At 45.1% G+C, this 576,716-nt stretch overlaps 2 protein-coding genes across 4 annotated transcripts; both read right to left on the bottom strand.

The window, feature by feature from the left end:
• Nucleotides 1-104,006: 104,006 nt before the first annotated feature.
• MTMR11 (myotubularin related protein 11) lies at nt 104,007-366,560 on the bottom strand. Of its 2 annotated transcripts, none has more exons than XM_086945378.1 (17): nt 366,008-366,160; nt 320,388-320,460; nt 212,024-212,160; nt 209,915-209,987; nt 200,351-200,493; nt 197,501-197,579; nt 190,077-190,227; nt 188,424-188,511; nt 187,815-187,903; nt 166,219-166,343; nt 164,713-164,785; nt 136,264-136,334; nt 133,076-133,248; nt 118,917-119,087; nt 116,622-116,864; nt 107,039-107,323; nt 104,007-106,399 (listed from the first exon to the last, which is right to left on the bottom strand). In XM_086945378.1, exons 1-17 carry the CDS (start codon nt 366,020-366,022, stop codon nt 106,274-106,276), a joined length of 2,115 nt encoding a protein of 704 aa, XP_086801504.1. In that variant the 5' UTR covers nt 366,023-366,160; the 3' UTR covers nt 104,007-106,273. The 2 variants fall into 2 exon arrangements, with proteins under 2 accessions (XP_086801504.1, XP_086801503.1); XM_086945377.1 differs by having other exon boundaries at nt 105,226-106,399; nt 366,138-366,560.
• On the bottom strand, nt 178,315-282,628 carry LOC147677744 (uncharacterized). 2 transcript variants are annotated; one of them, XM_086945379.1, is made up of 3 exons: nt 281,780-282,628; nt 278,424-279,295; nt 178,315-178,365 (listed from the first exon to the last, which is right to left on the bottom strand). In XM_086945379.1, the coding sequence occupies exon 2, from the start codon at nt 279,175-279,177 to the stop codon at nt 278,458-278,460; it is 720 nt and encodes a 239-aa protein (XP_086801505.1). In that variant the 5' UTR covers nt 279,178-279,295; nt 281,780-282,628; the 3' UTR covers nt 178,315-178,365; nt 278,424-278,457. The 2 variants fall into 2 exon arrangements, with proteins under 2 accessions (XP_086801505.1, XP_086801506.1); XM_086945380.1 differs by lacking the exon at nt 281,780-282,628 and having other exon boundaries at nt 278,424-280,383.
• Nucleotides 366,561-576,716: the final 210,156 nt, after the last annotated feature.

Here is a 576,716-nt window from a genome sequence, read left to right as displayed (position 1 = left end):
GCCAGTGTCAGCTATCAGAAGAGACTCCACCTCCACCGACTGAGGTACAGCGGCCATGACCCCCGCGCACCCGTCCCTTACTCCCCGCAGAGCGCTGTAAAGCCGTTTTGGTGTAGGCGCTACACAAAAAGTAAATCGTATTGTTATGCATATTTGCACAAATGGTGGACGCATTTGTGCTCCATTCCGTTTTGGTAAAAAATGTGACAGGGATTATCCAGGACGGCATAGCTGATTCTTTCTCGAGGCCACACCACAGACCCCCGTGGACAGGTGTTCCTCGTCGTTAAGAACATTCCTCACGACAGGAGCTCTCTGACCGGAACAGATCAATCCACACTCAGCCTGCTCTGGTAGAAGACAGGTATGCGCTTCCAAGTGTCCCCTGCTCCTCTTGGCACGGGCCCTTGTACCACACACCAGTGGAAGCAGTGTCGCCATGGCAACGCCGATTTCCCGCCATGATACCCGGCTGTCGCTTTAGGGGCGGATGACGGGCAGTTGTAGGGGACCTAAGACCCGGGGAGTTCACAGCCCCCCTCTCTTCGGTTAATTGGATTCGGCTCAAGGTCAGCAAACACCAGCTCAGCGGCCGAAGCCCGGCTCCAGCCGCTACCCAGCAGTCTGCTCAGAGGTCGGCGTGGCCATTTGCGTCGCCAGTCAGTGACATGTATCATGTAATTAGGGCACACTCTGCAATCTTGTAATGAAAAGCTAATAAACAGGCTTGCGCAGAGCGACTTCATTAGTCGGGGAAAGCAACGCGATATGGCGGGGTGATGGCCTGGAAGTGACAACTGTTTCGGCACACAGGAGAGCGTGGCTGAAGGGAGAGGTGGGCGAGGCAACAAGTAACATGGAGAGTCGAGCCAGACTCGAGATAAGAGTCCGGCTGGGCTCTGAGAGCACGATTCGAGTCAGGATCACACAGTTTGGTCACATGTGGAGCCAGGATTTTTAGTTTATCGTTATGCAATTCACCTATTAGTTGGCTACCCCCGTCTCTCGTTTTTAACATCAAATGTTTATGCTTTGTTTTTAATTCTATGTGCGTGACGGTAGTGCGTGGATGGCAGGCAGAATCCACTTCAAAGCTGGGCTCGTTTTGGGCTTGAGCATCTGAGAGCACATCGAGCTGAGACAGAGCCAGGTCTATGGCTTGAGCCTGGCTCGAGCCTTAAGTGTCTCGCTCACCTCCAACTGGAGCTTCACTCCGGCATGTAAACCAGTGACTGTTCCTGCCCCAGCACCTCACCTGCCCTTTAAATCACCGGAAATGAATTACATTTGTTGATGAAACACGCGAAGCTCCAACGTATTCTTCGGGTCTCCATCGACCTGCGGACTAGCCCTCATCCTGGAGTATTATGGGGTGGTGCATCTTTTGGTTTTAAAGAAACAAAACCCACGGAGTAAGGTTTGATATTGTAAAAGAAACAAGCATTGGCAAAACCAAGTAGGCCATGCTATGAAAGAGCGAGCGCCGAGCTATTGTCTGTGCAGGGCAGGCAGTGGGGGGGGGGAAGTAGGGAAACTATGGGCGGAGAATCAGAGGTTGAGAATAACCTGAGGACTGGCTCAATGGGTGGAGTCAGAGGTGTGGCCAGAAAGAACAAAACATCCCAATTTTTTGTATTTATTTGGCGCTTTCACGCAAAATAATTTGAAATACTCGACAACTGGAATTATGCAGCAATTGAGGATCAAATTATTCGGCAGTGTAGACTAAATTATTTGGCCAGAAAAAGCAAAGTTTGCAACGTGATGATGCGGCACATTTTGTGGTAATAATACTTCATTATTAGGTCGATTCTCCGCTTCTTCTCACACCCAGAGCAGCTCCCTCTCTGCGCAGATCACACCTCCTGTAAAATCTCACGCTTTGTCCCTTCTTGATGACTACATCTGAGCGCCACATCGCCTCTCCCTCCCAAGACTCTCCAATACCTTCACCTCTGCGTCCCCCCCCAGTCTCCAGCACAATGAGTACACCCTCCAAATCTACTCCAAAAAATATTTCTGGTCTCTTCGTTCGACTTCTTTTATCCACCGCTGCATATCCCCCTCTTCCGCCTCACCACAAACCCCTGCACGGACTCACAGTCCACCCTCACAGCCTCTGTCCCTGCAGCACATCTCGCCTCAGCCTACCCTGGGCCTCGCAGTGTGGGCTCCCCCTCTCTCACCTCACCCGCACAGTCCCTCCCCTCTGTCATCTTGCACCCTCATCCCTCCACCACTTCCACCCCTCTGTCTCTGCGCACCCTCTCAGTTCCTCCCCTCCGTCGCCGCCCACCCTCACAGTCCTACTCCTCTGTCACCTCTCACCCTCACCGTCCCACCCCTCGCACCCTCACTGTCCCACCCCTCGCACCCTCACTGTCCCAACCCCTCGCACCCTCACTGTCCCACCCCTCTGTCACCTCTCACAGTCCCACACCTCTCACCCTCAGTCCCACCCCTCTGTCACCTCTCACCCTCACCCCTCTATCACTTCCACCCCTCTGTCACCTATCACCCTCAGTCACAGTCCCACACCTCGCACCCTCACAGTCCCACCCCTCTCTCACCTCTCACCCTCACAGTCCCACCCCTCTCTCACCTCTCACCCTCACAACCCCACCCCCTGCATTAAAATACTGCTTTCACTCTCTGCGGTGTCTCTTCCCATCCTCCTCACGCCCTCTTCCTCTCAGCCCCCATCCCCCCACAGTGTTCACCCTGCATCACCACGAACCGTCTGCCCACCGACACTCCTTCCCTGCATTTCTCCACCCTTACATCCTCACCGTGTGCAGCCCCCCACCTCACATCTCCCACTCCTCCGTCACCCATCCTGTCACACCTCCCAGCCTCACGACGCCCCCTCCCTCGCTTCACCCTCACAGTCGTATCCCTCACCTGTCACGCGGCTGCACGCTCTCACCATCCACTCGCTTCCTTCCCATCGTACCTCTCACCCCTCTATCACCTTGCCCATACCTCCTACCCCCGCAGACTCCCAGCGCCTGACCCTATTCATGCTGAAAGCTGGCAGTGTTTGCTGCATCTCGTGATTAACCCCTACGTGTCCTCGCCCTGCCTGTCGGTGCTGCTGGGAGCTATGCCTGCCCTCCTCCGGAGCAGACTCCGCACTCTGCCTTAAACATCTGCCCTTTGGGACTGCCCTTGAACTCGGCACCACTGCCCTGCCCCTACCTACGGTGGGCAGGAGCCCCCAATACCAGAGGAGCCCGCTGGGGGGCACTGAGCAGAGAGGAACTTTTCATTTGTGGAGTAAGGGGAGTTTCAAGGGCTGAGGATGACGTCACACGGGAAGCTGCGGAAGGAGCGAGGGGTGCTGGCGGAGTACGAGAGCCAAGTCAAAGGTAAGTGCCCCTCCCCGCCCCCCCGTAGGTGTGTGTCTGAGGCCTGCTGGAAGGGTGGGAGCTTTGGTGTCCGTGAGCGGGAAGTGGTATAAACATCATCATTCTGTGGGGTCTACACTCCTCTCAGTGCATCTCATCTCCCCCCATAGAGCATTGATGTCTACACCACTCTCAGTGCATCTCATCTCCCCCCGCTACAGCACTGAGGCCTTATCATCTGTCAGTGTATCTCAAGCATCCGACTGTCAGAAACTGAGGCTGACACACCTCTCTCAGTGCATCTCACCCTCTGCTGCCAGAGATTGCGGCCTCATCATGTCAGTGTATCTCACCCCCTGCTGCCACAGAACTAAGACTGAGGCCTGCACACCCCTCAGTGCATGTCAACTTTCCTTCTGCCAGAGAAATGACACATACATAGCTCTATCAGTGCATCTCACCCCCCCCCCCTGCTGCCAGAGAACTGAGGCCTGCACAGCTATTGCCATTGTAAATGACAATACCATTTATTTATGTTTAAAAAAAAATGTCATAGGCAATGCCAATAGCTCTACTTTTAATAATGCTGAGACCATTGCATTGTAAATGCTTGTTAATCATGGTATCATTAGAAACTTCTTAGATAATAGAAATGAATAACTGTCATGTATGTGTCACTGTACAAAAATAGGCATCTAAAATACTGTTTTTAACTTTTAGACTCAAAGTCAATATTGCCAAACGTCCTGATGAAGGTGCAACCATTATAAAGTCACCGAAACCCCGCGTCGACTCTTGCTTTTTGACTGTTTTTATGTTTATCCTAGTTGGTTTTTAACATCAAATCACATTTTTTTATACAAATGTTTTTAATTTAGAGTGTAACCCTAAAGGGAGGTACCATAATAAATTGTGAAATTTTCTCTATTGTTTTAGTTTCAATTGTTTTTTGACTATAAGTGTGACACACAATGGGATTAATGTTTAATGTTTAATGGACTCTAGTCAGCACTCCCCCTAATAGTCCCCCACACAGTTTTCAGTAATAGTCAATGTTTTGACTTCTATGAACATACAAATCACAGGGCTTTACTTTCAACTGCATCTGCTCCCCTCCCTGTGTATATAACCAGGGGAACCTTCCAAATATATATTTTTTGGTGTCAAATGTACAGCTTGTTAGCGGGGAAGGAAACATAGTATCCTACTATTTTATTACTTGATTAATGATCAGTAACGGTAGTGTTCCTAATTGAGAATGGACACTTTTAAAACTAAAGGGTTCTCCGAGGAGGATTTCAATAAAATTATAAATGGAACCTCCAAAAATTTCACATCTGTATCAACTGTGAATTGCGATGAAGAGAAATGGCGAGAACTCTGGAATAATAAGAAAAAATCTATTAGAACAGAACTACACGCAGAGTTCCTAATTGAATATTGCAAAAAAGGCTTAATCCCTAGAGGATTACAAGTAAAAAATGAACCGGGCATATTTATACGCCACGCCAAATTTATTGAAAACTGGACACTCATCACAAATCGCTGTAGTAGGGATTGGATGTTGTTGATTATCGAAACAGCCAGTGAAATCCTGATCATAGAAAGAAGGGAGATTGAGGAATTAGAAACCAAATTATTAGACACTACTGCTTTAGAAGACGCAAAGAAAAAATTGGAAGACATTCAAAAAGATGTCTCCAGTTATAGAGATTATCTTCTAAATAAAAAATCTAATAAATATAGAAAAGACGTCGCTAATTACAACTTAGAAGCAGTATATCCATATATTCAAAAAGACTTCTTTGATAGACCTAGAGAGGACCATTATAACCGTAACCAGTGGCAACAACCTAGAAGAAATTACCCAAAAAAGAGAGTCACTTTTCTGGACTCATCTTACACGAGTACAGAATCTGAAAATGAAAGTAACCCAGAAAATAAGAATGGAGGTGAAACCTCCTCAAACCCAAACTCTTTGCCTTTTTTAGACCATCGCCCACAAAGAGGCATCCAAAACCGCGGGAGAGGGAGGGGGAGAGGGAATTTTTACCCTCAACCTCCACAACAAAAGAGACCCTACATGAGAACACGGAGTCAGTCCAAATGGGATTAAGTAATAAAGCAGCAATCATCAATTTATCAGACATAACCCTTACTAAAGACGAAACATCACTATTAGAAAAGGGTCTAGGATTTGCCATCACTACAAAAATAGGTAAGTTCAACCTCGAGAGAGACCTCCAAAGTTTTTTCAGAAAAATCAGATTAAATGATTTTTTTAAAGATAAGAACCCTAAGGACCGTCCGGTCAATAAATCAGGCCTGAAACCGAAATCAGATTGGACACCTACAATAGGGATGGTTCATAAAAAAGTAGATTTGTTCGAACAAGTTGTGGAAAGCAATACAGCAGACATGTTGACACATCCATTGAGAGGGAGCAATAATTTGAATAAAGCAGAGAGTACAGCCCTAAAAAACTTAGAGAAAAAGAATGAACTCACGGTGAAACCGGGAGATAAGGGGGGCAGCATAGTCCTCATGAATACAGAGGACTATAATAGGAGAATGATGCTGCTTTTAAACAATACAGAACATTATTGTAAATCTACTAGAGAAGAAAGGAATTCATTAATTCTAAAAGTTGGTACACTATTAGATCATGCTAAAGAGGATGAAATCATTTGTAATGATGAGTATAGATTTCTCAAAAATGAAACCCCCATTATACCAGCACTATATGGACTTCCCAAAGTCCATAAAAACCTGGAAGATCCACCCATGCGGCCTATTGTGTCTAGTATAAATTCAGTGACAGAACCACTCAGTAAATATGTGGATAAGTTTTTACAACCACTAGTCACGACACAAATGGCTTACATCAAAGACACAACCAGCATGATAGAGAAAGTGGAAGGCCATCCTTACAATTCCCAAAATCAATGGCTGGTGACATTAGATATAGAGGCCCTCTACACCAACATCCCCCAAGATGATACCATCGTGATGTTAGAGGGCCTCCTCAATACCGGAGAGGGCGATCTGGATAATCACGGAGTCTTCATTATAGAATGTGTCAACATCATCCTAAAAAATAATATTTTCTTGTTTAAAAATGACTTCTACAAACAAATTTAGGGGACCAGCATGGGAGCCACCTGTGCTCCCAGCCTAGCATGTTTGTACGTGGCTGCTTTCGAAAATATAACTTGTTGGTCAAGGTTCATAGATGATATTTTTTTTATCTGGACCGGAACCATAGAGGATTTGTCTGACTTCATTATTTGGTTAAATTTAGGAGATGTAAACATACGATTCAGCTCTAAGTACAACAAAGTAACAATTGAATTTTTAGATATCAGTATTAAAAATAAAAACGGGAAATCAGCAGTAGAACTTTACACTAAGCCAACAGACCGCAATACATTATTGCATTATAAAAGTAACCATCCAAAAAGCCAAAAAGACAACATCCCCTTTGGCCAATACTTAAGAATTAGACGCAATTGTACTGACATTAGGGACTTCAACATGTATGCAGATGAACTATCTAGGAAACTCAAAGCAAGAGGATACCCAAATAATTTGATTAGAAAGGCCTATAAACGCGCAAAATACTATAACAGAGACTCTTTATTCTCAAAAGACACTGAAAGAGGAGAAAGTCCAAATGACAGATTAATATTTGTCACAAATTTTAGCGCAGCCAGTAATAAAGTAAAAAATATAATTAATAGAAATTGGTCACTGCTAAATGGAAGAGATGGCATAAAAATTCCAAAACCTATGTTTAGCTTCAGGAGAAACAAAACAGTAAGAAACCGTCTAGTTCATACATTTAAAGATGAGAGAAAAGAAAACCAAAAAACAATTGATAAAAAACCTCTACCAACTGGTAATTGTTGCTGTAACATGTGCACTAACTGCGATAATCAGATGAAAATAGACAGAGTAACTCATAATGGTGTGACACACACAATAAACAGCTTTATCAACTGTAGAACAAAGAACTTAATTTACCTCATTCTCTGTCCGTGCAATAAAGCTTATATAGGTGAAACATCCAGAGAAATAAAAACTCGTACCACAGAGCATAAGTCAGCAATTAGGACAAAGAAAAAAACTGCACCACTAGTAGATCATTGGTTGACTCACAACCACAAAATAGAAGATTTAAAATGGTGCGGAATAGAAGTTATCCAGCAAAGTGTAAGAGGAGGTAACATCCAGACCAAGAGAAAAAAGAGAGAACCATTTTTTATGTCCCTCTTCAACACTTTCAGTATTGGACTAAACAATAGAGAGGATTGGGAAAGATTACTTTAGTAAAAGATTGCTTCACCAAAATATAACTCAAGCAGTGCAATTTTGAAGTAGAGCTTTGAATTTTGTCATGTAGTACTATGTAATTAATCACTATATTGAGCATTAATATTGTTGTCTACTTTACAAGAAAGCTGAAGGAATAATGTTTATATAAAACGCTGTTTTATTTGGAAAGATGTTGTCCATTTTCCGTATTCTAGAGACAAACATATGCTGAAACTCAGAATTGAAATAATATTATATGTGACTGTGACATGTAGTGATTACATGATAATATGCTAGTAACACTGTAGTACATTTATGCTTCATTGGAAGAAATCTAGAAATTTTGGTGACATCCAGCAATCTTTACTTATCAAAAATCTAGCTACAAGTTCAAGAATAATCGAAATTTCAGTTGAATCTCTGTCCTTTTCAAATGTTGTCTAATTATAATGTAATCCATTTAGTAAAAGTATAGCAATGTAAAAAATTGTAAAAAATTGATTCGTACTAAATGACCACCTTTATCGAACACCCTCTGTGTGAGACTGAGATACCTAAACCCAATCCAAAATGGCGACTGAAACCGAGTATGATCTGTAAATATTCACAGGAGAATATTAAGACCTTATTGTATATTCGGGAATATCTGCAGGGTGGTTACCCTATGAATATACAAATATATAAAGTATCTGTGTAAAGAAACGAGAGAAGAGAATTACGAGCGGATCATCGCTATGACTTCCGGGTCATTTAAGAGACACATTCGCGCACGGTAAATAAATCCCGGCACCTAAGTTATATTTTCTTTTAAAAACCTTTCCCTTTAACTTAATAAATGCAGGGCAGTCACTCAATAAAACAGGGGCAAACAAAATAGGCTTATTATTATAAGAACGCACAATCACTTCCGGGTCGGCAGTGATAGAGTCAGCATAAAAACCAAGCACAACCGTGTGCCGTTATTACCCAACGAAGACACGGACGCTGAGGAGCAGGGAGGCCAAACTATTTTTACCAGGTATGCGACTGATGAGAGAATTTAACCTCTCCTGAGCCCTTGTTAAGTGTAAGCGTAAGCCTTGCTAACTGGATAATAGCCGCCAGTAAGGAACCCCCGCATTAGCCCTTTAAGCGAAATGGCTGCATAAGAACCCCTGGTAATAGATCCGCCCCGTAGCCCCTACCAACGCGATCATTTCTCATTGCGTAAATGCCACGAGTAGGTAGCACAAATTCGAGCGCAATTAACCTAACGCGCAGCTGCCTGTACTCATATATCTGCAAAATGTATAATTTGCATTATAGTGCCGGAATAGGATACAATGTGTATCGAGGCTCACAACAACGTGCCCCAACCATAGGATACAAACAGACAACATCGAGCAAGGATTACGAAAAGACACTTAAGGGTTACCTTAGCAACAGGACCCTATGTCTAAATAGCCTAAATAATCCTTGCTACTTGCACTAAGAAAGTTAAAAACTTTTCTCTTTGAAATTATATGTGCAGAATAAAGTGATTACAAAAAATATATATATTATATTGACAGGCTAAAAACAAAGAGGCATTGAATGAAACCCTCTTATACCGGATTATCAAATATCCACCCTCACTGCCAGATCAATAACAAAGACCTTTTCTGGTGAGTAGATATGCAAGGCCAGGAACTAAAGATGCTAATGCGAGTGTATATATACCTTAAACGTAAACTACATCGCTCTTATTTTTTACTATCAGAGATTCCAATGTGAAGAAGGGACCTGAAAGGTTAATTGACTAAAGACCGCAAAGTTAACTACGGTGGCTCCTCCGTGCCAATATATGAGCCGAATAATATCTGAAAAGGTAACAGATATATAAAAAGAGAATGTATTAAAAAATCTTTATAGTAAAAGAATAGGTGTTATCTAAATACAGCTTTGGTGTTCTTCTATTCTCACAAAGGCTCATTATCGCCAGAAGAAATACAATAGAACAAGATCTCAATTGATGTAGGAGTCTCTTCCATGAAAGTCTTCAATTGTGAGGTACTAGTTGAACAATTATAAAAACTTTAACTAGAGAAGAGAACATCAGTACACTGAGAGATGTGCTTTACAGCACAAACGTGTGGTGGGTGGGATAACATGATTTTCTCCTTTTTAATCATGGTATCATTAGAAACTTCTTAGATAATAGAAATGAATAACTGTCATGTATGTGTCACTGTACAAAAATAGGCATCTAAAATACTGTTTTTAACTTTTAGACTCATAGTCAATATTGCCAAACGTCCTGATGAAGGTGCAACCATTATAAAGTCACCGAAACCCCGCGTCGACTCTTGCTTTTTGACTGTTTTTATGTTTATCCTTGTTGGTTTTTAACATCAAATCACATTTTTTTATACAAATGTTTTTAATTTAGAGTGTATCCCTAAAGGGAGGTACCATAATAAATTGTGAAATTTTCTCTATTGTTTTAGTTTCAATTGTTTTTTGACTATAAGTGTGACACACAATGGGATTAATGTTTAATGTTTAATGGACTCTAGTCAGCACTCCCCCTAATAGTCCCCCACACAGTTTTCAGTAATAGTCAATGTTTTGACTTCTATGAACATACAAATCACAGGGCTTTACTTTCTACTGCATCTGCTCCCCTCCCTGTGTATATAACCAGGGGAACCTTCCAAATATATATTTTTTGGTGTCAAATGTACAGCTTGTTAGCGGGGAAGGAAACATAGTATCCTACTATTTTATTACTTGATTAATGATCAGTAACGGTAGTGTTCCAAATTGAGAATGGACACTTTTAAAACTAAAGGGTTCTCCGAGGAGGATTTCAATAAAATTATAAATGGAACCTCCAAAAATTTCACATCTGTATCAACTGTGAATTGCGATGAAGAGAAATGGCGAGAACTCTGGAATAATAAGAAAAAAATCTATTAGAACAGAACTACACGCAGAGTTCCTAATTGAATATTGCAAAAAAGGCTTAATCCCTAGAGGATTACAAGTAAAAAATGAACCGGGCATATTTATACGCCACGCCAAATTTATTGAAAACTGGACACTCATCGCAAATCGCTGTAGTAGGGATTGGATGTTGTTGATTATCGAAACAGCCAGTGAAATCCTGATCATAGAAAGAAGGGAGATTGAGGAATTAGAAACCAAATTATTAGACACTACTGCTTTAGAAGACGCAAAGAACAAATTGGAAGACATTCAAAGAGATGTCTCCAGTTATAGAGATTATCTTCTAAATAAAAAGTCTAATAAATTTAGAAAAGACGTCGCTAATTACAACTTAGAAGTGGTATATCCATATATTCAAAAAGACTTCTTTGATAGACCTAGAGAGGACCATTATAACCGTAACCAGTGGCAACACCCTAGAAGAAATTACCCAAAAAAGAGAGTCACTTTTCTGGACTCATCTTACACGAGTACAGAATCTGAAAATGAAAGTAACCCAGAAAATAAGAACGGAGGTGAAACCTCCTCAAACCCAAACTCTTTGCCTTTTTTAGACCATCGCCCACAAAGAGGCATCCAAAACCGCGGGAGAGGGAGAGGGAGAGGGAATTTTTACCCTCAACCTCCACAACAAAAGAGACCCTATATGAGAACACGGAGTCAGTCCAAATGGGATTAAGTAATAAAGCAGCAATCATCAATTTATCAGACATAACCCTTACTAAAGACGAAACATCACTATTAGAAAAGGGTCTAGGATTTGCCATCACTACAAAAATAGATAAGTTCAACCTTGAGAGAGACCTCCAAAGTTTTTTCAGAAAAATCAGATTAAATGATTTTTTTAAAGATAAGAACCCTAAGGAGCGTCTGGTCAATAAATCAGGCCTGAAACCGAAATCAGATTGGACATCTACAATAGGGATGGTTCATAAAAAAGTAGATTTGTTCGAACAAGTTGTGGAAAGCAATATAGCAGACATGTTGACACATCCATTGAGAGGGAGCAATAATTTGAATAAAGCAGAGAGTACAGCCCTAAAAAACTTAGAGAAAAATAATTAACTCACGGTGAAACCGGGAGATAAGGGGGGGCAGCATAGTCCTCATGAATACAGAGGACTATAATAGGAGAATGATGCTGCTTTTAAACAATACAGAACATTATTGTAAATCTACTAGAGAAGAATGGAATTCATTATTCTAAAAGTTGGTACACTATTAGATCATGCTAAAGAGGATGACATCATTTGTAATGATGAGTATAGATTTCTCAAAAATGAAACCCCCATTATCCTAGCACTATATGGACTTCCCAAGGTCCATAAAAACCTGGAAGATCCACCCATGCGGCCTATTGTGTCTAGTATAAATTCAGTGACAGAACCACTCAGTAAACATGTGGATACGTTTTTACAACCACTATTCACGACACAAATGGCTTACATCAAAGACACAACCAGCATGATAGAGAAAGTGGAAGGCCATCCTTACAATTCCCAAAATCAATGGCTGGTGACATTAGATATAGAGGCCCTTTACACCAACATCCCCCAAGATGATACCATCGTGATGTTAGAGGGCCTCCTCAATACCGGAGAGGGCGATCTGGATAATCACGGAGTCTTCATTATAGAATGTGTCAACATCATCCTAAAAAATGATATTTTCTTGTTTAAAAATGACTTCTACAAACAAATTAAGGGGACCAGCATGGGAGCCACCTGTGCTCCCAGCCTATCATGTTTGTACGTGGCTGCTTTCGAAAATAAACATATCTTTAACAACGCAGCCCCTTTCTTTGAAAATATAACTTTTTGGTCAAGGTTCATAGATGATATTTTTTTTATCTGGACCGGAACCATAGAGGATTTGTCTGACTTCATTATTTGGTTAAATTTAGGAGATGTAAACATACGATTCAGCTCTAAGTACAACAAAGAAACAATTGAATTTTTAGATATCAGTATTAAAAATAAAAACGGGAAATCAGCAGTAGAACTTTACACTAAGCCAACAGACCGCAATACATTATTGCATTATAAAAGTAACCATCCAAAAAGCCAAAAAGACAACATCCCCTTTGGCCAATACTTAAGAATTAGACGCAATTGTACTGACATTAGGGACTTCAACATGTATGCAGATGAACTATCTAGGAAACTCAAAGCAAGAGGATACCCAAATATTTTGATTAGAAAGGCCTATAAACGTGCAAAATACTATAACAGAGACTCTTTATTCTCAAAAGACACTGAAAGAGGAGAAAGTCCAAATGACAGATTAATATTTGTCACAAATTTTAGCGCAGCCAGTAATAAAGTAAAAAATATAATTAATAGAAATTGGTCACTGCTAAATGGAAGAGATGGCATAAAAATTCCAAAACCTATGTTTAGCTTTAGGAGAAACAAAACAGTAAGAAACCGTCTAGTTCATACATTTAAAGATGAGAGAAAAGAAAACCAAAAAACAATTGATAAAAAACCTCTACCAACTGGTAATTGTTGCTGTAACATGTGCACTAACTGCGATAATCAGATGAAAATAGACAGAGTAACTCATAATGGTGTGACACACACAATAAAAAGCTTTATCAACTGTAGAACAAAGAACTTAATTTACCTCATTCTCTGTCCGTGCAATAAAGCTTATATAGGTGAAACATCCAGAGAAATAAAAACTCGTACCACAGAGCATAAGTCAGCAATTAGGACAAAGAAAAAAACTGCACCGCTAGTAGATCATTGGTTGACTCACAACCACAAAATAGAAGATTTAAAATGGTGCGGAATAGAAGTTATCCAGCAAAGTGTAAGAGGAGGTAACATCCAGACCAAGAGAAAAAAGAGAGAACAATTTTTTATGTCCCTCTTCAACACTTTCAGGATTGGACTAAACAATAGAGAGGATTGGGAAAGATTACTTTAGTAAAAGATTGCTTCACCAAAATATAACTCAAGCAGTGCAATTTTGAAGTAGAGCTTTGAATTTTGTCGTGTAGTACTATGTAATTAATCACTATATTGAGCATTATTATTGTTGTCTACTTTACAAGAAAGCTGAAGGAATAATGTTTATATAAAACGCTGTTTTATTTGGAAAGATGTTGTCCATTTTCCGTATTCTAGAGACAAACATATGCTGAAACTCAGAATTGAAATAATATTATATGTGACTGTGACATGTAGTGATTATATGATAATATGCTAGTAACACTGTAGTACATTTATGCTTCATTGGAAGAAATCTAGAAATTTTCGGTGACATCCAGCAATCTTTACGTTTCAAAAATCTAGCTACACGTTCAAGAATAATCGAAATTTCAGTTGAATCTCTGTCCTTTTCAAATGTTGTCTAATTATAATGTAATCCATTTAGTAAAATTATAGCAATGTAAAAAAAGGTAAAAAATTGATTCGTACTAAATGACCACCTTTATCGAACACCCTCTGTGTGAGACTGAGATACCTAAACCCAATCCAAAATGGCGACCGAAACCGAGTATGATCTGTAAATATTCACAGGAGAATATTAAGACCTTATTGTATATTCGGGAATATCTGCAGGGTGGTTACCCTATGAATATACAAATATATAAAGTATCTGTGTAAAGAAACGAGACAAGAGAATTACGAGCGGATCATCGCTATGACTTCCGGGTCATTTAAGAGACACATTCGCGCACGGTAAATAAATCCCGGCACCTAAGTTATATTTTCCTTTAAAAACCTTTCCCTTTAACTTAATAAATGCAGGGCAGTCACTCAATAAAACGGGGGCAAACAAAATAGGCTTATTATTATAAGAACGCACAATCACTTCCGGGTCGGCAGTGATAGAGTCAGCATAAAAACCAAGCACAACCGTGTGCCGTTATTACCCAACGAAGACACGGACGCTGAGGAGCAGGGAGGCCGAACTATTTTTACCAGGTATGCGACTGATGAGAGAATTTAACCTCTCCTGAGCCCTTGTTAAGCGTAAGCGTAAGCCTTGCTAACTGGATAATAGCCGCCAGTAAGGAACCCCCGCATTAGCCCTTTAAGCGAAATGGCTGCATAAGAACCACTAAGCCGGTATACCCCTGGTAATAGATCCGCCCCATAGCCCCTACCAACCCGATCATTTCTCATTGCGTAAATGCCACGAGTAGGTAGCACAAATTTGAGCGCAATTAACCTAACGCGCAGCTGCCTGTACTCATATATCTGCAAAATGTATAATTTGCATTATAGTGCCGGAATAGGATACAATGTGTATCGAGGCTCACAACAACGTGCCCCAACCATAGGATACAAACAGACAACATCGACCAAGGATTACGAAAAGACACTTAAGGGTTACCTTAGCAACAGGACCCTATGTCTAAATAGCCTAAATAATCCTTGCTACTTGCACTAAGAAAGTTAAAAACTTTTCTCTTTGAAATTATATGTGCAGAATAAAGTGATTACAAAAAATATATATATTATATTGACAGGCTGAAAACAAAGAGGCATTGAATGAAACCCTCTTATACCGGATTATCAAATATCCACCCTCACTGCCAGATCAATAACAAAGACCTTTTCTGGTGACTAGATATGCAAGGCCAGGAACTAAAGATGCTAATGCGAGTGTATATATATCTTAAACGTAAACTACATCGCTCTTATTTTTTACTATCAGAGATTCCAATGTGAAGAAGGGACCTGAAAGGTTAATTGACTAAAGACCGCAAAGTTAACTACGGTGGCTCCTCCGTGCCAATATATGAGCCGAATAATATCTGAAAAGGTAACAGATATATAAAAAGAGAATGTATTAAAAAATCTTTATAGTAAAAGAATAGGTGTTATCTAAATACAGCTTTGGTGTTCTTCTATTCTCACAAAGGCTCATTATCGCCAGAAGAAATACAATAGAACAAGATCTCAATTGATGTAGGAGTCAAAGTCAATTTTGCCAAACGTCCTGATGAAGGTGCAACCATTATAAAGTCACCGAAACGCCCCGTCGACTCTTGCTTTTTGACTGTTTTTATGTTTATCCTTGTTGGTTTTTAACATCAAATCAAATTTTTTTATACAAATTTTTTTAATTTAGAGTGTAACCCTAAAGGGAGGTACCATAATAAATAGCGAAATTTTCTCTATTGTTTTAGTTTCAATTTTTTTTTACTATAAGTGTGACACACAATGGGATTAATGTTTAATGGACTCTAGTCAGCACTCCCCCTAATAGTCCCCCACACAGTTTTCAGTAATAGTCAATGTTTTGACTTCTATGAACGTACAAATCACAGGGCTTTACTTTCTACTATATTGGAACTAAGTAACATATTGTATGACGAATATAAAATATACGTCAAACATGCGTGTAAGTCTCTTACCTCGGTGTCCGTGCTCGAAATCTAGGTTGAGTTTGCCCGCGCGTGTGTCTGTTGCTTCCGTGTTGGTTGAAAGTAATCCCAGCATGCCCTGATATTTAAAGGCATAGCGTTCTATATACTGTTTGTTGCCGTAGTTAGTATCAAACGGAAGCCGAAAAATGAAAATAAAAGAAAATAAAAGAATGTAAAAATGAAATCGGTAATCGTGAAATGTGAAAAATAAAATAAATAAAGTGTGCAACAAAACGAACCTGAACGGTGTAGATGCCTTGTTTTTTTAATATAACTTTATTGTGCAAGTATCAACACAGTTGAATGGGGACGAATGTTGCATATGAAAGTGTCCGCCAATATCTATAAGATATGTGCCAATGTGTGGAAAGGCAATGGTTGTTCCATGTGCTTCATATGACAGTAATCACATGAATATGTTTGAGGATATATTTGGGGACGATGTGTGATGTCGAGCTGCATTATTACCAGAAACCCTTGAAGTATCTGAATGCTCACCCAAAAAATATAAAAATTTAATACTGGGTCTCCTGCCGTGTAAGAATTTATAAACAAAACAATATCGAGACCAGAGTGCAAATTCTTTACATTATGGTTGCGATGTGACAATGTGAGTGTTACAATGATTCTTTATCATAAAAAACAAATCATTTCATAACGATCATTGAGTCCTAACGGTGTCACTGTCCCTAGAGTTTTTATCCAAAATGTTTCTCTGCGGGCTAACGTGGTATTGATGTCAGTGCCTGCCTTTGGTTGGATGTGCTCAAGTATGGTGAAGCGCAATTGTGGTATGGTATGCGATGCTTGTACCCAATGCGCAGCTAATGGTGAGGTCGTGTTGTGATTGCGAATTCTACTCTTATGCTCCACTATTCTGGTTTTAATTTTGCGACTTGTTCTTCCAATGTATACTAAGCCGCATGGGCATTTAATGGCGTAAATCACTTGTTCAGTGTTGCAATCCGATGTGTGTTGTAATTTGAATTGTTTGCCTGTGTGTGGGTGTGCAAACACATTGCCCAAGATGACATTGCTGCATTGTCCACAATTGTAGCATTTCCGCATTCCTTTATGCATCTCTGAGATTCTTTGTTTGGGTTTGAGGAATTCTCGTAAATTCCTGTATCTGGTATGGGCAAATAGAGGTGGACCATTGAATATGGTTGTGAAATCTTTTTCTTGATCAATGATGTCCCACCTATTTCTGATGATCCTTTTAATTTGCGAGGCTTGACTGGAGTGTTTTAAGACAAACACTTCACGTTTTTGTACTGACTGAACACGTGGTTTCAGTAGTTGTTCTCTTGGTTTCGTGTCAATGCGTGCAAGAGCTGTCTCCACTATCTCCGAAGGATAACCCCTGGCTTTGAAACTCTTGGACTGATCTTGAATCAGATTGTCACTTTCTTGAGGATCCGAGGTAATTCTTTTAATCCTCATAAATTGTGAAAAGGGTAGATGTTGTTTTAATGTCATAGGGTGCGCGCTGTGGAAATGTAGAGCGTTGTTCACATCTGTGGGCTTTCTGTAGACTGATGTTTTTATGCCATTGGATGTTTTATGGATCTCTATATCCAGAAAATGGATGGTTTCTCTTTGTATGTCATACGTGAATTGTATCCTGGGATTTTGAAGATTAAGGTTCGCAATGCATTCCTCCAGTTCCAATCGTGACCCTCTCCAGATTAATAGAATGTCATCAATGTACCGCAGAAAGATAGCTGTTTTTGTCTGCCAGCGTGGGTTATTGAGAATGTGTGTGTGTTCAAAAAAAGCCATGAATATATTTGCGTAGGACGGGGCCCCTGGAAAGCCCATAGAAGTTCCTGTGCGCTGTAAATAAAAATGATCCTTCCAACTGAAATAACTGTGATATAAAGAAAAATGTAACAATTCAAGTAGAAAAGTAGATTGGTCTGTGCTCAAGGTTGAATTGAGAAGTCTCCATTCGACAGCCTCTATGCCCTCATTGTGGGCTATTGATGTATAAAGAGCCGTTACATCAATTGTACACAATAGGATATCTTCTAGAAATACTGCTTTGATCTTTTCCAATTTTAATAAGCAGTCCGTGGTGTCTTTGACATAGGTTGTCCAAGATTGGACCAACGGTTGTAGAAAATGGTCTAAATAGTGTCCCACTGCCTGATGAATCGAATCACAACCGGCCACAATGGGCCTTAAAGGTGGTAGTGTTTTGTGTTTATGCATTTTAGGGATCATGTAGATCTTGGGAATCTTAGGTGTTTGATTAATGAGAAATTTTGCAGTTTTGTCGTCTATGATGCCTGCTTCAACAGCCTTCGAGACTATATTAGTTAAAGCGACAATCAGCTCATTTGTGGGGTCCTGTTCTAGAAGGATATAAGTATTTGGATTAGATACATGTGCATCCACATTTTGTTCATAAAAGTCTTTATCAAGGACTACCAGAGCCCCACCTTTGTCTGCCGGTTGGAAAATAATGGAATCATCCTGTTGCAATGAGTTTAAGATCTGTATTTCCTTTCGTGTCATGTTGGAATGAGATGTCTTGCTGTAAGTTATATTCTCAAGGTCTTTTTTGACAAGGTGTTCAAAAATATCCAGTGTTTTATGGGATATGTTTTGGCTTCCTCACTGCTGTCTTCGTTAGTTGGTAAAGTGAAAAAAAAAACATTTTAAGCGTAACTTACGCATAAATTTGAATAAACAAATTTCAGTCTCCAAGGCATTGGAAGTGTACGTGGGTACGAATGAGGTGCCTTTGTTCAACACTTTTAATTCAAGTACAGTTAGCTGTCTCTTTGAGATGTTCATGACTAGCGAATCTACTTCTTCGTGCCCCTGGTTGGTCTGCCTTCCGGTTTTTTTTGCTGTTGTTTTTCCCCTTCTGGTGTGCCTTCTGGAACGTTCGGGATCTTGTCTGGTGGGCCCTTTGATGGTGGGCCTTCCCCTAAAAAAGGCTGCAATAGAGATGTTGAAGGAATACTGTCAGATGATGCACTTGTTTGTGTTTGGGGTGCAGAAGGTTTGGGACGTTGTAATGTTAAATCTTGATCCGTCACAAGGCTCTCCTCTGACGAGCTGGGGTTAGTGTTAGGTTTAAAAAAAAAACGTTTTTGGGCATAATTCTCTGCCAATGAGTACACTTCATCTAACTTATAGTCGATGGTGTCCCGGCGAAATTTCCGAATCTTTCTCTCGTGTACGGCAACAAACAGTATATAGAACGCTATGTCTTTAAATATCAGGGTATGCTGGGATTACTTTCAACCAACACGGAAGCAACAGACACACGCGCGGGCAAACTCAACCTAGATTTCGAGCACGGACACCGAGGTAAGAGACTTACACGCATGTTTGACGTATATTTTATATTCGTCATACAATACGTTACTTAGTTCCAATATATCCACTCTTTGCAGATGGGTTTGGCAGTTTCTTTCTAACATCGAGGGTCCCTTATCCTACAAAGCGGCATCTGGCATAGACACTGGTAAGTGCTTTTAGGCACTTGGTGCATAATGGTTACAGTTCGTAAAATCCTGATTAGCTCACTTATCCACGTTCCCGTTTGGCATTCCATTTCAGCAATTTCACTGAATGAGTTTTCATTCACGAACGGATCCAAAGTGATTGTTTTCACTCATCTTTACTCCAAGTGGGCGGTAAGCATTACCTCCACCAAGCACCTTGGTACATTATTTATTGTACACCTTCGGATAGGCACTTTTAACAGGGATACCCTGCACATTTGGTTTGTCATATTCTTGCACAGATCGTATCACTTTTACTGATCTTTCAATCCCTTTGCACAGTTTGGATGCACCCCATACTTGCTTATTATTTCCCATTATTAATCTTTCATCTCAGAGTGCAAATTCTATTCGCTTTGATTGTAAGAAATGTACATATTGGCTCTGTATATATTTGCTACATTTTGAGACTTTGGTACTTATTGCATTTGTAGGTTCCTGTGGAAAGAACACTTGAACATTATCTGGAACTTAGAATCATATTCATATATATATATATCCCCTGAAGAAGGGTTCGTGCTTCATAGAACCCGAAATGCATTGGGATTTGCTTCTTTAATTGCTCATCTGACTTTTTCATGATCGAAGTGTATATTTTGATTCATTTTAGCCCAGTATGAATTGTTTAATAGCTTACACATTTATGTTGCTTCAGAAATGAAATGTTAACTCAGTTGCAGATGAAATAATTCATGTGGAATAATGAAAATGCACTAAATGTTTAATTAAACTCAGCACCTTTGAGTGTACTAACTTAAAGTTTACTAATTTTGTTTCAAATACCAGGATGCTGTGCTCCGCTCAACAGGTTGTGGAGATTCCACAGACCTTTCACAATTGATTCATGATTCAGAGAGAGTCAGGGGTCTGATCTTTCTCAAAGGCGGTAGCACGCACACATTTACAAGTTCAGAATAACATATTAACCAGAGATTACCTTGATATACATAGGTGTGCAAACACAACACAACCTAGTCGTATAAAGAAATCTGACTAATGCCACCACCTGAGCCTGGAAGTGTTGGCAGCCGTCGTAGAACTCGAAACTCAGTCCCTAGTCCTATAAAATGTTAAAAAAAGACATAAGGGGCAGGGTACAGATATCTTGACCCCCTAGGCCAAGTGGTGGGGCCTCTCTGGGACCCCACCTGGGGCCAACAAGTTTTTAAAAAATGTTGCTGCAAATATGCCATGCTCTGCTATTTACCTCACATATTACATCGCTCATGACATCTCTGACATCATTGATAATATCACTGCAACATTTGGAATGAAATTATTGCTGAGATAACTGTGCATGGCAGGGGCACAAGTTATAGTTACCTTAAGATAGGAGTTATAGTTACTTGAGATAACTGTAACTATAATGGGTGAATTTCTGTGTTTTCCAGAGTCTAAACGTTTCCTTGTTACTGAACAATTCACCTCACTATTACGTTACTTTAACCTTTGTTTTTTTCAGTGAATATATATTAATATGTGTGTGTGTTTGTGTGTATGTTAATATGTAATTTGTGTCATAGCTGACAAGTTTTCAGTTTGCTTATGTGTGACAACCATGTTCGTAGTGTCCTTGGGTGTGACTAATGAATGCTTATATGTGACACGCTAAGTGATAACAGCACAAGGAGAACAAAGCTGTTCTATCCATGGAATGCAAACAATTAAAAAAAACCTTTATATAATGTAAGTCTTAAACCAGGATTGATACATCTTTACTGCTCCTCAAGTATGTGTGCAGTTGAAGTCAAGTGTCACCTAGCAGTCTACTCTATTCTCTGGAGAATGGAATCAGTTCCAAGTTATTCTCTAGCAACTTAACCTCCAAATCACAGACATTACTGGCATTTCACTTTACTTCACAACTGTTCCAAAAGGCCTCACTCAAATCAAACAGTCTGCCAAAGCATAGCTGTCAACTCACCTACATTTGGCGGTATTACCCACATTTTACTTCTATTTAACAGGCCGACATACAAAAATAGCCTGTATTGACTTAAATGGAGTCATCTGCTTTTCAAACCTACGTCACTCGCCCTCTTACATGACTGACCGCACCCGCATTTTTTAAGCAAGAGGTTGACTGGTTTTCACAGATGACACAGTGCCTGAATTGAATGGGCTGGGATTGGACCTCCACTTTTAGTTTGAAATGGCCTTTTGATTAGGTTTTGAGTTGGGATCATCAGGCTTCAGTAAAGCAGTAACCAGATCACCCTACTTCCCCTCACATTGTCCCCCACATACAGGGCAGGCCAAATTAACCATCCCTTAAACCCAAACAAAAAAGGCAATTTAATTTTGACTTGTCATCCATGAGAAAAAGGTACATCCACTCCATCAGTTTGCTTTACCGTAAATTTAAAGTTCTTGCTAAAGTCCTCTGAGGCCAGCATCAAGAGAAGCAGACAGAATGATTGTAGGAAGCTGGTTCTGTGTATAATATACAAAAACTATAAAGGAGTAATTCCAAAGCAATAACCTCAGCCAGACAAATACATAGTAGGTGAAGTACTGACTCTTCTCCTTGGCCACACAGGCGGCAATCCATTGTGGGCCAAGCCCGTTTCCATTTTGGAGTGAGATCTTTTGATGAATACACACCCAGTCTCAATAAAATCACAGATCGATCCCACCCCCGGTAGGATCCATGGGGTGATCATTTTTTCCATTACATGTAAGCCACAGTCCTTGCCCGACTTCTCCACCAAGTATGAACGTATGGGATCCTCACGTTTCACGTGAAGCTCACACATTTTGGTCATTGATTAGCTCTCTCTCTACACAGATTCATGTTCTTACAATATGTCAGTCACTGCTACTTTGACCTAAAACATTTCGCTATCAGCACTAATTTGCCGGTTGGGGCACAATTCCCCCCTCACGATACTGCTATGATAGCAATAGTGCTAATTGATTGCACTTCACTTTTAGGCACCATAGGTATGTGAGCCTAATTAAATACTCCATACACCATGTTTGGCATCACAAGGTTTGAAGCACTTCAAAAGTAAGCAGAAGCATTGTGGTACCTATATACTTAACCTGGATATGTTTTCAATCTGCTTTCTTTCTCAGATCTTTCTTTCAGACAACGCTGATACTTAGAACCTTAAGTTTTGCGGTATTCACTGCCACAGGATAGGGTGCACCTTAGCTCATGCATACCACCGTGGCAGCTCGGTCCTGATGAAATGCACGCAATTTGGCAAATTGAGGCTGAAACATGTAGACTGGCCACCCATTCACCTGTTTTTACCTTGAATGTCACTGGTCTCTCAATACCAGCAGGGCATACTTCCGTACAGTTTTAATATTACCTTACTTCACCATTATTAAAATTTTCAGAGGTTAAAAAAAGGTATTTTTATCTTGCAATAATCACTTTGCACTGTACAACACCAATTCCAGCTCCGCTGTAAACAGGCTTTGCAGCACACCCGAGTGGCATTCGGCCGCTCGGGTGGGAATCCCATGATGAAGCATGTCACCAACTAGGTCGGTGAGTGAGGGTTCTTTTTAAAAGCAATTGCTACTCCTTCCACTTTGTGCTGAGTTTATTGCTTTGGAATTACACCTTTCTTGTTTTTATATATTTAGGGCAAGTGGACCAGGAGTGGTTCCGTTCCAAAGTCCTTTCTCTCCCAGTGTTTATATGTATCTGTATAGGCTATACCAAAGTACGGTATAGTGTGCACAAAGTCCAGGGGATCCCCAGAGATAAGGTGGAGGCTAAATTAGAGAATCACTAACAGCTCTATTTGTGGTAGTGTGGTCGAGCAGTTAGGCTTATCAGATGGTGTGTTTTGCATTTATTGTATTCAGTGAAGTAAGAAATGATGGCACACACTCAGAGACAGAATCCAGACCAATTAGGTAAGTATAAAAAAGGGTATACCTATGCTTTATTTCTAGAACCACGCAGAACTTGGCACAAGTAGGTAAAATATACTTTTAAATGCAAGGCTGTACACGAAAATGCAATTGTAGATGAAATTGGTATGGTTGCAGGTTTGTATTTGCTTTTAAAACAGTTCAGAATACTTAAAAGATACTTTGTATTACTTTTGCGTTACTTTTTAGTTACATCAACTACTTGGGGTGATATACCAGGATTTCACACCGTGGATCCTACAATACAGAGGTAAGTGAGAGAGTTTATGTTTCAAAATATAGTTACTTTTGTTCCATACAGAAAGCAGTTTGACACAGAATATTTCAGAGGAAAAAACACAACATGGGTTTAATGGAGAAAAAGAATGTTATTGGTTTGCAGGTAATTAAACGACTTAGAAGGCTAAGGGTCTGGGGTAAGATCCAAGGTTCGAGGAGGCACTCCAGTTGCACCACCAGCAGTACTAGGGTGGCCGGGTGCAGAGTGCAGAGACCCAGTGCCAGCCAATGGGCCTAGGGGGCTGTTGGTAAGGGGCTCCTCACGAGAAGGACACTTGGTTGTGGGGGCAAAGCTCCTTGAGTTAAGATTAGCACTGCAGGAGCACCACCAGCGGCATGGGGGAGAGTGGATGCAGGGTGCCAAGGAGATGTCGGGAGCCCTGTTGATTCCAATGGATTTCTCCAGTTCTAAAGAAAGGATGCAGGCTCAGACAAGGAGGTGTGCTGTGGGCGACCACTGACAAGAGAGGTAAGTTGTATTGTTGAGGGATGCCTGGACTCCATCGGTTGGCTCACCCAAATCCATGGGGCATTGGTTGCAGGGGTATCTTTAGGAGTCAGGTTTTCTTACCTGCTCCGGTCACGGTCGGGGGGACCCCATAGGTTGAGGTTGCAGGCGTCCGGTAGAAGTTTGAGGCAGGTCGGGGAGAACCAGATCCCAAGTCAGGATCACTGGGGAGACCTCCTCATGGTGTTGGGCCACTCAGACTCGGGCCATGGGCGTCGGGTGCACAGTGTGCAGAACTGCAGATCCGGTTGGGTCCGGGGTCTGTGATGGAGTCTTTAGTTGAGCAAATCCGCTGCTCACTGGAGAGAGAGTGTATTTGGTGAAGATAGGGCAGGTCCTCTGGGTTCTGGATTGCTGCTGGCTGCTCGACACGCCAGGGTTTTGATCGTTGCAGGTCGAAGTCAGGACAGGCCGGTAGGGCTGGGGCCTAAGCAGTTGTTGTGCTCTTCCTCCTTGTTTAGCACAGCTCTTCGGTCCTTCTTCTTTCTTCTTCACAAGACTGAGGAGGCATGATTCAAGTTCACCACTAAATACTAAAATTAGGGATATTACAGGGGTGTGTATTTGGGACCAATAGGTCCCTTCCTTGAGGTGATAACACCCCCTATTATACCACCCTTCGGTGGGAGGGGGCATGAGCTATCTCTCTCTGATTGGCAAGGTCCCCTCATCTTCAAGATGGAGGGGACTGAGATGCGTGAGTCTCCTCGCCCTTCCCACCTGAGGGGTGGGGTTGGCAAAGATGGGCGCACCTCTCTTCCTAACTTGGATTTACCACCTATTCTGCCTCCCAAAGTGGGGGTCAGAACCAGTGGGAGCCAGTTGCTGGGGGCAGCAAAAGGCAGGGTCAGCTAACAAAGGCGGCAAGCCTTTGAAGCTTCCCCCTCCTGGATCCAGCCTATCCCGGGGGAGGAGGCACAGCAGCTCTGCCCAGGATGGGCTTTGTTTCTGGACCCAGAGAGCAGAGGCCCTCTACCCAGGGGCCCAGAAACCCGTCTGGTGACGGCAGCTAGCCATTCAGATACCACAACAGGTCTTCTAGTTTTTCAGGGGTCATCTCTAAGATGCCCTCTGAGTTCATTTTACATTAATCCCACAGTGGCATCAGTATGGGTTTAATGTGCTGAGAATTTTGCTACAAAACTTTCCAGGTTTCAGTAAAGCCATTATGGAGCTGTGGAGTTTGTAATGACCAACTCCCATACCATATACTCTTTATGACTTTACTGCACTTACAATGTCTAATAATGGACTTAGAAACTGTAGCAGTAGTACAGTGCTCCTGCAACTGTACCCTCACCTGTAGTCTAGTGCACCTTGCTAGAGGGATGACTTACCTAGGCCTCAGGCAGTGGGTTGCAGACATGGCACACAGGGATGTGTGCCATGTTGACTCTTCCCTTTTCTCTGCACCACAACACACAGCCTGCAATGACAGTGTGTGGGTGTTAAGGTGCAGGGTCGCTAAGGTTGGCACAATAGGTGCTGTAGCCCTTAAAAGCCTTCCGTCGTCACAGTGCCCTTGGTACCTTTTACAAGGGGCTTACCTGTGACCAGAGATGTGCCAGTTATGGAAAGGTACCGTTTTCGGAAAGAAGACAGGCCCTGGGAACCTGTTTGGCGGTGACCCAGGGCACAACAAGTCAAAGTATATCAAGTGTCAGGCAAAAAGCGGGGGGTAATCTTGCAAAAAGGGGCACTTTCCTACAATGTTGCCCTGAAAAAACCTGGTAGATGGAACAGAAACATTTATAGGAGATGGACATGGCAGTGCTGCTGAAGCATCAGGAAGGAGGACTATGTCCAGAAGTCAAACCATTTTGAAAGAGCAGGGACCATCGCATGTCAAGCAGAGGTGCTTGTGTTGCCTCGGAAAGGCAAGTGAGCAGAGTCCTTCACAAGTCTGTCTCTGGTATCAAGGTCTTATGTCGAAGGGAAAGTGACATGGAGCACCAAACATGAGATCTTGAAAGTGGCGGTAGGCCAGCTGAGTCAGTGGAGTACTGTGCCTAGAGGGAAGACTCCAGTAGAAACAGGGTTGAGACAAAACAAATGTCCGAGTGGGGGCAGTCATGGTGTTAGAGAAGAGAGAATACAGGCGATCAGAGCATTTAAGTTGAGAGTGCGTAGGGAATAATGCAGAGACTTGAATGGGCCAAGACAGCCAAAGGAGAGCATTTGCGCTTAGTGGACAAAAATGGTGCCTACTCTGGGAGAAACAAGCTTCTAGCAGCTCTCTGTTCTGTTTATTGATGTTGCATAGTGCCTTAAATTCAGTAATGCCCGCTGTTTTAAAATTCAATGGGCCAGTTTTTTTTCTGTATGCTGCTTGGCTGGTTTTTATTGAATGCTTGCCTGGGTTGGAGCAGGTGGTTTAGAAATGATATCCAGAACCAGGTAAACTACATGTGGGAAGGCTTGTTGAGTGAAGCATTCAAAACAGATCTGGAGAAAGCTGACAGACTGGCGAGGAGAGTGAATGAGATGGGTCAATAGCTAAAAAGGAGATGTGTAGGAACCTGACTCGTTATGTAATATGTTAAAAAATCTGACATACTGTGTAAAGAGTACAGGGGTTCCCTTACTAGTGGATAAGGCGTGCCATGCACTTTCAAAGTGGAGTGTGGTTGTGAAGCCTTAGGCTTAACACAGAGGAGTTCAAGATATTTTCAAATACACACAATGATTAGTAAAGGACAACACAACTCAAGACGGAGATCCACACAAATTTATAAAAATAGCAAGGTTCTTTTCATATGTTTAGGCATCAGAGAAAAATTGTTCAGGGATGTATGTTTTTAAATATAAATTCTTTTCACTTTAAAAAGTGAACATAGTGCAATTTCTAAGTTCTGGAATGTTATCCTACGGAAGGAAGAACAAGTTCTGCAAACAGGTTACAGTACATTGACTTACAGGAACAATCTCCAGGACTTAAGGTGAGTGGTGGGCAAGGTCCAAGGCAGCACCAGCAGTACACCACCAGTGGCACAAGGGCGCCCTGGTGCAGGGTGCAAATCAGCTTTGGGAGCCCAATGCATTTCAATGGGGATTGGTCACTGTCAAAAGAGGCTGTAGGCTCTGGCTAGCAAGCTAGTCGGGCTGAACCAGCAAGTGGGTTCAGGCCTGCGATGCTCGGGGATGGGGGTACACCTTTGGTCCTCTTCTCCAAGGCACAGGGGTGACGGGTGCGTGGGTGTCCTTAGGTGTCGGGTTTTGCCTTACCGGAGCAGTCACGGTTGAGGAGGCATGCATGCAGAGGCTGCAGGCAATATCGGGGAGTCCAGGAAAATGAAACCACAATAGACTTTAGCTCTGAAGGGCTGGCGAACCTAGTTGGCACTGGTGGCTCACCTTAACTCGGGCCAGAGGCGACGGGTGCGGTGGTGGCTTCGGGTGTCTGGTTTTGGCGGTTCCGGAGGCCTCAGAGTCTTTCCTTTTGGAGTTTCTGTAGGATGCAGGGAACAGTTCTTTGGGATGTCTTGGTCTTTATTGAAGACAGGCAGTCTTCCTGGGATTTGAGAGGCACACAGCTGCAGGACACGTCATCTTTAGCACAGGTTCGACAGAGAACGGCACACAGGACTGCACGACTGGAGCTAAGTCAGGTGCGCTCTTCAGTCTTCTGCTTTTGCGGCTCTTCGTGTCCTTCATCTGTAGATCACCAGGATCTGCTTCTCTGGTGCCAGGGACTCCCCTAAATACTGAAGTTAGGGGTGTTAGTTGAGTGCAGGGTAGCAGCCAATGCCCTACTCTACACTATACTACCTATATGACCACTTCCTATGGGAAGTGGGCATAACCATATCCCAGAATTCCTAAATATTTCATCACAAAGCTACTTCTGAAAAATTGTGTCCAGCTCACACACAGTAGCCCACCTTAGGGATGGTACTAGCACCTGACTAGCTAATTTTGCCACCTGTCCAGGTGCCAAGCGGCTCTGGACCAGGGAGGTGGCTTCCTCTCTTTTGAGAAGAGCCAGTTTCACATTCCAAAGATGGCAGCTTCTTTGAAGCTCACCAGCCCAAGAAGGCTAATCAGCTTGGTATCCTGTGTGTGTGTGTGTGTGGGGGGGGGGGGGGATGTTACACAATCTTCCCGGACAGGTTTTTTTTTCTAGATCTCCTGAGAGCAAAGGCTCTCACCCTAGCAGGTCAGAGCCAGAGGCATCGGGTATCAGAGCGATTTAATGAGCAACAGTTGCCTTACACAAGGACACATTCATTTTTGTTAGGCAAGGGGAGGTTAAGTGATTTGCCCAGAATCACAGGATGTGGAGCGTCATTGCCGAGACCCAAACCCGGTTCCCCCAATTTGAGATTGACCGTCCTAGCCATCAGGCTACATCGACTCCCCTAAACATCTATGTTTTAAATTAAACCATCATGTAGCTGGGGAACTAATTTTCACCAGTATCCAGTACATGTTTTAAATGGCTTCCCTCTCCACTTGTACTGGCACTAATAGGACTGTCAGCATTCCTGCAACAGCTAACCTCTTGTGACTATCACAATATACTGACATGACTCATATCATTCAGAACACTTATGAATGAACAAATGTATTGTACCCTGACTTTTGACTATATTACATGCTGTTGGTAATAGCTGCAGCTGGTGTTCCCTGGTTTATTTGAAAAGGCTGAATAGCTTTTACAAATGTTTTACCATGCGGATGCAAGGTCAGGTTTCAGGTGCCAGGGAAACATCCGGAAAATCCACCAGAATAAGCATATAGCAACCGGCATAGATGACCTCAACGTGAACCTTTTGGAAAGACAGCCCTCATCAAATGAATCCCCTGCACCTGTTCCTGCAATAAGCAATTAGAATGCAGCCTTTGTGAACATTCTAAAACCCCTTCTAGAAGACAGCCTCATCAAATTAATCACCTGCACTTGTTCATTGTTATAAGCAATTACAATGCGACCTTTGAGAACATCCTAAAACACGTTCTAGAAGAGTGCTTCATAAAATTAATCATCTGCAGCTGTTCCCTGCTATAAGCTATTAGAACGCAACCATTGTGAACATTCTAAAGCACCTTCTAGAAGACAGCCTCATCAAGTTAATTATCTGTACATGTCCTTAGTTACAAACAATTGGAATGTGACCTTTATGAACGTTCTAAAGCAGTCTGATTTAAAGACCGTCCACACTCCTCACCTTCGCTTATCCTCTTTGCCTGTTACTTACCTGTTTCCCTGCTTCCAGGACTCTGTCTTGCCAGCTCCCTTTGATCCTCCTGCTTCGACCTCACCGCAAAGAGCGCCCTGCATTAGTCTCACATCTGGATGGAAAAAAGAAAAAAAAAGAAGAGATGCATTAACAGACTTGATTTTACTACGCGCTGGGCTCAGTCACAATATTGTGCTGAAAACAAAGGTAACCAGTGTTTTCGTTCAACTTGTACATACTGTTGGCAGGGCTCTGCCAGAGACGACTTGAGTGAAGCTACCCTGTCCAAATTTGCTTGTGAGTTTGATGCTAATATCATAGGGCCCGGTTCACAGAACTAACTTAAGACAAAATTCTAAACTTACTACCATTTTGGTATTCACAGAAGGCACTTACTCATTTCGGTATTCACAGAAGTTAGTAGTCCTAACTTTAGGACTCCTAAATGCCTTCTGTGAATACCGAAAGTCTTAAAATTAGGATTTTTCTCAGTTTAGTAGTAGTAAAGGTAGGACTCCTAACTTTAGGACTCCTAAATGCCTTCTGTGAATACCGAAAGTCTTAAAATTAGGATTTTTCTCAATTTAGTAGTAATAAAGTTAAGACTCCTAACTTTAGGACTCCTAAATGCCTTCTGTGAATACCGAAAGTCTTAAAATCAGGATTTTTCTCAATTTAGTGGTAGTAAAGTTAGGACTCCTAACTTTAAGACTCCTAAACTGAGAAAAATCCTAATTTTAAGACTTTAGGTATTCACATTAGACATTTAGGAGTCCTAAAGTTAGGAGTCCTAACTTGTCTACTCCTAAACTGAGAAAAATCCTAACTTTAAGAATTTCGGTATTCACAGAAGGCATTTAGGAGTCCTAAAGTTAGGACTCCTAACTTCTGTGAATACCAAAATGAGTAAGTGTCTTCTGTGAATACCAAAATGAGTAAGTGCCTTCTGTGAATGGGAAAAATGGTAGTAAGTTTAGGATTTTGTCTTAAGTTAGTTCTGTGAATTGGGCCCATACTCACTACAGATTTTGAAAATTTTGCTAATGAGCCTCTACAAACAATCTGAAGGAAAACAAGACAAACAATATTAAAGGTTGGTTGAGATTGGAAGAGCATTCGCGAGGAAATACCTTAAGATACAGAGTTAATACTAGACTAAAGCCTTATTATTTGTTTGTTTATACGTACCATATATACTGGCACCATTCATCAGACTATTGTAAATGCCTGCTGCAGTGTGGCTGTTGAGTAGAAGAGCCACAGCATCTTTGACTCTACACGCTCTGTCCATCCCAACCCCATTCCCCCTGGGATTTGCCACTGGAGCAGTGTCTCCTCCTGTAAACCGAGAGCAAGTCTCTGGAAGTTTCGGGAACTAGCATCACTTCCCCATTGTAAACATCTGGGATTCAGGTAGGTGGCTTAAGACAAGGACTGGCTAGCACAGGGGCACATCTGGTCATGCAGGTTTGCCCTCACATGTAATGTTCAGCACCCTGCCTTAGGGCTGTTAGGCCTGCTGTAGGGGTGACTTACAAATATGACATGCAGTGGTAGGGGACATGGCACATCGGTATGTGCGATTTGTTGTGTTTTCACTTTTGTCTGCACCAAGACACATAACCTGCAATGGCAGTCTTGCATGTGCTTGGTAAGGGGTCTCTGAGGGTGGCACAATTCGTGCTGCAGCCCTTAGGGGCCCACTTTTAGTACCTCAGGACATAGTCACCAGGGTATCATTTACTAGGGACATACAGAGGTTTGCTAATCGGGGAAAAATTGTACAGTTTTGGGAAAGAGCTTGGGCACTGGGGACCTGTTTAGCAGGAACCCAGTGCACTTTCAGTTGAAATCACATCATTTACCAGGCAAAAAGTGGAGGTGACAATGTTAAACAAGCATTTACAATGCAATAGGTCTCGCAGCATTTAAGTTAGAGCTTTTGACATTTTTTTTGGACAAACTTTTGTTGCAATTAAAAGCTAATTTTCTAATAAGTATCTTTAGTTGTCTGTTAGTTAATCTTCTCGTAAGTATCTGTTCGATATTATTAAGTAGTAAGGCTTATATGGTTAGATATTGTTTAAATATATGAGCATTCACAAGTAAGATGATTGTTTCAGGAAGTAAAGTTGTAACCATTGTTTTGCAAAATATTTGTGTTTATTGTCAAAGTTTGTGATATAAATGCAATGAAAACATACAATTTTGTAAATGCCATGACAATGTGTTAAGTACCATTTCTTCAGTATAAAAGTATTAATAAAAACATTTTCAGAAAAGTGTATAGTGCGTCTAAATTTTAGGGTAAAAGGTAACATGTAAATTTCACACAGTTCACACAGGTATTTAACTAAAAGTAATACAAAGTCAAATCAGGCTTTCAAATTATTCTGCTGTTGTTTTTTTGAAAAATAAACAAACAATTATAAACATAGTAGAAATTGGCAAAGTATAGTATTGAAAATGCAACAGTAGATACATTAGTTTATTGGATTGGTCATTTTTTAAGAAAACATTTGAATTACTGCAAGCATATTATAGCTTTCAATGATACTGGTTATGCATCCATTACAAAATGTTATAGTTACAGTAATTGGTAGATGCTCCATTAATGCTTCAGCAAAGTCCTCAATATCGTCTTCTATATTCAAAAATTCCATCAATGTAATGTTATTAATTTGCATACATTGGTAATGGTCAGTGTCGGTAACTTGCACTGTTACTATACTTATTTCCGGATGCGTTTTTTCGAATCCATGAATTGTTATAGTAAAATTTTCTTCTGGTGGTTGTACTACCTGCAAAGATATTGGTTTACTGTTTTATCAATTTTCTTTTTTTAGCTTTTTAAATTATTAATAAAAAAGGAGTATTACTTACTTGTATCTTTGTATGTCGAGTTGTATTCAAAAAAATTTCTTTATTGAATTCATGGACTGTTAGGTGCGTTAAATGTAAGTATTGCCCAAGTTTTATTGGGAAGGCTGCTGCTTCTCGCCATAAGGTAATTTTTAAGGAATCACTTGTATCTTTAAGTGTAATACTTTTTAATGTTGTTTCTTGTCCTCCAACGTAAATATTTTTACTTTGTTCTTCCTGTAAATTAAAGAGTATTTTGTTACTGTTTCATGTATATAAAGTGTGATATTAGTTCATATGTGTTCTTTGAGCATGCATTTTTTAAAGTATACATGTCATTGTGCAAGAAAAATATTTCTAAAATTAGACAACATTTTTAAATGTAAATATCTTGTTGTTGTGCCTATCAAAAGTAGCAGTCACAATAGTAAAGTAAAACATTAAGGCAGTTTAAGGCCAAAGAGAAATGTGGTTAGATGAAAATGTTGCTATACAAAAGTATGTCAACTTTAGTGTGGAGTTGTTTGTGGGCTCTTAGATTGCAAATTTCCTTTACTGTAATAAAGAATTAGTTACTTACCTTCTATTAATTAGTAAAGGCATGTGACAATAGGTGAGTGGGAGGGGCTGGGGAAAAACAGAGACAATGGTCGATAGATAGAAAAAGCTAAGGAAGGAGGCTTGCAACATATCCTGAGGGAACATGCTGACAAAGTAGAGTGGTTGGGCAGGGTTATGGAAGCAAACTGACAGTGGAGGGCAGATGGTAATTGTTAATTAAAAAAGTTTTTGGAGGGTGAGTGCAGTGGGTGGAAAAGCAAATAGACAATGATGGGTGGATGTTAAGCGTGAGTGCTTTAGGGTAGTGTAGGTAGAAGAAAAAATAGTTCTAAACTATTGTTAATGTGTTTGAAGTTACTTACATGAATACATTGATGTTTGTTTTGTGGCATGTGTAGACATGATGTAAATACATTTTTTACATTGTTATGTTTTGGTATGTACTTTGTATATGTGTTTGTGTACTAAGGTAACTTAATGCAAGTAGTGAAGAAATAAAAATGTTTTTTTAGAGTCCCCTCGCTTACTGGGGTTGCCCCCAGTGACATGCTTCATCGTTGGGGCCATCCCAGTTGAGTATGAACTGGCGTGTGCTACAACTTGTGCAATATGTAGGAGCATTTTTTATGGAAAACTATGTGTGGCGGAAAGTGTAGTAATATAAGTAGTGTTGATTGTAATTATGTGTTGATATGAATATAAGAGTAGTGCATTGTGTTGTACAGTGTCATGATTATTAATGGTGTTGGTGTTGTTTTATGTTTTCTTTGTATCAAGTTTGCTTTAGTATAATAAAGATTTTTGTTACTTACCTTCTAGTAATTAGTATAGGCATGTGGGAATAGGTGAGTGGGATGAGCTGGGGAAAAAGGTGCCAGTGGAGGATGGATAGGAAAATATATTTAAGCTGGCTTGCAACATATCCTGAGGAAAGATGCTGAGAAAGGAGGGTGGTTGGGCAGGGCTAGGGAAGCAAACTTACAGTGGAGGGCAGATGGGTGGGAATGTTAACTTAAAAAGATCTTGGAAGGTGAGTGGCAGGGGGTGGAAAAGGAAACAGACAATGGTGGGCAAATGTTTGGTGTGACAGCTTCAGGGTGGTGTAGTTAGAAGAAAAAATAGTTTCATCTATGTAATTTGTTGGAAGTTACTTACATTAATACATTGATGTTTCTTTTGTGGCATGTGTAAACATAACATTAATAAAGTCTTTTATAAAAAAATTTGGTTACTTACCTCTAGTAATTAGTATAGCCATGTGGCAATAAGTGCGTGGGAGGGGCTGGAAAGAACTTAAACAATGGAGGATAGATGTGAAAAGTTAAGGAAGCCAGGTTCTAACATATCCTTAGGAAACATGCTGACAAAGGAGGGTGGAGAGGCAGGGATAGGGGAGCATTATGACAGTTGAAACATGTGCATTTAATTTAATATGTTTTGATTAAAAGTTATAGCTTACTTACTTTGTATTCATTTTCTTACACATATCTATAGTGCAATACATTTCCTGTTAATTTATGAAAAATGTATAGCATTTTTTTGTAGCTTGTAAGTAAGTATGTATGTTTACTTACCGGTTACATTTTGTATGCACTTTTTAATAAAAACACTTTAGGTGAAATGACTCTGTATATTTTATGATAGTTTATAAATGTTAATATGATATATTGCAATATTGCATTAATAAACATGTTTGAAATGTGATCACTTTATTACAAACTTTTTAGAAGTACATTTAAAAACATATATAATCACATATGTCTTTAAAACATTAAAACTTTTAAATGGAGCTTAGTTATTCATGTGTTTGAAGTTACTTACATGAATACATTGATGTTTGTTTTGTGGCATCTGTAAACATAATGTAAATATATATTTTATCTTGTTATGTTTTGGTATGTACTTTGTATATGTGTTTGTGTACTAAGGTAACTTAATGTAAGTAGTGAAGAAATAAAAATGTTTTTAGAATCCCCTCACTCACTGGGGTTGCCCCACAGTAACATGCTTCATCATTGGGTCCATCCCAGTTTTGTATGAACTGGGGCGTGCTACAACTTGCGCAATACGTAGGAGCACTTTTTTATGGAAGACTATGTGTGGTGCAAAGTGTAGTAATATAATTAGTGTTGATTGTAATTATGTGTTGTTATGTATATAAGAGCAGTGCTTTGTGTTGTGTAGTGTAATGATTATGAATGGTGTTGGTGTTGTTTTATGTTTTCCTTGTAGCAAGTTTGCTTTAGTATAATAAAGATTTTTGTTACTTACCTTCTAGTAATTAGTATAGGCATGTAAGAATAGGTGGGTGGGAGGGGCTGGGGAAAAAAGGAGCCGATGGAGGATGGATAGGAAAAGATATTGAAGCAGCCTTGCAACATATCCTGAGGAAACATGCTGGCAAAGGAGGGTGGTTGGGCAGGGCTAGGGAAGCAAACCGACAGTGGATGGTATAGGCAGGGCTTTAAGTGGGGGGAAAAAACTGGGGGTGCTCTAAAAGGGGCGGGGCAAACCTATTAAGGGGGTGTGGCCTATCCCTGCAGGGGCGTGGTCTAAATCAAGTTAACTAGCATGTGTGCCTATGAAAACCCCTCCAATTAGCCTACCTTTGGAAAACTTTTTCTTCAAAGGATTTCACTTCCTCCTACAAGGCAGCTCACCTAGCATGACGTCTACACTCTGACCCATGATTTCGCTGCCCTCCATCTGGAGCACAGTGTAGGGCACTCTTTCCAGCAAGGCAGAAGGACACAGTAGGGAAACTGAGCCCACAAACCCTGTGTGAGACACTTAAGGGGATAGAAGCCTGGAAGGAAATTAAAGGCTGTGAATCTCCTTTTTTGTAGCACTAACGATTCCTGCATGGAGGTCGCGCACAAGCATTTTCATGTACATTAATGAATATTTACACAAATTCTATTTGAGCATAAAAGGTCCCGGAGCCGCACTCTGCGGGCAGCGTGCGTGCGGCGGTGCTTGTGTCATTAACAGGGATAAAAGCCCCGTTGTTGAGGTGTGGCACAGCCGTGATTGATTGTATTGGGGGGTGGGTGGCACTGCTAAATGATGTGTGAAATACCGGGCCTTTGTAGAGCCAGAGCGTGAAGGAGGGGACAGGGTTTGCTGTGCTGTTGGAGTCGGAGACACTGTGCATAGCAGACACATTCTTCTGATTGCCCCTCGAGAGCACTGACTGCTGCACTAACATTCCCTGCACGTTTCTAGGCGCTATTCGATTTTCAGTAGTATAAAATTGATTTATCATTAAACATGCCATAACTATTCTATTTGCAGTCCTAAAATATATTTTTAAAAACGTATTCTGGCCCGAAAATAGAGCCCGATAGAGACCCGTTTCAAGGCTCTCTAAAAATAACTGCCGGTGCTCAGACCCGGACAGACCCGGCCCACTTAAAGCCCTGGGTATATGGGTGGGAATGTTAACTTATAAAGATCTTGGAAGGTGAGTGTCAGGGGGTGGAAAAGGAAACAGACAATAATGGGTGGATGTTAAGCGTTACAGCTTCAGGGTGGTGTAGTTAGAAGAAAAAATAGTTTCAAACTATTGTTAATTTCTTTGAAGTTACTTACATTAATACATTGATGTTTTTTTTCTGGCGTGTGTAAACATAACGTTAATAAAGTATTTTATAAAAATTTCTGCTTACTTACCTCTAGTAATTAGTATAGGCATGTGGCAATAAGTACTTGGGAGGGGCTGGAAAGAACATAAACAATGGAGGTTAGATGTTAAAAGTTAACAAAGCTAAGTTCTAACATATCCTTAGGAAACATGCTGACAAAGGAGGATGGATGGGTAGGGATAGGCAAGCAAAATGACAGTGGAAAAATATGCACTTAATTTAACATGTTTTTGATTAAAAGTTGTAGCTTACTTACCTTTTATACATTTTCTTACAGTTTTTTATAGTGCAATACATTTTCTGTTACTTTATGACACATTTATAGCACATATTTTGTTTTTTGTAGCTTGTAAGTAAGTATGTATGTTTACTTACCTGTTACATTTTGTATGCACTTTTTTATAAAAACACTTTAGGCAAAATGATTCTGTATATTTTATGACAGTTCATAAATGGTAATAAGATATATTGTAATATTGCATTAATAAACATGTTTGAAATGCGATCGCCTTTACAAACTTTTTACAAGTACATTTAAAAACATATATAATCACAAATGTCTCTAAAATATTAAATTTTTTAAATGGCGCTTACCTCAGTTACTGTTCCAGAGACACTTAATAGTGTCTTTAGATTCACTTCTCGAACTGTCTTAATGGGAGATACTGGTGGTGGTGGTGGCTGCAAAAGATTTATTGCTTCTTGAATTATATTCGCAGTTATTTCAAGTGGTGGTATTCTTGATATTTTACTTTGTTTTGTCAAGATCAAAGTTTCATTCTTGATAAGGTAATTTCGTATCATCATTCCATGTCCTTCCTTAGTTTGATCATAATATTCCTCAGTATAGCAAGTTGCTTTTATAGACGTAGTTTGATCTGCTAAGGCCATGTGGTACATTACTTTATTTTCTTGCTTTGCGATAGTAGGTTTTTCCTGTGCAATGAATAATGTTAACACGAACAGCCTTTTGGTATGGCCTTGTTTCATCATGCTTGTTGTCTTTTAGTTCTTGCAGAGAAATCATCTGTAAAATACAATACAGTAATTATTATATTGATAAAACATTTTTGAGACTGATGTCAATGATATTTGTACATTATAATGCATTTAACTCAAATAGCTGCCCATATTGGCTTGTGATCACTGTAATATGACTCTAATGTTCCATAGTGTTCTATATTTGCATTTGTGAATATATGATCTAATAGAGAATTGTAGTCTGTTGTAAGTGTGTCTATTTTTTGTGTGCAGTTAAAGTTAGTTAGCATATAATTTAATAATACTTTTTGAGTGTGTGTTGTTGTTTGTAAATCAACATTGAAATCACCCATTATTACATATTTATGATTTGGCCAAGCAATTAATATGGTGGTTAATATTTGCAGTAGTATTTGAATGTGGACTTTTGGTGGCTTGTATATAATCACAAATAGGTAATCAACGTTTTTATTTCTTTAGTAAATTGCAAGATGTCAATTTGCTGGTGCGAGGTAAATATTGGTTGTAATATGTTGCTTGTTTTGTAATATATTATTATACCATGGTTTGTTTGGTGGTTATGGTATTTGTCAAATATTAGCATATTGTAATTGGGAATAGAAAATGCATCAGTATGTGATTCATGTGTAGTATTTATTTCTGTAAAGCATAGCATATCAGCATTTAATATATTCTTGTCAGCTAATATTAATTTGTGATTTTTTTGGAATGAGCGTATGTTGTGTACAATAATAGTAAAGTGATTTGTAAATTGTGCGATTTGATGTATAGATATTTGTAGTGGAGCGTAACATTTCATCATGTACTTTTGGGTGTATTAATATTTTTGTTTCATCAAAGTTTTTTATGTATACATTTTTCAATTATTTGGCTCTACTAATAGCTACATAATGTAAGTGATGTATTTTGCTGTTATTAAAGTGTATAAAAAGTGGTTCAATTGTTTCGCCTTGTCTCCTATGTATAGTACGTGCTGATGATTGTCGTAATGGGAATTGTTTCCGTATTATTGTTATGCATTTTTTAGTATATTGAAAGTTTCTTGATACAGGGAATATTGGTGTCCATTCATGTGAAATATTAGCATGATATAGATGTTTGTTTTGTTGTCTTGTAGTTTTTCCAACATTGCAATTATCAAAGTTCATTCATATTACAATTGGTGTGTCATTTGCACAATCAACATATTCAACTATTCCTTTCCTGTGGCTCCATTAGTTAATCCATCATTAACATTGAGATCAGCAGTTAAGTCATAGCGCAGTTTTATTGCAATATGCAGTGTGTGTGTTAACTCCATTGTTTTTGTAGAGTCTGCTGGCAATTGTTGTAATATTTTTTCTTTAACTTCTTGACTTAAGTCTGAGGCTACTGTGTCTATTGATAACATGGTATAAACGGCATGTTGTTGTATATGTTGCATTAACACTTTATTATTTATTTCATCTACTTCTTTGTTAGTTGTCATTATATATGGTATAGTCTGTATAATACTTTGTGGAGGGTCTATTTGTTGTGATTTTATGTTTGTTATGTCTGTTGTTGTGTGTTCTCCTATTCTTAAGCGATTGAGCATTTGTGCAAATGGCAGGTCATTTAGTTGTCTCGTTATTTTTGTTAGCTCATATAATTTAAAATGTGTTTGCCATAAGTTAGTGCTTATTGGTCCATACAACTCGTTTGGATTGTCAAATATGTATGTGTCAAAAATTTGGTTTAATTGATAAAAATCTCCAATTGCTAATATGGATATACCTCCAAAAGGCTGGTTAGAAGCTTTTATTTCTTGTAATCTATTGTGAATGAAATTACACATTGTTGCTCCTACCATAGAAATTTCATCTATTATTAATACTTTTAAATGCATTAGTTTATTTTGAAGTATGCTTCTGTTTTCATGAGTTAGTTGTTTATATGTTAAAGTTTGTGATACTGGAATTTTAAAAGTACTGTGTAGTGTTTGTCCATTTATGTTATGTGCTGCTTTACCAGTTGGTGCTTTAAGTAATATATGCATATTTTCTGGATTTTCTCCTGCTTTAGTATTGTAGTAGCGTAATAAAGTTTGAGTGCTGTTATAAGGAAGCTTTTTCCTACACCTGCTCCTCCAGTACAAAAGTATAGAAAGGTATGTTTTGTGTTTTGATAGCATTTAAGTGATGATATATAAAGTTCAGTTGTTCTAATGTTAAATTTTGCATGATATTATGATATGTTTCTTCTGGTAGCATAATATTTATTAATGCTTCTTCTTCAGTAGTACTTCTAATTCCTAAATCTAATGAAATGTCATATTGGTATTCTTGCTGATATAGTTGTGATTCATTATCTAAATCATCTGGTATTATAGTTGTAGGTGATAATGGAGGTGTAAGCATTGTATCATTGTCTGTTGATATGGAGTAGTTTCTGTCCTGTAACTCCAGTTCTGTAGTAGGGGTATCTTTGTTATAGTCATAATCTAGTGAATAGTCCCGCCCATGTGCGTGGACCCCGGCAATCAAAAATAATCTCTTAAATTGTCAAAATCATGCAGAAACCGCAAAGACACTTAAGAGAGAATTTAAAGACAAATAATGCAGCCTGTATCCACAGGCTACACTGTCCAGTACTTCAACTAGAAATTCCACCAAACATCACCACACACAACACAGCCTGCCCAGTTTCTACCATAGAGAAACTTGCCTCCACCAGTAAAAGACTCTGGAATGATAGAGAGGAAGGCATGGACAGACAAGCCCCATAGGCTGCCATTATGTGGCTTAAATAGGATACCGTGCCTTTAAGAGAACTTTCCAGAACTTTCTCCCAGTATCCCAGAATGCATAGCAGGTCCCTCTTACTTTCAGTTCTTTTTGAAGGCGAAGCACGCCAGACCTGTAGCATTCCTTACATGAAATATCTCCACCGGGGAGGAGGGCGGGCGCTTATTACTATAACAGAGATACCCCTACTACAGAACTGGAGTTACAGGACAGAAACTACTCCTTCTGTAGTAGGGGATCTCTGTGTATAGTCATAATCTAGTGAATAGAATGGCAAGCCCATCCCCACACCAAAGCGGCGGTGGAGAACGAAATGAACACCACTATTGCGGAAACAAATTCCGCAGCGAAGCCTGTCCCACCTGAGCATCTGCCCTGGCATCAGTGTCCAGACAGTAATGCTTAGCAAAGGTATGAACGGACTTCCAAGTGGCTGCTTTTCAGATTTCAGCAATCGGCACGTTACGGAGCAAGGCTGTCGTGGTAGCTTTGCCCCTGGTGGAATGAGCCTTAGGCTTACCTCCTAAGGTCTTATTAGCTTTTTGGTAACACATTGTATGCAGGACACAATCCACCTAGAAATGGACTGCTTAGAGGTAGCAATACCCGTCCTGACTGGTCCATAATTGATAAACAACTGGTCAGACCTACGAATATCTTTGGGTTTATCCAGATAAAATTTCAACACCCTCCTAACATCCAGGGAATGGAGAGACCTTTCCGCTGGAGACGAAGGATTCTGAAAAAACGTAGGCAAAGTTATGGTCTGGTTGACATGAAAATCAGAAATAACCTTGGGAAGAAATTTAGGGTGAGTACGCATAACAACCTTAGTAGAATGAAATACAGTATAAGGTGCTTGGCAACACAAAGCCTGAATTTCACTCACCCTGCGGGCCGATGTAATGGCCACGAGGAACGCCGCCTTCCAGGACAGGTGCTGCAACAAAGCCTTATGAATAGGTTCAAAAGGCTTGTTCATCAACCTGGACAGCACCACATTCAGTTCCCATGAAGGTGAAGGAAGCCTGACAGGAGGAAATACTTTCTTCAAGCCTTCCAAAAAATCTTTGATCACAGGGATCTGGAAGAAGGAAGTCTGTGAAGGGCATTTCCTGTAGGCAGTCAATGCAACAAGATGAACCTTAATGGAATGAACATCAAGTCCAGACTGCGCCAAATGTAGAAGGTAAGGCAGGATGACATCTTCCTTGCACGTCGTAGGGTCATAGTTCTTAGACTGGCACCAGATACAGAACCTCTTCCACTTGTAAGCATAGGAAGTCCGAGTGGAAGGTCTCTTAGACTCCTTCAGTATGTCCATGCAATCATCGGGCAGATTCAGATGGCCATATTGCACTATCTCAGGAGCCATGCCGCCAAACTCAAAGACGAGAGGTTGGGGTGTAACATCCGTCCCCCGAACTTCGTGAGAAGGTCCGGCCTGCATGGCAGCCGAATGTGAGGAAGGAGAGACCGGTGAAGCAGGTCCGTGAACTACCACTGTCTGGGCCATTCCGGGGCAATGAGTATCATCCGAGCCCTGGACCGGGCCAGCTTGATGAGCACCGCCAGAATCAGGGGAATGGGCGGAAAAGCGTACAGAAAGCTGTTCAACCAGTTAATCCATAACGCATTCCCCAGCGTCCCCTGCTGGTAGTACCTGGAGGCGAAGTCTCGGCATTTGCTGTTTTCGGCGGTGGCAAACAGATCTACGTCTGGAGTTCCCCACCTTGCGAAGACTTCTCCTAGTACTTCGGCGTTTATGACCCATTCGTGGTTTTCCTGAACCAGCCTGCTCAGTGCATCTGCCTGAACATTCTGCACACCTGGCAGATGGGTAGCCGTTATCGTCAGTCCTCTGGCTAGAAGCCAGTGCCAGATCGTCTGCGCCTCCTGCGACAGAGTGCGTGATCTCGAGCCCCTCTGCTTGTTGAGGTAATACATTGTGGTGGTATTGTCCGTCTGTACAAGCAGAGAGTTGGTCTGAAAGGACGGAAGAAAGGCTTTCAGTGCCAAGTGAACAGCTCTGAGTTCCAGGAAATTGTTGTGATACGTGGCCTCCATCGGGGACCACGTTCCCTGAATCTGTAGGTTTCCGGAGTGCGCTCCCCACCCCAGGAGAGAAGCATCCGTCACGACAGTCTGCGTGGGAATGTCCTTGTGGAAGGGAACCCCTCTGAGGAGATTCTCCGCTGAACACCACCACTTCAGAGACTGCAGAGCATGCAGAGACAGTCGTATCTTGTCGTCCCAAGATCCTTTCCTCTGATCCCACTGGTCTTCCAAGCACTCCTGCAGCGGTCTCATGTGCAGTCGTGCGTGTGGCGTCAGGAAGATACAAGAGGCATTGATCGATCCCAGTAGAGAAGACACCGTCCTCACTGTTGTAGATGGAGTTGTCATAAGAGCCTGAGCCTTCCGAAGGAGTGATAATCGTCGCTCTTCCGAAGGAGACACGCTTGCTGACAGCGTATTGATGGAGGCTCCCAAGTACTGTATGCATTGGACCGGAGTCGGTACAGACTTGGACATGTTTATGTGCAACCCCAGCTTGTTCAATAGAATGCACGTCTTCTGGAAGTGTGCTCGCGCTTCCAAGAAGGAGGATGCCTTGATCAACCAATCGTCCAGGTACGGGTAGACAAACACCTTGCTCTTCCATAGGTGTGCTGCTACCACCGCCATGCACTTCAAGAATGTTCTCGGCGCAGACTTTAGTCCGAATGGGAGTACTGTGTATTGATAATGATTGGCGCCGACTTGGAACCGCAGGAACTTCCTGTGTTTGTGTGCAATGGGCACATGGAAGTACGCATCCTGTAGGTCTATAGCACATAGCCAGTCTCCCTGTTGCAACTGAGGATAGATCTGATGCAACAACAGCATGCGAAACTTTTCCCTGCGAATCCATCTGTTTGCCTGTCGCAAGTCCAGAATGGGCCTGAACTCGTTCTTGTCCTTCTTGCGAACCAGGAAGAACCGGGAGTACAGACCTCTTCCTCTCTGAGACAGAGGTACGTCTTCTATCGCCCTTTTCCTTAACAGGATATCTGCCTCCGCCTGGAGCTCGAAACTGCGAGCTGACCGGTGAAATTGCTGGAGGCGGGCTGGTGAACCGAAGACTGTATCCATTGCAAACAATATTTAGCACCCACTTGTCCGGAGTAATTTTTCTCCACTCTGCCAGAAAAAATTTAAAAATTGAATGCTTCCCCCTACCGGAGTCGGTAATAGATCCGGGGGAAGTAAGTGCTCAGGGCCTAGACCCGGCCGGGCCTTTGGTCGCTGGAGCCGACTGTTGGCCTCCTCTGCCCTTCTGGCGTTTCTGGAACGGCTTACGGAACTGTTGATGTTGCTGTGACTGTCCCGAAGGTTGGCCATGTCCTCTGCCCTGCCCTCCGAACCGCCGTTGGAATGGGCGGTACGATTTCTTCGCTTCTTTGGGCTTCTCCAGGCCCACAGCCGTTAGCGTTTCGGCCTCCGCCTTCATGCGGGCCATTCTTCATCCGCATGCTTCCCAAAAAGGTTCTTGCCAGTAAAAGGAAGTTTGGCTACCCTTTGCTGTGCGTCCGGTTTTAGTGACGTAAGGCGGAGCCAGGCCTGACGTCGCTGGTTAACCCCATGGCAAAAACCATGTGCCGCTAATAGGGATGGGTCTGCTGCAGCGCTGATAATCTGATTTGCTACCAGCATCCCTTCATTCAGCACTTCCTGAAAGTCTTCCCGCTTCTCGCGGGGCAAAAGTTCCGCAAACTGCTGGAGGGAGCCTTCATAGAGGTCGCCGATGTTCCACATACTTTCCGACCAGCTGAATCCATCCATCTAGACTCTTTATCCGGGGGAACCGTGGATGACGGGGTGGTGGCATGTTGTTTGCGGGCCGCCGTCACAATGACATAATCCGGAGGAGGTTCCACCCTTAGAAAGGCCGGGTCCGAATCGGGAGCCCGGTATTTGTTCAGCAATCTCGATGGGGCCGCCTTTGTCACCGCAGGGGTGAGGAAAAGATCCATGGCGGTTCTTCCAGGCCCAGCACCAGAGGCAGCAGTGGACGAGACAGGTATTTCTGGTGCAGTGTCTCGAAATTGACTGATGTCTTCGGCGTGGGCACCATCAAAGATATGCCCAATTTTGCAGCGCCTCTCAAAAGAACATCATGGAACGCTACCAGGTCATCAATCGGAGACACCCTCGTGTCTGGTGATCCCGACAAGGTCGGAGAGTAGCCCCTGGTCCCTGAGGACCTCGTGCGAGAGCGAGATCCGTGCCTCCTACGGCGGTGTCTCGACCGCGTGGATGATCTGTGGCGCGATCGCTCCTTCCTCCTAGAGCGAGAGCATGATCTCCCTGCCCGTGGACGCTCCACAGGTTTCCGTGGGGGCGTCTTCCTCGGTTCCTCCTGGGGTCTAGGTTTTGGGGTCCCCTTAGGAGGTGTCGGCTGAGGGGGTAATGACGTCGACCTCGGCGGAGGGACCGGAGGTATCACCGACCCAGGAGCAGGCCCATGCGGTGGAAGTGGTGGCAGTGGTCGGCCTGGCGGAAGTGGAGGGTTGGTGGGAGGGTCCTCCTTAGGTACAGGAGGAGGGGGCGACCTAGGCCGAGTAGGTGTGTGCACCACCGAGTACACCGAGCCCGGTGACTCCTTCGGCGAAGGGGACTGTGACCCAGCCCCTTCAGCAGGCGATCTCTTCCTCTTGCGTCCTCCACTAGATCCAGCCTGACTTCTGGCACCAGAACTCCTCTTGCGCCGCTTAGGAGAGGTGGAGCGACTCCTAGACGCCGATCTCTTCCTTCTCGATGCAGAGCGTCGCTTTTCCGGCGTTGAATGTCGCCTCGTGACTCCGGCGTTGAACGCCGCCTCCGCGACGTCCATCTCTTCCTCCATGATGTCGACCGCCGCCTCCGCGACGTCGACCTCTTCCTTCTTGACGCCGAACGCCGCCCCCGCGACGTCGACCGTTCCACCCTCGACGACGAGCGTTGATGCCTCCTTCTCGAGGTCCTCGACGCCGACCGTTGTCTCGACGACGATCGGCGGTGTCGCCTCGACGGCGAGCGCCGATGCTTGTCGCTCCGTCTGCGACATCGATAGGTCGACTCCGACGTCGACGATGACGATGAAGATGCCGTCGACAGTGGTTTCGACGGCGGCCTATCCAGGCCCTTCGACGTCGAATCTTCACGCCGTCTCGACCCGGAGCCCCGGGGAGATGGGGAACACACCGTCGTCATCCCTCTCGACGTCGTCGTCGATGCAATCGATGCAATCGATGCCGACGGAGACCGGGACCGTTTGCTGGTCTTCCTGCCTCTGGGGAGCCCCCCCAGAGGCCTCAGAGGGAACCTTCCCAGCCTGCCCAGACCCACCTGCAGCCTGCAGTCGTCTTTCTTCAAGGCCTTGAAGCCTAATCTTCAGCCTGTCCCTCAGGGTCCTTGCTGAAAATAGCTGGCAGATGTCACAGTCTTCAGGGACATGTGTGTCAGGGAGACAGACGATGCAGACGTTGTGTGGATCACTCTTGGCCTTCTTCCTTCCACATGCTGGGCATTTGTTGAAAAGACCAGGCATTTTAGAGCCCTAAAAAGCCTGAACCAACACACAGGAGAGAAGAGAAGCACCAAGAAAAAATACTCAAACACTTTTATCCAAAAAAGTGACAAAAATCCAATAAACCCTTGAAACAAGGGAGAGCTCAATGCCAGGGTCCTGTTAGCAGGAGCTGGAAAAAAGAACTGAAAGTAAGAGGGACCTGCTATGCATTCTGGGATACTGGGAGAAAGTTCTGGAAAGTTCTCTTAAAGGCACAGTATCCTATTTAAGCCACATAATGGCAGCCTATGGGGCTTGTCTGTCCATGCCTTCCTCTCTATCATTCCAGAGTCTTTTACTGGTGGAGGCAAGGTTCTCTATGGTAGAAACTGGGCAGGCTGTGTTGCGTGTGGTGATGTTTGGTGGAATTTCTAGTTGAAGTACTGGACAGTGTAGGCTGTGGATATAGGCTGCATTATTTGTCTTTAAATTCTCTCTTAAGTGTCTTTGCAGTTTCTGCATGATTTTGACAATTTAAGAGATTATTTTTGATTGCCGGGGTCCACGCACATGGGCAGGACTGTTCACTAGATTATGACTATACACAGAGATCCCCTACTACAGAAATTACTTTTTTTAGTTATTTCATGTTGCTTATTATACATATTATAATTTGTATCAATATCTGTTTGTATTTCTAAATATCTTTCATAGTATGTCTCTTTTGTACCAATTATATTGTTTTCTATTCTCCATGGATAATATAGTAATAGCAATTCTCTGTAATAATTTTCAGAGTCATTAAGTTTGCTAAATCTGCAGTATCGAATAATTTTTTGTTGTGTGCGTTCAGTAAGCATTATGTCATTTTCTTCATTTGATAATGTATTGATTTCTATTTCTTCTTCATCTGAGCTATAAAAGTTAGTTTCTAAAAGTAAATCATCATACTTATTAGAATTCTTTTTTTATGTTTTCTTTTTTGTATTGTATTTAGATGCATAGTCAACTAGTTTGCTTTTTTCTAATGTTATAGGCCGTTTGCTGTATTTTGCAATTATATTGTCAAACTGTATATTAATTGATGTGTCAGGTAATGTGTTAATTGTATTCATGTCTTTCATCAAATATGTTCGTTTATCTGGTCTATATGTATTTATAAATACAAATGAACGTGAACATTTTCGTAATGGTATTTGCAATATGAAATAAGCTGCTTCCTGTGCACTAATTTCTGTACAGTTTAAGAATTTATTGCCTATGTGTTTTAATTGCTCTTTAATATTTGGGTTGTGGTTTACTTCTTTTGTAGCTTGTGCAATTATTTTACTTAAACCTCTTTGTGATTTACTAATATATGAAACAATATATACAGCACAAGCATATGCATCTAAAACATATTGTAAATCTATGTTAGCTTGCCATGCTTGTAATATAATATTGTTATAGTTATTTATAAAACATTCAGCTGGTGTTCTTTTTAAAGCTATAGTTGTTTTTTGTATAACATGTAGTATGCATCTTATATATTCTTCTTCTGTTAATTGCATTTGTTCTAAAAAATTGTCAAAAGTATAAGTAGTAAACTCTTGTGTATGCATTGTTGTATGAATTAAGTCAATGTGCTGTTTTATAACTTTATCGTTTGTTTCTGGTTGCAATGGTTCTAATATAACAGTGTTTCGCATAGGATATCTAGGATACTGGTATTTACATTTTTTTATGTGACAATTTTTAGTATGACCATGTCTTTGCAAGGGTATTAATGTTGAATTTCGGGGTCTTCACTTTTATTACATGTTAAGTGTTTGTCAATAAATTGTATTACTTCTTCATTTTCAGATTCATTGTATTTTGGGGCATTATGAATCCAAAGTAATGCATGTATATGTGGTGATCCACGTTGTTGAAATTCTACTCTGTAAAAGTAATCAACAACTTTTCCTATAGGATTACTTTTGTGTAATAATATACAATTAACACCTTGGCTGCTAGGTGTTTTCCCCTCCTGTGCTGGAAATTGCCATTTTGCTGGTGTCATGACGAGCTCAGCTCGTCATCAGCACAGCTCAACTGTGCATCATGACGAGCTGAGCTCGTAATGAGCATTGAAAGGGTTAAAGAATTTTCTTACTTGGTAGTCAAAATGACGTGCACATATAATTGGATTTTGTTGTATTAGTGTGCATTTACTTTCCCATGACATATTTGCAAATTCTTCATTAGTGCATTCTTTGTTATTGTTAATGTGTAATAATATGTTAATTAAATGATGCCATTTTGTTTCTGCTGCTGAGAGTGTTAAGAAAAATGTTGGTTTTCCTAATTGCCTCAGCATTGCAAATATTTCTTTTTTACAGTTTTCCCAGTATGGAGGAGAGCTACGTATTGTTTTGAGGATTTTGTAACCTGCATTGTACTGTAATATGCCTTCTAAATTGTCTTTGATGTCTTTTACTGTTGTAACTTGTCTATTGTTAAAATGTTTTTTAAGAGAAATAAATATTTTGTCTTGTATTTGTTTAACTTGTAATTTTTTTAGTTTGAAAAACATATTTGTTATTGACTGAGCTACTCTTTTGTCGTAGCTTCTTAGTTCCCATTGACAAATTGTACTGTAATGTACTGGAACATGTCTATTTTCATTTGATGGTCTACATTGTCCAGCAAATATTGTTGGGAATGCTAAATATTCAGAGTCTTTAACTTCATATAATCCACGTGGTATGTTATGTTCTCCAGGAGCTAAACTAATATATTAATGCTATCTATTGTAATTGTTTCATTAGTTAACATTGTATCTAAGTTACCTGCTGGTATGTTATCGGTACTGCTTGATGTACTACTTGCTTCTGAAGTTGTTATGTTGCTGTGCATTTTTTCTGGTATGTATTCCCAATCCTTGTTTACTGTAATTCCATGTTCTCTAAATAATGTACTATTGTTGGCTAACCATAAGGCTGCTTTCTTAACGATGTTTGGTCTTGCATTTTCTAAATGTGTATATGATTTATAACTTAATTTGCGTTTTAATTTAATTGGTATTGTCATGTTATCATTTGTTTGTCTTGGTAATATTGTAACAGTAGTCATAACATCAGCTGGTACATTAACAATACCACCAGATAAAGATTTTTGAAAACCACGAGGTAATGTTTTTATTTGTAAAAAAGGTATTCTTGGTGAAACTAATCTTTCTTCTAAGTTATGTAAGTACAGTTCAGATGGTATATTTGGAAATTTCATTCCATTAAATACAGAACTTGGGGGTATTTTTTTTTACTAATGTAATTGTGGCATGTGCTGCATATATAGTCTGATTTTTGTGTAATTACATCACATATGATGAATGTTTCTTTTTGTTTAATGCTATGTGTTTTTTTTTACTGTTTGTTCATGCCACATTTGATTACATATTGTACACATGTATTCTGGTCCATACTGTATTTCTTTATGAAAATTTACAATTATATTTGTTTGAAATGTGCTTCTTTTTATGACATTATTTTGCAGATAAATATTACTTGTTTGTGGTTGTATTTCTGTAGTTGGATCTTGTTCTAGTAAAGATGCTGTAGATAAGTTGATATTTGTTATATTTGACGTTGGTGAAGACATTGGTGTTTGCTGATTCACAGTGCTATTCTTCTGTTTGTTGACAGCATTAATCTCTGTGTTTGTAAGTGAAAATGTAATACTTTGAGATATTGTCTCAGATACTGTTGCAGTGTGTACAGACATATGTTGTTTTGCATTTTTTGTAACTTTTATTTCTTTGTATTGTTTTTCAAATGAATTTCTTTGAATTGTATTTAGTTTTATTGGCATTAATTGTACTGCAATGTAGCTATTATCAGAAGGTAGCTCATTAAAGATAACATTTATTATATAGCTTATTACCTTATTTAATGTCATGAGTTTTATAGCTGTACTACTTAAATTTATATATATGTTGTCTACTATAGGTGTTTTATGGCAATAATATATAATAAATGATTTGCTTGTTTTACCTATTGTAAATATTTTGTTATGCAAACATAATATTATATCAGTATATGTTGTCAACATATCATTTAATACTTGTTTAATGACTTTTTCAAAAGTATTTTCTTTTGATATATTGTATTTGCATTGTTTGTGAAATTTGATTGAGAATATCGTATTATTGTAGTCTATATAATTAGGTATGTCTTCTATTTCTAGTTTTTTTTTGCGGTAAAAAGATTGCATTTCTATATATAAGTTATTACTTAACTCCATTATATTATTCATATCTTGGTCAAGCCATTTAGATGCATTTTGAATTTAGTTATATATAATTGCAAATATACTATTGGTAATTGACATGTGTTCTGTATAGAGTTTGTCATGTTTATATTTCATATTATCACCTGCTTGTGGTAAGATTTTAAAATTACATTCAATTAAGTTGCAAGTTTGATTTGTTATTGTCTTTAAATCCTGTAATTGGTGTTTATTATAAATTGCTGGTATTTCTTGTTGCATTACTGAAGTTTGTAATGTAGTACTATTTTTTGTGTTTGATGGTTGTGTTTCTTTAGTGTCTATGTACACCTTATCATTTGTATGTGGGTTTGTTTTTTTTAGTTCTATATTACTCGCTGTTGTATGTAAATGGTTGTTTTTACTTTTAAGAGTGTCCACTATATGTAATTCTGTATTTAATTGTGTTGGTAAAGGTGTTTGTTTTTTAACTATTTTGCTTTGTATCGTGTTATTATTAGAGTCACTTTTTGTTTTATTATGTATTGCCTCATTTTTTTTTTATTGTTTTATGGGAAACAGAGTTTGTGGTTTTTCTTTTTTTTTGTAATTGTGATTGGGTGTCAGAAAAATGTTTAATGTTTATATTTGTAGTTAGTAATCCTTCTTTTGTTACTGTTGGTTTTGTTGTTGAAGTAAATTGTGGTAATATTGTTTCTTTATGAGGTGTATTTGGAGTAGGTTTAAATTGTGTAGAAATGTTTGTATCATGCATAAAGTATTTTGGTGCTGTAGATGCATATTTTTTCTTCTCGTTTTGTTGTGCTTTTTGGAATGATTTCTTCTGTATTTTTTTTAGATTAATTCCTGTTAATTCGTATTGGACATGATCTTCATCATGTTTCTTTATTTGGTGAGCTAAATTGTAAATATAGTTAAGTACGTCAGGCAATGAATTTTTTTGTAAAAGTATGCATGTTTCATTTGGATGTGGCATTCCATTGCTGTCTCTACTATGTGAATCAAAAATAAAATAATGATCTCCATTTTTAATAATAGATATAACATAAATATCCATACAAAGCAAAACTCCAGATTTGTTTAAAGATATTGCCAATGCACCGTGTATTTCAGGGTATAATGCATCAAAATGTTTTAATATGTTTCCATAATATGCTTGACATGTTGTGATAGAATATATATTGTCTATATGTGTAATATATTTAGGCAAATCATCAGGGTGCATTAGATCTAGTCTATTGAAAAAGTGCATATCTGTATATAACTTATCTCCAAGATCCATTATGTAATGTAAATCTTCTTTGTTCCACATATGTGCCGGTTTTTCATAGTTATGAATTATAGCAAAGGTACTATTTGGCAAACATTGTTTGCCTTTTGATGTGTCTGAACATTTATCATGTCCTTGATGGTAATTAGCTTGTAGAATTTTATGCATTTTTTGGACGCTTTGTGAAAGATTTGGTTAGATTGTAATTTGTGTATGTATTGTTGTAAATAGTAAATACTTTGTAGTTTTTATGTTATATACTTGTATGTGTATTATAATTAACTGCTGTAGTAAGCGTTATATTTAACAATGGTAATTACAAATATTCTAAACTATTGTTAGCCAACATACATCTATAAATTGTAATAATAAATGTCTTACTTTTGTTGATTTGTCTTTTGTTGCAAATATGTGTAAAAGAAAACAAAATATTAATATTACAGTAGTAATATGTTACACAGATATGCAAAATGTTTTTTTTGCAGATAAAAAGTGTTATAGCATAACATTGGCTATAGTTGTGTAAATGTAACACATCACACTTGCTTTTGTCACATACAGCTACATTACATTAAAAATACTTTACTTACCTAATAAAAGCTGTTTATAATGGAGGTAAATTTGATAATTTACAGCACATGTATATCACAGTAGTGTTTAATAATATGCATCTATGTAGCGCTGCATTAGTATAAAGATGTACGTGATAGAGTGCAAGATTATTTATATACATTATAGGCTTAGGGGAGGGTGGGGTTGTTTTTTAGGATGGAGGCAGGGACGTTTTTAGGACTCAGAGGGGGGGTTCGTTTTCAGGTTGGAGGGGGTAGTTTTGGGACCCTGGGCAGGGGACAGAGGAGAGAGGGTGAAAGATTTGCTTGTCAAGCATTAACCAGGGATATGTCTTTGCCATACATGCCTTACAATGCATATTTTGTTGTAAAGGCATGTGCGTTAAAGACATATGCGTGGTTGAGACCGCGTGGAACCGGCATGCATGGTTTCATCACAGAACCAGAGGTAATTGGTGCATTAGTGTATAGTCACTGTACAGTTTATTTTTTTTGTTTTAATAATAAATCTACAAGAATGTAGTTTGATTAAAAGAACAGGCTGCATGTTATCTGCACGACATTAATGTTTTCTGTGAAACTACCACAGTATGAAATGTGTTCTATATCATTACATCTTTGCTGTAGGCACCCATTCTGCCTGGATTGGTAGCAGTTTCGAAATATCACACCTTGAATGACTGAAGAAGGCCCCTTCCTACTGGGTTATTTTAGGTGCAATTCAGTTAAGCTTAGGAGCACAGTCAAAAAACGTTTATCTTCTATTGTAGAATGGCTGTTACTAAATAGTCTTTCCTCTCTTTCCACTTGTGGGACTTTGACTACCATGGTAAATATGAACATGCATTTCTGTATTAAGTTGTCTCTCATTGCTAGTTGCTCTCTGGTGGTTTGTTTGCATTTTAATGTGAGGCAGCAGCCTGTTAGGTGTAATACAGCCTTGTTTGAGACACTAAACAAAACTCAACTTAAGTTTTAAGAATACATGATTTGGTAATTGAGAAAGGGCTTAGTAAACACTGGTTTAACTGTAGTCTCGTAGTCAAGAATGAGATGCTGCCATTTTAGAGGAGAGAGGGCAATTGACCTGCAAGACTGCTTAGTCAACTTTTATGTATTGTAATTTGCCCCGTCTGGAGACACCTGCTCTACAGCTGAAGACACTATTCTGTCGTATGCAGCATACTAAGTGCATCTCTGCAAGAAGTCTTTGGACATGCTATGTCCTTAATTGCTGCTGCGTGCGGGCTGACCCCGTAGGCATTACTTGTTGTCCCTGTGCTTTGTAGTATTCTGTATTCAAGGATTTCTTATAGTCGACAGACTGTCGTAAAAATTAGTTCATGCTATCCTTAATCTCGCACAGGGACATTTTTATGACTGCTTTGCCATCACGGCAAGCTGAAGTTGTTCCGGATGAACCACCATGTTGCTAGTTAAGAAATTGGCCTTGTTAGTAAAGACCTCAATTTAAAGTTGCAAGGCATTGGTTTATGGGCAGGGCACAAGTCGTGGGCATACGCAGTTAAACGCGTCTACTTACAATTTTCACAAGGTAGACAATGTCCACCCTGACAAGAAGCTAGGCCTACAGAAATACTCTGAACCTTTACCGGTGTCATTTTCAGACTTTGGGGCACGTTAAATAGTGCCTGCAGGTTGTTTGCTTTTCATTCCAAGCAGCAACATGCAGGTGGTGTGGTGAGTCTTTAATTTACACCTTCAACTTGGCCAAAGATAAGGCTGAATTTAAGGGGCCATCAGTCCTTCATTTCAACAAGTATCCTTGGTGGATGCGGTCTGGACGCTCACACCTAGATGTAAATGCAACACAGGGAGAAGTTAAAGGGATCTTTGGGGGAGGGCAAGTGTTCTGTATGGAGGAGGGAAGAGGGGGGGGTTAATGACAATAGTACACTGCTTCTTATCAGTTCATAGGCACTTAAGAGAGGCAGCTTTTGCCTCTGCTCAGTTTCTGTATAGAAATGCATGCACTGTAAGAATGTCAGTTGTGTTGGTCTGTCCCATTATTTAAACATAAAACTATTTTAATGACACTAATGTATTCCTTTTATAGTGCTATTTATTGAAAATGCAGGGCATCTGAGCACTTAACACATTATACATTGACAATTAATAATTAACTGTGGAAATCAATGTACAAGATGTGGTATATAAGACAGTGATGATTAATGGTGTAGCAGTCACATATCCTTCATGGTTCATTGTGATGTATTATAAAGGGTTACAATATATGAACTGCAAGTAACCAGGGGATCTGTTACAAGGAGTAACACTTAACTGAGTACATACAATAAAAAACTGTTATCTGCATGTCTTAGTGACTTCACAGTGGGTGCAGCATTAGTGTAAAGCGATAGTATTTGCAGAGTGAGTGCAAAGTGTTGACTGTACACTGATTAGAAGTGCATTGAGTGTAGTTTAAGAGTGAATGAAGTATTAGTGCAAGTTTAATGTGAATGAGAGGAAATGCAAAGAGCGAGTTAAGAATAAGTGAATGTCAAGTTAGTGCATAATATCTGCAAAAGAAGAGTGAGTAAAGAGTAGAAAAGAGTGCAAATAGAGTGAAGAGTGTATAGTATGTGTAGAAGAATTTTTAAGTTAGTATAAATGAGTACAGAGTGTCAGTGCGTGCAGACTGAATGCAAAATAAATGCAAATTAATAGTGAGTGTAGTGTAAGTGTAGAATATTGAGTATTAGAATGAGTGCAAAATAAAGTCTAAAATCAGAATAAGTGGGGCATAATAGTAAGTTGCCTTCGGAGTGAAAATAAGTAAGTGCATAGTATGAGTGAATACAGAGTGTGTGGAATTGAGTGTATGGTGACAATAAGTATAGATAAGTATAGATTGAATATAGAGTGCTGAGTGCAAAGTGAATGCAAAAGCAAAGTTAGTGTATTTTTTAAGTGAGTGCAGGTCAAATATAGATTTTGTGTACACTGAAAGTAAATGCAGTTTGAGAGTGAGTACATAGTGAGTAAGTAAACAGTTACTGCATAGTTAGTGCAGGGTGAAAGCTAATACAGAATAGTAGTAAGCATACAAGGGGTTTAGAGTGTAGAGAGAGTACATATTAAGTGCAAAGTTAGAGTCAGTGATTTCAAAGGGGTCTTGAATGTAGAATGGACATAAAATTAGTGTAGAGTAATAGTGATTGCAGTTTAAGTGCAAAGTGTTGAGTGCAGAGTTATTGCAAGTGCAGTGAGTGCAGTTTGCAAGTGAATGCACTTTAAGTGTAGATTTTGTGCAAAATGTAGCAAAATGAGCTCATGCTAATAGTATGCTTTTGTCACTGCTTTCTACTTCGGCTGCTATTTAATGCATGATTTGTGATGTTATTCAATGCATGTCTGTATGTTCTTTGCTTATGCATTTTATTAAACAACGTGTCATCTTAAAGCATATCTGTCTTCCTGTCTCCACACACATTAAAGCATTTCTTTTTTAAAGCAAACATGCAGCATTTTTTCAAATAACGTGACACTATATAAGTATGTCTTTATAAACGACGTCACTATTTATCTGCTTTCACAACACCTTACCATATAGAGCATTTTCGATAATGCTATAAAACATGCTGCTTTTTGTTAAAGAACACACAATTTAGGCAAACAGGCAGCATTTCCTTAAATAACGTTCTAGTCTTTAACCACGCCTTCAAAGTCAGGCAAACACGCAGCATTTCTTTAAACAACTTGCCACTTTTTAACCATGTTTTGAAAGAACGTCACCAAAGCATTTTCGATCATGCTTTCAAACACGCAGCATTTTATTAAAGAACAGAAAATTATTTAGCCATGTGTTTAAAGACCGTGACATGTACCATTTTCGTGAGAACAATCACCGAAACTTTCACTGTTTGCAACACGCTGTATTTTATTAAATAAACAAAATGGTGCATAGTATGCTCTGTGACAAGTAACAAGTATTTTAAAAGTTTGCTCGAGATTTTTGTGTGCTACACATGTAATTTTCAATAGACGTTTCCAATAGCCAATGGAATTGCAACGTCTTGCGAAGTCGCGTACCAATGAGCGTGCAGCAAATATTTGCATTGGTTACTGCGCAGTTTGAAAATTACGCATCGATGTTGTTGCGTCTCTGTTGAGTACGTTTGTTTTAAATATTCATGTTATTTTAGACGTCACTATTTAGCTGCTTTCAGAACACCTTACCATATAGAGCATTTCGATAATGCTATAAAACATGCTGCTTTTTGTTAAAGAACACACAATTTAGGCAAACAGGCAGCATTTCCTTAAATAACGTTCCAGTCTTTAACTACGCCATCAAAGTCAGGCAAACACGCAGCATTTCTTTAAACAACTTGCCACTTTTTAACCATGTTTTGAAAGAACGTTACCAAAGCATTTTCGATCATGCTTTCAAACACGCAGCATTTTATTAAAGAACAGAAAATAATTTAGCCACGTGTTTAAAGACCTTGACATGTACCATTTTCGTGAGAACAATCACCAAAACTTTCACTGTTTGCAACACGCTGTATTTTATTAAATAAACAAAATGGTGCCTAGTATGCTCTGTGACAAGTAACAAGTATTTTAAAAGTTTGCTCGAGATTTTTGTGTGCTACACATGTAATTTTCAATAGACGTTTCCAATAGCCAATGGAATTGCAACGTCTTGCGAAGTCGCGTACCAATGAGCGTGCAGCAAATATTTGCATTGGTTACTGCGCAGTTTGAAAATTAAGCGTCGATGTTGTTGCGTCTCTGTTGAGTACGTTTGTTTTAAATATTCATGTTATTTTATTGGTATGCATGTGTTTATTTTATTGGTATGCATGTGTTTATTATGTATGGTGTCTAGTTATATGTAAAAATTATTATGTCAAGGTGTATTTTTGGTGTTTTGGAGTTACAATTTCGTATATTTTGTTTAAGCCTTAGTTCCTTTACGTGTCTTTGTTCCGTGTGTGTTGTGTTTCTGTGTTTGCAAACGCTTGTTTCAGTAGCCAAATCAATCTTTGTCATTTCTTGTTTTATGTATCGCTAGACACGGAAACTTAAAAAAGTAAACTTTAAATAAAAAGAGTGATGTAAATTTAAAAGAACTGCAAAAGTAGCATTTTACTGCAAACAATTGCTTGAGAAGTTTTCCTTGAAAAGTAATTTACGCTGTAAATTATGAAGTGTGTTAATGAAGAACGTAAATGTGGTTAGCATGTTTGCCACGCAGTAAAAAAATGCAATAATAGGTAAACATGTTAAGAAAGGAGAAAAAAACGTAGTATTCTTAAGCAACGCATTAAAGCATTTTTTAAATTCTGTATACATTAAACTACGTCTATATGGAACATTTGTAGCATAATGGGCGCCATTTTGTACTAAAAAAGACGCTACGTTGCGAATACTAAAGCACGTTAATACTATTTACAAGAATAATGCCCTTGCTCTTTAGTTTTCATTCAATATAATTATGGAAACGGTTCTGATTTTAAATATATGCAGCTTTTTCTGTACACATGAAAGTACATTTTTGTAGAATATGCTTGTAACTTTCGCTGGACAACGTGCACGTAAAAAGTAGGCTAAAGTTAACATAATGAAGCTCCTTAACAAAGAACAGAACGTAACTTGCTCGCTCAGCATGCAGTAAGCAATACAATAATCTGTAGAGATCTTGAGAATGACAATAAATTGAGCATTCTTTGAGTAATGCATTGAATTATTCTTAAAAAATGCAGACTTTAAAGTACGTGTATGTAAACTATTTCTGCTAACATAATGGGGTAGCATATGATGTAAAAAGAATGCCACATTGTAAATATAAAAGTATGTAAATGCCATGCGTATAGATCATTTTGGCCATCTTTATACGCTGTCATGTTAATAAAAAAAACGCTTTGTTGCTAGTACGAAAGCAAGTAAATGCCATTTTAAACAATGATACCCTTGTTTATTTGTTTACATTTAATATAACTAGCAAAACGCTTCTGGATTTTAAATGCGCGCTGTAAATTACGCTGGACACGCTGCTTAAGTAGGCTACGTTCTAAATATTAAAGCCCATAAATAAAAGATATAAATGTGATTTATTTGCATTAGTTACTGCACAGTTTGAGAAGGAAGCGGCGATGTAGGTGCGTTTCGGTCGAGTAAGTTTTTTTAAAAAATATTAGTGCTAATTTCTTGGTATGTATGTTCTTATTACGTATGCTGTGTACTTGTAAGTAAACAGCGTAATATCGAAGTGTATTTCTAAATTTTCAGAGCTACGTTTAACATTTTTTTTTACATGTCTGTTGTGTGTGAGTGTTTTCCTGTATTAGCAATCGCTTGTTATGCTATCCAAATTAGTGCCTGTTCCTTCTTTTTTTGGATATTGCTACATATGCCGGTTCGAAAACGTAAACTTAAAAAGCTAAGGGGCAATTGAGAATTACGCAAAGTGTAGCATTCTACTGCAAAATTTTGCTTGCAAATTAGTGCCTGTTCCTTCTTTTTTTGGATATTGCTACATATGCCGGCTCGAAAACGTAAACTTAAAAAGCTAGGCCACAAATTGAGAATTACGCAAAGTGTAGCATTCTACTGCAAAATTTCGCTTGCTAAGCTGTACTTGAATAGTAAGTTACGTCGTAAATAATGGAGTGCGATAAGGAAGAACGTAATTTCGAATTGCCCGCTTGCCATGCAGTAAAAAAGGCAATAACAGCTAAAGACGTCAAGTAACAAAATAATAGCTAAACACTCTAAGTAAGAAAACAACGTATTAAAGCATTCTAAAAATTCTGTACATACTAAAGCATGTCTATGTGCAGCATTTCTAATATAATGGGCTACTTTGTAAACTAAAAAATAATATGTTGTAAATACGAAAGCAGTAAAAATCTGCACATATGAAAGCAAGTCTATATGGAGCATTTTTGTAACTTTCGATTGATACTGTGCACCTGAAAAGTAGGCTAAAGTGTACATAGTAAAGCTCCTTAACAAACGATTGAACGTAACTTGCCAGCTTGGCATGCAATAAATAATACAATATTCGCTAAATATGTTCACTACGAAAAATAATGTGACATTCCTTAAGTACGCATTGAATCCTTGTTAAAAAAATGAATTTTTTAAAGTACGTGCGTATAAACTATGTTAGCAAACATAATGAGCTAGTATTATAATCTAAAAGAACGCTATGTTGTAAATACGAAAGTATGTAAATGCCATGTCATCTAACAGAAAACGCTACGTTGTAAATACGAAAGTACGTAAATGCAATGCATAACAATAATGCCCTTGTTTATTAGTTCACAATAAATACAGACAGCAGAACGCCTCTCGATTTTAAATACACGCTCCTTTTACAACATAGTTAAAAGTAGTGTTAAAATCTGCACACATAAAAGCCTGTGTATATGGAGCATGCATGTGTGTTTTGCTCACGCTCGATTTGTATAAAGCACCTTTCTGTATAAAATTAATTTATTTGGCATGTACTAGATGAATTAGTCAATTTGATTTACTTTGCGTGCATTCTTATGTAGTATTTCCTTTTGTTGCATGTATGACACACATTAATTAATGCCTATGGTTGTGAGCGCAATCTATTGATTAAAGCCCTAAATTCAAATGATGTATAGCATCAAGATACCTAACCTACATAGAATGTATGAAATAATACTCCAGGTTTTGCGCGCCATATCATGTAGCAGTACATAAAAATGCCTGACTCGTGTAAAGTGTGTCAATCAATATTTGCAGCCTTTGCAATTTTTTATCTACTATGGTATAAAGGTGTGTAGCTTATACAATATGAGCTCAATCATATTTCTAGTTTTGTGTGCATTGTTATGCGACATATATGTGACATATACTTATGGATGCGCGTGATTGTAGGTATGCTTTTTTGGGGTAAAACACTTTTTAGATTGTTTTGCACATTCTATAATGTATGAGCAACACATATTAATTAATACTTGCAAGTGTGCAAGTGCCTGCTTGCCTCAAAGCACTCTATAAAAGAGTTTTTGCAGTAAACGATGTATTAATCAATATTTGCAGCTTTTTGCAACTTTTAATCTAGTATCGCATGAAGGTGTGTGGCTTGTACAATATGGTCTCATTGATTTTGTAGCTTTGTGCGCATTTTTATGTGCTATGCATGTAACCTATACTTATTGGTGCGTGTGACAGTAGATATGGTTCTTTACTATAAAATACTTAGCATATTGTCTTACAAATTCTGTAACGTGTGAGCAACACGTATTAATTAATACTTGCAACTATGCAAGCTCATGCTTGTCTCAAAGCATCTGTACCATATAAGCAACACGTATAAATAGATACTTACAACTGTGCAAACGCCTGCTTGTATGAAAGCAGTTTACAAAACAGTTTTGCATAATGAACAATATACTCATTTTAAATACATGCTTCTGTTACATTTAAACACTTTGTGCCTTATTACACCTACACAATATGTTTTGTAATCAAAAGTTTGCATGCACGCATAATAGCCAAAACATTTAGTCATTATTTGAAGAGATGCGTAATTAAAATATCAAAATAGACTTACGTTTTCTTGACGAAGGAATCGTGTAGTGCACAGCAGTACGGCAATACACAAAAGTATAAAATCCTAAAAGAAAATAAACATAATTAATGAGATGCTTTAATATGTAATAAGTAATTATAAATGAAATTACGAGTTATATTTTTTATTGTCTAACACTAATGTAATTATTTTATAAGCAAAGATAAGAAAAAAGGTGTACGTGCATTGAAAGACAGCATTACAAAGCAGCGTAGAGAAAGCTAAATTAATTACATTAAAAGGAACGTGCTTTTTTATACATAATTCAAATAACGTGCAGTTAAGACATTAAAAAAGATAGCATTACGAAGCAGCGTAGGGAAAGCAAAACAAACGTATGTACTTAAAGCAACTTATTTCATTTAATACATATTTTAAATAACACGCAGCTGAGAGCTTATCCCGTGTAACAATTATTATAACATTTTAAACAAAACAAATTCCGTTTCGAAAACTTACCAAATGCAAGCGACAGTAGAAACGCAAATTGAAGCTTGTGCGACGTGTAGCTCAGCTGCAATGTTTTTACTACTGGGTAAAGCATTCAACTTAAGTAGAAGGGTAGAACCAGATAACTATCTCCAAAAGCAATAAAATTCAATAGACAGATGGTAAAGAAAATGCATGGGCACCATGCGAAAATCTTTAAGTGTTATTAACGGGTGTGTGTTACTTCTCAATGCCAATGAAGGGGGCAAAGGTGAGCCTTGGCCAGAGAACAGTTTCGTTTCCCAAAAGCAGTGTGTGGGTTTTTAGTATAGAAAACGAAACTTTACTTATACATAAGAAAGAATCTACATTTAAATAATTCTTAGCAGCATAAGCCAAATTGTGTGTTTAATGAACTGGCTTTATAGCATGTATACAAAGCAGTGTGTGGGTTTTTAGTATAGAAAACGAAACTTTACTTATACATAAGATAGAATCTACATTTAAATATTTCTTAGCAGCATAAGCAAAATTGTACGTTTAATGAACTGGCTTTATAGCATGTATACATGCAAAAAGATGTGTACGATAATATTAACACTTGTTGATTAACTACACTATATGTCGTTATTTTGGTTCTATTGTATCCTTGTGTGTTTGTTTTCTACCTGTGCCGCTATTTAATGCATGTATGTATGTTCTCTACTTGTGCCTATCTTTACTGCTTGTATCTCTGATATTTTGAGCTTAGCCCTGTCTTCACTGCTTGTATCTGTCTTCCTTAATCTAATTTTTTCCCCTTGCTTTCACTATGCTGCTATTTAATGCATGTATGTATGTTTTCTACTTGTGCCTATCTTCACTGCTTGTCCTGCTCATGCTTCTATTCTATGCTTGTATTTCTATTTTTTACTTGTGCTGCTATTTGATGCATGTGTCTATATTCTCTACTTGGGCCTGTCTTCACTGCTTATATGTCTGATATTCTGACCTTGGCCCTGTCTTCACTTCTTGTATCTTTCATATTCTGAGTTTAGCCTTGTCTTCACTGCTTGTATCTCTCTTCCTTAATCTAATTATTTCCCCTTGCTTTTACTATGCTGCTATTTAATGCATGTATGTATGTTTAATTCTATTTGTGCCTGTCTTCACTGCTTGTACATGTGTTATGTGCTTCAACAGATGATCCCTATATCTCTGTTTCTTGCTGCTTGTACCTCAGCTGTGTAGTACTCTTTGCTTACTCTTTGCTCCTTGGATGTACCTTGGTCACCTGCTCATGCTTCTATTCTATGCTTGTATTTCTGGTTTTTACTTGTGCTGCTATTTAATGCATGTGTCTATATTCTCTGCTTGTGCCTGTCCTCGCTGCTTGTATGTCTGATATTCTGACCTTGGCCCTGTCTTCACTTCTTGTATCTTTAATACCTCAGCTGTGTAGTACTCCTTGCTTACTCTCTATTCCTTGGATGTACCTTGGTCACCTGCTCATGCATCTATTCTATGCTTGTATTTCTGGTTTTTACTTGTGCTGCTATTTAATGCATGTGTCTACATTCTCTGCTAGGGCCTGTCTTCGCTGCTTGTATGTCTGATATTCTGACCTTGGCCCTGTCTTCACTTCTTGTATCTTTAATATTCTGAGTTTAGCCTTGTCTTCACTGCTTGTATCTCTCTTCCTTAATCTAATTTTTTCCCCTTTCTTTCACTGTGCTGCTATTTAATGCATGTATGTATGTTCTCTACTTGTGCCTGTCTTCACTGCTTGTACATGTGTTATGTGCTTCAACAGGTGATCCCTATATCTCTCTTTCTTGCTGCTTCTACCTCAGCTGTGTAGTACTTCTTGCTTACTCTCTGTTCCTTGGATGTACCTTGGTTACTTGCTTATGCTTGTATTCTATGTTTTTATTTTTTACTTGTGCTGCTACTTAATGCATGTGTTTATATTCCTTGCTTGGGCCTGTCCTTGCTGCTTGTATCTCTGATATTCTGAGCTTAGCCCTGTCTTCACTGCTTGTATCTCTGATATTCTGCCTATATCTCTCTTTCTTGCTGCTTCTACCTCAGCTGTGTAGTACTTCTTGCTTACTCTCTGTTCCTCTGATGTACCTTGGCTACTTGCTTATGCTTTTATTCTATGCTTGTATTTTTTACTTGTGCTGCTACTTAATGAATGTGTCTATATTATCTGCTTGGGCCTGCCTTTGCTGCTTGTATCTTTGATATTCTGAGCTTAGCCCTGTCTTCACTGCTTGTATCTTTGATATTCTGAGCTTAGCCCTGTCTTCACTACTTGTATCCTTCTTCCTTAATCTAATTTTTTCTTCTTGCTTTCACATTTGTGTTTGTACTTGTACTTCTAGATGCTGCATTTAAGAAAGAACGTAACACTTTAAAGCCCATCTGTATTCTCTGTTGCTTCAATTTGCAGTGCTTCACACGCTAGCCCAAACACGTGTATATGCCCTTTGTTTGTGTTTCTGACTGTGCTCCCTAAATTTGCGTATGTACTTTGCTTTTGTAAATGTGTAGTATTTTACTGCAATCAGTAGAATAATCTAGTTAACATAATGAACTAACATGCTAAATCAAAAAAACATTACGTTGTAAATATGGAACAATGTAAATGACATTCACAACCATCATACTCTTGCCTACTCTGTGACATATAATACCACCAGCAAGACGTCTCTTGAATTAAACACACGCTGCTTTTACAACACTTGGCTAAAAGTAAGCAAAGCCTAATTGCAGCTTGCTAAATGAAAGCGTGTCTATCTGCATGTAGGCGAGAGAGTCACAATGCCACAGTAAAAACGAAACTAAAAGCGACAGGGAGATGCTACTTGCTTTGATATGCTTATGAGGAAAGCAAAGGTAAACTTTGGCCTGAAGAAAGTTTCGTTTCTTAAAGCCAATGTATGTGTTTTTATTTTATTATAAGAAAACGAAACTCTACCTCTAAATGAGAAAGAAATTAAATTAAATTGTTCTTTGGCGTATGAAACAAAAATTGTGCTTCTAATGAGGTAATCGTAATGCACGTACATTCATAGGCAAGGGTTGTGTATCGATCCTTGGCATATAAGACTTAGTCCGTGTAATGGGCATTCAGTTGTTGGCCATAGGCAAGAGTTGTATGCTGGGCCATGTTTTGTTGAAATTGGTAGCCCTGGGCAACGGTTGTATGCCAGCCCTCTTATAATGGACTTGGTCTTTGGGCTGGAAGATCAGTACACGGCCCTGTGCCATTTCTGTGTCAGCCCATGCCATGTTGGACTGTCAAGCAGCCGCTCCAAGTAAGTAGGATAGTTTTTGTGCTATCTGTGTCTCTGCAGCAGGTGCCTAAACCCACCATGTGCTTGGAGGCTGGTTGCTTATAGAACGAGAAGCAGGAAAGAGGCTACCTGCTTCCGGCTGGTGCAGTATTTACATTTCCTAGAGACGCATTCAGTTGTTGGCTATAGGTAAGGGTTGTATGCAGGCCCATGTTTTGTTGAAATTGGTAGCCCTGGGCAACAGTTGTATGCCAGCCCTCTTATAATGGACTTGGTCTTTGGGCTGGAAGATCAGTACACGGCCATGTGCCATTTCTGTGCCAGCCCATGCCATGTTGGACTGTCAAGCAGCCGCTCCAAGTAAGTAGGATAGTTTTTGTGCTATCTGTGTCTCTGCAGCAGGTGCCCAAACCCACCATGTGCTTGGAGGCTGGTCGCTTATAGAACGAGAAGCAGGAAAGAGGCTACCTGCTTCCGGCTGGTGCAGTATTTACATTTCCTAGAGACGCATTCAGTTGTTGGCTATAGGTAAGGGTTGTATGCAGGCCCATGTTTTGTTGAAATTGGTAGCCCTGGGCAACAGTTGTATGCCAGCCCTCTTATAATGGACTTGGTCTTTGGACTGGAAGTTCAGTACACGGCCCTGTGCCATTTCTGTGCCAGCCCATGCCATGTTGGACTGTCAAGCAGCCGCTCCAAGTAAGTAGGATAGTTTTTGTGCTGTCTGTGTCTCAGCAGCAGGTACCCAAACGCACCATGTGCTTGGAGGCTGGTCGCTTATAGAACGAGAAGCAAGTAAGAAGCCAGCTTCCGGCTGGTGCAGTATTTACATTCCCTAGAAACAGTCAAATATTCTGAGGCAACACGCCCGAGTTCTGCAGAGTAGAGACTTGTGCTCTTAACCCTTCATTTGCGGAGCTCCGGCAACAAGCAAATGAGGCTGGAGCTACCAGTTGGCTGACGATGTATGTAAAAAGTAGAGATTTTTTTTTTGTTTTCTACACATTGTGAACACACTTTCACTCTTGCACACATGCCCTCCATAAAATATATGTATAAGTCGTCAAACGGGGCCAGAATTATTAGTGATCCAAAAATTACATTATCATATATATGATATATATATATATGTATATATATATATATATATATATATATATATATATATTCTCGCTCCAAGGTTGTCCACCATTGAGTAGCACGCGAGCAGCAGCTTTATTTATGTGTAGGTGAGGACGGGGATCCGCTTGTAGATGCCGCTCCGTAATGGATCTGCCCGACGCGTTTCGAAGCTCCATCTGCTTCTCTTCAGGGGCTTTAACGGAAGCGGTGTGCGCACCCGCTACACTTCTCCAAATACATATAACTCACCCGCCGTTGGGAGGCTCCAATGAGACTTCTGGGAAGTGTAGTGCGGAAAGCACACAATCAAGTCCTGGATGGACTCCACAAGTGGGCCCGTCCTCGATCCCATGTACGGCTGCTACTTCACTGCCGTGACCCCCACGTTAACGGGGTGGTGCATACTCTGCGGCTGGACTGCCGCATATAAATTCTCGCTCCAAGGTTGTCCACCATTGAGTAGCACGCGAGCAGCAGCTTTATTTATGTGTAGGTGAGGACGGGGATCCGCTTGTAGATGCCGCTCCGTAATGGATCTGCCCGACGCGTTTCGAAGCTCCATCTGCTTCTCTTCAGGGGCTTTAACGGAAGCGGTGTGCGCACCCGCTACACTTCTCCAAATACATATAACTCACCCGCCATTGGGAGGCTCCAATGAGACTTCTGGGAAGTGTAGTGCGGAAAGCACACAATCAAGTCCTGGATGGACTCCACAAGTGGGCCCGTCCTCGATCCCATGTACGGCTGCTACTTCACTGCCGTGACCCCCACGTTAACGGGGTGGTGCATACTCTGCGGCTGGACTGCCGCATATAAATTCTCGCTCCAAGGTTGTCCACCATTGAGTAGCACGCGAGCAGCAGCTTTATTTATGTGTAGGTGAGGACGGGGATCCGCTTGTAGATGCCGCTCCGTGATGGATCTGCCCGACGCGTTTCGAAGCTCCATCTGCTTCTCTTCAGGGGCTTTAACGGAAGCGGTGTGCGCACCCGCTACACTTCTCCAAATACATATAACTCACCCGCCGTTGGGAGGCTCCAATGAGACTTCTGGGAAGTGTAGTGCGGAAAGCACACAATCAAGTCCTGGATGGACTCCACAAGTGGGCCCGTCCTCGATCCCATGTACGGCTGCTACTTCATTGCCGTGACCCCCACGTTAACGGGGTGGTGCATACTCTGCGGCTGGATTGCCGCATATAAATTCTCGCTCCAAGGTTGTCCACCATTGAGTAGCACGCGAGCAGCAGCTTTATTTATGTGTAGGTGAGGACGGGGATCCGCTTGTAGATGCCGCTCCGTAATGGATCTGCCCGACGCGTTTCGAAGCTCCATCTGCTTCTCTTCAGGGGCTTTAACGTAAGCATGAGCGAATTTTGCGGATCTCGCATTCGCGAATTTTGCGGATTTGCGGATTCGCAATCCGCAAAATCCGCGAATTCCCGCGAATTTGCGGATTTTTTTTTTTTTGTGTTCGCCCGTGTTTCTGCCAGTTCGCGAGGGTTTTTACAATTTCGCAATTTGCGAACTTACCTGTCGGGTCGCAAGTTTTGCGAACTTGTTGTTTCTACGTGTCCAGCCTGTTTGGGACACTCTTCTTCATCACTGCCACTCTCTGTCACCACTGCCACTCTCTGACTACTCATGCCACCCTCTGGCCCACCCATGCCACCCTCTGTTTCATCACCACACCCTCTGGTTGTCCAGTGTACATTATTTTCGGCAAAGCAAAGCACACCTTCCCTGCCTCAAGTGACCTGAATTAATTTGGGGCTGATTAATGTGTCACAGAATATTTTTTTAGCTGGCACCTGCTTCCTTAGTGCGCCCTGATTAGTGATCTTTTGCACTTGCTAAGTGCTTTCATTGTTGCAAAATTAGTTACAACACCTGCCCTGCCCCAACTGACAATAATGAATTAGGGGCTGATTAATGGATTTTAACTTCCAGCCTGGCTCCTGCTTGTCTCCCTTAGCTGTAATTCAGGACCTTTGTGGCATATGTGTAACTATTCTGAGGTTCAGAGCAGGGTCACATAATAGTTTCAACTGGCAACTGAACTCTGGAGGGGCCCCTCAGGAAGCACTACAGGAAATGGCTACTAATGATGAGCCTGAACTTTTGAACCTGGTAAGTAGTTACTTTCAGTTTTGCTAAGATCGTATTTCTGCAATTTTGCACTTATTCGCGGGGCGCGAACTCACGCGAACAGTGCGAGCAGTGCGAGCAAAATCCGCTGCTCGCGGATTTGCGGATTTTGCGGGAGATTCGCGAATCTCGCGGATTGCGGATTTCCCGAAAATCCGCAAAATCCGCGAGCGGAACGGATTTTCCGCCCATGCCTACTTTAACGGAAGCGGTGTGCGCACCCGCTACACTTCTCCAAATACATATAACTCACCCGCCGTTGGGAGGCTCCAATGAGACTTCTGGGAAGTGTAGTGCGGAAAGCACACAATCAAGTCCTGGATGGACTCCACAAGTGGGCCCGTCCTCGATCCCATGTACGGCTGCTACTTCACTGCCGTGACCCCCACGTTAACGGGGTGGTGCATACTCTGCGGCTGGACTGCCGCATATAAATTCTCGCTCCAAGGTTGTCCACCATTGAGTAGCACGCGAGCAGCAGCTTTATTTATGTGTAGGTGAGGACGGGGATCCGCTTGTAGATGCCGCTCCGTAATGGATCTGCCCGACGCGTTTCGAAGCTCCATCTGCTTCTCTTCAGGGGCTTTAACGGAAGCGGTGTGCGCACCCGCTACACTTCTCCAAATACATATAACTCACCCGCCGTTGGGAGGCTCCAATGAGACTTCTGGGAAGTGTAGTGCGGAAAGCACACAATCAAGTCCTGGATGGACTCCACAAGTGGGCCCGTCCTCGATCCCATGTACGGCTGCTACTTCACTGCCGTGACCCCCACGTTAACGGGGTGGTGCATACTCTGCGGCTGGACTGCCGCATATAAATTCTCGCTCCAAGGTTGTCCACCATTGAGTAGCACGCGAGCAGCAGCTTTATTTATGTGTAGGTGAGGACGGGGATCCGCTTGTAGATGCCGCTCCGTAATGGATCTGCCCGACGCGTTTCGAAGCTCCATCTGCTTCTCTTCAGGGGCTTTAACGGAAGCGGTGTGCGCACCCGCTACACTTCTCCAAATACATATAACTCACCCGCCGTTGGGAGGCTCCAATGAGACTTCTGGGAAGTGTAGTGCGGAAAGCACACAATCAAGTCCTGGATGGACTCCACAAGTGGGCCCGTCCTCGATCCCATGTACGGCTGCTACTTCACTGCCGTGACCCCCACGTTAACGGGGTGGTGCATACTCTGCGGCTGGACTGCCGCATATAAATTCTCGCTCCAAGGTTGTCCACCATTGAGTAGCACGCGAGCAGCAGCTTTATTTATGTGTAGGTGAGGACGGGGATCCGCTTGTAGATGCCGCTCCGTAATGGATCTGCCCGACGCGTTTCGAAGCTCCATCTGCTTCTCTTCAGGGGCTTTAACGGAAGCGGTGTGCGCACCCGCTACACTTCTCCAAATACATATAACTCACCCGCCGTTGGGAGGCTCCAATGAGACTTCTGGGAAGTGTAGTGCGGAAAGCACACAATCAAGTCCTGGATGGACTCCACAAGTGGGCCCGTCCTCGATCCCATGTACGGCTGCTACTTCACTGCCGTGACCCCCACGTTAACGGGGTGGTGCATACTCTGCGGCTGGACTGCCGCATATAAATTCTCGCTCCAAGGTTGTCCACCATTGAGTAGCACGCGAGCAGCAGCTTTATTTATGTGTAGGTGAGGACGGGGATCCGCTTGTAGATGCCGCTCCGTAATGGATCTGTCCGACGCGTTTCGAAGCTCCATCTGCTTCTCTTCAGGGGCTTTAACGGAAGCGGTGTGCGCACCCGCTACACTTCTCCAAATACATATAACTCACCCGCCGTTGGGAGGCTCCAATGAGACTTCTGGGAAGTGTAGTGCGGAAAGCACACAATCAAGTCCTGGATGGACTCCACAAGTGGGCCCGTCCTCGATCCCATGTACGGCTGCTACTTCACTGCCGTGACCCCCACGTTAACGGGGTGGTGCATACTCTGCGGCTGGACTGCCGCATATAAATTCTCGCTCCAAGGTTGTCCACCATTGAGTAGCACGCGAGCAGCAGCTTTATTTATGTGTAGGTGAGGACGGGGATCCGCTTGTAGATGCCGCTACGTAATGGATCTGCCCGACGCGTTTCGAAGCTCCATCTGATTCTCTTCTGGGGCTTTAACGGAAGCGGTGTGCGTACCCGCTACACTTCTCCAAATACATATAACTCACCCGCCGTTGGGAGGCTCCAATGAGACTTCTGGGAAGTGTAGTGCGGAAAGCACACAATCAAGTCCTGGATGGACTCCACAAGTGGGCCCGTCCTCGATCCCATGTACGGCTGCTACTTCACTGCCGTGACCCCCACGTTAACGGGGTGGTGCATACTCTGCGGCTGGACTGCCGCATATAAATTCATGCTCCAAGGTTGTCCACCATTGAGTAGCACGCAAGCAGCAGCTTTATTTATGTGTAGGTGAGGACGGGGATCCGCTTGTAGATGCCACTCCGTAATGGATCTGCCCGACGCGTTTCGAAGCTCCATCTGCTTCTCTTCAGGGGCTTTAACGGAAGCGGTGTGCGCACCCGCTACACTTCTCCAAATACATATAACTCACCCGCCGTTGGGAGGCTCCAATGAGACTTCTGGGAAGTGTAGTGCGGAAAGCACACAATCAAGTCCTGGATGGACTCCACAAGTGGGCCCGTCCTCGATCCCATGTACGGCTGCTACTTCACTGCCGTGACCCCCACGTTAACGGGGTGGTGCATACTCTGCGGCTGGACTGCCGCATATAAATTCTCGCTCCAAGGTTGTCCACCATTGAGTAGCACGCGAGCAGCAGCTTTATTTATGTGTAGGTGAGGACGGGGATCCGCTTGTAGATGCCGCTCCGTAATGGATCTGCCCGACGCGTTTCGAAGCTCCATCTGCTTCTCTTCAGGGGCTTTAACGGAAGCGGTGTGCGCACCCGCTACACTTCTCCAAATACATATAACTCACCCGCCGTTGGGAGGCTCCAATGAGACATCTGGGAAGTGTAGTGCGGAAAGCACACAATCAAGTCCTGGATGGACTCCACAAGTGGGCCCGTCCTCGATCCCATGTACGGCTGCTACTTTACTGCCGTGACCCCCACGTTAACGGGGTGGTGCATACTCTGCGGCTGGACTGCCGCATATAAATTCTCGCTCCAAGGTTGTCCACCATTGAGTAGCACGCGAGCAGCAGCTTTATTTATGTGTAGGTGAGGACGGGGATCCGCTTGTAGATGCCGCTCCGTAATGGATCTGCCCGACGCGTTTCGAAGCTCCATCTGCTTCTCTTCAGGGGCTTTAACGGAAGCGGTGTGCGCACCCGCTACACTTCTCCAAATACATATAACTCACCCGCCGTTGGGAGGCTCCAATGAGACTTCTGGGAAGTGTAGTGCGGAAAGCACACAATCAAGTCCTGGATGGACTCCACAAGTGGGCCCGTCCTCGATCCCATGTACGGCTGCTACTTCACTGCCGTGACCCCCACGTTAACGGGGTGGTGCATACTCTGCGGCTGGACTGCCGCATATAAATTCTCGCTCCAAGGTTGTCCACCATTGAGTAGCACGCGAGCAGCAGCTTTATTTATGTGTAGGTGAGGACGGGGATCCGCTTGTAGATGCCGCTCCGTAATGGATCTGCCCGACGCGTTTCGAAGCTCCATCTGCTTCTCTTCAGGGGCTTTAACGGAAGCGGTGTGCGCACCCGCTACACTTCTCCAAATACATATAACTCACCCGCCGTTGGGAGGCTCCAATGAGACTTCTGGGAAGTGTAGTGCGGAAAGCACACAATCAAGTCCTGGATGGACTCCACAAGTGGGCCCGTCCTCGATCCCATGTACGGCTGCTACTTCACTGCCGTGACCCCCACGTTAACGGGGTGGTGCATACTCTGCGGCTGGACTGCCGCATACAAATTCATGCTCCAAGGTTGTCCACCATTGAGTAGCACGCGAGCAGCAGCTTTATTTATGTGTAGGTGAGGACGGGGATCCGCTTGTAGATGCCGCTCCGTAATGGATCTGCCCGACGCGTTTCGAAGCTCCATCTGCTTCTCTTCAGGGGCTTTAACGGAAGCGGTGTGCGCACCCGCTACACTTCTCCAAATACATATAACTCACCCGCCGTTGGGAGGCTCCAATGAGACTTCTGGGAAGTGTAGTGCGGAAAGCACACAATCAAGTCCTGGATGGACTCCACAAGTGGGCCCGTCCTCGATCCCATGTACGGCTGCTACTTCACTGCCGTGACCCCCACGTTAACGGGGTGGTGCATACTCTGCGGCTGGACTGCCGCATATAAATTCTCGCTCCAAGGTTGTCCACCATTGAGTAGCACGCGAGCAGCAGCTTTATTTATGTGTAGGTGAGGACGGGGATCCGCTTGTAGATGCCGCTCCGTAATGGATCTGCCCGATGCGTTCCGAAGCTCCATCTGCTTCTCTTCAGGGGCTTTAAGGAAGCGGTGTGCGCACCTGCTACACTTCTCCAAATACATATAACTCACCCGCCGTTGGGAGGCTCCAATGAGACTTCTGGGAAGTGTAGTGCGGAAAGCACACAATCAAGTCCTGGATGGACTCCACAAGTGGGCCCGTCCTCGATCCCATGTACGGCTGCTACTTCACTGCCGTGACCCCCACGGAGCGGCGTCTACAAGCGGATCCCCGTCCTCACCTACACATAAATAAAGCTGCTGCTCGCGTGCTACTCAATGGTGGACAACCTTGGAGCGAGAATCTATATGCGGCAGTCCAGCCGCAGAGTATGCACCACCCCGTTAACGTGGGGGTCACGGCAGTGAAGTAGCAGCCGTACATGGGATCGAGGACGGGCCCACTTGTGGAGTCCATCCAGGACTTGATTGTGTGCTTTCCGCACTACACTTTCCAGAAGTCTCATTGGAGCCTCCCATCGGCAGGTGAGTTATACGTATTTGGAGAAGTGTAGCGGGTGCGCACACCGCTTCCGTTAAAGCCCCTGAAGAGAAGCAGATGGAGCTTCGAAACGCGTCGGGCAGATCCATTACGGAGCGGCGTCTACAAGCGGATCCCCGTCCTCACCTACACATAAATAAAGCTGCTGCTCGCGTGCTACTCAATGGTGGACAACCTTGGAGCGAGAATATATGAATATATATATATATATATATATATATATTACCTACTGGCGGTCGCCAGTAGGTAGTTATAGTTAGGATAATTTTCAATGTTAAATCTCAACATTCTATTTTGAATAACTTTGGCGCCGGTTGACGAATCTGCCTGAAATTTTCAGGAAAATGGTCTCATGGCGGTCCGGTCCTTCCCTGAAAGTTTGGGGGGGATTCGTCAAGCGGGGGCCGAGATAAAAGGGGGGTCCCAAAACGCGTTTTCCCCATGTTAATTTCCATAGGGCGGTCGATTTCACTTTTAGCCCGAACGGCTGAATGGATTTCCACCAAACTTGGCAAAATTGTAGGGACTGGTAGCCCGATGTGCCTTTGCTATGTCTCAAGATATGTGCTCCAGTGGATTTTGAGTAATTTAGGTTCAAAAAAATATATATATCTATAGGCGCTCTCCCGTGCGCGCACCGGAGTGCGCTCCAGGCGCGACACGCGACTTGCGCGCAGGAAGCTGATTGGATCTCAGTTGTCTGTAAACATTCTAAACAGTGCGGAGCGGCCGCCATCTTGTGTCTCGGTAAAATCGAGACACAAGGGGTTTGAAAAAAAAAGGGGCAAATGACCATAAGGGGGAAGAGTAGACCCCCTCTGACCCCCTAGGTTTGATGTAGGGACTAAAATAGGGTCCTGCAGGGCATTAAAAAAATTTTTTCGTTTTGCGCGGGGGAAGCGCATGGTACGCGCACCGGCGAAGCACGGGGAAAATCCAGGACCATATTTATGAAGGCCTTGCGCTGTTAGTTTTGCGCTTCCTGTGCGTCAATTTTTGTGACGCACCAGCGGTGTAAAAAAATGCGCATTGTTATGCAATATTTAAAAAGTGACGCATCTATCTAGATGCGTCACTTTTTAAATATAGTGCAACGAGGTACATTTTATTACACTGCTGGTGTTATGCGTCACTTTTCTGTGCGCACTCCTTATGACATTCCAGATGTGTCATATTTAATGTATGACGAATCATGTTGCAGATACAATATGGCGCAGAGTTTTAAAAAGTGACCCATGTACCTAGATGCGTCACTTTTTAAAAATAGCGTCAGGTATAATGCATGCAGAGGGGGTGTTCTCCCGCAAAAAGCTTTGTAATAGCGACGTAGTGAAATCTTTGAGATTTCACTGCGTCAGTTTTAGGATGCTGTTGCGTCAAAATCTTGTGCCTGCTTTACAGCAGGTGTTAGACTGAGGCAAGACCTTTCATATGCTGCTTTCCCCATTTGAAAGGACACATTACTGGAGTTGCGTCACTTTTGTGACGCACTCCAGCAATGCGTTACTTGGAATGTCATAAGGAGTGCGCACAGAAAAGTGACGCATTGCACCAGTAGTGTAAAAAAATGTGTTGCGTTGCGTTATATTTAAAAAGTGAGGTATCTAGGTAGATGGGTCACTTTTTAAAATCAAGCGCCACATTATATCTGCGTGAGGTATAATGCATGCAGAGGGGGTGTTCTCCCACTAAAAGCTTTGTAATAGCGACGCAGTGAAATGTTTGAGATTTCACTGCGTCACTTTTAGGATGCTGTTGCATCCTTTAAATATAGTGCAACGAGGCACATTTTATTACACTGCTGGTGTGATGCGTCACTTTTCTGTCCACAGTCCTTATGACATTCCAGATGTGTCATATTTAATGTATGACGAATCATGTTGCAAGGAGTTACAGATACGTCAGTATTTCTGACATATGTGTAAACATAAAAGTGATGCGAGGCCGGCGCAAAATTTTGACGCAATAGCATCCTAAAAGTGACGCAGGGAAATCTCATAGATTTCAGTACGTTGTTATTACCAAGCTTTTTGCGAGGGATTGCCCCCTCTGCATACATTATACCTGATGCAGATACAATATGGCGCAGAGTTTTAAAAAGTGACCCATGTACCTAGATGCGTCACTTTTTAAAAAATAGTGTCAGGTATAATGCATGCAGAGGGGGTGTTCCTTGCAAAAAGCTTGGTAATAATGACGCAGTGCGTCACTTTTAGGATGCAGTTGCGCCAAAATCTTGCGCCTGCTTCACAGCAAACCTTTCACATGGTGCTTTTTCCATGTGAAAGGACACATTATTGGAGTTGCGTCACTTTTGTGACGCACTCCTGCAATGCGTTACTTTTGTGTTTACAGATATGTCAGAAATACTGACATATCTGTAACTCCTTGCGAATTGATTAGTCATATATTAAATATGACATATCTGGAATGTCATAAGGAGTGCGTCCAGAAAAGTGACGCATCGCTATTTTCACGTAGCGATGCGTCACTTTTCAGAAATGAGGCCTCCAGTTTATTCACTGTGTCATAACTTTCTTTTCTAACACTCACCTTCTTTCAGTCCTCCTACTTCACTTCCTTTCACCTCTCATACCTTTCTGTTCTTTCTTACTCATTCTCCTTTCAATTATCAATGCACTATATTTCACTTACTCTTCATTTTTTAAGATTATAGCTCTTTGATGAGAATTGGAGGTAGTTCTGAAAAGAACTTTTGGTTTTCTTCTTTTAACTGAAGAGGAACAAAAACAGGGAATAGAAACTGCTCAACAGGAGCAAAAAGAAAAGAAAAAAATTAGGGGTGGGAAGGGCAGTGATGGTTCTCCAATGCCCGAACCATGAGCAGGACACTTTGCTCCCCATAGGTGAGGAGTTGATTGCAGTATCTGCATCTGACGACCCCATGGTTGAATGCAGGTTGAATGTTTGCTACCTGCCCCTGAGATTGTTCTCTTCCAGAAGAAGTTGCTCCTCCTGTTGATGTAGAGGCCCCATCTCTGGGAACCTCCTGTGCCAGAGCCCTGACACTTTCCCGGGCAAAATTCTGGGGGTGCCTCCTCTCCACATGGCGAATCATGGTGAAGTTGCCAAAAGAGTATTTTTTTTGGGGGTTACCCCGTGACAGGACCTGTTTGCAGATCCTGCACTCTACTTTTGGTGCATTCACCTTCTTCTGGCCTTCTGGAAACTTAAAAAATTTCCAGATGAAATGTTCCTTCACCTTTGGGGTAGGAGGCTCTTCATCAATGAAATCATCTTCACTGCTGGATGGTCTGGCAGCCATGATGAATCCAGGAATATGGAGCAGCAAAAAAGGCAGGTCTTTCAGTCACAAAAGTGAAAGAAGAAGTGAAGGAAATGGGTGGGGATTTCATTCATTGTAAAAAAAAACTGTTAGCAACCAATGAAAAGTGTTATTTTAGGGTCACATGACCCGACGCGTTTACGCTGCGCGCTCCGGAGCACTTCCGGGTGCGTTTACGCAGCGCGATCGTAGGCGCTTCCGGGTCGCAAACGTGGCGCGATCGTAGGCGCTTTTCCGTGCGTTTATGCGCCGCGCACGTATGCGCTTCCGAGGGCACTTACGTTGCGCGCCGAAGTGACGTCATCAATCTTTTATAGAAATGCATAATCATTTTCCATATTAAAAAAAACAAATTTTATTTGTATGGTACGAAATGTTTTGCATTATTATTAACTTTTCATTCATATTTTTTTTTCACAAACGACAGTTGCGCTCTGGGTGCGCTTTCAGATGAGCTCTCGGAGAAGCTTACAGGAGAGCTTAGCTGAAAGCTTCCCGGAGCGCGCACCCAGAGCGCAAAAGAAAAAAAATATAAAAAAAAATGAATACTTAAAAAAAAACAGCAAATTGTAAAAAAAAAAAAGGTTAGAAACTCGATATACAAAGGAATTAGCATTTAAAAAACTATGAAATTCACTGAAAAAACCATAGGTTTCACACCAGTTATAGTTAGGAATTAGCATTTAAAAAACCTATGAAATTCACTGAAAAAACCATAGGTTTCACACCAGTTATAGTTAGGAATTAGCATTTAAAAAACCTATTAAATTCACTGAAAAAACCATAGGTTTCACACCAGTTATAGTTAGCTGGAAATTTTACTGATATAAAACCATTGAAATTCCCACGTTATAGTTAGTTGGACTCACTATAACTTGCGCGCCTGCAATGCACTGCTGATGACGTCACATATTACATCACTCATGACATGGTCAGTGACATCACTCATGACATCACTGATGACACCATCCAGTGAATGTGTGTCTTTCTGAAAAAATAAATATGTTTTATATATGAGTGTGTATACATATGTTTTATTCTAGTATATGGAGTATTGATTTATATAAGTGAGTAAATGTGAGAGTGAGAGATTGTAAGAGTTCCTGTTTAAATAAGTATGTGATTCTATAAGTGATTGTTTAAGAGAGTAAGTATGTGTAAGTTTCCTTAGGAATAAGGTGGTAGTGTGTGTATAGCTGTATATGCAAATAAATGGATGTTCAATAGTTTTTTTGCATGTGTGAGTATATGTGTGAGTAACTTTTGGAAGACTGTCGGTGTGTTAACGGATGTAAAGGTGTTTCACTACATATGATAAGTGAGTATATGTATGAATGACTATATAGAACTGTTGGTGAATGAGTAAATGTGTATATAAATGGTTGAATTACTGAATTGGTTGTTGTAACTGGTATAGGTATCGCCACTTTTTTGTAAATGTTAGTTTCTATTTTTGAATATGTGTTTCAGGGGTTACATTACACTGAAAGGAGGTCAGTCACTCTGTCACAGGGATGGTGTCATCAGTGATGTCATGAGTGATGTCACTGACCATGTCATGAGTGATGTAATATGTGACGTCATCAGCAGTGCATTGCAGGCGCGCAAGTTATAGTGAGTCCAACTAACTATAACGTGGGAATTTCAATGGTTTTATATCAGTAAAATTTCCAGCTAACTATAACTGGTGTGAAACCTATGGTTTTTTCAGTGAATTTAATAGGTTTTTTAAATGCTAATTCCTAACTATAACTGGTGTGAAACCTATGGTTTTTTCAGTGAATATATATATATATATATATATATATATATTCTTTTCAAACAAGTATGCCGTGTACTCACGGGGTGGTTGTAGTCTTGTTTATTTAGTGAGTGGACTAGAATATGTAGCCTCCGACACATCTCTTGGAATGACCCTCCGACATCAAGAGCTATTTCATTGCGAACAGACCCCTTGGCCTGCAGGTTACACAGATAGGTGTGAGGCAGATACGCAAACCCAATTAGCTATCTTAACTAAGATTGACGTATATGGCTACAGTGTACACATATGTCTTTGCAGCAGACAGAAACTCCCCGGATTGTTTTACTGGGGGTGGAATCTTCGGCTAGTGAGTACCCACAGGTCTCTTAGCAGACATTGACACCCCCTGGGCTGCTTTCTTTCTTACCGGGTTAGAGATGGTGCTGCATGCAACGTGGCTGAACAGCTAGTGTGGCCGACTTTGAAGCTGGGGAAACACCAGGTTCTAGTCTGGCGCGAAACTCAAGCATCCGGCGATTCTGGGCAAATCACAATCTCCCCGTGCCGAAAAACATTAAGGTGTCCCTTTGTAATGCAACTGGTGCTCACCTTAAAAAGGCTTTAGGGGGCTAAAGCGCTCTAATGCTGCAGTTCGAGTTTGCGCTATATAAAACTGCAACAACAAAAAATTATAATAATAAATAGGTGCTTGACTGATTGACACACCGCTCAATAATATTTGGGGGCAGGTAATTGCAGTACTCCAAAAATTAGCACTGTTTGTGTTTGGAAGTCAGTAAGTCTATAACTCCTCTTGATTTATGTACATGAAAAGACCAGACCAGACAAAGAGATGCGGTGGCCTTGTGCCTTCATTTCTATTGAGAAAGTTTAGGGCCTCTTCGCCCCTCTGACGTCACGCTATGTCTGACAGTGGCTGTTGTTGGTGCGTTCACTCTGGCACGGCCTGGTCCTTTCTTAGGGCGTATGATAAGCCTACGCCCACCCCCCGCCTGCCCCAGCGACTTGCGGATTACCAGAGCTATAGACCAGAGCTATAGAAACTGCGTAAAAATATCCTGATGAAATGTAACATTGGCGACTCACAGGCCGCCGCACCCTCAGTGAGAACAGGCTGGGACCAGGCGTCAATGTGGCGCCAACGAAACGTACATTTATTTTGTCTCAGTGCAAGTCTTTTGCAGCAGGACACATATTTGTCCTGTCGTTGAGATGCATTCAATAAAAAAAGACAGCCTTGGTAAAATGTTTTTAGGTCATTACGTTGTAAATATAGAACCACATAATAACTATCAACCATCATACTCTTGCCCGCTCATCATCTTGCCTGCTCTGTGACATTTAATATCGGCAACACACGTCTCTTGATCTTAAAGACACGCTGCTTTTACAACACTTCGCCAAAAGTAAGCAAAGCCTAATAGCAGCCTGCTAAATGAGCGTGTGTCCATCTGCATGTAGACGACCGAGTCACAATGCCACACTAAGAACGACACTGAAAGCGCCAGGGAGATGCTACTTTCTTTGAAATGCCGATGAAGAAGGCAAAGGTGAACATTGCCCGAAAAAGAGTTTTTAAAACAGTGTGTGAATTTAGGAAAAAAAACAAATGTTTAATGAGCTACCCTTAATGCATGTGTGTACGCCCAACAATGTCTACAATAATATTTTACCCATACTGTCTGTGCTTCTATTCTCTGTTTATACATCATTTTCCATCATGCCATGAGACACGCTGCAACACAGAAACTGAAAGTTACACGTTTACTCTAAACGCGCATTGGAAGAAACTTGCAACTTGTGCGTGTGACAGTTTCAAATCGCCTCCAAGGCGATGCGCGCAGCCAGGATTGTCTCCTGGAAAGCAGACACGGCAACAATAGGTTCTCGGCAAGAACGCGCTTCCGCGCGCTTAGCCGAGACCTAAAAAGGGGCAGTTTCCTACAGGAAGAAAAATGAGATAAAAGAAAAAAGGTAAAAAAGTGGGGAAGGGATAGAGGGTGAGAAGTGAGGGAGAGACTAGTGCGAATGCTTGTGTGCAAGTGAAACAGAGAGAGATAGAATGTGGAGCAGCAGCGACAGAGTGAACAGAATGATGCAGTAGTGACTGACTTAGAACCATTTAGATAACTTACTTGAGAACTTGTGCTAGAGTGTCAGCATGACTCGCTTGTGATGTCTTCTTTTATTCTCTGAAAGCTCCCTGGACTCAGATTGCAGTACCTTGTAAATGGTCAGTGACACATCTAACAGTGATGGAATAAATGCAGACCTCTTTGTCTACCTGGAAAAGTGGGGTCTCTGCAATGTGGGCCCTTGCTCCGCGCATAAAAAAATGCACAAGGCCAGTTACAAGGGCACATTGTGATACGCATGTGTGGACCTGATGTGCATGAGACCCACCAATCACAGTCGATGCTGGTGGGGGAGACATGGCCAATCCCAATCTAAGGCCCCTGAAGGCCTGGAGGAGTTGCATTTACAACAGCCCCATTAGCACCACTGATTGGTTCTGGAAGCCAGCAGAGGTAGGAAATAAGCCAAAGGCACAGAATTTTTTTTGTAAAAAACACAGTTGCCTGACTTTGATAGGCTGATTTGCGTGGGTATTTTGAGATCTCACTGTAATACTCAAAAGTCTCTGAATGTATTAGTACATGGAACATTTTCCGAGGGCCGACAAGTTTGGTCTGTGATGGGACAAGGGTCGCATTGAGTCCAGCAGGATGGCCTGGAGGGGTTGGGTTTGTGTGTCAGTGGTAACTTGGGTGTATGAGAAGCAAACCATGTACATCTAGTATTTGAATTGCACAATGTGAAACCAAAACCTTGGGATTATTCCTGGCTTCTCCACTTAACCAAACTGCGTAATCCTAGGCAATTATTTTATTTTACTTTCCTTCCTGTTTCTTCCTATGAGGACCTTGACATACATGACTTCGGGTTGTGTGTTGCACAAAAATGTCTCCTGTGTTTGAGTTAATAAACTATAAATTTCATGTATAATAGGAACCTCAGCCACCTAAAGAGTGCACATAACAACTTACCTGCCTCTTAGTTCACTATTGGCATTGTTGTGAGGGTAGAGTTTAGAAGGAATGTTTCTGAATTTATGTTTGAAAACTATCACTATTGAAAACATAGTTCTGAATGCACTGAAATAATATAATCTGATGTACTAAGGTAAATCAGTTCTACATGTTAATAATTTATACTTTTTGTTCAGACGTTAAACTTTTGCACTTTTGCAGCACAATATCTTTAAAACTGAAGGTGTTTCTAAAGCTGCTGTGCAGGGCTCCCAAGTTATTTTTTTTAACTTCAATTAACCTTTAAATACATGCTTACCTATTTATTTAACATCTTTTTAATCTTAGTGCTGAGTCGAGTTGACCAGGGGGCAGCATGTAAAGGTCAGGAGGGCAGCATGTAAAGGTCAGGAGGGCCGCATGTGGCCCCCGGGTCATACTTTGAGTATCACTGCGTTAGTATCAATCGCCATTAGAGGTGCTTCGCAGAACTGATGTGTGTGTAACTCACCCACAAATCCCCACTACAATATTTTTTTTATCCTACTGTAGTGAAGAAGCAAAACAGAAAAGAGTCCTTTGTGTATACAATATATGCATTCAACAGATTATTTGTGTGATGATTCAGTGTACATGTGAAATGTAAAATAATTTCTCCTGCACTCTGTACTTAACTTGAGGAAGTGTATGCAGATTGCACCCCCCCAGCACTTATTTTTGGGGACCGGCACTTATTTTTCCGCATTAGACTTTCACCCAGAGTAAGAGAGAGAATCAGACTGTTGTGATGTTACTTACTGCTATTGCTATCTCACTACAGTTCTTACCTTGTTGGAGATTTGATGTTCCCTGTGTTCTTCTTATGGTGCTCGTTCTCCTTAGAATTTGAAGCTGACAGCACTCCATGACTGACCGTTGCAGCTGAGTCGTGGAGGTGATCGGATGCCAGGTTGTGCTCCAAGTAAAGGACTTACCTACATCCTGTGTCTCCTGGTCGTTACTTTGTGGAAAGCATCATAACAATTTTGGCGACGATCCTGGACGTCTGTGAGCACAATCTGGTACATTTTCGCTAAGATTTCTCCTTTTTTCTTAGTGTGGCTTGCCCTGGTTCTTACAAGGATTCTGATGATTTGTGCAGCGTGCAGCAGTTTCAAGATTCCATCTGCACTTCCTCTTCGTGTTTGCCGCATTTTGGAGTATTTTTGCTGATTTTTGGCAATTTGGATCAGCGTGACCGTTGCTGGAGCGCGCTGTCCTCTCGCTGCCTTTGACATCACCCCAGCGTCATTGCAACGCATGGCACGCTCAGTCAGCACTGCGTGTTGTCCGTAACGCACGTAACTCAGCGTAACGTGCCGCCATCTTGTCTTCATCTCGTCAGTCCTACACGATTTTGGTTCCTGTTTGTACTTCATCATACTCTTCACAGAATTGCTTCAAAAACCGTAATCTCTCCAAACAATTGTTGTTGGTGTCTTCTTCTATAGTACAGTACTGTTTTTGGGTATTACCGTTTCATTTCAACTGCACTTCAATTTTGTTTATGTTTTTTTCTTCTTCTTTTAGATGGTACTTGAGTGACATCTACTGGCCTTTCTTGGTACTTTTCCTAATGCTGTTAGTCTACGGTGATCTGCACACCTTGTGGACTCTTCATTAGGTCGAGCCTGTCAATGCGCTTGCGCATTGAGCTTGCGAGAGATATTGGGGCTTAACCAGAGCTTAACCATCGGCGGCGATTTGATGCTGTGCCCGTGAAAAAAAAGCACGTGCACAATGCACATCAAAGCCACCAGCCTCCCTCCCACAAGCTTCCCCCAGCGTGCGCTCTGCCTCAGGCATTTCTCCTCCCCTAATTTATTCACAGCCCACGGCCGGGCGGCCGTACTTTCACTTTCACAGCCTGGCAGCCGTGTCTCGCGTTTCCACTTCAATTTCTTACGCGCGCTGGCATTTGTCTATCTTACAGACATCAAAGGTTGCTGCTCCCCGTCCGCCCCCCCCCCCTCAGCAATGCCGAGAGCTTGTTGTTTTGTATTCTCTTTAACTGACTCATGTTTCTGTCACGGTAAATGGAAAATATCTGGCCAGTAACCTTTTCAGTTTAGATTTTGTCTTGTGGGCATCTTGAAATGTACGTGGACATTTTCCTTATGTCCAATTCCAAATTTGCCCGCACTCCAGAAATTCGATTTATCTTTGGTAAACACAGCGGAGAGCAGGGTTCTGCTCAGCCCTACTATGGGACGGGAAGGGTTCGAAGCTGCAGCAGGACTGTGTCAGAAGTAAACTGTATGTGAATTCACCTCACAGAATGAAACTTTCAGTTACGTTAATGTCCATTGTGTTTTTACCCTCAAATGTACATACGGAATACTGACACGTTAAGTAACCATGCCATCCTAGCGCCAGGCTACTTTCCAAGTGTGTCATTCCCTGCTCTGCTCTTGCTACCAAGTATTTCTAATTTAACATTAAAATAAATATTTAGGGGGTTCGCTTTTAATTCACCTTCCTGATAATTCAACACAACCATCATATTTTCCAATGCCCCATGCTTTTAACAAATATTACCTTACAATTCCTTATCCTGTATTAGGTTACTATGATCTTAACGCGCCGCTGTGCTTTTGTTTGAAATGCTTGTTTATTTTGCTGCAAAAAGCTTTAATTTTTGTCAACATTTTTACTACAAATTGCGTTGCGTTTGGCGAGTATTCCAATATTTATGATTTTGTAAATATTATAGCTTCAGTGAGTTAATTTTAGGAACTTTATTTTATGCAGTAGACTTGTGCAAGCAAATAAATTTTTCCCTAAGCGTCGGAGATGGGGAAACACGTGTGTATTTTTTGTCTGCGCAGAATGTTTAGTAAGGCCGAGGAAAGCTGACAGGTTTGAAAATCGTGATTCGCACGCTCTTGGTGCCGGTCTGGCGTCCGTTGCTTTGAATAAATGATTTACTGGCAGCTTTCCCGCTCCTAGTGCAGCAGGGATCTGTTGTGAGCAGTTTATTGATTTGTTTCCGGTGACAGCTTCAAATCATCGCTGCTTGTCTTCCTGATAACTGGAAATGAGTGGTAATGATGAACCATGTAGTGTCGGTATAGCACTAGCCTGCTGTAGGCGCTAGGTTTCTTAGCCTAATGTATCCCAAGTGTTTTTATTAGTACAAAGCTGGCAGCACTCAATTTACCCATTTCAGAAAAATGAAAGGCAGCGTCGGCCCTACATTGTGAGTTAATTTTAGTAACTTTATTTTATGCAGTGGACTTGTGCAAGCAGATTCTTTTTTCCCCCTAAGCGTCTGAGATGCGGAAACAGGTTTGAAAGTAGTTATAGGCACGCTCATGGTGCCTATCTGGCGTTCGTTGCTTCGAATAAATGATTTCCTGGCAGCTTTCCCGCTCCTCGTGCAGCAGGGATTTGTTGTAAGCAGTTAATTGATTTGTTCCCGGTGACAGCTTCAAATCATCGCTCCTTCTCTTCCTGATAACTGGAAATCAGTGGTAATGATGAACCATGTAGTTAGTGCCGGTATAGCGCTAGCCTGCTGTAGGCGCTAGGTTTCTTAGCCTAATCAATCAAAAGTGTTTTTATTAGTACGAAGCTGGCGGCACTCATTTTACCCATCTCAGAAGAATGAAAGGCAGCGTCGGCCCTGCAAGTATATTCATCCTGAGACCTGCAGGATGCACACTTCTCTGCATCATATGCTGATTCCAGCGAGCTATCCTGGGGAAATAAACCACGCCTACAGTTGGCAAACTGCAACTATATGGAACCCCCCACGCCTCGCACCAGACTTCATTGGAATGCGCTCCGTGCATTCTCCCCTCCCTTTCAGCCCTTTTAGCCTCTGTCCCAGCTCCCAGCCGGACCCTCCTTTCTCAACTCCTCTATCCGTCTTCATCAGCAGAAAAGTCCCAGCAATGGCTCAGTTTTTCACCGTACTCGCTCCACTGCCTAATACGCCATGACTTGACAGACTTGCAAGCAGAAGACAGCATTTTTTTTTTATAGTTACGAGCAGAAAAGTCCCAGCAATGGCTCCGTTTTTCACCGTATTCGCACCACTGCCGAATACGGCATGACTTGACAGACTTGCAAGCAGAAGACAGCATTCTTTTTTTTTTATAGTTCCGAGCAGAAAAGTCCCAGCAATGGCTCCGTTTTTCACCGTACTCGCAGCACTGCCGGATAGCTCGCTGGAATCAGCATATGATGCAGAGAAGTGTGCATCCTGCAGGTCTCAGGTTGAAGATACTTGCAGGGCCGACGCTGCCTTTCATTCTTCTGAGATGGGTAAAATGAGTGCCGCCAGCTTCGTACTAATAAAAACACTTTGGATTGATTAGGCTAAGAAACCTAGCGCCTACAGCAGGCTAGCGCTATACCGGCACTAACTACATGGTTCATCATTACCACTGATTTCCAGTTATCAGGAAGAGAAGGAGCGATGATTTGAAGCTGTCACCGGGAACAAATCAATTAACTGCTTACAACAAATCCCTGCTAGACGAGGAGCGGGAAAGCTGTCAGGAAATCATTTATTCGAAGCAACGAACGCCAGACAGGCACCAATGAAGCTCGAAGGCCGGTCTAGGGAATGCGGATTAAGACCGGAGAAGGAAAACATGTTCCACCGCAATGGGGGTCTGTTACGTCCGACGTAACAGACCCCCATTGCGGTGGAACCTGTTTTCCTTCTCCGGTCTTAATCCGCATTCCCTAGACCAGCCTTCGAGCTTCATTCTGGACCCGGTTACCATTCACTTCATTTTATAACGGTCCCCATTTGCCTCAACCACCTTAATTTGGCCGGCAGGACCTGTTTCCCTTTTGAAAAATTAATCGGTCCATGTAAAGTTGTTTTTAATAAATTGACGACTTTGTCAATTTTCTTGACACTAAGGCATATAATTACAAGTCCTGATGATGATCCCATACTAACAGGGATCGAAACGTCGTCGACATTTTACACTTAATGATTTCTTACACTTTATTGAAAAGATCACGCAAAGTGTACTTTTACCATCGTCTGTCAAAATGTAAGCATTTACAGACTGCCCTGTTCTCCTTTTTTTGTTTGCCTTATATGTATGTCAAATGTGATAGTAGGACACAGGCTGTGTCCCGCTTGGCAATTGTCTTTCATCTCCTTTGTCACATATATATAAATATTTATACTATTAAATCCTGTCCGGCTGGACAGTAAAAATACAGATTTCAATTTTGGTCTATATTCATTTCGACTGTTATATTTTTTGTTAATGTTTGGGACCACTGTCTTTTGAAACATTACACTCCCAAAGGTCCCAGACCTATTGCTATTTTTGGGTTCCCTTGTTTTCTGTAACAGTATAATTATATTGTGGCCTTGGATGGTAATAATTTTGCTCCTGATAGGAAAAAAGCATTATTATTGAGTGCTTTAGGTACTGAAGGCCAACGCGTGTTTAAATATTTACCTGTGGCCATGGGACCTAATGGTCAACCCATGGATGATGTATTTAAGGAATCAATTAAAAGACTTGAAATTAGATTTTCTAAAGAAGTCAATCTGGTCCTGGTCAGATACAAGTTTTATACGCAACTACAATTGGAAGGAGAAAGTATTGATGATTTTGTTTCCAGGTTACGTGAACTCTCAATCAAGTGTCGATTTGGCGTAGTGACTGAAGAACTGATCCGTGATCAGTTGATCGTTCAATGTTGTGATCGAAAGATACAAGAGAGGCTGTGGGCTGCCAAAAACACTTCCTTGAAGGATGCCATTGATATGGCTGAAGTCATTGAAGAATCTCACAAATGTATTAAAGAGCTGAGCAAAAGGAACATATTGTCACATGAAATAGGTGATGTTGAAATCAAAGATGACTGTGTTGAGGTCAGTGATGCTGAAATCAAAGATGACTGTGTTGAGGTGAATGCTGTTTCTAAAAACTATGTTAGAACTCCTAGCACTGGATCCATACCTAAGGTTAAGTCTAGAGAGTGTTGGCGTTGTGGTAGTCAATATCATGTAGCTGACTTTAAAAAATATTTTGCTTTAGAGCAAACTTGCCGATGTTGTTGATGCAGAGGCCACAATGCTAGAATATGTAAGCAATCTGGTCTTTCTGATCAATCTAGGTCTATAGTAAATGTGGTACAACTGGGAGATGATCACAAAACTGTTGTAAACAAGGTTTTAGTTGTGGGTAAAATGTGTGATCAAACTACTGAAGGAGTCACTCAAGATTATCCTAGATTAAATAGGCCTATTGCTGTATTTCGAGTGTGTGGGAAGGATGTCACTTTGATGGTGGACTCGGGTTCCATGTACACCATCATTCCTGAATCTTTGTTTCGAGCTACCTGGGAAGGTGTATCTTTATTGGATAAGGATATCAATCCAGTAGGATATCAAGGTTAATCCATAGAGGTTTTGGGGTACATATCTGGTCAGATCACGTTTAAATCACGTAATACTCATGGAAAAGCTTACGTTGCTAAAGAGGGTGCCCCAATCCTCGGTTGGATGCACCAATATGACCTACATATTGTCATCAATCCGAGAGCTAGTAACCAAATTATGGTGGTAGAAGATGACATACAGGTCGATGATATCCTTCAAGATGTTCACAGAGTATTTGAGGATAGACTTGGTTGTGTCAAATGGTACCAGCATGAGATCATTCTCAAGCCCAAGGCATGCCCAGTACAACACAAGCTCAGGAAGGTTCCTCTCTCTGTCAGACAAAGTCTTAAAGATTTGTTGGATGATTTATTGAAATCTGGAGTTATTGAACCAGTGGAGGCATCTGCTTGGATTTCTCCAGTAGTTCTCACGCTTAAGTCAGATGGCCATCTCCGCTTTTGCATTGATCTCAGATCCTTAATAGAGATATTATTACTGATACGTTTCCACTTAACATCAATGAGCTTTTACAGTCTGTTGATGGTGGTAAGTACTTCTCCAAAATTGATTTGAGAAGTGCTTACCACCAGATTAGATTTCATCCCAATTCCAAGGCTCTCACAGCATTTATCACAACGGAAGGTATTTTTCAGTTTACGCGCATGCCTTTTGGGCTAGCTTCCACTGCGAGCGTTTTTCAAAGAATGATGTCTAATCTGCTGAAAGGTCTGTTTGGAGTAGTTTATATTCAAGACAACATATTGGTCTCTGGAAAGACAATCCAGGAACATAATGTTGCAAGTTCTGTGGAGACTTGAACAACAGGGTCTCACAGTTAACAAAGATAAGTGTCAATTTCTCACTAGTCAAGTAAACTACTTGGGGTATTCAATCTCTAGTGGTGGTTTTGCTCCTAAAAGAAATCTTTTGGAAGCTATAAAAAATGCCCTCCCTCAAAAGGACAAGGACCAGCTCAGGTCTTTTCTGGGCCTTGTTGACTACAATTCCAAATTTGTGAGGGGGTTAGCTGACATTTCTGAACCTTTGAGGAGACTGCTTCATAAGGGATGCAAATTTGATTGGGCTAGTGATCAGTCTAATGCTTTCTCTAAAATTAAGGTACAGATTTGCAATGCAGGTATTCGTGCACCTTTTAATGCTTCTTGTAAATCTTTTCTCACTGTTGACGCTAGTCTTACTAGCATTGGTGTGGTGCTTTCTCAACTTCAGAGAGGCACTGAGAGAACAATTGCATTTGAGTCCAGAACACACACACAAGTTGAAAGAAATTATTTGGCGATAGAGCGGGAAGCCCTCGACGCAGCTTGGGGAGTGGAATACTTTAGAGTATACTTGTGGGGGTCTAGATTTGTGTTAAAAACTGATCATAAACCCTTAATGAAAATTTTGTCTGCAGGAGGTGCTGGAAAAGGCTCAGCACGTCTGGCTAGGTTTGCAGAAAGATTGCAAGAGTATCTTTATGATGTTGAGTTCATTCATGGTTGGAGGAACTCACAAGCTGATTGTTTGTCGCGTATGTCATTGGATTGGGAAACTGTTGACAAGGAATTGGTCAACAAATTGGAAAACGAAGAGGCTGTTGCTTTTGTTTTTGATGTTTGTGAATGTCGTTTTTTTTCTCTAAAATACAGTGGTCTGAAGCCATGGTTGCTGATGTAGTGTTGAAAGAGGTTATAGCTCTTATTAAGAAAGGTTCACCTTGTGAAAGTTTGGTGTCAGCACCAGTTAGGCCCTATTGGAAGCTGTTAGATGAACTGTCTCTGAGTGGTAAGGATGTAATTATGAGAGGTGAGGGATGTGTGCCCCCGGCTGCCCTTAGATCACATATCTTTAAACTTGCACATCAGGGTCATTTGGGCCAGGGTATGACTATCAGGCGCATTAAAGAAGAGTTTTGGTGGCCTGCCATGGATGATCAAATCAGAGAATGGGTGGTCAGTTGAGCTCTCTGTAAAGAGAGTGAGAAAAGAAAAAGTTGCTCCTCAGAGTCTGATGGGTCACATTGAGGATCCTGGTGAGCCGTGGCACACTATTTGTCTTGATTTTATTTGTCCTCTTTATGAACTTCCTTCAGATTTGCGTTTTGCTGCTGTGGTTGTGGATGTACATTCCAGGGTGGTTGCATCTAGAGTTTTTGAAGGATATCACAGCAAGTTCCAAGATTTGTGTGTTGGAGACTTTGTTTTTGTGTGAAGGTATTCCTCAAGTGATACTTACAGCTAATGGAACTCAGCTTACCTCAGGTGAGATGAGTTGTTTCTTGGAAAAATGTGGTGTGAAACATTTGTGTACCTCTCTTTACAATCCTATTGGAAATGGAATTGTGGAAAGGGCAAATCGACTCATCAAAGGTACTTTGCAACTTGCTTTAGCCAATGGATTGTCTCCCAGGCGCCACGTCCAAGACATGTTGTGGGCTTACTGCATGATACCCCACAGTGTTACTCTCAAGTCTCCATTTTTAGTTATGAGAGGGCGCTTACTTGGTTCACGTCTTGTTCCATCTTGGCTAAGGAATTGGGTGTCTTCTGGAGGTAACTGAACATTTGAGATCTCTTCTTCTAAGATATCGGTTGGTGACTGGGTCAAACTGAAATCTGGCAGGATTAGAGGTGGTCTTACTAAGTTCAAAGGACCTTGTTGTGTTGTCAGTGTTGGAAGGCATTTTGTTGTTATTGAAGGAGGAGAACGTTGGAATTTACGTAGAGTGGCTTTATACCAGAACGGTGGTTATGTTGGCAAGGGTCTCTCTGATGAAGAAGGTTGTTCAGGAGTCATGTTCATGCCTGACAAGGTTGTCATGAATGAGTCTCGTTCTAGAGTTGTTGAGAATGTTTTGCATTCTAATGAATTGTCTTCTCCTCCTCAAAGAATTAGGGGAGAGGACCATGGTCGTCTATCTAACTCTCCTACTGTTGAATTATCTGTTAGAAATCGCACACCACCAATGTATCTGCAGGATTACGTTAGATCGTAATTTTTCATTGAGTTATCTTTCTTGTTTCATCTTTGCTTGGTTTTCTTTCTCTATCGTTTTCTTTCTTTTCTGTTCTTGTTTTCTTTTATTATTAAAAGGAGAGGATGTGTTGTGATGTTACTTAATGCTATTGCTATCTCACTACAGTTCTTACCTTGTTGGAGCTTTGATGTTCCCTGTGTTCTTCTTATGGTGCTCGTTCTCCTTAGAATGTGAAGCTGACGGCACTCTATGACTGACAGTTGCAGCTGGGTCATGGAGGTTGTCGGAAGCCAGGTTGTGCTCCAAGTAAAGGACTTACCTACATCCTGTGTCTCCTGGTCGTTACTTTGTGGAAAGCATCACACACCCAATGGGGAAAGGAGGATGAAGAGAAATCAGTGATAAAGGGTGAAAGCTGGTTTGAAAAGGAACCAGGAAAAGCGAGATAAACTGGCATTAAGACCTTTATGATGGACTAAAGAAGCATGAACTGGAATTAGGTCTATGCAGCCTTGGTGTTTCTCACACCTGATATTCGTAGTGCCGGCAGGGGGCTTCTGGGCAAAACTTAAGGCTCCGGCATTTCATTTTACTATTCCTCGTTTTCAGTTATATTAGTCCAATTGGCTCAGCTAAAATTAACACGACTACAGTGATGAAGGAAGGAGATGCCAAAGATGAGGAGCACTCAGATTACATTAGCTAGCTGTCAAAGCTTACGTTGCAGGTCCAATGTTGAGTGATAACTGAACATTTTCAATCCACCTCCTGTTCCGTGTTCAGCATCAATGCCACCCACACTATAAATCTAGTGGATATAAAGGGAGCTAGGCCAGAGAGTAGACAGGGATCCACATGGCAGTCTGCATACAGTCGTCAGTAAATGAGTGTTTTGTTTTCTAGAGCCCTGACTAGTGATTCATATTATGGGTGCATTAGTGCACAATGCTCGAATGTGAGGAAAGGTTATTTTTGCAGGTTCACCCACACGTTTTGCTAGATGTTATTGCTGGTGTATGGACTCTGAATGCTGGGGCGCTGCCGTCCAGCACCCAGTGCATGTGCTCTGATTCCCAAAATTATGTAGAAGTGGCTAATTCCTTACTGACATATTTAATTTACCTGTACGTTCCTAGTATATGGTACTCTGTGTACAGAGGGCCTGTAAAGTATATGCCGCCAGTGGACTTCAGCTCTTATTGTGCCACCACTAAAGTGAGAAGTAAAAAAAAACTCTAGACGTGCCACTGCAGCCTAGCTGTGAAATCTTTAAACTGCAAATTCAACCTGTCAAAATAAACTTTTTGCCATGATTATACCTTCCTTTTTTAATAATGCTAATTCACCCCCAGTGTGGTTCCTATGTGCCAATAGGGCAGGGTATATGATATTTAAAAAGTTGCACATGTGTTATTAAGTCTTACATGCTCTAGCAGTGAAAAATCTCCAAAGTAGTTTTTATGAAGGCAGGGCTGGTTTCCCACAGAAAAGCAATGGGTTACAGTATAACACCTTATAATGTATAACTTCACTTTGAGAACTGATAGACCCGTGATTCAAGGGCTCAATATGAATTTTAAATCCAATATGATGGTAAAGTCAGATTTTAAATTACTATTTTGAAAATGACACCTGGAAAGTTGGCATTTTCCTGCCTAAAGCCTCGAGTAGCCGTTTCTGAGTTAAACCCAAACTGTCGCCCGGCAGCTTGTTGAGAGGTGTGGATTGCTCCCAGGAAAGGGAACAAAAGGGCCTTGGCTGGGAGGAGGTGTGACTTCCTCCTGAAAGGATGGCCTGGGGATGTGGCCACCAAATGAACCAGCTTCAAAGGCGCAGTCATTGACACACACAGATGTAACAGACCTAGGCAAGCCCCAGCTATTGTCTAAGTAGCCAGATTATCACCAATCCAAGTGGGAGGAAAACCTGTCTGAGAACGGGGTTTGAAAGAGGAGTTTGCCATTTCCTAGATACACCTCGGGTGTGTCCATTACTCTGACCCAGAGAAGAAAGGTTCTGACATCTTGGGTTTAGGCACAAAGATGCACGGTGGGAGTGTTTAGTGCCCATTACCCAGGAAGTAATGCAAAAGTAGGTAGGATTGCACCCATAACTTTCCCTTATTGGTTAGGGAGTCACTCAACCCACAAGCTAGTGGCAGGCATAAATGTAGCACCCCTGGCTACCTTCCACATAAAACTGCTGGACCTGTGGAAAACAGAAAGACTGCACCTGCTGAACCAAAGGACTGAAACTCAGATGAAGAACGGACCCTGTGGTCTTACCTGTGGAGAAAAACTCCAAAGGCTGGACCTGCTCCCACTTGAACCTAGGGCATAAGAATGGACTCCAAGAGCTGGTTGGCTAGCCTCCTGTTAAGATCCAGGAACATAAAACCTGCATGAAGCCTGCAACAAAGAAGAGCCCAGCTGACTAGTTCCAGCTGGATTTGCCCTAGACCAGGCTGGTGGCTTCTGGAAGAGAAGTGTGGCTCAGGGGTTAGAGGCGGCAGACCTGGAGCTTGAGTTCGGCCCTGGACCAGGGTTCAATTCCCCGCCTCGGCGGGTCTTGGGCTCAAAGATTCCACGGACTCGTTAATTCTCACTCCGGTGCCTTCTCGACTCACGGGTTCACACTCTGCGACTCTGGGCAATAGCTTGCTTAATCTCCACAACGGCCCCTCGCGGTGGGATGCCTGGCTTTCACCTTGTGGATACCCTGCCAGGGTTATCTCACAGGGGAATACCAGGACGGGTTCCCTAAGCAAGCGCGGAGATGCCCCAGGGTAAGTCATGCGCTATATAAGCTTCATTAATTTCATTTCATTTACAAACATTTAATGCAACTAAGCACAGCACCCAAAGTTGCTCGCCATTGCTGCATCACAGGGAGAGTGCAGAACAACCCCATATGTACCAAGATATGGTGCAGTTTTTAGGTCGAGCATTCGAGACCTCTTGTATACTTTAGTATACCTATTTGCTTACTTGAATATGTGAGCACGAGTCGGACGCGCGCTTTTTCAGTGTCAGATTTCTCCTTGTGAGCGCGCTTTTGCTTCTGGCTGTTTGCTGTGAATGTCGGATTCTGATGCGCGCCTTGGATTTGGGTCGCGTGCGTCAGAATCCGACTCCATGCTCCGTAGGTTTCAGTTTCGTTTTGACCATCTGCACAACGCGACGCGACCGGGCACATAGTTAGTACCCAGCACTTTCCTTTACTTGCTGGCGAGGATGCAGTGTCGTGAGACCACCGCTAGGGCGCTGCCGATACTCTCTGAGAATATCATGATTCTCTCCGCCGAAAACAGCAGGCCACGCTCTGTTCCTGGAAGTTTATTTGGGAAAACGGAAGTGCGCAGTGCCAGGAGGCTCCCTTCTAGACCTCATTCGGGACAATGCACTCCGGTAAGCGTTCCATGAGCACACACAGGCCACAGCCGCTTTTCAGTACGGCGGGCTGTGCCTAATAATGCTGGCGGTGCAAACAGGTGGTCGGGGCATGGCCTTTGTCCTGGGGGCTGCTCCAGGAGGCGTCGGGCTCGCTTTTCCCCGCTGAAGCGAGAGAGGGGCACGCAGTGTCTTATTTAGCTCCTTCAGGACACTGCTGGCAGGACGCTCCTCGCAGGGCACCGGGAGAAGGTGCACAAGTGGCGGGGTTTGCAGTTAGCAATTTTTCTGCAGTGCTTGGGGTGTCACGGGTGGGTTGCTGCGGGGGCATGTGCAGAGGGGCAGCCGCAGGGCCTTACCGCTGGACGTTAAAATCTTGGTCCGGTTGTCTTCCGCCCGACTCCCCCTAATCGTGCTGGCAGCAGGTGTGATACAGGGTGACTCTGGCTCGCAGATAGCAGCAGGGCGGCTTGTCGACCACGGTAATATCCACTGGACTCCAGCTCCATGAAACCATTTGGTGTACATGCGCTTTAAAAGTTCATTTAACATAACATAACATTACATAACATAACATAACAGGGTCAAGATTGATTTCCATATAGCTGGGTCCAAACTGATGTGGCATGTGGTGTAAAATAACGATGGATTGGGATGTGGCCTGGGTTGGCAAAAATAGTGCAACGTGCTACTTTTCATTACTTTGGGGATACTTTCCAGCACAAAACAACGTTTAGCTTTAGAAAATGAATCCCAAAATCAATGCTTTCACAAAACTGATGCAAACCTGGTGCAAACTGACAATAAATATGGCCCCATATATCAGATTAAGTGCACACATCTCTTCCACTGCATCTCTGCCACTCACGATTATTAGAAACTGCTGATGTTGGTGAACAAACTATGGGCCTAATTTATTGTGGGTTGCCCCAACTTTCACCAGGAAGTTGGAGTAAAATACTCAGTCGCCATGACAGAGGTGGCGGACATGTTATGTTAGCTCCATTTTTAAGCGCACAGCTGCCCCAGCTAAGAGGCGTCCCGGGGCTGCGCCTGGAAAGAAACACAACACAAACCAAGCGAAAGGAAGAATCCAGAATGAAAGGATTAACAACTATTTGGAAAGATATGAGTTTTTACGGCTTTCCTGAATCTCAAAAGGTCATCGAGAGCACGCAAATGGGCAGGGAGAGAGTTCCAGAGTTTAGGGGCAAGCACTCTAAAAGAGCGACCGCCGGACCTACTCCTTAAAAAACGAGGGACTACAGCTAAGTTTTGACCACAGGATCTCAGCAGGCGGGGAGGGGTATAAGGAAGAATGAGATGTTCCAGTATCTGGGGAGAGGCAAGTTTTAATATCTTAAAAGCAAGACATAAAGTCTTGAATTCTATCCTCTGAGGTACAGGCAGCCAATGAAGCTTGGTAATAGTGCTTCTAGCAGAGCAAAATCTAGGGAGACCGACTAAAGCCCTAGCTGCAGCGTTCTGAACGCGCTGCAGTCTCATAATTTCAGCCTGATTGGCCCCGAGCAGCAGCGAGCTCGTGTAGTCAAGCCTAGACAATATGACTGCCTGAATAATCAATTGGCGAGTCGGGCGTCAAAGAATTTCAACACCGGTCTAAGCCCCCGTAGATAGCCAAAACAGGTCGCAGCAGCTATTTTCTTAGTATGACAAGAAAAACTGAGCGTAGAATCTAGCCAAACGCCTAGATTTTTCACCTCATCAACAGGAATCGGAGTGAGGCCAAGGTCAGCTGGCCACCATTTATCACCCCAGAGGCTGCTCTGTTTGCCCACAATCAATACTTCGGTCTTTTTGGCATTGAATTGCAGGCAATTGGCCGTCATCCATCCAGCCACCGCACTGAGACCCTCACAAAACCTCGTCGCCGCAGTGTCAGAGTCCCCACTAAGTGCAACCGCAAGCTGTGTGTCGTCAGCGTAAGACACCATTGTAAGGTCCCAACGCTTGGCGACAGCAGCCAGCGGCTGCACGTAAAGATTGAAAAGCGTGGGGCTCAGTGCTGACCCCTGCGGAACTCCCTGTTCGATACTATGGGGTTTAGACTCAAAGGGAGGCGTGGAGACCCGGTAGGTACGATCAGAGAGAAACGATCGAAACCATTTCAACGCCGTGCCCTTGACGCCCGCCTCTCCCAGCCGCTGCAAAAGAATTGTATGGGAGTCAGTGTCAAAGGCGGCACTGAGATCTAGTAATACCAGAGCCGCCGTTTGACCCGCATCCAACACAGCGCGTAGATGTTCAACCATGGAGAGGAGGGCTGTTTCAGTGCTGTGTCCAACACAAAAGCCATTCTGCGAAGGGTCTAGAATGTTGGCAGATTGAAGATGATTGGACAGAATGCCGTTTACATGGGCTTCTGTCACCTTAGCAGCCCATGGCAGGAGGGAGATAGGCCGGTAGTTCTCGAGTTTTAGAGGGTCCAGTGAGGGTTTTTTCAGGATGGGGGTGACATACGCTTCCTTCCATCTCGAAGGGACTATACCCGAAGAGAGGGATAGATTGATAAGGTGACGAATAGGTGGCAAGCAAAAAGCCGCTGAGTCTTTAAATTGAGCTGGCCTAAGTGGGTCCACAGGGGATCCAGATTTCACTTTAGCTGCCAATTTCTCCAACTCCTCCTCCGAAAGAGCTGGGAGTGTCGAAAGAGTCAAGTTGTTACAAGGAGTGGACCCCAGCTCCATACTTGTCAGCATGGTATTAGGGAAGGAGCGGTAGATCTTAGTCACTTTATCAACAAAAAAAGCTGCAAGAGCCTCGCAATGAGATGGTGAACAGACCTCAGGCACCGCAGATCTATTAGCAGTGAGATCTTTTAAGACTTTAAAAATCAATTTGGTAGCCAAACCTCCGAAGGCCCTTACTACATTGCAAAGGTTTGACCACAGCAGAGACAGAGTAGTCTCTGTATTTTTTTAAAGTATCTCTCAGTAGTGCTGCATTGTCAAATTATGGTCCACCCACATTCAAACCGGGCACGCGGATCATAGTCTTGGTGCGAAGGGAACTCTGTTGCTGTTGCAAAGGAGTTCCCTCTCCCCCAAGATATAAATTGGGCACCACATCTACTTGAGACTCTGTTATTAGCATATGGTGGAATCCTGAGAAATGTAAACCCTGGCCTGAGACTTTCAGCACAGCTAGCTCTATCGCTGAGCTAACAAGTATTCAATGTTTTGAGTAAAGCACATCACCTTCTCTGGATAACAGAATGTGCAAACTATTAATCTCAATGGGCTACTCAGTAGGTAGCCGTGCTCAATAGGAGGACTCTAGGTCCCTGAACTTTGCAACTCTGCTTCTTTAATTGCACAACCATCTATCGAAGAAAATTCATTGAATATTTCACAGTTGATACAACTTATTTAGGAGAAAGAGCTATGGTGTTTCTGCAAATTTCTTGTTAGTCATTTTTGGATCTCGCCTATCAGATCCTGTGACATGCGGAGTCAAGATTTGTTTTTTATCAAGGGATGTGCCTCAAGACGGATATGCACCTGGAAGGCCATTCACGCATACTGTAGCTTACAACGTAACTCCACAAGACTGTGACTAAGATCAGGTGCAGAGACAACTGTAGCAGTGCTTCATTTGTGCCAGTGTTTGCAGGTGCTCAGCATCTGCACCTTTTTCTAAACACCGGCACATATTTATCCACTTCATGGTGGCACTGTGCCCATTTAATTTTTTTCGCAGAATTCCTCAATGGTGATATAATATACTTAAAAGAACTAACAAGTGAGTATGGCTGTGACTAGCATTTGGCAGCAGTGGTTGGAGCTGAGATGGTTCCAGGTGTCTTAAACTCACGAAAGAATACTTTGGGCCCTTGACCTTCATTTTTTACAAATACAGCAGTGAACTGGAGTGGAAAAAAACGAGTTCTGCATGCTTCATTTCTTCTGTGTTACAACAACTGCATGTGTTTAGTATGGTCCAAGCAATGATGACTTACTGGTGGGCCCCACTGGCAAGCTAGAGTCAGGGCTAAAGAACTGGCAGCCTATGTTCTGGAAGTGGTGTTCTGTTCTGTGCCTGCAGTTTTTCTAGGCCGAGTTATTCGAACACACCAACACAGGAGCAGGGAATAGACAGTCGCCTGTCTTAAGATAGGGGCAATAGGACACGTGTTCATTGGCCACTGACAGCAGAGATTTCCCTTGCATAGCTGGCTTATTTTTGTCTTATCAAAGACAGCAGAAGTATCTCTCAAAAAGTCACTGACAGCCACCATGGATCCTCATCTCTTGTCACAGACAGCAGAGTTACCCTTTTACTTTGAGTAGACCAATCCCTTGCTCATTTGAGAGCTATCTCCCTCAGTGCATGCAACTGACATACCTCTCACCTATTACAGGCACCAGGAGTATTCCTTACTTATTGTTACCACCACTATTTCCCCCAGTGCTTAATTTCTTAAAAACCAAGTGCCAGGGCCCTCGCCAGGAGACCAAAGCAGCTTGCATTGCCCTTTGCCCCTGCCAGCGCTGCTAATGACTGTCCCAGCACAACAACTAACCATCTCACTCCTAAAAGTGTGATAGTACAGACTATTCCAGCCTCTAAAAGCTTTAGGAATGACTCAGGCTGCAGGTATTAGTCATTTTAAATTCATATTAAATAACTGTGCTCATTTCAAAAGCAGCAAACAGCGCCCCAAGTGGCCGACTGTCATAAGTGCCGATGCTCGGCACCGAAAACCACCAGCGCAAATTAAACACTGACCTCCCCTTATGTGCCACAAAACCCAGTGCTGTCCTCACATATGGCAGATCAGTCCCCTATGCAACCGGAAGGTATCTCACTAAGTGCAGACAGAAAAGCTTTCCTTTTGACAGCTCAATTTCCAGTTCATCTGACTGACATCTAAATCGGTCCAGACAGTAAAGGTATCAATTGTCTGACATTGCGCCTGTCACAGACAGCATGCTGTCCCGCAATGGTTAAAAACTGCCAGGCTTTGCCTTCCTCAGCTCCAGTGCTTAATTTGTAAAAACAAAATAAGTGCTGGGTCTCAGGTCAGGAGGCCACTGCAGCTTGCACCACCCATTGCCCTGGTCAGCACTGCCAATGATAGTACCAATACAACTACTAACTATTACACTCAGTCAAGTGTGGCGATTCATACTATTCAAGGCCCCACCGTTATAAGAATGGCTTGGGGCAGGTATTAGTCATGTTTAAGGTATATTGAATTGACAAACAACTGTTATTATGCTAGTCTCTAAATTAAATAAACAGTGCCACCATGTGGCAGGCCATCATAGGCGCAGGGGGTTGACAAATAAGTGCCGGTGCCAAGCACCGGAAACAACCAGATGAAATTAAGCACTGCTCAACTCACATATTTCTTGCTCTGTTCAAAAAATGGAGGTGCCTCTCACTTGTTACAGACAACAGAACCTCGCATCACATGCCGCCGCCGCCAGTGAAGTTATCTGTGAATAAGAGGGCACCTGGCTGACTGGTAATCTATCAATCTGTCTATCTGTTGTGTCTGGGTGCCCATTGGTTCGTTTGTTTACATTAGTCCATCTGAGCCCTGAGTCTAGGACAAAGAGCATCAAGGACAAGGTGTCATGGATAGCTATGGAGATGGAATCTCCAAAACAACTGTTAGGACGGGGATAAAAGCTAACTCCAAATCATGGCACTTAGCAACACTGGTGAGGACTGGGAAATGTCAATCACAGAAAAAACTGGTGTGTTGCCTCAAAGAAGACAATCAAATAAAAATCAGGATTACACATTTCCATTACTACCTAGACGAAAAAAACACAATAAAGCCAACATCAGAGACAGATTAAACGCAGACACTGTACTAAAAAGACTGTCACAAATAGTCACGTAGGCCATTTGGAAGGACACATGAGCTATTGCCCTTACTCAATAACAATGGTACTGAGAACAAAGCTTAGGCAGATAGCCTCAACAACAGACTCCACACTCAACACCACCATGCAGACACAACCCACAGCACATTGAACCATTCAGAAGAGCTAGCTATGAATGGCTCAAGACCCACCCACTATATATCAGATCTCTTTGAGAATAACCAGCACGTTTTAAACTAACCATCAACAAACTGTGGTTCCAGAATGAAATCACAATGTTGCACCCTATTGCCCTATTGGATAACAATTTGTGGCAGTCATGTTCAACAATAATCCAATCATCTGGTTTTAGCCTACTTTGGATTTTTGTGTAGTACCTAAACCACTTTGTTTTGATTGCCATAGTTGCGTTCCATCCAATCTGCAGTCATAGATTCATTAGCAGGGGCTGTATTACACAAAGTTCCCCTGGGACGCAACAGACGTGTGCGCCCGCTTTGTGTGCCCTTAGGACACTTTGGTATTGCAGAAGGGGCCGCAGATGCTTTTGCTGCTCCTTCTATAACACTGATAGTGCTGGCGCACATGTGCCTGAATGCCATTGTGAGAGAGTGTGTCCTCATTGCATCGGGCCACGTGCTCTTTACATCTGCGCCAACGCCGTATTATGGACACGGGTGCAAAGTAGTCATCAGGAGGTGCACTGTCAGTATGCCCCCCGAAGGCAGCCCTCAGGAGGGGAAAAAGGGCGTCCCATGGACCCTAAGAAATTCCACTGCAGGAGGGTGCAGTCATTTTTTGCACCCGCCTGCATGGGGAACGCTCACCCCTCTTGAAAGTGCAGTGGGTGGCCCCGACACAATGAAACAAGGAGAGGCTTGTTAACAGAGCTCTGTATTTCACTTGAATGTCCTGCCGACAGAGCAGCTCAAGTTTGTGGCTGCCATGAGGACAGTGCATTCACCATTACAGGGCACATTTTCCCTGTTTGTGGTGTGCTGACAAGGGAAACAGGGAAAATGTGCCTTGTAACAAATCAGCTTCCAGCTATTTTTTTTTAAACTTAACATATTTGCCTTTATTTTTGTAAGCGATTTATACACTTCTAACACTGTTTCTGCAATTACAGTTTTGTTAAAAATTGTCCGATAGCGGCTTTGCCCGCTTTACTTTTGTCAACAAACACGCATAGTCTCTTCATTATAAAATAATTGTTCCTGAATACAAAGAGGCAAAGTACCAATGGCAAAAATTAAACACATGATTTAAAAATAGCTTTAATGTTCTTTCTTTAAATAGAAACATGACAGAAATATACACATCAGAAGAAGAAATACTTCATATTCCAAAATATGCATCATATTACATGAAGGTAATCAGCATAACATTCATCCATCACAGAACTTTCAAAAACATTCTCAGTATGTCTAAATTTGCTTGAGCTTTGGAGTAGAATTAAGTAACGGCGTTGCATAGTCTTGTGGGGCTACCATTATTAGACATGTACCTGCCTAGGACATTTTATAGAGGAGAGAGCAATAGGCAAATTGGATTTCAGAATCAATATTACCAGTAATGATCAAATCCGTCTACTAAAGCAAATTTAATATATCATCCTAACAAAGGGAAAGCTTTAGTTCTCTCATGTATTCAATAGGGCCTTACGCCTGGAAATTATAACTCCTGGTGCCCAGGGACGCCATGTTTTAAGTTCTCTGTATTTCTTTGTAGGCTTCATGAGACTTGCCATCAAGTTCACTTTCAGTTTCATATATTGGACAAAGTGGAAGACCGCAATCACTTGAAAAGGAAAGTCAAGGAATAAAAGCATGGAGGGCCTAAAGAATACGGCTATGTCAGATCAATTCTGAGGCATATTTCGAAGCTTTCTGTGGGATATAGGTGACATTTTAATTCCTGGTTTACAAATTAAAATATCTTTTGGATCCATCCTGCTATCTAAAGGGGTCACAGGGCAGAGAATTTTGCAAATATGTCTAGGCACCCGCATAAACATATACACAATTTTTGGCCATATTTAATCCTAGTGCCAATTTGGCCTTGTGCTTCTCATCAATAACATGAAGCTGTCCCTAAAAGTATCCTTCAAGGGTGACATCACCCTAAACAAATGGCTCCCAAAAAGAGATCACAGGGTAAATGAAAAGAAGACCTGGATGATTAAAAAGTACCTGGTTGGTCCATATAAATAGATATTAAGGCCAGTATCTTTGACACTGATTTGAAGACCAAATACAGCAATTATGGCAGAGCAATGGATATTTTAAGATAACTATGAAGTGGGTCCTTTACAAGCTGTTCACCTTTTAATCTCAAAAAGGTCTCGGTGCAACAATTGGAATGTGTTCAAATAAAAGTTTGAAACCAGAAGACAACAATAAATAATTTTGCGAAGATATTATGTTGTATTGCTGCTGATTTGGAGTTTTGCCCGTACCACCAGCAAGCCCTGTTAATTTAGTTTACACTAGACTATATAACCACAATATAAATTTTTTCCATGTTTTCGAAGTTAGCAAAATTGTGTTTTTTGTATCTCCTAGGTGCCTATAAAGTATTAAAAGAAATATATAATATCTGCAATAGATCTACGACTTCCCAGGTTTGGAAATTTGATCTAACAGAGAAATGAAGGGTTGAAGCCCACTGAAATGTATGTATTTATAATGCACTTCTTTAGGGTTCGCATTTCTGATTTCCATGCCATGTTTTGAAATATTTTGGATGGAGTAGAAGAAAGGTGATGGGAGCTGGGGGGCACAACTGGGAATAAACGACAAAAAAGGACTGTAGACACTCGGCCTGATATATACACGGGCAGTCGTCTGCAGTCATTTATAGCAGCAGAGGTGATCCCCTTGCTGACATCCACCAAATTAGAAGATCCCCCCTGATCCTGCTGTGATCTCTGTGCTTTCAATCAATCAGAACATTTGTAGAGCGTGCTACTCACCCGTGAGGGTCTCAAGGCGCTGTCGTCACAGCAGCTCCTGTGAAGGGACAAACAGTTTGGTGTATGGCTGCTGGTTTTTATGCTTTTGCCTTGAGCAGATGTTGGAGGTTCTAGACACATAAGATGCAGCCGATGACAAATATGACGAAAGAACCCCTGAAGGTGGTATTCAATATATTGATCTGTGATGGGATTACAGAAAGCACAGAATTGTCTGTGATGGTTGCTTTCGTTTTTTTTTTTTAAAGTAACCAACCATGGGGAGATTCTCGCAGGTGTGGCCAGATAATCAGGCCAGATAGACCAGTCTATAAGGTGTTTTTCAATGGCATATCATCAAGTTGATCTCATCCAAAAGAGAGACGTTTAACATCTTTGTGGCATTCTACAGATCTTTAAAAATACCAAAGGGTGTCCTTTCAGTTGGTTACTGCAGATACTGCAGATACTGTCTTTCAGTGGATATTGCAACAGGTCACTGAAATGTTTTAAATCTTACTTTTGCCCTGACACTTTTGCATTGTCAAAGTGCCTTAAGAGTACACAGATGCCAGTGTAATATGCCGTTTTAGAACTATGTAAAGTACCTAATCACACAAACGAGTTATATGAATGACAATTACCAGCGCTGGACGCACATTATGAAAAAAAACCACATACTCTCATGGTGAAAATTCAAAATAAACATGTTTGGCTACTAATGTTACACCAAAATTAGCTGTTCGCTCACAAAGGAACATGACAAAAACACTGTTGGCATTCAAGTGAGAGAGGTTCCTGCATCGGGTATTAGAAAACATTTGGCCCCAATCTGAATGCAAAAAAAGGAAATGGTATTACCAAATCAAAGAGCTACTATTTCCACAGTTGAGAGGGGAAGAAAACATTTACCTGTTCTAGACTGAGCTGTGTTTATAAGACAGTAGTGTCGCCAAGTGTATTGATTTCTGGCCAAACTGGCTCAATCTGCCACCCTTCTAAGATCAATGCAATGGACTTACAGTGCTTTTTGTAACAGTAAAACTTATTATATAGGTAAGAGCCTTAAAATGCTTGTGTGTGTTATTCAAGTATTCAATATTTATGGGGAGTAGGGGGGCTTTGGGGCACCAGCATAATGCTTTTACCCATCCACGAGTCTCAAATGGTCCAGTGTCACCATACACAGGGTAGACAATCTGAATTCAAAGGCAAAGCAATATTATCTCCAATGGAAAATTCATGTTTTTTTTCTCCAAAGGAAATCGAGTAAATGGAAACCATGTTTTAACGGTCAACAGGGATGAAGTGTCCTCCTCGGAGGATGCAGTGTTTGCAAATTGGGTTGCTTCAACACATAAATGCAGCCACAGGGGCGGCTCGTCCACAATGGCAGAAGAGCATCACCCTACTCATCAGAGTCAGTCACAGCAAAAATAAAATGATAATGAAACAATATAATTTTATTTTTCTGTGACTGGGCCTGACATGCGTGCAGGGCGGGGCAGGGCCAGGCGATGACAGGTAGGCGGTGGGCACTTAGAAGTGCACATGTGTTTGGCCAATCGTGTTAGTCAGGCCAAACATACATGTGCACTTCTATTTCTCCAACCCGGCTGTGTTCACAGCCGGGTTAGAAAGCCGCAGGCTACACAACAGTGTTTGAGCGGCAGAGCAGGCTGCTCAGACCAATCCTGGCACTGCTCTCTCAGCAGGAGAGCAGCACCAGGATTGGCTGGGCAGCCTCTGCATTCCCAGAGACTGCTGGGAGAGCTCCGAGGCATCTGTCGGCGTCAGAGGCTGCGGTGAAAGGTACGTTTGAAGAAAAAAAAGATTCTCTTCCCCGTGCCCCCCAATTGTTTGTCCGCCCATACCCGGCCTCCCCACCTTCGTGTTGTGGCAGCCACCTCAATAATTGTTCTATAAACCTATAACCTAATTCCCCTGAAACTTTAGTAAGATGGGTGCAGATATCAGATAGGCTACTGGCATATCATGTGAATGTGTAGAATTACTCACTTCCAAAGACGCAATTAGTGCCAAAAATGGAAAATATTTCCTTACAATTGTTTTAAGAGCCTCATGCACCTCATAAAGGGTGCCAAACAAAAATGATGAATTGTGCCTGATGAAAGAAAGCACAAATATGTGGCCAGTCAGCAAGCAGTGAGATGATTTAGTTGGTCAAAGAACCATCTCATCTATAACACCATGGATTGCGGGTTCTGGTATCTGCTTTTTTGTATATCCTTCAAATGCAAACAGAAGGAGTAAAAGAGGGATTGGATTTTTTCTTGGTGCTTAAATAATAAGTGGCATTATTGTTTATTGCTTAATTACCAAAATCTTGTTGCAGAACTGAAATGGAGAGGGTAGAAGCTATGGGCGTCTGCAGGAAGGTGCAGGGGGGGGGGGCTTGCCTCCCCCTGCATTTTTCAATTCCACTTTAAAAACATGTGAAGCTTGCGCTGCCGGTACAATACCGGCAGCGCAAGCTTTAAATCTTTTTAATTATGCCCCCCTGAAAAACTTTCAGCTGATGCCCATGGTAGAAGCCTATAGTGGGAGCTGAGCCTTCACACTGTGGGCTGGTTGTATAATATTTTCACCAAATTCAATTAAATTAATAGACTAGGTCACCAGAAACATCATAACATGGAAATCACTGTAAGTTGGATTGGTATGAGGTGGTTGAAGGCTTAGTTATTTTTAAAGCCCAGTGGTGGTCCCACAACAACCACCAAAGGAAATAAAACTTCAAAAACAATAATCCCGAAACAGTAAACTGCACTGAGTGTGGGAAGGCTGAAATAAAAGTACTTTCCTGCCATTTGTAGTTCAAGGCCATGTCTACCAACTTAACGAACAATCTTACTGTGTGACGAGGGGGTGGGGCCTTGAAGGGTGTGTGGCCTTGTGCCAAGAAGTACCTAGGAGGCCCTTTTGAACTCCACCCCACCCACAAGCACACTCCTCCCAAAAATAAAAATAAAAAGCTTGCTGAGGTACTGCGGTGTTTTCACGCCCCTTAATGGATGGTGGCAGATCAAAGTCTCAGAAAACAAGCTGGAAAACCACTATTTACAGTGGTTGTCAACTCGTTTTCCCTGCCACTGTGTGATATCGGCTCCTCACTGGGAGGCCGTCGGATGGGATCCGATATCGTGTGTCATGCGGTGGCACCGTGTGAGTTGGCAGGTACAGAAGACATTACTCGAGAATGCCCTGAATCAAGAATTTAGCTTGCTTGTATGCAAAAATTTGCAAATATAACACTGGAATGAAGTGCAAACTCCATAAGAATCAAAATGGGTAAAAAATGTCCCTGTTGGTAAAAACTTCACCAAAAAAATGTTTAAATCGATGGTTGGATGTGGAACATGAGACATGTAGACAGCGTGATAGAACACATATGACGTCACTCCTCCATCATCTGAGAAATGCTACATTTAGTAAAGTTTCTTCAATTCGGAAACAGGTGGCGTGCTATTATTCTTCATCACAGCCCCCTCTGTTATTTTTCTGCTGTCTCTAGCTACACCGTCCAAGAGATGGCTCTGCTCTGTAAAGATAAAAGAAGAAGCATAGGTACCATTTATGCAAAGCCAGCAGCTGCCTTTAGGAGGTAGTACTAATCCCCACGCAGAAGCGATGCTTCTCTATGGTTTCCAGCCAAATGGCAGGCACTTGAGAGAAAATATTCTGGTCCAGCAAAGGAGTGAGAGAACATTCTGTAGGGAAAGCTGTAAAACGCCCATCTGGTGAAGGTGACATGTGGGCCCTCAGGAGGTTTAGTCCCGTACCATGATGAACCATCAAAACAGGCACCGATTACCTACAATTTCAAAGTTCAACACAACAGAAATGAAACAAAGCACCAACAGCAACTGGTCCTTAGGAATCTTTGGAGTAATACTTCCGGGTCAGTGCAGGCAAGGTGTTCGACTTTACCAACAGAAGTCGAGGCCGGCAGCCAAGAACACTTGATAAGACTGAGCTCCCGGAGGAAGCCCTGTGATTATATGAAAAATCTGCAGAATCCTTTTCTTCATTCCTTCTGCGCTTCACATCCATGACGACAAATTCTACTTAGTTTGGAGATCCCGACTGACACTCCAGTGTTCCGTGAGTCTAGGCCATTGACGAAGGCAGAACCTTTGACACGTTCAGAATCAGTCTTTCATATCTCCTAATGTCAGTTGTGCCGTAGTCATCAAGAATAGGAGTCCAAGCTTCAGTAAACTGCTATTGCTACGTCCTGCCTGCTTGGTGATCTGTGCCATTGGTGGTTTTGCTGCTGAGATGGTGAAAGAGTTTCTCCTGGAGCAGCTGCAGTTCCTTCGCAAGGTTGGCGCTCGTAATCGTAGAAGGACCCATCTGGCAAGGGGAAATAAGAGAAAATTATTCGAAAAGCAAAGGTAACTATATGGTGGTGGAGACAAAGTTCACACATTTAAATCTCCAGCGTTACTCAAGGTCTGCACCCAAAAAATTAAAAAGGACTCTCTATTAATAATATATATCTAGAGGAACAATCATTTTCGTTTTATGGTAAAAAGTGTTTTCATGGAAAAGAAAATGAAAGGAGTTCAAAAACAATCAAAAATGGGGATTCAAAAGTTACTCAGAGTATCAGCATTGGGATTTGAATTAAACACTACACAAATATTTTGTGGAGTAAAATATACTGCAGTTGGGAATAACAATAATTTAGGGAGAAAACTGGATTTCAATTTAAAATAGGGATAAAAAGAGGACAATATGACTGGACACTAAACAAATAATTTTAGGGTACAAAAAATTGGAAAGTCTGCACTACAATGAAAAATGGCTACCACTGTGGGATGTTTCGGGTCAGAGATAGGGGCTTTGAGACCCCTCTGACATTACATTTATATCCGTGAGCTGACTGATCTAAGTAATCTCTCTTTATCATACGTTTTTATAAATACTTGAATAGCCTTTTGACATTTAATTTACTATTAAATATATGTATGTTATGTAATCAATAATCACCTGAACTTCAGAATTGCCTCGAAAGTAGCATCTCTTCCAGAGATGGATCCTCACGCTTGTGAGAAGTGGAAGCAGCATCTCTCCAGAGTGGGGGAGGGTGAAGGTTGGTTTGATGATCCGCAAGGACCTCTCGGGTTCCACCAGCAGACTCTCGGAAGACTGGGCTCGGCGGGAGCCGCGCCTTTGGTTTGAGGCATTCTTCCATGGAAGAAACTGAGTTTGCAATGTGAGGGATCCTTTCTGCAGTAGGTACACAACACAGGTTCCAGAGGAGAGTGGATCCACCTTGAAAAACAGATGAATGTCTTACTAATCAGTGACAACATGAAGGAATTGTTAGCATGCAGGAGTAAAGTGCTGGGGCAGTTCATCCATATGGTCAGATTGAGGCGCGGGGTTGCAGGGACCCAACATTTAAGAGTGGCACTACATCTGATGAAAAAATTTAATTAAAAAAAATAAAATTACAAAAATGATTTTGCTGTAGATAGCTTGGTTTGCCAGCATGCCACTTGCAGCCAGCGATTTCAATACACACTCTGCCCAAGGGGGTGCATTATAAAGTTTTTAGGAGGTCTTACTTTTCGGCAGGCAGAGGCAACTAGTGATAAAATAAATATTTCAAAGTTTATATACAGTGATATATACAAAAATAATATTTTGTCAGTTTAATGAAATCACCACAAGACAGGATGAGCTTGTAATATTAAGATGTCACCACATTGTATTTATGGTTTCATAAACGTTGTAGGTGAATTCATAAGAAAGGGCTGCTGTTCCTCAAATTTTATATACTATGGGAGAAAGCAAAACTCGCAAACATCATGAAATCACGGAAAAGTTGAAATGGGCTCTCAAATAAATCAATTGGGCCTGATTGGCAAAGTGTTTTTTTCAGATGTATTCCCAAATTAAGTCTGGAAAAAGAAGTACTTTATAGGGCGTATAACTTAGACATAGTTTGCAAATCCGGAACAATCCTATATACCTTTAAGTAACTGTTTCATCATTTGTGCAAGTGTTGCATAGTTTACATATGAATGGGTTATGAATAACTGTCAGTGGGTCAAAGTTTAAAGGGGTGTTACTGGAAATAGGTCCAGTCATACACAGTCAGTGGCCACAAACTAGGCAATTAATGAAATCAGCATTTTAGGTAGAATTTTATTGATTTTGAAAACATCTAACACACAAAACAGAGCTGATGTAAATTGGATATGAACTGAAATCACAAATGCCAAACAATCCAGAATAATAAATCATATTTACTCACATTTAGGTGTGAACATAAATCCTTAATGTTTGACTTTTTCCCATGAACCTTTTAGAGCTGGCCAAATGCCTTTAAGACACAGCTCAAAACCAAGAGCACCACTCAAAAACCTTTACGTTTTCTTATAATTTTAGATGATTACACATCATCTCCATTGCATCCCAGTCTTCTCCACACGATACACAATACCTATTAGACATGGCTCACGCGCATACATTTCTAGCTAGCCTCACCCAGTGAGACTATGCTTGTTGTTATTAGGTTCAAATCACCCAAGGCCATCATCTGTGGTAACACAGTCTGATGTTGCTTAATTTCTGCAGTTGCTTGCAAATGGTGAGCAGTGGAATTAATTTTTAGGGGACAGGCTTATTTTTCTATTACATTCATTTGACCGAAAACAAGAAAGAAGGCGGCAAAAAAGGGAGAAACAAGGTGGAAGAATAATCTAAGAAAAACAGTGACAACGGTAGAAAGAATGGATGAAAAGGAACCTGCAAAAGATTAAAAGAGGAAAAGTGTGCGATGGTGGAAGAAAGAGGTATGAGTTGGGTTCAAGGCAGTCTGGGTAGTTGGTAACCCCCAGCATTAGAGAGTGATGGAGGTAGGCTCCCAGGAACGACTTTGGGCTCCTCAATTTCATTATTTGTTTTTATGAATGAGTCACTGCTGATTGCAAGAAATTATCTTTCAACAGAGTTGATGCTATGCACTAGTCAGACATGGTTTCAAAGTGACCTATCAACTAAGCTACCAGAATGTGCCCCTTTGGTCATCTGGTGACCATCACATGCAGTTTAGAAAGACCCCGAGCTTCTAAAGCCAACATGCATCGAGTTGCCTGTTTGAATCTGCATCTTTTGGTATAATACAATCAAGTCAAGGCACATGGCCAAGTCAAGTAGTCAAGTTTCCCTTAACTAAAAAAGTTCTCAAGAAGGCAGTCCAGCTCGCCATCAGTTGCTGGTAAGTGTCTCAAAACTATATAGAACTATTTTCATAAATAGTTCAGTGTTTGTGTAAATTCAGTATGAATACTCCCAATGAGATGGAACTTGAAACCTTCAGCTGGAACAGCCCAGTCCTTGTCTTTGATTGGCTCTTGGAGCAGATTTGTAGCTAAGTGCAGGCCTTGGCTGTCTGCTATTTTTGTTCTTGTATTTTCTGATTGCTGAATACTTTTACCAACTACTTTGTTGTTTCGCCTTGGGATTTTCTGAGTCATCTGACTTGTTGTGGCGACAAAGGATTCCAAGGTCTTTTGGCTGATTTCATTAACTTTGTTTCATCCTAGCAGGGTTTTGAAATGTTAGTTTTGTTTCACAATGCGTGCCTTTTTTGTCATTTTTCTGAGAGCTGCTTCTTCCCCGCTTTTGGAAACATTTCTAGGTTATATTGATTGCAAGCTCTCATGGTCATTTGGTTTCCTGTTGTGCCTTTAGAGGGGCCCAGGGCTGCATTTTTGAATTTTCTTTTTCATGGCACTGTCATTGTTTGCCCCATGACCTCTTCCCATTCTGTATGCCGTGCCTTTGTATATGTGTGGAAGCTGCTTTCCTGTAATATTAATGGCGCTTTGTAATCAAGCTGGAGCAAGGATAAGTGATGTGAAAATTCAGTTTAAAATACCAGGTCTCTGAGAAATCACAAGTATTTACTGAATTAACATTTTATTTGGCAAATTATTAAATTGCGGTGCTTTTCTTCCTTTGCACCTTTTGTTGAATATGAGTGTGGCCATATTAATGTCCATTGTATTTTATATTATTTTTGCACCCTTGCATGTAGTGAAAAATACAGCAACACCATTGCTGTAAGTCTCAACGGACACAGTTCAAAAAAAGCTTTTAATCACATAAAAATAAATAGTGCAAATCATAGCATGAAAATGACCTGTTACAGATAAAACCAGTAATGCTGTCTCACTGGCCGACTCAATGTGACCTCAGTTGTTTCTCTACCTCCAGCTTCCCTCATAGCCTTTGGGCGTCACCGAGCCCTTGTCTTGTGCAATCGGCATCTTAAAGTAGAAGAAAGCAAGCATTTCTTGTACCTAAACTATGCTGGAGGGAGGATACCTGTCACTCAATCGTCCAACAATTATTAAACACGCAACCGCCATACCCAAATATATAAACTTCTCTTTAATTTCAAGTTTACTCCTATAGCTAATTAGGCATGAGTCAAAGTGAATTGTGTCTCCTGATCCTTCTGGAAGTTTGTCAAATATGTTGTTCCAATACAAGCTCAACTCTGAAAGAGAGTACTAGAAGATGTTCTTGCTATCCACTTAGTATTTTTCTGTTGGAATATAGAAATCAAATATTAATTGGTACTGCAGCAGTGTATACCTGGTGCACTATGTGACAGGGTGTAGAATAATAAGTGACTAGCAAAATTCTTGTGTCTGACTAAGGACCTGCAGCCATCTCTCCCATCTTGCTGCCCATTCTACTAACCCATCCTTAAACCCAATCCCAAATCACCTGGCCAATCTGGTCAACAGTGATTCGACCACAGCGAGTTTACCCCACCCAGTATGATCTCATGACGCTGATGACAGTGCACTTAAACAACCTTTTCTAACATTTATTGTCATAAAGAACAAACTCTTTTCTATTTTTCCTGGAACCGGAATCGTTGAGATCAATGAATGTTGCTGGGACCGTTACAAGGTCTTGCCTCGCCTTGTAACAATACATACATACATAGATAAATGCAAATTCTGCTATCTTCTATAACCAAAGCATTAACAAAGACTGACATAGGCCTGTCAATGCTCTGTCCATGAAGGCTGGTGAAACTCAGCAAAGAAGTCCCTTAACTGCAGGAAAGAAAGCAGTCTTTTTGGGGCATATGAAGCTCCTCCTGCAATTGTATGAAAGATTTCAAAGTACTTTCTTGATAGAGCTGATCCGGACCTAAGCCATATTTGTCTACGATACTGAATAATTGAGAGGGAAATATGGAATTATTTAATCGTGGAAGTTTGAGAGAACAATGGTGCCCATGAAACATGCTTTACCTGGAACAATCTAACCAGACCTGCAAGAACTGTCCTGAAACTTAGTTTCCCTCATTCGTCCGGCAGTGGAGCAGGATAGCACATCTTAGTAAATAAAGCTGGCGGTTAGGGGGTACATCTAATCTGCAAATGAAATGGGTGCATTGTAGTGATTTAGGGCCAGATGTACAACCCTAAATTGCGGTTGCAAAAAGACAATCGGCCCGTTTGCGACCTCAATTTAGGGCATGGCCATGTACAAACCTCATTTTGCGAATCAGTACATTTTACCGATTCGCAAAATGAGGTGGGATACTCGCTATTAGGACGAGGCGGGCCAAGGGCAGCCTTTCCTAAAAGTGGCTCGCATTTGCATGTATGAATGTTTTGCGACCGCAATTGGGGTTGCAAAACACTAGCAATTTACCACCTACTTCAAGTAGGTGGTAAACCATTCGCAAACGAGAAGGGGTCCCCAGATGACCCCTTTCCCTTTGGGAATGGGTCAAAAAATATGTTTCAAGGGCAGGCAGTGGTCCCAGGGACCACTGCCTGCCCTTAAAAAATGAACCTGAAAAGTTTCCTTTTTCTTTCTTGTAAATACATCAAAAATACATCCCGTTTTTTTCTTTAAGGAAAACGGGCTGCATTTTTTAAAAAATTGCTTTATTTAAAAGCAGTAAAAGACATGGTGGTCTGCTGACCCCAGCAGGCCACCATCCCTGTGAGTGCTAGCCATTCCTAATTGGGTCGCAAATTGCGCCTGCCTCATTAATATTAATTAGGCATTCAATTTGCGACCCCATTAGGAATCACAAACAGTGTCTGAGACACTGTTGAACATCCCGATTAGTGACTCACAAATGCGACACAATTTGCGAGTCGCAAATTGGTTGGTCATTCATCTGGCCCTTAGAAATCAAGATTTTTTGGCCCTTTGCAGCTCAGTAATAAAAAAGATGCAGGTATTGAAGGGCACATGTGGGGTTTCTGTGGATCCATATAAAATAGGATAAAACTTATTTAAACTTTGTACAAAAACGAAAGTGTGTCATACATTGCTCAAAGTACTTGAAGCAATACACTTATTTTTCACAAATTGATTAGGGCCAGAAACAATAGAGGAAGGAGCCCCATTCTTTACAATGCAGACACATCCCTTCAGTCTCCTTCCTATGAGGGCATATTGTTTTGCCCAAGTTACTACCAGCTAACGAATCAGTGTAATGGCACTGGAATCATGGAATTCTGAATCTGCCATATCTAGAATCTGTTCTTCTTGTTCACATTCAAAATGCAGCCGGAGTATTGACTATAATATGGTCACAAATACCTCATTCTGAGGAAGGGTCTTGAAGGGACGCTTAAGTATATATTAGAAGATCATCAGCAAACGTTGAGCCCTTCAGAAAAACATCCACACAAATTAGGCTTGGGATCTGAGGGGACCGATCTAGTAATTTAATAAATGTCTAACTATAAAGCATATACAGTAATTTTGCAACACCAACAACAGACTATTTTAAAAGGTGGGGAAATTTGAGTACTGCCAATTTCCAGAAGTACTCCCATGATTCTGTGTGAATTACATAATAGATGGAAATGTACACCAAACATAGGTGGATAGCCCAGTGGAGTAAGGTTCGGACTATTCTAACTTTGCCATTGTGAAATTGGTCCTTTTTCGCTATTTCCAAGAAGTTTGTTTACCTTTCTAGCTTAACAAGTATCAAATGGCCTCTTGCCTTAGATCAAATGTATTTTGACTCATTCTATCTTAGGCCAATATTTCATTTTAGTTGCATTTGGCTTCCTTACTCATTCTCATTGTGTTGGTTCATCTCAAGTGTGTGAGCCTTACCAATGTTTCCTACTCTTACGTTGCTTGCTAGACATCTTTTGCTTAGTATTTTCTTTTCGACTGACTAGATCATTAACCATCAAGAATGGTTTAATTATGTCTCATACTCCTCTTTATCAGGAAGGGCAAGATATATCCTGGATAAGGCATCTAATATGCTGATGATTCAAGTTCAAGTTCACAGGCACCACCCAGACACCTCCATGAAAATGACTTAAGGCATTGACTACCCCAAGATAGAATGAAAAAAATGTGGGGCATTCTGACAGCGACCCCCCCCCCCCCTCACGTTGCTCACCTATATATTTATTTCCTGAATCTCCCTTTTAAGATTTTTTTGACACACAGTTTGGTCCACCCACTCTGGATTCACTCTTCCCAATTAATGTTCAGACTTGGACATAATCATCATTTAATGGTTGCAAACACTTCTTCTCAAAGGAGATTATCCCACAGATGCCAATGTTTGCCCAAAGCAGGCTTCAAATCGACAACATTAACGCTAGCTTGAACTTGGACTTCAGGAAAGAGGGAATAACTATATAAGTCTACATTATTTCATATAAGTTTGAGTGTTTCTTTGATTCAAAACTTTACAGAATACAATGTCAATACTTTTAACAGGAAACTCTCAGGAGGCTGATAGCAGCCCGCATACTTTCACACCCACCTCAAAAGATGTGCTCAGTGCAGTAGAAACAAGGATAAGGCAAAGGAGCCCATACAAAGGTTGTGCTCTCATCCTTCAGCCCAGAAATCTACACCTCTTATCATGTGACACGCCATGGGTCAATGTAGGCCATTCCTGTGACTAAAGGCACTTCTTAGCAAACCAGAAACTTTGAATTTGGCACGCAGAATGTTAAAGACCTAGAAATATGTATTTTTCAGGAGCGTGTCAACTTAAAGAACAAAGATGGCTCTGCCAAATACAAATGCACATCTAATGATAAAGTTTCTGGAAATATTTATAAGAAGCAGATAATAGTTGCGGTATCTATCACGGTATCAAACCCCTCAACCACTTGGAGGGTATAGTTCCTACAGAAAACTCTAGGGATAAACCATTTAACACAAAGGAGTACCTACCAAAGCACACGTCAGTAGTTCAGTAGTCCATAGAATAATACTGACTCATAGCAGAAAATATATAAACATATGCTGTCCGGAATGTATTTTCTTCTCTAAAACTTGGTGTTTATTATCCAGTCTTGTAACACCAATCAAGCATAGAGGCAGCCGACACATGTTTCGTCCTAAGGACGTTTTCAAGGCAAGCAGCAACCGCAAGATGGTGCTGAGCGTTTACACCATAGTAGGTCAGAGAAACTGTGACCAGCAAGGTCTGACCTAACGAAAATGTACTTGCACATGAAAAAAGAGGAGTACCGCAGGTCAGCTGAAATTATATGGCAACTTTAAGAATCCACTCCGAAGTAAGAAATAAAAAAAAGGACAAATGGGTGGGCGGTTAGTTGCCAACAAATAGCAGAGGTCGGTCCGGGTTGTGAGATATTGATACCCCTGCATTGCACGATCCACGTCCGAACTGATGTAAGGCTTATCAAGTTTCAGAGGTCCACCACTAATCTCGTGGTCCGGACCGACCTCTGCTATTTGTTAGCAACTCTCAATCCGCCCATTTGTGCTTTTCCATTTCTTACTTCGGAGTGGATTCTAACAGTTTCCATATGTATTCAGCTGACGAGGGAGCCGACTATGAAGGTGAAAAGATTAACTCCTGTCTATTGAAGGTGTTCTCATGATTGATGAAGAACCAGTTAAAATGTAATCCTGAGAATTCTGAAGTCATCTTCTTTGGCTCCCCACCCGTGGCTGAGTGGAGACTCTGGTGGCCATCGGATATGTCACCTCCTCCCTCTGCTCTAATCACTGTCAAAAATCTGTGCATTGTGATGGACAGCATGTATGTGCACAATCCTCGTGATGGACAGCACCCTTTCAATGAGATCTCAGGTCTAGTCTGTCGCAGGCTCCTGTTTTGGGATTTTATGAATGCTTACAAAATTTCTCCCCCTCTTGCTCTTGAACATAGGACGACCGTAGTCCAGGCATTAATTATTTCCAGACTGGACTACGTCAACGTCCTGTACCTAGGCCTCTGTGAATATTTGCTTAACCGTTTACAGGTGGTCCAGAATGCAGCCGCAAGAGCGGTCCTTTTGCTCAAGCCCGGGACTCATATCTCTCCTCACCTCAAGGCCTTACATTGGCTTCCTGTAAAAAAAGGATCAGTTTTAAGACTTTGGTCCTCTTTCTGCAGGGAAACGGGGCGGAGTATCTCAGAAGGAGAGTCACGCACTATGTCCCCCAAGAACCCTGAGGTCCCCCACCCTGAACCTGGCATCCGTTCCTAGGATACCCCGCGCCTGCTCCAGAGGCTGTTCCTTTCGGTTACATGAAGCCCATGGCTGGAACCACCTACCTTTGACTCTCAGGAAGGTGTCTGACGTACAGGGCACGAGTCCTAAAAAGATAAGTGGGGGGACGCTGTCACCGGAAGTGACGTCACGACAGGAAGTGACGTCACGAAAGGTGCGCTCCGATCTCGTCCCAGTGGCCTTAGAGTGAAGTCGGAGTGAAGTCCAGCTGTTTGGCAGGGGGGACGGCGTCCCCCTGGTAAAATAAGTGGGGGGACGCCGTCCACACGCGTGGTACCTCGACTCGAGCCCTGCTGACGTAACTGTTTTCAGAAAAATGCTTCAAACCAGGCTTTTTCGTAACTAACTCCCGGTCTCCATCCCCGGGGGGCAGCAGTGGATCTGATGGAGACTTTTCAGGGCCAGCACACTCTTTCTGAGTAGCTGTGCCCCCTATAAACGCTCTTTCATTCATTCATTCATTAAACATAGTTAAAAACATAATCTATAAATTAATAGAGGGCTCAATAATAGATTATCTCAAAAGTAACAAAGCTAAAAATAGACAGACCTATAGCAAGTACAGGCAATGAAAGGGAGAGGAAAGGTGATGTGTTGATAAAATGTCACCTCAGGGTTCACCACTTTGAGCGTAGGGTTGTCTCAGAAAAGTGAACAGATATTTTAAGTGGACATCTGAACTGTCTATCCATGGGCTTGGGGGTGCTACCTTTAGCAGAAGGGAGTGAATCAATCATTCCAAGAACATTGAGCATCATGGGAGAGAACAGGCTTATGCAGGGTACTCTTGCCAAGCCAATTTCACAGTAGCAGATCGTTTTCAATATAATTGATTTGAAGGCACAGAGTTAATATGGCCCTTGACAGCCCGGGGGGGTCAATTCTCTACTAGAAATCATAGTAAGAAGGAGAAGAGGTATAATATATTATCAACCCGTGATTTTACACTCACAGGGACATCGAAAAAGGACTCTAAGCACACAAGCACAAACTAGAAGTGCCCCTTTAAATCAACAATCCGTCTGATAAGGCTGCACACATACCTTGTCTGTGTTCGAAGGGACACAGTTGCCGTTTGCCAGTTCTGGCTGTTGAATCCGCTTGTACACTGGGTTCCTGAACTGCGCCCGTTGCTGGTGACTGCAACTCAGAGACCACTCCCATACTCTGGGGCAGTGGGAGGTGGCCCCATCACTCGAGAGGTCCCCACTTTTCATGTGCCGTCCATGGGTGGTGATGTCCCGCCATCCGTTGATGGGTGTGTACATTTGGCCACAGTTTTGTCGCTACAGATTCAGATATGCACACATATCAAGTTTACTTTAGTTTTTATACGTTTTAAAATTTAAAAATGGTTTTATTACTTATAACAAATACGGTCAAAAAGGAAATGTGTTATTGTAGTAATGCATCTCTGCTTAGACAAAATGTAATTCCATATTCTTTAATAGTAGATCTAAATAGGTCAAACCACATTTAGCTATGAGAATACTTAGCCCCGAAAAGAACATCCTTAAGAGATGAGAAAGCCCTTGAGAAGTTGTGTGGAGCTGGTTGAATTAGAATTGTTCTGTTTTTGTTATGTATTTGTTTTCTCAAAAGCTTATTCTTGTGACTTTATTTCTCAGAAAAATATAAGATTTCAGGGAATGATTTGTACTATCTCAGTCGATAAATGTGTGTCTTCTAAGACCAAATTAGGTTTGTAAATGCAGCAGAGAAAGAAAGGACTAAGGTCATTCATCAGGCAGACAATCTAAAATAAAAAATAGATGGAAAGGAATAACAGAGACAAGAGGTAGACAAAACAAAATATAACTTTTGTAACTTTCTTTGATGGATATGTCACCAACCCCAATGAACAAAATAAATATCAATTTATTTACTATGGACAAACTTAAAACAATTGTTATCATTATTCAATTTCAGAAATGTGGCTATTGACAGAATGCCCTGCTCCTGGCTATTCACTCTCCTTAGTGCTACAATACCTTCATGGGTAATTGCGTTTTCTACAAAAACTACAAAGAACAAACAAGGCAAAGCCAGCAGCCACATAAAACATTTAAAAAGGCTAAAGGGGTAATTAAATGCTTACGTGTCATCACATGTATCATGATGCAATGATAGACTCAGTGCCATGAGATGCAGATGCTCATGTGTCTCCATGCATGCATACATCATGACAGACTTTTTTTCTGATTTATCGTTCCAAGATGGTGGATGCCAATCTTGGCATGTTAAATTAAAGAAAATAACTGAAAGGTGTGCGAACAAGTGAAAACAAAAAGGAGTGGCCTTGTGGCAATTTGCAATAGCCAGGCCCTCCTAAAACATCAAAATAAAACATAAAATAAAAAGGCAGGACAGCAGCGCAGTAGGTAGGGGGTAGGGAAACAAATAAACACCGCTAAATAGTGGCTGTTGTTAGAAGGGAGTTGTAGAGGGGCAACAGAGGGAATGAAGAGTTATATTAAAGCCATGTGGGATTCAGGCATGGTGTGGGAAGCTATGGGAATTCTAGGGGTGGAAGAGTACCATGGAGAACATGTGGGAGTGGGGGGTATAATGGAGGAAGCAGCACACAGAAGAGGCAGCAAACACTTACAAACCCATGGAGTGGTAAAAGAAAAAGTAAAAAATCGTTCCCTAGGAGAGAGGAGTGGAAGGATACAAGACTTCCACTTAAAAGGATGGTAAAGGAGTTATGTTCCCAGGGAAAGCCAAACACAGAAAAGAAAGGAAAGCCGTCAAATACGAAACAAGCAAATGAAATTGACAAGACAGAAAACCAATGATAAGCAGCGCTGACCCAAAGCTGTTAAGAATTGGTAATACCCAAAATAGGTCTTTCAGCAACAGATGGCTACAGCTCTCTGTTGACAAGCCCAGAAATACAGTAGTAATAAAATCCTTTGGGATCATCATCCACTTCCACCCAGGATCTGACTGAGATGCCTTGAGCGTCCCTAGCTGCCTGGATGAGAAATTCCTCATGCATTCCTGCAAACTGCGACACCAGTTGGCTGCGTCTAAGTAGAACATTGATGGGGACACACTGCTGCAGAGAAGGTGCCCTGACTAGCACAAGCCAAGAAACAGGTTTACTTATAAGGACGTTATTACGGAAGGATGTGGCCCTAAGCCAACATGCCACTGGCCACTAACATTTTAATGAAGCTGACACACTGGACCTTTTCCTTGCCTGACCAATCTGCCCTGGATGCATCTCTTTTTGAAGCACTAAACTCAAAAATGGAATCACAAGCACTATGTTTTCAAAGTAAATGCCCCACACATCTAGAGCCTTGGTATAGCCCATATCCCCCCTAGCTCACCTGATTCCCACGACCTCGCTCCCATTGGCAGTTATAGATGAAGGTACTAAAGAACGGCTGGTAGGTGATATCATGCATGGCGGTCAGGTACATCTCGGTGAATTCGAAGGAGCCGGGAAATTGCTGCAGCAGCTGCCAAACACAATCCAGGAATAGTAGGAACACTGGCGACTGCAGGGAAAGAAATATAGGTAAGAATGTAAGAAATGAGAAGTGCTCCAAAGTCATCAGCAAGTATTTTTTGGGCTTTGCAGAGGGTGGGCCAATGGGCAAAATATTCTTGGAGGGAAATACTCATGTGAACTGGTGAGTAATTCCTTTCAATAAGAAAGCCTTTACATAGAGCATGCAAAACAAAACAACAAGGGCTCCTTACCTCAGGCCTCAAACGACCAACACATTACCAAAGTAAGTTCACATATTCCACAGATGATCAAATCATAGACCCTTCTTATTATTGCAATATCTATACTGGGACACTTCCATAAACTGCCCACACACATGCCCTAATTTACAACCTGCAAGAGCGTACTGCAATTTCCCGCTCAGATTTGACCCTGGAGTACCAAAATAAATTTTGTTTCAGACGTTAAACTATGGACTTGATTTAGATGGCAGTCTGCTCACCTGAGTTCCATCTAGATGTTTACATGGCATGGTTTATGAGAGCATATTCACTTTTGGCATCAACACATCATAACTTGTATATTTATTGACTCACCTGTAATATCACACCAGCCGGCGTGACATTACCTCAATGTAAATCTGTTCCCTGTGGTAAAGAGTGGGCACTCTGGTGCACAAAAGCCACGAACATTTGGCGAACACCCACAAACCTGTGACAATATGGGCCCACAAACTTTTATAAGGCACATATTTACATTGGGTATGGTCTAAGATCTATTCCTGTTAATTACAGGACTAAATTCCTATTGTGTGTTGGAAAGGCAAGTGCCCCCCCCCCCAAAAAAAAATATTGGTGGAGATGTTATGGATGGGGTGTATCCATGGGCAACAAAAAAATCCAACACAAATCCACATTTCCTGAGAATACACGTAAATAGTCTTTTTAATATACGACTGCTGATTCTCCATAAGATTACTGAAATTCTTTGAGAATTGGAATTAAAAATTGAGTCAAAAGATAGGCATAAGAATCTTATGGTCTAATGTGCCAAGGTATTTATCTTTGTGTTTGTACTTACAGACATTTAGTACATAGAGGTTTACTCCTAGGCCTAACTCTGCCTCAGTGCAATTGGGCAATTCAGGGCCGAGATTTATACCTTGTGGAAGGTTAACGCCTCCACCTCCTTAAATGATGGGGCAGGGGAATATACAGCTTAAAATATAAGTGTAAAGCTACTATTAGTAAATTTGCAGGCTTCTTTTAATTAACACAGAGCTGACAAACAATTACACTTGGAAAACATAAATATGCCCAACACCCAGTACTCCGTTCTCTTCTCCATGTACGCAAGAGGTTGAGGACACTAGACATCAGTTACGGTACTACTGCACATCACCCTGTATGTGAATTTGTGTGTTTGGGGAATGCAAAGTGTTCTGATGTGTCTTAGTATGAGGAGAGTGGTGTTAGATGTGGGATTAGGCATACGTGTTTTATAATTCATTAAAAATTCATTAAAAATGTGTGTATTTTTCTACGTACTTTCATCTGGTATATTTATATTTTTATAATATAATTTGTACAGGTGCGGACCTCAATGTAGAATACCATTTTTTTAATATGTTATAACATTTGTACAATGTGATGTAGATGGGTTTATGCAACTTCAAAAGTCTTATGAATGACTTATTGCTTGATTGCCTGAATGATTGACGCTATTTATAAAGCACAAACAGCTACTTAAGAAAGGGGTGTCACGGCTCGCGAGAAGAAAAAAATAGAAACAGTCCATTCACATAGAAGAAAGGGAAAGAAGAGAGAGCAAAAGAGGGAAGCAAAAATAAAAAACACAAAACTGCAAAGACGACCCTCTATCCAATTCTAGACATTGTGTGTGAACAGATATATAAATAGAGACTTGGTTGAGAGCGGAGCGACATTAGCAGAGAATTCCAAGCCTTAGATGTCTCAACCACTAAGGGGTATCCTCCTAGTCTAGATCTTTTGAATCTTGGCGGTTTTACAAGAAATATATACTTGGATCTTAAATTCCATGAAGGTTTGTGCAGGAAAAAAAGAAATACGATGTAGGTTTCCTATACGGTGTTACTGATGGTCTTATGGCAAATAAACATGGCCTTAAAATAGCATCTCTTGTTTACCAGCAGCCTGTAAAGCTTTCGCAGATGCTGAGAGATGGAAGCCCTTCTTTTTAGTTTAGTTCCAAAGTCAACCCAGCAGCATTGATTGGAAGCAGCTACAGTCAATCCAGAGATATTACAATAGTCCATTCTGGACAGAGTTAGTGCTTGCACCAAGTCCTTTCAGGAGGCGGAGGAATGTAAGGAAGAATCTTCCTGATTATAAATAAGAGGCAGAAACCAGTAGTACACATAGTTTTGACATGTTCTGTAACAGTCGGGTTATTGTCTATAATTACTCCCAGATTGCATGCATGGTGGAGGGAGAAGGCAGAGTTTCTAAGGTTTATGGCCACCTGTCTAGGTTTCTGGCCAGCAGTGGGTTCTGGCCACCAGTCTACATGGTACAAATACTAGGATTCCTGTCTTGTGATTGTTTAGGAATAAAGAGTTTAAGTACATTCATACAGCAACTTCCTGGAGGCAATTTTCTAAGATTACAAACAGCCTCCGTCCTTTCACCATCAAGCCTAATAACCATCTTGGTGGCATCACCATAAGTACGAAAAGAGATGCCAAATGATTCAATAAGTGACACAAGAGGAGACATGAACAGATTGAATATGGTGAGACTCAAAACAGAGCCCTGCGGAACACCGGTGGTAATCAGCTTAGTGGAGGATCTATAATTTTCCAGGACCTCCGTTTGAGTCTAGTCCTGCATCAAAGAAGTAAATTAGTCATGGACTTTGCCTGAGATCCGAGCCTCAGGTAACCGTTTAAAGAGGGTTCGGTAGGAGATAGTATCAAAGGCTTCTGATAAGTCTAATAAAATCAGGGGCACCCCTCCACCCTCATCCCTAATATGTCTTATATCAACAGTTACTTGGGCCAGGAGAGTTTCTCTGCAGAAACCTTCACTAAAACCTGATTGTGGCCCCTGTAAAAGTTGGCAATGTTCTACAAATCCAGTTAACAGCTAATTAACTAAAGCGTCAGTCTGAAGTGGTGAAAAGAGGAAGGAGAGAAATAGGGCAGTAACTAGAAACTGCATTTGTGTCACATAGGAGAAACAAAAAACAATTTCAAATTTTTATGTATCATTTCAAATCTCAGAAAAGAATTACAAAGAATTGTCAGGGATGCAATGATGATCTCAAAGATCTTCAATTTTAGGACTGAACAAACCTACAAAGCGGAGAAACAGGTCATAGAGGTTGTAGTATTGAAGGTCTCTTCTATAATAGCAGGGTAAAAGAAATACCAGGCTTCCTTATAAGTTGGCTCAGGTACAAAAGATAGGCAGTTAGAATTTTTGGGGGCATTTTTCACTAGATTTATATTTTTTATGGAAAAAAGTCCGATATGCTGGTGCACAACTCTTGTGAAGGGCTAAACAGGTATCCCTCTGCCACAGGACACGCCATGCTTTTATAAAGCTTAAACACCTTCCTTTTGCATTTTTGGACCCAAGGATCCTTTTCTAGGCAAACTCTGCTTTTTGTAACTTTGATTAATCAGTAATATGCTTGGGGGTTGGCTTTATAAAAGGATTTATCTATTTCCAAATAGTTTTTCCTCCATTTTCTTTCAAGCTCTTTGCAATCATGCTTCATAGATTTTAACTCTGTATTACATTATGGAGCAGAAACATTCTATTTTTTAATTATCTTTCCTAGGAGAGGAGTGATGGTACTGAGGGAAGTGGAAATGCACAAATCTACTAACTTTAACTTTAGATATTCAGTCAAGAGGTCTTTATTCGATTTACATCATAAAAGACAAAATACATAAAAAACAGTTCGTGCAATTTTACATATAAGATAATAAATACATTACATTTTAAAACCATGTTAAAAAAAGTATTACATTTAGACAATGATGTACAAAGGACCCCAGACTACATAAGAGCAATACTAAGTTGCAACTAAAAACTCATAAAAACAATTACAATGGGAACTTCATTTACCAAGGTTGCGAATGCGGAGTGACCAAGCCCAACTCACAAATTTTGCTACACCAATGGCGATAGGGGCTGAAGTATCAGTTTTTAGAATCCTAGTCGCTGCAACAGCAGATCTAGTACCTAATAAGCGGCAAACTGGTAAAAGCCAAACTTTTCTGGGTAACGAGTACATAGGGCAGCAGAAGAAAAAGTGTTCAATATTCTCTACTGCTGTTACACAGAAAGGACACTTATCGCTGCCACCAGTCGACCAGGAGTGCGGGTAACGAGCCTACTCGTAATTGAGGATACAATTTACGATCATTTGGCTTGGTTATTAAGTCCCAGTAAGCTTCGTATTTAGGAACATCCTTAACAACCAAAAATTCCAGTGACATGGTTGGACCAACAACCATGGTTGATCTCCTCTCAGCGATCCAGTGCCAATAAATATCTTTAAGTGCCTTTTTTGATGGAAAGGTAGCACGTGCTGGGTCAATCCATAGTGCCTCCAGGCTCTGATTTTTCAGAAGCATCCTGAGATGAGAGAACCAGGGTACCCTGTGGGCCCCTTCGAGCCCCCTCACCTCAATGATGGCCTCAGCAAAGAGGGATAATTCGGGTGTAGTCCACAGACAACGCCAGAACGCCAGTGGTCCATACCGTACCATGTCCTCGATAGATTTAACACCTAAGTCAAGCTGCAGGGGTAAGCAAGGTGTTGATTGTGGGAGACCTGTTGCCATTCTGAGGAACCTATTTTGAGCCACCCTCAGAGTGGATAAATCACTATACCCCCACAGTTCTACACCGTAGATAATTGCAGGAATTATCTTGGAGCCATAGATTTTGACCAACGGTGCCAGAGGTTTAGTGAGGGATTTTGCGTGCTCCTTCAATAAGGCTCCCCCAAGTTGAGCATGTTTCAGGGTCATAAGATCCAATTGGGGTTTCCAGCTCAAGTTCTCACTTAATGTGACACCCAAATATGTAAAGACCTCCGTTTGATCCAAAATGGCTCCGCTCGTCGACACCTTGGCCTTCACAGCCTTGGGGCCTCGTAGAACCATAAATTTGGTCTTGCAAACATTCACCTCTAACTCATGCTCGCTACAGAAACACTCAAAATGGGCCAGCGCGGACTGAAGGCCCTGCCTCGTTTTAGAAATAATAAGAGTGTCGTCCGCGAACATGAGGAGGGGAATTTTCCTTCCAGCAAGGGAGGGGGCGTCCGTTGGAAAGTTAGAAAAATGCTTAGTCACCCCATTAATAAACAAAGAAAAAAGGGTGGGGGCCAACACACACCCTTGTCTAACCCCCTTGGCGACTTTGAAACTGTCGGTGACCTCCCCTGGACCACCCCATCTTACTTTGGCATAGGTGTTTGAATGCAGATTGATAAGCAGCGCCACCTGCTCTTTGGGCATGCCCAGATCCAACAAGACTTCCCAGAGCTTAATCCTAGGCACTAGGTCGAAGGCTGACCTAAGGTCCACAAATGCCGCAAACAGCAGACCTCCCCCTAGGTAGACCACCTTCCAATATAATAGCATAAATCTAAAAACTTGCTCTAAGGTCCCCATATGTTGCCGAAATCCCGCCTGGAGAGGACTTAAGACATCATAATCAGAGATCCAACTCTGGATCCTTCCCAAGAGTAGGCGAGCCACAATCTTTTGTACAGCATCAATAAGGCTAATAGGTCGGTAATTAGCCGTTACTGAGCGGTCACCCTTCTTATGAATTGGGAGGATCTCCGCCCCAGCCAAGAGTCAGGGACTTTCGCACCCCTTGCCAGAGCATTGGCCAAAAGAACAATGTATGGGACCCAAAGGTCCTGTTCCTGCTTAAACAAATCAGCTGGTATGCAGTCAGGCCCTGGTGCTTTGCCCCCGGGATAACCCTTAACACTGCCCTCACTTCAGTAGAAGTAAAAACCAGGGCTTCATCAGTAGTGATGGGCAGCAGAGTGGCAGAACTAGTGACATTCGCTTTGAATTGGGTCCCATAGTATTCGACCCAGTCCCTTGGCTCAACACAATTTGAGGGGGATGTATCCTGTGGGCGATTGCCCCATTTAGGCTGCCGCCAGAATTTAATCATATTATTACTCTGGCAAGCCTCCAACAGTTCCTTCCATCGGGTCTCGTCCCAGTTCTTCTTGGCAGTGGCCTGCACAGCTTTGTAGGTAGCCCTGCAGCTGCGGATTAAGCTCTGATCTCTTGACTTTAGAACCGCATGCAGCGCCTTTTGCGACTCCCTGCATGCACTGTCAAACCAGGTTAGGGGCTTCAACTTATTTCTTCTTGGGCCAGTGCACTTAACAAAAAGAGTTTTAAGATTTAGAAAGAGATCCCTATGTAATGTGGTGATATTGTCCAGAAGGGCCGACTCTTGGCAGATCCCACTGATTTGAAGCATTGTGTCCCCAAGCATGGTTCTAATCCTTGACAGAACCTCCTCATCAAGGGCTAGTTTAGGCCAACTAACCCTTCTTTCGTTATTAGATAGTGAGACCTGTGGCTGGGACGCCTTTGCCACATAGAGCTCTGCAGAGGTACCTTCTTTGATCGATAGAACCAAGGGATTGTGATCACTCTCTGCTTTACTTACTACCACCATATCCAGTAGACTGGGCCACATTTCCACATTCACCAGGATATAGTCAATGCGGGAGCCAGATCTGCCATTATCGTAGGTCACTGCCCCCATCCTATCGGACTTCAATCGCCCATTAACTGCACGCATTCCCTGATTCAAGCATAGACCCTTCAAAAATATAGCTGATTGGGACCATTTCTTAATAGGTTGTTATTCCAAACCCGGGATGCCCCATAAAGAATCCTCATCTTCGGTGAGCATACCATCATCCAACCCCAGAGGTTCAAAACAGGTATTGAAGTCCCCCAATACCACCCTATTTGTATTCACCGGCAATGAGCTTAAGAGACCCTCCAACACAAGTGCAATAGGTGAGCATTTTCCCCCTTGGATGCCCCGCATATAGATATTTACAATCACCATATTCAGACCCGAAGACGAGTTTACCCGTATGGCCAACATATCGGGGTTGTACAACGGGAGCTCCTCCACTGTTACTCCCACATGTTGGCGTACCCAAATAGCTAGACCACCCACTGGTCTGCCCCTTGCACCTTTCACAGCTGGTCTAGAATAGTTCAAAAAGCCAGCGCGAAATATAGGCCGAGTGGCCCAGGTTTCCTGGAAGGACCAAATATCAGAATGGTCTATGAAGGTCCCCCAGTCAGGCAGGTCAAGCTTTGATTCAAGGCCAGCAATATTCCAGGAGCACATCCGTAGCAACGGTAAACACTGGTCAATTGCCCCTTTCCCACCTCCCGCCGAGCTAGATATGGCTGGGCGGGATGAACATAGAGTTGGGCTGACACCAGTGCAAGAAGGTAGGGAACTTGCAGGTCTGCCACAGGACACGCCATGCTTTTATAAAGCTTCAACACCTTCCTTTTGCATTTTTGGACCCAAGGATCCTTTTCTAGGCAAACTCTGCTTTTTGTAACTTTGATTAATCCGTAATATGCTTGGGGGTTGGCTTTATAAAAGGATTTATCTATTTCCAAATAGTTTTTCCTCCATTTTCTTTCAAGCTCTTTGCAATCATGCTTCATAGATTTTAACTCTGTATTACATTATGGAGCAGAAAAATTCTATTTTTTAATTATCTTTCCTAGGAGAGGAGTGATGGTACTGAGGGAAGTGGAAATGCACAAATCTACTAACTTTAACTTTAGATATTTAAACGTAGGGCAGAAGCCATCTAATATGACAACACATTATCTTGAGTTAAGCGTACTCCAAGGTCTGACCATCAGTACTTATTTTGGGTGCCAATTGCAGCTGGAACATTAAAAAATCGAAGTAGGTGGTCCTTCCCAGTTAATTTACTAGTCCTATTGGAAATAGCTAATAGGCAGAGCTTAAAATTAAGTTAAGAGTGTGATCGAACTGATGAATAGTACATGGCCCCACTAAAACACTGCAAATTGTGGGCTTTAAATGAATTATCAACCATGTACATATATCAAAAACTCCTAGCAAAATAAATGTTAAAAATGTTATTTTATATACTTTACATTTGTACTATAATGTACATGGGGTTGCAATGTCTAAAGTTATATTAAAACATGGTCTGTGGCGCCTAGGATAAGCGCCAACTCTCTGAGCACAACCTTAGTGAAACGAAATCCGTTTCTATGTTCAATGCGTAGAATGCCAAAATGAAGTTTAAACCAAAATTGTATCAAACTTCTTCATGTTTTATTCACATGGGTTTCTCATTTACGAAGTTTCATTTCCATAACTCATATCTGAAATCCACCTTTGTATATGCATTATAACATCATTTCCCAATGCATTTCGGACAACAGTCCTTCATAAGGGGAATCTGTCCGTCGGTGTCTCCGCACTCTCGTCTGTGCTGACGTTATATTAACACATTTTACATTTTGTTTTCCGTTTTGGGCTTTGTACATTGTACTAGTAGTGTTGCTTACCACCTCCATAGATTTCTATGTGATTTCTTTAAAGTACCTGTGAGCAGCCATGTGTGACTTACTCAAAGTCTTGGGTGTAGGCAATTTGAATGTATTTGGGTTATCACACCACTGGAGTAGATGTGGGTTTAACTTTAATGAATTTAATGTGACTTGTTCTTTTGTAGGCTTTTTATATTTGCATGTCCATCCATATTGCCCCTCCTCTACTTGCCGTTCCTCTTTACACTTTGTAGTAGATATTCCCCATTATCCAGCCACTGACCCTACCATTTCCCCATGCACACCTAACCACATGTACTGAGGTTTATGCACCCAGGGTGGAGAAACCTGCACAAAAGATATAAGACAGGCATAGACGGATAACTATTGAATTGCATTTAAGATTACGTGACGTAGCTCCACAGGTAAACTACTTCATTTACTCAAAAATGCCTTTTGTGATTTGGGACCTGAGTGTAGATTTATTTTTCTACTGAATCAGGCCCTATGACGGGAAGGTCAAAGTTAGCCAACTCAGTGGTACCAATTTTATCAACCTCAAAAAGATTACACTCAGCCTTGTTTTAGAGTTTGGTAGTAATTGAAGTGGTAATCATTTTCAATGAGAATTTGCAGGCTGAATTTCCTCAAACATAAGACAGCACACAGAAGGATCATCTGATGGAGAATCAGCATCCAGATTTGACTTTTCTCTACATAGCCTGGGGTTTTCTCTATCACCCAATTCAACCTCTCCAATCCTAGGACCCCCACTCATATCACCTCCAATTCTATCACCCCTGACTTCACAACCCCCACCCACAACCCCTCTAACCTAGTTCAGCCCCAGAACGACACGCACCTCACCTCTACTCCCAGCACCTTAGTCAATCACCCACCTGCTGTAGCTACCCCACACTCCTCAATCACAGACACAGATCTCTCCCCCACATGCACCAGCCGCACCCCCACCCCACCCACCAACATTCGGACCTCCACTCATACCACTCCCATTCCTCTCACCCCTGACTCCACTGCTCTCACCCACAACCCCACCCCCACCCCTCTACCAACCCTCGGACCTCCACGCATACCATTAACACACCTCTCACCCCTGACATCACAGCTCCCACCCACAACACATCTAACCTAGTTCAGCACCAGAACGACACGCACAACGACAAATCCCACCCTTTATCCCCCCCCCCATTCTCAGTCCCCACTACCCTCTAACTAACTACGCAGAACACACCTCCTCTCTTAATTTAACTCCCCCTCCTCACAACAGGACCATCTCCAATCCCATTTCCCCCCCCATTCTCAGCCCCATTACCCTTCCTGCACCCCCACCACCACTAACATACACCCATCCTCCACCCTGCTCTCTCCGCCTACCACCAATGCCCTCACTCATACCACCAACCTCCTCCCTACCTCATCCACACCCCTCCTGCCCAAACCCTCTCTCCTCCCTAACACCATCCCGTACACTGACACAACGGAGCCCTGCACGAACACCAGCCCACTCCCCCACCTGCACGCTAATTCCCTGGTCAGTCATTCACCTCTGATTTCCACTCCCACCTCCAACACCTACCCCACGTTGGACAAGATTATGGCCACCCTCATCCAGGTCAAAGAAGACATGCACATCATCAAAGAACTACTCTCCACACACCCCATACACCCCTCACCCACCTCCACCTCCCCTCCCAATATGTCCCCCACCCTTCCGGTTGACTCTCTCACTCAACACTCCCCACACTGGACTTCAATCCCTGTTCGCAATCGCAACAACCGCCCTCGTCGCCCCTGCAACCCCTCACCCACCTCCACCTTCCCTCCCAACAGGTCCCCCACCATTCCGGTTGACTCTCTCACTCAACACTCCCCATACTGGACTTCAATCCCTGTTCGCAATCGCAACAACCGCCCTCATCGGCCCTGCAACCCTCTTTCGGACCCCGACACACTCACCCTCCTCCGCGACTATGACCCAGCCCCCCACACATCCACCACACACCTCACCATTCCCACGATACACTCAAATCCCCTTGGGCCCCCACTCTAAACAGCAGAATCTCCATCCCTAATAACCTTAGAAAAGTCCCTCACTCTCTAGAACCCTCTACCACCCTCAACACACCCCGTCTCAAATGCACTCTCCTCAACTGCAGATCGGCCTCGAAACATTCCGCCGCCATCGCTGATCTCATCTTAGCACTGGACCTTGACCTAATCATTTTGACTGAAACATGGCTAACTGAATCCTCGTTACCTATAATGGATATTCTGGTTCCTCCCAACTACCACATCATTAGACTTGACAGGTCCGGCAAAATAGGTGGTGGAATCGCATGCATCTACAGGAACAACCTCTCTGTTCTGAAAGTCAACTCCACCTCCCTACCATCCCCTACATCCTGTGAATACATCTGCCCCGACATTATCAGTGAGGGCAAACCGATATGCTCTATTCACAGCATTTACCACCCACCCAGGGACAACCTCATCTTTTCCCAACAAATCATGGATATGATCTCAACCAATTCCGGACGGCAGCTCACCCAAATATACCTTGGCGACTTCAACCTCCACTGGAACGATCGCAATGATGCGGTGGTAAATAGCCTTAAAAATTTCCTCAATGCCCTTGACCTCACCCAAATATGCAACAGCCCGACCCACGAGAAAGGTTCTATCCTCGACCTTATCATCTCCAAAAAGGACTATATCCAACTCGAGTCCATCCAACCCTGTGACTGGTCAGATCATCATATTGTCACATTCTTCATCAATGAAAAAGTTAAATTTAACCCGGTTCAATCCTCCAAGCCCAAAATCTGGAAAAGAGACCTGAAGAAACTCAACCCAAGCTCTCTGCCTCCTAACAGCTGCAATCTACTACTTCCACCTACCAGCGCTACGGACGTTCAATCCTTAACTGACCACTATCTCAACGCTATGACCTCAATAATTAATGAGGCTGCACCTATGCAGCTAAAAAGAGTCTCCACTAAAATCTCCAATCCATGGTACGACGGGAGTCTCAATGAGGATAGACGAGACATGCGAATGGCAGAGCGCACCTGGAGATCAGCTCCCACTGCACTGCACCTAAAAACTCTGAAGAAAAAGAGAAACGCCTATTTCAGGAAAATAAAACGCTCAAAATCAGACTTCTTCAGCCTCCAGCTCGACCAAGCAAAAAACCGTCCGAGAAAACTGTTTGAGCTAATCAGAACACAATCCAAGGAACAACCCCAACCACTCAGCACAGTGCGCGAAGCACCCTCCTGTGAAGACTTCTCCGCTTTCTTTATCCAAAAAACTGATAACATAAAGAGCGATCTCCTCATTGACGCAAGCCTCTACTCCAAACTCCACTGCATAGCACCCACTGAACCAAACAACAATGCTACATGGTCATCCTTTGACACCTACTCTGAAGAAGAAATTGGCAAACTGCTCAGCACCCTGAAACCATCCGATCACCTCACGGACCCCCTTCCTGCTAACGCTGTAAAAGACTTTACCCCTTTGCTTCTCCCACTCTGGACTAAAATTATCAACAGTTCACTTCAACAAGGAACCATACCTGACTCCCTCAAAGTTGGACAAGTCACACCCATACTAAAGAAACCTACAGCCGATCTGAACAACTACCGTCCCATTACCAATATTCCCACTCTCGCCAAACTGCTGGAAAAATGCGCACAACTACAATTGACTAAACACATTGATCAGTTTGAACTCCTCAACCCTCATCAATCAGGCTTCCGAGCAGGGCACAGTACAGAAACTGCTATGACTCACATAATTGACGACGCACTTCAAATCCTTGACCAAAACAACACCTGCCTCCTCATCCTTCTTGATCTCTCTTCAGCATTCAACACCATTAAACATGAGAAGTTACTCGAACTACTAAACACAAGAATGGGTATATCTGGATCTGTTCTCAAGTGGTTCACTTCCTTTCTACACAACAGGTCGCAGAAATTCAAGAGCAACAACATGATGTCCTCGCCAATACCTGTATCGCTAGCGTCCCCCAAGGATCCTCCCTATCCCCGACTCTGTTCAACCTAGTTATGGAACCTCTCACCACCTTGCTACAAGCAACCAATGTCCACTTTCACATGTACGCCGATGACACCCAACTTTATCTCAAATTACAATCCCCCAAAGACATTTTGCTCCTGAACTCAACGATCTGAAGCACCCAATTCTGGCTTGCCGATAATCATCTCAAACTCAATGCTCTGAAAACAGAGTTCCTTCTGATCTCACCTCGAGCTAAGATCTCCACCACTCAAATTTGGCTTGAACACCTAACCGCACTCAATGTCCAACCCACCATCGTGGACTCAGCAAAATCTTTAGGCATAACACTTGACACCAATCTCAATATGCAGCAACATATCAGCAAGGCAACTAAGGGAGCGAACTTCCAAATCAATACCCTGAGGAAACTTAAACCCTTCCTCCCAGCCAAAGACTTCCAAATTGCAGTACAAGCACTAGTCATCCCTCGAATAGAATATGGCAGTATCGCCCTCTGCGGTCTCCCCCTAACTACTACCGCACCCCTAAGAGCTTCTCTAAACGCTGCAGCGAGACTCATCACTCGGTCAAAAAAGCACTCTCATATTTCCCCTGACTTGAAATCCCTGAACTGGCTGCCTTTTGAAGCCAGAATACATCTGAAAATCGCCTGCTTGACACACAAGGCGGTACACCTGAACTCACCCGGCTACCTCACTCAGAAGCTGACAATCTCTGGCGGCTCTAGAAACACTAGAGGCACAAACAATCTTCTGCTGAAGCCTCGAAGATTCCGGAAGGAAAAAACTTATAAACGCTCCTTCTCAGGAATGGCACCCAGGATCTGGAACTCACTACCTCCTGAAACCAGGCTCATCTCCTCCACTACACTTTTTAAGAAAGAAGTAAAAGTTATCCTCATGGCTAAATACACCTGAGCTATTATTTCGGACTCTTAAAGACTCTGCGCCGATCTGTACTACTTGTTCGACCCCTTTGCTTAATTGTATCACTTGTATTATTGACTTACTTGATTGGCTTTGCCCCCACCTATTTGTACTGTTAGCTTTATTGACTTACCTGGTTGACTATGCTCCCTCATGTACCCCCTCTTTGTAAAGCGCTCTGATATCTGCAAAGATCTTGTTCGCGCTATATAAAACTTTCCAAATAAAATAAATAAATAAACATCAGACCCCTAGCTATCCCTGTGGTTATTCTGCTTACACAGCTTTCTTCACAACCCATTGCTCTGTCCTACTGGTTATGTGACCTCATATACAGCGCCCAAAAATGTGCTCAATGGTGGGTCTCTCACCACTGGCACTACTTTCTCATGCACAAAAGAAAGAGACAGTGTTCAGAATTCTATCAATAAGCACCTGGTCTTTATCCATCTCTTTGAGGATGCCGAAGCGCTGACGGAAAGGATGCCCGGCTGCTACCCACTCCTTCTGAACCAGGCTCTGAAATCCTGAGAATGTCCGTGCATGGGGGTCCGAGATCACCTGGATCAGGGCTGCCAGTAGACAGTTCAAATCCCTATCATCAGACTCTAAAACAGAACAAGAAACAGACACATATTCAGAGCGGAAGGTAGAACTGGACAGTCAGACACAAACAGAAACTAACATAATGTTTTATGTGCACTAATCAAAGGGAACTTCTCTAGTGTGCAAACAACTATTCAATTTATTGACCTTTTTAAAGATGAAGGCACAGTGTGCCCCACCAGTATCCAAGTCTATGAACAGTTACTCCTCCACAATGTATTCTTCATTGATAACACTGTAAAGAACAGAAGGTCCTCCATCACATAAAGTAAGAGGGATAAAAGCGAAGTCTCTCTGATAAAACTGAGCCTCTCTCCATTCTTAATTTTTTTTACGATAATGTTGGCTGAAAGTGTAGCACAAGAACCAGGTTGCAGTTCTGCATATCTCCACAATAGGCCCATCCTAGTCGCTGGCTAAAACTCTACGGATTTTGAATTGGCTTAAGGCTCTGGAATAAGGAGCCATAATCTCTGTTTACAATATCTGCCTACGACAACTGTTCTGACCTCAGCACTGATCCAATTGGAGCCCTTGGGGACCTTTTTACATTCTCTTCCTGTAAATAACTTTAAGTTAACTGAGTCCAGGAGTAGCTATGGCCAGGCAAGGAGTACAAAAGAGCAAGCTACAGGTAGTAGTTCCTACCCCTGGCTAGCCCTAATTGGCATCCATGAATCAAACAGTAGCTGTCTTTCAGATACTGACATTACATTGCTAGAAAGCATCACAACGGGATGTTTGTCCTCCAAGAAAATCGACGAATGTTCCAGACAACAATCACTGCTGTAGTCCACTCCACACTAACCAGCATCTACCACTGCACAAATGAGGTACCAAGGAACTTAAGGCAGCAATGATCTAGCTTTAGCTCAAGAAGCCGTCCCTCAATATTGTTGACTTACCCGACAGTTGATCAATTTCTAACTTGCCTTAATGTGAAAATGTATTGGGAATAAGTGGAACTGCTCAGTTTCAATCTTTCACACAGGAACTTCAGCTTCTTTATACTTTTGAAGCAAGGGTTGACATTGGTAGGGTACAGAGACCAGATTAGAATTCTAAGTAAGATTTTTGCCTAGCAGCGTACATAGGTAGTGTCATTGCATTCATAACTTAGAACTTTCTGATGCATTTGACAACATTGACCTCTGAGACCGGTTACCCATTATGCATTTCTGCACTGCCAGATGGGTGCTATGAATAATTTGAGAAAACGCAATTCAAAAGGCTCGTCCCTTATTCCATCTTACCTGATTACTCCTTTCATTTCACCTGTAAGGACTTTGAAGCTACACTAAACCAAGGTAATCTTACCCAAACACAGGTTACTACTGGTAGAAGGCTCTGGCCTGTTTTTTTCAGGGCTATATTAGCACCTTAACACACTAATACAAAATATTTCACTTTGTCAATTGCTGGCTGATGTGAATGGAAAGCAAACAAAGGATCAATGACAGTGAAGTCACATTGGGCGACTTCATTCAACAATTGGTCAATGTCACCAGTGGGTTCCTGAGAACTTACTTCTATCTCCAAAACTATTCACTGTGTTTGTTATACCCTTGAGAACCATGCTAAGACAGAAGGTGACCACAACATTCTATCTTCTCCACCCATTTGATAAAACAAGCCTTATTAATAGACTTATAAGACACAGACAGAGTTTTCATGATAGTTTCATTTTTTTATTAAGGAAACAGAGACAGTTAGATCAAATAACTTGCCAAAAATCACGCTATTTGGTCGACTGTAGAAACTGGGATTAGACCGAAGATAAGCTGGTCCCGCAACTAATAATGTCACCACTATACACATATTCTATATAGAAAACTATTTAATGCAAAGTGCAGAGATCAGGGTTGTCATTCTTAATGATGGCATGCTTCATGACAAACCTGGAATTTTGTGCTGTGGCATTTTCATTCCCGTAACTTTTTAAGTCAAACAAATTACCTAAGATATTCAGTGTAATGAAGTCTTTGATCTGCAACAATGATTTACCATAGATTCAAACATTTGGTGAAACCTGAGAATCTACTGGAGATCCAATGTTGGAGAATGGAGTCTGGAGCCAAGTTTATTTCAGTGCTGGCTCCCTCCGAGATCCACTGCCTCAACCTCTCTCATATAGTTGCTGATAGCGAGTTTGGACATATCTGCCATTAACCGATGAGCTGGTGCTCACAAAATGAGCCTCTCTCTATAAGCCCTGCCTGTCACCTCATTTGAATGAATGAATCCTTTCATTGATCCATGCAGTGGCTGGCTGAAATCATACAACTGACCGTCTTTGACAGACTACTTTTCAGAACAAACCATTTCCCTCAAAAGACTCCACACAACAAACAGCTCATCCTTGTTAAGACTAACGATCCAGTAAAATCAAAAAAGAAATATCTCAAAATGATCCTTCTATGTCTTCATTTCAAGACTCCTGGATCAGCTAGCTATATAGCTAGGAAAATACGCGTTCCTGCAATTCTTCAAATATGAACTAAAATCTCTCCTCTTTGCAAAATTCCTACTGTCTATCACCTAACTGCTTTTGCCTCCAACCATCCAAGGCATAATGTAGTTATAAGTAAAGACCCTCCCATGTACTGCATAACTACATAATCTTGGTAGATATTAAGGCTATTATGTGAAATGCTACGCAGTCCTCTTCCTCTCTCATAGACCTAGGTCTGAGTTACATCAATACCCCAAATAAAATAAAAAATATAAAAATTGTGTATTCCAGCACATTAGTAATTGAATTACAGTTTTCAAAATGGAGGCTAGGGTTCATTTCTATAAACCAGTGGACCACGTTCTGCTTTTTCTTGATGGCTTTCTTTTTCAAGGAAAATATAGCCGGCTATTCTATGCCTTAACTGGACGCCACCTTTACAAGGGTTTAGGCAGTATCTTAGCTATTGGCGGGGAGTGTCAGCCTATGGTTGAGGTACAAAGCAACAGCTTCTCATGTCTCTGGAACTGCCTATACACAAAGAGGTAGCGGCTCAGTACTGTACCTTGAAGGACCACAGATCTGCACCGCTCTGCGATCAGAGACGAGATGTCGCTGGCTTTCTTTAGGCAAGACCTGCAAAAGCAGCAGAAGAATAAGTTATTAGTAGTGGAAGAGGGCACCATTATATGTCTAATAGGAGGCATTGAAAGACACTAGCGCAGAAATCTGAAATTACCAATATTGTCCAGCGTCCTTTACTGACTTAGTTGCGCTTTCATAAGATTATGATGTTTCCAATGGAGGTACACTCACCAAACCATTTAGGGAACTGAAGACTGTCAAAAGATCAGACACAGTACCCACACAGCCTGCTCTTTTCATTACCAGTTCTCAACATGGAGATGTTTAAATTGGCCTCCAGCTGAACTTTAGCTGTCCCACGATTTAAAAATGGTAAAAAGGTATATTCCTTGCAAAAGTGATGACACCAGCTGTAGCTCCGTAAAGACTGACATTTCCCCGTTTACTGGCGCTCTAAAAAATTGTTGGGAAATGGAGGCTAGATTACTACTTGCCTGTTACCATTAATAAAGTGCTCAGTAGTTGAGTGGCCATGATAGGGACTTCTGTTTCTGCCGCGTCCCATCACAGATTGTTTCTTTGAAAAGCACTGTCACAATTCACAAAACTGACACTCTCTTATATTTTCAGCCGACAGACCAAGGAGGGAAGTTGAATAACCTTATGGCAATTGCTCAGGGCCATTTTCCAGTTGAACGTTTGTCACCCACTAGGCCAATCTAGACAGAAACCAATCATGTGCAAATGCATTTTTGTTCTGTTCCAGTAAGAACATCCTAGCCTGAGCACCAGGTCTGGCATCCTCCATATGGAGACACAAGCAACCCAAGGCCAGGTTTGGCATTCTTAGGCCTTGTCAGTAAGGTATAACTTGAGTTCTATGAGTCAGTGAGCACAGGACCCATGTCTTGACATACCTGTTGCCTTTAATGCCCAAACGAGAAAGTGATGAACAAAACTCTTGAATAAATCTCAGGCACTGGCAATCACTTGAGGCTGCATTACCTTCCGCTGGTTTTTGTCCAAACTGTCACAGTAGACGAGCCATACTCAAATTTATCAGCCTTGGTCCTGCTCCAACAGCAACAACCTGGCCCAAATTGCCCAGCTGGGTCCCCTCCAGACAGTGTGCAGTTTGCAATTTAAAGTTGGGCACCACAATAGTTGTTTATGAATTCAATGTACATCAAAAATGACTAATACCTGCCTCTCAAGCCAGTCTCATAGTTGTTGGGGCCTGGAATAGTCTGAATTGTCACATATGTAGCAGTGTAATGGTAGGTAGGTCTGTTGGTAGTGTCATTGGCAGCGCTGGTAAGGGCAATGGGTGGTGCAAGCTACAGTGGCCCACTGCCGAGAACCCTGGCACTTATGATTTTACAAATTAAGCACTGGTGTATCTGAGTGCCAGGGCTGCTGACTAGGGAAAACAATCAACTAATCAAAAGAGAAGGATCACTTTTCCTGCATAACATTGGGTATGCGGGAGTGGTTCTATCAAGTCCCAATAAAAAACCCTCATGCACGTGTTGGTTGATGGTAACGTTGAGCGGTATATCTTTGTTCTCCGCTTTCCCTCACACGTGTCTGCATAATCATAGGGTTTAGTGGTTATGCCACCTCCACCAGGAGGTGATACCCTTTGTTAAAACAGTAGTGACCAGTAATGGTGCTCGTGATACAATGAGGTGTGTTAAAAGTCTCTAGGTTCCAGACACAATTTTTTTTTCATTCCGGTTTCAAAGAGGCAATAAAATCAATATAGGTGACTTAGAGTTATTATGACTAATTCACACTAGAATAGTAAAGTAGGTCAACATGTTTCAGCCCGCAGTCGCCGGTAGGTCGGGTGGGCTTTCTTCAGGACCAGGGGGTGAGGTGTAAAAAGTGAAATGTACTCCTAAGTACTACTTAGTGTACCTACCTAGAGGAACCTCATTTAATTGTAGTTCCTAAAGGTCCTATGGTACCTGTGAAAAATGAAAATTAAATATTTCAGAAACGTAACAAAGGGAAGGGTTTTTTTGGGTTACACAAGACGTTTGAATTGGTATTTATTATACCAAGAACAAAGAATGCTCAATGGTGTAGCAACTAATAAGTGGCTATACTTCAGATCTAACTCCCTATGTCATGGACAAGTTCAACTCTCTCATGTTAGGCAAACATCGTTCATTTCGAGTATTTCTCATTACTTGCTTTCTTTATTTGAGAAGTTGGTGTTTTTTAGTCATAATAAGCTTTTTGGCACTTATTCTACCATACAATTCAAGTTTCTAGCTTTATTTAATGCAGTTCTATCGTTAAAGACAGACTAAATAAGGCGTATTTCATGTACCTTCAGATGTAAAATTCCTGCACTCGTGTTCGTTAAGTCTCTTGCTTTCAAAACATAACAATCATGCTTATGAAGGCGTATTTCATGTACCTTCAGCGGCGTTTCCCATGCACACATTTAAGATTTATGTTTGTCCAATAGATTCTACATTTGGAAGGTGTATTTCATGTACCTTCTAGGGGTAGTGCTCAAGGACTCATTGTAGTTAGGTTTCGTGCTTACAAACCACAACATACATATTCGGGCCAGTTATCGTCACGCATTCATTAGGGTTTTAATTTCATTCATACAGACCGTGAGGCTCGAAATTAAGAAGGCGTATTTCATGTACCTTCATGGGCTCTTCTCATGCACACAGTCAGATTATGCCAAAATCGGATGCGTGTAAATACATTCGACATACCTTTTAACGGTTTCGTTAAAACCTCATTGGGATCCGCGTGGGTCAGCGGTGCCTGCTATAATAACAGGTTAAATTTCAGTTAAGTTATCACAGTTTTAATACGTTACGGTTTTGTCGAGGTTGTGTCTCCTGCTACCTGCTGTCACTCCGTCATTCGACTGGTTCTGACTCTGCCACTGCGGTCCCGGAAACAGTACGACTTCCGAGTTCATGTGTTTAAGTAAGGTTGGCAATGTAGACAGACCGTCGTTCATTCGTAGTCTTTTTTCTAATGCCAATCTTTGCTGTAAGTGGTATTTTAAAATTAAGAAAAAATATCTCGATGGATCGTTTTTAAGTAATTCAAAACCATTGCGGTATTCCTTTCAATTCGAAATTTATTAAGTCTCTACATAGATATTTGGTCTTTGTATTCACCTAGTTTACATTGATGGACTTATTAACACCATGGTCTTGCAGCAACCGGTAGTTCTATGATTTTCTTTAATTTCTGGCTCTTTTGTTGAAATCAAGGTGACTGATGATAGAGAGTAACCTACTTTTCTGATCGTTGGTTAGGTGGTTCATCATTTAGTCATTATTTATAGAAACTTCCCCATGGGATATTATCATTGAGTCCATCTCGGTCTGTGCCTAGTCTATGCACCCATCTTTGTTCCTTTTCAAGAAGGATTCTTTCTGCATTATGGTCTCTATGGGTCTAAGTTTCCAGGACAACCCATTCTAGGTCACTGATAGTATGTCCTGCTGCCAAGTAATTGGTAGACATTTGGTCGAAGGTTTTTTTATGGGGAGGTCTCGTATGTACCAGTATGTCCTTTAAGTTTCTGGTTCTTTTATTGGCAAACCTAGGTTTTGGCCACTCTATGTTCACTGAGGTTAGGATCCTCCAGTTTTTGTTGACACTTTTCTTTAGTTTGTTGCTTGCAGGGCCATAGGTGGTTACACATGTTAAGATGTCTGGATCTGGTTCACGTGGTGTTGGTTCAAGGAGCCACTCTCTATTCTGATTACGTGCTCTTTTTTTGCATCTCTCGATGATTCTTTTAGGGTAGTTCCTATCTCCAAGTTTTTGTCCAAGGTCATTCGCCTGTTGTTTATATTCAGTGATGTTGCTGCAGTTCCTGCGTAACCTCAGGAACTGGCTGTAAGGGACATTTTCCCTCAGTGGTCTAGGATGGTAACTTTGGTAAGAAAGTAGACTATTCTTGGATGTTGGTTTGTGAAAGGTCTAGGTCTTGAAAGAATCATCGAGAGATGCAAAAAAAGAGCACGTCATCAGAATAGAGAGTGGCTCCTTGAACCAACACCACGTGAACCAGAACCAGACATCTCAACAAAAACTGGAGGATCCTAACCTCAGCGAACATAGAGTGGCCAAAACCTAGGTTTGCCAATAAAAGAACCAGAAACTTAAAGGACATACTGGTACATACGAGACCTCCCCCTAAAAAACCTTTAGCGGTCACAATGTCACCCAGGGATGCCCGCCCAGTTGTTGGGCATTACCCTTGTGGCTCCTGTTCGGTATGTCCCTTAACAAAGGTCACAAAGAAAATACAACTGTTGCCAGACTTCAAATGGAAATTACAAAACCACACCAATTGCAATACAAGTCATGTGATATATATGATCACATGCCCATGCAAAAAACTCTACATTGGCATGACCTGTAGAAAAGTTAAGCAACGCCTATGTGAACACCGAAGCAATATCAAATGTAAGAAAATCACGACCAAAATGTCTACTCATTAGTTGGAAGCAGGACATACTATCAATGACCTAGAATGGGTTGTCCTGGAAACTTTGACCCATAGAGACCCTAATGCAGAAAGAATCCTTTTTGAAAAGGAACAAATATGGGTGCATAGACTAGGCATAGACCGAGATGGACTCAATGATAACATTCAGTGGGGAAGTATCTATAAATAATGACTAAATGATGTTGTGTTCTATCTAGGACCCCGATCAATATTGTGACCTTATGCCCCTATACGGCTATAATCAATACATATCCCTATGATGGCATAAACGATCAGAGCCATATTTCAGTAACTCGTCTCTGCAGCTCATTAAAGTACATGACACAGCAGAAGCCACTTCCTTAGATTCCTAGATAACACTCCGAGTTCTTTCAACAGATAAAACCCCCAGCAACCTGGGAAAGCCCCGCTTGCTTTGTTTTGATTAGTAATAGAACTCTTGCAAGCACTGTAAGAACGACCAGTTCTTAGTGACATCTTTATTGACGTCTTATGTCCAAAAAGTTACGTCAAACAAGGCACCTTTCAGGTATAAATAATACCAACGTTGCCTTAAGCAAACGCGATGGTGGTGGTGAATACAGGAGCAGAACAGCTGTCCCTTGCAGAGCCCAGCAGATGCGAGAAGCCCACGGACGCTGCCCCTCCTCCTCCTTGACGCGCTGAGAAAGAAGCTGTCTTTTCTCCTGCCGAGAAAATCCAGCTCTGGCGTTTCCAGCCTACCCTCGCGGGTAACTGGAATATCGAGTCCTGAGAGGAGATACCAGACCTCCAACATTCTATTCCAGAGGTACGGTGTTGGCTAAACCCTTAGAGAGAATTCTTGAAGCAAACCCTTGGCAAAACCAACTTAACTTAAACTGCTACTCACTTACTCCCTCCCAAGTATTATGCTTAGGTCAGGTACACCGGGGTAGGCGTAGTTAGAAGCACCAGTTGAGGACGTTAGCCAAATGTATATATGAATGTATATATTTTATTCATTTTAACTATCGTATGGTGGCAATTCATTTCTCTTGCATGAGAAGAAAGACTGTTCAATAAATACCTTTTATTGAAAACGCCTGTCTCTCTATTCTCTGCATACTGGTGAAAGTAATTCTGCACAACTGACTGAGTAAAATATCTGTCTATTGTTTCACACGACTCTAGAGATTGACTCTTATTCTGAGGAGCAAAGTTGTCATGTTAATGCGGTTGTTGGAAAACTGAATCCCTTCTTGTCTGAGCCAGGGAAGCTGATCACTTCCTATTCAGTCAAGAAAGTTTCCAGTGACCTCTGAGCTAGCTGGTACAAACCCAATTAAGTTTAACATAGTCAGTAGAGACCTAGAAGACCGCACTCCTACGCCTACACTGCTGTTTATGTTATTCCAATGCGCAGGGCCTATAGGGAAAATAGGAACTACACTACATGGCGCCCAACTTTTGGTAAGGCGATAAAACTAACGCAAGATGTTAGAGTAGCTCAGTCGTGCTTTTTCACACAGACCCTTTCTCCCGTAAATACTCCAATAGACGTCTGGAGTGGGTGAAAGGTTCAAATCCGCCCGAACTTAGTAGGAAGAGATTCCTATGTAAAGCTCTGGTTTATTTAACGTTGAAGGATACAGTGTTCCAAAATATTGTGCACCTAATCTTTGTTTCCTTGAAACCTGATCTGCAACAAAAGACCTTCCTGACAGTAAAATGCCAGGAGATGGTGGGAACAACGGAACCGCTGAAGCCGCAGTAAATGCGACTCAGCAGGGTCCCGATGTTACAGGAATTAATGAACCGGGTGCGATTATCATTCCGGTCAACATAAGAAAAACTATAACGTTAAAACTTATAGAAAACGGACTGACCACACAAGGTGGCACAGTCGTCTTCGTGATAGAGGCACACGAATATCAGCAGACAGAGGTATTCTATTCTTGGATAAAATTTCCAGCGGCAAACGCTACAACACACGAATTCCACTATTACAAAATAGAGGATCCACCGGAAGAGTACGCTCCTTTCGAGGAGATTGAAATCCCATTAAAATACCAAGAGCACCTGCTCTGGTTTAAAGGCGCCCTAAAACACAATGATCATATTACCAGGCTCGGTCCACTAGGTAGATCAGGAGCAACGTGGCCGGTTCTAGCCAGCTACACACCACATCCGGACATTGCAAAAATGTCTCGCGAAGAACTTTTAGCACAGCTAAAAACATTAATTAAAATACATAGACAATTAGTCCAATATGTAATGCAGACTGCAACAGTCCAAACAGCTGTTAATGTTCCACAGCTGACCCCTCATCAGGGGAACACAAATAAAATTACACCACAGAACATACAATCATGTCTTGGTAAAACACCCATAAAACAGGAACAAATTCCTTTCTGGTTAGCGCAGAAAATTACTCAAATAGAGGCAGTATTTCCGAATACTACCCCTATTGAGAAACACAGAATTCTGACCATCTGCCTTCCAATGGGGGTCGCACCACATGTGGAGGACTGTGACACTTGGGGTACAGTTTTTGCTTCCATTTACACAAAAACACATGGTGTTCCGTCCATGGTGGTAATACCAGATGTGCTAAAACAGATTCAGAATGAATACGGTCCAGAACCTGCTTTAACTCAATTGAAGGAAACAGATATAACAGATCAACCAATTGAGCTTGCCAGAATTATAGAAAAATGCTATGAAGAATTAGGTAGAGATAGTTTGGGTGGGAAACCAGTAAAACCCCGACTACTCGAAAATCCTGAAAAATTATTTATTAAAAGTAATCTAAACACTCCTAAAAAGAGCAGGGATGGAAATAAACAATCCACTCCCAAAGAAAAAGTTTTCCAGTCCAGAGGAAGGTCTCCTCGACAGAGGGAAAGAACTCCGACTCGAAAACACCAGTTTCCCCAGAGGGAGCACTCTGAGAAAAGATATAACCTTAGAAATAGGGATAACTTGAAGAAGCCTGATAGATATAAAAGTATTGATACACGTCCCTCTCGATCTTTTTCGCAGAAATCGGAAAGAAGAGGACGGTCAGACCCAGGAGAGCACACCAAGTCCAAAGACAAGGAACATGCTCAAAGTAAAAAATCACAATTTCCAAGAAAGAAGGTAGCCAGTATTAGAGTAATCGAACATGCCGAGAATACTGAGGACACAGCTGAAAAACGGGGAGTGGGCACAGACAATGCTAGACAGTGCAGCAGAAATCACCATAGCTCGCAAGATCCTGATGAGTCATCTGGAGACAGTGGACACGAATGAATACATTCAAGTAGAAACTGCCGACACCAGAGTGAGTGAACCTCATAAGATATACGAAATAACACTGCGTATAGAGGGAGATAAGACTAGGAAAATAAGGGGTCTATTTTGGGATAACCTCTCAAAAGGCTATGATATCCTGTTAGCTGAGAAAGATTGGCCCCCGGAGTTTGTCAGGGAGTGCCCTCATGGCGAAGAAATGATTATGCCTGCCTTCTTAAATCACATTCCAATTCACACTAAATATATATATGCAAGGAAATGGGCAGTAGCCCAGGCACCAGCATTATATAAAAATCATGTAGGATGGGATGAGGACTCTCCTCCTCACAAAATCCAGTTGAAATGTCAACCAACTGCACAAAGGTAGTACCCAATTAAGCAAGAAGCTAAAAAACAGGTCAGGGAGATTTTAGATCAACTTGAATACCAGGGGGTGATTGAAACATGCACCTCTCAAATGAACAATCCTTTGTTTCCTATCTCCAAACCGGACGATTCGTATCGTCTAGTTTTGGACTACAGACACCTTAACTCATGTTGCAAAACATTTGCAGTACAAAATTCGCATAGTGCTGCACTAATGAATAACATAGTTCGCAAAAAATACAAAACGACATTAGACATATCTAATGGTTTCTTTTGCAAAATATTGCACCAGAAAGCAGGTACTTGACCGCTTTCTCAATAATGGGGTCACAGAAAAATTTCTGTAGGCTCCCACAGGGATTCAAGAACAGCCCAGGACTATTCTCAGCCAGAGTAACAGAGTTACTACAAATATATGATGATGAGGCATTATCTAATGTTGATGACATCTATCTAATAGACGATGACTTGGATACTCACTTGAAAAGGGTGAACACCATAATACTTGGGTTCGCTGCAGAGGGTTACAAATTCAACTTTAAAAAGTCAAGAATTGCCCATCTGACAGTATTATTTTTAGGATACGAATTATCAAGTGAAGGAAAAAGCCTAGCGGACAACTTCTTAGAGAAGTGCGCTGTACTCCAAGCACCAAAAACACTGAAGAACTTACAATCGATTCTAGGCTTCCTGAATTTCGGAAGAACTTACATTCTAAACTACGCAGAGAGGGTTAAACCTCTCTACGAATTAATTAAACCTGATTTTAAACCAATCAACTGGACTCAAAAACACACAGAAATTTTGAGATCACTGCAAACAGACATGTTAGCAAAAACAAAATTAGAAACACGTGACAATACACGAAACCTTGTAATCCGAGTCATCCCAGGAAGATGCGGATTCACGTACCTGACCTCTAATGAGGGAGAAACGGTACCAATAGCTTACAAATCTCACTTGTACACACAAGCAAAAAAAAACATTCAGTCTCATAGAAAATACTGTGAAAGCAGTGCAAACTGCTATAGCGAAAGAACGAGAACTAGCACAAGGTAAAAGGATGACTGTTCTCACAGCAGAATCCGCCTTCGAGGCACTATTCAGCCCAGTAAACCTGCCTACAGTGCCACTGGATCCGAAATGGATACAGTGGGAAAATTCTCTTGCTGCAGAAGACGTGAAATACTATTTCGCCCGCACATGAAAAAACTGAATGATTTAACTTATGAAAAAGAATATCCTCTGCCAATCGAAATTCTTCCTCTACAACAGTACTCCTGTATAATATATACAGACAGATTTGTACAGCACTACAATGTAGAAAACAAATCCTACGATGCAGCCTGCGCGATTGTTAAAGGTCGCTGGCTCTGCGGTAAATTCAGACCGAAAATAACAAAAACTGAATCACTTAGAAAATGTTTGGCTCAGCGAGCTGAAATCAGATCTTTAAAGATGGCGCTTGAAAATGCCGAACGTGAATTCCCGACACTAATCGTGTGCGATTCGCATTTTTGCGTCAACTCTTACAATAATAAGTTGCAGAGCTGGGTTCAAAATGATTACAAAGATGACACAGGTGCCACAATCAAGCATAAAATGCTTTGGAAACAAGTAGTTCTTTTACAGAAAGAACTACAAAAGACTCACGTGATACACACTCTGAGTCATCAACGTAATGGCGTTCACGTTGCAGGGAATTCATTGGCTAATACAGCCATATCGGAAGCAACTAAACCGGCTTCCGTAGCCACAAAAAAGCGTTCAGAAAAATACATAGACGGGGAAACCATGCTGGCAGTAAAAACGTCTTCAAAAGGCAGCTGTGCAGCACTACCCGTGAACTATCCACTCAATTATGCATACGTAATTGATGCAAACTCCGTTCCTTTTGCTCGAATCCCTGGAGTGGCGGATAGGGTAATTCCAAACACGAACCGGAGAAAGTTACTAATAGCAGACGCACACATGGGTGAAGGTCCAAGGCACAAACAGATGAAGGAATCTCTGGCTGAATTACAATCAGAGTACTGGTGGCCAGGAATGAGCCTGCACCACTATAAATATGTAAGGAACTGTCCGGACTACGACAGAGATCGCAGCAATGAGTCAAGCGGAGTAATGCCATGGCCTTTTGTGTAGGTAGCATAAAGCATAATGCTGTCTATATGCAATCCAGCGTCCTATTAATTGTTTAAGACTACATTCACTATAAAAATGTGGCCCCAGCGCTCGGCTGACGCCAAAACTGTTATAAGAGATCTGCGAGTCTTTATCGGCACATACGCAATTGCCATGTTGCATTCTGACCAGGGTCCTGCTTTCAGCTCTTGAGCTTATAAGGAGGCCATGACCAGTATGGGCATTGGGTAGCGATTCTCTTGTCCATTTCACCCTGAGGGAAACAGTGTAGTGGAAAGAAAAAACCGAGACATAAAGCAATCTATAACAGCGAAGGTATTAGGTTCGGGTGATGGGTGGGTCAAACATTTAATAAGTGTCCAACGTAGTCTTAATAATTTGCCAAGAAATTCTCTAAAAGGTTTCAGCCCGTACGAACTATTGTTCGGAACTAGAATGTATGTTCAGGATCTTGATAGTCAGGCTTCAGTGGTAAAAGATAAGAATAAAGACTTTGACATCAAAGATCGTTTGGCTGTTTTACAGGACTTGAATGAAACAAGAAAATCCTTAAGCAACATAAAAATAAAGCAACAGCCAACTACCACTGAAGACACACCACCAGTCCCAGCAAGACCTGTCTGGATTCCAGAATTGGGGATCTGGTCAGAGAGAAAATAGCGGTGAAGAAGGAATTTGGGACTTCTTATGGAAAAGCAGTACCTGTCTTAGCAATCAACGGAACAAGATCAGTAGTACTACCGCCCCTTGCTGGTAAAAAGGAGAACCGAGTTTTATCAATCGACCTGGTAAAACCACAATCATGTGGCCTATAATCAACAGTAGGCCAAGTGGACTCCCGAGAAACAACAGAATACCCACATTTGCAACAATCCAAGAGGTTCAAACTGAAAGACTAATCACATTTGATAAACCTGCAGTGCACAGAGAAGGACTATGCAATAATGCCATGGAACTCGTGCCTCTTGAAACACAGATTGATACAGTTCGTCATGAAACACCAGTCTACAATGATGTGGCATCAGAATGTGCTAATGAAAGACAAATTGAGAAAACATTACCAACAATTGACAGAACTGCCTCTGGCTACTTCATTAACTTCGATAACTTTTCTGAAGATCAAAACGACCCTGAAGTGACGCCAGAAACAAAGACTTTTAAAGAAAAGGCAACAGAACTCTTTCATCAACACAAGGAAACTTACCTTATTTCTCCATGGTTAGAGTTTTGGTTTGGACTAGGTGTATTTTTCCTCCTGCTTTGGCTCATCATGATACTTTGTTTGGGAAAATTCATTGAGGGGAAATACAGTTCAATGGACACAGCAAGTTGGAACATCAACTTAGTTCTGAAACCTCACAAATCATCTCACGTCAAGAAAAGAGGACTATCATCAGTAAATGTCACAGCCATTCCAATACCCGGCGGGGTAGTGTGGGACAAGACTGACTATGAAGTATATGGCCCGGTCGAGATCTTGAAATATCCTCATCAGTTCAAGGTTTCATTAAGTGACTTTGTAAAACCAAGTACATTCTCTGATGATTGGGATTTTGAAAGTATAAATAATATGATGTCGGATTTAGTGTTGTCAGCAAAATTTGCAGAACATGATTATTTACAGGGTTCATCTAACTATGAACAGATGTACTGTTTTTCACATTACGCAGACCACTACTTACATAAATCTGCACAACCTAGAAATGTTTTTAAATATAATCAATGGAAAAATTGTGTTACTCCACCTAAAAGTAGTTCAAAAACATTCTATGAGAAATTCCAATACTTCTCAGGGTTTAACACAAGTGATGCAGAAACGTTTTATTATAAACTGTTGGATAAAACAGGGACGAAAACAATGCTGACAAATACTAAATTGATATATTCAGAAGCATTTTATGAAAAAATGATGACATTCGGTTTTGATTTCTGGAAAAACAACATTGAAAAAAAAACATCTGGGGTACAAAAGAATGGCAGGTACAAGGTCTAGAAGCATTATTTCGAGCCTGCATGATCCCAGAACAAATAATGTTCTTAAATGACACAATTCACCAAACAACCTGTCTTGGCCTAGCTAAGATTAAAGACCTTAACAAACCGTCTATTCCAAAGCCATAACTGATAATACAACGACAGATATTGAAATAGACGTATCAAAAAATTTACATCCAAACAGAAAACATCCTGATTGGAAAAAGTGGTTAATCTGGCCTACTGACACGAATAACTGTCAAGATAGATTTCGGAACAAAACACAGGGGTTAAAAATGAACAGACCAGACCCTAGATACTCCCAGAGACAACATCCAGGGATAGTAACAACATACAGTGTAGGGAAACTGTGCCTTGAATGGCTAGAATCATCCACACTGGCAGAAATTAAGCAACATTTATCTTTACTTAAAGATGGTGCTGATTTGCGCGATTTCATTATGGGACCACGCAAACAGCGTCAAAAACGTTTCATAGCGGCAAGTGTATATGCGGCATACAACGAGGCATGGAAAGTAATGCAAATTGAAACAGCTGAAAAAATACGAGAAATTGATTGTATTAATTTGGAAAAATCACTTTCTGTTGTGGACAATGGGTTAATGACTCTGTCCTCCAGAATATATTCACTGGACAGTATTGTATCATCTGTCATCGATATAATAGATAAGGACTTGCTAATGTTACAACATGGCCAGTCACAATTGCGTTCTATTGTACAGCTAGGCTGGACGCTGCAAAATCTTCGTTCAGGCTATGTGCCATGGCGTCTAATCAACACAACGTCATTGTTTTCCATCTTTAACCTTACTGATAAACAAATCAGTTTGGCACAGAAAGGAGCAGACTATACAATCCTGAGCATCGAAAAACTTGAGAGATTACCATTGACAATGTCAGAAAGACCTGTCATTGAATGGATAATACACGAAATTATCACAATTCCGATATCAACTTTCCGATTTAAAAATTGCCTTGAGTATATACCGACAGGCCAGTATGAACGATTAGGTAATGGGTACATTAAGGCATCATGGAAATTACCATATACACACACATGCTATAGTGACAACAACAAAAATGTATTTCTTAGTGGTGAAAATTGTAAACATTCACTAGGCGGTATACTTTTGTGCCAGGGTATTAATTTACATGGGGCCTGTGAAGGGACTTCAAACAACCTTTCATGCCACCAGCACGTCACACCTGCAACGCAGATAGAGCCCTTCTTTAGTTAGCTTTCTAACGGGAGTTACATTCTAATAACGGATCACAGCTGTTGTGGCTTGGTGCCAGGGAAAGCATATCTCGTAAGCGTGACTTCCATGGTCACTTGCTGTATGCAAGCATTGTTTCCAAACGGCCCTGGAGATTCCGAGACGCCGATTTGGCCTCCTTTGAATGTCTCTTCTATACGAATTGATACTTTAAGCAGAATGAAGTCTGTGCTTTTACAGACAACAGTGCCCATCACGTCATCAAAAGAGATGTATGATCTCCAAGTTGCAAGGACAGCATCGGAGATACATGAACTTTTATCAACAAATTGCCCGTGCATTTCACAGAAATGCTAAGCCAAATCCTAAATATGTCGGATGCCATTGGTATCTCAAACGTATTTAAGACAATTTTTTCGGGACTGTTAACACCATTCAAAGCAATTCTGGGCATTATTCCTAATTTTGTCCATTCAGTCTTTGGCGGCATACCACTAATTTTGGGACTTGTAGCAGGCATTTCATTTTTGACCCTCCTGCTCCGATATGGCAAGCCAAAACACAGACATGACTCCGGCAAGGATGGAAGAAACGATCCTAGCAATACGCTACCGGGACCGCATAACTAGAGTCCTTGGATTGGCCCGGCTGAGAGATCTGAACATTACCTGGTTTCTTTCATTCAGACCTATATGGCAGACCTGCATCTTACCTGTGCTTTGATGTATGCTATGCGGAGAAGAATGCGTGTTAGACACCTGTCTTGCACTACCATTAGCAGTACCAATGGATATCAATACTTTGCTAAGTCCTGTAACGGCTCATGCATCGTGTTGTCCCCAGCGGCTACCAATCCTGATGACGGCATTCGTTGAGACTCCTGCGCTACGACTAGGTGGCGGCAGTGAAGCGGTAAATGAAAGCAACATCACCTAGGTACGGCCTACTGTGAGCATTGCTGATCCAGACATTGATGATAGCAATCATTCTCACAACTGCCAGGTTACTGCACAATCGAACCTGGTCGAACTGTCACCTGAATATGTAGACCTATTCTTTGAGAGCTTGTCTGATATGATGTTCTCCCCTGAACAGAAACAATGATTTTTGGAAAGCATTCCGGCGCACAGCGTTCCCATGAACTCTGAATTCGGCCTTCAGTTTTGATAAACAAAAACTACTGCAAAGCGTTTGGAACTCTATTCCCCCGTTCACCATGAAATATTTTTGAATCGGACAATTTTTTTCAAAATATTTACCTTTTTTGGCACAAATACTTTTGCTTAAAGTAGAACTATTCATAAAGAATAGAACTTCTATTTTTAGTAGATCTAGAGACAAAATCTTTACCTCGGCCTCTAGCACATTTTACAGCAATTGTATTTATATGTGATGAAATAGTCTCGCCCTTCTTTTCTGTATTAAGAGACATTTCATGTGTAATTTTTCACAAAATCGTTCAACTGATTACATATGCAATAATTTTTGAATGATTTCAATGCTTAAAAACGTACAGTACCTATACTCTCATGTATTTCATATACGCCATTTCAAATGCAATATGTATTTTGGGGTGGGAAGTATTACACGCGCATCTTATTGCTTTAGTTTTTAGTAATTTGATGGACATAAATCCGTGGAGTGGTTGTGTTGTGTTCTATCTAGGACCCCGATCAATATTGTGACCTTATGCCCCTATACGGCTATAATCAATACATATCCCTATGATGGCATAAACGATCAGAGCCATATTTCAGTAACTCGTCTCTGCAGCTCATTAAAGTACATGACACAGCAGAAGCCACTTGCTTAGATTCCTAGATAACACTCCGAGTTCTTTCAACAGATAAAACCCCCTGCAACCTGGGAAAGCCCCGCTTGCTTTGTTTTGATTAGTAATAGAACTCTTGCAAGCACTGTAAGAACGACCAGTTCTTAGTGACATCTTTATTGACGTCTTATGTCCAAAAACTTACGTCAAACAAGGCACCTTTCAGGTATAAATAATACCAACGTTGCCTTAAGCAAACGCGATGGTGGTGGTGAATACAGGAGCAGAACAGCTGTCCCTTGCAGAGCCCAGCAGATGCGAGAAGCCCACGGACGCTGCCCCTCCTCCTCCTTGACGCGCTGAGAAAGACGCTGTCTTTTCTCCTGCCGAGAAAATCCAGCTCTGGCGTTTCCAGCCTACCCTCGCGGGTAACTGGAATATCGAGTCCTGAGAGGAGATACCAGACCTCCAACATTCTATTCCAGAGGTAAGGTGTTGACTAAACCCTTGGAGAGAATTCTTGAAGCAAACCCTTGGCAAAACCAACTTAACTTAAACTGCTACTCACTTACTCCCTCCCAAGTATTAGGCTTAGGTCAGGTACAACGGGGTAGGATTAGTTAGAAGCACCAGTTGAGGACGTTAGCCAAATGTATATATGAATGTATATATTTTATTCATTTTAACTATCGTATGGCTAAGAAACCATATCAATGCTTTTACAGTATTATTTCGCAATACTCCTTTTACTGTACGCACTTTTTATAATAACAAGTCTTGCAATTGTGGCAATTCATTTCTCTTGCATGAGAAGAAAGACTGTTCAATAAATAATACCTTTTATTGAAAACGCCCGTCTCTCTATTCTCTGCATACTGGTGAAAGTAATTCTGCACAACTGACTGAGTGAAATATCTGTCTATTGTTTCACACAACTCTAGAGATTGACTCTTATTCTGAGGAGCAAAGTTGTCATGTTAATGCGGTTGTTGGAAAACTGAATCCCTTCTTGTCTGAGCAAGGAAGCTGATCACTTCCTATTCAGTCAAAAAAGTTTCCAGTGACCTCTGAGCTAGCTGGTACAAACCCAAATAAGTCTAACATAGTCAGTAGAGACCTAGAAGACTGCACTCCTACATCTACACTGCTGTTTATGTTATTCCAATGCGCAGGGCCTATAGGGAAAATAGGAACTACACTACAATGATGAACCACCTAACCAACAATCAGAAAAGTAGGTTACTCTCTATCAGTCACCTTGATTTCAACAAAAGAGCCAGAAATTAAAGAAAATCATAGAACTACCGGTTGCTGCAAGACCATGGTGTTAATAAGTCCATCCATGAAAACTAGGTGAATACAAAGACCAAATATCTATGTAGAGACTTAATAAATTTCGAAATGAAAGGAATACCGCAATGGTTTTGAATGACTTAAAAACGATCCATCGAGATATTTTTTCTTAATTTTAAAATACCACTTACAGCAAAGATTGGCATTAGAAAAAAGACTACGAATAAACGACGGTCTATCTACATTGCCAACCTTACTTAAACACATGAAGCCGGAAGTCGTACTGTTTCCGGGACCGCAGTGGCAGAGTCAGAACCAGTCGAATGACGGAGTGACCGCAGGTAGCAGGAGACACAACCTCGACAAAACCGTAACGTGTTAAAACTGTGATAACTTAACTGAAATTTAACCTGTTATTATAGCAGGCACCGCTGACCCACGCGGATCCCGATGAGGTTTTAACGAAACCGTTAAAGGGTATGTCGAATGTCGAATGTATTTACACGCATCCGATTTTGGCATAATCTTACTGTGTGCATGAGAAGAGCCCATGAAGGTACATGAAGGGGGCGTGGCTACGCGCGCAGCGAGACTGGCTGCTCCCTAACAGAGCTCCGGCGTGAGCACGTACTTAGGGGGTCATTTATCCGTCGAGAACAACACCTGGCCGGCCCTAACTTGCAGCGAGTGACCAAGGGGCGCTGCCAAAGAATCGGACAGAAACTCAAGGTCCATCGAGCCCCGGGGCCGCACCGGCACCAATGCGGCCGCCATAGCCGAAGGAGAGGACGCGAGCTCGGCGAGACCCGGCAGGCGAGCCCGGTGTCGCAACCGGAAGCGAGGGCCACACGGAAGGGAAGCCCGGGAGACGTGGACTGGAGCGGCGGCGCTGGGTCATACCAAAGGGAATCGACCCTCGGCGGACCACAGAGAGCAGAGACGACCCGACTGGCCGTGCCCAGAGAACAGTGAAGAGGCGCAACGCTGGAGAACTGAGGCCGCCCGCTGGACTGCTGAGGCCGCCTTGGACGCGAGGAGGTGCCCATCCCCCACTCGGCCTACAACGGTGGAACGGAACAGCGCTGGAGGGAGCGGACCCGGGATCGGACCCCCGACGCCGCAGAGCGAGGCGCACAGGGTGCAGCACCCGCCCAGCACCGAAAGTGGACTCACCCCTGCCAATGCAGCGGAACCAGTAGACCCGGGCTCACCTGGCGCCACAAACAACCAGGCAGCTAAGAGACACCTTCCAGGGCGCCCAGTAGGCCACATCCGCTGCCCAACACAGGAGGTGGCAGTGGGGCAGCGCCGGTGGGAGCCACTGCCCAGCTAAAGGTCCCGCTGCTGACCACGTGCGCAGACCTGAAGGGATTGCCATGTGGGGTGAGCGCCGAGGGGGGACACTGCCTGCTGCGCGATGCACACGCCGCCAACGCCCACAGCTGGATACTGACGGATCCCGGCGCCCTTGAGACCACAGCTTAGCTGGGAGCCCAGCACATCAGGGGGCACGGAGCCCAGAATAAGTCCAACTGCGGGAGCGGAACGGCATAACCCGTAGGCCGGACCAGACACCGACCCGGGCGGAACAACAACCACCCCCGAGCTGAGATAAACAGGGCGCCCCGTGAGCCATATCCACGACCCACAGCGCAGGGCGATCGAAGGGTAGTGCCAGAGAGAGCCGCTGACCAATCGCAGGGCTCGGGATCCGACTGCTCAGGTCACCCGCCACGGCCACGGACGGCCGGAAGGCACTGCTGCTGATCACACGCACAGAACTACAGGGGCTGCTAGGAGTGATGGGCGCCGTGGAGTGACACTGCCTGCCACACGCTGCACACGACTCCGGTGCCCTTGGAACCACGGCGCAACTGGACGCCCGACGCAGCAGGGGGTAAGCGAGGGGCCCAGAACACATCCAACAGCGGGAGGGACACAGCATAACCCATTGCCAGAGCCTGAAACCGTCCTGAACAGAATAACGGCGGCCACCGACTCGCGCTGCGCTTTGGACGGCTCGACCACACAGGTGGCTCTAAGGTGACAGTAACCTGCCCTGGAAACGCCGCCTAAGCACCAGCCAGTGGCTCTGGCGATCGGCGAGACCACGGACCACCACCCCACCCGGATCCTCCGAGAATCAGTCCCCTCTCATGTCTGGAGGTGCCGGGAAGCGCACAGGAACGGGGAGCACGTCCCAAAAGGGCAAAATGGACAAGTTGCAGAAGCAAACGGACGCAGATCCGGTAACGGCCAGACTGGACTCGGTGCTGGCGGCCATGGAACGCCTGGAAAATTCCATCCAGTCCACCCGGACATCCCTGGAGGCGAAAATAGACGGAGTCGCCATAGACCTCACGCACTTGAAGGAGGACCATAAGAAACTAGCCGAGCGCACCAAAACCCTGGAAACCACAGTGGCGGACATAGAACCTCGTGTCGCCCAATCGGACAAACATATTAAAGACCTCCTCAACAGGGTGGAGTTCCTGGAGGACAGGGCAGAGGATGCAGAAGTGAGGGCGAGACGCAACAACGTCCGTATAGTAGGTTTGCCGGAAAAATGGGAAGGCAAAGATCCGACCGCCCACGTAGAGGACTGGCTACGCACCCTGTTGCCCGAAGGCACCCTCTCGCCATATTTCGTGGTGGAACGGGCACACAGAGTCCCGACCAGGCCGCTCCACACCGGCTCTAACCCACGCCCTTTTCTGATCCGAATCCTGAACTATAGGGACCGAGACACTGTACTACGAGAAACTCGAAAACTAGGCACCATTCAAGTTGAAAATGCGAACATAATGTTTTTCCCAGACTATACAATCCAGGTGCAGCGCCAGAGGCAATCATTCCTAATGGTAAAACGGAGGCTATGCCAACTAGGACTTACATACTCCCTCCTCTTCCCGGCGAAACTCAGGGTGATAGCGAATGAGAAGACACACTTCTTTGACTCCTCGGAAGACGTGGAGGCCTGGCTGGACAATGGGACGGACAAGAGCACGGGGAGATCAGGAAACCCGGACAGGCCTAGGAGACGCAGGAGATCCAAGAGGAGACGTGGCGCCAGGTCACCCTCCCCCGCGGCCAACAACACCCAGCATAGCGCGAGCCCACCGGAAGAGGACATACGCAGAGAACAGCGGGAAGCCCTGCGGATGGTCTCGGAGCTCAGCGGCTCCCCGTCACAGCGTTCCCCGCCTGCCACCAGCCCTAGGATATCACAGAGCGACGATGAGGCGATATATGGTCTCCCGGATTCGCAACTCTCAGGTGGGCTGCCAGACATCACCCCACAAACGTCGGACCTGTACGGCTGAAGAAGTGCCGCAACACGGGGCTCTCAACGATGGAAGCATTGACACGGCACTGCCCGGTGGTAACGGACACTGAACCCGCAGTAAGTTAAGACGATGTCACGCTTGCAATTATCCACTGCGGGGCAGACGCCCCAAGGCACCCACACCACAGGGGCCACCACGTTGCAGGGTCCCTATGGGTGGGCGATGGTTACCAACTACAAACTTGACCAGAGCAGTGGCCCCGTGTCTTCACGAATACATTGCTCCATACACGGTGGGCCAGCCTGTTGGCCACTCAGACCTACAATCACACCCCCCTGGGAGGGCGCTCACGCCTTCACGCTCAACAGACACTCACTGGCTGCTTGGACTGCGTGATGAATAGCAACCCCCCAGAATGGATTGTTCGCACTTTTTGCAGAATGTTTGGACGGCTGCCCGTTTGGCAACCGACCCGATGGTGTTATCCCCAGTTAATGTTTACCCCCCTTCTCCCTATTGTGAAACGCTGCATGCATGGCCCGCAGGGGTGCTCGCTAGACTATTCCAGGGGCTGCTCGGACGAGGGTGGGGATACTCTGACACTGGAAGCTGGAGGGCCTATTGGGAGGGTGCCTGGAGCGAGGGAGAGAACGGGTGTGACTGCCTTGTTGAATGCTGATGGCTGAAGTCAAAATGTGTACCTGGAATGTACGCGGAATACACACACCCGCACGCAGGTACATGATTTATTCATACCTGAAGAGACACAAGGTGCAGATAGCACTCCTACAGGAGACACACCTGACAGCCCCAGAGGTACACACTCTGCGCAGGCGGTGGCGAGGTCAGATCTATGCGACTGGGTTCTCCTCCTACACCAGGGGGGCACTGATATGGGTGAGACCAGGGCTCCCGTTTGAAGTTGAAGACTCACACATAGACAAGGAGGGGAGGTTGGTGGCAGTGAAGGGACGCCTGGATGGACGACCGCTGGTGGTGGCGTCGCTCTATGCCCCTAACACAGACCAACAGAGATTCCTGGAAATGGTGTCCACAACCCTGGCGCACTGGCACGGGATCCCCTGGATATTGGGGGGGATTACAATAGTATATTGGATGCCACACTGGACCGATCATTCCCACCTCTACCCAGCGCACCAGTGGTGGGTGCCATGAAAGCTCTTATAGCCTGGGCCTCACACTGGAACTTACATGATGTGTGGCGCCACAGGAACCCAACGGCCAGGATATATTCGTACTACTCAGGAGCCCATACCCTGCACACCCGGTTAGACAGATTCATGCTCACAGATGATCTACTCCCACTGGTGACGGAAGCGCTTTACATGGGCAGGACACACTCCGACCATAACCCACACATGTTAACGGTCCCATGGGCGAACACTCGCCCCCCTGTCCCCAACTGGAGGCTGCAGCCGGACCTCCTGCTAGACGCACCCTTCCGGGACTCACTGTTCGCACATATTGTACACTACTTTGAGGATAATGCAGGTTCAGCCACCTTTCTGCAGATGGAATGGGAGGCGTTCAAAGTGGTCATTAGGGGACAGTGCTTGGGCACGCAGGGGAACCTCAAACGGCAGGTGGAGAGGGACTTACATAGGGTGGAGGAGGAATTGAGTCGACATGAACGGGACTCGGTGGGAGGACACATCACTGGGCTTCACAAAGCGCAGGCGGCCCACGAAAAACTGCTGGAGAGGCTCAGATGTCTGAATTTCGCGGCTCACGCGGCGCGCACACACGATAGGGGGGACAAACCCGGTAAGTTGCTGTCGTGGCTCATCGCTAGAGAAGACCGGACGAAGCCAGTCACAAAAGTACTAGGCGCGAATGGGGTGCCCTTACATACGCAGTCAGAGATACACGGAGCGTTCACCGCACACTACAAAACACTGTATCGCTCTTGCCTGCCCACGCCCGCCCCGGACACGGAGGAGTATCTTAACCAGGTACTGCTGCCGTCACTCACCGATGCCCAACGTACCGCCCTAGCGGCACCCATTGCCCCCGAGGAGCTCCGGGAAGTCATAGCGGCGCTCTCCAACGGAAAGTCCCCTGGCCCAGACGGACTCCCAGCGGAGTTCTATAAAGCATACCAAGACCTCCTGGTCCCTGAACTCGTAAAACTGTATGAGACGGCTCTGGACGACTCCTCCCTGCCCCCATCTCTGAGTGAGGCTACCCTGGTCTCCCTCCTGAAGCCGGCTAAGGAAGAGACACTTATGGGCTCATATAGGCCCCTTGCCCTCTTAAACACAGACTACAAAATACTAGCCTCTACGCTAGCGAGGAGACTGGCCCAATACACACCTATCATCAAACAAAACAAGTCCTAGTTCTCACTGCAATATTTCTTAAAGATATCTAGAGATCACTGGTTGCTTGTAGATCACACCAGGGAGTTCCTTCATCTAGGGATACTCATGATCTCTTAATCTATTGCTTGAATAAAAAGCAGCCTCGCTCTGATCTCGACAGTACAAGACAGCACAAGACTCACATACACTTTGAATGGACAAAAAAATGTGTGAATAGCGAGATGGCACCTCACGGGCGCACCACCAATGGGACCCCTGGTTGGTACTCACCAGGATGGCCCTGTTATCATCATTGGTGCCATCAAGCTTTAACGGAAACGTGACTCAAACCCAAAGTGTAAAGACAGTGCGTGGTGCAGTGAACACAACTTATATGTAACAGAAACTAACAACATTAAACATTTAAACATATAAGATACTGTGCAACTAGGACTTCAAACTTTACTTCTGTTCCTTTCTCTGTTGCAAACAGTAAAACACTTAAATTAAAAAAGGAGAGTGTGAAGACTACCTATCACTTCACACCCCACTTACAGCCGACATGTTTCATTGCCGTGGTATAAATCAGGCAATTTCCTCAGGGCCACTCAATTTGAAAGCCACTGCTAAAGACGCTGTGCTGCCAATGCCTTTGCGTGGTTTAACCTCTCCTACCAGCCGAGAGGAAAACCATAGGAAATGTGCCCCCTTCGGTGAGCGAAGTCCTATCTCCCTTCAATAAGGTTGCCGTGGAGAATAATCGTTCGGCGTCTTCTCATTACTCGAACGATTATTCTCCACGGCAACCTTATTGAAGGGAGATAGGACTTCGCTCACCGAAGGGGGCACATTTCCTATGGTTTTCCTCTCGGCTTGTAGGAGAGGTTAAACCACGCAAAGGCATTGGCAGCACAGCGTCTTTAGCAGTGGCTTTCAAATTGAGTGGCCCTGAGGAAATTGCCTGATTTATACCACGGCAATGAAACATGTCGGCTGTAAGTGGGGTGTGAAGTGATAGGTAGTCTTCACACTCTCCTTTTTTAATTTAAGTGTTTTACTGTTTGCAACAGAGAAAGGAACAGAAGTAAAGTTTGAAGTCCTAGTTGCACAGTATCTTATATGTTTAAATGTTTAATGTTGTTAGTTTCTGTTACATATAAGTTGTGTTCACTGCACCACGCACTGTCTTTACACTTTGGGTTTGAGTCACGTTTCCGTTAAAGCTTGATGGCACCAATGATGATAACAGGGCCATCCTGGTGAGTACCAACCAGGGGTCCCATTGGTGGTGCGCCCGTGAGGTGCCATCTCGCTATTCACACATTTTTTTGTCCGTTCAAAGTGTATGTGAGTCTTGTGCTGTCTTGTACTGTCGAGATCAGAGCGAGGCTGCTTTTTATTCAAGCAATAGATTAAGAGATCATGAGTATCCCTAGATGAAGGAACTCCCTGGTGTGATCTACAAGCAACCAGTGATCTCTAGATATCTTTAAGAAATATTGCAGTGAGAACTAGGACTTGTTTTGTTTGATGACTTATTGAGTGGGGGGCGTCCTAGCTCTGTCTTTCCCTCTAGACTCCAGTTTTTGTGCCCAATACACACCTACCCTGGTCCACCCTGACCAGAACGGGTTCGTACCCACACGCAGCACATCGCACAACATCCGCCGGCTGTTTAGAGTGCAGGAGTACGCGAGAGGCCCTTGGCCACTATCGGGTTGCATAGTATTAGACCTGGAAAAGGCATTTGACTCGGTGGAGTGGCCGTTTCTTAGGGCGGTTATGCAAAAGTTTGGCCTGGGAGACGCATATTTGGACATGGTGGGACTCCTATACCAAACGCCAACCGTTCGGGTCAGGATAGGGGGCCTGCTATCGGAGGCCATACAGGTGAGGAGGGGCACACGGCAAGGCTGCCCGTTATCACCTCTACTCTTCTCGTTGGCCATGGAACCGCTGGCGGAGATACTGAGGATGCAGGGCGCCGAGTGGGGCATCCCGTTGATAGATGGGGTACACGCGGTTTCCCTGTATGCCGACGACCTACTCCTCTACGTCAGGGACCTAACACGGATACCACCGGGACTTACCGACGCCCTCCGCGAATTCACAACACACTCAGGACTGAGGGTCAACTGGGGTAAATCTGGGGTCTTCCCCTTTCGCCCGGATATGCAGGAATGCGCAGTGCAGCTCGGGGACACAACACTGACATGGTATGCCGGCACTTTCAAGTATCTGGGCATCCACATATATAGGAATGCAGCAGATATACTGGATGGCAACCTGATTCGAGCCATAAATTCCTTGCGGGCCCAGATCCAGTTCTGGGGCACACTCCCGCTCAATGTCCCGGCCAGAATCACCCTAACCAAAATGATAGTCCTACCTAGACTCCTGTACTATTTTTCGAACATACCGGTGTATGTCCCAGCTCGGGTCTTTAGAGATTTGGAGACCCTAACACGAACACTGATCTGGAATGCGGGGAGACCAAGGGTGGCCCTGAAGAAATTGTATGCCCCGACGACCTCGGGGGGACTTGCGGTCCCGAATCAAGAGCACTACTACCTTGCCGCGCAGCTCCAATGGGTGGTGGCCTGGCTTGCGGGTAGGAACCTAAATGACACGGCCTCGACAGTCCCGGCCCTGACCCATGCGGAAGCTCTCGCACTGTTCCACCCCCTCAGAGGCGCGACACGCGAGACGCAACTACACCTAGCAGTGGCACTGAGATGCTATAGGCGTGCACTGCGATTGACCAAGGAAACTGCCCCCTACGCACCAGCCCTGCCACTAGAAGGACTGCCAAGGCCTGGGGGAGTGGTGACTGCAGCACGCCTACAAGACTGGGCGCAGGTGGGGCTTGAGACACTGGCGGACTTGTATGACGACGGGGCCATGGTACGGTTCGAGGGGCTAGTGGAGAATCCAGGACTGCCAGCGGGACAATTCCTGATGCATGCATCAATGATGCGGGTCCTAACGGAACACTGGGGAGACATGTCCGTGGAACCCGAGACCCACCTCTTAATACAATACCTGCACATAATGGGGGCAGGGTCGCACGTTGTGCACTGGCTAACACAGGCGCTGAGGTCCCACACAACGGCCTCCCTTCAGTCGCTCAGGGACAGGTGGACCACAGACAGGGGGAGGGACTGGTCGGATAAAGAGTGGGAGAGGATCCTAGAGGGGCCGCAACATGTTCCCCGCAATTCGAGATTCAGAATCATACAGTTCTATATCATGCATAGGGCATACCTGTCCCCGGACAAGATTAACCGCTACTTTGGTTTGAATACCTCCAAATGCCCGCGATGCGCGTTCCTCGATGCGGATCTCCTGCATATGCTGTGGGCATGTCCCAAGCTCCGGGCGTACTGGCATGATGTCAACACGCTGTTGACAAAAGGGACTGCGCTGGGCCTACGTCACGACTGGGACACCTGTGTGCTGGGCTTCCTCACCAGGACCAAGCATAACAAAACACACATGAGGTTCTGGGATCTGGGGCTGATAACCGCCAAAAGACTCATAACCCGCCACTGGAAAGCCGCGGAACCGCCCCTGACGAAACATTGGAGCGCCTCCCTCATCTATTGGGCGACCGCAGAGGGCACGGTGCTACGTAGGGAAGAGACGGCGGGGCGGAGGGACATACCGATAGCCCAGACATGGGAGGGCTTCCTGAGAGCATTCACCAGGGCCTGCCACGATAAAGGGATATTGTAGGGAGATGGCTCCTCCCCAGTGGACAGGGGGGGACAGGTCCGAACCACAGACTGAGTAGTGAGAAAGGGGAGTATCGGGAGCCACACATATATGGACATGTAATACCACCCCAGCAATCCACCGCTCGCCCCCATAACCTTCCCCCCCCCTTTTTCCCTCTCCACCCCACACCCCCCCAATTCCTCCGCCCATCCCGACTTGCCCTGCCCCCCCCCCCCCACTAGTCAGCGGAGCCCACATACACAGTCGGACCCACCGATGCGTCCCCACCCGAGACCTAGAGCTACCACACACCACTAGTACCTCCTCCCCGAACACACTCAAGGCCAGTGCCCCGCGAGACTACTACACCCGACACTGCCTAGGCTGAACCAACACTGCAGCATCCCCACCCCCCCCCCCTTACTCCGAGATCGGATTCTTCGCACCCTCACCTACTCTGTTTTTCCCCAGTTTGAATTGGTGGCGTTTACGGCAAAGGACACCCCCCAGTTGTCCACGCTGGATCTACCTTTCCCACCCACACCTTTCACTTTCGACACACGGCGACGAAACACAGGAGTGCAGCACACATGCAAGCCACTGCCGCAACCTTCTGCCTCACGGAGGCGTACCACTGAACCTCCTAGCCGACCACAGCACATATGCAGGTTGCCTGGAACTGGGCCCGGGTGGTTATTCACACTACTGAGGGACAACTTGCTACATCACTAACCAGAGGGTCGCGAATACCGGGGGCGCGGCTGGCCATCAGGCTACCCGCCCTGACGGGTGAGGTCTGGCACCACAGTAAGGCAGGCAGAGCGCATTACACTGTACAGAAGCAAGGAAGCGAATGATTTGGTGAAAGCAGGGACCGCCCCAAGATAACGGATGGTACTTTTTAACAGTGAGTGCATTTAATGACTTTCTACCGTCGCCAACATTCGCATTGATGATGTACGAACTACTCCAATTGTTGTTTCCCCTTTGAGTTATGCACACAAGAAATGTAATTGTATGCCACGTGTACCAATAAAACAGATTTAAAAAAAAAAAAAAAAATGAAGGTACATGAAATATGCCTTCTTAATTTCGAGCCTCACGGTCTGTATGAATGAAATTAAAACCCTAATGAATGCGTGACGATAACTGGCCCGAATATGTATGTTGTGGTTTGTAAGCACGAAACCTAACTACAATGAGTCCTTGAGCACTACCCCTAGAAGGTACATGAAATACGCCTTCCAAATGTAGAATCTATTGGACAAACATAAATCTTAAATGTGTGCATGGGAAACGCCGCTGATGGTACATGAAATACGCCTTCATAAGCATGATTGTTATGTTTTGAAAGCAAGAGACTTAACGAACACAAGTGCAGGAATTTTACATCTGAAGGTACATGAAATACGCCTTCTTTAGTCTGTCTTTAACAATAGAACTGCATTAAATAAAGCTAGAAACTTGAATTGTATGGTAGAATAAGTGCCAAAAAGCTTATTATGACTAAAAAACACCAACTTCTCAAACAAAGAAAGCAAGTAATGAGAAATACTCGAAATGAACGATGTTTGCCTAACATGAGAGAGTTGACCTTGTCCATGACATAGGGAGTTAGATCTGAAGTATAGTCACTTATTAGTTGCTACACCAGTGAGCATTCTTTGTTCTTGGTATAATAAATACCAATTCAAACGTCTTGTGTAAACCTAAAAAACCCTTCCCTTTGTTAAGTTTCTGAACAATTTAATTTTCATTTTTCACAGGTACCATAGGACCTTTAGGAACTACAATTAAATGAGGTTCCTCTAGATAGTTACACCAAGTAGTACTTAGGAGTACATTTCATTTTTTACACCTCATACCCTGGTCCTGAAGAAAGCCCACCCGACCTACCGGCGACTGAGGGCTAAAATATGTTGACCTACTTTACTATTCTAGTGTGAATGAGTCATAATAACTCTAAGTCACCTATATTGATTTTATTGCCTCTTTGAAACCGGAATTAATAAAAAATTGTGTCTGGAACCTAGAGACTTTTAACACACCTCACTGTATCACGAGCACCATTACTGGTCACTACTGTTTTAACAAAGGGTATCACCTCCTGGCGGAGGTGGCATAACCACTAAACCCTATGATTATGCAGACACGTGTGAGGGAAAGCGGAGAACAAAGATATACCGCTCAACGTTACCATCAACCAACATGTGCATGAGGATTTTTTATTGGGACTTGATAGCACCACTACCTCATACCCAATGTTATGCAGGACAAGTGATCCTTCTCTTTTGATTAGTTGATATTAGATTTCAGGGAATTGAACGGATCACAAATTCCTTCCCTCCCCCGCATTGATTTGGAATAGGGAACAAAATCACCACTCCTGAGTGAAATGGTGATTGTAGACTTAACTACAAGAAATTGTCTATTCAAAATCATTAATTCATATTTTAAACTTGAATAAGACTGTGGTTCAATTTATAAAAGAGGATATTGATTGAGACACAAATACATCTCTCAGCTTGACACTGAAGTGCAATCCTGCTCCTCACCTGACATAGTCCAACCAGTGTGTGCCTTCCAAGCTGGAGAGCCACTTGTCATCTGATCCAGCCACCGAGTTCTCTGCAAACATGAAAGCACGGAAATCTCATCACTATACAAATGGATCAATTTGATAAAGAAATATGTGATGCAGCCAAATGGTTTCACAGCAGTTTGCCGCCAGTGGTGCCGAATGCTTGGGTTCCGAATACCAAGGCTGCTGAGCTTTGAAATGATTAAACCTCCCGTCTCTTACTATCACCTTTCTACCCTCCCTGTCTCTTTATCTCATTACAGTCTTTTCATCTGGCATTCCCCTAATTTTACTGTTTTCCTATTTTTCTCTTTCTCCTAATTTCTCCCTTTTCAGCTTTTCTCTTGCTTTGGATTAAACACTGAAGATGAAAAATGTCCAGGACCCAAAAATGTTTCACCGTGCCACAAGTCTGCTGCTACTGGTGCAAAATAATCACCAGTGCTCCATCAACACCAAACCTTCTGAGAACAAGATCTTATAAATATTAATGTAGCTACACGTTCTGCCCTGAAGAAGACATAGTCTTACAGAGTCTAGTAAAAGGAAATGTGATATTACAGTTATCTGTAAGAAAATTAAACGAAGCACTAATAAAATAACAGGTATGCTTTGAATTTTTAAAAGAGAAAAGAGAGGTTGTGAGAAAATAGCATGTACTTTTCTACTTTTACAATTTTCCATTAGATGAGATAGTTTCTTTAAAACATGAATTGAGAGGCAACAAGAGGCCAAAATGTAGTGGCAAAATTCAAACCCAACATTTGGAGGAGAACAAGACATGACACAGTTTTTTTTTACTTTACAAAATATCTCTACTGGAAGAACAAAGTAAGATAAAAGCTTAATAAAACCTCATGGTACTTCTTCAAATTGTCTAGTTCCAAATCATTTAAAACAGTCACATACTGTTTCATTTCAGATGGAGATTCATAGAGCTAGAGTTAAAAAACCTGCAGCTTCTCTGGGTCATGGAACAAATTCTTTGCTGCTATAAATAAAAGACCTAAAAAAGATGTGTTTTCTCCTCCAAATTCTTCCTACCGTTTCATTAAAGGACTATTAACAGCACTTTAAGGAAGAGTGAGCAAATGAAACAAAGAATAAGCGGTGAGAATAAATGTAATGAGGAATGCTGAGGCGATGACTAAAGAAATTGAATCCCTCAAAGGTTTATAAAACTGAAATGAAAAGATTAACCCATGACTTATACATGTGTGTTTTATTATTATTATAATATGCGGTTATGTTTTCCCTCTTATTGTTTCAATAAAGTTCTTTAAAAAATTCTTAAATAATAAAGCACTATCATTTCAAACTTAGAGGATACTCACATTTTCTATGCATATCTATCTGGTGACAGACCATTTATTACACAAAGAAACTATCGACTCTACTGTTATGATCCAGTGAATCCAGTCCATCACATAGCTTCGCTGCTGCTAAAATGGATGGAAACATGGCACAGATCTGGTCTTACCGTTCATACAAAGGCTTCGCAGCTTTAGGTATGACATCTGTATTTCCGAGACGCTGGGTAGCTCGTCCGCCGTGTCTACCATCACACATTGGGAATGATTTGCAAACATCAGCATTTCCACAAACCTAGAGAGCGAGAAGGGCAGAACAGGATCAAAAGAAGAGTCAGTCAAATAACTTTATTCGGTTTAAATAAACCATAAAAGTAAAACAATTATACACAACATATGCAAATATTTAATCTCAAGTTAATACATTAAAATATCATTTGACTCAAATAAACCACAATTTCTCATGAAATAATTAGAATACAGAACTCTAAAATTCTACGAATATAAGCTGGAGACGTCAGTTTTGTTTATGATTCATACAGTTTTCTTATTATGAAAGCATTCCTGATAAAATGTATAACTACAGTGCAAATTGCTTCATTCAATAAGGATAATAAAATATTGAAACCCTCCTGATAGTTGCAAGGACAAACTTTTTTTAAAAAAGGAATAAGGAACCGGACCCTTGGTTCCCTATAAAGTGCGCAGAATAGAATAAGGTGCAAAGTGCTTTGTTTTGTTAAATTGTCGCATGGGCAGGGAGAGAGGTTATTGCACCAACCGGCCTGTTTGGGAAGGCCATTAAAAAGTGCAAAAAGCAAAGCCAAAATCTAGTCAAGAAAAATCAAAAATGTGTGTTAATGGTAAAAGACCAATAAAATTGGGGTTGCAAAAAGCGCTGGTTAATGTAGGGTTGCAGCCCTACTATCCTCCTGGGTTTATCATGCTCATTGCGAAATGCATTTTTAATGGTTTGTTTCGCGCTTGAGTCTATGCTGTCCGGATTGTCATAATAATGCCCAAGGCCTATTTCTTTGAACTTTCCCTTTACGTAACTGAGCCATGGAATGGCCTTGGCATTGTCCAACATCATGCATTCCTTGACAATCTCTTTTGTAAGCGTTAAGTCTTCCGACAGCCACACTTTTACCCAGAGGATTAATGGGGCAATATTAATCTGATCTGATATAAAATCAACCCCTAGCTCAGAGTGGGAAAATGCTGAAGGGGCGCTTTGGGGAATCAGTAGTCTCTTTAGGAACTTATTCTCTAATATCTGAGGTTTTGTGCTTTTATAATAATCCCATACCCCCGCCCCATAAGTGGCAATAGATAAACATTTTGATCTATATAAAGTTATCAGTTCCACTACCGGCTTATGGCCCAATTACTCCCAAAGCGGAAGAGACCCTTCACTGCACAGCTAGTGTTCTGGACCCTGGATGTGATAAGCTGTTCCCAATGCAATTTATCATTAAAAACATTACCCAAATAGTTAAAATTTGAGACCTTGTCAATTTTATTATAATTTCCCATAAACTTTCTCGATTTGATCTGACTAGGACCTCAGACCATAATATAACATTTATTAAAATATACCTTTAAGTCCAAAGCTGAAATAAATGTATTAAAAAGATTCAATGACTTCTGCAGGCTGTTAGTGGTTAAGGCCATTAAACCCAACTGAATTGGCTTGCCCCTATTCTTGGCAGAACTAACTCCTGACTTTTCAGGGCAGATTCAAGGCTGTTAGTGTACAAGAGGAAGAGGAAGGGGGCCAGTATGCACCCCTGATGTACTCCCTCCATAGAGACAATGGGTCCCGTTCTTTCACCCCCTGGACCATATTGTATAGACATTGTGGTGGATGCATGCAGCCTACGTAATAAAGTGACTAGGGGTTCCTCAAAGCCCATGACCCCCATCATGGCCCATAGTTCACCCCTATTGGCCATGTCAAAGGCACTGGACAAGTCCATGAAGGCAAGGTGTAAGGACCCCATCCTTGCCTTTGTGTACTTGCCCATAATCAGTGCTAGGTTTAGGAACTGTTCATTTGTCCCCATGCCTCTTCGGAAGCCATATTGGGTTTGGGATATCATACCCTAAGAGTCTGCCCACGTCTCAAGGTGCACTAAGATCACCCTCCCTAACACCTTGACAGTGGCGTCAATTAAAGAAATGGGCCTATAAAAGAAAACAAGTTACTTACCTGTAACTGTAGTTCTCCAGTATTGGAAGCTTTCATATATTCACATGCCTGAATCATTCCCCGTCGTCGAGACGCAATGCAATCAATGCTTAGCAGTATAGCAAACTGAAAGAGGCCTAGGCCCATTTCCCTTTTGCAACCCATAACCCTTGTTATGTAAAAAGAACCAAACTTTTCCTTGAACCAATCAGAGATCCTCACCCTCTAGAACCCTCCTAAGAGAACATCCTGCTCCTCAGATTTTCGCGCTTTTGTGCATAAAACACTTTTCGTGCTAAATACAAGGTGAGCCTCTCAGGGGAGGAGGGTGGGTCGCATGTGAATCTATTAAAGCTTCTAATACTAGAGAACTACAGTTACAGGTAAGTAACTTGTTTTCTTACTCTAGTATTGGAGCTTTCATAGATTCACATGCCTGAATCAGAATAGCGAGCAGTGATATAACAAAACACATTTTTCCTCTTTGTTCCATCTTCATGTAATACAGCATGAATAACACTCTACATAGTAAAAGAAAAATGTGCATTTATAAACAACAGAAAAGGATGTAGGGATGTAAAGAGGGCTCACCGTTATTGGATGATGTTTCTCAATACCGCTTCTCCCACCGCCACATCTTTCTCTGCAGCTGCTTCCAGGCAGTAGTGCCTGGTGGAGGTGTGCGCATATGTCCAGGTTGCTGCGCTGCATATATCCTGGATCGGCACTCCTGCAAATAGTGCAGTGGATGTGGACTCTGCTCTCGTTGAATGGGCACGAACTTGTGCGTTCAGAGGTTTTCCAGCAGCTTGGTGACAGTAGACAATCACATTGGAAATCCACCTGGCAATCCCACGTTTTGATAAAGGGAAACCTTTTCTGGGTGCGCTGAAAGCGAAGAAAAGTTGTGAAGACTTGCGAAAGCTCTTAGTCTCTTGTAAATAGAATTTGAGACATCGTTGGACGTCCAGTGAATGCAAAACTCTTTCCGCCGCTGTTGTTGGTTGAGGAAAGAAGTGTTTTAAAACTAATGGCTAATTCAAATGAAAGTCAGTTGGTACTTTAGGAATACATTTTGGATTAGTCCTCAGAATCATCCTGTCCTCTTTAAATTGTAAAAAAGGGTCTTGAATTGTGAGAGCCTGTAGCTCCCCTACTCGTCTCGCTGAAGTTAGGGCGATTAGAAGCGCTACTTTCCACGATAGGAATTTAAGATCTGCCCTATGTATAGGTTCGAAAGGCTGCTTCATTAATTGTGACAGGACTATATTCAGACGCCAAAGCGGTGGTGGAGGCTTTATTGGAGGAAAAACTCTGAACAATCCCTTCATAAATTGCTTGATGATCCTTGTCGACCATAAGGATGGACCCGAGGCAGACCTTCTGTAGCACGATATTGAGGCTAAATGCACCTTTATAGATGCGTGAGCCAAACCAGACCTGGCTAAATGTAAGATGTATGGGATGATTTAATGAGGTGCCGAAATCAAAGGATGAATTTTACTTTTTTGACACCAGAGGCAGAATCTCTTCCACTTCATTCTATAGGTATTGTTTGTACTATCCGCTCTAGCCTTTGAGAGGATGTTTTTACATTCGTCTGAGATATTTAGATGTTGAAACTCAGTGCTCAGGAGAAGGGCCGCTAAGTGTAAGGATTTCGGGTCTGGATGGAGCACTTATCCCTGGGACATCGTTAGAAGCGATGGAATTGGTTGGAGGCGAATCGGATGGACCTCCGATAGCAGCAGAAGCTCCGTGAACCAGGGTTGTCTGGGCCACCAGAGGGCTATCAGGATCACTCTGCACGGGTCTTTCTTGATTTCACAAGCACTTGCGGCTGGAGGGGAATCAGAGGAAAAGCATAAGCAAAGACGCCGGACCTTGCATCGAAAAGGCATTCCCCCAAGACCCCTTCTAGGGAAGCCAGCTTGCGAAGAACCAGCATTTCTTGTTCTTCCCTGTTGCGAAGAGGTTCACTGTTGGTATTCCCCATCTTCGAAAAATTTTGTTCAGGACCCCTTGGTCCAACTCTCACTCGTGGCAGTGACTTGAGCTTGCTGAGAGTATCCGCCTTGATGTTTTGATCCCCTGGGAGATGCTCTGCTGTCATGGATATCCCTTGCTGTAGCGCCTATTTCCATATGTCCTGGGTTTCTTGAGAAAGGGAGAGAGATCTTGTTCCTCCTTGTTTAAGTAGTGCATCGCAGTCGTGTTGCCCGTTCTTATCAACACTGACGACCCTCTTATCCTTGGTAGGAAAGCTAGCAGTGCGAAACGGACTGCCCTGAGTTCCAGCAAGTTTATGTGTAATTGCTGCTGGTGTAACTTCCAACGACCGCTGACTTGAAGGTCTTGAAGAAATGCTCCCCATCCTTCTAGGGACGCATCTGTGGTCACTACCAATGTTGCTGGTGTTGTAAGTAATGAAAGACCCTGTGAGACATTCCGTTCTTGTGTCCACCATGTTGCTGCCTGAACCATGACCGGTGTTACGTGGACTACATCTTCGAAGGATCCCTCCGCTTGACGCCACTGTAGATCCAGCTGCTCTTGCAGCGGTCGCATTCTTAACCTGAAGTGAGGCACGAGGGGAATGCAAGATGACATTGTTCCCAGTAATGACTTGTACTTGCGTACTGAAAGACACTTTCTTTTTATAAAGTCTTGGAAGAGAGACATAATTTTCAGCTGTCCTTCTTTGGAGGGAAAAGCCTTGCTTTTCTCTGTATCTAGTATTGCTCCCAAAAAGGTGATATGTTTTGTTGGTTGAGGGGATGATTTTTCCTTGTGTAGAGTCAGACCCAGTTTGGCAAACAAGTCTATGCAAGCCTTAGTTGACGCTCGGGCCAGCGCTGCTGATGGTGCTTTGACTAGCCAGTCGTCGAGGTAATGAAATACTTGGTGTTTTTGTTTCCTTAAAACAGCCGCCACTGGAGCTAGGCATTTTGTGAACACTCTTGGAGCTGATTTCAGGCCGAAAGGCAGTACCTTGAATTGGTAATATTCCCCGGCTACCATGAACCGAAGGACAGGTAAGCGCAGGCCGACACACAAGCTTTTAATAAGATTCTCACGTTATTTAGACCGGAATGTCCAAATTACGTTCTTTGCGATAACGGTAAAAGCAAACAGTACCGGAGTTGCAAGAACCCTAGCGGGTTGTCTTTCATTAATTCGCCATGCCACTGTTTGAGCCAAGCAATGACAGCGCGTCACAATGGCTTCGGGAGCACGATCTAATGACAGCCATTGTCCATATTCAGTCTACTCTCACTTATAAGGGCAGCGACACCTGAAGTGCCCTTTCTTTGTAATTCAAACTCATAGGAAGCAGTGACCGGGGTTCATCTTAAATGACGGTAAATACTGCGCGATGTGAGAATGAGTATGACTCATGATACACTATCGATAAACACCAATAACGTGTCTAAGAATATACACAGATGAGATTACTCGAGTTCGGAGCAGTTCGTCTGACCACGTTGTTGCAACTTGACAAATCCTTCCTTTAATACCTTCTTTTCTCCCCATCAGAGCGGTGCTCCGTTTTACCTGCGCTGTGGCCAGGTGAGGTGGGGCGAGTATTTCCTACAATATAGGTGAGTGAGAATGTAATCAAACAGATACATCATCACCAGATGTCACGCCAAAAGAATTTGACATGTTTGCCTGATAAATGATTAGTATATCTTGATGGCACATTGTGACAATGATACACTATTAATTACGATGTGAATGTCTTTTCTATCTGTGTATTTGTTTGTGTATTTGTCTGCTACTTCTTGGCACATTGGACCACGAAATCAGGAGAACTTCAGGTGATACTTAATAACTCTTTTGTTTCACTTATTTCCCTTACACCTAACAGTAGCATTAGTCACAGTCCTGAAGAAGCAGTAGGAGACCTTTTGGGCCCGATTTAACTGCAGAAACATGTCGACCCAACATCTACCCTAGTAGTCATTTGTTTATACTACTATGCACTGTTTTTATCTTTGGGAGTGAATAGGTACCCATTAAAATACTTGTTCACCTCTTCATTACCCAATTTTATGAGGTTTCACACCAGTCACTTATTATTTTCACTTTTCTCCTTGAGAAAGTACCCTAGGTTCGATTTCGCTGTCGTACCTCTACCCTTGAGGTCCCACCCCTACAGATACACAGTTCATTGTAGAATTGGTATAACCTCCTGATTGTCGTTGTGTAAACTGCTGACGGTAGGGTTGAGATGAGGTGGAGTAAGAGGAATATCTCCCTTGCTGATATCCTCCTCTGTAAGACGATTGGCTCTTACCCCTAGAGCCTCGAAAAGGAACCTTTCTGTATTGTAGAGTTCCTAATGCTTTACCACTATCAGTATCTTTTTTGATACTCTGTAGTGTGTCATCTACATGCTTGCCAAATAAATCTTCACAGTTAAAGGGAAGGTCCAAGATCTTATTCTGGACCTCCGGTCTAAATGCCGTCGCTCTTAACCATCCTTGTCTGCGCAGTATTGCTGCTCCTCCCAGAGACCTGAATGCCGTAGTCGCTATATCCATACCGCAATCTATGACTTCTGCCAAAGTCCTTTCCCCCTCCTGTAGAATTTTCCTGGCCTCTTGTCTCTCCGCTTCAGGCACAAGGTCAATATATGGCGAAAGGTTGCACCACATTTGCCTGTCGTATCTTCCCAGAATGGCCAGGGCATTTGCAGCCTTTACCAGTAAAGCGCACATAGAGAAAAATCTCTTTCCCGCGTTGTCCAGCCTCCTACCTTCTCTGTCTGGGGGTGCTGTAATCGGAGCTGACGGATTTCTCGATTTTTGGTGCGCCGCTTGTGTAATAACTGAGTCCGGTTTTGGATGACCCAAAAGACAAGCCGGAGCATCTGCAGGCGGTTTATATTTCTTGTCCAGTCTGGCGAGCACCGGAGTCACTGTAGCTGGTGTTTCCATGACCTTTAGTCCTTCCTCCCAAATATGACTTACAATCGGCAAGGACCGAACAGATCTACGATAGGGTTCCTTGGTCATATAAGAAACATTCAGCTTTATCCTCCGCCATGCTAAGTGCAAATCTCTTAGTGGCTCTCTCCATCAGGTTATCAAACCCACCAATGTCCTCTGGTGGAGAATCAACAGGTATCGGTGTAGGAGACGAAGGTGACGGAATGAGATAATCGTCCCACTCTCTACTCATCTGTGGTATCTGGATCCTGCTGAGATCTTGGTGGTGGAGATCTAGGAAGAGGCTCTGGCAAGATCTCCCCCCTACGCACTGGTGTACCTGATACAGAGCGTGGTCGAGGTGTAAACTCAGGAATTACTGGTCTGAGGTGCAGAATATCTTCTCTTATAATCTTCTAACTTGAATTGTAGATCCTTCAATAAAGAAGATGGCACACTTGTCCTCTCCTCGTGATGTTCCTGGTGGTATTGTTGCTGTTATTGGTTACGATCCTGACATTCTTCATACTCATCCTGTGAGTCCTCCTCTTGGTATTTCACCCGTAATTGAGATGGGCTACTAGCCTATCCAAAAAGACCACCATCATCTTCGTCCTCTAAATCCTCCTCCTCCAGTAGGTGAGCAGGAACTAATGGAGACACCTTACTTGGAGATGTAATTTCCATCCCATCCCGGAGGCGAGCGGAGCGGCGGGCGGGGCTGTATCAACGCGATTACCAATTCCTGCTGCCACTATGGTATGTTATACATCGCTCGAGCTTCGGTCTCTGCAAAAGGTATCCTGCGCATGTCGCAAAGTTTTTCCCGGTCGCTACAGGGACAAGAGACGGTGTCCTGGTTGTGGTTGGGTACCAGGCAATGCCCCGGCCACTATACCAAATAGGGAGGTCGACAGTGTGAAGCATCTCTGCCTGCTTTTAAATACTAGATCAGTGCGCAGACATGCCCAGGATATCTATTATCTCCTGGCCACTGAAAAGCCGCTGTGTCTGATGTTGACAGAGACCTGGTTAGGGGATTCGTCTAATCCCGACATAGTTACTGAAATTCCCCCAGAATACAATATCTTCAGGCAAGACAGATCGGAGGGGAGGGGCGGGGGTGTGGCACTTGTGGTGAATAAACTTGCCGCATGCTCCATTATTCCCATGGATGCCATTACAGAATCTGAATCCCTTGCTTTCTCTATAGCATTGGCGCCTAATCAATCTCTCAAAGGGCTTTTAGTTTACAGGCCCCCTGGACCGGCAGGATCCTTCTTCGATGAGCTCCAGTCTGCAATCTCGGCGCTGGTTCTGAGAGCTGAGCACTGCGTATTGGCCGGGGATTTTAATTTCCATATGGATGAGGGATTGGACCCTGACACGATCAAATTGATTGATATCACGGCCCCCCTAGGTCTTGTCCCCTACCTCTCTGGGCCGACGCATGAACAGGGCCATACCTTGGATCAGGTCTTCTCCACGTCCCCCATAGAGGTGATGGCACTTTTGCGGGTGCTCTGGTCAGATCATAGGCTGGCCAAATTCTATGTACTGAGCACAAAGAAACCATTGAGCACTGCTCTTAGGCATCAGGGACGAGCCCCTAGGGCGTATCACCGGGTGACTCCTGAAATGTTGGCTCAGGCATCCCTTGATCATCCCTGCCCTCTTACGGTAGACCTGGAGAGAGATTTAGAGTCCCTGCAGGCGTGGCTAACGGATAGGCTGAATGATCTAGCCTCTGCGATGGCCCCCCGATCAATATCTAAACGGGTTTCTGCCCCCTGGTTTACTGAAGCACTGTTGGTCTCTCGACGGCAGTGCAAGGTGGCTGAAAGGGCTTGGCGGTCGCAGTATGATCCCGCGGCCAGGCTTGTCTACAGGATAGCGGTTAAAGCATACCATCGGGATATCCTCCTCGAGAAAAAAGGCTATTTTGCTAGGAGGATAGAGGCCGCCTCTAATTCCTGCAAGGAAATTTTTACAATTGTTAGGGAATTCACGGCCCCACGATCTAATTCGACCCAGGCCGTTCCTTCTGAATCGTGGTTTTCTGCTCTTGCCAACTTCTTTACCATCAAGATAAAACTGATCCAGGACTCTTTTCCCTTGAGGGTGATTGAAGTACCTCCAAGCTCTGAGGACGGGTCAGTTTCATTGGCCCCTTTGGGCTCAGTCTTGGCAGATTTTCCGCCAATTTCAGCTGTCTCGTCATTGGCACTTATGGCCAATCTTAAATCTGGGTCGCCTCTTGATCCATGCCCGGCCAAATTTCTGGCGAAAATGGCTGAAGTTGTAAATCCGTTGGCGAACCCACTCTTGAATCTCTCCTTGAGTCAGGGGGTGGTCCCGCAGGCTTGGAAGCAGGCGATGGTTATTCCCCTTCTCAAGAAGCCTGGCCTAGACCCAGAGGCTTTGGCCAACTACAGGCCTATCTCTCTTCTCCCTGCGCTGGTTAAGATCTTGGAGAAGCATGTGCATATCGTGCTTTCCAATTTTTTGGAATCTCATAATTTGCTGCACCCCACTCAATCTGGCTTCCGCCCCAATCTAAGCACAGAGACAGCGCTTTTGGAGGTGTCTGAAGCCATTAAAGAGGCACTGGACTCGGGTGGCAAAGCTATGCTTGTAATGCTTGACCTGTCGGCGGCCTTTGACACCGTCCCCCATGAGGGTCTCCTCGCCAGACTTTATTAGATCGGTCTGAGGGGGACGGTGCTCAGCTGGTTTAGATCATTCTTGGCTGGCCGTCGACAAACGGTCTGGGCCTCACCCAGCTCTGCCGCGATGCCGCCTTTGGGAGTCGGAGTCCCGCAGGGCTCTGTGTTGAGCCCGACTCTTTTTAACATCTTTATGACCCCTCTGGCGGCATTGGCGGAGTCTTTTGGGGCCCAGATCGTCTCCTATGCCGACGATACCCAGCTCCTCTTTACGTGCAGGAAAGGAGAAGATTTTGATGGAGAGAGTATCCGTGAGTGCCTTGGGGCTGTTTTTAAATGGTTCCAGCTTAACAGCCTCAAGTGCAACTCAGATAAATCCGAGGTACTCTTCTTCGGCTGTCTATCTGACCCAGACTGGCGGGAATGGTGGCCTGCTAATATGTTTCCTCCAGCGTGTTCGTCCCAGCTAGCAAAGAATTTGGGGATCAAGATTGATAATGGTCTGACGTTAAGATCTCAGATCCTTGGTCTCACGGGAACATGTTTTGGCCTCCTCAGGATGCTTCAGAAGTTCCTTCCTCTGCTCTCAGAAGATCATAGGAAGACGACGGTGCAGGCCTTAATTGGTTCAAGATTGGACTATTCCAACGTCCTATTCCTTGGCCTGCCGGAATATCTCCTGCAACTGTTGCAGGTGGTCCAGAACTCGGCCGCGCAGGCCATTTTTGGCCTGTTTAGGCGAGCCAGAGTCTCTGGCCCTTTGCAGTCGCTCCATTGGCTGCCTATCCGGAAGCGGATAGTTTTTAAGGCCTTGACCTTGGCTCACAAGGCTCTCCACGCCTCCGGGAGCAAAATATCTCCAAAGGAGGCTTGCCTTTTACCATCCGGCCCGATCTCTGAGATCTGAATCATTGTTCCTTGCTGTGGTCCCTCGAGTAAAAAGGGCCCGCATTGGAGGTCGCTCTTTTAGGCTGCTGGCACCACAGCTTTGGAATACTCTGCCTTTGGCATTGCGCAGCACCTCTAATTTGCTGACTTTTAGGAAGGCATTAAAACTTGGCTGTTTGCCCTTTAGTTTCCCTTTTTTTCTTTCTGCTGGGTCTGTTTTATTTTACTGTGTTGTGTTATTCTGCTGCAGGCTTTCAATAAAAGCGCCGGGACACTCTATGGAGTAGCCGCGCGCTATAAAAGACTAAATTAACATAACATAACATAACATAATTGTTCTTTTCCAGGCGAAAAACTGCTTTTCTGGGGTTTTTTCCCTCTCGTCGACGAGATTGTCGTCGCCGCCGTCGACGATATAATCGTCATCGACGCTATCGTCGACGTTGTAGTCACCGCCGTCGTCGACGGTCCGGTGGTCGTTGCCGTCGTCCTCAACGATTGCAGCTATGGTCGTCGTCAACGCCTTCCTCGAAGGGCTCGTCCTCGACCCTGTCGTCGACGGTGGAATTGTCGACGGCGATAAAGCCTTAGATACAGCCTTTACCTCTGGTTTCGTCGACGACAATGTCATTTTCGTTGACGATAATGTCATTTTCCTCCGTCGGCGATGTAGATTTTTTCTCTTTCTCCTCAGAAGGTGTGGAGGATGGCTTTTTGAAAGTAATCTTGACACTGGGAGGAGATTTTGAAGGCTCTGAGGTCGTTTTCTTTACCTCTTTCACCTGTGAAGCATGACTCTTCTTCTCCTTAGCTTTGTTTGAAGGAGATTTTGAGGGACTGCGCCCCGAAGACCCTGACGTGATCTTTTTAGGGGCCTTCTCAGGTCTCTCAACCAAGGTGTGAGCCTGCGAAGATTTGTTCCTTTTTTGAGATCTCCTAGACGAAGATGACTCCTCCTCACTATCACTTGAGAGGATCTCTTTCCTGGCTTTCACCATCTGAAGCCAAAGTAATAGTCTTCCTTCACGATCCTTCAAGGTTTTATTGGAGAAGGTATGACATACCTTACAATCCTTCGCTTGATGTTCCAGATAAAGGCAGTAGATGCAGTCTTTATGAGGATCGTCTGTATAGAGCCTTTTCTTAGAGCAGGTGGCACAAGCTCTAAATAATCCTTTTTTCTCCTTGTCAGCCCCATGGTAGAAGAAGACGGTACTTCAAATAAACCAACATCGAAAATGAGACAACCTCAAATCCCAGTCAAGTGATTAGAACTGTAAGAGTTTGAGCAGAGCTCAAAGGAGACTACGTAGCACAACGTGCGGTAGAAAATCTGAGGAGCAGAAGGTTCTCTCAGGAGGGTTCTAGAGGGTGAGGATTTCTGATTGGTTCAGGGAAAAGTTTGGTCCTTTTTACATAACAAAGGTTATGGGTTGCAAAAGGGAAATGGGCCTAGGCCTCTTTCAGTTTGCTATACTGCTAAGCATTGCTTTTTTATGTACCGGAGACTCCTGTCTCAACGACAGGGAATGATTTAGGCATGTGAATATATGAAAGCTCCAATACTGGAGTAACAAGAAGGATCTTCCTTCTTTCCCTTTTTCTACACAGGGACCACTATGGCCTCTTTCCATGATACTGGGATTGAGCCAGCTATTACGGCTCTGAAGACCTTTGTGAAGAGGGGTGCCCAAAGTTGATGGTTGCTCTTAAATAGGTCGAGGGGCACCCTATCCAGGCCAGGAGCTTTTAAGGGTAAACCTTTTTTGAGAGCCTCCTCCACCTCACTCACAAGGAGCTCGGAGCTCAGAAGTTCAGCAGATAATATGTCAAATGGGACCTCCTGACTTATTTCCAAACTAGTAAATCCGTTCGGATTAACTATTTTTGTGTAATGGAATTCCCAAATATCGCCTGGTATTAAAGTATCCATGGCCCTTGAGTCCTCAGAGAACAAGGGTTGATTTACTATCTCCCAAAAGATTTTAGAGTCCCTTAATGCACCTGCTCTCTCTTGGTCCCCCCAAGCCTTTTTCCTTAAATCCTGTTTCCTCTGTGTAACTATAAGCTTATAGGACTGCCTTGCATTCATAATAAGAGCTTGATCTCGTGGGCTGGTATGCAGAGCCTTCTTTAGGTCGTTCTGGGATGGTCTCTGGATGAGATCAAAAGCGGAGATGGTGTGAGGTCTACAGGTGTAACAGATCCTTGATTCTTGAGTAACAGTCAAGTGACCCACAGACCGATTCTAATGGGGTACCATCCCAGTCCTCAAAGGAGTATTACTCCTTGACTTATCTAGTGGAACTAGATTAATTCAGGCCACTAGACTCACCATTCTCTCCTAAAATAACTCTATTGATTGGTCCTGAAGAAGCGCTTTGGATCTCCTCCAGAGACCGTGAGATAGCGCGAAACATGTTGGCCTAAAGTATATTCATTAGGGGTATACTATATAACTAGCTACCGAGGGACATAACATCTCTCAGAGCAGCACTAATCTCTTTGCACTTTTTTTAACAATGACAGAGGGATCACTTCTTTAATAAAATTCCTATATTCCTCCAGTCATTTTTTAACCACACATTTAGGACTTCACTGCCACTTACCCCCACGCACACACACAGCTTTATCAAAAGATCTCTGAAAAAGGTGACCCTTTGGGGTGCCCGTAAGGCATTGCAGCGCCGGCCCTACGAGGAGCACCAGCCCAATGATGAAGCATGACATCCTTAGGGGTGTGTGAGGGCATCATGATAAGGACACACTGTCCCACTGTCCCCCACTCATAGAGTAGCAGAACGACTTTAGTTATCTCTCTCTCTTTCTCTCTCTTTCTCAGTCCTTTGTTACTTATAGGAGCTTTGACTCTAGTCTGTTTAAAGTATCTACTTGGGGGCACGAGTCACTGGACCTCCCAATCGCTCCTCGTGTCCCCACTCTTTAATTAAATAGCACATTAGAGTGCAGCCTCCCTTGGAGTAAATAAATTCCACAGGAGTGAACACATCAGAGTGCAGCCTCCCTTAGAGTGAATACACTCCACAGGAGTGAACACATTAGAGTGTAGCCTCCCTTAGAGTAAATAAACTCCACTAGAGTGAACTCGGTAGAGTGCAGCCTCCCTTAGACTGTGAACAGAGAGTGCAGCCTCACTTAAAGTAAATAAACTCCACAGGAGTGAACACATTAGAGTGCAGCCTCCCTTAGAGTAAATAAACTCCGTAGAAGTGAACAATTCAGAGTGCAGCCTTCCTTCGCGTAAATAAACTTCACAGGAGTGAACATGTCAGAGTGCAGCCTCCCCTTGCATAAATAAACTCCAGAGGGGTGAACACGTCAGAGTGCTGCCTCCCTTAGCGTAAATAAACTCCACAGGGTTGAACACATCAGAGTGCAGCCTCCCTTAGCGTTAATAAACTACACAGGACTGAACACGTCAGAGTGAAGCCTCCCTTGGCGTAAATAAACCCCACAGGAGTTAACACATCAGAGTGAAGCATCCCTTCGAGCAAATAAACCCCACAGGAGTGAACACGTCAGAGTGCAGCCTCCCTTCGAGCAATAAACCCTACAGGAGTGAACACGTCAGAGTGCAGCCTCTGATAGAGCAAATAAACTCCACAGGACTGAATACGTCAGAGTGCAGCCTCTGGTCGAGTAAATAAACTCCACAGGAGTGAACACGTCAAAGTGCATCCTCGCGTTGAGTAAATAAACTCCACAGGAGTGAACGCATCAGAGTGCGGCCTCCCTTAGAGTAAATAAACTCCACAGGAGTGAACGCATCAGAGTGCGGCCTCCCTTAGAGTAAATAAACTCCAAAGGAGTGAATACGTCAGAGTGCAGCCTCCCTTTGAGTAAATAAACCACACTGGAGTGAACACGTCAGAGTGCTGCCTCCCTTAGCGTAAATAAACTCCACTGGAGTGAACACTTCAGAGTGCAGCCAAACTTAGAGTAAATAAACTCCACAGGAATGAACACGTCAGAGAGCAGCCTCCGGTCGAGTAAATAAACTCCACAGGAGTGAACACGTCAGAGTGCAGCCTCCCTTAGCGTAAATAAACTCAACTGGAGTGAACACGTCAGAGTGCAGCCTCACTTAGAATAAATAGACTCCACAGGAGTAAACACGTCAGAGAGCAGCCTCCGGTTGAGTAAATAAACTCCACAGGAGTGAACGCATCAGAGTGCGGCCTCCCTTAGAGTAAATAAACTCCACAGGAGTGAACGCATCAGAGTGCGGCCTCCCTTAGAGTAAATAAACTCAACTGGAGTGAACACGTCAGAGTGCAGCCTCACTTAGAATAAATAAACTCCACAGGAGTGAACACGTCAGAGAGCAGTCTCCGGTTGAGTAAATAAACTCCACAGGAGTGAACGCATCAGAGTGCGGCCTCCCTTAGAGTAAATAAACTCCAAAGGAGTGAACACATCAGAGTGCAGCCTCGTTAAAGTAAATACACTCCACAGGAGTGAACACATCAGAGTGCAGCCTCCCATAGAGTAAATAAACTCCACAGGAGTGAACACGTCAAAGTCCAGCCTCCCGTCGAGTAAATAAACTCCACTGGAGTGAACGCATCAGAGTGCGGCCTCCCTTAGAGTAAATAAACTCCACAGGAGTGAACGCATCAGAGTGCGGCCTCCCTTAGAGTAAATAAACTCCACAGGAGTGAACACATCAGAGTGCAGCCTCCCTTAGAGTAAATAAACTCCACAGGAGTGAACACATCAGAGTGCAGCCTCGTTAGAGTAAATAAACTCCACTGGAGTGAACGCATCAGAGTGCGGCCTCCCTTAGAGTAAATAAACTCCACAGGAGTGAACCCATTAGAGTGCGGCCTCCGATAGAGCAAATAAACTCCACAGGAGTGACTGCATCAGAGTGCGGCCTCCCTTAGAGTAAATAAACTCCACAGGAGTGAACACGTCAAAGTCCAGCCTCCCGTCGAGTAAATAAACTCCACAGGAGTGAACACGTCAGTGCAGCCTACCTTAGAGTAAATAAACTCCACAGGAGTGAATACGTCAGAGTGCAGCCTCCCTTTGAGTAAATAAACTCCACTGGAGTGAACACGTCAGTGCAGCCTACCTTAGAGTAAATAAACTCCACAGGAGTGAATACGTCAGAGTGCAGCCTCCCTTTGAGTAAATAAACTCCACTGGAGTGAACGCATCAGAGTGCAGCCTCGTTAGAGTAAATACACTCCACAGGAGTGAACACATCAGAGTGCAGCCTCCCATAGAGTAAATAAACTCCACAGGAGTGAACATGTCAAATTCCAGCCACCTGTCGAGTAAATAAACTCCACAGGAGTGACCACGTCAGAGTGCAGCCTACCTTAGAGTAAATAAACTCCACAGGAGTGAATACGTCAGAGTGCAGCCTCCCTTTGAGTAAATAAACTCCATTGGAGTGAACGCATCAGAGTGCGGCCTCCCTTAGAATAAATAAACTCCACAGGAGTGAACGCATCAGAGTGCGGCCTCCCTTAGAGTAAATAAACTCCACAGGAGTGAACACATCAGAGTGCAGCCTCCCTTAGAGTAAATAAACTCCACAGGAGTGAACACATCAGAGTGCAGCCTTGTTAGAGTAAATACACTCCACAGGAGTGAACACATCAGAGTGCAGCCTCCCGTAGAGTAAATAAACTCCACAGGAGTGAACACGTCAAAGTCCAGCCTCCCGTCGAGTAAATAAACTCCACAGGAGTGAACACGTCAGAGTGCGGCCTCCGATAGAGCAAATAAACTCCACAGGAGTGAATAGGTCAGAGTGTAGCCTCCCTTTGAGTAAATAAACTCCACTGGAGTGAACACGTCAGAGTGCAGCCTCCCTTAGCGTAAATAAACTCAACTGGAGTGAACATGTCAGAGTGCAGCCTCACTTAGAATAAATAAACTCCACAGGAGTGAACACGTCAGAGAGCAGCCTCCGGTCGAGTAAATAAACTCCACAGGAGTGAACGCATCAGAGTGCGGCCTCCCTTAGAGTAAATAAACTCCAAAGGAGTGAACACATCAGAGTGCAGCCTCGTTAGAGTAAATACACTCCACAAGAGTGAACACATCAGAGTGCAGCCTCCCATAGAGTAAATAAACTCCACAGGAGTGAACGCATCAGAGTGCGGCCTCCCTTAGAGTAAATAAACTCCACAGGAGTGAACCCATTAGAGTGCGGCCTCCGATAGAGCAAATAAACTCCACAGGAGTGACTGCATCAGAGTGCGGCCTCCCTTAGAGTAAATAAACTCCACAGGAGTGAACACGTCAAAGTCCAGCCTCCCGTCGAGTAAATAAACTCCACAGGAGTGAACACGTCAGTGCAGCCTACCTTAGAGTAAATAAACTCCACAGGAGTGAATACGTCAGAGTGCAGCCTCCCTTTGAGTAAATAAACTCCACTGGAGTGAACACGTCAGTGCAGCCTACCTTAGAGTAAATAAACTCCACAGGAGTGAATACGTCAGAGTGCAGCCTCCCTTTGAGTAAATAAACTCCACTGGAGTGAACGCATCAGAGTGCAGCCTCGTTAGAGTAAATACACTCCACAGGAGTGAACACATCAGAGTGCAGCCTCCCATAGAGTAAATAAACTCCACAGGAGTGAACATGTCAAATTCCAGCCACCTGTCGAGTAAATAAACTCCACAGGAGTGACCACGTCAGAGTGCAGCCTACCTTAGAGTAAATAAACTCCACAGGAGTGAATACGTCAGAGTGCAGCCTCCCTTTGAGTAAATAAACTCCATTGGAGTGAACGCATCAGAGTGCGGCCTCCCTTAGAATAAATAAACTCCACAGGAGTGAACGCATCAGAGTGCGGCCTCCCTTAGAGTAAATAAACTCCACAGGAGTGAACACATCAGAGTGCAGCCTCCCTTAGAGTAAATAAACTCCACAGGAGTGAACACATCAGAGTGCAGCCTTGTTAGAGTAAATACACTCCACAGGAGTGAACACATCAGAGTGCAGCCTCCCGTAGAGTAAATAAACTCCACAGGAGTGAACACGTCAAAGTCCAGCCTCCCGTCGAGTAAATAAACTCCACAGGAGTGAACACGTCAGAGTGCGGCCTCCGATAGAGCAAATAAACTCCACAGGAGTGAATAGGTCAGAGTGTAGCCTCCCTTTGAGTAAATAAACTCCACTGGAGTGAACACGTCAGAGTGCAGCCTCCCTTAGCGTAAATAAACTCAACTGGAGTGAACATGTCAGAGTGCAGCCTCACTTAGAATAAATAAACTCCACAGGAGTGAACACGTCAGAGAGCAGCCTCCGGTCGAGTAAATAAACTCCACAGGAGTGAACGCATCAGAGTGCGGCCTCCCTTAGAGTAAATAAACTTCAAAGGAGTGAACACATCAGAGTGCAGCCTCGTTAGAGTAAATACACTCCACAAGAGTGAACACATCAGAGTGCAGCCTCCCATAGAGTAAATAAACTCCACAGGAGTGAACACGTCAAATTCCAGCCACCTGTCGAGTAAATAAACTCCACAGGAGTGAACACGTCAGAGTGCAGCCTCCCTTTGAGTAAATAAACTCCATTGGAGTGAAAGCATCAGAGTGCGGCCTCCCTTAGAGTAAATAAACTCCACAGGAGTGAACGCATCAGAGTGCGGCCTCCCTTAGAGTAAATAAACTCCACAGGAGTGAACACATCAGAGTGCAGCCTCCCTTAGAGTAAATAAACTCCACAGGAGTGAACACATCAGAGTGCAGCCTTGTTAGAGTAAATACACTCCACAGGAGTGAACACATCAGAGTGCGGCCTCCGATAGAGCAAATAAACTCCAGAGGAGTGAATAGGTCAGAGTGCAGCCTCCCTTCGAGTAAATAAACTCCACTGGAGTGAACACGTCAGAGTGCAGCCTCCCTTAGCGTAAATTAACTCAACTGGAGTGAACACGTCAGAGTGCAGCCTCACTTAGAATAAATAAACTCCACAGGAGTGAACACGTCAGAGAGCAGCCTCCGGTCGAGTAAATAAACTCCAAAGGAGTGAACACATCAGAGTGCAGCCTCTTTAGAGTAAATACACTCCACAGGAGTGAACACATCAGAGTGCAGCCTCCCATAGAGTAAATAAACTCCACAGGAGTGAACACGTCAAAGTCCAGCCTCCCGTCGAGTAAATAAACTCCACAGGAGTGAACACGTCAGAGCAGCCGACCTTAGAGTAAATAAACTCCACAGGAGTGAATACTTCAGAGTGCAGCCTCCCTTTGAGTAAATAAACTCCACTGGAGTGAACGCATCAGAGTGCGGCCTCCCTTAGAGTAAATAAACTCCACAGGAGTGAACACATCAGAGTGCAGCCTCCCGTAGAGTAAATAAACTCCACAGGAGTGAACACGTCAAAGTCCAGCCTCCCGTCGAGTAAATAAACTCCACCGGAGTGAACACGTCAGAGTGCGGCCTCCGATAGAGCAAATAAACTCCACAGGAGTGAATAGGTCAGAGTGCAGCCTCCCTTTGAGTAAATAAACTCCACTGGATTGAACACGTCAGAGTGCAGCCTCCCTTAGCGTATATAAACTCCACTGGAGTGAACACGTCAGAGTGCAGCCTCACTTAGAATAAATAAACTCCACAGGAGTGAACACATCAAAGAGCAGCCTCCGGTCGAGTAAATAAACTCCACAGGAGTGAAAACTTCAAAGTGCAGCCTCCCGTCGAGTAAATAAATTCCACAGGAGTGAACACGTCAGAGTGCGGCCTCCTTTAGTGTAAATAAATTCCACAGGAGTGAACGCGTCAGAGTGCGGCCTTCTTTAGAGTAAATAAACTCCACAGAAGTGAACGCGTCAGAGTGCGGCCTCCCTTAGAGTAAATAAACTCCACAGGAGTGAACCCATTAGAGTGCGGCCTCCGATAGAGCAAATAAACTCCACAGGAGTGAATGCATCAGAGTGCGGCCTCCCTTAGAGTAAATAAACTCCACAGGAGTGAACACATCAGAGTGCAGCCTCCGTTAGAGTAAATACACTCCACAGGAGTGAACACATTTGAGTACAGCCTCCCTTAGAGTGTGAACACAGAGTGCAGCATCCCATAGAGTGATTAAACTCCACAGGAGTGAACATATTAGAATGCAGCCTCCCTTAAAGTAAGTAAACTCCACAGGAGTGAACACATTAGAGTACAGCCTCCCTTCAAGTAAATAAACTTCACAGGAGTGAACACTTCAGAGTACAACCTCCCTTCAAGTAAATAAACTTCACAGGAGTGAGCACATTAGAGTACAGCCTCCCTTAGAGTTTGAATTCACGTTTAATGTCATCTTACAACTCTGTGTAGATCTCCACTCTGTCAGGGCATCTGCTGCATTGTTACTAAGGGAAATGAAACTGCTGTTTAGAGCATCAGATTTGCACTACGGAATCATTTGGAAGCTACTCAGTGGGTCACTCATATATGTAACAAATAAAATCAATGATCCTTGTGCTATAAAAGCCTTTTTAGTCCAGAAAGGACAGGCGTTTGACTGCCCAGGGAAACCTTCATTAAGGTAAGGCATTACATTTTTACTGACTCACTCAATGGTGTAATCTGAACTTAGGTAGCGTGTCAAACTCACAGACTGGCAAATCAAAGCAAAAGAATAACACACCTTTGTTCTAGAAGTTACATTAGAACTTAAGCAAATGAAAGTGATACCAACCTCAACTACTGAAGGCTTGTGGTGAAGTGTGACTAGAGTCATCTTTCCTCAGTAAGTATATCTCTGTTTCAGAGCACAGAGAGCTACATTCAGAAGCAAGAGCTCTTTGATAACAGCAGGCTCACTATGGACACTCTTTTGATGGTGTTTTTAATAAATTGGGCATTCGGCTTTTGCACAAAAGTATATAGAAAGCAAATCGAGCCAAAGTTGACATCATAACCCAGACTGATAGTCCAATAAAAAAACAGAAACATTTACTTTTTTGGGGCATAAAACTGCAGCTTGGCTGAAAAATGTAAAGAAACTAAAACATGAAAATGTAAGAGATATTTGTAATTTCATTTTCTGAAGGTTCATGGCTTCAGTCCTACGGTTTAAGGTGCATAGGTCTCCATAATCACTGTCAGACCAAAGGACATCTATCCTGCATTAGAGGAGGGAAATACAGGGAAAACTAAGCAAAGACAGCTTGGATTTCCTTTCACCCTCCTTTATATTCCCCCACCTCAAATATAGTGTGCATAAAAATGTTTTCCCCATTAATGTAACCTTTCCTCTCTGTTGGGCCTGAAACTAGGAAAATCTTTGGGCCGGCATTCACCATTGGAAATTGTATCGAAGCCCAAATATACTGAAGGCTTCTCATAAGAAGCCACTTTCCTCATTCTGAGCCCACTATGCAAACCCTGGCAAGAAAGTCCTGAAATGTTTCCCAGATGCTCGGGGAAATCTCCAGGCATGTGCAGGAAATTAATGACGCTATTTCCAAAGATGGACCTGAGCTTTGGGTGTCTGTCTTGGGACTAACATAAGTGGCGAAAGATCCATCATGCTAGCATGGCTTGGCAGGCCTGGTGCTGCACTTTAATTTGTACTGTCCAACATCCACCATGGAGCCGCTTCAGACACAATATCCACCTGCAAGGCAAATAGGTTACCGTTCAGTGGGCGCGGTAGAAGCACCGCCACCATATTCTTAGCCATATGGAAGCCAGCTTGTCGAACTCTAAATGACCCTATATATAATTAACAATTTGGGGCAAGTTTGCAGAGCCAGTCACCATAAGACCAAAGGTGAAACATGTTAGGTAACTCTGGATGTATTTCTGTCCTGCAGCATCCACACGGTACAACAAAGACATCCCATTTGGAACAAGCATTGTCATGAAAAGGTCAGTGCATGCAGTCTGTACTACCTTCATACTCACCGATGCTACTTTGGGGAAACTTATATTTCCACCATCTCTGGGAGGAGCTTGAGTTCACCAAGTATATAGTACAGAAGTACTTATTTGTGGCACATGTTGTAGGGCAGATATTATGGTGCCATAGCTCCATAGCCCAAGATATTTTTCATCCTGTTGCATTTAGATCTGGATGACTGATGACTAAGGTTAATGTTTGCCTACCTCAAATCCTCCTTCTCTGGGTCTGTGTTAGGTTGGAAGTTTGCCGCTCTCAGAAGATCACTACCTCCGGGATGCCGCCAGGATAATCTCTGGAGAAGGAACCGACATAGAGACAACAAGTTCCATCAACAACAATTCTCCAAACGCTGTGCAAAATTTCTAGCTTTATGCTGTTTAAGTGTTACCACATTCCACATAAGGCTGCTGCCAGAAATGGAATAGAGGTCCAGAAGAGATCAGCTGCAAGAAAAGAACCTGAAAGAGTAGGAAGTGGAGGGACCCAATAGAACTTGCAAAAGCAAGGGAGTGATCCACATTGGTTGCAGAGAGAGAGGTAGTATGGGGTGAGTAAAGAAATGTTGCGCAGGGATGTATTTGAGCAGAAGTAAAGAATACAATGAATATTTGCCCATGATATTGGAGCATTGGTCTATTGGAACGTGTAGTTGGGGATGTGTGTGAAGAGATTACGGCAGGTGATCGCGTAGCAACGCAGACTACAAGATGGTGAGAAACTGATTAATGTTTGCAAGTAAGAGTCTAATAGGTCAGAGTCTTTCAAAGGAGGAAGCTGCTCAGCGGCCCACCTCCGCAACACACGGTACTCACAGGAATCCGCCTCTCGTTAAAGTGAGGGAAGGTCCTCTTCAGCTCCGTGTCCAAAACCTTGCTGGGGACCAGGAAGTACTTGGAAAGGCTGAAAATATAACCAGTGTTGAAGGACCAGCAAAGAGCAGGCAGGCAAGCACATACCCAAAATGCATCATTTGCACCTATCTAGCCACAAGAGCCAAAACGTATTCCAAGCCCTCCTCTCGTGTCGGCGATACACAACTGGCATGTTCATCTGAGGTTGTGACTTTACATATATTTTTGCATAAATATAATAATGAAAGCAGGCATGAGCGATGTTCTTTTGTATTTGATCTCTAAATGATACCTACTATTGCACAGAGTAATATAAGCAAACACAAACACAGCCAGCTGGATGCTTTCAAATTTTAAGACTTTTTGACTCGTGTTAAGTAGGTTTTGACTAAATACAGGTTTTGTAACATCTATTAAGACAGAAGTTCTCTCAAACAATTCTTGTGTTATTTTACGATTTGTAAATACAGTTCAAATTAAAATGCTCATTCAGCGCAGAAAACTGAGCTTTTTGTTGTAGATGTCATGGATTTGGAAGAAAGCAAGGGGGTATGAAGACCTGGCTTGAAAAATCGTGAGCTCGTTTAAGAAATCTAATCACAGTTTAATAAGAAATTGACAACCTAAGCGCACTGTGACAAGTGACAGGAAGTCCTAATAGGCGAAAATCTGCAGAACAGGAAGTCATCTGAAGTAACCGCTTCCTCTGGTAATAAATTGTTACTCTTAGCACACAATGTAAACGGGTGCGGGTCATCTGCATGCATGCTAACACTTGGACAGATAGGACACTATCATTTTTTCACAAAAAATGTAAACTATTTTCTTTCCGACTTGGAAATTAGCTGGTTCCAATATTTTTTAATGGGAAAACTAATTTCTTCCGATTGCTATGAATTAAATCTTCCTCTTAGATGGAAATGGATGCCATTGCCAGACTGTCATCTACGAAAATTTCACTCTAGGAGTTGGTGATGGAAACCTAGACACAATGGGACAATATTTTTGTAAATGATATTTAGGACCCAATAATTATATCTGACGATATTTCTGGTTCCAACATACAACCGACCAGGAGTCAGTACAGTCAGGTCACTTCTTTCTTGGCTTGTTGAGGGCTTGGGGAGTGCGTTGGGGCAGCTGAATGTCTGGTTGGTAGGTGGTAGTAGCAGCTGAGGTCCTCAGACTAGCTGTGATACCCTATACTACCTAGAGATGCACAGTGGAGCGGGCCTGTGTGTGCTAGTGGAGGGCAGTAAGGAAACAAAGAGTGACAAGCAAGATACACTTCGAGGTGTGGACAACTCACTTGCAGTCTTTCTTTTATCTGTCCTTTCAGATCAATGAAATATGTGAATAACATACAACTCACATTAGGAAGACCATCCCGTAAGGCGTCTATATTAGCGATGAACCCAGTGTGAACAAAAGTTCAGTTTTCAAAATGTGCACTAAGCGAGAGTCACATACTGGTCAATGAGACCTGAAGCAGCTATCTTCACCGTGAGACAAGCGGGACAGGCCAAGGACATGGCTGCCCCATTTGGGAGATTTTGAAGCATTTGATAAGAGTGGAGCAGCCTTGTAACTGACAGCACAAACCTGAACCCTCACCTTGCGGATGCGTCGAACCTCTCGTTGATGGGGCTGACTCTCCAGTCCAGGGCGCCAATACGTTTCAGCTCATTCTCCCAATCCATGAAGGTTTCAAAAAGTAATGTGGGGAAGTCTACAGATCCCTTCTTCCGGCTCCCACCGCCATTCTCTGAAATTCATGAAAAAGGTAAGTCGCACCAAATGCCCTCTAGGTAGCTGCAGACAAAAATGGAAAGTGGAAACGGCTGGATGCATTACAAAGATCACATGGTTATACTCACAGAAAAACATAACCAAATGCAACAAAGCAGGTTTCTACTTTTTTCCCTTTTACAAACGTTATAAGTGTACTTTCTGGCAAGAACAGTGTAGGGATATTTACCCCTCTATACCGAATATTATTTTCCTACTGGAGTTCTCCCCATATCTGAAAATGGCATTTTGAACTTTTTGTAATAATTTGACACAGCCACAAGGTGGCACACTAGGAATGATGTCTTACCTTACTTAAATAAGTACTACCCCTGCCTGGTACACCTACATTTTGAGTATTTCTTTATGCAGGCCTGTTTAAGTTTATCAGATCACTGAAATACCCACAAAGTTGTGACTGTGGATGGCTATCACATTTTAATTGTCCGTGACATTCCAAGGTCAAACCATTTCTTGTTCTCTGCTTGCTGTTCTCAGGACTGCATCATGCAGATTTACAACATAAGTGCAATATTCGTATGGACATAGATTCCTTTCATAGTATTTTCAACCTTAATCCTGGATTTATGAACATATGTGGGTAAAAGGGCTTATAATATGGCACATTGTTTCAACGTGTATTAAAAGGGGTTGCGGAAATAGTTTCTCAACAATTAGAAATATTTTCTCTGGAAGAAAAATATAATACATTGAAGGACAGTAACCACCAAAGCCATGTTTGACTATGGACACATTCACCTGGTCCTAAAACACTGATTGTGCCTGAAGCAACTTCCTATAAAGGATGTCTATTTCACACGACTAAACTAATAAAGGATTTTTCAGCTGCAAGGGTCCAATTCGCAAAGCTTTTTCTCTAAGTAGTAGTTACTAGTGCCTTAGATATAACTTTCTCATCATTTTCCAGGAGTAAGACATGTTTACTCAAAAATGTGATACTTGTTTCCTCTACAGCTTGAGAGATAAGTGTTTAAAAAATAAATTCAGTTTGCAGAGATACAGGTAGCTTAGACTCATTTAGAAGAGGCTTGAGGTAAAGTCTTTGAGAGAAGTACTTTTAAGTTCCTGAATTAGGTTTTAAGTTTAGAAAGCTTTATTGAAGTAATAAACATAGTAAAACATCAGAACAGAAAATATGAGGAGAGGTGACAATTCTTAAATAAATTAAAAGTGAGATAACATCCCCCCCCAAATAAAGAGTAGAATCACACCTCAGGAGAAAAATATAAACTGTACAAAGTCAAATGCATTTTTTGGGCTTTTAAGGAAAAGAAAGGAAAGGAAGGAAAGAGGAAGAAGAGGAAAGGGGGAAAGAGAGAAGAGAAAAGAGGGTCTAATACCAGAAGAAAAAGATGAAGATGGAACGATGAAAGAAAAAAGATGGAAAAGGCAAAAGCAAAAAAAAAGCTTAAAATATGCATGAATAAACATTAGCAGTGGGGCCTAGAAAGAAAAGAGGTTAACGGCAACCATAACAAATCCTTTTTGATTAGCAAAGCAGTGGAATTAGCAAACGCACGATCAAGTCTGTGATGATGTCATAGTAAATTCCACCAGCCTTGGAAGGAGATCTTTGAATTGTCCTTCCAATTAGTAGTTATAATTTGAAGAGTAATGGCAAAAAATAAATCAATAAAGTTACCCACCATACCATGAGCATTCCAAGCAGTAGAACAACTACCCAAAAAAACATGAGACATTTCAAAAGTAACATTAGTTAATAGAATAGCATTCAATTTTGACCAAACTTGAGACCAAAAAACTTTAACTAGAGGGCAGAGGAAAAACATATGAAGGAAATCACTATTACTATTAGAACAGGACCAACACTTCGGGGAGTCTATTAACTTATACTTATACAAATCACAAGGAGTGAGAAACAATCTGTTGTAAAAATAATATACGGTCTGTGTTGTGCTAGCAGAACGTGAAGAGATATGAATTTTTGCCCACAAGGAGTCCCATGTGTTTAAAGGGATTGTTAAGGCTAAATCCTTTTCCAATACAAGTTCTAATTTAGATTTGGTCCTAACCTGCAAAGGACAGGAAAGTAATTTATAAATGGCAGAAGTTTTGAATTGAATGGAGAAATCAATGGAGGCAAGGAGAGTTTGGTAAGGCACGATCATGGGGCAATCCTGAAGAGAAAGGCGAATGAGAAATTCTCTAAGCAGAGGATAATGGGGGGCATGAGAAGAGGATATTTTGTAGGAGGTTTGGAGAGCAGAGAAATCCATAAAAGAACCATCTTTCATTAAATGATCAGGAGTAAAAATACGTTTATCAATCCATTCTTTCCAAAACAGAGAACGTTTATTAATATTAATATATTTATGATACCATATTGGGGTGCGTAAAAAGGAAAAAGTAGAAGGTAGGTGTGAGCGAAGCAGAGAGATAGCAATTGTTTTAGAATGGATAGAGATAGGTGAGGAGAAGTGTTGGGGAGGTTGGGACAAAGAAACAGCAGAGAAAAAATAAAAAGGAGAAAATTGAGATTGTTCTAATCAGCTCCATGCTGTTAATGGCGGATCTGAGGTCTCTGATCGAAAAGTCCAAATTTGCTTTAGAGTGAAAGAAGAGTGATAATGACGAATATTGGGAAAATTGACACCACCCAAGTCTTTAGAAGACTGAAGGTGAGCCAAGAGATTCTAGGTTTACGATTGCTCCAGAGAAACTTGGAGAGAGAACTATTGATAGCACAAAAAAAGGAGTTGGGAAGAGAAATAGAAAGCATAGAGGAGTAAAAGTTAATAATGGGAAGAAGCATCATCTTGATGGTAGCTAGTCTACCCCACCATGAAAGAAAAAGTGGAGACTATCCTTCAGTCAAATCGGACATTTTCCTAAGGATGGCAGCAAGATTAATTTTAATTGTTTCATTGATGGTGTTAGCATAAAGGATACCGAGACATTTGATATGTTTGGAATTCCATTCAAAACCCGCAGTAGAAAACATAGAAGGAAGACAAAATTTGTTGAGGGGTATAATCTCAGATTTATCTACATTAAGTTTATAACCAGAGACACTTGAGTATTCCTGTAAAAGAGAAAAAAAGGCAGGCAAAGAAGTGGATGGGTTAGAAATATACACAAGAATATAACCTGCATAAGCAGTAAATTTAATATCAAGTGACTTAAACCGAAAACCCGAATATTGGGGAGAGCGTCTGATTGATTCTAAGAAGGGTTCCAAAGCGAGAACAAAAAGAAGGGGGGAAAGGGGGCATCCTTGTCTAGTCCCTCTAAGAAGAGGGAAATAACTAGATTGGCGACCATTGACCCAAACAGAGGTGGTTGGAGCTGAATAGAGGAGTTGAATATATTGAAGGATAGGAGGGCCAAAACCATGCCATTTTAAAGCACCAAAGACAAACTCCCAATTAACTCTACCAAATGCCTTCTCTGCATCTAATGTTATAGCAGCCAGAGGAGAGTCTAAATTAGAGGCCAAATGGAGGATGTTAAGAAAAGTATGCGAATTGTCTATAATGGAACAACCTTTAACAAATCCAGATTGATATATATTGACAAGATCGGGGATGACTTTATTGATACATATGGCAAGTAACTTTGCAAAGATTTTACAGTCTGTGTTAATCAACGAGATCAGCCTATAATTTTTGCAAAGAGACGGATCTTTATCTTTTTCAGGAATCAAGCAAAGCATAGCCTGAGTAAAAGTACCCTGCGCTGAGCCTATAGTAAGAAAGTGATTGATTAAAGAGAGAAGATGAGGGGCCAAGAGTGATTTGAATTGGAGAAAAAAAGAACAGAGAAGCCATCCGGGCCCGGGGTCTTATCTTTAGGCAGAATGTAGATAGCATCAATAATTTCTTGTACGGAGATGGGGGAATTCAAAGAAGAGAGATCAAGTTGATTCTCGGGAGACTTAGGAATACGTTGAAAAAAGGAATTAATAAGATCAGGAGAAGGAGTAGACTCTAGGGTGCACAATGAGGCATAGAAGTCAGTAAAACAATCGAGAATTTTAGAATCAGAGAGATGTAAAACTTCCGAAGGATCCTTAATAACAGCAATTTTAGTTTTTTGTTTTTTAATTTTAAGATAATTAGCGAGAGGTCTTCCAGCTTTGTTCCGCCCACTGTACATGTTTGCATTTAATTTAAGAAGGTTATTACAGGCCGAGTCCAAAGATTATTTGTTATAGTGCATTTTTGCTGTAATAAGTTTGGATAATGTGTCGAGGCAATTGGCAGAGAAATATTGATGTTCCAGCATTTTAATTGGTTTAAGTGAAGAAGATTCCAAATAGCTTTCTTTTTTTTCCGGGAGACACAATCAATAATAAAACCCCTGGCGGAGGCCTTAAAGGCATCCCAGATTGAATGGAATTCAGTATCTGAAGAAATATTGTGAAGAAAGAATTCTTGCTGAATTAGGTTTTTAATCAGTGCTTAATTTGTAAAAAAAAGAAGTGCAGGTGCTGAAAATTTTGTCAAGGATGCCACTGCACATGTCTTTCTCCGGTGAGCCCCACTTTCAACACTCTCACTGCCTCAGTCTCTATCTTCTAACCTTGATCTGTTGTCTGTCCCCTACGCCTTTGCTATAAGATTCTATCCTCTCACCTCTCGAATTGTTTTCTATCATCTTTGTCACACCTGGTGTGTTGCCTTATTCCCTGTATTTCAGATTTGCCCTCTATTCATTTTATCCCTGTCCTTTTTTCTCTTCACTTTTATCCATACCCTGCTCTCTCTCCCCTCATCTTGGCTCTTTACTATCACTCTTCTAGCAGTGATTAGCTGTGTCTCTATTTTATCATTTGTCTGCTTTTTTTCCTCTGTTCTTCCCTCCAGATCCTTTCATTCTATCTTCTCTCTTCTTAATGCTCTCTTCTTCACATCATGGCTGCTTTCTCTTTGTATCTGATTTGCTCTCGTCCTTTTCTTCTACTTTGCTATGTTTTATCTCTCTCCTCTCTTGTTGTTTCTTCTCCTCTTTACTCTTGCTGTCGCTCATCTCTGACACTGCTCCTGCCTGTGACCCCTGTGGTCAGCCTGTACATGTCCCTGCTATTTTGAACTCTGCGTTTTCCTGTTGCCATTCCTAAAGAAGCGGAAGATGTTTTACTTTCTTACCTACACTGAGTGCAAAAACAAAATGTACACCAAATGAAAATTCTTTTTTGCATAGAATAATCAGTGTGGTATGACTGGGTTTTATTGCGGAACAGGCGGCTGCTTGAGCACAGCAGGTCATGTCACTACTAATGCTTCCTGTAATTAGTAGGTCATGGGATGGCATCGGCATCCACTTCTCAACTTGCTGTGATCCTACCTGCTACAGTACAGGCATTGTCCCCAGCAGTAATGCTGCCAATGCCAATAAGTATGGCTGTGGTGCCTACTGGACTCACTCACGCTCAGCAATTACCATGCTGGGGTGCAACGCACAGATTCTACTGGGGATGCCATGGCGCACAAAAGTTGTGTTGGGCCACAGCCTCATCGAGCACATTGAGGATAGCAGCAATGCAGGACTGCCAGATATGCTATTCTGGCTACGCAACAAGTGGAAAGTCCACACTTACTTTTATTTATTCTTCTTCAAGAGCCCTCACTCCCATGTTCCAAATGCACTCATGCAGCTTCCTTGCCTCAACTCTGTCATGAGCCAGCCCCCAGCTACAATTATCCAATGGAAGGTTTAGGCTTAGGCAGTGGCAGGGTGCAGCAGACTAGGGGAATAGAATGCAAGCCATAGTTTGTTGAAGACTTCTTGGATTTGTGATCAGCGTGATGACATCATCACTAATGTGGTGATACACAATCATGCCTGCCTGGACAGGCGTATGCCGGCCTGCTTATGAACATTTACCAGCCAGTCACCATGCAATGCATGTTATTCTTTTTATTTTGAATTGAACAATTAATATTGAGACCACCACCAACAGGTTCAGAAATTGTAGCCCCGGCCCTGTGAAAGAAGTGCAGGTGCTGAGCACCTGCTCAAGTTAAGCACTGTTTTTAATACATCTCCTGTAACGCATGGACCACTGTTAATTCCATGCTCCCTGTGAAAGTGGAGGGCAAGGGCCTTCACAGTTATAGGTATATGTGAAAAACAAGATGCAGCAACCACAATGGACATTCTAGTGGTGCTGAACTATATGAAGTTCTTTATCACAATGCTATTTGCACTGCTGTGATGCACTCTGCAAAGAAGATATGGCATTAGCTCGGAAAATGCTATACTGCCTAGGTTCTGGGGGACACAGAGCAACTCCATTATATTTAATAGCTACTGTCTATTCAGTCATACAGAGCTCTTCATCAATTTTAAGTTTGATGTGTTCACTGATTGACTAAGTCAAGACACCAGTAATAAAAAGTACCATTTATCTAGCGTGCCCGACAAACTGTGGGCGCGACAAACTATGGGCCTGATGTTCAAATATAGTCCGCGAGGTTTACTCTGGGGGTCTGCAAATGTTTTACAAAATTAAATGATATTAAATATAATTAATTAAAATTGTTAAAGTGTATACAAATAAAGAAGCAAATCGCCCATTTACATTTAAGCACTTTTTTCATATTTGATTTTGAATAACAAAATATTCCAATATTTGAGCATTTATTTGATATATCTTTGTTTCTTTACTAGTGTGTATTGTTTTGAGGTTCAAATCATATAAATTGCTGTGGCCAGGAGTCCCCAACTTTCAATAATGATCAAGGAGTGGGATCCCTGGATTCCTGACCAGGAAGGGGGGGGGGAAATTGACCTCGGGGAGGGGGGGGGGCACCGCGTTTAACAATAATGTACGATTTAAAATTATCTCTTGCAGAGTTCCTTGTGCGTACAGATTTCAGGCAGCAATACAAATGTCAAGATAACTCTTCTGATTAATGTTCTGCTAGGGAGAGAAATTGAAGTTTTGTCTAGAGACAGTTGACTTGCCATGAATTAGCACAGAGGGTTAATATGCCTGCTGTATAGGACAGATCTGTATTTTATGTGGCTTGCTGAGTGGATTATTAAAGCTACCCTTTCTGTACCAGCACTTTAAAACAAATGAAATGTATGTGAGAGAGGGGCTATGGAGAGATGAGAAGCACTTTTGCCAGGTGGTCATGAGGGAATGCGAGGGGGAGGTCCAAGGGGGAGGGGGGAGATTGCCACACCAAACGCCACCAGCGCTAAAGCTGGCCCTGGTGTGGGTCCACAGAAGTCAAAAGGTTATGAACAGACTCACTTACCCACAGTCCATGGACCAGCCTTCTCAATTGGCATTAGAGCAGTGCACACCTGGAGAGCTTGAGAGATGGAGTTTGTGATCTGCAAGGGAAGGGAAATTAACTTAAGGTTTCTGGCTTCGGCCATTAAGAACTCAAGTAATATCTTACGAGAAGATCCCCCCAATTTTGAAGCCCCCAAAATCTTGAATTTCACAGAAGAAGCCTTTCTACATCTCATACCTTTCATTACGTGCATCTTACTCCTGCCAAAGGCCACAACCTGGACCTCATCATGTCTTTTCTATCCTCACTGACCTACCAAGATTTTAAAAAACTTGACAACTGGATGGGCCACCATTAGCACCACAATTCACATTTCATACAAAACTACTCTTTCTAACGGACATTAAAACACGCAAAAAAATTACACAATCAAATAACACTCATCACTATATATGAATCGCACACACAGCATCAACTTCCAGGATGAGAATCTAAACGCTACAACGCATCGCTGATTAACACAAGCATAGCCCCATTAAAAGCAATTAAGCAAACCCCTCACTTCAATCCTTCCAGCTCTCAAAGCAGCTAAGATCTTCAAAAGAAATTTACAGTATCCTGATGCAAATCCCATTCTCATTCAGATCTCATCCCCTTTTTAAAAACAGGACAAGCCAAAAGCCAACAAGAACTCACTTCAAACCAGTTCATAACTGCATCAACCTGCTAACTCCCTCCATTTCATACTTCAGACACCACTAGGTATCGTAAAATGACCGCTACTTCTCCTTGGCATGCCCCTTCCTTTGTAAAGCGATCAATTGCTTCATAGCTAGATTCCCGTTATATAAATATAGGTACGTACATACATAAACGTTTGCTGTATTTATTGTTACTAACAATGAACACTTGTTTGATGTTTTCAGATACTCGTAAATAAGTACCATTCCAAAACAGAGTCCTCAGGACATGAGTCTAGCTGTAGAATGTGGTAGGACACTGAGCAGGCATTGCTATGGGAAGACTGAGCATTCCAAGTTTCATGGCTCATGCATGACAACACTCTATGATGGGAAATATGACATTCCTGTTCAGGGCATATTAGATAGTCATCACAACCTCTGCACAGTATTTCAGCATGTGAGAACTTCAATTCCAGTTGTACGAGGAAAGCTTGCAATAATTTTTCAACAGGTTCAATGACACAAACAGGCCCCGGATGGCCGTTTTTGGCATCCGAATAACTCCTCAAGAAGATGGGGAAATGGAGGCCGGTTTCTGTGCCTGAAGGTGTGACCAGCACTCTTTACATTTTTTTTACTGATTCCATTAACTGATTCCAAGTTAGGTGGTAACCATATTTTTTGTCATAACAGAATTACAAGCATCTCCGGGTATTTCTGGACATACATCCACCAGTAACAAGGCGATGGAAATAATATGCCTGAGAAACAGGACAAGAAAAACTAGTACCCTAATACTGCTTTCCCATCAAGTTTCTTTGGAATAGACGCAAACCTAGAGTCTCATTGGGTCGTCTTCAACTCCCTAAAGAATTAGGCGGAGTTAACTTTCCTAATCTTAGACGATACCATTCAGCTTTTACCTTGAAACAAATTTGGACTTTTCTGCCTGATTCCACTACTTCGTCATGTACGGCATGGAGTGCCTTAGAACAGGCCCAACATTCTCCATTTTCTCTTCTCTCTGCTATTCAGGTCCCTTTACCTCCGAAGCGCTTGTCCTTCCCTATTCTCGCTCATTCCAAGGCTTTAGTTGTATCTTCACTTTGCACACACCTCTCTTTCAACAACCGCTCCCTACCCTAGACATCCCTCTTTAGTACAACAAAAATGTTAAGATTAATAATCGCGCCTTATTTTGGAAGAAGTGGATTGACAAAGGTATTATTACTCCTCAACAACTGATGAAAGATGGAACTTTTTTGTCATTTTCTGAACTTCAATCTCTATATTGCATTTCCCTGCAACATGCCTCCCATTATAGTGTACTCAAAGATGCCCTTACTCGCTAATACTTCCCTGCAAACACTAATCCTATTACTTTACTCAAACACTCATCTCCTTCCTCTAACTCTATTGATTTCTCCACTTAATTTACAGCAGCCACCATTTATAAGTTATTTTCCCACTCCCCTGCAGTCAGAATCAAGTCCGCCCTGGAACTCTTATGGGACAAAGAATTACGTCTTGACCTCCCTTTCCATACCTGGACCGTCTTTGGCCCAAGGTTCACACCACTTTTTTACTAGAAAGTCAACTTAACTCTCTTTGTTACAATATTGCAATGTTGTTTACTGTACTCCTATTATGGCTCTTATTCTGTTTATTACTCTCTCTCACTTTTTCTTACAGGGCTCTTCTCTCTTTCTTTACCTCCTTTTCTTCCTTTCTTTCCCTCATCTACTTTATCCTCTTCTCATGTTAAATTCTCTTAAAAATGCACCTTCACTTAGTACAGTTTATTTCATAGGGATTCTGCGTAATAATATTTTTCTTTCAAGCTCCACGTTATCAAATTTCCTGTTTTATTAGACTCTGTACTGATGTTTTACATTGTTTATAATCTCAATAAAGCATTCTAAACTAAAAAAAAAAATAAACCTGCTATCCCCATGTTATTCCCATTTTCCAGCTATAAAAAAACACCGGAATTTCCGGTAAAGGCACAGTAATGCTACCCTTCCTCATTAATAATCAGTGTTGTACAGGTATTACAGTGCTTTACTTAAGGGGCGACTTTTAATCGGTCCACTTCTCTGTAAACATAAAGACACCAAATCTAAACAACGATTCCAATATAAGTACGACAGTTTCCTGTCAGCAAAATATGGCGCCCAGCTCTCACCCGGAAGGCCTGCGTCTCGAGCCCGCTCTGGTTGAAATAGAAGTGCATGATGCGGAAGTCCCGGCAGTAGATGAGCAGCTCTTCAGGAATAAATTTCAGGGTGGTGTTCGCCGTGAGAACCTTCGTTTTCGGCAGGCTGTTGACTACAAAAGAAATGCAAACTCAAATGCAGAATATTTTTCTTCTCACAGTTTTGTTGAATTCAAACCACTTGTTCATAGTTGTGGAATTAGGAATAAAATACTCATGAATTAAGATAGATATTATATCACAAGTACAAATCAAAATTTATTTTTTGGGTCTTATAAAGTATGTATGTACAGGGCCCTCTTAACAGCATTTTAGGCCCTGGGCAAAGCAGTGCACTCGGCCCAGCCTACACAGCCACTCACAGGAATAAAAATGTTTAACGGAAAATGAGTCTTAAATTCAGGTCTGCATGGGGCCCCTATGCTCTTGGGGCCCCCGGGCAACAGCCCAGCATGCCCAAGCGTTGAAACGGCATGATGTATGTATGGATTAGATTGATAAAAGACGGTCACAGCCGCAAAGAGCAACCGGAAGCCAGGGATTGGGTTAGAAGAGCAAAGATTGGGTGAGCCTTTCGGTGACAGAAATAAAGCGTAGAGTACAAGTGGGACAAGCGAGGGCAGGCAGACATACAGACACGGGTGCACTTGGGATAGACTGGTAGGTGATTTTAAAACAAGTTACTGCTTGAAGAAGGGAGTCCTCGGCAGCTTCAGAACACCAGGAGCAGCGCTTAATTTGAGCCAGTGGTTGCAGGTGGGACCCATCAACACTTGTTTTTGGGGACTAGCACTTATTTTTCCTCATAAAACATTGGCCAAGGACAAGAGAGAGGTAAAAACAGAAAGAGAAAAAAGAATACAGAGAAAGATGGAAAAACAGTGACAAAGTGAGAAAGCAGAAGATGTAAGAATAAAATACAGGGTTACGGATAAAAGAGGCATGAGGAGGAATCAAGACTGCAACTTTGGTATTCGGCAACCTCAACATTATGCAGTGACAACTGAGGACTTTTAAGAATTTTTTTCGGGGGTACCAGCATTAACACTAGGAAGGAGATCCCTACTCTGGGCACGTAGTTGGAGAAGGCTTGACATCTTTCCTCTCTTGCAAGGTTTCTGTTTCCAGCCTTCACCACGTATTGCTGTGTGTGTTCGATGTTCTCCAGAGGTTTTGATATGGTACTGTGGGGAGTTTGTGTTAAATGTGAGAACTACAGGTGGAGGGAGCCAGTGCAGGTCTCAGACTGTAGGAGGAGTTCTGTAATATTTACGAAGGCCTTCAATGAGATGGGGTGCTTCGTGTAGAACACTCTCTAATGGTGCTGTGTGGGTCTCTGGTCCACTAGTCAGCAGAGTGGTGACTCCATCGACAAGTTCTAAGACTAGTGTCTGCACAGTTGTTTAAAAGTTGGTTTTGCAGGATGAATGGATTCAAGGTGCAGGACCTATCAAGAAATGTAGTTGTCTGATTCAATGTGGACATTGAAGCCAAGGGTGGTGTAATATAGAAGCCAAGGAACTTTATACATAAAGCACTTGCTCGGATTCACTGTGGCTTCAGGACACAAAGCGTGGGAGACACAGGATATGCTTAAGACAGGCAGTGCTCTAGGCAAGTTCTAACCCTTTGCTTTGTGTTTGAGCGGTGTCCCTGGTCTAGGCTGAAGGAAAAAGGTACATTTTCCTCCACTTCTAAATCTTAAAAAGTTCTCAAGTGCACAGTCGTGAGAAAAGAGTTTCCAGAAAGGTCAATCTCGAGTATGGAGTGATCTCCCACCAAAAGTTTTGCACACAGCCAGACGATGAGCAGAAATCAGGTCACAGTGAGGTCAGCATTGGCCATCCGGTTGGCTGAAGTTGCACCCATTTTAATCTTTAAGGACAAAGAGGAGTAATTTGACCAGCATCCATTCTCGTGTTACAGCAAACAAAGGATGGACGGAATGCTGACAATGCAAACATTCTCCCCCAGTCAAAAGATCTGGGTTAAATCCATTGTTCTTTTTCCCACTACGCTACCCAAGTTTGGACCTAGCCATATGCAAATCAGTGTTGACCCTGTGCCCCATGGGAACAGTCCAGACCGAACTGCCAGGCCTGGTCCTCCCTGGACCGGAAACAAGCATCCTGAGACCGGTTTCAGGGTATGTCATCCTTCTTCAGCCAGGCTAGCTTGAATCCACAGTGAGCAAGGGACCATTTGCTAGTCTCGTAAAGGCATTAATGCCCAAGGGATGTGAGGCATCCATTTTGGGCAAAAGACTATGCCTGCCATGTGCTTCTGGGTCATCTAAAGTTTACTCTGGTGTTTGACGGATAGACGGGCGCATTTGGCATTGCAAAAATCCACATGGGATATCATCTCAGCCACGATAATGCATATATTATGAGACAAGAAAGAGTTCCAAGGACTCGCCTGAACAGTTTTAGCCATGCATGATACCGTTCTGTGACACCATGGTTTTATTTGTAAAAGTCAGATTATAATGGATTAGAATTCCGAGGTTGTGCACACTCAGAGAAAGTTACTCGGTGTGCATTGACTAGTAAAATTATATTGTTTTGGATAAATTTATTGGGGCCAGGACCGCTAGAATAGGAAGACCGAATTATGTAGCAGAGGATGTGTTATGTGGCAAATGCCAGAAACCCTTAATTATGTGGAAAACACTGTGGCCGCAGAATTGCATAATTACAGTCGCTGTGACTAAGGCACGGCTTATTTCAGTGTCTTCAGTGCTGGATATGAGAGAGGGTGCTGGTTATTTAGGGATGGGTGCAAAATCACTCCTCAATCCAGAGGTGGATTGCAGTGTTGTTGGATTGTAAGGGGAAGCGTATGCAACAGCGGAACAAGACATGCACCAGTGTGCCCCATGAAGACAATGAGAAGGACTTATGGGATCTATGAAGAACTCGACAATCCTATTAATGATCTCAGTGAGGAATAGGGAAGGATCATTTTTTCACTTGTTGAGTGGTGAGCTTGAAATATTTAGCTGTCTTGCGGTTGCGTTTTATAACCTGTCGGACATTCTACACACCCTGCCAACAAGCGCAAGACCCGATTGAGAGGACTAACTGCACTGGGCGAGTTTCAAACCCCACTGGTCAAATGATCAGAGATCAAATGATTAAGAATTGATATGCACTTGGTGCTTATTGTACAAATAGGTGGCTATCGGAACAGCAACATTATTATGGCTAGTTACTTGCTCAATGACTGAGAATGTAATGTAAAATGTGGGAAAGTTTTATGTAGCAGATCAAGATATTAACATCTAGGGGAGATGTTACAAGCGGGTTGGCGTTCTAGTTTTCTCTGCAACATAAGATTACACGTTTCCAGATATTTCTGGGCACACCACCTGCTAGAAGGAGGTGAAACAACCCCTGGAAAGGGCTCAGAAATTGAAAAGCGTGCTGGTAAAGATTCAGTATAACTGATTGACATAAACATATTCCCCATTCGGGGTCCAACACTTGGAATGGTCCAGAAATTGTGTCTTAACATCACCCAATAACGGTTCGGTTATGACACAGATTTGACCAAACAACACATCCACTCTCTGACCCTTAAACTATGCGAAATTTCCCTGGAGGTAGAAATAGAAACTATTGGATCCTTACACATCCTTTCTCCTCTCCTGTGTAGGGGATACATTCATTCCACAGCTGAGTACAGGAGGCACCTCTAGAACGCAAATAGAGGGCTCTGGAACCTGACACCTCTGGAATGATAGCGGCACCTCTAGACTGCAATCAGAGGGATCTAGATCCTGGCACCTATGGAATGATAGTGGAAACTCTAGACTGCATTCAGAGGGATTGGAACCTGGCACCTAGGAAATGATAGTGGCAACTCTAGACTGTAATCTGAGGAATTGGAACCTGGCACCTAGGAAATGATAGCGGCAACTCTAGATTGCAATCAGAGGGATCTAGATCCTGGCAGCTCTGGAATGACAGCGGCATCTCTAGACTTCAATCAGAGGGATCTAGATCCTGGCACCTCTGGAATGACAGCGGCATCTCTAGACTGCAATCAGAGGGATCTAGATCCTGGCAGCTCTGGAATGACAGCGGAATCTCTAGACTGCAATCAGAGGGATCTAGATCCTGGCAGCTCTGGAATAACAGCGGAATCTCTAGACTGCAATCAGAGGGATCTAGATCCTGGCACTTCTGGAATGACAGCGGCATCTCTAGACTGCAATCAGAGGGATCTAGATCCTGGCAGCTCTGGAATGACAGCGGAGCCTCTATACTGCAATCAGAGGGATCTAGATCCTGGCACCTAAGGAATGAAAATGTTACATCGCATGCTATTACATCGCGTTCTATTACAAAGCGGTCGTTACAACGACTGCGTTGTTAGAATGTGATACCTTTACATAGCAAGTCATTAGATCGACTTGCTGTAGGGGGTGCGCCGGACTTAGGAATAGTATAATTTACTATTCCAACTCCAGGCTGCGAAACAGTAGGGCAGGTGTTGGAATAGTAAATTATACTATTTCTTAGGTTAGAGTGGCCCCTACAGCAAGTCAATCTAATGACTTGCGATGTAAAGGCATCGCATTCTAACAACGCGGTCGTTGTAATGACCGCATTGTAAAAGGAACGCAATGTAATGGCAGCGTTGTAAACGCTGTTTCCTATGGAATGACAGCGGAACCTCTAAACTGCAATCAGAGGGATCTAGATCCTGGCACCTATGGAATGATAGGCGCAACTCTAGACTGCAATCAGAGGGATCTAGATCCTGGCACCTATGGAATGACAGCGGAGTCTCTATACTGCAATCACAGGGATCTAGATCCTGGCACCTCTGGAATGACAGTGAAGCCTCTATACTGCAGTTAGAGGGATCTACATCCTGGCACCTCTGGAATGACAGCAGCACCTCTAAGCTGCAATCAGAAGGATCTAGATCCTGGCACCTCTGAAATGACAGCGGAGCCTCTGTACTGCAGTTCGAGGGATTGGAACGTGGCCCCTATGGAATGATAGTGGCAACTCTAGACTGCAATCAGAGGGATCTAAATCCTGGCAATATCTGGAATGACAGCAGAGCCTCTATAGTGCAGTTGGGATCTACATCCTGGCACCTCTGGAATGACAGCAGGACCTCTAAACTGCATTCAGAGGGATCTAGATCCTGGCACCTCTGGAAAGACAGCGACATCTCTAGACTGTGATCAGAGGGATTTAGATCCTGGCACCTCTGGAAAGACAGCAGCATCTCAAAACTGCAATCAGAGAGATCTAGATCCTGGCACCTCTGGAATGACAGCGGAGCCTCTATACTGCAATCACAGGGATCTAGATCCCGGCACCTCTAGAATGACAGCGAAGCCTCTATACTTCAGTTAGAGGGATCCTCATCCTGGCACCTCTGGAATGACAGAGGCACCTCTAAACTGCATTCAGAGGGATGTCGATCCTGGCACCTATGGAATGATACTGGGAACTCTAGACTGCAATCAGAGGGATCTGGATCCTGGCAAGTATGGAATGACAGCGGAGCCTCTATACTGCAGTTAGGGGGATCTACATCCTGGCACCTCTGGAATGACCATTACAACATAATGGGGTGACCCATACTAGTCCATGGACCTGGGTAATGCTCGGTATAGCTTTGGCTTGACTCGAGGAGTACAACACTGATCACGGGGGACTGCGCCACAAAGGCTTACTAAGATGCCTGTTAGACCTGTCAGCCCTAGGCTGGTCTTTCCCCGTTTTTTTTTCGCCCTTGCCTTGTTTTTTCCACCACCTTTTTTGCTGGACCTAGGTCTCTGGGCACCTTACCACTGCTAATCAGTGCTAAGGTGCAGGTGCTCTCTCCTACCAACATGGCTGCCACATGCCCCTTCTACTGCGGAGTGGTCTTTTTAGTAGCACCCTAGTAGCTAGGAGCTGGCTGGGACATTAAGATACTGTAGCAACACCAGCCCGCCATTTCTGCCCATAGCTAGACTGTGGAAGCTCCTGGAACCTTCCGGAATAGGGTAGGGGTCTCACTTTGCCGCCTTAGAGAGTGGTCACCTGACCTAGGGATATTTAAGGAAAGGAGGGAAACCTTTTTGTCAGTTGGGGCATCACTGGACCTGGAGGAACCTATGCAGGAGTCTTAGGCGGTAGGGCCTAGGGGAGGAACCTATACCACTGGAAGTGACTGGGCCTAGGCACTGCCTTCTAAGTTGAGTAAGGGACTCTACCAAACCCACTGATCTGGCCCAGCGTGGGGGGAACCCAGGGAACCACCTGCAGTGATCCGCAGGAACCTGCCTGACCTTAAGCCACCAACTCAACCCCCCTTATTACCTATCCCCCCCCCCAAGGAACTACCTGAGAAGGGCGCAGAAGCCATCAAGTGCCAAGAGAACCCCTATTCACAAGAAGGACTGCTGGGGGATCAACCAGGTATTAGCGCTGTACCATCCACGTGCTCCCCTGCTCAACCTGCCCCCCCCCCCCTGTGCTGTCCTGACGCAGTTGTGGTCGTGAACTACCTGAACTGCCTCCCAAGTGCTCTCCTACTGTGCCCCCTGAGAAGCGCTGTAACCCTCAGAACTGCTGTCAGTTCAAGCGCTGTGAGCGCTACTGTGATCCCTGAGCACCGTGCCCCTGAAAGCGCTATTTCCTTCACCGCTGTGGCCCGGGGTTACCTGCACTGCCCCTTGTCGTCTGGATGCCGTCTGGGCCTCGCGGACACCGCCGCGGCCCGGCGCTTGCCTATGGAGGTCCCCGCTGCGGTTTGCATCGTTACGGCGGCCCCCGGAGCCAAGAGAGGGCCTCCGTAGTGCCGAGTAGGCCGTGCTGGGCCCCGAAGCCGCCACCACCCTTACGTGACATGGGGCGTCTTCACGGACTCCGCCCCCGCCAGCGCCGCACTCCGATTGGCGCCCTGCAACCGTACCCCGCAGGCCGCTCTGCCATTGGCGGCCGCGGGCGCGCCCTGCCCTGAGCCTCGCCAGATTGGTCCCGGGCCCCGGAAGCCTGAGGAGGCCGGGACCAAGACCGGAGGGAGGTGCTAGGGGACTGCCTGGAGCGGGGGGAAGCCCAGGGAGGCCTGCCATACCAGTGCGGGGGCTCTGGAGAGAGCGCAGGCTCCCGCCTGCCCCCGCATCAGCCTGCACCACGCCGCAAGGGCCCCGGGAGGGCCGAAGGAGGTAATACTCAAGGTGGGCGGACGGAGGGCCTGGGACCACCACCCCATGGGAAACTGTTGTTGGCCCCGTTGGCCCCTTGTGAGCTGCTGAAGGCCTAGAGCCCAGGGACAAAGAACCAAGGCCCCTGAACTGGGCGTTAACTGCCATATCTGACTGAGTGGTGCTCCTAGTAACCCCTCGTTAGGGGACTGTTCTATACAACCTGCCTTAAGCAGAAGCTGAGAGGTAAACGCTGAATAGGCCATACTGCCTTTATGGGTTTTGCTTAGGACCATGCTGAGGTTATGCCACAGAGTTTATTGTGGTAATGGCTTATGAGACCCTGTTTTATTGATTCCACTGAGGTCCCAAGTTACTACTGAAGCCTGCCTAATAGAATGTTAAATGAGTTCTCCTTGAATGAATTATTCCCCTATGTTTTCATGATGAAATGTTGCCAGAGTCCTCCTGAAGCGGATTTACATGTGCCTACAATGAAATGTTACTAATGAGTTAATGCTGAATTGATTACCCTTAATGATTTGCCAGCCCTGAATTTGATCTAGATAAAAGTGTATTGATTTTAACAGACCAGCTGGTGTGGTGTTCTTTATTGCGTGTGTTTCCTGTCTCAGTGGGAGTGTGTGCTGCACTGCTACTTTACACCTAAGCTTTCGGGTGCCTTCCTGCTCACGCCAAGCTACCCCCGTGGAATTGGTGACCCCAGTTCTCACAATGCCTTAATACACCAGTGTTAGGATTCAATCGACATTGCTGCCCCGAATACTGCACATTACATTTTCAATACCTGTTCTAATTCACTGCTGCAATAATGCGGACCGCCACCTAAGGGGCTGTAACCCTGACTTTGCCTTGATACACGTTGTTTCCCCCCTATCCCCGTCCTGAGGAAAACCCACCTGCAGAGGATACAAACCACCCTCTATGCGCCAGGGTCGAAACGTCGACACTTTCCCCTAGTGGGCCTGTACCCAACTTCACCCCATCCCTACCTCTTTACAGAAGATTATACTCTGTACAACATCAAGAAAAGTACTTTCAAACCCACGAGAGACAGGCCCTATTGTAAAACTGGTGCTACTGTAAACCTCGACCAGTTTACTAAGGACATTACTATGTGTAATTGATTGTTTTAACTACTCTCTGATTTCCCTCCCTATATATCTGTTCTATTCTCACAATCACAATCCTTTTCCACACTTCCCGTGCAGCAACCCTCTTTTCTGTTTTGAAACATTCCCTACGGGGATTCCCTACGGGGATCTGTTATAATAACTGTGAGATTAAACAGTCACTATTGAAGCTATTTATGGTGCTTGTGTGTCTTTTTGAGGATATACTCACTTGAATTGAGAAACTACTGGGGTACACTTATGATGTGACTTGAGTTCTATGTGTAACATTTTCATAGATTTTGACTTAATGAACACCTTCCTAAGGAAATTAATCTATGACCTCTGGAATGACAGCATCACCTCTAAACTGCAATCAGAGGAATCTAGATCCTGGCACCTCTGGAATGACAGAGGAACCTCTAAACTGCAATCAGAGGGATTGGAACCCGGCATCTATGGAATGATAGTCGTATCTCTAGACTGCCATCAGGGGCATCAGGCACCTCTGGAGCGATAGCAGCACCTCGGGACTGCAGTCAGGAGGCTCTGGGTCACAACACCTATGGACTGACAGCGGCATTAGAGGCTCCTATACAAAACTGAGTGAGAATGGAACCTGTTTACACACCGCGTCTAATTACCACCTCTAAAGCACAGCGCACAGGTTAAGTCCTCCTTCAGGCCGTTCTTTATCCACAACTATAGAAGGATATGTATAACGAGAAGGCAACATTCCAAAGCAGCAATATAGAGAGATTATTAAGACACATAGAAAAATGCTGGAGGTAGATAAAACATATTAGCAAATGTACATGCATAAATCATGGCAGATGTGTTACAGCATACATATCAATACATACCTGGGGACTCAAATACAATTCAAGATACTGAAGCACATTTGATTATTATGATCTCTGAATCGGTAGCCTTGTGCCGGCAGTCAGACACCAATCTATACTTCCAGGTAAGTTGTAACCAGACAAAACGTGCACCCCATTATTTGTAATACAGAAATCAGCCAAACACAGATGCATCCCCTGGGGGTTCAGTTTGTATTAAAAAGAGAAACAGGCAAGTCAAGGTAATTTTTTTTTTTTAAAAGACATTCAAGTAGGATCCGAAAGAAGGGATGAAGTAGGGTGAAGTGAACATAAAATGGCTCCAAGGCAGGGATGCTGATGGACAGTCTCATCTCAACAACCGCACCCACCACTCCTCCAGTGGCCATAAAGCTCTCACCTGCAAGTATCTTCTCAATGCAGGGCAGGGCGACGTCATGCTCCCCGCTGAGAATGATGGTGCTGCCATTGTCCTGCAGGAAGAGAGAGACATTAATTTCACTCTTTGTACTCATGAAGCCTCATTGAACGCTCTGCCAAGATCACCTTGGATCTCTGAGGATCTCATTAAACAAACAAAGGAAAGTGACCAAGTGCATTTACTGGGCTTTTCATGGAAAAGCAGCAGGTTGAGGTGCAGTCCACGTTTGGGATCAGTGAACTAATGAAGACCATAGTTTAGGAAAATCAGTGCCTAGTTAACAGCATGTCTTATTCTCATGAATCACGTTGCCTGGTAATGGAGTAGAAACACAATTCTCAACAGGTCTTGCAATTTAGACAAGATTTGGGATTAGATGTAACAATTTCAAGGACCTCTGGAGCCATTTTGTCTATTTCAAGGCATGTACACTAAAAATATACATGTTCACATAAATGGCTGCTGAATTTATTCTGCTTGAAAAATCGTAAAATGGAAAAAAAGAATCAATTTGAAGAATTTCACATACATCCAAGATATATAACGGAAAGGTGAAAAAATGAGGCTAACGAAACAAGTATTGGATAAGCCCATATCGCCCACCTTTGAGACGTACTGAGTTTGTCAATGACTTTTAGCCATGCTCTACGCATCCCTGATGCTATGCAGCATGGTTAAATAAGAAATAAAAGGCTGCACCGTTTTGTAGGCGAGCGCACCACACAAGTTGTATTGGCAAAGGAAAAGAAAAATGCTTTTACGTGTTTTTTAAGTGCAGAGAGTGTGGGTGGGTAAAGCAAGACAGTGGCGAGGAGCTGAAACAACAGAGGCAGAGAAAGAAGGCACTGGTGCGGGAAGCAACACAGAGGATGGGTGTGAGGCATCACTGAAGGCAGCGGTGGAGAGAGTTTTGCGGGGTGCCAAGGAGAAGCAATGGCGACAAAGAAGGAGGGCGTGTACATGTGGAAGCAACATGGATGGTGGGAGACAGAAGCAAGCAAGGAAGACGGAAGAAACAAATAGCGAGATAGCAACATGGAGCAGATGGGGCGAAGCACATGGGCAAGAAAGCAATCCGGAGAACACAAGATTGCGGGCAACATGGAAGGGACAGACAGAAGCACATGTACGGCTTGAGCAACACAGTGTGCAGGGGGAAAAGTACAAAAGGCAGACAGTAGGAAAACCGATGCACTCTCGTGGAGTGCTAAACCAAAAAGAAAAAAGTAGTGCTTGATAAGCAAGCAGTGAAAACATAGAACCCAGCCAATCGAAATAGATTGTAAAGAGGATATGTACCATGGAAGGGAAAAGTTCAAGACTGTCAATCTGTAACACGTATAAGAAGCAGGCAAATGACAGTAACAGGGAAGCTGACCAATGGTAAGTATGGTCAGGCTCCAAGCCAGTCTAGGTTCTTGATAAACCACAATATTTCTTTCGCGACCAGATAGCTGTGCTGCCTGGTAAGCTTGACCTAAAAATTACTTCAAAAGTCGAGCTCAAGGATAGAAGCAGAATGAACTAATGTAGAATCAAAAGGTTCTTAGAAAACACAGCAGAAACCCTGTAAGCACATCAGTAGACTTATTCTAAACAGTACTTAAGCAAATAATAGCATAACTGGAAAAAATGTTTAGCAGGATTTGTACAAAGTACGTAGCTCTGTGTAAGACCTACAAATTAAAGGTCGGATCTAATGGTGATTGAATAAGTCATCCTTCAAAGATTTATAAAATCGCGATCAATAATTTGGATAATACGAACAGCTATTAGACAATTCCCGAGAGACAAATTCATTTTCTGTTTTGTAAATGGCTTCATTATTATTATTTGGGGTAGTCATTGTAGTAGTGTTGTTATTGTTATTATCAATATTATTTTTATTACTTTAAATTCCAGTTTCAGAGGATATTTATTTACTAGTCAGCTCTCCAGAAACTAGAAATTTCTGAGAGGAGTATATTTAGATAGATTAAGGTTTGTAACAGATCTCTTTCCAAAAACATGCAGATACATAAATTCTAAGGACATTGCAATATAAATTTGAGGAAGGTTGAAGACACCTCGAGCTGGCTCGTCACTCACCTCGACTGTATGCGCCCGCTCTGGCCGGAAGGCAACCCTCAAGTTGGTGCAGCACAGGGTACCTGGAACAAACCCGCTGCTGTCCTTGTATGAAATGCTCTTCCTTACATTGACGGCCACCTCATAGACATACTCACCTAAAAAAAGAGAAGCATGATGGTCAAAATTTCAGGTGGCACAGAGATCTACCAAATATATGTAACATTTATGACAATGTTGAGAGTAAAGATTCCTGATTTATTTTCTTCCTCATATACCCTTGCACAGGTGAAGTCTGAGTTACATGAATAACAATAATGTAAGCCATTCGTCCACTGCCCGCTCTTGGAAGTGGAGAGGGCGCTCGATATGCAGAACAGCCATGTTTCCAAAAAATAATGGTTGGATCTAGGCAATACAAAGTAGACCTACTTGAGGCACATTCAAATGCTCAGCTCCCTGTAGTACTCACCCAAGACTGCCAAACCTCGGACCTAAGAACCATTTCACAGCTAAGTAAAGCTTTCATTGCCTTGAGTCTGGGGTAGGGGATTGGGGAGGAGGTGCTTTGGTAAACCCGTGTGAGGATCTCTTCCGTGGAGCTGCACATGAGCTGCCTGTACGGATACATGTACACTGACAGAGGTGTGTGTGTAGCTCTAAATATCGAAATAGCAAAGAACGATGTAAATCAGGATTGGAGTGGACTGAGTGTGTGTGGGCCCAAGTACTAAAATTACTGGATTACATCAGGTCAGCATTGATGGGTTTTCCAGTGAAAGATAATATCCAGGAATGGTGTAGGTCAGAGTTGAGGTGCATAAGCGCAGTTGTGTTTGGGTGCAAGGTCTGGTGTAGCAATGGAGCTACAGATTTGGATTGTGGTGCAGTGACTTTGTGGGTCACTTAGTACTGGGAAGCCCTTTGGGGTAGCCATGTGCTTTATAAGTTACAATAACATAACAAAAGATAACATAAGATAACATAACTTGTCATCTGTGTGTCAGTGGTAAGAGTGGACCAATGCTGATAATGCTTTAAGGTTATTAAGGCCATTCTAGTCACCTGCTTATGGTGCCAGAGCATATGGCAGATTGTGACAAATGGTCTCAAATGTTTTTGGGCTCGGTGGAAGACAGTTCAAAAGTCAAAGCACACTTTTGCTTGGCACACTAAAAAATCTTGCTCTAGGCTCATAACTAATATTCATTAAGCAAAGATAGGAGAGGTTTGTTTGGGTGTCAGAAAGCAGCTGTCTAGCCTTATCTTTATTCTATGTAAGCCAGGGGTCTCCAAGCTTTTTGTTAGAAAGAACTGGTTCTGATCCAAGAAAATTGTCATAAGCTACTGCCTTATATACGATACAGGATAGGAGTTTTTTATTATCCACTATTTGTAAATAACATCTCATTAAATCATTTTGCTGCTAGCATAAGGCACTTTTAGTTTTGACGGTGGAAAAATTTAATGCACTTTATATCTTGCTGCTAATAGCTGAAGTCGCTTTACCTTCGTGGCTGAAAATCTAATGCACTTTATATCTCGCTGCTAACTGCATAAGACACTTTTAGCCTTGTTGTTGAAAATTTAAATCACTTTATATCTTGCTGCTAATAGTTACAGACAATTTGTTAGAATGTTAATAATTGTTTGCTTCTCTTTTTTCCTGCTAATTGGCACTGAAAATTTACTAATATCTGCCGCTAGCACAATGCTCATTAATTTAGGTGTCGTGAGCACATCGCACTTTATTCAGTCATGGTTGACTGGTACTGATAAATGGACAAATTTGTGTTTAGCACAATGCATCTTAGTCTGCAACTGGAAAATTGCTAAACATGTTGTTTAACTAATGTTAAGGCATTGTACCTGTATATGTTCAATCAGACCTGATGCTTGATATGTATTTTCTTTTTTGTAATGATTTTAATTAATCAACAAATAAACTACTACTACCTCTACTACTGCCTTATATATGGATTAGATACCTGCATAACAAGATCAAGCCGGTTAAAGACTGTGGAACTATGTGGTCTGCAAGGACCAGTGTTGTCCCTTTAAACTTTTGTGAATCATCTGTGAGAGGTATCAGTGGTTTTGTTGTCTCCTAGTCGGACAATACATGGAATTACACTATCCTCATTATGAGAGCTTGTACCCAAAATACTTCAATTTTTCTGGCTAATGCCCTAAAATCCATTCATTGATGTCCAGAAAGTGGCACTACCTTAATGATATAAGATGAAGAATAGGTACATGCCCACTTCATAGTGCTTTACAACTTAGCATACCATTGCAGCCATTCCCATCCTATAAGTATACCTCTTGTGCAAAGATGAAAAAAAAACTAATGAATGAAGATTGCTTTGGGAAGCTAAGTACCTCTAAAACTAAGTAAAGGAAGAAAGAAACAGATACAAGGGAGGGAAAGAAATAGGAGAAAGAAGGAAAAGGAAAGAACTTGAGGGAGGAGAGAAAAAGGAAATTATGAGAAAGAAACCTGAAAAAAAGAAAAGGAAGAAAGGAGAGAAGAAGGAAGGGAGAATAGAGGGACAGTTAAGAGGGGGAGGAAAGCAAAGAGAGAAAGTAAAGATGGAAGGTGATGAAGGTATCAAGAAAGCAGAGAAAAAAGAAGGGAAACGAAGGAAGGAGGAACAGAAAAAAGAACAAGTGAGAGAAGAAAATGATAGCGGGGAGAAAGAAGACAAGGAATGTTAAAATGAGTAGAATAGAAAGGGAAAAAAACAATAAAGCAGAGAAAGGAACGAAAAAATGGACAAAGAATAGACGTGATAGACAGTAACAAAGGGGAGATGAAGAAAAGGAAAGGATAGAACAAAAATAAGAAAAAAGTTAAGAAACAGACAGGTGCAAGAGCAAGCAAAGGGAAAGAGTAAGATAGGAAAAGAAAAACAGAAAGAAAGAAAAATAGAGAAACAGGGTAAAGAAGGTAAAGAAAGGATCCAGAAGAAGATGAAGAAAGGAAGGGAAAGATAATCAGAGGAAAAAGAAAGAGAAGAAATAGAAAAATAATTCATAAAAAAATGGAAAGAACAAGAAAAAAATTGGAAGAAAGAGAAAAAGAAAATTTAAATGCAGTGCAACTCTTCTCCAAATATTTAAGTTCCCATTGACTTTAAGGTAATAATCCACTGATTGAATCTTGTCATCAGGCATGCTATATGTTTTCAAGGTGAAGGTTTTCAAATAGTGTATGCTAATGGTAGGTATGTGTTAATTAGTTATTTAGTGCTCCTTATAAGCAACATTTATTTTAAATTCATAGATAGAAGACACTCCTGCAGTCATCTTTCTGGGCCTCACAGCTCCATTTCCCGAAATGGTGTGACACGCTCCAAGACACGGTGGGAGCTACCGGAGGCTTGCAATTGACCTGTTGGAGACTCCTGATGTAAGCGATACGGTGCAGGGTACAAATGTTTAATATGGTGAGCCTTGCTAGAGACACATTCCGACTGTCTGGGCCAGAATGTTACTACTTTCGAAATCATGAGTTGTCACCTCGAACGCCAGGTGACCGCTCCATTTCTCATCCCTAAATCGAAATACGTTGGTTCTTTCCTCAAATTCAGCTACAAGAATCATGTTATAGGACAAACGTATATTCCCCTTATGAGTCACTTCCATCAGAAACTCAAGAACATTTTTCCGCGCCAAATTTACCTCTTTCACCTCCAAGCCAGACAGAAAATGATGAAGTTGGAGATATCTAAAAAGAACCCTGACAGGAAGAAGTAGCTGTTGTTGTAGTGCCTCAAAGGAAATCAAAATAGTGTCCTGATGTGTGAAGTCCGGAGCTCCTCCAACAACTAAGCGAATTACAATAAATAGGTAACGCCAAGTGCGTACACCCCAATGACGTATACTGAATGTAAAGAGCAATGCCAGGGAATAGGTTTTTAAACAGGCACATATTTGATGATAGGCCTTGAGAGTCTTGAATCTTGTCCTCTTAAAATAAAACGTATCAATAAACCCTGACTATGGTTTAAGGTCCGGCCCCCAAGGTAGATCATCAAAGACAATTGATCCCAAGGGCCACAATCCCCTACCCAAAACCATAGTAAGTCAAAAAACAAAGGTTGCCGGATAGTAACTTCGTATTGCTAGTAGGGACAGTCCCCCTCTATCCAGAGGAAGTTGAAGATATTGTATCTTACATCGCAGCTTTTTGTAGTTCCATATGAACTTTTGCCAAAGGGCTTCAATTTTATTGAAAAAACCTTGAGGTATAATGGTTTACATCTAAATAAATACAAATACTGGAGTAAAATGGACCATTTTAATAAGAGTACACCTCAAAATAAGTCCCAGATGCAAACTATTCCAATTGTTAAAAGCCTCTATAGATGGATTATAGACTTTACCATAATTTAAATTAATAGCTTCCTCCAGTCATTTGGTCAAATCAAGACCTAGGTAGGTTGCTGACTGACTCATCCTCATATCAGAGTTAATTGTACAGACATTTGAGATGACCTGGGTCTTATCAGAGTTAAGCTTGTATCCAGAAACACAACAGAACTCTATCGCCAGTGAATCAATCGCCCTCAATGTAGTGGCTGGAGTCGATGTGAAGATGGCAACATTATCTATGCAAGCTAAGACTTTACGTTTTAAGCGATGCAGGTGAAGTGCACTGATAGAGTCCATAAGCTGCAAGGCCTGAAAGTAAGGTTGGAGATACAGCGCAAAATGTTATGGTGATAAGGGACACCTCTGCTGCGGGCCTATATTGACTTCAAGGGCTCCTATAATTTATCATCACAAAAGATCCTCGCAATAACCCCCCATACAGTTGCTTAACTCAAGTGATAAATGCAGAGCCCAACCATGAACTACTCATAACTTCCAGGAGGAATTGTCAGGAGACCCAGTTGAATGCCTTTTCGGCACACCAACATGATCATTCCAATGGGAGCGTCTTCCAGTGACGCTACCTCCAAGGTGATTATTGTCATATTAGCATGAGACATTGTCTCACATCCCAGAATAAACCCATGTTGCATACGGCCTACCAAATTCAAAATCACTGCAGATAATTTATTGCCTCAAATCTTTTTATAGATCTTTGAGTCTGCGTTGCTCATGGATATTGGCTGACAAAAACCACAACCCGTTGGATCTTTCCCTTTCTTTGGAAAGATGACAATTTTAGTTTCCCCCATGAACTAAGAAAATTGGGGGATTAAAAAGACCTTGGAGGACTGGTGCAAATACCCCTGAGAAGGCTTTTATAAAATTCCAAAGAAATGTGATCCAGCTCAGATGCTTTCCCCTTCCCCTGCCGACTGATAGTCAGTTCCGCTAAGGTGATAGCTTCATCCAATTTTTCACACTGTAATTGTCTCAATTTTACGATAATTACATTTCTCTATATATTTATTGATGTCTTCTGAAGAGGAAACACATTCTTCTTTATTGAGTTTCAGTGAAATTTCCTAAATTCCTCCCTAATTCCCATCTGTTCTACAATTGACTCACCCTGTTTGTTGACAATTCTATGAATGAGATTGCTGCTTACAATGTCCCTTACCTTAAAAGCGAGTAAGCTGCCCATCTCTTCGCTGTTCTGAAAAGATGACATTTGCCTGGCTTGGATCTTTTTATTACCCCTGTCCAAATATTTTTCTTTAAAGCTGCTTGCAGGACCTGCTGCTGGTTTTTATCAATTGAAATAGTTTGCACCTGGGACTAATTGTGAGATGTAATCTTATTAAAATGGACCGCTAAAGCTCCTTGGCAATCTTGATTAATTATCTTTAGGGCCAATCTGGCCTCGATCTGGGTAAGAGCGTGATTTCTCGATGTACCAGTTTTTCTGTTGGTGTATAAAATAAGTCAGCGTTCACCCCCTACAAAAGTCTTTAAATGCATCCCAGACCGTAGTTGTGAATGCTGAGCCAATGTTAATGTGTAGTTATAAAAATATGTATTTATTATAAACACTCACTAACACATTTCACTATCTCCTACCCGGATATATAACCACAATTCACACATTACTTTGGTAATAGAACACGTAAGTAGCACAAATACACAGTAGTCTCCAGGAGGAGACCAAACCATATACTAAAATAGTGGAATGCGAACCACAACCTAAGTCAAGACTGGATCCAGAAGACATAGAAGAGTCAGGGACCCAAGACAAGAAACCACCAAGGTTAGTACCCAGAAACCCCATGGAGGCCATGTGTAGAGTGGGAACATGACCGGGTGCTCAATACAAGTCAATAGGTAAGTTGCGGTTGCAGTTTTAAAGAAGAAGGACCCTTCCCAGCGGACCCTGAAGAAACGTCATGGAAGATGGAAGGTTGGAGAGTCACTCCACCCGTGGATACCCCAAGACCCGGATACAAACACCAGGGAAGCCATGTGCATGGGTGCGAAGTGACGTCAGAAACCGTCGTAGACCACAATGGAGGACTTCAGTGAAGATCCTGCTGGCGAAGAAGGCAAAAGAGTCTGGTGGAACCCAAAGGTGGATTCAAGATAAGAGATACCTGCAAGCAGAGGGGACAATATCTATATCACTCAGGAGTTACCAGGAGGCAAGGAAGACGAATGCCCACAGATGCAGGAGTTGACGGTGCCCTTGAAGTTGCAGCTGTGAGGACCAGATGATGCTGTGGAAGACCAGGAGCCATTCACAAGCTGTCCCAGGTCGGATGCCAAGAGCCAGGGCATCAGTGTTCGGCAGGGGCACCAACAAGCCTTGGAAATGGCAAGCAACATGGTAGTCGAAAAAGATGTAGTCTCGGGACCAGCAAGGTCCAAGTGGCTCACCATGAGCAGGTAAGTTAGAGCAGGCCCTGAGCAAACAGGAAAGACCACTGGAGCCAAAGAAGACCCTCAAGAGGACCCACAGGGGGAAGGCACAGAAGTCGCAAGAGGACCTCGAGCAGCTCACCAACGGATGAAGGCCCACGGTGCAGAGGATGCGGTGCAGGCAAAGATCTTGGTTGCAGGAGATATTGAGGCTGGAGCTTCTTGGAGTCCAAAGACCTCTGGTGAAGAGAGTCAACAAGCCATGGCAACGGCAAGTCAACACAGTGCACATGGGTACTGCTCCAGCGGTTTCGACGAGGGATACAGGCTTCAAACTTGCTAAGAAGACAGTGCAGTCCTCGAGGGACTTGCAAAAACTACCATCTGTGTTGCTGAACCTTTCGGAGTCCGTAGGAGCTCAGAAACAGCAGACTGGTCAGCTACGCTCCAGGGCCTGCAGATGCAGGGAATTGACTACTTTAATCAAGAGAGATTTGTTTGAGTGTCTTGGATGCCCACAGGTCTGAAGAAGAACCTGTATGGAGCACAGGCACAGAAGACGCAGAAGACTTGCAGGACGATGAGGCCAGGAACAGCAGTAGTCTTCCCAGTTGCAGCCTCGCTTCCCAAAGCAAAGTCCAGCAAAGTCCAAAGTGCCCAGATGGATGAAGATGAAGTGGTGTCAGATCTTAATCTTGTCCCATGACGAATCTAGGGACACACCCAAAGGCAAGTCCTTAAGTACCCTAAGAAAAGGGTTGGGACAATTAAGGGGTTCCTCCCAGAAGAGGGACTGGACAGTGGGGTGGATACTCCCATGTCCTTTGTCCAGTTTCGCGCCACAGCTGAAGCCAACAGCTCCTGGAACTGGCTTCAACTGGAGTATGCAAGGAGGGCACCAAATGTGCCCTTCAAAGCAGTCTAGTGGCGCTGGCAAATGCCCTCACCCTGTCCCATTACAGTAGGTCCGGTCTGGGAGGTGGTAACACCTCCCTGTGACAGGAAACCTATTGTCCTGCCTTCCCCTGCTCGAGCTTGGCTCAGCAGCAGGAGGGCAAACTTGTGTCTCTGGTCGGCAGCAGCCATAGTTTGCTTTCCAGGTCTTGAAGATTTGTACCGGGAGCAGGTGGAGCTTTACAGTGCAGGGAATCATACCTCCAACACAGTTTATGTGGGGTATGATTCCAACATTTTTTATTCCAAACACAACAGTGTTCGTTACAGCCTGTTTAGAGATAGCATTGCGTAATGACGCATGGCCAATCTATGTATGGTAATGGCTGATGTACTTACAAACCAGGCGCATGAACTCTGTGGATTGTAGGGGTGCCCTGCTCATGCAGAGGTGCCCTCACACTTATTACCGAACACCCTACCATCGAGATTGAAAGCCTGCCGTAGGGGTGACATAGGATTTAGGTGCAGTGACTTCAGATATAAGTAAACTTATATCTGCCGTAAGTGGCGCTAGCACCAGTTTACACAGGCTGCAATGGCAGGCCTGCAGTTTGAGTGGTCTCCCATGGGTGGCATAATACATGCTTCAGCCAATGGGGGACCCCTGGTGTACCTATGCACTGGCTACCTCAGTACTATTTACTAGGGACTTATAAGGGTACACCAGCATCCAATCTGGGGGGTAACTAAGTACTCACCATGGTCCAATTTAGGGGAGAAGCACAGAGACTGGGGTCCTGATTAGCAAGATCCCAGTCATACTAGTCAGTAAAACATAATGACACCAGCAAAAAAGTGGGGGAGACCATGGAAGCAGATCTTACTTTCCTACACAAAGGACACGCCTGCAAGATTGTTTGCTATTTATTTTACTGTCTCCACTGATGGGCTGGGCATTTGCTTGTATCGTTTTTTTTGTTAAGTCAGGCGAGTCTGTGGTCTGCCTTCCTTACAATTAACTTAGTGATACGCAAAGCAACTGATGCATTTGTGCACTTGGATACCTTGCTTGCTATATGTTCCAGGATTCATTCTCGAACCACTTTATGATCGAACTATTTTGCTTTTTTGACTGCCTGGTGTGTGGCACTATTACTTATAGAGCGTCAGATCGATGTAACAAGTGCTGTGTGTATTTTGCATTTAGCTTAACTAAACACAGTGTACTCATGTTTATCTTGAAAGAAAAGGCAACACAATTCGGTCTTTTTTTTAATTCGAGAAGAGAATAAATTATCCAGTGCCTGAACTGCAGAATGTGCACTATGAAATCTGAAATAAAATCCTGGATTCCCCACTTGACCAAATTGTGTGTTCCTGTGCAAATCATTTGCTTCACTATCTCATTTTTTATAAATGCACAAAGGAAAAGATTCACCTTCAGATGGCTTATACCAAAATCTCGTTCAGACCTGGGTTAGAGAACTATGATGTTGCTCGATATGTAACAACAAAATTGTCCGTTTATATAATGCACATCACACAGTGAGATGTCTTTTGACTATCTCAAGCCAACGTCGGCACAGCATTTTGTGGGGGATAAAAATAATTTGGTCTACCGATAACCAAGACCTTTTAATTGAACTGAAATTACATATATAAGGTAATACTTATATAGGCTTTGCAACAGCAATGTTCATCCATTGGCCGGCTATCGTGTCATTCACATTCCTCTTCTGCCCACTACACCACAGATCATGGGGCAATCTCCCAGGTCTTGGTACGGTTGGTCATGTGCGTAGGGTGATTACCTTACTAGATATCGCTGCGGTAACAAAAAATCCTATGGAGCTGGTATTACTAGACGCAGAGAAGGCCTTTGACGGAGCCTCATGGGGATACCTCTGGGGGTGTTGAGGTGGAAAGGACTCAGTCCGGGCTTTATCAAGGCTATGAGGGCCTTGTATCAAGTCCTGAAGGCTAGATAGATTGCAGATTATGGGTAAAGGGTCAGATCACATTTTTATTACCAGCGGAACAAGGCAGGGGTGTCCATGTTCACCCCTGCTGTTTGCCTTATATATTGATCCTCTTACTGCCCAATTGGAAAGCAGCAATAGAATTTAACCATTTATAGTAGCCCAAATAAATTATAAAGTGTTGGCATACGCAGCCAACATTGTAGTCATAACATCTGATCCTTGTAATTCTCTGAAGGCTATCGAAGAGGAAGCTGCCAAATTTGGTGCTTTCGCAGGGTTCAATCTTAATGAGGCTAAACCCCAAGTGATTAGTACTTAGGGCTTTAAGGCTGGGGATCAGCTTTGTGTAGGAGAGGTAACTTACTTAGGATTGGTTATCACAGGTACTTTGGAACAGATAGTGGAATTGAACTTAGCGCCATTACTCAATAAGATCAAGTAAGATCTATATAGGATGAATAATCTGCATCTAACATTGAGCGGGAGGTGTAATGAGCTAAAGAGGCTTGTTCTCCCGAAAGTATTATTTTTATTCAGAACTATCCCTTTGGAGATTCATAGTAGTTGGCTAACTAAGTTGGAGGCTTTTTGTTATAGCTTTATGTGGCAGTTCAAGAAGCCAAGAAGAGTGTTGTGATTTATGATTCTCCCTGGATGCCGAGGGGGGTGAGCAGTTCCTAGTTTTGTTTTATATTACTAAGCTTGTATGTTGCAACAGTTTGCTATGTTAATAACCAGCAATACCCATAATATTGACCCTGCTGCGCCCCCGTCTATTTTTCAACTCAGGTTGGATTTAGAGGTCAAGAGCTACTTTTTAAGGAACTTAGGGCCAGATCCATCAAAAGGTTTTGCCCATTCTTTGTCGATGGAAATATGCTCATGCATATGGCCCTTAGAGAGAAGTTATTACAAGAAGACCACGTTTAAAATGTTGGATGGGGCGTTTAAGAACTGGCTCCAGATTAGAAGGAAGGTTAATATTTGTATGTTAAATTGTTATACTCCTTTGTGGGGTTCTCCCGCCCTGGCAAATATATTGCAAGATGGCATGTGTAAGCCGTATAAGCTCTGTGAGATTTCGAAGCTGTGGGACCGCTATAATAATAACGATCAATTACATTGCTTTATGGAGCTCCAAGATACGTTTATATTGAGTAAGGAGAAGTTTTATAAATATCTCCAGATTTGCGATTATATAGGCAAACTGGCCAAAAAACAAATATCAACTGCTAAAACTATTGTTATAGATATGGTGGATCAAAGCAGCAAAATTACGCGAATTTAGGATGCTCTAATACAGAGATTATCTGATGATATGGAAATTTAGAATACGAAGTGGGAATCAAACGTAGGTGAAAGGGGGCCAGTACTGGAGAGTTCACTTGAGATATGGAAAGATACACTCTTGACTGCCAGTCTCAAAAGCCTTAACACCGTAATATGTTTTTTGATCTATACCATACACCTAATAAGCTGTTTAGGTGGGGAAAGAGGCTGGATTCAAACTGTCATAGATGTGGGGCTGACGAAGCTGACAATCTATATGTTCAGTGCCTGTCCCGATTTATTTAAATACTTTGAAGAAATTGAATTGTTTATGGGAGCAACCTTTAAACATCAGGTTAAGATTTTACTTTGAAACAAAAAAGATTGTTTTTTTTTTACTTCTAGGCATTTTCTTTTAGATTGCGGAAGCTCCAGCAACTTCCCCAACAGTAAAGTTCAGCAAAAACTATGACAAACCAAACATGCCAGACATATCGTCTTTGCCAATGCTTGTTTACATAAATGTCATAAATTCATTGATATAACTCAATGCACTAAATTGGACACCTGCAATTATCAAAGAGGCATACAGGTATATCATTAACATGTCAATCCTGCTCTGAATGACCCAACTCTTATTGTGACACAGAGGGCCAAGCTGGACCACTGGGTTGCCTGTGGGAGGCCTCTCCCCAAGAACAGGCTTCCTTGCCCATCTGAACCTTATCCATATTATGGGCCTCTGTTCTTCAATTAGGAAAGGTCCCAGACCTTTGGAGAACCCTAAGCAGTAAGCATTTGCCAAAAGGACACTTGATGACCACTCAGCAGGTTTAAGTGAGTTGCTGGACCAAGGTTGAGGGATCCTAAATGGTTTGACCATACTTGCGCAAAAGCAGCAAGACAGTTAAAGGGTGCTCTGAAAATTATCCCCAGAGATCCTGCATTGATACGGTCTCTACGTCTGACTTATAAAAAAAGCCTTAGGACTGCGTAAAGCTGAATTAAAGGACAAGACCTAATACATTAGGGAACAGTGAGAGATTTTTGGGCATTATTAATAGACCCCTGTTTAATAGGGAAGGGGAGCATGAGTTAGTACCAACATCACTGAAGACGATTGGGTGACCCACTTTAGCTCCATCTTTAAGAGTAATACTCCCCAGTTACAATCATATGGCGGCGGGCAAGGTGCAATTTCACCTGTTTTTACTATGAATGAGGTGGAGAGAGGCATTCTAGGGCTGATAAGCAATAAAGCGCCGGGACCAGACGGCATACCCCCTGATCTTTTTAAGTCAAAAGTGTACCTATGGGCGCCAGTCCTTACAGCCGTGCTTAACGCTGCCCAAGGTCATGGGGAACATCTACAATTGTGCCAGTGTTCAAGAAGGGAGACCGGAATAGCACTACCTGTTATAGACAAATTTCCCTCATTGACTCTGTAGTTGAGGTTGTGGGGGGAGTAATATTGAAGAGACTGACATTGTGAGCTGATGATAACAGGGTTATCTTCGAAATCCAATATGGGTTTCGGCCAGGTCACTCTACACTGGCGCAATGCTTTAACTTGTACATGGTCCTCGGGAAGTATACCATAGCCTGACGGGGCACCATCCACATGGCGTTCATGGACCTTTCCTCCGCTTTTGATTGTGTCAACCGGGGGAAACTGTGGGATTCCATGGGCGCCATGGGGGTGGAAGCCTCCTTTGTTAACTTTCTGAGGGACCTGCACAGGGACACAAAGGCCAATGTTAGATTCTCTCAGGACCTTAGGGTATCCAGGGATTTTAGCATCCACAGGGGTGTAAGGCAGGGCTGTATCCTGGCCCCCTTTCTTTTTAACCTTTATATTAATGACCTGGACGATTGCCTGGTGAACACTGGAGTTGACTTCCCCTATGTTGGGCGCAGGGTTTGCCCGTTCTGCTATATGCGGATGATGCAGTCCTCCTGGCTAGAAAGAACTGAAAGAGGTCTGCAGTCTTTATTCAATGCCTTCTGTAGTTTCATGGCTGCCCGTGATTTAGCTATTAATAACACTAAATCATTTATTATGCAGGTGGGGCAGCGTTCTAAGAAACAATATCCTTTTGTGGTAAATACAGAGAAGGTTCCCCTGACTACAACTTTCTCTTATTTGGGAGTCTTATTTGATAACCAATTTAAATGGGGACCATTGCTGCAAAGGAAAAGAGGGGAGGTAATCAGGACAAACACTGCCATATTCAACTTTGCTAAAAAAAAAATGGGAAAGCGTCCAATCGCTGCATTATTAAAGATTTACCAGGCTAAAAGTGTTGCAGTAGGAAGTTATGATAGCGAACTCTGGGGGTATGTGGCAGCTGAGGGCATAGGGGTGGCGGAGAATAATTTTTTAAAACAGCTCCTGGGGGTAACAAAAGGAACCTCTAACTTAATAGTTCATGAGGAAACCTGTACACCCTTCATTGGTGACATTATAGCACTACAGCCTTTAGTATTTTGGTTAAAGTGCTGGTTAAACAAACACTTGGTCCTAAATCACCAGCTTTTAAAAAGAAGTACTGTCTTTGGACCACATGCTCAACATTCCATGGCTGAAATACTTAAAAGGCTGTTTTTTTGCACCAGGGCGCCCGGACCTCTTTTTAAACCCAGACTCTATTGTTAATGCAGACGTGGACTTTGTGAAAAAATCCTTTACATTAATGAAAAAACTCAATCGAGAAGGGGTTGGAAATGGTAAAACCTTAGCGTCCGCAGTTATGTGATGCTCAAAACCACACCTTCCCTGGAACCTTATTTATCATGGACAATATCAGGATATGAGCTGTTTTTATTAACAAGGTTCCGGCTGGATTATTTTCACCTTTTATTAGCTGTTCCGAGGGGCTCCCATAGAGGTCAAGTGTTACCGTCCTGCGGCTGCGACAATGTGTCTCCTCAGGACATGGTGCACTTTTTATTTATTTGTCCCCTCTACGATGCACCCCGGAGGTCCTTTTTAAAGCCCCTTCTAAAAAAACAGAATTTCATCCAGGTTCGCCCAGCCCTCTGTTATTTGCAAATGCTGAAGCCGGAAAGCACCTTATTCTTGATTGGTTCTTTAAAATCAGGCCTAAAATCTTGTGGTATCGTTGCTTTTATGGTTTTTATATTGAAAAACCGAATAAAGTATTTCTGATTCTTATTCCGATTCTGAGTTGCTGGACTTCTGTGGTTTTATTAACTTTTAATTAAATCCAAAATTGCCCACACCAAATATTTGCAAGTGGAATTCTGATGAAATAATCAATATTCTTGTCGGATGTGCTGGTGGGGAAACTACCTTTACTATGCAGTCTTTTCCACACAGTGCAATTAACCCTCAGTCTTTACCATGCATATGCCTTTACCACGAATTCCTTTAACCACGCGTCATACAACCGTACTAGTGTTTTTATAGAAAACGCTTAAGAAAGCTAATGAGGGTGGTAGGTTATCAGATTTTAGCGTCATGGGCCTGGAATATAAGAGAGACTCCATTATTTATATTAAATAATTTCCACCAGTTTGCAAAGTAAGTGGAGGGTTTTTTCTCAATTCATTTTGCTCGCCATGTTTCCTGTTGTTTCTCGGGCATAGCTGCGCCCTTCTTCAGGTCAAAGACTGCTATTCTTGATTCATCGAGTTGTCTTTCTTTTTAGCACAAAAGACTGCATCACGCCCACCGCCTCCTATGAATGTATGTGCATTTCTGGCTTTACATTCCCACGTAAAGACACACGCCCTTCAGCCAAACCCATATGGGGAAGTTCTTGGTAGTGACAAAGGGAGGGCTGTTCACGGGAAAAAATAGCAAAAGCAATCCTGCAGTGCTTTATTTATATAAAATCCTTTCAACTGCCTTCATTTGATTAACAATTTTACAAAAGATCTTTAAATAGGCCGGCTAGACACAAACTCACACGTACACTGTTGTCAAGAATTTGCTTGGGGGGAAAAAAGTAATCACTTTAAAGAATGGATACAAACAAATATTTTAATTCAAAGTTCCCTGTGCGGTATTGAGTGGTCTCGAATCACGGCTTGGCCATGTCCTCCTTTTAAAGTGTTTTACTTCTTACACATTTTCTACCTTTTTAAGTTTTTTTTTATTGTTTAAAAAAAAGTTATGTTAAGATGTTTGTTGTTAATTTAATTTTACAATAATTTATGAAGCCTCCAATAACCTCTCCAGGCTTCACTCTAGAAGGGTGTAAAGTCAGCCGCATCATGCAAACAGGACCTGAAAGAGAGCAATGCACTTCTATTTACATTGCATTGTGGTTAATGGGAACATACGAAGGGCTGCCAAGTCAAGAAAAAACTTGATTTTTTAACTGCCCTTCTATTTCTATACTTATTGGAAATAAAAGAAAGACTACTCCTAAGGTCTTTTAAGTTATTCAGCAGCAGATCGGGACCGCAAAAGTGCAGGAAATGACAACGAATCTCTGTCCTTTGAAACAAGCTGGTGAGGCACACTGGCAAACAAGGGCACAAATTAAAGGTTGGGTAGTAGGATGACGCCCTCCAGCTCTGATTCAAATGTTCCAGAGGTTTAAACGTAAACACAGAGAGACCAACAGCAGTCTTTTAAATTCAGAAGGATAAAAAGTGAAGGGTGGAATGCTTAAATTAATCTCACTCGCTGGTATTTACTCAAAACAGAGACTAGCCATTTAAATCAATCAACCTTGGCCCTGCTCCAACAGAGACAGTCCCGCCAGGTCAGGCCCCCTCCAAATAGGAACACAAGCAACCCCAGAGTAGTTTAGGGTAGTTGGGCCTGAGGTGGCGCTCGAGTCCGATGGCACAGTGAGCAGGTGATCAATGCCCTGCTTTGAAAGCTTGAAAGAGTGTTGAATGATGCAGCATGAGGTGGCAATTTGTAGGTTTCCGACTGGCAACAGGATGCAAGTTTCTGTTGTACCCTTGTGCTGCGTTCCTGTGTGACTGCTCCAACTGTCTAAAGAACGATTTAATGACTGGTTCAATGTGGTCGTATTTCTGGAAGTTCAGGCACAATATGGCTGCTTGGTTTGGCAGTCTATGGTTCATATCAGTGACTTTTTGGGGAAGCCAGGTGTTGTTTATATTGCAGTAATCCAGAAGATATATATATATATATATATATATATACAACCAAGAGAGCTTTCCTGGTATGAGGGAGCCACAAGCAGGGAAATACAATCTTGCCGCTTTATTTTGTGAGGCAAACAGCGAAAGAACAGCTTCCTTCCTCGCATTAATAATGTCCAGCCCTGACGCGTTTCGTGCTTGGCAGCACTTTTTCAAAGGGATGAGGACTTGCTGTGAACGAAACAGGACCTTCTTCCCAGCACTCTTTTGTAATCAGGAACCCCCGCCTCAGTGGGCGTCGCCATGACTATGGCCCGATGGTCCTCGTAGTCCTGGTGTCTTACTCCAGTGAGTTTACCCATTTCGTTTTCAATGCAATAAGTGAAAAAACCACAGTGGGTTGCGGGGTCAGTGCCACTGTTAAAACACCTTCATTAATTGCTTCACAGGCTCTCCCCTGCTCCTCTCACTGACTCGGCATGTGGCGCTTCAGCTCGGACTGCAGTCGTGCCTTACCCGTTTCGAAACATTTCTTCATCAGAGGCTTTTGGACCAAAATGGCGAGCAGGCACTGTAGGAAGGTAGATACCTGACTATGGTTACCCCCAACTTTTTTGCCTGGTGTTTTGCTGGTTTTCCGACTTAGTTGGCCTAGGACCCTGCCAATCAGGACCCCAGGCCTACTGCTCACTCTCTAAAATGGATTCCATGTACCTTAGGTACATTTCCAATTGGTACTGGGCCGCCTTATCAGACCCTGTAACTCAGGGCATAGGTGTACCCAGGGCCTACCAGGGGCTGAAGCATGTATTATGCCACCCCTGGCTGGCCATCTAAATCTGACACAACTTGCTGCACAACAGCTGGGGCAAGGTGGTGTAATCACCCTTTGCTTTAGATATAGTATACCTATATCTAACCCTAAAAATGGACACACAGATTCCTATCAGTCACTCCTATGGCAGGCCTTGACAATCCTGAAGGCAGAGTGCTTGGAATCGTGTGAAATGAGGCTCTGGCATGAGCTGAGCCCGTTTGCAGCTTGCGGAACCAAGTCCTAATAGCTGTTCCATGATAACGCATACCATATACTCTTAAGTGCATTATAATCCTCGCGGTTAAATGCTATCTCTGGTATTGCTTTATCAAAACATGTCGAGTAAGGTGTCATACGAATTGGAATACTAACCCCTCGCCAATTCTGGCGACGGGGTTAGCATTCCACCCTTCTAGAGGGACACGACATGTATGTAACTGTGAACCCCGGTTAAAGTTAACTGAAGCCTCAGCTCCACAAAATGGATGCTGCCACCACAGACACGAGTCTGACCTCCTGCTGCTGGGAGTCCTTCCAGCGAGGAGAGCTTGGACAAAGGGTTTCCTGTCAGAGGCGGTGCTAGCACCATCCCAGACAGGGTTTTGTGTATCCTGGGTAGGCAGGGCTTTACAGGAAGGTGACTGCAGAGTGGCACCCCGGTGCTCACTATGCATCTGATGGCTAGAACCAGTTCCAGGGGCACACCAGCCCCTGGCCTGGAGAAAGTCCGGCATGGGAGAGGGGTGTAACCACCCCCCTTCCTGGTCCCACCCCTAGGGCAGGACCTAGTCGCGTACCCACCCCTTTCTTTAGGATAAAGGCAGGAGCGGGGACCCTTCCAAATTAGATCATCTTTGAATCAAGAAACTACTTTCTACGAAAGGAACTCTCGACTTCTTCTCAAGATTTCTCCCTTGTGGCTAAGGAGTAGTCACCCTGCATCCGCAGGCACCATCTAAGAACTCTGGGGTTTGCTGCACGTCCTTCCTCAGGAATCCGACCGACCAGCACAATGAGACCCGGCTTCCCTGGCACCTTTGACCTCTACCTACCTCTACAGCTAAGCTAAGAACCGTAGGTGCGACGAGACCTCGAGGGACCGGCCATCATCAGAACTGCACGACTTCTATCCAGCACGACCGCCGAGGGATCCTCTGGTGAGTGCTTTGGGGTCCGAGAAGCCCCGACCCTGAGCAGCTCCAGCACCGAAGTCCAGCCTCCCAGCATCTCCATGATCTGCGTGGGGCCCTTCTGCTTTTTGCTGCTCACCGCGTTGTTTGGATACTAGCCCGCTAGCTTGTGGCCTTCTTAACGACGCCCGACGACATCACTGCTGCTGGTCTGGTTGCTCCAGACTGGCCCTTGCTCCCTTCCAAAAGAGGAGCACCCCGGACCCTCCTGGTCCACTCCAGACGCCATTTTAGGTCCACCGCGTGGGCTTGAATTTGCCAAGACTTGTTGCCCCAATCCTGGATCCAGCGACGTCGACAGCATCATCCATCGTGGGACAGCTCGCACCTCCATCCTGGTCGCCGACAACGCCTCCTGGTCCGTGAGACTGCAGAGCCCAGCGTCGCCCACTCACCTAGTCGAGGTGACTACCATCCGGTGCCCTCCTGATGCCCCCTGACTACTGGCTAGTAGTCACGAACTTGGTCCCCTCTGCTTTCAGGTATCATCCATCTTCGATCCAGGCTTGGATTACTCGAACAATCTTCACTGGTCGCCTGCCAGCAACTTCTTTCTTCAGGCTCCTGGTTCGTTTACGAGGATTCCCGACGTCTTTTGAGACCTATGCAGCTGCAGCCCCTGGGCTAGGTAACTTCGGCATTTCGGTGCCCCAGCATAGCCTCACTATCCAAGGGTCAGGATCCACTGTCGTTTTCGATCTACCTTATCGGGTTCGCCCGAGAACACTAACTTTGTCTTTGCTAGCTCCCATAGACTTTGTCCCGCATCCCGCGTGAGAGTGCACACTCTGCACCCGAGTCCCCTAGGCCTCCTACTAGTAATCTGAAGGTTCAGTAACGTAGTCCTAGCGATTCCAAAGCCTATTAGTACAGTACTTACCTGCTAGTAATTTCGCATTCCACTTTCAGAGTATATGGTTTTTCGTGCCCCTCGGGCATTTGTGTAAATTGTGCAACTTAAAGTATTTTCGTAAGAGTTTTGTTGTGTGCTTAGTATCCTGTCCTCATAAAGAGTACAGGGCTGTTGTGATCTAAATAAATACACTGTTTATTTTCATAACACTTGTGTGGTGTCCTTTCACTTGGTGTTCAAGGGGTATATGTGATGGTATAACAGCTGGCTTAACACGCCCTCTAGAGTTTAGCCCGAAGACTGCTCGTATCCACGCTACTAGGATAGCTGGTCTAAAAGGTTGACTTACAACCAATCACCATAAGGGTTGTTTGGACTGATACAAAGTGCTCACTAGAATAGTGAACATTATATATCAGGCCAACTTCTCACAGGCACTCCCCCCACATCCTTAAATACTCGATGCCACGCCCCTCATGGGCAACCCAAATGGGACAGTGTTTGGCTGCATTATGGGAGTCGGAGTACTCAACTTTACAATCCATGAAAGGATGTGGGGGAGTGCCTGTTCGCCATTTTAGTCCAAAAGCTCTGATAAAGAAAAGCTTCAAAACGCGTAAGGCACGATAATATGACTGCTTAAATGTTTCCTGCTTGATGTGTGCCGTTCGTACCTTTCAATAAACGTTTAAAGTTTGAACCTTCTGCAGCTGCCTGAGTGCTTCCTAATTGTGTGGCAACCTTGGAGCTTTATATATATATAAAAGCTCCATATATATGGAGCTCAAGATATATATAGATATATCTTGCAAGTTCCATGGTCACTTGGAGAAGGTGTGGGATCTTTCCTCTACATGAACAGCGGTAGGTTAACACCCTATATCACAGCACTGGGGTGTACTCATTAGTTCAAATTAAAAAAGAACTCCTGAGGTTTTGCGTTTTGTGCTGTGGCTGTCGACGGCCAGATTTGAAGGCAGTAGAAAGAGACTGTCTCGGGGTTGGCCAGACCTTGCACAAAGATGTCAGTCTGGTTTCTATTAGGCAAATATCCTTTCTATTAAATAGTAAACCTTTGGTAGCTATGATCAGCTTTCCATATTCTTGTCCAAAGTGGGTGTCAGTAATATACAATTGGAAATTCGCTGCATGCTGTTTGTGCCAGAGCCAGGCAGTGCATCCAGGAATCCAGATGTTGAACAGCTGGGGTGAGACAAGATGATCTCAGGGGCAACCTCGGACAAGGATAGACTTAATACACTACAGGGCACTGCACACTCCTGAAACCTTTTTCCGTGGTACATCATGGGCATGTCCACTGAAATTATGGGGCAATGATGGACCAAATTACAAGCCAGTGATGGCTAAATGTGTTGAGGAAAGACCAAGGACCTGATTACGATCTTGGCGGATGGAATACTGCATTACAAATGTGACGGATACCCTGTCCGTTCTATACAAATTGTATTATATCCTATGGAACTTGTAATATAGCAAACTGGATATCTATCAAGTTTTTGGCGGAGTAGTCCATTCGCAAAGATCGTAATCAGGCCCAAAGCATGCAGTGTGATACAGCACATTCTGTGCCAGTGTTATTTCACTGCTTTGTTCTTTTATTACACATTAGCACTATCTGGGCAAAGGTTTCACTTCATTGTTGTCAGTTTAAGACCCCAAGACAGCAATCAGCAACAGAAAAGTAACCAGGTAACATTTTCAAAGGGACTGTCACTGTGCAGCATCAGGTGTACGTTTTTTCTAGTAACTTTTCATCCATTAAAGCTTAAAACATGTTTTTGTTGAAATCTGCAAATTATGCACAAGATGGTGGGGTGTGTAACACGTGCAGTAAATCCATAATTATGTGAACTAGGCAGTGATTGCAGAAGTCCATAATTTTAGAGACACTAATCATGAGTGACAGAATCGTATGCCAATGAACCCATCTGATCATCAAGGGATATGCGGCACTCCTACCTGTTTATGGTTACTACCTTCCGCTGCCTGACTCAAACTGATAGTTGTACAATGCATCGTTTTTAGGTTTTGCCTGCGCAGCACTTGCACTATGCTTGCAAAATCTCTTGTATTTAAAAAAAATCTTAAAAGGGGCTTAGAGCCCACCCATTACTTATATTTACTTACCATTGGCTGTCTCACACTTCACTTTTGTTTCCTTGCTCACTATTAGTCATCGCCTTCTCCTTTCCTTTGTCTTTTTCCTGGGCTTCAAGTCGAGTCTTCTACTGCCATTCTACCATGGACCCTGGACCACATATTGCCTCTGGTGGCAAGTATCCTTCCACTGTAGGCACCTGCAGTGCAGGTACTCTTTTTTTTACATTTCGACATGCACTCTTTGAGTACGTGTCTGTAGTCCCTACCTTCACCCCTGCTTAAAGTAACAAATAAAGGCACTATAACACAAAGAAACTGGTCGCGTCATAGCACTTTTTCTACTTTAAGCCATGTTGCACAGCACCTTAACTGTTGTGCAATACGTAAAAAAAAATGACATAGTCAGATTTTTCACAGGCGAAACCTATTGGCTTTGCCAATGCTTTTGGTAGGGCCTCACTGACTTTGTTTACATGCTTTTACTTGAATATGGGATCTTGTACATCAGTTAGAAACTACCCACAAATTCTTGTTCACCAGATGTTTTGTTCTTTTACATTACCAGTATCTTCTATGTAAACTGGAATTTGCCCTTGCCTCTGCCAAGATGTAATAAACATGCCAAAGCTGTTAATCCATGTGCTTTTCATCATGAAAGAAACGTCCTGGTAAAAATACAAAGGCAGAAGCACCAGCCAATCTGATGTCAGTAAAGGAGCACGCCCCTCTCCATAGTTTTCAACACACAAAAAAGTAACTTGCTGACAGTACAGCTGGGAAACCCTGAATATTTTGGAAAGCATGGTTGCTAAAATCTTAAATACTGTTTCCAGATGATTATTCACAGGGATTTCAAACCAAAGACGGGTGTACCACAGGCCCCTCCGGCACTGGGGGTCCCTCAACCATTCAGAGGGTCCCCCAACCTTTTAAAGGGGCCCATTCTGGAGAAGTCAAAAGAATATCTGTGAGATAAGGGAGACTCAGGGGCCTCACTTCTCATTCTGCAAGTGAATCCCATTGTTTTCTATTAAGTCACTGACACAAGCCAGCGTTTCACATGGCTCACCAGTGCTTCTCTGGCCATGTAATCACAATGACCATCACTGGGCATCTCTACCAGTGCCATGGTGTTCCACTATGAAATGCACCTTCCTCAAGTTACCAATACCAAGGGCACTGGTAACCTCAGGTGGAGGCAGCGATGTGAGAAGTTGGCCTGATATGCGATGTCCACTATTCTAGTGGGCACCCTGTATCAGTCCAAACAACCCTTATGGTGATGGTTGTAAAGTCAACCTTATAGACCAGCTATCCTAGAGGTAGCTTAGAGTGGTGTGGCTCACTGGTTAGAGGCGGCAGACCCGGAAGCAGAGAACAGCCCGGGACCAGGGTTAAATTCACGACGCGGCAGGGTCGTGGACCAGGGTCAGCGGACTCGATAATTCTCGCCTCGGTGCCTACTCTAACCAGGGATCACACTCGGCAACTCTGGGCATTAGCTTGCCTCATCTCTACAACGGCCCCCCACATTCGCCGGGGATGCCTGGTTTCACCTTGGAGATACCCAGTAGGGACCATCTCACAGGGATAGCCAGGACGGGTTCCCCAGCGGTCTACAGCGCCACGACGCCTCAGGGCAGCAGTGAGCTTTACAAGATTACATACATTACATTACATTACATGGACAAAGCAGTCTTAAGCTAAAACTTCAGAGGGCATGTAAAGCCAGCTGTTTTACCATATGTAACCCCTTGAATACCAAATGAAAGGACACAACACAGGATATTTATAAAATATATATGTATTTATTTCTAAACAACCCCTCTGAGCTCTTTATGAGATCAGTCACAAGCACATAACAAGTTACTTAATTATCATACAATAAGTTGCACAAAATACAGTAGAGCCCTAGGGGCACTTCAAACCATATATTAAAATAGTGGTATAAGAACCACGTCACGAACAAAGGATAGGCCTAGGGCCTAGGGAATCGCTGGGGCTACACTGTACTACCAAAGGATAGGAAGTAGGAGGCCCACGGAAGGCGTGTGCATTGTCTTTACACACACGCAAGTTACCATAGAGTTAGAATGGGAACGAAAGAATTGGAAACTAGTTCTTTTAGGTCACTTCCGGATGGACTAGGAGAAAGCTACTTGAAAGTTAGACACTAGGATAGTTAATACCCACAGGAGCACCGGAGTACTCGCGTTACCTCACCCACAGGGAGCGGGTGCATAGTTGTCAAAGTGTGTCGGGTTTCGTCGCTGAATCCTATGGAGCCTTGAAGAAAGATGCTGCAGGCAACCAGGAGAGAAGTGTCCGGTTGGATCCAAGGGCGGATCGAGGATGAAGAGTACCTGAAAGCAGAGGGGACAGAGTCTGGGTCACTAGCCAGTGACCAGGAAGAATCCAGGAAGGAACCAGGCGATGTCGCGAAGAAGTCAGGTGATGTCGTGAAGCTTGTCTATGGAGCCACGTGGACCAGGAGGCGTCGACGACGACCAGGAGTCAGGCACCGATTGTCCCACAAAGGCTCTCGCTGTCGGCTTCCGGATTGGAGTCAACAAGCCTTGGCTAAGGCAACCCACGCCGGAATCGAAGATGGCTTCTTAATCAGACCAGCAAGGTCTGATGGGCTGCTCCTTTTCAGGGGAGCAAGGGCCAGTCTGGAGCAACCAGACCAGTGGTGTAGATTCAAGATTTTGTCGTCACAGAGGCCACTAGCCAACGGGCAAGTGACCGGACAGATACGTTGAGAAGGAAAAATGCAAAAGGGCCCCACGCAGCACTCGTGGAGTGTGGAGGGATGATCTTTGGTGCAGATGATGCTCGGGGCTGGGGCTTCTCAATCCCCAATGCACAACTTCGAGGGTGCCTCAGAAGTTGCACGGAAAGCAATTCGCTGGCTTTCCAAGATGGCCGGTCCCACGTCTTTCGTCGCCTCCACGGGTCTCAGCTTTGCTGTGGCTGTGGATCGGGCTGAAGGAAGTCTGGGTCTTGTCAGGCTCTGTATTCGGGCTCCGGCGGGAGCGACAACAAAGCAAACCGTTGATCGCTTGTTGGTGCCTGCTTGTGCAGGGTGGTCACTCCTTGACCACAAGGGAGATTCTTCAGTCTTCTATCTTCAAGTAGAACGTCAAAGGTCCAGAGTTTCATTTCAAGTTTCAGTCAGGATCAAATCCAAAGTCTTGGGACTCAGCTCCAACCTATATACCAAATCTAGGGGCTGGATTACCTGCTAGGTCCCTCCTATGGGTGGGACCAGGGAAGGGGGTGGTTACACCCCTTTCCCTTTGTCCAGTTTCACGCCAGAGCTGGGGCTGGAGTGCCTCAGCACCGGTTTGAACTGGACTATGCATGAGACACCTTGTGTGCCCCAGGCAGTGTCTCATTTCTTTCAGCCCTCCCTGCCCCAATACACTAGAGCCTGTCTGGGGTGGTAATAGCACCTCCCAAGACAGGAAACCTATTGTTCAAGCCTCCCTCGCTGGAAGGACTCCCAGCAGCAGGAGGTCAGACTTTTGTCTGTGGCAGCAGCATCCATTTTGTGATGCTGAGGCTCTGGTTAACTTTAACCGGGATTAGTAGGAACAACATGTCTTCTCCCTCTAGAAGGGTGGAATGCTACCCCCGTCGCCAGAACTGGCAAGGGGGTAGTATTCCAAAGCGTATGACACCTTACACAACATGTTTTGATAAAGCCAAACCAGAGTTAGCATTTAAGCGTGAGGTTCATAATGCACTTAAGAGTATATGGTATGGCTATATCCTAGAACAGCTATACGGACATGGTTCCGAAAGCTGTAGACAGGCTCAGCTCATGCTAGAGCCTCATCTCACATAAAACCAAGCACTCTGACACCAAGATTGTTAAGGCCTGCAATATGAGTGACTTATAGGTGTATATGTGTCTAGATATAAGGTTAGATATAGGAATACTATATCTAAGCAAGGGGTGATTACACGACCCTGCCCCAGCTGAGTGTTCAGCTAGTTGTGTCAGTTTGGATGGCCAGCCAGGGGTGGCAAAAGATATGCTGCAGCCCCTGGTAGGCCTTGGATGCACCTATGCCCTGGGTACCTATAGTACACTGTACAGGGGCTCATAAGGTGACCCAATATCCAATTGAAGATGTACCTAAGGTACATAGAGTCCATTTTACAGAGAGAGCAGATAGCCTGGGGCCCTGATTAGCAGGATCCCAGGCCAACTAAGTCGAAAACCAGCTAAACACTAGGCAAAACATCTGGGGTAACCATAGTCAGGTATCCACCTTCCTACAGGCGATGATAAGGATTAAAAGTGGGACCTTGGGGGGAAGTCACTCTTTTACTGGGAAATTGGTACCTTCAGTGGCGGCTCCTCTGCTAAGGTTGAGGAGCATCGCCCCACTGCTTATCATTTTATTTTTCACTACGGGCTGAGTTAGGGCAGGGCGGGGCTGGTGGCACAGGAAGAGGAGTGGTTTTCATGCTTTAAATGTGCATGTTTGTTTGGTCGGCCATCTTGGGCCGGCCAAACAGTCATGCACACTTTGCATGTTCCCCAACAAGCTGCATTACCCAGCCTGGTGGGTAACATGCCCAGCCTCCCATTCCCCATCTGAGCGCCAAACCAGAGTGCTTTGACCAATCACAACGCTGCATTGTAGTATTGTGATTGGCTATGGGGAGGAAGCCTTGGTGCTTCCTGTTTCCAGAAGCTGAGTAGAGACCGTGGCCACAGAAGGAACCGAGACGGCGGATGATAAAAAGTAAATGTTCTTTTTTGTTTGTTTTTTTCCCCCGCCACCCCGTTCCCTGCCAGCTGCTGCTGCGTAATTTGGGTTCTGATCTCCATGAATATTCCTCATTTCAATCTGGCCGATTTACATGGGCACTTTATTTTTGAGCGAACTTGGCCCAAGGGCATTGGCACACTTTACATGAGCATCAGGTGTTACAAGGTTGCCATGAAATAGATTCCAGTATTGCCTGTGCGGAAGAATCAATCAGTGGGCGAAGTCGTGACGAGCTGGGCTCGTCATGAGCACCGCAGCGCCGTGCTCCCCCCTCCCCCCGCACCGTGGGGGAATTACCCTGCGGCGAAGGAGTTAATATGATCAAAAGAAATCAAGACACTTTATTGTTGATGTGCCAATGATAAATATTCCCTAAAGCGACTTTCCAGACATTATCTTTTGTGTGCTATATAGTTTTATCAGTACAACAGCATATATATCTCTGCAAATACTGTAGCCTCTTCAATTGAAAATGTGTTGTCTGTAAATGACAGCGCGCTACCACATCATTTTTTTTTTATATCTTTATTGCATTTTACTTTTCTGTTACATATAATCTAAGCATCGGTACAGATTGCACTTACAATAACATTATCAGTACTATGTCGTTGTGTACATAAACCAAGATATTTCCATCTTACAAACATGGTATAGTTTACGTCTACATTGCAGGATTCGACGTGCATTCGTGAAGTAACATAGGCGTCAACAGCCCACACACACTGTCATCTCTAATTGAGGAGGAGAGAGATGTGTCTACTATGTGCGCCTCATCCCAACAGTGGTCATCAATGTGTACATATATCGATAGATACAGAAGTGCGTGGCAGCGCGCTAACACATCATGCTTCAGCAATATATTTGTGACAGTGTGCTCCAAAATGCACCAGCAGCTAAAAAGGACACCTTTACGGCTCTGCTGCTGAATGGCTGTGTCTCGTTTGCTACACCTGTTTTTTGTGCAATGCTTGGAGTTGTCACAGTCCCTGTAACCCTGATGGCAGCACGCCCGCTCTGAAATGGGTTCCAGCACCTGTGCTTTTCACAGTGTGCATCAACGCTGCTCAGAAAGGTGAAACGGAAGCTTGGGTGGTGGGGGGTGGGGGGGGGGGGGGGTGACTGCTGAGACATTCAACAATATTCGGTGAAAACAAGCATCAGAATTTTTTTTATAGCTGTTGGGGGTGGAATCCATGTCCTGGGCTCTGGCCCAACCCCGTGATGTAACACTTCCCAGCACACTGCTAGCTCTTCCCAGCTTGAGATAAAGACTTTGTGCTTTCAAAAATCTGAATAAACTATTTATTGGAAGGACTGTGCTGTCAGATAAAGGCAAGACGGCCTCTTTGTATCCGCCGCTCTAAGCACAAAGGGCTGACGTGAGCACAGCGACTCTGTGTCCGGACTCTGCAATGTGTAAGTATCAACACCAGGCAAGATAGGGACATTTTGCAGTTTTGACCTCCAGAATCTCACACTATTACAACAAAGATACAAAGAGGCCACGGATGCCTTTTGTAGGCAAGAAAGGCAAAGAGAGTCTGAGATGGACAAGACCGACAAAGAACTGATAAGGCAAAAGACACGAGGAACAGAACAAGCGAGACAGACTGGGCCATCCAAAGAAACCAAGTATACAGTGACGAGGAAAGGTGAACAGAAGGAGACAGTCAGCAACGGAGTCAAATTAATATTTTTTTTAAATGCAGAAAAAAAATACAACAGTAGCTCGGAGTGTTCAGCGCGCCTCCTGAAAGCCGGTGTAATTTAAAGACCCCGTATGGCCGACTCAGCCATTTATTCTTAAAGGTCATTATAGAAAGCACCATTGATTTGATAAACAGTAATGCTTGATAGTTACAGCTATAAAAAAACGGTGTTAGCAATTTCAATAAAACAGCCTTTTTGCTTTGTTTACGCTTTGTTTAATTTATCATGTTTTTTGCAAAACGTTATTGATGTGGAAGCTGCCAGACCTTCGTCAATCTAAAAAAAAATGTGGTCGAAAGCAAAAAAATATTTGGGTCTCAAAAAATGCACATTGCTATAGTACTGTCATAGGAAACTACTTTGTGGGTGGATGCGCTCTCTGTGAAAGTACAGAATGCAGACACTCGCAGTAAAGTTAGCCTATCAGTGAAGTGGGTTGATGCAGTGCCCCATGCTATATGCTGGAGTGGTCAGAAAATTGTGAATAACACAAAAACAGGTCAATGGACGAAGCGGGATGGCTAAAAGCCCCTTATCATTAAGTACATTAGACATATCATTTTAGTAAAATCAAAAGGTCTTGCCTAACACCAGATCTAAAAACAAATATTATATTGTAATTGGGTTTTTTATTTTTATTAATTGTAATTGCGGTTGAAGTGATGGAGCCAGAGAAAATCCCAGACAAATATAAATAAACGAATGTAGAGGTAAGGATACAAAGATAGAAATGCAGAGCAATTTGAGAGATAGGGATATAAAGAAAGAAACAGATAGAGAGGTAGAGACCGCTTCTCACTGGGAGCCAGAAAGTTTGGGCTCCTCTGAAAACATAGTACCACCTTTGCGAATGAGAAAAAGGAAGTAACCCCCTTCCACGGATCTGGATTTCAATGTGGCCAAATTATAGGCGTAAAGCCTCTGGACGAACACTTAGCTCTGTGCAGTGGGTCACATCCAAGCCAACCGGTGCAAGCAAGTCTGCACCAGTCAGTCCGCACTAGAGGTTATTATGCTTTGTCAGCTGATGTGTAACTGCAGTGGGCACTTCCGGGCTCATGTCTGAATGGCTGGAGCCACAAAGCTGCTTCATGATTGGTCACTGATTCCTGAGTTGAAAACATAGGTTTTCCTCCACAAGCCCTGCCCAGAAAAAAAGAATGAGAGTTGGATCTCCTTAATTTAGGGTGGTGGAGGCATCAGGGGGAATACCAGTCAAGGTCCCTTGACTCCGGACTATACGCCTGTCCCCAATGCTGTCATATTGACCACCACTGTTTCCTCATTGGGGTGACATGGCCGCATTAGCACCCAGTGGCAGAAATGCCTGTCACATACTCATGGTTTCAGGGAAACGTGTCAGATGAACGAGTTCAGAATAAACAAAGAGAGAGCCAACACCTTCCAGCCCAGTGCTCTGCTTCATCAATGCTGCTTTTCAATTTTTACTCAAATCGCAGGTTGCACTACTTTATGCCCAGAATATGCCATGGGTGGTGGGAGGCATCTTATTTCTCAAAATTCAGTCCATTAAAGTCCTAAATCCTTCTCACCAAAAAGGAATCCCAACCTTGAGCTGTTGTCTTCCAGTTCCAAGAGAATTCGTTTTATTATACTAGTCATAAAGCCATTTACAATCTAGGCCAATTGTGTCAGCATAAGCACTTTCGACGACATTCACTCGGTCACAGCACACTTTTGCTTTTAAAATGCCAAACTTTCAGTTGAAGGATGTAGGTGGGAAGTTCCTGGTGTTACTGTGAGCAAAACCCTGGAACTCCATATGGAGTGAAAACTGGCTTATGAACTTCTACAAAAAAATCAAAGGCTCGAGGACATAACAGAGAGTGCAAAGAGCAGTGTTGTAACGTTTGTAGCACCAGGGTCTTTGCACTATTGTGTGTGATCAGCATGCTAGCATACCACCTATCCTCTACAGTGCCGATAGATGCTTACGCAAGAATGCTAGACTCTGTAAAATTGCTACTATTATAACATCATATATATGAGACTCCGAGCAATTTTGGTACAATGATCGTCCAAGCCCGGGGCAAAACAATATTTCCTCTACCAACATATCACTTTTAGGGCAATCAGAGCAATCTGGCGCCCTCTTGTGGCCTTTGCGGTGGTGGCACAAGGCAGCTTGACATAGTGGCCTTAGTGTAATGACGGTGCTTCAAAAAGTGATTCTAAATATTTTCAGTACAAAGGTAGTTTACTTATGAATCCAGAGCTCTGCCCCTTCAAAGTTTGCAAGAGACCCATTGGAGGTTGGAAACCACATCCAAAACCTATCCAGCTCTGCTCTGAGATGTAAATACCAAAATGTAGGGGAAATTGTGGGCACACGCAGAGTGTCGGTAAAGAGACAGTCACAATCCTCTTCACCCAGAGACTGTGTTGTGGGAGATCCACAGGCTGCATACATTGTCAGCACAAACTCATAGAAAGGTTCATAATCCACCCAGGGACTGCCATGTTTGACAACCAGATACTGTAATAATCTGAAGAAGAAAGCACCTTGGAGATGAGGGACTGCCCCAGCAACTGTAACATGAGAGAGACCTTCAGATATCTCATGTATATAATGACAGTCTTGTCTTTCATTTGGCAGGTGCACTGAAACCTAATATACTGGAATTTATCGCCTGCAATATCTGCCCAATAACCGGGCGCACCTACACATTTGCCCAGGGCAGCTGGACATAAGGTGGGAAAATATTTTCGTTCCAGGAAACTCTTTTACCAAAATAGAACAAATATGTAACGGGGTTCAGTTAGTTGACATAGATCTGATGCCTTAATAGTTCTTATTATTAACACATCAACTATTTACGTTTTTGCTTTTGTTTAAAAAGAAAAAAGAGGAACATTCTATTTATTCAAGGTTAGTAAAGTGTAAATGCTATCTTTGTGGGAGCCAAAGCAACTCCCCATTGTCTAAAAGTGTCCTTACTGTGAGTAATTTCTATACGTATTTGTACCATACGTGCGAATGAGATACATATAATTTACAATACAGGATACATAATCTAAATATTGTTTAAGCACGTATTTGTCTAATAATTTTTATTACATTAGTTTCTTTTTTGCAGCATACAAACAGCCAGAAGACTACTTCAGGGCGATACTCAAACCTCAAAAATGTTAATGTATTTCATACGTTCATTTTTTACTGTATGTCTGATATCAACTAGATGAGTTCAAAATATAAATGCTAATATAAGAATACATTGATTCTTAAAGCAATCTAGTCATTCCTTAATTTAACTTTGATTACTACATGGCAACATAGCGTAAACCTAATGTCAACACACTCCTTGATGTGTGTATATATATATATATATATATATATATATATATATATATATATATATATATATATATATATATATACACACATCAAGGAGTGTGTTGACATTAGGTTTACGCTATGTTGCCATGTAGTAATCAAAGTTATATATATATATATATATATATATATATATATATATATATATATATATATACACACACACACACACAATAATATGCTGGTGGAGATGCTAGAAATGTGTCTCTATAACAATTATTTTCTTTTTCAAAACCAGATGTTCCAGCAATTACGGGGAGTGGCAATGGGGGCCTGCTTCTCTCCCAGTTACTCATGTCTGCACATGGGGCCGTGGGAGGAGCAGGTCCTGGGCAATGCCTTTAGTGAGGTCATGTCTAGTAAAGTGCTAGTGTGGTACAGATTTATTGATGATCTATTTATAATCTGGAAAGGGACAGCAGGTGAAGCAGAACAGTTCATCAGTGATATTAATCAGAATGAACTGAATCTACACTTCACAGGTACCATCAGTGATAGGAAAGTAAACTTCCTTGACGTAGAGGTTTATGTAGAGGAAGGGAAACTGCACACGAAATTACACCGCAAGGAAACTGCAGGTAACACTATCCTCCATGCCTCTAGTCAGCATCTCAACCACCTAATCCGCAGCATCCCCTACGGGGAGATGTTGAGGATTAGAAGAATCTGTAGCACTGATGAAGCTTGTTCAAAAGCACAGAAAGAAAGCAAGACAAGGTTTTTACAGAGGGGCTATAAGGAAAGTGTAGTGTCTAAAGCAATGGAAAGGGCCAATAAGACAGTAATATCTCCAAAAACACCAATGGGGGTAGATTCAATGGTGACAAATACAGCAGTGGACCAACCAAGATTTATTCTGGGTTATAGTTGCCAGCATAGACAACTACAGAAAATTGTAACGAAAAACTGGCATATAATCACAGGGGATCCTGTGATTGGTAAAACTTTGTCCACTTTTCCGGCTATTACATATAGCCGTGCCAGGTCCATGAGTGATATGCTAGTCAGTAGTAGCCCGGAAATACCAACACGGGGCAACTGGCTAGGAAAAAGTAAGGGTTTCCTAAAATGTGCAGTATGCAAGGCGTGCACCATAGGGAAGAATAAGACAACGTACTATTCCCCATTTAGCGAGGCAGAAATCCCCATCACCAAGAAAATAACATGCAAATCAGACTTTGTCATCTACGTCTTGGAATGCGTTTGTGGACTTTGCTACGTTGGTAGCACTAAACTACAAGTCCACAAGCGCATATTGCAGCATATGAGGGCAGTCTCCAATAAGGACGAGGCTTACCCTGTGGCGAGGCATGTCAATCTATGCCATAAGGGGGATGTGAACTGCCTAAAATATTATGCTATAGATATGGTGCAGCCTTCACGCAGAGGTGGAAACAGGGAAGCACGTTTACGAGTACTAGAAACCCGTTATATCCTTGAATTAGACACTAAGGCACCATATGGCCTCAACGCAACGGAGGATCTGTATACTTGCTTGCATCTGGAATGAGAGCTACAGGTGGATACAGAGATCTGAGAATGGAAATGTCCAAATGAATTGGGGCGTAGGTTCATCAATAAAGGCTATGTTATCAATTACTGCCAGATTTTAAAATAGTAGTAGATAATACACAATATTGGGTAAATCACACATTTCTTTTTAATGGTGTCTGGAGGCAATAGGAAAAAACCAAGCAATGTAGAAGCAGTGGCCCAGAAGAATGTTAACCATGCCCACTTGGGCAATATTAGTCAAATCCCTGCAGCATAATAGATTCCTTTGAAAATAATGCACAATGCACTTTATTTTTGTTGCTAAATATTGCACAGAAAGTGTCTGTATATATCCGATCCACAGTGATTGGTTGTACATAGGTGTATTGCTATTTTTGCACAAGTGTAAATATTGATTTTAAAATATTTATTGTGAAATTTTGCACATTTCTTGGGATCGCTTGTCAATATTAATTAAGACAAAGGGGATTTTTTTTAAAATGTAAATGCAATGTAAAAGTCGTTGGTTATACATTCTGGTCCAGGCTGAAGTATTTTCTCTATTTCTATAGGCTTGGGACCATGTGACTAGTCCAGCACTACAAATCACTGGGTGTAATTCGACCATATCATGTGATCAAGGGCTCTAGGGCCCGAAACGCATCATGGCGATCGAGAGGGTGCACAGAATGGAATAAAAACGCTTAAATCAACTTACAAGGGTCCGTTTCGTTATTTGGCTTCCTGTTGGCTTGCGCTGAATTCCGAAGTTCCAGTTATATATATATATATATATATATATATATATATATATATATATATATATATATATATATATATATATATATATATGTGCATTGAAAAACACTGCGGACCTCAATAAGCAACTTAAAATACAATGTTCCAAATCCATCGTTCTCACAAGACCTCTCAGAAAACCAATGTTGTCTGAAGATAAGGAAAGAAAGGGAGACAGAACAAAACCATGGACGATCTAATCCATTTCAAAACACTCCAATCACCAAAGCCCATATTCTCAAGAACAGCATTGGTGCGGCAAGCAACAGAAGTTAATCACTTTTCAAGCACTCCCCCACTCCATCTCAGATCCACCTTCTCAATTTTCAATAGACAAATGTAATGCCAACCATCAATAACCCTCGGCATTGCCCCACGCCTCCCCATCCGTACCTTTCCCTTATTGTATTCCCCATTCTGCACAAGAAAATCAACGTACACTTTTGTCTTGTGGTGGTCATTTGTTGGCCGCAGTTTATTAGCAATACAATGACAACATACATAAACTTTGTACTTTTGCTGTCTAGTCTCTTTTGGCCCTTGCAGGTCAGTTTTCTTTAGTAGGTTGGATTTGGGCTCACTTTGCGCGGGGGGAGGGAGTAGCTTCTGTCCCTGGAGTTAGGCCATGACTCGCTACCTTGTCCGATTCTAGTTGTGCCCTGCTATCCGGCGGGGGCTGGGCTGCGAGCGCCGTCTCTGTTTTGCTACCCCGCCCTCTTCGGTAAGCGCCTCACCCAGCCGTGAGGCATCTGAAGGGGAGTGGTCTTACCTTCTGCCCTTAGGCCAGCTCTCCCAGCCATTAGGCATCCCAAGGTTAGTGGTCCAATCCTGGCACACCGCCCTCCGGTTTGCCTCCTTACCAACCATTCTCCGCGTAGTTCTCTGCTCCTCAGCCTGCGACATTGCTGTTCCTTAGGTGTGGGTGGGTGGGAAAAAGAGTTGGATCAAGGTGCTACTCCCCCGCTCCAGCCGTGAACATGGAGCTTACCTGGGGGAGCAAGCTTTATATCCCCCCTCCCTTTGTTCCCTGCCTAGCTCACCTGCTTTGCCCCCATTGGGGGGGGGGGTTCATATATTGCATAACCCCCTATTGCCATGGCGAGCAGGCGGTCTTTCGTGCCTTGTGTTTTTCTGCGCGCCAAAACCCAGGGGCGAGCTGGCTTGTTACGGGGGGGCACGGCGATCGTTATGGCGCCGGCTCTCAAGCCCCCTTCATGTGCAGCCTCTGCAATTCTTCACTGCACAGGTTGACATAATCAGAACCCGCATCAGTAACATCAAGCAGGCAACCACACTGCCTCTACAGTCTTCCACCACTCCACCCCCTAGTGGACTGTGTCAGCCTCCACCTGTGAAGGCGACAGCCATCATGAAATCCCTCCCAATGATACCCTCACATGCTTCCTTAATAGTAACACCACCTTCCTCACTCAAGGAAACATCCCTAAAACTCTCAAAACAAACAAAATGTTCTGTTGCTTAGGAGAAACATAATCTTTTTGATTCAACCAACTACTGCCTCATCATACACCTGCTTCTTACATCAGTATAATTATTGCTAAACAGATCTCAATTAAATTATATATAGGCTTTCCTGTTTTCAGTTTCTATTTTTGGTAAATTCTGGTGGGGTTTTTTCAGTGTTTTCAATATCCTAAAAAACTGTTTTTATCAGTGGTTACACATTTTCGCGCCACTAAAAATAACAGAAAAAGTGTTTTTCCGGTGTTTATGGAACGTTTTACTTTTATTATTGATTGTTTTCTGCACTGAAAGAATATGGTATATAGACAGTGTACTTATAGTGTATATGAGGTCCAAATAGATTTTTGCAAATCAATCTTATTGTAGTACACCATACAATACTTCTTCAGTGAGTCTTTGGGTCATGTGCGCTCGCTCTTTCCTTTCCATGTAAACTTCTGTGAAAAGGCCCTCTCAGCATTCATAGCCCATTGGGCTGAGAACCATCAGCTAAGGGACACAGTTGGGATGGCTCTTTCTTTGATGTCACATAAAGCACGCAATGATAAATATTTGCGTTTTAGTTCCTGTGCATATGAAAACAGTGCACCAGAATGAACTAAAAAGTCAATAGCATCCCTCATTAACTCTTAAGATTGTAAAGATGCTTTCAGCATACCATCTAACAAGTGGCAAGGATCTACTACAGGGAATCACTTCAGCTCGGGTATCAATTTTGACAGGTCATCACACAACTTTTTTATATACGTAGCTGAATCACTGCATATACAAACAATATCACTCCAATCTTTGTTGAACTTGGAAATAACCTTTTTTGCTGAGCATTACAAGTGACACTGCATTCCATGTTTTCCAAAAGTCTGGTGTCATGTTTTCACCACTATCCCAGATGCTTGGTGATATATATGCTGGTCACTATACCTTGCATTGAATGTTTAAAGCCTGAGGTGTTGGCAATTTACCTACTATCAATTCTGACCCACTAGAAACTATGGTCTGATGTATTAAGGGTTTTTACCCATTCTCTGTGGGTAAATGTGATGACACATATTAGGAAAGATGTTTATAAAAACAGTCATTTTACTTATCGGTGAAAGAATCCAATGCAGCCAAAATATCAAATATGAGTTTGATATTTCCTGATTCTGTATAGTTTATAAAATAATTAAACTAGACCTAAAACATGAAACTAAACCCTGCATCTTTAGACCAAAGGCCACAAAACTGAAAAAGTAAAAGGAAGAAGAAGAAATATTTTAGTGGCATCCCTAAAGAACAAAACTCAAGCAGAATAATGTTAGCTAGTCTTTCTTTCTGCTAGCTTGTATAACAAAGTTACATTGTATTGATGCCTTCAGGAAGGAAAACATGACTCTTTCACTCTTGTTTTCCTTTCTTTGAATGGCATTTAGTTTGTGGTTGTCCAGGGGTTTTTTCAGTGTTTATATGTTTTCACTGGTGAGGGCTATTTTCTTTCAGTGGGGTTTTATCAGTTATTATAGGTTTAAACCTAAAACCCCACAGCCTAATTATATAAAATGAGCAAAATAACCTCCTAAGAGACTACCACATGCTTCAGAATTTGCAGTAGCAGCGTGACTGCCACTCTTGAGATAATCAACAGAGTCCTCCTCCTCATTGAGGAGACTGGCCCCTACCGCTTGTTCCTACTTGACCTCTACGAAAGGTTCAGTATGTTACAAACAGCCCTAATTGGCACTCATGGGTGTCTCTACCACAGTTCTGCAATGGTACATTTTCTACTTCTCCACCGGCAACCACTTCATCCAGATGGGAACTTCAAGATCCCAGAAGTTATCCATCTCATGCAGAGTGCCCATGGCTCCATCCCCGTCATCGTCAACTCCTACCTGTAACTCATAGAGCCTTACTTAAAGGAAAGGAGCGTCAAGATCCATCAATGTGCCAACGACTCAACTCTACCTGAAATTTCAGCATCACAACATCCATTGACTCAAAATCTTCCTGGACCTGATTTAGATTTTGGTGTTCAGAGCTTACCTAAAACTAGACTTCAACCAAGACATCCACTGTTCGCCAATAATAACAAACAATGACAAACTCAAATGTGCCTCTCTAAAATCAATGTGTATGTAAAATCACTTGGATTCACTACTGACACCAACCTGTCCTCGAAAGAACAGACTGCACAAAAAAAGAAATAGCTTGATACAAAAAAATTAAACCCTGCCTCCTGGAAACCGCATACAGAACAACCGCCTTTGCTATAGTCCTCCTGCACCTTGATAGGGATAATGTCCTGCAGTCTATCTGAAACCATACTCAAGGCCCAAAGACGGATGAGCGTACCACTCAAGACTGACAAAATCACATTAAGTCCTGCTCCAAGCCTAAATTCCCTCATGGATAATCTGCACCACATACAAGGCCACCAGAACCAGCACCCACCATCCCCAGCAGAGAAATTAACCAGCAGATAGGAATACAAAAAAGTCAAAGAACAGAGGCAACACAAAGACAAAATTCCCCAACTGGGCTTCCAGGATCTTAAATAGCATCCCTATTGACATGGGACTTGCCCTAATCCTTCTCAATTTCAGAAAATAGTTGAACATGTGACTTGTTTGTAAACGTCTTTTATAGTAACAAACAGGAAGTGTATGAGCACCACATCAATACACCAGAAGATCATTATCCAAACATTACAATTCTAGTAAATTCTACCCACCCCACCCCCCTTTCCCACCCCGCTTGTGATGGAATCCCATTCTACAAGGGTCTAATTACAGGAGTCTCATCTTATGTCAAGCCCATTGTATGCCACCCCGATCAACCCTCCTCCCCTCTCTTGTGTGTTACTTCCAGCATACTAACAAATGTCAACTCATCTAGTCCTCTATGTGACCTGTGTCCCAGGCCCCCAAGATTTTCCCATACTTCCTCTCACAGCCCCTGCCTTTATAGACCTCCTTTTCTTTCAACAATTTTACATGTCATGCCATCTTCCCATATTCGGAACGATGGCGCCATGTCACTTCCCCACTTTTGTGCAATGTTCCTTTTTCAACAAGTCCTTACAAGAAGGTTTCTTAAATGATTAGTTGAAAGGTAAATATGACACTTGAAAGCTGTTCAAATATTTATTCCATTATTAATTCCAATTCTCGTTGCATTCACAAGAATGTATTTCATCATCAAAATTCCATTAGTGCACTCAAATCATCCCAATGCATTTCGGCATTCAAATCATGCCTTCATCTGGGGATATGTTCTATAAAGGAAGAAAGAGTAATTGTACTTAACATCGAGTTCAAACCTTCTGAATGCACGTCTTATAATTAGAGCACGATTATTTAACCCAAAGCACTTAAAACGCGCGCGTTTTGTTTATTAATATCCATAGCGATTCTCCACCACTTAGACACCCGTTTTTTAATTCAACAGGTCACTGAAACGCATGATACGTACACGAGTCGGACATGATATCTTTTTCACGAGCACAGCTTTTCAGCACGTTTGTTCACGTTTTCATTTCACAGTCCAGTCACTTAATTACACAGTTATTGAACACTTTGAACTCGATGTTAAGTACAATTACTCTTTCTTCCTTTATAGAACATATCCCCAGATGAAGGCATGATTTGAATGCCGAAATGCATTGGGATGATTTGAGTGCACTAATGGAATTTTGATGATGAAATACATTCTTGTGAATGCAACGAGAATTGGAATTAATAATGGAATAAATATTTGAACAGCTTTCAAGTTTAAAGTGTCATATTTACCTTTCAACTAATCATTTAAGAAACCTTCTTGTAAGGACTTGTTGGAACCCGGAGGACACATCTCACGTTTGAGAGTGCTACCCCTCGATATTTTCCACGCCTCCAGACAGAAGGCGATACTCTGGAGTTCCTTACAGACTATTTAAAATCACCAAACAGCTGTGCGCCCAGTTTAAAACCCTTTGTTTCAATGTTCCTTTTTGCCACCATAAACCCCATGTTCACCAAGGTCTTCTGGTACCGCATGAGGTCTGAGGGTTCTCATATACCCAACAAGGTCCTCCGGGGTGACAAGTCGAGGGCTGCCACTACGCCTCCTCCAGTTATTTAATCACTCATTCCCAGAATGGGCGTATCTCAGGACAGTGCTACCAAGTATGGATAAAGGCTCCCTAAATGCCACTTTTCCAAAGACACAAGGGATTTGCGGTCTTCCCAATTTTATGGAGTAGTGTTCTGGTGTAATATGTCCTGTGTAACACTTTGAGTTGGATTAATCTACATCTGGCCTTGATAGCCCACTCGGCTAGGAAACTCAGCACGTGCTGCAAAGTCCTCATCATCAATTTCCCCAAGGTCATGCTCCCAGCTACCTTTAAGATACTCAAGCGACCCCTGAGTATTCCGCATCAATGTGCTGTTCATCAATGATATCAATTTATGCTGTACATGCCCATCCAATAGCCATCTCTCTAATGGGGATTCCTCCTGAGTTTCCTCATCCGTATCTATGCTGCGGATTAGGGCATGCCTGAACTGCCTACATTTTAGCCACTGTGTGGATGGCTTTTGGTACTCCCTCTGGAGATATTCAAAAGGAACGACCCATTAGCAATCCACACTTTGGCCAAGAGGGGATGCCTATCCTGTCCTACCCCAAAAAAAGCCTTTAAGACAAGTTGAATTATCCTGTTTTATAAATTGGTTTTGGGACCATCTGCGAAATGGTCTAGACTATGATATTGAAGTGGCAGCATGCATGCTGGATGGAGAAAACAATAAAAATTATTTCCCCCCCCAAAAAAAGCCTTTAAAACTAGCCACCTGCCTCAGTCTAGTGCCCACCCAAAGAGGTGTGCCTGGTGTGAGTCTCTTGTCACACTTCATCTCTTTGAGTAGGTTAATCCATGCTTCCAAAACAGTGGATGTAGACGGACATGCCCGCTCATGTAGACAGCCCCCATACAGCACATGCATACAGCTATGATCTCCCATTCCCCATCTGTCCAGTTGCACTGCCGGGTCATCCCTATCGGAGTACACCCAGCCATTCACCACTGCAACCTGCCCTGCTGCATAGTATTTTCTCAGATTAGGTAATGCTATACCGCTGTCATATTTAGACCATTGCAGGGTCTGTAGCGCAATATGGGACTGTCCCCCCGATCAAAGCAGTGTCCTCAGTAAGCTGTCTATACACTGGAAAAACATCTCCGGTAATTTATATGGAAAGTTCTGCAGTACATACAACAATCAGGGAAGGGTAATTTTGGTATCAACACTGATCAGCGGATTTTGTCTATAGGAGTTGCACTGTTGCACAGTATGCAGTGCACTTATGTCCTAACGCCTGACTTAGGGACGCTGTCAGGTGGGAGACATTTCGACTTTCAAGGTCCTCTATGTCGTGCTCTAGTTGTTTGTCCCTTACTTCTCCAGCTATCAACAACCCTCGAAGTGTGGCCTTATATGCTTCCAATATTAGACTGGCAATATCCAATGTGAATTCATTTTCACAAAAATATAACAAGGTAGCCTTCCAAAGTGCCTTCACCACCTGCTGCTTGTCAACTATCCTCCAAGTGGCCATCCTCCAGCCCTGGGGTTCTCCACTTCTTTCAGTGGCTATGGTGGCCTATACAGGGACATGACCCGAGATCCTCTTCGCCAAGTATTTGGCGCCAAAGAGCCTTCCCATGATGGTGTCTCTGGGAGTCAGGATGCAGTCTAATCCAGAAGACATGTCATGGGAATGTAAGTAGAAGGAGAACCCCCGCTTCTGTCCGTAGAGGGTCCTCCAGACATACGTCAGGGCCAAGGTCTGCACAAAGCCATCTAGTTTCCCTATCGTGGCCTCATTCTATCTAGATGTGTGTCATGCACTAGATTGAAGTCTCCCCCTATGATCGTAAAGGCTTTCAGAAAACCCACCAGGAGCTGTCCCAGTTCTTTAGCATCTGTACTTGGAAACCTAGCGGTTGCATGGACATTGAGAAGAATCACCATCTCTCCTTCCCATTCACCCTGCGTAGCCGTATTTGAGCCCCCCATATCTGACCAGGTGCAGAGGAAGTGAAAGGTCATGGACTTTTTAGGAGGATGGCCACCCCTCTTGAGCTTGATGTGTGTTGTGCATATGAGGCCACCTTATATTTACCTCTTCCGAGGCAGTTGTGTTGCCCATTTGGCAAATGAGTCTCCTGGAGAAATATTAATTCGGCCTAGTATCTGGTGAAGGCTCTAGTCACCAGGCTCCTTTTCATCCTGTTACCTAGGCCATTAACATTCCACAAGACTAGAGTCAGGTTCTGCGACAGAGCCTTAGCCATTATAATAGGTTATGTAATCTGCTCCTGCTCTGATAGAGTGGGAACCACTTCTGCTGCATGTATGTGTGGCTTCCATGCCTGTGTAACAATTAGAACATTCCCCAACAACTCCCCCCTCCCTACCTTACTGGACTGTGATTGGAATATGACCACCCCCAATTCACGGTATGTGTAGTTTCTTGACCTAGAAAACATTAGAAATCAAGGTCTACTATGCAATATTCATGTGTGGGGGTACCTCAGCAGGCAGCTTATCAAATGTAAGAAGCACATCACCCGTAATTCGCTGGCTCCCCTTTGGTCCAGTGTAGGCCTGGAGCATTCATATTGAAGTATCAGGCCCCAAATACAAGTTCTTGGTCGACAGCCTCCAACTCTCTGGCCACCTGACCGACAATATGTTCTAATGACTTTAAGATAATCACCGGCAACTGCTCCCACTCAATCTCCATTCCACATCCCATGGAACCATCCCCCTCAACCTCCCTTAATGCAAGAACCCTCCATCTGTTAGCTTCAAGGATTTCTTTGAAGCTCTTGGTGGCGTTCACCATTTGTGTCTGCTCCTCCTTTATCTGCACCTTAGTTGGGGAAGACCTGTCACCTGCATCTCTCCGCTTCCTTGTCTTTTGCTGCTGCCACACCGTGTCGTTCCTCGAGGAACTTGCCTGGCCAGACCAAAGCCCCCCAGGGACTCCAACCACTACCACACCTCATGTGCGGATAGCAAAAAAAGAGCTTTTTTTCTGGTATAACACTGTTTTGCCAGAGGATAAGGGCATATTTGAGATCATGCTGGCGCACTACTTTCTTGATAGGCATGAAGTCTCCCTATTGGCGCTGAACAAGGGAGTATAGTAGGGTAGATATTAACTTCCTACCCTTACAATGTCCATGGGCCATGACTACGGGAAATCTGAAGAATATTATACCGGTCTCTGTAGTTCATCAAACTCGCAAAGATTTGGCGAGGCGGTCGTCCTTGGGACGGATCTCTCACCGGGATTCTGTGCACCCTTTCCGCTGAATAGAAATGTGAGGGCTTTCCCTGTAGTACCATTTCTTTCAGCTAGCATTCAACGAAGAGTTTGACACTCTGCCCCTCCGCTCCCTCTGGAACTCCTATGAAGCAGAAGTTATGTCTTCTTGACCTCCCTTCTGCGTCTTCAAGCAGTCTGCAAAACCGCCAGCCCCTTCTCCAAGGTCGCACATCATTTCCTGAGGTCCTGGGTCACCGAGTGTGTCTTGTCCAGTTTGATTTCCGTTTCTCTGACCCTCTCAAACAGTTTCCTATGGCCGGCCAGTAGTATGCACACCTCATTGACCCCTGCTGCTATCTGCGCTTCTAATATATGTGTTTAGTGTCTTTGATGGCAATCAGTATAGTTGCTGTATGTGCTGCAGGAGGGTCTTCCATAAAACCCAGAGGTGGGCTTTTGCTTCCATCTCCTTCAATGGCCCCTCTAATGTTTAATTCATTGCCATCTTGGGTTTCCCCATTACTGTACAGTCATTATTATAGTGCAGGGGTTGGGTGAGGCCACACCTCCTACCAACTGGTGCGTACGTTGTCTGTAAGCCAGAGAGCCATACACTCTCACCCTATATCCCCTCTTGAATTCTGCAGTACCTCCTGGGTGCACGGTCAGATTGCGTTAAGCCCGTCTCAGCACCTTAGAGATACCTCCGGGAAGTCAAAGCATGAAATCCAGGCCAAAGTTCGGGTGTGAGGGAGGTGAAGGGATGGCCCATGGCCCCCAATAATTTCGGCCACTTCCCAGGGGGAGAGTGGGAGAAATCGCTGGAAAATAGCCCAGCCCAGGTACTGTCGGGCCTCAAAGCCCCAGTCCATGTCATGAAGAACTCCCAGCGCAGAGCCCCAGCCAATTCTCAGGCTGCATTAGCTGTGGTCCCGCCAGACCCGCTCCCGCCAGGTTCCTATGTCGGGTGCTACACCTTTAAGCCAGTCAGCACCTTTAGGACATACGCCATAGGTATGGTAAATCAGGCACTCACCCACTAATTCAACAGTGTCACTCCTAACACACTATTCCGGCCACCATCTTTTGCAGGGCTCGTCACTGCCGCAGCCAGGTGCATTCCAACATGGGTCTCTGCAGCTCTGTTGGACCTCCGTAGGACTTCACATAGCCCTCGGCGCGGCCTGTGGGTTGCCACAGGAGATCCCAGACCAGAGAAGTTCAGGTCAAAGTATGGGGTGGGGGTCGATCTGCAGCCCCTGTCTCTCAGTTCAGCTTCCTAGGGGCAGACGGGGAGAAATCACAAGTAACCAACCCCACAACACAGCACTGCAGGGTCCAGAGGCCGGTCTTTGCCGTTGGGCACCTTTGGCACAGAGCCTTAGCCGATCCCCGGTGCCCTTATTTGCCCTGCCGATGGTGGGCGCCGCAGGTCGAGCAATCCTCCCAGCGCCTCCAGGGTACTTGCCTGCGCTCCACCAATTCAGGCAGTCATCTTCGCCTATTCAGCAGTGTCACTTGCAACACGCTGCTCTGGTCGCCATTTAGTGTGGGGGTGGGCAGCACCGCGGCCGGGCGACCATCAACACAGGCAATAGCAGACCCGCGGGACCTCGGGGACATCACGATCCCATTCGCCGCACAGCAGTAGATTCTTCCTGCGGTGCTGGTCTTTCTGTCGGGCTAAGAATAATTGAATCCACTGCCTCATGGACGGCAGGAGCTCAGCCAAGCACGTCCGCCGCCATTGCCTGCTAGACCACGCCCCCAAACACTTGACTCTTGATGAAGCACTACACGTATAAGGAAGCAGGATGCTCCTCAGCAGTTAATCCACACAACAGGATTAACTGCTGAGGAGCATCCTGCTTCCTTATAAAGGATCCTAAATCGTTACTCAGAGCTCCCCTTTATTCTGTGCTCCATTGGTCTCGAGCTGGGTTTGCACTCTCCAGATATCTACACACACATACATGCACGGCAGGTAAACTGAGGGGATGAGTGTGGCTGTTGTCCTGTCCTGTGAGATTTGTTTACACGTAAAGAGCTATGAAGTCTGCTTGTACCAAGCAACATATATTACGGTAAAGGCTTCTAGTTAAGAGATAAACTACATGAACGTGCTCATGAGCTATGTGTGTTTTATGCACAATCGCTGGGGAGAGGTTGGTGTGAATAGGTCAGTCCTTAATTTGAAAAATAATGAGTGCTGTTGCCCGAAGCTCTGCTGAGAAGCAAGTGACCAGTGCAGTTAAACATTGGCGCTCCGTATACCAAGGCTGCGTAGTCTTAGACTACGGGATGCCTCGTATAACCACAATCAGAAACTCCCTGCCCATTTATCTCACTCTTGCTGGTTCCCGCTTTCCGTCTTTCCGGTGTATGCCTTTTCCCTCTCTTGCTCTCGGGAATTGTCTGAAGGGGAAAAAGAACTGTGGGTCCCCCACAGTACGTGACAATGCCCCCCACTGGCAACCACCAGGTCAAATTAAGCACTGACTGCATTTTCACCTAAGGCACCAAAGCTCTGGCCTGGCCCGGTCGCAGGTAATGAGACACATGAGCACAGCGCCAACAGAAGCCACGGTGGTGTAATGTGACACCCGTGGACACAGGGCCAAGAATTCTTTCCATAAAACAGCCTTTATGCAGAGCAGGAAAGTGGCTGGCACCAGGTCTGCGCCTACCTCTCTCAATAACAAGGCCCTCTGGGGCCGCAGACTGCGATGAAGCCAGCGAAGCTCTGGCCGCCTCTACATGGGTTTTATTGTTCTTTACGAGCACAATTTGTATCATGTGCTTAGTGCAAAAAGGTATGAGCTGCGCATGCGTGAACAGTGCATGCTTTAGAAAGCCCAATCAGCAGCTCTCACAAACAGCTTTAAGAAGCGGACAAAGGAGGCAAAAATATATCAAAGTAAATGCACAATGTAGATAATGCACAGTTCACAACATCACACACACTAGCTAATGCAGAAGATAGTTAATATACAATACACCAAGCAGATAATGTCTAAACAAAATACACACACAAAAAAGAAATATATATATATATATATATCTGGAAACCCTCAAACCACTTCCTGAGTTCTCCCAGCGGCAGTCAGGCAAGGAAAGAGACGCAGACCTCCGGAGCTTTTTCAAGTGGGCAATATTTTATTCAGTGACCCAACACAACGCGTTTCAAGCCCGTAAGCCCTTGATCACGTGTCACAAAGTTGCATACACCATGATTTCAATTTAAAGTGCAAAAAGCGCCCCTCCTACTGTTTGCATCACAGACCACATGTGTAAGAACATGGAAAAAATACTGTGCATTGTAGCTTTCTTTTTTTGTAACAAATTAACCGCTTGTAAAATGAAACGGAGTATCACACTTGGCATATTAAACACATTTATACAAGTAATCTAAGACTTAAATTTCATTAGTTAAAATATGCCACAGAACTTATAAAAAATAAATATAGTTATAGTTCTTTATATTTTAAAATTTCTTTTTACAAAAAGGCAAAACCACCTTTATCTATTACCGTATTTACAAGCAGTAATTCAGGGAAAAATAAATAACCGGTTAAATCCGTTTTATCAAAATACCCTGTGCAAAGCTGAACTGTTATCCGTTATAATCAACCCCTAAAACAGTTTTTTAAGTTTATACACATACATAGTCTATAACTATGGAGAGGGTTCAAAAAAGTGCTTATAAGTGCATCCCTTACAAAATAGTAAAGTGCAAGTGCAGAAAATGGTGCAAATTTCTCAATATAATCAAATTTGGATCGAAGGGTCTGATTTGCCATTGACCACAAGAATACATGTAACTGAATTCAAGGCAAATGTAGGTATTCGTGAAAACATCCCAAAACCATTTGATTATAAAAACAGTTGTTTAAACTTCATTGTTTTTTTAAAAGAGAGAAATTCTACATGAGGGAGAAATATGTGCAAACTATATACATGTGTTATATTTACAAGGACGAATTCATATATACACACAAGACTGAGGTACATGAACCAACGTGTTTAAGACCATGCTGTAACTAGTTTGTTATTACAGAAAACTCCGCATGTCTTCCGTCGTGTTCAACCCGTTGGGCCATTTGCAATCTAAGTCCAAGATATACTTGGTCTCTAATTGCCGGAGTTGGCGTTCTCTATTGCCCCCTCTTCTCTTTTTGTTTACAGCGTCAATTACATAGTAAGAAAGGCAGTTGATGTTGTTGGCATGCACTTTCTTAAAATGTCTTGCAACAGGATATGTTGCATCGCTGTGTAAGATGGCCCTAATATGCTGCAAAATCCTGACGTGCACCTGTAGCTTCGTGCTACCCACGTAGCGTAGCCCACAGGTGCACGTCAGGACATATACGGCATATTCAGTCTTGCAAGTGTAATTGCCTGTTATTGGGTTGCAAGTGGTCTTGAAGGGCGTGTGATATGAGGTCATGTTGCATCCAAATTTGCACGCTCTACATGTGGAACATTTGGTGAACCCTTTCTTTGTAGGCATCCAAGTAGTGACTTTTTTAATCTCAGGGGATACTTTATCTAGTCTACTGCCCATAGTGCTGCTCCTTCTGAAGGTGATTACAGGTTTGGCAGCTATCCTAGTTTGTAGGATGTTATCTGTCAGAACTACAGGCCAATGCCTATTTTAAATGGACCTGATCTGACGTTCCTCTCTGTTAAACGTGGTAATTAACCTAGGAGTATCTGGTGTCTGAACTAGGCTGGTAACACCAGCTGTGTTGGGGCATTGTTCCTCTGTGAAAAGACTACTTCTAGGTCTAGTTTTGGCCTTTTCCTCTGCCTCCCTAATTGTTTTGGAAGAGTATCCTCTGTCTTTTAATCTGAGTATTAAATCAGATTTACACTTTTCAAATTGTTCCTCATTGCTACAAATCCTTTTTATCCTTAGGATTTCTCCATAGGGGATACTAGCAATGAGGTGCTTTGGATGCGAACTGGTTGCGTGCAAAGTGATGTTACCGGAAGTCACCTTCCTGTGCAATGTACTTTCAAGGGTGTTATTATGTACAAAGATCTTTACATCGAGAAATTCAATTTCTTTTCTCTCTATGTGGGAAGTAAATCTTAAATTTAAGTCATTTTTGTTTATCTCATTCACAAACAAAGTAGCTTCCTCTTCTGTACCCTCCCACAGAATGAACACATCATCTATATACCGCAGGTAAGATCTAATGTGGGTGTTGTATTCCCTTAGAAAGGTGGTCTTAAGGACCCGCTCCTCCCACCAGCCAACATGCAAGCATGCATAGCTGGGGGAGAAGCAGGCCCCCATCGCCACTCCTCTCATTTGTTTATATAGATCCTTGTCGAACAAGAAAAAACTATTGTTCAGACACCAACTGATTAACTGCAGTAAGATTTTGTTATGCTCATAAAGTGTGCTGGACCGTGTCTCCAAGAAGTATTTGACTGAAGCAAGCCCTTGTGTATGGTCTATAGACGTGTATAAAGCTTCTATATCTAAAGTGATAAGAAGTAAATTATTAGACCATGGGAGCTTCTTGATTTTCTGTAGAAAATCGCCAGTATCCTTAACATAGCTAGGTAATGACATCACCAAGCCCTGTAGGAAAAAATCAATATACTGGCCCACATGTTCACCTATACTATTAATGGCCGATATTATAGGCCTTCCAGGAATAGGGACCACATTTTTATGAATCTTGGGAATTAGGTACAGCACAGGTATCACTGGGAACTCTATTAGCATATATTTGTATTCTTCTGTGGAAATTAACCCTTGTCTTTTCCAAGATGCTAACATTTTGTGTAAAACAGATTTGGCTTTCTCATATTCCTTCATATTAGACTTCGCGTAACAATTTTCATCATTTAATTGGCGAGATGCCTCGGCTACATATTCCTTCCTAGGCCACAAAACTAGGTTCCCACCTTTATCAGACTTTTTGACCACCACCTCCTGATTGTTTTCCAATTTTTTGACCAAATCAAAATATGCCTTTCTTTTAAAAAACAAATTTCTTTCACATCTGTTTTTGAGGACAGTATGATTTAATTTTTTAAGATCATTAATGATTAAATCATGAAACACATCAATGCTGTCCTTCGGCATAATTGGAACAAAGCTAGACTTCGGTTTGAAGGGGCTGAGCCCAGCCCCCTCTTGGACGTGGTCTATTCTGCGTAGTCGTGCCTGGGTAGCTTGATCTTGTTCATTCTCTTCAGAACTGTCCGAACCATCTGCCAAATCATGTACCAAGAGTAATTGGTGAATATCCGATGCTGCTAAATTAATAGCGGGTGCACTTTCATTTCCTTCAGCTGCGTTGTCTTCTTCAATGTCTTTTGATGTCTTGAGGGCAAAGAATTTCTTTAGCTTTAATTTCCTGATGAAACAATAAACATCAATGTGCGTTCTAGCGTAATTAAAACTATCACCTGGGCAAAAATTGAGACCCAAAGCCAGCAGTTGTTCTTCCGCTTTGGATAGGGTAACGTTGGATAAATTGATCACAGTATTATCTGTTACTCCTTTTTGTTTTTTCTCCATTTCGCTTTTGTTTTTTTGGTGTTGGTGTTTTTCTTTGCACCTTTTACGTTGTTCGCGTCGTCTTTTGGTTCGCCGACATTTACTACTACTTGGTTCCGTCGAGGTCTTAGTGTTTGCAGTCTCGCCTCGACTAAAAAATCAATCTCCTGTCCCACATTCAACACTGTTTGTTTTCTTCTTGTGGGAATAGATTCCGTGCTAGATGCACTGGTGAGTGAAATGGTTTCAAGACTGTCTGAGTTCTCTACGATTTGTCTTGCACTGCCCACTTCTTCCTGAGTATTGACTTTTTCTGTATATTGTTGGCGCTTTATGGGATCAAACTTCCTAGAGAAAGTAAAAATCTGACCATTTTCAGAGTCTTGTAGGTCACGGTTGAATTTAGTTGCCTTTCTTAGTTTGATTTTTTCCTCATGTTTTTTTAGGTGGTCTAACATGGTTTCCTCTAGTTTAGCATTTTGTTCAGTAGCTCCCAATTCCTTAATTCTTTCCAAAAGGACATCAGTTTCTTTCAATAATTCCTCACGGTCGATTTGAGCATATTTTATGAGGATTTTAACTAAATTCATTGAGGCAGTGAGGTTGCTCTCCCCCCACTCACGTAGCATATTGGGATTAGGCTTGTCAAAGCTGGGCGCTAATAGAATCCGAAGTCCTCGTGGCACCCTTCCAACTTCTGCATACTTTGACAAAGAGCGATGTTCCCACCACTTGGTAATTTCAAGTTTCCGCTTTTTTTCCAACTCCTTGTACAGGCATGTAATGTCTTTGTCCTTTTCAGTTGTAGCGCTGGCTGGCACGGCAGTTTCTTTAGCCGGTTTAGCTTGCGCGCAAAACATTGCCTCAGCCGCCAGCTCTCGTTCCCTCATTTCGGCTGCTGACATGATTGGGTCACGTTATTTTACACCAAGCCCCAACAGGCATGCGAGGATAAGACGCTGGTTCCTCTCACCCCGCCGCGCTGTTGTGAAATGCTCCAACTCCCCTTCTACGTGTTCCCGCTGGATACAGTATCGAGCAGACTCACCGGATTGTTGCCGCTTTTCCGCCGAACCTCCGTCCACGCGTACACGGCCGGCAATATCCTGGTGACTCCGTTTTCCACTCGTACTCTCCCGGGGTAGGCGGCAGCTGATAGTTATCCACCATGGATCCTTGTGCTTTGTCGGTTAGATTCAGCCGCCGACTCGTGGGGAGGAGGTCCGGTAACGAAGGTAACCGCCCTTCGTAATAGACACCTGGAAACCCTCAAACCACTTCCTGAGTTCTCCCAGCGGCAGTCAGGCGAGGAAAGAGACGCAGACCTCCGGAGCTTTTTCAAGTGGGCAATATTTTATTCAGTGACCCAACACAACGCGTTTCAAGCCCGTAAGCCCTTGATCACGTGTCACAAAGTTGCATACACCATGATTTCAATTTAAAGTGCAAAAAGCGCCCCTCCTACTGTTTGCATCACAGACCACATGTGTAAGAACATGGAAAAAATACTGTGCATTGTAGCTTTCTTTTTTTGTAACAAATTAACCGCTTGTAAAATGAAACGGAGTATCACACTTGGCATATTAAACACATTTATACAAGTAATCTAAGACTTGAATTTCATTAGTTAAAATATGCCACAGAACTTATAAAAAATAAATATAGTTATAGTTCTTTATATTTTAAAATTTCTTTTTACAAAAAGGCAAAACCACCTTTATCTATTACCGTATTTACAAGCAGTAATTCAGGGACAAAATAAATATATATATATATATATATATATATATATATATATATATATATATTCATTCATTCGGCCCATGCCAATTGTAAACAAGCATTGTCAAAAGCTGACAGATCTGGCTTGTACTATCGAAACATTAACAGGCATTGGTAAAGCAATAGGTCTCCCCTTTGAGGGCTATTGGCCAAAGTGTTTCAACAAAGAATGAAAATGGAAGGGCAACAATGGCAACAGAGGGTGGGTGGGTCGGTGATAGAGGAAGCAACAAAGGAGGGTGGCTTGGCAGGAGGAAAACAGCAAAGGAGGTGGGCCCGAGATGCTTCAAGAACAACGGACCGTCTTCGGCAACAGACGGAAGATGGTTGGTAAAAGGCAAGGAAGGGAGGTGTGGTATTGCCCCTTGCAATGATTACGCTGATGCCTTAAGTGTGCTCCAAACTTATTTATTTATTTCATGTACAACTTTTCTGAAGAGCGCCGGCCGGCGCTGCCGTCTCTCCTGGTCTCCGGCGCGCTAATGCTCTGCGCGCGCACCGCCTCCAAAATGGCCGCCGCACGTCACGTCTACGTGACGTGCATAAACTAGTACGCTCACTACATATCTCCCCTTTTTACCAAACACTAAAGAGTCACTTACAGTTCATTGTCCAATTTGAAATCTCGAAATCTGGAGGGCCTTACCACCGGCCTTCCACTCCTTGTCATCCTGATGGGGTTCTCCGGGGCCCCTTGGCTCTGCGTCTCGGTACCTTCCATTCTTTCCTTCGCTACCAGGTTCTCCTCCATTCTTCTCTCCGGCCAGTCCATGTCGGTCCCTTGACTCCCGCTCGCTCCTTCTTCATCCTCTCGTTCCGTTTCCTCACTTGCTCCGCCTTGCTGCTCACTTACACATTGTCCCTTCTCTGTATTCGAAACCTCAATGTCCTCCCATTCCGTTCCGGTGTGCCCCCATCGCAATACCTTATTGCACCTGGCCATGCGGTCCTGGGACCACACGTTTCCATCACTCAGCAGGGCCGCTCGGTCGTACACCTCCTTGACTTGCATGGGTTTGCTATATTTACTGTCTCCTTTCTTCTGTAGAGTGGCTAATTTTACTCTTACCCACTCTCCCTTCTCCAGATCAGTTCCTTTAACATTCCTTCGTTTGTTGTAATGATTGGTGTAGATGGTTTGTGCCTTTTCCAGGTTGGCCCGGACTACTGCGGGGGACCATTCACTGGTGATGACTTTCTCCTTCCAAATCCTGTTATCATGCGTGAAGGGTTCACGCCCTCTCAATATCTGGAACGGGCTGTACCCTGTGCCAGTGGGCGTGATCCTGTAGGCCCACACCATGTTCTCTAGTGCTTTCTCCCAGTTTTTGTTGTTGGAGATCGCGGCTTGTATGGCTCCCATCACTACCCTATTAAATCGCTCCACTAAGCCATTTCCGGCTGGATGGTAGATCGCCGTGTGTTTGATGGTGATGCCGTTCCTGTGCATAAATGTGTTCCATTTTTCCGACCTGAACTGGGGGCCATTATCACTCAGAATGGACTTGGGGATTCCTTCCCTTGTAAAGGTCTCTGACAGAAACCTTAAGATGTTCTCTGTGTCCATGGTTTCATCCACCCTTAACTCCGGCCATTTGGAGTATCGATCCATGAGGACACAAACATACTTCTGCGTGCCTTGGTCGTCTAGGACCGGTCCTAATATGTCAATAGACAGTTCTTCCCACGGGTTCAATGGGGGGTCGAACCTTCCTAACGCTGGACGCAGGGGTTTGAGTGTCTTGTCCGCGCCTTGGCACTGCGGACACTCTCTGACGTGCCTTTCCGCCCTCATGTCCATGCCTGGCCACCAGTAGTTTTGTTTGGTCCTTAATTTCAGTTTCCCTATGCCTAAGTGGCCCTCATGTAGCATGTCCAATAGCTTGGTGATAAGGTTCCTTGGGGGGATCACCTTGTCTCCTCTGTAAGTGAACACCCCTTTGTCTCCTACCGACAGTTCTTCCCTTACTTCATAGTATGGTTTCATACTTTCCTTCACGTGTCTTTTGTCTGGCCAGCCTTGTACGATGTGTCTCTTCACTTCCTTCATATTGCTGTCCTCCTCGTATGCCTCTGTCCACTCCTGGTGGCTGATTAATTTCTCCTGGTCTTCTACGAGAGCTACCAATTCCCCTTTGCCTGCAGGGTCTTCCTCCCCTGGCTCCATGGCAGCCGCTCTGCTCAAGTAGTCGGCTACTCGGTTCCGATTTCCGGGAATGTACTCCACATCGTACCTGAACTCAAGCAGTTTCAGAGTCATTTTGGATATCCTGGGAGTGGCACTGGCATGTCCACTCAATGTTAATACTTTTACCAACGGCTTATGATCTGTCTTGAGTAAGAATCGGGTACCCCATAGGAATTGCCGGAATCTCGTCATGGCCCATACCACCGCCAGCTTCTCCTTTTCAATCACATTGTATTTGCTCTCAGTATCTGTCAATGCCCGGGATGCAAAGCTGATCGTCTCCATTTCTCCTCGTCCACGATCCTGCATGAGCACAGCACCCAGGCCCTTGTCACTGGCGTCGGACGTGAGCACTGTGGCGCCCTGTGGGTCATATCCTTTGAGCGGTACAGCTCCTGTGACATCCTTCTTGATTGTTTCGAACTTGGTTTGAGTTTCTGGTGTCCACTGGAACGCGGTGCTCTCCCTGGTCAGCAATCTCATATGATGAGTCTTCGAGGCAAAGTGTACCACAAACTTGCTGTAGTATTCCGCCATCCCCAAGAACGACCTGACCTCTTACTTGTTCTTGGGGGGCGGCGCTTCTGCGATTGCTTTCACATTTTCCGCCTTAGGTGTGATGCCCCGCACTCCTATCTCATGGCCCAGATACGTTACCGACTCTAGGCCCAATCGGCACTTTGTCCACTCTGCTGTGAGGCCTTTGCTTTCCAATGTCTGTAACACCCTTCCGAGCTTCTGATCGTGGTCCAGTCTGTCACGCCCCATCACCAGAATGTCGTCCTGGAAATACTGGACGCCTTTAATGTCTCTGAACAGCTGGTGCATCATTTTCTGAAACACTGTGGCAGCCGAGGCCCGCCCAAACGGCATGCGGCAGAACTGGTAGCACCCGAACGGGGTGATGAAGGATGTAAGACTTTTGCTGTCCGGATGTAGTACTATTTGGTGGTAGGCAGAGGTCAAGTCAATTGTGGAGTACCACCTTCTTCCCCTGGTCTTTGCCAGCATTTCCTCGATCCTTGGGAGGGGAAATTTCTCTACGACAATGTTCTTGTTCAGTTCTCTCAAGTCCACACAAAGCCTGACCCTCCCATTGGGCTTCATGACTACCACCAGGGGCGCGAGCCATTCGGCGCAGGTGATTGGTTCAATTATTCCTTTTCTCTCCAAATCTTGGACTTCTGTCTGGACTGCCTCTCTTACCGCTATGGGTACGTTCCTCACCTTGTGGGCTACAGGGATGGCGCCTTCCTTGAGCACGATCTTGTGTTGGAATTTCTCCATTCTTCCTACTGTGCCCCCGAACACTTTTGGGTAGCTCTCCTTCCATTTATTCAGATCGGGCCACACTTCCGGTTCCGTGAGTAGTATTTGTTCCTTCCCTCCTGGGTCCAATTTGATTCCTAGATCGCCCTGGTCTAGCCAACCCAAGACGGAGGGTCCCCTCTCTTCTACGTACAGCTTGTAAGACGCTGAACGGCCTCTGAATTCAAACCTCAAGCGTCGGAATCCCACCATTGGGATGCGATCGCCGTTGTACGTGACTGGTCGAATGTCTAGTCTCTCCAACTCTGGGCCTAACTTTGGTCTGAACGTTTCGTCCCACACAGCCCGTTGAACTATTGTGTAGGGCAGGGTTCTTCAATCTGTGGGGCGCGCCCCCCTGGGGGGGCGCGGCGCCATCCCAGGGGGGGCGCGGGCTCCACTTCGATCTTCCCTTTGTGCCCATTTCTTTGTCTGGGTGATTCTCCCAGGAGGGGGCCAATTCACAGAACTGACAGCTTAGGCTGCGTGCGAGGCAGGGGTCTCCTCTGCTAAAAACGAAAGCAAACAAACAGACACGCTTTCAGTTTTAGCAGAGGAGACCCCTTGCCTCCCACTGCAGCTGAAGCTGTCAGCTCTGTGAATTAACCCCCTCCTGGGAGAGTTACTCTTCCCAGAAGGGAGAGAAGGTTTCAGAGGTTTTGAGGCACGGGCAGGGTGGGCTCTGGTCCAGGGCCCCAGCCTTTCAAGGGGGTGGGAGTGAGGGGGAGTTGGGGGGGACGGGAGTCCTTCAGTTATTTTGGGAAGGGAAGGAGAGGTTGCAATCCGGGTTTGGGCCATGAATCGGGACAGTGGGCTCTGGTCTGTGGTCCTCAACTCATGAGGATCTTTGTGTGGGCACCGGGATGTTGGTCTGCAGATGTGAATTTGAATCATAAAAGGTGTGAGGGTGGAGTGGTGGATGTATGGGTCGGGGGTGGATGGATGAGTGAGGGGATGGATGGTGAGTGAAGGGGTGAATGGATGGTGGGAGAGAGGATGGATGCATGAGTGGAGGGATGGATGGGAGTGGATGATGTGTGTATGGTTGGAAGGGTAGATGGATGGGTGGAGGGGTGGATGGATCAGTGAATTGGTGATGGATCGATGGGGGGGTGGATGGTGGACGAGTCGGTGGGTGGATGGATGAGAGAGGTGATGGATGGATTGATGTATTGATGGGTGAAGGGATGAATGAATGGATGGATGGATGAGTGAAGGGGTGGATGTGGGGATGGTTGGGTGATTGAGGAGGGGGGATGGATGGAGGAGTGAAGGGGTGGATGAGTGGTCAATGGATGGATTCATGAGTGGATGAGTGGGTGGATGGGTGAAGGGTGGATGGAGGGTAGGGTGGCTGGGTGAGGGGGGAATGGAGAGAGAGGGGGAGGATGGATGGGTGGATGAGTGATGACATGGATGAATGATTGGCAGAGTGGATGGGCAGGTGTTTGCATGGATGAGTGAGGAGAGGAGCATGGAGATGGATGGGTCAGAGAGTTCATGCATGAGTGGGGGGGGAGGGTGGAGAGTGGGATGGATGGGTGGATGGATGAGTGGGGGGTTGAGTGGGTGGACGGATGAGTGACTGGGTGGATGGATGAGTGGGTGGGGGGATGGCTGGAATGGGTGAGAGGGTGGGTGGTTGGATGGATGAGTGGATGGATGGATGGATGGGTGGAGGAGTGGATGGATGGGTGGAAGAGTGGATGGAGGAGTGGAGGAGTGGATGGATGAGTGGAGGAATGGATGGATGAGTGGGAGGATAGCTTGGGTGAATGGTTGGATGGATGAGTGGGTGGATGGATGGAAGAGTGGATGGATTGGTGAGGGGATAGATTGGGTGAAGGGATGGATGGATGATGGATGGATGGGTGAGGGGGTGGATGGAGGGATGGAGAGGTGAGATGATGGATGGAGGGATGGAAGGTGGATGGGTTTGCAAGTGGTTGAAGGGGTTTGGATGTGGATGGGGCTCAGATGGAGGGACGGAATGAATGGTGGGGGCGTTGGTGGATGACAAGGTGTACATGATGGATGGGGTGGTGGGGGGGCCCAACATCTAGGGGAATTCAGCTGGGGGCCTCAACCTGGAAAAGTTTGAAGACCTCTGGTGTAGGGGGAGCCTGTGTCTGCCACAACGCTGATGGTAATACCGCCCATCGTCATTTCCAGTACGGGTTTGGTTGTCCTCTTCCCTTCCACGCATAATATCTGGTCATATATGCATAGGACGGTGACCACATCTTCCTCTGCAACCCCTTCCTGATCCTTTTCGCCTTGGTCAACACATTTCACTACGCCCTTGGATAACTTCTTCCGACACACTTTCTCAAAGTGGCCTATGATGCCACAGTGCAGGCACTTGGCCCGGAACGCCGGACATCTTCTGTCGTGTGCCTCGTGGGACCAACTTCCGCACTTATAGCACGTTTTCTTGCTGTCGCTACTTGCTTGCTTCCCTTGTGGTCCGGAATTGCCCTGCCATCTGTTGGCTCCCTTGGGTACTGGGCTCTTGTATCTCTGGTCTCTGCGATGTTCCTCCTCCTGTATCCTGTTCACCATGGTTGGGGTTGCCATGTCTTTCTTGGTCGCGTCGGCGCACCTCCGTGCGAGCTCTGCTCTTTTGACGATGACCATTACGTCTTTGAGTGTGGTGTCCCCACTTGCCCATAACTTGTCCTGCACATTCGTGCTAGTAGTGTGCATTACTATCTGATCCTTGATAAACTCCTCTTCCCAAAGTGCATACCTGCACGTGGTCGCTAGCTTCCTCAAGGCCGCTACATATTCTTCTATGGACTCTCCAGCCCGTTCTTTCCTCTGTTGGAAATTTAATCTGTCAACTGACACGCAGACCGTGGGTCGATAACGTTCATCCAGATCTTCGACGGCGTGGGCATACACGTCAACATCGGTACTTTCTCTCTGCTCGGGCACCAAGCTCTTGTAAATCCTGAGTCCCTCCGGTCCCAAGTTGAGTAACAGTATGCGTTTCTTCCTTTGTGGGGTGAATTTTTCCTCATTCTCATCCTCCAGGACCCCTATGAAGTTGTCGATATATTCCTTCCAGTCCTCCCACTTTATCAGTGGGTCCCCTGGTTTCGGTAGGAATTGTACTGGTGCAATTGCATACCCTGCTGATGAGCTCATTTTCACTTCCCTGGTTACAATTGCTTTGTCTTCTTTGCTGGTGGGGCTACCTGGGGTGATGTCCTTTATTACTGTGCTGGTTTGCGCCTGGGGACTCTCCGTGCTAGTCCCCACTTCCTCCTCTTTGGTAGCCAGCTCTGTTCCTCCCTGACGCGATCAGTTGGGAATTTGCGCGCTTAATCTGGCTGATATGGGGTGTCTGTGTCCCTTTCCCGACCTCTTTGTCGCCTGTGTGGGTAGCTGTGGCTCTGCCACGCTCTTCAGGTTCGCCGTACCTTCAGTGTGTGCTGCCGTGTCCCTTGTGCTGTTCGGGGTAGCTGGCCGCACAGGGTAGATCTCTGCCCTGCTCTGGGTGGACCGGAGGGCTGTCCTCTCTTCAGCTGTCCACGTGGTGGGTCCGTTTTTTTTTTCTTAGCGTGGTCCTGCTGGGCAGATCCCGACCTCGTCGCCACTGTGGTATTGCCCCTTGCAATGATTACGCTGATGCCTTAAGTGTGCTCCAAACTTATTTATTTATTTCACGTACAACTTTTCTGAAGAGCGCCGGCCGGCGCTGCCGTCTCTCCTGGTCTCCGGCGCGCTAATGCTCTGCGCGCGCACCGCCTCCAAAATGGCCGCCGCACGTCACGTCTACGTGACGTGCATAAACTAGTACGCTCACTACAGGAGGGTGGACGGGTCGGCACTAAGCCTCACTGGACGGAGGGTGAGTTGCACTGGGCAGCAACAGAGGGACAGAGAGAGGGCTTTACTCAGCGGCAATGAATGGCGAGCAGGCATGAAGGAAGCAAAAAGAGCATAGGAGGGAGGATGGACAGGGATAAAAACAACAACCGAAATGGAGGGGATGCACACCAAGCAACATCGGCCACGGCAGTAAGGGGAGTGGAGACAAAGCAACAGCATCAACAAAGGGGTGGGTTGGTGGAGAAAAAGTACCAGCAGCAGTAGAAAAAATGGTGGGAAGGTGAGTGGTGAAAAGAAACGGGAACCGAGGGAAGGTGTGTGTACACTAAACGGCAAGGCCGGGTGGGTAGGAGAAAAGAAATGGTGGTAATGGAAGAAGGGTAGGTGTTGAAGAGGCAATGGTTGCAACCAGTGCTTAATTTGTAAAATATTAAGTGCCAGGGCTCTGACCAGGAGGCCACTGCAGCTTGCACCACCCATCGCCCTTGTCATCGCTGTCAAAACAACTACTAACCATCTCTCTCGCATGTAAATGCGACAGTTCGGATTATTCCAGGTCCCCAAGGCTAAAGGAGTGGCTGGGGAGGCAGGTATTAGCAATTTTAATGTATATTGTAGTCCTAAACAACCGTTGTTCTGCTCATCTCTAAATTCGATAAGCAGCGCCACCATTGGTGGACTGTTCCAAGTATGGGCTTGACAATTAGGTGGCGTGCTGAGCACCGTAAATTATTCAAGTGCCGGTGTTAAGCACCGGAATGCACCAGCTCAAATTAAGCACTGGTGGCAACGGAAGGAGTGTGGACAAAGAAAAAGCAATGGTGGCAATGAAGTGTGGATGGGCAAGGACAAAGAAAGAGCCACGACTGAGGGAGGGAGGATGAGAAAAAGCACCATCAGCAATTGGTAAGTGCGGATTGGTGAAAAACAACGTGGAATGGAAAGCGGGGCAGCAGAACATGGAAGAGGAAACAACTTGGAGAGATAGATTTGGGAAGAGAAGCACACGAAGGATAAAGCTGGGAAACACATGCACTCTCATTGAGTGATTCACCAAAAAGAAAAAATGTTCCAGAAAAGTGGGCACTGCTGGAAACAAAGAAGGAGCCAATCTGATAGATGGTAAACTGGCTATTCTTCACAGGAGAGACAAACTCAAGCTGAACGAACTAGCTCAAATAAAGCCAGCAAATTGAAAGCAAGCAAATGTGAGTGACAAAACACAAAGCCAATGATAAGTAATGGGCGGAATGCCTTCCTTCGTAAGCTTTCAGCATGTCCCTGATATGTCTTTGCACCCAGACTTCTGCACAGTCTTATAGACTTCAACCTTAAGGATATATAAAATAGTTACTCAAATATTACAGTGCAAACTCTCCATTGATGGTGAATGATAGACCAAGCAGGCAAAAGAATGCAGGAAAATAGAAGTACTCCTCTGTGTGGAGCAAAAGCCCATACAAAGTATATTTAAAGCATTGCAACAGGTAAAACGTTGAAGTGTGCTCTCCATCCAGATATAAAAATATGACTCAGCAAAACATGTTATTTGAAACAAATGTACTAATACACACAGATTCAGAAAATATTATTATAGTATAAAGCTCAGGTCCATAGTTATTACTACAACAGCACCCTTTCAGTCCAAATGATTTGCAAAAACAATGCTGCATGTGCTGCAGATTCCACTGCAGAATAAGATTACAGGATAAAAAAAGTAACGCCCTTACTCATCATCGCCTAGTTATTGTGATTTTATCGGACTATAGCTTAACCCCTAGGGCTCCAGTTGTGATCAATGCCTTTCTTTCTACCTACTAGACATTAAAAAATCAGCATGAAATAAAGTATACATGTAGATCTGATGAATGTAATAAAGGATTTTTTTCATAGAGACGCAAGAAATATGATAAATATTTAATAGGTCCCTATGGAATATGTCTTTATTATAAAAATAGAACACCACCTCACAAAAATAATACTTAGTAGACATTTAACATTGTCAGGACATTAGGACCATGCATGACCAAATGATGTGACATGGATATCAAAATTTGGTGTTACAAAAAGGTCATCATCTGACACATTCTCTGCTGTGTTATTTAAAACCAATTGAGTAAGGAACAACTTTTTTAGTTTAAATCTGTTAAACATTTAGAAAATTGTTTGGGACGTGTCTTTTATACAGCAATTATGTTATTTTACCAGAATCTTTGAATATCTATGTTTTAAGGTTGTATTTATTGTATCTTAAGCTAATTTTGACCAGCTGTATTAAATTCTAACCTTAGATTTATTTGGACCCGCCTAAGATTGGCTCCTCTTTATCGTTTGATTCTTTTCAGTGAAACAAATGATTGGTCTATAATCCTAACAAACTGTACCTGCAACTGCACAGACTACTATGAATTTTGTCCTTTTTTGTAAATGTAATATAAACCTAAGAAAACGCTATATTATACCCTTTTTAAAATCACTGAATTTTACACAATGTCGTCCTACCTATCTTTACTTATGATCACTGACTACTGTGTAGATTTGTTGTGATATGTCAAGTTTCCTGTAGTCTTTTTTTAGGTTTCGCCTATTATCATTCGCTTGCGAATGTAATAGGCGAGAATTCAAGGGCTCGATCGACTCGTCAAACCACTGCGGTTTCTTGACAGTGCATGTGAGTCACGTGACCACAAAAGCGGGTCACGTGACCACACAAGCACGCGCATCTCCCTAATCTGCCTACCACACTTCTCCTCCCCTCGCTCGCATTCCCGCCCCCCCCCACCAGGCTCTCCCGCCCCCATCCGGCTTCCCTCCGCGCATCTGCCTGCCACACTTCTCCTCCCCTCGCTCGCATTCCCGCCCCCCCCACCAGGCTCTCCCGCCCCCATCCGGCTTCCCTTGTACCCTCTTAAGCCTTACGTCAGTCCTGTGCTGCCTACCTTCATAAACATTTCCCTGCAAATTACTTCATTTACCGCTCTCTCCATACTTGTTTCCTACCAGGGAAGGTTCCTCTTTTGCGCAACTGGCTCTTGGTCTCGCCCAGCACTCTCCATGGTTTCTCCGATTTTTCCCTCCCTACGCTCAAGCAACTATCCCGCGCCAACGCAGAAGTTCCCAACCCCAAAGGAGACATCACGAATACGCTCGAGCCGCGTGACAATCAGGCACCACTCAGCGAGTCTAGACACAAAAGCCAAACATAATATCCCGCCCCTTCTGAAGTAGCAGTTGCGTGAGTGATCAGTGAGTTCAGCTAGCTGGGCGTGCTATTGGTTTAAGTTTCCGGAAGTAAGCGGGAAGATCGAAACAACAAAAAAAATACTAAAACAAACTCTCGAAGAAAATGACGCCCACAGACTCCTGAGTGCTAGATCGCTAACTTATTTTTCAATTTTATAGAGCGCGAAGTCGACCTTTTGAAGGTATTGGCGCGCTACACGAGCTCTAAGTACATTGCACATGGTCATCTTGTTTTTGGCACGGGGATATGAAGCGATTTGCCCAGAATCGCACGTTAAGCCGACCCTGATACCCGAATCTGGTTCTCTAGTTCTGCAGTTCTGGACGTGCAGCCACATTCTGTACCATAACTTTCTTTATAAAGAGGGAGCGAATACGAAAGTTTAGTCCAATTGGAGGAATCGTAAAATGCTCAGAATGTTTTAACACGTGACGTAACCCCTTTTCAAAATGTGTTTAATGATATATGGCATTCTACAATTTTAAATTAAAAATAATAACCAATTGGCCGCCAACCCCATTTCACATTTGTTGCTATTACATTTGTCTAGTTACATTTCCTGCTTTGGTTGACAGTGCAGCTGTTGAGACCCTATGTGATCAACAAAAACAAGCACTGGCGTTGCCAATAGGTTTCGAATTTGGAAAGTTGGAGCTATTGGTTTTGTAAATGACATTTTATATTTATATATCGTTATTGGCATTGTCAATAACAATATATAAATATAAAATGTCATTTACAAAACTAATAGCTACAACTTTCAAAATGCGAAACCTATTGGCAACGCCAGTGCTTGTTTATGCTAGGAAGAGAATTGTATATTGACCTTGCTTAGTAATCGGACACAGTTTAAAAGTGATTAATTGATTTATGAAGTGGAAAAGGAAGAGCTGGAATTGCGGAAACCTAGTGTCCGCAATGCTTTTAATGGTGAAGACAATTCCATCAGCTGAACCTTATCTTTTGCCGTTTTTATCCACATATGAGCGGTTTCTATTGACCAAGTTTTGCCTGGATCTTTTTCAGCTCCTGCTTGCCATTCCCAGAGGGAGCAGTAGAGGCCAGCTGTTAGCACCCTGTGGCTGCGACAGACAGTCTACACGGGATCTGCTACATTTTATGTTTTTTTGTAAATTTTATGAGGTTCCCCGGAAGTACTTTTTAGTCCCCATTTTAAAGAAGATGAATTTTAAACAGGCTCGTCCAGCTCTCCTTTACATCCAACTGCTGAAGGATGATTGTACATTTTTTATTGTTGGCTATCTGAAATCCACGGTGCAGACCAGGGCTTGTCTTGACTAAGAGTCACTTAGGATGAAGATTTTTGTCCACATTGATGAGATAAAAGTTTCAGAGGGTCAGGATAATTTTACGTGGACGTGTAGATTAAAAGGGGATACTATTTGACTTTGAATTTTGCACTTTATTGTATTGTATTGAGGTAGTGCTAGGTATTTCAATTATGTTTCATTAGGCTTGTTGTTTCATGGAATCATATATTTTGATGTAGTTAGGATGTTTTGCAACTTTTATGGTTTTATTTCCATGAAACTGAATAAAGTGTATTTGATTTGATTTATGTGTTTTTAAGATTCTTTTTTTTAAGTGTAATTTATTGTACTTTTATGATTTTTATTATGAAATTGAATAAAGAATGGAATTGAACTGACCACCCAGATAGCTATTGTGTATGATAAGTCTGACTAGATATTGTATTTGTAGTGATGTTTGTATGATTTTAAGGCTTTGTATCTGAAATAAAGTATTATTATTTTCATTGTGTGGGAAGTGTAGTCAATCCATAATTATGAAGTAAGTGCAGCAGTCACAGAATAGGCATAATTCCACAGGCCCTGGGCATTGTGCATTGTTTTATAAACCATCTATCATGAAAGGGAACATTCTAATTCTGCACAATGTCCACTGTCAGCTGCATCAAGAAGCGAACAGCTTCAACTATCCCTTCTTTCTATAAACAGAATGTGTTTTCAACACCACAAATGGTGTTCTTTTCTAAAATACTACATATATACAAATACGTACAGTTCTCTTCTTTTTATCACAACAACCAGACAACATAATCTAGTATTTCACAATTTTCAATAAACATGTCTATGATTGAAAAAAACACTTTTCAAGCTAACTGCCTCAAAATAAAAATGTAATATAAAACTGCATAATGGGAAACATATGTTTTGGTCTTATAGTTCAATTTAGGCCACGCCAATAAAAATAAACATGGCCCAATAAAACGTTATTCGCTGCACGGGTACCTACAAAACACAGATTCAGACAATTACTACTACAGCAGAAAGATCAAATTTTTCCCCACACCTTTGTGAAGCCACGTAGCCTAGCTTTGAACTATATTAATTTGCTTGGTGCAGCCAGACAGGGGGTCTGTGAGCACCACACTGTCTGTATCATGTGCTTTACATAAGCAATGTGTGATTCTGGGAAATGATTATGCAGGTTTCCTTAGACCAGGGTGCAGTCCTTTCCTTCCCCAACACAGCCTCTCCTAACTCCCACAATTTCCTTGACAACATCATGACTGAGCAGCAAAAACAAGAACTCAGTGGGCACATATTTTAACAAGCATTTGCAATGCAAAGGTCTCACATTTGCAAGAGTTTAAACTACTGGCATTGTTAATGATAATAATTAAACAACAGGGGGTGGTGATGGACAGAGTTTCTGAATTAAGCAGAATACTCTCACCCAGTCAAGAGATCAGGGCTTAATCCAACACCGTTTTTTAGCTCACTGCACCATCCCAGCTCAGAACCTGGCTATATGCATTTTAGTCTGTCCCTGGCCCAGTGTATCATGGGAACAGGGCAAACCAAACTACCAAGCCAATTCTTTCACTGGGAAGGAAACAAGCTACCGGGGACCGGTTTCTGGCATTTCAGCCGTCTTCGGCCCGGCTTGCTTGAATCCTGATGGTGCAATGAGCTAGGAACTCACGTCTGAGTATACCCTTCCACGCTTATGGTGGACAAAATAATTAAACAACAGGGGGTGGTGATGGACAGAGTTTCTGAATTAAGCAGAATACTCTCACCCAGTCAAGAGATCGGGGCTTAATCCAACACCGTTTTTTAGCTCACTGCACCATCCCAGCTCAGAACCTGGCTATATGCAAATTAGTCTGTCCCTGGCCCAGTGTATCATGGGAACAGGGCAAACCAAACTACCAAGCCAATTCTTTCACTGGGAAGGAAACAAGCTACCGGGGACCGGTTTCTGGCATTTCAGCCGTCTTCGGCCCGGCTTGCTTGAATCCTGATGGTGCAATGAGCTAGGGACTCACGTCTGAGTATACCCTTCCACGCTTATGGTGGACAAAATAATTAAACAACAGGGGGTGGTGATGGACAGAGTTTCTGAATTAAGCAGAATACTCTCACCCAGTCAAGAGATCAGGGCTTAATCCAACACCGTTTTTTAGCTCACTGCACCATCCCAGCTCAGAACCTGGCTATATGCAAATTAGTCTGTCCCTGGCCCAGTGTATTATGGGAACAGGGCAAACCAAACTACCAAGCCAATTCTTTCACTGGGAAGGAAACAAGCTACCGGGGACCGGTTTCTGGCATTTCAGCCGTCTTCGGCCCGGCTTGCTTGAATCCTGATGGTGCAATGAGCTAGGGACTCACGTCTGAGTATACCCTTCCACGCTTATGGTGGACAAATGCCTTTTATTTTATGTTCGGCTAATTAACACATAAATAAAAGGCATTGTCATTTACAATGCCAATAGCTCAAACTCTTGTAAATGCCAGACCTAGTCAAAGAAGTGGCCGCCATTGCCCAGGCTAATCGAAAAGTGAAAGCATGCATGGTGCCCTGAACGATGAAGGAAAGCATGTCGAGCCTGCAGTTGGAGAAACTCATTAAAGAAAACAGTGCTTAAAGACTTAAAAAGACATACTGTGTAACAACTGAAGTAAAAGGACTAGTCCTCATGGGAGGTTACAAATTAAGACAAGGCGGTACAAAGGAGGGTCTAACAAACCTATTAAGGAACCAGAAGCCAGCATTTACAAAGGACACTGACAATTACGCGTTTCGTCAGATGAGCTGACTTGTTCACACAACAAGTCAGCTCGTCTGACGAAACGCATAACCTTTCATTAAAATCACTGGTTTACTTCTGAGTGCGGATCCTTCTTGGAGAAGACTGTTGTGTGCATTAAAGGTACCGGGAGACCTGCCCAGTGTGATCCGCCACCTGCCTACGGGCCAAGAGACTTCAGTATTTGGGTCGTTTTGTGCACATATATATATTTAAATCGATATTTTTTACATCTATATTTTTTACATCAATATTCTTCATTCAATATTTTTGTACTTACCTTTGTAGGTATGGGAGTCGACATTTTTGTAGTCTATATATTTTTTTCGATATTTTGAACATCAATATTTTTAACATCGATATTCTATCAGTGAACCCATCTGCCCCCAAACAAAATTAACCAGCTGTTTTCTGTTTACCCACTTTGGGACCCTACTGGTGGAATTTTGCTGTATGTAGTAGCCCTATACCTATCTTAGGTTGCAGGGATACTGCGCTAACGTCCTGCAGTAGCTGGCGAACCTTACGTGGCCCCCCAGGCAGAAAACACCGGAGGCCTGTGCCCATGACATCTTGGAGACACCCAGAAAGAGGAAACCAGCTCCAGCCTCCTCCACGTAGCGCTATTATTGGTTGAATGCCATCACTACCAGAAGGAAGTCCCTTCATCCTCCCATGATTGGCAGCTGTCGCAAGGTGGGATCTCTTGCATTGATTGGGCGAAGGTTGAGTGTGTGGCCAGGGCTTTAAGTGGGATGAAAAAACTGGGGGGTCTCCCAAAGGGGCATGGCCAGTGTAATTAAGGGCGTGGCTTTAAAAACTTAAGCTAAAAATCTGTGTTTAGCATAGTGTGCCACCCCACTTGTATTTTGCCGTTTCTGTAGTTGCATCCAGATATGTGATACAAGTAGCATCATACCTACAACAAGTCAGGACTATTGGCCTTGTCAATGGTTATTAGTTGCATAAGATAAATAAGCTGCAACCATGGCTTGTTAGATATTGTAGTGTCCTCTCTGCATTCTCACCCACACACGAGACTCGTCACGCAGGTTGGTGTCATTATATCTTTATTCATCTGTCATACAGCTCAGCCCTTTCATGTCTTCCCTCATCCCCGATCCTGGTCATCTGCCCCGTTTCCGCCCCCTTGACCGGATGTGGTGTCCGGTATCTCTCGTCTGTCCAGCCTGTGCCCCATGGTCCTAATGCCCCCGTACAGGGCATGACATCTCCCCCCTTGTTGCGAACAAACATTTCTTTGCCTTTGACCTGTGGCTTATACTCCTGTATGAGCAAGATACAATATGTGTATATATATATGGAGAGAGAGAGAGAGAGAGAGAGAGAGAGAGAGAGAGAGAGAGAGAGAGAGAGAGAGAGAGAGAGAGAGAGAGAGAGAGAGAGAGAGAGAGAGAGAGAGAGAGAGAGAGAGAGAGAGAGAGAGAGAGAGAGAGAGGTATACAAGTTTCCGTCTGTCTGGTCGACCTGTGTCTACAGGCTCTGCATCCTGATGTTTTATCACTAAACCCTTTTGTCTTTTTTTTTCCTTCCTCCTTGGTCGCTATTCTTCATCACCAGTTTGTGCTTCTGCTTGTTGTCTGTCTTCCTTTAGTTCTTCGTTTGTCAGACTCTCTTCCGTTGTTTCCAGTTCCTTGCGATGTGAGTCATTCCAGGTGCTGTGGCTCTGGCCGGCTGGCGCCGTTGTCCTTGGCTCCTTTCTTTCTACTACCACCGCTTGGGCCGGGTCGATCTCATTATCATATGCTCTCACCAGCTTTGGTTGTGGCCATGCGGTGCCTCCTGCCTTGATCTTCCTTGGTGGCGCCTGTCTGCTCTGCTCATTGTATGCTTTTTCCCTTTCTTCTGCTGCTGTCTCTCCTGCGCCAATGTCCTCTCGTTTTACTCTTTTCACCCCTTTTGTTTTGGGTAATTTCTTTTTGCTTGGGCACTTTCTTCTCAGTTTCACGAGGCCTCTGCTGGTCCCCTTTTCTTGTCTCCGTCTTTGTTGCTTTGTCACCCTCGCTGTCATCTGCATAGTGAGATCCCTTTCGGTCTCTCCTTCTTGCTCTTCCTTCGTTATTGTCGTTATTTCGTTCTGTCTTAGCCCATGTTTTAAGTGTACCTCACTTTTAGTTATTATTGTTGGTGACTTCCATTTCACCACCTCTGTCCAGCATTCTCCTGCCGTTGCAGTTGGCTCCAGTTCTTTGCATGTGGCGTTGTCATCTCCCGACATGTGATACAGCATCCTGGCTTGTGCGCTGGGCTTTGGGTCTGCCATTCTTCTCTTTGTGTTTCTCTTGTTGTGCCCTTGTTGCTCCCCTTCTTTCCCTTTTTCCTTTTTCAGTTTGTGTCTTCTTTGTATTTCGTTCTGTCTTTCCTTTTGTTTTCTTTCCTTTCTGTAGGAGAGTAGGGTCTGCAATCCTATGATCACCCAGATTTTTTGCTTTTGTTTCACTGGTTTACGACTTTCTCTGGCTGTGGGCCTGCTAATCAGACCCACAGCCTGGCTGTTCTCTTTCTAAATTACGATATGTACCCTAGGTGCATTTACCAATTGGTACTGGGCCACCTTATCAGACCCCGTAACGCAGGGCATAGGTGTACCCAGGGCCGCCAGGGGCTGAAGCATGTATTATGCCACCCCTGGCTGGCCTCCTAAATTTGACACAACTGGCTGCACGACAGCTGGGGCGAAGCCGTGTAACCACCCTTCGCTTTAGGTATAGTAGCTCTATATCTAACCATACAATGGACACCCGAGTTCCTATCAGTCACTCCTATGGCAGGCCTTAACAATCCTGAAGGCAGAGTGCGTGGGCTCGTGTGAGCTAGGTTCAGGCCCGAGCCGAGCCCGGTTGCAGCTTGCGGAATCAAGACCCAATGGCTGTTCCATGATAACGCGTACCATAACGGTAACTCCGGTGTCGCGTTATCCAGGCATGTCGAGTAAGGTGTCATACGAATCGGGGTGCTGCCCTCTCACCAATTCTGGCGATGAGGTTAGCATCCCACCCTTCTAGAGGGACACGACATGTACGTAACTGTGAACCCCGGTTAAAGTTAACTGAAGCCTCAGTTCCACAAAATGGATGCTGCCACCACAGACACGAGTCTGACCTCCTGCTGCTGGGAGTCCTTCCAGCGAGGAGCACTTGGACAAAGGGTTTCCCGTCGAGGGCGGTGTTCGCACCGTCCCAGACAGGGTTTGTGTATTCTGGGTAGGTAGGGCTTTGGCGAGAAGGTGACTGCGGAGTGGCACCCCGGTGCTCACTACGCATCTGCCGGTTAGAACCAGTTCCAGAGGCGACGGCCCTGGCCTGGGGAAAGTCCGGCAGGGGAGAGGGGTGTAACCACCCCCCTTCCTGGTCCCACCCTTAGGGCAGGACCTAGTCATGTACCCACCCCTTTCTTTAGAATAAAGACCGGAGCGGGGACCCTTCCAAATTAGATCATCTTTGATTCAAGAACTACTTTCTACGAAAGGACATTCAAGACTCTTCTCAAGATTTCTCCCTTGTGACTAAGGAGTAGTCACCCTGCATCAGCGGGCACCAACTAAGAACTCTGCGGTTTGCTGTAAGTCCTTCCTCAAGGAATCCGACGGCCCAGCTCGACGAGAACCGGCTTCCCTGGCACCTCTGACCTCTACCCACGTCATCAGCTCAGCTGTGATCTGTGGGTGCGACGAGACCTCGAGGGACCGGCCATCATCAGAACCTGCACGCTCTTAACGCCAGCACGACCATCGAGGCAACTCTCTGGTGAGTGCTCTGGGGTCCGAGAAGCCCCGACCCTGAGCCGCTCCAGCACCGAAGTGCAGTCTCCCAGCATCTCCACGATCTGCGTGGGGCCCTTCTGCTCGCTGCTCAGCACGTTGTCTGGTCACTAGCCGCTGGCTTGTGCCCTTCTGTGACGACATCCGAGAATCATCACTGCTGGTCTGGTTGCTCCAGACCGGCCCTTGCTTCCGTCTTTGCGAGAAGCACCCCGGACCCTCCTGGTCCACTCAAGACGCCATCTTAGGCCCACCACGTGGCCCTGAGAACTGCCAAGGCTTGTTGCCCCATCCTGGGCCCAGCGACGCCGACAGCATCATCCTTCGTGGGACAGCTCGCACCTCCGCCGTGGTCGCCGACAACGCCTCCTGGTCCGTGAGACTGCAGAGCCTAGCGTCGCCCACTCACCTGGTCGAGGTGACGGCCAACCGGTGCCTTCCTGGTACCCTCTGACTACTGGCTAGTAGTACGAACTTGGTCCCCTCTGCTTTCAGGTTTCATCAATCTCCGATCCAGGCTTGGATCTCTACGAACTATTCAGCACTGGTCGCCGGCCAGCAACTCCTTTTCTTCCGGCTCCTGGCTCGTCAGCGAAGACCCCGACGCCTGTAAGACTTGTGCAGCCGCAGCCCTCGTGGCTAGGTAACTCGGCATTTCGGTGCCTGCATAGCCTCCTTACTCTAGGGTCCTGAGTCCCTCGCTTCCGACTTGCCTTATCGGGTCCGCCCGAGACCTTAATCTTTCCGTGTCCTCGGACACTTGTTTTAATTGTGCACTTGAAGTATTTGCTAAAGAGATTTGGTTTGTGCTTAGTACCCTGTCCTCATAAAGAGTACAGGGCTGTTGTGATTCTTAATAAATATACTGTTTATTTTCATAACACTTGTGTGGTGTCCTTTCACTGGGTGTTCAAGGGGTACGTGTGTGGTAAACAGCTGGCTTAACACGCCCTCTCGAGTCTTTAGCCTTAGACTGCTCGTATCCACGCTACTAGGATAGCTGGTCTATAGGTTGACTTACAACCAAACACCATAAGGGTCGTTGGAACGATACATAGCGGTCGCTAGAATAGCGAACGTTGCATATCGGGCCAACTTCTCACACTTTCGTGTTCTCCTTTCCTTTTTCTGCTTCTTTGTTGGCCTTTCTCCCTTCTTTCCTTGTTATTTCACTTTTCTTTCCTTTGTTTGGCCTTGTCTCTGGCTTTCTTTCTGTCTTTTCTTCTTTATTTTTCTTCCTTTTCTTTTCTTTTAAGTTCTCCTTTCCTTTCTCTTTTTTTTTTCGTTTCCCTGTGGGATCTTTGTCCCTCTTTTCTTTGTTATTTCTCTTTTCTGTCCTTTGTTTAGCCTTATCTCTGACTTCTTCCACTCTATTTGTTTCTTTCTTATTTTCCTTCTTTGTTTCGCTTTTCTATTTGTCTTTTTCAGCCTCTGTCCTCTATTTAGCCTTATCTCTTATCTCTAAGGCTTTTTCCTTTTTTTTTTTTTTTTTTTTTAACTTATTTCTTATTGTCCTTCTTTGTTTTGCTTTTCTATTTGTTCTTTTCAGCCTTTCTGTTACTTTTCCTCTTTAATTTGCTTCCTTTCAGCCTTGTTCGGCCTTAAAATGGCCGCTCCGCTGTTTCCTATGTGTGTTTCTCTTCCTTTCCTTGCTTAAGATGGCCGCCGCTGTTATCGCGAGATTTCGCGGTCAAAATCTCATTTCCTGTCCTTAAAATGGCCGCCAATGCAGTTCTCAGTGCTCATTCGTCCCAATTGCCTGATTTCAATGTGGCCGCCTCTCGCGAGATCTCGCGCTAATTATCTCAATACACACGCTTAACTCAAGCACTTACCGCGTTCTTGCAGATCTTAGGTGTTGGCAGTCGGGGTGGGTTCCTGCGTCGCTGCTTTTGCAATTCTCTTGTTTGTTGTCTTCCTGTTGCTTTCCGCCTTTGTCCACGCTTGTTCTCTCGTTGAGATGGCAATTGCTGGAATCTGCGTCGATCCGTCATCCCGTCTTCGTACGCCAGTTGCAGTGTCCTCTCCGCATTCTCACCCACACACGAGACTCGTCACGCAGGTTGGTGTCATTATATCTTTATTCATCTGTCATGCAGCTCAGCCCTTTCATGTCTTCCCTCATCCCCGATCCTGGTCATCTGCCCTGTTTCCGCCCCCTTGACCGGATGTGGTGTCCGGTATCTCTCGTCTGTCCAGCCTGTGCCCCATGGTCCTAATGCCCCCGTACAGGGCATGACAGATATAATATTGAAAAAGCTTCCAATTAAAGCCCTGGTGACCCTGCCACAATGTTTCTGCTCTTGCGTTTTACAAAGAGAAGGGAAATCCAGAGAGAAAATGACTCTTTAAAGGATTTCCCTTCCCCCACAACGCTCACCTGGCATGACGTCATGCCGTAACCTCCACTAGTGAGAAGGGAGTAGTCTGAGCACAAGTACATTGGCGTGCCTGCTGTCTTGAAACGGGTCTCTATGGGCTGCTGTGCGCCCTGGCACTTTTTCCCGGGCTGCAGTGATAGCAAACTGCTGTCACTACAGTCCGGAAAAAAAACGGACCGCCTGTGTCAGGGCTCAAAACAGAGCCCGATAGAGACCCGTTTCGAGGCCCCCCTAAAAAAACTGCCGGTGCTCAGACCCCTTGAGACACGGCTCACTTAAAGCCCTGTGTGTGGCCCTAAAAAGAGAAGAGGCTGCGGATTACACCGTCGGTCATTAGCTGGATGCACTCTGGGAAGTACTGGTAGTCCCTCCCACCGATGACCCCCTGCTGTTGCACGTCACGGCTGTTTCAGCCCCGTTGATTACGGGGTTGAACTGCATGTTGGACTTCGGCCTTTGGCTAAATCGACGTCCCCCCTCCCGATTCTGTCCGACCTCTACAGCCGATGTTCGGACCCTATTTGCAGTAGTAGTTCTTTAGCGTCCAGGCCAGAGCCCTGTGTTCGCCTCACTGAATTGGACGGTTTGTATTTCGATGCTTCCTATCCTACATTATGCACAGCGCACAATTAACCCCTTCCAGGCTCATGACGAGCTGGGCTCGTCATGGCGTAGCCTCCTCGCACGCTGATGCCGAGCCCAGCTCGTCATGAATAATGGGATTTTGAAAATCTGAGCATGCGAGCAGAATTCCGCTCGCACGCATAAGGCAGTCACTGTGTTTCATAATGGACGCATTTATCTACAATTTTCAGATGTTTATAAACTGGTGGTATGCTTGTAATGTCCAAAAATCTACTAAAAGGAGATAAAAAAAACAGAAATGTGACTTTCACTATAAATGCTACTGCAATAATCAGTGCTTAATTTGTTAAAATAAATAAATGGAAAAATAGTGCTAAGAACCAGGGTTTTCCTTAGGAGTCTGTCACTGGGGTACCGAATGCCAGAGTTGCTGAGTACCAAGCTTGCCTAGTCTTGATTCCACCTCAAACTTATTTCTTATTCACCTCACCCCGCCTGACCCTTTTTATTAGTTCAATCTTGTAGGTTCCATTTCAGAAATGGTGTCACACTCTGCCATTTCCCCTATCGTATACTTTCTTCTCCACTTGTTGCCTTCGTTGGTGTTGTTTTCGGTTTTAAGCCTCTGTATACGAGAGAAAAATTCCAAGCTGTTGTTCTTTTTCCTTAATTGGTTTACCCAGAATTAAAAAAGAAAAAATGTCTGCCAGGTGGCAAGCGAAAGACGGGCGGTAGTGAGTGCACAGTTCCTCTTTCTGCTACTGACTCTCACAGCATTATTTAGTTGTGTCTATTCAAATGCGCTTATAAAGAAAGTCGCCGAAATATCATGTTGCGCTGAGGAAACCCGAGACCCGTTTCCAGCAGATATGCTTGCATCTGACACTTGAGGGCAGAGGTCACGTGTTTGACCCCGGCTGGGGCTGCTGTGGTAACAGGTGTTTATGCAGCCACATGCGTCCTTTAATCGTAAAACTAAGGCGGGGTATCTCAGCCCGAGACACATGGCGAGACTGACAAGGGTTTACGGGCCTTGCCAGCTGGCCTGTCCCTCGTCATTCGACAGACAGTTTAATCGATCTCAGAGATGCCGCTGAAAAGATTATATCGTTGTAAACGGCTGAAGGCCAGCAGCTATTGGGCACGCACGCCACTGGTAATTAAAGCGAGGCACTGGAATTAGGCGATTGTCATTTTCGCTTGCCGCATTTCACACATAATGCTGCGTCATGTGCAGATTTCAACAACAAAAAAGATGTTTCAAGCTGCAAACCAGGATCGAGTTATTAAAAACATGGCGACACATGCTCCAGGAAACTGGAAGGCCCTTTGCAAAGGTTGATTGGCCATCTTACAGTTCCTTTTTGCTGTATTTATTTGTTACAGCAAACAAATGATGGACGGAATGCTGACAATGCAAACATTCTCCCCCCAGTCAAAAGATCTGGGTTAAATCCATCGTTATTTTGCCCACCAAGCCACCCCAGTTTGGACCCAGCCATATGCAAATCAGTCTTGACCCTGTGCCCCATGGGAAGAGTCCAGACCGAACTGCCAGGCAAGGTCTTTCCTGGACTGGAAGCAAGCATCCTGGCACCGGTTTCAGGGTATGTCACCCTTCTTCAGCCAGGCTAGCTTGAATCCAGTGGCACAGTGAGCAAGGGACCCACGTCTGGGAATACCCATCCCACTTAGCGTGAAAAGTGTTACAGCAAACAAATGATGGATGGAATGCTGACAATGCAAACATTCTCCCCCAGTCAGTTCGGGCTGGTCTGTTCCCATTAGGCACAGGGTTAAGACTGATTTGCATATGGCTGGGTTCAAACTGGAATGGCATGGTCAGCAAAAAAACTATGGATTAAGGCCCAGATCTCTGTACTGGGGCGAATGTATGACATTGTTCTGCATTCTGTCCATCAACTGTTGTTTTTGTATTTATTTGTTTAACTGGTACTAATGAGGCGAAATCTTTGCTCAAATAGTGTTACCATGAGTAGAAATGCAAAAAGAATGAAGTAATACCATCCCAAAATGTGCTGCATTGCGCTGCATAATTGACCTTTTCTTGCTGCATAATTTAATAACCATGCTGCATAATTCGGTCCTCTCCTGCTGTATAATTCGGTCCTCCCCTGCTGCATAATTCGTGGCCCTAGTAGGGTGCAATGATTGACATCACGTGTAATCTTTGACACCACTGAAGGTAGGCTGCTCTGCGCCGAGGTGAGTGGAGCTTCAAAGATTGTCTAGTTCACTGCTCGGTGGAGTAGTAAAGGTGCTTTGTTGTAAATCAGGTAATCCTGTCTGCATTGGAAGCCAGAGTGACATGGCATAGGCTGGCCTACGGGAAAAGGAGAGAGTTTTGGAGGTGCTACGGCTTCAGAAAGGCTTCAACCTGCCCCAGCCCTGCCGGCATTTCACCCCCCTGTAGTGGGGAAAGGTAGCCAGGCAGCAGATCCGCCTCGGCCCCTGTTTCGTCCAGGCAAAAAACAAACATTTGAATACCGAGTGCATTCCCCCCTCCCTCGTATGTCTCAGTCGTACATGGTGCAACATATGGACCACCGTGGCGCTTCGATTCAATTTCTGATCGTAGCGCTTTATACATTGAGATGGGATATTGTTGTACTCGAATAGAAAACTACACCTCCTGACTTTACAATTTTGTCCTGCAATTACCAGTGGCCGTGGATTTACATACACTGTGGCGTGCCAGGTACGTTATCAAATGTGTTGGAACGAGGAGTGCTCCCGGCTTCCCCAAGGGGCCAACAGTTTGTGACCCTGGGCAAATCACAGTTTGCCACTAACTGCAAAAGCGACAAAAGCAAAACCGCACGTGTTCACCGCAGCGTGAAACCCTGGCATCCTCACGTGAACATTGAGACTATGTACTCTGTAAATAAGTAACCACAGCTCGAGTTGCAAGGGACAAGTGGACGCACTCTGCGGAAACTGGTCACGTTTCTTGCACTGCTAACCGGTTATTGGAGTTGATTATTAATCTTTGGTGATAGGTCACCTTTTACACTACTATTTGTAAAGCGTTCCCGTCACACACTGTTTCCTGTTTAAGAACGTGGCGTCCAGGGAAGGTCAGAGTTCACCTGCACAGTTACAGTAAACTATTAGCCACTTAGCAGAGTTAATAAAAGGTTGCACCAGTTTAGTGTTAGTAAGGGGGTTGGGCACTTAGGTAGGAGTATCACGTCAGTGAGAGGAGGAAGTAGACAGGTCTCAGTATAAGCATCACTGAGGGATACCCAAGCAGGTGACAGCATTAGCATAACCTGGCGGTGGAACCAGACAGGTATGAGTATCATTGAGGGGCCGGACTACTAGGAGTCACTCAACTGGTATCAGCGTCCGCGAGACGAGGAACCAGGCAGTTATCAGTATGAGCTTCTCTGATGGGCCGAACCAGCCAGGTGTCAGTATTGGCATAAACAAGCGATGGAAGCAGACAAGTCTCTGTATGAGCATCATTAAGTCACTGAACCAACCAGGTGTCGGTATTATCCAGGGGATGGAACCAGACAAGTAACTGTATGGGTCGAAACAACCAGGTGTCAATATCATTGAGAGGCGGAACCAGACAGGTCTCAGTATGAGCACCGATGTGTGGTCAAAACAACCAGGTATCAGTATCATCAAGGGGCGGTACCAGACAAGTAACAGTAAGAGCGCCAATGAGGGGTCAAAACAAACAGGTGTCAATATCATTGAGAGGCGGAACAAGACAGGTCTCAGTATGAGCACCGATGTGTGGTCAAAACAACCAGGTGTCAGTATCATCAAGGGGCGGAACCAGACAAGTAACAGTAAGAGTGCCAATGAGGGGTCAAAACAACCAGGTGTCAATATCATTGAGAGGCGGAACAAGACAGGTCTCAGTATGAACACCGATGTGTGGTCAAAACAACCAGGTATCAGTATCATCAAGGGGCGGAACCAGACAAGTAACAGTAAGAGCGCCAATGAGGGGTCAAAACAACCAGGTGTCAATATCATTGAGAGGCAGAACCATACAGATAACAGTATGAGCGTCAATGAGGGGTGAACTAACCAGGTGTGAGTATCATCGAGAGGCAGAACCAGACAGGTAACAATATGAGCGTCAGTGAGGGGTCGGAATAACCAGAGGTAACAGTATGAGCTTCAATCAGAAGTCAAAACAACCAGGTGTCAGTATCATCGAGTGGCGGAACCAGACAAGTAACAATATGAGTGCCAATGAGGGGGTCAATCCAACCAGGTGTGAGTATCATTGAGAAGGTGGACCAGACAAATAACTGTATGAGAGTCAATGAGAGGTCGAAACAACCAAAGGTAACAGTATGAGCGTCAATGAGATGTCGAAACAATCAGAGGGAAAGGTATTAGCGTCAATGAGAGGTCGAAACAACCAAAGGTAACAGTATGAGCGTCAATGAGAGGTCGAAACAACCAGAGGTGACAGTATGAGCGTCAATGAGAGGTCGAAACAACCAGAGATGACAGTATGAGCATCAATCAGGGGTCGAAACAAACAACGTCAATCAGGGGTCGAAACAACCAACGTTTCCGTAAAGTTCAGTAAAGTGCTTTACGTTTCCGTAAAGCACTAAAACTTGGCTGTTTTGCAAGGGCGTAGTTACTTTTATATTGCTCCCTGTTTTTTTCTGTTAGGCGCCTTGATGCCTTCGGGCTAAGTCACGCGTTATAAGATTCTTTTAATTTACATTTCATTTCAGGTGTAGTATCATCAAGAGACGGAACCAGACAGGTAACAGTATGAGTGCCAATGAGGGTTTGAAACAACCAGATGTATCATTGAGAGGCAGAACCAGACAGGTAACAACAGTATCAGCATCAAAGAGGGGTTGAAACAACCAGGTGTGATTATCATTGGGAGGCAGAACCAGACAGGTAACAGTATGAGCATCAATAAGAGCACTGGCGTAACGAACCTTGAGGGTGCCTTCCTGCACGGTACATTGGGGCCAACTCTGGGCACAATTAGGAGCTCTCCAGCAAGAGTGCTGTGCTGAGGGGCCCCCCTGCAGCTTGGGGGCTGTGTTACACCCCAGAATAGGAGGTTGAAACAACCAGGTGTGAGTATCATCGCATGGCGGAACCAGAAAGGTAACAGTATGAGAGCTAATGAGTGGTCTTACTAACCAGGTGTGAGCATCATCGAGAGGCGGAACTAGACAAGTAACAGAATGAGTGCCAATGAGGGGTCAAACCAACCAGGTGTATCATCGAGAGGCGGAAGGAGACAGGTAACAGTATGAGTGTCAATGAGAGGTCGAAACAACCAGGTGTCAGTATTAGCATAAGCAAATGGTGGAACAAGACCGGTAAAGGAATGAGTGTCATTGAAGGGCCGAACCAATAAGGTGGCAGAATGGCCATAGTTGAGTAGTGGAACCAGATAGGGTCAGTATGTGCTCCAGTAAGAAGCAAACCTACTAGATGTCAGTTTCGGTGAGCCTCGAGGACCAGACATGTATCACTATTATTAAGAGGTGAGAGTCAAGGCGCAGAATCAGCATCAGCAAAAGGCTACACCAACAAGGTACCAGTGCCATCAATGAGCGACAACAACCTGTCACCACAATCAGCCACTGGTCACACTAGTGGGGCATCAGTGTCAATGAAGGAAACACCAGTAATGCAACTCTATCAGCAAAGTGATACAGAAGCCGGGGTCTGTTTCAGTAAATGGCAAGACCACCATGGTATTAGCATGGGCAAAGTTCTGGGTCAATATCAGCAAAGAATACTGCCAGGCGGATGTAAGATCCCATTGCAACAGAATGGTATCTTTATCACAAGTAAGGTACCCGTATCACTACCATGGTACCTGTATCACCAGCATGGTACTTGTATCAGCATCGTATCTGTATCACCAGCATCATATCGGTATCATTAGCATGGTATCCGTATCACCAGCATGTAACCCATATCTCTAGCATGATACCCATATCACCAGCATGATACCTATATCACCAGCATGATACCCATATCACCAGCATGATACCCATATCACCAGCATGGTTTCCATATCATCAGCATATTACCCGTATCATCAGCATGGTACCCATATAATCAGCATGGTATCTCCATCACCAGCATGGTACCCGTATCATCAGCATAGTACCTGTATCTTCAACATGGTACTGGTATCATCAGCATGGTGCCTGTATCACCAGCATGGTATCTGTATCATCAGCATGGTGCCTGTATCACCAGCATGGTACCCGTATCACCAGCATGGTACCCGTATCATCAGCACAGTACCCATAAAATCAGCATGATATCTCTATCACCAGCATGGTACCCGTATCATCAATGTGGTACCCGTATCTTCAGCATGGTAATGGTATCATCAGCATGGTACACGTATCACCAGCATGGTACCGGTATCATCAGCATGGTGCCTGTATCAACAGCATGGTATCTGTATCACCAGCATGGTACCCGTATCATCAGCATGGTACCCAAATCATCAGCATGGTGCCTGTATCACCAGCATGGTATCTGCATCACCAGTATGGTACCCGTATCATCAGCATGGTACCCAAATCATCAGCATGGTACCGGTATTATCAGCATGGTAACCGTATCACCAGCGTGGTACCCGTATCACCAGCAAGGTACCCGTATCATCAGCATGGTAGCTCTATCACCAGCACGGTACACGTATCATCAACGTGGTACCGTATCTTCAGCATGGTAATGGTATCATCAGCATGGTACCTGTATCACCAGCATGGTACCCGTATCACCAGCATGGTACCAGTATCACCAGCATGGTACCAGTATCATCAGCATGGTGCCTGCATCACTAGCATGGTATCGGTATCACCAGCATGGTACCCAAATCATCAGCATGGTACCGGTATTATCAGCATGGTACCCGTATCACCAGCATGGTACCCGTATCACCAGCAAGGTACCCGTATCATCAGCATGGTACCCGTATCTTCAGCATGGTACCCAATTCATCAGCATGGTACAGGTATTATCAGCATGGTACCGGTATTATCAGCATGGTACCCGTATCACCAGCATGGTACCCGTATCACCAGCAAGGTACTCGTATCATCATCAGCATGGTACCGGTTTCAGTAGCATGGTACCCATATCTTCAGCATGGTACCCGTATCTTCAGCATGGAACCTATATCGTCAGCATGGTACCCGTATCATCAGCCTGGTACCCAAATCATCAGCATGGTACCCAAATCATCAGCATGGTACCTGTATTATCAGCATGGTACCCGTATCACCAGCATGATACCCGCATCACCAGCATGGTACCCATATCATCAGCATGGTACCAGTATTATCAGCATAGTACCCTTATCACCAGCATGGTACCCTTAGCACCAGCAAGGTACCCGTATCATCAGCATTGTACTAGTTTCATCAGCATGGCACTTGTATCACCAGCATTATATCTGTATCTTCAGCATGGTACCCGTATCACCGGCATGGTACCTGTATCACAAGCATGGTACCCGTATCACCAGCATGTTACCAATATTGTCGGCACTGTATCATTATCAGCCAGTGCTGCTCTGGCCACAGAGATGGAACATCTGTCCTCTGAGGAACTGCTAAGGTACTAAAGGTATTTCATTTATTGCCCAGAGATTTCAGTACTGGGATTCCTGAAACAGATAATGCCCAGAAGCGCTCTGGTTCTCTGGACTCTCTTTGGCTTCTAGTTAAACCCATCCAGGGGACAGGCAAGTCCGATAAATTAACCTTGTTCCGTTGAACTACACAGATGACCCTAATTTTAGGCCTTTGTATGTCACAATATCAGGACAAAAATATTGACCGGCTAAAAGAGTGCTGGCTCTCTATCGACTACCACAATATCGTGAAGGTATGTGCATATATTGTGTTCTCAACTCCACAATTACACACCTTAGTGTATATGTATTGTCAATCCCCTGCCTTGAAAGCCTCACATTGGTTACCGGTTGCCAGAAGATCCATGTTCAAGCTGCTTTGTATCACCCACAAAGTGATACATGATATGGGACCACTCTTCATCAGTAATAAAATCACAGAACACATTCAACAAAGGAATCTCCGCGCTAGAGTGGCACCTCACCTCATAATCCCAAGATACAAGAAAAAAAACATGAATGGCACATCCTTCTCTGTTCAAGCAGCCAAACTACGGAACTCTTTAACCCCCAACATAAGATCCACGAACAACCACCTTATCTTCAGAAAACTACAAAAAAATTGGCTCTTCCCCACACAAGCACCATACGCAAACAGAAATATACAGCATAACCCTTTGTATATAAAAGCATTTATTTGTACTATAGATATGTACATATATGTGTATTGCTTTGTATAAACATGTAAAAAAATGATGTTTTAAAAAAAAGTAATAAAATACATTTTTAAGTACAACACTTGAAAACCAGAGTTCATCTAATGCATGTTTAATCTACATATACTTAATTCTTTCATGCATCTATATAACTTCCATGTACTTATTGATCTATATATTTATTACTTTCTTCTAATTCAGCACATCCAATGCACTACCCTATTTCTCACCCTATACCTCTCTCAATATATCTTCTACCTCAACTCTGACTCATCAAACCTCTTTCTACTACTCTTTTCAATGCACTACCCTATTTCTCACCTTATTCCTATATCAAGATATCCTCTACATCCACTCTCTCATTCATCCCAAAACCCATACCACTACTATGACCCCCAAAATATCCCTTTCTAGACTCTTCCCTTCTCTACCCCTTCTTGCAACATCTGACACCTCTTTTACTATACCGATCCCCCAAAACAAGCCTTTCTAAACTCTTCCCTCTGACTCTTCCACGCCACATCCCATTTTACTCATCCCAAGACTCCTCCTACTGCTATGCCCACCCCCCAAAAAAAGTCTACATTTTTCCCTCTTCTATCCCTCCACTATACTTTTCAATCAAAATAGCAGACTAACATGTGCACTTCTCAAATTTAATATTTCACTATACTAATTAACCACTAATCCTTTATGGATTTTAGAGTAGCGTGCTACTTGCCGAAAAAGTGCTTCAACACCTCATCAGGCGTAGCAAGTACTATATAAATGCAAACCTTTTTTCCCTATTCTACCCCTCTTCTACCCTTCTCTATCCAATTAACTGAATAACATATCCACCCCTCAAATTATGTTCATATTTCACTATACTAATTGAACACTAATCCTTTATGGGTTCCGGAGTAGTGTGCTACTTGCCAAAAAAGCGCTTCAACACCCAATCAGGGGCAACAAGTGCTATATACATGTAAACCTTTTTCCCTCTTCTATCCCTCTGCTATCCTTCTCAATCCAAATAATTGACTAATATCCACCACTCAAATTACTTTCATATTTCACTATTCTAATTCACCACCAATCCTTTATGGGTGCTGGAGTAGCGGGCTACTCGCCAAAAAAGCGCATCAACACCCCATCAGGGGTAACAGGTGCTAAATAAATGCAAACCTTTTTCTCTCTTCTAGCCCTCCGCTATCCTTCTGAATCCAAATAACTGATAAACCTTTCCACCACTCCAATTACTTTCATATTTCACTATGCTAATTCAACACTAATCCTTTATGGGTTCCGGAGTAGCGTGCTACTCACCATAAAAGTGCTTTAACGCCTCGTTGCGGTAGTAAGTGCCATATAAATGCAATTACAATACAATACAATGTATGTATATGTGGAGTTAGTAAGTGTTTTGGCCTGACTCTGGATCGTATGCATAACTTTTGGAATGTGGTGAGGCTGAGAAAGCTAGAAGTCTTGCAATCATCAGAAAAGGCTACCCAGCTCTAAGGCATGCCTGACGGGATGCTCCTGAGCTGAGAAATCCTGTTTGTGAACTTAAGGCCGCCTGCATCGTCATTCTCTTCAGCACATCCCAGGAAACATATTTTCCTATATACACTTACTCTGGTAGTCAATATTCTGGCCATGATATTTTGGCTACTGACACCTCACCAGGGGTAGCAAGTGCTATATAAATGCAACACCTTCCCTCTTCTATGCCTCCAATATCCTTTTTTCAATCCAAATAACTGACTAACCTATACACCACACAAATTAATTTCATATTTCCTTATACTAATTCACCACTAATTCTTTTTGGGTCCTGGAGTAGCGTGCTACTCAGCAAAAAAGCGCTTTGACGCCTCGTCAGGCGTAGTAATCACTATATAAATGCAAATACAATTACAATTACTTGACAATTAAATCTCGATATTCTGATAGTAAAACTCTTAGGCATTTATATCGCTGCTTTCCTGGGGATATCTCTGAATCTGTATCCCTCATTTCCGCTTCCAAATTCTTACTGAAGTTACATTCAGCAGCATAAAAGCCACGCCCAAAGGTGATCAATTGCAGATCATTGCACAGACGAATGTGACCATCTCCAGGGCTGTTCAGATTCTTGTTGAAGAAGCAGCACGCTAGCCGTGTTGATAGCTTGAAGGTGCAATATTTACTCCTGAGAGTTTATAAAAAGGAATAAGTAATCCGGGTATTGCAGCTATCTGGAAGGTTTGTTTTTCCAATTCCATAACATCTGCTAATGGTATCCAGAACTATGACTTCTTCCTTGCACAGCTTGAGGAAAGTTGCTTCTGTTCAGCTTCTTTGCAGGCTGACACTAATGCCAGGCTGGATTTAAGATAGAGAGCGAAGGTCTGAATGCAAGTGAGTGAGACAGGACCTTTAAACTATAGTCAGTCAACACTCAAGTTGCAACATCAAGGGAGAAACCACAGGTCCAAAATGGCTCCATTACCGGGGACTACCCCTTTAAACCATGCACAAGATTCTGATTGGCCACTCACGCACCAATCATTTTTCATTACCAGTTTCTAATGCTCGCAGCAGACTAATATTACACGGTGAAAGGTTGGTTGAGTCCTCAGTCTTAGGTGTTTCATAAGAACAGCATCTTCAGCTGTTTATGGAAGATGAGGCGGGAAGGGGCACTGTAGGAATTAACGTCCTCACTATGTAACAATAGTGTTGCCAGCCTGACCTTCAACGTTTTTGGCTGACCCCATGTTCTTTTCAGACTTGGTAGCTGCTGTCCCATAGGTGGTGCTCCAGGTGTTGTTTGTGTTTGGCTCATCAGCAGAACTCAAACTATTGGGCAGTGGGTGCATCCAAAGTGTACCTCACTCAAACTTTGTGTAACTATGGAGAGACCCACGGTTGGTGGCTGTTGAAATTCTATTTAATGGCTGAGACCGATCACTTTTAGTTATAACCCTGCAAGAGGGATCTACCTGCATTTTCATGTAAGATTCATCTTTTGCCCCATAGCTGGGTGTCATAGGACTCCCCAGGGAAGAACAAGCCAGAAGAGGACATGCAAAGGAGACTCTGAAGTCTGTACTCTTTTTCCCTGTTATTCATTGTACACAGATTTGGAAAACATATATCGTCTTGGCTCGGTTAGGTCCAGGTTTAGGAGGTGTTCCTGTCTTCACCTGGGACGTCTGGGATGCCCTTCCGGGACCATGGATAGAACTCAAACAGTCAGCTTAGGCCCCTATTCCTCAGCTAAAATGTCTCTGGAGAAGGGTGTCCCGCAAGGCTCCTGTTTGGGCCCTACCCTCTTTAATATATACATGGCTCCCCTGGCGAGGATAGTGGAGCAGTTGGGTTTCGAGATCCTCTCATACGCAGATGACAAGCAGCTCATGTTCACTGTCTGAGAAAATCCAGAGCAAGAAAAAAACTGTTTTGCCATTGGTATGAAGGCGATCTCTGACTGGATGACTGGAAACTGCCTTCAATTAAATCCAGAAAAAACAGAGATCATGTTGATGGGGAAAGCCTCAGACATCTGGTCAGATGATTGGTGGCCCACTCAACTTGGCTCTGCTCCTACTCCCAAACTGTCAGTAAAAAATTTGGGTATAAAAGTAGATCAACAGCTGTCCATGAAGGACCACATTGCGGCCACGACCAGCTCATGCTATTATAGCATACGACTCCTGTGGAAAATTCTTCCATTCATGCCTACCCCTCATCGAAGGACACTAGTGCAGGCGATGGTAACCAGCCGCCTGGACTACGGTAATGCTCTGCTGGCAGATGTAGGGGAGACACATCTGGCCAAACTGCAAGTGGTTCAAAACACAGCAGCTAGAATGATCTTAAACCGTCCTGCCGGCTCCCCTTCGATTCCGTTGATCAGAGAATTACACTGGCTATCGGTGAAAAAAAGATCTGTTTTCAAAATCTGTTGCCTAACCTTCAATGCCTTGAATAACAGAGGTCCCCTCTACTTACAAAGAAAACTTTTCAAATACTGCCCCTCTAGGAGACTTAGATCCAGCTCACGGGGTCTTCTTCAGGTTCCCCGAATCCGCCTCACTCAGACTGGCGGCAGAGCCTTCTCATACCTTGATCCAAGATATTGGAACCAGCTCCCCCAAGCTCTGCGATAAACCCCCAGTTACAGCATCTTCAGAAAACAACTGAAAGCCTTTCTGTTTTAATCCACCCTCCATCCTTACCGTGCTCCCCTCGCAGGATTCTATTCTTCTAGACAGCGCCGAGATGCCCCAGGGCGAGTTGAGCACTTTATAAACCAATTAACATAACATAACATAACATGGATCTCAGTCGTTTCTCGGAAAGTAAATAACAAGAAAAACTCTGAGCACTATTCAGGACCAGGATGTCCTTATTTTAGGGTATGGGTCGTGTGTGGGAGTAAAACCAATTACCACCACTGCGTGCAGCCCGGGTTGGGTTTAGAGACAGAAATGGTTTCCTCCCTCTATTGGGTTCCCTTTCCCGCACAGTGCCCGGTAAAAACCTGTAGCCGGAATCGTACCTTGTCCAGCCACGCTCCTCCTGGAGAGTAGTGGGGCGAAGCGCGGTCTCGTTGGCCTCCTGGCGTCTCATCGTCCTCCTGGACATTGGTTTGGGCGTCCGCTAACACTGGGGTCCTGGACCTCGCCCACAGGATCTGCTCTGGTTCAGCTTATCTGCGTCCTCCGCCGTCCACGTCCTCTTCTTCCGTCCGCATGGTCCTCTCCTCCTCCTCGCTTACGATGTTCTCTCTTGATTGGGGTTGCGGGCAAAGCGTCTTTCGGCTCGTCATACGGGGCTCCTCCCCGAGGGAACTTACAGAGGAATTAAAGGGACATCCCGTAGCCTGTACATGGAGAAATAGCACTTCAGTCTCTTCTGTTATCGGAAAGTAGGTTATCATCTCCCCCAATCCATCCTCAGCCCCGCGACACAGGGGTTCTTCAGCTCCTGTTCATATACCTGGCAACTTCTGGACCACTGGAACTAGGTGATAATGAGGCTGCCGCATTTTCACGAGCAGTTATGGAGATGCTGCATTTGCCACATACTCCACCATGTCCTGCATAATCTACAGCTTTTAACAAAAAAACATTTGAAAGGCCCTTTGCAAAAGTTGACAGGTCTCCTTTCTGTTTCTAATTGTGTATTTTATTTGGGTGTTAAACTGGTACTACTGAGGTGAAACCATTGCCATGACAGTGTTAACTTGTGTAAACATGAAAAAGAAGGAAGTATACTATCACAAAAAGTGCTGCATTACGTTGCATTACGTTGCAGACTACTGCTTACTTTCCCCTGAGGCGGAAGCCGGGGGCGCTCTCCACTTTCCCTCCATACTATTCAGTGCACTTTTGGCTGACATTATTTTAAAACTGTAAATATTTGAATGGTGCGATTTTAAATTCCCTGGCGACTCGATCCTTGCAGGTGAGACTTACATCGCCTCCAGGGTCTCCTACACTCCATTGCCTACCGGCGCAGCCGAATTCAGGGGCTGACGCCGGCACGCAGAGGATAGCCGCCGCCATCTTAGGGGAAGGCAGGGTAGCGGTCCAGCTCTTGGACGACTCCCACCCTCCTCTCTATGTATAAAAGTCTATGGACTTCCCGTCCGCGCAGTGGGCGGGCGCAGCGGGCCTAAGGCAAGCCCGTCTGCGCCCGTCCGCGCCTGGCCCGGGCCCAGGGCCAGTCCCCCTGTCCGTTATGCTGAGGTCAGCCCTATCTGCTGGCCCAGAGAGCAGCTTTTACAATTGAGATCAGGCATATGCACGCCGTTCTCTCGCTGCCCTCCGTGTAAGTTGGAGGGTTGCCCTTTTAAATGCCCACACTGTGATCTGGTACTTCCTCCATGGGGTAAACGTGCCCCTCCACTTGCCACTTTAGCCAAGCGTACAAGTCTCCCATTGATGCTGAGGGCTGGCTTGGTCAATTGTCGCTCTCTCCCCCGCCATGCTAGTGAGATCTGGACAGCACTTGTTTCTCATGGCTGGGATATCCTGTTCCTTACGGAATCCTGGATAAAAGACACTTCCAAACCGGATATCCATTTAGCTACCCCCCCTGGCTATCTTCTGATGGGTATTAATCGAGAGGGTAAAACAGGGGGTGGTCTTGCTATCATCCTGAAATCTCTCCTCCGCCTGACTATTAAGAAACTTACGAAAATAGGGCTGATTGAAGCCATGTACTTCACCATTTCGGATTCGGCTGCTGTTATCCTGGCTGGTATTTTAGTGTATAATCCCCCAGTGCCTCAGCCCCTTCATTAATGCTGCTAGTACACCTAATAGCTGATCTCTCCCTTAAACATCCACACTTTATAGTGCTTGGTGATTTCAATCTTCACGCTGAAAACTCTTCTTGCTCTCAGGCTACTCAACTACTAGACGCCTTGCAGGGCCTGAGCTTGATCCAATTGGTTCAGGGCCCGACTCATATAGCGGGCCATACTCTCGATTAAATTTTTTCAAATCTTCCCGGTATCACAGTTCACCCCTCCCTTCCCCTTACCTGGTCAGACCATTACCTTCTCCTGTTTGATATTATGTTCCCCTCCGCACCGAGTCTGGTGGCACTTGGTAGGGAGTACGGGAGAAAATGGCATAAAGTCACCTGCACTGCCTTAGATCCCGTTTTCTCGTACCAATCTGACCCATTAACCAACGACATTGACGCAAGCGTGGCCCAGCTTAATTCGGCCCTATTGCTTGCCATTGAGGCCACCGCCCCCCTACATCCTGTCACCTCTGCAAGATCCCGTCCTTCTGCCCCGTGGTTCTCACCGGCCCTGCATGAGGAAAAAAGCCGCTGTAAAAAATTAGAACGCAGATGGCGACAAACTTATGATTCAGAGGCTAAAAGTATCTACAAATCTGCTTTAAAAAATGTCCTCAAATTAAAAAGGTCCACGATGAGAGACTTCTTAGCCTTACAAATTAAAAATGCAGATAACTCCGCAAAAACTCTTTTTAATATTGTAAAGGACTTTGTTAAGCCTCCCTCTATGACGCCCCAGAACTTCTCTAGCCAGGCCTTATGTAATGGTTTGTCGGAGTATTTTCAAGACAAAATTGACAAAATTACGTCCTCTTTTCCGTCTGCTCTGACACCTGTTCTGACCCCTCCCATCGCCGAGATCAGGGACCCTGTAACATCGTCATTGGTGGCCTTTAAAGATCTTACTACTGAGTCTGCATTTAAGTTGCTCACTCAGTGTAAATCCGGATCCCCTTTAGACCCGGTCCCGGCCAAGGTCATGGGTAACCTGGCTCCCCTTTTGATCGAACCACTCCTTTCAATCTGGAACTCCTCACTGCACTCGGGCCAATTTCCGACTGCTTGGAAGGAGGCCATGCTAGTCCCCATTCTGAAGAAGGTGGATGCGGTCCGGCACAATTTTGTAATTACCGCCCCATCTCCCTTCTCCCTAAACCGGCGAAAGTCTTGGAAAAGGCTGTGCAGTTACAACTTGCGGACTATCTGGAAACCAACTCTCTGCTACACGATTCTCAGTCGGGATTCAGAACTGGTTTCAGTACTGAGACTGCTCTCTTAGAGGTCTCTGAGACTATCCGAGAGTGTGTGGATAGGGGCGAGGAGGCCATGTTGGTCCTCCTCGACCTATCCGCCGCTTTTGATACAGTGTCCCATGTGATACTATTGGATCGTCTAAGGCAGATTGGATTGGGTGGTACCGCTCTGTCTTGGATTAGTTCCTTTCTTAAAGGACGAACGCAGAGGGTTCTTCTCAAACCATTTGAATCAGAGAGTAAACCCCTTGTCTGTGGCGTGCCTCAGGGCTCCGCGTTGAGCCCCCTGTTTTTTAATGTGTATCTTGCCCCATTGGCTAAGGTGGTGGAGTCCTGGGGGATCAGAGTGATCTCTTATGCTGATGATACACAGCTAGTGTTTTCTTTTAGAGATCACTCTGACTCCAGCTTCGCCAGTTTTCGCCATTGTCTTGGCAACATATGTTCCTGGATGACCTCTAACCATCTCAGGCTCAACACCGATAAGACGGAGGTCTTATTTTTTAATCAAAAAACCACCATACCTTCCATCCTATGGTGGCCGACCGTGCTTAATCCTCCTCCCAGCCCTGTCCAAACAGTTCGTAATTTGGGCTTCAATTTGATGATGCTCTCTCTTGTAAAGCCCAAATTAATAAGGTTACGGCAGCTTGTTTCGGGAAATTGCGTATGATGAGAAAGATCTTTCCGTACCTTCCTGTGGATGCCCGTAGAACGGTCACTCACGCCCTAATCACGTCACATTTGGATTATGCCAACAGTCTCTATGCCGGTGCCCCTTTGTACCAAATTGAACGTCTACAGATCGTTCAGAACGCGGCGGCGAGGCTGATTGGCAATATCCCCTACCGTCAGTCGGTTGCATCCTATCGTAAGAAGTTACACTGGCTTCCCATCTCCAGGCGCATCCAGTTTAAGTTGCTGACTCTTGCTTTTCGGGCCCTTAATGGGTCAGGCCCGGGATACTTGAGAAAGAGACTTGTACTCTCCCAATCGGTCAGATCCCTGCGGTCTAACAACCTACGTCTTCTCACAGTTCCTCGCTTCCGCCGCTCCAGAATGGGCGGTAGAGCTTTCACTGTAATGACTGCTAAACTCTGGAACAGCCTTCCACTAGATCTTAGGTTTATTCCCTCTGAACCCCTTTTTCGTAGTCGATTGAAGACCTGGCTATTTTCCATCTCCTAAATTCCTTTCCTTTTCTAGTCTGCAGTCTACAGCGCCGGGACACCCCCGTCGGGGGTAGCCGTGCGCTTTATAAGCTTCATAAATAAATAGTTTGCCAGATTTTACCGCATAATTTAGTCAACCCTGCCGCATAATTTGGTCCTCCCTGCTGCTTTAACCCAGTGCCCTTGTTTATATGAAGTTGCTCATGTGTAGCTCAGGTTGTGCTATCACATGTATGGTTGTGTGCACATACGCTGTGTGGGGGTTACTATCCCACTGAGACGGTGATTGAAGCATTCAAGAGGGGCAGTCTTTCAGTTACCTTTGAGGGCATACAATTCTTAATGCAGTCCCATTACAGAGTCCTGTAGCCCTCCGGGAAGGAGAAGGCAAGCAAAATGTAGATAGCTCCTGTCCAGATTAAGCCCTGCGTGACCAACGCACTGGTTTTACTGTTGTCAATTGACCGGGAAACATACCAGAGATGTGTTTAACCTCCTTGGGATGTTTGGCCCTACACCCTCTCTCATACTTGGTATCAAGGCTACTGGGCCTCCTCTCTGTCCCGCACTGCAACAGTATGGAAATTGCTGAGTCACCCTTTAGACAGTGTACCGTTCCCTTTGTTGACCTATTTAACAGGAACTCGTTGTGTTAGGTCTTTTATTTCAGCTTATATTGTTGTGCTGTAATTGACAAGTGAAAATCCATGAAGGAAGTGATGGAACAGATCAGAATGTCACTAGTATGCCATTGTATTGATTCTCGTTCTTGTCTCCTGTTGTAGATAGTAGTTAGTGCACTGAGTAGAGAATTACATACAAGAGGTCCCATTCCAAAAAGAGATTTATCTCGACTAAGAACCAGGCCAATATATAATATAGTACTGAAGATGACCCAGCGGCTGTTGATGCGGGTTTCCTCCTACAATCTTGTAGCTGTATTTACCTGGCTACTGTTTTTCCAACGGCCTAGTCATTAGCACAGGAGCCAAGAAATATAACAGTATTGCACTACTGTTGCTCACCACTAGCCTGAAAAATGACTTGAAAAGAGTGAGTGGTTGCCTCAGACTCACAGGTTTGTAGAGTTTTATATATGGCAAACTCAACCCGAAGGTATCAGAGAGCTTTTTATGAGCACCAGTTATGTTACAGACTGACACATTCATTTTTGGTAGGCACGGGGAGATTAAGTGATTTGGCCAGATTCACAAGATGTTGAGAGTCCCTGCTGAGAATCGAACCCAGTTCCCCAGCTTCAAGTTCGACCGACGTTGGGCTAGGTATCCCCTTTTAGCTTTCTTGTGTTACTGATTTAAAAGTGAAAGTTTGTGGTTAATATGAAATGCACATTTGGTTTGTGTACTTTTTTTGCAACGTGATAATCAAGTTTGCTTGAATATGCTCACCGAACTTAACCTGAGCTGACTAGTCTGTTGTAGACACATTTTATTAAGTTGTGAACAAAGTTTCATGGAAAGCGGATAACTTAGGGCCTTGTTTATTGTTATTGTTCAAAGGAACAAAGTACTGCAGAATGGAAATAAAATGTCATCAGGCGACTATCTGCTAATTGTTTATACTGAAAGATTTAACGACATCCAAGTAATGTTATATTAGATGAGCACAGCTTGCTAAGGGTTAGAAAAGAACTTCATGCCAAGCTACACAAATGATACAGGTCCCGCAGAAACACATCACCCATTTTGGCGGAAGGCTAACTTGAAGGATTCCAGCTTTGCTGCAGCATTTATCAGCCCAACTGCGAGCTTAAGACAAGAATAGCAGGCTCTGCTAAGATATCAAACAAAGCCTAACTTGTATGTGGGTGTGAATCCTCTCTGAAACTCAAATACGGCTCTCCTTTTAGTGCTAATATTAGCTTAGTGAGTATCAGAATAAGAGTGTAATTGATGTTAAAGATATACTTTAAATACATTTGGATATTTGCTACTGTTTACACGTTTAGAAAATGTTGCAACTACTATTCTGTTTATCTTTATAATAGCCCCAAACTATATTGTGTGCATTAGGATTGAATTCTGATTTTAATAATAAAATGCTTAAAATACATCCATGCTTTCCTAGTGTTCTTGTGTGTGCTCCTGAGCTCCTCTTTCCGGATAACAGGTTTGGGGTTTCATTAATTATCCCTGTGATTTCTCATAGGATTGATCCATACATGAAACATATCTCACTCAAATATTGCTCAGTGGGTTGTGGGGTGGTTGCAAGCCAGCTGGTTTTCTGTCTCAGGTTGGCATATTAACTAACTTCTTGGTGCCAAGGGGTTTAAAAAACAGAGTCTGGGATGTGCTCTAGAGGATAATCTAGAAAATGTATCCACCTCGCAGCCCAGGCTCACTTCCTGCTCAAAGGTTTTATTTATTTATTTTCATCCAACTAGCAGTTACATATCTTGAAATACATCACATTTGCTATATATTAGCTTTACATACCACATGAGAGTACAATCTATGTTGTATACATATCATTTATCACTTTCTAGCCCTTTATTTCGGCAGACGACTACCTGGTTCATTGAAATGTCCTGCTACGGTTATTTTCACCTATCACATTTGTTTGTTTAAGTGCGGTCTGATAGGTCAATCTTTGGGTTCGGACTCTGAGTGTGACTGCAAGTATTGAACAAGTGGTTCCCAGAAATCCTTGGACCTCGAGGCTTGTGGAATATATTCTGCATAAGTCTCTAGTGTTGCCTTGCAGTAAGTCATATCTGTGATCCAGTCTTTAAGTCTTGAGGGTCTTTTGCTCCCCAACATATAGCTATACGTCTCTTGGCAAGCAATAATGCAACTGCCAAAAATTTCCTGCGCCTGGCATATTTGAGTTTCCTGACTCCTAGTATACACACCAAGGGAGTGTTGGGAATCTGTTCCGATAGCATCTCAGTTAGTTTGTTAGTGATGTCGCGCCAGTATATCTGCAATTGGGGGCATGACCATGACATATGTAAAAAGTCAGCACTCGGTGCATTACATCTCTGGCAGTTATCCGTCTCCCTAAGTCCACTTTTGTGTAGTTTATCCGGTGTATGATATAGTTGATGAAGGAACTTAAAATGGATAATTTGCAAGTTGCAGTTAAACATGAGAAGCGTGAGTTGTGTACAGCTGTACTGCCAGTCATGTTCCTATTGTCTCACCTAGAGCTATTTCCCACCTATTTGTCGCAACATTAGGCATCACAGCCTGTTCTTCTTGGGCTGTGTTGTATAGGCGGAACACTAAGTTCTTGCGTGTAGGTGCTGTTAATAGTATTTGTAATGTGTTCAATTGCATGGGTTCTTCTGGAAATGTAGTGTATAATGTTCTGATTGCGTGCGTAATCGCAAATATGCTAATTTCTTTCAGGGGGACTGATTGGCGCATAGTGAAGGGTCTGCTGAGTCAAGGAATTTATTATGTGGGAACATAGTGGCCAGCCCAATCTCAACCAGCAGCATGTGCATTTTTTTTTTCTGCGTGACAGTAAGCTTGGGGTGTCGCACCGAGGGTAACGCCTGTGCGTATATCTGGAGGTAATGCGCTCTGTGTGCCAGTGCGTGCCACGCCCTGTAGGTGCATTGAGCTGTTTGTATCTCATCACGTGACGTATACGTCATCGGGTCCGCTATAAGAGCAGTCAGTGGCATGGGGTGTACACTATCTTTTTCTACCTCAATGTGTGGGATATGCGCGTGAGGTTTCGTCCAATAATGTGCATGCTGAGCCTCCGCACAAAGGAAGTATAGTTGGAGGTCTGGAGCCTCTAAGCCCCCTAGATGGTACGGTTGGGTGAGGATCTTCCACCTAGTCCTGGCTTGCTTTCTTGCCCGTGTTAGTCTTTGCAAAATTGAGCATATTTTGTCAAACAATGCCTTAGTTAACCATATTGGTATATTCCAAAAAAGGTATAGGAACCTAGGCAGTATGATCATTTTCTGTAAAGCTATCTATCCGCCATGGAGAGAGGCATTTTAATCCATTCATCCACTTGCTACTCCAGTCTCACCAGCGCTTTACCATAGTTCTCTCTTACTACTAGTTCCGGATCGCGATGAATCCAAATTCCTAGATATTTAACTGGGTCTGTCCGCCATTTACAGTTCTTATGAGCGGATTTAGATTCTTATCAGGGTGTGTGGTGTAGATGACCATATCATCAGCGTAAAGTGCTATTCCAATGGGTCGGAGGTCAAATTGCAGGGCAGCCTCGAAGTGTTTCTGCCTAATTTTGCAGGCCAGTGGTTACAGGATTAATGCAAATAACATTGGTGACAGGGGGCAGCCTTGTCTGGTACCTTGCGTAATCACTATTGGGTCTGATGTGTTCTCGTTTATTCTGACTCGTGCTCTAGGCGCAGCATATAACAGTGATATCCATTTTAGAAAAGGTTCTGGGAACCCCATCCTCTGAAAAGTGACAAACAGGAAGTCCCACTCCACAGAGTCAAATGCCTTGGCTGCGTCCAAGAGAGCCGCAGCCGCTGGTATATCCGGATCTAACTGGTGGTATAACGCAAATATAGTACGTATATTGTGAGTGGTGGATCGTGTTGGCATGAAGCCTGCCTGGCCTGGTAGTACTAAATTGCACAGTAGCGGTTGTATTCTGGTCGCTATTATTTTTGCCAATATCTTGGTGTCTATGTTTATCATAGATAACGGCCTGTACGATTCACATTCAGTAAGGTCCTTGCCCGGTTTCGGAAGTGCTATCAGAAGTGCCTCACTTAGGGATGCGGGGAGGGTGCCCTCCTCATAGGCTTCCTCATACATCTCAGCTAGATGAGGTTTCCGCAGATCTCGATATTCTTTATAAAATTCTCCAGGGAATCCATCAAGGCCCGGTGCCTTATTATTTGGGAGAGAGTTAATGGCATCCACAATTTTGTCTTTAGTAATATGGTGGCATAAGTACTCTCAGTGTGTATCTGATAACCATGCCAGTGCCACATCGTCCAGATAGTCATGTATGTCAGGTGTAGGGACCTTCACCTGGGCAGTGTACAATTAAACATAGTATTTGGTGACACAGTCTAGAATAGCTGGAGTGTCGTACACTGGTTGGCGCTGTTCATTTTGGATCTGTGTTATGTACGCCGTGGTATGGGTAGGTTTGATTTTATGCAACAGCGCTCGTCCAGGCCTCCCGCCCTCTCCATAGTTCCTAGCCGTGTATTTGTGCGAAATGTATTTTATCTCATCTTTTGCAAACTCATTATATTTATCTATCTTTGTCCTGATTTCAGCTAGCAATGAGTTATTGTGAGTGTCTTCAAATTCCCGTTCAAGTCTGGTAATGTCGGCTTCTATCCTTGTCAGTTGTTGTTGGATGTCCCTTAGAATTCCTGCGTGTTTACTATTACAATGGACCCCGATAGTGGCTTTGAAAGCCTCCCAAAGTGTCTTTGTGCTGGTGACCAAGCCTGAATTGTGTTCAAAATAGTCTAGTATCACCTGCCGTAGTTCCTCTCGGAACACCTGGTCCTGAAGCGCTGACTGTCTCAATCTCCATGTGAATTGCCGCGGGGTATGTGTTGGGATCGCCAACTTGAGTCATACTGGGACGTTGTCTGAGAGTGTTTTGGGTAAGTGGTCAATGGCAATGGTCCGTGTGCTCACATCCTGAGTCGCTTGCCAGTAGTCAAGTCTGGACCATGTAAGGAGTGTTAGTGAGAAACAGGTACCTTCTCGTCGTCCTGGGTTTCTTAGCCTCCATATGTCCACCATGTCCCAGTCCACCAATCCCTCCCTTAATATTTTAGCTGAATGTTTGCCATATCTATCATTCCCGGTTGACCTATCTAGTGTGGGGTCTAAGCAGGTGTTAAAGTCCCCGCCCCATAGTATGGCAGTGGGCTGTAAAGCCTGTGTGTCCAAATGTGTGCGTAAAAAGAGGGGTCATCGTTATTTGGTCCATATAAGTTGACAATTGTTATCACTGTGCCGCCAAAACAACCTTTAACTATGACGTATCGTCCCTGGTCCTCTTTTATAGACTTAATAATTGTAAAGGGTGTGTTACGTTTCACTAATAGCAGGACCCCCCTAGCATATGAGGAATAAGACGATGACATCTTGTATGTAGCCCATCTGGCCCCTATCTTCTGCTCTCTGAGGTCTGTCAAATGCGTCTCTTGTACACAAGCTACGTCCACTTTGTGTCTATCTAAATATGCAACAACCTTGCATATTTTCTGTGGGTTGTGAAGTCCTCTGACATTCCAGGTCAGGAACGTCAATGTTCTGTGCTAGTTCAGACTATCAGACTATCAGCCATCAGCTGTGTCTCTGCCATCTGTCCAGTTGCGGTGTACGATGTGTCTCATATTGTCTCCCATGTGTTTATCTGCCTTTTTACTACCGGTTGGTATTTTCGACTTAACTCCCTTACCCTCCACCTCCCACTCCACCTCCCACTCCACCTCTCCCTTATTAGTGGAGACATTCACTACAATTACCAAAAACATATCCCTGTGAAAGAAAACAAAAAAAGAGAAAACAGTGAATAACTTGTGTGTTCACACAAAGGGGTCAGAGCTGCCTCCCCGTTTCTTGTGGCAAGGGCCACATGGGTAAACGCCCATTCATTACATTTGTCTGAACTCAACAATTTACGTCCTTTTTTGGATCATTACGTAGTGAACAGCATTTGTATTAGCGGCCAGTACCCCAAACATGACCATAATACGTGTAAACATGAATATTTCAATCGGAGCGTAAACAAATATACTGTCTATCATATTATCTGGTCCTGCTTGGGGCAGTCCGCCGTGTAACCGAGCCTCTTCCAAAAAGGCTCGTCGCTGTCTTCGCCAAATCGAGAATGCATGCGCCACGAAAGTGCAGAGCGATCACTGTAATGTTTATTGTATGACTATGAAATGTCCACTCATTCGACATCCGACGTAGTAGATTGGTCGCCTTGCTCTCCTCTCGGCGATCTTCTCCGCATGTTCGTCTGCCCTTTCTGTTGTACAAACTTCAGGACTTCCTGTGGTTCTGTGATTTTCCATTGTCCGAGATTTTAAGTCTAGGTCGGTATAGCATAGCATACGGTATGTTTAAGTCTCTCAATTTCATTTTCGCTATGCCAAACTTCTTCCTCGCTTCTTGCACCAATGCCGTAAAATCTGGGTACAGGGAGATGTCCATTCCTTCATGGGTCAGTTTGTTAAGTTCCCTGGCCTCTTGGAGCGCTGCATCTCTGTCCCTGTAAATTAAAATTCTTGCTAATATCGGTCTTGGTCGGGATACAGTTGGTGGTTTTGGCGCCAGTGATCTGTGTGCCCTTTCGACAATGAAGATATCAGAAAAAGTGTCTCGCCCCAACATGGATATGAGTAGTTGCTCCACATATCGCTCCACTGGACCGGTGTTTGTCGTTTCTGACACTCCCGTTAGGCGGATGTTGTTTCTTCGGGACCTCGCTTCAAATCCCCTGCTTTCGCCGTCATTACCACCAGTTTTTTCACCATCCTGGTCTGTTTCGCATCCATCTGCACTTGTCCATCTTCAGCTTCGGATATCCTGCGCTCCGCCATGTCTATTCTTTCTGTGTGTTTGTCTATGCGTTCAGACATTCTGTCCACTCTGTACATCAAGGAATCTATTTTCCCATCGATGTTCGTTAGTGCCGCCTGGATCGTGGCAAACATAGTTTGTATATCATTATTCGTCACCCCACCCGTCGCCCCTGCCGTTGATTGCGCCGTTGTTTGCTCATCAGGGTTGTGTTCTTGTTGCTTCTTCGCCTATTCGAAGTTTATTTTGAGCTGGGTGCGGTCTGTCTTACCCATGATGTAGTTTGTTTTTGATCTTACCCGCAGTTCTGAAAATTGCAGCGGTGCTGAAATGGTATTGGTTCCAGCAGAACTCTCGTGGCGGTCCAATAGTGCAGGTGCTAGTTATGTGTCTTGTCCTGTCACAAAAGCAGTTCTGCACCGGAGTTTGAGCCTCAAGTACAGTACTGGGTTATTGTGCCCGGGAGGGTTGTAGGTGGAGTTCTTTGAGTCACGACTTTCTTCTCCTATGTTTACTTGCTGCCACAACTGAGCCTCCAGTACGCAGTTGTGGTAAGCCACCTCCAGTAACTGCGTTTCACTCCGCACATGCGACGCCCAACCAGGGCTATGATTATGCCTGGTTTGACCTCCCTAGTTACTCTCGCCGCTGCATAGGTGTTTCTAGTGTGGTGTGGCAGGGGGGAAGGATCTGCAATATGCCAAGGTTCCCCAGCGCTATAGCAGCAGTGTGCTCATGAAAAATGTACTACCAGGAGCACCGGGGTTAGCTGTTTCTTCTCCTGACTTTCTCAACTGTAGATCGGGCTCTTGCTGAGCTGGGGCCCTGGCATGTGTAGTCTCCGTAGCCCCACTCTTGCCCGGGCTGGCTCTCTCCCTACGACCTGCCTCCGCTTTCCCACTGTCTCAGGACATCCAAAGGACTCGTATTTGGCTGGACATCTGTTTTTTATGCACTGTATCTGCATGCTGCAAATTGCCCCCGTTCAGAGCGCCCTCTCCCCACCTCGCGCTGTGCTGTGGCTCCTGCCGATGTTCGTCCGTCGTACCTGTAGCTACAAGCGAAAACGCCCCATCCTCTATGAGAAATGTTGCAGGCTTCCAGAAATGCAGGCCCCAGGAATTGAGCTCCACTTTGACGCGCCCCACGTGTTCCTGGGATCCGCTGAGTCGACGCCCGTGCCCCTCTCAGCCTTGCTCAACTCGGCAGCGGCTCCGGATTGTGCCTCGAGTGGCTGCGGCGTCCCTTCAGCCCCCCAGAATCAGAGTTTTCACTCAGCGGGCCTGGCCTCTTCTCGCGGCCGCTTTACGTGCTGTGCGTCACAGCAAGAACCTCCACTGCTGCCTGCGGTTTTGGTTTTGCTTTCGTACAGTAGGCCCAACACGTCAGTCGTCGTTTTTGGGTTCTGTGTGTTGTTTAGGGGCCGTTTTTGCTCACTAGCGCTCACGTCTTCAAAGGTTGCTGCTCCCTCACCAGTTTCAAACATTGTGAGTCCGTTATTCAAAGGATTTTGCAGGATCGTTTAGGCGTCTGCGAGGAGCTCGCTCAGTAAGCAGCCATCTCGCTCCACAACTAGCTCCGCCCTTCCCGCTCAAAGGTTACCTAATGCACCCTGGAAGAATCTCCAATCTCCAATCAGTACTGGTAACTCCATTATTGGATAGATGCATCCCTGTGTGTGGCCAGATGAGAGACAGGTATAATGAAAACTTCCTTCTAAACACTTATGCTAACGCACACGACTCACACAAGCGTTTAACTTTATCTACGAACCTCCCCATTTTGGCGTTGCGTCGTCATTTGCGGTGTACCGAAGATAGAGGATTAGGTGCAAAAAGCATTTATGGTCTCACATATGTTGAAAGTGCGCTGCACTGCACAGGTAGGAACCTGAATGTCCCCTTACTCATGTAAATGACGCTGTAATCCTATAGATAGGCGTTGCTCCCTGAGAGTGCACTATTCCATACCTGTATACAAATTATATATAATTAAGGCACACATTTTTCCGTTTTTGTTTATTTTTAGAAATAGACAAAACATCGATTTCCCCGTGTTTATTTTTAAACTAGGAAAAAAGTACAAAACATAAGTTGTCTTATGTGTGATCTTTGCTGCTGTCAATCATGACAGGCCAATAGATGTGCAGACATAAACGCGGGGAAGTTATAAAAAAAAGGCACAGGTTTTCCTAACGCAGCTTTAAGCAGGTGTGCTTGTGTAGTAAAATGCTGATGTCATGTAAGGTAATACATATGAGCGATGCATTATATATGGCTTCCTACCGCACTAAAACAAATTAGGAATCAATTGCCAGTGTGCATTATTGGCTCAATAATGTAGAAATCTACGAGTTTCGAATAAAAAATAAAAAAAACAAGCAAGAAAACAAATGCAGATAAAAATATGGTTCATTACAGATAAAAAACTTATACTTAATAAATATAATAAAAACCCGAGATAACTGCCAGCAAATTTGCTTAGGGAAAATCACTATTATGTATTATTGCAACTAATTAAAATGTGCAAAATCACTTTCAAGACCCTTATACCTCCTCACAACTAGTTTTGCCTCTTTGCATTCATTTGTAGACTTTCTTGTTATAACCAAATATATCTACTACATGGCAGCCGGCTATCAATGTGTAAATTCCAGTCTCTGATGTCCTTACTCATGGCAAATTGTGGCATCTCTAGTCACCGGCAATAAGAAAATGACTCTGTTCAACTGTAACTCTGGCCTCATTTATCTATATGGTTTCGGAACTCCTTGTTGACAAGCAAATCTCATAATGTAAAGCAAGGGCTACTTTATCCTACATATCATTTTTTGACACTTGGAACTTTACTAAAATTGTGATAGTTTTAAAAAATTATTTCTCTTCTCAGGATTCAAATACAGTAATTTTTATGTTGTCAAATGTACTCTTCATACTCGATGAATTGTCTGTCCCAGATAGACTAGGATTGGGAGTAATTTTAATTACACCAGTGTAACTGGCGTAATTTTGGTAATCTTGCAGAACGAAAATTGAGCATATTAACCGAGATTACGCCATCACACCATGGTGCATAACTAGATCCCAGTTTGGGATGAAATTGTAAGAAGGTCAGCATTTTCCCAACACAAGCAATAGAACACGAGCAGTCAACAAACATTTCAGGTAGATTTTTTTACCGGAGCGGCCCATTCGGGTAATATTTGTGCATGAAACTACAAATCCAAATGCGAGCGGCAGACTTAGAGATGAACGTGAGTGGCAGTTCCTTTAACACTGGCAGTCAACCAAACTTCAGGTAAATGTTTTACTCGTTCAGAACGTTCAGGTAACTTTTGAGCACAAATTCTACAGATACAAACGCAATCTGCAATGTTTTGACCGTGAGCGACCGGAAATCAACTTAAAATTACATTTTTTAGTTGAATTGTTCCGGAACTGATAGTTCAGGTAATTTTTGGAGAGCTAGACGCATCTCATGCACAAAATTCAGGATCATTTTGCAGTGATTTTGCGTAAATTGCGCAGGAGCAAATTAGGAGAGTTATGCACTACCTTATTATAGACTTTCTCTTTACTGGCACTCATACATGTTGTGAATTTTTGGCACTTGAACCTCCATTAAAATTGTGGCTGATTTGAAAAATAATTTCTCTTCTAAGGATTCTATTAAGGTCATCAGGGCCTGACTGACCATCCTGCCACTGTGGCCTTTCCAGGGCATCAACTAGGTGGGCAGCCATGACCCACCATTCCAGCCGTTCAAGTTCAAGTTCGGAGATTTGTATAGCGCACTACTCACCCAGAGGGTCTCAAGGCGCTTGAGGGAGGGGGTTGCTTTACTTATCGAATATCCAAGTTTTTAGTTGCTTTCTGAAGGCGAGGTGGTTCTGTGTAAGGCGGAGGTGGGTGGGGAGAGAATTCCAGGTTTTGGCCGCTAAGTAGGAGAAGGATCTTCCCCCCATGGTGGATTTATGGATGCGCGGAATAGCGGCGAGGGCTTGATTGGACGATCGTAGTTGGCGGGAGGGGGTGTAGAAGGACAGTCGCATGTTGAGGCAGTCGGGTCCTTGGTAGTAGAGGGCTTTGTGTGCGTGGGTGAGGAGGCGGAACGTTATTCTCTTGTTGACGGGGAGCCAATGGAGGTCTTTTAGGTGGTCAGAAATGTGAGCTTGCCGAGGGATGTCCAATATGAGTCTGGCTGAGGCGTTTTGGATTCGTTGAAGTTTTTTCTGTAGTTTGGCTGTGGTTCCGGCGTAAAGGGTGTTTCCGTAATCCAGTCGGCTGGTGACCAGTGCGTGGGTGACTGTCTTTCTTGTTTCGGTGGGGATCCAACGGAAGATTTAAGCAAGATGATGAGACGGCGTTGGCTTGTCTGGTCATCGAGAGGGAGGAGTCCAGGATGAAGCCAAGGTTACGTGCGTGATCCGTGGGTAGGTTCAGACGTTTTTGACAGGACTAGTTTTGGTCTCCAGTCTGCATCTGAACGTCGTTTCTACTTCTTCAAACAAGCCTTTTTCTACCAAAAATAGTCTGCATATTTTTTAATTACAATACATTATTTGGGTTGTGTTTTCCATTGAACTCTGGCAAATGCTTAGTTTGGCCTTTTCGACCAGGGTGAGTTCTTCGCCGCACTGGTCCGGCTAGTCTCCTCCCATTGCACCATTCTTTGATGCTATTAGCACAGGGTGAAACTCGAAACAAAAAGGCTTTTATTAACACTTTCTTCACAGTGCATTATTGTTTAGCAACGATGGATCATGTTGCCAAGGAGGCAATGTCTACAAACAGGAGAGATATAAATCTTGTTCTGAATGCCGGCAATGTAAATCAACACAGTGTGTGCAAGTTATATTTGCATTCGTCGCTCAACCTCCCCTTCACCGCTGTTGCTCAAAGATGGAAACGCAGCCAAAAAGAAATAAAATAAATTATTTCAAGAAACAATTCCTGGCATTGAACTTAGCTGGCAGGAAAAAAATGACATGGAGCTGCGGACTGAGTACATTGCCTCACCCACCCTGCTATGTTCTCTCAGGGGCACACCATTAGACTGGTTTCCTCTGCTGAGTAATGCTCCTCTACAAGCGACTGACGCCACCCCAGCCCTACTGTCTTTCAAATGCCGCAGTCTTTGAGTATAAACCAGGCAACCGCTCCTGCCTCTCCCCTCGTATATTAAACATTCATTTCGCCAGTGCTTAATTTGTAAAAAAAAATACGTTCCAGGTCTTAAACTTTTGTTCAGAAGTCCACCATTTTGAATACCAAATCTGCGTAGACGTGATTCTTTCCCGTGGCTCTTTAATCCACCTCAGGCATTCTCTGACCCGTTATCTCACTCCTGAACTTTTTTTCTTTTGGAGCTTTATATAGCGCTAACTTGACCCGAATGTGTCAGAGCGCTTTACATGAGCACCAGTTGTGTTACAAATGGACACATTCATTTTGTTAGGCACAGGGAGATTAAGTGATTTGCCCAGAATCACAGGATGTTGAGCATCCCTGATGAGACTTGAACCTGGTTCCCCAGCTTCAAGGTCGATGCTCTAGCCATTAGGCCACATCCTCTCCCCTTTTTTTCATTCTTACTTTCTCCTTTGTCACTATTTATCCATCTTTCACTTTATCCTTCTGTCCCTCTTTTGTGTTTTTCTCTCTCTTGCTCTGGGTCAAAGTGTGTTGAGGAAAAACAAGTTCCATCGCCTATGCATCATAAAGACCCCTGGGCACAGCTCAAGACTGCACAGTTGCGAGAGCGCCTACGAGCACCATTGTAAATGTATGTCCTTGTTTTGAGGTCCTGCAGATGACTCCCAGGCACTGGGACACCACTCTTCTAGCCCTGGGCTTCCCTTAAACAAATCAGTGCTATCAGGTGCTTTGGTCAAATGTGTTCAAGTGAAGTGAACCAGGACTACCTGTCCCAGAATGCAGTTAGACGAATGGCCTGGGCTGGAAACAAATGGAGTCATGTTATGCTACAATTGTTCCCAAAATCACTTTTACTTGAGTGTACTTACATTAAGAGCTGTGCCACAACTGCTCATAAGCAGTCACTGTATCAGTTATACTAGGTAATGTTGTGTTCACTTGTACTGTGAAGTTCCTTTTATAGTTTTGGAATTCTCATTGACTGGATTCAAGGTGGTCTCTTGGCATTGTATCTGCCTGGGTGTAATTGATTTAGTAACGGTGTCATTTATACTTCTGTCTGAAAAAAATCACTGACAAGATTACAGGTGCACCACAAGGCAGCAGAGGTCTCCAGTGTTTGTGCATGAGGGCATAATCCATGCCAGGTTTTCATGCTAACCACTGCCTGTGTAAACCATTGGTGTGTAGAGTAATTTATCACATGGGAATATCCCTAAAAATACCCTCAAATGATATTAATTGGTCATCCTCGCCTAGCACTGGACATCTCTGCAACAGATGGTCTGCCACAGAGCAGAATATTCAGGTGAAGGACTGGCAGAAAGGCGGATGGAGGAAACACTAGTCCAGTGTGTGTGTGTGTGTAAGCGTGTGCGTGGGGTATGTCAGAGGCTATTTTGTGTATGAAGCTCTATGTGTCTTAAAAGCAAGCCCTTCACCTCTATTGCTCCAACCAATAGGCTCAAGTGCTGTAAACACATCACAGTTGCTTTACCTTCACTCAACCCTCTACATATGGCAGAGGTTAAGGTCAGGATTTCTTTGGGCGCCAGCCATCCTGGATAGCTAGGTAGGCCCAAAGTCGGTTGCATCAACCACTCAATGACCCATCAGGTACAGCTAAGTGGTTAAGAAGCGAAAATAGGACTCCTAATTCTCCTTGATCGCCCTTGACGATGGTGGTGAAGGACAGGCCAAGCTCTGCAGGAAATAGGGTGGAGTGAGATACAGAATAATGCAGAGCACAATAAGTCAGTAAATCAAAATGGCCAGATGAACCGGTTCCTTGAAAAAACATCTTCTTCAAACACTCTAAAAATAGGCAACAATAAAAATATGTTCAGCTAAGAAAACCAGGTCTTAGTAAATCTATTCATTATGGAGACACATCTCAAAATAGGTTCAGTCAAAACGAAGACATCTGGACCAAAAGATAAAATGGGGAGCAAGATGTAAAGCCAGTCAATTTGTTTTCAGCACTACCATGCTCTTCGTACAATACTCCATACAATATATGAGCCAGCCAATAAAATGTTTATTGTTCAGTTCAGTTAGCAAAAACCGGTACAATTACAATACTAAATACGGTGACTTTAAAAAAATTCAATAGACAAATATATAAAAGCCGAAGATACACTGCGCAAATGTTATAATTCAGTTCAGTGCAAAATGCTTCTATTAACGCTACAATGCTCTCCAGGATCCTGAAGTAAGGCAGTTTGTAGGGTTTTTAATGTTTGTTTAGTGCCCAATCACATTCCTCGCAGCCCCGGGCTGATTTTGGCCTTACTAAAATGTGGATGTAGGAATAAGGCCCCCCTCCTGAGCCGATTTCATCCCTGGGGACACCATACAGCCTGGCTAGACTACAATAAGAAAGGAAGGAGGGGCACGCACCCCCCCCCCCCTCCAGAGCCATTAATGGCCCTAGGGGCCCCATTCCCCAGATCAGGCTTCTTCTGTACTGCAGGGTTTCCACCCACGGAACATAGCGGTTTACCTGCCCAGACAGGCACGAGCAGGGAAAACTGTATTTGCTGTCTCTTGGCAAGAGCATTTCAAATCTCCCACCAAGCAAGAGCAAACACAAAGCTCCAGGATGGACAGAGCTTTAAAAATACTCCAGCCAGCTTTCTTCAGATCTGTTTCTCTGCCCCAGGTATGGGGGCAGAGACACAGGTCTGTATACTGCTACTACCTGCCAATAGCAGCATTTTTTGTAAAAATACAATTGGGTGAGCTAAATTAAGGGATATTGCGCTCTAGATCTATACACATTTATCAGTACAAACTGTTATAATTTGCAGAGCTATGAGGGAGGGTGATCACCACACTCCCCAGTTACATGACCTAGGTCAACAATACACGCTTTTATCCTCCAGCACACACTGATATCAACATACAAAACTGTAATAATGCAACAAATTTGCACAGCTTCTTTTGTTCTTGTGCTCTTTAATTAGTTCTTAGATCTTTAGCCATAGCCAATACGTGTTTCGTCACCTCAGGTAATCAATCTGGTGACTTCCTCAGGGCTGTTTACTTGTTGGGTACTGTGTGTCTGTCTGCCGGGTATACTTCCGACCCGGCCTGCACTAGTAAAGATGCCTGGTCCAATCCCCCCGCTCCTCAGACACAAGCGTGTTCTTGCTTGGACTGTCTAAATCCTTTTTCCTCTGCGTACCCTAGTCAGGTACAGCACTGAAATTCTTCAATGTTGCAAGCCACAGTCTGCACTCTGAATTGTTCAAATTTGTTACATTATTACAATTTTGTATGTTGATATCAACATGTGCTGGAGGGTAAAAATTGCGTAGCAGCATTTTTAGCTGCTCCCTGTGGGCGGGAGCAATGTTGGCTTGCTCTGGATGCGGGGAGCCAGCTAGTGCAGTGGGGGCATTGGGGCTCCCCCACAGCCCCCAACAAGGATACAGTGGGTGCCCTGGGTGGGCACAAAGGCACCCACCCTTTGTTGGCCAGGCTCCTGGATGGGGTCCACAAAGCTGAAATCAGCTCGGGGGGGGGGGGGGGGGGGGGGGGGCATGTGGCACCCCTCCCCCTTTAGTAATCTGTCAGGCTCCAAGGCATGGGCTACCCAGGGCCAAAATCAATCAATCAATTAATCAGGGTCTTGTAAAGCATGGCTGCTCATCCGTGAGGGTCTCAAGGCATGGGGGCTGCAGGTTCCTCTGAGTTTAGGATCATTTGAAGAGCCAGGTCTTGAGGTCTTTCTTAAATTGGGTTGAAATCAACCCGGGAGGGGAGCTGTGTCCTCTCCTCTTCCTTATAAACTTTGGCTGGGCTCCTCGGGTGATGGGGTCCCCGGGGCCGAAATCGGCCCAGGGACGGGAGCTGCGTGCCCTTCTCCCTCATAAATATAACTCTGTGCCTCAGGCGTGGGGTCCCTGGGGCCAATAGTAGCCCGTGAGGGGGGCCACAGACTCCTTCCCTTAAAAAAAATGTGCTGGGCACCGGGGATAGAGTCCAAAATCAGCCAAGGGAGGGGGGATCATGCCTCCCAGCCCCCACAAAATGTGCCGGTCCACAGGGATGGGGTCCCCGGGGCAATAATCGGCCCGTGGAGTGAGGCTGCATGCCCCCCTGTAGTGAGGATGATGAAATGAACAGCAGGAAGGCAGGAACAAAGTTGTGGAGGTTTTTATTGTATCCTTAATGTAAGAGACCTCATCCTCCAAAGTCCAGCATACAACTGACTTTAGTTTGAGGCTAAACATTCTATTAAAGCTACATTCTACAGTGGAACATAACAGAAGTGCATGAGCCATAGAAGACAACAAGTAAGGTTGGCTCAGCTTAAGATAAGAACACTACACCCCCCCTTTAGAATAGAGCTGGGTCCTGGGAGATGGGATCCCCGGGGCTGAAATCGGCCCGGGAGTGGTGCTGCATGCCCTCCTCATCCATTAATATAACAGTAGGCCTGGCGGGATAAGTTCCCCAGGGCCAAAAACAGCCCTAGGATGGGGCTGCAGGTTGGCTGCTTTTGAGGGTTCAAAGACAGTGAGCAGTGTGGGGATGGCAGCATGCAGTGGTTTACCACAGGCCTGGACCTGCAGCCAAAAGCCAACGGTGCACGGCCAAAGGTGGTTGAAATAACATATGGTCATTAAATATTACTTTATGTTTTAAAAAACCTAGAAATTCACTGAAAACCAGAGGTTATAATGGGGAAAAAAGAATGTAAAAATTCTTAGCAATTCACTATAAACCACAGGTTACAGGGACTTTATAGTTAGTTTCAGATTTTACACATACAAAACCCTCGAAATTCAGCAGGTATAGTTAGAGTTATCCCAAGTAACTATAAGTCATGCCCTAAAGTAACTATAACTAACGCCCTCGCCATGCACTCCTAATTACCCCACAAATGACATCACTCATGACATCTTCTATGACATCCTTGATAATATCTTTGCAACATTTGCTGTGAAATTATTGATAAGAAAACTGCGCATGGCGGGCGTGACCTCTCTGTGCTGGCAGTCCATTTGGTCTCATCAAATGCATTCTTGTATCACTGTGTGAAAGATTTGCTACAATAGATGGACCCCTCTTTAGCACAGGCCTTGGTGCCTATGGATGAATTACTTCATTTGTGCTTACGTGGTGAACCTATATTCCTATAAAGACTGGTGACAGGTGCTCATGTTTAGCAACTCAATGATATCCTTTTTCGATGCACTTATGAGGCTAAAAGGACTCACTGGCCCTCTCAGGATTCACACAAATAGACTGTGGTTACACAAAGGACCCTCATTCCATTGGCTGTGGTCATACTGATAAACGCTCAAGCTCTGGTTCGCTCACAAAAGTAGGACTGTCGGTGTGAAAATTCAACACTTACTCCCTGAAACATTTCATCAGGTACACATTTGTGTGGGAAAGCATTGCAATAGTGCAAGTTTCACAACTCAAAAAAGGTTAAAGTGCTATCAAGGGTGTGGAGTACGGATTATACAGCACCTGGTAGATTCTTTGAGTGATGCATAATGGGAAAGTAATGGGAAAGTATATGGCCTTTGGTAGATACCACACACACCGGTATCTGTTTTTACCTGGTGAAATACTGCCTGCCAAATTATCTTGACTCTCAGAATGGCCCGCAAAAGTACCACCTAATGAATAGAAGCAGGGTGGGAGCCCACTGCCTCACACCCCAGCACTCAATTTGCCCCAGTGCATCATGGTAACAGCAGGACATGATAATACTTACTTCAGTAGTAGCTCTTTAATTGTTCACCCTTATTGGTGCAGTTTGTGCTTTGTAACTCTAGAGACACTTTTCTGGATTCATTCCTTTATCAGTAGAGAGCAACAAGTCATTTTGGGGGTGCTGGAAATGCTGCCAAAAGTCTTCTCAGGTCTTCTCAGGTCTCTGTACCACTCACTGGGCAAATGTGCATCAACACAAGCTCATCAGCTCCGTAGCTCAAGGGAGCCTTTCAAACAGTAGGAGGGTGGGAGCACACTGCCTCACATCCCAAAACTCAGTTTGCCCCAATGCATCATGATAAATGCATTGGTAAATGTGTTGGGTCACTGAGCCAATCATTCATCTTCTTTAGCCAACAGGAACCTTTTCATTTAACATTTGGTGCTTTTTGAGGAGCTGGGTCAGTTTTTTGGTCTATGAGTTAGAATATAATCGAAATAGATGTGCAAGCACTTTCTGATGAAGACAAGAAGTCACATGTGCTGGCTGGCTGCATTTTCGTGCAGTTGTGGTTTGAGGGTGTGCCTATAGTCTCTGAAGACATCTGCCATCCAGAAGCCTCCCAGTTCTTGCAGCTGGCTTCCTTAGAGCCTCCAGATTCTGTGGCAAATTAGCAGAGGCCATGAAAAAATGCTCAGAAGCTGGAGCCAAAATATTCCCACAATGGAAATATTTTCCATTCCACAGACTTAACTGACAGGGTCTGGGCTAATGTCTGGAGGAAGAACAGGCCCATCAGTGAGCCAGAGGCTGGGTAAAGTCTACGGCATGAATGTCCAGCGCCGGTCCAGGAGCGTCAGTTCCGTGCCAGATTTCAAGGCTACCACTGTCTATTAAATAGTTTGCATTTAGATTAATTTGACTTACATTTATCTTCATTTGACACCTCGGAAATCTGGATTAGATGTAGGCCTCCCAGAGGGCCCTAATGCTCTACTAGAATGGCTGTCCAAAGCAGTTCCAGGGAACCGGATCCATGCCAGAATTTCAGGATAACCACTCACTATGCAAATGCGTTCCACTTAGATTCATTTTATGTAAATGCATCTTATGTAAATATCCTAAATGTCTGACATGGACTCACACTACAGTTGCACATTGGATTCCCAGGATCTACCGTGTTGGTGCAGGCAGGTGCATGGAGTGACTAGATTGGCAGGCAAGCCCCATACATTCAATTTTCCTTGACTAAGTGTGATTATTAGCATAAGTGCAAACAATAAGAGGAGATATATTGGTGACCCAGCAACACTCCCATCTCCTTACCTGGCAAGCACTTGAATGCAAGGTTCCTGGATTTCTGTTCACTGATTTCAGGGATCTTTGTCCCTTTCGGGGGCTGTTAAAATAAGAGAGACAACACTGTTATCCGGTATAGCCGTTCACTTCGCCATTTACATTTATGTTTATTATTGGGTCGTATTTGCGAAGCGCAATGTCTGGCAAAGCCCTTGCATATAAGCTGGTTTGGTTATGTGAGTTTGCTGAGTGTTATCTCCATGAGTCTGAGTGGAAATGCACTGGTTTCCATTTCTCCCTGTCCTGGTCTACCTCTCTCAGTGTATGTGTGTATGGAGTATTTTGATAGTGCAAACCTAGCTGAAAGGCAGCAGAGCCCTATGAAGGGTCAAAGGAAAACAGACAGTCAGTGTCTCCCAATCCCAGTGTTCGAGTGTCTGTGCCCTAGAAAAAATGGCGCCTGTCCCATATTCTGAGTTTCCTTGTCTATATTTCTATGTGCGCCCATGCCCCCGGGCCCAGATTACATGCATTTTCCCCTTTTTGCCACTGTCTTGGCCTAATTCACCTTGTCCAGGTTTCCACATCAACCCTAGCATGGCTATGACCTTCCACAACTGTCTGATGTTACAGTGAAACAAAGGTAGCTGGATTAGATCCCTCTCTGCTTGAAAACCAGACCTTCCAAGTCATGCTTTGCAATTCTCTCTAGTGCCCCAGTTCATCAGCCAGTCAATATCTCATCCAATCCAAAATTTTGAACTCTGGGATGTATAGTCCTGTTGATCCCATTTTTAAATTAAGACTACAAATCCAAGAATGCATAGAAAATCCCTACCCTGGAGGAGAGATTGGGAAATTTGGAAGTTATGAATGGATCTGCGAGTAAGGTCTCACATCTAGGCCCTAATAGCTTTAGCCAACTATATATAGTGAAGTCCTCCATTTGTGAATGTACACTTTACTGTTGAAACACTGACCTGGCCAAGCTTTCAAGTTTCCCAGTTCCCTGTGTAAATGGCACACCCAGGCTAGGAACTCAAATTGAATTCTCGGTCTTGCAGTCCTGGTTTCATAATGGGCTGAAATGGACAACAATTCCAGCAAAAATACCAGGACAGGATGAACACTTGAATTTTGAAACATTTACTGCGCATCATCCATCTCATTTCTCTGTTTGCCATAATTCACACAATTTTACTTCGAATTTGCTCATCCAGCCTTACTTTCCCCCCTCATCGCAGCCCCTTTTAGTGAATTTGCTGATGTTTGTGGTGCAAAGTCATCAGTTAAAAACGTTACATCGACCCACATCTACTCATTGAGCCTATCTCATGATGCTAAAAAACTTTAAAAAACCTGCTCTGGCTTGGAAGTACAGAGGTGAAATATAATATTGTAGTCGATGTGCTACGAAACTTGGACAATCAGTCGTCTTCCTTCGTTCCCCCCTGGTGGGCTGCAGAGCTGCCTGCCTCCGCACTGTCAGTAAATGGATTTCACTATAATCACACGGTTGTACGACGGAACAGCACAAGGAAATACGTCGCAAGCCTTAACCACAAATTTTTTATCACGCATTTTGTTACGTGTATGTTTTTACAACGGATGCCATTACCACACATTTTTTATTTATTTAAAAACACTATATTTGTGGGGGGAGACACCCCACACCACCCAGCTTACCTTAAATGCTTGGTAAAGGCATCCGTTGTAAAAACATGGATGCTTAAAAATGCGTAGTTAAGTCACAACGTGATAAAAACCTCGTTGGAAAGGCTATTTCCCTAATCACACAGTTGGTGGAAGTGTTGTCATAACCCTTAGACCCAACCACTTCCAATGATGACATCAAAGGATGTGACAGTCTAAGCTAGGAGCTATGAGCCCAATGACGGATCAATGTATGTTTCTTTAAACAAATTAGATTAAAACTCAAAGCTGCAGTATGGTAAAATCAACAAGCATTTGCAATGCAATAGGTCTCGCATTAGGAAAGTTTGAGCTATTGGTATTGTAAATTAAACATTTTTTGTTTATGTGTTGGTTTTGAAAATTGCGAAATTAATAGCTTTGTCATTTATAATGCCAATAGTTATAATTTTCGCAAATGTGACACCTATAGCATTTGTAATGCAATATGTTTTGTATTTACGTGACTTACATGCATTGCTATTACAAATAACAATGGCTTTGATTTTTTTTAATAATTAATACTTAAATAAAAGTTATTGTAATTTATAATGGCAATAGCTTAAACTTTTGTAAATAACTTTTGTGAAGATTATGTTCAGTGTATTTTATTGTGACGAAAATCCAAGAACAGAAGTGATATATTAACATCTTTTTGTGACATTTGTAATAAAGCTTGAAACATTGAGAGGACATATTTGAACCAGTGATGCTGTGGTGGTGCTGAGTGATGCTGTGGTTGCACTGAGTGATGCTGTAGTTGCGCTGAGTGATGCTGTGGTTGTGCAGAGTGATGCTGTGGTTGCGCTGAGTGATGCTGTGGTTGCGCTGAGTGATGCTGTGGTTCCGCTGAGTGATCCTGTGGTTGCGCTGGGTGATCCTGTGGTTGCGCTGGGTGACACTGTGGTGGCACTGAGTGACGCTGTGGTGGTGCTGAGGGATGCATTCTTGGCCCTGAGTGATGACGTGGTGTTGCTGAGTGATGCTGTAGTGGTGCCGAGTGATGGATTCTTGGTCCTTAGTGATGATGTGGTGTTGCTGAGTGATACTGTGGTGGTGCTAAGTGATACTGTGGTGGTGCTGAGTGATGCTGTGGTAGTGGTGAGTGTTGCTGTGGTGGTGCTGACTGATGCTGTGGTGGTGCTGAGTGATAGTGTGGTGGTGCTGAGAGATGCTGTGGTGGCCCTGAGTGATGCTGTGGTGGCCCTGAGTGATGCTGTGGTGGCCCTGAGCGATATTGTTGTATGCTGAGTGATGCTGTGGTGGTGCTGAGTGATGCTGTGGTGCAGCTGAGTGATGCTGTGGTGGCGCTGAGTGATACTGTGATGGCACTGAGTGATGCTGTGGTGGCGCTGAGTGATGCAGCAATGGTGCTGAGTGATGCTCTGGTGGTGCTGAGTGATGCTCTGGTGGTGCTGTGGTAGTGCTGAGTGATGCTGTGGTGGTGCTGTGTGATCCTGTGGTGGTGCTGCGTGATCCTGTGGTGGTGTTGAGTGATGCATTCTTGGCACTGAGTGATGCTGTGGTGTTGCTGAGTGATGCTGTGGTGGTGCAGAGTGATGCTGTGGTGGTGCTGAGTTATCCTCTGGTGGTGCTGAGTTATCCTCTGGTGGTGTTGAGTGATGCATTCTTGGCCCTGAGTGATGATGTGGTTATGCTGAGTGATGCTGTGGTGGCCCTGAGCGATATTGTTGTGTGCTGAGTAATGCTGTGGTGGTGCTGAGTGATGCTGTGGTGGTGCTGAGTGATGCTGTGGTGGTGCTGAGTGATGCTGTGGTGGCACTGAGTGATGCTGTGGTGGCATTGAGTTGACGCTGTGGTGGCGCTGAGTGGCACCGTGGTGGCACTGAGTGGCACCGTGGTGGCACTGAGTGACGCTGTGGTGGTGCTGAGTGATGCATTCTTGGCCCTGAGTAATGATGTTGTGGTTCAGAGTGATGCTGTGGTGCTGCAGAGTGATGCTGTGGTGGTGCAGAGTGATGCTGTGGTGATGCTGAGTGATGCTGTGGTGATGCTGAGTGATGCATTATTGGCCCTGAATGATGATTTGGTGTTGCTGAGAGATGCTGTGGTGTTGCTGAGTGATGCTGTGGTGGTGCAGGGTGATGCTGTGGTAGTGCAGAGTGATGCTGTGGTGGTGCAGAGTGATCCTGTGGTGGTGCTGAGTTATCCTGTGGTGGTGTTGAGTGATGCAGTCTTGGCCCTGAGTGATGATGTGGTGTTGCTGAGTGATGCTATGGTGGCCCTGAGCGATATTGTTGTGTGCTGAGTAATGCTGTGATGGCGCTCAGTGATGCTGTGGTGGCGCTGAGTGATGCTGTGGTGGCGCTGAGTGACGCTGTGGTGGTGCTGAGTGATGCATTCTTGGCCCTGAGTGATGATGTGGTGTTGCTGAGTGATGCTGTGGTGGTGCTGAGTGATGCTTTCTTGGCCCTGAGTGATGCTGTGCATATGTTTATGTGTGCAGTTAAGCTTATGTAACTCTCTGTGCGTGTGCCAGCCTCTCTATGTAAGACAACGTGTGTTAATGCGGCACGTTAAAAAGAAAGACTACTAACAAAGTATTAAAGGCCTGCACATGACTTGTAGTGCAAACTTAGCAGTTATGTTCGTGCAACTCTCTTTGTGTGTGCCTGTTTATATAATAGAACTAATGTTAATGCGGCATGCTAGAAAGAATAAAACGAGACCTAAAACAAGTTTTCACGGCTCAATGCTGTTTGGGAGGTGGGAGGGGAAGTAGGAGAGGGGAGAGTGATAGGGATGAAAGCGCTAGCGGCCGCATGCTGGCAAATGGTGACCTGCAGAGCGCGTGAAAAACAATCACTTCAGAAACAGATGTCAACAGCTGACTCTATTTCTGCGAGTAGTTTGGCAAAGCTGGGCATTTTGTACTGGAACGGACATTCACAGAGCAATACTGTTCCTCAACACATAATGAAACAACTGCTGTTCCCAAATACCATACCGCTCTCTTATTCTCACAAAAAAATTGACTTGCTGAATGTATCATTTGCCTTTTATTGCTCTGAAAATATCACAATCACTTGGACTTCAATTGCTTGTCCACTACAACAGCTGTGGTGCGTGTCCTCTTTACATCAAAGAATAAGCAAATGGTGCTTGTAAGCGAAAGCCTGTTTAACCTCAAAACATTAATTTTCTATAAAATATGCAGAATTTAAAAGCAACGGTGAAAAGGCAAGGGTGAGTGTTGGTTTTGAAGACTGAAAGCAATTCAATATTAACACCAACCCAACAGGAGCATGGAATCCCAGCTAAACACGCCCTGAGTTAAAACAGTGAAAAAAAGAAAAATGATAAAGAATTACTCCAGTACCGTGAATGAGAGTACACAGGATATAAAACTGCCCAAAAAGTAAAAGTAGGGCTAAATATGAAACAGGCACTTATAAAATATTTACATGTAATAAGCAATGTCTCACAAGGGTGCAGTAAAAAGTGTGAATTACAATCAATTGTAAGCGGAATGGTGCTTTTAAGCAAAAGCCTTGTTAACCCAAAAATATTCATTGAATATTATCATTGAAAGTACAGGTAGAAAAAAATATAGGCATTTGACACCGTAATTGATTAGTGAAGGAGACAGCTCGCTGGAGGTAGGTGAGACAGACAAGACCGAGAGGTGGGGATTAGTGAAGGAGACCGCTCTAGCAAACTTTCCCGCGGAGCGGCAGCGGCTGGTCTTATCACAAGGAGGATTAACAAGTCGAGTGTTTTCAAGCTGTGTCCCTTCTCTGTTGTCTAAATAGCACTGCCACTGTCCAATTTTAGCTACCTAACTAGCTTTAAATAAAAACTGCAGTATGTGCTTCATGCTTTATGGTGGAGTTTGCACAGGCTGTGGTGCATGCATGGGAACCTTCCAGCAGTAGCAAACAGAAGACACAGACAGAGAAACGTGCAGGTCAGAAAAAAACCGGTGTTACGGTTGGAGTTTATGGAAGCGCAGTAGGCAACTATCTCGGACTCTAAGAGAAATAAAGTTAAAACATACATGCGAGGTGAGTCATGTCTGGAGGACACACACACGTTTTCCGGAATAAATATTACACATTACCTGCAGTTTACTTTAAAGGATTAACACAATGCCTTGCAGCGTAACGTTTACATCAGGCCGACATATCATCTTACTGTTTACAGCATTCATTTCTGACAGCAATGTATTGTTCATGGAGAAATGTGGGGTGAATGCAGATAATGGTGGTGGAGGGGAGTAACGAGGGGGGGGAGCACACCGAAGCAAAATGAGGGAGGTTGTGATGTTGAAAGTGAAAGCAACTTTGGGGAAAGCATGTGGTATTATGGCCAGAGCTGCTGGCTTTGCAAGGGGAAGAACCAGGTTTGAGTCTGCGTTGGCTCAACATCCTGTCATTCTGGGCAAATCATTGTCTACAAAATAAAATAAATAATGTAACTGGTACTGATGTAAAATGCTTTTAATATCTTCGGTTCGAGTTCGCACTATATAAACCTGCAAAACATAAATAAAAGCAACATGGGGAGATTGGGGGGGTCGCAGAAGGAACACAGTGGGAAGAAGCACACTGGCGAGAGCAACAGGCTGGTGACTGGGTGACATAGAGCAACATCGAAGAAACTTACGAGGGAGGTAATAATAATAAAAAAAAAAAAAAAACAGCATTCATCTCTGCCCTGTCGGTGCAATCAATCTGAGCCGAGGCAGGAGATGGTGGTGGTGGAAGGGAGAGTACAACATGAGGTGATGCAGTGCGAAGCTGCAAGTAACACGAGAATGTTGTTATTGTAAAAACACGAGCAGGAGATGGTGATGGTGGAAGGGAGGGAGGGAATGTTCAACACGAGAACGTTATTGTAAACAAGCTCTTGGCATTGCTGTGGGGGGGGGGGGCGGGCGGGAGCGCATTGCTTTGAAGTCTGATGGCGGGGGCGGGGGAGCAGCTTGGGAGCGCATTCCATTGAAGTCTGGTGCGAGGCTGATGGGTTTGGCGGGCACGCGCGTCTCACACGACTGGATCACCTGAACTGGAAGTAATCCGCACTTGGTCAAGAGTTTGTTTTGCCTACTATATACTCGCCTATTAATCCCTGCGGGATATAATAGCGAGACCTAAAAAACGAGGACTATCGTAATTAACTACTTTTTGCTTCATAAGAGAAAAAAATACAGCCAGCAACTTCATGGATCAAAAGCTAAATGCTTCCCAAGATTAGATGTTACATTTTATATGCAGCCAAAAAGTGCAACCGAGAAGTGTTGAGGTAGCAAGTGCTGCTTAGGGTGACCAGGTGGTTCCACTTCACCGGGACACCAATTTTCAATTATTGGGATTTGCTTTTAATACCAGTGCATTCTGGGAGTTGTAGTCTTTTTAAATAAGCCAATTGTACCAATGCTCTTTAATAACAATATGTAAAAGCTAAGTCCAGGAATGGAAAAGTTGTGTCCTGATGACATGGAGCCATCAGGTCAGCCTATTACTTTCTTAACTATCACTGACTATCTCCCCAATATCGTATCAACTACGATGTCAGGTGTGACTTCAGACAAGGATTTTAGCGACACAGTTATGGTTTCTTTTTATGCACACATTTCTTGACTTACTGGCTTGGATTTGTACCATGTGTATTAGCCTACAAGTCCCAGCATTCCCAGTTCTGGTGGCTGAAAAACCAGGACTGACTGCAAGTCCCATCTTGAGGAGGCGCCAGGTGACATATATATTAATATTCATTGATGTCATAAACCATCTACGAGGCTGTCCCCCAACAGTGACCACCTCACTCCAGGTCGGAACAGACACCGTTTCCATGTCTGGACTTTTAATTTACAAATCATTGTTTTCAAGTGCGTTAGCCTTATTACCTCAATGGAAGCCAACCAAGACTACAACATCCAGAATGCATTAGGTTGTAATATGAAAATCGCGTTATGGCAAAAGTGTACACAATAAAAATATAAGGTAGCCACCCTTGTCCCCATCCAGCTGCACACTGAACAGCCTCCATTAATACAATAAATAAATAAATTATACTCTTGTGTTCTTTTTCTCGGTTGCTACTAGTGTGGTGAGATTGGAGTTCGAGTCGTTTTTTATGCAAAAAAAAAAAAAGAGTTAGAATAGAGTTTATAGGAATTTAGTCTTGGGTTATGGCCAAGTCTTCCTGCTGAACTTCTGCCATCCCTTCGTACAGGCATCAAACATGGCCTTAATGTTGCCTATATTAGGGTTGCCACCTTAAGGGTTATTTTCCTTACCTTCGAAGATTTTATTTAACACCGTGTTCAGGGAAATATGTGTACATGGATATAAGAAATCTAAAAAGTAATTAGCAAACATTGACTGAGCACAGCTGGGGTGAAGGGGGACGAAAACATGAATTGACTTTATTAAAAACATGGATGTATGCACCGTATAGCATTTTAGGATGATCCACACATTCTACTCATGCGACAACTTTGTAGAAAGAAAAGGAGAACTAAAGTTAAAGTACAGTGTCCTGCCTGGATTCACTCGTCAACACTTTCAAGCAACCATCATTTTGATTCTTCAACCTTGCCCATCTCTCTCTCTCTGCAATCCGCAAGAGACCACAAACACTATATACAACCGCGTAAATTTGCATTTATCGAAAGTAAGGGGGAATTAAGGGATTAGCGAACACTCACAACATCACAGCCCACTATAGTACAAAAATGTAAAAAAAGTAAATATAGTCTCTGCAGTGGCAAGACTCAGTTAAAGATGTCCGCTGCTGTAGTGACCTTCCTTAAACATGGCCGCTGCTGTAGAGACCTCCCTTAAAGGTGGGCTCTGCAGTGCACCGATTCCTTTAAAGCCAGTCACTGAGGAACCAAGAAACCATGTAAGGTTTTCATTGTACTGTCAAGAGAGATTTAAAGATGTGGTGCTAAGATTCTATTAAACTTGTCCGCTGCAGTCCCACTAGTCTTTTGAAGATGGCAATTTGTCTATTTACAAGACACAGAAGACAAACATGGAAGATATGGCACACCGGACAACGGAAGTTACAACATTGGTATATAAAACTGCATTTTCCAGAGTCGCAGCCCAACCAATAAAGGACCAGCACACTCTGACAGACTTCCAGTTAAATAGTGGCATACAGATTATTTAGACATGACTCACACCGAGCTGTCCATAAATAGCGGTTGTTGTCACTCCTCGCTATTCGCATGAGCTCATAAGAGTTAAGCTGGGCCTAACTATAATGAATAGTTGTTTTTCCCACTCTTTAATTCCGCTCAATACACTGATCCCTCTTCTGATGTGCGTTGTTTTCTGCCTCCTCCCCTTTGTTTAGTTTGTACTTCCCATCTAGTCTCTCCATACCCTGGTCTTGTAGCGGTCTTCATCTTCAGATCCTCCTGTACTGGTTTTGTGGTGTACTGGGAGATAGTTCATTTATTCATTCATTCATTAAAATCTTTATTCGATCTATTTACAAACAGATCATAAAAGCACAATTTCATCAGATAGACCATGATCAGAGAAATAGTATAAAACCCATAAAACAGTTAAAATGTTATTTTTTCTTAATCCCCAGTCGCTTAACACACATGCGTTTTTGTACATGCTTGCAGTAATTTAAGGCGGCAACCCCCTCATCTTTCTTTTTCTCAAACAGGCCCACAGGAAAGTGCTACCAAAAAGCAGACATAGGGTTTAGGGAGAGCCTTTAAAAAATACAATGCCACCCTACATTGGATACAATTATGACACCTTCAAATTGGGAGAATAAACACTTTTCTTTCCGTTTGAGAAAACTTACAAAACAATACCGGGTGTAAACAGACTGGGGCGAATGGTTGTCACAGGGACATAGGCTCAGATCTGCATTCTTGAATTTCTTCTCTGGAAACCCAAGCATCAGGGGAATGAAGTTCAAACGGAAGCGCCACAGTATAAATCTGTGCTGGGCTATAGTGATGCGAGAAAGATAAGAGTAACCTTCCTCAGGTCTTGGCGGGATGAGGTCATAAGCAGTGAGCGCTTTTTGGAGCCGGTTCCTTTCCCTGCGAGCAAAGTTAGCCTTCTGCATATATAGCTCAATTATTTTCTGTTTAGGGACCTTGCTACAAGAGGCAGGATCCCTAAACAATTCTCCCTGCCCAATTACATTTAGTTCGGCCTCTACATATCTGAGCCATCCAATCCTGCTATGACCCTCCAGCTTCAGGCAGTCAACAATTATACGTTGTGTTAGGTTAACAGTAGACCTGCGCCAAATTGAAAGCCCCAGCAAGATCGGCGCCAGTCTAATGGAATCGGACAAATAGGGAAGCCCTAATTCAAGGTGTGAAATGTAGTTGGAAGATGAAGGTGGTAGCGAGACCCTGGACTTAAAGAAGATGTCTTCCGTTCTCTCTAATTGATCAATGTAGGCCATCCCCCAGACCCCCGCCCCGTAGGTTGCCGCAGCCTTTGTTTTTGCTTGATAGATGTTTTTGATCGTGTCCACAGGGCTGGCTCCCAGCTTCTTAAAGTGTAAAGTCTGCATCTGCAGCGTACAATTTGCATCTTACAATCTGCAGCACACAATCTGCAGTGTACAACATGCAGATTTCAATCTGCGGCGTACAATCTGCGACATACAATCTGCAGCGTTCAATCTACTGCGTACAATCTGCATCATAGAATCTGCAGTGTACAACCTGCAGCGCAAAATCTGCTGCGTACAATCTGCAGCGTACAATCTGTACGGTTCGATCTGCACCATACAATCTGCAGCATACAACCTGCTGCGTACAATCTGCAGCGTGCAATCTGCAGCATACAATCTGCAGCATACAATCTGCAGCATACAATCTGCAGCGTACAATATGCAGCGTACAATCGGCATCATACAATCTGCAGCGTACAATCTGCAGTTTAAAAGCTGCTGCGTACAATCTGCAGTGTAAAATTTACAGCGTACAATCTGTATGGTTCGATCTGCAGCATACAATCTGCAGCGTACAACCTGCTGCGTACAATCTTCAGCGTACAATCTGTAGCGTTCAATCTCTAGCGTTCAATCTGTTGCGTTCAATCTGTTGCGTTCAATCTGCAGCGTTCAACCTGTATCGTACGATCTGCAGCATACAATCTGCAGCATACAATCTGCAGCGCACAATCTGCAGCATACAATCTGTAGTGTACAATCTGCAGCGTATAATCTGCAGTGTACAATCTGCAGCGTATAATCTATGGTGTACAATCTGCTGCGTAATCTCTGGCGTTCAATCTGCTGTACAGTCTGCGTGTAGTCTGTAGCATACAATCTGCAGTGTACGATCTGCAGTGTACAATCTGCAGCGTGCAATCTGCAGCGTACAATCTGCAGCGTACAATCTGCAGCATACAATCTGCAGCGTACAATATGCAGCGTACAATATGCAGCGTACAATCGGCATCATACAATCTGCAGCGTACAATCTGCATTTAAAAGCTGCTGCGTACAATCTGCAGTGTAAAATTTACAGCGTACAATCTGTATGGTTCGATCTGCAGCATACAATCTGCAGCGTACAACCTGCTGCGTACAATCTTCAGCGTACAATCTGTAGCGTTCAATCTCTAGCGTTCAATCTGTTGCGTTCAATCTGTTGCGTTCAATCTGCAGCGTTCAATCTGCAGCGTTCAACCTGTATCGTACGATCTGCAGCATACAATCTGCAGCGTATAATCTGCAGTGTACAATCTGCAGCGTAATCTCTGGCGTGCAATCTGCTGTACAGTCTGCGTGTAATCTGTAGCATACAATCTGCAGTGTACGATCTGCAGTGTACAATCTGCAGCGTACAATCTGCAGCATACAATCTGCAGCATACAATCTGCAGCGTACAATCTGCAGCGAACAATCTGTAGCATACAATCTGCAGCGTACAATCTGTAGCGTACAATCTGAAGCGTACAATCTGCAGCGCACAATCTGCTGCGTACAACCTGTAGCATGCAATCTGCATTAAAAACCTAATCATGAGAGTCTGGACTGAAGTCATTGTGCCTAAGGAATCAGTCCGGGCTCTCCAACTACCAACCTGCTGGAGTATCTCTCTCTTTTTTTTCTCTCCTCTTCCTCACCCAGGTTACTCCTTAGCCTGGGTCTTCTTTACCAACCTTGGCCTAATTCAAGGGAGACAGCTGGCCTCTAGGAGAAGAAGGAGGGATTGGCATTAACATCCTCACACTTGCAGTACAGAGTCCTTGACACCATTTCAGGACCAAGAGATCTCTGAAGGAGTTTTTGCAGTTCAGAGAGTCTCCTAAAGATCAAAAGTGTTTGCTGCAGGGCCAAGAGACCTTTAAGGAGGTTATGAGTCACAGTGGATACCCACATGTTCAAACAAGCACCACACTGCAGGAGGCCGAAACAAGAATAGAGCCAATTGCACATTTGTGGCTGGGTCACAGAAGCCCATCAGTTACCCAGGCTGCAGACCACCAGAAAAACGCCAGAATGGTCAGACTGGCCCTGTGTGATATCAATTATCTCTGATGTCATTTGCCATTCACTGCAGCTGCCCCTGTAACAGGGCTGGATAGCCCGCCCACCAGAACCAGGTAATCACTTTTGTGCTCCCTTAATAAACAAGCATTTGCAATGCAATAGGTCTCGCATTTACGAGAGTTTCAGCTATTGGCATTGTAAATGAGAATGCCTTTTATTTATGTGTTGTTTTAAAAACATATAAATAAAAGGCATTGTCATTACAATGCCAATAGCTTAAACTCTTGCAGTTGCGAGACCTATTGCATGGTGTTTGGCATTAGGAGAGAGTATTATTTCAGAAAATAGTGCTCGGAGGCTGTAATTAAAGCCTACAGAGCAACAACACACGTAACAGGGGGTGTCCTCATGGGAGATTACTGACCAATGAAAATACACAGTTTACAATGGACAATGATACAAACCAATGAAAAAGTGCGGAGAGTGGGAGTAGCTTCAAGTCCCTACCTGAATACAGCATGCCTAGCAGAGCAGCGCATGCGCTGCCCAGGCTCGACCAAAAAAGAGAGTCATCCCAAGCAGTTACAGCTCAATAGAAACCCATTCCTTCATTCAATCATTGATCCACCACCAAAGTCATGGCACCATCTGGATCCCAGCCAACACCAACGAAGAGGCTACCTATGGGTCACAGTGTGCGGGGTGCCCGGGGGTCAAAACGAATGTGTGGGGCAACCACCTCCCCCCACCCTCGGTACAATAACAACTCCTTAATGTGATGTTGAACAGCACTTCAACACCCCACACCCATGGGTAACAGGCGGTATATGAATGCAAACCTTTCTTTCCTTTCTATCCCTCCGCTATCCTTCTCACTCCAAATAACTGACTAATATACACCACTCAAATTACTTTCATATTTCACCATACTAATTCATCACTAATCCTTTATGGGTTTCCGAAGTAGCGTGCTACTCGCCCAAAAAAGCGCTTCAACACCCCATCAGGGGTTAGAAGCACTATATAAATACAAACCTTCTTTCCTCTTCTATCCTGCTATTGTTCCGAATCCAAATAACTGACTAACATATTCACCACTTAAAATGTGCTTGCATGTTTCACTATACTAATTCAACACTAATCCTCTATGGGTCCCGGAGTAACATGCTACTTGCCGAAAAAGCGCTTTGACGCCTCGTCAGGGGTAGTACGCGCTATACAAATGCAATTACAATACAATACAATACAGTAATCTGGCAGCTAATCCCTAAAATGCCTGGAATTCATCTGGACTCTGCTGAACCACTATACATTGTTCCTTGTGGGGCGCCTTTTACAGCACACTGACATCTTCTAGGAGCAACACATTCTATAAAAGTGTAAATAAATAAAAATAAAAAAGGCCTCTACCGCTCTGGGAACAGGGGGTTATAAGACTGACAAAACGTAATGGCTGGCTGCAATGCCAGGCTGGGAGTGGGGCAGCACACGCCCTCTGACAGAGCCTGTGGTAAAGTACCCTATCATTAGAACCTCTTGATGACGTACAGCACGTTACCAATTATGCGTCTCTAAATATACAACGGCTGTCTTGCAAACTTTACAAAAACCGTATGCTTGAAAATTGTAGTTTGAAGCTATAAATACATCAGACACACCCTACCATCTCCCACAACTCCAGCATGCACTCCTTTTGAGTATCATTTTCATTGCCAGCTGTTGTTTTCACTCTTTATTTTATGTCATGCTTATTTTTCATGCAGTTTTATATAGCTCAAATTCGTCCCGAAGGTATAGGAGCGCTTTACTTGAGTACCTTACATTACACAAGGACACATTTATTTTTTTGTAGGCAGGGGGCGATTCAGGGGCTGATTACGAGTTTGTCGGTCCATCGGACCGCCAAACCCGTGGTGGCGGTCTGGCCACTGCCACACTGTGGCACCGTCTGCCACATTCAGTGTGGCAGTCGAACCGTCACCGGGCCATTGCAACCTCAGGGGATCTGTGATCCCGTGGCGAGGGCACGGCAGTCAGAGACAGCAATATGCTGGCAGTGTCGCTGCGGCACGCTGAGCATCTTACGAGTTGGCTCACCGCCATCCTTTCCATGGCAGTGAGCCCGCCATGGTAAGAGTGTCAGTGAGGAAACTCAGGTGGCCCGGTCTCTCTGTGCCTGGGGGTGCATGCAGGGAGGCACATGTTGTGCTCTCTTGTATTTTGCATCCCTAGTTCTTGCACAGGAAGGAATGCACAACATGGTGCACTCCTTTCCGTCCCACGGAGGTGTCTGTCTAAGGCTTTCCTAGGAGTCTTAGACAGGCACCGCTGTGGGACCGCCGCATGTCCGCCCGCCAAGGATTACACTCGTAATCTGGCGAGAGGTTTCAGAATGGCTTTGGCGGTCCTCCTGCGGGGCGCTGGCGTGGCGCTCCGCAGGTGGACTGCCAAAGTCGCAATCAGGCCCTAAGTGAGTTGGCTAGAATCACGGGATCTTGAGGCGACACTGAGACCCGAAGCTAGCTTCCCTACTCCAAGGTTGGCAGCTCTGGATGTTACGCCACATCTTTCCCACCATTTGTCTACATTTTTTTCGAAGACATCCACTCAGCAATATCCTTCTTCCACATGGACAAACCCGTCACATAGAAATAAGGAAGTGAGCACACTTGATTGGACTCAAAAAATGTATCTGCAACGCAGCTGCCGTAGGCCGAATCTTTAAAAAAATATATAAATATTTTATTGATTTTCCGCACATCTCTACAAAGTTGATGCAACAGAGGGATAGCACCGTAAAACATATTAAGCAACATAAAAAGAAAAACAACAGAACGAGGCGAGCACATGGTCAAATCTTACTTAATCCGCTAAGAACAAAAATCTAAAATGTTGGAGCAAAAATCTAACATCCACTTAGCAGCCAACCGCCCCATCCACATCAACCAAAGCCCACATTTGCCGTAAATCTTTTCTTTCTTGATTCCTCAGAGCGAGGGACGGCTCTAGCCCGTCGATATCCTTGAACTGCTTACACCAACTGGCAGGCAATGGTGAGTTTGGTTCGAGCCAGTACAGTGCTACAAGAATCCTAGCGGTTAGAAGCAGGAAGAACGTAATACCTTTCAATTCCAAGAGAACTACACCAGAGGTACCGAAAATAATCAACTGGCTGGCATCGCAAAAAAAAAAAAATATATATATATATATATATATATATATATATATATATATATATATATATATATATATATATATATATATATATACACACACACACACACACACACACACAAGAATGGGTGATGCGGAAATCTTCCCCTCACCTCACTCTCTCCTGCCCTGCACCCCCCTCCAAGTACTGTAGCATGTGTGCAGCAGCGTGGCTTTCTTAAACTAGTCCCACTCCGCAGAGTGACAGGGCACAGTTTATTTATCATCACCCAGTCAGCTAAAGTAAGCGAATCATTGAGCAGTGACACCTTATCTGCAGTTAATAGTTAACAAGGCCAACCGGAGACTCTTTGAGAACCTAGAAAAGTAAATTGTGTGCAGAGGTCGCTCTCAGAGGGCCCATTGTGGTCACCCAGGGTCATTTGTGGTCATGCGTGACCTGTGACAAGAGTTATTGGCTTCTCTCATATCCGGACCACTGCTTCGAATGTCCATAAACAGCTCAGAGGGCTAATGCCAGTGCAGTGGAGAATGGTGTGGTACCTCAAGGCCTGAGACTTGAAATCATCAGTGCAGAATTAAACCCTTTGGAGGCCCCAAGGCAGTCAAAATTTCGGGTACCAATCATAAATTATCACCTACTACCCAATGCACAAGATTTCTTTTTTCAAACTGACAGCTGCCAGAAGAGGACCTTTTCAGAGACAAACTGCTATGTGAATCTGATGTCTCAGGTTTATGTACTTTGAGTTGTTGATAGGTACATTACATTAATACAGTATTTTCTCTATAGAGTCTTTAAAGTAAAGTTTTCATTTCTTTGAGTTGATTCATTTTTTCCTATCTTTTGTAAACAATATTTAAGAAAGCTTGATTGTAATTTTCTTTCAAGATCAAATCAATATTATTTTGATCCGTTGTCGCAGGGTCCTTAAAAGAAGTGGGGCACGTAGGCTGGTGCCTACTTTGCCTACAGGTTTCCACCCTAATAAAGCTATATGAGTCTGTGCATAGTGGAGAATAGAAATGCCTGTTTTTAAAAACCTTACAGGCCCCAGGATAAGAGCCAGGAAGGATGCAGAAGTCTACTTCGTCACACAATTAAAGGGCTCATTTTTAGGCTTGATTTTTTTGCCCGAGAGCCAGTGAATGTCTGTAGTGTGCCCAGATCAGCCAGCAAGACGTCCCAAAATTCAATGCAGTTCAAGATTACAAGAAGGAAGCAATATGTTGTGAACTAAAAAAAATTAAATAATAATCATCTCAGAGGAGGAAAAGCGGAGACGGCCTGGGCCTAAAAGCATCTAGCGGGGGCAGATTATTGAGCCGAAACTACAAACAGGCATTGGCAAAGGTAAAAGGTCTTACTTGCCAATGCTTTTAACAGATGTTTTGTAACATCAGCAAAAAAGTAAAACATGAACAGCCACATCATATCCTAGGCGCGTATATGTCTGATGATATTTGGTGCTATTTGAATCAGTAGATAAAATAAAAAAAATTACATTGCACATTGGTCCAACAACAAATGGCCACTACAGGGTCAATCCCAAAAAACAATAAATTACAACTCAAATGTTATTGACCGTGAGGGGAACAGAAGGCCAAAGGAGGAGTTGGTGAGGGGGGGCAATGGGGTGCAGGTAATTGAGGAGCTTGAGTCTGGGCTGCAGGAGGCAAAATAATATTAACAAGGGCAGGAAAAGGTGGGCACATCAGTGAAGAACAGAGTGCAACACAGAGAGGAAGCAGCACAGGAGACCATTGCTACAAAACATGTGCACTGGCATGGAAAGCCGAGTAAAAAAGAAAAAAACTAGATCCTTCAATGTGAGCAGTGGATGACTACAAGTTATTCATTCCAAGGCACGGTGAAGAGTCTATTCTCTGAGAAGAGGTAGAAGGCAAGCGATTGAATAAGAAGCAAGCAAAGAAGAGTGCTAATCAAGCCAACAAAGGGTTAACAACAAACAACTTTTAAGCCCGCTGCACGTTTTTGGTGTAGTCTACAAGAGGCTCTGGTCTATAGATAGCTAAAAGCTGCCTTGTAGGCGGGCCTAAATATGAGAGGATGAAAACCTACGTTAGTTAAATATCGTATTAACCAGGCACAAAATCTAATAGCTTTATTAGACTAATGCATATTTTTGGTTGTAGCCTTGAAACAACAAAAGCCTCTTTCTGAAGCAGTCCTAGTACAATACAAAGTGTAACTGCATCATACAATTCTCAAAAGTAATTGCAATTTTGGTTAGGATAGGGTCGGTGAAATTGTGTACATTGTCTCACAAAAAAGTTTGCAAAATATCATGCACATTTTTCCAAAATTGTATGAAATGGCCACTTTAGCTCAAAATATGTTTTGCATGTATCATGAGTGGTTTGACAGGAACTTGCATGGTAGTTTGGCTCCAACTGTAGATGGCAGCTACTCACTCAAGCTCAGTTGCAATTGGGGCCATAATGATGAGTTACAGTAGCTGACTCTCTATTCCACACATGAAAAGTAAGATGAAAGTGTTTCAAGAAGCCTGTCCAGATTTCTTTGCTTTCAAAACCCTAAAGAGCCTTTTCCTTGTACTGTAAATGATTCTCCTGCAAAGCATTCACATTTTCTTCCGACTGACTGGCGTTTTGTTTACAACCGCTTTATGTGGAGCACTGTAGGGGCTTTAAATCTCTTTCTACCTAAAATCTATTGGATGTTAAACAATACAGATTGGACTCCCCAGAACCTCTGACTGACTAAACATTTAGTTTATCAATACATTCCTGAAATAATTATATATTGTGTTTCTGTGCGATATATCTTCTTAGTCATATGGTGATATACAGTTAGTAGCACAGAGTGATTTATACAATGTCAAAACAAAAATTTTCATTTTCATTATTTAACTCTAATTGGCTTATTTACTTTAATTATCTTTGAAATACAGGAACCAGACTTTGAGCAGTTTAATCTTATCAGAATACTGATTGCTTAGTATTCAAACTAAGCTACAATTTTTGCGTCTTCTTCTTATTATGAGCAAACTGAAAAAATTAAATTGAAGTCCAAAGTGTACCACACACAGATAGAAAAAACATACCAGTTCTGCTGATCCCATCACTAACTCAGACACAATGGAAGAAAGTACATCATCTAACAGGAAGGGACAACTTTACAGTCTTTCATAAAGGCATCTTCCATTCCATCCCCTTTGAATACCTTTGCCGCTAAAACACCTATTAATCCTTCTGGTCTAATCAGTAAAAAACAAAAAAGATCCTCGTTCTCAAGTGAAAACCACTCCATGTATCTTAGTGGAATTGCTTCTGGAAGAAATTAGACAATATAACCTTACATGCAGGCAAACAGAAGATTGCACAGTTTAGATGACAAATGGTCATGCATGAATGAGAGAATGTCGGAAGTTGAGCAATGCCTCCCTGGTTTACAAGATACTGCACTAAAAGTAAATTGTTTTCAATAGGAGATATCCTTCATTAAAAAACAAGACAAAAGCCTAGAAAACTGCAATAGGATAAATAATTCAAGGATTTATGGTCTATCAAAAGGATCAGAAGGCGAAGATCCAATTGCCTTTTTTTCTGTCATTCATAACTAAAGTTCTGCATATGTCAGAATCTACTTCCCTTAATATCCAAGAGCGGATACACTAGGTAGCAGGCTAGAGCTTTCTCCATCATCCAGTAAATCTATAGGAATTACAATTTATTTCCTGGAGTATAAAGAATTGCTTAAAGCTATTACAGCAGTTAAAACAAAAAAACACATTTTCTGGTCAGGTATGTCTTATATTTCTCACAGGATTTCACAAAGCTACTGCTGATAAATTCAAGGAATTATTAAGTATGAGACCAGCTCTTCATTCTCTCAATGTGAGGTATCGACTTTTTCAGCCACATCTTTTTATGGTAACTTAGAAAAATACAAAATGACTTATGAAGAACCAACTAAATGGAAGCGCTTTCTAGAAGAATGTAAAGTAGAAGAATGTAAAGTAGAAGAAATGGAGACCCCTAGATCTACTAACAGAGGAATTTATCATTTCTTTGCTGCCTTTGTATTTTCTTTGCTCCACTTTACATATAATTTCTAGTTTTGTTATAATGTGAGTTTATGAATCTATATAGAAAATAGTTTTCTTAATCTCCTGTATTATTTTTCACAAGTTTACCTGTTTCTTCTACTGTCCTTTAGATACCGAAAAGGCTTTTGAATGACTCCGTTCAGTTCAAAACTTTATTCCGCAAGTTAAAAACAGCCATAAAAGTACATAAAAATGTATAGAGCATAAACAAACAAATCCGAAAGTTACATATAATAAACAACCCGTCATTAACTTCCAGTCATAAAAACTGTTAATAAAAAAGTGAATAAAAAGCAGTCATTACATCCCATACTAATATCGCATATAAAATGCTTTTCTTTGATATATTTCCTTCTTGTATAAAAAGGGCAACATTAAAACACACAAGGTGACCATTAAGAGTAAATAGGTATTACAGAGCATTGTTATAGGTTCTAATGTTCTGTGCTGCATAGATAGGTTTAAGATAATAACGCTGAATGTTCTTATCAAAGTTGCAGAACAACATAAAGTGCTGTGTGATTTGTTTACTCAAACCATCAAATGGGTAGGGGGGCCATGTCTGAGGGGCAAGACTTCATTTTGGGGAAAGTGATGAGATGATGAACAGTGCCAAATCTAAATCTGTTCAGGACATAACAATAAACATCTGATAATCAGCGCCAAGATACCCTTGGGTGAACATGCGCTTTACAAATACAAGTTATGTTATGTTGTAACAGTCTTCAATGTTATTAACACAGAACAAGTAGTTTTGACAACCCTCCCTGGAGAACAAGGACATATGAAAGGCAACTGTTAATTTCTTCATCTCAACGCACATTCTACATTCAGTCCTATGTTGGAAAAACGTGTCTAAGATTTATTTCTTAGTGAGTGATAGAACCTGGGATGGATCAAGCCACATTGACAAATTAAATAAAGTGCTGATGTATGAATTAATTTAGGCAAACCAAGGAATGCAAGAGACGTTGTCCACAGTTAAGCAATTAAACTAATTGATTGTTTAAAGCTGGTTTCCTCTTTTGACCATCTAGAGAACCATCATAACAAAGGTTTTATTAAAAACAGGTCCTCCAAATACTGTAAGCCAACCTCTTTATGGGCGATTAGAGATTAAACAGAAACAGGTAGACAGAGCAAGCATTTTAAAAAGCTTTTTCTCCTCAACTTGGAGAGGGTTACTCGGGGTATAGACCCACAGACCTGCCCCATAAATGGCAGGGGATACCCCTCTTTCCTTGTATATCTCAAACATTTTTTGAATGTGTCAACCACACAGGCTTGCTGAGAACCTAAAGATCCCATAACAGTTGGTACTTATTTAGATCTGGCATTTAGAACCTGCTGTGTCCATGTGCCATTGCTCGTGAATAAAATACCCAGGTAGCAAAAATAGTTTACTCTGGTAATTGGGGTATCACCAAAAAAAAGGGATCTACATTTTAACTTTTTGTTACCACATATCATTTGCCTTTTATTATCCAAACACTGATATGGTTGGGTTTGTGCTAAAAAAATCCATATTTACTTTTTCTTCTGTACCTCTCTCCTCATTCTGATTTCCTTATTAATGGTTTTTCCTCCGTACATTCTAAATTAGGCAGAGAGGTAACTCAGGACTGCCATCTATCTCCTTTTCCATTTAAATTAGCATTAGAGTCCTTCTTTTTCTAAAATATGACCAAACTCAAATATTTTGAGCTTTCTGTGTAATGATAAAAATATTAAAATGTCAGTATACATAAAAATAGGCTTCTGTTTTTATCAAACCTTCGGTTATGATTAACTGCTTTTTAGTTTGAAGTTCAATCTTTCTGCTCTGTTTCTGGTTATAAATGAAAACCTCATAAATAAGAAATCCTACCTCTCAATACATTTTGTTTAAGCACAATTTAATCAATCAATCAAATTTCACTTGGAATACTCACAAGAATAAATACTTGGGTGTACAGTTTACACAATCAATAAAAGAACAGTTACACTAAATTTGGAAGGATGAATTAACAGAATACGGTCCCAAACCAATAGATAGAATCCTTTATATTTCTCTTTGTGGAGTTGTTTTGATTCCCTTAAAATGATGTTGGTTCCAATCATTGTATATAAAAAAACACACCTCCTATTAACATTCTCTCCAAATCCTTAAAGAGAATACGTTCTATATTTTCCTCCTTTCTTAGAAACAATAAGAAATCCTACCATGTCCTTATTAAAGTTAAAGAAAAGCAAGAACTGTGGTGTAGATTTTCTGCATTTTTTAAATTACCATAAGGAGTTTCTGTTGAAGCAGTCTGCACACTAGGTATTAGAATCTCAAGACCTTTGTCTCTTATGGTTGAAACTAGAGACGAGTTTTATCCATCCTTTTGCCTTCAAAGAATTTCTTTAATTCTCACAAAGACCACTAATTTCCGTTTCTCAAAAACATGTGTGTGCAAACATTTAGAAACTTTGATACTTTCTCATGTTGAATGGAAGCATATATATTTTATAGTTCAACAGTCTAGTATAATAAACTGATTAAGATAAATAATACATCTATCTAGTGGATATCCTAAAGAAACAGACTTAATTTGGACTCATCAGCTACTTTCTGGTGACAATTTAATATCCTTGTCATAAGCAAAGTTTACTTTAAACAATTTCAGATGCGCACAATAACCTTCTTGCATGTGGTAATAGTAGTAGTAGTAGTAAGCATACTTTTATAGCGCAACTATCACCCAGAGGGTATCCTGGCGCTTTGACTCATACTGACCTAGCTCACACAACAGAAGGAATTACACATCCCTGGGAAAAAGATGGGATTTCAAGCCTTTCTTAAATGAAGCAAGATTGTCAATGCTCCTTAATGTTAGCGGGAGAGAATTCCAAAGTTTGGCTGCAGTGTGACCAAAGGAGCGGCCACCCATTCGCACCCTTTGCATTCTAGGCACCGCCACTAGATAGGCTGATGAGAACCGTAAAGATCTGGTTGGGGTGTACCAGGAAAAAAGCTCTTGTACCCGTACAGGCCCCTGACCCTGAAGGGCCTTGAAGACAATGCAAGATGCTTTAAAATCAATACGCTGAAGGATGGGCAACCAGTGCAGATCCTTCAGCGCTAAAGAGGAGGATGCCGAGCGCAATCGGGAAAGGGCCAGCTTAGCTGCCATATTCTGAATGCGTTGTAGCTTGCCGATCAAACAGCCAGGGGCACCCAGCAACAACGCATTACAGTAGTCTAATCTACTAAGGATGATGCTGCGCACTACCTCTGGTCTGACTAAGGTCAGAAGCAGGGGAAGAATTTTACGTAAAGAACGCAATAGCATCATACAGGTGGCAACAGTTTTATTGACAGAGGCATCCAGCTGGAGATTGGGTCCAAACAGGACGCCCAAATTGCGCGCGGAGTCTGCTGCCGCCACGGTGCCCTGGGAAGAAAGTGGCCAGAAATCCGCTGGCAGAGGACGAGGGGTGCGGTCCAAGGAGCAGTGTAATACCTCTGTTTTAGCGCTATTAAGCTGGAGGGAATTTAGGCACATCCAGTTCGCCGTGGCTGTCATACACCGATGAAAAGTCTCCTGTGACACAGCATCCCTGCCTTCAAAGGAAAAGATAAGCTGGGTATCGTCAGCATAATTCACAACTGAGATACCAGGGCTGACCTCTGCTTCTCTACCTAATAGAAGATCTTCTATGTTCAATGACGAGAGCTTAGATAATCTGAGAAACCTACTTCAATTCAAGCACCTACTCCATGAGCCTACCAACCCAGAAATCTAGCAAAGTCCCTGATTGTTCAGAGTATAGGTTACTACAGAATCCGTCACTGGACGCTAGCTTCATTGGTCACATATGCATTTATGGGCATCAAGATCAGAGTTTCGCTTGAGGAAAGTTATAAAATGGATGACCCCGGTCTAGGAGGGATACATTCAGTAGAGGAAAAAGAAAGCCCTTTTCTCTTTAGAAACACATACATAAACCAGTCCAAGTTCCATCACAGTTCCTGTAACATTCACACTGTCTTTGAGAGCCCATTAGTCTATGGACAACTGCAGAGTCTTCTGGAAGGGCCCCATTCGCAGAGATCTCACAGTGTTCTGGAAAACCCATTCAGTCTCTATTTGTAAGACACCTGTTTCACTCAAGAAAGCAGTTATAAAATCACTGTCACCATCCAGAGTACAACTCAGATCACCGCGTACGCAAATGTCATTTACAAGCAGTACAGGTGCGGTGCAGGCAAAAGAGACTCCCACATGGTTCAAGCAAATTTCTCTTGCTGTCAGATATTGTATTTTTATTCATGTATGTGATAGATTTGAAATAAACATTTTTTTAATGTTTGTATGAATATATGAATACAATGCGGTTGCGAGATGCCTTTCCCCTCTACAGAAATGCATTGAAAAGGAAATTCAGAGCGAAGTAAAGCTTGTCGACGGATCCCATGTCATGAAAGTGACGTGATCCAAAATCAGTTCTGACTGATCAGTTAAAAACCCAACGAATGTTCAGAATGTTGGGCTTAAGCTTATAACGGGAATAATGAAACTGTAAATCTCAGCATACTTAGTGCTGTTGCATACCTTTGTAGACTACAATTAATGTAGCTGTAGAAAGATAATGCAGTGTTGGGGTCTTCAACCTTTTCTGTAACGAGAGCTACCTATGTTCAATGAAACTCATCAAGAGCTACTAATATTATTAGTACTGTAACAGTATCCACATCATACAATATTTCATTAGTGGCTACCACATGGAAGGTTTCTATCAACGATCACCACAGTGCATCAGTTATGGTTGCCAGCAATAATGTAAAAAAAGGCTTTGTCAATATGGAAGGCCTTTACATTGGCAATACATAAAAGCTATAGCTAATTTGTGTTATAACATGTATAGTCTTCTCAATGCCACATGAATGCTCACTCAAACATCAGCTTTAAATATACTTTGGAAATTGACCCATTTTCCTTCAAATATCAGCTCATGAGTTCTGAAAATGAACATATTTTCATCTTGAATATACTCTCTCAATTTTGGCATACATATATTAATTCAACCAAGCAAAATGTTCTAATTTAGTAGGCTGCAAACAGGCGATCTACTTACAGGTAGCTGGAGAGCTGCCCGTAGCTCACGAGCTACGCTGTTGGAGAAGCCTGTACTATACATTGAGTTTTGAAATATGCATTGATATATCCTACAAGGGGAGAAAGAGATGAGAGAATGCTACAAGATGGCACCTGTCTGACAACCTATAGTTTGGTTGCTTCTGCTGCATTGTGGGTAGAACCCAGATTTTTTTGTCCTGGAGAGGTTTGTGGCAATTGATACTCTGTTACAGTTGCATTGCCACTCTTCTACCAGGACCATTCTGAGAAAGATTATAGGCGACCAATAGGCTCTTGGTGAGGTTTTCAGGCCTAGGTAAGGGTTTTTGTACAGCGATAGGCTGGTGCTAATTTTTGAAGGGTGGTGGTAAGAAGAGGGCAGTAATATGGGAAGAGGTAATGGTGGTATTTTGTTGCAACAAGATGGCACATTTAGGTTCCTTAGGATGCTAGCTCGTGTGTTCATAGTATGGGCTTGGAAATTGAGTGTGGGAGATGGCCTATAGGGGAGAGAGACTTTGGGGTGATGGGTGGTTGTTGTCCTTGGGATTTGGAGATTGTAGTTCTAAAGATCTTTACAGACAACTGTCAATCATTAAAAGGAAAATACTGATGATAAAAATAATACCAATGGCCACACCACAAACAGCTGGTTTATTAAGAGGTGTTATATATATACACCAAGGACCTTATGATTTCTGTACTCCCCATGCCGTCACATCATTTTGCCTCTAGGCGCCTCAGTTTACAGTGCAGCTTGTGTCTGATGAATCATGGAAACCAGAGCTCCAAAGAGAAGCTCATCAGCTGGCATTTCTGGCATAGATTTGGGTGTAAGAATAACCCCTTGCTCAACAGCTTCGGGCCCAGCTTCATTCTCAGCCACATCGAGTCTCCCTGGGGACAGAGATGACCTACTTCCTGGGCAAGGAATTCAGAAATCTGCCTCTCTGTGCAGGACAAATAAGCAGAATGCCCCAGGTCACACATACAGACTCGGCCAACGCCTCACAGTTCCAGCTGACACACACACACATCAGCAACGAACACTTGTTTCAGCAATGAAAACACAGCTCCAGCTAACGAACACCGATCCACCAGACAGGCGCAGATCAAGCAAACACCGACAGCTCCAACAAAAAACACACGGCCACAGCAAACAGACAAAGACAGATAGAGACAAGCATTGGGAAAAGCCAATAGGTCTCGTCTATGCAAGCGCTATTGGCTCTGCCAATGTGTTTAGCTATGTTGTACTCCTGCGAGGCTGCTGTTCAGTATGGCTAAAAGTTTGTGGCATAGAGGAGAGTGGTGTGGAGTGGAGTGGAATGGGGAAGAGTGAAATAGAGTGTTACAGACTGAAGTGGAATAGAATGTTATGCATTGCAGTAGCACAGAGTAGAGTTGTGTAGAGTGGCGTAGAGTAGCGTGGACATGTGTAGAGTGCATTATTGTAGAATGTTGCAGAGTATAGTGGTGTAAAGTGCAGTGCCGTAGAGTGCAGCAGCATAGAATTCATCGGCTTACAATGCAGCATCGTAGAATGCAGTGGCCTAGATTAGTGTTGCATAGTAGAGTGCAGTGGTGCAGAATGTAGTGGTGCAGAGAAGAGTAGAGTGGCAATGAGTACAGTGGCGAAGTGTGCAGCAATTTAGAGTAGAGTGCAGTAGCGTTGAGTGCATTGGCATAGAATGCAGTAGTGCAAAGTAGAGTAGGGTAGGGTTCAGTGGCAGAGAGTTCAGTGTTACAGAGCAGAGTCGTAGAGTGCAGTGGTGTAGATTAGCGTAGAGTGCAGTTGAGTAGAGTGGTGTAGGGTACAGTTGTGCAGAATGGAGTACAGTGCAGTGTCGCAGAGCGCAGTGGTGTGGTGTAAAGTAGAGTGGTGTAGAGTACAGTGCAGTGGCGTAGAGTAGAGTAGAGTAGAGTGGCATAGAGTGCAGTAGCACAGAGAGGTGCAGAGAAGAGTATGGTGCAGTGGCATACAGTGGAGTGGTGTAGAGTAGAGTAGACTGGTGTAGAGGGCATTGGCACAGAGTGTTGCACAGTATTGTGGTGTAGAGTGCAGTGGCATAGAGTGCAGCGGCATAGATATCAGCGACATACAATGCAGGATCATAGAAGGTAGTGGTGCATGGTAGAGTGTAGTGCTGTAGAGAGCAGTGGGGAGTGGTGCAGAGCAGAGTGGCATAGTGAGCAGTGGCGTAGAATACAGTGGCGTAGAGTTCATTCGTGCAGAGTAAAATAGAGTGGTGTAGAGTAGAATGCAGTGGTGTGGAGTGGTGTAGAGTGCAGTTGCACAGTGCAGAGTAGCCTAGAGATCAATGGCGGAGAGTACAATGTTGCAGAATAGAGTGTCAGAGTGCAGTGGTGTAGAGTGGTGCAGAGTAGAGTCTAGAGGAGAGGCCTATAGTGCAGTGGTGTAGAGCGGAGTGCTGCAGAGAGCAGTAGTGGCGAGTCCAGTGTTGGAGAGTGTAGTGTTGTGTAGTGTTGTAGAGTGCAGTGGTGTAGAGTGGCATAGAGGGCATTGGCATAGACTGTATTGGTGTAGAGTGCAGAGGCAGAGAGTGAAGTGGTGTAGAGTGTAGTGGTAGGGAGTAGAAGTTGCGTAGTGTGCATTGGCATAGAGTTCAGTGGCGCAGAGTGCAGTGATTTAGAGGAGAGTGGCAAAGAGTGCAGTGGCAAAGAGTTCAGCGGCATAGAGTGTAGTGGCGTAGAGTAGATTGTTTCAGAGGAAAATGAATATGTGTAAAGTGGAGTGGTGCAGGATAGAGTGGCATAGAGTAATGGTGTAAAGTGGTGTAGAGTGCAGTGGCATAGAGTGCACTGGTGCAGAGTAGATTAGAGTGGCATACAGTGGATTGGCGTAGAGTACAGGGGCGTGGATTGGTACAGAGTTATGGGCATTAGCGTAGAGTGTGCTGGCAAAGAGTGCAGTTGTGTACAGTGCAGAGTGAAGTTGAGTGGAGAGGAGAGGTGTAGAGTGGAACTGAGTAAAGTTGAGTGGCCTAAACTGGAGTGGTGCGAAGTAGAGTGGCAGACAGTGCATTGCCTCAGATTATGGTGGTTCACAGTACAGAAGAGAGGCATAGAGTGAAGTTGCGTAGATTGCAGTGGCGTGGTGCAGAGTGTAGTACAGTGCAGTGTCACAGATTGCAATTGTGTACTGTACAGTAGAGTGGTGCAGAGTACAGTGCAGTAGCTTGGAGTGGTGCCGAGTAGAGTGGAGTTTGTATGGTGTCATAGCACCCTGTCATTACAGACAACATATTTTCAATTGAAATGACCATTACATTTGCATAGACATACAGTTTTACTAACATAACTATACAGCATACAAACGATAATGTATTGAAATAGCGTCACCTAGTGACTTACTCTGAAATTATTTTACCATTCGGTTCAATGTTGTTTTGTGCTTGAAAAAAACTCTTTCCTACCCCCAGTATCAAGCAAGATTGCCACATAAATCCTCTCACTTTGAAGTCAGAGAAAGAAAAGTAAACACCAAGCTCCCTCAGAAGACAGAGCCTGGCTTTTGCCCTTTGTCTTTCAATGCACAACAAATGTGACAAGATAAGAACAAGATTTATAGGCATCTTTACAGAAAGTAGCACTGGTGGAAGAATACAAGGAGAGGTAGTGTGAAAAGACCCTTAGTGCTCGCCCTGCTTTGCAAACCCGACAAACAGCGCCCCAGGAAAGCCGCCTGGTTCACCACCGATCTCCAAGAAGCCAGGCGCACCTGCAGACGCCTGGAGAAACACTAAAACAACCGTAAACTACTCCACCTACAAGGACCCCATGACAGGATACCACAACCAAATCAGAACCACCAAGAGGAACTTCAGCCACAACAAAATCCTCACCAACTCCAAGGAACTCTTCAATGTCATTCAGGAATCAACCAACCCACGCAGCAAAGTCACAGACATCACCCCGTCCCAAGACCTCTGTGACAAGCTCGGAACTTACTTCCACCTCAAGAGCAAAACCCTCTACGACAACTTCGTCATCGACCATCCAACAGACGACAGAGCCGACCACTTGCCCCCCAAAGACACCAGCCTGCCCACCATCTCCAACTGGACACCGATCACGACCGAAGACACCGCCTAGACCATGAAAGGCATCCACTCGGGGCCCCAACCGACCCCTGCCCTCCTCACATATACCACAGAGCCTCGGCTGCCATCGCACTGGAAGAAGCCAAAGAATCAGACTTCCACCCTTCCTCTCCGACCCCAGGGAAGTCACCTGCGGAGTCCAACAGGGATCATCACTGAGCCCAACCCTCTTCAACATCTACATGGCCCCTCTCGCAGGCATCGTCCGACACCACAGCCTCAACATTGTATCCTACGCCGACGACACCCAGCTCATCCTCTCCCTCACCAGAGACCTCACCACCAGCAAACTCAACTTCCAGAAAGGAATGCAAGACGTTGCAGTCTGAATGACCAACAGCTGCCTAAAGCTCAACGCTGAGAAGACAGAAGTCCTCATCCTTGGATCCACCCCTTCAGCCTGGGACAACGCTTGGTGGCCGACCGCCCTCGGAAGCCCACCTACCCTCTCAGACCACGCCAAAAACCTCGGCATCGTACTCGACTCATCCCTCATCACGAATCGACAGGTTGACACCGTCATCTCCAGCTGCTTCACTACCCTCCGCATCCTACGCAAGACTTTCAAATGGATCCTCCCTGAGTCAAGGAGGACAGTCACCCACGCACTCATCACCAGCAGACTGGACTATAGAAATGCACTCTACACCGGCATCAACAAATTCCTAATCCGCAAACTCCAGACAATATAGAACACGGCCGCCAGACTCGTCCTGGGCATCCCACGGCACAAACACATCAGCAAACACCTACGAAAACTCCACTGGCTTCCCGTGGAGAAAAGAATCACCTTAAAATCCTCACTCACGCCTACAAATGCCTACACAACAACGGACCCAAATACCAACCTCCGATCCGCCAACCTCGCACTGGCCGCAACCCCGCGCATCCACAGAGCCAAACGCAGGCTTCTCTCACATTTCAGCCAAGACCTGGAACGAGCTACCGGCAGACATCAGACGCGCCCCCTCCATGAACACCTTCAGGAAGACTCTCAAGACCTGGCTCTTCGGCTTACAGATGAGCGGACCCCCCCCTCCTTTCCCTCTCCCCCCCCCAGCGCCTTGAGACCCTCACAGGTGAGTAGCGCTCTTATAATGCCCCTGATTGATTGATTGATTTGGGGAGATTAGTTTGCGGTTTACTAATACCGGGTTCTTAAAGTGCTTTGCATCTTGGAAGGGACAAACTGAACCTGGACAGCCTGAAACAAATAAAGCCAGCAAACAGAAAGCTAGGAAATGTGAGTTACAAACCACAAAGCCAATGGAAAGCAATGGGTGGAAAAAATTCCCGGGGAATGTTTCTGAATGCGCCCTAGATGTCTCTAGCAAATCAAACTGCTGTAGGCTTCTTCCTAAAAAACCACAGCACTCCAGAATACACTCAGCTTCAGCAAAAACACACACCTCTTTCAAACACTCAGACACCGCTCTAGCGATCTAGTGACAGCAAACAAAAAACAACTCCAACACAAACACGCAGGACTTCCGCCTACACTTTTCAAGTACCAAAATGCCACAAGAACGGATCAAACTCGCTCGATGGCGCTAAGGGCCCTAATCAAACAAGACATTTATGCCCCATGCCCTTGTTTTGTATTTAACAAAACAATAACTGTGGTGAAGAGGGTTCCTCATAGTCAAGAGTCCTGGTGACACTGCACCTGATGCACTACTGGTAGCTATGCCCCTGGAGCCAAAACTCCTGCATGGACCTGCAAACCTGCTATTTTTTCTAAACCGAATGCCACATAGCACCAATTCTGTACAGTGGCTGGCGGGGTAAGGAACATATGTATACAAAACCGATGACATATCTATGGGCCCGGATTAGACCAAAGCCTAATAGACTACTTATTAATGTCCTTATAGAAGAACTGATAGGGAGAGGCATCATGACACACACAAGACTTCTTCTCTCCTGAGTTGCCGCACCTCCCCACATTCAACCATGGTAATAAAGAGTGTATTACACTTTGCACATGGGATACTCGGACACAAACGTAGCAGATGTCTTGTCCGCCGTATCAGAAGTGTATTATGGCATATGGCACTTGGAATACAGTGTACAGGACTTCCTATTATTTTAACCCAATAGTCCATCCACTAAACTCTGAAGAAGGACCCATGGTAGTAGTTAATGCGTTAAAGAATAGCATGGCATGAACCATATATGCAGATGCACAGCCAATAATTTGCTGTATATTATCATTGGTGATGGGGAGAGAGGGGCTACGCAGTTCTACCCACCTGGGGCTCCGCCTGTCATGATTCATGGCCCCTCCCCACACCGGTAATAAACAGCATAATACACTCACTGAATCTACAAATATACCATATATACAATGGCATTTCGAAAAATGTTAAAACAGAGCTCTACAGTTCGGATAGCAGGTGCCTAGGAAACAAGCATTGGCAAAAGCAATAGATGTGCCCTTGGCATGCCTGCACATTTTTTTTGGCAGACATTTGGATTAGGCATTAAAAGTTTAAATGTAATAAAAAGTAAAAATGCTGCAATCTAAAGGTGGGGTGCATGTCAGCTAAAAATATGTTTAAAAAAAGAAAGGGTGCAAAAAAAGATATATATATTATCACATCAAATTATATTTTACTCTTCTTTTTTTTGGAAATCATATTTTGGGGAAAAGCATGGAAAGTGTGAGACTGACGAGATGGCTCACAGTCTCTAGACCAGACCTACATAAAAGATCACTATAATGCTCACGATCAACGCGCTTTGAGGCCGCTCCTTACTCACGGTGATAAAGTGAAACTCCAACATCATTCTCTATTTTGGGCGCACAGTCTCTTTTAATGATTGATTGGATTTTGCTTTTTTGCACATTATTTCATCTGATACTCAGTTGTACAGATGAAGTGTTTTAATGCTTGTCTTTGTTTTCTTATTGTATCTTTTATGGATGTGATTACCTCCGAATAAAGATTATTAATATTATTTTATTGTGTTCAGGCTTGTCAATGTATCATGGGTTCACACTCTGCAACTCTGGGCATTAAGCTTGCTTAATCTCCACAACGCCCCCCCCCCCCCCGCGGCGGGATGCCTGGCTTTCACCTAGGGGATGCCCTGTAGGGGCTATCTCACAGGGAAAAGCCAGGACGGGTTCCCAAGGCAAGCGCAGAGATACCCCTTCGGGGGTCGATTCTGGCGCTATATAAGAAACATAATAATAATAATAATAATGTATTTGAAATCTATTTCTCTTGTTCAATTACTCTCAAAATGCCTTAATTGGAAATGATTCCCCCTTGATTTGTATTTTCATCATAGCAGCAAAAAGGTCAAATAATCTCTCTCGTGTGTATGTGTGTTTGGTCAAACATAGAATAAAATGAAGTATTCCTCTATCTTAATATATATCAACTCCCTATATGTTTATTATTGAACTCCATCATCAGGTGGGTGATAACATATCTTTCATTGGAATACAACCATAGGGTCATATTTCATCACCACGTATAAGTAAAATTTAAAAACAGTAACTGATGAATCACACTAGCATTCATGTAGGGACTGTCATCAATTTCAATTTGGGTATCATGAAAATCTATTCTGGGTCATCCAAATACATACATGGGTACAACACTACAGCGAAATATCTATTGCCACAGAATCCAGGCCCTGCTACTACTAGAGTCGCTAAGCAACGTGACTGCCCGGCGCTGGCTGCTCATGAAAACAAACATTCTAATCCACACTTGTCTACACTGTGTGATCCTGGGCAAATTCCTTTATCTGTGTCTCATTTCCTTTACCTACAAATAGGGTGACCAACCGTCCGTAAATTTCACGGACAGTCCGTAATTTTGGCTGTCTGTCCGTTGTCCGTGAAGGATTCTTTAACGGACGCCATTTGTCCGTAATTTTACCCGGGCACAGCTTGCCCCAACCCCCCTTCTTGACTCCGAGGCTGTTCCAAAGCTTAGATACTCAGCAGCATTGGCGAGGCACAGCGGGGTGGCAACCCTCACACCTCCAGCCCTTGATGAGCTGTTAAGAGGTGCTTGAAGGTGACTGAGAGGGAGGGGCTGCAGGTTCAGGAGCAGGGGGCATCCATGCACATGCAAACAGCCCTGAATGTGTCATGTCTCTGCTATTTAGAGGGGGTCTCACACGTTCCATTTCTACCCAGGGCCCCAAACATCCGAGACTCGGCCAGATTACACCCCTGATTACACCGAGGCAGCACGTGGTTCTCTTCACCGAGCTTAATTACTGTCACTAATTTGTAAGCAAACCTCGGTTCTTCAAACATTCATAATGTAATACAATAAAGAAATGGCACAATCGCACCCACACTGATTAACAAAGTATGGAGGACAATCAGTTCAATCAGTTCTCTTAGAGTATCTCCTGTACGTACTGTACATCACAGTGGGGGATGGCATTTTGGACAGAGAGCCTGTCTTCTCGTTGTCTTGTGCAGGAGGGTGCGAGAAGCCCAAGATGATACTAGAATACTGCATGCCCACCCCTGTGCCCACCCTGGTGGATCCTGTTCCCTCTCCTGTGATGGCTCCTGCCCTCCCCTCAGTGATGGCTCCTGTCCCCCATGTTGTGGCTCCAGTCCACCCCCGCCTGGGATGGCTCCTGTTCCTCCATGTTGTGGCTCCAGTCCACCTACACCTGTGGTGGCTCTTGTCCCCCCCTGTGGTGGATCCTGTCTCCTCCCTGGGTGGCTTCTGTCCCAGTCCTGGAACGGCCCCTGCAGCGAGGGTGAAGTTCTTGATGGGCCTCTTCTCAAAAGGGCTCAGCTCAAAATTAATATGGAAAGGTGAACGAGTAAGTAAGTGAAGGGATGTGTGAATGGCTGGATGAATTAGTGAAAGGGTGAATGGATGAATGAAAGATTGAATAAATGGATAATGAGAGAGGATAGATGGATTGATGAGTGACGGGAAGGATGGAGAGAAAATGTAAATAGCTGGATGTATGGGTGGAAGGGTAGCTGGATGATGGATGAGGGAAAGGATGATGGATGGAGGGGAAGGATAAATGGATGAGGGGGACGATGGATGGATGGAGGGGAAGGATGGATGGATGGAGGGGAAGGATAAATGGATGGGATGGATGGGTGAGGGGATGGATGAAAGGAAGGATGGATGGATGAGGAGAAGGATGGATGGATGATGGATGGATGAGGGGAAGGATGGATGAAAGGAAGGATGAATGAGGGGAAGGATGGATGGATGACGGGAAAGGATGGATGATGAGGGGAAGGATGGATGGATGATGAGGGGAAGGGTGGATGGATGGATGATAAGGGGTGGGTGAAAGGATGGATGATGAGGGATTGGATTGATGATGAGGGGGTGGGTGAAAGGATGGATGGATGATGAAGGGAAGGATGGGTGGATGATGAGGGGAAGGATGGATGGATGGTTGATGAGGGAAAAGGATGGATGGATGATGAGGGAAAAGGATGGATGGATGATGAGGGGAAGGATGGATGGATAATGAGGGAAAAGGATGGATGGATGATGAGGGGAAGGATGGATGGATGATGAGGGGATGAATGAATGGATGGATGACGAGGGGAAGGACAGATGGATGGAAGGACAGATGGATGGATGGATGGATGATGGGTGGGTGAAAGGATGGATGATGGGTGGGTGAAAGGATGGATGGATGGAGAGTGGGTGAAAGGATGGATGGATGGATAAGTGGGTGGGTGAAAGGATGGATGGATGGATGATGAGTGGGTGGGTGAAAGGATGGATGGATGGATGATGAGTGGGTGGGTGAAAGGATGGATGGGTGGGTGGGTGGATGATGGGGGGTAGGTGGATGAGTGAAATGATGGATGGATTGATGGATTGATAAGTGCAAGGGTGAATAAATGGACATATGAGTGAAAGGGTGGGTGTAAGGATGGATGAGTGAGTGAAAGGGAGGGTAGATGGACAAAAGGATGAATAGATGTGTGAAGGAGTGAAATGATAGATGGATGAGTGATAGGGGCAATGGATGGATTCATGAGTGGATGAGTAGATGGATGGATGGGTGGGTGGATGGATGGATGGATGGAAGGCTAAGTGAAAGGGTCGATGGAGAGAGAAAGGGAGGATGGGTGGATGACTAAAAGAGTGGATGGGTGGAAAGATTAGTAAGTGAAAGGATGGCTGGATTGGTGAAAGAGTAAATGGCTGAATGGATGAGTGAATGGATGGATGGGATGAAGAGTGGATGTATAAGTGTACAGATGGATAGGGTGAAAGGGTGGCTGGATGGATGGATAATGGAGGATGAGTGAAAGGATGGATGAGGGGATGGATGAAGGGATGGATGAGTGAAATGATAGATGGAAGGATACATGATGGATAGGTTTGCAAATGGTTGAATATGTTTGGAAATGGCTGGGCTTACTTATTTACTATTGCGCGACCTCTGATGTGTCTGTAAAACGTACCTATTGTCCTGAAGTTTTGTCCTGAATTTTGACCTCCTGTCCTGAATTTGTGTCCTGAATTTTGACCCTTTGTCCTGAATTTTTACACTCACCGTCCTGAATTTGCACCAATGCCAGTTGGTCACCCTACCTACAAATATTGTGCTCGCGGAGAAACCTGGTTAACTCTCAATATTCGCTGTCGGGGAGGTGCCAGCGCCATTCAGTCTGTAGGTTGTTTAGATCTGAGTCTTACGTTACACATGCCTGCATATCGCGACAGTCAGCTTCTTAGCATTGCCATCGCGATGGAACTGCTGCCACAATACCTGTGCAATCTCCGAATGCAGCGACATCTCCCCTGGAACATTAGAAATGCATAAAAAGGAAGATATGGCGCGACAAAGAAGGCTACCCATTCCACCTCCTCTTCTGCGAACGCGATTTGAGGAGGGATTTATGAGAAAGAACATTTTCACAGCGTTTCTAAAGATGCACGTCCTTCGCTGGTCCTCGGCCTGCCTCAAAGCGCTCAGTTCTTCCTTCATCTTACGTCTCAGCTGCAAAACATCAGTCTGAAATAAACGTCACCCTTCCCGGAAGTGCTTCTTCATACGTTTCTCTCGGTGGCAGCAGCAAGCGGAAACCGCTTCACTCTCGATACCCACGCAGAGGCGAGCACCGCACAGACGCCGATCTTATGAGGCCCACAACGGGGGCTTCATGGGAGTCACACCTGGCACTAATGACTTCAGGCAAGTCACACCTGGCAGGAACAACTTCACAAGACTCAACCCTGGCAAGAAAGACTTCATGAGACCAGGCCCGGCTTCAGGAATTTTTATTTGGGTGGGCCAAGGGTGCATTTGGGTAGCCCACTGCAGGCTCGATTTGTCGCATATATGTCTAGGCAGGCCTGCTTCAGGGCCCTCCTTTATCTATTCTTAGTCTTACAAGGCCCAGTAAAACGCACTCTTTTCCACATCTCTTTCTAAATATTATCACTCTCAAAAAGGGTTTTTTTCCATGTAATGTTCCTTTGATGGGAAGAGGAGGTTTCTGAGGTGGGAGTATCAGGCAAGTGACACTTCACGGGCTCCCTCTGTGCGAGCCTTCAGGGAGAATCCCTCTTCATTACTACCTCCACCTGACCACGGACTCTGCAACGCACTCCCTTATAGGCTATATTATCCACTACTCCTCTCTGGTGCACCTTATCTCACAGCTGACCTCGGGCCACAGCCCCATATCAGGTACCATTGAGCTACACTTTCATTTTTCCCAGTAAAAACATTAGTAAAATCACCTTCAAACTTTTCAAATCAAAGCAAGCTTTATTCGATTTCATATAAAATCATAAAAGCACATATTATAAAAAGACAATTTTCAGCCTATACAATCGAAAAAGGAGCCAGTATACAAATAGTTAATTATCAATTAAATGTTTAGGTCACTTTGGGTTAAAATATTTCAAAACAACAATAATTCTTAAAAGGCAGTATTGGATAAAAACAATTTATATTAGTTAAAAAGCCTCACATTGTGTTCCGAAATTTGATCACTGATTTTAAAAAGCTGGTTACTGCAAGGATAGCATAGTCTTCTTCTAGTTTTTGCAGCTTTATATAAGCTGCAAGACAGGTCCGTATCCCCCAGTTTTTAAGAATAGGTAATAAAAAGGCCCTTTGTGGTACATGATAAAATTTACAAAACAAGAGACAATGTATGTTTGATTGATACGAGCAATCATCGCAGGGGCAAACGAGATTGTCCATTGACCAGTTATTGGTTAAAGGAAATGTAATTAGACGAAAAAAGGTACCTAGCCTGAAGCGGGTAAGCAGCATGCGGGCATACAGACTTGCTACAGCAACAAGATACTTTTGGAGCCCCTCGTAAGCAGTGATTTGCTGATATCCAAGAGTAGTCGTTTTCCTTTTTTCAAGATTCCACCTGACACCAACTAAGTAGTCAGAGGCCATCTTTTTCAAGGAGCCTCTCGATATCATCTCCAAGCTGGCAGGCCTCTCAAAAAATTCTGGATGTCCTATCTCATTAAACATACCTCCGACATAGGTAATCCATGCAATGTTAGAGGCCCCGTCCAGAGATAGGCAGTCATTAATTAAATCTCGGTTTAGGGCGGTCTCGTTGGGTGCACAGACAAAATATCGACTCCAAAATATCGAATGGACAAAATATCGAGTTAAAAATATCGATAATAATAAAATTTCGATCTCAAAAATATCGTTGGTCAAAATATCGATTAAAATAATGTTAAAAAAATATCGAGTACAAAAATATAGACAAAATATATATAAATAAAAGTAAAAAATTTCAATAATATGTAGAAAAAAGGTTAAAAAAATAACAATTTTTTATTAATAGTAATATAAATTGTAGTTAATGTTTAGTAGCGGGATGTTGGGTTAATAGGGGATAAGGGTGGGGAGTAATTTAATAACAATTATTTAATTAATATATGTTTGTAATTTTTTTAAATTATTAATTAATTGGTAATTAATTAATATTAATTAGTTAATTAATATAATGTTGTACATATTTATAATTAGTAATTAATTGGTAATTAAATAATATTAATTAGTTAATTACATTAATTAGAGTAATTTATTTATATATATAATTTTTAGTTATTGTTAATTAATTATTTGGGAAAAAATAATATTAATTATTAAATTAAATTAATTACAGCTAATGTGCTAATATATTTACTTTATTGTTATAGTTAATTAATAATTAATTGGTAATTAAATAATATTAATTAATTTTGGGTAAAGGAGTATTTTTAGGGTTCAGGGTCAGTTTTCAGTTTTTGGGTAAAGGGGTATTTTTAGGGTTCAGGGTCAGTTTTCAGTTTTTGGGTAAAGGGGTATTTTTAGGGTTCAGGGTCAGTTTTCAGTTTTTTTGGGGGTATTTTTAGGGTTCAGGGTCAGTTTTGGGTTTTTGGGTAAAAGGGTATTTTTAGGGTTCAGGGTCAGTTTGGGGTTTTTGGGTAAAGGGGTATTTTTAGGGTTCAGGGTCAGTTTTCAGTATCTTATTTAATTATAGTATGTTACTAAATATATATGTTTTAACAAATAATATTGTAAAAAAAATTTGTATTACTTTCATTTATTATTTAATTATTATAAGTTAATGTAAGTATTTTTAAGTATATTTTAGTAATTAAATTTTAATATTAATTTAATTTAACACTGTTTTTAATAAAGTCGATATTTTTTACAACTATATTATTGTAAACAATATTTTGTACTCGATATTTTTGTACTTACCTGTTTGTAGATACAAACTCGATATTTTGACTGTCGATATTTTGTCCACGATATTTTTGCAAGTCGATATTTTGTCCCTCGATATCATTTTAGTGATCCGGTCTCGTTGGTAACCCAGACCTTGTGCCAGAGTAGTATGGGGGAGATCCTAATGGTATCTAAAAGGTAGGGAAGACCTGCTTCTATGTGTGTCATATACGTAGAAGACGTTTGCGGGAGTCCCAGTAGATCACAGATAAACTGGTTTTCACAGGTTTGTAAGACCTGTGCTTTTTCAATCCCCCAAACGCCCGCTCTGTATGATGCTACAGGCACACATTTAGCTTTATAAATATCAATCAGCTCTTTTACTGGTTTCCCCCCTAATTTGGACGCAAAATTTCTTAAGGCTCCCGTGGAACGGGTGAGGGCTAATTGCCTGGCGTGCACTGCTGTATGCCAAGTCCCCCTCCTATCGAAGTTCACACCTAGATAGGAGAACCTATCCGTAGATTCAATTTTCCTGCCTTCAAGATAAATCGGGCATGGCACCCTCTTTGTCCCCCTCCCACAGGACATTGTGTAAGTTTTTGCAATATTGATGTTTAGGCCTCTAACCCTCATAATGCTAGCAAATTTCTCCACGGTCTTCTGGAGTCCTAATCTTGTACGCAACATTAATGCCGCGTCATCCGCGTATAGCAATATCGGTGTGGGGGTCCCGCCAATAGTTGGATAATCATGTTGCAAATCCGTAAGATGGTGTCCTACTGAGTTTATATATAGGGTAAATAACAGGGGTGCCAAAATGCACCCCTGTCTTACCCCCCTCTTTATAGGGAATTTGTCCGAGCAATCCTCCCTAAGCCCATACAGTACCCTTGCCCCAGCTCCTCTGTAGAGTTCCTTAATAAAGCGAATAAGGTGGCTATCAACACCCATGTCCCTCAACGTTCTCCACATGAACTCATGATCAACGCAATCAAAAGCCGAACATAAATCAATAAAAGTAATAAAAAGATTCCCATTCTTTGCCCGAGTGTATTTTGCTTTCAGCAAGGCTAGGTTTAGACATTGCTCAACAGTCCCTTTACCTGGCCTGAAACCATACTGCACGTTTGATATAATATAGTTTTCCTCCCCCCATGTTTGGATCCTATTCAGGATGACGCGTCCTGCCACCTTCATTAAGCCATCTAACATTGAATTTAGCAGTAAATATAATTAGCACACACTTTAAAGTATGTTCCGCAGTAGCCCTTATGACCCGACTGCTAATTAAATAAACAGAAAGGCCATGACAGGGCCGGCTTCAGCGCTGATGCAAAAGTCTTTTTTAGCGCGCACTAATAACCTCTTTCTCTGTAAATACCTTTACTACCACTTTCCAACAGTGCCCCTCATCCCTCCATGACCCCCCTATTGACCTTCTCCTTGATTACCTCACTGCCACAAGCCACAAGTGCCCCTCATCTCCCCATAGCCTCTCCCCCTTATGACCTCCTCCTAGATTCCCTCACTGCCACCCTCCATCAGTGCCCCTCATCTCTCTGTGGGCCCTCCTCCTTATGACCTCCTCCTCAGACTCCCTCACTACCACCCTCCACCAGTGCCCCTCATCTCTCCCTAGCTCCCCCCTCCACCCCATGACCTCTTCTTCGGATTCCCTCACTGTCACCCTCCAACAGTGCACCTCATCGCTCCATAGCCCCTCCCACTATCTCCTCCTCGGATTCCCTCACTGCCACCCTCCAACAGTGCCCCTCATCTTTACGTTGCCCCTCTCTCATATGCATTTCATTTGTTGTATAGCGCTACTCATATCAGTGTTGTGTGTGTCACTTCTTTACACCACGCACACATTATACAGAGACAATGAAACATACAAGTATGGAAATCAGTCTACATGGAATGTCACATTAACCAATGAGGTGTAGGAATCACATGTCATCCATACTGGTGGGCAGTATATTTTAAAAGGGGTTGGTCTGGGGTTTAAAGAGTATTCCATGGGGGTCAGCTTTACTGATTAAAATGTATATCTGCTCAAACATACTCATTTTAGCAACATTAGAATAATGAAAGACTGAGGAAGTTCTAACTATATCACAAAACAAAAAAGCGAAGTTCTAACTATACCATTCATGTTTGTATGCAGCTCTTTGAAGACAGTTCATTGGTCACTGTTCTATGTTAGGATTGTATTCTGAACTGCAAGTAACACAAGGATCTTTGTGACAAAGGTAGTAACCCACTGACCTTCCACATAAAATACAGTTCATCTGCATTTAAAAACTACAAACAGACAAATGATTGCTCTCCAGCAGGATCATTAATCACCAGGGCTATCTGGGCATTTTGGATTGTCTTATTGATGTCCTGCATCAGCCATGATAATGATAAAAACTGTTTAAATGATGAGCACGGAAATATGTGTCCTGCTGGGCCTGTGCAGATTTTTAAAGGAAAAACAAATAGTAACACATTCTCTTACCTACTACTCCATTTGTCAAACTTTGTGTCACAGCACGAAGCAGAATAGTAGGCAAAGGTTACCCTTGTCAAAGAAAGGATGTGTTGCCTTTGCCATGTGCAGATAAAGGGGTGAAAAAATAAACAAAGCCTTGTTAACATGTAAATGGTATTTTAAAGACCTGTGAAGTACTCGGGTGCGGCTGCGACAATCTCTAAAACTGTCTATGTGTGTGCGCCCGGGAAGCTGTCTCAGCCCGGGCGCACACACACACAGACAGCCCTTTGAGCCCAATGCCGTTGCAAGCCTGCCTTCAAGCCCTCACTGGGAGGGCCAAGGCTCCTGTTTGGGTGGGCCAGGCCCACCCGGCCCACCCGCTAGAACCGGGCCTGCATGAGACACACATCCGGCAAGAACGCCTTCATGAGACTCACACCTGGAAAGAACGACTTCAGGCAAGTCACACCTGCAGACAACGACATAATGAGACACCTGCCAATAACGACTTCCGTTGAGGTGCACCTGGCAAGAACAACCTCAGGAGACTCAACCCTGGCAAGAAAGACTTCATGAGACACACACCTGGCACGAAAGACTTCACAAGACTTACACCTGGAAAGAACTACTTTATGAGAGTCACACCTGGCAAGAACGGCTTTATGAGCGTCACATCTGGAAAGAACTACTTTATGAGACACACACACCTGGAAAGAATGGCTTTATGAAAGTCACACCTGGCAAGAACAGCTTTATGAGAGTCACACCTGGCAAGAACGGCTTCAGGCAAGTCACACCTGGCAAGAACAACTTCACGAGACTCACACCTGGCAAGAAAGACTTCACAAGTCTCACACCTGGAAAGAACAACTTCATGAGACTCAACCCTGGCAAGAACGAATTCATGAGATTCACCTGGAAAGAACGACTTCAGGAAAGTACACCTGCAGACAACGACATAAGGAGACACCTGCCAACAACGACTTCCGGTAAGGCGCACCTGGCAAGAAAGACTTCATGAAACACACATCTGGCAAGAACTACTTCATGAGACACACACCTGGAAAGAACTACTTTATGAGAGTCACACCTGGCAAGAATGGCTTTATGAGAGTCACAGCTGGAAAGAAATACTTTATGAGACGCACACCTGGCAAGGACGACTTCATGAGAGTCACACTTGGAAAGAATTAAATCATCAGACACACCCCAGGTAAGAACGAATTCATGAGACATACCTGGCAAGAACTAATTTATGAGAGTCACACCTGGAAAAGCAGCTTTATAAGACACACACCTGGAAAGAACGACTTCATAAGGCACACACCTGGCAAGAATGACTTCATGAGAGTCACACTTAGAAAGAATGACATCATGATACACACACCAGGCAAGAACGACTTCATGAGACATACCCGGCAAGAACTACTTACTTTATGAGAGTCACACCTGCAAAGCACGACTTTATGAGACACACACCTGGTAAGAAGCCAAGAACGACTGTATGATAGTCACACCTGGAAAGAATTACTACATGAGACACCCACCTGGCAAGAACAGCTTTATGAGAGTCACACCCAGAAAGAACTACTTTATGAGACGCACACCTGGCAGGACGGCTTTATGAGACACACACCTGGAAAGAACTACTTTATAAGACACACACCTGGCAAGAACAACTTTATGAGAGTCACACCCAGAAATAACTACTTTATGAGACGCACACCTGGCAGAACGGCTTTATGAGACACACACCTGGAAAGAACTTCTTTATAAGACACACACCTGGCAAGAACGGCTTTATGAGAGTCACAACCAGAAATAATTACTTTATGAGATGCACACCTGGCAAGATCGACCTTATGAAAGTTACCACCTGGCAAAAATGGGTTCATATGAGACACACCTAGCAAGAATAAGATCCTGAGAGTCCCAACTGGCAAAAATGACTCTATGAGAGTCACAACTTGAAAGAACAGCTTCTTGAGAGTCAGGGTGAGTGAGAACAGCTTCATAAAATGTATAGTGAGCAATGACAACTTTATGAAAGTCTAACCTGGCAATGACAGCTTCTTGAAAGTCACATCTGATAAGGATAAGTTCTTGAGAGTAAGGGGCTACTGTGATTTAATGAGTGATACCTGGCAAGACCTTGCAACGACTTCATAAGAGTCAGACCTGGCAACAATGACTTTATGGGAAACAATACCAGCAACAACAAGGTCATGAGAGTCAGCCCTATCAAATGCATCAACTTCATGAGAGCCAGACCTGCTAACAACAACCTCATGAGAGTAACACCCAACCACATGAACTTCATGAGAGTCGTATCCGGTAACGACGACTTCACGAGTTAGTTCCATTAACTAGGTTGGCTTCATGAGTCAGACCTCAACCTCATGAGAGTAATGCCCAACCACGTGAACTTCATGAGAGTCATATTGGTAATGCCAACTTCACGAGAGTTAGATCCATTAACTAGGTTGGCTTCATGAGAGTCAGATCTCAACCTCATGAGAGTAATGCCCAACCACGTGAACTTCATGAGAGTCGTATCCTGTAACGATGACTTCACGAGAGTTCGACCCATTAAATAGGTTGACTTCATGAGAGACAGACTTGGTAATCACAACTTCATGAGATTAACACCCAGCAACAACAACTTCATTACAGTCGTACCAAGGTAAGAGGACTTTGTGTTAATGATAACTTCACGACAGCTGATGATATGGCTCTCATGGGTCAGATCTTTGATAATGTCAACTTCATGCCAATCAAACCCTGAACAAAGGCTTCATGTGAATCAGCTCCGCTAACAACAACTTGACCAAGATCAAACCTATTAACTACATGGATCTTACAGAGTCAGAAGAAGAAAGAACAAATTTGTGAGAGCCATATCCAGTAACATCGCTGATCTCATGGGAGTCAGGCCTGGCAACGAGAGCATCATGAAGTCAGATTCAGCAACAGCGACTTCATGCGAGTCATTCCCTGAAATGACAACTTCGTCACGGACATGGCGGTAATGACAAACTTCACAAGAGTTGTTCTTGCCAAGGAAGACTCCTTCCGATCCAGATGCAGCTTCAACAATTTCCACATTGATCTCCAAAGAATTCGACCTGGTAATGACAACTTCATGGGAGTCAATTACTAAAATGACAGGATTGTCAGAGTCATACCGGGTACCGCTAATTTCACAAGCGGTGTGCTTGCCAACAAAGATTTCTGCGGCACCAGATGCAGAAACAACTATTGCCATGTTGATCTCATGACAGTTAGATCTGGTAATGACAACTTCATGAAAGTCAATTACTGAAATGACAAGTTTGTCAGTCGCATTGGATATGGCTAATGTCACAAGAGTTGTGCTTGCCAAGTTGGCAATGTCAACAAAGACTTCTTCGGAGCTAGATGTGGTGATGACAACTTCATGGGAGTCAATTACTGAAATGACAAGTTTGCCAGAGTCAAACTGGATATGGCTAACTTCACAAAAGTTGTGCTTGCCAAGTTGGCACCGCCAACAAAGATTCCTTGGAGCTAGATGTGGTGATGACAACTTCATGGGAGTCAATTACTGAAATGACAAGTTTGCCAGCGTCAAACTGAATATGTCTCACTTCACAAAAGTTGTGCTTGCCAAGTTGGCAATGCCAACTGAGACTCCTCAGAGCTAGATGTGGTAATGACAACTTCATGGGAGTCAATTACTGAAATGACAAGTTTGCCAAAGTCAAACTGGATATGGCTAACTTCCCAAAAGTTGTGCTTGCCAAGTTGGCAATGCCAACTAAGACTCCTCAGAGCTAGATGTGGTAATGACAACTTCATGGGAGTCAATTACTGAAATGACAAGTTTGCCAAAGTCAAACTGGATATGGCTAACTTCCCAAAAGTTGTGCTTGCCAAGTTGGCAAAGCCAAAGACTTCTTCTGAGATAGTCTAGATGTGGCAATGACAACTTCATGGGACTCATTCACTTAAATGAGAAGTTTGCCAGAGTCACACTGTATATCGCTAACTCCACAAAAGTTGTGCTTGCCAACGAAGACGTCTTTGGCGCCAGATGCAGAAACAACTATTTCCACATTGATCTCCTGACAGTTGGACGTGGTAATGACAACTTCATGGGAGTCAATTACTGAAATGACAAGTTTGTCAGTCACATTGGATATGGCGAACGTCACAAGAGTTGGGCTTGCCAAGTTGGCAATGCCAACGAAGACTTCTTCGGAGATAGATGTGGCAATGACTTCATGGGACTCATTTACTGAAAAGACAAGTTTGTCAGAATGAAGCTGGATATGGCTAACTCCACAAAAGTTGTGCTTGCCAACGAAGACGTCTTCTGCGCCAGATGCAGAAACAACTATTTCCACGCTAATCTCCTGACAGACCTGGTAATGACAACTCCATGAGTCAAACGCTGAACAAGGACTCCATGGAGGTGAGACCCCGCACCAACTCAGCACGTATGGCAGTCAAATTGGCACAACGACCAGCTCATCAGTCCATCCCCATGAAGTCGATTATCCCCTGTGTGTCAGATTCAGTATGGTCGATAAGTATCGTCACACTAACAGAGGCAACTATCCCAGAATCAGACCTAGTGGCGACGACGCAACATCCAAACAAAACTTTCCACTTTTTTTTTTTGACGGGAAAGTTTCACTTGCCAGGCGCCTGCCCTTCGTACCCGTCACGAGACCGGTTTTTAAATCAAACCTACACAGACATCCAGATCAAACAGCGAGCGGATAAACCGTTTTAACGACAGAACCAACTGCCCAACACCCACAGCGACAAAAAAAAGTCATCTCACACTTACTGTACCTACCGCGATCTCCGACATAAGCAGGTCCGAGAAGAGTTCCGTGAAGCAAAAAAAAATATCAAAATAAATCGAAAGAGACGAGCGGTGGAATAACAAGAAGGGTGCCCATAATGCCTGCCCGGTCTGTGCTCACCATGTACTGTCCCGGCTGGTGCTGCTTGACGTCGAACGAGCTGCGGGACCCTGATAACATCGTGGGACCTTTGTACCGGGGCTGGCAGGTTACTGAGTGTCGCTGCAGGGAGTGGGAGCCCTGCTCCCGCCCATGGTGCGTGCCGCCACCGCCGCTGCCTGGATATAAAGGTTACTTTGTTCTGCTGCTGAAGGGACGCTGCCGGCCTGTGCCTGCTGCTGCCCGTGCTGCTGGTGTCTGCATCGCTGCCGCGGGAGGCGGTGGATTCTTTTTGTGGGAGCTTTCAAACTCTTTCTCCGGCATTCTCCGGCACCCCCTCCTGGCGCTCGCTCCCCCGCCACGGACTTGTAGCAGTGATGTGTGTGTGTGTCTTTTCTGGAAAGCTGAGGGGGTGGGGGTGTTAATCTCACTCCCCGTTCAGTCAGCAGGAGGGAGGGAACTGTTCGGTGATGATGTGGAGGGAGAGAGAGCCCACGACTGCCAGTGGGAGAGTGTTGGTGCGTAGCGCGCACCGCACACTGAAACGCCTCTGGGCGCTATGGAACACCGGGGAGAGGATGAAACCAGGTGCGAGTTTGATGGAAAAAAAATTCCTGCAACCACCGGTGAGCGTCAAACACGATTAATTGGATTCAACCTCTCGCCCATTCATTCCTTGGCCTCTCTGTTGAAAGACGGCGGCTAGACTCCTAAATGAAACGTGTCCGTTTGAAAACGCTACGGACTGAGGTTCAGTGCAGCAGTGTTAGTTTCTCAAACCATATGGAAACCCATTCTGGGAGTCCAGCACCCCAGCACTTACTTCCGTGGCCTCTCTGCTCTGTTGATAATAGACAGTGGTTTGGTAATGCTGAGTTGCTTCTGTTATGTGATATTCAGGGGCACTGAAGTTAATGAGCTGCGGGAGACAAAATTATCCACTAGGGGTGACTAAATTATGTGGCAAGAAAGGGGAAATTATGCGGCTTAATGTGATAGTATAACTTCTTTACTTCGGCATTTTTACCCAGGCTAACTCTGTCTGGGGAAAGGTTTCACATCATTAGTACCTGTCTAACACCCACATACAACAATTGTACCAGTCTAACACCCAAATACTGGAGAGGTGACCAGTCAGCATTGCAAAGAGGTTTCTACTGCACTGGAACATGTTGCAGCCCTTTTAGTACCTGTTGCTCTATTAGAGCTAGAAACAACATAGTTTTGCTAAAATCTGCAGATTATGCAGCAGATGACGGATTATGTGGAAAATGAGGCAGACCCATAATCATGCAGAAAGCGCAGTGGTTGCAAAATCTTATAAATCCAGTGGCCCTTGTTATGTTCTATGGATTTGTAAGGTGGCAAACTCACCCAAGAGGGGTATCCAGGCACAGTAAACCTCTACAGAGAGAAGCTGGAAACAGGAAGGAACAACAGCGGCAGAAAATAAGAACACTGCTGTAAGACATAGAAGGTGGGGAGGAGGTTCCAATTGTGAGCCACCAGGTGAGAGTAGGAAAGTCCTCCAGTGGTCATGGGATGGATGCATGGAACAACTGCAAGGGGAAGATTACTGGCGCGGAGAGCTCTCGCCGGGTTGTATAGTGTGGCCCTGCCTCTCAGGTAGTGAAGGCCAGTGCCATAAAGTGGTGTGTGCATGCGACAGAGCCACCTAGAAGTGTACGCTTGTGACTAGGGAGCAATTGAGGAGCATACGGTAGGTGGAGAAACATTCAGTACAACCTGCAATTTACTTAGGTGGTCTTCTGGAATGCATGCATAGAGGGTGTCCTGTAATCAAGGAGGCTGGACATCAAGCCTGAAGCCACTTCGGTATTTTACGAAGCATTCGGAGGGTGCCGAAACAAGTCGAAGAGACAGAGATGATCTGCTCCCTCATGGAGTGCTTAATTTCCAGTTTTATCCTTAGGTTGCTGGTTGAGGTAGTAGCTCTTAGGGCCACCACGCCTCGCACCTGTGAAGTTCTCTCTTTCCCTCTTCAAGTACACGCTGAGCCAGTAGAAGGTGAGTTACTCTCGTTTATTTAATTGTATAACTCACTACAGAGCTTAGGGCGCCGAGCGTCTAACTATCACCGCTCCGGTCGCCAACTGCCGCTTTTCGCCTTCGCGCCTTTCACCCCCGACTACCCGCGCATGCGTGCGCCTCCTGCTCTAGTCTATGGCGTGACGCGTCATCGCGCACACGCTCATAGACTAGAGCGCATACCACATATCTCCCCCCTTTAATATAAACAACAAAACATTCCCCCCAGCAGGTTAAGAGTCCCTCACAGGCGTGTGAGTCTATGTTGGGGCACCTAGGGAGGTGGCACCAAAAGCAGTGTCCATCCATCACAAAGTCTCTATAGCGAGAGGGCACAGTGACTGCCCTTCCGCTGCGGGTGTGTCTTACCGGCATGTTCTCTCTCCCTTCTGTCTCTCCTTGGGACCTCTCATCTTCTCTCCCATCAGCTCTCTGCTCTGCATTCACCGGTGCGCCATCTCCGTCAGTAGGCACTGCTCCCGGGCCATCCATCTCAGTGTCCTCACCTACACTTTCCCCACAGTCTCCTGTGCTGTGCCCCACTTGGGGTCTTGCTTCCTGTAAGTCCATCCGTCTCTCGTCCTCTTCAGACTTGGGCCATACTATTATTTTATTGACTCTGGCCATGCGGTCTTGCGACCAGACCTTGCCGTCACTGAGAAGAGCCGCCCTGCCTCGTACCTCCTGAACTTGTAGGGGCCGGCTGAACTTGCTTTCGCCTTTCTTTTGTAGGGTAGGGAGTTTAACCCTGACCCATTCCCCTTCTTCCAGCACGGTTTCCTTTGTGTTGCGTCGCTTGTCATAGTGTGCTGCGTAGATCTTCTGGGCCTTCTCCAGATTGTGCTGCACCACCGCTGGGGACCACTTGCTGGTGATGGTCTTCTCCCTCCATGCAACGTTGTCCCGGGTGAAGGGATGCCGTCCTCTTAGCACTTGGAACGGACTGTACCCCACCACTGAGGGCGTGATCCGGTAGGCCCATAGCATGCTCATTACTTCCACTTCCCAGTCCTTTCCTTGTGATATGGCTGCCTGAATGGAGCCCATGAGCACCCGATTGAACCTTTCGACCTGGCCGTTGCATGCCGGATGATAAACGGCCGTGTGTTTCACCTCAATCCCATTCCTTTTCATATATCGACCCCACTTGTCTGATACAAATTGTGGTCCGTTGTCACTGAGAATGGACTTGGGTATACCCTCTCGTAGGAACACCGATGTCAGGAATCTCAATATAGTGTCAGTGTCCATTGACTCTTGTATGTCCACTTCAGGCCATTTGGAATACTTGTCCATTATCACACATATGTATTTATTCACCCCTCTACTGTCTAGGACGGGTCCCAGAATGTCTATAGCCACATCCTCCCAGGGGCCTTGCGGGGTGTCAAACTTCTCCAATGCGGGTCTGAGTGGGCGGAGCACCTTGTCCGCTCCTTGACACTGCCCGCACTCCCGCACTTGTCTCTCTATGTGGGCATCCATTCCTGGCCACCAGTACATCTGCTTGACCAACGCCTTGGTCTTCACTATGCCCAAATGTCCCTCGTGCAGTAACTTCAACAGCCTGGGTATCAGTGTCACTGGGGGCACAACACGTTCTCCTCTGTACAAGAATATTCCCGAATCGCTCAGGGACAATTCCTCTCTCATCTCATAGAATCGTCGCACTCCCTCCGTGAGCTTCTTTTTGTCCGGCCAGCCCGACGTGAGGTGTCTCCTTACTTCCACCTTCTCCTCATCTAGCTCGTAGGCCGCCTTCCATTCCTGTGCACTAATCGACATCTCGTGATCCTCCATGCTGGCCACCATCTCCTCTTTGTCCGGGGCCTCCTCCGGCGCTTCCTCCATCGCAGCAGCCCGGCTGAGAAAATCAGCCACCTTGTTTTGCGTGCCTGGAAGATATTCTACGTCGTAGGTGTAATCCAGCAGCTTCAGGGTCATTTTGGCGATTCTTGGGGTCGCTGTGTCATGGCCCGAGGACGTCAACACTTTGATAAGCGGCTTGTGATCCGTTTGAAGCTTGAATCTTGTGCCCCATATGAACTGCCGAAACTTGTTTAGGGCCCACGTGACCGCCAGCATCTCCTTTTCGATTACGCTGTACCTTTGTTCCGTCGGAGAGAGCGCACGGGACGCAAAACTGATCGTTTCCTTGGATCCATCATCTCTTTCCTGCGCCAACACCGCCCCTAAGCCCTTGTCGCTTGCATCTGTCGTCACTATGGTCTTGCCGGTGGGGACGTACCCTTGCAGTGGGATGGCTTGGCTGATGCAGTCTTTTACTGTCTCAAATTCGGATTGAGCCTCTGCGTCCCATTCGAATTTTGCATTGTTTCTGATTAGTTGTCTCATCCTGTAGGTCCGAGTGGCAAAATGTCTGACAAACTTGCTGTAATACTCGGCCATTCCAAGGAATGACCGCACTTCCTCTTTGGTTGCTGGGGCTTTGGCATCCCTTATCGCCTTCACATTTTGTTCTTTCGGCGAGATGCCGTGTGTTCCTATTTCGTGTCCTAAGTAGGTCACTGAGTGAGTCCCAATTCTACATTTGCTCCATTCCGCTGTTAAGCCCTTCCCTTGCAACACTCCTAGGACTCGATGCAGTTTCTTGTCGTGCTCTCCCTTGTCGGAGCCCATCACTAAAATGTCATCTTGAAAATACTGCACCCCCGAGATGTCCTTAAACAGCCTGTGCATGAGCTTCTGGAAAACGGCCGCGGCGGATGCCAAGCCAAAGGGCATTCTCCGGAATTGGTAGCATCCGAAGGGTGTTATGAAGGATGTGTACTTCCTACTTGACGGATGCAGTTCTATTTGGTAATATGCTGACGTGAGGTCTATTGTGGAAAAGTGGGTTATGCCTTTCGTTCTCGCCAGCATCTCCTCGATCCTGGGGAGCGGAAATCTCTCCACGATGAGGTTTTTGTTGAGCTCTCTGAGGTCCACACAGAGCCGGACCTTACCATTCGGTTTCTTAACCACCACCAAGGGCGATAGCCATTCCGCACTGTCCACTGGCTCGATGATGCCTTGTTCTTCCAACATCAGCAATTCCTGTTGCACCGCTTCACTCGTGGATATGGGTATGTTCCGGACCTTGTGGACAACTGGTACTGCCCCCTCCTTAAGGACTATTTTATGTACGAATTTGTCCAGTTTGCCGACTGTGCCCTCAAAGACCTTGGGGTATGCCGCTTTCCAGTCCTCATCTTTCGAGAGGGGCCATTCATCTGTTAACAGTATTTGCTCTTTCCCTCCTGGATTGAGTATGATGCCGAGATCTCCTGCATCTCTCCATCCCAACACCGATGGGCCCTTCTCCGCTACGTATAGGGTGCACGTGGCCGACCGTCCTCTGAATTCGAACACGAAGTCCCGGCACCCCACCAGGGGGATGGAATCCTCTGTATACGAGATGGGTCTGATGTCCGGCGGCATTAGATCGGGCCCCACAACCGGTGCGAAGTCCTCTTCCCATATCGATCTTTGCACGATGGTCCAGGGGGACCCTGAATCGACGGCCACATGTACCTTCACACCCCCGATGAGCATGTCCGTGCGGGGCTTATCTCTTCGCTTCCCTGCTACATCCAGTACCTGGTCCTCTATGCACAGAACCAAATCATCTTCTTCCGGGTCTTCTTCCTCACTCAAGTTCGCTGTGGCAGAGTCGATACACTTGACGGTGGACTTCGACCCTTTCTTCCGACACACCTTTTCGAAATGGCCGGTCAGACCACAGAACGAGCACCGGGCGCGGAACGCGGGACAACGTCTGTCCTGCGCCGCGTGCGCTGCACTGCCGCATCTGTAACACGCGAATTTGTTACCAGGACTGGAGCGGGCCATCTGTTTTCCAGTTCCTCTTGTGTCCTTCCTCTGGTCTCCATAAGTGCTTTTGGGCTTGCTGGACTGTGGTGCCTCGTCAATCTTGTTGATCATCTGCCTCGGCCCACTTTCCCTTTTTGCCGCGTCGGCACCTCGCTTAGACATTTCTGCCTTCTTGACCATCGCCACCACTTCTTTAAGGGACGTCTCGTTCATCGCCCATAACTTGTCCTGGACCGCTCTGCTGGTGGTGTGCATCACGATTTGGTCTTTAATGTATTCATCCTGCAGGGCCCCATACCGACCCGTGATAGCTAGGCGTCGGAGTGCCGCCACGTAGTCATCAATGGATTCTCCCGCCTCTTGTTTTCTCTGTTGGAAATTATAGCGGTCTATGGAGACACAAACTGCCGGGCGGTAGTGGCTGTCCAGGTCGTCCAGTGCATTCATAAAGACATCTGTCTCCGCTGCGCCTCTCTCCTTGGGTACCAGATTCTTGAACACCCTTACCCCTTCTGGGCCTAAGTTGTGGAGCAACAGTCTCTTTTTCCTTTCCGGCGTGTATTCCCCTTCACTTTCATCTCCGAGGGCCTCTATGTAGTTGAGAAAGTATTCTTTCCAGTCCTCCCATTTTAATTGGGGTTCTCCCGGCCTGGGTAGGAAAGGGACGGGTGCCATCAGGGCTGAAGCTTGATTCGCCATTCTGACGTCGCCTCTAGGGTCTCCCTCCTGGGCCCTTCGTTGGGTAGGCTCACCGGATGCTCCTGCGCTCTCTGCCGTGTCGCCTTGGCCCCTTGGACTACCTGGGGTATTGTCCCTCGCACTTTGCGCGGTTTGCTCGGTCTTCCCCCCGTCCTCTAGCTTGGGGGTGTCTCCCTTGGTTGCCAGGGTGCTGGCTGAGGGCCCCTGGTGTCTTGGGCAGCACTAACCTGACTATGGAGTCGGTGTTAGGGTCTGTACCGTGCTGCTGCGCTGCTGCCACGCCCTTAGCTCTTCCTGTAGGTGTCCTGCCTTGCTGGCTCATGCGTGGGGTTCGCAGGGGGTGATTGTTGTTGTCCTCTGCGCCTGGTGGTGTTCAGATGCCAGCCTCGTCGCCACTGTGAAGTTCTCTCTTTCCCTCTTCAAGTACACGCTGAGCCAGTAGAAGGTGAGTTACTCTCGTTTATTTAATTGTATAACTCACTACAGAGCTTAGGGCGCCGAGCGTCTAACTATCACCGCTCCGGTCGCCAACTGCCGCTTTTCGCCTTCGCGCCTTTCACCCCCGACTCCCCGCGCATGCGTGCGCCTCCTGCTCTAGTCTATGGCGTGACGCGTCATCGCGCACACGCTCATAGACTAGAGCGCATACCACAGCACCAAAGAGGATCAATTCCATCTTATCTCTGCTGATCTTCTGACAGTATCCTTCCTCGAGCTTGCTACATGGGACACACAGGCAGGGACGTTAGGTAACCCTAGTTTCTGGGATGTTTTCAGTATTGGAAACAATGAGTTTGGTATCGTCGACATACGAGGCAATGTTGTAGCCAAAAGATTTTATAATGCCTGTCGGAGGAATCACATGTAAATGTAAATCCGTATTTGTAAAGCGCGAAGTACTCACCCTAACGGGTCTCAAGGCGCTGGGGGTGAAATTAAGTGAGCTATTGCCCAGAGTCACATGGTGCTGAGCTGAGCTGCCACCGGAGCCGGGGATCGAACCGTGAACCCTGTGCTCCTGCCCTGGCCGCTGCACCACACCTCTCATAGATATTAAGGATTAGATCCAATTCACCATTTAGTAGCAGATGCCGAGATGATGTAGGTAACTGAGCGGATTGGCATGGGAGTCCGTATTGAAAGCGGCCATGAGGTCTAGATGGAATAGCGTTGACAATTTACCCTGATCGGGAAGGTGGCGAATGCCGTCTGTGACCGATAGAAGTGCCTTCCCAGTGCTATGAGCTGCGCTGAAACCCGAATTGTAAAGTGTCCAGAAGAGAGTTGGCTTCAAGGTACTGAGTGAGTTGGGAATTAACTAGCTTTACTAACACTTTGGCTGGGGAAGGCAGTAGGGAAATGGGCCCTAAATTGCTGAGGTTTTTTTTTTTAGGAAGAGGAGGAACGTTTGTGTTTCCGAATTTCAGGCATGCTGGCAGAAATAAGAGATCCATACAGAAGATCAGCTAGATTAGAACAGAAGAGCTCCAAGTAGTCAGAGAAAGCAAAATGGGGGAAAAGGTGTTCTCTTTTTTGTATACTGATGATCTACATCTGATGGGACGCCCTCCCACCCACCTACGGAAGACCGAAGACCTGCTGACCTTCAGAAGACTCCTGAAGACCTGGCCTTTCGAGCAGTAGCAGCATTCCCCACCCCAGCGCCTTGAGACCCTCACGGGTAAGTAGTGCGCTTTACAAATGGACTGATTGATTGATTGATTGATTGATTGACATAAATGCGGACAGACCAGGTCTTCAAAAGGCTCCCGTATTTAATTACAATAATTACATTGATAAAAGCTAAACGTTTTGGATGGAAATTCTTGGACTAATCTATTCTTGACCCATGATAGTAATTTGTGTTTTTTTGCATGATCTATAATTGTGCACGGGCCCCATTCAAAGACAAACCCTCTTGGCTACCACTGAAACACAACAGTCCTGCAGGACCTGGTAGGCCACTTCCCGCTTACCTTGAACACAACTCGGATATGTAGCAGGCTTCCGGCCCTTCTTCCGTGAGGTGTAGACTCGGTCCCTAAGCCAGAGAGTGGCCCATGTTTGCTCATACCAAGGATACTTAAGGCGACTCATTAAGAGAAATAAACTAAGTGATGGGTGGAAATACTTCAACTATTTCAACCACTGCCCACATTCCATTCCATTACTTTTACTTGCTGTGTCATTTCATAGAATGAAATTAGCCTAACTCTACAAGTGTGAATACCAGCATTAAGTGCAAAGTCACTTTCCATCTTGAAAGAAAACCGGGGCAAGTTTGCCATAAAGTCATTTTGATAAAAGTAACAAGCATTGGCATAGCCAATAGGTCTTGCCTTTGGGACCTTATAAGTGTTTAGCCAGAGTTATTGACTTTGCTAATGTCTTTAAGCTATGTTGTGGAGCAGTGTGGCTGCTGTGCAGCATGTTAAAAAATTATAATAAAAAAAGTGTTAAGCATTTTTGTTACCTTATATATAACCAAAAAGACATTATGTACAACTGAAATACCCTATTAAAAAATAATTAACACAAAAATGTTTTCTGTTTTTTTTGTCCTTGTAATGCTTGCAATGTCTTCCTGGCTGTATTAATGTGTGTTTGTTATAGCTTTATTTTTGTGATGGGGTGGCATAAACAACAGGAGGCTGAATGACAACACGAGCAGCGGACAGACACTATGGAAGAATCAATAGATGCTAGATTCCAAGGGCAGACTGAGGAGGGGTTGAGATGGTGGTGTGCTGGTGCGAAGGTGATGCTCAGGTGATGCTGAATGATACTCGGGTGGTTCTGAGTGATGTTGAGATGGCGGTCTGCTGGTGCTGAGATGATGCTCAGGTGATGCTGAATGATACTCAGGTGGTTCTGAGTGATGCTGAGATGGCGGTGTGCTGGTCAGAGGTGATGCTGAGTTTATGCTGAGGTGATGCTGAATAATACTCAGGTGGTTCTGAGTGATACTGAGGTGGTGGTGTGCTGGTGCTGAGATGATGCTCAGGTGATGATGAATGATATTCAGGTGGATCTCAGTGATGCTGAGATGGCGGTGTGCTGGTGCGGAGGTGATGCTCAGGTGATGCTGAATGATACTCGGGTGCTTCTGAGTGATGTTGAGATGGCGGTCTGCGGGTGCTGAGATGATGCTCAGGTGATGCTGAAGGATATTCAGGTGGTTCTGAGTGATGCTGAGATGGCGGTGTGCTGGTGCTGAGGTGATGCTGAGGTTATGCTGAGGTGATGCTGAATGATACTCAGGTGGTTCTGAGTGATGCTGAGATGGCGGTGTGCTGGTGCTGAGATAATACTCAGATGATGCTGAATGATACTCAGGTGGTTCTGAGTGATGCTGAGATGGAGGTGTGCTGGTGCTGAGATGATGCTCAGGTGATGCTGAATGATATTCATGGGGTTCTGAGTGATGCTGAGGTGGTGGTGTGCTGGTGCGGAGGTGATACTGAGGTGCTGTGCTTATGTTGAGGTGGTTCTGATCTGATGCCGAGGTGTCCTTGTAATGCTTGCAATGTCTTCCTGGCTGTATTAATGTGTGTTTGTTACAGCTTTATTTTGTGATGGGGAGGCATAAACAACAGGAGGCTGAATGACAACACGAGCAGCGGACAGATACTATGGAAGAATCAATAGATGCTAGATTCCAAGAGCAGACTGAGGTGGGGTTTAGATGGTGGTGTGCTGGTGCGGTGGTGATGCTCGGGTGATGCTGAATGATACTCGGGTGGTTCTGAGTGATGTTGAGATGGCAGTGTGCTGGTGCTGAGATGATGCTGAGGTGATGCTGAATTATATTCAGGTGGTTCTGAGTGATGCTGAGATGGCGGTGTGCTGGTGCGGAGGTGATGCTGAATGATACTCAGGTGGTTCTGAGTGATGCTGAGATGGTGGTGTGCTGGTGCTGAGATGATGCTAAGGTGATGTTGAATGATACTCAGGTGGTTCTGAGTGATGCTGAGATGGCAGTGTGCTGGTCAGAGGTGATGCTGAGGTTATGCTGAGGTGATGCTGATTGATACTCAGGTGGTTCTGAGTGATACTGAGGGGGTGGTGTGCTGGTGCTGAGATGATGCTCGGGTGATGCTGAATGATATTCAGGTGGATCTCAGTGATGCTGAGGTGGTGGTGTGCTGGTGCGGAGGTGATGCTGAATGATACTCAGGGGGTTCTGAGTGATGCTGAGGTGGTGGTGTGCTGGTGCGGCGGTGATACTGAGGTGGTGCTGTGCTGATGTTGAGGTGGTTCTGATCTGATGCTGAGGTGATGCGATGAAGCTGAGGGGATGCTGCGCTGATGCTGAGGTGGTGCTGTGCTGATGCTGAGGTAGTGCTGTGCTGGTGCTGAGGTGGTGCAATGATGAGGAGGTGGTGCTGTGCTAATGCTGAGATGGTGCTCAGGTGGTGCTGTGCTGATGCTGAGGTGGTGCTGTGCTGAAGTTGAGGTGCTGTTCTGATGCTGAGGTGGTGCTGAGCTGATACTGAGGTGGTGCTGCGCTGATGCTGAGGTGGTGCTGCGCTGATGCTGAGGTGGTGCTGAGGTGGTGCTACACTGGTGAGGAGGTGGCACTGTGCTGATGCTGAGATGGTGCTGTGCTGATGCTGAGATAGTGCTGTGCTGATGCAGGGATGGTGCTGTGGTGGTGCTCAGGTGGTCCTGTGCTGATGCTGAGGTGGTGCTGTGCTGAGGTGGTGCTGTGCTGATGCGTAGGTGGTGGTGCTGAATAATGCTGTGCTGGTGCTACAGTGGTGGTGGTGCTGCACTGGTAGTGAGGTGGTGCTGTGCTGTTGCTTGTAAATCATCTTATCTGGGTACATTTGCTGTGTATTTAAAGAAGAGGGAAAACAATAAACAGTTTCCTAAGGGGCCTGTTTACTTTCACTCTAACTTCAAAAGGAGACTTGTCTGTGCAAGCATCACTTTTTTTATTCCTCTTCCTTTTGTGGCATTTGAACAGCAGACCCTTAAATGGCAATACTTTTTTATTGTATTTAAAAGTTTAAAGGTTTTACATGTTTATAAAAAAAAATATTAAATGAAATATGCAGGATGTCACAGTGGAGATAATTATAGTGTGACATCACAAGCCGAGCGTCCTTTAGGTTTTTGCAGACTCAATGGAACAGTTATTCACTAATGGTCCACAGAATTTTTTTCAAATCTTCCCCCACTACACCTTCTCTAGCCCACCTCAAAGTTCGGAAAGTAAGGGAATACAGCGTAGAGGATACTGACAGGTATCTGCCTAGGATCACACCATTGGTTTGAAGCCAGGAGTGGACCTTCGGATGTAAATCAGCAATTTAATCAGAGGGTCTATGGACACATCTTTTCCCTTGGCTTGTTCAACCTACACGAATGCTTGGCTATGATATTTAATGTAACGGAGCTGATACTTAATTTTGCCCTGTAAATGGCACAGTCTAAGGTCCATATGAAGAATTAGTTTTAGCAACCTATGACATTATTCCACATAAAATGTATGTTATGCGCTCAGCTACATGTGAATGTTACAACAATCCATTTTCCACACATACATATTAATTCTAGACTTTCTAATGAGTATTCTATAGACGCTTACTACATAACAAAAAATGCATTAGTTTCAATAATTAAAAAAATACTATAGTGCGATTGGTCTTATATCAGTAAGCAATGCTATATCAGTTATTAGCGCTGTAAATATTTGTAATGGGTGGAGGTGAGGGACATTTGGAAAAATCTTCCTTGTGATGAAGAATGTATAGGGAGGCCGTTTTAACAGTGCATGTCATACACGGCTGGCAGGGTGTGCACGACGCTCGCTGTGTGGCAGTGCCATGGTGCCAGGCAGCTCCCAAGAGGGGACTGGGGAGCCACAGTGCGCCTCACACAGATTCATATTTTTTACATGAAGGTCAAAAGTTCCGGCAGAGCGGTCAGCAGCTGCTGCAGTGCCAGGGGCACAGAGGGCAGGCGTGCAGGGGGGGGCGGGCCAGCAGCTGCCTACCTGGTTAGGGCATTATGGGGGCATGCGGTGCAGCCAGGTTCTGGGGGCCTCACGCTCGGAAAACAGGACCCTTGAGGGGAGTCAGGATCCCAGGGCAGGACTGCAGAAGTCCCTCACCATGCGTAAGAGCACCTGTGGGGGGGGGGGGGAGGGGTCCTAGAACCGCGGGACTCTAGAAGAGGGCCATGTGGTAAGAGCATGTGGGATAGGCGCCCTGTGAAGAAAGGACCTAGGGGAGGTTCAGTGATAAAATACCGTAGTTAAAAATATAGAAGTAAAAAATATCGCTGTAAAAAAATAGAATGCAAAAATATTGACTCCTTATACTTAAACAGGTAGGTACAAAAATATTGGAAAAAAATATCGATGTGAAACATAGTTGTACAAAATATCGGCTTTTTTAATATATATATATATACTAGCAGCCCGCCCCAGCGTTGCCTGGGGCAGAAAGGGGCTGGGTGCAGTACACCTGCTCCCGCCCCGACGCTCTTCCGTCCCGACCCCCTCCCGCCTGTCCCTCTGTGCACACCCGCTCCCCTCCCGCCCTGATTTGAAGCTTTACTTTACCTGTGCTGCCGCTTTTTTCTCTTCTTCGCCATAACGCGCCCGCGCTCCTCACCTCACCGCAGCTCCATGTCTGCCGCTCCTCCTCGTCGTCATCACGCACGTCGCGGTCATCACGCATGTCGCGGCGCGGCCAGCGCTAGGTACCGGCCGGCGCTACTTTCAGGGGACTACTTTATTTTAAAACTTAATTTTTTTATTCACTTTTTTTTTTTTAATTTATATAGCCTATGTCCATCTACACACCCTGACATTTTCATAGATGTATCGGGTGTGTAGATTGGTGCTGTGGTTCCCGAGTTTACCTGGCCAAAAGGTGCAAGTTCTCTCTTTATAATAGTAGTATAGATATATATATTGCCGCTCCCAACTCCAAAGTAGTTTATCATCCACAGGAGTAAAGCACTCGCGGGGGCCGTTTGAATCAATTTATTGCGAAACAAACACAGCAACCAGCAAACAGACGCGTTTCGGTCGTAACCTTCTTCTATGTTTACCGAAACGTCACGCAGATCATCATTTTAACCAGTGTGCATGGAAATCAACAAAGGACAATCAATGATTCAAATAGAGTAGAAAGCATGAACGCCATCTTAACATGCCTGTTACATCATAATACTAAATAAATGTAAATAGATGTGGGTAATCCTTGTGTGCTTAATAAATAAAAAGCAACACAAGTCCAACGATGTCAATCACTCACTCGTGATGTAACTAATTAAGCCCACAGATGGGCAAAACCACCGAACAAAATGTTATTAAGCACACAAGGATTACCCACATCTATTTACATTTATTTAGTATAATGATGTAACAGGCATGTTAAGATGGCGTTCGTGCTTTCTACTCTATTCTACTCTATTTGAGTCATTGATTGTCCTTTGTTGAGTTCCATGCACACTGGTTAAAATGATGATCTGCGTGACGTTTCGGTAAACATAGAAGAAGGTTACGACCGAAACGCGTCTGTTTGCTGGTTGCTGTGTTTGTTTCGCAATAAATTGATTCAAACGGCCCCCGCGAGTGCTTTATTCCTGTGGATGATAATCTACTTTGGGGTTGGGAGCGGCAATTGATTAGCGAGTGCACCCTCGCTTGTCAACACCCGCCTGAGAGTGCAGAGCACTGGTGTGTGGAGAGCGGCAATATATATATATATATATATATAGATATATATATATATATATATATATATATATATATTACCTACTGGCGGTCGCCAGTAGGTAGTTATAGTTAGGATAATTTTCAATGTTAAATCTCAACATTCTATTTTGAATAACTTTGGCGCCGGTTGACGAATCTGCCTGAAATTTTCAGGAAAATGGTCTCATGGCGGTCCGGTCCTTCCCTGAAAGTTTGGGGGGGATTCGTCAAGCGGGGGCCGAGATAAAAGGGGGGTCCCAAAACGCGTTTTCCCCATGTTAATTTCCATAGGGCGGTCGATTTCACTTTTAGCCCGAACGGCTGAATGGATTTCCACCAAACTTGGCAAAATTGTAGGGACTGGTAGCCCGATGTGCCTTTGCTATGTCTCAAGATATGTGCTCCAGTGGATTTTAAGTAATTAAGGTTCAAAAAAATATATATATCTATAGCCGCGCTCCCGTGCGCGCACGGGAGTGCGCTCCAGGCGCGACACGCGACTTGCGCGCAGGAAGCTGATTGGATCTCAGTTGTCTGTAAACATTCTAAACAGTGCGGAGCGGCCGCCATCTTGTGTCTCGGTAAAATCGAGACAGAAGGGGTTTGAAAAAAAAAGGGGCAAATGACCATAAGGGGGAAGAGTAGACCCCCTCTGACCCCCTAGGTTTGATGTAGGGACTAAAATAGGGTCCTGCAGGGCATTAAAATTTTTTTTTCGTTTTGCGCGGGAATATGCGCTCTCCCGTGCGCGCACGGGAGAGCGCTCCAGGCGCGACGAGCGACTTGCGCGCAGGAAGCTGATTGGATCATAAGGGGGAAGAGTAGACCCCCTCTGACCCCCTAAATCCAGGACTATATTTATGAAGGCCTTGCGCTGTTAGTTTTGCGCTTCCTGTGCGTCAATTTTTGTGACGCACCAGCGGTGTAAAAAAATGCGCATTGTTATGCAATATTCAAAAAGTGACGCATCTATCTAGATGCGTCACTTTTTAAATATAGTGCAACGAGGTACATTTTATTACACTGCTGGTGTTATGCGTCACTTTTCTGTGCGCACTCCTTATGACGTTCCAGATGTGTCATATTTAATGTATGACGAATCATGTTGCAGATACAATATGGAAAAACAACAGGTGATGGACCGAATGTTTTTGCAGATACAATATGGCGCAGAGTTTTAAAAAGTGACCCATGTACCTAGATGCGTCACTTTTTAAAATAGCGTCAGGTATAATGTATGCAGAGGGGGTGTTCCCCCACAAAAAGCTTTGTAATAGCGACGCAGTGAAATGTTTGAGATTTCACTGCGTCACTTTTAGGATGCTGTTGCATCCTTTAAATATAGTGCAACGAGGCACATTTTATTACACTGTTGGTGTGATGCGTCACTTTTCTGTACACAGTCCTTATGACATTCCAGATGTGTCATATTTAATGTATGACGAATCATGTTGCAAGGAGTTACAGATACGTCAGTATTTCTGACATATGTGTAAACATAAAAGTGATGCGAGGCCGGCGCAAAATTTTGACGCAATAGCATCCAAAAAATGACGCAGGGAAATCTCATAGATTTCAGTACGTTGTTATTACCAAGCTTTTTGCGAGGGATTGCCCCCTCTGCATACATTATACCTGATGCAGATACAATATGGCGCAGAGTTTTAAAAAGTGACCCATGTACCTAGATGCGTCACTTTTTAAAAAATAGTGTCAGGTATAATGCATGCAGAGGGGGTGTTCCTTGCAAAAAGCTTGCTAATAATGACGCAGTGCGTCACTTTTAGGATGCAGTTGCGCCAAAATCTTGCGCCTGCTTCTCAGCAAACCTTTCACATGGTGCTTTTTCCATGTGAAAGGACACATTACTGGAGTTGCGTCACTTTTGTGTTTAGAGATATGTCAGAAATACTGACATATCTGTAACTCCTTGCGAATTGATTAGTCATATATTAAATATGACATATGTGGAATGTCATAAGGAGTGCGTCCAGATAAGTGACGCATCGCTATTTTCACGTAGCGATGCGTCACTTTTCAGAAATGAGGCCTCCAGTTTATTCACTGTGTCATAAATTTCTTTTCTAACACTCACCTTCTTTCAGTCCTCCTACTTCACTTCCTTTCACCTCTCATACCTTTCTGTTCTTTCTTACTCATTCTCCTTTCAATTATCAATGCACTATATTTCACTTACTCTTCATTTTTTAAGATTATAGCTCTTTGATGAGAATTGGAGGTAGTTCTGAAAAGAACTTTTGGTTTTCTTCTTTTAACTGAAGAGGAACAAAAACAGGGAATAGAAACTGCTCAACAGGAGCAAAAAGAAAAGAAAAAAATTAGGGGTGGGAAGGGCAGTGATGGTTCTCTAATGCCCGAACCATGAGCTGGACACTTTGCTCCCCATAGGTGAGGAGTTGATTGCAGTATCTGCATCTGACGAGCCCATGGTTGAATGCAGGTTGGATGTTGGCTACCTGCCCCTGAGATTGGTCTCTTCCAGAAGAAGTTGCTCCTCCTGTTGATGTAGAGGGAACCTCCTGTGCCAGAGCCCTGACACTTTCTCGGGCAAAATTCTGGGGGTGCCTGGTCTCCACATGGCGAATCATCGTGAAGTTGCCAAAAGAGTATTTCTTTAGGGGGTTACCCCGTGACAGGACCTTTTTGCAGATCCTGCACTCCACTTTTGGTGCATTCACCTTCTTCTGGCCTTCTGGAAACTTAAAAAATTTCCAAATGAAATGTCCCTTCACCTTTGGGGTAGGTGGCTCTTCATCAATGAAGTCATCTTCACTGCTGGATGATCTGGCAGCCATGATGAACCAAGAAAAAAGGAGCAGCAAAAAAGCAGGTCTTTCAGTCACAAAAGTGAAAGAAGAAGTGAAGGAAATGGGTGGGGATTTCATTCATTGTAAAAAAAAACTGTTAGCAACCAATGAAAAGTGTTATTTTAGGGTCACATGACCCGACGCGCTTACGCTGCGCGCTCGGGTGCACTTCCGGGTGCGTTTACGCTGCGCGATCGTAGGCGCTTCCGGGGCGCACACGTGGCGCGATCGTAGGCGCTTCCGGGGCGCACACGTGGCGCGATCGTAGGCGCTTTTGCGTGCGTTTAGGAGCCGCGCACGTAGGCGCTTCCGAGGGCACGTACGTTGTGCGCTGAAGTGACGTCATCAATCTTTAATAGAAATGCATAATCATTTTCAATATTAAAAAAAACAAATTTTATTTGTATGGTACGAAATGTTTTGCATTATTATTAACTTTTCATTCATATTTTTTTTTCACAAACGACAGTTGCGCTCTGGGTGCGCTTTCAGATGAGCTCTCGGAGAAGCTTACAGGAGAGCTTAGCTGAAAGCTTCCAGGAGCGCGCACCCAGAGCGCAAAAGAAAAAAATTATAAAAAAAATGAATACTTAAAAAAAACAGCAAATTGTAAAAAAAAAAAGGTTAGAAACTCGATATACAAAGGAATTAGCATTAAAAAAACCTATGAAATTCACTGAAAAAACCATAGGTTTCACACCAGTTATAGTTAGGAATTAGCATTTAAAAAACCTATGAAATTCACTGAAAAAACCATAGGTTTCACACCAGTTATAGTTAGCTGGAAATTTTACTGATATAAAACCATTGAAATTCCCACGTTATAGTTAGTCGGACTCACTATAACTTGCGCGTACAATGCACTGCTGATGACATCACTCATGACATCACTGATGACACCATCCTTGTGACAGAGTGACAGACCTAATTTCAGTGTAATGTAACGCTTGAAACACATATTCAAAAATAGAAACAAACATTTTCTAAAAAATGGAGATACCCAAACCAGTAACAACAACCAATTCAGTAATTCCACCATCTATATACACATCCACTCATTCACCAACAGTTCTATATAGTCACTCATACATATACTCACTCATCATATGTAGTGATACACCTACACATCCTGTTACACATCAGCAATCATCCAAAAGTTACTCACACACATACTCACACATGCAAATAAACTATTAAACATCCATTTCTTTGCATATACATTTATACACACACTGCCACCTTACTTCTAAGGAAACTTACCCATACTTACTCTCTTAAACAATCACTTATAGAAACACATACTTATTTACACAGGAACTCCTACAATCTCTCACTATATATACTATACTCACTTATATACATCAATACTCACATATACTAGATTAAAACATATGTCGTTACTAATGAAGACACTAGTGAGACAGTCATTCACTCACTAACACACACATATATACACTCATCCACCCATACAGTCCTGCACATATGCTGTCTTCAAAACACAACACATAATATGCCAGTTACCCAACCAATTTTTTTTAAAAAAACATCCATTTACACACTTATTTAAACATTTATTCTTCCATCGACCTTTACAAATACATATATAAAACAAATTTATTTTTCAGAAAGACACACATTCACTGGATGGTCTCATCAGTGATGTCATGAGTGATGTCATCAGCAGTGCATTGTACGCGCAAGTTATAGTGAGTCCGACTAACTATAACGTGGGAATTTCAATGGTTTTATATCAGTAAAATTTCCAGCTAACTATAACTGGTGTGAAACCTATGGTTTTTTCAGTGAATTTCATAGGTTTTTTAAATGCTAATTCCTAACTATAACTGGTGTGAAACCTATGGTTTTTTCAGTGAATATATATATATATATATATATATATATATACATATATCAAATCGCTGCTCCACACAAATTCCTTACTCCAGTTTTGCATGAAAGTCACGAGCACAAAAGTTGCATCCAAGGATTTATTTTACAGAGTTGGCAACAGAAAATTAACTCGACGCGTTTCGGGAAGGTTTCCCTTGCTCACGAGTCAAGTTGTGTGAATTTTATTGGATTAATAAAAGGTCATGTGACAAACTAACATAAACAACAGACTGCCGCGATTTAAGTAAACAAAGCGGAAGTAGGGGAATGTATTCCTATTGTAACATTATACAATGCAAATCACCTTTGTTTACACACGACGGACTAATAAAATTAAGTGTAAATGTAAATGTGTCAAACGCTATATATCGCTGAGCTTTAGAGACACAACTCATATTTCAAGCAATCAACTAATGTTCTCAGTGCGGTTATCAACACATATCAGTGGCTAGCGCAGTGCGCTTCAAAACTGCCAAAATGAAGAAAACAAAACAAAGGCTTAACGAAGTCAATATTCATGGGTTACGAATAAAGCCCCTGTGTGCAAGCTTATTTACTATTTTAGCTATATGCTTAACATTAATTTCTCAGCAGTTTTCTTGCAATTATAATTACATTTCAGCTCATGTGGTCATATGTTCCTGCATCGAGGTCAATAATCATAGGGTAAGAATAACGCCCATGTGGGCAAACTTATTTCCCATTTAGCCATATGCTACACATTGACTTCTCAGCGATTTTCTTGCAATTACAATTTTGTATAATTAAATTACTTGCCACCGTATTGCCCTATAAACCCACAACCAGCAACAAAAAATGCAAAATTTAATTAAAATAAAATTCATAAGTACTAAAATTTTAACACATATATTAAAAACCATGAACAATGCTTATGTTATGTTAAAATGGAATTTATAAAGCGCACGTACACCGGGGAGGTTTCATGGCGCTAATCTGGTCAGAATCCAAGCTCTAGAGAAAGATTCAGAAAGCCTGTCGAAAAAGCCAAGTCTTTAAAAGACTTCAAAAGCCAAGAAGATTAGTGCAGGAACGGATGTCGGAGGGAAGAGAATTCCAAAAAGTGGGGGCCAGGATTGAAAATCTGGCACCACCAGCGTGAAGCGGGGGTAAGTAGAAGGTTCTTATGGTCAGAGCGAAGGTTGCGCGTTGAAGCATATTTAATTAGCATGTTGACAAACTTCGGGCTCCTGCCGTGGAGTGTCTTAAAAATAAGGCATCCAATCTTAAAGGCGCATCGCTGGGCAACCGGAAGCTAGTGTAGGTTCTTCAGAAGAGGGGTGATGTGCTGACACCTGGGAAGATGAACAATCAGGCGAGCAGCCTGATTTTTTATTATTTGTAATTGTTTGGAAAGACAGAGAAGGATGCCAAAGTATAAGGAGTTGGGACATAACCATGGCCATGATCACCTTAATACGGGCATCATGAGTGAGGAATCTGCAAATCTTTTTTATTTTACGGAGTTGAAAGAAACAAGTGGAGATCACCGAGTTATTCTGAGACTTAAAAGTGAGGTCCTGATTGATAACCACTCCGAGGCTTTTGGCCAAGCTAGAAGGGACAGGGGGCTGGCCCAACTCCCTCGGCCAAAAGTGAGGTCCCCAAGGGCTCCTATCAATGCCACCAGTTAAAACCAGCTCCTTCTTGTCTGGATTAAGTTTTAGATGATTCATGTTCATCCATTCACTGATGAACAGCATGGTGGATTGAAAAGTATGAGCCGATTCTGGGGAGTCACTGTTGGAAAAAATAAGTTGGAAATCGTTTGCATAATTGAAGGTGCAGACTTCGCGTTCCTTCAGAGCTCGGACAAGAGGGAGAAGGTAAAGATTGAACAACAGAGGGGAGAGAGGAGCCCTGGGGGACTCAACATGAAATTTTAACTCTGGGGGCAGTAAACTGAGCAGTACAAACCGCTTGAGAGCGGTTTCCCAGAAAGGAACTGATCCAACTTAAGGCGAGGCCATTGATTCCCACCTCCCTCACACGGCCGACCAAAAGAGAGTGCTCGACAGTGTCGAAGGCAGCGGAAAGATCGAGCAAAACAAGAGCTTGTGAGAAGCCCCTATCAACCTCACTGCGCAAGGTGTCGAGAACTGTGAGGATGACTGCCTCAGTGGAATGTGCCGGGTGGAAGCCCGCCTGATGGGGATCAAGTAATTTAGATTCCTCCAAAAAGTCTGTAAGACAGCCTGTGACATAGGCTTCCAAGATCTTTGCTAGATAGGGAAGAAGGGAAATAAGGCGAAAATTAGTCACGTAAGTGGATCTTCTTTAAGAGGGGGGATAACAATTGCATCTTTGAAAGTTGCCGGAACCATACCCTGCGACAGAGACTCATTTAGAAGATCGAGAGCAGGGCTAGGAAAGATAGGGAAAATTTCCTTCAAAATACGAGGGGGGCAACAATCGGTGGGAGACCCAGATTTGACTTTAGAAAGAAGATTTCTAAAAGTGTGCTCTCATGTAGCAGGAAAGTACGAAAAAGTGCTAAGATTAGAAGTGGGAGGAGAACTAAGGTCCTTATAAGGTCCTTATACAAAAAACATACATTACATACATTTAAAATATAAACTAAAATACATAACACCAATTTAAAAAATCGATATTTTAAACATCTATATTTTTGCAACCAATATTAATGACGTCTATAGTTTTTAAAACTAAGGTGTCCATTACGATGGTGAGCGGACTTTGTCCACCCGCCACCGTAACTGTACACGGGACCGACCACCAGAGGTGCAGCGGTCTTGCCACGGCAATTAGGATGCCACCGCCATGGTGGCGGTGACATCCCACATATATTGCATTGTGGCGGGCCGTGCTGTAAGCAGCACCCACCACAATGCAATAAATGCATGTTGTGCATTGGCATGCACAACGTGACATGCACGGCTTGGTGCCTGCCACCGGGTGTATGCCAATGTTGGGGGGTACCATGAGTACCCCCCAAGGGTATCCCCTCACCTCACCTCCCAACCCCCCGAGGGACCGCAACAGGCCCCCGAAGTAAACACTGCATGCCTTACCATGGCGGAGTCTCCGCCATGGAAAGGCATTACACCGCAAACATCATAATATGGATGGAGGTGCCTGCAAGGCATCGCCACCATATTGCAGAACTTTTCGGCCCGGTAGGCAATCTTGACGGACGATGATGAGGGAAAATTATTTATTTAATTTCTCCTCATCATCGTCTGTCGAAATCCCCCCCCACCGGGCCCCACTTCTCTTACCTGCACGGGCCGCAGCTGATGGGCACAGATCTCCTCAAGCTTCACTGGCTTCCAGTGAAGAAGCACGTTTCTTTTAAAGCTCTTTGTTGCTGCAACAGAATATTCAGTAAGACTGGTGTGACCTATTTGCATCCTCTCATTACACCTTACTCTCCTTTGAGACATTTCACGTCTTCTGAGGTCTTGCCAGCTCAGGTGCCATGGGTGAAGAGAGCTTGTATGGGTGGGATCTGCTTCAGCTTCTTTGCCCCTAAGCTTTGGAACTCTCTCCCTCTGCAGTTAAGTCATTCCAAGACAGAACTCCTGTTTCGGAAAAATATAAAAACTTGTTTTTCTTAAATTGATATCTGCTGTTCTTGTGCTATTTGTGATTTCGGTTCGGAGCATTGACCCTCTAGCGCTGGGACACTCTTATAGGAGTAGCTATGCGCTTTACAAGCTTCTTTATTATTATTCATGGGGCCGCAAAGGCCAGGCAGAAGGCTGAGCTACCTGGACTTAAGCCACACCACATTCATGAGATTGCTAAAACCAGTGCAGCAGGCTGGGCTACATGGACTCCAGCTGCTCCTCATTCATGGGGCTGCAAAGGCTGGTGCAGAAGGACCTCAACTGCCTGAAGTTAAACGCAAGCAAGACTGAGGTCCTCATCCTGGGCAATTAGCCTGCCATTTAGTCTCCAGACTGGTGGCCAGCGCTTCTTGGTTCTTTTCCATCACCAAAGCCTAAGGTCAAGACTTGGGCATTTGGTTTGGCCAAAGTCTCACCTTCAATGACCAAATTACGGCTTTGGCAGGCAAATGCTTTGGGGTCCACAAGTCACTGAAAACCTTTATTGGTCTCCTACCATTATCTGCTCAAAAGACAGTGATCCAAACCGTAATCATCTCACGCTTGGATTACTGAAACATCTTGTATTTGGGAGTCTCTCAGTCATGACTGTGGAGACTCCAACGGGTTCCGAACTCAGCAGCTTGGATATTACTCAATCTTGCTAAATGGGCCTTCGTGGACGCTGGGCGCCAGCCGTGGCCCGTGCAGGTAAGAGTGGTTGGGTGGTGGGGCCCTGTGGGGGGATTTCGACGGACGATGATGAGGGAAAATTAATTACTCTGTCTAAAGCAGATTTGCAGATAGGCAATATTACAATACGTGCTCTTTCGCTGGTCTGGGAAACTAAGTGCTCAGTGCAGCTAATCCGGCATCTTATTTTCACCTCTGCTTTTGATAGAGTAGTCCTGTATTTCTGATGCCATTGTTTGTGTCTTGATAGAAGTAGCATTGTCGGCGAGAAATAGAGGTTTCCTTTGTGGCCTTAGTCCTGATAAAGCACAGACTGAACGGGCTGAAACGCGGCGACCTGATAGATGAAAGAAGCCCTGACAATTTTTACTCTGATAAAAGAGAAACCTACAATACCATGTAAAATAAAAAGGGGTTTAGACGCATTACTCCCCAGATTGGTGCTGACATAAGGGCTATCTTGATGATATGGGTTGCGAACCATAGTTGTTTGAAAGAATTGTTTATCGCAGCCCCCTAAGAAATGTGGGCAACAAGGATTCTGTTTGTGAGGCAGAAGACATTATATGATTGCTGATGTATGTTGAATGTATCACTTCTTTGTATGTAAATGTAGATATTTGACGTGTTTTTTGACAAATATATGCATAGAGATAAAGCATCTAGATCTCAGTCCAGTGTGAGTGTTTTTTCAACAGGATAAATAGTTTAAAGAGAATAGTTATCTCCCGATGGATTAAATCAGGTTTCCTTCAGGTTCATAAATTGTCTTTTTTGTTAGATTAATTTCACTGCATTATTCTTTGTTTTTTGCTGTTTTTTAAATGTCAGTAATCTCTAGCCCAACGTTCCATGGCATTTCTTTTACTCTCACTATTCGAGAAAGACGGGAGAATAAACAGAAGCAGGCTGTCTAGAATGGCAAGTACGGAGAGTTTTTCTGGATTTATTTGGGGACCTACGAGTGCGGACGCCAATGGAGGGGGCGACCGCCCCTATACTTCACTACATTCAGTGGCTTCTTTACCCACCGGGTGTACCTTTCCTGGGCCCTACTTTCTCGTATATACATACCCTCCAGAGCTGTGAATCCTTGCCTGAGCTGCGCCTCTCCTCATCCTGAGCTCATCTAGTGTTTCCCACACATTTCAGCGATTTTCCGCGATTTTCAATTTCTCTCAGGACTCATATTCACTAACAGTGTTCTAATATCCGTTACCTCGACATCCCTCCGTACCCCCCACCATCCTCGCCGTATCCCTATTTCCATCTTTTCAGTGCCCTGAAGAAGGTGGTGGCTTCGTCTGAAGCCCAACACCGAAACGCGCGTTGGCACACCTTACGACAGGAACTATATAGTTGTGCATTGACTGAAGAAAAAGAATGTGATATATCTCCAAACTCTATTAAAAAACATTTTTCTATCTTTGAATATAAACATAAGGAAAAAAACGTTATACAATCTAACAATATGCTCAGATGAATGTTCTGTCATTAATATAATTGATGTTCAATCTATGAAGCTTGCTAAAAAACATTTCTTCATTATAGTTGAATACTGAATGTTATTTCATATTTTTCTGTCTCTGACACCACCACTAGTGCGATCTGTGGTTTCTGTCCTCAACCTCCATCTTTTATTGGTTCATGTGGATAGTATGATAGATGTATGGGCATGAGTGTAGCACGATTGATTTAAGGAGAGTGATGTGGTACAATTTGGCATGTTGTTGATGGTTTTAGGTGTTTTGTTCTGATCCCTTAGGGATGGGGGCATTGGTGTGATACATTTGAGTTTGAGTTGTGTCGTTTTGTAGAGGAACATGTATGTTCACTTAATTTGATTGTTTTACAAAAAAACTCCAAAAATAATTGAAAATATATATATACTTTTTTACCCTGAATAAAATATTTTTGTATCAAACATTTTTGACATTTCTACCAAGGTATATAGACATACCGCGCTCACTTTGTATCGTAGGCAGGTGACACCTGTGGTAAATATTTGATTTACCGTCCTAATTTCTATGCAGGTAAGTACTTAATCAAAAATAACTCAATCGGAAAGAAAGACGCAGAGTCCGTGGTGTTAGAGTTCTTAGGGGTTTTATTCCTTAAAAAGGAATGGTTCTGGTACCGGATATCGGGTTCCTGACACCACTGGGGTGCAGGAAGGGATAGAGCATACTTTATTGACAAGACATAACTTTTATACTTAAACCATATAATGAATACCAATACAGTAGGCGTAACAGCTGAGAGAAACAAGATAAGAGCATACACGTGTTAGTAGTACGTAATCAGAAGGGCGAGAACTAGGCGTGAACATAGAGGTGTGTGCTAGAAACGTCACATGTAAGTGTCACAAGTAGGTGGGTACAAAGCAGAATTTTGTAATGTCAGCAGAAATCTGAGGTCTGGATGCGCGCGCAGCTGCATGACGTGTGATTGACGTGGAGCTGGAGGGTGCAGGGGACTTGACATTTACACTAGCGGAAAGAGACAGAAGTCTGGCATGTCAGATCAACTCGTACCTATATCATATCTGATATCTGATGTTTGGGAACCATATTATCTAGAGGGAAAGGTCTCTTGGGCAGAGGCTATTCTATACTGACTGTGAGTGCGTGTATAAGCGTCTACGTGTCTGCATGAGATGCGAGGGGGCATGGGCCTACCATGGTAACAGAAGCTATGAATTACTTGCACGGAGACAGTGAGGCCGGGCCCTTTGCTCTGCAGCTGGAAGGATGTTTACTTGAACTAGTAGGCAGGAATGTATGTTTGAGGAGCGGAGCAGATAATTCGAAGGTTGAATACAGTCTTGGCAGGCAGCAGGCTGAGCTAAGCGCCGTTAGCCGCACAGGGAGTAAGGCAGAGGTCACGGGTACAGAGGCAGCCCAGGCTGAGGCGTTCAGAGTCAGAAGGCAGGAAAAGGCTCGATAGCAGAATTCAGGGCCTACTTCGCCAGAGCTGAAAAACGTGTAAAGTACACCACAAAAAGACGTTGGCACGGCATACTTAGGAACGGAATATTCAACCCGTTCAGGGTGGATCTGAAAGAGGACATGTTAACGTTGGACGCAAATGTATTTGCGTCTTCATAGCTGGCACAGGAGGGAAGTTACATGCACTTTAAGCTCGTACATGGAGACGGTGGGGTACACGTTAGGGAACATTTCTTGACCATAAAATGTATATTTCCTCATTCCCTCCTTGTTCCCTACGGACCCTCCATGATATATCGATCCTCATAAATCGATCAGTCTGTTCTTGTAACATTATTTGCTCTTCTTTCTTCTTTTCGCGTTTTGAGTGAAAACTGGAATGTGGAATACATGATGTGGCGCACAGACCACAAATCGCTGGCCCACACTGTAGGCACAGGCAGCAACTGAATACTATGACAAGGGCAATGCCTAGGAAGGATAGGATCTTCCATCCCCAAGCGGTCAATGTTGTCCAGAACCAACCGGACCAAGTCCAGGTGCCTGGATTCTGATGTATCAAACTTGCAATTTTATGAAGACGTGTGATAGCTTTATATACTGTTGGCGCGTTTTCTGGAATGAAAACACAGCAACTTGACCCGATGACCTTACAAGCTCCGCCCCTATCTGCTAGGATGACGTCAATAACAAGACGATTTTGGAGAACAACAACCCGCATGGCAGATTGCTCCTCTGTTAAGTTGCCTAGAGCGGAGGTAGTTTCATTCACTACTGCTTCGAGTGTTCTAGTTAATCTTCGTATCAGTTTACTATTAAAGACGGTACCTAAGTAGGGGAAGAAACCTTTATTGAAGTCGGTGTATTGCTCCCATGCCGTTTCAGTATAGTCGACAATCGGGAGATCTCTTCGGAGTCTATTCTTTACTAGATTTGTATTTCTGTGATAATCAGGAGGGGCTAGAAAAACAGGTGGCAGAAGGAATGCAATGTAACAGGTACCATCCCAATCTGGAGGTAAGCGTATGTATGCGGTATGGCCACAAACAAAGTAGGAATGACGAGTAGCTCTAAATGAAGACTTGCCTTGATCACTGAATTCGACCACAGTAGTACATTTACTATGACCTAAGTGTACTGAACCCTTCTTTCTGACACATAAGTCACCTGTGACTGGTAATACTGACATAGCAGGGAGAACTGGTGCAGCTTCGGATTCAACAGTAAGAATCATAAGGTTAATTGTATAATTACCTAATCCATATACTTCATTTTCTAGATCAGTTCCTATTCTAGTGGGAAGTCCCTTCTTGTCAGGATAACAGGCGTTAAGCAGAACTAAGTTCAGGTTTCCCCAAACCCAATTTCCTTCGAAAACAGCAATATCAGGATCTAAGGAATTAATTATTCTAAACCATGCTCCACATGAGCCATTGTGAGTGAGCGGGTACGGAAAGAGGGGCAGAACTCCCTTGTATTTCTGATAGGGAGGGAGTCGGCCACATATCCAACAGTTTGTAGCATTATTAGTCTGATGGGAGTGATGTAACATACTAATGAATGTGTTGTTGCGCAGCGCAAGTCTATAAGATAATTCATGAGGGGGTAATTCGCTAAAAGAATGCTCGGCAGTGACATTGTAAGCAGATTGTTCACGCTTGAAGATAGGGTAGTATATAGGCAGTAATATACTGGCAGCAATAATCAAAAGACTTAGAAAAAACATAACCAATAATGTCACTATACAGTGACTACGGAGTGATTTACAATATGCATGTTTCTTGAATTTTCTCTCTCTCTCTCTATCTCGGTCTAGGGGATACATGTCAGAAACTAATTTAACCGATTCACCTAGGGGAGGACTTAAACAATTAAACTGTCTGACTTGCTAGACCGTAGTTTCTTTTTATACTCCTCTTGGGGAGTTTTCTCTCTCTTGGGAACTTTAAAGTCACTAGTATCGAGGCAGTCCTTTGAGGGGGTGGACGAGTCAGTCTCTGGCAACAGTTCATTACATTTTTTAATATGACTCGTGTGGATCCACCCCTTTCGGCCTTCCACTTTAATCGCCGTCCTCGTGGTCAGAAGGACGATCTTCGGCTCCTTCCAGCGGGGCTCCAGCGGGCTTTTCCTGTCGAAGTTGCGAATCAACACAGTGTCCCCTGGACGGACGTCGTGTGGCTTTACATCAGTGTTGTCGGGAAAGGCTGCAGCAACCTGTGAACGACATGATTGGAGTGCAGACATCAAGGAGGCAAGGTAATCTGTCAGCATATTACAATCAACATCGGTTATTTTCTTAGGCATGGGCGTCCCCCACATATTTGGTGGTCGGCCAAAGACCACCTCATACGGGGATAGTCCTGATCTCGAATGGGGGACCATTCTCATATAGAACAATGCAACTGGCAGGGCGACTATCCAGTCGACCCCTTTCTCTTTACAGATTTTGGCGAGGCACGTTTTCAGTGTCTGGTTATGCCTTTCTACAAGGCCAGCTGCCTCGGGATGTCGGACACAATGGAATTTCCACTGATATCCTAGCAGAAGAGAAACCTGCTTCATGAGCTCGGATGAGAATGGCTGTCCGTTATCTGAGTACACGATACGAGGCAAGCCGTACCGTGGGAAGAATTCTCGAACCAGCTGCCTGGCAGTGGTCGGGGCAGTGTAATCTGGGACTGGATATGCTTCGGTCCAACGGGAAAGTGCACAAACAACTACGAGGACATACTTGAATCCTCGACAACGGTCCATCTGGATATAATCCATCTGGAGGACTTCAAAAGGATGATCGGGAGGATGAAATCCACCTTGCTCTACAGGGACGCTTTTACCTGGATTGAACTGACAACAGATCATGCAGGTACGCACTTTCTGTTTTGCGGCTGCTCGTAAATGTTTGTTGTACCAGAGATTCTGTAAACTGTCTAACATAGCTTTTTCTCCTAGGTGTGCTGGACTATGTGTTGTATTTATTATGACTTGAACCATAGAGTCGGGGAGAAACCATGTAGATTTTCCCTTCGTCATCCATCCCTGATCTGTCTGGATCCCTCCTAGTTCAGTCCATTTCTTGATTTCATCTGGAGTAGCATGTGTCTGAATATCGATTACATCTAGTGTGGGATCCCTTACTGTCATACAATGTGTCGGCAGATTTTTCGGTATTTCTGAAGTGGCTTCAGGCAAACCCTCGGCCACTAAGTACATACCATTTACAAGATTGTTTCGCATGCGGTCTACTTGTTCTGCTTTTACTCGGATCCCTTCATTAACTAATTCGTTTTCTCGGACTCTATCCGACTCTTCTCTATGTCTGTCTTCTCTACGGAGTGCTCTTTCAGCACGTTTATGTGATTCTTTACGCCAAAATTCTATGGCGTCTTTCTGAGATTGTCTGGCTTTCTTTTTCCATAGCGCTTCTTCTACCTTCACGATGCACTCGGCATCCCATGTTCCTGTAACGGGCCATCTGTGTCTCTCGTCTAGGTGCTTAGTATAATCGGCCCATAAATCTAGATACAATATGGCATCTAAGCCATGCTTATGGTACATAAAATTTCCAGGAGTGTCCCTAGGGGGGATAGGAATTTTTTCCTCTAGCATCCCTTTCCTAGTTCCTATCTGTCTTAGTTTATTGAAGAACGGCATCTTGTTACTTAGTACTGGATACTCGATACTTGTTACTTACTCTGAACACAGCTAGTTACACAAAAACACAATAATGTACATCAAACAGTCACTCATACCACGACATTAATCACATGAAAACATTTTGAACATATATCACTACCCTTGATACTAGATACACTGTCGAGGACAGTGCAAGAACTTGTATGCTTGATATACTGCTAAACAGTACAGATACACTGTCTAAAACAGTGCAGACCGCGTTTGTGTACCCAAACCCGTCTTTACCGGATACATAATAATGCACCCGTCTAGATACGTCCCAGCAATGGTACTCACCGGGAAGCACGGAACAGAAGGCCTCGGAAAACTCGACTGGACTGGACCGGACTGGACTGGACTCGACTCGACTCGACACGTGGATACTTCGGAAACTGGTGGGCCTCTTGACACCTCGGACCTTGCTTCTTTCGGCTAGGCTCTGGTCGGGATCCTCCGCACTCCTCACCGCCTCGTCTGGGTGCTGATTGCAGTCTCCGTCACCTCCGTGGGCCAGAGGGAGATACAGGAAATCCTGCGGGTACGCGTAATTGTCCGTCTTGACTTATGGCAGGGGGCAAAGGTTGCAACGCACCAACCGGCGCGTAAGGTGGGGGAGGGGTCCCGGTTCGGGCGCCAAAATAATGTGGTAAATATTTGATTTACCGTCCTAATTTCTATGCAGGTAAGTACTTAAACAAAAATAACCCAATCGGAAAGAAAGACGCAGAGTCCGTGGTGTTAGAGTTCTTAGGGGTTTTATTCCTTAAAAAGGAATGGTTCTGGTACCGGATATCGGGTTCCTGACACCACTGGGGTGCAGGAAGGGATAGAGCATACTTTATTGACAAGACATAACTTTTATACTTAAACCATATAATGAATACCAATACAGTAGGCGTAACAGCTGAGAGAAACAAGATAAGAGCATACACGTGTTAGTAGTATGTAATCAGAAGGGCGAGAACTAGGCGTGAACATAGAGGTGTGTGCTAGAAACGTCACATGTAAGTGTCACAAGTAGGTGGGTACAAAGCAGAATTTTGTAATGTCAGCAGAAATCTGAGGTCTGGATGCGCGCGCAGCTGCATGACGTGTGATTGACGTGGAGCTGGAGGGTGCAGGGGACTTGACATTTACACTAGCGGAAAGAGACAGAAGTCTGGCATGTCAGATCAACTCGTACCTATATCATATCTGATATCTGATGTTTGGGAACCATATTATCTAGAGGGAAAGGTCTCTTGGGCAGAGGCTATTCTATACTGACTGTGAGTGCGTGTATAAGCGTCTACGTGTCTGCATGAGATGCGAGGGGGCATGGGCCTACCATGGTAACAGAAGCTATGAATTACTTGCACGGAGACAGTGAGGCCGGGCCCTTTGCTCTGCAGCTGGAAGGATGTTTACTTGAACTAGTAGGCAGGAATGTATGTTTGAGGAGCGGAGCAGATAATTTGAAGGTTGAATACAGTCTTGGCAGGCAGCAGGCTGAGCTAAGCGCCGTTAGCCGCACAGGGAGTAAGGCAGAGGTCACGGGTACAGAGGCAGCCCAGGCTGAGGCGTTCAGAGTCAGAAGGCAGGAAAAGGCTCGATAGCAGAATTCAGGGCCTACTTCGCCAGAGCTGAAAAACGTGTAAAGTACACCACAAAAAGACGTTGGCACGGCATACTTAGGAACGGAATATTCAACCCGTTCAGGGTGGATCTGAAAGAGGACATGTTAACGTTGGACGCAAATGTATTTGCGTCTTCATAGCTGGCACAGGAGGGAAGTTACATGCACTTTAAGCTCGTACATGGAGACGGTGGGGTACACGTTAGGGAACATTTCTTGACCATAAAATGTATATTTCCTCACACCCACTCCCTTCTTATGTAGAGTTTAGCTACATGGTCGGATTTTCCCGAGCCACCTGCCTGTATCCATTTCGGGAACCCTCTTTTGTAGTTTGCATACTTGAATACAGCATGCCTCGCAGGGCAGCGCAGGCTCGACTTAAAAATGGAGCAATCCAGAGGTGTCAGTATACACCATTAAAGGTACAGTAGTCACTCCGAGAAGATCTGATACTGTCCCTTTAAACAGAAAAAAAATCATCAAGAACTGAAATTCAAATTTTGCCACATTAAAGTGATAGAAGCAGCCAGACACGCTTTGATAGTCTAATTAAAGACGCATCAGGCCTGCTGAAAAGTGGGAGACACATCAAGAGAAAGGACAAGCGCTCCGGCTCAGAAGTGCCGGTACTGGCACATTAATGGTATGTGTGTATGTATGCATGTATATGTATGTATGTATATGTATGTGTATGTATGTGTACGTATGTATGCATGCAGGGCTTTAAGTGAGCCGGGTCTCACCGAGTCTGAGCACGGCAGTTATTAAAAGGAGGCCTGGAAACATGTCTCTGTTTCGTTCCCTGGCACAGGCGGTCCGGTTTTTGCCGGACTGCCGTGACAGCAGGCACATCATGCACGTGCTCCCACTGCTCACTTCTCACTAGTGGAGACGTTACGGCATGACGTCATGCCAGGTGAGCGTTGCAGGGGAAGGGAAATCCTTTAAAGAGTCCTTTTCTCTCTGGATTACTCTTCTCTTTTTGAAACTCGGGAGCAGCAGCATTGTTGTGGTGTCACCAGGGCTTTAAGTGGAAGCTCTTTCAATATTATATACAAGCCATAGTTGATACTTATTTATCAGCAAAATATAAGTCGGGCGGCACACTGTGCTAAACACAGGTTTTTTAGTTTAACCCTTTCGCTGCGGCGGCTATTCCGCCGCAGTGCTAAGGGGCGGGGGGGCGGCACGCGGCACTCCGACGCTGGTGACGGAACCGCTCCGTCACGCCCCTCGGGTGAGCTGTGCTTGTGACGGAACGGTTCCGTCACGGCCCCGCCCGCTCAATAGAACGTGCCGCGCAGGCGCGAAATCAGAGCCGCGCAGGCGCGGCGAGCGGGCCAAGACGGAACCGTTCCGTCACCAGCACAGCCCACCCGAGGGGCGTGACGGAGCGGTTCCGTCACCAGCGTGGGAGGGGTTAAGTGGTTTAAGCCACACACTTAATTACACTGGCCACGCCCCTTTGAGAGACCCTCCAGTTTTTTCATCCCACTTAAAGCCCTGTATGTATGTGTGTATGTATGTATGTATGTATCAGTACTTGTATAGCACAAACCTAGCCAGAGAGCAGCGGAGTGCTGGTTGAATAGTCACCCTAAAAGGAAGCGCTCATGCTTAAATGAAAGGAGAAGCGACAGTAGTGAAGCATGCCGTGACTGCCGCGTGACAGGCAGAGCCACCGCGGTGAGAAATGCTGGTAACGCCCAATGGAGTTTTTTCAGCCATACTGAAAAGGCCTGGTTAAGAAGTGTCAGTACTTTCAGACTGGAGTTATAGCCGTGCAAAAAAAGTCTAAGAACTGCCCGAAGTGGTAGCAGTTATTTTAAGAATTACCACTACTCATTGTAATGTGTCGGCCCTGCCGAGATAACACAGCACTGCCCCTTTAAAGGTATAGAAACACTTTTGTGAAGTGCCAGTGCTTCCCGACTAAAGCTATGGCAGCCCTGTTCCTGTGAAGTGCCTGTACTGACCCATTAAAGTCAAAGCAGTTATTTTAAGAAATTACACAGACCTATAGCAGCCCTGATGAAAAGTGTACATACTTTCCCCTGTAGAGAACTTCCAGCACTGCCCCGTTAAAGTTTGGGGATTCCTGTTGCGAAGTGCTGGTCCTGACGTGTTCAAGTGCTGCCTCACTGGAAGTGTTTATCTAGCTGCTTTTTCTGAGTGTGAGCCAGATACTCCAGGCGTGGCCTGTGTGCGGCTTGTTTGGAGCCCTTATCACTTTCACAATATGTCTGACTCATAAGACTTTCAATAAACAGAAGAAGTGGAAACACAAGATAAGCTTCAATGCAGCCCTTGGAGATTCAACAAATACAAGCAACTGGGCACAGAGACAAGAGGAGAGGGCAGGCATGTTCATATCTGACCTCAGATTCTCAAAGTACACTGCCTGAATATCCAGTTTTATAGTTCATACTACCAAAATACCGCACTGGAATATCGACGACAAAAATATGGTGAAGGTAAATATACACAGGTAAGTATGCATATACAGTACTTTATTCCACATATATGTATTTTTGATGGAAGATAGATAGATAGATAGATAGATAGATAGATAGATAGATAGATAGATAGATAGATAGATAGATAGATAGATAGATAGATAGATAGATAGATAGATAGATAGATAGATAGATAGATAGATAGATAGATATGGCTGTATATGGATTTCCAACACGCCTGTAGACGCTCAATATTCTGATAGACACCCGATTCACAAAAAAGAATCACAAAATCAGAAATTTACTGCCGTGGGTCCCCGCCTACATTTGTGGTAAAATCTGACTTTTTGGAATTCTCAAAAGTTTCCAGGAGTATGCTTATGAAGCTGCAAGAGTTGCAAATTTCCAGAATTACTCCAGGAAAACTATTGTGAATCCGTATTTACGACAATACAATGGTTTTTTTGCAGTTGTAAATGCGTGTATTGCAGGTTTATAGACTGAAAAGTATCTTGCACAAATGCACTTACCCTTCTAACTTTTCTAGGAAACTCTTCCACCCCATCAATTTTGTTGGTGCCCCTTCCCATTCTTACCTCGAATCTGCTTTACTCCTGCGCTTGACAGCCTCTTGACCTTCTAGAGATTTACTCTCTGTGTACATTGAACTTGCTCATACAAATGGTTATGTAGACTACATAAAACAGAGTTGCTGGGTAATATGTAATATTACATTCAATCAAGTGCCAAAAGTGTAAGCACCAGTAGCATCAGACAAATGTGTGCTCATATGGGGTAGGGACAGCCACCGAAAAAACCTCGATTGAAGCAAAGTCCGACACAGAACAAGAAGCCCCAAGCACTCCAGTAAGTCAAGAAGTCCAAAGTCGTTTTGTAGTCTTTGATTTTATTCACAAGATGCTTAATATGGCTGAAGACGGCCCATGAGGCTCAGGGTCAGACTGATTTGCATATGGCCATGTCTGAACTGGGGTGGTGTGGAGTGCAAAAAAACGATGGATTTAGCCCCAGATCTCTGTACTGGGGTTAATGTATGACATTGTTCTGCATTCTGTCCATCAACTGTGGTTTTTGCATTTGTCACCCCGAGTGGGATGGGTATGCTCAGACGTGAGTCCCATGCTCTCCACACCACTGGATTCAAGCAAGCCGGGCTGAAGACGGCTGGAATGCCAGAAACCGGTCCTCGGAAGCTTGTTTCCAGTCCAGGGAAGGCACGGCTTGGCAGTTCGGGCTGGACTGTTCCCATGAGGCACAGGGTCAGACTGATTTTCATATGGCCATGTCTGAACTGGGGTGGTGTGGAGTGCACAAAAACGATGGATTTAGGCCCAGATCTCTGTACTGGGGTTAATGTATGACATTGTTCTGTATTCTGTCCATCAACTGTGTTTTTTGCATTTGTCACCCGAGTGGGATGGGTATGCTCAGAAGTGAGTCCCATGCTCTCCAGACCACTGGATTCAAGCAAGCCGGGCTGAAGGCGGCTGGAATGCCAGAAACCGGTCCTCAGAAGCTTGTTTCCCGTCCAGGGAAGGCATGGCTTGGCAGTTCGGGCTGGACTGTTCCCATGAGGCACAGGGTCAGACTGATTTGCATATGGCCATGTCTGAACTGGGGTGATGTGGAGTGCAAAAAAACGGTGGATTTAGGCCCAGATCTCTGTGCTGGGGTTAATGTATGACATTGTTCTGCATTCAGTCCATCAACTGTGGTTTTTGCATTTGTCACCCCGAGTGGGATGGGTATGCTCAGACGCGAGTCCCATGCTCTCCACACCACTGGATTCAAGCAGGCCGGGCTGAAGACGGCTGGAATGCCAGAAACCGGTCCTTGGAAGCTTGTTTGCAGTCCAGGGAGGGCATGGCTTGGCAGTTCGGGCTGGACTGTTCCCATGAGGCACAGGGTCAGACTGATTTGCATATGGCCATGTCTGAACTGGGGTGGTGTGGAGTGCAAAAAAACGATGGATTTAGGCCCAGATCTCTGTACTGGGGTTAATGTATGACATTGTTCTGCATTCTGTCCATCAACTGTGGTTTTTGCATTTGTCACTCTGAGTGGGATGGGTATGCTCAGACGTGAGTCCCATGCTCTCCACACCACTGGATTCAAGCAAGCCGGGCTAAAGACGGCTGGAATGCCAGAAACCGGTCCTCGGAAGCTTGTTTCCGGTCCAGGGAAGGCATGGCTTGGCAGTTCGGGCTGGACTGTTCCCATGAGGCACAGGGTCAGACTGATTTGCATATGGCCATGTCTGAACTGGGGTGGTGTGGAGTGCAAAAAAACGATGGATTTAGGCCCAGATCTCTGTACTGGGGTAAATGTATGACATTGTTCTACATTCTGTCCATCAACTGTGGTTTTTGCATTTGTCACCCCGAGTGGGATGGGTATGCTCAGACGTGAGTCCCATGCTCTCCACACCACTGGATTCAAGCAAGCCGGGCTGAAGACGGCAGGAATGCCAGAAACCGGTCCTCGGAAGCTTGTTTCTGGTCCAGGGAAGGCATGGCTTGGCAGTTCGGGCTGGACTGTTCCCATGAGGCACAGGGTCAGACTGATTTGCATATGGCCATGTCTGAACTGGGGTGGTGTGGGTGCAAAAAAACGATGGATTTAGGCCCAGATCTCTGTACTGGGGTTAATGTATGACATTGTTCTGCACTTTGCCCATCAACTGTGGTTTTTGCATGTATCTATAATAGCAATAACAGTTATAATTGAGTGCTAAACGAAAGGTTTAACAAGAGTGCAGTAATCCCTCGTAAAATAGTAACCAAATTAGAAGACCCAAGAGAATATAAAAAACAGCGGCGGCTCCTCCATGAGGGCGGAAAAACATTGCCCCACTGCTTTCTCAGTACGAGAAGCAGAAACATAAAATAGTATTAGAAATATCATTTTATGTTTCTGCTTTTCGCACTGCAAAAAGCAGAAGGGTTTGGTTGGGGGCGGACAGGTCAGCTCTAGGGTAGGGGAGGAGTGGCTAGCCTACTGCTGTGGGCGCTGACTGTTTGGGCGGCCCTCTGGGGCCGACCAAACCAGTCATGTGCACTCTGCCAATTCTCCACGCAGACTGCATGCAGCTTACACAGAGAAAATGGCCTCCTCATAGACGCCTTGCTGGTCGGCATCCCGACCAATCACAATGCTGCCATTGCAGGTTGTGATTGGCTTAGGGGAGGAGAGGGAGGCTGCCTGTTTGTTGTTCAGGAGAGGAGCAGAGACGATGCAGGACCGGGCCGGGTAAGTTAACATTTAATTTTGATTTAAAATGAAATCTGACCCCGCGTGACCCCCTCCCCGCGCGCGCAACCCCCCGCAAACCCCTCACCCCCCCCTGAGTGATATAAAAGCACACCAATATTTTGTAGCTAAGAAATCATGTTTTAAGTTTTCAACTTCAGTATGAGGGAAAGTCGAAAGACTCACTCTGTAATAAATGTTGTGGTGATGTGCCTCACCTGCACCTGACCTTTCCCCCAAACAAAAGTTTGGCTTTGCATGGTGGCTATACTTGGCATTGTAGGCATTCATGGAAACATTCTGCCTATCCCTGTTGTAATAATGGCAGATCACTGACATATACTGGGGATCCCTGGTGACATTCTGTCAATCTCTGGCATGATAGTGGGTTCACCCTTCATGTAATGTGGGCATTCGTATAAAAAATGTTGCCATATATGGACTAATAGTGGCCTTTCCTTGACATATAGTCGGTATTTATGAAGGCCCTGTGGCTATTACCTAGCACAATGGTGGCCCATAGTTGGTATACAGCAGGCATTCATGGCCACCGCCAGGGCAGGACCTGTCGAAGCGGGCATCAGGCGTTTCCCTGGGAGGCTGGAAGGGAGGGGGCAGTTTTTCAGTGTCGGGGCTGGTTTTGTTACTGGAGGCCTGCGCTGCAATGTTGGTTCCCAGTGATAAAAGCAGCAGTTCACACTTGCGCACGCACCCCCTCACCCCTCCCCCAGTGCTTGTCCGACAAAATAACCAGGGCTGCTTTGGGTTCCCAGTCCAGCTATGGCCATAGCTGCCTATCCCTGGTGTAAGGTGGTTGGCTATCCTTGACGTATACTGGGCATTCTTGACAACATTTTGCTATCCCTAATGTAACAGTGTCCAATCCATGCTATATGCCGGGCATTCATGGCAATATTCTGTCTACCTTGTGCATAAAAGACATCCACCTTGAGATAGTGTGGGCATCAATCTTGAACTTCTGGCCGTGCTTGGCGTGAACCTGGACCATACTTGATGTCCAGTGGTCATTCTTGGCAATCTGGCTATCTCTATAATAGCTGTGGCTCCTCAAGACTTGTCAAGGCAAGTTGTAAGGACAAGCAGCAGGCATTCTGGACTATCTCTGACATATTGGTGGCCAACATTGGCATATTGTGGGCTTGTACCAGTACGTGCATCCTGGCACTATCTGGCATAATAGTAGCACATCCTTGACATGTAGTGGGCGTTTTTAGCAGAAGTAGGACTGTCCAGGGAGTAATAGTGACACTCACACAGTGGTGTTCATTCTTAACTTACTGTGGCAAAGTTTGACACAATTATGGCTAAACACTGCACAGTAGGTTTGAAATTCTCTTCAGTTTGGTGAACATGTTTGGTGTTTGTTGAGGCTCATATATGAGTTCAAACGAGAAACCTATCTATAAGTGAAATCAGTAAATGTGGGAGTTTGGTGAACATTACAAGCTGATGTTTGACCAAACATATATTTATTGAAATTGAAAAAAATGCATTATTGGGATATCGCATTCACTGATTCTTCAAAACCTCTGGATTCTTATCCAATTTAAGTGAAATTGGAATATGATATACTACTTAGCTACAAGGGAGTTAAGGCAATAATGACCGCACCTACCATATAGTTAATTAAGTACTTATTTTAGTGCAAAGAACCGGAAGTTCGACTCCCCTAGACTTCCAAATGGAGAAAGATCCCCTAAACTTCTCATTCAACATACAATGGTTCAGCACCTAAATTAACATAAGTCAAATGACTTGATATTTAAATTAGAGTTCAGTAAAGCAAGTCAAATAAACTTCACAAAAATCACATATGTTTTCGTACAGAATATTCATCAGACATGTTCAAAATTATAATCCTTTATTCTTTAATCTTTTTTTCACATTCGATTAAAACCGTAGCCAAATAAATATCAATTCATTTGACTTGTGTAAATTTAGGTGCTGAACCCCTGTATGTTGAATGTGAAATTGGAATATGCTCCTTGTGGCCCATTTTGTCATAAAATTACTTTGGGCCAAACATCTCCGTATACTCATTAAGGAAGTCAGACATGTCCCTTTTGCTCACTTGTTTGGTCTACTTTGAAGCGGAGATGTGCGCCCCACCATTTCCAATGTTCATGACCCACCCCTGGTGAACAGAGATCTTTTCCTAACATAACATTCTAACCTATATCATGCAGTTTGAATGCAGCTCTTTGATGACCGTTCATAAGTCACTGTGTTATATTAGGGTTATGATTTATGAACTGCAAGTTAAAAAAGGATTTTTGTGACAAAAGCAGTAATCCACAGAGCTATCCACATAAAAATACAGTTTTGTTATTTGCAAGCACGTTCTTTGCAGCAGGCATATCAGCCCTTAGCGCTACTTTACCATGAGTTGAAACTACCACTAGTTTAGACAAAACTCCTGAGCTTACCTGCACAACAGACTCACATCATCACCCCAGTAGACTGCTCAGGTCTGCAAACAAAGCCTTATTAAGGATCCTTCGCATTCGGAAGCAGCTCGTTCTTGTATCTTGACCCATTTCACTGAAACAAACTTCCTCTGCAAATTCGTATGTGCTCTGAACCTGACACGTTCAAATGACTCTTAAAGACGTGGTTGTTGTGATTGTACTTTACAGGCCCTGAGTAGCAAAGTGCCGAGATACACCTTCAGGTGTGAGTCGATACATAGCAAATGCTCATAACATATCTCTCTAGCTGGTTAACCACCAGAGTTATCTTGACATTCTTACTGTTGCATGAAAACTGCTTGACACACAAGGAACTCTGCAGCAGGTGCTTCTTAAACCGGTGTGTTTCTATTCTATTCTAATCATAACGCCCCCCTTAAAGTTAGCACCAGGTGCAGCTGCACCGATTACACCACCCTAGAGCTGGCTCTGGCTGCAGGCAATGTTTGTGGTAATATCAGGGAAATCAATAGTAAAACCGACCCACCAGATCATTTAACAGTTCCACATACAACCAGAAAACTAGCCCACACACTGGCCTAACTAGGACCAGCCCCGGGCACTGCCTGATTGCCCGATAGGCCCGTCCGAACCCGATCACGCATTAAACTGCCCTACTCACAGTTTGAGGTGACATCCCAGCCATAACAGAGGGGGGCTGCCTCTCTGCACTTGGCCAGCTGGGCTTGTCGGTAGCCTTCGGCACAGTAAGATCCAATACCCTCATCGAGCGTCTTCAAGAAGCCTCCAGCGGCTTCAGTGCCTTGACACAATGTCTCAGATCCTACCTTGGCAACTGACAGGATCAAGTGAAACAAGACCCTTTCATCTCGAGGCCAGCCCGACAGACTCCACCGACACCCGGCTATCTGCTGTCCCTCCTTCGGTGCAATATTAATGAGGGAGGCAGGAGACCTGTCTAGTGCACAGTTCAAGCTCTTCTAGGCACTGCAAAGCAGGCATGCAATGTCCAATATTTCCATATAGAGCTTAATTCGGCCAATTTAGCCCCTTCCATGCTGATGACAGCCGGGAGCTGTCATGGCACACAGTGCTCGTGTGCTGATGACGGCTCCCGGCCGTCATGACCGCACCCGCGATCGGAATGTGCCGCACAGCGCAGAATCGCGGCCGTGTCCAAGGGGTTAGACAGTCAAAGCAGATGAGGCAGAGAGAGAGACTTTCATTTGCCAAGGATCCAACATCTTGGTCAAACTAGGAAGCCGGGATTAGATGTTCGGTCTTTTGTAGGCACTGCTGTAAACGTAGCCACTAGACCAGAAATTATGTCACAACATTCCCAGATCTCTGGGTGGCGAGTCATAACAGCTCATTTTTGATATCGACCTGTACAAATATGGCCTCCACAAAATTGACTTGCACTATATCATGAAGGTGAGTAGATTTCGATCTAGAATAGTAAATCTTTAATTTCCTATGTATGCTGTGTTGTGCAGTCAACAGATAATCAAAAATATTGTCTTTCTTCGATACTGTGCCGGACAACCCACCTCTACAGCAAATCAACCTACTTATATTCCATATAAATATGAATCTACCTGAAAATCAACAGCCCCCAAAAGCAGTTGCCGAGCCTATCTAAGCAGCGCCAATGAACAGAATGGATGCGAAGAAACAGTTTTGAATTAATCGACCCAAGACTGGATCCCAGCTAGAAACGTTCGACCCAGAATAGGGGTGTCTTGTGGCAGCCACACGTGAGGACATTGGAAAGAAAAAAAAATGGAAACCCTATTCTGAGAACCCAAATAAAAAAAACTTTTTTATGGGTAAAATAAATGAATACATAGTTTTGTTGCAAATAATAGAAAAAACATAAGACAGTTAAATAAAAATAATATTCGTTTTGCATAAAAACAGTTTTTAAAAGTGAAAGGCGAATCTCAGTTATGATATATAGTTTTAAAATTAAAGTGTTAAAAAAGCGATAAGGCAAAGTTAGAGGGAGTTAGGATAGGAATAAGTTTAAGAGTGGAAATATGGGTACCATAGACGTCCCACACAAAAAATTGCAACATGGATTGGCAAATTCAAGAGGACTGGCGTTGGCTTACAGCCTTTTGAATGTATCTATGCTTGTTTAGTTTTGCCATGATTTTTTCAAGGCCCTTATTGTTGTGGCAGCCCAGGGGCCCTCATTCAATTAAAAACAAACATTTAAACAACTAGCAAAATCAAAAATATAGTTTCTGTCTCAAATGCCCTGGTTGCCGCAGTAGTCCTTGGCACTGAAGGGAACTGTTGTCTGACTGCATTTCAATGCCGGTGCTTGTCAGAGAGAAAAATAGTGTTCACCTGTAATACCATGATCCTTCTGAGTGAGCCTAACTGGCATGCACCAGTAACCTGGGCCTTGCCACTTGATGGAACGGGGTGCACGCGAACCCTGTAATTGTCAGCAAGAGTGAGAATGTGCACCTGTAATACCGTGATCCTTCGCAGTGAGGGTAACTGGCATGCACCAGTCGCCTGGGCCTAGTCATTTGCTGTAAAGGGGTGCATGCGAACCCTGTAATTGTCATCAAGAGTAAGGATCTGCACCTGTAATACTGTGATCCTTCGCAGTGAGTGTAACTGGCATGCATTTGTCACCTGGTCCTCAACAGTGAGTGCTGTAGTGTACATCTGTACACTTAGACTACCCCCAGCCATAACCGATTTACTTCATATATAGTTTGTTTCTTCACAGATATTTTGTATTTAGGATAAAAAGTGACAATGTAAATGGTTTATTTTAAATCATTTATATGTAAACATATTTTATGAGGACATCCTTAACATCTGGCTTGGGAGCAGCCCTCCTTTTCCAACGTTGGACACACCCTTTACTGAGCCAATTGGAAGAGGCCTGGTAGAAAACACTGCACACAGGCGTCTTCACCAACAAAAGTCATCCACATTTTATTTTGGACCAGCATAGAGCCAAAGTTTTGGTCCAGTCTAAATTAACACTATAAGTCAACTCAGAGTAGCCATGCTTGGCGGGGTAAAGGGTGCCAAGTGCCTCCTGGAAGGGCTGGTCTGGCCATAGTGGGCACCGGGCATTTTCTCTGTGGGCCGCTAGGTTGGGAACTGGGCCCCTGGGGGGCCTTTTTTGTTACCGGGTCGGCAATATTGGCCCCCTGTAGCAAAATCGTCCGAAACTGGCCCTCGCAAACTGCTCGGGTGAACTCCCCCTCACCCCAGGGGGGGCAGGCTGAGCAGTTTGCCAGGGACGGTTTCTGTTCCCAGTCCGGTCCTGCCTCCTGGGTTCAGCCTGCCACCCCGCACTGCTCAATCCGCAATCTCACTCAAACAAGCCCATCACTAACCATGCATTCATTCATCCCACTCTGCACTTACATCCGCACCCAAATTCATATGGTCACCTCACTCACCCTGCTGTCACTCCCCTCAACCTACTGTTGCATCACTCACTGTGCACTCACATGGGCACTCCTGCCACCCACACAGCGCAGAGGGTTAATGTGCCTGCTACAAAGAGCGTGTACCATGCAGATCACAGAACTGAGTGTGAGCAAACTATGAGTAGAGCTACAAAAAACATGACATTTTTGTGAGAAAGGTTCTATAGAGAGATGAGGTGCATTGTTGGTGTGGTAGTGAAGGAATTCATGGAGGAGAAATGGGGGAGGGGCACCAAAAAAGACTGTTGCACCATGTGCAGCTAGGGCCTGCTCTAGCTGAAAGTCCCCCCCCCCCTCCCCCCCCCCCCCGAAGTTCGGGTCTAGTTGTGCCCCTGGCTGCAATTTGGATAAGATTCTGAAAACTCACAGCTGTCGTCAGCTCTATAGGAATGAGCGTGAGCATTGGGTAATGGGAGGAGGCGCTCATGTGGGTTTCTGACCTACTAGGGTGGGGAAAAGAATCCCTCAAAGATTCAAAAGATTCCCAGAGAAGCAATAGATGCAGCACACTAAGACCATTCCCGTCTTCCCATCATATGTGGCCAATCGCCTTGAACCGTGACTGAACCCCCTGGAATAGATTTTTACACATCCAGACGAAATCAGACTTGGACAGAGAGACTGAAAGAAGACTGGTCTTGCCTGACATGTGACTGACTCTATCCCAGCCCATCTTACCATTCCGAGTTACCTGCATTAGTTACCTATGGTATCCTTTAGAGATGGTGAACTTTGGAGTTATATGTCGTCATATAAATGCTGTCACTCATCAACCATTCCATGATTGGCATCGGCCAGGGGGTGCCCAACGTAGGTCCAGGGGGGCAAGAGCCATGGTAGGTTTTCGGACAGCTACTAAGTAAATGTGCTTCATTATTGATTTGTATGTCAACTTCTTTTCTGAGGATATCCACAAAATCTGGCTTGGAACCGTCCCTCCGGCAGCCTGGTTGGACACCCCTGTGAAACTACATTTAAAGAGTAACCCTTGTGGTTTGTCTTTAGTCCAGCCCGAACTCAGTGACATGAATGCCATCCCTCTAGTCTACACAGTCAGTCTTGTGTGAGAGGGTGACTCAAAAGAATACTGGACACTCAGACCTTATTCCGAGGTCCCCCGAAATGCCAAATGAAGATGAAAAGGGATTTAATGGCCACGTGGGAATTGCAAGTCAGACTGGGGCACTTGTGTCTTTCGCGTGGAGTCACCCAGGTAAAATGACAAATCACCAGGGAAATCAGGAAAGGAATTACAGGTTCCAGCACTAATTCATCTTTTCTGAGGGGGGGGGGGGATTTACCAGTGCCCGAACCCTGTTTTGTTTTTGATGTTTTGTTTTCTTGTTTTTGGAGTTTTATGTAGTGCAAACATGGCCCAAAGGCATCAGAGCGCTTTACACTAGCAGCAGTTACATTGCACGAACGGGGAGAGTAACTGAATTGCCCATAATACCAGGATCTTGACCCAGTGATTGGACTCTAACCTGGTTCCCCAGTTCCAGAGTCGGCTGCCCTGGATTTTACGCCACATATACGTCATTTCCGCTGACGTAGCCCGTGGCATTACTCTGGGCCTCTTGCAAAGGGCCCTTCTGGCTGCGGTACGGGACGCAGAGCTGCTCGGCGATCCTGCAGCCAGAGGTTCGGCCCTGTGGGGCGGGCGGAGAAAGCTGTTGTGCAGACGCCCCATCTGCTGCAGATTAGCCACGCGCCTTCCACTTCCACGCGCTGCGCCAGTGTCATCACACAGGGAGACTGGAAACCTGCCGCGCGGCTCCTGAAATCCGCGGGCCCGCAGCCGTGTGGCGTTAAGAGAACACTGCTGCAACTGCTGGGTCTGCGCAGTCAGTGCTTAATTTGTAAAAGAATGTGTGCCGGTGCCATAAACTCTGCACTAAATGTCGGCGCGCCCAAATACCAGGGCCAATGGTGTAACGCAAAAAGATGCGCCTCCCCCCCCCCCAAACCCCCCCCCCCACCGAACAATGTGATGGGGGCTCTCAAGTCTCCCATAGTTCACAGATAGTCATTGGCATTGGGTGAATTTAAGCTCCCTGAAGGTTTGGGAGACTTCTGAAGGTTTGGAGACCTCCCTGCACTGTGCAGGGGCTGCAGGTGCCGTTATTACGCCACTGACCGGGGCTGCGTAGCCTTGAATCCACCTCATGTCTCTTTAATCCACTACCAGACACTCCCTGCCACTTGGTGTCACCCTTGCTGGTCCCTGCTTGCTCCCTTTGGGACGCTTCTTTCTCTTCTGCTGTCTTGCAGCTCAGTGTGTTTTTTCCTCTCTTGCTATTGTTTAATGTATAACACTGATAAATAAGTGCTGGTCCCCAAAAACAACACTTTGTCTGATTCACAAAGGGCCTCCACAGTTGTGCAGTTGTGGCAGATGGCCTGCAGTCATGGCAAGGGCCCTCACTCATGTTGGGACCTCTGCAATGGGAAACTGCTGTTTGGAGGTCCTTCAACGAGTATGGGTCCCCCCTACATGACTGCAGGGCCTCCGCCACGAGTGCAGGGCCCCCGCCATGACTGCAGGGCCTCCGCCACGAGTGCAGGGCCCCCGCCATGACTGCAGGGCCTCCACCACCGGTGCAGGGCCCGCCACAACTGCCTGGACTCCACCAAGAGTGCAAGGCCCCCTGCCACAAGTGTAGGGCATCCACCACAAGTGCAGGCCCACCCATGCGCAAGTGGAGGGCCCCCACCATGACTGCAGTGCCTCCATCACAAGTGCAAGCCCCCCATGACTGCCTGGCCTCCACCAAGAGTGCAGGGCCCCCTGCCACGAGTGCAGGGTCCGCGCCATGACTGCAGGGCCTCCACCATAAGTGCAGGGCCCGCCACGATTACCTGGACTCCACCAAGAGTGCAGGGTCCCCTGCCATGAGTGCAGGGCCTCCACCACAAGTGCAGGGTCCCCTGCCACGAGTGCAGGACCCCGCCATGATTACCTGGAGTCCACCAAGAGTGCAGGCCTCCCCAGCCACAAGTGCATAGCCCCCGCCACAACTGCCTGGACTCCACCAAGAGTGCAGGGCCCCCTATCATGAATGCAGGGCCTCCGCCTCGAGTGCCCGGCCTCCACCACTATGGCAGGGCCCCCGCCACGACTGCCTTGGACTCCACCAAGAGTGCAGGCCCCCCTTCCACGAGTGCAGGGCCCCCGCCATGACTGCAGGGACTCCACCACAAGTGCAGGGCCCCTGCCACACCTGCCTGAACTCCAACAAGAGTGCAGGGCCCCCACCACGTTTTGCAGGGCCTCCGCCACGAGTGTAGGGCATACACCACAAGTGCAGGGCATCCACCACAAGTGCAGGGCCCCTGCCACGACTGCCTTGGACTCCACCAAGAGTGCAGGGCCTCCGCCACGAGTGCAGGGTACCACCACAAGTGCAGGGCCCCCGCCATGACTACAGGGACTCCACCACAAGTGCAGGGCCCCTGCCACACCTGCCTGAACTCCAACAAGAGTGCAGGGCCCCCACCACGTTTTGCAGGGCCTCCGCCACGAGTGTAGGCCATCCACCACAAGTGCAGAGCATCCACCACAAGTGCAGGGCCCCTGCCACGACTGCCTTGGACTCCACCAAGAGTGCAGGGCCTCCGCCACGAGTGCAGGGCCTCCACCATTAGTTCAGGCCCCCCCCACCACGACTGCCTGGACTCCACCAAGAGTGCAGGGCCCCCGCCACGAGTGCAGGGTTCCACCACAAGTGCAGGGCCCCTGTCATGACTGCAGAGCCTCCACCACAAGTGCAGGCCCCCACCACGACTGCCTGAACTCCACAAAGAGTACAGGGCCCCCGCCACGACCGCCTGGACTCCACCAAGAGTGCAGGGTCCCCTGCCATGAGTGCAGGGCCTCCACCATTAGTGCAGGGCCTCCACCATGAGTGCAGGGCCTCCACCATGAGTGCAGGGCCTCCACCATGAGTGCAGGGCCCCCTGCCATGAGTGCAGGGCCTCCGCCAAGAGTGGACAGCCTCCGCCACGAGTGCAGAGGCCCTTTGTGAATCGGGCCCACTGTGTGCAGTGTGGGCAGAGGGCCATGAAGCACAGGCTACAACCCAAAGGACGGAATGGACAATATTGATAACACACCTGCGTCTTGTGTTGTGCTCAAGACTGCTCTCAAGTTTTTTTGTCCTCGATATTCTTGACATGATATTTTGTCCACACTATATTTTAAGTAAATTGTATACTACAGGTAGTAACGAAGTTACACATTTTGGATACTATTGTGGAAGGTTATGCAAAGCACTTTCTTCAGCTCTCCAAAGTGGACAGGCTGAGGTCGAATTGCTTTGATAATTTATTTCACCAACTAATAGAAATTTCCCAGTTTACCACAAATGGATGCCTTCTTCACCGTAGTATACATTTAGATAGTAGCTTCTGTGATTTCCGTGATGTAATCTAAGACTTTTTCCAATATATATAACCTTTTAATTTACTTCAAAAATCTTAATTTTGTAATTTTAAATCAACCATAACTGTGTTTAAAGGGACGTAACTGTTACGGAGTTAAATTGTACCCATATACAAAATTTTTTAATCTCAGTAAATAGAGCACAGAGGTTGTGATTGTGTAAATTTCTTGCAAAACGAGCTGTTGCTTTTTCATGGTGCAGGGGGAAACTGGAAAAGCTCACATCTTACAGAGGGATAGTTACACAGACCGTCGCTCCAGGAGGTGCCACAACAGCTTTCAAGTGCTACTAACAGTGGCTGATGGCTTGATTACATACTGGTAATCTAGATTATTCCAAGAAGTAATCTTATATAATATAAATAATTTCAGATTAGCAAAGCGTGACATATCACCCCTAAGGGTATTCTGGTGCTGGGGGGGGGGGGGGGGGGGGGGCATTGGGGAGATTAAGTGAGCTATTGCCCAGAGTCACATGATGCTGAGCTGAGCGGCCACCGGCGATCGAACTGTGAGCCCTGCGCTCCGGAGCCAGCAGCTCTGGCCGCTGCGCCACACCTCTCTTTCACCTCACTGTCCTGTTCCATGTCCCGCTTCCCTCCTGGGGCCTTCTACACTAACGCTGTAAGTGCCCTGGTCTCATTATAGGAGGGCCCAGGGCATTGGTACGGATGTATGAGTAAATAGGTGGGGTAAATTGAAAGTAAACGTTGGAAAAGGGCTGAGATCCACAGAGTGGATGGTGGAAAGAACCCTCTTCCCCCGGTTAACTCAAGATATTAGTCTCTTGGTGAGGACGCTTCCCCATTTAGGCCTGCCATGAAGAAGTGGTAATGTTGGGTTTTCCACTCCTCTGCTCCTCATGCCACACTTCCTCAATTTAGGCCATTTTCAAACTGGTCTTTCCAAATATCCTTTTGGTGACAGTTCTGGTCTGACCCAAGGAAAGCTGTAAGCAGGAGATACATGTGAACATGGTCTGTACAAACAGCGTTGCAGGACTGTCGGTGACTTTATCGCCCCAGACATGTGCTGAGGACAGGAATGCTGACACAGCTTTGTGGGAAACCACAATGAAAGTACATTTGTTCCACATTGAATAGCAACAAACACCAGGGTGAGCAGGCACAAGGCCAGATGTACTCATAGGAATGCAGGTCTTGGACACAGGATCAGTAAGGTGACCCCAAGCGTATGAGTCAACCAACCAGATAAAAACGGCCGCTCATGCGCAGTTCAATTCCCTTCTGCTCTTACTCAGGACTCAACTGTATTCCGTTATCATCTGAACTAACTGTTTAGCTCTCAATGAGGGTCCATATCCCTTGGTATCATCTCATTAGTTAATCTCTGTTTAATATCAATATGTTAATGTGAGTATTCCAAGAATATGCTAAATGGCAACCCTTTTTCATGACATGTAAAGTGCCCACCGGTACAACCATTTGCAATGCAATAGGTCTCGCATTATTAAAGTTTGAGCTATTGGTGTTGCATTATTTACCAATGCCAATAGCTCAAACGTTAATAATGCGAGACCTATTGCATTGCAAATGCTTGTTATTGTATGTGGTAAATAGTTGAGAGGAGCTTGTTTGCGCTTGGGGCTACTAATGCGTGGCCATACACCTGTGTGGGGTTTTGCCCAGATGTGGGGGTGGCCAACGTTGGCAGTGGGTGTTGATGTGTGCTATGGTAGGGTGGGGAAATGGTTGGGTGCGAGCTTGCTTGGACTTGGGGACCTCCTGGGTTTGACCTTGCACAGATGTAGGTGCTTGTTGGGGTGATGCTCAGACATAGGGTGGTCTTCATTAGCTGTGAGCGTAGAAAGGTGTTATTTTGTTTTTATGCAATGAGTAGCTTGGGAAGAGCTAGCCTCAATGTCAGTCCGTTTGGTGGTTTGATCTTGTTTGAACTTGGAGTCACTATGGGATATTGCTTGGGAGAGGGGGCATGGTTGCATGTGGTGAATGGCTATGAGGGAATCTGTGCTGATAGTAAGGTTTGTTTGTCAGAGGGTGGGTAGATATGGGGGCTGGGTTTACTCAGACACAGGGGTTGTTGGAAAGTAGGTGTTAATGGGTCTTATTTTTGTTGGATGTGGGGACTGCTTAGATCGACTTAGATGACTGGAGAGTGGGGCTGGTTCCATATGGCATGCACAGGTGCGGGGGCTGGTTGGGAGTTGACCTTACTGGCGTCTCCGTCGGATCATGTGGGTGTTGATGGCACTTACTTTGTTTCTCTGCTGCCAGCACTTGTTGGTGGTCATGCTCGAACGAGGGGTGTACACCGTGTATTGAAGTGGTTTTGCTCGTATTTGAGAACTTACCAGCCGGTGCCCTCGGCAGACACTGCCAGGGAGTGACGAGCAGACGAGAGGGGGGCGGGGACCGGAGCGGGGGTAGGGACAGGAAGGAGACTGGGGAGCACCGGGGAGAGCAGAGACCCGAGCCGAGCTCGGTGTGGGGCCCGAGGGGCCTCCTCTCCCTGCACACCCTCGTCCCTCGGCCGCCGTGTCGCATCCCAGTAAGGGCTTAGCCGAACATTAATTCCATTTGAAGCCTTTGTCAGGGTGATGTTACCCCCTCTTTCCGCTGGTGCGGTGCTGGCTGCTGCTGCTCGCGGATTTTCGGATAATTTAGAGACGCGACAGAAGAGAGCGACGGAGCGAGGGGTCATCTGAGGTAGAAAGGAGGGTGGCGGGAAGAAGGGAAGAGGGCTCATGTGGATGATGGGGTTAGAAAAGAAAAGAAGGAAGGGGTAAAAGAGTGAGCAGAGGAAAAAAGGAGACGGAAAGGGCGATACGGGAGGAATGAAGGAAGGAGTCTGAGAGAATGAACGGGAAAGGAAGGCGCGGGGACGAATGAAAATAAGCAGAAAGAGGGAGAGGAAGAAAAGATGCGGGGACATAAGGGGTCATCGCGCCGAGAAAGGAGTTTGGAGAATATGAAAGAAAAGGAAAGAATTAGAGAAAGGAGGCAGAAGGTACGAAAAGAGCGAATGAAGTGAGTACAGAGAGAGAAGAAGCATGATGAACTAAAGATATAAGACACTGGATGGGAGAGGAGCGAAGGCAGGCGGGCACTAAAGAGAGGCAAAGTGAGACCGGAAAAGAAGAGATAGCTCACGCGACTTGCGTGAGCACTGCTACGCCACAGTAAGGCGTGTCATTTCTATTAGCATGACCGTCGCTGTGTTGCTCCTCCCACGGCCTATTGGTGTCTGTTACGAGCTTTATGCGCGTAATAGACACCAATAGGCCATGGGAGGAGCAATGCTTGCGCCAAAAGCCAATAGTTTGAAGTCTTTTATTATGAAAAGAACGCCAAGGCCAATGAGGTAACAGTAAACAAAAAAGCACACACACGAACGTCTTAGAGTACAAGGTGACTGCTGAAACTCCTTTTTTCGATTACAAAATGTCTCGCGCTGCGCGAAGCACTGCTACGCACTGCAACGCTAGGCGCGAAACCTAAAAATGGAAATACACGTGTGTGAATCTAACAGAAGGAGGCTTGAATCCTAGCAAGGTCGATTCCAGCTCATTCTGATGGGGGGATTGTCAAAGGGGCCTTTTATCACTGAGGCCCTGCCTTTATTGAAGGTTACACATTTCGGTGGCTACCATTTACATGTAGACGTAAGAACAAAGCTGTCCACTTTATTAAGATTAGGTAGCCAAGACATCGTATGCCAACGGATTGGTATGGATTCTGAATTTGCAGTATTCCCACTTTCACTACAACGCATTTTATTCAAACTACCTAGCGCCCGCTTTAGTTTCTTTCTCATAGCCCTGCAAAAGCTTCTGACATGCCTGGTCGGTCCAGCTTTCACACTTCTAGAATGGACCAAAATGAGCATTATTGAGTCTGGTAACAGAAGTGCCAACTTGTTAAGGTTAAAATGTAATTAAATTGAGACTCTTTACTATGACAAATAAGTTGTTTTGATGTCATTAGAGTAACCTTGCTCCAGTTCAGGGCATTCAGTTAACAACACAGTCCAATTCAACCAGCTGGATCTAAAATAGGCCTGTGCGGTGAACTCTGCTCCGTTCGCGGAGTTTTCTGCACTCCGCGGAGCTTGTGGAGTGCAGAAAACTCTGCTTCGCTTAGTGCAGCTGAGTTTTTTCCCACTCGCATTGGCGAACTTATAGTTCGCGAGCACGAGCTGCCGCTTGGGTAGAATTTCTACCCGAGCGGCAGGAAGACAAGGGCGAATGGCAGTTCGCACTGCACTCCGCCACTTGCGGAACTCCGTGGAGTTTTTTTGCCACTTTGCGGAGTTCCGGGTAGCAAAACTCAGCAAACTACGCCCAGGTTCTAGATTACAGTGGCTGTAAAAGAACCGGAGACCGCTGTCCATGATGAAGCGGTCACCTGGTAAACTTAATCATAAAGTGGAGTATCAGAGTGCTAGGACAAACTAAGGTAGGACAATGGAAACCAATGGGTAATGGCAGGATTGCCATATTCATAGGTTTAGGGCGAAAGGTAGGATTGTGAGAGTAGGAACAATACAATAATACAATTCACTCCATTATAACTGTAATAGTCATCCTACCAATCGCACACCTTCACCAAACCCAATCAAATTCTGGTCTGCATTGGACAATTTTAAAAAGTCATACCTTAGACAACAGGGAGACACTGTAATGCCATACAATGGCAGGCTGTCTATCATAGAAATATTAATTAACAGTTCGCCATATTCGGTCTAACGCACACTTGTTGGTTGCACGTGGAATACCGGGTGATGCAGGGATACAGTAATGGGAAGACAGACACATGGACGTCAATTCACCAATATGCCAAGGGTAGTGGAAGTGACTTCACATGCCGCTTGACCTTCCCTCTCACTCACACATACACATGTATTCACACATACACACACTCACGCATATTCACACATCCACACACTCTCTCATACATAATGGAAGAGTACACTGACGGCTGGTGGTGTGTGTGCCTGGTGGAAGGGTGCACTGACGCTGGTGGTGTGTGTGCCTGTTGGAAGCGTGCACTGACGACTGATGGTGTGTGTGTGTCTGGTGGAAGCAGGAGCATTCACAGTGATAGAAGACACAAATGAAACTGACAAAGAGGAGGGGAGAAGGGATGGGGAGTGCCAGCAGAGGAGCATGATTCACAGCTAGAAGACACAAATGAAGCTGACCAGGAGGAAGAGGGAAAAGGGAGGGGAGTAGTGCAAGCAGATGAGCCTGATTACAGCAATAAAACCACAGATGGCAGCTGTGCACGTGCACAAGCTCGTGAATGCAAGCTGTAGGCCAGCAAAAGCCTCTGGCGGCACTTTTAAAAGCCACTTGTAGGAAGGTGGATACCTGACTATGGTTGCCCCCACATTTTTTGCCTAGTGTTTAGCTGGTTTTCAACTTAGTTGGCCTGAGATCCTGCTATTCAGGACCCCAGGCTATCTGCTCTCTCTGTAAAATGGACTCCATGTACTGTAGGTACATACCAAAGTGGATATTGGGTCACCCTTGTGAGTCTTTGTATAGTGTACCATAGGTACCCAGGGCATAGGGGCACCCAAGGCCTACCAGGGGCTGCAGCATGTATTGTGCCACCCCTGGCTGGCCACTCAAATAGACACAACTGGCTGATCACTCAGATGGGGCAAGGTCGTGTAATCACCCCTTGCTTAGGTGTAGTACTCCTATACCTACTTTCCGATAGACACATAGTAACCTATAAGTCACTCCTATGGCAGGCCTTACCAATCCTGAAGGCAGAGTTCTTGGTTATGTGTGAAATGGTGCTCTAGCATGAGCTGAGCCTGTCTGCAGCTTTCAGAACCATGTCTTTATAGCTGTTCTATGATACTGCCATGCCATATATTATTAAGTGCATTATAATCCTCGCAGTTAATGCTAACTTTGGTTTGGCTTTATCAAAACATGTTGTGTAAGGTGTCATACACTTTGGAATACTACCCCCTCGCCAATTCTGGCGACGGGGTAGCATTCCACCCTTCTAGAGGGAGAAGACATGTTAGTTCTGACTATCCCGGTTAAAGTTAACCAGAGCTCCAGCATCACAAAATGGATGCTGCCACAGACACAAGTCTGACCTCCTGCTGCTGGGAGTCCTTTGGCAAGTCTGACCTCCTGCTGCTGGGAGGTTTGGACAATAGGTTTCCTGCTTGGGGAGGTGTGAGCACCACCCCAGACAGGAGGATGTGTATTGGGACATGGAGGGCTGAATAGAATCAGACACTGCCTGGAGCACTCCAGGTGCTCCATGCATACCCCAGTTCAAACCGGTTGCTGGGGCACTCCAGCCCCAGCTCTGGCGCGAAACTGCACGAAGGAAAGAGGGTGTAACCACCCCCGTTCCTGGTCCCACCAATAGGAGGGACCTAGTGAGCAAACCAGCCCCCTTTAGTTGTATAAAGGTAGGAGCTGGCCCAGGAGACTTTAGATTAATCCTGGAATCGACAGAAGACAAAACTCTGGACCCTTCGACATTCATCCAAGCTGAAGACTGAAGACTCTCCCATGTGGCCAAGGAGTGACCACCCTGGGAAACCAGGCACCATCCAGCAACTCGACGGCTTGCTTTGTCCCCGTTCCCACCGGAACCCGAGCACCGAGCCTGACAAGACCTCGCCTCCTGGATCCCTCTGACCCCACTGCACGACTCCAGCACAGCTGAGCCCCGTGGAAGGCGTCGGGACCCGTGGAAGCAGGTACCTTGAAAAGTCGACAACTTGCTAACAGCGCAGCTCCTGAGGCCTCCTCGAAGCTGTGCCCTGGGGACTGAGGCACCCCGACACCGAGCTCCAACTGCACCGAAGAGCAGCCCTCCACACTCCACGAGATCTGTGTGGGGCCCTTCTGCCTGTGTTCTGCTCGACGCGTTGTACGGTTGCTGTCCCGTTGGCTAGTAGCCCCTGGCGACGATCCTTTGTGAAAATCCATCACTGGTCGGGTTGCTCCAGACTGGCCCTTGCTTCCCTTCAAAGGTGATGCACCTCAGACCCTCCTGATCTGCACCAGAAGCTCCTTGTGTATCCTGCGTGGGTTGCCTTTGCTTAGGCTTGTTGGCTCTGATCTTGAAGCCGAACCCTCCATCTGCGAGAACCTTCGTGGGACAGCTCCTCTCCAGCACCTGGTCATCCTCGACGCCTCCTGGTCCGCGTGGCTGAAACTCCAAGCTTCACCCCAGCACCTGCTTGCTCCTCGACGACGTCTGGTTCCTTCCAGGTTCCACCCGGTCACTGGCTAGTGACCAAGATTCTGTCCCCTCTGCTTGCAGGTCCTCTTCAACTCCGATCCACCCTTGGATCCACCCGGACACCTTCCTCCTGGTCGCCTGCAGCATCTTCTTCCTTGGCTCCATAGGAAACGACGAGAAAACCCGACACACTTTGACACCTATGCACCCGCAGCCCGTGTGTGAGGTAACGAGAGAACTTCGGTGCTCCTGTAGGGATTGACTATCCTAGTTTCCAGTTTTGCTAGTTGTGTAATCCTAGTTAGACCGGAAGTGTCCTAAAACTTCATTTACTTACCTTTTACGTTCCTATTGACTTTCTATTGACTCTCGCGTGAGAGTACTGACTCTGCACGCGCCGCCTGTGGGCTTCCTACTCCTAACCTAAGGGTCAGATAGTGTAGCCCCAGCGATTCCCTAGGCCCTAGGCCTTCTCCTTTCCCAAGTCGTGGTTCTTATACCACTAACTTAGTATATGGTTTGACGCGCCCCTATGACCTAACTGTATATTGTGCTATTTAAAGTATTTCTAAGTGTAACTTGTTATGTGCTTTTGCCTCTGATCTCATAAAGAGTTCAGAGGAGTGTGTTAGTAAATAAATACATATATATTTTATATATATACTGTGTTGTGTCCTTTCATTTGATATTCAAGGGGTTACATATGGTAAAACAGCTGGCTTTACACGCCCTCAAGAGTCTTTTAGCCTAAGACTGTTCTGTCCACGCTACCTCTAGGATAGCTGGTCTATAAGGTTGACTTTACAACCATCACCATAAGGGTTGTTTGGACTGGTGCAAGGTGTTCACTAGAATAGTGAACATCATATACCAGGCCAACTTCTCATGTCACTTACTAAATGTCTTGAAGAGACAGCATGCGCGGTCTCAGGCGAGACCTAAAACTGACAAAATATTGAAGTAATACTGTAAAAAAAATTGGCCAAATTATGTCTCATATTTTGCTTTACCTTTCTGCTTATTTCAATCAATATGGCGCCTAATTTGGTGATCTTCTGCAGCATAATTACAATGTCCCTTCCTATCATATGCCCAATGATTAACCCTTATAAAATAAAAAAAACATCTGCCAGGCTCTGCTGAATGTCTTATACCAAGGCTGACTAGTCTTTATTCCATCTCATGCCTCTTTCTTCCACCTACGTACACTTCTGCGGACCTGCTTACTCCTACTGTAGCACAGTGTTTCATGCGATTTCTTGTCCCTTCACCCTGAGAGGAGCTGAAATCTGGTAGTGGTTGGGAAGACCAGCTGGAAACCACTGCACAAAGTGGCTTTTCAGCTGGTCTTTGGAGTCTGAAGGCAACAGATACTCATTAAGAGGTGTGAAAACACCCCATGATTTGGTGACAGTCTTAGCAACTTTTAGTTGTTTTTTCGGAGGGGGCTGAAGGATTGGTGGAGGGAAGAGTGCCTCTTAGGTAGCTCTCTCGAAGCCCCTTCCCTTTCATGCCCCACCCCCTCCCCACACAGTGAAATATATTTATAAGTTGTCAGATCTCATTCCTGCCTCTTTATCAGTCTTGTAGGCTCTTTTTCATCCATTCTTTCTCCGTTTGCCATTATTTTTCTTTTTGTTTCTCTTTCTTGACGCCTTTTCTGCCTTTCTCTCAAACTTGCTCCAAGTCAAAGTCTGATGATGAAAAATAAGTTTTAGTACCCAAGAAGCAATGACTAAGTCAAAATATCTCACCTATCCGAGAGCTATAGGCTTTGCCTATGTTTTTTAGCCATATTGCACATCAGCGTGGCTGCTGTTCAGCATGGCTAAAAGTTAGTGGTATAGTGGAGGGTGCTGTGGAGTGGCGTGGAGTGGCATAGAGTCGGGTGTTGTGGAGTGGCATAGAGAGGAGTGGCATAGAGTGTTGTTGAGTGGTGTAGAGTGAAGTAGAGTGGCATAGAGTGAAGTGGTGTAGAAGGCATTGAGTGGAGCGAAGTAGAGTAGAGAGGAAGGGAGTAGAGAGGAAGGGAGTAGAGAGGAAGGGAGTAGAGCGGAGGGGACTGCCATGGAGTGGAGCGGCACAGAGTGGATTAAAGTGTTGAATAGTGGCATAGACTTGACTAGAGTGTTGTAGAGTGGAGAAGAGTGGAGTGGGGTAGCGTGGAGTAGAGTGGTCTAGAGAGAAGTAGCATAAAGTGGCGTACAGTGAAGTAGAGTGGAGTGTTGGGCGTATAGTAGAATAAAGTGGCATAGAGTGGTGCAGATGGGAGTGGCATAAAGTGGAGCATCTTAATGTATAGTGGAGTAATGTGTCTTACACTGAAGTGCCGTAGTGTGGAGTGTTGTAGAGTGGAGTAAAGTGGCAGGAGGTGTAGAAGAGTGGAGTGGTGTAATGTCGAGTAGAATGGCGTATCGGTAAGTCCAGTAGAGTGTTATGGAGTGGCGTAAAGTGGAGTCGAGTAGCATAGAGTGGAGTAGAGTGACCTTGAGTTAAATGGCATGGAGTGGGGTAGAGTGGAGTGGGGTAGTGTAGCACAGAGTAGAGTGGAGTGGAGTAGGTTGTCGGAGTGACGTAAAGCTGAGGGGCATAGAGCGGCGTGGCATGGAGCAGAGTAGAGTAGAGTAGAGTGGCGTAGTATAGAGTGGAGTAAAGTACCAGAGTTTAGAGGTTCAGCTTGGAATGTCTGAGTGGAGTAAAGTAGCATGTAGTGCAGTAGAGTGGAGTGGAGTGGAGTGGCACAGAGAGGAGTGGAGTGACGTAGAGTGGAGTGGTGTAGAGTGAAGTAGAGCCCCATAGAATGGCGTTGAGTAGAGTTCTATAGAATGGAGTGGCATAGAGTGGAGTGGTATCGCGTAGAGTGGAGTGGTATGGCGCATAGTGACATGGTATAGAGTATAGTAGAGTCTCATATAGTGCAGTGGCATAGAGTGGAGTGGCATAGAGTGAAGTGGCATAGAGTGGCATGTAGTAGAGTGGAGGGGCATTGAGTGGACTAGAGTGTCATAAAGTTGGGTGACGTAGAGTGAAGTATGCATGGTGTGGTAGTGCACTGCCATTAAAGACAACACATTTCCAATTAAAATGACCATTACATTTGTACAGACATGCAATTTTACTGATAAAAATTATACAGCACACAATCGATAATACTGCCATTATAGACAACACACCTTCAATTGAAATGACCATTACATTTGCAGAGACATACAGTTTTACTGATAAAACTAGACAGTGCACAAACAATAACGTGTGGAAATCAGCTTCACCTAACATACTGATTTGTTTTGAATGTATTAAAATATTTGTTTCAAGTGCACTTCTAAGTCACAAAAAAATTGCTTCATTTGTGCTTTCCTAATTGTGATATACTCTGAAATATTTGAACAGTTAATTTGCAGTAATTTACATTTGGTTGTGAGCTAGAAAAAAGCCTTTTCTTTCACCCCCCCAGTTTGTCAGATAAATCCTCTCACTTTGAAGTCGGAGAAAGAAAAGCAATCACCAAGCTCCCTCGGAAGACAGGGCCTGACATTTGACTTCTGTCTTTGAATGCACAGCAAATGTAACAAGATAAGAACAAAATGTAACAAGCATTTGTAATGCAATCGGTCTCGCCTTTGGGACCTTATATGTATTTAGCTATGCAGCACATTAGCCTGGGTGCTGAAACAGCTACTGTTTTTTAATATGGAGGGAAAGTAAGCACCAAACTGCGTGACACGCCAGGTATGGGAACACATGGGGAGAAATATCGCCTTCCAGCTGGTAGCCCTTAGGTAGGAGAGAGTTGACACTGTGAGCTCTTCTGTGTAATATGAGAGCAGCGCTTGGGTATGAGAGAGTTGGCACTGTGAGCTCTCTTGTGTAATGTAGGGGGAACACAGGTAGGAGAGAGTTGGCACTGTGTGAGCTCTCATGTGTAATATGAGAGCTACGCTTGGGTAGGAGAGAGCTGCCACTAAAAAGACCCTTTTACAGAAAGCAGTACTTGCGGAAGAATACAGTAAACAGGCTATGGTCCACGGCAGGGACAAAGACAAGCTGGACAGCTTAAAACAAATAAAACCAGCAAACAGAAAGCACACAAATATGAGTTACACACCATAAAGCCAATAGAATGCTTTCTTAGATTAGCTTTCAGAATGTCCCCAAGAAGTCTTTAGGAACAAGACAGCTGCATGGGTAGGCTTTGACTTAAAATGAGTGCAACTGTAAAATACCTGCACATATAAAGCACTGCCTTTATCCCAAGTCCACTACCTATCCTACTGCATCGTTTTTCAATTTTGCTTCACAAGGTGCTTTGTAGTAGTTTTACCTGTAACCCCTTTAAAAATTATAGCTAGAGATGCTTCTGGCCTCGAGGCAGGCAGTGGCTCGACCTCAAAGCACAGCTGATATAACACTTTCTACGGCTGGTCCTGCCCCATGGTTTTGTACGTGTTAATCTCATAGGTAGAATACAGCACATTAGAAACCCGAGGCGAGCAGCAGTGTTAACTTTCGCAGCATTCGCACGCGACACCGGATCTTGGGTCGGCATCCATCTTTAATGCTGACATAGCGACAGGCCTTTGCAGCAGTAACATTTCCTTTCGTACACTGTGGCTCTTTGTGCCGCAGCCTGGTTGTCACTTTTGTTAAGAAGTCTCTGAACCATACGGGGGAACCAGCAGAAAACCCCAGTAACGTGAATAAATACAAGCAATGCGTTTGTCAGCTAAAAACATACCAAGAGGCTGAGACAGACAAGCCCCTAGATTTATACTGAGCTAGACAGAAGAGAGCACCAGGCAATAAACGTACCCTCACTTTGAACCATACCACTAATGACCTGGAGTTTCTTTTATCCCTCAGTACATTCACCCTTTATCCTTGCACCCTTCTCTTCTCTAGTTTTCCTTCCATCCATCCATACACATTCACTTCTTTTCTTTTACCTTTCCCTCCTTATAACATTTCTACACTCATCGTCCTTGTCTCCTTTCACTCTTCCTCCTTTCCTTACTCTTACGTCCTTCCAAAATTCCTTTATTTCACCCTACATACCTTCCTCCTGTGCCCCTTTTCCCCATGTCTTTCTTCACTTAGGATCACGAGGTACGTGATATAGTTTTACATGCAAAAAAAAAACAAAAAACTGTCAGTGGCGTTCCAGTGGTCACAAAAAATATTCAGTCAGTCAGTCAGTCAGTCAAAAATACTTTATTCGGTTCATAGCAAAAACCATAAAAGTATACGACATAATGCAATGAAGTCAAGACCACTTTAAAAATATGACAAAACAAATGTGCACATTTTTGCAAGCCATATGATACAATATATATAAAAACATACATTATAAAATTTACTGACACGTAAGACAATTTAAAAAAGGAGAGCGCTCGATCATAATTCATAGGTTTCCTGATGTGAACAAACATTTTAGCCAGTTAATCTTCCTCCTAAGTCTCATTGCTATTGTCAAAAAATTTGCTATATTAAAAATCTCCCAGGTATTGGACAACAGCTGCAAATACAAAAGGGCAGGTTTTACTTGTCTAAAGCCATTTTCTTTAATAAGAGGAATAATGAACTTTTTACGAATAGGGCATAAATGCTTACAAAAGAAGATAAAGTGCACAGTGTCTTTAATAGAGAATCTGTCACATGAACAGATCTCCAATTCCATCTCCTTTGACCAACCTGGGCGTTCAGTGAGCAGGAGGTGGAATTTGTTCAGTCTGAACTTAGTCAGTAAGTACCGATGATTCATATTATTGACAATTCTCAAATAGGGTTCTATACCACTGGAGGTAATTAACAACTGGTGAGCCCTTACTGTTGGTTTGCATAATTCCTTTTCTTCTCTAGCAAAATATACCAACTGCTTGTATGTATCCTACACCCATTTCACATCCCCCTTCAGTAGTTTATTTGGATTATTTAATAATTCTGGGCGGCCCAGTTCTATTGTTAGTTTTTTTACATAGTTCAACCAGGGGATGTTATTACCATACTCAAGGGCTAAGCAATCTCTGAGGATCTCGCGATTCAGCTCTAATTCAGGATTTGACCATATTGAGATCCATTTCAATAGCGGGGCGTAAGGCTATGCAGTCTGCTAAATAATCTACCCCACACTCTTGGTGAACAATATAACCAGGTGTTGACCGCGGGACGGATAAGATAGATTTCAAAAACTTATCCTCAGCCACCTGCAGCGCCTTTACGTTTTTGAACCCCCACAGGTCGGATTCGTACATGGCTATTGAGATGCATTTGGCGTCATATATTATTAGTACAGCCTGTAAGGGCTTCACCCCTAGTTTACGGGCGAAGTCCAAGACAGCCAAGATAGACCTGGCAAAGGCATTTCTTTTAGCAACTAGTTGGGGTACCAGGTAGACTTACCATCAAAAATAACCCCCAGATATGGAAATCTTGTGACCCTAGGTAGAACATTCCCTTCACAGTGCATAGTCTTGGTTCTTTTGGGCTTACTGCCCACAATCATCACATGAGATTTTGAAAAGTTCACACTTAAATCCAGCGCTTTCATAAAATTAGCAAATACATTTAAAAGAGATTGCAGCCCCACTGCTGTGCGTGCTATTAAGGCGGCATCGTCCGCATAAAGTAATGCCGGGATAGAATACTTGCTTGCCCTAGGGATGTCTTTACATGCCTCAGTTAAAACAGCACCCAAATCATTAATATATAAGGTAAAAAGTAGGGGGGCTAAAATACACTCCTGCCTAACACTGTTAATGATCCCAATCTTGCTCGTACAGTTACCTAGGCGGTCATATCTAACTGTAGCTGTGAGGTCCCTCTGCAAATCAGCGAGAGAAAATACACAATGTTTTTATCAATGCCAAGCTTAAGGAGCAGACCCCAAAGTTTGGACCTATTCACACGGTCAAAGGCCGAGGATAGGTCCATGAAGGCTAGATGTAACGTACCCCTTTTGGCAATGGTGTATTTTCCAATTAACAGCTGAAGGTTGAGGCTCTGATCTATGGTGCCTCGCCCCTTCCTAAACCCATATTGCAGGCATGAAAGGGTGTCTGTATCCTCCAACCAAGCAGATATTTTGCCAAGAACCACTCGCCCTAGCACCTTCACTGCAGAGTCAATGAGAGAGATAGGGCGATAACAATTGGGATCTCCTCTATTGCCTTTCTTAAAAATGGGTACGATGACAGATTCAGACCAAGTGTCCGGAATACCTGCCGAACATACCCTGTTAAAAACGTTTGTTAAAATTGTGGACCAGGTCTTAACATCTGATTTAAAGAGATCGGCTGGGACACCATCGGGACCCGGACCCTTATGACTCGTCATCTTCCCGATGGCATCCGCCACCTCAATTTGAGTGACCGTTAAATTATAGGGATCAAGAATAGGGGTAGGCATAATCACCTCCCCATGATTTTCCCCTTCATAGAATGACTTAAAATGTGAGCACCACAGCTGTTCCTGGATACCAGTCTAATTGGTCATTACAACAGTCATGGAAGAAGGGTTTATTTACGACGGCCCAGAATTTAGCACTATTCCTGAGCACATCTACGGAGGTTAGTTCTTCCCAGGCCGCTTCCCGAATCTCCCGTTTTCTAGTTTCCAGTGCTTTGTTATAACTTTTCCTTAATGAGGCCACAATCGCCCTATTCACTGGCTTACATTTCAGGGCGTCCTTTAACTTTTTATTGGCTCTCGTACAGTTTTGATCAAACCACCCCATCTCAGCAGGGTCCTTAACTTTCCCTGTACGTCTAAGGTCTGATGAGACCTGTGTACAAATTATTGAGTAAGCCTCTAAAACCTCCTCATTCCCTGCTTACAAGTTCAAACATGTGTCTACCTCAGACCCTATCTTCCTTATTAAATTATTATAAAAATCTTCCGGTATGACCCTACTCCATCTAATCCTACGGCACTGATCTATTGGTCGTATATCAAATTTATCCGTTCTGTTTTGAGCTACTGCGGACTTTTCGATCAGGTCCGAGACACTGAGGACCACAAGGTTATGATCGCTAAAATGCGACCAAACCGGCGAATATCCATAAATCTTATCCCCCAGTGCTATACTAATGAAGATATAATGAATAACTGAGTGACCACCATTCCCTTTAAAGGTTGGTATCTCCTCATCCTGCATAGATGGAAGCATCAGTCCATTATCCGCCAGAATCATTTCAAGGAGGTCTCCCTGTGCAGAGTGTTCAAAATGTGTATCCCCTTGTTCTGCTGGACCCAATAAATCTAGTGCCAGACATTTATCAGGACAACCGTGGATGTTAAAGTCACCCATAACTATAATAAAACATTGATTTTTATTGACCTTGTTGTAATCTGCCAAGAAAAGTTTTAAGATATCCAGATGATCAGTTGTGTTAGCTCTATCAAATGAGTTATAAAAGTTAATAATTAAAATATTTCCCACCCCACTCAGAGAAATGTGTACTGCTAAGCAGTTTCTTGATCCTGTATCTAATTGGGTGTGGGTACCCGGTATGGTAGCCGAAATTAGAGTAACCAAGCCACCCTTCGCCCTTCCCATGTTAGATGGAACGGCAGGGATGAAATAACTCGAGTAACCATCCAGACTCAAGATGTTCCCTATGTCCCAGGTTTCTTGTAGTCCTATAATGTCACCCATGCTAATAAGTTCTCTCCAAACTGGGTCATCTATTTTATTTTTCAGCCCAGCAACATTCCAGGTTACCAGCTTTGTCGATGTAGCCCCGTCCCTTGATCTCGCCCATCTACCAGGAGGGTGCTTTTTATTGGTATGACTGCGCTGGGGATTCTGACTGGGGTCACAGGGATAATAATATCTTCTTGAGTCCCTAGTCACTCATTTTCATCTAGATTAGAAAAGGTATCAAATCTGTTGAAGACTGGGACAGTAAATTCATAAGGCCCTCTCCCATTAAATAAATCATTATGCACCGGTCTAGTATTATGTGGGGGATAAAAAAAACAAAGGGAGTACATTTACATAGTCACTTTGAATTCTAAATGACCCAGCCTGCCTTAATATGTTGTCAACCAACCTGGGGGATCTAAAGCTTATGACGACGTAGTCGCCTTGTAAGCTTTTTTTAGTCTTACCCACCTAAGGCACCCTTCTGATCATCATGAAATTATTATCCAAATGCTCTCCCAAGACTGTTTTGCTAGACAGGTATTGGAGGGCCTTATTTTTTAGAGAGGTCCAATGTTCATTTTGGGAACATTAGCAAGGATTATTGTGTGAGGGCATGCTGCTGCTGGTAGATGGAATGACAACTCTCTATTGGGAGGCTGTATTGGAGGACTTAATCTTCCCACTGGGCCCGAGGACCCTGTTTCTCTCCCTGAGCGGCTCCAGTAACTTTTGACGCTAGTGGTGGAATACTTATTCCTGTGCCCTTTGTAGTATCTTGAGGTACCGATTGTTGGAGTGGGGTAATTATAGTGTCCAACAAATTATTAACTGAGGCTGTAACTACACTTAGTGAGTGAGGTGCCGATGTAGTTGATCCCGTGTTTGGTCCTTTAGTATTTAAGTGTTTTTCAATAACATTAAGTCGGTCATCTATTTGCTCCAACTTGGCCATTAAGGGCAATGTAAAAGACCTAAGGCATACATCCAAGATCTTAACAAGATCTGACATAATCCCCCCACTACAGTTCTCAGTATTTAAATCAGAACAATCGTTTATTTCTTCCCCCTTATCCTCCTTGTCTAAGTGGGGGACATTAGGTCCATTCCGGCTCAACCCAGATGTGGTGTTACTATTTCTTGGCTGTTTTGCATTTTGCCGGGTACCATGTGGAGTGTTCTTGGCTTTCCTTTTCCCTGTGACGGTTTTACTACGATTGGTTATTATGTCCGGTCGAGCCCTCAACTGTCTTGTGCATATAGCCACAGGAGGAGGGACTGCACTGGTTCCAGGTAGCGGGGCGGGCGATATCGTAAGACTGTCTGTTGCTACTGACCCATTCGATATCGTGTAAGGGTTCGGGCTATCCAACGGGGCAACAATGGGGGCAGGTTCCACGCTAATTAAAGACGGGGAGACTGTTTGCCTGATTGGGTCCAAGGACAATCTACGCTCTACTAATTCAATTTCCTTTGCGACCACTGATTCTACCTGTTTCAGGTAGCCATCAAGAGTCCCCATACCCACCGCCCTCGTACCTGTTTTGGTAATCACTTTGGCCATACTAAATGGTTAGATGTTACTAGTTAAGCCTCCCCACACGTAAAAAGAAAATGTTCCAAGAGTAAATCACAAAATACAATGTCCCCGCACCTCACTTACAGTTTGAATCACCAGTAAGTGTCCACAAAATCGAAAGGGATAGGCCCGGCCTGGCCTCCTCTGGCCTCTGAGGGCCTAAGTGGGCCCGCCCTGTGCCCGGGCTTCGCCCGGCGACTCGCGGGCGAGAGGCGCTCCTCGCTTTTCTGGCGCCTCCTGGCGCAGTGATGGCGTCAGGGACGCGACCTTGCCGCCGGGGCACCTGGAGGTTGTAGTTCGGGCCCCCGCGGTGGTTGTAGGCTGTGTTGCGCCTCTGGTGCAGCCGTTCCCCTCATGGCGCCTGCTGGAGCCTGCTGGTGCAAAGAAATAGTGAGCCGTTGCCCTCACGGCAGGATGTAGGTACGTCCGTGATTTTGGCAAATATTCATTGCCTAAGGGGCCAACATTGCCCAGGTGGCACATTTGAATTTGAACTCTTAATCCTATGCACTGCTCCATGTCTTGGTGACATTGACCAGTCCTTCTGGCTTCCGTGGCACCTTCACTAGGTGACAGTACTGGTGACAGACCAACTGTGCGGACTAAGGCATAGTGAGGCCCAAAAAAAAACAGCTCCAAGAGCACTTTGCTGTTAAGGAACTGATATGACCTTCAAGATAGCTTCCACTTTTACAAATGAAGTATCAGTCCTCGATCCTTACAGCACGAATGTATGTATAGACAAGGCCACTGGAATTATGCAGTTGTGCGGCCGCAGCGCTTTGCATAATTATACATTTGCCACGTAATCCGTCACCCTCTGCAGATTTAACAAAAACATTTTGATTATGGCTAAAACGATTCAAAAGTTAATAAAAAAGCAGCGACACGTGTTGCCTCAAAGTGGAAGGTCCTCTTTACAAAGCTTGAATGGTACCTTTCTGTTGCTTAATGCTATGTGAAAGTGTTTAACTGGAGCCAACGAGGTGAAACCAATGCCCAGACACTGTTAACAAGTGCAAAAATTACAAAAGAATGAAGTAACACTATCATAAAATGTGTTACATTACACTGCATAACCGTCCTTTTTTTGCCACATAATTTACTCAACTTCGCTGTATAATTTTGCCTCCCCCTGCCGCATGACTTCAGTGGGCCTGTCTACAGGGGACAGAGACATCAAGAACCTCTGGATGCATACATTTCAGTGTCTGGAAGTAGTTTACTTTAGTAGAATTTTTATGTCACACATGCAATTTTAATTTTAATGCACTTTTATTAGAAAATCACTAAGAATTTTTTCACCACCGATTTCTTTATGTTGATTCAGTATCAAATATAGCTAGCACTTTCCAGGATGTCAAATCAGATTTCTTTAGAACCTGACAAGAGTTATATGGTAACTTTAACATGAACTTTGTGTGGATCTAATTAAAGTGACTTCCACACAAAAAGTATCCCACACATGGAACCACATAACAAGTATGTATTTTATTTTGCAATGGTATACCACCTTTCAAGCCCCATTTTGCAATCTCGGCTGCTCAGCAATTCAGAAATTCAGAAAACAAAACCAGAATTAAAAACAGAATTAGCCAGCGCTTGAAATGGAAAAATAGAAGTGCAGTTATTCTGTACCAGAGTACCTGCTCATTTCTGAGAAGTGCCAATACTCTCAAATTATAAGTATTACTTTACTCTTGAGAAGTGCAGGTACTCTCCCTCTCAAAATAAAAAGTGTCAGTTCTCAGTACCAGACAGTACCGGCCCATTTAAAGCACTGGTATTAGTAGGACTAGCATGTAAACGGGGTAGAGAGCCAAGAGGGGAGGGATTTCTTAAAAGCACTTAAACCTCTTCAAAGACATGACAAAATGCTTACAAGTAAATTGAAAAAGAGACCTATAAGGTTTGAAAACACTGGCTGTAAAATATTGGCTTAAAGGTATAGACTGTCAAATATAGACCTTACATAAAAATCTCACAAGAAAAATAACATTTTAACCTGTTATATACTCCTAAACACAACAAAAACTCACTCACTGTCGCTAGGTTACTATAACAAATAGAAATATTTGTGTGTGTGGTTATTATTTTGGTCTTATCTATCTGTCTTTCTATCTATCTATCCATCTATCCGTCTGTCTGTTTATCTGTCTCTGTCTGCCTGTCTATCTATCTATTCATCTATCCGTCTGTCTGTCCCTATCCATCCATCCATCCATCTATCTTTGTTTTTTTCAATGTGTGGAGTGTCAGATCTTCAAAGCAAACAGCTTCCTCAAGCCACCATGCATCCCTGGGTATTCCACAGGCCTTTGTTCAATCCCTAGGATGTCAGTTCTTCAGGTGCAATGGCTTCCCATGGTCATTGACCAGCTGTTTGGGTACCAGGGTCTTCACCGCATTTTGGCAAGTGTGCTGATCAGAGTACAAGTCGTACTTACACCTTCAGATTCTCAGGAAATCTTCTTCGAGCCTGCGGTGAGTGAAAAGGAATTCCAGAGGGTGTAGACTTGTATATGGAGGTACTGCAACCCATCCCATTGGTAATATAACCAACGGCTGGCTAGTACATGGAGGTCCATCTAAGGTGGTTAGCACATTCGAAGATGAAAATTGGGCCAAGATGGTCATTTAGATTACTACTCTGATTACAAGTGGACAGTATTAATCAGACCCCCTACACAAACCCCTCTTTGTGCAGGGTTCACAATTACAAATTGTATGAACTTATTTCACCTGGTAATACCACTGGGTAGTAAAACCCATATACCCTCAAATTTCATGGGGAGCGCATTGTCAGGTCAAACCTGCTGATGTACCTGCGGAAGTAACCAGGAAATACAAGGTGGATGCAAATTTTGCAGCAGAAAGCACATAAATACCTATCAGATTTGAAGGGCTAACATACCCAGGGGCCACTAAAATTATGCGGTTCTGTGGCTGCAGTTTTTTTCACATAATTATGGGTATGCCGCATTTACCACATAATCCATCATCTACTGCATAATCTGCAGATTTTAACAAAAAAAATGTTTCTAGCTCAAATGGATCAAAAGTTACTAAAAACGTAGTGAAATGTTTTTACCACAGCTGAAGGCCCCTCGCAAAGGCTAGCTGCTCATCTTTCAGTTGCTCATTTCTGTAGTTGGTTGTTAAACTGGTACTAATGAGGTTAAATCTTTGCCCAGACAGTGTTTTAAAAATTAAAAAAATCAGGAAGTAATACTATCAAAAATGTGCTGCATTATGCAGCACAATTTGCCTTTTTTTGCTGCATAATTTAGTTAACTCTGCTGTATAATGTGGTGCTCCCCTGCCACATAATTCCAGTGGCCCAGCTCATAATATATGTACAATAATTATTACATCCATTAAATACTCAACCCTGGAATATCCTTGCAATAATCCTTTCCTAGCCCTCTGTGGCTCTCATGCTCAGGCCTAGGGGTTGAAACTATGCCCAATATAAACGCATTGAATACATTATAGGAGTTGGTGCTGGAGAGCAAAATCAGAAAGTGATCTAAAAAAACAGAGAAGCGGTCTATAAAAAATAAATAACACTTTTAGTCAAAATCACTCTTCCGTTTTTCTCTGAGAAGCTGGAAAATAAGACCCAGTTTCCGAGCAAGTGAGGGAAAAAGAGTCATGAGACCAGCAGCTATTTTAAGCCGGAGTTTGGGAGGCGGGGGATGTGTGCCCCTCCTTTCTCGAGGATCACGGAATTGCTATAAAAGTGTTCAGCGAGCACGTCATGCCTCTCAAAGCTCCTCAGTCTACTTTCTCAAATAACACTCCCTGCCGGAGGAAATCCCAACCTACCCGCCTTCAACGGAGATGGTTGTTACGCAACTGGGCCCATGAGTTTGGCTCCAGGACAGCAACTGTCGCAGTAGGACCTCTGGCGGTCGAGCGCGAGCCTCTTGGCGGCCATGACGGTAGCGCGCGCGTTCCTGGCCTTTGAGGATTGCTTGGCAACGGCCGCCTTGTGGCCAATGAAAGAACCTTTCTAGGGGCCAGTCTATTCATTTCCCCAGGAAGGGGCTCTCAGTAGGTACCTTGGTCAGTAACATTGGGAGTATCTTGAGAATAGTTTATAAGAGAAGAAGGTGCCTGCGAAGTACTTAAAGACACAATATTTGTCAAACGAATCAACATTTTTAAGACCTTCAAAACAGAGAGGAGAGAGAGAGAGAGTGTGTGTGTGTGTGTATATATATATATATATATATATATATATATATATATATATATATATATATATATCTCCCAGGTAAAATCTGAGATGCCTCACCATACCCGACTAAAAGCACTTCTACCCAAATATTTACTATAGAATACCTTTTTAAGGGGGATGTAACAACCCCTCCCCCTCCCCCGCCCGCAGCTATGCCCCTGTAATCATAACCATAGCAAGGTCATAATGAAAGTCTACTGTAGGAGGGTTTTGGTCTCCAAGCTGAACAACTGCGCAATGGCTAGCCTCCGTGGTTAGGATAAAATGCAGAGCCTTCCCTTCAAGTGAAAGAATCATGCAAGGCGGGTCAGTGGGGGAACAGATGGGATGGGAGAGCACAGCTGTTTCCACACACCCAGTGATGCCAACGAAAGCTGCTGCCACCTACTTTTGCAGCTTAAAGTAGAAAACAAGCTCTACTGAAAGCATTTGAGGACTGTCTGGGGAATTAGGCTAAGTCGTGGTGGGAGCCAGTTGCAGGGGGCCTGCAATGGCCATGTAGAGAAACAGCCAGCTGAATTTACTTAGTTTTCATGCAATGCTGCGCAGCAATCGAATTTGCTGCACAATGTTGAGTGAAAAAGAGACAGCAGAACAGCGACATATCTACTAAAATATAGCACAGTTTCTCTCTCCCCCGGCATGGTTTTCTTATGACTGCCTTTCGCCAACACAAACACACATGTACCATAGTGCAAGGGTGTGTGCGTAATGTCTGGAATAGGTTTTGTGCTGGAAAGGTTCCTTTGAGTACAAAATACTATGCTTTGACATATTTTAACACTTTTTTCACCTTGTGTTTGTGCTGTGCAGTCCTACACATAAGCATCTTCTCACCTGCATCCAGTGGCGGTTCCTCCGCTAAGCCCGAGGTTCGTTGCCCATCTGCCTTGAAGCAGTAAAAGAAAGGAAAAAATAAAATGATAACAACATAATGATATTATCATTTTCATTTTGTCCTGCTGCAGCAACTTGCGTGAGGGGCTGCAGAACAGGGGAGGAGTGCTAGCACCCTACTAAGTGTGCAATGACTGTTTGGTCGGCCCTCTTGGGTCGGCCAAACAGCCATGCACACTTTCCCTGTTCTCCATGCAGGCTGAATTGCAGCCTGCATGGAGAACATGCCCAGGCCCCCAGTTTCTGGCTGAGTGCCGAACTACGGCACTCAGACCAATCACAACACTGCATTGCAGTGTTGTGATTAGTCAGGGGAGCCTTGCTGTCTGCTTCCTGTTTCATTTCCGACGTGAGGAGAGACGAAAGAGAGTAAGGTACATTTTTTTAAAATATCCCCTTACAACCCTGCCCTCACTACCCACCTCAACCCCCGATCCATGCCAGCCGCTACTGCCTGCGTCGAGAAGAATACATTTTTGGCCCAAATCCCAGTCTACAAATGTAAGAAGGTAGGAATTTGCATCAATACCCATAAATGGTTGCATGTGGATGCCCATAACCCACCCATGGAACACCCTTGTGATGCAAAGTAGCATACAGCACTACATTTTAATACTTTAGGCATCTTTCCAACGCAAATCAGATTTGTGTTGAAAAGTTAGTCCCAATACAAGACTTTCTATCAGATTTGCATCACTTTTATGCTAGTACATTTTCACCACAGTTTTTAAGCCTAGACGGAATAGATGTGGATGTCGCTGGCAGCTGTTTAGAGGCCGAAGTGAACATGCCGAAAGGGAAATCAGAAGAAGCCTTGCCCAACAGGCAAGTTCCTCCGAAATGTCTGTATGAGCAGCGGAAGAGCCACTCACAAGCTTGTGCTCCAGCCATTATGGCTTTGTAGGCTCACTACTGCCTCCGGAGCTTCCAGAAAACGAAACTATTCAAATTTTTCCTCAAATGGACCTTCTGAACTCTCAGGGACTGTGGAAAAACATCCAATCTTTAACGAATAACAAGAGTGTTTGGCGCATGACGCCTCTAATTCTCAATATCAATAGTTACCAAAATGAAGAGACAGGCGCTGGAAATTCGACGGCAATGAACAGGTTTATTCACTCCAGAGGAGAACACAACAGGCCTGACACAAGTCAATGTCTTCACGAGGTGTTCTGACAATAGATCTCTTGAAGGTCACTTTTATACAGTATCAGGACAAAGTAATCTTTAGGATCAGTGTCATGTAAGCTTGGTATCCCGCCCGGGACAGGTTGTCACACAAGCCAAACATTGTTTCATCAACACGGTTACACAAGCCCAACAGTTATTCTCCTCCCACCCAGGCCAAACAGACAGTTTTATTTTGCAGCTGGACCTTGCTTCAGGGTCTAAAACATGTGAGACCGGACAGATCTAAGAGTCCGTTCTGTTGATAAAAACAGGTCCCATTGTTGGCAAAAACAAGTCTTGCTGTGTGCAGTGCAATAAACCATGTTTGCAAGATCTGTTTGCTATTTGGAACCTGTTTGTGTAAGGGTGTCCATGGGTTTGCCTGTAAACAGAGATGAGAGGAAAAACGAGTTTGTGGCAGCAAGTGCTGTTGATGTTTGTCCTGGCGATAGTTTATAGCCCCCAGCTCACATACCAGGTTGGTCAGAGGGATGCTAGTATGGGCAGGGTGAAATAAAAGGTGACAAACAGAATACAAACTGGCTGCGGTGGTCAGAAGGACTGCAGTTTATGTGTACGTAGGAACTTCCATCAGACAAGATGGCGCAGATAATGTTCATGCTTGTTATTTTAATTCTAACAAAAGGACGAATGTGTTTTAGGGTGGGAAGTGGCTCTGGGGCTTTGTCAGGCTGACAAGGTTTTATGACCTTAGTGCATTTGGTCATGCTGAATCAGGGCACCAGGGATGGTTGCAGGGTCAGGGTGAATCATGGGTTACTTGCAAAGTGCAAGATGGCCGCGGCACCTAAAATGGATGCCGTTTACGTGTGGGCGATGGCTTCTTGTTAGGCAAGATGACGCCGGTGATGTTCACGTTTGTCGATTCTATTTTTAACAGTCGCCACTTTGAACATTCCCAAGACATCTTGCTAGTCTATTTAGGTCAGTGTCTACAGTCTTAGGTGCACAAAGGGTTTAGACTTAGGGAACACAAGGGCGGTGTGCAATCGGGTTGTCTATTGCGGTCTTTTGGTGGCCTATTTGTATTACGGGCAGATGAAAACAATCCTGATAATCTTATACAATCAATATGACAGGCGAGGAGGCAGTGCATACAAAATGACATTTGTCGTATCATACCTTTAGACCTGGAGATGGGCATATTTCTTAGATGATGCAGAGAGTTCATTTTAAATACAAACATGTTACCATACAAATCGTTCTGTCAGGATAAGGACCATTAAGTGTATTATTTGAGGCCTAGACTCCATGGGGGTCCAATCTAGAGGGCATATTCATGAGGACAACTGGTGTTCTACACTTATCATTATATAATGCTAACTCTTTCTTTGTCATTCATATACATACAGTAAAAGTTACAGATGCAAGATTTAAAGGGAAAATCTTTTTCTTGTCCAATTGGGGCATAATCAATTCGAAGTGGTTGGGAGAGAAATTCAACTTAATACAAGCAATAGTCAGGGAGTGATAATGTTCAATGGCTTTTTCTTTCCAGTGTCTTTTTATAGCAAGCCATCACTGGTAGGCGTCCATTGTTCTTCTTTCGTTGGCGCTGTTGAGCACTTGCAGTGGAGCTATGCATCCACCTCTGATCCATATTCCACGCTGCATGGCGTGGCCATTCTTTGCTCTCGGACCACAGTCCTTTTTGCCCTGTTCCCTAACTAATCTATCATAGGTATCTTAGACAGGGTACCCGCACTCTTATTCTTTATCCATGAAGTCCATCCCTATTACCCTATTCTATCTGTGCGCTGTGTTTCTTCATCAAGTCAATTTCAAAACTCCATATGAAAAAGGGGGGCGTGCTTTGGAAGGTCGAGGGAAGAGAGGACGGAGTAGGGTCAGATCTGAAATGGACCAAGGGAGGCTGAAATTTCACGCAAGTGGGCCCATCAATTAGGCTCAATGGGCTGGAACTTCTGGCACATGTTTTAATCAACAGGTTGGGGCTTCTGGACAGCCCTTCTTTCTTTCATTTTCCATGTTGGGAATGGTGCCTCGTCCAGCATCTCTTTGCTCTGCGGCTCCACCTTGGTCGAGGTCATGGGTGTTCCACGATCTGCAGCCAGACTCTGCGTCACGTCCGGCCCCTCTCCTCCGACGACTGTATGACATCTTTAAATAAGTACAAAACAATTTTTAGAGATCTGGCAGGGGAAGACGTTTACACCATTCAATTTCTCTCCCAACCCCTAAGTAGCTGGGGAAACCTTTATCGGTTACTCAAAATGACGATAGGGTGGGTACTTTTTAATCCTTGCATCGGCGTATACTAACTCCTAAATCATTACTGTGGTGCAGGTCTGCAAGCATTTCTTACGAATTTCCACCATGATTTTTATCCTTGGTGTTCATTCCTTTTTCATTCACAATTGTGGCAAGAAATCTAATATCTATCAATTACATGGTCTGTCAAATTCAAACCAGCTCCTCCGGCAGAGACTCGTCGTTCTAAACTAAATCCTGTTGAGCTATATTTTTCTTCAAGGTCTGCTAATTACAAAAAGTGTCCCTCAGCCAAAACCCACCAGCCAGCACAACGGACCCCAACGAAGCAGCCCGCAACTTCACGCAGTGGCTGACCACCTGCGCCGACGACCTCGCACCACTGAAGAACCCTCCCAGTAGACCCAGAAGCAAGAAGGCCCCCTGGTTCACTGACGAACTCAAGGACTCCAAGAAGACCTGCCGCACCCTCGAGAAAGCCTGGCTCCTCGACCGGACCACTGACAACATGACCGCCCTCAAACACGCGACCCGCAAGCACCACCAGCTCATCCGCACCACCAAGAAGAAATCACTTAAGGACCGACTGGACAACAATGCCCACGACAGCAAGGAACTCTTCAGCATCGTCAAGGAGTTCTCCAACCCCAGCACCGGCAACATTGACATCACCCCTTCACAAGACCTCTGTGACTCCCTCGCTTCATTCTTCCACCGCAAGATTGCCGACATCCACAACAGCTTCGGCGCACCATCCACGCTCCCAACCATCGAACCAACGCACCCCACCGCCACCCTCCGCACCTGGACCACGGTGACCACCGAAGACACAGCCAGCGCGATGAACACCATCCACTCCGGATCCCCGACGGACCCCTGCCCCCACCACGTCTTCAACAAGGCCGACTCCACCATCGCACCCCATCTCCGAGACGTCATCAACACCTCCTTCAACACTGCCACCTTCCCGGAGAACTGGAAGCACGCCGAGCTCAGCGCCCTACTGAAGAAACCAACAGCGGACCCCACCGACCTCAAAAACTTCCGCCCCATCTCGCTCCTCCATTTCCCTGCCAAAGTCATAGAGAAGATCGCCAACAGACAACTTGCTGCCTTCCTCGAGACGAATGGATCCCTCGACCCCTCACAATCCGGTTTCAGAGCCAACCACAGCACCGAGACCGCCCTCATCGCTGCCACTGACGACATCCGAGCCCTGCTCGACAACGGGGAAACAGCTGCACTCATCCTCCTGGACCTCTCCGCAGCGTTCGACACGGTCTGCCACCGCACCCTAGTCCAACGCCTCAGCAACACCGGTATCCAAGGGAACGCATTGAAGTGGATCATCTCGTTCCTCGCCGGGAGAACTCAGAGAGTCCGCCTCCCCCCGTTTCGATCCAAGGCCACTGAAGTCATCTGCGGCGTCCCGCAAGGATCATCACTCAGCCCCACCCTCTTCAACGTCTACATGAGACCTCTCGCCACCATCGCACGCCAACACAACCTCAATATCATCTCCTATGCCGACGACACCCAGCTGATCCTCTCCCTCACCAGAGACCCCGACACCGCCAGAACCAGCCTCCACGAATGGATGAAAGACGTCGCTGAGTGGATGAAGAACAGCCGCCTGAAACTGAACTCAGACAAGACGGAAGTCCTCATCCTGGGACCATCACCCTCCGCCTGGGACGACTCCTGGTGGCCCCCAGCCCTGGGCACCGCCCCCAAGCCTACAGACCACGCACACAACCTGGGCTTCATCCTGGACTCCTCCCTCTCGATGACCAGACAAGTCAACGCCGTCTCCTCTTCATGCTTTCACACCCTCCGCATGCTCCGCAAGATCTTCCGATGGATCCCGACCGAAACCAGGAAGACAGTCACCCAGGCCCTCGTCACCAGCCGACTGGACTACGGAAACACCCTTTATGCCGGAACCACAGCCAAGCTACAGAAAAGACTCCAACGCATCCAGAACGCCTCCGCCCGACTCATCCTGGACATCCCCCGACGCAACCACATCTCCGGCCACCTGAGAGACCTGCACTGGCTCCCCGTCAGCAAGAGGATCACGTTCAGGCTCCTCACCCACGCACACAAGTCTCTCCACGACCTGGGCCCCAAGTACCTCAACGACTGCCTGACCTTCTACACTCCCACCCGCCAGCTACGATCGACCAACCACGCCCTCGCCGCCGTTCCACGCATCTGAAGAGCCACCGCCGGAGGCAGATCCTTCTCCTACCGGGCGGCCAAGACATGGAACTCCCTCCCCATCCACCTTCGACTGACCCAGGACCACCTCTCCTTCAGGAAGCAACTGAAGACCTGGCTATTCGAGCAGTAGCGAACCCCTTCCCCAAGCGCCTTGAGACCCTTCCGGGTGAGTAGCGCGCTATACAAATGTCATGATCGATTGATTGATTGCTATTATCATGGGCATACAGGTACCCTTCCTAGCTATTGTTTTCCATAGATTACACAGGCTAAGCATTGTTCCATCCTATCGATGCTCCCTTCTTTCAGCTAAACGTTTTGGTTTCAGTACTCGTTCAGCAGAGCTTACTACAACATTCCTTTGGTTCGAATCATTTTCATAAACATTATTCTACTTTTCGGCACACTCTACAACCTAGCTTCTTCAACAGTTAAATGAGGGACTTGCGATGTCCATACAACTTATATCTAGGGTGACCGGAATCTTAAAGTAAAAACAACTAGGGACATTTCACAAAATTGGGAGAAGGACTACGATCTTACTTCAAGCTACGAGTGCGTTCCTTAGCAGAGAGCTACAGAACGGTCAGTAAGAATTTACATACATTGCGAATTTTTAATCTGGCAGCTTGCTTGTCAATTAAATCTTTTCTGGAAACAACGGCTAACTTCTATCAGTCTTAGTCAATTTATTTTTTTTTAAACCGGGACATGAGCTACATTTCTTTAAATTTTCTGGAACAGCTGGTACAAAACTGGGACCATTCTGGAAAAACAGGGACGTTTTGGTCACTCTACTTATGTGGATTGGGCAGAATAATATGAACGATGAAGGTTGTGTCACTAAGGCACTAAATCAAAAAGCCACTGACATTTAGTTCCCTTATTAAGGCCAGATTATGGGACATCAGTCGTCTCACCTGTCCTTTCTTTCTCAGCCAATTAAGTTCCATCAATTTACAGAAAGGAGAGGTAGTAATATGGCAAAATATGATATTTTGTTTCTGTCAATTTGTTCAAACACTATCGTGTTTAAAGCCAATTGGGTGAGTACCGGTGAGGTACAGTGTCGTTATTTATTCAAAAGTGAGCTCTCAGAGAGAGAGAGAGAGAGAGAGAGAGAGAGTCGTGCACAACAATAGGCTATTCAGTACACGCATAACATAGAGAGAGGGAGAGAGAGAGAGAGAGAGAGCGTGTACAATAATAAGCTATTCAGTACATATGCAACATAGAACAGTACAGGTCGGTTTACAAATAAAACACACAAGCCGAGGGAAAACATAAATGCATAGTTTACGTACACACAAATACCGAATAGGGCGTGACAGTGCATGCATCAAGTACAAAATCCGAAGACAAAACATAGAGTTGTTTTGGACAAAAAAAGGACTTTCTCATGCATATTGCGTATTCTCAGTACTCTACTTAATTTATTCTGGGGTCAGGCTCCTTTTTTCCTTCTTTCCTAATAGTCGACAATTTTTAGCTGGTGGCCTATTTTGAAAATACTTACTCCCTTTTAATTGGTCGGACACTAGCCGAGTAGTACTTATACTCACAGTGGGCTCCCCCAACATCTAGCAACGATGATTCAAGCTGAGGTAAAGGAGGGATGTCAGTCGGACGTGTGACAGTACATTTCTTATTTTTCTATGTGGATGGAAGAAGAAGGGGTACATTTAAAACATGACCATATCTCTAACTTCTGGGTGGGGGAGGATTTGGATGAGCCCCAACTCGGGGGACTCTTCATTTCTCTATTTGGTCAGCTCACAGGTGCGCATTACTTTGGTCGCACACTTGTGATATCGGTTGGAGTCAGGCTCAATGTACTGCAATAATCCTTCAAGCTCCTGATGTAGGCTACCCTCCCATTTGCTAGCTTTAGAGAGAGACTCGTAAAGAATGTGCTATATTTAAGAAAACGCGAATCGTTTTTCGCATGTAGGTACCATGTTTAGGCCTATTTTTCTCATCCCATTAACCGTTCGATCAGTACCTCAGTCATACAAAAAGCATTCTCCTATCGACCCAGGCGTACACAACACATACGCATTCACATCATGCAAATCAGGGCGTGCACACGCATTCATAACCAGGCATGCGCGACACATACGCATTCATACCATACAAATCAGGACACACACGCATTCATACCATACAATTTTTCACGTTCCCAGAGATAGCCTCTGCATACAACATACCATCTGACAGTACTGGCCTATTTTCAGCGTGGAACACAGTGGGTTTAGGCCTTTTCCATTCTTCAGCTGAAACTCCAATGTAACCTACAGAAAAAGAAAAGAGGGGGAGGGGGCAGCATTCAAAGCACATCAGCTAGCATTATAACAAAAATATTTTTACTTACCATATACCTGACTTATCTCTTGGGATGCAGTCCTTGGCATCTAGGCATTGAAGCTCAGAAGAACTGTTAGTGCGGCAAAGATAACCAATGATAGGATGCTCACTAAGATGATCGTCCAAGTGCAGTATTACAGACCGCGTGTAGGAAAGGGTCAGAGGCCAGAGGTACTCAGTATTGGGTGAGGGGAGAGTGATGGATCAATGTTCTCATTGAAGAAAATGATCTACAGTGGCCTGGGGCCATTCCTATTCGTTGAGCAAGGAAACTATAGGAGGTAGCGAGTTTAGCTGGGTGCATTCGCGCTTTCAATGGTATGCATTTTTGCTACACGGTAAGACCACTAACAGACTTGTCTAATGTCTGCATGGAGATCAGTTTTGCTGGCGATTGGAGGACACAGCGCAGTTCTAGTTCGATAACGAGGGAGCACAGTTGTGGCAGAAAATCGCAGATTCGTAATTGCCGAGGCTGGCAGACCTATTCATGGGGTCCATAAACAAGGACTAGACCATGCCTGAAATGCTTGTGCAAGGCATACCAATCTTTAACACGCAAAAGAAACTGTGCCTTTCTAAAAACCGATAATATGCATTTGTGCCCGTCTGCTAAAATACAGTGCCTAGAAATGCCTTTCATATATAATCTAAACAGATGACCGCTGCGTTTAGGAGGTTACGAGAGGTTTCCTAAAAATGTTCATTCTAATCATATGACTTGTGCAAGGACATCAAACGGTAACATTTAAAACGAGCTTTCTTGCGATGTTTTTCGAGCCCTGGCTTTGGCCATGCAGGCAAATAGGTTCTAAGGAAGATTTTTCTCTCCTTTTTACTTAATACATTTATAACTTACTCCTGCCTAATGCTAGACTGGATGGCATTCCTTTGGTGAGGCTTAGGAGCATTTGAAAAACTCTTCTGAAACAAGTGGTGTTTAAAACAAAGATTACGATGTTTAGGACTCCAAGGACCAGAATGCACTTGTGGTTCATAGCTAACAAATTTCAAGCTAATGTACTTCTTTGGGAACCTTACAACAAAAAAATTCCTAATTTGAAAAAGGCACGCTTTTGCTTCACCGAGGGAGCTGCTAAGAAAAATAGGTTCGATCTACTGTCCTCTTCATTGATATATCAAAATATCAGGATCTTTACCAATTGTTTACGTTGTAAGAGTGTACAATACAACAGATCTTGACCATTGTTTTGACATTGCTTCTGTGTACTGTATCCTTTTTAACTTTTTATAATCAAGTTATTTCATTTATTGGCCATTTAAATTCGAGTTCCATCTTTGCGTATTTGTTCCTCAATGAGTCATACATTATGGGACAAATACCATACTTTTTGTTCAACAAACAAATCAAGCTAAAACTACCATTTTCCAATAACTTCAGAAAAGACAGGCATGATGGATATCGGTCAAAAGAATCTCTCAAATAATCCTAAATTCAGACAAGGAGTCTGCATTACCTGTCCTTTACTATTTGCAAATAGTAACCATTATTCAAAAACTACCAAACAATCAATATTTATGTTGCTAATTCCCTATATCTCGTGAAGGGCTATTCCTGGCGTTTCCATTTTAGCTGGGTCAAAAGATCCCATCAGTGGCCTACTGATTTACTCGATTTTTCCTAGTTAGTTTTATGCTATAGTTTGCTAAAAGCTACAGCGGCTAATCCATATTATACATGTCCTTTTTAATAGGGGTGCCTTCCGGTGGAGCCGGATGACTGAGCTCTAATAAATGGTCTGGGTTGAACCAATTACCAATCAGTGGGGAGAAGATAGGCATGACGTATAATCGGACAAGTGAAAATCTCAAACAATTGTGGACAAAGGTCCGCACTACCTATCCCTGGAGGTCATTAGCGGGCTTGCCTTAGTCTTTACTGTCCTCCTGAGACGTGAGCCGGGAGAAGCTGTGTTGCAAGGCTAGGTACCGATAAAACTTGTTATTCTGATGCGTTTTTAATGTTGCAGCTGATTTTAAATTACAAACATATGGTCAATTAGATTACATAGTAAATACCGGAAAAACTTACAGAAGGGCTCTCTTAACACCAGGGGACGCTCGGAGACGCAGCACCACCATCTTGGGTGGAGTTGTGTTAACGCGCTACTGTCTCAGGCGGGGGGATAAAGGCGGGGAGGTCATGAGCGGGCTTGCCTTAGTCTTTACTGTCCTCCTGAGGCGTGAGCCGGGAGAAGCTGTGTTGCAAGGCTAGGTACCGATAAAACGTGTTATTCTGATGCGTTTTTAATGTTGCGGCTGATTTTAAAGTACAAACATATGGTCAATTAGATTACATAGTAAATACCGGAAAAACTTATAGAAGGGCACTCTTAACACCAGGGGACGCTCGGAGACGCGGCACCGCCATCTGGGGTGGAGTCGGGTGAGCACGCTAGTGTCTCAGGCGGGGGGATAAAAATGGCAATAGTGCGAACGCGCAGCGGGCGGGCGCGCCTAAGGCAAGCCCGTCTGCGCCCGTCCTCGCCGGACTCGCGCCTAGCGTCCAATCCCCTGGCCTTTTTATAAGTAATGCACCTAATCCGATAGTATTTACGTGGGAGGAATTGATATTGCTAGAAAAAAGGTCCAGACTTTGTGGATATACATTTCCCGATTTAAGAACGGGGGGAAGGAGCTTAGCGTGCATCCAAGATGGTCGCGTGAGCACAGGGCTCCCCGGACCCTCGCCACTCCTCGCAATTTATCCTGTTGATATCCTGATTTCTTGGATGGACTTTCGAAGATGAACCTCGACTGAGTCCATAACTCTTTCCAGAATTGAAATCGGACTTGGGTAACCGAAATTACAGCACTTTGAACTTTTGAGGCCCACTTGGAGGCTGTGACGGGGACTTGGCGACTTGTGGATCCGGGACGCAGTTGAACAACAACGGCAGTGGGGCCTCCTTGGTGGCCGTACCTCCACTTTCCGTTTCGTTTCCGGATCCTGGCAGGGTCTGATTGAGAGACCGTTTCGCCCGGCTGGGGACCAATCCAGCCTCCATTTAGTGTCGGTACTGCTTCCTCATTTTAGCTCTTTTGGGTCGAATTGTGACTTTCTCTTGGCCGTACGAGCCAGCTCTTGTGGTCTGTTTGGTGCCCGGCCTGCCGGCGGCCATTTTCACCAGGTCGCGCGGGCCCCTCCGGGGTGCATCTTCCAGCATGATGGGCAGGGGTGATGCCGAGAAGCGGAAGACCAAGACGCCTCTTCGTGGGGGACCGGTCCAGACAAACGTTATGGACCGGTACACTCAAGCCAAAGGATCCCCCTGGCTTTCCAGCCGTACCCCGGAGGACGCCAGAGAAGACCCTTCTGCTCCTGTTGACTTGTCCCTGCAGGACATTATGGGCGCCATCACCGGCATGAGGGAGACCATCGGCCAGCAATATGAGGCTCTTGCTCGTAAACTCGACACGGTAGCAATTGACGTCACTCTGATCAGGGCCGACCTGTCCAAAACTAACGAGAAAGTGAAGTCACTGGATTTGAAGACTTCCAGCATCACGGCCGATGTGTCGGAACTCCAGACCGAACTTGGCAATTTGAAATCAGCCAATGACCTGCTGTCCCATCGGCTGGAGGATTTCGAGAACAGGGCAAGACGCAACAGCATTCGCGTCATAGGTGTTCCAGAAAATCCCGAGACTCACTCGGTTGACCTCCTGGTTGAAGATCTAATCCTCACCCATCTTGCCCCTTCTGGACTGAGCAAGTTCTTCACTATGGAGCGTGCACATCGTGTCCCAGGCGGTAAGCCCAAGCGGGGCGCTCCTCCGAGGCCTATCATCACTAAACTTTTTCATTTCAGAGACCGTGATGCGATCTTGCAGGCATCGAGAGTGCATGGCCCGGTGAAATTCGAAAACTCCTCTGTCAATTTTTTCCCGGACTTCACTCAACTTGTCCAGAGACAAAGGATGGGCTTTCAGGGGGTTAAGCGACGTCTCCGGGACTTGGGATTGAAGTACGCGATGCTTTTCCCTACCAGGCTTTGAGTGGAATATGAGGAATGGATCTTCTTTTTCGATCGACCGGACAATGTGAGTGACTGGTTGGATTCCCTGCCTGGCCGAGGCGATCGGACGGAGCACCCTGGCGGTGCCGAGGGTGGTGAGCCTGCACAGAAGTGACTTTTCGGTCCCTGACCTCCGAACATTGGACATCGCTCAGCTGGGTGCTATTTCTTTTGTATATTTTGCATTATGGTTAAGCATGGGCGAATTTTGCGAATCTCGCGTTCGCGAATTTTGCGGATTTGCGAACTCGCAATCCGCAAAATCCGCGAATTCCCGCGAATTTGCGGATTTTTTTTTTTGTGTTCGCGCGTGTTTCTGCCAGTTCGCGAGGGTTTTTACAATTTCGCAATTTGCGAACTTACCTGTCGGGTCGCAAGTTTTGCGAACTTGTTGTTTCTACGTGTCCAGCCTGTTTGGGACACTCTTCTTCATCACTGCCACTCTCTGTCACCACTGCCACTCTCTGACTACTCATGCCACCCTCTGGCCCACCCATGCCACCCTCTGTTTCATCACCACACCCTCTGGTTGTCCAGTGTACATTATTTTCGGCAAAGCAAAGCACACCTTCCCTGCCTCAAGTGACCTGAATTAATTTGGGGCTGATTAATGTGTCACAGAATATTTTTTTAGCTGGCACCCGCTTCCTTAGTGCTTCCTGATTAGTGATCTTTTGCACGTGCTAAGTGCTTTCATTGTTGCAAAATTAGTTACAACACCTGCCCTGCCCCAACTGACAATAATGAATTAGGGGCTGATTAATGGATTTTAACTTCCAGCCTGGCTCCTGCTTGTCTCCCTTAGCTGTAATTCAGGACCTTTGTGGCATATGTGTAACTATTCTGAGGTTCAGAGCAGGGTCACATAATAGTTGCAACTGGCAACTGAACTCTGGAGGGGCCCCTCAGGAAGCACTACAGGAAATGGCTACTAATGATGAGCCTGAACTTTTGAACCTGGTAAGTAGTTTCAGTTTTGCTAAGATCGTATTTCTGCAATTTAGCACTTACTCGCGGGGTGCGAAGTTGTACTGGCAAGCCGCGAACTCACGCGAACAGTGCGAGCAAGCCATAAAATCCGCTGCTCGCGGATTTGCGGATTTTGCGGGAGATTCGCGGATCTCGCGGATTGCGAATTTACCGAAAATCCGCGAGCGAAACGGATTTTCCGCCCATGCTTAATTATGGTAGTCCACTTCTGGGTGGCGGGTGGGGACGAGCCTCTTTCCTCCTCCGGGGTCTTTTTGTAGAATGGGTTTGTTAGGGCGACAGGCACACTGCATTTTGGGGTGGCTTTTTAGTCTATTGCAGGGGTGCAGGGAGGGGGGAGTTGTAACGGGTTTTGGTTGGGGGTGGGAGGGGGAGGGGGTGTTTGTGTTTTCCTTTCTCAAGGCGGCATATTGGTTCTTTCTCTGCTTCAGGTGTCCTGCTCTTTGTGGGGAGACTCATGCAACACTTTTGGGGATGGGGGGTAGTGGGTTGAGGTTCATATCTTGGAACGTCAATGGATTGGGGGATCGTATAAAACGGGGTGTTGTACTGCAATATTTGCTTCGTTTGTCCCCTGATGTAGTACTCCTGCAAGAGACGCATTTGGTCGGCAATGTGTGTCATGCTATGAATAGGTGGGGTTACCGATTGGTTGCACACTCCGGGTTCACCACTGGTTCTAGAGGGGTTGGTATTCTGGGCCGGTCTTCCCTCCCTCTGGAGATTGATAATGTCATCCTTGACGACAGAGGGCGTTACGCCGCCCTCACCGGTAGGTGGGAGGGTAAGACTCTTTCTTTAGTCACGATATATGTTCCCCCAGGCCTCCAGACCTCTACTTTCTTGGATGTTGGTCGGATGATGCTCGATGATAGTCTTCTCCTTATGGGTGGGGACTTTAATTCTGTACTGTCCAGCGATTTGGACCGCCACCCCCCCAGGGACCTTCCCGCTTCCCAATTATGGCTCGGTGGGTTCTTGGACACCTTTGGTCTGGTGGATTGCTGGAGGTTAATGCATCCGACGCAACGTCAATACACCTATCACTCCGGGGCTCATGGGAGTCTCTCCAGGCTAGATTACTTCCTAACGCCCGCTGTCCAGTCCTTCTACGTTGGGGAGGTTAGCCACTTGGCCCGGGGCATTTCAGATCACTCTCCTGTGTGGCTTATTTTCGATACGGGGCTGCACGCCGCGGGGCGGGTCGCCCCTATCAATCCTTGGCATCTGCGCAACCCCAAGACCCGTACCAGCCTCATAAAGTCGCTCGACCACTACTTCCTGGAGAATGAGGGGTCTGTTTTGTCCTCAGTGTCCCTGTGGGAAGACTTCAAAACTGTTATTCGCGGACAGGCCCTATCTTTAATAGCTGAGACCAGGAAAGCTAGGAATGGGGAGGTCGTGAGTCTGGAGGCCGAAATACTAGAGTTGGAAGCTGATCTAGACTTAGGTGTCACCCAGGATAGACTCCACGCCCTTAGCTTGAAACAGTTTGATTATAAATCCCTTGTTACGGATGCTGCCAAGACAATGTACAGGGAACAGCAAGGTAGACTGTATGATGTTGGTGATAAGGCGGGTAAATTGATTGCCTGGCTCGATAAGAAGGAGAGAGCAAATCGTGTGGTCCCTGTGATTCAGAATTCTGACGGTGTGAATGTGACTGACCCTGGCGAGATTGTGGAATGTTTTGCTGACTATTTTCGTGCGGTCTACTCCCCGGTGTCCGACAGAGATGAGGACGACTCTCGTTTATTGCTGAGGGACATCGCGCTGCCCAGCCTGTCTGAAGAGGATCGGGAGTGTATGGAGGCGTCGTTGTCAGTCGACGAGATTGCAACTGCGATCCGTTCCCTCCGTTCTGGCAAAGCTATGGGCCCAAATGGCTTGCCTATTGAATTGTACAAATTGCGCCCAGATAAAGTCGCACCTTATCTTCGTGATATGTTTATGGAGTCGCGTGATCTTGGCTCCCTCCCTTGTGACCAGCGTCTGGCTACTATAGTTGTAATTCCCAAGGAGGGCAAGCCTCGTGACCGTTGTGCCTCATACAGGCCTATCTCCCTACTGAATGCTGAGCCGAAGATTCTCGCCAAGGTCCTTGCTAATCGTCTACTCACTGTCATTTGTGACCTGATCCATCCGGATTAATCTGGTTTCATTCCGCACCAGAACACTGCTCTTAATTTGCGGCGCTTACATGGCGTTCTTGCTAGGGCGGAGTTTCTGCCCGAGCCAGCCATCTTGGCTTCCTTGGACGCCACAATGGCCTTTGACACGATAGAATGGCCATATCTTTGGGCCACTCTGGAGAAGTTCGGTTTCGGTGCGGGATTTATCAGTTGGGTGAGACTTTTATATACGGATCCGCTGGCTCAGGTTGTTGTCAATGGTAGGGTGTCCCAGTTCTTCGCTCTTGGGAGGGGGGCTAGGCAGGGGTGTCCGCTGTCCCCCCTGCTCTTTGCTCTTGCCCTAGAACCGCTTGCGGCCTGGCTCCGATGGGAACCATCGATAAAGGGCATTCAGTGGGCCCCCGATTTCGAAGACCGGGTTTCGTTGTATGCCGACGATATTCTCTTGTACCTCACTTCCCCTCGCAAATCCCTTAACGTCCTATTTGACATCCTCACTTCTTTCGGCGAAAACTCCGGTTTGATCATTAATTGGTCTAAATCGTGTGTGTATGTCATCTCCGGCGGCCCTCCCCCCTTGCTGAATAGGTTTCCCATTCAAATTTCACAATCCAGTTTCAAGTACTTGGGGGTCTACGTATCGTTGGACCCGGCTGTCCGCTACGAGCATAATCTCCTTCCTCCTCTCCGTCGATTGAAGTTGGACGTGGCTCGGTGGCGTAGACTGCCGTTGTCACCACTTGGTCGAGCGGCACTATTTAAAATGATGTCCCTGCCCAGATTCCTCTACGCACTTCAGAACTCTTTTGATATTATTCCGGCGACCTACTTTTGGGACGTGGAGGGTTTACAGAGGAGGCTTGTTTGGGACGTTCGCGGACGCATCGCTCTTGCAAAACTAACTCTCCCCTGGTATGACGGGGGCATCGCGCTCCCGGACATCAGGAGGTATTATTGGGCCTCCCAGTTGTCTGCCATCAACCATGCCACGTATGCACCCGGTCCAAATCCGGCCTTTGAGATGGATAAATATCTGGTGCCTGGTGGTGACTTCAACAGAGCGCTCTACTCTCGGACGGCGGGGAGGAACCTAACGGGACCCACTAAGATTGCAGTGTGTGTGTGGAAGGATGCCAATGTGGCCATGGGATGGAATGATCGACTGACGCGAGCGACCCCTTTGTTTGCTTCGGAAAGATTGGGATGCCTCTGGCCAACGAAAGGTTTTGAGAACTGGGATACGATTGGTATTAGCAGAGTGGGTGATCTCTGGGTGAAAGGCGCGGTCAAATCCTTCGCGGTGCTTCAGAGTGAGTATGAGTGGAGTGAGAGGGAGTTTTTCAGATATGCACAGGTTCGTCACGCTTTGTTGTCTGTCTTCACGGCCGGTACCACTGTCCCTGAATCTTCCCCGCTCTAGGACCGTATACTTGATGATCATCTGCGCGATAGTACGATTTCCTTGATTTATAAGAAATTAATCAACAATCGGGCAGATCTCCTTGTGCGTCTTAGGGAGGCCTGGACCGGAGACGGGTTGGAATTGGATGACGAGGACTGGCAGTCTGCACTATCCTCCCTGAAAGAAGTCGCCATTCCTGCCCGTCTCCGTCTCGTCCAGCTCAAAATTCTTCACCGTGTGTATGTAACGGGTCCTCGTTTGGGTTTTTCCTCGGCTGGGTTGTGTAGGCGTGGATGTGGAATGAGTGCCACCTTCCTTCATATCCTTTGGGAGTGCCGTGAGATCGCGGCGTATTGGCATCGCGTGCATGCTGTAATGGAGTGTGTTACTGGGGTCGCTCTGCTGCCTGAGGCTCGTAGATGTTTGTTGAATGTGTGGGAGCCGAATGACTACAACGTTGCCCAGGCCCGGTGGGCGGCACTCGGGAACATGATTGCTAAAAGGGATATTGCGCAGCTTTGGGGTTCCCAACGGCCTCCCACCGTGTCAGTATGGAAGGAGAATATGGACTGGTGCATGTTTAGAGAGAAGACGGTATACTTGGCTAGGGGCAAGCCAGGGGCGTGGAGTAGGATTTGGGGCCAGTGGAACACCTACAGAGGGAACATCTGTACGCCCCCCTTTGAAGACACACCGGACATTTCTCTGTCCCCCTGATCCTGAGGTTCCTAGAATATTGTACTCCTTTGCTGATTGTCCTGACTTCCCCACTGCCTTCCCACCCTGGTCATCTCTATTGCCCTCCTGATTCTCTATCCGGTATGGCAGGTCTCCCCCACCGGAGATCGACATCTTCTAAAATGTTTCTCGCCTTGAGTTTGTCCTCTTGTTTTTCTCTTTGTTCTTTTTCTAAAAAAATTAAAATATTTATATCCTGCCTACCTCCTGAGGTGCCGAAAATGTATCCTGTACTTCTGCTGGACCTCTGGGGATCAGTCGCTGCTTCTTGACGCCAAGTAATTGATCTACATACTCTAGCGGCCGGCCCCTGTGGTTGTAGGCCCGTATTTGTAATGATGTTGCTTTTGCACAATAAAGTTTAAAAAAATAATAATAATAATAATAAAAGAACAGAACCTAAAACGTGTGAGCATTGTAACATAAGGCTCAACCATGATCTACCTAGCAGCTATAAGATATATATTAACAAGACCAAGCTGGATAGGAAGAGGGCTACTGGGATCAAAGTAGTACTAATCAATGCTCGCTCATTAGTGAAACATGGGGTAGAGATGGTAGAACTGATACAGACTCTGCAAGTAGATATTGCTTTTATAACGGAGACCTGAGCGGACGCAACTTCTGACCCTGATCTGCATTTTGCACTCCCAACCCACTATAGAATGATCAGAGTAGATAGAAGGAATAAAAGAGGTGGGGGACTGGCAGTTATTGCAAGAGAAGGCCTGAAGATAATGGGAGGGATGGGCACTGGCTCGCAGGACTGTGAAACCCTACCTTTTCAAATAAAAATTAACAATAACTACACTTTTAAAGGGCTTCTTGTCTACTGTCCGCCAAAAGCCGAAGTTTCGCTGTTGGAAAATATTAGCCCTTTTCTAGAAGATAGTGTAAACTGTGCCGATTACACAGTCTTGGGGGATTTTTTTTTTATATTTCTTTTTATTGATAGAAACAAAAATAAAGACATATCAGGTACAATACAGTAAGTCACAGTAGCAAGATGGGCTATTTCAAATATCAGGAAACCTAGAAAAGGACACAGACGCTAGCAACCAATTAAAATTATATCCCTCAATATAGTGCACGACCGAGTCTAAGCGCTACAGCCCATCGGGAAACGCCCACTCGGTAAGTCATGATATTCGAGCATGCAATGCCCCCGTATATACAAGTCTAATCAGAATAGATATATGACACTACAAGAGGGATAACGTAGACCCCAGCGCTATTAACCAGTACGATATGCAGCAGTTTTAATGGTAGATACTCCCCAAGTGTTACAGCCCTCAGTTCCCACCCACTGACAAATCAGGATAATAAAGCTTGTATTGCACCCATATACTCAAAATGACCAGGATAACTTACAAACATGAAACATAATCAGGAAAAACGAAGGATAATCGAACAAACTAAGAACTAAAAATAAATGGCCTACCAAGCGCGTATTACCCGAAAGACGAGAAATACGATCAGGATAGATGACAAAAATATATACGCCACGGCCTAAAATAAACTACACTAAACATAAACCCCATCCCCCCACCCTGCAACCCTGCATTAGCTTTCGCCCGTCCCCAACTAGCAGCGTGCCTGTCGCCCCAAAACAAAACTAACTATTCTAAAAAAAGAAAATGGAGGAGGGCCTTGGTACGGTTTCCCAGTCCCCTCCCCCCCCCACAGTTCGGCTTCCCCTCGTCAAACAAATCTAATCCTCAAACATTATAATACACAGACAAAGGGGATTGTAATTCGCCTGCCTCTCCTCTCGCATATTCAACATAAAAGGATGAGATCCCATACCACCACCGAGTCACAAAGTACAGGAGGTATCGTGTACAGCTCAGCCTTGGCCTGACCGATCAGGAGCATTAACACTTCCCTTCCCATCCATAGCAATGTCAGGATAGTCCAAGTACAGTACTGGTATGTTACGGCCCACCAGAGATAGCAAAACATATCTGACCCCATGCTCTTCACAGTTCCACTGTACCGACAGGAAGTCCAGATGTTCCAGTTGCAGGATTGAAGCAGGCTCCGGGAGCAAAGAGAGAGTCACATTCACACACCCAAAGCCAGTGAATCCGCTGTCCATAGACTCGCACACCTCTTGTTCCACAGAATTCCCGACGTCTGTTAGTGAATCCATAGCGAACTCCAGGACCTCCATGTCGCCTTGCAAATCAACGGGGTCCGCACTTTGTAATCTACTCCCGGGCGCGATATTCTCCAGTATAACATCCAGGGCTAGCATTTTCATGCTCACGGATGAGTGAAGTCTCACAATAGCCGCCAGTACAGCACTCAGCGTTGGTCTTGTATCACCATACTCAGTATGCACAATCATCTTCACCGCCACAGCCCCCTCAGACAGGATATTTGGCTCCAAAACACTCACTTGGGCATCTGAAGTCACTGTGGTGAAGCGGGATAGGGTAACACTCGAGGTACTTGAGGACGCCATGTCATGCATTGCATCCATTCACATGAAGCCGCTCCCAAAGGCAAGATCTTCCAACCACCCCTATTTAGCGACCGAACTCAAGAATGACTGGGACACCACAGGCTATCTCTGGTAAACCCTCGTTCCGTTCGGGCGGAGTTCCAGTCAGCCTCCGTACCTTCCAATGACGGAATTGATGGGAAAAAGCACTGCGGGACAGTCAGGGTAATAGTGCCCTGCTCCGTTGTTGCTGCTGTTATGTATTAGAGATCTACCATTGGAATCGGCAACTCTCAGCTCACTTCTGAACCGACCGGGACTTCTCGATCTCTCATGGCCGATGTTTTTCAACTCGCCCCCGGTCTTTCAACTACTCAAGGCCCCAGTTCCAACTCCGGTACAGGCCGCAAACCTTACGTCGATCTTTCTCCGTCATCAGAGCTGGTAGATCACTCGGGATCACACGGTCTGGCATCCCTTCGTCTCATCTATGCGAGGACACGGCATAGGCGCAGGATATGTGACATGATCTTGTGGGAGGAGAAGGAGGTCGACGGAGCCGGGAGCCTAGGCGGCCATCTTGGTCGCCGGCTTGGCTCCGCCCCCTGAGTCTTGGGGGATTTTAATTATCATCTGGAGAAGATAGAAGACAATAACACAAGCACATTTATCAACGGAATGGCCAGTTTCTCCCTAAGACAGATGGTCAAACAAGGGACTCACAAGGCAGGACACACATTAGATGGAATATTTACCTCCAACAATAAGATAGAAATACTGGAAGTCATCCCAGTGACCTGGTCCGACCATAAAGCAATTGTATTTGTCGTACAGGATACCCACCAACTATTAACACCATCAACTGGTCCGGGTACAGTTGTTTACCAGGACTGGAGCAAAATCAATCCCATAAACTTTTATACTCAGCTGGAAACAACTAAGCCAACCCACGTTGTGGGAGTTAACAACATGGTCAGCGAAGTAAATTCCTGGATCAAAGCAGCAGTGGACCTATCGGTCCCGAATAAAAGGCTACGATCTAAAAGGAAAAAACCATCGGAACCCTGGTTCACGGACAAACTAAGAGAGTTGAAAAAAGTTTGCAGAAAATTGGAAAGACTTTGGAGATTAGATTATGCAGAGGCAGGGAAACGAGAGTATGCGAGGAGTCTATCTGAGTATAAAAAGACAATAGTTATTGAGAAAAGTAACTACTTTACTCATAAAATTATGGAGTCTAAAAACTCCAGCAAGGAGTTGTTTAATACAGTCAGAAAACTAGCGAAACTTCCGGAAAATGTACAAAAATCAGATAATCCTGAGTTTTGCAACGTACTTGGAGAATTCTTTGTTAACAAAGTGGAGGAGGTATACAATACCCTCAGTGAAAGCACAAATAAATTCGCAGAGATAAATACACCCTTGGTCGTGCACCTCTCTCCCAATGTTTCAACTTTCTCCTTTCTTCCTCCAACAGAAGAACAGATTTTAAAAGTAGTAAAAACAACAAAGGCAGGGGCTCCATCAGATCCCTGCCCCCCCTAAAATATTCCATCTCTGTCCAGAGTTAATTGCTGAACAACTTAGATTAATCTTCTTGGAGATGACCCAGTCAGACACTTTCCCAGAAGCCTGGAAGGTGGCCTCGGTTAAACCATTACTAAAAAAAGAGAACCTGAACCCAACAGAACCGAAAAACTACAGACCAATATCTAGGATCCCTTTTGGGGACAAGGTACTGGAAAAGCTGATGAATGGGCAAATTATGCCTTTTATCGCACAGGGTGAACTTTTAGATCACTCACAGTATGGCTTCAGGGAAGGTCACAGAACCGAAACTGCCTTGGTGATGGCAGCGGAAGAACTAAGAAAAACTCTAGATGAGGGTAAGAAGGCCGCCTTGATCCTATTAGATCTATCGGCGGCCTTCGACACGGTCAACCACCAAATTCTGATCAAAAGACTAGCTGAACTGGGGTTCCAAGCTAGTGCCATTAAGCTACTGACGTCATTCCTAAATAATAGAACGTTTGCGGTAGAAATGGACGGCAAAACCTCCAAATCCTTCAAGCTGCCGTGCGGGGTGCCTCAGGGCTCATCTCTGAGCGCTACACTTTTTAACATTTATGTGGCCCCGTTGGCAGAAATCATCAGGCAATTTGGCTTCGCTGCAATATCATATGCTGATGACACACAGGTGGTGATCTCGTTATCCGACAATGTTGAGGAGACGGCTGACCGCTTTAACAAATGTATGTTGCAGATTAATTCCTGGATGCAGAAGAACTGTCTTAAATTAAATTGCGATAAGACGGAGGTTCTGTTACTGGGCAACCATACTCCTTTCTGGTCCCCAAAGTGGTGGCCGGATGATTTGGGTGATTGTCCAGTACCAGTAGCAAAGGTAAGAAATCATGGGGTCATATTTGACCAAAGATTAACCTTTGAAGGGCATATCAACAAACTTACCTCCACATTCTGGGGGATCCTCAAAATCATCAGGAATACATTCCCAGGGATGCGTTAAAAACGGTGGTCACTGCATTAGCTTTATCGAGGCTGGACTACGGAAATGCTTTGTTTACAGGGCTTCAGATGCAGCTCTTGTTCAGACTCCAGCGAATGCAAAATGCAGCAGCGAGGTTGATACTAGACATTCCCAAATACGAACCAATATCGTACAGACTGAGGGATCTTCACTGGCTGCCAGTGGGCAAGAGAATTATATTCAAGTCGCAATGTCTTGCATTTAGGGCATTACAGGGGAAAGGACCCCTTTATCTCAGAACACATCCTGGGAAATACTTACCCTCGTGAAATCTACGATCAGCACAGGCTCAGCCATTGGTAGTTCCCAGGTACAGACAGCTACGCTGGGGAGGGAGGAGCTTTGTCTTCGGCACGGCTAAGGTATGGAACTCCCTTCCCTTAGAGATTAAAAACAGCAACTCTCTGATGATGTTCAGAAAACAGCTGAAAACTTGGCTGTTTAAAAATTAATTAGGCATTCAGAATTGGATCTAGTCGGTACTCTAGTCTGCAGACTATTCCAGTGCCAAGACGCCTTCGGGCATTCGCTGCGCTTTATAAAATGTCAAATCCGATCAAATCAAATCCTTCGCTGTCTGCAAAGAGAGAGAATATTCCTATTCTTCGTTGTTTGCAAGCAGGGAATATCTCAAAGAGAACCAAAGTACCAAATAGCTAACGAGCTAAACGAACCAATAAAGCCCAATACCAGTATTTCAATCCAAACAATTCCAATACAATCAATCAAACAATCGGATGGATAAACCATCCTACCAATCAGACATATAAACGTCCTACTTAATCTTACCCGGACAACGTGGACAGTTCTTTGCCTTCCCTTTCCAGCTCCCGAGCGTTCTCTTACTCCAATTTTACCGCAGCACTCCTGTGGGATTCCAGTCAGGACCGCAGGTCACTCGAGAGAGGTCCGTTCGGAACCGGTGAAGTTCTGATTGGTCGGCAGCCTGACGAGGGTCCTCTCAAGGCAGGTTAACTTCCAACCGTTTAGATGTTCACTCCGTCGTTAGGACCTCTCTACCTGGACCCACATGTCTCTGATGGGCGCTACGTTGGGACGCCAATTGTGGAAAAACAGCCAATCATTAACGAATAACAAGACTGTTTGGCGCATGACGCCTCTAATTCCCAATATCAATAGTTACCAAAATGAAGAGACAGTCGCTGGAAATTGGACGGCAATGAACAGGTTTATTCGCTCCAGAGGAGAACACAACAGGCCTGACACAAGTTAATGTCTTCAGGAGGTGTTCTGACAACAGCTCTCTTGCAGGTCACTTTTATACAGTATCAGGACAAAGTAATCTTTATGATCAGTGTCATGTAAGCTTGGTATCCCCGCCCCGGACAGGTTGTCACACAAGCCAAACATTGTTTCATTAATATGGTTACACAAGCCCAACAGTTATTCTCCTCCCACCCAGGCCAAACAGACAGTTTTATTTTGCAGCTGGACCTTGCTTCAGGGTCTAAAACATGTGAGACCGGACAGATCTAAGAGTCCGTTCTGTTGATAAAAACAGGTCCCATTGTTGGCAAAAACAAGTCTTGCGTGTGCAGTGCAATAAACCATGTTTGCAAGAGTCTGTTTGGTATTTGGAACCTGTTTGTGTAAGGGTGTCCATGGGTTTGCCTGTAAACAGAGATGAGAGGAAAAACGAGTTTGTGGCAGCAAGTGCTGTTGAAGTTTGTCCTGGCGATAGTTTATAGCCCCCAGCTCACATACCAGGTTGGTCAGAGGGATGCTAGTATGGGCAGGGTGAAATAAAAGGTGACCAATGGAATACAAAATGGCTGTGGTGGTCAGAATGACTGCAGTTTATGTGTACGTAGGAACTTCCATCAGACAAGATGGCGCAGATAATGTTCATGCTTGTTATTTTAATTCTAACAAAAGGACGAATGTGTATTAGGGTGGGAAGTGGCTCTGGGGCTTTGTCAGGCGGACAAGTTTTTATGACCTTAACGCATTTGGTCATGCTGAATCAGGGCACCAGGGATGGTTGCAGGGTCAGGGTGAATCATGGGTGACTTGCAAAGTGCGAGATGGCCGTGGCACCTAAAATGGATGCCGTTTACATGTGGGCGATGGCTTCTTGTTAGGCAAGATGACGCCGGTGATGTTCACGTTTGTCGATTCTATTTTCAACAGGACCATGATCTCAGATCATCAGCCTTGACCTGATTGAGCGCTTTCACCAATTGTCAAAAGTCAGAAAACGGCACCGATGCTTTTGTACTCATAGGGAACCAAAAAGTTACATGCAGCGCATTACAAAACAACTAAATAAATAACAAAACCACGTTCACCTAAGCAGGAAAACTTCACGTGACGGGGACCTTGAAAACAATAAAAAACATACAGATTAAATAATAAATAGCTCATGTAAATTATATATTTAAACTCTGGAAACCACAATCATTATAAACCAAAAAAGTTACCGAAGGTAAAAACATAAAGTACAAAATAAGCAACATCCTTACACTCCTCCGCCGCTTTCCCCCTATTGTCAACTATTCAGTTTCAACATATGAGCAACAAATAGTATTTTCTCCAGAGTCTAACAACAGTTGCAAACGAAAGGCAGAGATCACTTTACTCCCCGCCCCCCCAAAGGACGAGGGTCGCACCACATCTTTCATCCTTGGTATGAGAAATGTTCGGGGTTGGTTCAACTTTTGAATAGCAATGCATACTGGGGTCGGGTCAGTCAGATGGTCAATATCAGGGGCGGAGGGTCAACATCAACTGCAACAATATAAGCTGTTTTTACAAGATATCAATGCCTAGATTTAATTTTGCCTTAAAACTGCAGGTTTGCCTTTTTGTAAGCACCTATGTGTTGGAATAGCTGGGATCATGGAGATAGTGATTGGTCCAGGATAAACAATTTCATTATGTGATAAAGGCAGGATTAAATCGTGAATTTCTATATTCCACTATCGACCACCAAACCCTAAAATGTATATATTACCAGCATTAATTTAAATACACAGTTCGCTTTTCTTATGTCGCCAAAGTTGGATGATATCATTTGAAAATGTCCAAATTATGAATGCTTCAGAAAAGGGGGTGGTGATGAACAGAGTGTCTGAATTAAGCAGACCACTCTTACCCAGTCCAAAGATCAGGGCTTGATCCATCACCGTTTTTTAGCTCACTGCACCATCCCAGCTCAGAACCTGGCTACATGCAAATTAGTCTGTTCCTGTCCCAGTGCATGATGGGAACAGGGCAAACCAAACTACCAAGCCAATTCTTATAATGGGAAGGAAACAAGCTTCCGGGGACCGGTTTCTGGCATTTCAGCCGTCGTCGGCCCGGCTTGCTTGAATCCTGATGGTGCAATGAGCAAGGGACTCACATCTGAGTATACCCTTCCACGCTTATGGTGGACAAAATGATTCAGAAAAGGGGGTGGTGATGAACAGAGTGTCTGAATTAAGCAGACCACTCTTACCCAGTCCAAAGATCAGGGCTTCATCCATCACCGTTTTTTAGCTCACTGCACCATCCCAGCTCAGAACCTGGCTACATGCAAATTAGTCTGTTCCTGTCCCAGTGCATGATGGGAACAGGGCAAACCAAACTACCAAGCCAATTCTTATACTGGGAAGGAAACAAGCTTCCGGGGACCGGTTTCTGGCATTTCAGCCGTCGTCGGCCCGGCTTGCTTGAATCCTGATGATGCAATGAGCAAGGGACTCAAATCTGAGTATACCCTTCCACGCTTATGGTGGACAAAATGATTCAGAAAAGGGGGTGGTGATGAACAGAGTGTCTGAATTAAGCAGACCACTCTTACCCAGTCCAAAGATCAGGGCTTGATCCATCACCGTTTTTTAGCTCACTGCACCATCCCAGCTCAGAACCTGGCTACATGCAAATTAGTCTGTTCCTGTCCCAGTGCATGATGGGAACAGGGCAAACCAAACTACCAAGCCAATTCTTATACTGGGAAGGAAACAAGCTTCCGGGGACCGGTTTCTGGCATTTCAGCCGTCGTCGGCCCGGCTTGCTTGAATCCTGATGGTGCAATGAGCAAGGGACTCACATCTGAGTATACCCTTCCACGCTTATGGTGGACAAAATGATTCAGAAAAGGGGGTAGTGATGAACAGAGTGTCTGAATTAAGCAGACCACTCTTACCCAGTCCAAAGATCAGGGCTTGATCCATCACCGTTTTTTAGCTCACTGCACCATCCCAGCTCAGAACCTGGCTACATGCAAATTAGTCTGTTCCTGTCCCAGTGCATGATGGGAACAGGGCAAACCAAACTACCAAGCCAATTCTTATACTGGGAAAGAAACAAGCTTCCGGGGACCGGTTTCTGGCATTTCAGCCGTCGTCGGCCCGGCTTGCTTGAATCCTGATGGTGCAATGAGCAAGGGACTCACATCTGAGTATACCCTTCCACGCTTATGGTGGACAAAATGATTCAGAAAATGGGGTGGTGATGAACAGAGTGTCTGAATTAAGCAGACCACTCTTACCCAGTCCAAAGATCAGGGCTTGATCCATCACCGTTTTTTAGCTCACTGCACCATCCCAGCTCAGAACCTGGCTACATGCAAATTAGTCTGTTCCTGTCCCAGTGCATGATGGGAACAGGGCAAACCAAACTACCAAGCCAATTCTTATACTGGGAAGGAAACAAGCTTCCGGGGACCGGTTTCTGGCATTTCAGCCGTCGTCGGCCCGGCTTGCTTGAATCCTGATGGTGCAATGAGCAAGGGACTCACATCTGAGTATACCCTTCCACGCTTATGGTGGACAAAATGATTCAGAAAAGGGGGTGGGGATGAACAGAGTGTCTGAATTAGGCAGACCACTCTTACCCAGTCCAAAGATCAGGGCTTGATCCATCACCGTTTTTTAGCTCACTGCACCATCCCAGCTCAGAACCTGGCTACATGCAAATTAGTCTGTTCCTGTCCCAGTGCATGATGGGAACAGGGCAAACCAAACTACCAAGCCAATTCTTATACTGGGAAGGAAACAAGCTTCCGGGGACCGGTTTCTGGCATTTCAGCCGTCGCCGGCCCGGCTTGCTTGAATCCTGATGGTGCAATGAGCAAGGGACTCACATCTGAGTATACCCTTCCACGCTTATGGTGGACAAAATGATTCAGAAAAGGGGGTGGTGATGAACAGAGTGTCTGAATTAAGCAGACCACTCTTACCCAGTCCAAAGATCAGGGCTTGATCCATCACCGTTTTTTAGCTCACTGCACCATCCCAGCTCAGAACCTGGCTACATGCAAATTAGTCTGTTCCTGTCCCAGTGCATGATGGGAACAGGGCAAACCAAACTACCAAGCCAATTCTTAAACTGGGAAGGAAACAAGCTTCCGGGGACCGGTTTCTGGCATTTCAGCCGTCGTCGGCCCGGCTTGCTTGAATCCTGATGGTGCAATGAGCAAGGGACTCACATCTGAGTATACCCTTCCACGCCTATGGTGGACAAAATGGTTCAGAAAAGGGGGTGGTGATGAACAGAGTGTCTGAATTAAGCAGACCACTCTTACCCAGTCCAAAGATCAGGGCTTGATCCATCACCGTTTTTTAGCTCACTGCACCATCCCAGCTCAGAACCTGGCTACATGCAAATTAGTCTGTTCCTGTCCCAGTGCATGATGGGAACAGGGCAAACCAAACTACCAAGCCAATTCTTATACTTGGAAGGAAACAAGCTTCCGGGGACCGGTTTCTGGCATTTCAGCCGTCGTGGGCCCGGCTTGCTTGAATCCTGATGGTGCAATGAGCAAGGGACTCACAACTGAGTATACCCTTCAAATTATGAATCCGCCGCAGACTTGTTTTAGCTTCTGCCCAATGAAATATCACAAAAAAAACTGAGATAATTAGAACTCTTCCATAGCTATCTCAACTGGCAGATGTAGAACACCGCTCACAACAGTTGTGCACATCAGACCCCTAAACTCTCCAAAAAAGTTTCTTTATTGTGTCCGCGTTTCCTATTGACTGAGGGTGTGTGGGTACCACACCAAAAGAACAAGTGAAGAGAGTCGGGTTCTCTTCATCCCTTGTTGGGAGAATGATCTTTCATTCAGGCTGGATCCCAAGGCTAGTGCCTTCCTCACCAAAAAAAGTTTCCATGTGGTGATGTTTCTGTGACAAATCTTTGACTTAGAAGGATGACTATCCATGGTCTGCGTCTAGAGTCCCTTCTTGGACTAACTTCTGGAAGAAGTAATTATCTGACTGTGCCTCAAATATCATGAAAGTAAAACGAGGAATTGTTTACAAATATGATACTTCCACTATATCAGCAGCTGGTTCCATAGAAGCTTTAGATGGCGGCCATGAAACTTCATGTGCAGGGGGATGAAAAATGAAATTACTGGCATGATATATACACTATAATCACAAAAGGCATCTTCTTTTTGCTGTCTACAAAATATCCTGTAAGTAAATAAAGGCAACATTGTTGCCAAGAGATAGAATTGTAAAAAGAGGACGAGAAGATGGAGAGACCACAAGGTGGTCAATGGGCAGTCTCGGGGGACAGAGAAAGGTGCTTCTAAGGACAGTCTTAGGTACCACCAATTCTTTACCACCATCACTTCTTCATGAAATTAGTAAGACACTACCTTCAGGAAAGGTCTGCAGGTACGATATAAATTCAAGTAAATTTAACATCTCGTATAAAGGGTTACAGACACACAGGCATCAAAGTACCAAGTCTGGAGAAGGACCAGAATCCCAGAAAAAATAATAGATTTCCCCTATTTGTGAGTAACAGCAGGCCATGTAGACGATAAAGCTTATGCTCCCAGCTACAGCTAAAGCAAGAAGTTGGGCTTTATTTTAAGGCTTCTGACTGCTTAGTGGACATGGACATTACCGGCTTGGTTAGAGTTTGGCATATGGTTTACTCTGGCACTAACATAATGGATAGCCGTCTGTCTTGTTACAAGGGCATTATAATTTATGGCACTTGTAAGGAGGATGGGATATCTGTCACGTTGTAACAGAGTAATCCTTCCGCCACACTCTGAATCCGGCTTTAAGTTCTCATTTTAAAGTACTCTAGGTACTATTATTACCTCAATGCAAATGTCCCACTGAATCAAGAAGTATTGGCAAAGTCAATACGTATTGCTGTATTGTACCAATTAAAGCAGCATTAGGATGTTAGAAAGAGACACATGCGAGGGAGCACGCAGAAGAGGATGGCGAAAGCTATAATTGAACATAGTCTGTTGTACAGCACAAGTGCCAATGTGGAGATGAAAGATACACCCAAATAGCCAATAGCATTAGGTGGGAAATGAATACTTCCCTGGGCTGAGCCAAGACGCAACTGACAATGCTTCAAGCTAATTGCTGAAAGCGATTGGTCGAAGACAGTGATTGGTTGAAAGGGGCAGACCCAAACCCACCTCTATGTATGTAATAGGTCTTTTTTGTTGGAGCCATTTAGCATTTTTTCAATATGCACTGCCTATGTCTGATTCCAGTGAGGTGGTGGGGAACCCAGCTGGTAGCACCAGGAGTGATTTCCAGAATTTTGTTTCATGGCTTCTTAGTTTTGACTTTTTTGCTTTGACCCCAGTGTTCAACTCTATGTGAGAGTAGGCTTCTGACCTTATCCTGAACTACCTGTTTAATAAGCAGTGCAAAGCCGGGTCCACAAGAGCTGGCCATCCTCATAATGGAGTTCAGTGACAACTCTGATTTGTCTATTCCCATTAATGCTATCTATGTGTGTCCTCCACTTGAAGGTGGTAGTGGTTGTAAGCCCCTGATATTTGAAGGAGTTTATTCTTATAGTCTTCTACCACCAATACAAAAGATTGTATTACCCTACTTTTTTATACACCATTGTTTGTGTGTTTATATTAAGACCATTTTCATGACAGTCCTTACCCATTGCTATAAGTTGCACTTCCAGAGCCTTTGGTGTGCAAGCTATCAGGATATAATCTCTTGTGTGTAGGTATCTGAAGGCCTTCAAGTGCTGGCACATCTTGCAATGCTTTTTATAATTTCTGTGTGAAATTTATTGGTGTATAGAGAAAATGATAACAAGGCGAATATGCATCCCCCTTTTACTCCTCTAGGAAAATATTTTTTTTTTTTTACTGAGGCTACCGTTTTTATATAGCTTTATTTATGATGTTGTGTCTGTGAACAGCCTTTTTTTTTAATCGAAGACAGTATTGCTGTATCCAGTCCCATGACAAACAATTGTTTTTCCAAAGTGTGTGCCTCAATTAAAGGTCAAACGCTGTCATGAAGTCTAAATATACCACCTAGAGTGACACCTTTTTCACCATACTGTACAAGTGGATTATGTGCAGGAAAGGGAATATTTGGTCTATGGTTGAAAGACCTTCTCCGACGCCCCCTTTATTGGCTTTAGTAAGTTCTGATTTGAATCCAATCTTCTAGGGTTCTGAGTACCATCTTGGAGAAGATTTTACAATCAATGTTGATGAGGCGGATGGGCCTGTAGGATTTCAGTCGTTTTATTGAACTTGTTAGTACAAGTGGATCATTATATTATTCTGCATTTGACAAAGCGATTTCTGGGACGATTGCTGCAAGGATTTTAGACCGCCATTTTGGCCAGTGCCTAAATACCTCCAAGGGTATCATATTTTTCTGGGTCCTTTCCCTTGATTATTTATTTTTTGTTTCCATTTGCTTTTCCTGCTTGAAGATGTATTTGTGTAAGGTCCATCCTCTCTTAATTTTATGCACTATTTATTGTTTTGTATGGCACTCTGGACAAACGCGCTCTTAGAGATTTAAATTCACAATGGATAAACACACTTGAATAGGGCAAGTCCATTGAAAAATACACAATACCATGCCATGATATCTACATGTTGTCAAAAACGAGTGAAATGACCAAACTGGTCACAAGAAAACAGCTAGACCTGAAACACCCTGCCTCTCTACCTCAGCCAATCCCCATCATTGACCCAATTCAGGAAGGATCTCAAGACCTGGCTCTCCAACTGAACCTCAGCACCCAGAAGGATCAGCAGCCCTCCCCAGGACCCTGAGACCCTCACGGGTGAGTAGTCGTGCTTTACAAACATGGATTGATTGTTGGGCATTACTAAGCTTTTCCCTTGCTTATGTTTGTAAACGCCCAGTGAAAGTAGAAATTCTCAATGTCCTTTCAAGTTAAACAAATACTTGCCACCTATGAACATCTGAAAAGCTATTTCAAAGGAAATCAGTTATTTGTGATGGAGAAATTACTTGCAATGGAACCTGAAAGGGCTAGCTCAAACTTAAACTCTAGGTCCATGTCTGGTTCTGCAGAAGTAGCTCCACGGCGGGAATTGCTTTTGTGAAAATACGTTGATTGCAAATCTTCCATGCCGGGGAACCCTGGCAAATCTCTTGACAGAATTTTTATTTTCCAAAGACAAACTCCCAAAGCTTGAGGACATTTCATCATTTTTCTTGTCCTATACCAGCATAGTTCACATGGCAGTGCTGGGCAGGAGTAACGCCAACGGGCATGATGTTGGAAGACCCGCCCTATAAAAGTCAGATCCACCGACGCCTTGGACTCTGGTGGTTGGCGAGGGATTTCTCAACTTTTCAGACCTCTAAATACGGATGAGCATGTAAGTGGTCGACAGATTGGACAACAAACACACAGCTCAAAAAGATTGTCTGTAAAATATAGCAGACTCGGGTACCTACCAGCCCTGCTTTGTCTTTTGAGTCATGACAAGTTTCCTACTTCCAGGCGTGACTTGCCACACCATTTCTTTTTTTTCATTCGGGACTTTTGTTTGCTTTTAATCCATTTATAAAGCCAGGGCTGTAGGTCCCAGAAAGAAAATTGAAAACTTGGACTGGGTTAATTAAAGACGTGCCAGAACCTAGGAAACTTGGCAGCTCAGACTTTAACTATCTCATCTAATCATCAACCTGGGCTTCCCCTTTCTGTCAGTACCCTGGAGTAACCAAAAGGAGACAGGCAACAATTTACAAACCTCCTTAATACATAGTACATCAATAAATCAGTTCCCATCTCATTAAATTGCTAAACATATAGACAGCATGACTGCAATCTGGTTTCAAGGGAGCATTATTTCTTCTATGTCTAGCACAATGTGTATTCAGTTAGACAAAAAAAGAAAACAAGAAAAGACCTCAGCATTCTTGATATTCCCAGCATTCTTGATATTCTTAAAGATATATCAACTTCCATGGTCACATATGTGTAACAACCCCACTTTCCAGCACAGCGGGGTCTATTCTTCACATTCTCCACATAGACACAGGATTGCAAGGCTTCAAGGCTCGCTGACGCTGAAGCTCCAGCTTGGATTGCAGCCTTCCCTTGTAAGCACTTGGATAGCTGCTCACTCTTTGCTAGGAATCTGGGTCCAACCCAGAGCCAAGAACAAGGAATGGTATTTCCTCTTGGGTCATAAAGCAGAGCTATGAGAAAGCCTCAGGATCATGACTCATAGGGCTGCCTCCGAAATCCAGTCCTAGAGGGACCTTAGCTCTGGTATGCAAAGAAATGAAAAATAATGCGCTGTATTGACGTGGCACTGGGTGAAGAGCTGGCTGCAGCATCCCTAAGACCTCCCCATTTCCCAGAAATCACACATAAGGCCTGACAGGTTGGATCCAGACAGAATTCTGTCTCCCAGTAGCCGCAACACACTCCAAACATTTTCAAAGAATCTGGGACAGGAAAACGTTAGTTACAAGGCTGGTAATTTCCCCAGATCCATGAGTGACTAGTTAGGCCTGTTGCTCGGATATGAATTTACCTTTAAAAATGAAAAGATAAGAGGCGTTTGGCAAAACATGAACAAGTTGGCTTAAATAAACGCTGCTGCCAGGAGAGCAGCAGAGGTCTCGACACACAGAGGTTTTGGCCGGCATTATATACAGTTTTTGAAGTACAATAAACCGATTATACATTCTCATAGACCCCGAAAATCCGGGCCTAGTCGTAAACCATAAATTCACCATCTGATAAGGGGGCAGAGTTGGCTATCGACTTTGTGGGGACCTAATATGGGCCAGTGTGTATGTGTCCAGATGTTTGGCCTGGGGAGTGCGTGATCACTACGTGTAGTGTGTATGCCGTGTTCTGACTGGCAGAGTGTTCCTAACTACATATGGCATCTGACTTTGTGGTATTATAGGAACGCACACCCCTTTGGCCAAACATGTTTTATTGGGGCCAGTCTCCCCGGACCTTTTGTGGTGTAGCTGCCTATCTGTGGGACCGATTTGGTTTTCCCTGTTTGCGTGCTTGTTACCTTTTTCCTTTAACAAAACTTGCGGTTTAAGTTTATGACGATTTTAATGATGTACGTTTTATATTGTGAGTTTTAATTAACTGTACAATAAAGTAAATCTAAATCTAAATCTAAAATGTTTGCGCGCTTGTCTCAGGGCTAAGTGTAGCTCTACCTGTGACCTATGACTGTGACTATAAATCAGTAGGCTTGGGTTTGGGTTGCAGGGCTTTTCTGGCCACGCATCTCTGACTCAGGGTTGATGGGGAGGTCATCTCGGGTGGATTCAACAGCAATGACACAAGTGTGTTATTACGTGTACACATAACAAGACAGTCATTGATATTGCATTTATTGACATTCTCATTTGCGTACATTTGCCATGGGGTACACTGACATCGTATTTACTGGAATTAACATTGTTATGTGTACATACATTATGGATCCATTGGCATTGCATTCACAGGTATTGACATTGTTATGTGTACATATATTATGGCATACGTTGACATTACATTCACCAATATTAACATTCCTCCCGCTAGTTGAATTTTCTATGACAATTTTTCTCATATAACATGACAGTGAAATATTCGAGGCTGGGTTTGTTTCTGTTGTGTCTGCAACCCTTTCTTTAGCTATATTGCTTACTACCTAATTTGAGGACTGTGTTTTTACAGCAGGAACCCCCCATTTGTAGGAAAGCACACAATTGTAGTACAAAAATGACAACTTGAAGCAATAAAGTGCACAGATTAGTCACCCACAGGGGGAACCAGGAAAAAATACTATAAAACCAGTCCTGCCGGTGTGGCCAAGATGGCGGCCTGACAGGACGTAACTCTCGTGGCTTCCCGGCCCTGAACCACATTTCACCCCTTCCTACAGTTCGCAAACCCCCTAGACTGGAAGCTTCCTGACCCCCTGACCGGTGCTACCTAGCGCTGCCCCCCTGGCCCGCTGGCGACCAACGGAGGGCCTGCCTTAGCCCCGCCAGCCGAACCACGAGACATTGCCAAGCAGCGTGGCATAGCAGTGGCCGCGAGCTGTGAGCGGCTACACTGGTGGTGCTGGGGCCGGCATCCTGCGCGAGTCCCGAACAGCGCTGTGGACTGGCGCCCGACGAGGCTGGGACCCGCAACAGCTCGGTGGGTCCCGGCGAACTTCTGGGCAGCGTAGCGGGCCCGGGGTGACAGCGCCTGATGCGGCCGGCGGGCCGCCACGAAAATTGAGACCCTGGCTTCGGGCCTGGTCCGCGTGGAGTGGAGGGCCCAGACACTGCAACTTGCGGCGGCGGAGGTCTGCTGCCACGGACCCTACAGCAGACGTCTCCTGTCGTAGGCAGCCACTGTTCTCCACGCCTCGCCAACGCGGAGGAGCCTGCCACCGGGGGGCGGAGACCCGCATGGACAGCGCACGGCCGGCAGCCGACACAAAAATCGAGGCCCCAGCGTCAGGACTGCCTCATGTAGGACGGTAGGCCCGAATTCAATGTCCTGCACCGGCGGGGATTTGCCGCAGGGAACCCCTTGGGGTGCATCTCCTGACACGGGCAGGCGCCGACCTTCACACCCTGCCAGCTACAGGAAGCCTGCCACCAGGGAGCCAAGGCCCGAGCAAACAGCGCGGCCACTGTGGGAATAGAGGCCCAGGCTTGGGCCTAGAGGGGCCTGGTCGGCCCGCCTGCAGCAGTACTGAGACCTGACATCATAGCTTGCCCATCGGCCCCTGTAGCCCGGAGACCATGCCACTGTATGCCAGGTGAGAGGGGGCACGTCGGGGTGGAAAGGCCCACCTACCTACCCCACAACGCAACGTCCAAGGGACGCCATTAGCTGAGTGACCACGAGGAAGCTGCCCTACATCGTGGGAACCCCTTTGGCGGCAGACACCACAGCTCACCCACCAACCTCTGCCGCCCGGAGACCACGCCACTGCACACCAGGTGAGAAGGGGCGTGCCAAGGGTGGGAAGGCCCAACCATTTCCCCACACCGCGACGACCCAGAGAAGCCACTTGCCGCGAGACCACGAGGGAGCTGCCCTATCGCGTGGGATCCCCTCTGGCGGAGGACATCCAGCCGGGTCTACTTGGTCCCCACCTGCCTGCCTGAACTCCTGGGGAGCGCCCAGCCATCTCTCCCCACCTGAACGAGAACTTTGCTCTACCTTGCCCATCGGGGTTGAGTGGCAGAAGAGACATGGCCAACGCGGGGCGTAGAGCGCGCCGCACCATGCCCGATATGCTGGCTAAGGGCGCCGCGAAAGGGGAAAAGACCCAAATTCCTCCCTCGCCCACAACGCCGGCTGGTGCCTCCGTGCAAGATGATGGGGGGACCCCTATCACAAAGGCGTTCCTAGAGTCGTTATTCAACACCTTGCACGACGACTTCCTGGCCTTGAAACAAGACCTGACCGGGGAACAACGAGAACTGCGCCGCGATGTGGATGACTTAGGCGAAAGGGTGGCTGCTGTGGAGGAAGCGGACCACGCTCACAGCGAGGAAGTTGAACTTCTACGGCAGGAGGTACTCCATCTTCGGGAGCAGCAGGTGGACCTTCAAGCACATGCGGAGGACCTCGAAAACCGCTCCCGAAGGAATAATATACGCGTATGGGGAGTGCCTTTGAAAGCTGAGGGAAACAGCGTTACATGCTATTCGCAAAATCTCTTCAGGGAGTTTCTCGGCGAACCGGCTGAGGTCCGCATTGATCGCGCGCATAGAGTGGGCCTGGCGCGTCGCGCTCCTGCTCCCCCACCGGACATCCTGGCCTATCTCCCTGACTTCCCTTTAAAAGAGCGAATCCTGAAAGAGGCCCACCAGAAACAACCTCTTCGCTTTCAGGGTCACCCGGTGGCCTTGTTCCAGGACCTCTCGGCCATTACTCTTCAGAAAAGGAGGGCTTTCCGAGTGGTCACTACATTTCTCCGAGGTAAAGAGGTGCCATACTCCTGGGTCATCCATTCGGACTAATCTTTAAATGGCAAGGAGTCCTACACCAGATGCGCTCACTTCGTGACACCTGCGCTTTGTTGGGCATTGACCTGGCGGAAGATGACTTGCCTTGCCATGACTTAACTTTGTCGCGACGATCGCAGGAGGGGCACTCACAGCCATCACCAGACGGGTGGCAACGAGTACGAAGACGCCACCCTCCCAAAGAGAACATTAAACCCGACCCAGAGACTGTGGCCCAAGAATGGGCAGCAGCCATCCAGGAGGTGGTCAGAGACACATCGAGTCCGCACTGAGACATTGAGGTTTGGGGGTTTGCTTTAATTGCATTGAATTTGCATGGTAGGGGGGATGGGCGGGGGAGCCGCCAGGGCCGTTGTTGCTACACTCCTCCACGTTGGAACTCCGCAGGTCTGGACTAAGCAGTGGCGGCTCCTCTATGGGGGCGTTTGGGCGCCGCCCCCCTGCTTTCTCGCTGTGCGAGAAGGCAGAAACAAATGAAAGCTGAAGTTCCTAGTTGGGAGATGGGCGGTGTTTCTCAAGGGCAGGGGGGAGTGGCTTGCCCACTGTCCTTAATACTGACTTTTTCGGCAGCCTGAGGCCGCCCAAACAGACAGTATTAACAACAGTGGGCAAGTCACTCCACCCTGCCCTCGAGAAACACCGCCCACTCTCCCTGTTCTCTCTGTATGCTGCGGCATAGGGCTCAGCTGCAGTGCTGAGAGGCACTTACAACCGGGGCCGTCCTCGCACAGCCTCCTCAGGACCCCGGGATGCCTCTGCTCCGAGCCTCCGACCCCTGCTGCCCCTGCTGCTCTGGGTATGCTTGACATGGCCTGCTCTGTCCAGCACCGTGCACCTCCGCCGTCCCAACGACCACAGCAGCGGGCGCTGTACCTGCACCTTCACCGTGCCCAGCCCGCACAAGGCCAGCTGCCCTGACCCGGGCCAGGCCGGGCCCGCCGTACAGGAGCTGCAGCGGGAGTTGAAGGCCCTGAGGAAGGAGAAGGCCGAGGCTAAAGCTCAGGCCGCCAGTGCCGAGGCTTCCTACCGGGACCTGCTGAGGGACAAGGGCACCCTGGAAGAGGAGAAGAGGCGGCTGGAGCGGGAGATGGCAAGCCTGGGACGGAGCCTGGAGAGCAGCAGCCGGGAGGTGGCACAGCTCAGAAACAGCCAGTGCCACCCTAGCCGGGAGACCCCCGTGCAGGATGGCCAGTCAGGGGGCAGACAAGGTGAGTGCTGGACTGACTAACCCTGCTCCCTCAGGCAGAAGGGCGCATGCGTTTCATTCACTGACACAGGTTGACATGAGGGAAAGAAATGTCCGCATGAACCCTTTCTTTATATTGCATTGTGTTTTAAAAAGATAAATGCAGATGCGTAGTTATCAATAGATCAGCAGGTGCAGTGGCACCGGAGTAGAGGGCCTTGCGCCCCTAATATATCTCTTCACTTCCAAACAATAAGTATAGCAAACAGCTTGCGCCTCACCACTTTCTAAAGTCAGCAGCCGCCACTGGGACTACGTGCTAATAGACCTGGGACTATAGTTTGCTCACGGGGTTGCTCAGTTGGGGGTGAGGGAGGGTTGGGGGTCCGGGACGGGGGGGGGGGGGCGGGTTTGCGGGAGTTGGGGCTTGGAAGCGGGAAGGGGCGGGGGGGAAGGTTCTCAGTTGGGGTTGGGATGGGGGTTGGGCGGGCTCCGGTGTGGCACACTGCAGGCAGCGCAGAAGAGGTGACACAGCTCAGGATGGCTAGGCGAGATGGGGCAACCATGTGCAACTCCCAGGCGACAGACCCCACTATGCAGGTTCTCTCCCTCAATGTAAAGGGGCTTGACAATCCCATTAAGCGCAGGGCCGTCCTTTCCTTTTTAGAAAACTCTGGGGCGGAGATCTGCCTCCTACAGGAAACACACTTACTGCCTAAGGATTGGCACCGCATGCGGACTAGGGCATTTCCGACATAATATTACTCTTCCACCACTGAGAAAAAGGCGGGGGTGGCCATTCTATTTGCGCACCACTTTCGAGGTAAAGTGGGGGACAAAGTAGCAGATATTAAAGGGAGGCTCCTTGCATACAAAATAAAGATAGGGGGATGGTCAGCTGTGATAGGTTCAATATATGCACCCAATACCAAACAGGAATCCTTTCTCACCGGGGCCTTGGCAGACACGCTCGCTCACAACATCAACACCACGCTCGTTGGGGGCGACCTTAATTTAGTAATGGACACCCACAAAGACAGGTCAGGACAGAGATTTGGATTCACAGGGGCAATCTCCAAGGAGGGGGGGCAATGGCTAGAGAACAGGGGGTTTGTAGATATGTGGAGATCAAAACACCCAAACACCCCGGGCTACACATTCTATTCCCATGTACATCACACATACACCCGAATAGATCACTATCTGGGCTCCACGGAGGTGGCGTGCTTGATCACAGACACTAAGATCGTCCCTGCAGCACTATCTGACCACGTTGCGCTAACAGTATACGTTCGGATTCCCAAACCAATGATACAGAAGGGTGAATGGCGCCTCAAGGAGGCTCTCCTCCACCGCAAAGGGGTGACACCACACATCAACACGCGCATTGCAAAGTATCTCGCCATGAACGAGACGACAGAAGTATCCCTGGTGGCGCTGTGGGGGGCATTGAAGGCGGTGGTGCACGGGGAGCTGATAGCGATCGCAGCAGCGGAATCTCGGGAACGTCGGGAAAAGAGGCAGGCGCTCTCCGATCAGGTACTCGAACTCGAACGGGTCTACAGCAGGACTGGGGCCCCGAGAATATGGCGCAAGCTCAAAGCGGCCAGGCCCAACTAGCGAGCCTCGACTTGGATCGGGCTGAATATGCAGCACTGCGTTTACGACACACTTATTACATGGGAGGCGACAGGACAGGCTGCCTACTGGCTAGCAAGCTTAAGGCCAGGGTCCTGCGCTCGAAAATCACATCCCTCCGGGATAACACAGGGCAGGAACAAAGAGATGACGAGCAGATAGCTGCAACGCTTCGGACGTTTTGCGTCATTATATGCCGCGGAGTCCACCCGTGAGGGAGGGAACGCAGACTCTTATCTCGCCACAGCTGCCGTCACAGCCCTCACTGAAGCAAATGCGCGCTCCCTTGAGACACCGATAAGGACGGATGAAGTAATCTCCGCGATAGCACGCCTCAAGCCGCTCAAATCTCCGGGACCGGATGGCTTCTCGGCGGGTTTCTATAAAACATTTTGCCCTCTGATAGGCCCGATCCTGGCCAGACTGTTTAATTCATTTGAGGGTCGGGCTCTATCCCGCGCGACATGCTTGAGGCCGATATCATTGTTCTGCCGAAACCGGGAAAGGACCCCGCTGACTGCGCGGCCTACAGGCCCATATCGTTGCTCAACCTAGACCTAAAGCTGATTACCGGCATCCTGGCCGCGAGACTAGGCCCCTGCCTTCCCGGCATCATCGAACCAGACCAAGCGGGTTTTATCCCTAACCGGCAATGCGCAGACAATACGAAACGCCTGCTGCATGTCATAGACAAGGCCCATTTCAACGATTCGGACGCAGCCCTAATTTCAGTCGACGCAGAGAAGGCGTTCGTCCGGGTCGACTGGGGGTACTTAGACGCCACCCTGACGCGCTTCAGAATAGGGGAAGGCTTCCGCACCTGGGTCGCTGGTTGTTACTCTGCCCCGCAAGCGGTCATTAGGGTCAACGGGGTGTGTTCCAAACCATTTACCATCCAGAGGGGGACGAGACAGGGATGCCCCCTCTCTGCTTTTTGCTCTCTACATAGAGCCCTTCACACAAAAGGTCAGGGACAACCCTGCGATCACCGGCGTCAAGTTTGGACGAGAGGCGCAGACCATAAGCCTTTATGCTGATGACATCCTCGCAGCACTGGAGGACCCTATAAACTCGGTCCCGGCCTTCTTGTCGGAAAAGGAGACATTCAGAAAAGTGTCGGGGTTCAAAATGAACGTCGGGAAGTTGCTGCTCCTCCCGCTTGGATGCAATGCCCGAGCGTCTAGCACTCTCACCCGCAACCTGGGGGGGCTATCTTCTAGCATGTCCGTGCCTTACTTGGGCATATCTCTAACACCGTCCACGGCCCACAGCCCTCCTTAGCCAACTACTGGGCGACCTCACGAGGTGGCGTCAACACTCACTCTCCTGGCTAGGGCGGGTGGTGGCGATCAAAATGTCTCTGCTGCCGAGGGTTCTATATTTATTCCAGACGCTACCAGTCACTCCCCCAATCGGCCTACTCGTGAAACTCCAAGATGCCATCCGACAATTTGTCTGGGCAGGCAAATGACCGCGCCTACGCAGGGACCTCACTAGCCACACCACGGCAGGGGAAGGCCTGGGAGTTCCGGACCTCTTAAGATACTTCCAGGCGACACAACTCAGGTACCTCCTGAAATGAAACCGCCCCGAATCTGAAAAGAGATGCCTCTTTCAAGATCGCGCAATGGCCCAGATGCCACTGTGGAGGATCCCCTTCCTTAAACGGCAGGATCGGCCCACATACATGAGAAAATCACCCATTACTCGCACTATCTTGCCGGTGTGGGACAAAGTCGTGATGCCTCGGGGACTCACCACTTCACTTACCCTTCACCTCTGACGCCCCTATTCGATAATCCGGCCTTTGCACCGGGCATGGTTCGGGGATCCTTCCCCCAATGGCGGCTGTCAGACTGCTGATCAGCTGGCCACTTCTTCGATCTCAGCGGCTTTATGACGATGCAAAATCTACAGGACGCCTACGTGATCCCCCAGATCCCGCGATTTGAGTACTTCCAAATTCGTCACTGGCTCACGGGCAGAGACATGTTATCACAGGTCAGCAGGCACCTCACTCCATTTGAAAAATGGCTCCATACCAAGAAATCGGATAAGCGGGCAAGAACGGAACTGTATGCAATGCTCTTCCCCCCACGACCTCCCTACGTGCGATCAGCGGGTCAGAAGAGATGGGAAAGGGAGTTAGGACGATCCCTCACTGATAAAGAGTGGCAAGGCATATACTACAGGGCACATCGCACTGCCCAGAATGTCGCTAGCAAAGAAGCAGCAGTCAAGATCGCTTATTATTGGCACCTGACGCCAACAAGACTGCATCAGGTTAATCCACGTCGTGACCCCTTGTGTTGGAGAGGATGCGGTCAGCCAGGCACCCTGAACCACATACTATGGGACTGTGCAGAGGTGCAAGACTATTGGGTACAAGTACTTAGGGACATCGACAAGTATTTTGACACTGAAATCCCTCGTTTCTCGGCATATACACTGCTTGGCCTGCCCAACAAATTCCCCTTCCCACTTAAATCGCCCAGAGGCAAACAAATGGGCTTAGAGGTGGGGGCAGCAACACAGCACAGATTGTCTCTTTGGGGCACCACACGGAAACCCACACGCACTGTATGGCTTCACAAGCTATGGTACACGATGGGGATGGAAAGGATACAGGCCTCCCTGACTCAGACGCAAGACACCTTCCTCGAAACCTGGCAACCCCTAGTAGATTTACTAGCCGATGAATTCAATGAGCTTACCTGTTCTAAATACTTTAGAGTCCTACGACTGGCTGATGAGTTCCGGAACACATCCGAGGACCCCGCCTCAGAAACCTCAGCCTGATATGCTGGCACATAGTTCTTTTGCAGATGTCCACACCGGAGGGGGATGGCTAGGGGGGCTAGGGACGGGGGGATGGGGGGGAGGGTCGGGTCTAGGAGGGGAGGGAGGGCTTAAGCGGTTGGGGTTGTTTAGGACATGACCGGTCCACGTCCAGTCCACACCCGCCCACATGGACACATTGCCTCATCCGGCCACCATGGCTCCCTATGGTGGTGCGGGGATACAAGACTGAAGGGGGGCATGACCCCGACATGCACATTGTTCTACCGGTGATATGTCCTCTCTGTTTGAAATACAATAAAAATGATTTAAACAAAAACCAGTCCTGCCCAGGGGCACCTTCCTCCTTATTCATGTGAGCTTGAAGACGATGCAGTGCTAGGATGGAAAGAGGGAGAGTTCAGTTTTTGAGATCATTTCCAGAAATAAACGCACACACCCCACCCTCCATCGCAGTCATCAAGTTCAGTGCATACCGATGTTGCATCCACATGAGGTGGATGGCTCTTAGTTCATCCCTGATAGCATTTAGTTTTAAGCTCAATGTTGTCAATCACCTTTAGTATTTTTTTTTTAACAGAGTTTTATATAGCACGAACTTGACCCGAAGGAATCAGAGCGCTTTACATAGCACCAGTTGCTTTACATGAGGACACATTTATTACCCACCTGGCTGCTTTTGTTTGTACTGTGAATAAAGGTATGGACCCTCCTGCATTCACCTAGGTGTCAGAAAACAGTCTGAATTCTTCCAGAATGTCTTTGTACTGAGCCCAGCTAAAAGTCAGCTGTTCTTCTTCTTCAAGCCTGATGCAACAGAGTTGTTTTCTTCTGTAGCAGATGTTGGAACAACTCGGACAGATCTTCTGCTGGGATGATCAGGGTTGGGGTCTGTATGGTCACATGGGTGCAGAGGTCCGCCATCCGGGAAAAGCTGTGCATAGGCAAATTCTCTGCATTGCCAGCAGTAATCCATCAATGTGGAGGTGCCCCATTGCAGGTCTGGTATGTGCAGTACTGCTTCACAATTTTTATTGGTACCAAGTGGTATTGTTCCTTTGTCTCTGGAACACAATGAATGCAGTGTAATTTTGTATACAATTAGGGGTTGCCCCTTGCCTTCCAAGCATGTGTACTTTTTTATCTCTGTATCCCAGATTTCCTGGAATGGGGTATCTGTGCTGGTGTTTGACTCACACCCATGAGATCCAGTTCCCCTAGCGTCATCGAGGTGAATGGCCCTGCACTGGAATTCCATATCAGGGGTCCATTCATCATTAAGAAATGCTGCCCCAAATATGTTAAGGGCCACCCTGGGACCACAGACAGAGGCGGGAGATGATGTATTGGTGCACTGGTGCAGTGGTTTTGCTACCTCTAAGAACCTCTTTTCTACGAAGTCTCGGAGCAAAATAGTGTTCTCCCCTATAGTGCCCCTTCTGTGCATCCTGTCTAGCTTGCTTTGAATGTCGCTAGGTTCGGTATAAGGTACAATGCTGTGGGGTTGGTCTCATACCTGGTGATGTTTACTACTGATATATGGGGTTCTACTCTATTAGGGTCTATCTTGGCCCTAATCCTAACTAGGTACAGGTGGATGAGACATTTTTCTTTTTTGGGGGCTATCTCTTGGGATAAGTAAAGCCTGTATGTGCTTACAGCCTGGGGTATCAGTGAACATATGTAACACAACTTGTTCGTGGTTTGGATGCCCACAGTGGTCATCTGCTGATACCATCCATGTGTTGTGTAGGAGTGCACTCTATAGTGGATGAGGAATGCTAGCGTTTTATTCAGTGCAAGTGAGGTGGGAGTTGTCCCTACGCAAGCACTGCAAGAATGGCGAGGTAGGTTCCATGAAACCGGGCAGATTTCTGGCTTCAGAAGATAGATCAGAAAACAGTTTTCAGGAAATTCCTGTGCCTCCTTTCTAGGGGTATGTTTTATAGCTTCCCTATGCACAAAACCTTTTAGTGGGGTACTGGAAGGTGGTGGCAGTACTTTTCTGAAGTTTAGGTCACCTTAGGGTTATTTTGTGGGTGCTTTGGTCGGGCTGGACTGTTCCCATTAGGCGCAGGGTCAAGACTGATTTGCATATGGCTGGGTTCAAACTGGAACTGCATGGTGAGCAAAAAAACAATGGATTTAGGCCCAGATCTCTGTACTACGGTGATTGTATGACAATGTTCTGCATTCTGTCCATCAATTGTTCTTTTTGCCCCCTCACTATGGCAGGGGAGACTACTTTACCCTGGGGGGGGGTGGGGTGATGGAGAGGGAAAGAGAGCCTGAGAGAGCGTGAGAGAGAGAGAGAGACAGGGAGAGAGCCTGTGTCTGTGTGTGTTTTTTTTCCTTCGGTGCAGGGGTAGCATTTTGATCTGCACATGCGTTTTGCAATGTGAAGTGGATGTGTAATGATTTTATGGAGCTTTGTAAGCAATGGCGATCTTTCCAATGGTTCCATTGATGTTTGCATGTCCCTCTGGTCTTTGCACATGGAGTGTAATGAGGTTCTCCCTAATGGAGTTGGGTGATTAGGTCACGCCTTTTTTCTGGAAGGCTCCAGTTTTCTGGGCTACTTTTGAACTTCTTAGTGTGGGTTTAGTTGCGCATGAACTCATGCTTTTGGGCGATGCTGTTTCTAAATTCATATACTGAAGGTAGGCAGGAAGTTGTTTGTAGCTGCCTTTGTGGCTCTGCAGGGGGGTAACTAGAATTACGCTTATTTGCTGTGCTTTCCTTGAGAGTTGGGTGGGCAGTTAGACATCGTCGTGATCGGCTCTATGTGGGTAATGCTAATGGCTTTAATGGATTTTCTCTATGCACTGGGTGTCATGTGGTTGCTTGTTCTGGAGTTTTTAGGACATCCTTGTCCTAGGTGTGTGGGAAACCTAGCTCCAAGCACTGGAGTATCTGCCTTGTTTTGGAACTGTAAGAAGGCCTCCATTTGGTGGAAACCCTGGGCTGTGTTGAGACCTACATAGCTTGCCCAAGATTGGATTTGGACAAGTGGACTGGAATCCCGGTTTTTATGCTCCAGCCCAGGGCTGCCCTGCACCCTCGTCAGACTGTCTCCCGGGGGGATCAACAGCGGAGAAAGGCCCAGGCCTCTGAGGACACCTGCATGGCAAACTCTAGTACAGATTCTCGATTGATAAAGTGTACTACAGCCCTAAAGCTGCTCATGAATGCCAGTGAGGAAATGTATCTGGATAGGCTATAAAGGGGATATGTCATGTTCGGAGATGGTTTTGGACTTATTGCATGTTTGCATTCTGGGATTGTGCATGGGGCATTGTCTCACCAGGCAGTCACCCCTCCCCGCCATGGCTGTGGCCCCATTCTTGCTGGCCTAGCCTTCCTGTCTGCTGCACCTGTTGCCATGTGCTCGCCCAACAACCCTACCCCTGCTGCGACGGGCGGCTGTTACATGATTTCCCTGAGGTTGACCTTACTATGCATTTCTGTTGCTCTGGGTTTGGTTTTGCGGATGGGTATTCTGTAGGGGCTGTCGTGGGATTAATCCTCTCTGCTATTGATTTGTTTTAATGCGACAATAGTCAGCACTGTGGTTTCTTCAATACCAATAGTGGCATTCTCTGAGATCTGGCAGCTGCCATTATCTCTGCTTCCTGATTCTAGCATATTGTTGCAACCCTCTATGGGTTCGGCGATTGAGTCTTTGTTCAAGCTAGGTGCCACATGCACGCTTCTGACCACCGCGGCCATCTTGAGGGCGGTCTCACCCTGTTCTTGGTCTTTCCAAGGGAGCCTCGGCCTGGGGGTATGGATGGTGACCTGCTCACTTTAGGCCGTGTGATTTTACCCATGTGACAAGCGAGGACACCTCCTTGGGGTGTCGTTCCATTAGTCCAGCATGCCAAATTTCCTACAGAGGTCACTTATCTGGGTACCATATTTGGTAGCAAGTAGGAGGCATCTGATGTAGGTAACGCACCACATGTCAGGTGGCCACCTCATCTGCACCACTTCTTCACTTGGGGAGGTGCCAGGATGGTGACAGAGACTGAACTGGGTAATCCCGGGGGTGTGCACAGTCTGGTTGCTACCGCTATTGTCCCTATGCGCTTTGGGCCGACTCCCCACTTAGCCTCAGATGATTCAGTAAGCATGTGCGTGTCGTGGTCTTGAGCCTCCTGCTCCTTGCTCACCTTACATTCTATCCTTTTGGCAGTTTCTACCAAGAGGTGGTGTGACCAACCTGCCCACTGCTGAGCTAATTTGCATACCTCTAAGAAGCATCCCGTATATTCCAGGACTATCTCCTTGAAGGGGGCTCGATAGAATGGGATCACCCTGGCTGGCATCCACGTGGCATGGGAGCGGTTTCCTGGTTTGTACTCTAGGAAGGCGGTTCCAGGGGAAGAACAGGCTATTGACCCATTCTCGGTGAATTGGATGGACATTCTAAGCTTGAACAGTAGGTCTCGTCCTAGTATATTGGTCAGGGAGGAAGGATAATACAACAATTGTTCCCTTATTCTATTCACCCCTATCTTCAGCTCGAGTGATTCTGTGAGGGAGACCTCGGCCACCGAACCTAAGATTCCTTGTATTTTGGCAGTGGTTTTTGATATGGGGGAAGCCCTTTACCGCAAGCATGACCTTGCCACCCTTGTGTCCACAAGGAAGTGGTATGGTGTCCCGCTTATTAATATTGTAACCACGGGGCCCTCCTCAGAGGAGTATGGAGTGGACAGTAGGATGAGTATATCTTTGGGTATCTTGGTGGCTTCTTGCATGTGTTCCCTGTTATTCTTCAGGGTTGATGGGACACTCCCTGCACTGTTGCCCTTACTGTTGTATCCTGAAGAACAAAAAATCAGGGGGGAGAATGAACCACTGGCCTGTATTTCCAGGGTCTATGATAACGTGGAAGGAACCACCTTTGTAAAAAACCCTCAGATGCAAACACAGGCGTAAGGCGGTATATCTTGGTTCTCCGCCATTCAGTGTCGCAACAGCAATATCATTGGGTCTTTTCCTTTGTTATGCTGACCTCCACATGTAGGAAGACCAACTGGTGTAACAGTAGTGGCCAGAAATAGGAATAAAAAGAGGGTCTGTTGTGCTCTGGTGAGTGAAATGTTAAAATTCCTTATACCATGACTCTCGTATATTTATTCTTCAAATCACAGGTGTAGGAAGTTAAAAACAGTGACGTGCGGTTGTAGGCCTAGTTACTAGCCTTACGCACTGGTGGATTTGATCAACATGTTTCAGACTTCTGGTACCTCTAGAGGCTTTCGTCAGGATCAATAATATAAGAGCCAATTGCGGCTCCTAGTCTTGTAAAAGTGGATTATTCACCACTTTTGTAGATAGTGGAGATACATTATATCTGCACCTTAAAAGTAGAGATGTCCGGCTCCATCCAGAATCTGGGCCAGCTGGGCAGACCTATTGCGGCCTCACTGTTTCTTCAGACTTGTGCTGGCTCTGGATCTAAGGGATCCCTTAGATACCAAAGGAAAAAAACCAATGATATTGCTGTTGCGACACTGAATGGCGGAGAACCAAGATATACCGCCTTACGCCTGTGTTTGCATCTGAGGGTTTTTCACAAAGGTGATTCCTTCCACGTTATCATAGACCCTGGAAATACAGGACAAGTGGTTCATTCTCCCCCCTGATTTTTTGCTCTAGCCCGAGGAAGCTGAATGAACTAGAATTTATTTTCCCTCTTCATTGATTTTTGAACGTATCCTGAAGAACTACATCCTTCTTCCTCAACGCTGCTAGTCCTGTAACTGTGTAAGTTGCAAGTTGGGGCCACCCTGAAGTGGGTCCATAGTTTAAACAGAGCCATTCTTTCAGCCCTCTCTTGACCTATATATCTGGTCTGAATGTGTGTACATTTATGTTCTATTATGTTGGTTGTGAATGTTACCCCCTCAGGCCAACTGAATCAGTATGCCTTTGGTATGTGTGTGCCACTAACAAGTGTTTCTCTAGCTTCCTAGTCTATGTGGGAAATCTAGTTTGCATGTGGTCTAGCGGTGACTCCCTCATGAGCTAAGAAACATTTTAAAGTAGTTTTAAACTTCTGACTTTCGTGAGTATTAAATTATTACAAATTCTACTCTGATTGTGGGGAAATTGTGTACACTGAGTTGTGCTGGCACCAACTACTGGTTAGGAGCTGTTTTAAGGAAAACGATGCATCACATAAAAACGCTTAACATTAAACAAAGACAATGCAACAAGTGTCCTGTGCACACGACAGAAAGTACGGGGTTCTCAGGTGAGAACTAGACTGCAATGATACTTCAAGTGGAGCAAAGAAACTTAACAGTGTGAATTTGAAGAAAAGGTTTTAATGGTTCTATGTAGAAAATCAGTACAGACAAGAGCATAAGGCCGACACGTGTTTCGTCACACCGTGTACGGGTGGTGACTCATCAGGGCCAGTTATGTACAAGGTCCAGCGAAGGGCGATCCTGGGTGGGGTTGAGGGCGAGCCCAAGTGATCGCTGGAGGAGTGAAGGACGAGTAAGTCCAGGGCGTGGTGCTAGGGATCAAGCAGGACACGGGTAGGTGCGGTCAGCACGGTCTTCATCCGGGTACCCGGCTTGCCCTCAACCCCACCCAGGATCGCCCTTCGCTGGACCGTGTACATAGCTGGCCCTGACGAGTCACCACCCGTACATGGTGTAACAAAACACGTGTCGGTCTTATACTCTTGTCTGTACTGATTTTCTACATAGATCCATTAAAACCTTTTCTTCAAATTCACACTGTTAAGTTTCTTTGCTCCACTTGAAGTATCATTGCAGTCTAGTTCTCATCTGAGAACCCCGTACTTTCTGTCGTGTGCACAGGACACTTGTTGCATTTTGCTTGACTAGAGATCCTCACTCTCTGTCTACCCAGGGGTATTTTCATTTGGTTTTGTTCCCCTGACCTGTCTTGCACCGACTTAGAACTACCGAATGACCTTTCACATTCTGGGAACACGCAGAGCGCCTAACTTCCTGACACCCATCAAAACCATTCTCTTAAACAAATACAATGCAATGAAATAATAAACTGTAAGAAAGTGCAATTGTTAGTTCAGAACAATGAGAGTTGTTTTTTAGCTGTATAATACCAAATATGGAGTACTAACTTGTGGAAAAAAAATTATTACAATTTCATAGATACATAAACCTACTAACAGGACATAACATTTCAATATAAAGTACAATTGCAAAATGTAACAGCACCACAACATTAACAATGCATGAATTGAAAACCTTACTGAAAAAAAGGAGAGAAAAAATTGACAGGAAAAATGATTATTTTGTCCAAAAAAACTTTGTCAGCTCCTAGCGCCTACTGCCCGATGAAGAGAGAGTACTCTGCACAGTACACAGAGCTAAGTGTGCCTGATAGTCTGTCAGCATTGGCTTGGGGACAAAAATAGCAACGATATGCGTGGAGAAGAAGGAGCAACCTGACAATTATCAGCCCTCCTTGGACAGACACAAGCTACACCTTATTCACCAAGGTCAGAATTTTTTCCCTAACACCCGAATTACACCATACATCACACCCAGCAGTCAAGCTTACCATCAGTGTGATGCGCAATGGTCCAAGCAGAAAAAAAAGCACCTCTTCACTTCTCTCAGACACTGTAAGTGTTAGGAAATCGACAGTCCCTAAGAAAACTCTTTTATACTAAGAAATACGATCAAGATGGTAACCATATATCACACCCAGGGCCTATGCGTACCATCTGTGTAATGCTCAGCGGCCCAAGAGAAGAAAATAAGTGACCCTATATCACACCCAGGGTCTATGCTTACCATCTGTGTAATGCTCAGCACTCCAGTAAAGAAAATAAACAAGCATTTACAATGCAACGGTTTCGCCCTTGGAAAAGTTTGAGCTATTGGCATTGTGAATGACAAACTTTTTATTTATGTGTTGGTTTTGAAAACAGATAAATAAATGGCATTGTCATTTACAATGGCAATAGCTTAATCTCTCGCAAATGCGATTTCAGCGTTCCAAGCACATCAGCCAGCGTAGTGAGGCCAAGCTGTGATAGAAGACTGTCCCGGGAAATATGGACCCCTCAGGACTAAAGGCCTGCAATATTAACTGGACTCTTCCCAGGAGCGACTTGGAAAATAGTTGTTCTTGTTGAAAGAGATAACAACTACAGCACTAATACTCTGAAAAGTGGTCACCATGGAGAGAAAGCAGACAGAAAAAGTGGTAAACCGAGATTAAGCACCGCACTGAGTCTTGTCCAAAGACACCGCTTGTTTTTTTCCTTTCATTTTTTTTAAAAAAAGTGAATTTATTATCCATGCTTTCTTTTACAAAGTAGAAAAAAGAGCGATGCAAGAAGGGTCTGGAGAAATTTGGAGCAAATATACTGGCATCTGACCAATAATATATTGTATACATAAAACTGTCAGCTAGCCAGAGATATTTCCTCAAGCCTTATGAAGCATACTCGACTTTCTTTGGAAATCAAGGACCTGCCTGCAAATGAACAACTGGTCTGGCAACACTGATCAACCAAACCAGACCACCTTCAAAGTAGATAAACGCTTTTGGGTGAGGCACAGAGAACAGAAAATGGGAAACTGCTTGAGGACATAAGGCTGGTCCAGACCCTATACTCTTAAATGAGCTGTGTGACAGAGATGCTGCGGATTCCTTCTAAGGCGCAAAAAATCCAGATGATTGTTATAGATGTGAATATTAGCTCCTGAAAGGCTACGTAGACGATGATGTAAACTCATAAACCATTAAATGAAAATGCTGTCAGGCTCTCTAACCCCTCCTTCATGCTGATATGAGATATTAACAGAATATACATATTTAGTTCAGTAATATTTCTCTATTGCAAGTAAAAGTGAGCAGTAGAAATAGAAAGCTTGTGGAAAGGTTAATATAGAAAAAAGGGATATGGGGATATGAAAAACAGTAAATAGGACAAAGTGATATAAATGTGACTTTAGAAATAGATGAAAGAGAGAGGGCGAAAGAAAGGGGTAGTGTGCTGGGGAGCATACAATTAGGAGTAGCAAAAGATAATGAGTTTGAGGAAATTAGAGACAAGAAATAGATGTAATAGTGATATAAAGAATAGAGGAAGTGTTGCAAAGGATTAATAGGAAAAGTGATGGAAGATAAACAGACGAGAGGGTGCAGGGAAAAGTGCAAAGGAGTGAGTGGCAGAAAGAGGGATCTAACAAGAAAGACAGGAAGAGGATTTGTGAAGAAGCTGATAGCCGGAGTGGGATGTCAGGACTGCAGTACGCCTTTGCCCTTGATGAATGAAGCTTACTTACTTGAGTTTTACATTTAAAATATACATTTATTTTCTCTTATTGATTTTGAATAAATTCTCCTGACGGAGACATGGAAGTGGATCTATTATTCTGCAAGTAGATGGTATAAATAAGACATAGATCAAGGGCAAGTTCTAATCTCCAAGCGCTACTCAGGTCCACCAACAGCAGGCAACAGAAACTGCAAATGTCACACAATTAACATCACGTTGACTCGTGGCAACACTGTCAAACACACACATGAAGCTACACACCCATTCGTCACACATGCAACCATACACACACATTGCTGCATGTTAACTCTCACACATACATATACAGCAAACACCAGGAATCTCATGCCCACCTGTCATTAAACTATCAATCAGACACACATGGTCACACGTCCATTCATTAGACACCTGTCCCTCACACACAGTCACATATTCACTCTCAGACATACAGATTTCCATATAGGGTGACCTAAAGTTGTCTATGGAGGCATGGTACTTTCAGATGGATACATTTTAGGGAAATGAGTGTAACTCGATTCGTATGTTAGTTACTGTAAACCATTTATTTTAACATACCGAACTTGTCTTTCCTTAATGTACGAGGCCCATAATTTCCCACCCATACACTTTGTATTAGTCAGCGACTGCCAGGCAGGGTGTCCCCTCGTGCGATGCGCTCGCCGCAGGCCTTGCAGGCCTTTAAAGTCTGGGTAATAAAAAAGGTCAACACTTAAAGGAAAACCATAAAAGCACGCATGTCAGAGCATAAAAATAGAAATTTGGGAAACGAGAGCAGGTCATGGGATGAACAGGAGCGAAATGCAGCTGGAGGAGAGCAAGGGAAGGAGGGACGAAAGGAGGAGGAGCGGGTGAAAGGAGAAGGAGGAGAGGGTGAAAGGAGGAGGGGAAGAGAGGGTGAAAGGAGGAGTGGAAGAGAGGGTGAAAGGAAGAAGGAAGGTGGGACGAAAGGAAGAGGGGAGGGACGAAAGGAGGAGAGGGCTAAAGGAAGAGAGAAGGAGCGGGCAAAAGGAGGAGGGAAAGTGGGCGAAAGGAGGGGAGGAGAGGGCGCAAGAAAGAGGGTGAAAGGAGGAGGGGAAGAGGGCGAAAGGAAGAGGGGCGGGGAGGGACGAAAGGAGGAGGAGAGGGCAAAAGGAAGAGGGAAAATGAGGACGAAAGGAAGAGGGAAAGAGGGCGAAAGGAGGAGGGTAGGAGAGGAAGAGGGAAGAAGAGGAAAAGAGAAGAGGGCGAAAGGAGGGGGGAGCGTGAGAGGAAGCGAGAGGAGAGGAGAAGAAGGGACACAGTGTCCAGCAGCGGGGTGTGTTTAGTCCGAGCAGAGAAGACCCTGGATTGTCCCGAAGCTTATTCTCCGCTTCCACAACCAGCCTGAGGAGTTTGCTGGGTACAGTTGGCGGTTTGATGTGGCACCGTCAGGGAGAAGCTGGCACTGGCGGGCAGTGTGGAAAGAGTGGGGCTGGCAGGCAGAGGCACTCTGAGGAAGGAGAGCCGCTGAGGGCAGAGGGAGAAGCCCGCAGCGCTTCGTTTGTGAAATAACAAGTGCTGGGGACTAAAGCGCTGCTCAGACACCTGTGTTTGGCGCTATAAAATGTCAGCCTGTCGAATACCAAGGGTGCGGAGCCTTAAATCCACCGCTGCCCTCTTTAATTCGCTGCCAGTCACTCCCTGCCCCCTTATCTCAGTTTTACAGGTTCCTGCTTTCTCCGTTTATGGCGGGATTTCCGTCTTTCTCTTCCCCCGTCTTTCTGTTTTGTGTTCGTTTCCTTCTCTTGCTCTCGGAAAAAGTCTAATGAGGAGAATTAATTGTTGGTGCCCACACAGGCTCAAATTAAGCACTAGAAGCATGTACCAGTGATCAGTGCTTTAAGTGGCACCAGCGGACAGTGTAAGAAGGTTCAACTAACGATAGACCAAGGATTGCCAACTGTGGTAATCATGGACATGTAAAGTGCATGCACGCAGCAAATGCACTTACCTAGCCAATATTTATTTATTTTCTACATATTAGAAATGTTGAAAGAATGATTGCAGTGTTTACTATACTGAAATGTGGTGGTTATAATATGAAAGAAAAAACTATCATACAAGAAATGCCCATTGTAAATGTACTGCTAACCTAGGATCGGTATTCAAACCATAGATGCAGGATGGTTCCACTAACTGAATAGACAACGGATTGTTAATGACATGATCTCACTAAGACGTATTAGAAATGTTGTATTAATGATTGCAAATGTTTTTCCACACAGGTCGCTATTGTTTATTGTGTTCTATCACATATCAGGACCGCTGGTTTGATCAATGATGTTACCAAATAGCAGGATCTATGTGTACAACGTAGTTAACATTGCCTGACTTATTAAACTGACTAGCACTAGGCACCCGGATGACAGATGCAGAGGCCGATTCAGATCGTGGGCTAGTACGAGACACCTGCCGTAGACACACTCATTTCCCAGTCTCTCTGTTATGTTGATGCCTCGGTGACCGCCGAGAGCACGGATACACTGAGCACATCCGTGCTCTGTATTCTATTCACCAGCCCCCACTCCCCGCCAAAAACGCTTACCCTACGCATTGTCCGTATATAAGACTACACAGTGCTGGGCCTCACTGTCATCGTACCAGTGAGAGAGGCCTTATTACGGAGGCCGCGATTGAATACAGCGCTATTGCCAGGTAAAATGTTTTCACTAAAACGGAGCTCGAGCCCGTATTTTTGGTAAATATCCCGCCAATATTGACGAAGAGACTAATAGCAGACTCTTTTTCACAGTGCCTGCACCGTCAGAAATGAGCTACAGCCATTGATGGTGAAAGCTTTTTCATCCAATTTAAACATCCCTTCCCGAAGAGAGAGAGCCATCATGTGCATTTCGGTAAGAATTGCTTGTGCCCTGGCTACATTCATCTTGCAGCACGTAATTTCCCTGCATTCATTCTTTCGTATATTTGAATCACTTTCACAGTCCCTTGCCTCACCTGCTACACCACGTCCGTGGTTACTACGGATCCTATGGACCTACCCAGTACAAATGTTTGCTTGCCTACCACACCCTTCTAAGGGGTAAGTGTCTTAGTGTACGTTGTTCGTATTTTTGGCGCCATTCTGTTGGCGGTGGGGGGGGGGCAGCGGGAGGGGGGTCGGGAAGGCTTCCTCCGTTGGCGGTGGAGGGGGGGGGGCGGGAGCGGGATGTAAACAAAAGCAGACAGAAAAAATACATGAAGAGCGAAAACGTGCGGGAGCGGGATGTAAATTCCTCCGTTACCTTCTTCATGTTCTGTGCCATGTCATTGTATCTCTCCCCTCCACAGAGGAAAACATTAGATTTTGCTGGCGCATGCGTTCGTACGCATTGCCGAGGCAAAACCTAACAGGTCAGGTCCCGGGCCGCGCTGTGATTGGCTGACGTCACGGGGGTGTCCCGGGCCGGCAGCCAATCACAGCGCGGCCCGGGAATGACGTCATGGGGGTGTCCCGGGCCGGCAGCCAATGACAGCGCGGCCCAGGACAAAGGGGCGGGGCTTAAAAAAAGCCCGAGAAACGCCCCCGAATCGCGTTTTCGCAAGAAAGCGTGATTGACAGCCTCTGTCTCCCAATGGCTAGCGTCCATTTATGGAGCTAGCCAATGAGAGGCAGAGGCTGTGCCGACATCCCTACTGAAGACAAAAGTTTTCAAACTGGGAGGGGCACTTCGTGCCCCTCGCCAGGTTCGAAACCTAAAAAGCAACCCTATATCACACCCAGGGCCTATGAGTACCATCTGTGTAATGACCAGCGGTCCAACCGAACGTAACTATAAACTACCTTCACCTTCCCTAGCATGCTGACTAAGGAAAAAGTGAACTACGCGCTTGTCGTAGTTTGCCAACGCTGTGCTGGGACTAAGGATCAGATTTAGTATCTTACCCTGTGACAGCAGCCTGTGGATGAACCTCCGCCCCATGGATTCAGCAGAACTTTTAATCAATTATGGTGCCTGCTCACTGGTCTTGCTGCACAGATGTGAATTCATTCGGGAGGGGTTCTTGTCCTTCGGCAGCAGTCGGGTTCAATACCAATCTCTCCTATCTGGCTTGCCAAAATGTTCTTCGGATATGAATTTACCTTGAAAAAATGAAAAGACAAGAGATGTATGGCTAAACAGGAACAAGTTGGCTTAATTAAATGCAACGACAGGGAAAGCAGCAACAGAGGCGTATCTGAAGACTGTCTGGATGTACAGAGATTTTGACAGGCCTTAGATACAGTACTTGAAGTACAATAAACCGATTACACATTCTTGTAGAGCACATAAATCTGGGCCTAGTCATGAACCATAAAATTCAACCATCTGATAAGAGCTAACAGTTACTTTCAACTTTGTGAAGACTTAATGTGGGCGAGTGTGTTTGTTTCCAGATGTCCGGCGTGGGGAGCGCTTGACCACTGCGTGTAGTGTGCAAGCTGTGTTCTGATTGGCTGAGTGTTCCTAACTACATGTGGCATCTGGGCACGCGCGCTTCATTGGTCAATTGTGTTTTTTGGGGCCAATCTCCTCTGACCTTTTGCGGTGTAGCTGCCTATCTGTGGGATCGATCTGGATTTCTCCTGTTCACACATTTGTCTTCAGGCTAAGTGTAACATCCCACCTGTGACCTATCACTCAATAGGCTTGGGTTTGGGTCTTAGGGCCTGTCTGACCACGATCTGTGACTCAGGGTTAATGGGGAGGTCATCTCAGGTGGATTCGACAGCAGTGATACAGGTTTGTTATTACATATACATATAGCATGGCAGTCGATGATATTGCATTTATTCACATTCTCATTATTAGGCGTACATTTGTCATGGGGTATATCATATTTAACGGAATTAACATTGTTATGTGTACATATATTATGGCATACATTGACATCACATTCACTGGTATTGGCATTATGTGAACAAATATATTATATCATGGCGTACATTGACTGTGCATTCACCAAAATAACAGGTCAGTACTGTTTTTTGCTAGAACTCTGGGACTTGTATACTTATTTACAAAGTACAAAACTAGGACTACAATTGTAAGAAAATCCCAGAATTCCAAGACAAGAAAACGAGCTTGGACTAACCAGTCAGAGATGTACCTTGGAAACGTTGCAGCTATGCAGTCAGATAAACTACAGGCTTCACCACAGGTCCTGTTTTTACGGAGTGGAGTGTGAGCGACTTTATTCCGACCAATCACTCCCCTAGAGAAAATCTCAATATCTTAATAAGTGCGATAATCTATGTAAAAGTATAATGAGCTATGATATATTGAGAGAAGTGTCCTAAAGATCATGCTTAACACATGCAAAAAAACAATGCTGCATAGCGTGGCATACTGCACCATCAATATTAAGGACTTTTAACTGTTGTGAGTGTTATCATGCACTGCATTTACCACAATGTATCTGGGTGAATTGTGTATTGTATGCCAAGCAGTGTGCTCCCTTTGCCCTTTCGTGATTGGGTCCTTGAAGAGCTATTGGACTGACAAGCTTATTGGAAAGCACCTGCGCTCAGGGTGTGGCACTGATACCGGAGAAGACTATAAGCAGTATTATCAGCTCCCCCAGATTTAAAGGATTACTCTCTACTGAAGAAGGACACATATCCTGAAAAATGTCTGGAGATACACATAACTGTCTGCACCAACAAAGGTGAATACTAAAGACTTTCACCTTAAAATAAGTGTTTCCATGCAGTGCATTTACCACAATGCACTGGGGGAATTGTGTGCTGGTATGCCAGTCAGCGTGCTCCCTTCCCCATTTTATGTTTCCTCATAGGGTTCTCCAACCTAGCACTTGACAAACACCTTCTGGAATGCATGTCATTATCATTTGTCAGTCTTTTGTAAAATTTGGGGGAAAAGGGTTGAGCATTCTCTCTCTCTTTGTCATCTAGAAGTAGTTTGCAAAAAATTAAGAGTTCTCTAAGAGTGTGAGTGCCCTCACTACAGATTACAAATATGTAATAGTGGATTGTAATTACTTTATTTATCACTACCCAGCACATTACTAAATCTGTAAGAGTCACCATGCCGGATCCTGTATGCTTAATCAGTCGACATGTGTCGGCACCAATTTACAGGCTGAATACTGGCCTGGCACAATTGTCGTACTTAAAACACTTAATACAAAAGACACATTATCAGATGCCATAATTAATGCATCTGATAACATTCCACACCATCATGTTCATAATTTATTGGGTGCAAAAATAATTTCCCATTTTTAGTTTTTGCGGAATAACATGAAGAGTTTTGTGCTTACTTCACCAAAATCTGCATGTTCTGGTAACCAAGGGGCGTTTGTTCCCAGGCTTGACCTGACAAAATTGACCTGAGGAAACTTGTAGCTCCCTGTGACATGGGGCACATACTGGATTGACTACCCTTCTGAGGGAGAAAGCATCTTACTGACTACTTAGTTTTTGTTCTTATGTTAGATACTGTGATTGGTTATTGATTGACTGACCCACTTAGATGCAGGAATCACACAAACATAACGTGATTAGTAATCATTCCTATCTTGTAGCTATAGTGACCAATATAGATGCCAGTGGTTTTTGTCACAATTACCCAAATACATTCATTTCATTCTTTATTTCGATCGAATAGATCATAAAAGAGTACATCCAAAGTTAAAAAAAAAGTGCACTTGGTTAATACAAGTTAATTCTACAATTTTTAACAAAAATGACATTACAGATTTCATCCAATTAATAAAAATCAGACAGTTCCAATATTTTACATATCATGAATCACAGAATTAATTTAAAATATCATAAATTGAATGCACTGTGTTTCAATTAAATGTCAGTAAGCAAGAAATAGTTTTAAAAATTATACCGAATCAATGTCAAGTTGCAGACAACAAGTACGTATATGCCACATCGCAGTTATAAATTTGGCTACCGCAAACACAATCGGAGGTGAAACGTCCGTCTTTAGTATTCTGTAAGTGGGCAAGTAATGCCTGAACCCCAGGTTTTTAAGAAGCTTTACAGAAAAATAAAACATGCAAATTATTTTCCTGGTGGTACGTACAAGCTGGACAAAGCTCTGGGGTAGGGGGGTTGGACCAAGTGCTGCTGAATGCTCTAAAAGGGAGTGTGCCATACCTCCACTGTAAAAATTATTTTCTTGTCAAGGCAGGGCTGATTGCATCGAGGATACGTTCTTGATGATAAGAGTCTTTGGATTTGATGAATAATTGAGTTAAAGACCCCATACGGGGATTCTGTAGTAGGGATGTTATTTTAGAATCATAGAAGTCCTTTGACAGCTCAGCAGTGTCTTTCCACGGTGTTTCGCTGGTTGGCCAATGCACAACTCAAGTGCAATGAGGAGAAGTCAGAGGTGCTCTTGTTTGGAGCGTTTCCTGCGGGCTTTAGAACCAGACTTTGACCCCCGGACTTTCCACCCCCCCAATCAGACAAGGGCCTTGCAAAAAACTTGGGGGTCTAGTTTGAGGAAAATTTGAATTTTGCAACACATGTCAAAAAACTTACAGGGACCTGTTTTGGCATACTTAAAACTCTGCGTAAATTCCTCCCCCTTCTGTCTGTGGAGGCTAAAGAAACAGTAGTCCGGGCATTGATCCTTTCTCGTCTGGATTATTCTAACGCACTCTTAGTGGGATGCCCAGGCTATCTGATAAAAAAATTACAGGTAGTCCAAAATGCGGCTGCTCGTCTCCTGCTGGGTCTCTCTTCCAGGCAGAGCGTGCGGGCCCATCTCCGCCACCTTCACTGGCTCCCAGTGGAGGCTCGCTTGAAATTCAAAATGCTGGTCATTGTCCATCGGGCTTTGTATGGTTTGGGCCCACTCTACCTGCAGAAGCGCTTTTCTTTCTATATTCCTTCCAGGACTTTGTGGTCTTCGGACCAACTCCTTATTCAGAACCCGCGCTTCTCACGCCACAGGCTAGGTGGCTGTTCTTTCACCCGTAAGGCTGGCATAGCCTGGAATGAGCTTCCTCTTGCCCTCAGGAGGATTTCTGATATAAAAAGAATCTAAAAACACTTTTGTTCTGAGTCCATTCTTTTAGAGGCTCTTTCTGTTCAGCTAGTGGTGGGGGCTCAGGGTAGCAGCGCCGGGATACTCTGAGTAGCTGTGCGCTTTAGAAATGCAGTGTAACATAACATAACATTTACGCGAAATCTTGCTAAAAGCATTTACTGGGTCCAACCACAGTTATGGCCTACCTAGGCTCTCACATATCTTTTTAATATATTTTAACCAGGGAATGTTCATTATGTTTGGAAGAGATAAAATCTCCTGTAACTCCATCCGGTAGCTCGAGAGCTCTGGGGTACTCCAAATTAGTCGCCAGAAAGTTAGTGGTTTTAATCCCAACTCTTCCTCAATTGATCTTAGGCCCAGATCTAGTCTGAGCGGGAAGAGTGGGGTGCTTGGTGGTAAGGCCACCATCTGTCTGATGAATTTGTTCTCAGTGATTGTCAGTTTTTGTGCAGGTGCATGCCCCCACAACTCCCCCGAATATGTGACTGCCCCCGGGCCTGCATTTTGTAAATTTGGAGCACCGTGCCGAGTGGTTTATGAGTTGATCTGTTTGCCATCCTGGAGATACCACCCGTTAGCTGGGCCAATTTAATATAAGCCTTTGTCCGATGTGTATCCCAGTTCATGTTTTGGTTGATGGTCACCCCCAGATACTCAAATGTATGAACCCTCTCTAGTCTCAGTGTGCCTATGGTGGGATTGGGGCGTGTTGAAGGAGGGGGGCTGAGAATCATGTATTTCGTTTTCAGGGCATTGATCTCAAGGCCCCGCTCAGCACAGAAGGTTTCAAACCCATCCAAGACCCGTTGAATTCCCCTCGGGGATTTTGACAACAACAGGGTGTCGTCCGCAAACATAATAGCGGGCACCCTGTTGCCGTTGAGCTTTGGAGCATCAATGTCAGCTATCCCCATCAGGAGGTCGATTACCCCGTTGACAAAGAGGCAGAACAGGGTCGGTGCAAGCACACAACCCTGCCTCACCCCCCTGTCAACGGGGAATCTTCCTGAAAGCATCCTGTTTCTACCGCACCTGACCCGTGCAAAGTTGTCATGGTGCAGTCTTATCAGGATGTTAAGGATGTCAGTAGGGATGCCCATCTCCGCCAACACGGTCCTCAGTCTAGATCTTGGGACCAAATCGAAGGCGGCGCGCAGGTCTACAAAGACCGTATAAAGGCTGTCTCCTCCGATTATTGCAGTTTTCCAGAACAGAAGGTTTAGTCGGAAAATCTGATCAGTTGTAGATATCTTCTTTCGGAAACCTGCCTGGTAGGGGCTAAGAATGGAGAACTCCTCGATCCAATTTTGGAGGCGGTCAAGTATCAGCCTGCCAAATAGTTTTTGGGACACGTCGATAAGGCTTATGGGCCTGTAGTTGTCTGGAAACAGAGGCGATCCCTTCTTGAATATAGGGACAATCTCTGCTCCCAGCCAAGTACAGGGCACCTTCATACCCCTCAGAACTGCGTTAAAAATTGTCAAAAAATAGGGAGCCCAGATATCCGGTTCTAGTTTAAAGATATCACCCGGGAGGCCATCCAGGCCAGGCGCCTTTCCTGAAGCCAGCCCTGAAATGACCACCCGTACCTCTGCTTCTGTGAAATGGTCCCCTTCTAGCAGTGTGCCAGTAGGCGGCAGTGCATCGGTTGAGGCACCATCAACATCCATGTACAAGGTCTGGAAGTGATTTTGCCAAACCTCGGCTGAGATGTTAGGCTCAATTGCAGGAGATAGTTCCTCTGACCCTGCATTCACTATTCACCAAAACGTCCAGGAATCCCTAGCAGCTAATGCGATAGTCAGGTTCTCCCATTTGTCGTAATCCCATTCTGCCTTGGCGTGGGTGATCAGCCGCTTGTAATCCTTTCTCCTTTCCTGTATAAGAGATCTGTTTTTACCTCACTTGAGGGCAGTCAATAGGTCAGATTTAGCTTTTCGGCAAGCCGCATTGTACCAAGTAGGACAATGTGGCTGTCCTCCCACTGACTTCCCCATAGAGAAAAGGACTTCTGCCATGGACTCAATAAGGTCCTCATGAGCCATCCATAGTTCTGTGTGCGCATCAGCAATATTGGGTTGCTCCATTAATGCACTCACCCTTTCAAAAATAGGGATGACCCGGGCATACAGCCCTGTGACCTTCTCTGAGTTGGCAGCTAACTTTTCCCACCTCACTCTCCGTCTATTACTGGCCAGGGACAGTCCCAAATCGATGGGGTCTGCCCCGCCCCCGTTTGAAATATCAGTGCCAGGGAGGGAATATTCTAATTCTAGCGCATTATGATCGCTATCCTCCCTGGGTATCACCCGGAAGTCCTCAATGTGCGACCAGGAGGACAGTGGCACAAAAATGTAGTCCAGTCTTGACTCCCTTTCCGCCTTGTTAAATTGTTAAATGATTCTCAGCCCCCCTCCATTTTGGGAGAATGTCAGACTTCGTGCGTCCATTACAAGCCCTGACCCCATGATTAAGAGTTAGCGTGGTGATCTGTACTGCTAGCGGTGTCCAGGCTCTAGGTGGAGGGGCCGCCTTTGGGGGAACTAGACACACCGCATCTTCCTCCAGTGAAATCTCGTCGGATAATCCTGCAAGAGGCTCGAAGTGTGAATTCAAGTCTCCTCCTACCAGGAATAGAATTCTCTGTGGGAGATCACTAAGGAAGGCGGAAAGTTCCTCGATGGTACTCGATTCCCTAGTTATGTTCACCGGCCTTGAGTAAATGTTTACCAATGCCAGTTTGCTGGAATTTGGCCATTCCAGGATGACACATTGAATGTCATCCGACACTATGGTATGAGGTGTGGCCTTACAACTTAGGTGTGTAGCCACCCAAATCGCAAGGCCGCCAGAAGGCCGCCCCTTTCCCCCCCACCTCGCAAGCGTGGAGAATAACGCAAAGCCTGAGCGGGAGTGTTCCTCCTGTGCCCAGGTTTCTTGGAATAGACAAATGTCTTTACTACCCACAAAGGTGCTCCACTCTGGGCAATCAAGCTTATTTCCCAGACTAGCCAGGTTCCATGAGAGTATCTTTAACGTAGGCGGTCTGAGGTTGGGAGCGGAACTTGGGGCAATCCTCATGTCAAGTTTACTCACAGATGGTATTGTGATTTCGACCATGTCCCCTGGATTTCCTACCGGTTCCCCATAAGTGGGCAACAACCCCATTTGGGGGGGTTGGCCTTCCTGGTCATAGTGCCGTTCGGCACGGTGCATAGTCCCTATAATACAATGTGTATGACTGTTAGATCGACTATTGTTTCCTCCCTCGGCTCCACTAATTCGCTGTTGGCCCACCCGCCCCCACTTCTGGAGATGTCAGTCAATCATATCCAGGCAGCTAAACCTATTATATGTGTTAAAGTAGGCAGGCTGCCTGTTTAAGTGCCGGAGGGAGTCTCCTCCCTCCCGGCCTCCCCAGCCATCCCTTCGCCTAGGAACTATTTCCCATCCCTCCTCATCGGGTACATACTTCGAGGGTGGGTAGAAAAAGGAAAGAGGTAGGGATTGAATAGAAGTACCCAGATCACGGTAGGGCCAGCCACAAATATGAGAGACAGTCCTGTGATCCCTAAAGTTAATCACGGCACAGTCCCCTTTGATTGATTTCCTCAAGTTGCCAACCCAGGGGACTCTTTTTGCTGTGAGAACCTCGCTCACTATTCCTCAGGGGAGAGGTCGATTTATGAAGAGCCAGCTGGCCACCTTGTTCTTTAGAGAGGTGGCCGATTCTATGGTTTCTGGTTTCAGCTCTGGTATCCCAGCTAGGATGACTACATATGGTCCCGCCTCTGGGGGAAGATTCAGGGGCCTGATTTTTTGTGTCCTGACCGGGTCTCCCTGAGTGACTATGGTGTTGGACCCTGAGTGGGTCGGTTTGGGAGCCCCTTCAGTTGGCTTGGAAATTAGGGAGTGGGTGGTGATCGGCTCAGGTTGTGCAGTTAATGTGGGCTGTTTAACCTCCTTCACTGATGGAACTAGTGTAACCCTCTTGTTCTTAGGTTCAGCACCACCCCTATTGACCTTGTTATCAGCTTTAAGGGCATCTGTTAAACTGACCGTTGATTTTTCTATGGTCGTTAGCCTGGCCTCAATTTTAATTAGCCGGGCTTCTAGGGGGCTAAGGAGAGACTTCAGGAGAGCGGTCATATTAGCGATGGTAATGACACCTCTTTCCGTCAGGCTAGAGTTGGAATTCGCCTGCTCCGTTGCCCGAAGAGTTGAGTTTACTCGGGATGTAAGTGTGGTTTTCTCAGGCAGTGTGGGTGCAGATTTACCAGATTCTACAGAGTTGGCTTCCAATAAGGGATTCAGCTTGGCGTTTTTTGCCTTGCGACCGCCTGGGTTTTGGGTGGCTCTTTTCCTTTTCGGTATTGCTCCTTCTTTAACTCCCTGCTTTAAGCGGCTATCTCTGGGGTTAGGACTAGCAATGTTGACAACAGGGGGGGGGGGGGCACCAGATTGTGTAAGGATCTGTGGTGGAGTTAGTGGGTAAGGTAGATCATTAAAAGAGATTGAAATATCTACATCAGACAAAGCCACTGTCCCATTATTCCCAATATCCCCTGAAGCAAGCGGGATACAATCGAGTTCTTTCTCGGGAGTCCTTGCGTGTGCTGTAGTTCCCATAGAGGATCTTCTTACCCACTTGATTTCCTGGGATATCCGCCGTTCCAATACTGTAATTTCATCGATCAGGAGGGCGCCTGCCTTAACAAAATAGTTGTCCAGAGTGCCGGTTGGAGCTCCACTGGCCAGAGCACTTTTGCTCCTAGTTTCTCTGGTAGACATGGTCCTTTCCCTTCGGCCAATGTCTGACTAGGGCGTGCTTGAGTCGAGCCAAGGGGGAGGGCCCGGTCCGGTCTCGCCCGAGCTCAAACGGGCTACAACGGGCCCACCCTTGGCCTGGACTTCGCCCGGCGCTTCCCGCGTGCATCCCGCATACCGCGGGTTGGGCGTGGTTAAGTAGCAACAGGTGAGGGGCGGGAAGAATCCCCAGGTGCGGCCGATGGAGCGCCGCTGCGACTGCTGGGACTTGCAGTCCCGCTCCAGCACCGCCTCACTGCTGCCGAGAATCACCCCAAGGGTCCAGCCAGGTAGGGTCAGCAAACAAGCTCCAAAAGCATTAAAGTCCAGAAGCCCTTAACGTCCGCGACTGCATGCGGCTCCCGCAAAGCGGGGGCCGCGAGCCGTTATAAGGACTGGAGGCGGGGGCGGGGGCGGGAAGAAAGCCCAGGTGCGGCCGATGGAGCGCCGCTGCGACTGCTGGGACTCGCAGTCCCGCTCCAGCACCGCCTCACTGCTGCCGAGAATCACCCCAAGGGTCCAGCCAGGTAGGGTCAGCAAACAAGCTCCAAAAGCATTAAAGTCCAGAAGCCCTTAACGTCCGCGACTGCGAGCGGCTCCCGCGAAGCGGGGGCAGCAAGTCTTGATAAGGACTGGAGGCGGGGAGGGAAGAATCCCCAGGTGCGGCCGATGGAGCGCCGCTGCGACTGCTGGGACTCGCAGTCCCGCTCCAGTACCGCCTCACTGCTGCCGAGAATCACCCCTAGGGTCCAGCCAGGTAGGGTCAGCAAACAAGCTCCAAAAGCATTAAAGTCCAGAAGCCTTTAACGTCCGCGACTGCGAGCGGCACCCCAATACAATATATCAATAAATGAGAAAGTTTTTCATGTCCTTCGTTTAAACCTCTATTTCTCAGGATTCAATATTTGGAAAGCCGTGTGCATTTCAGCAATGATGTAGTCAACAGCTTAGGAAACATAGCATTTCTTTTGCAAGCAATGTGAAAATTTTCATCTCTACACAAACAGATATTTGTGTTTCTGCACCAGGTCCTGGGCCAAGCAGTATCCATCTCATTTCAACATTTCTGCCCTGTCTGCAATAAAATCCACGCCTGCCTATTTTTACTTTATGTTCATGGAGAAGCACTTGTTTTTAGGTCGAGCCTAGCGAAGCACACATGCGCTGCTCTATGGGGAGGCCTCACTCGAGACTTTTTCAAAACTTTGTACGTGTAGTTTTTTCACTTCCACACATTCTATTGGCCTTTGCGTGTGGCTTTCAAAAATGAAAGCACACAATTGGCCAAAGGCGAGTGCATGTCCCACCTTTTCAGTAAATGTTCACTCCCATGGCCTCCAGCTGTCGGGAGCAAGCAGCGGGCGCAGGGTGCAGCCGCATTCCTCGTCTTGGATCATCAAACACAGCATGGTCATGCGCAGCTGGAACCGGCCAACTTGTTTTCTTGTTTCATCACGCTGTGCACCACTACAACTCCTTTCAGTGTATGGGGCAACCCAGCAGTCACTTTCATGATTCCACCGCCCATGGGGTCCCATTGCAACCATGTTTCATTTTGGCATGAAGCAGTGGCTGTGGACAGCGTCACAGCTTAGAGGCACTGCACTCCTACACACACGTTCACTAAACGCCCCAAGCTGTAGGGTCGACATAAGGAGCGCAGACATCTGCTAAGGCCAGTCCCAAATGAGAGCCGAGACACTCTTTTTATTAATATAGGTCAATTTCACTCACAGACGGCTAGGGTGACCAAGGCTAGGGTGACCAAGGGAATACCACAGGGCTCATGTTTGAGCCCTACCTTGTTCAACATTTATGTTACTCCCTTGGCAAGACTATTGAGGAATTTAGGATTTCTCCAAATATTGTACGCTGATGACACCCAACTGGTCCTATCCTTTGACAAAACCAATTATAACATTCAGACCACCTTTGCAGAGGGTATGAAGACAATCGCAGAGTGGATGAAAGAACATTTTCTCCAGCTCAATGTAGCTAAGTCAGAGATTATGCTGTTAGGGAAGCCACAGTGAAGTGGTCCCCTAGCTCCCCTAGCTGGTGGCCAGAGGGATTAGACCCTACCCCATGTCCTAAACAGGTGGTAAAAAACCTTGGAGTTCGATTCGACCACAAACTCACATTGGGAGACCATACCACTTCCACTGCCGGAGCATGTTTTCATAGCCTTAGCCTACTCAGAAGAGTTTTCCCTTTTCTGCCACTATCGACACAGAAAGCCCTGATTCAAGCATTAGTCCTAAGCCGTCTGAACTAATGTCATGCTCTGCTGATCTCAGCCAATGAAAGCTCCATAAACAAACTCCAGGTGGTCCAGAACACCGCGGCCCGCCTGGTGACCAATGCCCCTCCCCCCGAACCTCTTCACTCCCTCTTCTTCAGAAACTACACTCGTTACCAGTACGGAAGAGGATCAAATTTAAGATCCGTTGTATGGCATACAGAGCACTAAACAACTTAGGCCCCAGCTACCTAAACGACAAATTTGTTAGCTATGTTCCTTTCAGACCCCTGCGCTCTGGAGCAAAAGCACTGCTCCAAGTCCTGCACTTTAAAAAACCCACCTAGGTGGCAAAGCCTTCTACCATCTGGTCCCACAGTACTGATATGAACTCCCCATTCACCTGCATCAATGCACGGACTATCTGGCATTCAGAAAGCTTCTGAAAACCACACTGTTCTGATCGTCCCTCCTTGGTTTATTGTGGCGGTCCTATCGCATAGATAGCCTTATGCGGTGATTCAGGCGCTCTATAAGATAAATAAAATAAATAAATAATGAAAATAAATATCTTGTTTTCAGAATGTGTTTTTAGCGCACACTTAAAGAATGTGTACACCTTCACACAAAACAAAAGCGTGAATGCACTTTTAAATAATCACTGGTTATTCCTTTGTATTCGCCTTTATGACATGTTGTTTATTATAATAGTGATTTTTTCCCACGGTGCAGATTGCCCTTTGAAACTTCAGTATTATCTGGTGCTACTAGGTGGTAACAGTGTTCTCAACCTTGGTAGGATTGTAGGGTGAGGTGGCCTTGTTTTTTTGGTTTGTTTAATTTTACAGTGCCATTCCTTCCTCTGTATGTATGTGCTGCACGGCAAAACACTTTAAAGGTCCCAAAGGCGTGACTTATTGGCTATGCCAATGCTTGTTTATAATATCATGGTCAGTTCTTTTTCAACTCCGGCTGCTCCCAACCAAGTTCAGTGATATACCGCCAGGGTAGAGAAAAGGCTGCATCAAAACACACTCTTTAAGACTCAGAACCTACTTATTTATTTATTTATTTATTTATTTATTTATTTCCTTATATAGCGCCTGATTCAATTCCCGAAGGGATATCTCTGCGCTTGTGCTTCTACTGGTTAGTCTCTATCTGAGTTTTTAGCTGTTTTATAAGAGAAGTTTTACCTAAGGCAGGGTAAAGAGATAGATTTTTAGGTTTTTCCTGAAGGATTCAAGGCTGGTAATTTGTTTCAGCACAGGGGGTAGGGAGTTCCAAAGGACAGGGCCTTTGTAAGAAAGGGCTCGACCTCCCTGTCTGGCTCTTCTAAACCTTGGAACCTGAAGCAATTGGTGGCTACTGGAACTTAAAGTACGTCCAGGGTTGTATGAAACAAATTTTTCCTTTAAGTATCTGGGTCCAGTGCCAAACAGGCATTTATGCATGGTACAACATATCTTAAATTTAACACGCTGCTTTACCGGTAACCAGTGAAGTTGGTGAAGAAGGGGACGAGAGGGAGTTCTGGGGGGGGGGGGGGGCATTGAGAACTAGCCTCACTGCAGTGTTTTGGACCACTTGTAATTTTTCCAGTTGTTCCTCATTGGCCGATATGTATAGGCCATTACAGTAGTCCATCCTACTTATTATTAAAGTCTGAACAAGCGTTTTCCTGTGGTTGTCTGGCAGAAATGGAAAAGCGCGCCAAAGCAGCCCAACCACACGGAAGCATGCACCTGTGACTTGGGTTGTGTGTTCCTTAAGTAGGAGTGCTTGATCCAGCCGTATACCAAGATTTTTGACTATTTGTTTCGGACTTGGGACAGGTCCTAACTCTAAGGGCCACCAGTCTGGGGACCACATTAGGTTTGCCCTCCCAAACAACATGACCTCAGTTTTGGTCACGTTGCATTGGAGGCAGTTCTGTGCCATCCAGTGTGCCACTGCTCTCATTCCGTCCGCAAATGATTTTTGGATTGCGGGTGTGAGAGTATGGAAAGGAAATAAAAGCTGGGTGTCATCAGCGTATGACACCGGGGTGAACCCATAAGATCTTATAATGTTTGCCAAGGGGGCCACATACACGTTAAAAAGCGTGGGGCTTAGGCATGAACCCTGTGGCACTCCCTTGGTGAGCTCCCTAAAGGTGGAGAAGTGGGAGCCCAACTTGACACCTTGTGAACGACCCGAAAGAAAGCTTTCCAACCATGACAGAGCCAAACCTCCTATGCCCACATCTCTCAGTCGGCCGAGAAGAAGTTCATGTGACACCGTGTCAAAGGCAGCGGATAAATCTAACAGCACCAGAATCATTGAGCCCCCTCCATCAAGTGACATCCTGATGTTATCAGTCACTGAGAGGAGGGCCGATTCGGTGCTGTGATTGGGCCTGAAACCAGATTGAGAGTGGTCCAGGCCCTCCGCTGCCTCAATGTAATTTGACAGATGAGTGTTCACATGCTTCTCGGTCAATTTGCTTAGATAGGGTAGGAGGGAGATGGGTCACCCAAAAAGAATGAAAATGTTCTCCCATTGGTTTCATCTTACACTTGGAGTAAATCGGAGATTTTTTGGAATTCAGAATTATTTAGACAGTTTACCAGCTGTGGTCCTATAAAGTATTTGTAAATTCCTATTTACTAGCACAGTGCTCTATTTCTGTCTGCTATCCTTATTTTACTTATCTGCAAAATATTTTATGCTCTGGAGAAACATATTCTCTTCCATCGCACCCACCATACTAATTTTTACGGTGTTCCCTGTTCACACTGGAAAAAGATTTCCCCCTGTTATTGAGAGGAGTAAATATCTCTTAACAGGCAGAGCACTGGCAGAGAAAATGTGTAATTACCAACAATCAAGTTTGTCTTCATAACATCCTGGTCCTGCATCACCAACTTCCCAACACTGGTAAAAGATTCACTCACACTAAAATGATTTCTGAGTTCATCTTTTTAAGAGCGTAAACCCATATACCCTAAAATGCCAAATAGAAACATATATATATATATATATATATATATATATATATATATATATATATATATATATATATATATATATATATATATATGCACAGAACTCCACACACCACTTCCGAGTCAGACCAGAGGTCAGGTCGGCGCAGGAACAGAGGAGACGGACCAGCTAATGCGCTACACAGGTTCTTTATTTGCATTTCAGTCGGTAGCAGGAGGGCACTACGCGTTTCGGGCTTCAAGAGCCCTTGTTCACATGCAAGTGAACCAGTTCGATTTTTCTAATTTTATAATGCAGTGTGACACAATTAGCCCGCCTTTTGCTTAACCCGACTGTAGCTAATGCAATTTGTACCACTTGGCTGTTTGTAAATGGTATACTTTCAAGTGCGCTATTTCCCGAATTGGGAAAACCTTTCCACCTCCGCTCTTTCACTGACTGGGAAACTCACCGCGTACACCGCTGTCACTCGTCCGGCAGAGCCTTCCGAATCCGCCGCCGAATGCCCGGGTTGTGCAGCTGCTTGAGGTTTGTCTTTCAAATCGCGTGAGGGGGCTGCCACGAATAATTCCTTCCAGGAAAGCTTTACAACAATGGCTTGATGGTGGCGCCACGAACAGGAAAGGGGGTCCGAGACGAAAGCAAGCCGGCTTCCGTAATTAGATGCACAGAACTCCACACACCACTTCCGAGTCAGACCAGAGGTCAGGTCGGCGCAGGAACAGAGGAGACGGACCAGCTAATGCGCTACACAGGTTCTTTATTTGCATTTCAGTCGGTAGCAGGAGGGCACTACGCGTTTCGGGCTTCAAGAGCCCTTGTTCACATGCAAGTGAACCAGTTAGATTTTTCTAATTTTATAATGCAGTGTGACACAATTAGCCCGCCAATCATATCAGGAGTCAGTCATTGATGCATCTATGTGCTAAGTAACACCCCCACCAAATCAAACAGACAATTATAAAGATACTAAAAAAATCTAATAACCCATATACACACACATGTAGCTACTCACCAACCCATGCAGCCACTTATACACAAAGTGAAACACTGATACAAACATTTAAATATTTAAACAATACTCTCTAATATATGTATTCACTATGATACACTTAATAAGCCAGTTAAACAATCAATTCTTTTAAAAAAAACATCCATTTACACACTTATTTAACCATTTATTCTTCCATCGTCCTTTACAAATACATATATAAAACATATTTATTTTTCAGAAAGACACACATTCACTGGATGGTGTCATCAGTGATGTCATGAGTGATGTCACTGACCATGTCATGAGTGATGTAATATGTGATGTCATCAGCAGTGCATTACACGCGCAAGTTATAGTGAGCCCAACTAACTATAACGTGGGAATTTCAATGGTTTTATGTCAGTAAAATTTCCAGGAAACTATAACTGGTGTGAAACCTATGGTTTTTTCAGTGAATTTAATAGGTTTTTTAAATGCTACTTCCTAACTATAACTGGTGTGAAACCTATGGTTTTTCCAGTGAATTTCATAGGTTTTTTAAATGCTAATTCCTAACTATAACTGGTGTGAAACCTATGGTTTTTCAGTGAATTTCATAGGTTTTTTAAATGCTAATTCCTAACTATAACTGGTGTGAAACCTATGGTTTTTTCAGTGAATTTCATAGGTTTTTTAAATGGTAATTCCTAACTATAACTGGTGTGAAACCTATGGTTTTTTCAGTGAATTTCATAGGTTTTTTAAATGCTAATTCCTAACTATAACTGGTGTGAAACCTATGGTATTTTCAGTGAATTTCATAGTTTTTTTTAATGCTAATTCCTAACTATATGTCTCACTTTATAAGTAAGACTGTTAGCGCTCTAGTTGTTCTTTAGAACACTCTGGTACATTCTGTCATTGGGCTACAGTTGGGCTATATCTGGCTGATATTTGGGCTACATTTGCTTTTTTTTGTCTCTGGTGGCCATCTTTGGGCTACATTGGGCTACATTTGGGCTCTAACATATATCTATAGCCCAATGTAGCACAATATATATTTTTTTCAAAGTTAATTTTCGTAAAAACCACTTGAGAATAGCAAAGGCACATTGGGCTACCAGTCCCTGCTATTTTTCCCAATTTTTTTTTATTGGTTCATAACAGTTTTGGTTTCATAATGATGAAGCCCCTGGTCATGTGACCTGAAAATAACACTTTTCATTGGTTCAATAATTTTTTTTTTCTAAATTTTGAGAAACCCACCCATTTCTCTCACTATTGATTTGCACTTGGAGAGAGCAAGAGGTGTTTTGTGAATTATCTACTCATAATTTTTCTGATCTACAGCAATGGCTGCAAGGGAGTCATCCAGCAGTGATTCAGATGGTTGTTTGCAAGAGGACCCTCCTCACCAGAAAAAAAAGAACCACTTCATCTGGAAATTTTATGGCATCCCTGAAGGACAAAAAAAAAGTTAATGCAAGTAAAGTAACTTGTAAAATATGTGGCAGTATTTTATCCAGAGGCAATCCTCAAAAAATATAGCTTTGGAAATGCCAATTTAATTAGGCATGTCAAAAGAAGACACTCAAAAAATTATTCCAGGGAGAGTGTCAGGGAGCTGGCACGGAATTTACCAAGAGATGGCGGCAGCACCTCCACTGGTGGAGCAACACCTTCAGGAACAACACGTGCAAGAATGGTCCCTAACGTGCAGCCGGTCTTTGCAGGCATAACATTTTTATGCGTGGACTGTGACGAACTACTCTGTTATGGGGAGCAGAGCGTTGAACTCATTGCAATAAAGAGAAAGGAACACCAATGCTCTCCCCGTCCCTAAATTTTCTAATTTTTTTGCTCCTGTTGAGCAGTTTTTGAATCCCTGTTTTTGTTTTTCCCCTGAAAAAAATCCCAAAAAAATATAAAATTGTTTTAAAAAGTATAAAAAAATATAAAACAACAAAAACAAAAAAAAAAGTTATTTTCAGAACTACCTCCAATTTATAAAAAAAAGCTATATATTTTTTTTAAAAGTGTCATTCTTTTTTCTGCATGGTACGCTCCCCGGTCCGCTCCCCGGTGCGCGTACCAGGCGCTCCCCCGCGCAAATAAAAAAAATAAAAAAAATGTTTTGCTTCGTGGGGCCCTTTTATGGCCCCCACAACAAACCTCGGGGTTCAGGGGGGGTGTACCCTGCCCCCTTTTGCTCATTTCCCCCTTTGATTATTACCACCTCAATCCTACCGAGGCACAAGATGGCGGCCACTGTGGACTGTTTCGAATGTTTACAGACACCCGAGAGCCAATCAGCTTTCCGTACGCAAGTCGCGTGGCGCGCTTGAAGCGCTCCCCGGTGCGCGTACCGGGGCGCGGCTCTAGATATATATATTTTTTTAAACCTAAATTAGTCAAAATCCACTGGAGCACATATCTTGAGACATAGCAAAGGCACATCGGGCTACCAGTCCCTACAATTTTGCCAAGTTTGGTGGAAATCCATTCAGCCGTTCGGGCTAAAAGTGAAATCGACCGCCCTATGGAAATTAACATGGGGAAAATGCGTTTTGGGACCCCCCTTTTATCTCGGCCCCCGCTTGACGAACCCCCCCCAAACTTTCAGGGAAGGACCGGAACGCCGCGAGGCCATTTTGAGGAAATTTTCAGGCAGATTCGTCAACCGGCGCCAAAGTTATTCCAAATAGAATTTTGATATTTAACATTGAAAAAAATCCTAACTATAACTACCTACTGGCGACTGCCAGTAGGTAATATATATATATATATATATATATATATATATATATATATATATATATATATATAAGGTGGGCACGTCTGTCTTTGAAAAAGGCCGAAGTTAGGCCGAAATGCATTAGAAATTAGCACGAGTTTTAAAGAAAATAAAAGAACGATTGTCATCGCGAGGTGTGCGGCTCTTTCTTTCCAGCTCGGGAAGGTGAAGTAATATATATATATATATATATATATATATTCACCAAAGTCACTTGGAATTGCCCGTTGAAGACAAAGAAATGAAAGTGGACCCAGGTACTCGTGCCAATCAAAAATTCTTTATTGTCGTTTGACCAGCCAGTCCGCCATGACGCGTTTCAACCCCTATCGGGTCTTGATCACATGACGCGTTGCCATAGCCAGGTAGGCGTTTATAAAGTGTTTAACCAGGAAATGACATTTCGCCCTCCTCCTCATAGATATAGAAGAGTTACTATATATTACATAGTGCTATAGAACTGTGCAAATTCGCGAAATAATGATACAACATTAATTTCAATATACATAAAGATAATAAACATAAAGTTATTTGTTGTAGCAGCATCATTATGTAGCAGCATAATATTCACACGATGTGCAAACAATGGTCAATAAGTAGCAGCATCTTAATGTAGCAGCATAGTATTCACATAGTGTGCAAAATATGGTCAATGTGGGAAAGGACCATCGCAATTAAAATAAATATATAAATAAATATACAATAAATATATAAATATTTACCGACTATCAATCGCACTGGGCCAAAGATTTGTCACATAAAACCATCCTTTCTTAAAATTATAGTACTGTATCATATTGAGTCCATAATCCTTTCCTCACAATATTTATGACAAGGCTGTGTTTTAATATAATATATGCTACAAAACCACCCAAGTGTTGGCCTGTGAAATCAATAATTGATTTAGAACCATGTCTAATATCTTTCAATCACATACCCACTGCTATATCGAATACTGATATTATTCCTAAAGTCATGTATATTGCTTCAATGAAGCCCGAATGGGCATACCCTCCTGTTGTATCATTATCTAATAACCGTAAACATCACTCCTAATAAATCACCACACTTTATATTACAAACATTGATCATTAATAAGTGCCAAAATAGTACCTCTAACCTTAATGTTATTGTACCACTAACACTGGTCTAGCAAAATGCTATCCAACGTCAATTCTGCCAACCCCCAAGAAAGTGCAACTTAAACCACAATTAATCATACATACATCACATTAAACATGTTCCTTAACCTGGTTTCATCTATACTCGAATCTTGTTCAATATGAGCCCATATTGAAATGTAGGATATATTCCTACTTCAGTCCAAACACTAGAGAATATTGTCAAGATAAATGGTGCATCACTTAATTTTTAAAGACATGTATAAAAATCTTCACTGGCATTAAGTCCTGCCGGATACTTAGAATCCAGCTCAATTATATACCTTGTCTCTAAGAGACGTAACCTTGCTTCTCGATCACCCCCCCCGCTTCATAGGAAAGATTGTATCAATCACGTAGTATTGCAGTGAGTTGGGGTTGCTTTTATGACATTGCTCAAAGTGACGGGCAATTGGGTATGCCTGGTCCTTGCCAGATATTGCTCTTATGTGCTGGAGTATCCGTTTGTGGGCTGGTAGTTTTGTACTACTGATGTATCTTAGCCCACATGGACACTCCAGCACATAGATGGCATAGTCCGTCCTGCAAGACAGTCGTTTGTTAATCACAATGGGTTCAGTGTGAAATGGACTAGTGTACGGGGTTCTGCTGCTGCCAAATTTACAGGCCTTGCAACTTGGACATTTTCTAAAACCCTTCACTTGTGACATCCAAGTCCCCTGAGTTGTTACTTCAGGACAATTAATAGTCAGTTTATTCCCCATAGATTGTGACTTCCTGAAAGTTAAGGCTGGTTTATTTGAAACTAGATGCCTGATTACGGGATCCCCCTGTACCAAATTCCAATTACGGGGAAAAATTATCCGTAAATCCAAATGTTGCCTACTATAGGTAAGGATTATTCTAGTTTGAGAATCAGATTTATTCTTTACTGGATTCTCCTTCTGGAATTTAGAAACCAGTGCCTCATTTCTTGTTACTGACTTCGTTTTGTTAATGGCTTCATCAATTACCCCAGGGGAATAACCCCTTGCCAAGAAGTGTTGCTTGCAGGCTTGTTGGGCAACCTGACATTCCCTGTCTGAACTGCAAATGCGTCTGACACGCAGCATCTCCCCAAAAGGGATGCTGCGTATCAAGTGCTGCGGATGATGACTCGCCGCGTGCAGTACCGTGTTGCCTGCTGTTGACTTTCTATACAGCCTAGTTGAAAATACATTGTTTTCTATATACACTTCAACATCCAGAAAACAGAAAGTCTGTTTGTTAATTGTGGAAGTAAAGTTTAAATTCAAACAATTACTGTTCAATTTATCCACAAATTCGATGGCACTTAATTGTGACCCCCTCCAAATAAAAAATAGGTCATCAATATATCTCAAATATACCACCACAAGTTCTTCAGTGATGTCCCTGTGTTCTCCCCTGAGGACCTGCTCCTCCCATAACCCCATGTGTAGACAGGAGTAACTTGGGGAGAAGCAGGCCCCCATCACCACACCTCTAACCTGGTGATAAATCTGATTGTTGAACAGAAAATAATTCTGCTCAAGACGCTCCCTCACCATGGCCAACAGCATCTTATTATGGGGTGCACAGTTCATAGGTCTTCTATTTAAGAAATGCTCTATCGCTTTCATGCCATCATTGTGCCTTATTGAGGTGTATAACGAAGTTACATCCAATGTCATTAGTAGCAGATCTTCACCCCATTCCACATTATCAATCTTTCTCAAAAAATCAGAAGTGTCTTTAACATACGAGCTTAGTCCTTGTACCCATTCCTGGAGGAAATAATCAATATATTTCGTTGTGTTTTCCATAATGCTGTTTATTGCCGATATAATCGGTCTACCTGGTGGATTAACAGTGCATTTGTGGATTTTCGGAATCAAGTAAAACGTGGGGATCACTGGATGTTCCTTCCTTAAAAATTGATATTCTGTATTGCTCAATAATCCTCCATTTTTCCAAGCTAATAGCCTTGCGTAGTGTTCATTCCAAGACCCCTTGACCACGTGTATATTGCTTTTTTTGTAGCATGCCACATCTGATAACTGTTTCTCTGCCTCATTCATATAAAGCTGACGTGGCCATAAGACCACGTTCCCACCCTTATCCGCTTGCTTTACAATTATGTTTATAACATAAATTGCGTTTATTGATTACATGCCAAGATTTGTTAACCGTATTATACAATTATTATTATTATTTTTTTTTTAAAACCTTTATTGATAAACATGAAAATACAATAGCAGTCATATAGCCACTTCGGGTCGGCTGGCAGCAATTCCAATATCATATCAGGATGAAAGAATACAAAGCCCTTCAGCCGACAACCCTAGGGCCCGGCGGCAATTAACCAATCATGTTATGTCATACTTCAGTGTACAGGAGGAATAAGGTTTTAATTTTGTATTTTGAAAAAACCCACCAACCAAAAAATAAAGAAAGTAACTGCAGAGGCTAAACGAAAGGCAAAAACATGAGTAATCCTTCTGGGGAGGGGATACCACATCCACAACTGTACATAGTCAACAGTAAGAGCATCCGGGAGGGGGAGAAAGAGGGAACAAGAGGTAGCCAGCAACACATAGACAAAATCCAGACTAGAAGTAACGCCATGCTAAGGGGATTGTAGCACCTTCGGTGGAGGCTCAAAAGGAGGGGTACAAATTTCACCACGATATTGGTTCCACTGACTCCATACCCTCCCCCATTTCTTGGGCCTGCCCCGAGCAATGTTAACAGTTTTTTCACGGAACATGCACCAGTCCATGTTCCTAGACCAGGCCGACAGACTCGGTGCCCTAGCCGACCCCCACAATTGCGCAATGTCACGCTTGGCAATCATGTTACCCAAAGTGGCCCACTGCGTCTGGCCCACATTATAATCATTGGGCTCCCACACATTTAAGAGACACCTTCGGGCCTCCGGCAAAAGCGAAACACCCGTCACCTCAGACATAACACCATGCACACGAGTCCAAAAGGACGCTACCGCAGGACCTTCCCACATAATAGGAAGGAACGTACCCACCATACCACAGCCACGTTTACACAAATCATCTGAGACATATCCCATACGCAACAAGCGAGGACCCGTCATGTACACTCGGTGTAGGATTTTTAACTGCACCAATCCCAGACGGGCCGAGATTGCCACCTCCTTCGGGGAGGATATCGCCACCTGCCAGTCCTCATTATCAAGTTCCAGTCCATCGCCGGTCCAGGCCATGCGGAGCTGTAGAAGAAGGTCCGCTCGGTCGTTTATCAACTTTTTGTATATAAGAGAGATCGTACTGTCTGGGACGTGTCCATCGAGTACTCTGTCCTCCAGGGGTGAGGATTCTGGAATGGGCGTGCCAGCCGGTAAAGCAGAGGAAAGGGCGTGTCGGACTTGTAGGTACCGAAAGTATTCTCGAGGACCGAGTTTAAATTCTAGCTGCAACTCCTCAAAGGATTTTATCCTGTCCTTCCGCCAAAGGTCTCCCACCTTACTAATTCCAATAAGGTCCCATTTATCGAACCCCTTAGTCATCCACAAATTGTAATGTAATGTAATGTAAAAAAGATTTATAGAGCGCAACATACACCGGACGGTTTCTTGGCGCTGTTCACTAAATCATAGAGAGACAGAGGAGGGAAGGAGAGGGAACTTATGTGTAAGCACAGCGGAAAAGGTGAGTTTTTAGGAGCGACCTGAAGTGAGGGTAAGAGGAGGAAAGTCTAAGTTCCAGTGGGAGAGAATTCCAGAGTGAGGGGGCCAAAAAAGAAAATCTGAGGCCTCCATGCTTTTTGCGCCTAAACCTGGGTGTCTGAAGGAGAGCATGGTGGGAAGAACGGAGGGGTCTAGAAGGGACGTACGGGTGCAAAAGAGACGAGATGAAGGAGGGGCCGATGCCGGCCAGGGATTTATGGGTCAAACAGCCTAGTTTGAATTTACAGCGCTCTGATACAGGAAGCCAGTGGAGGGCTTTGAGTAGAGGACGGAAGTGATGGTGTTTTGGTTGATGGTAAATCAGGCGGGCTGCCTGATTCTGTATCAGCTGTAATCTTTTGATTTGGTATTGTGGGATACCTGCATACAAAGCGTTGGCATAGTCAATCCGAGAGATGACTAATGCCAGCAACGTCAGGGTGAGAGCTTCGGTGGTCAGAAAATGAGCTATTTTATGAATTTTTCTGAGCTGGTGGAAGCAGGAAGACACTGTAGCACTGACCTGGTGTTGCATGGAAAGATCATGTGAAATATAGACCCCCAAGCTTTTTACCTTGTCAGCAGGGCAAGGGGAGGGGCCATGGGCAGGGGGCCAGAAGGTGGAGTTCCAGGGGTTGGATGGGCCTCCGACAAGAACAAGCTCCGTCTTGTCGGGGTTGAGTTTGAGATGGTGAGTGCCCATCCAATTGCTGATATGACAGAGGGTAGACTGGAAATCCTGAGCCGCATCCTGCGAGGAGTCAAGATTGAAAATGAGCTGAATGTCATCTGCATAGTTAAATGCAGTGACATTCCTTCCCCGGAGGGAGCGGATCAGAGGGGTCAGGTACAAATTAAAAAGAAGTGGGGACAGAGACGAGCCCTGTGGCACACAGCAGGTGAGTTTCATCCTGTCAGCCGAAAAGTGGGAAAGTCGGACAGATTGGTAGCGGTTCGTCAGGAATGAACGGACCCAATCAAGGGCCGTCCCTCCGATACCAGCCTCTTTGACACGGTCGACCAAGATGGTTTGGTCGACCGTGTCAAAGGCCGCCGATAGATCCAAGAGAATCAAGGCTTGATGAGTGTTAGAATCGGCGCCTCTACGGAGTTCCTCCATTACAGAGAGAATGACCGCCTCAGTCGAATGGGCGGGTCCAAACCCAGCCTGCTGGGGGTCCAAGAAGTTGGAGTCCTCAATGAAAGAACTGAGGATACTAGTTACATACGTCTCAAGTACTTTGCTTAGGTAGGGAAGAAGGGAGATGGGACGGAAGTTGCCCATAACCGTAGGGTCGGCAGTGGGTTTCTTTAAAATGGGTACTACCTCCGCGTTCTTAAACTGGCTAGGGACCTCACCGAGCAGAAGAGAACTGTTCAGGAGGGCCAGTGGAAGAGTGGGGCAGGCTGAGAAAGCAGCCCGGAGAATCGCGGGGGGCAGCAATCAGTGGGGGAGCCAGAGGAAACTTTGTTAAGCAAGGCGATGAAAACGTCTTCTGATAAGGGGGGGAACTGAGTCAGAGAGTGAGGGTTAGTAGAGGGAGCAGCCTCAGTGAGGGGTGTAGTCGGGGTGTGGAGGAAATACTGTTTTTGATTTTGCTAATTTTTTCTATAAAGAAGCAGTTGAGGGAATCACAAAGTGCTTGAGATGGAAGGGGTTTGATGGTCACCCTATCCGGATGTGAGAGTTCTTCTACAATGACGAAAATGTCTTTAGATTTTTGCGCGGAGTTGAGGATTTTGGTGGAGAAGTAGGTGGTTTTGGCGGCTGAAATTGCTTGTTTATATTCTCCCAGTAATTTTAAAAAAGGTGGTTTCTCTGAGGGATCATAGCTTCTACACCAGCGACGCTCGGCTTGGCGGAGACCAAGTTTTAAAGATTTAAGGCTGTCAGAGAACCAGCGATGTGCGTCGTGGGGGCGCTTAGTTCTGATAAGCTTGAGGGGGGCGACCTTGTCACTGGCGGATTCTAGCCATTTGACGAGTGCAGCTTCTTGGGAGTCGATAGGACCAGAGCTGGGCAGAACTGAAGATGTTAACGAGGTAAGAAACAAGTCAGGGTCTGCTTTGTTCCAGTTTCGAGCCAAGAGGCTGGGGCCTCGGCTGCGAGGGGGCGGAGGAGTTACCAGGAGGAGGAAGGAAATTAAGTGATGGTCTGACCAGTGGCAAGGTGTGATCATAAGTGACTTGATATCAAGATTATAGGTCCACACCTGGTCTAGGATATGTCCCTTGGAGTGAGTGGGTGTGTGAATATGTTGAAGACCATTGAGCCCAATTAATAAGTCAGTGAAAGCCAAAGATTGAGGGCTTTCGTGGACGTCTGACGGCCAGTAGTTGAAATCACCCAGGACCAAGAGTTTGGAATTATTAATTGTAAGCTGGGAAAGCAAGTCACCAAAGTGAGAAGAAAAATTAGGCATGGATTGGGGGGGACGGTATACCAAGACACAGGTAAGGGGGGATACAGAGGATTCAAATCTAATAGCCAGGCAGTCCACCTGGGGAATAGTGAGTAGAGAAAGGGAGGTGAACCTGAGGGAAAGTTTGATAATGGCAGCTACGCCGCCTCCTGGTTTGTCAGCAGGCCGATTAACATGAAGTATGTAATACCCCGGAGGAATGGCTGCCAAGATGTCGGGGGACGAGTCCTCATTCAGCCAGGTCTCGGTTAGGAGGAGAACGTCAGGTCGGTCTGAGTCCAGGAGGTGGTAGATGTCAAGTTGGTGACTGACTAGTGATCGAGTATTAAGATAAATGATTGCTAATTCCATGTTGACGGATGTCTGAGCGGGCGGGGGATTGGGAGGTGGGAGAGAGACTGAGGGTTCAGAGGTGAGGAGAGACGGGATGGTCTGTATCTCAGGGAAGGTGCTGCGAGCTTGGTAAATGCCTAGTTGACGCAGGCAAGAAGAGCTGGTAGTGTCCAATGGCCGGAGTGAGTGTAGAGCAGTTAAGCCCCTGGGAGCGTAGGAGGTGATGATTTGGGCAGAGTGACATAACCCGGGCCCCGGTCGGCCGCGGACGGGCGCAGACGGGCCTGCCTTAGGCGCGCCTTTGGCGCGCAATCGGCGCGCCCGCTGCGCTCGTCCGCTGCGCTTCCGGTATGGACACATCCTATATGCAAGTGAGAGAGGGGGTTGGGAAGGGGCGTGGCCTGAGTAAGTGGGCGTGGCCTGAACAACGCGAGAGAGGCGGCAATAGTAATCAAGGCTAGCCTCGCCCGCTGCAGCGCTGAATCCGCTGTTCAGGGGTCTGGAAATAGCCAAGAGGAATCCTTAGTTAGGAGCAGGCAAGTAAACAATGTTTTAAAATCACGCAAACAATACAATTTTTAAAATGAGCAAAATAACGTGGCTCCCGGCTGTGCCTCAGGAGAAGTAGTGGGTCAAGCGGCACTAGTTCTCAGCGCTTTAAATACGCTTGGCGAAAGGGGCGTGGCCTGAGTAAGTGGGCGTGGCCTGAACAACGCGAGAGAGGCGGCAATAGTAATCAAGGCTAGCCTCGCCCGCTGCAGCGCTGAATCCGCTGTTCAGGGGTCTGGAAATAGCCAAGAGGAATCCTTAGTTAGGAGCAGGCAAGTAAGCAATGTTTTAAAATTGCCCAACCTCTCAGCAGCGTAGAGTGGAGTCGCTCGAGTGAGGGTATCCGACCAGCCCATAGCAGCATTAGCGTTGTACCAGACCCGCACCGCAACTCTGGTAGGCCCAGTCAATGCCACATCGGACCGTTTTGAATAAAGCGCCCTATTATAATCTCCGCCCGGAAGCAGCCATTTATCCATAGCAAAAGCCGGATTAGAAGCCGGACCATACATCGCATGATTAACCGAGCTCAGTTGAGAGGCCCAGTAATATCATCGTATATCTGCCATCATACCAAGGCAGCGTAAGCTTGGCCAAGGCAATCAGTGGACGTCCGGCCCACAACAGTATCCTTTGTAGCCACTAGATCTCGTGAAAATAGTTGGAAGGCACTAGATCTAAAGTATTCTGAAGGGCATACAAAAATCTGGGAAGGGACATCATTTTGAATAAGGCTGCCCTACCCACCAGGGATAGAGGCAGTCTGCTCCAAGCTTTCACATCTGCTTTTAAGTAAGTAAGCGGGGGGAGTAAGTTGAGTCGATACCTGACGGCCGAATCACGCGAAATATGGATTCCTAAATATTTAAACCCGGTGGATGATATTTGTATAGGACAGTTGCGCGGTACGAGTGGTGTATCGTCCGTGAGCGAATACACACAAGACTTGGCCCAATTGATGACCAGTCACGAGTTCCTTCCAAAGGAATTAAGGACGTCAAACAGTACCCCCAAAGATTTCCGAGGGGAGGTGAGGTAAAGGAGAATATCGTCCGCATAAAGTGAAATGCGATCTTCAAAACCGGGGGCCCACCTAATACCCTTGAGGGATGGCTCCCATCGCAACAAAGCTGCCAAGGCAAAAAGCAGCAGAGAAAGAGGGCATCCCTGCCGCGTACCCCTTCCCAGAACAAAGGGAGCCGACACTCGACCGTTGACGACCACCTGGGCAAGGGGCTCCTCATACAGTAGTCGGACCCAGCCGATGAACACCAGTCCGAAGCCAAACTTCGCCAGAGCCGCCCATAGATATGGCCATTCCACTGTATCAAATGCCATGGTGGCATCTAACGAAACCAAAATGGCCGGCTCACGCAACGTCTCCGCCCTCGCCAGCACGCCATGAAGACGGCGTAAATTCAGCGCGGTATTACGGGCTGGAATAAAGCCAGATTGGTCCGGGTGCACCAAATCTCCGATCACTTTAATCAGACGGTTAGCTAATATTTTCGCCAAGACTTTAGGTTCCACATTCAGAAGTGAAATAGGTCTATAGGAGGTACAGAATTCACTGGGTTTACCCTCTTTAGGGATCACCACGATAGAGGCAAAGCAATATCCCTAAGCAAAAGATGGGAGTCTTCCTCTGGCCGGTCCGAGACCGGCGCGTACACCGTTTGAAAGTGACAAGCAAACTCTTCCACAATCTCCATCGGGTCCGTCACACGTACACCATCCACTCGCTCGATCACAGGCACCACACGATTCAATCTCTCCCTTTTGTCCAACCAAGCTATCAACTTCCCCGCCTTGTCGCCCACATCATACAGACGGCCCTGTTGTTCTCGACTCATAGCTTTCGCGGCATTCGTAACCAAGGCTTTATAATCAGACTGCTTCAGTTGCAAAACATGCACTTTTTCACGCGTGACCCCACTCTCAAGATCCCTCTCTAAAGCTACTATATCAGACTCCAACCGTTCAACCTCCCCATTGTGGCGCTTCTTAGAGCTAGCGATCAGCGACAGCGTCTGGCCCCGTATCACCGTTTTAAAAGCTTCCCAAAGGGACACAGATGATGACACGGATCCCACAATGTCAGCGAAGTAGTGATCTATAGCTTTAATCACCCCCGCCCTAGTCTCTGGAACACGGAGATGCCAGGGATTAATTGGGGCGACCCGGCCCCCTGCGTCCAAATGGAGATCTATATGGGTCCATAGCGGGGAGTGATCCGAAATGCCTCTAGGCAAATGTCGGGCCTCTCGCACCGTCGTGGCCTGGGCTGCGGGCACAAGGAGATAATCAAGTCTGGCCAAGCTCCCATGGGCCCCGGAGTGGAAAGTATATTGGGCCTGTCCTGGGTGAAGCATCTGCCAACAGTCCACCATACCAAACGTTTCCAAGAAACCACTAAGGCAGGACTGCGATGGTGTAAGAGCCCTGGGAGGATGTCGATCTACCAGGCCATCAACCACCGAGTTGAAGTCCCCACCAACCACCAGAAGCCCCTCAGGAAGCCTCAGTACCAATTTCCCCAGGTCGACAAATGTGGTGGCCTGCAAACCCGGGGGGACATATACCGAGAGGATGGCTACCGTTCTCCCCTCCCACCTCCCAACAATCGCTGCATACCTACATATATACAATTTCTTTAGATCTTGTGTTACCAGTTCATGATATATGACAAGATAATCATGCATCATGATGGGGTGTAAGACGGATTTTGGTTTAAAAGATGTTTGCCAGGCTCTTCTATCATCTCCATTGAATATGCCATCTGTGGCCTCAAAATCGGGTTTTTCAGTCCGTAATGGCATTGCATCCCCAAACACCTCGAAGTCACCTGCATTCAGAAGAGGTGGACTGATTGGATTTTCAGAGTTGGGAGAGATGCTTGTCTTTTTTGGTTGTAATTGGTGGAACTTAGTCAATTTAAGTTTTCTTACAAAACGATCAGTGTCCAACCTAGTATCAGTGTAATTCAAAATATGTGGAGGACAATAAGAAAGTCCTAACTCCAAAATTTTTACTTCTGCTATTGTTAATTCCATATTTGTTAAGTTAATTACTGAGTTGGAGTTTGTTGTTGGGTTTGATATATACATATTAAAGAAAAAGACGTTTGCTGTCGGGGACTGCTTTTCTTAGGATGAGTACCCTCATTCACCCCTGGGTGGCATGCTTCATCATAGGATTCCCTCCTCACACCTGCACTGCAAGGTGCCTGGTGTGGGCTACAGCTCTCAAAAAGAGAGGAGCAGACAGTAGCGGCTCCTGCACTAAGGCAGAGGAATTTCGACCCACTGCCCATAAAGAAAAAGAAAATGATGATAACGTATCGTTATTATCATTCTATTTTTCCTCTTGCAGTCAGTGGCAGGGTGGGGCTGGCCAGAGAAGGGGGAGGAGTGGTTTGCACTCCTTAAGTGTGCATGATGGTTTGGCTGGCCCTCTTGGGTCGGCCAACCAGTTCATGCGCACATCGCATGTTCCCCACCAGGCTGCATTAAACAACCTGGTGAGGAACATGCACAGGGTCCCTGTCCCCGTCTAGCACTCAGAGCAATCACAATGCTGCATTGCAGCATTGAGATTGACTCAAGGGAGCCTGTGTGCCCGGGTGCTTCCTGCTGCTGGGCGAGACTGCAAGAAGAAGGAAGATGAGTTTGGAGGAGAGGCAGCGGCGTCTGGCCGTTCCAAGGTAAGTCCCTTTTTTTTCTTTTTTTCCTCCCACCCCAACACCCCCGTCCAGCCGCTACTGGGAGCAGAGGTGTTCTGGATTAGATGTGTAAAGATATTTAGGTGAGGTGCAGAGTGCTATCTCGTTTTAGAGTTAGTAGTGAAGGAGTCACTGAGGTAAAACCATCTCCTGGTAGGTGGAAACAACATTTTATTCTGGTGCCTCCAGTGGACAGAATTCAAAGGAAAGAACAACAGGGAGCTTGGAAAAAAGACTCTTCATAGAGTCACGGTCAACATGTTTCTGCCCTTTAGGGACCCCAACCAGGGTTCAGGGACATTTGTCAGGACCTCAAACCTATACTGTCACTCTGAAATCAAATATTTTTTTTTTTTTTTTTAAAGTGTTTTTTATTTGCATCAAAGGGTCACATAAACAATAATAAACAATTCATTTTCCAACAAAAGAAAACAGAAGCAAAAATTAGAAGATAGCAATATTCCATAATTACCTTTAGATAAAGATAAACGTAGCATTACTTGTACAGTGCAAAGCATACAATAAAGGATCAGAAAACTTGTATTTTTTTTTTTTTTTTTTGACAGACACCTACTAAGACATAAATAGGCCCCATATTCTGTCAATTTTTCGCCTGGCCTGCACTCCTCTAGAATCTGCAATAGCGGCTTCCATACTATAAGTTTCAGTTACTAACCTCCACCATTCTAGAACTGTTGGTGGGTTCTTTTCAATCCAAGCTCTAGCAACAATTAGCCTTCCACAAGTAATTAAAACATTCAGCAGATCTTTAAACCTATCCCCCCCACTAATGCCTACGCAAACGTCTGTATTTGAGAGTAAAAAAGGTTGCTCCAGCCTCTCAGTAATAACCTTAGTTATTCCTTCCCAATATTCCTTAAGATAAGGGCAAGTAAGGAACATGTGAAATCAAATATATGAAAAAAACATATACCGGTCTCATCATAGTAAGCCAGAAGATACAGACAAAATGACCCAAAGTGTTGCAATCACGGGGTCACTTTCCGTAATAAATAATGTCCTGCTCCTCCAAGGCTCAAAGGCTGCCTTCCACGCAGGGCTTAAAGTCCACTGCGTGGATCCTACTGACGGCAAGCCAGGCGTCAATTGTCAAAACAGCTCTTTGTGCTTGTAAGTTGAACTTACACTAGTGAGTTGCTTTGCGACTCTGGCCCTGAATTTCTCAAAGGGCTCGGAGTTTGCAAGAGGGTGTATAACCTTTGACCTCTATTCAGATTCACTTAACCCACACCATGCTTAGGGGTGGCTCTTCGATATCACACTAACATACCACCCCCCAGATAGTCCCCCAGCCCCATTATCTGAAATTCAGCCCAAAAATAAGTACAACAGGCAAGTCCAACAAATACCATTACTATGATGATAGTGATGGTGTTGATTATCAACAACAACACTCATCCTAATATTATAAATAGCTTAACTAATAATGATAATGTAATGTATGTCTCAGAATCATTGATGTAAATAACTGGTTTCTAAATTGTAATTATATTTTTACAGTGCTTGCTACCCCTGATGAGACGCTGAAATGCTTTTCGGCATGTAGCACGCTTCTCTGGAACCCAAAAAAGATTAGTGGTGGATTATTAAAGCCTGTAATTCACTGCTCCTCCAACCCCTGGAAAGCAAGTGGATAGCTGCTCCCTCTATGCTAGGAATCTGGGTCCAACCCAGAGCCAAGAACAAGAAATGGGATTTCCTCTTAGGTCATAAAACAGAGCTATGAGAAAGCATTGGAATCATGACCTATAGAATAGACTATGAAATCCAATCCTAAGGGAACCTTAGCCCTGGTATGGAAAGAAATGAAAAATAATTGGGTGCATCTAAGTGCCATTGGAGGAGGAGTAGGCTGCCTCGTCCCACAGACCTCTCCAATTCCCAGAAATCACACAGAAAGCCTGACAGGTCAGATTAAGTCACTAAAGACACTAAAGCTAGCAATGAGGCCATGTATTTGGGCTTCATGGATCTGGCTGCAGCCTTCGATCATGTAAACAGGAACAAGCTATGGGGCCTGATGAGTAAGTAATAAAGAATATACACTATATACATACATATTCATCATATTTCTTTGGCATAACACGTGAACGTTCAGATCATTTTCTGACAGGCGCACAAGGAACACAACTAGACCCACTAGCCCTAGTTACCATCTTGTTTGAACTTGACCCATTTTGAGAACCTGTAAACACAGCTAGTTCAGTGTCTGAACAAGGTGATACTTTCCGGGTGTTCCACCAATTTCCATCATTTAGTTTCACACTGTTACCCTTCACCAGAATTATCTTTTTAGGAGATGACCACTTTGAACTCCCTTTTCTAGATCGGTCACCCACATATACTCTAACAAACATGCCCTGGGAAAACACACGTTTTGACCTGACCAGGTTCTTATTATGACGATTACAATAAGCTTTCTGATACTTCTCTACTCTCTCCTGCACTTTATCCAAATTAACCTCCTGTTTACTAGCACTTTTCATCCAAGCTGGCACCCCAAGCGAACACGGTTTTCTCCCTTTGAGAAGACAATAAGGTGTTTCCTTCGTTACTAAATGGGGTGTTGTGCGATATGACCATAGCATATCCCTTACCTGTTGACTCCACGACTCACCATTCATGCATGCTAACTGGACGCATTCTACTAACACTCTATTGAAGCGTTCTACAAGACCATTACCCCTTGGATGATAAAGTGGAGTGGTACTTTGCTTTATGGCCCATTTGTCCAGAAAAGACTTAAATTCTTCAGAAATAAATTGTGGCCCATTATCCATGATAATTTCAGCAGGACACTCTTCTCTTCTGAAGATATCTTCACAAAAAGAAATTACGTTACTAGATTTAATCTCCTTCACAAAAGCAACTTCTGGCCACTTAGAAAAATAGTCAATCATAACTATGGCAAATTTCTCTGATAAACCCAAAATATCAAAAGGTCCACAAATGTCTATAGCCAACTTCTCCCAGGGACCCTTGGGCAAAGAAGATGAAACAATTTCTTTCTCCCTAGAGCAATGAGTCTTGTCACTGCAAGCACATGCAATGCAATCACGAACAAACCGTTCCATTTGAATATCCATGCCTGGCCACCAGAAACTCTCTCTACACTTCCTTTTCAATGCTGACATGCCTCCATGTCCCTCATGCATGATCTTCAACAACCTTTCTCTTAAACTCACAGGTACAACCAACCTATTTCCTCTTCTAAGCAGATCATCCATAACATTAAATTCTGACCATATCAGTTTGAATGGCAACAGATCCTTGTGTGATTTCCACCCTTGTTCATCACACAATACATCTCTAACTTTACCTAAAACATCATCTTCATCAAGAGCTTTCTTCCAATCTACTTGGCTAATGGCACTGCACACATCCTCCACCTCAGCCACTATCCAATCATCCTCCTTAAAATCCTGGCCATCTTCCAAAGGTAGTCTCGACACGCAATCTGCATTTACGTTCTTGGCACCTGGAATATATTTTATATCAAAAGCATATTCCTGAAGGCGATACGACCATTTAGCTATTCTTGAGTACCTTTGCTCCCTCCTTTCGTGGAAAAAAAGGTCTACCAAGGGTTTATGATCAGTATGCAATTGGAAATGACTACCCCATACAAACATCCGAAAATATTGCACGCCCCACCAACAGGCTAAGGCTTCCTTTTCTAATGTAGAATATGTATGTTCCGCACCCTTTAATGTGCGAGAAGCAAAAGCTACCACCCTTTCCACACCCTCAAGTACCTGAATAAGCACAGCACATAAACCATAGTTGCTGGCATCTGTAGAGACAATGATTTGGTCGGCAGGATCAAAAGGTTTCAATGTGACAGCATTGGCAATACACTTCTTAATGTAATCAAAATTCTGTTGACATGCTTCTGACCATTCAAATTTGACCCCTTTCTTCATTAGTTTCCTTAATTCATGTACTTTGTCAGAGAAATGACATACAAACTTAGAATAATACCCGGCAAAGCCAAGAAATGACCTCAACTGGTCCTTATCCTTTGGGGCAGGGGCCTTTTCAATCGCCTCCACTAGATTTCGTTTAGGTTTGACACCATCACTGGACAAGGTGTGACCCAGTTATTCTACCTCACTCATGCCAAATTTGCATTTTTCCCTTGCTACAGTTAGACCCACATCAGCTAGTTTCTTGAGAACCTTTTCTAAATTGTGATCATGGTCAGATTCGTTTTTTCCCCATACCAAAACGTCGTCTTGGAATACCACCACTTTATCTAAACCAGTAAGAACCAACTGCATCACTCTTTGGAATACAGCTGATGCTGACGCCAATCCAAAAAGGCATGCGTATACATTGAAAAGCCCCCTCAGGAGAAATGAAAGATGTGATGTGTTTAGAATCTTCATGCAACAGGATTTGGTGGTACGCATTTGTTAGGTCCAAGGTAGTAAAATGTGTACCACCTTTCACAGTAGCCAACATCTCATTAATCCAGGGAAGAGGATGGCGGTCTATCCAAATTTTATCATTCACATCTCTCAAATCGATGCACATCCTAATTTTGCTGTTGGATTTTTTTAGCCAAAACAATCGGACTTAACCAATCCGATGCTTTGATGGCTTCAATTACCCCTTCATTGCAGAGTCTGTGTAGCTCTTCTTTCAATTTGTCTCTTAATACAAAGGGCACATTTCTAACTTTGTGCACTTTGGGAACGGCATCCTCTTTCATAATTATTTTGTGCTTACATTTTTAAGACAACCCAATTTTTTACTGAACAACTCGGGAAATTTGGTGTACCATTTGGAGGTATTGCTAGAGGATGTTGTTAGTACCTGTTGAGGATGATTTGGATTTAAAATTATATCAAGAGCTCTTTGATCCTTCCACCCCAACAGAGACCTGCCTTTGTGAACTACATACAATTTTGCCATAGTTTTCCTATTACAAAATAGCAATTCCGTTTCAATAAATCCAATAACAGGTAGTTTTACCCCACAATAGCCTTCTGGAATTACATCTGCAGATTGTAATTCCTCAAACTTGCCTCCTAAACATTCCCACGTGAGCTTATCAATGATGGTATACGGAGAGCAAGAGTCTGCCCAAACCTGCACATCTTTGTCCCTAATTTTGATATTACACTTTGGAGGACGATAACCCTCTTGTTTATTCACATCACATTTAAGTACTTGTTCATATTCAATTATCATAACTTCAATGTCATCATCCTCATCAGCTTCATTATTATATTCTATATCCACCCCATGATTAAAATTACTATGATCAATCAGATTGACTGCACTTGGAAATGGAGCAGAACTAGGTGTTTTGCACCACCTTGCAAAATGTCCTAGTTGTAAGAGCAGCGCTGAAGGGAGCCTGGATCAGAACGTCTGGATGGGATGTAAGGCATAGATATGGTTGTGGATTGTGGCAGGAGGCCAGGTATTTATGTTTTTTGCATTTGGCACAAGGAATAGAGGCCATTTGATATACAGCTCCCCCACTACTCCTCTGCCCCTACCTAGCAGTTGAAAGCAGGGGCAGATGATTGGGAGGGCCATACATAGCATACAATTATAGATGGGTAAAAAGATAATTATGGGGATGTTTTCCCCTCTGGTTTCTGAGTGACATCATAGACGACTCAGGCTTCGCTCTCTTTGTTTGTTAGACGTCACTCAGAGCCTCTAGGTGAAGAACATTCCTGTAACTCAGTGATATCCATCTATAGTTCTATATATAATGACATTTGTAAGGCACATATTAGAATGAAACTATCTCTAAGTATCCTAGAAGGCCTAGTCTTCACTCATGAATTACAGAAACCAACAAGACATTATAGTAACAAAAGTTGACCCACTTGACTATCATACATTTTTAAATACACACAGTATCATTCAGCATGCTGATGTTTCTGCCTACTCAGGACACATGAACTCTACAGCTGAATTTGGCATAAGTAAATTTTAAAATCCTTAGATTTTCTTAAATTAGTACTTCCTTGCCTATTTGCAGTGTTAATCCTGTAAAGAATAGACCTCCCTAAAACCTAGCACTCAGGTACTCAAAAATCAACATCATCACAACTTTACTATCACCGCTATGCAGTGCTTAATTTGTAAAAAAAAAAAAAAAAAAACCTGCCTGAGCTTTCACCAGAAGGCCACTGTAATTTGCACTACTTGTAGCTGCTGCTAGAGCTGCCAATGACAGTACATACATAACTACTAACCATCGCACTCCTACAAATGTGACAACTCATGACTATTCCATGCCCCCCCAACGCCATATAAGACTGGCTTGGCTGGCATATATTAGTCATTTTGAATGTATATTGAATCAATAAACAACAGCTGTTGCGCTTATCTCTAAATTAGATGGACAGCCCCACCACGTGGCAGACTGGTGCTGATAATAAAGTGCCAGTGTCGAGCACCAGAAATCGCTGGTTCAAATTAAGCACTGTCCCTCTCTTTCACACATCTTTCTGGATTTGTACTGTTTGAAGGTTCGTCAATGCCTAAACAAATGTTTAATTATCACGTTTTCAAGGTCAGTGTGCCAATGATCAGGAAGCTGGACTACCCATGAAGAGACCCTATCTCCTCCCACACACTTTCCCACCTCCACCACTCCTTACTGCACTAAACCCTCTCGGTGCACCTTTCCTCTCTAGACTGGAGGCTTCTGCTCAGCGCCCGAGATACTAAACCTGCTACCACTTCCCTTACTCCTGAAAGTAAGACAAAGCCCTCCTCGTGGTCCCTACTACATTTCTAGTTTGGTGCCTGCTGTATTAGCCACATACATTATTTCTCAACACATTTCAGTGCTCATTCCTTTCCTGTTTGGGATCTCATTCCTAGAGTCTTTTAATCCTGTGGGACCATCTGGAGTAAGAGATTCACCGTATCACTGGGGATCAGTAGTATAATGCCACACAAAATCATGTTGGGTTCGGTGCAAAACTGGAGATTTTCCCATGTAACAGCCAACAAACCAGTAATCTGGAGTAGTTCCCCGCACATGGAGTTAGCGATGGTTCTGGTATCAGTGACTCCTGCAGCTGGGAAAAGCATGGGGAGTATGAGCAGTGCTTAATTTGTGCTGGTGTTTGCCAGTACTCAATTCAAAATACTGGCTCTTATTTGTGGCAACTCACCACATGGTGGCCCTGTCTGCCTATTTCTGAGCCGAGAACATAAGCAGGTTGTTTAAAATTTCAATATAGCATGAAAAAAAAAACAATAATACCAGCACAATCGGGACCATTCTTACCTCTTTCTGCGGCATGGAATAGTCCAAACAGTCACAATTTTAGAAGTAGAATATTTAGTAGGTAGCGTTTGTACTTGCATTTGGTAGTGGGTAGTGCAAACTGCAGTCGCTGCCTGATAAATATTTGGGGTTGGTCCTTATTTTTTATACTAAGCACAGAGTATTGCCTGAAATCCACCACACTTGGATCCCTAACTTTATTTGTGACTTTGTAAGAATGTAACAGTGCCTTGGAAGCAGTTGTTACAAGTTTCTATCAGATGTTTCACTGCTTTGTAGGTGGTGGGAAACAAACCTTGTTTAGCAAACTGGCCCTGAAAGAGAAAGCTATAAATAGGGTACAAACAGCAGAAAGCTTTGCTAAATATAGTAAAAGATAAAATGAGTGCAGATAGAAACAACTCGCGATCATGGTGTTTATGGCAAGCATCCCTCTACAGTAGGCTCTTTATAGATTGCTAAACACTTACAGTGAGCACCCTTGCTTGAAAGCTGTTTAAAGGCTGCTGTATATGGTACTACATCGCAAAATAAGCGCGGTCAGCAAACAAGGGGCACTTGCCCTTCTAGGCTACCTAGGTCTGAGCTTGCTGCTCTCCTGTTGTCGCGATTTTGAAACCACTGTTGTGATTACAATTATAAAATGCATCTTGCCAAGACAAATGACAAAACACACACCATAACTGTTCTAATTGTCATATGCAAAGTAAAACTGTAAACCGGGCAAATAGGGGGTTATCGACAGACGACAGAATAGGATTTATTTTTCCCTATTACGTCGTCTGTTGACTTACGAGAGGGTCAGCCGAACAGTCATGCGCACTTAGGAGTAGGCAAACCACTCCTCCACTGCCCTGCTCCGAGAGCAGAGCAGCCCCGCCCGCCTCGGCCGCAGGAACAAATAAAATGAGTATACCGTTCAGCGATTATCATTTTATTTTTCATTTAGTTACACTGCTTAAAAGCAATGGGGCGACACACCTCCACCATGGCAGAGGAGCCACCACTGATTATAGCTCTATTTTACTTCCCAACTGAGGTCCATTTCCTAGCTTGCATTGCCTCCTCAGCCCAACCTCGTTCCAGTGTTTACTTACATGTGGTTGTTACATCTACCTCAGGCACCATGTGACCAAGCTAAAAACTAAAGCCACCCAACACATCGCAACACCCTTCCCTTTTTCGCCGCAGATCCCACCTACTCATCTAGGGTAAAAACAGTAGGGAGAGCATAGATCTCCCTGTTTTTATATGTCTGCTTCCCATCAGAAGGAACACATACCTAGCCGTGTATCGGGCCTCGTATGAATTCTTCTATGTTCATGCATGTTTTTTATGCCCGGCATCAGGTAGGAGTGATGGTGAGGAACGTTTCCTAGAGAAAGTAGCCAGAGGTTTTTACATTTTTGCATTCAAGGTCCTCATTGGCAGTTTCAAGTAGCCAATAGGTCTACATTCAGCTCCCACGAATATTCACAAAGATACTAGCTCAATCAGTGCTCTTTCACACTAACGGGATCACCTAAACAAGTCGCTTAACTCTATCTGCAACAGAGGTGTTTTAGGACATGTTCTGAGTTTGTCAGCTCCTGGTATGTCACAGATTTCTTATCAACATCAATAAATCCCATTTCAGTAGGATCTGATTTCACATATTAGGTTACAGAGACCAGAGAATTCTGTTAGTCTATCTGAGTTGACAGCAGCAAAGTTGAGACTTTGGCATCCAGTCTCCTAACAAGGTGTAGAGCTACAGCCATGGACTGGCTTCAAGTGCATTGAGATATGTTAAGTCCTACAGTTAAGGGGTTGTACACCATAGGCTTTTTTATTTTGAACTGTTAGGTTCAATTTTGTCTTTCTGTTTCTGAAGAAATTGTAGGAAGGTAGAATCTACCTGCATGGTTACCCCCACTTTTTGCCTGGTGTTTTGCTGGTTTTGACTAGTCTGACTGGGATCCTGCTAATCAGGACCCCAGTCTATCTGCTTTCTCCCTAAAATGTAATGACATGTACTTAGGTACACTCCAGATTGGTTACTGGTGTACCCTTATAAGTCCCTAGTATATGGTACAGATGTAGGGCATAGGTACCCCAGAGGCCTCACATGGGCTGAAGCATGTAGTATGCCACCCATGAGACGCCATGCAAAATGAACGTACAGGTCTGCCATTGTAGCCTGTGTAAGTTGGTGCTTGCACTACTTACGTTAGATATAGGTTCACTATATCTATAGGTCACTACGCTTAAAACTTATAAGTCACCCCTATAGCAGGCCTTGACAATCCTGAAGGCAGGGTGCTGGTTTTTACATACGAGGGTGCCCTTACATGAACAGAGCCCCTTGGAGACCATTCTACCGTGTTGTCTGTGACACAGCCAGACATATAGGTAGAGGTGCATTATAACCTTGCGGGAAATGCAATCTAAAAAACGGCTGAACAAAACATGTCGTGTTTGGTATCAAATACCTTGGAATCATACCTCCACACCAGTAACTGGTGTGGGAGGTTTGATTCCACCATTCTGAAGTGAGCTTCGTGTATGGTCACTGGTCTGTCCGGTGCCAGTCTACTCGACCCAGGCAACACAAAATGATTGCTGCTGACTAGAGACACATTTCTGCCCTCCTGCTGCTGAGCCAAGCTCGAGCAGGGGAAGACAGGACAATAGGCATCCTGTCACAGACAGGATTTCTTGTATTGGGGCTCGGTGGAAGCACTTCCAAAGTGCCTGAAAGTCTGCTTCTGGGGCTCACTTGGTGTCCATGTGCATAGTCCAGTCCAAACCAATTCTGGGAGCCATTGGCTCCTGCTCTGGCGCGAAACTGGACAAAGGGTATGGGAGTAACCTCCTCTCTGTCCTGACCCTCCCCTAGGAGGGTCCAATGAATCTGTCCAACCCTCTCCCATCGGTACATAACGGCTTACCTGGCTGTAGGGCCTTAGATTCAATGTGGACAAGATTCTGAACAAGAAACCACTGAACTTCTACCGTCAGGACACTCTGGACTTCTACTGGGCCCAACTGCGTCTCCCTCTCCGTCCAAAGCAACGTCTGTGCCCGTGCACCATACAGGCTCCATGCAGGACCTGTGGATCATCAAGGACATCTGAAGAATCTCCCTTGGGGTGAAGGAGTCACTCCCTTGCATTTCAGGCACCGTAAAGCATCTGACCAGTCTGCTGATCCTGAGCTCCTGAGGACTCCAGCAACACAGGAGGTGGGTTCTGATGTTCCTGAAGGTTGAGCTGCCCTCTCATCGAGTTTATTGCCAGTATTCCTCGTGGGGACGCATAACCTGAACCCCTGTGCACCGCATACTTTTGTAAGTGCATATGCTTGTTGGTGATTCCCGAGCTTGAGCATTAGAATCTGTGTTGTTCTGATGCTGAGCAGTATTTCCACCAAAGAACTCTGGCCTCCTCACAGCGAGTGCTCCGTAGGCTGGTACTTTATGATCTTGCTCGAGGTCCCCTCCCTACTCCTGGTCATTCGGCCTGTGGGTTTTCCTGAGGGTTATCTTGAATTATGTTGGGCTTCCTTGATTGCTCCAGATGTGCCCTGACTCCCCATTGCTTGGTGAGTCCCCTGGGCTTTTCTGGTCTACAATGTAACTTGCTTGACCTTCATCCGTGGGTTGCTGTTGCCAAGGCTTGTTGGTGCTCCAGCTAGACACCGACCCCTCAGCACTCGACAGCCTTCATGGTACAGCTTGCATACAGCTCCTGGTTGTCCTCAACGTCTCCTGGTCCTTGTGGCTGCAGAGGAGATTGGTTCTGTTGGGTAAGACACAGTACTTTGTTATTGCTGATAAATGCAATCAAGAACAAGTGCTCTCTGATACACACCTAACTTGAGAAATGAATACTCAAATTACAAAATCGTGAGATCAAATGTTTGTATTGTGTAATTTATACCAGAATTCATTCAATTTATATCTGAATTACTTCATTCAAAGGTAACATACAATGCTTGATAAGACTGTCAGAAAAAGTGCAAAAAGGTGACTTTGAGTGGAGTGCTCAATGAGTGAAGGAATATACAGTGCAAGGGGGTTTCCTATATACAGATCTATATAAGTGTTTCATTGGCCAGATGTTGATTTTCAACCAAGGAGTCTTAGTGTTCCTATTGGGATCCTGATGGTGCTGGACCTATGACATGCGTCAACGTTTCTACCCTCTTGCGCCCCAGTAGGTGGTCGCGGCGGGTCTTTCTCAAGACAGGAATACAGGTGAATATTGATGACAGTCTGAAATAGTAATGGAGACTGTGTATCTGAGATGCTAAGGTGCACATTTAGGTAGCACCTGTAAGGTGTGTGATATAATTCAAGTACTCACTTGGATTTCAGACTGGGGAATCTTAGCCTGAGTCCGTGTGGCGCAATGGTCAGTCGTATCTGTGATTGAGGGGTGACATGATTTGGACAGATTAAGCTGTATGTCACACAACGGCAATCGGGTGAAGGAATGGGGTTGTTCCCAGGTCAATACATAGCATGCAAAGTGGGCAGAGCAGTGGCCTAAATGCAGCTTGGGAAAGTCTCGAGTGCGCTGGGAAGGCAAGGCTCAATCGCGATGTGGCAGTTAAAGAGATATGCTCGAGGGTACTGAGCAATCAATTCAGACCCCAGGACTACCGAGCCAAAGGTCACAGGGAAAGTCAAAATCGATGTAAATGCGGGATGCCGCGAAGTTGGACTGTCGGTAAATATTAACTATTAATTATTAATATTGCCTTCACTGACAAACTGCAACACTACAAATTTCATTTACATTATCCTGTGTCCATGTAACATGCCATACATTGGACAGACAACACAGAAGGTAAAAATGAGAATCTTGCAACACATGAGTAAGATTAGATGTAAAGTTCAGGGTGCACCACTAGTCGGACACTTTACTAACCTAAACCACGGTCCAGACATCATACGTTGGAGGGCTGTTGAAAAAATCAATGCCAACCCCAGGGGTGGCTCCATGACATCTGCCCTCAACAGGAAAGAATGTAAGTGAATACACACCCTTAACTCGGTGTCTGTGGTTTGAATGAGCATGAGGAGATATCGAAACAAATGGGCTTTTTATAAAAAGCTTGTAACCTCCCAATCCCTGTATGCTGACTACATCTTTGCAACCACCACACCATTGTTAGCCGTGTCTTACGTTCATATTTGAATGTTGACATCTCCTAACCCATGTAACATCATTAAATTGTTGTGTCTTGTACAGCGCACTGCTACCCGGAGGCCTCGTAGCGCTATAGACCGCTGGGGAACCCGTCCTGGCTTTCCCTGTGAGATAGTCCCTCCTGGGGGTCTCCAAGGTGAAACCAGGCCTCCCCGGCGTTTGTGTGGGGCCGTTGTGGAGATGAGGCAAGCTAATGCCCAGAGTTGCCGAGTGTGCTCCCTGGTCGGAGTAGGCACCGATGCGAGAATTATCAGTCCGCTGATCCTGGTCCAAGACCCTGCCGCGTCGGGAATCGAACCCTGGTCCCGGGCCGTTCTCTGCACTCGGGTCTGCCGCCTCTAACCAGTGAGCCACACCTCTCCACACATCATGTACCTGTTAGAACTTTATGCTTTGCTTCACGGTCCGAACTCGTAATGTCAATGACGTTCCCCACACTATGTACCACTACGTGCTTGTTAGCATTAAGATGTTTTATTGTTATAACACGCCTGTTACCATTTTTAAGTTTTGCTTTACGGTCTGAACTCGCAATGTCAATGACGTTCCACACACTATGTACCACTATGTGCTTGTTAGCATTTAGATGCTTTATTGTCACAACTCACAGCACCAATGACTAACTGCCAGTTATAATTTGTCAATACCTGCCTTTAACCGTTGATCACACTTCCGATATATAGGGTAACCCCCAACTAGAACATGGGTGCCTCTCCGCAGCTCTTATGCAGCTAATGACTCTGATGACTTAATGTGATGTAAATACTTGAAAGTGCTGTTGTTTCTAAAATATAATCGTTTTGACAGGCACCAGTTTTATGGTGCCTTGATGCAGCTCTTATACAATTTGTAATGTAATGAAAAATATTCATAGGTTTTATACCAATTAACATGAACTCCATGACGGACTCCGATGATGACAAGCTGCACGCATGCTTAATACAACATGGCATCTCAGATCAACGCGATACTTTAAACCTACGGGTTTCCTATCACGCGCACTGCGTGATACAGTAATTGCCAGCACGTCGTTGCCTAGCAACCGACGGAATCGGCGTGAACGCGACAGCCCAGACTGCCGATAAACCGCTTCTGAAATGTGAGCCGGCAGCTACGGATTTATGCAGCTGGTAGCAGGGACGATGCACCTCCTCCCCACTTGATTGATTCCTGATTCATAACCCGGGCGTTGGACCCGACCTCGTGGCATGGTCCTCCCTGACCCGTAGCGACACACCCTGACCCTTGCACCACACCCAACCCAGGGGTACCCCGGCCCGGCCAGCCTTCCTTCCATGAAACACACCCGACCCAGGCCTCCCCGTCCGTACCCTCCATCTTCCCGGCCCCATAAGGCCTGCATGCCCACTTCCTAAGATGGCCGCCCAGCCACATCGCGACCTAGGCCTAGAGGCGCCACCCCGGCTGGAGGACAGCGCTCCCAGTGAGTGGAAGAAGGAGGAGCAGTTTCTATCACACCTCCAACTTCCTCGTGGGAGATGGGTTTCGATCGCCCCTCCGGCCTCCCTGAGGGCTGGCTTCACGCCTGCTGTTTGTCTGGGACTCCTCCCGAACCTGACTTTAAAGGATCAAAGGGCCGCGTGGCAGGAAACTCCAACGAGCGGCCCCCAGGTGCTAAGACCCCTACCGGCGAGGACTCCGGACATCAAAGAGGAGTCGACCTATAACAAGGGGGGCTTTGGGACTATCGGGCAGATTCGATCCCGGAACGACAAGAGCCCTGCTGACGTGGTCGCGGCTCTCCTGGCAGAGAAGTACTTCTGCCCTAACCACCTGAGCCCTGCTGAGTGACTCGCGGCTCCCTTGCAACCTTGGAACACCTGAGCCCTGCTGAGTGACTCGCGGCTCTCCTGAAGATCGTAAGACCTCCGAACCCTTGCTTGTGCCCTGCTGAGTTGCTCGCGGCTCCCCTGAAGATCATAAGACCTCCGACCTCTTGCTTGAGCTTGCTGAGTGACTTGCGGCTCCCCTGAAGATCGTAAGACCTCCGAACCCTTGCTTTAGCCCTGCTGAGTGACTCGCTGCTCCTAAGACTCTCTCGGTCCGGCTGGACCCCACAGACCGCATCGTATCCCCCAGCTCGAGGATTGAGAGCTGCGCGCCGGATACGCACCTACATTGACTCTGATCCGCAAAACTGTCCCGCTACCCCTATCCAGATTCTTTGAGCCCTTGCTCTTCTTGTACATATCCACCTTGCTGATCATAAAGATCTCACAAGCTTCTTAGATAAAGATTTGTTCTTAAGAACCTATAAGTGTGGTGTCCCTTTGTTGAAGTGGTACTTGTGCAGCGCGTACGATCCTAGATACGAGACTCGTCCCCTGAGGAGTCTCCCGCCAATGCTCGGTTACATTCCTAGAGGGGTGGGTCCCAGGGTGGTCAGGCACACTTCCTGCCTCCCCTGAGGTCGCCTTCTAACATTGGTGGCAGCGGTGGGATCCGAGCCCGCAATCTAGAGATCGTACAGTAAACAGCTGACCCACTACCGAACAAAGACGGCAGAAGAAACCACCATGAGTCTCACCGAAGCAGACCCGAGTACTACGTTCCGTGCGGAACAACTGGAAGAGTACACGCAAAAAGAGCTGAAACAATTCTGCAAAGAACTGAAAATCGCTACCACTGATCTGAATACCAAGGAAGATATGCAGAAAGCACTAAAAACCTGGGTGGAGTCCGGAGCACCCCGCACAGAAGGAGCGTCAAGATGAAGCCGGACTCCTCCAAGAACGAAGCAGCATCAAACAAGTACAGAGCCCTGTACCAGACGGGGCCTATCCCCGGAAGAACTAGCAGACAGAGAAAGAAGTCGTTATCACGAACTTGAACTGGCCAAACTGAAAATTGAGGGTGAGTTAAAATTAGCTGACAAGAAGCTGGCAGTCGAACAAATGCGAGTACAAGGCGAGTTAGAAGAGAAGAAACTCCAACGGGAGCATGAAGGGAGAAGACTTCAGCTGGAACATGAACGAGGCTTGAAGGAGATCGAGCTCAAGGCACGGAGCGAAGAAGCACGGCCTCCGGGGGGCCGAGAGACCGTCCCCCCAGCAGAACCAAAGGTCCACATCCCCAAGGATGTGGTCAAAGAATTCTACAAAAACTACGACATCCAACAATGGTTCAAGGCATACGAAGTCGCCATGACCTCCCACCGAGTACCACAGAAGGATTGGGGGGCCGGGTTGTGGGGCCGCTTCCTGAGCGAGGGGAGAGACACCCTGCTCGACCTACCGTCCTCCATGCAGACCTCCTACAGCCACATGAAGGAGGCCCTCCTAACAAGGTACGGCCTTACCCAAGAAATGTACCGCCAGCGGTTTCGGAACTGCACGAAGATCCCTGGTACCACATGGGTGGAGTACGTGAACTTTTTCAGCCGTGCATTCGAAGGGTGGGTCAAGGACAGCAAAGTAACCACCTTGGAAGAATTGACAGACCTCATGTTGTGGGAACACTTGTCCACAAACTGTTTTGTGGAACTACGCCAGCACCTGCTCGACAGCAAGCTCACAGATCCTAGGAAGCTGGCTGCTGAAGCAGATCGCTGGGTAAACACCTGGGTCACCAGGGGACCCGTAGGAGACTAAACAAGAAACAATCAGGGACCACCCCGCCAGAGAGGGCGGGAAACTAGGAAGGGCAGAAAGACTCCCAATCCGGTCCCCAGAGGAACCAACCCCCGAATTTCCCAGCACCCCCACCGGCTGATTCCGGTCCTCCAGGTAGACAGGGGCACCGGGTTACCATCAATTGTTACCGTTGTCAGAAGCCCGGGCACTACGACAGTGACCCTCAGTGTCCCATGGCCCCGCGTCCCACCACCACAGCTCCCCCAGCCAGACAGTTAGCCAACGTAGCTCTAGGGGAGTCTGAGGACACCGAGGAATGGGATCCCGCCGCTATGGCCTTAGTATCATTAGGAGATAGGGAGATGGTCCCCGGGAGCCCCTTGCCCACAAACACCCAGAAGTACCAGCAGCTAGTGACGATTAATGGCCAACAAGTAGAGGCCCTTCGCGACACCGGGGCGAGCATCACAGGTGTCCTCAGCCATTTAGTCCATGAAGATCAGATCCTCCCCAATGTCTTTTGCCCTGTAATTTCCTCCGACAATACTGAGAGCCTCTGTAAGGTAGCCTGGTGCTGTTTGAATGGGGAGGAGTGGCCGGCAAATTAAAAGTAGCAGTCCGAACCTCCCAGCCTGTCGACTGTCTCCTGGGTAACGACCTAGAGAGTTCCCCATGGAAGCAGGTCGAACGCAAGACCCACTTAGGGATGATGGGTCTCCCTGAGTGGGTGTGCACCACCACCCGATCTATGGTGGCCCGGCTGCCCCCCTCGGGGAAGTCGAGGACGAAACCGCCAGCCACCCCCCAGGCGACGAAGACAGGATCGACCCAGCTGAGAACTGCGACACCCCCCCACGAGGAGAATATGTAGCCGGAAACGAACCCTTACACCCCGACCCCGCACAGATCACCGAGTTAGGCGATCTGGCCGAGTTGGCCCAGTGGCGCCACGAGGGGGGCCACTCCCGAGAGGATTTCTGCCGGGAGCAAGCCACCTGCCCTTCCCTGGTCGGACCCCGGCAGCAGGCAGAGGCGCAGGCCGCGGACGACCAATCTGGAACCCATTGGTTATATTGGGAGAATGACCTCCTGTACAGCGAGCAGAAGTCGGCGGAGCTAGGGTCAGCCTGGGGGCTTGTGGTACCCCTACGCTTCCGAGACTTCCTCCTGAGCTTGGCCCACGATGTACCCCTAGCAGGCCATTTGGGGACAAGACAAAACGTACAGCCGCCTAGTGACTCACTTTTACTAGCCAAAAATGAAAACAAACGTAGAAGCCTACTGCAAGTCCTGTCCCACGTGCCAGGCTAGTGGAAAAAGCGGAGGAAGGCGCAAGGCTCCCCTACAACCCTTCCCCGTTGTCAGTACCCCCTTTGAGCGGGTCGGAATCGACATTGTAGGGCCACTAGACCCACCGACCTCTCAAGGCCACCGCTTCATCCTCGTCCTCGTGGACAATGCCACTCGATACCCTGAAGCCATCCCCCTACGCACCGTCACAGCCCCCGTAGTGGGCCTGGCGTTGATGGGGATCTTTTTCCGGGTAGGGTTCCCCCGAGAGATCGTGAGCGACCGCGGAACAAACTTCATCTCCAGATATATGACGTCCCTGTGGCAGCAATGTGGAGTATCCTATAAGTTCACCAACCCTATCACCCCCAAGGAAATGGCCTAGTAGAACGGTTCAACCAAACTCTGAAGGGGATGATCATGGGCCTAGAAGAGCCCCTCCGGCGTAAGTGGGACGTCCTGCTCCCCTGCCTCTTGTTCGCCTACCAGGAGGTCCCCCAGAAGTCCTTGGGGTTCAGCCCGTTTGAATTACTCTACGGACACCCCGTCCGGGGGCCCCTCAGCCTGGTCAAAGAAGGGTGGGAGACGGCACCCCGGAACCCCCGCAAGATGTGTTCCGATACATTTTGACCCTCCGAAACCACTCGGAAGTTTCGAGAGCTGGCCGAGACCAAAATCTCGGCGAGCCAGGAAGAGATGAAGCGCTGGTACGACCAGAATGCCACTCTGGTTGAGATCCAGCCGGGCCAGCAGGTATGGGTCATGGCCCCAGTGAAACCTTGCGCCCTCCAAGATAAATAGACTGGGCCCTTCAAAGTCATCGAGCGGAAGAGCCAAGTCACGTACCTGGTGGACGTCCAGTCCCCTCGGAACCCCCTTCGGGTCCTGCACGTGAACCGCCTCAAACCTCACTTCGTGCGGACGGAGTTGAGCCTGCTGCTGGTCACAGATGACGGGGCGGAAGAGGAGACAGAGCCTCTCCCGGACCTCCTGTGTACCAAGGAGAAAGATGGCTCCGTGGAAGGAGTGAACCTCTCTCTCGCTCACTCCTCAACAACGCAAGGACTAAGCATGGGCGGAAAATCCGTTTCGCTCGCGGATTTTGCGGATAATCGGTAAATTCGCAATCCGCGAGATTCGCGAATCTCCCGCAAAATCCGCAAATCCGCGAGCAGCGGATTTTGCTCGCACTGCTCGCACTGTTCGCGTGAGTTCGCGGCTTCCCAGTACAACTTCGCGCCCCGCGAATAAGTGCAAAATTGCAGAAATACGATTTAGCAAAACTGAAACTACTTACCAGGTTCAAAAGTTCAGGCTCATCATTAGTAGCCATTTCCTGTAGTGCTTCCTGAGGGGCCCCTCCAGAGTTCAGTTGCCAGTTGCAACTATTATGTGACCCTGCTCTGAACCTCAGAATAGTTACACATATGCCACAAAGGTCCTGAATTACAGCTAAGGGAGACAAGCAGGAGACAAGCAGGAGCCAGGCTGGAAGTTCAAATCCATTAATCAGCCCCTAATTCATTATTGTCAGTTGGGGCAGAGCAGGTGTTGTAACTAATTTTGCAACAATGAAAGCACTTAGCAAGTGCAAAAGATCACTAATCAGGAAGCACTAAGGAAGCAGGTGCCAGCTAAAAAAATATTCTGTGACACATTAATCAGCCCCAAATTAATTCAGGTCACTTGAGGCAGGGAAGGTGTGCTTGCGTTGCCACAATAATGTACACTGACTGGACAACCAGAGGGTGCTGTGATGAAACAGAGGGCGGCATGGGTGGGCCAGAGGGTGGCATGAGTAGTCAGAGAGTGGCAGTGGTGACAGAGAGTGGCAGTGATGAAGAAGAGTGTCCCAAACAGGCTGGACACGTAGAAACAACAAGTTCACGAAACTTGCGACCCGACAGGTAAGTTCGCAATTTGCGAAATTGTACAAAACCCTCGCAAACTGGCAGAAACCCGCGCAAACACACAAAAAAAAAAAATTGCGAGAATTCGCGGATTTTGCGGATTGCGAGTTCGCAAATCCGCAAAATTCGCGAACGCAAGATTCGCAAAATTCGCCCATGCTTAGCAAGGACTGCCGCCAGCTCTTGGGGCAGTTCTCCGACCTGTTTTCCCTTGTCCCCAAGGTCACCGACTGGTGTGTCCACGATGTGGACACCGGAGACCGCCCGCCAGTGCGACACAGAGCCTACTGAGTCCCCGATCGAGTCCGGTCCTGCACCCAGGCCAAGGTCTCAAAGATGTTAGCATTGGGGGTGGTCGAACCCTCCGACAGCCCCTGGACCAGCCCAGTGGTGCTGGTCCCGAAAGCAGCTGCCCCTGGCGTCGCCCCGGAACTAAGGTTCTGCGTGGACTACCGGGGGCTCAATTGAGTCACCCGAGTCAAGTCAAGTCAAGTCATAAAATTTGTATAGCGCACTACATACCCAGAGGGTTTCAAGGCGCTTAGGAGGAGGAGGAGGATTATTTGTCAAATATCCACGTTTTAAGCTGCTTTCTGAACGCTAGGTGGTTCTGGGTGAGGCGGAGGTAAGCGGGGAGTGAGTTCCATGTTTTAGCAGCCAGGTAAGAAAAGGATCTGCCTCCCATGGTGGTCTTGTTGATGCGAGGTATAGTGGCGAGGGCTTGGTCGGAAGAGCGTAGTTGGCGGGAGGGGGTGTAGAAGGACAGTCGAGAGTTGAGGCAGTCTGGTCCGATGTCGTAAAGTGATTTGTGTGCGTGGGTGAGCAGTCGGAAAGTGATCCTCTTATTGACGGGTAGCCAGTGGAGGTCTTTAAGGTGGCCAGAGATGTGTTCGTTGCGTGGGATGTCTAGTATGAGCCTGGCTGAGGCGTTTTGGATTCGTTGGAGTTTCTTCTGGAGTTTGGCGGTGGTACCTGCGTAGAGGGTGTTTCCGTAGTCCAGTCGGCTCGTGACCAGGGCGTGGGTGACTGTTTTCCTAGTTTCGGAGGGGATCCAGCGAAATGTTTTTCTGAGCATGCGAAGAATGTTGAAGCAGGAAGAGGATACGGCGTTGACTTGTTTGTTCATTGAGAGTGAAGAGTCCAGAATGACGCCAAGGTTCCGTGCGTGGTCTGTCGGGATGGGTGCTTTTCTGAGGGCTTCCGGCCACCAGGAGTCGTCCCAAGCAGAGGGGGATGTGCCTAGGATGAGGACTTCTGTTTTGTCTGAGTTCAGTTTCAGACGGCTTTGTTTCATCCATTCGGCGACTTCTTTCATTCCTTCGTGCAGGTTAGCTTTGGCGGCGCCGGGGTCATTGGTGAGTGAAAGGATCAGTTGAGTGTCGTCCGCATAAGAGATGATGTTGAGGTTGTGTTGGCGTGCGATGGCCGCGAGGGGGCTCATGTATACGTTGAAGAGGGTGGGACTGAGTGAGGATCCTTGAGGTACGCCGCAGATGACTTCAGAGGCCTCGGACTTGAATGGAGGAAGGCGGACTCTCTGGGTTCTACCGGTGAGGAACGAGGTGATCCATTCCAGTGCTTTTCCTTGGATTCCGATGTTATTGAGGCGTTGTAGAAGGGTGCTGTGGCAGACTGTATCGAATGCTGCAGAGAGGTCGAGGAGGATGAGGGCGACTGTGTCTCCATTGTCCTGTAGAGTTCGAATGTCATCTGTTGCTGCGATGAGGGCGGTCTCGGTACTATGTTTTGCTCGGAAGCCAGATTGTGAGGGGTCGAGGGATTTGTTGGCTTCGAGGAAGGCGGCGAGCTGGTTGTTGACGGCTTTCTCGATGACTTTGGCCGGGAATGGAAGAAGCGAGATGGGGCGGTAATTTTTGAGTTCGGTGGGGTCCGCTGTTGGTTTTTTCAGAAGGGCGGTGAGTTCAGCGTGTTTCCAGTCTTCAGGGAAGGTAGCGGAGTTGAAGGAGCAGTTGATGACGTCTCGGAGGTGCGGTGCTATGACGGAGTCTGCTTTGTTGAAGATGTGGTGAGGGCATGGGTCTGTGGGGGATCCTGAGTGGATGGAGTTCATCAGGCGGATGGTGTCCTCAGTGGAGATTGGCTTCCAGTCGTTAAGGGTGTTCACGGGGGGAGGATGGACACCGGACGGTAGGGTGGGTTGGTTTCCGGGTTGGTTGTCAAAGCTGTTGTGGATGTCTGCAATCTTGTTGTGGAAAAAAGAGGCTAGGGAGTCGCAGAGGGTTTGAGAGGGGGTGATGTCGTTGGAGTTGGCCGAGGGATTGGAGAATTCCTTGACGATGTTGAAAAGTTCCTTGCTGTTGTGAGCGTTGTTGTCGAGTCGATCCTTGAATGCTGCTTTCTTGGCTTTTCGGATTAGTTGGTGGTGAGTGCGGGTGGCGTGTTTGAAGGCGTCCTTGGTGCTGGTGGTTGGGTCTTTTTTCCAGGCCTTTTCAAGGGAGCGGCAGAGTTTCTTGGACTTCTTGAGATCATCGTTGAACCATGAGGCCTTCTTGCTGCCAGGTTTGTTTTGATGTTTTTTCAGAGGTGCTAAGGTGTCAGCGGTGTTGGATAACCATAGGGTGAGATTAGCGGCGGCTTCGTTAGCGTTGGAGGAGGGGGCTGGGGTGTGTTGAAGGAGCGATGCGGAGATTTGGTCCGTGGTGATTTTGTTCCAGTTCCTTTTCAAGGTAGGTTGGAGGTGGATGCTGGGTTTAGGTTTGTTGTAGGTGAAGTGAACGCATCTGTGGTCAGTCCAGATGAGGTCCGTAGTGTGGCTGAAGGAGACATGGTTGCTGGAGGTTAAGATGGGGTCGAGTGTGTGACCTGCGATGTGGGTGGGGGAAGTGACCAGTTGTTTAAGTCCGAGGTTGGTGAGGTTGTCCACGAGGGTGGCGGTGTTGCGGTCGTTGATCTTATCGAAGTGAAAGTTGAGGTCTCCCAGAAGGATGTATTCTTTGGAGGGGAGCGCGTGTGGAGTGATGAAGTCCGTGATGTCTTCACCGAATTTTGCGCGGGGTCCTGGTGGCCTGTAAAGGAGGGTGCCTCTGAGTGTGGTCTTGGGGTCGATGTGGACCTGGAAGTGAAGGTGTTCGGAATTGGCGAGGTTGGCGTCAGAGCTGGTTGATATGCGGATAGATTTCTTATGGACTATAGCGATTCCTCCTCCTGTGTGGCTGGTGCGGTCCTTGCGTGTGATCTTATATTCATCAGGGATGGCAATGGTGATGTCTGGTGCTGAGGAAGCATTCATCCATGTTTCCGTAAGGAAGGCGATGTCCGGAGAGATGGTGTCTAGTAGGTTCCATAGGTCGATGGCGTGCCTGTGGACTGATCGGGTGTTGAGAAGGATGCATTGTAGGTGGTTGGGGTCGTGAATCTGTGGTGTGGTCTTAGCGGAGATGTTGTCGGTGCCGCTGAATTTGCAGGAGTAGCAGGAGAAAGGTCCATGGGTGTGTCCAGGAGCGGCTTGGACGCAGTTGGGGGCGCGACCAGGGTTAAGGGCTAGGAGGGAGGCGGCATCATAGGTAACGCGGGGGGGCTGGGCAGCGCGAGGGGCAGGGGGTCTGGCGCTGGGCGCGGTCCAGGCGCGGACGGGCGTAGACGGGCTTACCTTTGGCGCACCTTCGGCGTGTACGTAGCGCGTGGACGCTGCGCGTGGGGGCATTGGCCATAAATGGATGGTGGGGGGGGCAGAGCGTGGGAGGGGCAGCAGCTGGGAGGAGGCGGTGGCGGGAGGAGGGGCGGACCAGGGGAAATAAACCTAAACACAAAATGGAGGGTCAAAGGCCAGGGGCAGCAAATGCACAGCGTGAAAACGCACAAAATCAGCAGAAAAGTTTCAGAAGCAGCCTCAGAGACGACGCGCTGCTAATTAACTAAATAGGGCGACAGTGCGGCACAAATAAATAATTAAAGCGACAGTGCAGCGCTAATCAGCGAGTACAGTTCGGCGCTATGAGGCGACAGTGCAGCGCTAGCGGTTAAGTAAATAAAGGACAATGCAGCGTTACTGAAATGGAATGCAGAATGCAGACGATACCAGTGTGTGGTTCAGCTGTGGCGTGGGGGAGCAACCGGACTGAATGAAGGTCCAGGCGGTCACAGGGAGCTCGGGAGCGAGGAAGGGTATAACTCGTGGGTGGGAGGGGCAGCAGCTGGGAGGAGGCGGTGGCGGGAGGAGGGGCGGACCAGGGGAAATAAACCTAAACACAAAATGGAGGGTCAAAGGCCAGGGGCAGCAAATGCACAGCGTGAAAACGCACAAAATCAGCAGAAAAGTTTCAGAAGCAGCCTCAGAGACGACGCGCTGCTAATTAACTAAATAGGGCGACAGTGCGGCACAAATAAATAATTAAAGCGACAGTGCAGCGCTAATCAGCGAGTACAGTTCGGCGCTATGAGGCGACAGTGCAGCGCTAGCGGTTAAGTAAATAAAGGACAATGCAGCGTTACTGAAATGGAATGCAGAATGCAGACGATACCAGTGTGTGGTTCAGCTGTGGCGTGGGGGAGCAACCGGACTGAATGAAGGTCCAGGCGGTCACAGGGAGCTCGGGAGCGAGGAAGGGTATAACTCGTGGGTGGGAGGGGCAGCAGCTGGGAGGAGGCGGTGGCGGGAGGAGGGGCGGACCAGGGGAAATAAACCTAAACACAAAATGGAGGGTCAAAGGCCAGGGGCAGCAAATGCACAGCGTGAAAACGCACAAAATCAGCAGAAAAGTTTCAGAAGCAGCCTCAGAGACGACGCGCTGCTAATTAACTAAATAGGGCGACAGTGCGGCACAAATAAATAATTAAAGCGACAGTGCAGCGCTAATCAGCGAGTACAGTTCGGCGCTATGAGGCGACAGTGCAGCGCTAGCGGTTAAGTAAATAAAGGACAATGCAGCGTTACTGAAATGGAATGCAGAATGCAGACGATACCAGTGTGTGGTTCAGCTGTGGCGTGGGGGAGCAACCGGACTGAATGAAGGTCCAGGCGGTCACAGGGAGCTCGGGAGCGAGGAAGGGTATAACTCGTGGGTGGGAGGGGCAGCAGCTGGGAGGAGGCGGTGGCGGGAGGAGGGGCGGACCAGGGGAAATAAACCTAAACACAAAATGGAGGGTCAAAGGCCAGGGGCAGCAAATGCACAGCGTGAAAACGCACAAAATCACCAGAAAAGTTTCAGAAGCAGCCTCAGAGACGACGCGCTGCTAATTAACTAAATAGGGCGACAGTGCGGCACAAATAAATAATTAAAGCGACAGTGCAGCGCTAATCAGCGAGTACAGTTCGGCGCTATGAGGCGACAGTGCAGCGCTAGCGGTTAAGTAAATAAAGGACAATGCAGCGTTACTGAAATGGAATGCAGAATGCAGACGATACCAGTGTGTGGTTCAGCTGTGGCGTGGGGGAGCAACCGGACTGAATGAAGGTCCAGGCGGTCACATGGAGCTCGGGAGCGAGGAAGGGTATAACTCGTGGGTGGGAGGGGCAGCAGCTGGGAAGAGGCGGTGGCGGGAGGAGGGGCGGACCAGGGGAAATAAACCTAAACACAAAATGGAGGGTCAAAGGCCAGGGGCAGCAAATGCACAGCGTGAAAACGCACAAAATCAGCAGAAAAGTTTCAGAAGCAGCCTCAGAGACGACGCGCTGCTAATTAACTAAATAGGGCGACAGTGCGGCACAAATAAATAATTAAAGCGACAGTGCAGCGCTAATCAGCGAGTACAGTTCGGCGCTATGAGGCGACAGTGCAGCGCTAGCGGTTAAGTAAATAAAGGACAATGCAGCGTTACTGAAATGGAATGCAGAATGCAGACGATACCAGTGTGTGGTTCAGCTGTGGCGTGGGGGAGCAACCGGACTGAATGAAGGTCCAGGCGGTCACAGGGAGCTCGGAAGGGTATAACTCGTGGGTGGGAGGGGCAGCAGCTGGGAGGAGGCGGTGGCGGGAGGAGGGGCGGACCAGGGGAAATAAACCTAAACACAAAATGGAGGGTCAAAGGCCAGGGGCAGCAAATGCACAGCGTGAAAACGCACAAAATCAGCAGAAAAGTTTCAGAAGCAGCCTCAGAGACGACGCGCTGCTAATTAACTAAATAGGGCGACAGTGCGGCACAAATAAATAATTAAAGCGACAGTGCAGCGCTAATCAGCGAGTACAGTTCGGCGCTATGAGGCGACAGTGCAGCGCTAGCGGTTAAGTAAATAAAGGACAATGCAGCGTTACTGAAATGGAATGCAGAATGCAGACGATACCAGTGTGTGGTTCAGCTGTGGCGTGGGGGAGCAACCGTACTGAATGAAGGTCCAGGCGGTCACAGGGAGCTCGGGAGCGAGGAAGGGTATAACTCGTGGGTGGGAGGGGCAGCAGCTGGGAGGAGGCGGTGGCGGGAGGAGGGGCGGACCAGGGGAAATAAACCTAAACACAAAATGGAGGGTCAAAGGCCAGGGGCAGCAAATGCACAGCGTGAAAACGCACAAAATCAGCAGAAAAGTTTCAGAAGCAGCCTCAGAGACGACGCGCTGCTAATTAACTAAATAGGGCGACAGTGCAGCACAAATAAATAATTAAAGCGACAGTGCAGCGCTAATCAGCGAGTACAGTTCGGCGCTATGAGGCGACAGTGCAGCGCTAGCGGTTAAGTAAATAAAGGACAATGCAGCGTTACTGAAATGGAATGCAGAATGCAGACGATACCAGTGTGTGGTTCAGCTGTGGCGTGGGGGAGCAACCGGACTGAATGAAGGTCCAGGCGGTCACAGGGAGCTCGGGAGCGAGGAAGGGTATAACTCGTGGGTGGGAGGGGCAGCAGCTGGGAGGAGGCGGTGGCGGGAGGAGGGGCGGACCAGGGGAAATAAACCTAAACACAAAATGGAGGGTCAAAGGCCAGGGGCAGCAAATGCACAGCGTGAAAACGCACAAAATCAGCAGAAAAGTTTCAGAAGCAGCCTCAGAGACGACGCGCTGCTAATTAACTAAATAGGGCGACAGTGCGGCACAAATAAATAATTAAAGCGACAGTGCAGCGCTAATCAGCGAGTACAGTTCGGCGCTATGAGGCGACAGTGCAGCGCTAGCGGTTAAGTAAATAAAGGACAATGCAGCGTTACTGAAATGGAATGCAGAATGCAGACGATACCAGTGTGTGGTTCAGCTGTGGCGTGGGGGAGCAACCGGACTGAATGAAGGTCCAGGCGGTCACAGGGAGCTCGGGAGCGAGGAAGGGTATAACTCGTGGGTGGGAGGGGCAGCAGCTGGGAGGAGGCGGTGGCGGGAGGAGGGGCGGACCAGGGGAAATAAACCTAAACACAAAATGGAGGGTCAAAGGCCAGGGGCAGCAAATGCACAGCGTGAAAACGCACAAAATCAGCAGAAAAGTTTCAGAAGCAGCCTCAGAGACGACGCGCTGCTAATTAACTAAATAGGGCGACAGTGCGGCACAAATAAATAATTAAAGCGACAGTGCAGCGCTAATCAGCGAGTACAGTTCGGCGCTATGAGGCGACAGTGCAGCGCTAGCGGTTAAGTAAATAAAGGACAATGCAGCGTTACTGAAATGGAATGCAGAATGCAGACGATACCAGTGTGTGGTTCAGCTGTGGCGTGGGGGAGCAACCGGACTGAATGAAGGTCCAGGCGGTCACAGGGAGCTCGGGAGCGAGGAAGGGTATAACTCGTGGGTGGGAGGGGCAGCAGCTGGGAGGAGGCGGTGGCGGCAGGAGGGGCGGACCAGGGGAAATAAACCTAAACACAAAATGGAGGGTCAAAGGCCAGGGGCAGCAAATGCACAGCGTGAAAACGCACAAAATCAGCAGAAAAGTTTCAGAAGCAGCCTCAGAGACGACGCGCTGCTAATTAACTAAATAGGGCGACAGTGCGGCACAAATAAATAATTAAAGCGACAGTGCAGCGCTAATCAGCGAGTACAGTTCGGCGCTATGAGGCGACAGTGCAGCGCTAGCGGTTAAGTAAATAAAGGACAATGCAGCGTTACTGAAATGGAATGCAGAATGCAGACGATACCAGTGTGTGGTTCAGCTGTGGCGTGGGGGAGCAACCGGACTGAATGAAGGTCCAGGCGGTCACAGGGAGCGAGGAAGGGTATAACTCGTGGGTGGGAGGGGCAGCAGCTGGGAGGAGGCGGTGGCGGGAGGAGGGGCGGACCAGGGGAAATAAACCTAAACACAAAATGGAGGGTCAAAGGCCAGGGGCAGCAAATGCACAGCGTGAAAACGCACAAAATCAGCAGAAAAGTTTCAGAAGCAGCCTCAGAGACGACGCGCTGCTAATTAACTAAATAGGGCGACAGTGCGGCACAAATAAATAATTAAAGCGACAGTGCAGCGCTAATCAGCGAGTACAGTTCGGCGCTATGAGGCGACAGTGCAGCGCTAGCGGTTAAGTAAATAAAGGACAATGCAGCGTTACTGAAATGGAATGCAGAATGCAGACGATACCAGTGTGTGGTTCAGCTGTGGCGTGGGGGAGCAACCGGACTGAATGAAGGTCCAGGCGGTCACAGGGAGCTCGGAAGGGTATAACTCGTGGGTGGGAGGGGCAGCAGCTGGGAGGAGGCGGTGGCGGGAGGAGGGGCGGACCAGGGGAAATAAACCTAAACACAAAATGGAGGGTCAAAGGCCAGGGGCAGCAAATGCACAGCGTGAAAACGCACAAAATCAGCAGAAAAGTTTCAGAAGCAGCCTCAGAGACGACGCGCTGCTAATTAACTAAATAGGGCGACAGTGCGGCACAAATAAATAATTAAAGCGACAGTGCAGCGCTAATCAGCGAGTACAGTTCGGCGCTATGAGGCGACAGTGCAGCGCTAGCGGTTAAGTAAATAAAGGACAATGCAGCGTTACTGAAATGGAATGCAGAATGCAGACGATACCAGTGTGTGGTTCAGCTGTGGCGTGGGGGAGCAACCGGACTGAATGAAGGTCCAGGCGGTCACAGGGAGCTCGGGAGCGAGGAAGGGTATAACTCGTGGGTGGGAGGGGCAGCAGCTGGGAGGAGGCGGTGGCGGGAGGAGGGGCGGACCAGGTGAAATAAACCTAAACACAAAATGGAGGGTCAAAGGCCAGGGGCAGCAAATGCACAGCGTGAAAACGCACAAAATCAGCAGAAAAGTTTCAGAAGCAGCCTCAGAGACGACGCGCTGCTAATTAACTAAATAGGGCGACAGTGCGGCACAAATAAATAATTAAAGCGACAGTGCAGCGCTAATCAGCGAGTACAGTTCGGCGCTATGAGGCGACAGTGCAGCGCTAGCGGTTAAGTAAATAAAGGACAATGCAGCGTTACTGAAATGGAATGCAGAATGCAGACGATACCAGTGTGTGGTTCAGCTGTGGCGTGGGGGAGCAACCGGACTGAATGAAGGTCCAGGCGGTCACAGGGAGCTCGGGAGCGAGGAAGGGTATAACTCGTGGGTGGGAGGGGCAGCAGCTGGGAGGAGGCGGTGGCGGGAGGAGGGGCGGACCAGGGGAAATAAACCTAAACACAAAATGGAGGGTCAAAGGCCAGGGGCAGCAAATGCACAGCGTGAAAACGCACAAAATCAGCAGAAAAGTTTCAGAAGCAGCCTCAGAGACGACGCGCTGCTAATTAACTAAATAGGGCGACAGTGCGGCACAAATAAATAATTAAAGCGACAGTGCAGCGCTAATCAGCGAGTACAGTTCGGCGCTATGAGGCGACAGTGCAGCGCTAGCGGTTAAGTAAATAAAGGACAATGCAGCGTTACTGAAATGGAATGCAGAATGCAGACGATACCAGTGTGTGGTTCAGCTGTGGCGTGGGGGAGCAACCGGACTGAATGAACGCTCACCCCATTCCCCGCGCAGATGAGCTCATTGACCGTCTAGGGTCTGCTCATTTCCTCAGCACCTTCGATTTGACCTGCGGATATTGGCAAATTGCGCTCACAGAGGGAGCCAAGGAGCGGTCCGCCTTCTACACCCCGGACGGGCACTATCGCTTTCGCGTAATGCCCTTCGGGATGAAAAATGCCCCGGCCACCTTTCAGCGACTGGTGAATAAAGTCCTGGCCGGGCTAGAGGAGTTCAGCACCGCATATCTGGACGATATCGCGGTTTTCAGTTCAGAATGGAGCGAGCACCTCCGGCACCTCCGGAGAGTGTTGATGGCCCTGCGCCAGGCAGGCCTCACAGTAAAAGCCAGCAAGTGCCAGATCGGGCAAGGATCAGTGGTCTGCCTGGGACACCAGGTCGGAAGCGGGCATGTCGCCCCTCTGCAGCCTAAGAACGACGCCATCCTAGCCTGGGAACCATCCACCACCCAAACAGAGGTCAGAGCCTTTCTGGGCCTCACCGGCTACTACGGGAGGTTCATCCGAGGGTACGGCAGCCTCGTAGGTCCCCTCACAGAACTCACATCCAAGAGACAGCCTAAGAAGGTGCATTGGACCCCTGCCTGCCAAGAGGCATTCGACGCCCTGAAAGCGGCCATGTGTACCGCCCCGGTGCTCCAAGCCCCTGACTACTCCAAAGAGTTTGTGGTGCAAACCGATGCTTCAGAGCACGGCATTGGAGCAGTCCTCTCCCAGATTAATGACCAAGGCCTTGACCAGCTCGTAGCCTTCATAAGCCGAAGGTTACTACCCCGAGAGCAGAGATGGAGCACCATTGAACGCGAGGCGTTCGCGGTAGTCTGGGCCCTAAAGAAGCTACGCCCCTACATGTTCGGAACCCATTTCAAAGTCCAAACCGACCATCGCCCCTTACGATGGCTCATGCAGATGCGAGGAGAAAACCCCAAACTGCTACGATGGTCAATCTCCCTCCAGGGGATGGATTTCACAGTAGAACATCACCCTGGTACAGACCATGCCAACGCTGACGGCCTCTCCCGGTTCTTCCGCCTCAGCGAAGAGAACCCCCAAGAGGATGGGTAGTTCTCTCCGGCCTTCAGCTGGGGGGGAGGCCTGTTGGACCCCGCCTCGTGGCGTGGTCCTCCCTGACCCGTAGCGACACACCCTGACCCTTGCACCACACCCAACCCAGGGGTACCCTGGCCCGGCCAGCCTTCCTTCCATGAAACACACCCGACCCCGGGCCTCCCCATCCGTTCCCTCCATCTTCCCGGCCCCATAAGGCCTGCATGCCCACTTCCCCGCACCTAAGATGGCCGCCCAGCCACAGCGCGACCTAGGCCTAGAGGCGCCACCCCGGCTGGAGGACAGCGCTCCCAGTGAGTGGAAGAAGGAGGAGCAATTTCTATCACACCTCCAACCTCCTCATGGGAGATGGGTTTCGATCGCCCCTCCGGCCTCCCTGAGGGCTGGCTCCACGCCTGCTGTGTGTCTTGGACTCCTCCCGAACCTGACTTTAAAGGATCAAAGGGCCGCGTGGCAGGAAACTCCAACGAGCGGCCCCCAGGTGCTAAGACCCCTACCGGCGAGGACTCCGGACATCAAAGAGGAGTCGACCTATAACAAGGGGGGCTTTGGGACTATCGGGCAGATTTGATCCCGGAACGACAAGAGCCCTGCTGACGTGGTCATGGCTCTCCTGGCAGAGAAGGACTTCTGCCCTAACCACCTGAGCCCTGCTGAGTGACTCGCGGCTCCCTTGCAACCTTGGAACACCTGAGCCCTGCTGAGTGACTCGCCGCTCTCCTGAAGATCATAAGACCTCCAAACCCTTGCTTGAGCCCTGCTGAGTTGCTCGCGGCTCCCCTGAAGATCGTAAGACCTCCGACCTCTTGCTTGAGCCCTGCTGAGTGACTCACAGCTCCCCTGAAGATCGTAAGACCTCCGAACCCTTGCTTGAGCCCTGCTGAGTGACTCGCGGCTACCAAGACTCTCTCGGTCCGGCTGGACCCCACAGACCGCATCGTATCCCCAGCTCGAGGATTCAGAGCTGCGCGCCTACATTGACTCTGATCCGCAAAGACTGTCCCGCTACCCCTATCCCTATCAAGATTCTTTGAGCCCTTGCTCTTCTTGTACATATCCACCTTGCTGATCATAAAGGTCTCACAAGCTTCTTAGATAAAGATTCGTTCTTAAGAACCTACAAGTGTGGTGTCCCTTTGTGAAGTGGTACTTGTGCAGCGCGTACGATCCTAGATACGAGACTCGTCCCCTGAGGAGTCTCCCGCCAGTGCTCGGTTACATTCCTAGAGGGGTGGGTCCCAGGGTGGTCAGGCACACTTCCTGCCTCCCCTGAGGTCACCTTCCAACACTGGGTATGCGCGATTTGACACACCCAATCCCGCCCGCCCCATTCACCCCCCAGCAAGCTCACACCACAGGCCCAGCGCTAGATATAGCTCGCTGTGGGCGAGTCGAGCCTCCCGCTCCGGAGTTATGGCTTTAAGCGCTCATGCCCAGGCTCATATTACTGGCGAATTTAACAATTCATTGGCCATCTCTTCGCGACAAACGGGCACCCTCCCGGCATTTGATCGATATTAGTGTTAGTACAACATCACGATTCTTATGAGGTCACCAATTGCTTATTATATTTGCAATAATGCGAGTGCCACGTCACGGTTTTAATGGTTTTCATGTGTTCTCCGTGCGCACATCGCCGCCACCATTTGCTTATTACATTTGACTAACGCGAGTGTCACAGTATGTGTTGTTAATATTTACCGACAGTCCAACTTCACGGCATCCCACATTTACATCAATTTTGACTTTCCCTGTGACCTTCGGCTCGGTAGTCCTGGGGTCTGAATTGATTGCTCAGTACCCTCGAGCATATCTCTTTCACTGCCACAACGTGATTGAGCCTTGCCTGCCCAGCGCACTCGAGACTTTCCCAAGCTGCATTTAGGCCACTACTCTGCCCACTTTGCATGCTATGTTTTGACCTGGGAACAACCTCATTCCTTCACCCGATTGCCGTTGTGTGACATACAGCTTAATCTGTCCAAATCATGTGCTGTATTGAATCTATAACCCCTCATTCACAGATACGACTGGCCATTGCGCCACACAGACTCAGGCTAAGATTCCCCAGTCTGAAACCCAAGTGAGTACTTGAATTAAATCACACACCTTACAGGTGCTACCTAAATGTGCACCTTAGCAACTCTGATACACAGTCTCCATTACTATTTCAGACTGTCATCAATATTCACCTGTATTTCTGTCTTGACAAAGACCCGCCGCGACCACCTACTGGTGCGCAAGAGGGTCGAAACGTCGACACATATCATAGGTCCAGAACCACCAGGATCCCAATAGGAACACTAGGACTCCTTGGTTGAAAATCAACATCTGGCCAATGAAACACTTGTATATATCTGTATATAGGAAATCCAATTGCACTGCATATTCCTTCACTCATTGAGCACTCTTCACTCAGTCACCTTTTTGCACTTTTTCTGACAGTCCTATCATGCATTGTATGTCAAGTCAAGTCAAGTCAAGTCATAAAATTTGTATAGCGCACTACATACCCAGAGGGTTTCAAGGCGCTTAGGAAGGGGAGGAGGATTACTTGTCAAATATCCACGTTTTAAGCTGCTTTCTGAACGCTAGGTGATTCTGGGTGAGGCGAAGGTGAGCGGGGAGTGAGTTCCATGTTTTGGCAGCCAGGTAAGAAAAGGATCTGCCTCCCATGGTGGTCTTGTTGATGCGAGGTACAGTGGCGAAGGCTTGGCTGGAAGAGCGGAGTTGGCGGGAGGGGGTGTAGAAGGACATTCGAGAGTTGAGGCAATCTGGTCCGATGTCGTAGAGTGATTTGTGTGCGTGGGTAAGCAGTCAGAAAGTGATCCTCTTATTGACGGGTAGCCAGTGAAGGTCTTTAAGGTGACCAGAGATGTGTTCATTACGTGGGATGTCTAATATGAGCCTGGCTGAGGCGTTTTGGATTCGTTGTAGTTTCTTCTGGAGTTTAGCGGTGGTGCCTGCGTAGAGGGTGTTTCCGTAGTCCAGTCGGCTTGTGACTAGAGCGTGGGTGACTGTTTTCCTTGTTTCGGAGGGGATCCAGCGAAATGTTTTTCTGAGCATGCGAAGAATGTTGAAGCAGGAAGAGGATACGGCGCTGACTTGTCTGTTCATTGAGAGTGAAGAATCCAGGATGACGCCAAGGTTCCGTGCGTGGTCTGTCGGGATGGGTGCTTTTCCGAGGGCTTCCGGCCACCAGGAGTCGTCCCATGCAGAAGGGGATGTACCTAAGATGAGGACTTCTGTTTTGTCTGAGTTCAGTTTCAGACGGCTTTGTTTCATCCATTCGGCGACTTCTTTCATTCCTTCGTGTAGGTTAGTTTTGGCGGTGCTGGGGTCCTTGGTGAGAGAAAGGATCAGTTGAGTGTCATCCGCGTAAGAGATGATGTTGAGGTTGTGTTGGCGGGCGATGGCCGCGAGGGGGCTCATGTATACGTTGAAGAGGGTGGGACTGAGTGAGGATCCTTGAGGTACGCCACAGATGATTTCAGAGGCCTCGGACTTGAATGGTGGGAGGCGGACTCTCTGGGTTCTTCCGGTGAGGAACGAGGTGATCCATTCCAGTGCTTTTCCTTGGATTCCGATGTTTCTGAGGCGTTGTAAAAGGGTGCTGTGGCAGACTGTGTCGAAGGCTGCAGAGAGGTCGAGGAGGATGAGGGCGACTGTGTCTCCATTGTCCAGTAGAGTTCGAATGTCGTCTGTTGCTGCGATGAGGGCGGTCTCAGTGCTGTGTTTGGCTCGGAAGCCAGATTGTGAGGGGTCGAGTGATTTGTTGGCTTCGAGGAAGGCGGCGAGCTGGTTGTTGACGGCTTTCTCGATGACTTTGGCCGGGAATGGAAGAAGCGAGATGGGGCGGTAGTTTTTGAGTTCGGTGGGGTCCGCTGTGGGTTTTTTCAGAAGGGCGGTGAGTTCAGCGTGTTTCCAGTCTTCTGGGAAGGTAGCGGAGTTGAAGGAGCAGTTGATGACGTCTCGGAGATGCGGTGCTATGACGGAGTCTGCTTTGTTGAAGATGTGGTGAGGGCATGGGTCTGTGGGGGATCCAGAGTGGATGGAATTCATCAGGCGGATGGTGTCCTCAGTGGAGATTGGGTTCCAGGCGTTAAGGGTGTTTACGGGGGGTAGATGGTCAGCAGATGGTAGGGTGGGTTGGCTTCCGGGTTGGTTGTCAAAGCTGTTGTGGATGTCAGCAATCTTGTTGTGGAAAAAAGAGGCTAGGGAGTCGCAGAGGGTTTGAGAGGGGGTGATGTCGTTGGAGTTGGCCGAGGGGTTGGAAAATTCCTTGACGATGTTGAAAAGTTCCTTGCTGTTGTGGGCGTTGTTGTCAAGTCGATCCTTGAATGCTGTTTTCTTGGCTTTTCGGATCAGTTGGTGGTGAGTACGGGTGGCGCTTTTGAAGGCGTCCTTGGTGCTAGTGGTTGGGTCTTTTTTCCAGGCCTTTTCAGACAGTTTCTTGGACTTCTTGAGATCATCGTTGAACCATGAGGCCTTCTTGTTGCCAAGTTTGTGTTGACGTTTTTTCAGTGGTGCTAAGGTGTCGGCGGTGTTGGATAACCAAAGGGTGAGGTTGGAGGCGGCTTCGTTGGCGTTAGAAGAGAGGGCTGGGGAGGTTCGAAGGAGCGATGTGGAGATCTGATCCGTGGTGATTTTGTTCCAGTTTCTTTGTAGAGTTGGTTGGAGGTGGATGATGGGTTTCGGCTTGTTGTAGGTGAAGTGAACGCAGCTGTGGTCAGTCCAGAGGAGATCCGTAGTGTGGCTGAAGGAGACATGGTTGCTGGAGGTGAAGATGGGGTCGAGTGTGTGACCTGCGATGTGGGTGGGGGAAGTGACCAGTTGTTTAAGTTCGAGGTTGGCGAGGTTGTCTAAGAGGGTAGCGGTGTTGCGGTCGTTGATCTTTTCAAGGTGGAAGTTGAGGTCTCCCAGAAGGATGTAGTCTTTGGAGGGGAGCGCGTGTGGGGTGATGAAGTCCGTGATGTCTTCACTGAATTTTGCGCGGGGTCCTGGAGGTCTGTAGAGGAGGGTGCCTCTAAGAGTTGTCTTGGGGTCGATGTGGATCTGGAAGTGAAGGTGTTCGGAGTTAGCGAGGTTGGCGTCGGAGCTGGTAGAGATGCGGATGGATTTCTTATGGACGATAGCGATTCCTCCTCCTGTATGGTCGGTGCGGTCCTTGCGTGTGATCTTATAGTCGTCAGGGATAGCGATGGCGATGTCAGGGGCGGAGGAAGCGTTCATCCATGTTTCCGTTAGGAAGGTGACGTCAGGAGAGATGGTGTCTAGTAGGTTCCAAAGGTCAATGGCGTGCCTGTGGACCGAGCGGGTGTTGAGAAGGATGCATTGTAGGTGGTTGGGGTCGGGAGTCAGTGGTGTGGTCGTAGCGGAGATGTTGTCGGTGCCGCTAAATTTGCAGGAGAAGCAGGAGAATGGTCCATGGGTGTGTCCAGGAGCGGCTTGGACGCAGTTGGGGGCGCGACCGGGGTTAAGGGCTAGGAGGGTGGCGGCATCGTAGGTAATGCGGGATGGCTGGGCAGTGCGAGGGGCAGGGGGTCTGGCGCTGGGCGCGGTCCAGGCACGGACGGGCGTAGACGGGCTTACCTTTGGCGCACCTTCGGCGCGGATTGGGCGCGGTCGCTGCGCGTGAACGCTGCGCGCCAGAACTCCAGTCATAAATGGATGGTGGAGGGGAGGGGCGAGGGCGCTTCAGCTGGGAGGCGGGGCGGGCTAAGGAGGACGACAACAGCAACAACAACAAAATGGAGGTGGAGGGGTCAGGGCGGCAGGAGAGCTTGGGGGGGAAACGCAAGTACTGCAACAGGGTCGCGCTGATCAACAGAATGCAAATTAGCAAAAGCGGCGATATGTAAATAAATTAAACAGCAGAGTCACGCTGGCAGTATCACACTGCGAATGGGCAGATCGTCAAATTCAGCAAATAAAATGGGCAAAGCAGCAGACAAAATGGGCAGAGCGGCAGGAGCAAAACGCAATTATTTGCAGTCTGGAATAGAGCAAAAGCGCTGCACAGACGATACCTTAGCAGCAGGGGAGCGACCACTCAGCTCGGAAGCGTAGAGCGAGTCACGGCGCTTCTAGGTGTGTGAGCGCTGTTTGTTGTCTGTGGGAGGGCGCTTCAGCTGGGAGGCGGGACGGGCTAAGGAGGACGACAACAGCAACAACAACAAAATGGAGGTGGAGGGGTCAGGGCGGCAGGAGAGCTTGGGGGGGAAACGCAAGTACTGCAACAGGGTCGCGCTGATCAACAGAATGCAAATTAGCAAAAGCGGCGATATGTAAATAAATTAAACAGCAGAGTCACGCTGGCAGTATCACACTGCGAATGGGCAGATCGTCAAATTCAGCAAATAAAATGGGCAAAGCAGCAGACAAAATGGGCAGAGCGGCAGGAGCAAAACGCAATTATTTGCAGTCTGGAATAGAGCAAAAGCGCTGCACAGACGATACCTTAGCAGCAGGGGAGCGACCACTCAGCTCGGAAGCGTAGAGCGAGTCACGGCGCTTCTAGGTGTGTGAGCGCTGTTTGTTGTCTGTGGGAGGGCGCTTCAGCTGGGAGGCGGGGCGGGCTAAGGAGGACGACAACAGCAACAACAACAAAATGGAGGTGGAGGGGTCAGGGCGGCAGGAGAGCTTGGGGGGGAAACGCAAGTACTGCAACAGGGTCGCGCTGATCAACAGAATGCAAATTAGCAAAAGCGGCGATATGTAAATAAATTAAACAGCAGAGTCACGCTGGCAGTATCACACTGCGAATGGGCAGATCGTCAAATTCAGCAAATAAAATGGGCAAAGCAGCAGACAAAATGGGCAGAGCGGCAGGAGCAAAACGCAATTATTTGCAGTCTGGAATAGAGCAAAAGCGCTGCACAGACGATACCTTAGCAGCAGGGGAGCGACCACTCAGTAATTCAGATATAAATTGAATAAATTCGATTATAAATTACACAATACAAACATTTGATCTCACGATTTTGTAATTTGAGCATTCATTTCTCAAGTTTGGTGTGTATCAGAGAGCACTTGTTCTTGATTGCATTTATCAGCAATAACAAAGTAATGTGTCTTACCCAACAGAACCAATCTTTTCTTAACCATTAATTACCCAGGTTCTGAGGGACACAGGTTACCCCTTTTTCTTTAATATACCTTCTGGCTGCAGAGTCAAGCATTCCCTCCTCGCACCTGAAGCATACAGCATTGGTGGACATTCATCTACTGAGCCCCTGGTCACCCAGAAGTGACCCAGACTCTGTCCCCTCTGCTTTCAGCTTCCTTTCATCACAAATCCATCCTTAGATTCCAACTGACACTTTCTTCCTTCCGGGCAGCAGCTTCTCTTTGAAGTCCTCTATTGAAATCGACAGCGGGTTCCGACACCACTTTATACCTATGCACCCCGCTCCCCTTGGATAGGTAACTCGGGTACTCTGGTATCCACAGGTTGGGTGGCTCTCCAACCTCCTAAGTGCCAAAGGGTTTCCTCGAAGTCCACCGAGAAGGGTCCTTAAACTTTAAAATTGTAGCCACGATTTCGCCATAGAATTGTACGGAGCCCGCGGTAGTGTTAGCACACTGCCCCCGTCCTCTGTGGGGTCCCTGTTTACTCACCTTGGGTGGTTCCTTGGGGTTCCAGCCATTCTACGTGCTCTAGACACCGTCTTGACTCAGGTCATGGTTCTTAGACCACTATTTTGGTATATGGTTTGGTCTCCACCGGGAGCCCACTTTGTATTGTACTTCTTACAACTGTTTGTTTGCTAAAGTATTGTGTGCTTTGTGTTGCATCCTCGTGTAGAGGATACTAGAGAGTGTTATATAAACAAATACATATTTTTATACCTACTGTGTGGTTCCCCTTTCATTTAAGTAATACTAAAGGTGATATTCTGGTAAAACAAGCTGCTTTACATTCCTTCAAGATTAAGCCTGAAGGCTGCTCTCCACAGCTACCACTAGGATAGCTTTCTAAAGGTTATCTTTGACCTCATACGTCATAGGGGTCGTTTGGACTGATGCAAGGTGCCCACTTTATTTAGTGGACAGCATATACCAAGCCAACTTCTCACAGACATCCTGTGTATTCGTGGGTTTCTGGGTTCTGCTCTTGTTTTTCCCTACTTCTTCCAAGAACTATAGGATCTCTATTCCAGTATCTCCATTAATCAGGGAGAGAGACTTCAGTGGTGGTTGGACCTTAGAAATCTCAAGAAAGGAGTTCCCCGGTCCCTTCCCCAACTAGTAATATTCACTGCAGATGCCAGCAAGATACGATGAGTGCAACCTTGGGGCCTTTTTCTGCTCAAGGGAAGTACCCTCATTAAGACCTAAGCCATTCCTCCAGTTCGATACAGCGAGGTGCAATTCAGATAGTGCCTCTTTGGTTTGCCCTGCTGGAAGTAGGATAGTCATATCTGACTTGAATGGAAAATAAAGTAGCCAAGCCTTACATAAACAAACAGTCAGGAACGGGCCCAGCCTCTCTTGTTCACTTAGTTTCGTGCAGAACAAAACCACAAGAGATTTCGCAAACTACTGAAAACCTGGCTCTTCCAGCTTTAACGAGTGATCATACACAGGTTATCTGAGTATTCTGCTGGAGCTGCGAGACCTACGGGTGATACACGCGCCTAACAAATACCAACTACATACATACATTAGTTGTCTAGGACGGCTCTTGGGTGGAGGAACATCTTTTACCTCATGATTGCCAAAGTCAATGTGAGAGTGCATCACTTAAGCAATATTTTTCCTCCCTCTCACAATTTCAGTTCAACAGGTTTTTCAAGACATTTGGAGAAGGTTTGATACCCCACCGGTGAGCTCCTTGCCAGTCCCAACAACGCTGTACTTCCTTGTTTCTCTCTCAGTTTCCAGGGTCAGGTAAGAGGATGCAGTGATTCCTCCTTGGCATATTTTTTTCTTGTATGCCTTTATTTATTTTATTTTATTTATTTTATATGCTTATATAGCGCAAGACTCGACCCCCGTAGGGGTATCTCCGCTCTTTCCTCCAATGCCTCTGATTCCCAGCTGATTATCATGATTTAGGAAAGAGAGGATGGACGCAATCATAAATCTGGCTTGGAAGAGCTGGTTCCTTCTGTTGAGGCGGTGGCTTGGGCACCAGAGTTGTTCTTCCTTTAGACCCCTGTTCCCTCTGTAGCCCGCTCCTGTCTCAGTAGTCTTATTATCTTCATCTATCTGTCTGGGAGCTGAAAGGAGGAGGCTTTCAACATTTGGTCCTTTCTTCTTCTTTTGCAGCAACAGCTCAGAAATCTCACCATCATTCTAATGGATGACCATACAACGACCAACCAAATTGTTTTTCCTCCTGGTATTTAGGAAGATCTCTACATACCTGAACCTGTGAGTCTAAGTACGCTCGTCAATTTCTTCGGCACGAGTTTCCCTTAAACCGGTCACTTTCCACCCATAGAATTCAATGTGAAGCAAAAAAGCCAGTCAGTGTCCCCTTGGGAGGGGAAGTATTTCTGAAATGGAACATTAGGGGAATTGGTTTCCGATCAGACTTTTCACTGCAGTGCCCTCCTTCAAGATCAGTTGCAAATTCTCAGAATCCACCCTGGAGTCCTCGCGGATTTACAACAACCTCAATTTGAGCCACTAGAAGACGTTTTGTTAGAATATCATTATCAGACCTTTAGGATTTTGCGTTGGGAGAGTTTGGTAAATTATCTATGAAATCTTCCTATGTGCGGTTCTTTCCAGACAGATTTTTCTCCGTTTAGGTATAGCTTTTCAGGAAAAGATAACCTTCTCTTTTCAGAGTGGCCAAATAATTACACCATCTGGATGTCCCCAAAGCAGTCAAAAATGGATCTCTCTGCCGCTCTGCTGATTTCATGGTGTGTGACGGTCTCTTTGACAACTTTGATCCTTTAAAAATGGTTGTAAACAATCTACTTTCTCTCAAAGCTGGTGGGTTAAGTATGTTATTCCTCTGGTTTGTGAGTTGCGATGAACTTCCTTACCAGTATCCATTCAGGGGCGTTTCCCTCGCGAAATGGGCTTGAGCAGGAGTTGCCTCTATTCAGGACATTTGTCCTGCAGTGACCTAAGAGGTCTCTTTCAACTTTTGTGAAACACCACCATTTATACTTAATGAACCAAAGGGGCTTAATCTCTGGAAATAGAGTTATAAATGCTGGGGCAGAGCTACAAGAAAGTGCTGCAGCGCTACACCGCAAACCCTTTGGCTGCACCACGCTACGGCACTTTTAGAGCACAGGAATGTAACTTATCTACAATGATATGTCGCATTCCTGTGCTCTCCCCTGCACTGCGGCAGAAACAGCAGCCATGCGCTGGCGCAGGCACCCTTGCACCATGGTGCAAGGATGCCTGCGCCAAGGGGAGATTGCTTTTGTGAAGGAAGGGGCACCTTCCTGCACAAAAGCAATGACTGCAGGCATTTTCCTCTTTCAATGCGTGCTGTAGAATGCAGCACGCATTGAAAGAGGAAAAAACGAGGAGAAATGAAAACATTTCTCCTAGTTTCGCTTGGCTACGCCACCCCTACGGTGGCGTAGCAAATTGACGCATTTCCAAGTTTACGATTTCTCGTAAACCTGGAAATGCTTCAGTGGGCATGGGTTTTGCGTGGGAACACCCACAGCAACACCCATGTCCTGCCCCTAACACGCAAAGTGTTGCGTGAACAGGGGCAATATTTACAAGCACAGGTTAAGTCACGCAGGGTGACTTTACATGTGCTTGTAAATATCCCTTAGCGGGCTGCCCCACCGATGCGTCACGGCGCATGGGGCTTGTAAATCTACCCCGCTGTATTTTAAAAAGTATGTTTTGCTTTTGCAAGGCTAAATTTCTCTTTGATTAAGGTATTACTTTGGAGTTGGGACTTTTTTCAGGCCATGTTGTGATTCGCTTTGGTGGATCCTCAATCAAGTAAAGACTGGGAAGAGGTAGGATTGCCTAGGTATCTTTACTCCGATTATCCTTGCTCACCCCATGCTTACATAACACCCTTCCTCCCTTGATCGTGACCTTAATTCCTTTTGGATTTTGGATGACCAGATGAGAAGCAGGCTCTCTACCCTTTAAACCATAGGTGAGTGGGAGGGAGGAGGTTTTGTCAGATGTAATTGATTTTGGGTTAATCACTTGGTGCTTGGGAAGAGGTGTGACCACCTAATTCAAGTAAGAACTGAGACGAGGAAGGATACTCAGAGTAATGAAGATTACTGGTAAGTAATCGGCATAGGCGGGCCAATGGCACTCTAGCTACACCACTGTCATAAATAATCATAATCATTAACAAACGCAATAAGAAACACAATTTGGTGTTCCTTACCCAACAAGATTGTTAAAATAAACATAAATTCAAACTTAGATGTCAAGCCTTTTTACAAATTAAATGCCACCAAAGAGCATGCACAGTCCCTGTTAGCTCCAAACCTTCCACTGCTTAAATTGGGCCGGTACTCATCAGCACTGAGTATCAGCACTTTTTTATTTTCTCCCCTTGAGTGCTGGAACTTCTCATCAGAGAAGGAGAGTACTGTTACTCAGAGGGGGACTGGCTTCGCCGCAAGGGGTGTTGATAATGAATTCCTGCCTTGGTTTTCAAATGTGGGAAACAGGGATCTATGTGTGCTGCTCTGGAAGTTATTAGAGGCGGGGTGGTGTTGCAGGGCGTTATCTTTATCTTACACAGTGGCGGTCATAGTGGTGACTTAATGGACAAGGGTGTGGGATGCATTGCTCAGGGCAGTGCAGCTTGTTTAGCATGTCTACTGTTTTAAATGCCTGCAAATCTTCACCCAGCAGCAATTTAAATTAAAGGCATTTGCTTGAAAGAAAATCCCTGCTCGCGCCACAATTTCCCCCCCATTAACCCCAAAGAGAAACTACATAAGAGGCAAAATAAACGTTTTACAAGTGGCAACCTCTTGCTTCAGATGGAAAACTAGACCTAAACCAATTGCGACAGGAAGTTCCATGGAAGGTGTGACACTTTCATACACTTTTGGATTTTAGCTGGCAAAGCTTTGCATTCTGGGATTTGTAGTTTCCTTTTCTCACTCTACGCAAGAGAATAAAAAAATCTGAACATACAAAGCATGTATTGCAAACATCAGGAGTATATTGAGAATGTCACATAGCGTGGGGCCACTTGGTACTAGCAGCCCCTTCTCACATATTTTGTGGGAGTTCACACGCATCGTGCATATAAACAAACATCATCGAGGACCATTCTGTTGGCTTTTGATGGTAAACATTGAATCCTTCAGGGCACTGCTTCTGGCGCAGGCTCTATGCATTCATCAGGCTGTTGATGAATCCTTCTATCTCTTGGAATCTGTTTAGATAATGGAAAATATCCATCCTGGCAGAGTATGCATCCTCCACACTCAATGCCCTGCTGATGCCCTAAGTGGAAGTATTATGCAGGAATCTAGACTTAAATCAATCAATCATTATTAAAAAAAAGCTACAATTTATTGATTCGTTAGTGTGCAGTTAATTATTTAACGTTTCTTATAGAACTGTAAACGTCTTAGTTGATTCACAGCAGCAAAATCACCACCTAAGTATCTATGTTACAATCAGACACCATTGGGAGCCTCTGAAAGCGTTTCGATTATTGTGAGAAGTTGGCCTGGTATATGATGATCACTATTCTAGTGAGCACCTTGCACCAGTATCAGGTGATCCAGTATCCAATTGCAGATGTACCTAGGGTACATGGAGTCCATTTTAAAGAGAGAGCAGATGGCCTGGGGCCCTGATTAGCAGGATCCCAGGCCAACTAAGTCGAAAACCAGCTAAACACTAGGCAAAAAATATGGGGTAACCATAGTCAGGTATCCACCTTCCTACAATTATGAACACTCAAATCGTACAAAATACAACTCGATTATCTGTTGTGCATGGTAAAGTTTAGAGAGCTGCCACTGACCAGCAATGCATCTATTTGACAACGTGTAAGAGATAGAGAGTAAAAGCAAAACGTGTGCGAGTTTGCAAGCATGGGTCTGCATGTGAGAATGAAATGTGGAACTTGTGTGTTTGTGTGAAACTGAATGTGATTCAGAATATGAAATGGGTGTTTAAGAGTGTGAGTGTGTGCAGTGGCGGCTGCTACCCAACTGACGTTGGGGGTGCGGATGGGGGAGGGAATTAAAAAAAAAACCTTAATCGGATGCGGCCGGCCACCTCCTCTACTCCCTCCTCTTTTCTTCTGAGGCAGCCGGATGCATGCAGCGTCCCAAACTCCCCTGACCAATCACAATGCTACCTTACAGCAGCCTTGTGAGTGGTCATGCGCGCCATAGGCTGGGAGACTGGGCATGTTCTCCACCCAGGCTGTAATGCAGCTTGGGTTGAGAACATGCAAAGTGTGCATGGCATTTTGGCTGGCCCGAGACGGACGGCCAGAATGTCATGCACACTTAGGAAGTGCCTACCACTCCTCTCCCAGCCTCTAAACAGCCCAGTCTCACCCCGTCCACTAACCTACTCAGCCAGTACGCTTAAATAAAATTAGAATAACGTTAAGTTATTATAATTTTATTTTTCCATTTTTATTTGCTCAGTGGGGCGCTGCTCCTACGCCTTACCGGAGGTGCCGGTACTGTGTGTGTGAAAGGGGTCAAATGTATTCAGACTTTTTGGAGCGTGGAGAGAATTTGTGTGTTAGTAGCTTCTCTCAGTCTTTTCCAGAGAAAATTTTGTGATGTCTTGTGATTTCGTGAACTTTTGTGAATTTTTTAAAGAATCGGGCAGGGCCTAAGAGTTGGCAGAAAGTGGGCAGAGTCACAAAGAGCAAAGTCTGAACTTTGACAAGACAAATATGATAACTATATTTTGTCTTCCTTAACTGATCACAGTAGGATGCATTTCAAAATATCACCTAGTACAGAGATCTTTGTGTGTCCAGCAAGTTCCTGGGTACAATGACACTTTAGTAGCTCTGGCAGTTAATGTACTTGATGGAAAGATCTGTGTGCATTCTAATCAAATGTTTGACTCAGCATAAAATTGCGTAGATCCGCAATGTGCCTGAAGTAAAGCACACGAAAGCTAGCAACAATGTCTCAACCGGATTCAATGAGGAAGGCAAATACACATGTATGTACACAGCACTACAAAAAGGAAAGAGGAAAACTCCTGGTAGTTTGTTCAAAAGTGCTCATGGCATCATATATTTGAAATCGCAGTTTATACAGAACAGTTGTATCAGCACTGTGGGCAATAGTTATAACTTTCGCAAATGTGACAACTATAGCATTTGTAATGAAATATGTGTTGTATTTACGTGACTTATAGGTATTGATATTACAAATAACAATGGCTTTTGGTGTTTTTAAATAATTAATACTTAAATAAAAGTTATTGTAATTTATAATGGCAATAGCTTAAACTTTTGTAAATAACTTTTGTGAAGATTATGTTCAGTGTATTTTATTGTGACGAAAATCCAAGAACAGAAGTGAAATATAAACTTTTTTTGTGACATTTGTAATAAAGCTTGAAACATTGAGAGAATATATTTGAACCAGTTGTTGTTGAATGGTTGCACAGATTGATGCTGTGGTGGCGCTAAGTGATGTGATGGCGACGAGTGATGCTGTGGCGTTCAGTGATGCTGTGGTAGGGCATAGTGATGTTGTGGTGCCCCTGAGTGATGCTGTGGTGGTGCTGAGTGATGCTGTGGTGATGCGACAGATAGAGTGAGTGCAATAGATAGATAGAGTGAGGGCGATAGATAGATAGAGGGAGGGCGATAGTTAGATAGATAGAGTGAGGGCGATAGTTAGATAGATAGATAGATAGATAGATAGATAGATAGATAGATAGATAGATAGATAGATAGATAGATAGATAGATAGATAGATAGATAGATAGATAGATAGATAGATAGATAGATAGAGCCAAGGAGCTAAAAACATGGCTGTTCCGAGAGGCCTACTTCTAAGCCCTGGACCCGGTAACCTTTGGAGACTTATTGGTTTCGATTTTGCTTTGCCTGGCGCCTTGATGCCCATGGGCTAAGTTTGCGCCCTATAAATTTCGCTTCATTCATTCAGGGTGATAGATAGATAGAGTGAGGACGATAGATAGATAGATAGATAGACTGAGGGCCATAGATAGATAGAGTGAGGACGATAGAGTGAGGGCGATAGATAGAGAGATAGATAGAGTAAGTGCGCTAGATAGATAGATATTTGATTGTGTGTGGTTGTGTGAGTGTGTGTGTGGTTGTGGTTGTGTGTGTGGTTGTGTGTGTGAGGTTGTGTGTGTGTGGTTATGTGTGTGTGGTTATGTGTGTGTGGTTGTGTGTGTGGGGTTGTGTGAGTGGGGTTGTGTGTGAGGGGTTGTGTGTGTTGTGTTTGGGGTTGTATGTGTGTTTGTGGGTGTGTGTTGTGTTTGGCGTTGTGTGTGTGGTTGTGAGGTTGTGTGTGTGGTTGTGTTGTGTTGTGTTATGTTATGTTATGTTATGTTATGTTAAAAAGATTTATTAAGCGCACTAACACTGATTGGTTTCTTGGCGCTATCGAAAGACAGAGGCAGGGCTGGAGGTTTTAAATGCGGGCATGAGTTAGTGATATGCTTGTTTATAGAGCCAGGTCTTAAGTGCTCTTCTAAATATCATGAGGTCCGGGCAGATCCGATCTCAAGAGGAAAGGAGTTCCACAGGCGAGGAGCCAGTGTCGCAAATCTGCAGCCACCGGTACGCTTGCGTTTAAAGGAAGGTGTATATAGGAGGCCAAGATGGGCTGAGCGCAGGTTGCGCGAAGGGACATGCCTCATTATGAGTTTGTCGAGGAATTTGGGGCTTTTGCAATGTAGAGATTTAAAAATCATGCAGCCTGTTTTGAAGGCGCAGCGCTGGGCCATGGGGAGCCAGTGAAGTTTCATAAGCAGTGGGGTGGCCGGTTGCCATCTAGGTTGACTCAGAATCAGTCTGGCTGCATAATTTTGCACCATCTGAAGTCGTTTCAGCAGGTAGAGAGGTATGCTGAGATAGATAGAATTTGCATAATCCATTGGGACAGCAACGTGGCGATCACAACCTGGGTAATGGCCTCAGGGATAAGGAGGCGCCGAACCTTCCTAATTTTCCTAAGTTGGAAAAAACACTTGGAGACCACCTGGCCCACTTGTGTTTTCAGTGAGAGATCACTATTCAAGGTGACTCCGAGTGTTTTTGCAGAAGAGGAGGGGGTCGGAGCTGAACCCATGTCTGGCGGCCAATAGTGCGGGCCCCAGTGTTTGACGCTGTCTCCTGTGAGTACCAGCTCAGTTTTTCCTGGATTAAATTTCAGATGATTTTGGTCCATCCAGACTTGAATGTACCTCATAGTCGACTGAAAATTGGAGATAGAGATTTCGAAGTTGTCTATTGTGAAGAGCAATTGCAGATCGTCTGCATAATTAAAAAACGTCACTTGTCTCTCTCTGAGGGCCTGTATTAAGGGGAAAATGTAGAGATTGAATAAGTGAGGCGACAGGGAGGAGCCCTGTGGGACACCGCAAATGATGGTCTGTTTCGGACCAGTCAAGTCTCCAAGACGAACTGCCTGAAATCGATTCTCCAGGAAGGACTTCAACCAGCTGACCGCTGTGCCCTGGACACCGGCCTGGATGAAAAGGTCGATCAAGATGGTGTGATCGACCGTGTCAAACGCGGCCAAAAGGTCCAGAATCACCAGGGCCTGGGAGAGCGTTTGTCTGCGTAGTCACGGAGAGTATCTAGGACCGTGATTACCACCACCTCCGTTGAGTGGGTAGGCGAAACCCTGCCTGATGAGGCTCAATGTAGTTTGATTCCTCCAAGAAATTGGACAGGTGTCTAGGTATGTGTGCCTCCATCACCTTAGCTAGAAAAGGAAGCAAGGAAATAGGACGGCAATTTGCCTTCCATGTTGGATCAGCGCGGGGTTTCTTTAGAAGCGGTACTACCGTTGCTTCCTTGAATGCTAGTGGCACTTGTCCCGATGTTAGGGAATCATTCAAGAGGGTACAAGCAGTATCAGGGAGGACAGAAAAACAGTCTTTCAAAATATAGGGAGGGCACCTTGCCGAAGGGGCGCCAGATTTGACTCTTACTAGAAGCTCCTGAAATTGCTCTGAGGTAATAGGAGGGAACCTGCTAAGTATGCCAGTGTTGTTGGCAGTAGCCGTTACAGGAATGGTAGGGTTAAGGGATTGTGGGATACTAGCTTTAATATTCGCAATTTTCTCGATGAAATAAGCATTAAGTGAGTCACAGAGAGTCTGGGTCGGGGTCAAGCTGGGGCGGACACTGTCTAAGTTAGTTAACTCATTAAATATGGAGAAAATGTCCTTTGATCTATTCGTCGAGTTGAGGAAGCGGGAGGAGAAATGAGCTGCTTTGGTGGAAAGAATGGCCTTCATGTATTCTTTCCTGTCAGTCGTGAATCTAATCTGTAAGTCCGGGGAGTAGCTACGACGCCATTGTCGCTCCAGTTGACGTAAGGCCAATTTCCTTACTTTCAACTCTGACGAGAACCATCTTTGGGCGTCTGCACGCCGAGCCAATTTGACTTTCTTGTAAGGGGTGTGTGTATTACTCGCTGCTTGCAGCCAGCCAGAGAGGTTGGATTCATATAAGTTAATGTCAGGATGGGGAGGTGGGGTGGTGTTAGCAAGTGTCTGTAGGAATTCCGATCTGTCTAAGGTATTCCATTTCCTCGCCCAGCCTCTGGGTGCTGTAGCGGTTGTCTTTGTAGTGGAGTAGACAAGATTACATTTAAGTAGGAGATGGTCAGACCATAGGCAAGGGATAGTTGCCGGGGTCGTGACTAACGAGGAGTTGGTCCAGACCTGATCCAGGATGTGGCCTTTGCGATGGGTTGGCAAGGGCACTTGTTGTAAGAAATTCAAGTTCGTAAGAAGCTCAGTGAGTTCACCCGAGTGCGGGCCTTCCAAGGGGTTGTTAAACCAATAGTTAAAATCGCCTACCAAGAGGACCCTGGCATAGTCCATGGCCAGATTAGCGATTTGCTCGCTTAACGTGAGAGGAAAGGAAGGCATGGTATTTGGGGGTCTGTACAGAAGGACACATGCAGTAGTTGCGTGGGAGGTTTCAAACTTTAGCACCAGGTTTTCTGTGTCCGGTAGGTTAAGGCAAGTAAGGACGGTAACTTTCAGAGTGGAACGAATGATTGCCGCGACCCCCACGCCAGATTTGCCTGACACGCGATCAGCGTGTATGATGTAGTAGTCCGGTGGGAGTGCTGCTATTATATCTGGGGCAGAGTCCGGGGTCAACCAGGTCTCAGTAAGTAAAAGAATATCAGGTTTATCAGTGGCTAGCAGAAGAAAAATGTCTAGCTGGTGTTTCACCAGGGAACAGGTGTTGAGATAGTGGATAGCCAGAGAATGAGAGTGAGAGCTCGGCTCCGTCAGAGTGTTGGAGTCGAGACTCATCCGGTAAGTTAGGCGGGTAGATTCTACGGGGGAGTGCCGTCCACTAGGATCCCTTGTCTCCTCGCCTGATTGCATGTTTCCCAGGACAAACAGCCCTGTCCTCTATTGTATTTCAAGAGGTCATCACAGGAGTATGTAGTCAGACAGGCAGCATGGCTTACCCCAGGCCCCGTCTGGGCGCGGACGGGCGCCGACAGGCTTGCCTTTGGTGCTCCTTCGGAGCGCCTTCGGAGCGCCCGCTGCGCTTCCGAGGCGGGGGAGCCATTTTATGCCGGCAAGGACGGAAGGGCCGAGCACTGGTCCACTCGCCCTGCTCCTCACCCAAGATGGCGGCTAGAGGTCTGGACCCCAGGCAGCACCATCGGCTGCGGTGGGGGCGGACAAGTCACAAGCAATGTGGCCAGTTGTGGAATTTAGCAGGCCAGTGCCCATAAATTGGGCACAGTAACAAGATTTTCAAAAAACAAGGTGAGTGCCAAGGTTCGGACGCAAAGTGCAGTTTTAAAATAGTACTAAGCTCACACTCACACACAATTCCCATCTTTTTGCCTCAGGAATGCACACATGCACACTGTCAATCGGTGCACGCGAGGGGAAACAGGGTTTTTATGCCGGCGAGGGCGGGAGGGCCGAGCACTGGTCCGCTCACCCTGCTCCTCACCCAAGATGGCGGCTAGAGGTCTGGATCCCAGGCAGCACCTAATCGGCTGCGGTGGGGGCGGACAAGTCACAAGCAATGTGGCCAGTTGTGGAATTTAGCAGGTCAGTGCCCATAAATTGAGCGCAGTAACAAGATTTTTAAAAAACAAGGTGAGTGCCAAGATTCGGGCGCAAAGTGCAGTTTTAAAATAGTACCAATCACTAAGCTCACGCTCACACACAATTCCCGGCTTTTCGCCTCAGGAATGCTCACGTGCACACTGTCAATCGGTGCACGCGAGGGGAAACAGGGTTTTTATGCCGGCGAGGGCAGGGGGGCCGAGCACTGGTCCGCTCGCCCTGCTCCTCACCCAAGATGGCGGCTAGAGGTCTGGACCCCAGGCAGCACCTAATCGGCTGCGTTGGGGGCGGACAAGTCACAAGCAATGTGGCCAGTTGTGAAATTTAGCAGGTCAGTGCTCATAAATTGAGCGCAGTAACATTTTAAAAAAACAAGGTGAGTGCCAAGGTTCGGACGCAAAGTGCAGTTTTAAAATAGTACCAATCACTAAGCTCACGCTCACACACAATTCCCGGCTTTTCGCCTCAGGAATGCACACGTGCACACTGTCAATTGTGTGTGCTTGTGTGTGTGTGTGGATGTGTGGGGGGTTGTGTGTGTGGGGTTGTGTGTGTGGGGTTGTGTGTGTGGATGTGAGAAGTTGGCCTGGTATATGATGATCACTATTCTAGTGAGCACCTTGCACCAGTCCAAACGACCCTTATGGTATTTGGTTGTAAGTCAACCTTATAGACCAGCTATCCTAATGGTAGCATGGACAAAAGCAGTCTTAGGCTAAACTCAAGAGGGCATGTGAAGCCAGCTGTTTTACCATATGCAATCCTTTTAACATCAAATGAAAGGACACCACACAAGTTATAAATTATAAAATATATGTATTTATTACTAGAATAATCTCCTGTACTCTTTATGAGGACAGAAGCACAAGCGTTAAACAAAGAACTTCATATAACATACAAAAGTTGCACAAATATGGATAGGCCCTGTTGGCCACTCAAACCATATACTAAAATAGTGGTATAAGAACCACATCACGAACAATGGAATGGAAAGGCCAAGGGCCTTGAGAATCGCTGGGGCTACACTGGACTAATGAAGGTTAGGTCGGGGGAGGCCCACAGGATGCGGGTGCAGTGTCTATAGGCACACACGTTTACCAATAGAAGTCAATGGTGCGTAAAAGTTAGAAAGTTACAGATTTGGGAGTCTTCCGACTGGACTAGAACTTAACCACTTAAAACTTGGACACTAGAGGTGTAAACCACTACAGGAGCACCGGAGTACTCTTGTTACCTCACCCACAGGAAGCGGGTGCATAGGTGTCAAAGTGCGTCGTGTTTCGTCGTGGAGTTCTATGGAGCCTGGAGGAAAAGATGCTGCAGGCGACCAGGAGAGAAGAGTCCGGTTGGATCCAAGGGTGGATCGAAGATGTAGAGTACCTGAAAGCAGAGGGGACAGAGTCTGGGTCACTAGCCAGTGACCAGGATGGAACCAGGAAGGAACCCGGCGATGTCGGGTTGCGATCAGGTGCTGTCATGAAGTTTGTCTCCGCTGCCACGTGGACCAGGAAGTCTCGACGATGACCAGGAGGTAGACACGAACTGTCCCACGAAGGCTCTTGCTGTTGGCGGTGTCGGTTCTCGAATCAAAATCAACAGACCTTGGCAAATGCAACCCACGCAGGAATCGGAGATGGCTTCTGGATCAGACCAGCAAGGCCTGATGGGCTGCTCCTTTTCAGGGGAGCAAGGGCCAGTCTGGAGCAACCAGACCAGCAGTGTAAAGTTGAAGGTTCATCGTCTCAGCGGCCACTAGCCAACGGGCAAGTGACCGGACAACGCGTCAAGCAGGAATAATGCAAAAGGGCCCCAGGCAGCACTCGGTGAGTGTGGAGAGGTGATCTATGGTGCAAAAGCTGCTCGGGCTGAGGCTTCTCAATCCCCAATGCACAACTTCGAGTGTGCCTCGGGAGCTGCACAGGAAGCACTTCGCTGGCTTTCCAAGATGGCCGGTCCCATGTCTCACGTCGCCTCCACAGGTCTCAGCTCTGCTGGGACTGTGGATTGGGCTGTTGGAAGTCTGGGAGTCCAGGTCTTGTCGGTCTCTGTCATTCAAGCTCCGGCGGGAGCAACAACAAAGAAAACCTTTGAGCGCTGATGGTGCCTGCTTGTGCAGGGTGGTCACTCCTTGACCACAAGGGAGATTCTTCAGTCTTCTACGTCGAGTAGGATGTCGAGGAGTCCAGAGTTTCGTATCAAAGTTTCAGTCAGAATGATCTAAAGTCTATGGGAACAGCTCCTACCTTTATTCCAAATCAAGGAGCTGGATCACCTGCTAGGTCCCTCCTATGGGTGGGACCCAGGAAGGGGGTGGTTACACCCTTTTCCCTTTGTCCAGTTTCGTGCCACAGCTGGGGCTGGAGTGCCCCAGCACCGGTTTGAACTGGACTTTGCATGGGACACCTTGTGCACCCCAGGGAGTGTCTAGTTTCATTCAGCCCTCCCTGCCCAAATCCACTATCTCCTGTCTGGGTGGTGCTAGCACCTCCCTGTGACAGGAAACCTTTTGTCCAGGCCTCCCCTGCTGGAGTTTCGGTCAGCAGCAGGAGGCCAGACTTGTGTCTGTGGCAGCAGCATCCATTTTGTGATGCTGAGGCTCTGGATATATTTAACCGCGTTTAAGGAAAGTTACATGTCTTCTCCCTTTAGAAGGGTGGAATGCTACCCCTGTCGCCAGGACTGGCGAGGGGGTAGTATTCCAAAGCGTATGACACCTTACACAACATGTTTTGATAAAGCCAAACCATAGATATCATTTAACCGCGAGGTTCATAATGCACTTAAGAGTATATGGTATGGCAATATCCCAGAACAGCTATAAGGACATGGTTCCGAAAGCTGCAGACAGGCTCAGCTCATGCTAGAGCACTATCTCACATAAAACCAAGCACTCTGCCTCCAGGATTGTTAAGGCCTGCCATAGGAGTGACTTGTAGGTGCATATGTGTCCAGATATAGGTTTAGACATAGGTATACTATATCTAAGCAAGGGGTGATTACACCACCCTGCCCCAGCTGAGTGATCAGCCAGTTGTGTCAGTTTGGATGGCCAGCCAGGGGTGGCAAAAGATATGCTGCAACCCCTGGTAGGCCTTGGATGCACCTATGCCCTGGGTACCTATAGTACACTGTACAGGGGCTGATAAGGGGACCCAATACCCAATTGGTGATGTACCTAGGGTACATGGAGTCCATTTTAAAGATAGAGCAGATAGCCTGCGGCCCTGATTAGCAGGATCCCTGGCCAACTAAGTCGAAAACCAGTTAAACACTAGGCAAAAAATCTGGGGTAACCATAGTCAGGCATCCACCTTCCTTCTTTTTTCTCCTAACTTTTGCGTTGCCTTCAATTACAAGCAGGGGGGAGGAGAACTACCCCACTGGTATGCCGATCCAAACAACAGCAGACGGCTGCCACATTTATGAAAGTACGGGGTGGGGAGATAATGAACTCAGCATTGCATCATGTACGAGTGGAGCGGTCTGCTGTTAAAACTAAATTAAGTAAAGCATGGCAAAACTAAGTAAATGATGTGAAATGTAAGAATGCACAACATGGGCAGGACGGAGATGAGGGACTGAACAGCTGAGACCAAAGTGCGTGAAAGTGACTCACTGACTTTCATTACCTGCCATCTACTACACAGGCAGTGAATCCAAAGCTAAAAGAGGCGTTTGAAAACTGTTGGTGATTACGTCGCCTCACCACTTTACTAATCCAGTGGCTTTCAGGTGTATCAGAATGCTGCAGATGGAGAGGGCTGATGAAAAAGACCAGCTTTCAAAAATGCTTCATTTCCGATGTTGTGTACTATAGTATTCCGATTGCAACATCGGAAATAAAGCATTTTTGAAAGCTGATCTTTTTCATCAGCCTTCTCCATTTGCAGCATTCTGAAAGCCACTGCATTAGTAAACTTCTCTTCCACCACTTTGTACTGTGCCGTTTGATAGATTAGTGGGTGGCAAATGGCGAGCAATTTTGCGGCCTCTTTGAAGTTCTCAGTGGCCACGCGGCTCACTGAGAACATCAAAGAGGCCGCAAAAATGCTCCCAAAGCCTGCAGGCGGACAGATGGTGCGTGCGCCCGGTGCACATGCACTGTGCCAGATCCGCCTGCAGACTTTGGGAGCATTTTTGAATGCCCTTTACTATAACTCTCGCAGAACATTGCATGCACGTTGGTTCTACGAGACCTAAAAAAGTAGTACCCAAAATGGGAGCAGTGAAAGGATGCAAATCAGCCAGTCAATAGGATGGTGACGAGGGACAAACATAAGAAGGCAAGCCATTGAAGAGGAAGCTAGCAAATGAGTGCCAATAAAGTCAACCAATGGTGACCAATCAACCAATGGTGACCAATAAGCAGGCTCTAAGCAGACTTTAAGTTTTTGGTATGGTCCACAACAGCCTTTTACTTACAGGCTGCTAAAAGCTGTGTGGCAGGGGAGACCTAAAATAATGTTTTCCTTTATTTATAAGAAAAGGCAATCGGGTAACAAATAGCCGCCTACAGAATCGAGTTGCATGGGCCTTTGATAGGCAGTGGAAGTAAGCGGGACAGAGGAGGAAAAACAAATTCTGACAGGATGCTGGGTTTGTGTTAGCTGGCAGTGAGCAGACAAAATGGGCCTGCAAGTCCTTGAATCAGTTGAAACTGGACACCACCTGAAAGGTTTTGCAGCAAAAGGAGTTGAATATATAACCCAGAATGTGGCAAAGAGCTCCAACAAATAGAGACCTGTAAAGGAGCAGTTTAGGGGTTCAACAGAGTAGGCGGCCTGACTGTCTCTGCGGTTATTTTAGGGCCTTATCAACACGGCTGTTGGTGGTGTAGGATCATGTTAAAATTAAGCTTGCATCACTAACACACAACGTATCTACACAAACATGTGAAATTGAATAAACATGGTGTGACCTGGAGCATGTCTGGTTTGTGGAGCTGGAGCCATGAGCTATATTCATGCATGGCTCCAGCTCCTTGCCCAGATTGCAAGTCCCCCTCCTTTAAATAGTTACATTAGGGTGGTTCAGACAGCAGGCTGACGCACCAGAATGCGGGGCACAGCTCCCAACACATTAAACGGAAGGAGAACAACTCAAACAAAGGCTGCCAGAGCCCAGGATAATGTGATACAAACCTGCAAGTGGCAGACCGACACCCATTCCACTCTGACCGGAGCCCAGCTGTGCTTCACATCAAGTCAAACAATGCCACAGTGCTTAGAGGCAAAACTTTGGTGCCTCAGTAAGTAGTGTAAATTTAAACCCGGATATGGCCTGCATTTTTCCGCATTGAACGTGCTATTCCAGCTGTTCTGCACAACTAAAATGCGTCCCTTACATTCTACACGGTGCACTTTGAAACAAACAAAGGGAAATGCAAAGGGACGAGAGGAAAATAAGGAAGGGGAAAGATCAAAGAAGGAACACACGATAAAAACAGACAAGCGATGCGCGCTCTGTGCTGGGGAAGGGCGAGGGCCATTAGCCTGAGAGAACTCGCGGCGAGATCAAAGGAAGGGTGGGAGGGACATTGGCGAGCGAGGGTTGAGGGGGTGTGCAGCCCGGTAAGCTGAAGTGGCAGCAGGCGCGCACACGAAATGAGCGTGGTTAGGCTCACATGCACTGTACCCGATCCGCAGTTTGGGTAGACTTTTGAAAGCCTTACTATAATCTCGCCAACAAGCATTGCTAAAGCAATGCCTTAGACGAGACCTAAAAACGTGCACACACCTCTCCCTCTTTTTTAAAAGTCTTAAAAAATACAGGTTATTTTACAAAATATTATATTTTCTCTCACTTTGTACCCATACCAGTCCGTGCTCGTC

Source organism: Lissotriton vulgaris, chromosome 12 (genome assembly GCF_964263255.1).
Source record: "Lissotriton vulgaris chromosome 12, aLisVul1.2, whole genome shotgun sequence".
NCBI lineage: Eukaryota > Metazoa > Chordata > Amphibia > Caudata > Salamandridae > Lissotriton > Lissotriton vulgaris.
Note: the sequence above shows the minus strand (reverse complement) of the source record. Positions and strands in the feature narration are given on the sequence as shown.

Bases quoted from the DNA above. Each gene is read 5' to 3' on its own strand.
- LOC147677744 (XM_086945379.1), bottom strand. From the start codon at position 279,177: ATGGCAGACCCAAAGCCCAGCGCACAAGCCAGGATGCTGTATCACATG.
- MTMR11 (XM_086945377.1), bottom strand. From the start codon at position 366,197: ATGTTATCAGGGTCCCGCAGCTCGTTCGACGTCAAGCAGCACCAGCCG. The intron at 187,904-188,423 runs GTGAGTACCGTG...TTCCTTCTCCAG, and splicing joins TTAACGAGAGGCGGATTCCT to AGATTATCCTGGCGGCATCC. The intron at 164,786-166,218 runs GTAAGACCAGAT...TCATGTTTGCAG, and splicing joins GCGAAGCCTTTGTATGAACG to AGAACTCGGTGGCTGGATCA.